Here is a 576716-nt window from a genome sequence, read left to right on the forward strand (position 1 = left end):
TGCAGGTTGGTAGGGCATTTGCAAGGGGTAGTTTTTGTAGTTGAAAGTTTGCAGAATGGTGGAGGAGTTGTATTTGGAGTAATTTGGTGGGTGGAGAATTTTTCAGGGTCATGGAACAGTTATGGGATAGTTTTTAGGGAGTGGCAGTATATGAGGTGGTAGGGCAGTTGCAGGGGAGAGTTTTTAGTTGGGATAGTTTGCAGGTGTTTTTTAGGAGCAAATACAGGGAGTTAATGGGGAGTGGGAAGTTGCAGGAGGCTATTTTTGGAATGGGGCAGTTGCAGGGGTAGTTTTTGGCACTGGAGCAGTTTATGAGGAGAGGGGCAGTTGCAGGAAATTATTTTGGGGGGGTTGGGGCAGTTTATGGGGAGGGGCAGTTGCAGGAGGTTATTGTTTTGGGTGGGGCAGTTGCAGAGGGTAGTTTATAGGGTTGGGGTAGTTTGCAGAATGGTGGAGCAGTTACAAGTGGTAGTTTTTTGAGTTGGGGCAGTTTGCGGGGTGGCGGGGGCAATTGTGGGAAGTAATTTTTGGGAGTGGGACAGTTGAAGAGTGTAGATTTTAAGGATGGGGAAGTTTGTGAGGGTTAGACCATTTCCAGGAAGTAGTTTATGGCGGTGACGCAGTTGGGGGGGGGGGGGTGTAGTTTTGCAGGGGTACACAGAGTGAAAGGAGAGCTGCAGTATCTGGAACACATTCTCCCATAGAAATGCATTGGCACTTTTTTTTTGAGGGGAGGGGGAGGTTCTTATTTCTTTGGAAGCCTGGTTTGAGTTGATCCATTTTGAACGTGATGTGTCTTTTAATTAATTCTTCTATACCAAGTTTCATCCCGTTCTGCTGCATTTCCAGAGAGTTATTTTGTCCTCAGACAAATACAAATAGATATTCACGAATTCTTTTCCATTGAGTTGAAAAGAATAAAAAGGAGAGTGCCTGGGAAATGTTTAGATCAGGGGAGTGAAATATGTACATTAGAAAGGCATTTTCAAATCTGACATTTGGAAGGATAGGACAAGTGCAGTGTCTCCGGTGGAATCACTGGACATGTTTCCTTCTGCTTCTTGGCCATAGGTGGAGGAGCATCCGATGAGCAAAGAAAACCCAGGCGCAGACTCTGTGAAGAAGCAGATTCAGGCCGTGAAGGACCAATGGCAGCTCCTGAAGGAAACAGCAAACGGTCAAGGCGGAGGGCTGGAGGGTGCCTGGAACTTGCAGGAGTTTCACAAGATGGCAGATCAGCTGGAAGCCTGGATAAGAGGGAAGGTGAGACCGGCATTATAGGAGACCGAGTGCTCTGGGGTATTTCCTCTGCTGGAGCAAAGTTTAGCTAAAGGGTTCGGGGCAGGCACTCCACACCTTATACCTCTAGGACCATGTTGAGGGGGGGGGGGAAGACACTCATTCAGAGCTCTAACTTTAGCACTCTTATCACAGTGTCCCAGGTCAGCACTTATACCAAGGAAATCTTGGTCTAGGCAGGTCTGATTGTTGAAAAACATGTACTGAACAATTTTGTAGCAGCTCCAGTAGAATAGTACACAGAGAAAAACACAGTTTCTGGTCAGCTCAAACTAGGCTTTGGTAAAGATAATGGAAATCAACTAGCTGGACCTGGAATCAGATGCTGGACGTAGGTTGTGGAGGGGTAGAAACTGACTCCTCTTCTTGGAGGACTGAAAGGACATCTGGTTGGGTGGACACTCAGCTCCTCTCCTGTAGGCTAGTTGCTAGCTCTCCTCTGGTTGACCATTTTTCTCACCACTTTCTTCTCTTCTTGCACTTACGGAGTCACTCCTTCCTCCTTACAGCTATTGTAGAACAAGTTTTAAAATTCAACACACACATGATAATTCTCTCTCCCGAGCCTCTCTGGCCGAGGGACTCACTCCCTAGACCCCAGGTACTAGGCAAGAGGTTTTGACGGGCCCTCTAAAGGATGTATTTAATAGTTCTATGAAGACTGGAGAAGTACCACAGGATGTGGTCCCTCTTCACAAAGATGGTAACAGAGAAGTTGAGTTTTCAGGGATCTTGCCGGGTATTTGTGACCTAGATTGGCCACTGTTGGAAACAGGATGCTGGGCTTGATGGACCTTTGGTCTGTCCCAGTGTGGCAACACTTATGTACTTATGTGCTTGGGATTCTGAATGGAATCTTGCTACTTTTGGGAGTTCTACATGGAATGTTGCTACACTTTGAAATTCTGCATGGAATCTTGTTATTCTTTAGAATTCTAGAATCTTGCTATTCTTTGGGGTTCTACATGGAATGTTGCTACTATTGGGTACTTGTGACCTGGATTGGCCACTGTTGGAAACAGGATGCTGGGCTTGATGGACCTTTGGTCTGTCCCAGTGTGGAATACTTATAAGAGGTAGGAAACTACAGATCGGAGAGCCTTACTTCGGGGGTAGGAAAGGCAATAGAAATACTGCTGAAGGAAAGGATAGACAGCCTTCTATAATCCAATGAGTTACAAGATCCAAGACAACATGGCAAATCCAAGGCAAATCATGTCAAATGAATCTGACTGATTTCTTAGATTGGGAGACAAAAACATTGGATGAAGGGCATGTACTAGATGTGGTTTACTTAGATTTCAGCAAAGCCATTGATACTGTTCCTTATAGGAGACTCATAAATAAATTGAGCAGCTTGAGCATGGGACTGAAGGTGGTAAACTGGTTCGGAAATTGGTTGACTGATAGGTGAGCAGAGGAGTGTCTTAGGGATCAGTACTGGGATGTAGTGATATGGGATTCAGGAGACAGTGAAGCTGGGATACTAGAGATGGTAATATGAGGAATGGGGATATGGGCGATGCTGATCCTGGGATACAGGGCATGGTGATACGGGATAAGAGAGAGGCTGATCCTAGGACATGGGACATGACGATACTGGACTATAGAAGTCGAGCAGACTCAATAATGTTTGTGCTTACTGATTCACTTGATGTACTAATCTCTCTTTAATTCCCTTTTCCTCCAATCTTGTTATTACTAATTTCTTAGCATTTATTACAAAATATTTTTTACTGATGTATTTTATTGTAAATCACTTTGGGTTGAATTCATTCAAAGAAAGACAATCAGTAATTATAACATAACATCTCTTCCTCCTTCCTTTCTTTGCATCTCTGCCTCCTTCACTTTCCTTTCATTTTTTTTCCCGTCCTCTCCTCTTTATCTCTTTTCTTATGCCTTTCTCCTCTCTTTCCATCCTCAATCTCTCCTCTTCCCCTGTCTCTTTCTCTCATGTGCTTCCACCTTCATCCATCTCGTGTGGCGTTCTCCCTCCCTGCTTTCTCCCTTACACTGCATGTCCTTTTCCCCATCTGTCCTCTAATTCCTTCCCCTTCTTTTCTTGCTTCTCCTCATTCTCTCTTGCCTCCCCTCCTCCTCTCTTTCCATCCTCAATCTCTCCTCATGTGCTTCCACCTTCATCCATCTCGTGTGGTGTTCTCCCTCCCTGCTTCCTCCCTTACACTGCTTGTCCTTTTCCCCATCTCTCTTCTTTTCCTCCTATCTGTCCTCTAATTCCTTCCCCTTCTTTTCTTGCTTCTCCTCATTCTCTCTTGCCTCCCCTCCTCCTCTCTTTCTTCTCATCTGGTCTTCCTCCACCTTTCAATCGTCATCTTCCTCCTGTTTTCTCTTTCTTCTTCCTTTCCATCATCCCTCTTTTTCTTCTTGCTCAAGTCTCCTCCTTCTCTCATTCCTCTTCCTCCCTCACTTTAATTCTTCGCTGCCTCCTCTACTTCTCTCCTTGTTTCTCATCTCCCCTCCCATTCTCTCCTGCTTCCTTGTGCCCTTCCTTCCCTCCTCCTTTCTCCTTTCCATGTTTCTCCTCGTTTCATGCTCCTTTCCTTACCCTTCTGCTCTTTTCATATTTTCCTTCTTTCCTTTTTTGGCTCTCTCTTCTGTTACTCTCCTTCTCCTTTTCGCGATCTGTCTCCTGTATCCTTCTTTCCCTGTCTCCTCTTCTTCCTCACTCGCCTCCTTGTTAGGAAGAGAAGCCCTCACTGGCTGGTCTCTTGGAAGAGAGCAGTGATAAAATGTACTTAACCCGGCGTATCCTGGATCTAAAGCAGGTGGGTGTTTTTTCTTTTCTAGGCAGGAGCAGAGGTTGCTCCTAGGACAGGAACCTTAGTCCTTATAGCTGTAGGATTACAATTACTAAGCAAGAAAGACAGGAATCTCACCCCTCAAACAGCATCTGCGGGCATTCCTCATTCGCCCCACAGTAAGGGGGAATTTTCCTAAGCCTCATCCTGGCAAGACCCTTGGGTAATTTGCTTCCTTCAAAACTTGCCAGAAATCACTCAGGTGGATTGTAGCGAAAGGTTTCCCAGGTTGTGCAGGTACTGAAGTGCTGTGTTACCTTGCCCTTTTTATTTCTGTGCTTAGGATTATGGGGAAAAGCTGGGTGCATTTCTTTAGAACTTCAGTTCTACATATGTAATGTACTCTCTTGTTTCAAACACCCTAAATTCCTGCTTTACAAGTGGCTACATGTGTGAAACTAGCTGTTAGATTTATCTGCACAACACGAGTCAATGTTCAAACAAGGGATCTAAGTGCCAACTGTGCCCTTGAGAGGATAAAGCTTTTCTGAAAATCAGCTTCCATGGGCACTCTCCATGTAGCATACCTACGAATTATGGGCACTCCCTATGTCCCATATACTCACTGATCACGGTCACTGCTCATATACTACAGACTACATATACTACATACCTACAGACTATGAGCACAAAACCAATGACAGTAGGCATTCCCTATATCCCATACATTCATTGATCACAGGCACTGTCTATATACATAGTAACATAGTAGATGACAGCAGAGAAAGACCTGTACGGTCCATCCAGTCTGTCCAACAAGATAAACTCATATGTGCTACTTTATGTGTATACCTGACTTTGATTTGTATCTGCCATTTTCAGGGCACAGACCGTAGAAGTCTGCCCAGCACTAGCCCCGCCTCCCACCACTGGCTCTGTCACCCAATCTCCGCTAAGCCTCTATATCTAGAGGCCAGGGTCACACACCCAATGACCATGGGCTTGCTTCATATACCATAGCCACGAACCTGGGGATTCCCCAGTGCTGCATATTAAGAGGGTAATTTCCAAAGCACTTCTGTGGGTAAAGCTGTGCTTCGTGTGTGACAATGCACTATTCACAACTGAGCAAAATTGTTTCTGGAGACAGGGTTGGGAAGGGATTGCATTTGTGCATCTAATTAGGCTATAAAATTTGTGCATGTCATAAAGCAGTCATACAGATAAGTGCATGAGTTCTGTGGGGTAAATTTCAATTTGAAAATTTGCTGAAGCCTGCACAGGGAGAAGTATATGTGCACTTTTTATGCGTGTTTGCAGGTACTTCTCATATCCTTCCCTCAGGGTCCATGAACGCTCTTTCCATGCAGCAAACCTGATAGTGATCATAGGCACACAGAGACTCTGGGCTCTCCCCACATGTCACACATTAAGGGGAAATGGGACTTGATATACTGCCTTTCTGAGGTTTTTGCAACTACATTCAAAGCGGTTTACATATATTCAGGTACTTATTTTGTACCAGGGGCAAAGGAGGGTTAAGTGACTTGCCCAGAGTCACAAGGAGCTGCAGTGGGAATTGAAGTCAGTTCCCCAGGATCAGAGTCCGCTGCACTAACCACTAGGCTACTCCTCGACTAGCAACATTCCATGTAGAAGCCTGCCCTTGCAGATCAACAATGCGGCTGCACAGGTTTCTGTTTCTGTGAGTCAGGACGTCACACCCACAGAAACAGAAGCCTGCATGGCCCCATTGCTGATCTGTAAGGGCAGGCTTTTACATGGAATGTTGCTAGTGGAATAGCAACATTAACATTTCATGTAGAATCTCAAATAGGGAAAGGGAACTGGGACTTTCTGAGGTTTTTGCAACTACATTCAAAGTGGTTTACATATATTCAGGTACTTATTTTGTACCAGGGGCAATGGAGGGTAAAGTGACTTGCCCAGAGTCACAAGGAGCTGCAGTAGGAATCGAATCCAGTTCCCCAGAATCAGAGTCCACTGCACTAACCTCTAGGCTATATTATCCATTTCCCCAGTGACTGTGGATACTCCCCATATACCACACTCAGGGTCCCTTTTACAAAGGTGCCTATATGTGTCCAACACACATCAAATTGGCACTACCCACCCGGCTACTGCGTGGCCCAGACTGTAATTCCATTTTTGGCGCCCGGCAGTTGGTGCGTGCTGCTTACCGCCCGAGACCTTACCGCTAAGTCAATAGGTGGTGGTAAGGTCTCAGGCCGAAAATGGATGTGCGCTGGTTTTCATTTTGCTGCACGTCCATTTTCTGGCACATTAAAAAAATCCCCTTTTTTCCAGGCGCGCTCAGGAAATGGACCAGCGCGCATCCAAAACACGCAACTACACCAGCGAGGGCAACTTTTAGGCACGTTTTAGTGAAAGGGCCCCTCAACGACTGTGGACATTCACTGTGCGCCATATCCAGTGACCCTCAGCATTGCCCACTGGCCACATTAAGTGATCGTGAGCTCTCCACTGGTTCCAAATGAAGGCCACATCTTGTAAGTGCTTAGCCCTCTCTCAGATCCAGCACCTCTCCCTTGATGAAAGCAGTGAGGGCCAGCAAGGGCCCAATCCCAGTTTAGGTCCATGTGAACGACAGAAGCACAGAAATCCAATCCAGCTTTGAATGGGTCTGAATCCATTGCATATTCTAGGGAGCAACCAATCAAGTTCAGGATTTCTTCAGTAGCGTCAGGGTCTTCTGCACCCATGGCCCATTTCAAATGATCTTCTATTTCACAACAAGAAAATGTACTTTGAGATTGTTACAGAAAGGAATCCCTGACCTCCTTGTCTAGCTATAGCTGGATTATCTAGAAAAGTTCCAGGTCCCAGCCTGATCAACAGTGGTAGTGTTGGAAGCTCCAGGGTGAAAGTGACCCTTCCTTATAAGAAATCTCACTGAATCATCTCAGGAATCCAACCTCTAACCTGTATCCTAACTTCATATATTCTGCAGGAACATCAACAGTTCAGACACCTCCATGAACACATGAACAACCTGGCCCAGAAACTGGAGAAGCAAGGAAAGATTGACAGCAAGGGAACCTCTGCCCGCAGGAAATACATCAATAAAATGTGAGAAGGGAGGAGAGAGGGAGCAAAGGCAGTGGGACCACAAGGGGACCTCTGCCCAGAGGAAGCACATCAGTAAAATATGAGAGAGAGAGAGCAGAGACAGTGGGACTTCAAGAGGACCTGTGCCTCCAGGAAGCATGCTGAGAAAATGTAAGAAGGGAGGAGAGGGGAAACATAGGAAATGGGATCACAAGGATACCTTTACCTAGCAAGGAAATGTGAGGTGGGCAAGAGAGAGACAGCAGAGAACCTCCACCTGTAGGAAGCACATGAGAAAATGTACATAATTATTGCCACACTGGGATAGACCAAAGGTCCATCAAGCCCAGCGTCCTGTTTCCAACAGTGGCCAATCCAGGTCACAAGTACCTGGCAAGATCCCAAAAAAGTTCAATACATGTTATGCTGCTTATCCTAGAAATAAGCAGTGGATTTTCCCCAAGTCAATTTAATAATGATCTATGCACTTTTCCTTTAGGAAGCTGTCCAGACCTTTTTTAAATCCCGCTATGCTAACCGCCTTTGGCACATTCTCTGGCAATGAATTCCAGAGTTTAATTACATGTTGAATAAAGAAACATTTTCTTTGATTTGTATTAATTAAATTTACTACTTTCTAGCTTCATCGCACGCCCCCTAGTCCTAGTATTTTTGGAGAGAGTAAACGATTCACGTCTACCCGTTCCACTCCACTCATTATTTGGTGCCACACACTAGTCCCTACGGTTCTCCTTGTCTGCTACATTCATCAATTTTGATTTAGATTAGCTGTTCCATTTCTGTTTCATTCTACCAGGCACTCTGGTTTCTTTTTCTTAGCTCCAATACTTTGGAATCAGCTTCCCCTAGCTCTCCATCTTGAAGCTACCTACACGAAGTTCAGACCCATGTTAAAACCCACTGTTTTACCCAGGCCTTTGGGGTTTCCTAAATCATAAAGATCTCCAGTTAAGGATTGGCTACCTGCCTTCCTCTTCTCCCGTTGACTGTCTGGCACCCTTCTTCCTCTCTAGCTTATCGTCTTCTTCCTTCCTCTCCTATCATCTTACATAGTAACATAGTAGATGACGGCAGAAAACGACCTGCACGGTCCATCCAGTCTGCCCAACAAGATAAACTCATATGTGCTAGTTTTTTGTGTATACCTTACCTTGATTTGTACCTGTCTTTTTCAGGGCACAGACCGTTTAAGTCTGCCCAGCACTATCTCCGCCTCCCAACCACCAGTCCCGCCTCCCACCACCGGCTCTGGCACAGACCGTATAAGTCCGCCCAGCACCATCCCCACCTCCCGCCTCCCACCACCGGCTCTAGCACAGACCGTAGAAGTCTGCCCAGCACTATCTCCGCCTCCCAACCACCAGTCCCGCCTCCCACCACCGGCTCTGGCACAGACCGTATAAGTCCGCCCAGCACCATCCCCACCTCCCGCCTCCCACCACCGGCTCTAGCACAGACCGTAGAAGTCTGCCCAGCACTATCTCCGCCTCCCAACCACCAGTCCCGCCTCCCACCACCGGCTCTGGCACAGACCGTATAAGTCCGCCCAGCACCATCCCCACCTCCCGCCTCCCACCACCGGCTCTAGCACAGACCGTAGAAGTCTGCCCAGCACTATCTCCGCCTCCCAACCACCAGTCCCGCCTCCCACCACCGGCTCTGGCACAGACCGTATAAGTCCGCCCAGCACCATCCCCACCTCCCGCCTCCCACCACCGGCTCTGGCACAGACCGTATAAGTCCGCCCAGCACCATCCCCACCTCCCGCCTCCCACCACCGGCTCTAGCACAGACCGTAGAAGTCTGCCCAGCACTATCTCCGCCTCCCAACCACCAGTCCCGCCTCCCACCACCGGCTCTAGCACAGACCGTAGAAGTCTGCCCAGCACTATCTCCGCCTCCCAACCACCAGTCCCGCCTCCCACCACCGGCTCTAGCACAGACCGTAGAAGTCTGCCCAGCACTATCCCCGCCTCCCGGTGTTCCTTTCATTTCTCTTATTTATTTTTTTGCTTTGTGAGCTATTTTGATATATTCACACATGAAAGGTGGTATATTAAATCACAATAAACATGGAACCCTTTGTGATAATGTGAGCGAGGGTTAAGGGTGGGCCTTCATATTATACAGCCAGACAAGGTTACAAAAGTAAAACAAACTCTTTATTAACTCGACACTTTCTCGATCAATTCTCTTGTTAAGAAAGATGTTTTTCTAAATGAGGAAACTTATGTCGTATTTGCAAATATTTTGATGAAGTTCATTTTCAGTTATTGATGCAATTAGATTATTGGAACATTATTTTTATGGATTGTTCTAGGATCATATTTTTAAAAACGTCAGACATTCAGAACACAGCAATCCATTTGATTGATTGCGTTTCTTGTTTTTTTGTACGTCTTCAGTGGCTTCCAGGAGAGGCCAAGAGTATTATTTATTGTTTTCTTTTCAAGATTCTACGAGGCCCCTGTCTATTTGACCTTTATAATTTTGCTGTAAGTACAAAGACACGGTTGTTAAGGGATGTAAGTCCTTTTCAATTTCCAAATTCAAATGGGAGAAAAAAAAATCAACCAAATTACTCAATTCCTCCTTTTCTTTTCAGGCTGCGAAACTGTGGAAGACTCTCCCAAAACATCTTAGAGATACTTCCGATTATAGAAAGTTTAGAAAGGGTCTAAACTTTTTCTATTAAAAAAATGTGTTAAATATTAAGAATGTAGCATTTAATATTTCTTCTAATTGAAACGCCATGTTGTAATTCTTGAGTACAAACTCTCAGTTTCCTTTTCTGTGATCTGAATTGAACCTACAATCTGGGTATAAGTGGAATAGAAGAGTAAATGTTACAGTGGCGTTCCTAGGGGGGGGGGGGGGGGTCCGCCCTGGGTGCACGCCACTGGGGGGTTGCCGCGCGTGCCTGTCCATCGTTCGTTCCATGCTCCCTCTGCCCCGGAACAGGTTTGTTCCGGGGCAGAGGGAGCATGGAACGAACGACGGACAGGCGCGCGCAGCACCACCCCCCCCAGCGGCGTGCACCCAAGCGGGGGGTTCTTTCGTGGGGGGGGTGTCCTTTCGTCGGGGGGGGGGGTCGCGCTGCATCCAGGGGGCAGGGCGCATCGGCGATCCGCCCTGGGTGTCAGCCCCCCTAGGAACGCCACTGAAATATTATGCTATGCTGTGCTATGTTACATAGGCCTCTGGCTGACAGGCCTCAAAACATAGCTTATACAGTCTCTCTCTCAGGTTTTCACCATTGCTGGTCTGGCTCCAACCAGGCCTCAAGAACAGGATTCTCACAATGATTCAAGGTTAGGTTTGCCTTACCTGAGCCAGTTTATGATAACTACATATAGGTAGTGAAAGTAGGGTTACCATATGTCCGGATTTCCCCGGACATGTCCTCTTTTTAAGGACATGTCCGGGACGGGCGGGCGGGCGGCGCCGTGGGTCTCCCCTATCCTCCCCTTCCCTTACTTACTATCTGCCCTGGTGGTCTAGTGACCTCTTTGGGGCAGGAAAGAGCCCCCTCTTTCCTGCCCGGAGCGCTGCCAGCCCTTGCCCTGCATCCTTCTGTCTCGGCTCGGGATTCAAAATGGCTGCTGAGAGTTGAAGCGGCCTTGTGAGACTTCAACTCTCGGCGGCCATTTTGAATCCCGAGCAGAGACCGAGAAGGATGCAGGGCAAGGCAGCGCTCTGGGCAGGAAAGAGGGGCCTCTTTCCTGCCCCGAAGAGGTCACTAGACCACCAGGGCAGTAGATAGTAAGTAAGGGGAGGGGAGGGGAATATGTGACAAGGGGGAGGGGAGGTGACGGGGGGGGGGGGGGCAGGGGAGGGGAATATGTGACCCGGAGGAGGGGAGGTGATGGGGGAGGGGAATATGTGACAGGGGGAGGGGAATATGTGACAGGGGTCGGAGTGTAGGCGGGACAGTGGCGGGCCGTGGGCGGAACATGTGTCCTCTTTTTAAGAGGACAAAATATGGTAACCCTAAATGAAAGCATACGCTATGGGCCCGCTTCTCCCTTCTCTGGGCCTCCTTAACACAACTCTGGCCCTGTCATTTGCGCTTCCTGACAGGTGTCCTCCTGGCTCGACCCCTCCCATGTCACTTCTTCTTTGGATGGGACTATGAGGCTTAAGGTGGTCTTGACTCCGTGAAGGCATATTCTTAAGGGACAAGGGCAATGTCCTAAAGACACCTTCACATCTTGTCTCATTTCTGTTTTCTTGTTTGACCCCTTGAGGTACAACTGATTCTTTATAGCATCTTTTTTTTTTATCAAGCTGCCAAATCTTGGAATTAATATTATGGTGTTCCACAGCACACATATGTTTACGTGGTAACATAGTAGATAATGGCAGAGAAAGACGTGCACGGTCCATCCAGTCTGCCCAACAAGATAACTCATATGTGCTACTTTTTGTGTATACCTGGCCTTGATTTGTATTTGCCATTTTCAGGACACAGACCATAGACATCTGCCCAGCACTAGCCCCGCCTCCCAACCACCAGCCCCGCCTCCCACCACCGGCTCTGCCACCCAATCTTGGCTAAGTTTACCCACAGGGAGCTGAAGATATTTCTGGGGCAGAGATGGTTTGGGCAAGGAATAATCAAAATGACATGCTCGCCTTCACCAAAATGAAAATCTGTGTGCAGGTTTTACCTTTGGTGATAATTAAAGCAGATCTACTAGCTTAGTTTTCCTTGGATTTTTACAGCAAAACCCTGCAGGGAATTAGTATCCATGGGGTCGACTTTCCAATGGGTAGTATGACTATTGAGTACTTACTCTGCATTGCATAACATAAATCCTCAAAGTGGTTTACAATGACTTTGCCAACATGTGTCTAAACTGTAACAGTAGGAAAGTTTCTTGAATTGAAGGGGCAGGAGAAATATTAATGAAATATTATGGGGGGGGGAGGGGGAGCAGGGAGGAGAGTGATAGTGATTACTGCCCACAGGAAACACCAAGATAATGGATTGGAGGATAGATAACAAGGGAGCTGATGCAAGGTTTCCCTTCCCATTCTGTCTCACCCTTGTGCTATCTCTCCTGCAGGTGGCTGAGGGTGCAAGGAACCCTGAAGGAACACCAAGAGATCCTACAGCTGGCCCTGGAGGCCTCGTCCTTCTACCAACAGGCAGACACCCTTCTGCAAGCCATGGACTCTAAGGTAAGAGGCATCCAGGCAACTGCTCTTCCTGTACCTCTCTACCTGTACATGCATGCTAGTGCTGCTCAGTTTATTCTTAAAGCGCTCTCTCTCTCTCTCTCTCTCTCTCTCTCTCTCTCTCTCTCTCTCTGTCACACACACACACTTTCCATTATTAGTTTGTGAACTGAAACAAGAGAGTCTTTGGTGGGATTTGCTTTGCCTGCCACCCTGCATCTCCTTTACCTTACAAAGCTGGTTTTTTTTTTTGTAGAGGAACTTCATCTGTGGGCTGAGAATCCAGGGAGATCCAGAGAGCTGCGGAGACCAAGACTTGAGGGATGTTGCCGGTCAGGTCATGGTAAGTGTAGGAGAAGGAAATGTGCAGTCAATGCCAGCCAGGTCATGGTACTGAGGGGGTGGGGAATGAGATGTGTGGTCACTGGTAGTCTCATCATGGCACTAGGAGGGGAGTGAGATGTGAACAAAAGAACATAAGAGTAGCCATAGTGGGTCAGACCAATGGTCCATCAAGCCCAGTATCCTGTTTCCAAACAGTGGCCAAGCCATCTCACAAGTACATGGCAGAAACCCAAATCGTGGCAATATTCCATGCTACAAATCCCAGGGCAAGCAGTTGCGTCCCCATGTCTGTCTCAATAGCAGACTATGGACTTTTCCTCCAGGAACTTCTCCAAACATTTTTTAAACCCAGATACGCTAACCATTTTTACCACATCCTCTGGCAAAGAGTTCCAGAGCTTAACTATTCGTTGAGTGAAAAAATATTTCCTCATATTTGTTTTAAAAGTATTTCCATGTAACTTCTTTCAGTGTCCTCTAGTCTTGTACTTTTGGAATCAGTAAAAAATTGATTTACTTCTACTTGTTCTACACCACTCAGGGTCTTGTAGACCTCAATCATATCTCCCCTCATCCGTCTCTTTTCCAAGCTGAAGGGCCCTAACCTCTTTAGCCTTTCCTCATACGAGAGGAGTTCCATCCCCTTTATCATTTTGGTCGCTCTTCTTTGAACCTTTTCTAATTCCACTATATCTTTTTTGAGATAAGGCGACCAGAACTGAACGCAGTACTCAAGGTGCGGTCACACCATGGAGCGATAACAGAAGCATTATATTATTTTTGGTCTTATTCACCATCCTTTTCCTAACAATTCCTAGCATCCTGTTTGCTGTTTTGGCCATCGCCGAACACTGAGCAGAAGATTTCAGCGTATTATCTACAATGACACCTAGATCTTTTCTTGAATGCTGACCCCCCCCCCCCCCCCCCAAGCAGGGCCAGTCTTAGGAATTGTGGGAACCTGTGCAGACCATTTTGGTGGGGTCCCCCGCCCCACCTAGCCCCTCTCCTTGTTGACAAGATGCATTTTAAACATTGTTTTAATTTCAAATAAAGATAAATCAAGCAAAACAGAAAAACTAATTCAAATATGCACAATGCTATCATAGGAAACCTTTGGGTTTAAAAAGCAAAACCATGTGCATGTAAGGACTGGATAAATGAATTAAAACGAATCCCTGTAATATGTAATACTTGGTAGCAATAATGAAACAGTGATTGAATATTCACATAGCAAGCAGCCTGGGGCAACAGATTTATTTTCCACTGAACATAATTAACTTTGTATGAACTTGGCTGCTAATAGTGTGCTGAACTGGACAATGCAGGCACATTTAGACTGACTCATTAATCAATATCTTCTCTGTGAAACAGTAATAATAATAAAAGCACTTGCATTTTTATAATATACCACTGCATTCCACAAAGCAAAAGGAGCAAGTTCCCACATGCCATCTTTTTTTCTTTTGATGTAGGCACAGGAAAAAAAAAAACGATTTTAAATGCTCCCAGGTTTCAATCTAAGTAATTCATGTTTAATGTGGGATAAAATGCCATAAATAAATAGATAGAAACTCTGAATGTTGAGCATTTAATTCTCATTACATGATGTCTGTTTAGTGGTCCTTTACCAGGAGAAAAAAAAATCTCCGCACGAATATAATACTATGAGAGTGTCCCTTTAACCAGCCCCTCCAAACGATACAGATATTACCTTGATTTTTTTTTTTACGGTATCCTCCTCACCCACCTACCCAACTACCTATTCCACACCTCCTCCCCGCTCCCCCGAGTTGCAGGGTTTCCTCAAGGCATCTACCTGAAGCCACCCTGGTGGTCTAGTGGAGTCTTCAGGGCAGGAAAGATCCCCAGTCTTTTCTACCCGCTGCCAGCGCCGATATTCTTGCTGCTGCATCTTCTTTAAAATGGCTGCCAAGACTTCCAACGATGGCTTCACAAGACTTCAGCGGACGTCTCACAAGGCCCTGCTGGAAATCTCGGCAGCCATTTTTAAAGAGCGATGCGGCAACAAGGCGTCAGTGCTGGCAGCGGGCAGAAAAGACTGGGGATCTTTCCTGCCTCAAAGACTCCACTGCACCACCAGGGTGGCCTCGGGTATGTGCCAGGAGGGCATCCTGTGGCTTGGGGGAGGCAAGGAGTCAGTTCGCGGCAGTGGCGGGGAGCTAGTGGGAGTGCTTCGGGGCCCTTGGAGGCACGGGGCCCTCTGCGACTGCTCCTCTCACCTCTGCCTAAGACCGGCCCGGCCCCCAAAGTGGACCATAGCATCAGGTAATTATGATTCGAATTAATGTTTCCAATGTGCATCACCTTGCATTTATCCACATTAAATTTCATCTGCCATTTGGATAGCTAGTCTTCCAATTTCCTAAGGTCTTCCTGCAATATTTCACAGTCCACATGTGTTTTAACAACCTTGAATAGTTTGTGTCATCTGCAAATTTAATCACCTCACCCGTCGTTCCAATTTCCATATTATTTATAAATATGTTAAATAGCACCGGTCCCAGTACAGATCCCTGCGGCACTCCATTGTTCACCCTCCTCCATTGAGAGAAATAACCATTTAACCCTACCCTCTGTTTTCTGTCCAACAACCAATTCCCAATCCACACCACAACCCTGCCCTCCTATCCCAGGACATTTTAATTTTCTCAGTAGTCTCTCATGAGGAACTTTATCAAAAACTTTCTGAAAATCTAGATACACTACATCAACCGGCTCACCTTCATCCGCATGTTTATTCACGCCTTCAAAGAAATGAAGCAGATTGGTGAGGCAAGACTTGCCTCGGATGAACCCACGCTGACTCTGTCCCATTAAACCATGTTTGTCTATGTGTTCTGTAATTTTATTTTTTATAATAGTTTCCACTATTTTCCCCAGCACTGACATCAGGCTTACCAGTCTGTAATTTCACAGATCACCCCTAGAACCCTTTTTAAATTGGCATCACATTGGCCATCCTCCAATCTTCAGGTACTACAGACAATTTTAATGACAGGTTACATGTTACTAATAGCAGATCAGCAATTTCATGTTTGAGTTCTTTGAGTACCCTTGGGTGTATGCCATCCAGTCCAGGTGATTTACTACTCTTTAATTTGTCAGTTTGGCTCATTACATCTTCCAGGTTCAGCTCAGTTCCTCTGCATCATCACCCTTGAAAATCATTTCAGGTACAGGCAGATCTCTTACATCTTCTTCCATAAAGACCGAAGCAAAGAATTCATTCAGTTCCTCCACTATGGCCTTGTCCTCCGTGTGTGCCCCTTTTGCTCCTTCGTGATCTAACTGTCCTACAGATTCCCTCGCAGGTTTTCTGCTTCTAACGTATCTGAAAAAGTTGTAACTCTGCTTTTAACCTCTACGGCAAGTTTCTCTTCATATTCTCTTTTAGCCTTCTTTATTAATGCTTTGCATCTGATTTGCCAGTGCTTATGTTGCTTCTTATTTTCTTCATTTGGGTCCTTTTTCCATTCTTTGAAGGACAATCTTTTGGCTGTAATGGACTCTTTTACTTCACCTTTTAACCATGCTGGCTGTCATTGTCTCTTCTTTCCACCTTTGCAAATACATCTGGTGGAATGCATCTGGTCTGGGCTTCCAAGACAGTATTTTTGAATAATGTCTACGCCTGATTTAGTGTCCTAACCTTAGCAGCCAATCCTTTTAGCTTCTTTTTAACCATTTTCCTAATTTTATTATAGTTGCCCTTTCGAAAATTAAATTCAGCCACAGTAGATTTCCTTTGCGGGTTCATCCCAGATAGTAGATCAAACTTGATCATGTTATGAGGTACCCGGACAAAATAACCCTGACACTTATGTGCACATCTGGAGGGAAACTTGATAATAGCTTATTTCTGAACTTAATATACCTCTTTACATATAGAAATGCCTTTTAAAATTACCCTAATAGAGGATTGACAGGGGGTGCATCTATGATGCCCTTGAACAATAACTTCAACAGATGATGACAAAACTATCAAGTGATCTGAGATATCTCAGCGCCATCTGAAACTAAACATGACCAAGAATGAGCTTCTCATCTTTCCCCCTAAACCAACCTCTCCTCCTCCCCCATTCTTTATTTCTGTGGATAACACTCTCATCCTTCCTGTCTCATCAGCTCGTAACCTTGGGGTCATCTTCGACTCCTCCCTCTCCTTCTCTGCACATATTCAGCAGACTGCTAAAACCTGTCGTTTCTTTCTCTATAATATCAGCAAAATTCACCCTTTCCTTTCTGAGCACACTACCAGAACCCTCATCCACACTCTTATCACCTCTCGCTTAGACTATTGCAACTTGCTTCTCACAGGTCTCCCACTTAGCCATCAATCTGTTCAAAATTCTGCTGCACGACTAATATTCCGCCAGTGTCGTTATGCTCATATTAGCCTTCTCCTCAAGTCACTTCACTGGCTTTCTATCCATTTCCGCATACAGTTCAAACTCCTCTTACTGACCTATATGTGCATTCACTCTGCAGCTCCTCAGTACCTCTCCACTCTCATCTCTCCCTACGTTCCTCCCTGGGAACTCCGTTCACTGGGTAAATCTCTCTTATCTGCACCCTTCTCCTCCACTGCTAACTCCAGACTCTGTTCCTTTTATCTTGCTGCACCATATGCCTGGAATAGACTTCCTGAGCCGGTACGTCAAGCTCCATCTCTGACCGTCTTCAAATCTAAGTTAAAAGCTCACCTTTTTGATGCTGCTTTTAACTCCTAACCCTTATTCACTTGTTCAGAACCCTTATTTTATCATCCTCACTTTAATATTCCCTTATCTCTTGTTTATCCTGTTTGTCTGTCCTACGTAGATTGTAAGCTCTGTCGAACAGGGACTGTCTCTTCATGTTCAAGTGTACATCGCTGCATACGTCTAGTAGCGCTTTAGAAATGATAAGTAGTAGTAGTCTTTGGGATTCCGGAATCTTGTTACTCTTTGGGATTCTGGAATCTTGCTATTCTTTGAGATTCTGCATGGAATCTTGTTACTCTTTGAGATTCCGGAATCTTGCTACTCTTTGGGATTCCGGAATCTTGCTACGCTTTGGGATTCTGGAATCTTGCTACTCTTGTCCTTATCCCTTATTTGTCCTGTTTGTCTGTCCTAATTAGATTGTAAGCTCTGTCGAGCAGGGACTGTCTCTTCATGTTCAAGTGTACAGCGTTGCGTACGTCTAGTAGCGCTTTAGAAATGTTAAGTAGTAGTAGTAGTATCTGAGAAGCAGAGACATGACCCAATAGGACAAGAACAGAGAGGATTAAAGAATGCAGAAAGAACATGCTTTGCGGAGGGGCACACTTGGAAAAACCGATGACCTTACAAAGACAGCACGGAAACAGCTAATTGAAGGTCATTCTGCCCCTCCCCCCCCCCAAAAAAAAGTCATGTTTGACTATTCCATGAGGAAAACTGAATAAATATAAATATATAAAATCTGTACTCGATAGGTCAAAGAACAGAAATAGGATCTCATGGCACTTTTTGTGAGCGGAGATACTTCTCTTTGTGTGACTCCAGAGCAGGGAGGAGCCCTGGCATTCCAAGGGTAAAGCCTCTATTATGCTCCCTGGAAGAAAGTGAATTGTGTGGTTAGTATTGACCGGGTCATGGCACTATGAGGGGATTGAAATGTGGGGTCAGTATTGACCAGGTCATGGTACTAAGAGGGACGTGAGATGTGGGGTCAGTAATGACCAGGTCATGGTACTAAGAGGGACGTGAGATGTGGGGTTAGTATTGACCGGGTCATGACACTATGAGGGGATTGAGATGTGGGATCAGTATTGACCAGGTCATGACACTATGAGGGGATTGAGATGTGGGGTCAGTAATGACCAGGTCATGGTACTAAGAGGGACGTGAGATGTGGGGTCAGTATTCACCAGGTCATGGCACTATGAGGGGATTGAGATGTGGGGTCAGTAATGACCAGGTCATGGTACTAAGAGGGATGTGGGGTCAGTATTGACCAGGTCATGGCACTATGAGGGGATTGAGATGTGGGGTCAGTAATGACCAGGTCATGGTACTAAGAGGGACGTGAGATGTGGGGTCAGTATTGACCAGGTCATGGCACTATGAGGGGATTGAGATGTGGGGTCAGTAATGACCAGGTCATGGTACTAAGAGGGATGTGGGGTCAGTATTGACCAGGTCATGGCACTATGAGGGGATTGAGATGTGGGGTCAGTAATGACCAGGTCATGGTACTAAGAGGGATGTGAGATGTGGGGTCAGTATTGACCAGGTCATGGCACTATGAGGGGATTGAGGTGTGGGGTCAGTAATGACCAGGTCATGGTACTAAGAGGGACGTGAGATGTGGAGTCAGTATTGACCAGGTCATGACACTATGAGGGGATTGAGATGTGGGGTCAGTAATGACCAGGTCATGGTACTAAGAGGGACGTGAGATGTGGGGTCAGTATTGACCAGGTCATGACACTATGAGGGGATTGAGATGTGGGGTCAGTAATGACCAGGTCATGGCACTATGAGGGGATTGAGATGTGGGGTCAGTAATGACCAGGTCATGGTACTAAGAGGGATGTGGGGTCAGTATTGACCACGTCATGGTACTAAGAGGGACGTGAGATGTGGGGTCAGTGTTATAAATAGCCCCCAGATAACCTGAGAACGTACACAAAAATTGGACTCATGAAATCAGATTGATGAACCAAAGCTTAATTAAGCAATTTATTGTTTAAGAATAAAATCATTCTTGCAAGGATGAGGTGTGTGTTCCATCAGCTCTAACTTGGAGCTTGCCTCTATACACACACACATTTCTATAAGATTCCACAGATTTTATAGTTACATTTAAGTGTCTGCCCCTAAGTTTTTCTCATTGGTCGATGGTTCCCTGCCTGTCTGCTAGAGTTCTGTGTAACAGCAGCTGGGACTTCTCACTCTCTTCCGCTCTGTAGTTTCTTTGTTCATAGTTATCTTGCAGATGTCCAGATCCCGGCTCCTGACCTTCATGCAACAGTTTGTACAAGCCTCCCCTCCCCCCCCCCCCCCCCCCCCACTTCTCCTGCTTATTACAGATTCCTTTGTGCAATGAGTCAAACAGCTAAGATAGTAACATAGTAGATGACGGCAGAAAAACACCTGTACGGTCCCTCCAGTCTGCCCAACAAGATAAACTCATATGTGCTACTTCTTGTGTATACCTTACCTTGATTTGTATCTGCCATTTTCAGGACACAGACCGTAGAAGTCTTGCCCAGAATTAGCCCCATTTTCAGGACACAGACCGTAGATGTCTTGCCCAGAACTAGCCCCACCACCCAAACACCAGCCCCGCCTCCAAATCTCGGCTAAGATACAGTGAAATGCTTTCTTTTCGAGACCACTTTAGCTAGGGCCTATTGCCACTATGTTAAATGAAAATGCCATACCTTTATACATTTCTTACAGTCAGTATTGACAAGGTCATGGTACTAAGAGGGATGTGAGATGTGGGGTCAGTAACTGCAGAAGCAGGGGAACACAGGATGTATGACAAAGGTGCAGGTGCAGACACAGTGGGAGTTAGGGCATATTTGGGGGGAATCCAGGCCTGGCCATTGCAGCTGAGCTTACTTTCCTTCTTCCTTCCTTCTGGTCTCTCTGCTTTAGATGCTGGATGTGATGGTGTCCCAGCTCAGCAGTATCCACCCCAGCCTGGCAGCAAGAGTTTTCCTCAGACACCAAAAGGTCCGGGAGGGCTGGACGCAGCTGCAGGAGGCCGTCAGGTAACTGCACGTATCTCCCCATGACATCCCAACACAGGCACATAACACTCACATCCACGCACCGTTCACTGTGCTTGTGTCAAAGATTCTCACACCAGTGAGCCCCGCACCCAAAGACAAGTGCTTTGCGTATGACTGGGAGCGCACAGGAGACTCCTGCTGTGTGTCAGCAGAACCTCCTCCTCGACACCAGGGACAGTGCCAGGCTGTGGGCTCTGAGGAAGTGCAGGGCAGTGTCACTTTAACTTCTCCGCATGCCACAGTCCAATGGAGGGAAGCGTCAGCCCAGAGAACCTACTGCTGAATCTCTGTACCCCAATTTACCTCTCACAACGGTAAACCTTTCTCATTGGCAGTGAACTGGAAACATAGACGGAGTTAATTCGGAGGTGGAAACAGCGTGTTCTTATCACGTCTACTCTTGTGTTCATTTTTCTCTGCCATCACAATTTCCACACATTCTCCCCGCTCCTCTTTCTTGCACCCTGTTCCATCTCCTGGCCTTTCCTAGGAGTAATAAATCGTCGCTCAAGGCCTCCCGTGGCGATGGGAGTATGATCCACTCACCGACCAGTAAGAGAGCAGAAGAGACGGATACAGGAAAGCAGCTGCAAGAGACCATGGGACGGGACCTACAGACGGTGCTAAGGCTCAGCCCAGTAAACCTGGTATGTACCATGACCGTCTGGATCTGGGAGGATGAATTTGAATTCTACAGCAATTTGTTACAACTTAAGTGGCAAAGGGCAATTAAGAAGTCAGTTTAGTTTAGCAGGAAGTCAAAATGATATCAGATGACGGCAGATAAAAATCGGCATTGTTCATCTGGTCTGCCCAACAAGATAAACTCGTAGCAAATGATATGATGCGATATGGCATACTTACTTAATCTTGATCTGTCCTAGTCATTTTTGGTGAAGGGAGCGTTTCTCGCTTTTCTGACACCAGAAACTGTGTATTCTCTTGTGAGTATTAGGGGGAAGAGTCCTATTTCTGCTCTGCAGCCTTTATTGGGGGTATTTCTGAGAGGTGTAAAGTGCCTGCTGCAGCTCTGTCCTTTTCTGTGTAGTTTGGGGTTAGTGACAGACCCCCAGGCCTCAATCGTGTATGAGAGGATTGGTCGAATGATGCTGTGAAATAATGTTATTAGTACTTTTACTGGAGGGAGGGAGATTCATTATTTCATCTAGGCAGTGTGTTTTTTTTCTAGCGAAAAAGTTGCCGGTACTCAAATGCCAGGCCACCCTTCAGGGGTGGGATGACCACTGAGGGACCCTCCCCACAATAGCCAGGCCCCCTGCAACCAGTCACAGAACCTATGACAAGGCAGCTAGCTGACAGTGTATATAAGTGAAAACATTCAAGCATTACTATGACAGTCTGACAGGGTGGGAGGATGGGGGTGGGTAGGAGGTATGCATGGGGACATCAAAGCATTTCATTGATATTCTAACAGGATGGGTGTTGGTAGGTGAGAGGAGGGTAATAAACAGAGAAATACAGCTTTATGTTTTATAAAGAGTTAGAAAACCCAGATCCTTATTAAGTCCTGTTTGTTGGGTGTCAAAATATTCAATCATTCTTATTTCAAAGGTCTTACGTTCCTGTATTGTTTTAAAATTACCTTTCAGTATTCTTACTGTGAAATCACTGGTGCAGTGTTCTGGTCTTGTGAAGTGTTGGCCCACAGGGGTGGGGGCTTGACTGGCACCGGCTATTTTCATGTGATGTCTGTGCAGATTGAATCTAGTCTTAAGCATCTGGCCTGTTTCTTATTTCCGATCTGAGGAAGAAGGGCAACCTTCGAAAGCTAATCAAGAAATGTATTAAGTTATGTCCAATAAAAAAGGTATCATCTTATTTTCTTTTCCATGTTTTATTTTGTTTGATTTCTATTGATAACCTTAAGAGTGGATAAACACGGCTACCACACTCCTTCACTGGAGGCTGTAAGGGCTGGTCAGACACACATCTGTATGTCTGAGCTCAGCTTTCTGGAAGCAGTGGATGTTATCTGATGGCCCCTCACAATCTCCCCAGCCATCTGCTCTTTAACTGTGATGTTTTGCAGGTCCAGAGAGGCTCTGTAATTTGCTGTGAATTAATTGAGGGCAAAGAGCACTCCGTAGCCCGAAACATTCAAGAACCAGGAAGTGATGTCATAAGCGAGGACCACACCAACCTGACAAGGTAAGTGAGTGCGCATGGCCAAATCACACAAGTGGCTCCAAGGAGAGTTTGTACCTCCCTATTATGCCCTGAGGTTACATTTACCCAGTCAATATTGGGGTAATTGAAATCACCCATTATTATTGTGTTCCCCGGTTTGTTTGTGTCCCTAATTTATACATCTGTCTGTTCATGATTCCTAATGAGTAGGAATAAATCAAACATAAGCAATAGACCATTACAGCAGTAAAAATATTCAACTAACAATACAAAGTATGGCATAGTATACTGCTTGCAATGTCAACATAATACGTAATAGAACATTTTAATAGACAGCATAGGGTATAAGCAAAGATGGAACATATAGATACTGTAGGTAAGAGAGTAAGAAGAGTTAGAAAGTAAGGTGACTGATTTAAAGAAAGTTGCACACAAGGTCAGAGAGATGGTTAAATATCATCTCAGCTAGGGTAGGAGTGGATAAACGTGTCCTTCTGCAGTATGTGCAGCCCGTGTCACTCCTTCTGTGTGAGCCCTTGGCCCAGAGATGGCCATGTGAGAATCACTCAACCACCTCTGAGTAGACCGAGTCCCCTCAGAACTAAGAGTACTCCCAAGAACTGGACTGGACCACAATAGGATAGATGAACTGAGGCAGCTTTATTAGTAGCAAAAAACACAAAGCTTAAAAGGGTAGCCAAATGGCACAGAAAGGAAAACAGGCAGCCTAGCTATACAGTCTAACCTAACTTGAAGCATGGCAAACCTAATACATAAAATAAGGTAAAGTAGAACAGCCTAGCTGTAAAGGGAAATCAAACATAAGCAGCCTAGCTGCGCATCTCAATACTTGCAGAGCAATGCAAACATATGGCATACAAAAGAACACAATAGGCTAGGCAAAGGGCCCGCCCTAGCGGGACAAAGACAAACAGGCAATACTTGGCTGCAGTGCCGTAGCTACGTGGGGCCTGGGCCCCTCTAGATTTGGCCCTGGACCCCCTTGCCGACGACCCTCTCGACCCCCCCCCCCCCCGCCACCAATCCGCCGTCGCCTACCTTTGCTGGCGGGGGACCCCAAAACCCACCAGCCGAGGTCGTCTTCTTCCTGCAAAAGGCTTCCTCCTTCTGTTTGTGAGACTCACAGAACGAAGCCTTGCAGATCAGCTGCAGGACGTCAGAAACAGAAGGAGGAAGCCTTTTGCAGGAAGAAGATGACCTCAGCTGGCGGTGGTTGGGGTCCCCTGCCAGCAAAGGTAGGGGATGGCAGGTTGGCGGTGGGAGGGGGGGTCGAGAGGGTCGTAGGCAGGAGGGGGCAAAGTTGGTGGTGGTAGGGGGTGGGTGTCGGCGGCGCCGGGGGGGGGGGGCTAAAATGTGCCCCCTCACCTCGGGCTCTGGACCCCCATCCCGCCGAAGTCTGGCTATGCCCATGCTTGGCTGACAGAGGTAACGCTGCTAGTGGTTAAGAAAAGGGTTCATTCTGTCAGTACACTCAGATAAGCCGCTGAACAACCGTGGCAAGCTCCCTCAAAACTAGAGTGGAGCAGAAGCAAAACAAAGGGAAAAGAAAGAGTCTCTTAAGGACCTGCACCGCAGGTAGAGGCAAGAGCGGGACACTCCACTTCCAGAAGACTAGGAATGTCACCTAAGACAAGCCAACAGTCACCGAGGTGCCCAAGCTGAATGCTCCCAAGGCAGGCAAGATCAAGCAACAAAGTCTGAGCCGACTGCTCCCAAGGCAAGCAAGGTGAAGAAGCCAAACCTGAGGCGAAGCTCCCAAGGCAGAAGACTAAACGGCCCTGCAGAGCACCCAAGTGTCAGAAACAGCCCATGCAGACCCCTCCACGCTCCAAGCACCGCTCCCTCATCCAGAGATGTCTCGAGACGTGGCCTCAGCCACTGCACCTGCAGCACTCCCCGTCATCCAGACCACAAAGTCCCAAACACTGCTCAAAGCCACTCTCTGCATACAGCAACCAGGGACTCACTGTGGGCGATAGGAAACTCAGCCGAGGCACGGAAGGCTCTGGACTCACAGGCTTCACTGGACCAAAGCAAAGGTGAAAGCTGAAGGCAAAGCTTTTACTCCTCAGGACTACCTGGCTTGGAAGCAGACTTCCACTGGAACACAGCATAAGGAGAAAGCTGTAGGCAAAGCTTGAGGCCACCGCCTCGCAAAGAAACAGAAGTTGGATCTAGCAGAGCCCCAGGCAGGCCTGGGCTTAATCAAGGATAATTGCCAGAACACTGAGCACACTCAGAACAGAAGCCAGCTTAAGAAGTGCTCAGTGCTGATGACATCACCAGCTTGGCTTCCACCACTCTACAGTGACCCCACAGGTCACTGACTGGAACTGCAGGTAATTTCAGTAGGTTTAGAAGGAGGTACAGGGCACTGAGGAGCAAGGAACGGACGTCGGCGACAATGACCGTGACACCTTGTGTGTGTGAGTGAGACCAGTGTTGCCAGGTGGGCAGTTTTACCGCCCAATTGGGCGGTTTTCCGTGACCCGCCGCGGGTAATTTTTGCCTGCGGCGGGTCGCGGTTTTTTGGGCTTCTTTTTTTTCTTTTCCGCGGTTTTCAGGCGGTTTTTTCGGCCGCGGGGGCGGGGTTAGTGACGTTTTGGGCGGGGTTAGTGACGTTCTGGGCGGGGCGATGACGGGGAGGCGGGGCCAATGACGGGGTGGTGGGGCCGATGATGGCGGGGGCGGGGTTGATGACGGCGGGGGCGGGGGGTGATGACGCGGGGGGGGGGGGTGTCAGGGGCGGGGTTTGAGTTTGGGCGGGTTTTGGGCTGTTTTTAGGCTGGATTGGGTGGGAAAAAAATTTTCCACCTGGCAACCCTGAGTGAGACTAACAAGTTAGTTACTTCTTCCATTAAATGCCTGGTTGAAGAGCCAAGCTTTTACCTGCTTCCTGAAGTGAATGTCGGGAGTTTTGAGAGTACTTTATGACGAAAATGTGTGAATTTCTTTAAATCAGTGTTGAAAAAAGTGCTGTTTGTGTGGTTTGACAGGACTAATGGTTATAGGCCATGTTGAACAAATTTCTTGGTAATTTTTGTAGTATTCAAAAGTTAAGTTAGGTTCCATGCTTCAAAACATTCTATGTTCTGAGGCCTTATTGGCTAGTGGAGGCCTGCTGATGCAATCAGAGTCACTGTCTCCAGCCCCTGGCAGTTGAGAGAGGGGCTGAAGACACCGAAGAGTGAGGACATGTGTGAGAGAGCTCTGACTATGTGATAGATTTATAAGCCAAAAAAGTGTTTGAAAGTTAGTTTTCCCTCAAAGGATTAAGTATTGAGTAAAGGTAAAGTGAGCTGGAAGTGAAATATGTGGGTTTTTCTTTAGAAAAATCTGGAAACTGATTTCTTATTACCTGTGTGCTGATTGAAAGTTTTGTAATTAGGACTGATGGCAAGGAAACGATAATGTGTGTGAAACTGATTTATTTATGCGTATTAGCCCCAGTTAAATCCCAAGGGAAACTGGCCTTGAAGGCCTAAGGTTTGGCCTGCAGTAAAACAGCTTGTGTGTTACGCATGATTGCTAGTATTACAGTGTGGGGGCTTGCACCCTTTTGGAGAGACCTAGTTGCTGTGAGCAATGTGACTGCACTATTCAAAGAAGATTGCCCTTCTTTAGTTAGGGTATAAAGTGAAAAGTATAGGTGAATTATTTAGGATTGCAAAATCAACATTTATTTTCTCAGCTAAAAGCCCCAGTAATCCCGATGCACCAGCCAGGGCAGTTCTTGGTGTTAGACAGGAAAAAAGTTTTTCTTATTGATTTGTTTTAAAGTGCAAGGTAGTAGGTTTTAAAGCTGCTGGAAAAGAACTTGAGCTCCAATGGTCAAGCAAGGTGAAGAAAAGAAGCCCCAAGAGAGAGACCAAAGCACAGATAAATCTGTACCGCCACATACAGCAAAACAAAGCATATTGAGAAGTCATTTCGTTTAGTAAAACTTACCTTTTCTGGAGACTGGTTCCGGGTATCTGCACCTGAAAAACATAAAACAGATCACAAGGAATCAATTCTTAAGACACACACTACAAAAGGAAGTGATCGTTACAGAGTGAAAAGAGATAACTTGGTCAATACTTTTCTGATGGGTCATGCCGTTCCAGAACAGTATTGTTGTACCTGTCAAAGAAATTTGAATTGTTAGCTAAATTGCTCTACCAGAAGAAATGTTTGAATATATGTTTATGCAAAAAAAAAAAAACCAAAAAAAATTGTTAACTTGACTACCACATTTTCTATACCCCAAATTGGGTTTTAAATAAAGAAGTAATTTATAAGTAATGCCATACTGGGAAAAGACCAAGGGTCCATCGGGCCCAGCATCCAGTCCACGACAGCGGCCAATCCAGGCCAAGGGCACCTGGCAAGCTTCCCAAACATACAAACATTCTATACAATCAAGCCATTGTGACATCACTAATGAGGTTGGCTCTTATTGGTGGAATGAGCCACTATGACATCACAATAGGTTAAATCACTGCGCTATGTAATAAAAGTGAGCCAAGTAGAGGACTTAAGTACATAAGTAATGCCACACTGGGAAAAGACCAAGGGTCCATTGAGCCCAGCATCTTGTCCATGACAGCGGCCAATCCAGGCCAAGGGCACCTGGCAAGCTTCCCAAACTTACAAACATTCTATACATGTTACTCCTGGAATTGTGGATTTTTCCCAAGTCCATTTAGTAGCGATTTATGGACTTGTCCTTTAGGAAACCGTCCAACCCCTTTTTAAACTCTGCTAAGCTAACCGCCTTCACCACTTTCTCCGGCAACGAATTCCAGAGTTTAATTATACGTTGGGTGAAGAAAAATTTTCTCCGATTTGTTTTAAATTTATACTTATCATCTGCCTGGTTACTGGGTCTCAAAATCCTTTTAGATAACATTCCTCTCTCTATTGGTTAGAACTTTGGAGACCAGTTAGTTTAATTGTCTCTGAGCTCAGGGGTGAGCTGTGAGGTTCAGGCAATAGTAAAGTTCGCAGGGCCCTCTGAAACTCAGCAGCTACATTCCAATGGCCTTTCTCCTTTTCTGTCTCCCAGGAAGAAGTCCTCTCTGGACACGGAAGCCCAGGACAGAGTGCAGCAGGAAAAACAGCTGTACAACTTCTGCCAGGCTGCAGCTTCGGTAAGGCACCACAGGAGCAGGAGATTGGGGCACAGGATAAACCAGCACCGCTGACTTAGTAATGGATGTCACAGGGGCTCTTACACTAACAGACAGCCAGTAGAGGGGTCTGGGAGAGGCTGCACTGATTCATAGTGCTTAAACCAAACAATACGTCACATACACTCATTCTGCTACCTTGCTACACACACTGTAACTTAAGTTCCTTATATCTTGATTAACTGTACAGTGAACCAGTGGCGATCCTAGGTCGGCTGCCACCCGGGGCGGATCGCCACTGTGCACCCCCCCCCCCCCCGGGTACAGCATGACACACCCCCCCCTGGTGCATCAAGCCACCCTCCCCCCCCCCCCCCCGGGTGCATTCTTGGCTGCTGGAGGGTGCAGAGAGCAGCCGCGCGCCTGTTGGTTCCACTGGCTCCCTGCTCCCTCTGCCCCGGAACAGGAAGTAACCTGTACCGGGCAGAGGGAGCAGGGAACCAGCAGAGCCAACAGGCACGCGGCTGCTCTCTGCACCCTCCAGCAGCGTGCACCCGGGGCGGACCACCCCCACCGCCACGCCCTTGCTACGCCACTGCAAAGAACTTGCCTTGAGTTTATTCACCCTTCTATTTATACCAACTGAATTTGTACCACCCATCTTGTCCCCATCCATATATCTGCACTTGGCCCCTCAGCCACATGGTAAGCTGTATTAGTATTATGCTGACATCGTATTACATCTATGCTAATGAATGTTCTTCTGTTTGTATTGAACTGACATTTGTCGTATCTCTATTATATGATTGTTCTGCAGTGCTGTTAAATGTGTATATTTCTGATACTGTTAATGGTAGTCTTATTATTAGGTTTCAATTTGCTGTTTCCAAGTTTATCTCAGTTACTATATTTATGTTTACGTTTGATCATCTTACTATTGTTATGCTGTTAACAAAATTGTAGGTTTTATGTTAAACTGTACCTACTGTACACCACCTTGGGTAAATCTCTTCATAAAGGCGGTTAATAAATCCCAATAAAATAAATAAATTTATACGGTTTAGAGAAATCCCTGCCACAGACAGCTTCGTAATCTCATTGGATTCCAGAAGCAGCTGGAGAAAAAGGGGCAATTCTATTTTGATACGTTGATGCTGTGCAGTGAAAGCCTATCCTGTAATGGCATTTGGGCACCAAGGTCTGTTACAGAATACTAATGTAACTCGATATCGGCATTCCATACATTTACACACCTGACCTTACAACAGCCATAGACCTGGCCTAACTTACAGGATTCTATAAGTTAACCCATGTGAGCAGGAGCCCTGCCCATGTCCTGTCCAAGTTCCAGGAAGCAGGAGGTAAGTCTCCACAAGACAAACCAACGAAGAGACAATGGTGACCATCAAAAGAAGAGATGAAAAAGAATGGTACTGACCTGACACGGCCACGTTTCGGCATATTGCCCGCATCGGGGGTTTGTGACTTTCAGAATCTTGCTTATATACTAGCGTCAAATCTCTGTCATTCTGGAACGTTCTTTTGCCAAAACTGAAGCGTAGCTGCTGCTACCAAAACAATGGCATCTTTCACAGCAATGACAATGACACAGCAATGACAATGACACGCACAGGTTCTGAAAGTCACAGACCCATGATGCAGGTAATATATGCCGAAATGCGTCTATGTCAGGTTAGTGCCATTCCTTCAATACATTGTATTTATACTGAATTGGACTGCTTGACTTTTTCATCTCTTCTTTTGATGGTCGCCAACTGTGTCTTCGTTGGCTTTCCAAGTTCCACCCATTTCAATGATTCCCTTCCATTTATGTGCAACGCCACTTACACGTGCCCTTACTGAATTGGAGGTGGTCTTCTGGCAATTGCCGTTTACCTATATATCACCCAACCAGCTGCACAAGATAGGCTAGATGTTCCCATTTTTTCATTCAGTTAAATTAGATAAGTACCGGAAATCTCTTTTGTATTGCGGATCCAAAATTATGGAACACTTTGCCTAATAATTTGCAATCCATCAAAAGTCTCTTATTTCAGCAAGTTTTTTGATGGTATTTAATATGCTCACATGGATGATGGTAACAGTATTTTGAAGTTAGCTTGCAAAATCTTTGATGTTATTTGATATTTTTATCACATTTTATGATATCTTAGTTTTATATTGTTTGTTGTTTTGGTTGGTTTATTATTATTGTGTATGTTATTGCTTGTATCCCCCCTATAATTTTTGAGATAGAGCAGGCAATACATTTTTAAATGAATAAATACAATTTCCAATGTAAGTGTAAGCTTATATGGATAAGTGATAGTATTCTATATATTACTGTGTACAAGGGGTGTGTAAATGCAACTTGATAGACTGCTTACCCACCGCAGCATCCTAAGCGGTTTACAATAAAAATTTAAGTATAATCTCAAAGAAGGAACTCCATTAGATATAGAAAAACACAATCAACCAAGACATCCATCCATCCAATAAAACCATTCGCACAAATAATTTTGCTTCAGTTTTAAATTTTAACTATTATATTTTCATCTACCAACCAGGTTAACCATTAGAAATCGAGGCCGCAAAAGCCTGCTGAAAAAATTAAGCTTTAACTAATGACTGCACCTCCTGAAGCTCTTGTGGAAAGTATTCCACAACCTAAGTGCTAAACAAAAAACGCCCCCTTGTTTATTTTTATTGCATTTGTATCCCCCATTTTCCCACCTATTTGCAGGCTCACTGTAGCTTACATAGTATTGTTAACATAGTTATTCCAGTATATTAGGTATAGTTAGTATTGTGTAGAGGTTATTTAGGGGAAGAAAGAAGAAGGAAGGGATTTATAAGGGTATTTATAGAAGGTGGGCTTTCATAACTGAATGGGTTGGTGAAGTGGATTCGTGAGGCTATAGGTTCTCGTTGTAGGCCTTGTTGAAGAAATATGTCGAGATTTGAGAAAGATGGTTGTGTCGTCGATTGTTTTCAGGTCTGTGGGTAATGCATTCCATAACTGCGTGCTCATGTAAGAGAAGGTAGAGGTATGCATCAGCTTGTATTTTAGTTCTTTACAGCTGGGGTAGTGCAGGTTGAGAAATTTGTGGGATGATCTTGTGGCATTTCTGGGAGGTAGGTCTATGAGGTTTAGCATGTAGATTGGGGCGTCTGCGTGGATGTTTTTGAGGTGTATTTTCAAAGCACTTGGACTTTGTTTATTTACACCTTATATGTGTGTAAACAAAGAAACTGACACCTATTATAAAGAAGAATAATCAATAATTTTTATTTTTTCAACTGTCCTCCCTTGGACAGAGGCAGTATGAGAACATCATACTGGAAGCAAAGTATACTCACAATATATATATTCAGCAGTAATACAGAGATATATGTTTGCTTTGCTTAAGATACATTTATTCTCCTCAGTTTATATACACTTACTTTCGTACTACACCCAATGCCTGCACGTCAGCAACCCTTTCCTTTGAAGCCTGCCTGTTCTTTCTTATCTAAAAAATGTCTGCAGCAGTCCTTCTACCCTAGCACAGACTGTTTCTGCTTCACACAAGGCTACCCAGCTCAAGGCTGATTCTATGACTCCCTTATTATTTTCACAGGTGTGTGACTCATAGCTCTTTTGCCTTAATACTGACCATAGGAACTTTCTTTTTTCCTCATTATATTTAACAACTTACAAAGTTCCAAAGAAACCTATGGAACTTTGTAAGTCTAAGTGCTTTGAAAATTAGCCCCTTTGTGTACAATCGTGCAGATCTTGAATGCAATGAGTTCCTTAAGTGGGAGCCAGTGAAGTTTCTCTCTTAAGGGTTTTGCACTTTCATATTTAATTTTTCCATATAGGTCTGGCGGCTGTATTCTGTGTATTATGTGTAGCATCTAAGCGGGAGCATTTCAGCAACAATCCAGACCCTAAACGCAGGTCATAACCTGGTATATATGGCACCAATAAAGCCGGCAAAAAGTAGATGGGACCCCTATATAAAATACCTTATGGGTTACAATTAACATTTTAAACAGCACCCTATAGTACATTGGCAACCAACGATGAAGCACAGATAAAGGGGTTACATGATCATACTTGTGCACACTCCCCAAAAGGCAAAATTGCCATATTTTGCAATGTCTACAATTTAAGCAAATTCCCCCTGAGTTAATCCAGTCAACACAGCATTTGTATCACCTAACTGGGTCATGAACAAACCATGCAAGAGAATCAAAACTGAATCTCAATCCACCAGACTATGCACAACCCGTAACTTCCTGAGTGTCAGAGAACCTCGACGCACGAGTCCGTCCACATGAGCAGAAGTACATAAGTAATGCCACACTGGGAAAAGACCAAGGGTCCATCGAGCCCCGCATCCTGTGCACGACAGCGGCCAATCCAGGCCAAGGGCACCTGGCAAGCTTCCCAAACGTACAAACATTCTATACATGTTATTCCTGGAATTGTGGATTTTTCCCAAGTCCATTTAGTAGTGGTTTATGGACTTGTCCTTTAGGAAACCGTCTAACCCCTTTTTAAAGTCTGCTAAGCTAACCGCCTTCACCACGTTCTCTGGCAACGAATTCCAGAGTTTAATTATGCGTTGGGTGAAGAAAGATTTTCTCCGATTTGTTTTAAATTTACTACACTGTAGTTTCATTGCATGCCCCCTAGTCCTAGTATTTTGGAAAGCGTGAACAGACACTTCTCATCCACCTGTTCCACTCCACTCATTATTTTATACTAGTAAGAAAGGCCCGTTTCTGTTTGAAAGGAAACGGGCGCTAGCAAGGTTTTCCTCTGAGTGTGTATGTTTGTGAGAGAGGCTTCTGTTCCTGCTGCTGTGCATTCCTCGTGTTGTGCTGATTCGCTGCTCCCTGTATCGTGGCTCCACCCCTCTCCCTTCTACTGGCCAGTCTGGTGTGGGTTGTGTGATATCACTATTATCTACTCCAACATGATCCACGGTTCCAGGCAGCCTCAGAATGTTGGAGGTGAGAATTATTATATAGGATACCTCTATCATGTCTCCCCTCAGCCGTCTCTTCTCCAAGCTGTATAGCCCTAGCCTCCTTAGTCTTTCTTCATAGGGAAGTCGTCCCATCCCCGCTATCATTTTAGTTGCCCTTCGCTGCAGAAAATGATAACGTATCATCGATCAACACACCCAAATATTTAAAAGATCGCACCACTTGCAAGGACTTACCCCAGGGTACACAGAGTATGTGTCGTAGTTGGGGATTAGAACTGATGTCTCGCTTGAGGGAGAGGGTTTCTCTGATTTTTTTTTTTTTTGTGAGGAGTCCTGTGTTTATTTCCTACCCCTCAGCTGCTTTCCTGTTTGCGAGAGAACATCTGTTTGATCATACGCTGGAGCGAGACAGAGAATGCAGAAAACCTAGAGGACGTTCGGAGGCAGCACGAGGCCTTGAGGCAGGCAATCTCTTGCAACCAGAGCAGAATGCAGATGGTCATACAAGTGAGTCCAGCCTGGGGCATAACCAGAAGTCAACAAAAAATATATATCTCTTTCTACCTTATATACAATCTGTTTGCAAGCAACTATGGCTGCCCCTGGGCAATGCAATTTCCAACAATCACAAAATGTGGAGAAAAAAAGGCATCAGGTATTACAGCGACACCTCTTTGTCAAAGGACAAGCCTTTTGTATAATGAGGGAACTGTGTCAATCATGTGTCTTCAAAAAAAAACTCCACAACACTCTTTTGCCACTGGCTTAACCATGTGCTATACAAACATTTGTAAAGGAGACTTAAATAATCAAATCTAAATTCAAAAGGCTTGGAAAGAGTACTTATCTTGGCTGAAGAATTATCCTGCTTTATGAACCCAGCCGCGCATCCACTGTACTCCACGCTTGAATAAAGTCCCGACAGGGTTGCCCTGTTTCGCTACAATATAGCTGCCTCAGGGGAATATTCGTATATATAAAAAAAATCCAAGCTTCTAACGTCTCGCCGTCTCCACTTTACTCTGGTTCAAAACATGGCGGCGAGACGTTAGAAGCTTGGATATTTGAGCTTAAGACTGTCATACCCAGGGGTTTAAATGTAGCTATCGAGTAGTCCGGGTGATTGGAGCATTCTCGGGTGACGTCAGACGCTGAGTATATGAACAGATTGGGAAAGCGGAGAGACCGTCCGCCATGTTTTGAACCAGAGTAAAGTGGAGACGGCGAGACGTTAGAAGCTTGGATATTTGAGCTTAAGACTGTCATACCCAGGGGTTTAAATGTAGCTATCGAGTAGTCCGGGTGATTGGAGCATTCTCGGGTGACGTCAGACGCTGAGTATATGAACAGATTGGGAAAGCGGAGAGACCGTCCGCCATGTTTTGAACCAGAGTAAAGTGGAGACGGCGAGACGTTAGAAGCTTGGATATTTGAGCTTAAGACTGTCATACCCAGGGGTTTAAATGTAGCTATCGAGTAGTCCGGGTGATTGGAGCATTCTCGGGTGACGTCAGACGCTGAGTATATGAACAGATTGGGAAAGCGGAGAGACCGTCCGCCATGTTTTGAACCAGAGTAAAGTGGAGACGGCGAGACGTTAGAAGCTTGGATATTTGAGCTTAAGACTGTCATACCAGGGGTTTAAATGTAGCTATTGAGTAGTCCGGGTGATTGGAGCATTCTCGGGTGACGTCAGACGCTGAGTATATGAACAGATTGGGAAAGCGGAGAGACCGTCCGCCATGTTTGAACCAGAGTAAAGTGGAGACGGCGAGACGTTAGAAGCTTGGATATTTGAGCTTAAGACTGTCATACCCAGGGGTTTAAATGTAGCTATCGAGTAGTCCGGGTGATTGGAGCATTCTCGGGTGACGTCAGACGCTGAGTATATGAACAGATTGGGAAAGCGGAGAGACCGTCCGCCATGTTTTGAACCAGAGTAAAGTGGAGACGGCGAGACGTTAGAAGCTTGGATATTTGAGCTTAAGACTGTCATACCCAGGGGTTTAAATGTAGCTATCGAGTAGTCCGGGTGATTGGAGCATTCTCGGGTGACGTCAGACGCTGAGTATATGAACAGATTGGGAAAGCGGAGAGACTGTCCGCCATGTTTTGAACCAGAGTAAAGTGGAGACGGCGAGACGTTAGAAGCTTGGATATTTGAGCTTAAGACTGTCATACCCAGGGGTTTAAATGTAGCTATCGAGTAGTCCGGGTGATTGGAGCATTCTCGGGTGACGTCAGACGCTGAGTATATGAACAGATTGGGAAAGCGGAGAGACCGTCCGCCATGTTTTGAACCAGAGTAAAGTGGAGACGGCGAGACGTTAGAAGCTTGGATATTTGAGCTTAAGACTGTCATACCCAGGGGTTTAAATGTAGCTATTGAGTAGTCCGGGTGATTGGAGCATTCTCGGGTGACGTCAGACGCTGAGTATATGAACAGATTGGGAAAGCGGAGAGACCGTCCGCCATGTTTTGAACCAGAGTAAAGTGGAGACGGCGAGACGTTAGAAGCTTGGATATTTGAGCTTAAGACTGTCATACCCAGGGGTTTAAATGTAGCTATCGAGTAGTCCGGGTGATTGGAGCATTCTCGGGTGACGTCAGACGCTGAGTATATGAACAGATTGGGAAAGCGGAGGGACCGTCCGCCATGTTTTGAACCAGAGTAAAGTGGAGACGGCGAGACGTTAGAAGCTTGGATATTTGAGCTTAAGACTGTCATACCCAGGGGTTTAAATGTAGCTATCGAGTAGTCCGGGTGATTGGAGCATTCTCGGGTGACGTCAGACGCTGAGTATATGAACAGATTGGGAAAGCGGAGAGACCATCCGCCATGTTTTGAACCAGAGTAAAGTGGAGACGGCGAGACGTTAGAAGCTTGGATATTTGAGCTTAAGACTGTCATACCCAGGGGTTTAAATGTAGCTATCAAGTAGTCCGGGTGATTGGAGCATTCTCGGGTGACGTCAGACGCTGAGTATATGAACAGATTGGGAAAGCGGAGAGACCGTCCGCCATGTTTTGAACCAGAGTAAAGTGGAGACGGCGAGACGTTAGAAGCTTGGATTTTTTTTATATATACGAATATTCCCCTGAGGCAGCTATATTGTAGCGAAACAGGGCAACCCTGTCGGGACTTTATTCAAGCGTGGAGTACAGTGGATGCGCGGCTGGGTTCATAAAGCAGGATAATTCTTCAGCCAAGATAAGTACTCTTTCCAAGCCTTTTGAATTTAGATTTGATTATTTAAGTCTCCTTTACAAATGTTTGTATAGCACATGGTTAAGCCAGTGGCAAAAGAGTGTTGTGGAGTTTTTTTTTGAAGACACATGATTGACACAGTTCCCTCATTATACAAAAGGCTTGTCCTTTGACAAAGAGGTGTCGCTGTAATACCTGATGCCTTTTTTTCTCCACATTTTGTGATTGTTGGAAATTGCATTGCCCAGGGGCAGCCATAGTTGCTTGCAAACAGATTGTATATAAGGTAGAAAGAGATATATATTTTTTGTTGACAATAGATTCTACCTATTCCGTTGGATTAGCATAACCAGAAGTCCAATTTGGGGTGGGGGGGGCAGGGGTGGACTTGGGGTCCAAGCATTTCCTCAGCTTGTCTCTCCGCCCGTTTCCCACCAACCAAAGAGATTCGCGAGGAAGCCAGAAGGGTACTTCAGCCGTGGATACCGGCATCTGCAGATGAAGCAAAACCCGCCAGCTTCCTCTTTGGCTGGGAGGGCTTGGGCGTCCCTGCCAGTCATTCATCTGGTGCTGCAATTTTGGAGGGGCTCCCTTCTCCCATGGCTATGCCATCGGTCCAGCCAATGGGCCAGGAATCAGGACATTCAGTACCAGATTGGCCCCTAGGACACAACTGGGACGCTCGAGAAGAGGACAGAGTCTGAGGTTGTACTGGATGGGGGAGGAGGGGTTTCAGAAATTCCACCACAGTGACACCCAGAAGTGTTGGTCCCAGTGTTCACTGAAATATGGGTTATAGAGGCAGATAGGGAGAAAAACAATGTAAAAAAACTCTGCTGTTTAGAATGAAGACCAAATGGAATCTCAGCCTCCCCCAGTCATAAATAGCAGTGGTGGGGGGCTGGATCTGGTGGGCAGGAAGCTTGGGTGTGTATGAACATGACCAGGTAAACAGTGCAAGGAGAAAAGGAGTTGGAATAATTTTTTTTTTTTTTTTGGGGGGGGGGGAGGGTTAACTCATGTCGTAATATCCTGTTTCCAGTCACTGACTTGGGGGGGGGGGGGGCGGTGTACACAGAAATGACTGTGGAAGGAACTGTGGACATAGTCTGACCGCTGGGTTGTATCTCTGCAGGAGGGAAGGCGTCTTCTTAGGCTGGGCCCCCCAGCATGTGCAAAGGTGGAAAAGATCCTGAGAAACCTGGAAGTGCTGTGGGGGGAGCTGAAGAACAGACATGAGGAGAGCGAGATAGCTTTGCAAGAAACTGATGAGGTAAAGCACCTTTCACCCCACCACAGTCAGACTGAAATTATTTGAGGCCTGAAAAAGTCAAATTAAGCAGAGGCATTCATAGGGTTCAGGGGGAGGGTACCGAACAACACCTGCCCATCAGATTTACAAATGTATGTGTAGTATTTTAGCCTCCCCCACTTGTACAATGGACTAGGGTTACCATATGTCCGGATTTACCTGGACATGTCCTCTTTTTGAGGACATGACCGGGCAACCGGGCGGGTTTTGCCAATCTGCCCGATTGTCCGGATTTCTGGACAAACGGGCAGGCTGGTGGGCGGGCTGTAGAACGTCCTGCCCACCAGCCTGCCCGTTTGTCCAGAAATCTGGACAAACAGGCAGATTGCTAGCCTCCCCTCCCCTTAGTTACTACTGCCCTGGTGGTCTAGTGATCTCTTCTGCCTTTGGGCAGGAAAGAGCCCCTTCTTTCCTGCCCGGAGCGTTGCCCTGCATGCATCCTTCCTGTTGGTGATCTCGGCTCCGATTCAAAATGGCCGCCAAGAGTTGAAGTGACCTCGCGAGACTTCAACTCTCGGCAGCCATTTTGAATCAGCGCCGAGATCACCAACAGGAAGGATGCATGCAGGGCAGCGCTCCGGGCAGGAAAGAGGGAGCTCTTTCCTTCCTCGAAGAGGTCACTAGACCACCAGGGCAGTAGTAAGGTAAGGGGAGGGGGGTGACGGGGTGTGTGACAGGGGGGAGGGGAAAATGTGACAGGGGGCGGAGCAAGGGCGTAAAAGGGGGCGAGGTGGTGTGGGGCGGGGCGGGGCATGTGTCATCCTTTTTGGTGGACAAAATATGGTAACCCTACAATGGACTATTAGTTTAGAGTAATTCACGCTCATTTTCAATGAGGCGTTGACGGATGATTTGCCTCTTGAGTATTCCCCTGCAAGAAGGTGCAGAAAATGTACCTCTGTTGCAACTAATTGCAGATCATTTGAAAACTGGTTAACAGAAACATTGCAAATGATGGCAGCAAAAGCCCATACTGCCTATCCAGTCTTCCCATCCACACCAATTGCTAAACTCTACAATCTATTCCTCTCTCTTACAGATCCTCTGTGCTTGTCCCCAGCTTTCTTGAACGCAGTCCTTGACTTCCCTACCTCCACTGGGAAGTCGTCCCACGCATCCACCGCCCTTTCTGTAAAGAAATATTTTCTTAGATTACTCCTGAATAGGGTTACCAAATTTTGTCCCCCTGCCCCCACCACACACCCAGCCCCGCCCCTTTCACACCCGCCCAGCCCCCTTTCACAGAACGCCCCACCCCCTTTCACACCCTCGCCCCACCTCTGTCATATTTTCCCCTCCCCCCTGTCACATACCCCATCACCCCCCCTCCCCGTCACCCCCCTCCCCTTACCTTACTACTGCCCTGGTGGTCTAGTGACCTCTTCGGGGCAGGAACGAGCCCCCTCTTTCCTGCCCGGAGCGTTGCCCTGCATGCATCCTTCCTGTTGCTGATCCTCGGCGCAGATTCAAAATGGCCGCCGAGAGTTGAAGTCTCGCGAGGTCACTTCAACTCTCGGCGGCCATTTTGAATCGGCGCCGAGATCAGCAACAGGAAGGAAGCATGCAGAGCAGTGCTACGGGCAAGAAAGAGGGGGCTCTTTCCTGCCCCGAAGGCGGAAGAGGTCACTAGACCACCAGGGCACTAGTAAGTAAGAGGCGGGCAGGCTAGCAATCTGCCCGTTTGTCCGGATTCCTTGACAAACAGGCAGGTTGGCAAAACCTGCCCGGTTGCCCGGACATGTCCTCAAAAAGAGGATATGTCCGGATAAATCTGGACATATGGTAACCCTACTCCTGAGTCTGTCCCCTTTCACCTTCATCCTATGCCCGCTCATTCCAGAGCTTCCTTTTAATTGAGAGACTTTCCTCCTGTGCATTTATGCCGCATAAGTATTTAAATGTCTCTATCATACCTCCCCTCTCCCACCTTTCTTCCAAAGTAGGCATATTGAGATCTTTAAGTCTGTCCCCATACGCGTTATTTATTTATTTTAAAATATTTATATTCTGCGTAGTTCACAGCTTCTAGCGGATTACAATTTTAACATCCACAATCAAAGTAACAAGTAGCTGCCATCTAATTAACACGTTGAAGCATATCAAAGCATAAAACTAGAACAAAACTTGTTTATCCGTGTTTCCTCCTTGAAGGCTCAGAGGCTGCTGGAGGTGCTCACAAAAGCCGACGAATGGTTTCAGGCCCTGGCCGTGTCTCTCTCAGAGCCGGTGGCAATGCAGAGCCCGGAGCTGGTCCGGAGTAATCTGCAGGAGACCAGTACCTTGGACGCCCAGGTTCTGACCCGTGGAATTACACTGCAGATGCTAAGGGTGCAAACGAGCAGGATTGCACGTGCTGGAAACTCACTGGCTGGAACGATTCACAGGAAGCTGGAAGTAGCAGAAGAGAAGTGAGTTACCCAGACAGGAAAAGGAAGGGAAGGGGCAGAACAGTAATTCCATCACAGAGAGTGAAGTAGGGCTACAGTGTGTTGTCTGGGAGCAGTTCTAGCTGGCCAACAGTTGCTCTAGAACCCCCTCCCCCTCCAGGACCAAGGTATGTGCAACAATACAGGGCACAGAGGGGATGGGGGCACCAAAATTACCATTGCCTCCCCTACTTGACCAGATTCGCTCCTTTTTTTCCCTAAGCCCTCCCTTCCTCTCCATAGGCTCCCCCAGGCCTACCTGCATAGGCGTAGACTGGGGGGGCAAGGGGGGGCAATGCCCCCCCAAACAACGACGAGGCGCCGCCACGCCATTAGTTTAAAAAAAAAAACATTTGGGCACGCGCTCCTCTCCATCCGCTTGGCTTCCCTGCCCTCTCTGTCTGCGTCCCGCCTTCCTCTGACGTCAGAGGAAGGCGGGACGCAGACAGAGAGGGCAGGGAAGCCAAGCGGACGGAGAGGAGCGTGTCCGTCTACCCCTCTCTCTTCCTCCCTCCCTCCGGCACAGGCAGCAGTCTTTTCCAGCATTCCTGGCAGCGGTAGCGTTGTACACGCTGCCTTTGGCTCTGCCCCAAAGCCTTCTCTTCAAGTTCCTGTTCCCGCATAGGTGGGAACAGGAACTTGAAGAGAAGGCTTCTGGGGCAGACCGAAGGCAGCGTGTACATCGCTACCGCTGCCAGGAACGCTGAAAAAGCTGAAGACTGTTGCCTGCACCGGAGGGTGGGAGGAAGAGAGGGGGGTAAACGGAGTCACGATCTTGGACCTCGCGGGGGGGGGGGGGGCAGTAGAAGGAAGATGGATGGAACTGGGAGGGGTGGGGAGCAGAGGGAAGGAGCAAGAGATGGATGGGACTGGGAGGGGTGGGGAGCAGAGGAATGGACCAGGAGATGGATGGGACTGGGAGGGTGGGGAGCAGAGGGAAGGAGCAAGAGATGGATGGGACTGGGAGGGGTGGGGAGCAGAGGGATGGACCAGGAGATGGATGGGACTGGGAGGGTGGGGAGCAGAGGGAAGGAACAGAAGATGGATGGGACGGAGGGATGGTGAGCAGAGGGAAGGAACAGAAGATGGATGGGACTGGGAGGGGTGGGGAGCAGAGGGAAGGAGCAAGAGATGGATGGGACTGGGAGGGTGGGGAGCAGAGGGAAGGAGCAAGAGATGGATGGGACTGGGAGGGGTGGGGAGCAGAGGGATGGACCAGGAGATGGATGGGACTGGGAGGGTGGGGAGCAGAGGGAAGGAGCAAGAGATGGATGGGACTGGGAGGGGTGGGGAGCAGAGGGATGGACCAGGAGATGGATGGGACTGGGAGGGTGGGGAGCAGAGGGAAGGAACAGAAGATGGATGGGACGGAGGGATGGTGAGCAGAGGGAAGGAACAGAAGATGGATGGGACTGGGAGGGGTGGGGAGCAGAGGGAAGGAGCAAGAGATGGATGGGACTGGGAGGGTGGGGAGCAGAGGGATGGACCAGGAGATGGATGGGACTGGGAGGGTGGGGAGCAGAGGGAAGGAGCAAGAGATGGATGGGACTGGGAGAGGTGGGGAGCAGAGGGATGGACCAGGAGATGGATGGGACTGGGAGGGTGGGGAGCAGAGGGAAGGAACAGAAGATGGATGGGACGGAGGGATGGTGAGCAGAGGGAAGGAACAGAAGATGGATGGGACAGAGGGATGGTGAGCAGAGGGAAGGAACAGAAGATGGATGGGACTGGGAGGGGTGGGGAGCAGAGGGAAGGAGCAAGAGATGGATGGGACTGGGAGGGTGGGGAGCAGAGGGAAGCCTACTGGAAAGAAGACACTGCATAAAACAGAAGACCCTGGGACCAAAGCGAATAGAAAAACTAAATGATCAGACAACAAAGGTAGATAAAAGTATTTTATTCATAATTTATTAATTGAAATGTGTCAGCTTTTTGAAATGTGCATCTGTGATATTTTGCCTGTAAATTTCAATTCCTTCCTCCATATTAGCATATTCATTTGCATATGTATATATGCAAATGATATGCTAATATGCTCCGCCCATTCTTTGCCCCCCCAAATGAAACAGTCAAACTACGCCTATGCCTACCTGGCAGATTCGCCTTGGTGGTCTAGGGCAGTGTTCCCCAAGTCTAGTCCTGGAGTACCACTTGAATTAGGGTTACCATATCTTGTCCCCCCAAAAGGAGGACTCATGCCCCGCCCCCACCACACACCCCACCCCCTTTCACGCCCTTGCTCTGCCCCTGTCACATTTTCCCCTCTCCCCGTCACCCCTCCCCTTACCTTACTACTGCCCTGGTGGTCTAGTGACCTCTTCGGGGGAAGGAAAGAGCCCCCTTTTTCCTGTCCGGAGCGCTGCCCTGCATCCTTCCTTCCTGTTGCTGATCTCAGCACCAATTCAAAATGGCCGCCGAGAGTTGAGGTCTCGCGAGGTCATTTCAACTCTCGGCGGCCATTTTGAATCAGCGCCGAGATTAGCAACAGGAAGGAAGCATGCAGGGCAGCGCTCTGGGCAAGAAAGAGGGGGCTCTTTTCTGCCCCGAAGGCGGAAGAGGTCACTAGACCACCAGGGCAGTAGTAAGTAAGGGGAGGGGAGGCTAGCATTCTGCCCATTTGTCCAGATTTGTGGACAAACGGGCAGGCTGGTGGGCGGGATGGCCGGATGGGATCCGGACAAATGGGCAGATTGGCAAAACCCGCCCGGTTACCCGGACATGTCCTCAAAAAGAGGACGTGTCTGGGTAAATCCGGACGTATGGTAACCCTAACTTGAATATGCATGAAAGAGATTTGCATATAATGGAGGCAGTGTATGCAAATCAGGTTCGTGCATATTCATTGTGGATATCCTGAAAAGCTGACTGGGAAGGCGTAGTCCAGGACTGAACTTGGGAAACACTGGTCTAGGGTAGGGTGGGCAGCAGTGAATCCTCAGTCATTAATGCCTGTGCCAGCCGTGGGTTCAAAATGATGACAGTGACCTCTAGTGGTAGTCTTGCAGCTGCCATTATGAGCCCGCAGCCAGCATGGGCAGCAGTGACTGGACATCGCTACTTCTGGGCATCTGTCAGGTAAGCTTTGGGGGGTCTGTTGGGAGGCAGGCGGGGTCACTTTTGGAGATTATTCTTGGGGGGGGAGGCTTATGGGGAGGGGGTACAAATGCACTGGATGAGTCACAGGGTGAATTTCTATCTTTCTATGGCCCTGCCCCCTCCATTCAAATTGGCGCCCTCCGTGCCTTTAACAGTGGTGAGAGCAAGTCACTTCGCTCCTACCACTGTGCTCTCCTCCAAGCTTGACCAGCAGCACCATCCAAGGTTTAAACCTGTGGCGTGCTGGTGACTGTGCAGAAACGAGAACACAGAGGTGAAAGTAAAACACACTCTTGCCGCCATGAAGGCTCAGTCAGTGAGGTAGGCTTTTGATGCCCTGAGCCAGTGCCTCATCTGGCTCATGCCTTGATCTGGCCCTGGAGCACACTTCACATCGGCTGAAGTGTGTCTGGATTATGCCTTCCTCTGGGAACACTCTGCTCTTGCATAGCAGCGGCTCAAGCCGGAGGAGAGTATGCCTGACGATGCTCCCCTCCCATCTGTTAGTGACTCAGGCTGGGGATGTGTGTGTCTGGGTACCCTTTGCTCCCATGCAGTGACGTTTGTCTGTTCTCTGTCTTCGGCAGGTATCGGTTTGTGCGGGACTTTCTTGGGCGCAGGACATCTGAGCTCAGGGATGCTCTGGTTCTAGATGAATTTCTGCAGAACGTGCAGATGGAGGAGGGTCTGAAACATAGGAACCTGGCTCCGGTGAGTCCTCTGGGGAGAGGTGGTGTAGGGGTGGGAAGCTGTGAAACTGATGAGGAATGCATGGAGCAGGGCTCCCAGTGGAGGTGGTGGAGATGAAGATGGTACTCATCCCATGAATTCAGACCCAGGATCTTCAGTGCAGTGGCATAGCCCAATGGCTAATTGTAGATGAGCCTCAGCATAACATTTTTCTATCTGCCTCCTGCCCTCTCCGTTGCTCTCCATTCTGGTCCTCCCTCTCCATACCCTCTCTCCACCCCCTCCCCCCACGAACTTAAAACAAAAATATCTGAGGTGGTGGTGGGGGATCCTCAGCCTTGTCAACTGAAAACTCCTCCCAGCCAGAACTCTTTGAAGCTGGGTAGCCAGAAGCAGTATCCTGGAGCATCTTCCCTCCCCCCACCCCCCACTGGTTCCTCGCTCATATGTAGTTTTTGATCATGCACAAAGACTAAACATGCATAAGTAGAGTGGGTCCTGGTGGCAGCTGCTCTGGGACACTGCCACTGGCTACCCAACTTTGAAGAGTCTTTAGTGGAGGGGCTTGAGGATCCCCACCACATCAAGGGTGGACCAATCATGGTGGGTTTCAGCCCAAAGGTGGGTCTTTGCCCACCTGTGTCTACGTCACTGCTCTAGTAACATACTGTGTGTCTCCAGTCAGAGCATCACCCCGTCCCCCTGCCCCAAGTTGGTCCGGTCCTGGCTGACAGTGCAGCAGGCCCTGTGCCTCTCTATATCAGCTTAGCAGTCTGACTATCTGGTGCTCTGCAGATTTGCACTGCGCACTGGGAGAGAAGCCAATGGCAGCAAAGTGGAATCAGAGATGCACCTGGCCTGCCAAGACACTGATGGCACTCTCTCTGACTGCTGTCAGCCTGGACCTGGACAGCAGATGGAAGAGAAAAGAGACACAGGCATTAGTAGGTAATTAAGGACTCATACAACCCCCACCCGTGTAATAATCAAGATCCCCTACCCTCACCAACAATGATCCTCTTAAATTCATCACCTTGGATGAATCTCTTTATAAAGGTGGTTAATAAATCCCAATAAATAAAATAAATAAATACATCTTAAACTTTAACCCCTCATTCTACAAACTTGCGCACAATTTTACACTCGGCGCACAATGTTACATGCGGAAATTATTGAACACTGTCAGTTATATGTGTAACCTAACATAATTAGCTGCTAATTGGCAATAACAACAAATTATTGGGCTACAATTGAAGTTAATTGATACTAATTGGCACTAATTAGACTTAGGTACGTAACTGCTTTGAACTGTGCGTACAAAATCCAAAGCACGCAACTTCAGGGTCATGGGCAGATCAAGGATATGCCTTGCTCTTGCACACATGGGTTGTAGACTGCTAGCAGTTACGCACGTAAATGCGGACTGACGCTAGCGTGTGATCTCAGCGCCTAACTTTAGATGATCTATGGAGAATTGCCCCCTAAATGAATATTTTAATTTAGATTTTGGTGTCATCTCAGTAACAGCAACACAAATGCACTCTAGTTCAAACTGTCAGGTCCATTATGAAGTAATATAAAACTTAGAGCTTATAGAAAAAAATGTCTACTCATGAAACGGCAGCACTTCAAGCATTACACATGGCTCTAGAACAGCGATATATTTCTTATCGGGAAAACAGAATAAGTGTCCCTAGAGATGACTAGTGGGTTCAAAGGTTTCAATTGAAGTAGGACAAGTGTACAGTCCTTGCAGAAGTGCTGTTTCATACACTTAGCTAGACTGTCACCTAAACCATAGCACAGAACATCACTGTGAAGACTCAGAACTCTTGAATCAAAACTTCTTTAATGCAAATCAAACAAAATAGGACTTACAGTTTGTAGTGATGCACAAGAGCCTCTGCCTTGCAGAACTGGGCGTCTGTTCTCTACCAGCTCACCCTGTAACCAGGGAAGCCAGGAAATCTCAGCACTGGCTGATGAGTAATGCTGTCAATACTTTACATGGTGAAAATTTGATGATGTTACAAGGCTTTTGAAAGGCTTAAAGCAGCAAGCATGGTGTTAGATTCAGTCCATAATAAGCATGCTGCAGACAGATTCCTATTACTCAACGGAGAGAGAATGTGCAGGCTACATCCCATCGTACACAGACAAGAAACCAGCCAATAGGAAAGTCCCACAAGGCACATGTGCTCAGGAAAAGCTGCCGAGAGTTCAAGCGGCGGCCGCAGGCACGAGGCTTCCGCAGAAGTCTTGCAAGGTCACCGCTTGAAGTCTCAGCAACCATTTTGATTCGAGAGCAAGAAAGGTCTATAGCCGCACCGGGCAGGAAAGAGGGGGCTAGACCACCAAGGCACTACAGTAAGGTACGGGAGGGGAGGGGAGGGTAGTGAACGGAGTCATGTGGGAGGTTGGAAAATTGGGGAGGGGATATACATGGGGGAAGAGAGAGGGAATCTGGGGGGGATGGTCAAAGTGACAGGGGCAGGGCGGGGTGTGAAAGGGGGTGGGGCACATGTCCTCTATGTCCTTAGGGCAAATATGGTAAGCATACCCTTTCATGCCCCTGTCCTTTACTTTTCTGTATGAGTGTACTTCTTTACTATCAATGATTGACATTCCTCCTCCCCCCCCCCCCTCTGCTCTGCCTTGGCAGCTAGAGCCGTCTATCAAGACTAAACTCAGTAGCGGTCATGTCATGGGATATCACACTGACACAGTGAGTGTGTGTCCCTTTGCTCACAGTGTGTCTTGGTAAGACACTTTCAGCAGATGTGCTCCACTGATACATAACTCTGGTTTTCACAGATGTCGTCTCACATTAGCCAGGAACAGAGGGGCAGCCACGGATGGGCAAGGAATACACGGAGCCCATCAGCTGCACACCAGATGAACTAGAAGACGCCATGCAGTTGCTGAACGAGGCGGTGCAACAGCGAGAACGAGCTGTGGCCGCAGCCACGGAGACTGAAAACCTTCTGCGTCTGGTATGCTCCGTAATGCTTCCAGAAATTAACTTCCACATACAGCCCTCTACATCTGCCAGCTTAAGTGGGTAGAAGGTGGAACAATATTAGAAAGAACTGCATGAAAATTGAAGCCGTAGCAGAAATAGCAGCTGGGTCAGTCTGGTAGGTTGCAAGACTGATAAATAGCCAGAAGTTGTGGCAGAAGCTCAGGGGCTCAAACAGTCTGATCAGATGGAGGAGGGTTGGCTGAATGTTTGCCTGTTTGCAATGTGGGGGAGAGGACTGTGTGGTTTTGTGATGGGAAAGGAGGGGTCCTGCATGTGAATCAAAGGCAGATATTGCATACTCAGCTACCTTGAAGAGTGGAAATGGTGAAGGACGAGGATAAACTTGTGCTGGACGAGAAGTGATATTGTACAAGCCTGACACATTTCTTTGCACCATCAGATAGGAAAAACTGGACAGGCCTATTTTACTGATATCAACTATCAGTAGCATAGCAAGGGCAGGGTGGGGGCGGTCCACCCCAGGTGGAGGCAGCAAGGAGGTGCATGGAGCAGTGGCTACTATTTGAGATTCTAGATGAAATGTTGCTACTATTGAGATTCTGTTGCTACTATTTGAGATTCTAGATGAAATGTTGCTACTATTGAGATTCTGTTGATTCTAGATGAAATGTTGCTACTATTGAGATTCTGTTGCTACTATTTGAGATTCTAGATGAAATGTTGCTACTATTGAGATTCTGTTGATTCTAGATGAAATGTTGCTACTATTGAGATTCTGTTGCTACTATTTGAGATTCTAGATGAAATGTTGCTACTATTGAGATTCTGTTGATTCTAGATGAAATGTTGCTACTATTGAGATTTTGTTGATTCTAGATGAAATGTTGCTACTATTGAGATTCTTTTGCTACTATTTGAGATTCTAGATGAAATGTGGCTACTATTGAGATTCTGTTGCTATTATTTGAGATTCTAGATGAAATGTTGCTACTATTGAGATTCTGTTGATTCTAGATGAAATGTTGCTACTATTGAGATTCTGTTGCTACTATTTGAGATTCTAGATGAAATGTTGCTACTATTGAGATTCTGTTGCTACTATTTGAGATTCTAGATGAAATGTTGCTACTATTGAGATTCTGTTGATTCTAGATGAAATGTTGCTACTATTGAGATTTTGTTGATTCTAGATGAAATGTTGCTACTATTGAGATTCTTTTGCTACTATTTGAGATTCTAGATGAAATGTGGCTACTATTGAGATTCTGTTGCTATTATTTGAGATTCTAGATGAAATGTTGCTACTATTGAGATTCTGTTGATTCTAGATGAAATGTTGCTACTATTGAGATTCTGTTGCTACTATTTGAGATTCTAGATGAAATGTTGCTACTATTGAGATTCTGTTGATTCTAGATGAAATGTTGCTACTATTGAGATTCTGTTGCTACTATTTGAGATTCTAGATGAAATGTTGCTACTATTGAGATTCTGTTGATTCTAGATGAAATGTTGCTACTATTGAGATTCTGTTGATTCTAGATGAAATGTTGCTACTATTGAGATTCTGTTGCTACTATTTGAGATTCTAGATGAAATGTTGCTACTATTGAGATTCTGTTGCTACTATTTGAGATTCTAGATGAAATGTTGCTACTATTGAGATTCTATTGATTCTAGATGAAATGTTGCTACTATTGAGATTCTGTTGATTCTAGATGAAATGTTGCTATTATTGAGATTCTTTTGCTACTATTTGAGATTCTAGATGAAATGTTGCTACTATTGAGATTCTGTTGATTCTAGATGAAATGTTGCTACTATTGAGATTCTGTTGCTACTATTTGAGATTCTAGATGAAATGTTGCTACTATTGAGATTCTGTTGATTCTAGATGAAATGTTGCTACTATTGAGATTCTGTTGCTACTATTTGAGATTCTAGATGAAATGTTGCTACTATTGAGATTCTGTTGATTCTAGATGAAATGTTGCTACTATTGAGATTCTTTTGCTACTATTTGAGATTCTAGATGAAATGTTGCTACTATTGAGATTCTGTTGCTACTATTTGAGATTCTAGATAAAATGTTGCTACTATTGAGATTCTGTTGCTACTATTGGAGATTCTAGATGAAATGTTGCTACTATTGAGATTCTGTTGATTCTAGATGAAATGTTGCTACTATTGAGATTCTGTTGCTACTATTTGAGATTCTAGATGAAATGTTGCTACTATTGAGATTCTGTTGATTCTAGATGAAATGTTGCTACTATTGAGATTCTGTTGCTACTATTTGAGATTCTAGATGAAATGTTGCTACTATTGAGATTCTGTTGCTACTATGTGAGATTCTAGATGAAATGTTGCTACTATTGAGATTCTGTTGATTCTAGATGAAATGTTGCTACTATTGAGATTCTGTTGCTACTATTTGAGATTCTAGATGAAATGTTGCTACTATTGAGATTCTGTTGCTACTATTTGAGATTCTAGATGAAATGTTGCTACTATTGAGATTCTGTTGATTCTAGATGAAATGTTGCTACTATTGAGATTCTGTTGCTACTATTTGAGATTCTAGATGAAATGTTGCTACTATTGAGATTCTGTTGATTCTAGATGAAATGTTGCTACTATTGAGATTCTGTTGCTACTATTTGAGATTCTAGATGAAATGTTGCTACTATTGAGATTCTGTTGCTACTATTTGAGATTCTAGATGAAATGTTGCTACTATTGAGATTCTGTTGCTACTATTGGAGATTCTAGATGGAATGTTAATGTTGCTATTCCACTAGCAACATTCCATGTAGAAGCCTGCCCTTGCAGATCAGCAACGCTGCCGCGCAGGCTTCTGTTTCTGTGAGTCTGACATCCTGCACGTACATGCAGGACGTCAGACTCACAGAAACAGAAGCCTGCCCTTGCAGATCAGCAATGCGGCCACGCAGGACGTCAGACTCACAGAAACAGAAGCCTACCCTTGCAGATCAGCAATGCAGCCACGCAGGACGATAGACTCACAGAAACAGAAGCCTGTGTGGCCGCATTGCTGATCTGCAAGAGCAGGCATCTACATGGAATGTTGCTAGTGGAGGAGTAGCCTAGTGGTTAGTGGGTTCAATTCCCACTGCAGCTCCTTGTGACTCTGGGCAAGTCACTTAACCCTTCATTGCCCCTGGTCCAAAATAAGTATCTGAATATATGTAAACTGCTTTGAATGTAGTTGCAAAAACCTCAGAAAGGCAGTATATCAAGTCCCAGTTTCCTTTCCCTATTTGAGATTCTACTTGTAGTGGAGTGTGGTAGCCATGTTAGTCCACTCTTAAGGTTATCAATAGAAATCAAACAAAATAAAACATGGAAAAGAAAATAAGATGATACCTTTTTTATTGGGCATAACTTAATACATTTCTTGATTAGCTTTCGAAGGTTGCCCTTCTTTGTCAGATCGGAAATAAGCAAATGGAATGTTAATGTTGCTATTCCATTAGCAACATTCCATGTAGAAGCCTGCCCTTGCAGATCAGCAACGCAGCCGCGCAGGATGTCAGACTCACAGAAACAGAAGCCTGCGCGGCCACATTGCTGATCTGCAAGGGCGGGCTTCTACATGGAATGTTGCTAGTGGAGGAGTAGCCTAGTGGTTAATGCAGCGGACTCTGATTCTGGGGAACTGGGTTCAATTCCAACTGCAGCTTCTTGTAATTCTGCTGCATATCACCACTTAACTTTCCAAGTGCTGATTTGGCACTGGAATGCCCCCCCCCCCCCCCCCCCCCCCACACACACACACATAGGCAGTTTTCAGTTCAGCGCTAACCAGTTAAATGCTACTGAAAATCAGCAGTTACCCTGAAAAAGCAATTTAACCAGCCAGGAGGCATTTCTGACCAGATAAATTCCGTTGAATATCGAACCCAATTCACCTATATGGCAGAATTCAGGTCATTTACTTGCATATTGGATGCCTAAATGTTGGTGCCCATTTTAAAATGATCCCAGAGTTACTCACGACAGGGTCACACAGAGAACCAGTCACAAAGCCTGTGTTACCTCCACTGCTCAAGTTGTCTGCATTGTATTTCTGAATGTCCCCAGCTTCCCAGCATCTCCACTAGGATCACATCAACACAGGGCCTTGCAGAACAGCTCAGTAAGGACATAGGACAGATCCAGAGAGAGATTGTGGATATGAAGAATAAATCCTGCCTGCATGATCTGCAGGAGCTACAAAGACAGCAGCATGACATAGAGGTGAGAACAAATGAACACTGCAGTGTGGTGTTCCTGTACTAATACACCGGATGTGGCACACTGCAATCTGGCGTTCTTGTGGTATACACTGGATGTGACACACTGCAGTCTGGTATTCCTGTGGTTACACTGGATGTGGCACACTGCAGGCTGGTGTTCCTGTGGTATACACTGGATGTAGCACACTGCAATCTGGCGTTCTTGTGGTATACACTGGATGTGACACACTGCAGTCTGGTATTCCTGTGGTATACACCGGATGTGGCACACTGCAGTCTGGTGTTCCTGTGGTATACACCGGATGTGACACACTGCAGTCTGGTGTTCCTGTGGTATACACTAGATGTGGCACACTGCAGTCTGGTATTCCTGTGGTATACACTGGATGTGACACACTGCAGTCTGGTATTCTTGTGCTAATGCACTGGATGTGACACACTGCAGTCTGGTATTCCTGTGGTATACACTGGATGTGACACACTGCAGTCTGGTATTCCTGTGGTATACACTGGATGTGACACACTGCAGTCTGGTATTCTTGTGCTAATGCACCGGATGTGACACACTGCAGTCTGGTGTTCCTGTGGTATACACTGGATGTGACACACTATAGTCTGGTGTTCCTGTGGTATACACCGGATGTGACACACTGCAGTCTGGTGTTCCTGTGGTATACACCGGATGTGACACACTGCAGTCTGGTGTTCCTGTGGTATACACCGGATGTGACACACTGCAGTCTGGTGTTCCTGTGGTATACACTAGATGTGGCACACTGCAGTCTGGTATTCCTGTGGTATACACTGGATGTGACACACTGCAGTCTGGTATTCCTGTGGTATACACTGGATGTGACACACTGCAGTCTGGTATTCTTGTGCTAATGCACCGGATGTGACACACTGCAGTCTGGTGTTCCTGTGGTATACACTGGATGTGACACACTATAGTCTGGTGTTCCTGTGGTATACACCGGATGTGACACACTGCAGTCTGGTATTCTTGTGCTAATGCACCGGATGTGACACACTGCAGTCTGGTGTTCCTGTGGTATACACCGGATGTGACACACTGCAGTCTGGTGTTCCTGTGGTATACACTGGATGTGACACACTGCAGTCTGGTGTTCCTGTGGTATACACTAGATGTGGCACACTGCAGTCTGGTATTCCTGTGGTATACACTGGATGTGACACACTGCAATCTGGTATTCCTGTGGTATACACTGGATGTGACACACTGCAGTCTGATATTCTTGTGCTAATGCACCGGATGTGACACACTGCAGTCTGGTGTTCCTGTGGTATACACTGGATGTGACACACTATAGTCTGGTGTTCCTGTGGTATACACCGGATGTGACACACTGCAGTCTGGTGTTCCTGTGGTATACACCGGATGTGACACACTGCAGTCTGGTGTTCCTGTGGTATACACTGGATGTGACACACTGCAGTCTGGTGTTCCTGTGGTATACACTAGATGTGGCACACTGCAGTCTGGTATTCCTGTGGTATACACTGGATGTGACACACTGCAGTCTGGTATTCCTGTGGTATACACTTGATGTGACACACTGCAGTCTGGTATTCTTGTGCTAATGCACCGGATGTGACACACTGCAGTCTGGTGTTCCTGTGGTATACACTGGATGTGACACACTATAGTCTGGTGTTCCTGTGGTATACACCGGATGTGACACACTGCAGTCTGGTATTCTTGTGCTAATGCACCGGATGTGACACACTGCAGTCTGGTGTTCCTGTGGTATACACTGGATGTGACACACTGCAGTCTGGTGTTCCTGTGGTATACACTAGATGTGGCACACTGCAGTCTGGTATTCCTGTGGTATACACTGGATGTGACACACTGCAGTCTGGTATTCCTGTGGTATACACTGGATGTGACACACTGCAGTCTGGTATTCCTGTGGTATACACTGGATGTGACACACTGCAGTCTGGTATTCTTGTGCTAATGCACCGGATGTGACACACTGCAGTCTGGTGTTCCTGTGGTATACACCGGATGTGACACACTATAGTCTGGTGTTCCTGTGGTATACACCGGATGTGACACACTGCAGTCTGGTGTTCCTGTGGTATACACCGGATGTGACACACTGCAGTCTGGTGTTCCTGTGGTATACACCGGATGTGACACACTGCAGTCTGGTGTTCCTGTGGTATACACTGGATGTGACACACTGCAGTCTGGTGTTCCTGTGGTATACACTAGATGTGGCACACTGCAGTCTGGTATTCCTGTGGTATACACTGGATGTGACACACTGCAGTCTGGTATTCCTGTGGTATACACTGGATGTGACACACTGCAGTCTGGTATTCTTGTGCTAATGCACTGGATGTGACACACTGCAGTCTGGTATTCCTGTGGTATACACTGGATGTGACACACTGCAGTCTGGTATTCTTGTGCTAATGCACCGGATGTGACACACTGCAGTCTGGTGTTCCTGTGGTATACACTGGATGTGACACACTATAGTCTGGTGTTCCTGTGGTATACACCGGATGTGACACACTGCAGTCTGGTGTTCCTGTGGTATACACTGGATGTGACACACTGCAATCTGGTGTTCCTGTGGTAATGCTCTGAAGTTTGTACATTCTGTCTCTGTTTCTGTGACGGTGCTTAGGTCATGGTTTCCATTTTCCCCTCAGTTTGCGCTTTCTGGTGTTCTGCACTTGGAAATGACAGCGCTGCAGAATCAGTTTGCTGTCCTGCAGGATCTCTGTCCCAGTCGGGCACAGGGATTGGAAAGGCGTATGCAGGAAAGCCTACAGACTTGGGAAAAGTTAAAGCAGCAGGTGCTGGGTAACCAGAGCCGGTTGCAGTGCGTCTCCCAGCTTCACCAGTTCTGTGGCATTCACCTGGTGATCATGTAAGTAACAAGCAGAATGTGTAAAGAGAAAGGAGATGATAGGGGAGGGGGGGAGAGGAAACAGATATGTGTACTCAGAATTCCTGCAGGTTAGACAAAGTATATAAATCACTGAAAAACAGTGGAAAGCAACATTTAACACCATTCATAAAAGCCCTTAGCGCTTTACCAGAATACACGGTTTTAACATTTATGCTGCCACAGTGATTCCAAGAACTGTTTTGTTTCCTGCAGAATTTTCAATCTATTTGATTCAAGGCCCTCTTTAATATACAGTGCTACCCCTCCACCAATTTGATCCACCCTATCACTATGATATAATTTGTACCCCGCTATGACAGTGTCCCACTGGTTATCCTCCTTCCACCAGGTCTCAGAGATGCCTATTATATCTCATTTTTCCTTTAGTGCAATATATTCTAACTCTCCCATCTTATTTCTTAGGCTTCTGGCATTCGCATATAGACATTTCAGACTATGTTTGTTGTTCCTATTTACATCATGCTCAGTACTTGACAGTATTCATTTGCAATCTTTTGTCGGATTTTTATTTAAGGACACCTGATCTACTACGGTCTCTTTTGCCACCTCACTATCGGGATACCCTATCTTCCCTGTTTTGGTGATATCTTTGAAAGATACCTTATCCCGAACCATGCGCTTTTGAGCGACTGTCGGCCTTCCCCCCCATTTCTAGTTTAAAAGCTGCTCTATCTCCTTTTTAAATGCCGACGCCAGCAGCCTGGTCCCACCCTGGTTCAGGTGGAGCCCATCCTTTCGGAATAGGCTCCCCCTTCCCCAGAATGTTGCCCAGTTCCTAGCAAATGTCAGTGGCCCTATAGGTTAAGATGACCCAGAGCTTATCTAGCAGGCATTGGGCGTGCGGGGAATAAAGAAGAGCCGGCAACCCCCTTCCTCTTTCTGTCTCAGGCCACCTTCCCCCAACTACCTTTAAAGGCAATTTTCCCCTCCCAAACACAGACAGTGTTTCACTTAATACTACCCACATCCAGTGGCATAGCTAGGTGGGGCACCAGGGGAGCGGCTGCTCCCCCAAACAGAGTTCTGCTGGCGCCTATTCTTTTCTCGTCGTGTTGCATTGACAATGTGCGCCGGCGGAAGTCCGCTGTCGCGCTGCTTTCGCTCCCCCCCCCCCCCCGCACTGTCAACCTGGCTCCGCTTCTGCCCACATCATCCCCTGCCTCTTGACTCTGCCACGCCCCTGTGGAAACAGAAAGTTATGTCAAAGGAGGGGCGGCAGAATGAAGACGAAGGAGCTGATGCAGGTAGTGTTAGATGAAACTCTGTCTATATTCAGGAGGGGGAAAACTGTGGGGTGCTCCAAACCAGACCAAAAGCTGGCTCAGGGCACCATGAGCCAGCGCTGCGTCTTTATAGAATTCTACTGTAACCAGGTATACACACGTGTATGTGCTCAGGTGGGTGTGGCTGTATGAATCTGTGTTCCGGATAGACTGTACACACATAACTTACCGTATACTTTAAGTTACATGCATGTATGCCTCAGCCACACCATGCCCAGACTCCGTTCATGTCTACGCCTACCTGCAAACTATCCGTATTGGAAATATGTGCTTACCAGATAGCACTTAACTGCATTTTCTACTTGTACACATATATGTGAACAGACACACGTGAGTATACTAGTATTCTACACATTATACATGTAAGTGGAGCGGAGGAGTAGCCTACTGGTTGGTGTAGTAACCTCAGAACCAGGGGAACTGGGTCTGATTCCCATTGCAGGCTCCTTGTCACTCTGGGCAAATCACATAACTCTCCATTGCCCCAGGAACAAAATTACCTGTATGTAATATATAAACCACTTAGAGTGTAACCACAGAAAACTAGTATATCAAATCCCACTCCCTTAAATATTAGCACCTACCAGTTACCGGAAACCCTCACCAGTGCTGTAGGAATACATTTCCTGGTGTGCAGGTCTCTCGTCTTTGTAGCATCTTTTCTTGGCGCAATACCAGACTTCTCCGGAGACAATGGTGTAGATGCTTTAGAGGTCTCACAGATCTGGAGGAAAAGTCCATAATCTGTTATTGAGATAGACAGGGGGAAGCCACTGCTTGCCCCGGGATTGGTACCATGGAACGCTGCTACTCTGGGTTTCTGCCAGCTATTTGTGACCTGGATTGGCCACTGTTGGAAGCAGGATGCTTACATAAGTACATAAGTGTTGCCATACTGGGACAGACTGGAGGTCCATCAAGTTCAGCATCCTGTTTCCAACAGTGGCCAATTCAGGTCACAAGTACCCAATAGTAGCAACATTCCATGTAGAACCCCAAAGAATAGCAAGATTCTAGAATTCTAAAGAATAACAAGATTCCATGCAGAATTTCAAAGTGTAGCAACATTCCATGTGGAACCCCAAAGAGTAGAAAGATTCCATTCAGAATCCCAAGCACATAAGTACATAAGTGTTGCCACACTGGGACAGACCAAAGGTCCATCAAGCCCAGCATCCTGTTTCCAACAGTGGCCAATCCAGGTCACAAGTTCCCAGTAGTAGCAACATTCCATGTAGAACCTCAAAGAATAGCAAGATTCTAGAATTCTAAAAAACAAGATTCCATGCAGAATTTCAAAGTGTAGCAACATTCCATGTAGAACTCCCAAAAGTAGCAAGATTCCATTCAGAATCCCAAGCACATAAGTACATAAGTGTTGCCACACTAGGACAGACCAAAGGTCCATCAAGCCCAGCATCCTGTTTCCAACAGTGGCCAATCCAGGTCACAAGTACCTGGCAAGATCCCCCCAAAATACAATACATTTTATGCTGGGCTAGATGGACCATTGGGATGACCCAATATGGCTATTCTTGTTCTTTTTCTGTTTTTGGAAATGGTCTCCAAAGGTCTTGTATAACTCTCTAGATAGGTTATGTTGGGTCCCTCACACCTGCTCTGGACCCTCACACCTCTGAGTCCATCACATTGCTTGGGGCAGAGATGCACATCAGGATTAAGGCATAGGCAAACCATGCATATGCCTAGGACCCACACATTTACGAAGGGCCTCTCAGATGTCTAATGCAGTGACCCCTAAGGCAGCTTTTCACCCCAGGAAGTCAGCTGCTAGCAAGGACCAGAGCCACTGCTGCCCACAATGATCAATCCATTCCCACCACTTCCCTGTGTATTGTTTACCAGAAGAAATAGACAAACAGAGCCTTTTATTTGCTGTTTCCTCATCTGCTGCATTTCCTCTACAGTCAGAATTGTATTATGACAGGGGGGGTCCCATGCAATTGTTTGCCTACAGCCCAAAGGATTAATCCTGCTCAGCAGAGAGGACAACCCAGAAAGCAGGAACCCAAAACCTGTACAGAAGTGTGATGAAGAGATGTAATTACAAGAAAGGCCACCTTGAATGGGTCTGAAAGGCTCTTCCCGGTATTTCCACAGGTCCTGGGTGCAAGACATGAGATCTGAGATCCTCACTGAGGAGCAGGACTTGAAAAGACTATCAATGGCTCAGAAGCAAGAGATGGCGCAGGCAATCCAGAGAAAGATTCAGCATTTTCAGGAGCTTGCAGCTGCTGGGGGAAAACTGATAGCACAAGATCACTTCCTGACTGACACAGTGAGTGGGGACCGGCATGGAAATGTACATAGGAGGGGTGGGGATGAAAGAAGGGATAGGTACAGCAAGGAAGGAGAAACCAGAGAATATCTGCATGTGTTTATGTGTGTGAAGGGGGGGGGGGGGAATAAAGAAAGACAGGACATACGGGTTATGCTGATTTAGACTAGACACACAGAGGGCCCAATGCAGTACAAGTGCAGGGGTGTAGCCAGACACCCAATTTTGGGTGGGCCTGGGCCCAAGATAAGTGGGCAGAACTCCACTCTGTCCCACGAGTGATTTGGTCTCTCCCTCTCTCGCCTGCATGCGATATGGTCTCTCAAACATCCCCCCTTCCCTGCATACCTTTTAAATTGCCTCGCTGTGTGATCTTGGGTAAGTCACTTAACCCTGCAGATTGTAAACTCTCTGGGAAGAGGGGAAATACTACAGAAACACTTTTAGAAGCGGTCAGTGATTGTCTGTTTCTTGCCCCAGATTAAGGAGAGAGTGGAGGAGGTGAGGCACCAGCTGTGCTGGGTGCTTATGCATTGGAGGAGTCTTCGGACCCAGAGAGACGAGAAGAGAACCAAAGCAGTGCTCTCCAAGTCTGCTTTAAGCATGTCTGGAGTGTTTCAGGTGAGCGACTGGGTGCAATGCCACCTGGGAGGTAATTCTATAAAGAGAGGCAGGCGTTTCTTGATGCCGAGGCACGGCCCGTGTCAGGTCCTTCGTGTCCAAGCAGCGAATAAAGCATCTTTTAAAGCACCATCTTCGGTGTTGAATTGTCCTTCGGCCAACCTCTACTCTTTTACCCTTGGACTGTTAGAGCTTCCTCCTGTCTGTTTGCTGTGCCTGTCTTACTTGACTTCATGGCTCACCCTCGCTCACATTACCACAATGAGAAATAAACAGGTCATGAATGTAGGCAAGCTTATTGGAGGCAGAGTAGACATTCCACAGGGTACATGAGAAAGGGAGAGAAGAGGAAGAAGGAAAGGAATAGGCATAAGATTGGACAGGGGTGGGATGAGAGTTCTCTTGGAGGACCAAAATATGGATTGACGTTCCCATCTAAGAGGAAGAACTGGAGGATATGGAGAAGAGAAGGGACGAAAGACAATGACAAAGATAAGATGTCTCAAGGAGAACAGAGATGGCTGAATGAGAGGAAGAAAATGTTGAATCTGAAGAGCAGGGAATGAACAGAGTGGTCTTGAGCTTTGTAGTGGCTTGGTACAGGAAATGAGATTGGAGATTTAGGAATAAGGATCCTCTCTTCAGGTTCTGTGCTGTATTTTCTTTGCATGTATTGGTCTAATGCTTGCATAGTACTTTGATGAATCTCAGTACCACAGTACTCTGATTTTCTTACGTTACAAATGGTGGAATTGACTAAGTAGGAGGCGGACTTTGGAATCGTAGATTATAATGATGGATGTAAGCCTCTTGGTCCATTCAGCCCGCCCATTTTCCCTGCCTACTGTAATCCACAGACCCTACTTGGTCTAAAGTCACATGAGAAAAAGGAAAGCACCAAGGTGAGTGAGCACACATTCTGTGAGTACAAACGGATTTTCAAAAGGAATCTCTGTATGGTTAACCTCAATCTGTATTGTACTAAAAACTATTTTTACAGAAAACCAGCAGTATATTTATGGCTGAAATGTGGATTCGGGTGGTGTTCAGTTTCTGTGCAGATAACTTCTGTATTCTTGCAGGATGGCTGTGCTGAGACACCAGGGGAACTGGAGGAGGACTTCCTCAGGGCAATATCTCCAAGTGTCTTCATGTTGAGTGATTCTTCAGGATGCCTTGGAGAACCCTGTGCTCTTGACACGATCCCCAGCACGCAGCCTCGGATAACTGAGACTGAATCAGTCAGCCCCCTGCCTCCTCGGCCTATACAAGACAGTCCTGGCAGCTGTGAGACACTGATGGAGCAGAACCAGCCAGGGGGCTCTCTCTTCTTAGGACAAGAGACCTCAGGGGAGGCTCTGACCTTGAGACCCTCAGAGATTCCAGTGGTGCTAACACCCCAGTCAATCTCTGGGAGCTTGGAGAAGACAGCGAACTTGAGTATCAGGGTCAAGAAACAACAGATGGAAATTGAGGAGAAAGCCCAAAGAGATAATGTTTTACAACAAGTAAGTGCTGCATTCAAGGGAAAAGGATTCGTAGTCGATTCCAGTGGTTTTCAGCCCAGTCCTCAGGACACAGCTAGCCAGTCAAGTTTTCAAGATACTCACAATGAATATGCATGAGATAGGTTTGCATACACTGGAGAAATTGCATGCAAGTTTTTCTCATGTATATTGATTGGGGATATAGGTTGAGAACCCCTGTTCTAGATAATCTGAGTAACTGACATAATGAGGTGGCATGGCATACCAGAAGAAATGATTTTGCACTCTCTTTAACTACCTGAAAGTGGGTAGTGTGTGTATTGAGGACAGACGTGGTTTTAACCCCTGATCCAAGCCTGATTTTGTTACTCTAGGGTGTACGAATCAGATAAAACACACAACATACTGAGATAGATGAGGCCAGTAGTGGCCCTACCATCAGGCCAACTGAGGCGGGTATCTCAGGCGGCACTTTTCTAAGGCTCCGCTCATTCTGCCTCGCCTCACCCTATGCTTGGAACAACCTTTCTGAGCCCTTACGCCAAGCCCCCTCCCTGCCCATCTTCAAGTCTTTGCTTAAAACCCACCTCTTCAATGCTGCGTTCGGCACCTAACTCTTACCGTTCAGTAAATCCAGATTGCCCCAATTTGACTGCCCCTATCGGACCGACCGTTCACTTGTCTTTTAGATTGTAAGCTCTTTGAGCAGGGACTGTCCCTCTATGTTAAATTGTACAGCACTGCGTAACCCTAGTAGCGCTTTAGAAATGTTAAGTAGTAGTAGCGGCCCTACCATCAGGCCAACTGAGGCGGATGCCTCAGGCGGCACTTTTCTAAGGTGGCATTACCCCCCCCGCCCTACCTTCCCCAACCCCAGTCCTCGAACTTACCTTTTCTTTTTTTATTTTTTTAAAAGGCGGGCGGTGACAGCAGCAGTAGCGTTTCCCATAGGCTGCTCTGCCACCGATCCCAGCCCCTTCTCTCTACCGTGGCTCGCCTCTCTCATGTAACTTCCTGTTTCCTCGGTGGCGGGCTCCAACAGTAGAGAGAAGGGGCCAGGACTGGTGGCAGGGCAGCCTATGGGAATAGCTGCAGCCGCCTCCACCTTTTGAAAAACAAGAAAAGAAAACTTAAATTTGGGGAAAAGAAAGAGGGAGATGTCAGATTGTGGCGGGGGATGGCGGCGGAGGAGCCAGGGCAGCAGATCATTCCTCGCCTCAGAGTGGCAGATTGTCTTGGGCCACCCCTGGATGAGGGAATGTTCCTAACGAGGGAAACATTTGGCAACCTGATACAATCAATGGTACTAAGCCACGTGGAGGGGCATAATCGAACGCAAACGCCTATCTCCATGGGCGTCTATGTCCGAAAACAGATACGTGAAGAGGCGGGACAGACCGTACTTTCGAAAAAATGGACGTTTTTCAGCTGGGCGTTTGTTTTTTTTAGCGATAATGGAAACTAAAAATGCTCAGCTCAAAAAGTCCTAATCCAAGCCATTTGGTCGTGGGAGGGGCCACTATTCGTAGTACACTTGCCCCCCCTGACATGCCAGGACACCCTAGAGGTCAGTGCGGTGGACTTCAGACAACGCTCCCACATGCATAGCTCCCTTACCACGGAAAAGACAAGCCAATAGAAAAAGTCCCACAACATACAGGGAACTGGACATGTGCTCTGAAAGAGCCCGTCACAGAGACCTACAGTACTTCAAGGGCACAACCTTAATTAAAGTACATAAGTACATAAGTATTGCCACACTGGGACAGACCAAAGGTCCATCAAGCCCAGCATCCTGTCTCCAACAGTGGCCAATCCAGGTCACAAGCACCTGGCAAGATCCTCAAAAAGTACAATACATTTTATGCTGCTTATCCCAGAAATTAGCAATGGAATTTCCCTAAGTCCTTTTAAATAATGGTCTATGGACTTTTCCTTTAGGAAGCCATCCAAACCTTTTTTTTAAAACCCCATTAAGCTAACAGCCTTTACCACATTCTCTGGCAATGAATTCCAGAGTTTGATTACACGTTGAGTGAAGAAAACGTTTCTCCGATTCAAAACCCCTCCTACAAAGTTTACACTGGCTACCAATTAATGCGCACATAGCCTTTAAGGTTTGCTCTATCGTATACAGAATTATCTATGGCCTTGCACCTGGTTACATGACCAAACTAATCGATCTACCAATTAGAAATACACTGGAAACAGCGAGATCATACCTAACCCTCCACTACCCTAGATGCAAGGTCCTGAAATACAAATCGTCATATGCCTCCAGCCTCTCCTTTATAGGTACTCAACTTTGGAATTCACTGCCAAAAGACTTTAACATAGTAACACAGTAAATGACGGCAGATAAAGACCTGTACGGTCCCTCCAGTCTGTCCAACAAGATAAACTCATTTTACATGGTTTGTGTTACTTTATATGTATACCTGAGGTTGATTTGTCCTTGCCATTCTCAGGGCACAGACCATAGAAGTCTGCCCAGCACTCTTCTTGCACTAAGTTCTGAAGCAAACGTCGAAGCCCCTTAAAACTTACACTCCAGCCCATCCATATCTATTTAGTCACGATCAGAGCGTAGAATGTAGAAGTCTGCCCAGCACCGGTTTTGTTTCCCAATTACCGGCGTCGCCACCTAAACTCCACTAAGATTCGGGGAATCCTTCAAAACAGGATTCCTTTGTGTTTATCCCACGCATGTTTGAATTCCATTACCGTTTTCATCTCCACCACCTTCCGCGGGAGGACATTCCACATATCCACCACCCTCTCCATGAAAAAATACTTCCTGACAGTAATCCTGAGTCTGCCCCCCTTCAACCTCAATTCATGTCCTCTAGTTCTACCGCCTTCCAGTCTCTGGAAAAGGTTTGTTTGCGGATTAATACCTTTCAAATATTTGAACGTCTGTATCATATCACCCCTGTTTCTCCTTTCCTCCAAGGTATACATGTTCAGGTCAGCAAGTCTCTCCTCGTACGGTTTGCAATGCAAATCCCATACCATTTTGTAGCTTTTCTTTGCACCACTTCCAGTCTTTTTCCATCTTTAGCAAGATACGGCCTCCAAAACTGAACACAATACTCCAAGTGGGGCCTCACCAACAACTTGTAGAAGGGCATCAACACCTCCTTTCTTCTGCTGGTTATGCCCCTCTTTATGCAGCCTAGCATCCTTCTGTCCATGGCCATCGCCTTGCCGCATTGTTTCTTCAAAGGCATTATAACGTCCTCATTTTTGTTTTCTATTCCTTTCCTAATAATACCAAACATTCTATTTGCTTTCTTAGCCACCGCAGGACACTAGGCAGAGGGTTTCAACATATTGTCAATGACGACGCCCTTTCTTTGTCGGTGACTCCTAATGTGGAACCTTGCATGACGTAGCTATAATTCGGCGTCCCCTTTCCCACATGCATCACTTTGCACTTGCTTACATTAAACGTCATCTGCCATAATAGAGCAACATTGGATGGGACTAAACAATTTGGGCTCTCTATTATGGATACCAAAGGGCCAACTACAGACATATACAGTATCAAGAGAGCCCCTCTAGTGGTGCAATACCCTTTACAGACATGGTTGGCCATAAGGAGGAAACATCTTCCTAACCGTCTTTGTTTCCACCAGATGGCAATCAAAACGGCCCCCGGTTGTCCGCTGGGGATGGATAACTTAATATATAGACAATGGGAGAAGAGAGGTTTGATCACGTTAGGCCAGCTATGGGATGAGGGACAGGTATTCTCATTCGTAGAATTACAGGAAGATTATGGGTTACCACTCTCACATTTATTTCATTACACCCGCATTAGAGACTATATAAACAAAAGAGCCAAAGCAGAACTACTTCTAGAAGAGACGGCTTTAGAAAGAGCAGTGAGAGTGGGAAGTCACAGGGGTTGTATTTCTCGCATATATGCTGCACTACTTAGTGACAAGGGGCCCATACTATATTATTTACAACGATGGGAACGAAACTTGCAGATCACCATAGATTACACACAATGGGAAAAAGCATTGGAACACTTGCTGCGGGTTTCCATATCTAGTTCAATGATTGAAAATAGTTATAAGATACTATATCAGTGGTACTACACACCACAGAGACTGGTAAAAATGTATGGGCAGGGGTCTGCACAGTGTTGGAGAAACTGTTCAATGGTGGGCGATATGCTCCACGTCTGGTGGACTTGCCCTAAAATTCAACCATACTGGACAGAACTGTTGGACCTATTTGCTACAGTGACTGGGGTAAGATACCCAACTAAACCAGAGATCTGTTTGCTACATATTCGACCCCAAGGAGTGCGGCTGTCTGTTCACAGGCTCACGACAGTTTGGCTGGTAGCTGGAAAAATCATACTGGCATCAGCGTGGAAAAGCCAGTTGGCTCCACCAGCGATAAAGGTGATGCACAAGATGGACTATCTATACCAAATGTCCAAGATGACAGCTCTACGATCGGGACATATAAAAAAATTTAATTTGCAATGGGAACAATATCGAGCCTGGCGATTACAAAATGGGATAGATTTAGATGCACCTAAATTGATTATACCAAGACTATGACTGCTATAACACAGTCTTCATATTATGATATTCCACTAGTAACAAGGGGGGGGGGGGTTGCGGTAAGGGATAGGGGGGAGGGGAGGAAGGGGGGAGACACTGCTTTCTGTTTTTGATGTTTAAACATTCTGTATGTGATATATGACTGTTATGAGGATGTTGTCAATATGCAATTGTTCAAAAACTTCAATAAAAAAAAATAAAAAAAAAACTTCATCTGCCATTTAGCCACCCAGTCTCCCAGTCTCGTAAGGTCCTCTTGTAATTTTTCACAATCCTCCCGCGATTTAACGACTTTCAATAACTTTGTGTCATCAGCAAATTTAATTACCTCACTAGTTACTCCCATCTCTAGGTCATTTATAAATATGTTAAAAAGCAGAAGTCCCAGCACAGAGCCCTGGGGAACCCCACTAACTACCCTTCTCCATTGTGAATACTGCCCATTTAACCCTACTCTCTGTTTTCTATTTTTTTAACCAGTTTTTAATCCACAATAGGACACTACCTCCTATCCCTAGACTCTCCAATTTCCTCTGGAGTCTTTCATAAGGTATTTTGTCAAACGCCTTCTGAAAATCCAGATACGCCATATCAACTGGCTCCCCTTTATCCACATTTGTTCACCCCTTCAAAGAAATGTAGTAGATTGGTGAGGCAAGATTTCCCTGCACTAAATCCATGTTTTTGTTTTTTTCTTACATTTGTACCCTGCGCTTTCCCACTCATAGCAGGTTCAATGCGGCTTACATATTATATACAGGTACTTATTTGTACCTGGGGCAATGGAAGGTTAAGTGACTTGCCCAGAGTCACAAGTAGCTGCTTTGTCTCTTTAATCCATGCTTTTGAATATGCTCTGTAATTTTGTTCTTTATAACAGTCTCTATCATTTTACCCAGCACCAACGTCAGACTCACCGGTCTATAATTTCCCGGATCTCCTATGGAACCTTTTTTTAAAAATCGATATTATATTGGCCACCCTCCAATCTTCCAGTACCACACTCGATTTAAAGATAAATTACATATTACTAACAATAGTTCTGCAAGTTCTTTTTTCAATTCTAGCAGTACTTGGGGATGAATACCATCCGGTCCAGGAGATTTGCTACTTTGTCAAATTGCCCCATTACATCCTCCAGGTTTATAGAGATTTCATTCAGTTTCTCAGACTCATCAGATTTGAATACCATTTCTGGCACCGGTATCACTCCCAAATCTTCCTCGGTGAAGACCGAAGCAAAGAATTCGTCGAATCTGTCCATTATGACTTTGTCTTCCCTGATTGCCCCTTTTACCCCTCGGTCATCTAGTAGTCCAACCGATTCTTTTTCCGGCTTCTTGCTTTTAATATACCTAAAAAAAAATTTACTACGTGGTTTTTGCCTCCAACGCAATCTTTTTTCAAAGTCCCTCTTTGCTTTCCTTTTCAGCACTTTGCATTTGACTTGCCATTCCTTATGCTGTTTCTTATTATTTTCAGTCATTTTATGAAGGATTTTGTTTTAGCTCTAATAGCTTCCTTCACCTCACTTTTTAACCATGCTGGCTGTCGTTTGGTCTTCCTTTGCACCAGGCAGGCAAGTGACCAGGTGATCCTCACACCCACCAGCCACCAGCTATCTACATGTCTAATAATCGATCGAATTACCAGCTACAACAGCTGACCTAACCCTTCCCTCCTAGGAGAAGCTCCTGAAGACACATCTCTTCAAGAAAGCCTACTCCAATGATCCAACTTAACTATTGTTGAACTATATTGTGTATCTGGATTTTCAAAAGGCGTTTGACAAGGTACCTCATGAAAGGCTACAGAGGAAATTGGAGGGTCATGGGATAGGAGGAAATGTCCTATTGTGGATTAAAAACTGGTTGAAGGATAGGAAACAGAGAGTGGGGTTAAATGGGCAGTATTCACAATGGAGAAGGGTAGTTAGTGGGGTTCCTCAGGGGTCCGTGCTAGGACCGCTGCTTTTTAATATATTTATAAATGATTTAGAGATGGGAGTAACTAGCGAGGTAATTAAATTTGCTGATGACACAAAGTTATTCAAAGTCGTTAAATCGCGACAGGATTGTGAAAAATTACAAGAGGACCTTACGAGACTGGGAGACTGGGCGGCTAAATGGCAGATGATGTTTAATGTGAGCAAGTGCAAGGTGATGCATGTGGGAAAAAAGAACCCGAATTATAGCTACGTCATGCAAGGTTCCACGTTAGGAGTTACGGATCAAGAAAGGGATCTGGGTGTCGTCGTCGATAACACACTGAAACCTTCTGCTCAGTGTGCTGCTGCGGCTAAGAAAGCGAATAGAATGTTGGGTATTATTAGGAAAGGTATGGAAAACAGGTGTGAGGATGTTATAATGCCGTTGTATCGCTCCATGGTGCGACCGCACCTTGAGTATTGTGTTCAATTCTGGTCGCCGCATCTCAAGAAAGATATAGTAGAATTGGAAAAGGTGCAGCGAAGGGCGACTAAAATGATAGCGGGAATGGGACGACTTCCCTATGAAGAAAGACTAAGGAGGCTAGGGCTATACAGCTTGGAGAAGTGACGGCTGAGGGGAGACATGATAGAGGTATATAAAATAATGAGTGGAGTGGAACAGGTGGATGTGAAGCGTCTGTTCACGCTTTCCAAAAATACTAGGACTAGGGGGCATGCGATGAAACTACAGTATAGTAAATTTAAAACAAATCTGAGAAAATTTTTCTTCACCCAACGTGTAATTAAACTCTGGAATTCGTTGCCGGAGAAAGTGGTGAAGGCGGTTAGCTTAGCAGAGTTTAAAAAGGGGTTGGACGGATTCCTAAAGGACAAGTCCATAAACCGCTACTAAACGGACTTGGAAAAATCCAAAATTCCAGGAATAACATGTATAGAATGTTTGTACGTTTGGGAAGCTTGCCAGGTGCCCTTGGCCTGGATTGGCCGCTGTCGTGGACAGGATGCTGGGCTCGATGGACCCTTGGTCTTTTCCCAGTATGGCATTACTTATGTACTTACTTATGTACTTATAACTAAAGCCCACCCACATGATTCTGTATTGACGATTGTTATACATTGACCAAGTCTCCCATTCTCCTTATGCTAACCCCTTATCTTTTCCTCTCCATCCTTCCTACGCCTACCTTCCAACGTTCATTCCCTTCTACACTCAATCCCTCCTATGCTCAATTTACTTATCCGTTAACCCCACTATTATTACGTTTACTACAATTTGTATAATCTACTGAAAGACTTTGTAATTCTTTTTTACTTGTTACTATGTAAGCCGCATTGAGCCTGCTATGTGTGGGAAAGCGCGGGGTACAAATGTAATAAATAAATAAATAAATCCCCAGTGTGAGAGGATAGTGCATCCCCTGGTGAGCAGGTCCTGGCTACAGGAGTACTTCCTACACCAGGATGATGTTCTCCGTGGCGTTCCTAGGGTGGCTGACACCCGGGGCGGATCGCTGCTGCACTCCCCCCCAGGTGCAGCCCGACCCCCCCCCCCCCGGTGAAAGGACACCCCCCCCCCCCGGGTGCATTTTTACCTGCTGGGGGGGTGCTGCACGCCTGTCGGCTTCGTTCGTTCCATGCTCCCTCTGCTCCGGAACAGGAAGTAACCTGTTCCGGGGCAGAGGGAGCACAGAACGAGCGGAGCCGACAGGCGCGTGGCACCCCCCAGCGGCGTGCACCCGGGGCGGACCGCACCCACCGCCCCCCCTTGGTACGCCACTGCTCCTTCTAGTAGACCTCCATCTTTCAAGGCAGCACAGAGAGCATCACCCTTTTGACTAGTGCCCAGGCTTTACAAATGAAGGGAAAGGGATAGGGGATTTGGGATTCTGCCTTTCTGTGGTTATAATCAAAGTGGTTTCCATATTATATACAAGTACTTATTTTATACCTGGGGCAATGGAGGGTTAAGTGACTTTTTCAGAGTCGCAAGGAGCGTCAGTGAGAATTGAAGCTGGGTCCCCTGGTTCTCAGGCCACTGCACTAAGCATCAGGCTACTCCTCCACTTCGTACTGGGATTAGAACCCACAGAACTTTGCAGTTGTCAGAAGCTAGAACCTTAGATGGCAGTGTGGCCCCCTGTAGCAAACACACACTGACGTTTCTTTCAATTTTCCCTTTTTCTTCCCCTTCCCCCAGCCCCCTAACTCTAAACCCTTGGGTGGTAGAACATTCTGGAAGAGATGCCGAGGGCTTTTAGAGAGCACTTTTGGTAGCTTAAAGAGAAAGAAAAAGAATTTACATCCAGGAGAGGTAAATGTTGGACACCGGTGCATGCTGGGAAGTTTTACTTGCATGGTGTGGTGTGTGTATTGGTGAGAGATGGGGTATTGCAGTGTATAGGGAATTTTCATATTGGAGCTTGGGGGGGAGGGGGTTGTTTGCTGTTGGGGATGTAGGTATTGTGAGCTTGGGAGGTGGGTGTGTGGGGTATAGAGAGGATTCTGCTTTACTGAAGTACAGTTTGCTTATTATTTATTTAGATTTTGCTCATCTCTTTTTCAGTAGTAGCTCACGGTGAGTTACTTTCAGGTACACTCTTTTATTACTCCGCGATACTCAACTTTATTGTCTTTATCAATATTCTGTAATCCCTATTACTATGTAAGCCGCATCGAACCTGCTTTTAGTGGGAAAGCGCGGGGTACAAATGTAGTAATAAATAAATAAAATTTTCCCTGTTGGGTTCTAAGCTTGTACCTCAGGCAATGGAGGGTTGGGTGACTTGCCCAAGATTACAAGGAGCAGTGGTGGGATTTGACCCGGCCACCTCTGGATGTGGAGACTGGTGTTTTAGCCACTAGGCCACTCCTCCACCCCTATTAGCTGTGCCACTTATAATAAGCTGCACCAACACCATTTGTGTGTCTTTCCTCCTCCCATTAAAAGTTGCAAGGCAGAAAGGACAGTTTTGCAAAACACATTCCTTTGGTAACACATGTATTATTATCATGCTAATAAAGTTATCTGAATCTGAGGGTCCTTATAGCAGGGCATTAAGTGTATCTTAATGCTTTGGTTGATGGTAGGTGTTAGGATCAGGACTGGTTCACAAGCAGTGTTGCCAATTGGGCGGTTTTCCGCGACCCGCCGCGGGAAATTTTTGCCCGCGGCGGGTTGTGTTTTTTTGGGCTACTTTTTGGTCTTTTGGGCGGTTTTTTTGGCGTTTTTTCGGCCGCGGGGGGGCGGGGTTAATGACGTTTTGGGCGGGGTTGATGACGGGGGAGGCGGGGCTGATGACGGGGGAGGCGGGGCCGATGACGGGGAGGCAGGGTCGATGACGGCGGGGGCGGGGGTGATGACGCGGGGGATGGGGTGTCAGGGGCGGGGTTTGAGTTTGGGCAGGTTTTGGGCTGGATTTAGGCTGGTTTGGGTGGGAAAAAAATTTTCCACCTGGCAACCCTGTTCACAAGTTCCTGGATGCACTGAGGCACAGGCAATTGCATATTCCTGTTACATCTTATGAACTCCAGGAGAAGCTCTGTTTAGAACAATGCAAGTACTTTGGCAAGCATTAACAGTAATCTGAAAGACTGAGATCATACTTCACATACCCTGGCTTAGGAATGAGGAGCATTACTGTTATGGTGTACAAAAAAAATAACCCTTTTGGAGACATTGGGCCTCCAGTGATTCAGGTTGTCCCTATGCAGTCATTGAATTACCTTTGGCTTTTTAAAACTTTTTTTTGGGGGGGGGGAATGCTTTCATTTTTCTTCTGCTCTTTTGGGCTTCCAGTGTATTCAGTATTGACCACGGTTGGGCTATGGCTACTTGGAGTTCCCCTCCCCCACCCCCAATTCAGTCCAGCCATCATAGAAACCGCCGTCTGACTGAGAAGCATGGACCACTGTTCCCTAGTCTGGAACCAGGTACATGTTTCACTTTGTGTCTAGCCAGTAGCTGTTGCTGTTGTGTGATGGCTAGAACTCCCTAGCCCAAATGGCCCAAGCAGCAGGAATCAGACACAGGGATCCAACTTGGATCTTTCTGAACCATCTGGCCAGACCCAGCAGTTGACTTTGCAGATCTGTTAATCATTGGGATCTACATCCTTTTTACAATTGTTCTTGTCGTACTGTTTCAGATTATACGTATGGACTCCTGATGAAGGCAACACTGCCGAAACATTGCTATGTCAAGTCCATGTGTACTTGAAGATTTGAGCACTTTGATGCAGAGGCTACATAGCCAGACCTTAATTTTGGGGGTGCCTGAGCCCAAAGTGGGGGACATATTTTGCTCCACCTCCCTGCAACCCCACATAGTGGGGCTGGAAGGGGTCTCCAAGCCTTCCTTTGGCAATACTGGCCACCGCACTGCCTGCCCTGCCTTCCCCTCTCTGGCGTGCATGCTTGGTTTGAACTCGAGTATGCACGAAGCTCGCACATGGTCAACTTCATTAAAACCAAGCATGCACGAGAGGGAGGGGAAGGCAGGGCAGGCAGCACGGTGGCAAATATTGCCACAGGAAGGCTTCTGTTGGCAGGCCTTGGGGTCCCCTGCCAGCCAAACCAGCAGACTTGGGGGCCAAAACCCAAATTGGGGAGGGCCAGGCAGTGGCGTACTAAGGGAGGGCAGTGGGTGCGGCCCGCCCCAGGTGCATGCCGCTGGGGGGGTGCTGCGCGCCGGTCAGCTTCGTTGTTTCCATGCTCCCTTTGCCCCGGAACAGGTTACTTCCTGTTCCGGGGCAGAGGGAGCATGGAAACAACGAAGCTGACCGGCGCGCGGCACCCCCACTCCCAGCGGCGTGCAACCGGGGAGGGGTTCTTTCGCTGGGGTGGGGGGGGTGACGAGGGGGTTTGCGCTGCACCGGGGGGGGCAGGGCGCTACACCCAGGGGGCGAGGTGCATCGGCGACCGCCCCGGGTGTCAGCACCCCTAGGAATGCCACTGTGGCCAGGACCCCAAGACCCTCCCCCCCCCCCGTAGCTATGCCACTGCTTTGATGTAAATAAAGGACTTATTTATGAATTAGATTACCCACTATCCTTCTGGTTTAGTCATTTCCTGACTAGAGAGTGCCATATCGGACAAAGCAGATATTCAGCATCACTGTCCAGTTAAGTATTACTGGATATCTGCCAAGAAAACAAGAAGGCAGATGATCCGCAAAATCCAACGTGGAAGCAAACAAAAGAGCAAATCACTAGGTGGTATTAAAAAGACTTTATTGGAGAAATAATCGCCTGACACAGACTGTGTTTCGCCCACAAGGGCTACGTCAGGGGCTTTCAGTTGCTGTAATCTAATATAATAAAACTCACCCTCAACGTTCTGAGGACACGGACGTCACTTCCATATATAAAACTCACCCTCAACATTCTGAGGACACGGACGTCACTTCCGTATATAAAACTCACCCTCAACGTTCTGAGGACACTGACGTCACTTCCATATATAAAACTCACCCTCAACGTTCTGAGGACACGGACGTCACTTCCGTATATAAAACTCACCCTCAACATTCTGAGGACACGGACGTCACTTCCATATATAAAACTCACCCTCAACGTTCTGAGGACACTGACGTCACTTCCATATATAAAACTCACCCTCAACGTTCTGAGGACACTGACGTCACTTCCATATATAAAACTCACCCTCAACGTTCTGAGGACACGGACGTCACTTCCGTATATAAAACTCACCCTCAACATTCTGAGGACACGGACGTCACTTCCATATATAAAACTCACCCTCAACATTCTGAGGACACGGACGTCACTTCCATATATAAAACTCACCCTCAATGTTCTGAGGACACGGACGTCACTTCTGTATATAAAACTCACCCTCAACGTTCTGAGGACACTGACGTCACTTCCATATATAAAACTCACCCTCAACGTTCTGAGGACACTGACATCACTTCCGTAATGAAGGGTTCGTGGTGGTGAAGCCACCGAAAGCACCAAGTCGCTGGGCCCCGCCCTTGCGTCAAACGTGATGACGTAGAGGGCGGAGCAATGGCATCACGCATCGAGGGCGGGGCAATGGCGTCAGTGGCTTCACAACCAAGAAGCTGATGAAGGTGCGTTCACGAGGTGCGGACCTATGGCGTCAGTGGCTTCAGAACGACGAACCGGTGGGTAGGGAGGGAGGGGGTGTTGGGGAGGAAAAACTTGCTAGCGCCCGTTTCATTTGATCCAGAAACGGGCCTTTTTTACTAGTATCAAACAAAGCAAAAGCATATAAACAGCAGGTCAGCTTCTTCCCAAGCAATATTGCGCTCAAAATCGGGACATCATATGATCAAAAAGATCTATAGTAAAAAACCGGAAGTAAGCAATGACTTCCTTTATACTAGTACAGATGTCAAAGGTCAGACTTTCAATGCTGAGAACACACAGTCTGTGTCGGGCGATTATTTCTCCAATAAAGTCTTATTAATTAATACCACCTAGTGATCTGCTCTTTTGTTTGCTTCCTTACTGGATATCTGCTCCTGGGTCAGCCACCGTGACTTAATTAGGAAGGAACCTCATTTGAGATTATGTAACAGGCAGTGGATATGAGGGTATGAGCAAGGTGCGTAATACTCTGAGGCAGCAGTTGGGTATGACAGTGAAATGTTGGCGGATTTTTTTGGCGCTGTATATAGAATCTGGCTCTGCATGGATAAGTGTTCCTGGGAGTGGAAAATGGGCAGTGGGAGACAGAACCGACACTTGTGTGATTTCGTATAGATGCCGATTCTTACTAGCTCTCATTTACACTCAGAGATACTCCTACCTTGGAGACGGGAGAGTTGTTGAAGGTAAATAGATGCATATATTGCTTTTATAAAAATCCTCCCTGAAAGCTGCTGCATCTCACTGACAACCATACCCACGGTTCCAGCCTGTTGAAGTGCAGAAATACCAAGTTACCCAGTTCCAGAATGCAGATAATGGGACAGTTGTACATTTCTGACCACCCCATCCTAGTGTGTTATGAGATTTGCTGCTAAGTTAGGACTGGCTAAAAGTCTCCAGCCTAGAACTGGGTAACTTGACTTCTCTCGAAGCTGCAGTTCTCCCGTCAGTATTCTCATGGTTTATTTTGTAACTGATCCTTTTCTGTTGACCAGGTTAACACCGATTTGCACATGAAGGACATCAAGAGAGAAGGGAGAGTTGCCGCCAACCAGAGCCTGACCATGCCACGGCCTTCTAAGAAACTGCAGTCAAAAATTTATCTCGCTCCAGCATCTGCTGGTGGAAACCGCACCCCCTTCCACACCCTCCCCAACATCAGCTCCAACGCTATGCTCGACAGACAGGAAAGAAAGGAGAAAGCTAAGACTGAGGCTCAGAGACTCACAGTCCAAAGGATCACGGGAATGAATCCAAACAGTACAAGGCCTTTGCCCAGAGACACCAAACATTACACCAGCACATGGCCTTTAAAACACAACAAGAGGAAGGGGCACAGACTACACCCAGTATCTGATGAATTCTTAGGCTACATGAAAAGTCCTCTCACCAGGCACAATGACACTGAATGTAGACCTGTCAGGCGTGTGTTAGATTTCAGTCCATCAAAGTTTAAGAGCAGAACTTTGAGTCTAGGAGAATCCAAACCAGCCCAGAAACATTTCAGCTATCAGCATCTTTCTGTGGGATCCATTCTGAACTTAATAGTCCCAGAGGACCTTAGCCAAGATGCTATTACGATCACACCGCAGGTGGTAGAAGAAAGAAAAGAAGCTGAGCTGTATTCAGGTCTTCAGCTTACTAGACCTGTACACAGAGATAATGACAATTCAACAGGAGGGGCCATGTTTGAGAGTCCTCATGTTAAGTCAAAGCAGCTTTCGGTGACAGGAGAAAGGAAAAGGATTCAAAGGGATGGGATTAGTTGTGATCCCGAGGGTAAAAGCACCTGGTTTGAAAACCTGAGCCTCAGTCCCTTTGACAACCAGTATAAGCCTCAAAGGTTTAGCATCGGAGGAGACAGTGTGATCATCCAGGACCAACACCACTCAGGAGATGATTTCCTTGACTTCAGACTACCTCGTACCAGCATTCTCCATGAGCAGGTTGGCTCTGAGTGGGACAAGTTGACAGTTTTCTTAAGCACCCCTACTAACAAAGATAGATCACTAACTGAGAAGCCAAATCATCAACAGGAAATAATCCCCAAGCAATGTGTTCCCTGTCCCTATAGGCACTCTGAACTTCATACTGACAGAACAGTGGCTGGGCCAGCTGGCGCCAGGGTCAGTGAAGATCTAGAAGGCAGATGTGATCCATTAGATCTTATTTCCTTCATCAAAGATGGGGAACACTGCTTAACAGGGATTTCTCCAGAGTCTACTTCACTGTTGCCACTGGTTAATGTGGACTTCAAAGCCTCAAACCAGCTCTCAGTGTTTGACTATGAGGTTGACCGCCAAGAAGATGCTGAGTCTAAAGCTCTTAAGCCCTCAGCAGAGCCCAATGGATGTCGCCCTCTTATGGTTTTACCAAATCCAACAAGATTAAAGCCAAAGGCCATCATTCCAGCATGTCTCGGGGTGTCTTCAGAAGTGCTGCACCAAAACCACACTCTCTTCCAGGAAGTTGAGGAAGAGCTAGAAGACATATGGAATAATGTGGAGAGACTCGGGCAGAGTTCCTGCTCAGATATAGCTCCCCAAATTGTGGAAAATAAGAGGGAGAAAGGGGCATACCAGGCCCAGACACAAGACTGTGAGCAATTAATTGTTACTTCAGCAAACGACATGGTGGTTGCCAAATTCGTACTGCCCAATTCAGCTCAGAATGAGAAGCGAGAGGGGGATAGAGGCAAGAGTTTTTGTACAAACCTGAGAGAGTGCAGTATCCAGGAAGAGCCAAAGAAGACTTTTACCTGTGAAAAAGAAACCTGTCACCAATTAATGTTCTCAGATGACTCTGCCTCAGATCTGCCTCGAACACTAGACCAACGGACACACAATTTTAAATCTCAAGAAGAGGAGGTGAACGTCCCAGACAGAGTTAAGGTGAGGCCTCTGAGATTTTTTTAATGGGTATTTATTTGCACATTACTAAACCAGGAAAAAAATCCCCAAGAAACTGTAGGACTCTCCAGGGACAGTGATTGGGGAAATCACCACAACGGGTTATGATGATTGATCCATTGCTGGGTAAGTAAATACGACCAGTGTGTGTCACAACATGAACATTACAATGATTATATTAAAAGGAACTGATGGTTACATTCATATGTCAGAGGGGAGTAATGAGAATGGTTAAATGGATGTCTGATTTTATTACTCACTATGTATTTCCAGAATCCTCGCACAGCAGAATTCCTCCTGATGGAAGGAACCTTAGAAAAGAAGCCTACATTGCAGCCGGGAGGGAAAAAGGTGGGTACAGCTCGGGACACACAGCTTGGAGCGCGCAGCTCAAGAAATGTCCTTTGTCATGTTTTTGTCTCCTTCTCAATACTGTTGTAACCCCTTCTTGCCCAGATGAAGTCCTTGCGGGGTTATTGTACCTAAATACATTAATAGCGGGTCCAAGACAGGACAAATATAACTGGGAAGAAGCCACTGGCTAATTAATCCACACTCTCCTCTCTCCACCAGCACCCAGTAACTCAGTCTAGGTCAGAAATACATCGCTATCTCACACTCCACTTCCCCAACTGCTGTGGTTTACGATACAAGATTGTTTAGTCATCAGGCTTCACCTAGCTGTGTACTAAGAGCTGGAATGCACTCCTTGAAGCATTGAGGAGCCTAGATACTTACCTGATCTTTCGTAAGTGACTCAAGGCCCACTTCAAAAAAATCCTTCCACGAATCTCCACTGTGAATCCGTTATGAATAGTCATCACTCTTACTCAGCAACGTACCTTCTGTCCCTTGCCTGGTCACGACCCCAAATTAGCTTTCCCTAATAGATCCACCTCCCCCACCCTGCCGCCCTTCCCATTTCCTCTTACCCCACTTCTCCCCCTATCCGTCTTCAAGCCACTTTGATTCTGTGTAGTTCAGATCAGGGGTCTAGCCAGACACCGTGGTGGGAGGGGGCCAGAGCCTGAGGTGGGGTGCAATTTTGATCTGCTGCCGCCCGCCTCGCTGCTCCCCTGCCTCGCCGCCGCCATGCCGCTTCCTCCCCACCCATTGCTGCAGCAAATACCTTGGCTGGTGGGGGTCCCCAACCCCCGCCAGCTGAAGCCTTCTCCGGCGCCGCCACGTTGCCTGCCCTGCTCTCTCTTCCCCCTCACGTCCTGAATGCTCCATTTAGTGAAGAGAAAGCAGGGCAGGCAACGCGGTAGCGCCAGAGACTGGACAAAGCTTCAGCTGACGGGGGTTGGGGACCTCCGCCAGGAAAACCAGAGGCCCAGAGGAAATTTGAGGGGGCCCAGGCCCCTGTGGCCCCACATAGCTACACCACTGGTTCAGATCCCCTGTCTTACTGTACTTCTTAGTTCCATGTAAGCCTCATTGAAACACTAATTGGAAAATGTGGGATAGAAATGTTGTAAATAAATAAATAAACTGGGGTTCTGAAATAGTCTTGAAGCAAAAAGGACAAAATCACAAGCGTGGTAAGACAGAGAACAAAAATAAGAGGAAAACTTAGTGTAGTTCTCCCAGGTCTCTCCACTGCCCTCATCTCTTGATCACCTTCAGATGCTGGTTTAGACCCAGCTGTAGTCGACTACTTGGCTGTTCTGTGGTAGATCCCAGGAATGTGACTGGGTTGTGTCGTCTCCTGCTTTCTCAGGACCAGAGTTCCCTGTCATTTTCTTGTTACTCCAACTCCTTAGAAGCAATGGTGTGTGGCCCTTCCCGTTTCCAGAGCAGAACGAACAGTAGACCAACACATAGAAAGGTTCAAAGCAAGGAATCATATGTGCCTGAAGTGGCCACGTTTTGCCAGAAGGCTGCATCACAGGCAGAACTGTTGGGCAGATCAACAAAACTCAAAATCATATATTACCAATCAATAAAAAAACCAAGTAACATAAATAGATACATAAATTCACTTTTTTTCTCTGCATGTTCTACATAGTTATGCATGGTTTTTAAATGTTTATCTTCTATTTATGTTACTTGTTTTTTTTATTGATTGGTAATATATGATTTTGATTTTTGTTGTTCTGCCTCTGGACGCAGCCTTCTGGTGAAACGTGGCCACGTCAGGCATATATAGTAACATAGTAAATGAAGGCAGAAAAAGACCTGCATGGTCCGTCCAGTCTGCCCAACAAGATAAACTCATATGTGCTACTTTTTGTGTATACCCTACTTTGATTTGTACCTGTCCTCTTCAGGGCACAGACCGTATAAGTCTGCCCAGCACTATCCCCGCCTCCCAACCACCAGCCCCGCCTCCCACCACCAACTCTGGCACAGACCGTATAAGTCTGCCCAGCACTATCCCCGCCTCCTGCCACCGGTTCTGCCACCCAATCTCGGCTAAGCTCCTTAGGATCCATTCCTGTCTCTTGTGTCCCCCCTTTTCAGATCACATCTCTGAGCAAGTGCAGAAGCCTAGGCAAGTCCTCTCACTTTTCACTACTTCTCTACTCCTTCTGGCACAATGGCGGACCTAACCAGCCTCCAAAGTAGTGCAGTGGCTGAGAATCAGGGCCAAAGACAAACAATTCAAACAGGGCCAGGGTTTTATACCAATTGCAGTTTCCCTCAAAAAAGGTGTCTTTCTACCATTACCACACTGGTTAGGAGAGCCCTCTGTTTCTTCTATAAACTGCGGAGGTAGTCACGTGTCAAAGTGCAATACTTTCATAGAACCATTAGAGGTCTCTACTGTCAGACTTGTGAGTTCTTGTACCAAGTAGAGCGCTGCTGAGCCCGGTACTCGGACCAGGTTCTGCTTGGCAGCTGCACAACCCCGGGTTTCACCTGCACTGACCGCCATTCCTCAGAGGTTGAGCCCCTAGGTGCGGGCGGCCTGCAGGACTTATGGGATGGAGCTGGAAGCAGGGTGATGAATGTATCGGCTAGGCAGGCAGCAGGTCAAGAGAGTAATCCAGGTACAAGCGGCAATCAGTAGGCAGGCGGCAGGCAAGAGAATAATCCAGGTGCAGGCAAATCAGTAGGCAGGCGGCGGGCAAGAGAGTAATCTAGATGTAGGCGGAAGTCAGTAAGCAGGCAGCAGGCAAGAGAGTAATCCAGGTACAGGCAAGTCAGTAGGCAGGCGGCAGGCAAGAGAGTAATCCAGATGCAGGCGAAAGTCAGTAGGCAGGCGGCAAGCAAGAGAGTAATCCAGATGCAGGCGAAAGTCAGTAGGCAGGCAGCAGGCAAGAGAGTAATCCAGGTACAGGCGAAAGTCAGTAGGCAGGCGGCAGGGAAGAGAGTAATCCAGGTACAGGCGAAAGTCAGTAGGCAGGCAGCAGGCAGAAGGGTAATCCAGGTACAGGCGAAAGTCAGTAGGCAGGCAAGAGAGTAATCCAGGTACAGGCGAAAGTCAGTAGGCAGGCGGCAGGCAGAAGGGTAATCCAGGTACAGGCAAAGTCAGCAACAAGGGACCAGTAGATAAGAAGCAGACTACAGAGTTAGAAACACCTACCAAAGTAGAAACCGAAGCATGGAGTCCAGGGAGAGCTCAGCCCTGGCAATCTTCACATTAATTTGTTAATTTGGGAGTGCCTTAACCTAGCCTTGCTAAGCTCAGTCTGAGGGGTGAGGAGATGCTGGGTATCTGGGTGTCCCTGGGAGATTGACTCAAGTGAGGCACTGGTAATACTGTGTGTGGCCAACACACAAGGGTGGAAGACGTCAAACACAATGTCCACTGGATCACGTTTTGCTGATTTTATTCATTTCAATATTTGATTGTTTTTATACACTACGTCTGGATTCTATAGTGTTAATTAATTACAGCAGACTAGTAAGGACCCCCAACAAAGGCTAGAGTGCCGAAACACAGCCCTTGTTGGCTCTGCATGGCAGCATTTCTTTGTACTGTTGGACAATAAACTTTTACCTTGTTCCAGTGGACGTTGTGTTTGGCGTCTTCCACCCACGTGTGTTGGCTGTGCTTTTTTGTGGAAGATTTGTCTTGGTTGGCCCCTGAGAAGCTAGTTCAGGAGAGATTCAGGCACAAATGACCTGTAGAGGGACTGATCCATAGCAATGATTGACCTGGATGCCTTCTAGTAGGTTGGTCTTAGTGAGCATTACCCCGAGTGTCCTCTGTTATGGCTCAATTGAGCCAAATCAAACAACACTGTGCAAGGGTTGGACAACCCCAATGCAAAGTATTCCCATTATTCCCTTGTTTTCTGTAGCCTGGACAGGCTTCTCTGTGCAGCCAATTCCGCTCACTCACTCATCTCTGCCTCTTGCAACTGGCAGGCAACCTGTCGTACCTGGAGCACAAACCATGCTGTGCTGGTGAGAAGAACCCTCTGCTTTTACCAGGACCAGAAGGATTCCATGAAGGTAGGTAACACATGGTCCTTTGACAGATGAGATCTACAGTTCAGCACTCCATTGAAGTGGCACTTCTGGGCCCCACTGGAAACTGAGCTCCAGCCTCAGCAGCCAATGACATAAGGCCCTGGAGTGATTTCACCGATCATTTCAGGTACTTGAGTCCAAAATCATACTCTTGATTTTCTCCTAATGCTGTTATTTACATTCCTAACATAAACAGGTTGTTGCCCTCACAAGGAGTCTCTCTTGATTTAATTTACTAGTTCTTTGCTTCGTTCATAACCTTGCCCTTCTTTTGATAACCCCAAGAGGTAAGCCTTCACCTTCAAGGTGGCACTCCTGAACACCCAGGACCCTGACTTTGTGTAACCCTTCTCTGCCTTAGATGCTTATACAGTAAGATGTCGATTATCCGCATGCTGATTAACTGGATGTCCAATTATCCGGACCGGCATCTCTCATTCTCCCTCTCGCTCCAAACCTGTTTTTACAGTCAGCAGCGCTACATATGCTGCTTCTCTCTAACTCGCTGCCTCCCTCTGTAGGGTAGTGTCCTTCCTGCAGGAAACAGGAAGTTCCAGCAAAGGAGGCGGGATGCTACAGAGGGAGGCTCTGGGCTAGAGACAGGTACATTGTTCAATGCTTGCTGACTGTAAAAGCAGGATTGGAAACTCACCAGAGGGAGAGAGAATGAGAGATGTCGGATTGCTGGCCATGGGGGGGGGGGGGGGGGGGGGGGGGAGAGAAGAGGGAAACAGGAGAAAGAGAGAAACTTGACCTGGAAGGGGGGCGCTACAAGACTGGAAACTGGGAGACCAGGTAATCAGCAATTTTGGGGTTTTTTTTACTGTGACAAAAATACTTTTTTACCATTCCCGCGGGACAGTAAAAACTTTTTATTCCACAACAGGATGTCCATGTAGGTTTGTCCAATCATCCAGATTTATGATTATCCAGACCAGCCCCCTTCTGAGGATAGTCCAGATCATCAGCTGGAATTCTCTCTCACATATGAAGCATCCATTACTATTTCCCCTAGAATCTTTCGCTCTCATCAATAACCCCATTTATCTGAATCTAGAGGTGCAGAGACTCCGAAATCCCAGAGATACTGCTAAAATTTATTTTCTCTCCCTCCTCTTGCACAGAGTTGTGTCTCCGTCATGCCTCTGACACTGACAGGAGCTATCTGCTTCCTGGAGGTACACTACGCCAAGAAGCCCAATGTCTTCCGACTCTGGTGAGTACCAACATGCCACCCCCTTTCCAATGTGCTCAGGGGATACCTGGCTGCAGTGAGTCATATACACTCTACTCTCTGCACACTGCCATCTCGAGACACTGCCCCCAGCTGCAGGGAATGATATGAGGTACTGACTTAACAATAGTGCCCAAAGAGACTCCTGGCTACAGTCAGTAATGTGCATTATCCTCTGTACAATGCTCAGGGTCCTGCCAGGCTGCAGTACCAGCACATGTTACTCTCCAAACAATACCTGGGAGGAGACCCAGCCAAGGTCAGAAATACTTGTTACCTCCTCTGTACAACATCCAGACACCTGGCTTCCTCCATACAGTGCCCAGGAAAGAGACCCAGCTGAGGTCAGTACTGGGCATTATCCAGCGAGATATTAGCTTCTTCCGTGAAGGGCCCAGGGAGAGACCCGAGGTCAGTCCCACCTCTGTCTAGTGTCCCTAGCACCTTCCATGCTAAAGGTCAGTGAGCTAATTGGCCAATTATGATGTAAAATTTCCATAGTGTTTTTTTTAAGCATTCTTTCCACGTGTCTCGATTCCTGAGTAATCTCTGTACCACTGCAGCTGAGAAACCAACAACATCTTAGACCTCATGAGACTTCAAGAGACCATCCACCTTATAATCGAAAGAAAAAAATGACTAGATTTTGTAAAAGTGCCCCCTAGGGTGCCCGGTTGGTGTCCTGGCATGTGAGGGGGACCAGTGCACTACAAATCCTGGCCCCTCCCACGAACAAATGCCTTGGATTTGTTTGTTTTTGAGCTGGACGCTTTCATTTTCCATTATCGCTGAAAAACAAAAACGCCCAGCTCACAAATTGTCGAATAAAACATGGACGTCTATTTTTTGCGAAAATACGGTTCGGTCCGCCCCTTCACGGACCCGTTCTTGGAGATAAACGCCCATGGAGATAGACGTTTTCGTTCGATTATGCCCCTCCATGTGATGAAGCTAAAGGACCTGGATATGTATACCCTAGAGGAGAGGAGAAGCAGATGAGATATAACATAGACATATTAATCATTCATAAAAAGTCCTTTTTCCAATGGAAAGGATCCTGTAGAGCTAGTGCCGAAGAGGTAGATTTCAGCACAACAGCAGGCAATCTTTTATTCACAGAAAGGATGATGAATGGCTGGAACACAGGACCCAACCAGAGGAGCTGGAGGAGAGAAAAATGGTAACAGTATTCAAAAGGATATGGGAGAAGAATAGAGGACCCTTACTTACAGAAACAGATGTAACAGCAGAAACATGAGCTGGTGGAGTTGGCTAGGGATAAGTTGCACAGAGAAGTGGTTACAACCTCAATAGCAATAATGGAAGTACAACAGGCTTCCAAAAAGCATTGGGGTAATCTGCATGAAGTAGTGGTTACAAGCCCAACAGCAGTAACGGAACTACAACAGGCTTCCATGAAGACATTGGGGTAACCTGCATGGAGTCGTGGTTACAACCCCAATAGCAGTATTAGAATGACAACAGGCTTCCAAGAAGGCACTGGGGTAACCTACATGGAGTCGTGGATACAACCCCAATAGCAGTAACGGAACTACAACAGGCTTCCATGAAGACATTGGGGTAACCTACTTGGAGTCGTGGTTACAGCCCCAGTAGCAGTAACGGAACTACAACAGGCTTCCATGAAGACATTGGGGTAACCTACATGGAGTTGTGGTTACAACCCCAATAGCAGTAACGGAACTACAACAGGCTTCAATGAAGACTACTACTACTTAACATTTCTAGAGCACTACTAGGGTTACGCAGCACTGTACAGTTTAACAAAGAAGGACATTGGGGTAACCTACGTGGAGTCGTGGTTACAACCCCAATAGCAGTATTAGAATGACAACAGGCTTCCATGAAGACATTGGGGTAACCTACGTGGAGTCGTGGTTACAGCCCCAGTAGCAGTAGTGGAATTACAACATGCTTCTGAGAAGGTATTAAGATAACCTGCACGGAGTGACCATGGTTAAAACTCAGTGAGCATGAGTAAGCCAGGTGTTTTGGATAATGGCTTTGCTAGGTCTCATGACTGTGGGGATTACGTTAAAACTTGCTAACATTACATTTTAAACAGTTGGTGAACTCATCTATTCTAGTTTATACAACCTATCAGATGTAAAGTAAACTCCAGGCTCTAGCTGAAGTGTAAATGTCTCACATTGGTATTAATGGAAACATATTTAGGGGAAGTCAACACCTCTTTTCAACACTTGTCATAGAATTTAATCTTATCCATCTCCTATTTGCACTACAGGCTTTGTAGCAATGCTAGTAGGTAAAGATCACCTCTTTTATCTGTTCCACATAATAATGAAATGTTGGATCAGAGTTGCATCTACACATCCTTAAACCCAAGCACTGAATCCTATAAAGAGTCTGAAAATAACAAAACTTGTTCTGGGGAATTATTCCAACAGCCACTCACTGCTTGTCAGGGTATTCAGTTGAAGGTGTGAACCTGAAGCTAAGAGTGGGCACATGCAGGCTTACTTGAGTTCAGCAAGCTTGTCCTGGAGTAGCTGAAGGTCTTGTGCTTTTGCAGGCCCCCTTCCCCTTGGGTTGGGCCTTTGATAGATGGAAAGACGAACCTGAATGCAGGTATCCAAGCATGGCAATCTCACAAGAATGTGCAGGGAAGCTGGAATCAATCCAATGAGATACCGATAAAGCTGAGTCCAACTTTGAGGACAAAGGCAGAAACCAGATTCTGGAGGAGTGACCTAAATAGGTAGGAAATAAGATGATTTGCCAGCAGGAAGTGCAGGAGAAGCAAAACCACCAGAGGGTGGAAGAGGACAGCAGTGTCCCACGGAAGAACAGTCTCCAGTCTCTTCAAGAAGCAGACCCAAGGCGTCCAATGTATAAAGTATGGTTTTATTGAAAGAAGACTACGTTGGACGCCTTGGGTCTGCTTCTTGAAGAGACTGGTGCTGTTCCCACTCCTGTACCTAGCAGGAAGTACAGATCATAGACTAACAACCCACCCCAAAAAAAACCCACAGCAGCCCCTGCTGGCACAAGGCAAGAACCACCTATTTGGACCTTACAGGGACCCTCTACGATAGCTTAACGCAAAACATCAAAAAACAGGTGATGATCACAACCATAAAGAAAATAATATAAATACCAATTTTAATTTTAAAGGGAGAAAAGACCTCATATGGCAAGAGTATTGCATCACCGATGGGCAAATGCATCATGGCATATAACTGCTCAAAAACTCCCCTATTTTTATATTTGATAATGTCCAAATCTTCTTCAATCTTGAAGTCTTTTAAACAAAATAGTTCTCCACTTCCCCCAGTTTTACAGGTCAAATGTCATTTATTTATTTATTGCATTTGTATCCCACATTTTCCCACCTTTTTGCAGGCTCAATGTGGCTTACAGTATGCCGTAGTGACGATCGCCATTTCCGGATTGAGAACTACAAAGTGGTATTGCATTAAGGTCATAAATGGTGGAATAAATTATAGAGTAAGTTAGATAATCAGTTCATTTCTGGCGTGAGAAATAAGGTGGTAGTGCGTTAACATTCGTTGGTGACAGAGTGATTGAAGCAGTCAGGTATAGGGAGTTCTGTTTTGTCTAGTTATGTAAGAGTTTCGTTGTCTGGTGTTTAGGATGGATCATGGTGGTATGCCTTATTGAACAGATTGGTTTTTAGTAATTTTTCGGAAGATTATTAGGTCGTGCATTGTTTTAATGGCATTTGGTAGTGCGTTCCATAGTTGCGTGCTAATGTAGGAAAAGCTGGAGGCATATGTTGAAACCAAGCCTCAGAACAAAGCAGCACTTATCCTCCAGACTGGTCCCGATGAGGATCTCCGTTTCACCAAGACTGCTTCCTCAGGGGATAAGTCAAGAAGGCTGCTCCACTAACGTTGTTACGTCTTTGACTTTCAATGTTCAGGGTGATAAACTATTCTGTTTAAAAGATTTCAAGATTAAGGAAGATTTGGACATTATCAAATATAAAAATAGGAGAGTTTGTGACCTTTGATTATAGCTGGGCGGTTATATGCCCTGATGCATTTGTCAGTTGGTGATGCAATATTCTTGCTAGCCATATGAAGTCTTCTCCCTCAGTGTGCGGCGGCGGCCAAAAAAGCAAACAGGATGCAAGGAATTATTAGGAAAGGGATGGTGAATAAGACCAAAAATGCTATAATGCCTTTGTACTGCTCCATGGTGAGTCCGCACCTTGAGTATTGTGTTCAGTTCTGGTCGCCGTATCTCAAAAAAAGCTATAGCAGAATTAGAAAAGCTTCAAAGAACAGCGACTAAAATGATAAAGGGAATGGAACTCCTCTCGTATGAGGAAAGGTTAAAGAGGTTAGGGCTGTTCAGCTTGGAAAAGAGACAGCTGAGGGGAGATATGATTGAGGTCTACAAAATCCTGAGTGGTGTAGAATGAGTAGAAGTAAATCGATTTTTTAATTGTTCCAAAAGTACAAAGACTAGGGGACACTCAAGGAAGTTACATGGAAATACTTTTAAAAGAAATAGGAGGAAATATTTTTTCACTCAACGAATAGTTAAAGTCTGGAACTCTTTGCCGGAAGATGTGGTAACGGCGGTTAGCGTATCTGGGTTTAAAAAAGGTTTGGAAACTTCCTGGAGGAAAAGTCTGTAGTCTGCTATTGAGACAGACATGGGAAGCAATTGATTGCCCTGGGATTTGTAGTATGGAGTGTTGCCACAATTTGGGTTTCTGCCAAATTGTGACCTGGCTTGGCCACTGTTTGTAAAACAAGATACTGGGCTAGATGGACCATTGGTCTGACCCAATATGGCTACTCTTATGACCTTATGTTCTTAATTACATTATTTTCTTTGTTATGGTTTTTTTATGTTTTCCATTTTGCATTTAAATTGATTCAGTGGTTTTGCGAAACACCTACTTAGCAGGATCTCCCTTCAGGACTATAAGCTTTCCAGAGAACCAGATACTGTGCCCTCCAATGGAGGAAAACCCAAATGCAATAAATAAATAAATTATATATATATATTTATTTGTTACATTTGTATCCCACATTTTCCCACCTATTTGCAGGCTCAATGTGGTTTACATAGTACCGGAGAGGCGTTTGCAGACTCCGGTGAGAACAAATACAAAGTGATGTTGTGGTAAGATGAAGTTCATGTGGCATAGCCACATTAGGGAAACGTACATAGCTTAATCATTGTGTATCTTAGAACCTCTAATAAAAGTCTCATTTACCTAATACGAATCCAAAAGAATACACAGTAATTGTTGAGCAATCTGTTAGTGCTGAGAGAGAGAGAGAGGATAACAAAATTAGATTGTAAGCTCTGTTGAGCAGAGACTGTCTCTTACATGTTTATTGTACATTGCTGAATAGGCCTAGTAGTAGTAACAAGATGGCTGCCATCAGGAAGTGCAGATCATATAGCTGGGAGGACTAACAGTTAATCCTTTTCTGGTTTCTACTGGGAGTTAGCAGGATAGTCTTGGCTGAATTTTGACAGGATAAAGCTCCCTTCTCCATCCTCACAGTCTTTGTCTATCTCTTATTTCCAGCCTAGCAGATGGTTCGGAGTATCTCCTGCAAGCTCCATCTGCTTCTCTCGCTCAAGAGTGGGTCTCTAAAATCCAGCAAAATGCAGGTGAGAGGTGGGGAGAGTCTCTGAAAACAACTGAAAAATGTGATCCCAAATGTAATGATAACGGTGTGTGAACTCTATGAAACAGTACATGTAGCAAGCAGGAAAGAGTCAATAACTTCTATCATGGACTCCCCTTTCACCCAGTGCCACTGCTTATGGGGTCTCTGCCAGTACGCTCTGTTCCTTTAATCCCTTCTTGGGCAAGGTACTTTATATAAAATATGTTTATGTTGTTGGTGGGTTGAGGTTGGGACCAATAATTACTGGGGAACAAATGATATAACAACCCTGTAGCACATATATAGTTACTAGTAAATAAGGCCCGTTTCCGACACAAATGAAACGGGCGCTAGCAAGGTTTTCCTCGGAGTGTGTATGTTTGAGAGAGTGTGTGTGTGAGAGTGACTTTGTGAGAGAGACAGATTGAATGTGTGTGGCTGCAAGTGTGTCTGTTAGAGAGTGTGTGTGTGAGATTGACAGTGTGTTTGAGTGGGTATGTGAGCGAGAGCGAGAGTGTATGAGAGTGATAGAGTGTTTGACAGTGACTGTGTGACACATAGAGAGTGAATGTGATCGAGTGTGAGACATAGCGTGTGTTGTAGACAGTGTTAGAGAGTGAGAGAGACAGTCAGTGTGTGAGAGAGAGAGAGAGTGTGTGTGAGAGATAGTGTGTGTGACGGAGATACATCCCCCCCCTCCCTATGTTGGCTGGAAGGACCCCCCTCCGTCTGCATCTGCCACTGTGTTGTCGCAGGACCCCTCATCTCCTTGTCTGGTCAGTCTCCCCCCCTCCTTTCAGGTCTCCCTACAGCCCTTCTCTCAGGACTGTGGGTCGCCCCTCCCCCCTTCACCTGTGCTGTCAGGACCCCCTCCTCCGCCTCCATCTGTGGTCTGTGTACCTGTTCTGGCCCTCATCCTCCCCTCCTTGTGCCTGAACTGTTGCTTAGCCTGTGGCAACAGTGGAGAGAGCTGTGCAGGACCTCCTGTTCCAACCCCCTTGTCATGTTTGTAGAGAAAGAAAAGAGGGAAAAAGAGGAAAAGTGGCATAATGTTTGTAAAAAGGAAGAGGGGCACAGCAGGCAGCGACCAGCTATCAGCTGTGCAAGTGTAAACAAAAGAAAAGAAAAAGGAGTTTTGTGCTGCCTGTTCAGTGCCAGCTCGTATTCGCTGCTTGAAAGGACAGGAGGGGAGGGTGCATAGCAGAAGCTGACTTACTTTGCCAGATGCGAAGCAAAAGCTCCTGCCCTCGTTAGTTCTACATTCAGCTGCCAAGGCCACCGGAGAAAACAGAGGGAGGAGAAACGGGTGCAGAACTCCTCCAGCACATGTGCACAGCAAAGCGAGTGACGCTCCTCCCGAGTGACCCCTTCGCCTCTGACGCTCCTCCCTTCTTCTATTTGACTTCCCTGATAGGTCCCTCATTGGTGTGATGCTCCTCCCTTTTCCTGTTTCAGTTCCCTTTGATAGGTCAGAGCGGTGCAGCTGTGACGCTCCTCCCTTCTCTGATAGGTCAGGGCAGGGCAGAGATGTACTCTGATAGGTCAGGGCGGGGCAGATTCAGATCATGGCGGCGCACAGATGGACTGTGGTTAAAAGTGGTTACAGAGCTTCGAACATACGAACTTTTGAAGCCTCAAAGTGTGGTTCAGAACGTTCATGGTGCTTTTTATGTCCAGTTGGGGCGTGGCGTAGGTCGCAGATGGGGCGTGGCTGAGGGCGGTGCTGAGTAGTCCGAATAGCCAGGAGGACTACAGCAGTTCAGGACTTCACTGCCACAGTTGGAGGGAGCTTCAGAACGTTCAAGGTGGGATTTATTTATATAGATAAACCACTCAACAGTGTAGGCTAAGAAGTCCCATATTAAAAGCACTGTTTCCCAAAGCATAAGCCAAATCACAGCCTCTGCCTTTTCTGACCCTCCTTGGCTTCTTAGTCCTCTTAGCAGGTCCCTTTCTCTCTCAGGGTGGAAATGTTTCTATTTCCGGGACACCGTTCTGGACCACCCCAGATGTCCAGGGGTTTCAGTTCTCCCTTCAGGGCCCTGAGAGCCACTGGTTCAATTTCCCTTCTCTTATGACTTTAAAGTAGTCCAAACTCTAGGTTATTCAGAGTATTCAAATGAGTATGCAGATCACTGTTCAAGTCAACGTTATATGTCCACAGTTTCTCTCACAATAATAATCCGCTCCACTGCCTTTCAGGAATGGGTTAGTCTTTCCCTGCTACCGGACTACCACCACTCCAGGCAGGGTCCCAGGAGTTTACCCTATGATAGTATAGACTAAACCCAAATGATCTTCCTTTACTTAGCAGGAGATACTTTCTCTAGTCAATTAGTAGTAGTAGTAGTAGTTTAAGGGATTTATTTTCTAGTGATAGGATGTACACCTAGTCATAGAAGCAGAGAATGTTCATCTACTCCTACTCTAGCTGAGGTTATATTCATGCACTTTTCTGACTACTTGCAACCTTTTTTTGTTAGTTCCCTTATTCTACTCTGTCTATATATTTCATCAAACATATAAACGGCAAGTGACCGACTCACCTGCAAATGCGCAGTAGAGTCGGAACGCTGAGAGTGTAGAAGTCCAAGCCCCGCCTCCACCAGCAGTACAGCCCAATAGGGAGGAGGGCTTGGACATGGGCGTGGAAATCGGAGGAGGAGGGAGCAGGGAGGGAAGGAGGGGGCGGAACTGAGGGAAACAGACACTGGGGGGAGGGCAGGGGAGAGAGCAGGGTTGGTGGACGGGGGGGAGGCCATAGGAAGACAAAAAACTAGCCCATTGTTACAGGCTTAACGGCTAGTCTTTTCATATACAACAAAAAAAGGGGATTCAATTACCATGTAAAAATGAGAACACTTCTAAATACAAATGATATGGTCTACAAAAAACCTGATTTTGGATCTACCCAATAGTAGATGACGGCAGAAAAAGACCTGCACGGTCCATCCAGTCTGCCCAACAAGATAAACTCATATGTGTATACCTTACCTTGATTTGCACCTGCCCCCCTCAGGGCACAGACCGTACAAGTCTGCCCAGCAGTATTTCCCGCCTCCCAACCACCAGTCCCGCCTCCCATCACTGGCTCTGGCACAGACCGTATAAGTCTGCCCTCCACTGTCCTCGCCTCCCAACCACCAACCTCTCTTCCCCCACCTGCTCCGCCACCCAATTTTGGCTAAGCTTCTGAGGATCCATTCCTACTGCACAGGATTCCTTTATGCACATCCCACGCATGTTTGAATTCCGTTTCCATTTTCATCTCCACCACCTCCCCGCGGGAGGGCATTCCAAGCATTCCAATCTTTTTTGAGGGAGGTTTTTATAGACCAGTGATTACTTTTTCACAAACCACTTTGTGTGATCAATATAAAGAAAGTGGACATTGGTGGTCTTGGTTTTTATGAGGTCTTTTCCACCCTATTTTTCAAAATTTGGGTGTTTTCTACATACTTACCATCATTTGTATTTAGAACTCATCTTTTCATATACCCTATGCTAAATTTTAAAATGTTTTATTGCGTATTATGTTGACACAAGTAAAAAAAAAGACCCGTTTCTCAAACAAATGAAACGGGCGCTAGCAAGGTTATCATGTAAAGGTGACTATGTTTTTAAGGGAACCATTAGGGGAGAGAGAGAGAGTTCCCAGCAAAGGTTTGAAGCCTCATATTGTAGCTGACAGCAGGAATGGACCATGCTGACACCATCAAAGCTTTGCACTCAGTATTATTGGAACAGCTCTGTTAAATCTATTATCTTCTCCTCCCCTTTGCTTGTTCAACTTCCTACTTCCCCTCCCCTTTAACCCTGGAGGCTGGCTGATGTTATCAGATGTTAAAGATGTTACGAACCCAGGCAGCCAGACGGAGGTGCAAATATAGGATTATTAGTATACTATACCATATTTTGTATTGTTATTTGAATATTTTTACTGCTGTAATTGTCTATTGCTTATGTTGGACTTATTTTTGCTATACATGGCCTTGAGTGAATTCCAGCAAAAAGGTGATAAATAAATCCTAATTAATAAATAAATCCACACTCTCCCCTTTTTTACACAGTAACTCAGTCCAGGCCAGGATTTGATGTCCTGAACCTCAAGATTTACTTAAAATAGATCTGTCAATTTTTAGTTGGCACAATCGAAAAAGGAGTAGAGGATTATAACAAACGACGATCTGCCGTGGGGATGAAGTCTTCAAATCTTTATTAAAAGCACCAATGAAATGGGACCCGTGATGGGCTGTGTTTCGGTGGGCACAGCCACCTGCCTCGGGGGTCGAAAATGTAACTGGAAGCCCAATATTAGGCTAACAAAATCTATCTCTGGTGCACAAAAACAGAAAAAGCCTTACTATGGGCTCAGACCGGGGTGTCTATAGAGCAAAACACTATGCACACTGTGGCAAAACAGCAAGCAGGTCTTCTGCCATTTTTTCGCTGGTCAGGAGAGCCCTCAGCTTGTTCTGGAACTGCAGGAGTATTCACAAAGTCCAGAATTTAGTACAGCCACTAGAGGTCTCTGCTCTCCAGCTAGAGGAGAACCTTAGAGGCCTCTCACAGTCTCAATGATCTGACATATACAGGACCGAGCCATTGTTGGATAAGTGAAAAGTTGGATAATACAGAAAACAATAGTAACCCCTTTAAAAATGCATGGAAAACACTTTATGCATGAAGAACAGGGATCGGGAATCTGTATATAAAATATTGTTTATTAAACACTAATGAGCAGCAAAAAAAGGAAAGAAAAAAATTGTATAGGTCATGATTAGTGGAGAGCAGACTTATACGGTCTGTGCCAAAGCCGGTGATGGGAGGTGGGACTGGTGGTTGGGAGGCGGGAAGCACTGCTGCGCAGACTTGTACGGTCTGTGCCCTGAATAAGGCAGGTACAAATCAAGGTAAGGTTTACACATATGTTGTCTTGTTGGGCAGACTGGATGGACCGTGCAGGTCTTTTTCTGCCGTCATCTACTATGTTACTATGTTATTGTGCTTCTTGTACAGCAGGTGACTTGAAAAACAGTAACGTGATGATGTCACCGGAGGTCCTGCGGAAATGCCAGATGGTCAGATTAGCAAAGGTCGGATAACCGAGACTGTACTGTTTAGTAATATTTCATATACTGCCTCTCAAACAAAACAGTATATCAAGGCGGTTTACATGATAAAACTACTGTGTTCTAAAAAAAAAAAGAAATCCCAAGACGACACCAGACACAAAAGGGAGGATATGTGAATAACACAAAATTGATGTCCAATAAGATATGCAACATTTAACATGCAAGGACACACTAGGAAAAGAACAATACCAAAAAACAAACAAACAAACAAAAACCACCAATGCCCCGAGGCCTGATACCCCTCATAATAAAGAACACCTTTAACAATCAAAACATTGCCGGATTCCAATCCCTCATCCAAGGGGGATCTTTTACCTGTACATCTGGTTTGCCAGGACACTAACTTGCAGGCACACTGCTTTGCTGACCTGGCCATACTCCTGCTGTCCAGGCTTTTTACAACCTGTCTTCCTGCTGCCTTGGCACTGATGAGGTTTTTTTTAGGGCTTTCAGCCAGTCTAGTTGCTGTGCTTTTGCTCTTTGAGTGTTCTACCAACCACTTCGGCCTACAGTTCCAAATGAACCAACTCCAAAAATATGAAGAAACTGTGACATGGAGCTGCTACTGGCCTAACCCCATCAACTTCTCTCAAATTTCCATTTCTAGACCTGTTGTCTATCAGTTTCCTGCCACTAACATTTGCCTTTCATTTTAGGGTATGGATGTGCAAATAACCAGCCTGTGTTGGCCCTTTTTGGCTGTCCTACCAACCACTGGGATACAGTGCCAAACGACTCGAATCCAAGGAAAAGTGAACGTGGTGCTGCGGGAGGCCTTGAATTCTCACTTGGGTTCTTTTTAGATTTCTATTACCATACTTTTTGATTTTGCCCCACTCGCGGGACATTGGTTTTCTTGGTCAGTTAAAAGCGTCTTAGGAACGGAGACCTGACTTTTCTGAGCGACCGAAGTCCACTTCACAGTGTTTTCAAGTGCTCCTAGTTGAAGGTAGAGCCTGCTGTGTAGGCTTTTGGGGAGTTTTAGAGCCTTCCAGCTCATTTTGCTCCTCTGTGGCCTCTTCTGTTATTCTAGACTTTCCCAGCCAGTGCTGCCACTCCTTCCACTTCTTCCCACTGCTTTTGGGGATGTCATTAGAGCATATGCTCTGTTCTATATCTAAATGCCACAGAATCACATCCCAAGACATCTAAAAACTCTTTCCCCAACTCGGGATTCGAAAGCTAATCAAGAAATGTATTAAGTTATGTCCAATAAAAAAGGTATCATCTTATTTTCTTTTCCATGTTTTATTTTGTTTGATTTCTATTGATAACCTTAAGAGTGGACTAACACGGCTACCACACTCCTCTACCCAACTCGGGAGAATCTTCATCACAGGTTTCCATGCTTAGACAAAATGTCTTCAGAGCCATGCCTGTAACTTGCAGACACATGGTTTAGCTGACATCCCTCTACTCCCACTGCCTGGGCTCACATGGCCCATTTTGCTACAAGTGTCTTATTTATTTATGTTACATGTGTACCCCACATTTTCCCACCTATTTGCAGGCTCAATGTGGCTTACATAGTACCGTAAAGGCGTTTGCCAATTCGTTTGATAACAAATACAAGGTTATATTGTGGTCAAATGAGGTAGGTGTGAGTCAGGCATCATGAGGGTCAAAGGGAATGAAGATTTTAGATTGTCCAGTACGATCATTGGTTATGCTGTTTTGCTGGGTGTGGGGATTTACGTTGGATCGGTGGGATAGGTCTTTGCACTGCGTATGCCTTGTAGCGCTATAGAAGTGATAAGTAGAAGTAGTAGTAGGTTGGTTTTTAGTGATTTCCTGAAGTTTAGATGGTCATGGATTGTTTTCACAGCTTTCGGGAGTCCATTCCATAGTTGTGCGCTTATGTATGAGAAGCTGGATGCGTAAGTTATTTTGTATTTAAGTCCTTTGCAATTTGCGTAATGTAGGTTTAGGTATGATCGTGATGATCCGATTCTGTTTCTGGTTGGTAAATCTATGAGGTCGGTCATGTATCCTGGGACTACGGCGTAGATAATTTTGTGGACCAAAGTGCAGAATTTGAAGATGATCCGTTCATTGATTGGGAGCCAGTGCAGTTTTTCTCAAAGGGTTTAACACTTTCGAATCATGTTTTACCATATATCAGTCTGGCTGCTCTCCTAGGGCTTGTCAGCCTCTTTTGGTGCTGTGTTGGTTCTCTTAAGTTGTTTAAGGCTTTGGAGCTGTCGTAGTTGCTGTTCTGGTTCTTCTTGGGTATTTTTGGGCCTTCCAGCCTATCTTGCTATTGTGTTGGCTCTCTTTGGGTGTTTAGGGCCCTGCAGCCAAACTAGGTCCATATTATGTCTGTTTATTTAGACTTGATAAAATCGCTCTTTTTACACAGCAAGTCAGAGCGACGTACAATCCAAACAAGTATTAAAAGAACTCCATAAAATATAGGAAAGAGAACGTCATTCAAACCATACACTTATCCCAAAAAGAAAAACACATTAATAAAGTTAAATTAATAAAATTAGTATCTTACATTAGTAAAAATAATATCTTGCTGCCTGCCTTGCTAACCCGGCTGCCCCACCACAGAAACTCCCCACAAAGATGAGAATTGGTGGAGAATCATGGAGAATAGATGTGTTTTCCGAGCAATTTTAAAGTTGGTAAATGACAATTGAGATCTTAACAAGAGAGGCAAATTATTCCACAGGAAGGGAGGCAAAAACAGAAGGCACCTTTCCTAGTAATTTCCCAATGGGCCTGAAGAGGGCTAGGTAGAACAAGCCTATCTATGGTCACTCAATGAATGGAGTAGCCGAGCAGGAGAGTAGGGAATGGTTAGCCTTGCTAGATAATCTGGGAGACCAGCATGAAATGCTTTGAATGTCAGAGTCAGTACTTTATACTGGATCCGTTGTTCTATGGAGAGCCAGTGGAGCCTTCTGAAGAGAAGAGTGATATATGGTCTCTCTGTTTTGCATTACAGAGAACTCATGCTGCAGGATTCTAGAGGGTCTGAAGTATTTTAAGTTTCATTTTGAGAATTCCCGCATAGACTACATTGCAGTAGTCAAGACGTGAAAGCATGAAAGAATGTATGCAAAGATGGAGATCTAAGAAAATCTGGACAGCTGTAATTTTTACAAACAGCACAAAAAAGCAGATCGCAGTACTGAAGACATTTAAGAAGAAAAACTGAGTCTCGAGTCTAAAGTAACACCAAGATATTAGCTTTCTTCCATTCCTTCCTGCACCTTCCAACTTACATTAGTCCTGCTTTAACTCATCCACACTGCCTTGGGGTCATCCCGAGAGTGTTATTGTTGCTTTACCTCTCTGCCTTTGTCCTGGACTCTTCCTGTCAGTGTTGGTGTCTTGGAGTTCTTCTGCCCATTTTGGTGCTGATATGTCCTCTTCCACTCCCGTCTGGGGCTCCTTCTGTTCTTTGTGCCACTTTCTCCTTCTGATGGCAGTTTCTTGTAGTCTTCCTCCCACTGTCTGTGCCTCTTGCCCTTCTTCTGGTGCCGTGGGGTGTTTGTGACACTCCTGATGGCTTCTAACACAGTAACATAGTAAATGACGGCAGATAAAGACCTGAATGGTCCATCCAGTCTGCCCAACAAGATAAACTCATTTTACATGGTATGTGATACTTTATATGTATACCCAAGTTTGATTTTCCTTGCCTTTCTCAGGGCACATACGTGCAGGACGTCAGACTCACAGAAACAGAAGCCTGTGCGGCCGCGTTGCTCATCTGCAAAGGCAGGCTTCTACATGGAATGTTATTATTATTAACATTTGCATAGCGCTACCAGATGCACGCAGCGCTGAACACCTGACATAGAGAGACAGTCCCTGCTCAATAGAGCTTACAATCTAAAAATAATACAGATAGACAAGACAATTAAGGGTGAGGGAAGAACTGGGTGAGAAGGAACAAGGGGAGAGCAATTGAGTAGTGGTTAGGAGCCAAAAGCAGTGGTCAAAAGGTGGGTTTTCAGCATAGATTTGAAAACAGGTAGAGATGGAGCTAGGCGTACAGGCTCAGGAAGTCTATTCCAGGCATAAGGTGCCACGAGACAAAAGGAACGAAGCCTGGAGTTAGCAGTGGAGGAGAAGGGGGACGACAAGAGAGATTTGTCCAGTGAGCGGAGTTCACGGGGAGGAATGTAGGGAGAGATGAGAGTGGAGAGGTAATGGGGGGCTGCAGAGTGGATGCACTTAAAAGTCAGTAAGAGAAGTTTAAACTGTATGCGGAAGCGGACAGGGAGCCAGTGAAGTGTCTTGAGGAGTGGGCTAGTGTGAGTATAACGATTTTGGTGGAAAATAAGTCGTGCTGCAGAATTTTGGACAGACTGGAGAGGAGAGAGATGGCTGAGCGGAAGACCAGTGAGAAGTAAATTGCAATAATCCAAGCGAGAGGTGACAAGGGTTCTGGTAGCGTATTCAGAAAGGAAAGGGCGAATTTTGCTAATGTTGTAGATAAAGAAACGATAGGTTTTGTAGATAAAGAAATGACAGGTTTTGGCGATCTGTTGAATATGCGCAGAGAAGAAGAGAGAGGAATCAAAGATGACTCCAAGGTTATGAGCCGAGGAGACAGGGAGGATGTGAGAGCCATTAACAGACATAGAGAATGGGGGAAGAGGGGAGGTGGGTTTAGGGGGAAAATGAGAAGTTCAGTTTTAGTCATGTTTAGTTTCAGATGGCGTTGAGTTCACTTACATATGTAGAAATAAGGAGTGAGGAAATCATAGGTGAGGCTGCCCTTGGTGTTTGAGAGAGTGATCACATTTTAATAGACAAAACAAAAAAGGAGAAGTCCCTCATGCAAACGTGAGCACGGAACGACAAAGGGAGGAGAACTCAAGGAGGATGTTCGATGAGTCTTAAAAAAAAAATTTTTATGCTTGTCAGAATTAAAGACTTATCGAACATCCTCCTTGAGTTCTCCTCACTTTGTTCTTCCATGATCAAATTTTAATAAACATATTGGACTAACTTCCTATGTATGTTGATCAACTTTTGAGCCATCTTTCCATCTGACCTGCTGAAGAGAGGACAGCTCTCAAAAGTCGGTTAAGTCTGGTGAAAGATTCCACCTACAACTTGTTTGACTAAGAGTCATTCTTCCCAACGCTACCTAATTTCTCTTCTTGTTCTGTTCTCTCCTGGAAGGTGTCAGTGAAGATGATCTCTTCCCATCGGCTCTGCAGGTACCCCAGAGCAGAAGCTGCCTGGCCATGGGGTAAGTCCTGGACTAGAGCTAGTGGCTTTGGTTTTTAGGTTTTAACATATAACACTCCAAGTGCAAAAAATTAACGACAGATTGGATAAACTCAGCCAGTGTTACCACTTCTTGATGTACATCAATCTACTGATAATCTTGGACACACTTACCCTTCCCACCTCTCTCCCTGTTTTCCCGGATCCCTCTTGTTCCTCCAATTTCCTCCCCATTCTTTCTTATGTAGGATTTATCTTGTATTAGTTTAATTTACCGGATCGGCGTCAGCCTTTGCGGTACGATGTAAGCCACATTGAGCCCGATGCTTTTGGGAAAATGTGGGGTATAAATGTGATAATCCTATATAATAAAACGCACCTCCAACATTCTGAAGCTGAGTGCATGGCTGAGACATTCCTGCTCTTTGTATCCATCTCCTGAATTGACATCACGTACTTCTGGGTTCGTCACAAGCAGAAGTGACCAACCACACGAGGTTTCTCGGCTTCAAAATGTTGGAGGTGCATTCTATTAAATAGGATTGGTCAGTTCCTTGAAGCACAGCCAGAGCTCAGCGTCCTGCACAGTAACGCTCAGACACCAGAGAGAGAGAGGGGGGGCTTGACACCAGAGAGAGGGAGGGAGGGGGGCCTGACACCAGAGAGGGGGGGCAGGTATCTCTGTCACACACACACTCTCTCTCTCTCACACACACTCTCTCTCTCACAGTCAATGTATTTCTCTCTCTCACTCTCACACACTGTCTCTCACACACTCTATGTCTCACACTGTATCACATTCACTCTATGTGTCACACACTCTCTTGGTCTCATACACTCAGTCTCACAGAGAGTCTGTGTCTCGCACACACTGTATCTGTGTGAAACACTCTCTCACACTGTCACGTCTCACATATGCACTTGCACACACTCTCATTCTCACACACACACTCTCTCTCTCACAGACACACTCGCACCCAGACTCACTCTCTCACACACACACACTTGCACATTCACTTTCTCTCTCTCTCTCTCACAGTCACTCTCACATACACTCTCTCAAACATACACACTCCGAGGAAAACCTTGCTAGCGCCCGTTTCATTTGTGTCAGAAACGGGCCTTTTTTACTAGTAAATAAATAAACATTGGGAAAATACCACCTCCATCTAATGCTACTACTACTACTACTTGACATTTCTAAAGCGCTACTAGGGTTACGCAGCGCTGTACAATTTAACATAGAAGGACAGTCTCTGCTCAAAGGAGCTTACAATCTAAAGGACAAATGTACAGTCAGTCAAATAGGGGCAGTCTAGATTTCCTGAAAGGTATAAATTTTAGGTGCCGAAAGCAACATTGAAGAGGTGGGCTTTGAGCAAGGATTTGAAGATGCTCTTTCCCTCCCCTGGCTTGTCTTCTACATCCACTCAGTTTTTTGTGCTTTTTCTGTGCTGATGACTCCTAAATGATAGACATGTACACTAGAAAAGGTACCCAAAGCTTAAAAACACAGGTAAACACTGAGTTTTGTATCTGCAAAGAATGCCTAACACAAGGATACCAGTGTGTGTGCTAATGTAAATGAGAAAAAAATAAAATAATAAATAAAAATTACCGGTTTTTTCCTGAGGGTTGGAGGTTTATGTAAATGGGGTGGTCCCGGTGGTCTTTTGGGTCATCCTGGGCTGCTTCGGGGTCTGGTTGGAAAAAGAGCATCAGTGAGTTACGTGTGCGGAGCCAAAGCTCAGTAACAGGGGAAAAGTTGTTTGACATAGAGCCAGATGCACTAAAGTCATCGTTAGAGCCGGTCCCTACCGAATTCCATAGCGAATCGCTAGGGAACGGCTAAGCATCAAGGAAAGGGAATGCAAATGAGCTACTCATTGTAGCTCACTTGCATTCTCTATTCCATCGTAAAACAGAGCAGCAAAGCGGTACGCTGGCTGCTCTGCGCATGCCAAATACGCGAAGACGCGGCGCCGCTCACCCCCCCCCCCCCCCGCCGCAATAATAAAAACAAAAGTGCAGCTGAGGCCGGCCATCGAAAAAAGCCGTCCATTTTCGCCGTCATTCACCTCCGCAATAATAAAAAACGTCTCTTTTGGCCGTGCTTCTACTCAGCTGAGAGACCTGGAAGTCTCTGAGCCAATCACAGCGCGTTTAGTAACTTACGTCAGACGAGGGCGGGTCAGGGAGGAAAGGAGGGAAGTCCGAAGGGAAGCGATCAGCTGTTGCTTGCTGCAGTGCCTTCACACGGAGGTAAGAGGTGCTGTGAGGGCCCAGCCCGGTGGCAGACGAAGGGGGGCATGCGGAGGGGGGGAGCGGAGGCGGTGACGACCTCAGGGGGGGCGGCGGGGGCGGTGCCTCGGGGGTGCGTAGGATGGCGGGGAGGCCGGGGCTGCAGGAAGCTGTCATTTCAATGCAGGGAGGAGTGGCGGCGATCTCGGGGGGGGGGGGGGGCGAAGGATGTCCATAAAGGACGTCCTTGGCATGCGCAGAGCAGCCAGCATAACACTTGGCTGCTCTGCGCATGCTCGACCGGCCGACTGTTTAACGATGAAATAGAGAATGCAAGTGAGCTACAACGAGCAGCTCATTTGCATTCCTATTTCTAAGGGAATCGGTAAGGGAAGGGTTTTAACGATTTTTTAGTGCATCTAAGCCCTGTTAGAGTTTATTTGTGCAATGTTTGAAGTTGTGGCATGTGCATGAGCCTGGTAGAATGAGTGATGTCACCGGGAAAGTTCAGTTGTACAAGTCAGTTAAAAGAAAAATCTGGACAGAAACAGAGGCAAGTGTGGCTGTAGTCTGGGTTTTAGGATAAATTAAGAGAAACGGGGGTTATAAGTCTCCAGTTTTAAAAATGTAGTAGTCTGGGAGATTAAGTGAGAAAGGGGAAAAGAATTTCTGTTTTTCAGGGGTTAAAAAAATCGTTGGAAACTAGAATTTGACTTAGTTGACGTCAGAGCTCTGGAAAGAGTTTGAAGAGTTGGGGATTTTTAAAGAAATAATATTCTCTTAGGGCTAGAACAGAGGATTATTAAGGACAGTTACTAATTTGATGATTTCATGTTTAAGAGAAGCTGCGGTGACTAAAGCTTCAGGCAGCTTTAGAATGTTGGGCCAGAGGGAGCTGTGCTAAAAGCATAGCTGCGTGGGGCCACGGAGGCCTGGGCCCCCGTAGATTTGGCCCTGGACCCCCCCTGCTGACGACCCTCTCGACCCCCCCCCCTCCCGCCGACGACCCTCCCCCACCGCCATCGCCAACCGCTACCTTTGCTGGCGGGGGACTCCAACCCCCGCCAGCCGAGGTCCTCTTTTTCCGGCGCAAGGCTTCGTTCTGTTTCTGTGAGTCTGACGTCCTGCACATAAAAATAATAACACTGGGTCAGACCAGTGGTACACTTAGAGGGGCATAATTGAACAAAAACATCTATCTCCATGGGCGTTTATCTCCGAGAACGGGTCCATGAAGGGGCGGACCGAACCGTATTTTCCAAAAAAATAGACGTCCATGTTTTATTCGACAATTTGTGAGCTGGGCGTTTTTGTTTTTCAGTGATAATGGAAAATGAAAGCGCCCAGCTCAAAAACGAATAAATCCAAGGCATTTGTTCGTGGGAGGGGCCAGGAGTCATAGTGCACTGGTCCCCCTCACATGCCAGGACACCAACCGGGGCACCCTAGGGGGCACTTTTACAAAAACAAAAAAAAAAAGGTAAAAGAGCTCCCAGGTGCATAGCACCCTTCCCTTGTGTGTTGAGCCCCCCCAAATCCCCCTCAAAACCCACTGCCCACAACTCTACATCATTATTATAGCCTTAAGGGGTGAAGGGAGGCACCTACATGTGGGTACAGTGGGTTTGGGGAAGTTGGACGACTAAGCATTAAGCAGCACAATTGTAACAGGTAGGGGGGGGGATGGGCCTGGGTCCACCTGCCTGAAGTCCACTGCACCCCCTAACAACTGCTCCAGGGACCTGCATACTGCTGCCAGGGAGGTGGGTATGACATTTGAGGGTGAAATAAAAAGTTGTGAAACGGCATATTTTGTGGTGGGAGGGGGTTTGTGACCACTGGGGGAGTCAGGGGAGGTCATCCCCGATTCCCTCCAGTGGTCATCTGGTCATTTAGGGCACTTTTTGGGGCCTTATTCGTGGAAAAACAGGGTCCAGGAAAAGTGCCCTAAATTCTCGCTAAAAACGCATATTTTTCTTCCATTATCGGCGAAAGGCGCCCATCTCTGATCGCCCCTTAACCACTCCCCAGTTCCGCCTTCACCACGCCTTCGACACGCCCCCATCAACTTTGTCCGCATCCGCGACGGAGTGCAGTTGAAAACGTCCAAATTCGGCTTTCGATTATACCGCTTTATTCGTTTTTGTGAGATAAACGTCTATCTCCCGATTTGGGTCGCAATATAGGCGTTTTTCTTTTTCAATTATAAGCTGGTTAGCCAGTATCCTGCTTCTAACAGTGGCTATTCCAGGTCACAAGTACCTGGTGGAAACCCAAATAGTATCAACATTGCATACTACCAATCCCAGGGACAGCAGTGGCTTCCCCCATGTTTATCTCAATAGCAGACTATGAACTTTTCCTCAAGGGACTTTGTCCAAATCTTTTTTAAACGCGTATATATTCCTAGCATCCTATTTTCTTTTTTGGCCATCGCTGCACACAGGACAGAAGATTTCAGCATATTTTCTATAATGATACCTAGATCTTTTCTTGGATGCTGAGGGGGTACTTGGGGGTACTGAGTACCGGCACCTTTTCCATTGTCTGCTAAAATTGACCCATGTTTTAATGAAAGAGTTCCAGGCTCTACACACCAATTCTGCCTTGTCTTAGATTCTGTGACTGGCTGCAGGGGGCCTGGCTATTGTGGGGTGGGTTCCTCAGTGTTTACCCCACCCCTGAAGGGTGGCCTGGCATTTGAATACCGGCACCTTTTTCACTAGAAAAAATGCACTGCCTAAGATGGACCCTAGCATCAGATAACTGTTTTGGGTTATTCTTCCCCATGTGCATTACTTTGCATTTGCCCAGATTAAATTTTATCTGCCATTTGGATGCCCTGTCTTCCAGTTTCCTAAGGTCTTCCTGCAATTTTTCACAGTCCGCATGTGCTTTGACAACTTTGAATTTTTTTGCGTCATCTGCAAATTTAATCACCTCACTTGTTGTTTCAATTTCCAGATCATATATAAATATGTTAAATAGAATCTATCCCAGTACAGATCCCTGTGGCACTCCACTATTCACCCTCCTCCATTGAGAAAAATGTCCATTTAACCCAACCCTCTGTTTTCTGTCCAACAACCAATTCCTTATCCACAGAAGGGCATTGCCTCCTATCCCAGGACACTTTAATTTTCTCAGGAGTCTCTCATGAGGAACTTTGTCAAAAGCTTTCTGAAAATCTAGATACACTACATTGCTTACCGCTCTGTAATTTCCCGGATTTCCTCTGGAACCCTTTCTAAAAATTGTGGCCACCCTCCAATCTTCAGGTACTATGGACACTAATTTATCCTATGTTCTCTCTAAGATGGGGCTTTATATGATAGCTGTATGTTTATACCTATTCTCTGTGTTCCAGCATCCTGCTTTGTGATTGAGTTACTGAGGGCTTTGGAGAAATTGGACAGGAAATGACTTTGAAAGGAGCAGAGGCAGCAGGGTGAAACCTCACAGTACTAATCGCTGACTGGACTAGAACAGTATCAGACTCTGTAATGTTTTCTCTGTCTCTGTTATCCAGAGTGGGCCACCATCAGCCAGTCCCAACACGCAGCAAAATTACCCCCAGGCTGCCACCATCCAGAGCCCAGCAACATCTGCCCCAACACCTGGAGGCAAAAGAAGGCCCAGGTCTGCAGAAAGGTGAGTCACAGGACAAAGGGATGATCTACAGGAATGATGGACAAGCCACGTGACAAAATATAGGCAGGTCCTATCCCTATCCTTTCTCTCATACCTCTTTTATCCCATTTACCCCTTGTTCAGACCTCCTTTGTTGATTCTGATACTACAGATTGTATTCTGTTGTTACTACGTAAGCCGCATTGAGCCTGCGATGAGTGGGAAAGCGCGGGATACAAATGTAATAAATAAATACATAAAGAGAATGTGAGGCGGTTCTGGCAGCTTCTCAGCACTAGAACCCTGGAGAAGAGCAGCTACATCACCAGGTTCCTGTGGTCATTGTATCATCAGAGCCAGTGACCTTGGTCAGGTAACACCGGTGGGCTTATTGCACTGTTCCTCAGTGGTGCCTCTCCACCCTCGTCCCTCTCCTCAACCAGAACTCTGTTCACAACTCCCACCCTTCAGCTACCAACCAATTAGTACCACTGCTCTGGCTATGAAAAGTAATTTGGACAGAGTCACATTTTTATTTATTTATTTATTGCATTTGTACCCCACATTATCCCACCTTTTTGCAGGCTCAATGTGGCTTACAGAGTGTTGTTATGATGTAGTCATTACAAGATCTTAAATACAATCGATGATAGGCTGAAGGATCTTAAGTACAATCGATAATAGGCTGAAAGTAAATGGGGATTTAGATGGAAAGGTGGTAGGTAAGGTAGTGTGAGAGGTGTTTTTTTGGTGTGCATGAGTGGTTTAAGGAGTGATTTGTTTCATTGAGAATTGCTTTTGTAGGCTTTGTTGAAGAGATGTGTCTTCAAAGATTTGCGGAAGTTGGTTAGATTATCCATGGTTTTCAGGACCATGGGTAACATGCAAAACACGGAGCAAAACATCCAGTACATACTATTTCCATCAACAGGAAAGGGAGAAAGGCATCTACAGGTCAACGTTACCATCATAGTAATGACTGCTTTATTCCATTTTCCTGTCCGCTGGGCACTCATTAGCATTAACGGATCAGTTCGTAGTCATGTTCCTTGCGTAAACTTTTCTAGCTAATGTAACCCCTTTGCACCTAGCTAGTCTCACGTAGAGGCACCTTGGGATAAATGGGACAGAAAGGTTCCCAATGCTCCCTGGGTTCTTCATGAATAGGGAGATAGAAGTGTCTTTTGGGACCCCAAAAGCTACCAATGGCAAATGTCCCACCTTAACAAAATACACATGACCTCAGTTTTGAAGTGTTCAAAATAATTCCTTTCTTGGGTAACCAGAAGTGAATGGGAAAAGAACACACACTGTTCCAAATTTGTTCATGGATCCCAGATCTATGTGCAATCTGATTAGTTAATGAGCCGTCGATCAGTTGGTATTAATTGGCAGCCATTTACACGTGGATCTGCCATGCTCCCTATTCTATAAACTGTGTGCCTAAATGTTATAGCATGCAATGCAAAAATGGGTGTGGCCATGGGAAGGGCTTGGGCAGGTCAGGGGTGTTCCCCAGAATTTAAGCGCGATGTTATAGGATAGAGTCATTTATGTGTCCCCCTGCCATTAGTTGCGGTCCTGCATTTCAGCTAGAATTCTGTAAAGGGTGCTCTATCCAAATCTTGTTTACAGAATAACCTCGCACTCCATCTGATCTCATGCCGATCTCTTTAAGAACGGGCACTTTGAAGTAATTCTATAACAGGGCACCTGTTCTATAACGGAAAGTAGGTGCCTATTTTTCTTTATGGAACACTAGTTTACCCGGGTATATGTGCACCTATATTGTAGGTGCCAACACCCATGCCAGCCATAGAGCTGGTGTAAGTGTCAGCCCCTCATCACCAGAGATGCACATGTATATGTCTTTATTCTAAATATTTTTGTGCATAATTGGTACATAAATTTTAGTGCACACTTTACAGAATTTGTGACCAGGGCCACTGAGAGGGGGGGACAGGGGGGACAAAATTCCCCGGGCCTCCGGGGGGGGGGGGGGGGGTCGGTGCCGCAGTCCAGCCCGCCCGCCCGCCCTCCGTCGATCCCTGGCATTGAACTTAAGCGCCTCACCTTCGAAAGCGCAGCAAGCAGCGGCAAACCACTCCTTCCTTCCGTGTCCCGCCCTCGCCTGATGTAACTTCCACGAGGGAAGGAAGGAGTAGTCTGCCGCTGCTTGCTGCACTTTCGAAGGTGAGGCGCTTAAAGTCAGTGGAGAGAGGGCCCGGTGGAGGGGGGGGGGGCCCGGCGACCTCGGGTGGGGGGGCCCGGGGGCGGCCTTGTCTCGGGCCTGGCCCAGTCTCTCTGCGGCCCTGTTTGTGACAACTCTTGTGTTAGACAGTAACAGTCTTAGAACCCTTTAGTGTCCAATGTTCCCATCAATCTGTTCCCATATGGCTTATTACAGGAACATTGGACACTAAAGGGTTAATCAGCGCCACCTCCACTGCCAACAACTTCCCTGGGTACCCATGGGCATGAGCAGCTGTGACAGTATCTTTTATGCATAGGCCTATTGATATCCAGGTATTTGTGTTCATGGACTGATACTCTAATCACAAATCTTGGATGCCTAGCATTGGTGACCGACCGTTTCTGGAATGCCACCCTTGCATAACTTTACCGTCTACTGAGCAAACATTTTTTTTTTCTTTTTGCCACATTTTAGACATCTTTCTCTTGCGAGCTGTGGGAAAGGAGCCGCCACACTGGTTGCCCACTGGTTCTTTGAGGTTAAAGACTAATGGCTGCCATGATAATGGCTGTGAACCCAGTACTGAAAAAAGGCGGTCTCACTCGTTCAGCACCGGTATGTGGAAGACACATGATGTCCCATTGGGCAGCCCCCTTAGCCCGCTGTAGGCTGACTGGATATTTTCCACAGCTTTCTGTATTGGTGCAGAGCAGCTCTGGAAGTAGCACTTCAGAGAGCTGCATCCTAGTCCTTCAGTCACATGGGTCACTGAGTAGCTCCACACTGCATGGGGTAATAGAAAGAACTAGAAGCCATACAAATGGATTCCCTGATTAGAGCCAGGTGGGAAGGTATGAGATAGTGGGGGTGCATCTTAACTCCCTGTTGACAGCATAAAGAAAGTAAGAATAGCCATACTGGGTCAGACCAATGGTCCGTCTAGCCCAGTATCCTGCTTCCAACAGTGGCCAATCCAGGTCACAAGTACCTGACAGAAACTCAATTAGTAGCAACATTCCATGTAGAACCCCAAAGAATAGCAAGATTCTGGAATCCTAAAGAGTGACAAGATTCCATGCAGAAAAAGAGTAGCAACATTCCATGTAGAACCCCAAAGAATAGCAAGATTCCGGAATCCCAAAGAGTAACAAGATTCCATGCAGAATCACAAAGAGTAGCAACATTCCATGTAGAACCCCAAAGAATAGCAAGATTCTGGAATCCCAAATAGTAGCAACATTCCATGCAGAATCTCAAAGAATAGCAAGATTCCGAAATCCCAAAGAGTAACAAGATTCCATGCAGAATCTCAAAGAGTAGCGACATTCCATGCTACCAATCCCGGGGCAAGCAGTGGCTTCCCCATGTCTATTTCAATAGCAGATCGGAAGGTGTGAGATAATTGGGGCACATCATGACTCCCTGATGAAAGTGTGAGATAGTGGAGATGCACCATGACTCCCTGATGAGAGCCAGACAGGAAGGTGTGAGATAGGAGGGGTCAGGGATACACAGTGACACCCTGATGAGGGCCAGATGGGAAGGTATGGGATAATAGGGGTGCATCCTGACTCCCTGATGAGAGTCAGAAGATAGATGTGAATGTGTGACACTGTTTCTGTTTCAGGCCCACAGCAGAAATTGGCCTCCGATTCCACATCTGAGGAATCCACCGAAGCTGGAAGCAGCACTGTTCCTACTTTGCACATCAGGGGCCGCTGCCATTCCTTGGGGGCAAATGAGGACCCTTCCCTGCAGAAGGATGTGCACAGCCGAGTCAGCAAACAGACAGCAATGGCAGGAAACCAGCAGCAAGAGAGAGACCACGTGGTCACATTGTGGGGTTACGAGCAGAACTACAAAGTCATGCCATGGGCCAAACATGAAAAGAACTACGAGGTCACACCACAGGACCAGCAAAAAACCAGGGGCCTCAAGATCAAACCCTGGGACAAGCGAGCAGGAAGGAACTGGGACCAGCAGCAGAATCCAGCACGGGCCAAGAACAGATCTGTCTTCAAGAAGTTCTTTCAGAAGAAGGATTAAAGAGACTGTTAATCCCTTCTGGGAGAGACAGCAGCAGGCGTGGGAAACCAGGTCAGGCCCATCATTTCTGTATGATGCCAAGCAAGCTGAACACTTATGTACTGAGAAAAGATATAGTGAGAATCCCCCCTTCCTACATATAATCACCCACAACCCCAGGGTCCTATGACACAGCCACAGTAACTACCCCCCCCCCCCCAATATACCTCACTCACAACCCCAGGGTCTCATGATACAGCCACCCCCACCCCACACACACACACACCATATACCTCATTCAGAACCCCAAGGTGTTACAATACAGCCACAGTAACTATCCCCCCCCCCCCAACATATACTTTACTCACAATCCCAGGGTACCACGATACAGCCACAGTAACTATCCCCCCCCCCCAATATACCTCACTCACAACCCCAGGGTCTCATAATACAGCCACTCCCCCCCCCCCCACACACACACCATATACCTCATTCAGAACCCCAAGGTGTTACAATACAGCCACAGTAACTATCCCCCCCCCCCCCCCAACATATACTTTACTCACAACCCCAGGGTCTCATGATACAGCCAAAGTAGCTATCCTTCCCCCCCACCACCACCATATACCTCATTCACAATCTCAGGGTCTCATGATACAGCCAAAGTAAATATGAACCCCCCTCATACACGTATCTCACTCACAACCCTAAGGTCTTACAATAAAGCCACAGTAACCATCCCCCCTCCCCCCCTCCCCCCATATATCTCACTCGCAACCTCTGGGTCTCAGGATACATGACAGTGAGTTTCCTTTCCTTCCCCCCCCCCCCCCCCCCCCCCCCCCCACATCGTACACCTTACACACAACCTCAGGATCTCAGAACAGCAAGACAAAGATTGCCTTACCCCTCTCCCCGCCTACTTCAGACTCTTAGCCCCGGGATTTCACTATACATTGAAAGTGACTTCCCCCCACCCCCACCCCGCATATATATCATGTTCTGGGAGACTCACCTATGTATAGCTTATCTTCCAAGGATCTCAGGATATAGTAATTGTCCCCCTCCCTGGGGTCTCAGGAGACATTGACAAGGACTGCTTCTCTTGACCCTCACACACACAACCTCAGGAAAGAGTGGCAAAGACTGCCTTCCACTCCCCCCATACTACTTGCTCCCTCCTGGGAATCTCAGGATCCCTTCTCCACCCCTTCACCTTACCTACAATCTGGAGGTCTGAGGATACAGTGACTGCCCCTCCCCTCACCCTTTACACCTACCCCTCATGGACAACCCGGAGATCTCAAAATATATAATGACTGTCCCTCTCCTTCTGCATACTCATTACGCTGCCCCGGTGGAGGGGAGGGGTTCTCAGGTTATACTTGATGTGGAATGCCTTACCATATAATCTTCTAGGACTCCTTGAAAACCAATCATGCATCTCAACTATTCTCGTACTAATACTGTAGCTCAAGTCGTCCCTTGAGCACAGCCCTGCTTTTCCTCCCATGTTTGAAAGTATTTTTATACCTAAGATATATCTGGAAATAACAAATTTGCATTGAGTGACTAGATTTAAATTAAATGTGTAATATATAAAATACATATTTTTGCTGTAGCTTTTGGTTGTTAAAGATTAGTGTGTTAAATCTTGGTTTTATGAAAATAAATGAAAACATTCTTCTTGGTTTTTCTGGGCGAGTCTCTCTTGGCTGTTGAGGGGACAGGAGCAGGAGTGGAGGGGAACATCTTTGGAGGTTGAGAGGAGCAGAGAGGAAGTTGTGTATTCGAGGGGAGGAAGTGGAGAGAGGATGGAATCTGGGGGATTTTGCACCTAGATAAGATCCCTCAGGTTTCACCAATAGTATTGCACTTTGAGAAGCATGATGACGTCACTGGTAACGAAGGAGAAGTCTATTCTGGTGATCTCAGAGATCGTGTCCTGAATAAGAGGGAGGGGTGTATTGGAGGTGTGGCCTAGTGGTTAGGGTGGTGGACTTTGGTCCTGGGGAACTGAGGAACTGAGTTGGATTCCCACTTCAGGCAGAGGCAGCTCCTTGTGACTCTGGACAAGTCACTTAACCCTCCATTGCCCCATGTAAGCCGCATTGAGCCTGCCATGAGTGGGAAAGCGCAGGGTACAAATGTAATAAAAATAAAATAGATACTATTGGAGATTCTACATGAAATGTTGCTACTATTGGAGATTCTACATGGAATGTTGCTACTATTTGAGGTTCTGTTGCTACTATTGGAGATTCTACATGGAATGTTGCTACTATTTGAGGTTCTGTTGCTACTATTTGAGATTCTACATGGAATGTTGCTATTCCACTAGCAACATTCCATGTACAAGGCTGCGCAGGCTTCTGTTTCTGTGAGTCTGACGTCCTGCACGTATGTGCAGGATGTCAGACTCACAGAAGCAGAAGCCTGCGCGGCCACATTGGTGATCTGCAAGGGCCGACTTCTAGTGGAATAGCAACATTCCATGTAGAATCTCAAATAGTAGCAACAGTGGAGGAGTGGCCTAGTGGTTAGGGTGGTGGACTTTGGTCCTGGGGAACTGAGGAACTGAGTTCGATTCCCACTTCAGGCACATGCAGCTCCTTGTGACTCTGGGCAAGTCACTTAACCCTCCATTGCCCCATGTAAGCCGCATTGAGCCTGCCATGAGTGGGAAAGCGCAGGGTACAAATGTAATAAAAATAAAATAAAATAGATACTATTGGAGATTCTACATGAAATGTTGCTACTATTGGAGATTCTACATGGAATGTTGCTATTCCACTAGCAACATTCCATGTACAAGGCTGCGCAGGCTTCTGTTTCTGTGAGTCTGACGTCCTGCACGTATGTGCAGGATGTCAGACTCACAGAAGCAGAAGCCTGCGCGGCCACATTGGTGATCTGCAAGGGCCGACTTCTAGTGGAATAGCAACATTCCATGTAGAATCTCAAATAGTAGCAACAGTGGAGGAGTGGCCTAGTGGTTAGGGTGGTGAACTTTGGTCCTGGGGAACTGAGGAACTGAGTTCAATTCCCGGCACAGGCAAGCTCCTTGTGACTTTGGGCAAGTCACCTAACCCTCCATTGCCTGCCGCATTGAGCCTGCCATGAGTGGGAAAGCGCGGGGTACAAATGTAACAAAAAATAAATAAATAAAGCACTTAGGCTTACAAAGTTACACGGAGGGGCATTTTCGATATGACGTCCAAGTCCAACTTTAGACATTTTGCAAACAACGTCCAAAATCTGAATAAAAAAGAAGTTCATTTTCCAAAAAGAAAACATCTATCTTTTGTTTTTGAAAATACTGTTTCTAACAAGGTTTTTGCTTTGGTCATTTTTTTTTTTTTGGTCCAAGCCATTGGGATGTAGGAGGGGCCAGCATTTTTAGCAGACTGATCTCCCAGACATCCCAGGAGATAAATGGGGCACCTTAGTGGACTTCAAAAACACGCTCCTGGGTACACATCTCACCATTGCTCCCTTGTCTGCTGAGCCCCCCAAAAACCCACTGCCCACAGCTGTACACAGTAGCCCTTATGGGTGAAGGGTGCACCTTTATGTGGGTACAGTGGGTTTCTGGTGAGTTTTGGAGGGCTCACAGTTTCCACCACAAATGTGACAGGTAGAGGGAGATAGGGACCAGAGTTTCCCACTCCATGGTGCACTGCACTGACCACGACACTACTCCAGGGACCTGCAGGCTGCTCTAATAGACCTGACTCTAACATCTGAGGCTGCCATATATGTTGCTAAATCATATTTCTATTCACATTGGGGGGGGGGGGGGGGGTCACACCTGATTCCTTCCAGTGGTCATCTGGTCTTTTAGGGCACCCAGGGCCGTGCCAACACAGTAAGCGAGGTAAGCACTGCAGGGGGGCACTGACCTCTGGAGGGCGCCTGAGGTCTGCTCAGTTGCAAAATCTTTTACCTGAAGTTGTGATTCTCCTCTCTCCCCTGCCCTCCCCTCTTCAAGTAGCAGTGCTCACTGAGGCAGGCAGGCTCTGCTAAAGTTGTTTGAAAGAATGCAACTAGTGCTATATATGTCTTTGGTGTGAGAAGAACTCCTTAGTCAGGGTGAGCTTGAACAACATTCAAATTCAAGAGAACAGGTTTGGAGGGAGGTGTGCAAGTGAGACTGGGGAGAAATAAAAAATAAATAGTGTAATTGTTAAAATCTGTAAGTGGTTCAAAGTTTTTCTGAGCATGTACACCGAGAGGAGGGCATGATGACTGCAACGATGTGTGCATAATTATCAGGTAACCTGAGATAGCTAGAGCTAAAAGCCATTTCATTGGCTGATGGTTCCAACAGTAGTTTCAAAGAAGTTTAGCTGACTATTTAGTGTTTGAAGAGCTGGTAAGTGAAAATCTGATTGCTTTATTTTGTGTTTGTTTTTATATAAAACATTCTCCTTGGATAGGAAGAGTAAAGAGTTTGTGATATGTGAAAATACATTTTGCTTTAATGAAATTGCTAAACTTTAGAGTCAGTGCTAGCGATCATTTTCACGGTTAAAAATCATAAAAAATTATATGCGATCAAGTATTTTGCAAGAAAGGCTTGTAAGCCTTGCCATGATTGCTATTGAGAATGATATATGTGCCCAGTTAGATATCAAAGATTTAATTACCAATTTCATGAACATGAAAGCACGAAAAGCTAAGTGGTTGTAAACCCTTTATTTGTTCAGCAATCCCACAAAGATGCACTCCATCTTTCAGCTCCTATTTCCTTTGCATCTTGTGCCACACGGGGGGGGGGGGGGGGGGGGGGGGGTGCGCCAACTGATAGTCTGCAGGGGGGCGCCAGAGACCCTTGGCACAGCCCTGAGGGCACCCTTTGGTGCCTTATTCGTTATAAAAACAGGTCTAGCTCAAAATGTCTTAGTTTTAGTCCTGGATGGTTTTGCTTTGTTGCATTATGTTAGGAACGCCCAGTTCCTGCCTTTTAACGCACCCCTGACACGCCCCCTTGTGATTTGAATGCACTTCTGATGGACTTCATAGAAAAAAACATCTAAAAATCGGTTTTGAAAATACCAGTTTGGACATTTTTGTGAGAAAAACATCCAAATGCAGATTTCTGCCATTTTCTGGACGTTTTTCTCTTTTGAAAATGAGCTCCATAGTGACCTCTGGAACTTTGTAAATCTAAGTGCTTTGAAAATAAGCCTCATTGTATCCTGTTGGTAGAAACTCTAAGCAGGGCCGCCGAGAGACTGGGTCAGGCCTGGGGCAAGGCCGCCCCTGGCCCCCTCCCCCCCCCGAGGTCATCGTCGTCGTCGCCGCCGCCCCCCTCCGTCCACCACTGGGCCGGGCCCCCCTGAATTCAAATCATAGCGCCTCACCTCGAACTCGCTCCGTGTGAAAGAAGTGCAGCAGCAGCAGTCTGCAGATCGCCTCCCTTTGGGCCTTCCCTCCCTGTGTCCCGCCCTGGTGCAAGTTACATCAGACAAGGGCGGGACACAGGGAGGGAAGGCCCGAAGGGGGGCGATCTGCAGACTGCCGTGCTTCTTTCACACGGAGCGAGGTCGAGGTGAGGCACTATGATTTGAATTCAGGGGGGCCCAGCCTGGTGGGGGGCGGGGAGGGGACTGCAGTGCCGTGCCCCCCTTGGAGGCCCGGGGAATTTTGTCCCCCCCTGCCCCACCCTCTCAGCGACCCTGACTCTAAGAACCGGAGGAGAATGAAATGTGGAGGGAAGAGTCCGAAATATGAGTTGAAGAACCGGGTTTACGCTTTGTCTCTTGGCCGTAGCCTCCCAGCTCTGAACACAGTGAAGGAGGAGCAGCTCCAGCCTTACGCCTTGAATTTACAGAGACGGCCACACAATCAAGCTAAGAGACTCCGAGAGCTATACAGCACACACAAGTGTCACCCAGACCTCTGTCCTCTAAGCCACATCACCCTGCTTCCAGACTAAAGGCGAAAGGGGGCAATCTGTGCTCTCTTTCTATTTTTATCTCTGGACATTCCGAGATATCATGTCCATCCTTGAAAATCCACGGGCCGGGAGAAAGAAGCACTTGTGGCATGAAACAGCAGGCAACCTCCTGGGAAAAGAGAAAGACCTCCCATATCCTTTGCTTTATCTGATACCAGGGCAGCCCCACCTGTCCTGAAAGTCTTGTGACCATCAGAACTGTATGGTCCAGTTGGAAGTTAAATGTTGTAAGTGGAGAAAGCTATCGGAGGAGAAAGCGAGTACTTTTCCCAGGTTCTCATATTAAAGAGGAGACAAATATGACCCTATAAGCAGCATAAATGTACCTAGTTGTGGAAACTCTGCATTAATACTGCCTCTGTTGGCCCTTGGAATTAAGTGGCTTTAAGAATTTCAGTAAAAGTTATATGGATCAGAACCCATTCCCCAGTGTTGCCTGCATCACTGAGAGAAAGAAGAGGGCAATGTGTGTGTGGTAATTGCATCTGGATCCCTGGAGCGAGCCAGTACCGGGCCCTGGTCCCAAATTAGTAAATTTATTGTGTACCGGTCAGAAAAGCTCTGACTCAGGCCTTAAGTAGGCAGCCACATAAGCAAACTACTTATTATTAATACACCCAGGTTACAAGCATATCTGGTGAGTACGAGAGAAGAGTAGCAGAGGAGGGGTACATCGAGGGGAAGGAGAGGAGAGAGCCTCTGAGGGGTAGAGGTGTGGTAGGAAGGTGTATCTGAGGAGTAGAAGAGTGATAGAAGAGGAGGGTGTTTCTGAAAGATAGGAGAGGTGCACCTGAGGGGTAGAAGTAAATTATGAGGGGTAGAAGAGGAGGGTTTATTTGAGGCATAGAAGAGGGGTAGAGGAGGGTGTATCTGAGGGGTGAAAGTGGGGTAGAAGAGGAGAGTGTGTCTGAGGGGTAGAAATGGGGTTCAAGAAGAGGGTATATCTGAGGGGTAGAACAGGAGGGTGTTTCTGAAAGGTAGAAGAGGTGTATAAGAGGTTTAGAACAGGAGAGCATCTGAGGAGTAGATGTGGATGGTTTTTCTGAGAGGAAGAAGAGGACACTGTATCTGAGGGGCAGAAGTGGGATAGGAGGGCGCACCTAAGGGGTAGAAGTGGATTATAAAATGGTAGAAGAGCCGGGTATATCTGAGGGGTAGAAGTCAACATAACATAAGAACATAAGCAATGCTATACTGGGACAGTCTGAAGGTCCACCAAGCCCAGTATCCTGTTTCCAACAGTGGACAATCCAAGTCACAAGTACCTGCCAAGATCCCAAAACAGTAAAACAGATTTTATGCTGCTTATCTTAGAAATAAATAGTAGATTTTCCCTAGTCCATCTTAATAATGAACATAAGAGTAGCCATACTGGCTCAGACCAATGGTCCATCTAGCCCAGTATCCTGTTTCCAACGGTGCCCAATCCAGGTCATTTTCCTCAACGGAGGAGGGTGAATAGTGAAATTATTAGGAAAGGAATGGTAAATAAGACCAATAATAGTATAATGTATGAGAGGAGGAGTGGTCTAGTGGTTAGAACACCAGTCTTGATATCTAGAGGTGCCCAGTTCAAATCCCACTGCTGCTCCGTGTGATCTTGGGCAAGTAATTTAACCCTTCATTGCCTCATGTACAAACTTATATTGTGAGCCCTCCTGGAACAGGGAAATACCCAGTGTACCTGAACATAACTCACCTTAAACTCTGCATGGTGCAACCTCACCTTGAGTACTGTGTTCAGTTTTGGTCACCATATCTCAAAAAAGATAGAAGAGCAACCAAAATGATAAAGGGGATGGAACGCCTCTCACATGAGGAAAGGTTAAAGAAGCTAGGGCTCTTCAGCATGGAAAAGAGACAGCTGAGGGGGGATATGATTGAGGTCTACAAAATCCTGAGTGGGGTAGAACTGAATCAATTTTTCAATCCTTCAAAAAGTACAGACCAGGAAACAATGAAATTACATGGAAATACTTTTAAAACAAATAGAAAATATTTTTTTCCCTCAAAGCATAGTTAAACTCTGGAACTCACTGCTGGAGGATGTGGTAACAGAGGTTAGCGCATCTGGGTTTTAAAAACGTTTCAACAAATTCCTGGAGGAAAAGACAATAGTCTGCTATTAAGACAGACATGTGGAAGCCATTGCCTGCCCCGGGATTGGTAGCATGGAATGTTGCTACTAATTGGGTTTCTGCCACATACTTGTGACCTGGATTGGCCACTGTTGTAAGCAGGATATTGGGCTAGATCGACCATTGGTCTGACTCAGTATTTCTATTATGTTCTTATAAGAGGGGTAGAAGAGGAGGGTTTATCTGAGGAGTAGAATTGGAGTATAAGTGGGGTTGAAGTGGAGGAGGATCCACCAGAGCATACAATACAAGTGTGGTGGGAGAGGTAAGAAGAAAACCCAAGAAGGAACAGAGCCCTGAAATCCAAGTAAGGACAGCTTATCAAGGAGTAGCTGGTGATCAACAGTGTCAAAAGCAGCAGATAGATCGAAAAAGATGAGGATGGACCTTTGGATCTGGCCAGGAACCAGGTCACTGGAGAGTTCAGCAAGGGCTGTTTCAGTTGAATGTAGAGGGGGAAAGCCAGACTGAAGTGGGTCAAGAATAACTTAATATGAAAGAAAGTCAAGACAACGATGGTGAACAGCACATTCAAGTATCTTGGATAAGAACGGGAAGAGGAAGATGGAACAATAGTTGGAAGAGCAGGTAGGGTCCAATGAAGGTTTTTTGAGGAGTAGTGAAACTATGGCATGTTTGAAGGCATCAGGAGCAGCTGCAGTTGAAAGTGAAAGATTAAGGATATGACAGATAGAAGGGATGACAGTAGGAGCGATAGTGCTGAGTAGATGGGTGGGAATAGGATCAGAGGAACAGGGGGTCCGTTTGGAGGAGGAAAGAAAGTGTGCTATTTCCTCTTCAGTGATTTCAGAAAAGAATGAAAAGGAGGTGGGGTTGAAGGAGGGTTAACAGAACCGACTGGGGGAAGGAGAGGTGGAGGTGACTTGGTTGAGAACCCAAGGTTAATCTTGTGAACCTTATCATGAAGGTACTCAGCCATAGTCTGGGGAGAAAGTGAAGGAGGGGTTGGAGGTCAAGGCACTTTGAGGAGAGAGTTCAGTGTGGCAAAGAGACGTTGAGGGTTTTAGCCAAGAGAGTTTGTCAAGTGAATATATTAGTCCTGTTTGGCAAGTGAAAGAGCAGACTGGAATGAGCAAGAATTTGAAATGTATGAAGTCAGCATGGGCAGAGGATTTCAGCCAAAGGTGTTCAGCAGATCGGTCACAGGAACTTGCCTGGGATTAATTCTCACAACTGTGTATGTGTGTGAGTTGAGGAGGGGGGGGCAATAAAGTTGTGCACATTTTATTATAGGTAGGTTCTGAGCAGTGGCGTACCAAGGGGGGTGGTGGGGGCAGTCCGCCCTGGGTGCACACCGCTGGGGGGGGGGGGGGGTGCCGCGCACGCGCGTCTGTCCTTCGTTCGTTCCATGCTACCTCTGCCCCGGAACAGGTTACTGTTCCGGGGCAGAGGGAGCATGGAACGAACGAAGGACAGGCACGCGCGGCACCCCCCCCCAGCAGCGTGCACCCAGGGGGGGTTCTTTTACGGGGGGGGGTCCGCGCTGCATCCGGGGGGCAGGGTGCATCGACGATCCGCCCCGGGTGTCAGCCCCCCTAGGAACGCCACTGGTTCTGAGTTTTGTTTTATTTATTTATTGCATTTGTATCCCACATTTTCCCACCTCTTTGTAGGCTCAATGTGGCTTACAAGTTGTCTGTGCTGTATTCCTGCTTTAGCTGTATCAGTACGATGCCTACATTAGGGTCTGATGAATAGCCACTCTTCAGCTCTTCATGATTTTCCACACCTTTTTTTTCCCATACATAAACATTTGAGGCCCCTCTTTGGCGGGTTTCCTCTTTCGCTGGTGTGATTTATTCTCTAACTGCTCATTGCAGCAGCCAGATCTCAGCCTAGGTTTGAAATTTTTACTGCTGGACTGGAGTGTCCTGGTCTGGTGGCCTCCTCTCTTGTAAATGTTTACTTTGTCTTATTTTGCTTTTGCACAGTTGTATAAAAGTAGGCAGTTAAATGGTTTATGTCATGAGTGCACTGACTCCCTGGGGTACAGGCGCGTGTGCTTACTGTGATGATAGCCCAGTGAGAAAAACAAGAGCCACTGCCAAAAGGGGAAGAATTCAGACCCTAAGCTGGGATTTACGGAGCCTGACAACACCTGAAAAGTCTAGAAAAGGAAAGCTGAGCAGGTCGTGAACAAGAATTACAAGCTCTGTCGCATCTCACAAAGAGTTTACTTCAGGTTTCTGGCAATAAACAGTACTTCAAATGGAATTAAAGCTTGTCCAACTTTGGAAAGTTTATCTAAACCAGCCTGCCCAAGGAAATTCTCCTATGCCTGGAAATGGTATAAACATCATTTCTGCACATACACAGAGAAAGCCTAGCTTTGAAGGGCGCAGGAGACAAAGAGGGGCATAATCGAACGGGGCGCCCAAGTTTTCATGAGGGCGTCCTCGCAGGACAGCCTCGCGAAGGGGCGGGAAAAAACCCATATTATCAAAACAAGATGGGCGTCCATCTTTTGTTATGATAATACGGTTGGGGATGCCCAAATTTCAACATTTAGGTCGACCTTAGAGATGGTCGTCCTTAGAGATGGTCGTCCCCGGTTTCCAGCCATAATGGAAACCGAGGACGCTCATCTCAAAAATGACCAAATCCCCAAGCCCTTTGGTCGTGGGAGGAGCCAGCATTCGTAGTGCACTGCTCCCCCTCACATGCCAGGACATCAACCAGGCACCCTAGGGAGCACTGAAGTGAACTTCACAAATTGCTCCCAGGTGCATAGCTCCCTTACCTTGGGTGCTGAGCCCCCCAAAACCCACTCCCCACAACTGTACACCACTACCATAGCCCTAAGGGGTGAAGGGGGGCACCTACATGTGGGTACAGTGGGTTTCGGGTGGGTTTTGGAGGGCTCACATTTACCACCACAAGTGTAACAGGTAGGGGGGGGATTGGGCCTCGGTCCGCCTGCCTGAAGTGCACTGCACCCACTAAAATTGCTCTGGACCTGCATACTGCTGTCATGGAGCTGGGTATGATAATTGAGACAAAAAAAACAAATGTATGGTGGGAGGGGGTTGGTGACCACTGGGGGAGTAAGGGGAGGTCATCCCCGATTCCCTCCGGTGGTCATCTAGTCAGTTCGGGCACCTTGTCATGGCTTGGTCGCAAGAAAAAAATGGACCAAGTAAAGTCGGCCAAGGGCTCGGTAGGGACGCCCTTCTTTTTTCCATTATCAGCCAACCACACTCTGAAGGGCATAATTGAACGAAAACGTCTATCTCCATGGGCGTTTATCTCCGAGAACGGGTCCGTGAAGGGGCGGACCGAACCGTATTTTGGGAAAAAATAGACGCCCATGTTTTATTCAACAATGTGTGAGCTGGGCGTTTTTGTTTTTCAGCGATAATAGAAAATGAAAGCGCCCAGCTCAAAAACGAATAAATCCAAGGCATTTGTTCGTGGGAGGGGCCAGGATTCGTAGTGCACTGGTCCCCCTCACATGCCAGGACACCAACCAGGCACCCTAGGGGGCACTTTTACAAAAACAAAAAAACAGGTAAAAGAGCTCCCAGGTGCATAGCACCCTTCCCTTGTGTGTTGAGCCCCCCAAATTCCCCTCAAAACCCACTGCCCACAAGTCTACACCATTACTATAGCCCTAAGGGGTGAAGGAGGCACCTACATGTGGGTACAGTGGGTTTGGGGGGGTTGGACGACTAAGCATTAAGCAGCACAATTGTAACAGGTAGGGGGGGGGGGGAATGGGCCTGGGTCCACCTGCCTGAAGTCCACTGCACCCCCTAACAACTGCTCCAGGGACCTGCATACTGCTGCCAGGGAGGTGGGTATGACATTTGATGGTGAAAATAAAAAGTTGTGAAACATCATTTTTTTTGTGGTGGGAGGGGGTTAGTGACCACTGGGGGAGTCAGGGGAGGTCATCCCCGATTCCCTCTGGGGGTTATCTGGTCATTTAGGGCACTTTTTGGGGCCTTATTCGTGAAAAAACAGGGTCCAGGAAAAGTGCCCTAAATTCTAGCTACAAACGCATACTTTTTTCCATTATTGGCGAAAGGCACCCATCTCTCCTCGGCCAATAACCACGCCCCAGTTCCACCTTCGCCACGCCTCTGACACGCCACCGTCAACTTTGTACGCTTCCACGATGGAGTGCAGTTGAAAACGTCCAAAATCGGCTTTCCATTATACCGATTTATTCGTTTTTGTGAGATAAACGTCTATCTCCTGATTTGGGTCGAAATCTAGGCGTTTTTCTCTTTCAATTATAAGGTGGTCTGTAAGCCACTTTGAACCTGCATATAGGTGGGAAAAGGTGGGATACAAATGCAATAAATAAATAAAATAAATAATTACCCTCAGGAATAAGAGCTTGCAGGGGAACTTTTGAAAAAAAAAATAAACCAACCTCAACCGAAAGTACTTGAGACTTGAACTGCAAAAACTATTTTCTCTTTAAGTGTGTGGAATAAGCAACATCAGGAAATAACTGCTTAATGAACTAAACTTTTAAATAAATCTTCTCAAAAGGAAATATGTTTTCATGTCAGCAAACTCTTTTTCACAGAGAGGGTGGTGGATGCCTGGAATGCCCTCCCGTGGGATGTTGTGAAGACAAAAATGGTGACGGAATTCAGGAATGCATGGGATAACCACAGAGGGTCACTATATGGAAAAAGGATGGAATTCAGTTAAAACAAAACTTAAATGACCTCAGAACTGGAGTGAACTTTGTCAACATCTTCAGAAGTTGGAAAGTAAGACCAATGCTGGGTAGACCTCTAGGGTCTGTGCCCCGAAACCGGCAGGGAGAGACAGAGATTAACCTGCTTATAATCGAACGAGAAAAACGCCCAAGTTCCGACCTAAATCGGGAGATGGACGTTTATCTCACAAAAACGAATAAAGCGGTATAATCGAAAGCCGATTTTTGGACGTTTTCAACTGCACTCCGTCGCGGATGCGGACAAAGTTGATGGGGGCGTGTCAGAGGTGTGGTGAAGGCGGAACTGGGGCGTGGTTATCTGCCGAACAAAGATGGGCGCATTTCACTGATAATGGAAAAAAAGTATGCGTTTTTAGCTAGAATTTAGGGCACTTTTCCTGGACCCTGTTTTTTCACGAATAAGGCCCCAAAAAGTGCCCTAAATGACCAGATGACCACTGGAGGGAATCGGGGATGACCTCCCCTGACTCCCCCAGTGGTCATAAACCCCCTCCCACCACAAAAAATGAAGTTTCTCAACTTTTTATTTTCACCCTCAAATGTCATACCCAGCTCCCTGGCAGCAGTATGCAGGTCACTGGAGGAGTTGTTAGGCGGTGCAGTGGACTTCAGGCAGGTGGACCCAGGCCCATCCCCCCTACCTGTTACAATTGTGCTGCTTAATGCTTATTAGTCGTCCAACCCCCCCCAAACCCACTGTACCCACATGTAGGTGCCCCCCTTCACTCCTTAGGGCTATAGTAATGGTGTAGACTTGTGGGCAGTGGGGTTTGAGGGGGATTTGGGGGGCTCAACACACAAGGGAAGGGTGCTATGCACCTGGGAGCTCTTTTACCTTTTTTTTTTTTTTTTTTTTGTAAAAGTGCCCCCTAGCGTGCCCGGTTGGTGTCCTGGCATGTGAGGGGGACCAGAGCACTACGAATCCTGGCCCCTCCCAAGAACAAATGCCTTGGATTTATTCGTTTTTGAGCTGGGCGCTTTCATTTTCCATTATCGCTGAAAAACAAAAACGCCCAGCTCACACATTGTTGAATAAAACATGGGCGTCTATTTTTTCCCAAAATACGGTTCGGTCCGCCCGTTCACGGACCCGTTCTCGGAGATAAACGCCCATGGAGATAGGCGTTTTCGTTCAATTATGCCCCTCTATGTATACCAGTGCTTAATCATGGAGAAGTGAAAGCTGCATAGAGTGCCAGATACAACTCTGGCCACCTTGCTGGGCAGTCTGGACGGACCGTTCAGGTCTTTATCTGCCAACAATCATTATGTTATTATGTAATAGTCAGGGTTCCAGAAATGGCATAGTACTGAATCAAGGTTCTGGTGGCTACGGTCACTGAAATCCATACCCAATCCAAGGAAATTGTACGATGTGATACCCACCAGCAAGCCTTCTCAGGAGTAGTCCCCACGCTCTGGAATTTACTCCCAGAGGGGCTACGTATAACTCGAGACTACCTCTACTTCAGGAAGCAGGTGAAAGTCTGACTCTTCTTCCAAGCCTTTAATACATAGGGTGACTGTAGAAGTGGGAAACTATAGACCGGTAAATCTCACTTCGCTGGTGAAAGAGTTAACTTTCTAGAAGCTGACGGGTTACAGGACCCGAGGCAACATGGCTTTACCAAAGGAAAATCCTGCCAAATGAATCTTATTGACATCTTTGACTGGGTGACCAAAGAACTGGATGAGGGACGTGCGCTAGATGTAATCTACTTGGACTTCAGCAAAGCCGTTGATACAGTCCCCCACAGAAGACTCGTGAATAAGCTGAAAGGGTTGAACTGGATAAGAAACTGGTTGACCGACAGGTGGCAGAGGGTGGTAGTAAATGGAATCCGCTCGGAGGAAAGGAAGATGAGCAGCGGAGTTCCTCAGGGGTCGGTGCTGGGGCCTATTCTGTTTAATATATTTGTGGGAGATATTGCTGAAGGATTGGAAGGAAAGGTTTGCCTTTTTGCGGATGACACGAAAATAGCTAATAGAGTGGATACCCCGGAGGGAGTAGAAACGATGAGAAGGAATCTTCGAACCTTAGAAAAATGGTCGAGGGTCTGGCAATATGCTAAATTTCGGGAAGAAACTTAAATAACTACCTGAGTCTAACTTATATTCAAAACTATACTCAGATCTTACCCAATTATCAGTCAACTCAAATTCAACACTACCTAACCTCCCACAGAGATACTTTAAATGTGCTCAGTCCGTACCCATTCCAACCATTATATCCTCAAGGGAATATGTGGCAGTGTCACAGATGGAACCATCATAGCACATTAAGTATTCCGCTATGATGGTTCCATCTGTGACACTGCCACATATTCCCTTGGGGATATAATGGTTGGAATGGGTACGGACTGAGCACATTTAAAGTATCTCTGTGGGAGGTTAGGTAGTGTTGAATTTGAGTTGACTGATAATTGGGTAAGATCTGAGTATAGTTTTGAAGTTAAAATGTAATGCCAAGAAGTGTAGAGTGATGCACTTGGGTTGCAGAAACCCGAAAGAGAAATACCGAATAGGAGGGGAGAGATTAGTAAACTCGACTCAGGAGACAGACCTTGGGGTGTTGACGTCTGAGGATCTGAAGGTGAGGAAACAATGTGACAAGGCGACAGCCATGGCCAGAAGGATGCTAGGCTGCGGAGAGAGGGGCATAACCAGCAGAAGAAAGGAGGTGTTGATGCCCCTCTACAAGTCGTTGGTGAGGCCCCACTTGGAGTATTGTGTTCAGCTTTGGAGGCCGTATGTTGCTAAAGATGGAAAAAGACTGGAAGCGGTGCTAAGAAAAGCTACAAAAATGGTATGGGATGTGCGTTGCAAACGGTACGAGGAAAGACTTGTTGACCTGAACACGTATACCTTGGAGGAAAGGAGAAACAGGGGTGATATGTTATGCTGTTAACAAATTGTTTAAGTTTTATGTTAACCTGTACCTGCTGTACACTGCATTGGGTGAAACGCTTCATAGAGGTGGTTAATAAATCCCAATTTAAAAAAATAAGTAAATACCCACCTGGATAACGACAAGGATGTCGTTCTAGTCCTTGATCTGACTACAGCTTCTTCTTACATTGCTGACTGCGCCCTGCTGCTGACTAGACTTGAGGATACTGGCCTCAAGGGGGCAGTCTTGACCTGGTTTCAGTCCTTCCATCCTTCATCTCTCTTGGAATTTATTATTTATTTATTTAGATTTTGCTCACACCTTTTTCAGTGGTAGCTGAAGGTGAGTTACATTCAGGTACACTGGATATTTCTCTGACCCTGGAGGGCTCTGAAACTTCTATTCTAGTGCCTATGCTTTTTAAGTAGGGGGGGGCTGCATTTTGATTCATTTTAATTGCGATTAAAGGTATATTTTTTTCCCCCATTGCAGCTTCTCGTGACTCTGGGCAAGTCACTTAACACTGCATTAACCAGAGTCACAAGGAGCTGCACTGGGTGGGGGAGAGAATAATATACCTTTAATCACGAAATTAATCACAATGACAACTTTTAATCAAAATGCAGCCCAAGAAAAAAATTAAAGAATAAACAGTAATAAAAGATAAGAAATACAAATTACAAATTAAAGCATCTGAAATATCAGCAGAACAGCTTTTCACAGCCTACTTCAGAACAGCAAAAGCCCATTTTTCATCTTTTTCTTTCCCCTCAGGGGCGTATCTGAAAGTCGGCGGTAGCGGGGGCCGAAGCCAGAGTGAGGGGGCACATTATAGCCCCCCCCAGCTACCGCCGCCGCCGCCATTTCCAACCCCCCTCTGCCGTCGTGGGTACCTTTGCTGGTGGGGGACCCCAACCCCCACCAGCCGAGGTCCGCTTCCTCCTGCCGCTGCGAGGTTTTTTAAGTTCTTCATCGGGATTCGTCCTCCGTCACTCTGTGCTGCTGTTCAAAGAAGCTGCTAGCTGAATGCAGTTTCAGACTGAGTCTGACGTCGCTGCTGCGCGTTGTACGTGCAGGACGTCAGACTCATGTACAACGTGCAGCAGCGACGTCAGACTCAGTCCGAAACTGCATTCAGCTAGCAGCTTCTTTGAACAGCAGCACAGAGTGACGGAGGACGAATCCCGATGAACTTAAAAAACCTCGCAGCGGCAGTAGGGGGGTCCAGGGCGAAATCTGCGGGGGCCCAGGCCCCTGTGGCCCCACGCAGATACGCCCCTGCCTCAGACCATACTTATTCAAAGCAGGGGCATAGCCGGACCTTGAGGTGGGAGGGGGCCAGACTCCAAGGTGGGGGGCACATTATGGTCACTGCCTCCCTACGCTGTCTCGCACCCCCTCCGCCGCCCACTGCTGCCACTGCTGTACATCTTGGCTGGGTCCCCAACTCCCGCCAGCTGAAGCACCGCCGCCGCAAATACCTTGGCTGGCGGGGATCCCCACCCCGCTCCAGCTGAAGACTTCATCCAGCGCTGGTGTCCGGCGCCGCCGCATCGCCTGCCCTGCTCTCTCGTCCCCTCACGTCCGGCATGCTCAATTTCACTAAAAGAAGCGTACCCAACATGAGGGGAAGAGAGAGCAGGGCACCAGCGCTGGACAAAGTTTTCACCTGGCGGGGGTTGGGGACCCCCGCCGGCCAACCAGGGGCCCAGAGCAAATTTGGGAGGGCCCAGGTCCCCGTGGCTCCACCTAGCTATGCCATTGATTCAAAGTTTGAGGTACATGTTTATTTCTACTCGGATGACATTCAACTAGTCCTCTCAGCTGACCAACTTTGAACAAGTTAAATCGGTGCTTAGATACAATAACATCTTGGCAATCAGAAGTCAGCTGTCTCATGTGTTTCTGATCTACTACTACTACTACTACTATTTAGCATTTCTATAGCACTACAAGGCATACGCAGCGCTGCACAAACATAGAAGAAAGACAGTCCCTGCTCAAAGAGCTTACAATCTAATAGACAAAAAATAAATAAAGTAAGCAAATCAAATCAATTAATGTGAACGGGAAGGAAGAGAGGAGGGTAGGTGGAGGCGAGTGGTTACGAGTCAAAAGCAATGTTAAAGAGGTGGGCTTTCAGTCTAGATTTAAAGGTGGCCAAGGATGGGGCAAGATGTAGGGGCTCAGGAAGTTTATTCCAGGCGTAGGGTGCAGCGAGACAGAAGGCGCGAAGTCTGGAGTTGGCAGTAGTGGAGAAGGGAGATGAGTTGTGATTAAGGAAATGCCACTACGTTTTTTTTTTGAATTTGATATACCTGCCTGTTGAGCCCATTTGAGCCCTTTACGTAGTATCCAAAGATCAGAGACGCAGTGGGAAGAGAAAAAAAATCAAGAAAATTGACTGAAATTACATCATCCAAACAGTATGAGAAAAGGCCAGAGAGATCAAAAAACGTTCTCCTTGATGGGCTTCTCCTTAACGATTAACTCACTTTAGGACTTCAGGTTGCTTCGCTGATCAAGAAATCCTGGTTTATGTTACTGAAGAGTCTGTGAAATCTTTTCTGGGTTCGAGCCAGCTTCAATCCCTGTCTTTATAGTCTTTTCAATAACCATTACAGTTCCTTTTATGCCTAACACTTTCTAATGCCAAAAGTATTCAACTAATACAGAAGACGGACCTGGGCCAATTCATCGTGGAGTCACCCTCTTATGAAGCAGTGTTTCTGGAGCTGTTTGTCTATAAATCTTTAGCTATAGTGTTCTACTTCAGGTATGCTGCACTATTTCCCATCCCCCACCTCTCTTTTCCTACCGCAGCCTAGTACATGTTCCTGAAGTAAGCCCCCCAGCCAGTCGGTTCCAGGATATCCACAATGAATATGTATCACTCTATTAATCACTTTTGTCAAAATCAATACTAAGTATTATTACAAACACATTACTTTATTCAAATCAAACATAATCACTGGTTAATATTTAACAAAACTACTTATACAAGGACTGTGTTCTATATTAACGCCCCTGATACTCAATATAGTTCTTCAAACTTTCATAACCTAAAAAAATATACATCGTCACAAAAGTCAGATGACTTATCTTCATTCCATGGAATGAAGATAAGATAAGTCATCTGACTTTTGTGACGATGTGTATTTGTGTTTGTAATAATACTTAGTATTGATTTTGACAAAAAGTGATTAGGTCATAATAGAGTGATAGGTGATTAGATTGACCGATAATTAAGAAATTTAACCCGTGTTAATATATTAACAATGAATATGTATGAGACAGATTTACATGCAATGAAAACAGCGTATGCTGCAAATCTCTCTCCCGTATATTTGTTATGGATATCCTGAATAGCAGAGTGGCTATGGGGGGAGGGGGAAGGGGCAGAGGTTATTTCTAGAGAAACACGAGTCTAAAGCCTGTCGTGTTCGGGATCAAATTTGAGATGTATAGCAGCCAGCTGTGTGGATGCCAGTGGTAGCTGAGTCCCTTCAGTATTGAGCAAGGGAGGGATGACTGTGTTTGGCAACCCTGATCATGTTGAAATACTGGAACTCGTGTCCTCGTGCTAATACACCAAGCATCGCATTTGGGATCTCCACGGTATCTAATGCTCCTCATAATCCTGCATAATGCGGAATTTATGCAGATTTCCACACAGGGACAAGGAGATAGCAGTCGTTGGCATCATTTCTCTCCCCCCTACCCCATTCTGTGCTGATCATGTGATTTTCTAATTGGCTGGGTCCTGCTCTCTATTTATCATTTCCTTGTGTTGGTTTTTTTTCCAGGGTCTCCTTTCTCTGCCTGTATTGTTTTGCTTAAAGACTATTTGTAAGTCAACCCCTTTGGATCAGAACCCCTATTCTGTCCTGGACTGATTTACTGTGTGCCACAGGGGTGTAGAGAATGTGGATTAATTTTGCCAACAGCCCCCTAGTGAAAAACAGTCCCAATCCCAATGTATTTTATATTTGTTTATCTATTTATTGCACTTGTATCCCACATTTTCCCACCTATTTGCAGGCTCAATGTGGCATATCTGGGCAGGAAAGGGTTATATATGTCACAGCAAGAACCTCAAACACCACACTCAGGAAAAGAAGTGGGTGTGATTCACTGACCATTTTTCTCTTGTCTCTGGTTTATTCCTGGCGAATAAATTAATCACTCAGTCCCTGTTAGTTCTATTACTTGCTTAATGGCCTCTGCACTTAGTTATCTATTGGGTGTATTTTAATCTTCTGGGATTCTGCCAGGTACTTGTGACTGTTGGAAATAGGATGCTGGGCTCGATGGCCCTTCAGTCTGTTCTTATGTACAGCCATTTGTGAAAACATCAAAGCAATTTACAGGACACTCATCAGATAGACTGTCATGGTAGGACAGTAACCAGTGACAGGACACTGTGCAGAAGAGTCCATTTTAAGATCCAAACAGTAGGGGTACAGAATAGGATCTTCAAGGTACAGGACGCCAACCCACCTCCCTCACCAAAGGCCAGGGAGAACAGCCAAGTTTTAACCCTTGCTTTCAATCTGACGTAGAAACCTTCTGTACCATGGCAAGAGGTAGGGGGAGGCAGGTACAAATCATTTTCCTGGGCGGTGACTCCTCATGTGGAACCTTGCGTCATGTAGCTATAGTTCAGGTCAGGGGTGTAGCCAGATCTCGAGGTGGGAGGGGGGCACATTTTGGTCAGCCGCCCTGCCGCCACCCCCTCTGCCTCGCTGCCCTGCCGCTCCCCACCCACTACCAAAGCGAATACCTCCTCAACCTCCACCAGCTGAAGCCTTGTCCAGCCGCACTGCCTGCCCTGCTCTGTCTTCCCCTCATGTCCTGCATGCTCCTTTTAGTGAAACTGAGCATGCTCAGTTTCACTAAAAGGAACGTGCAGGACGTGAGGGGAAGACAGAGCAGGGCAGGCAATGCGATGGCGCCGGAGACCGGCGCTGGACAAGGCGTGCAGGACGTCAGACTCACAGAAACAGAACGAAGCCTTGCGCCGGGAGAAGAGGACCTCGCTGGCTGATCTGCAAGGCTTCATTCTGTTTCTCTGAGTCTGACGTCCTGCACGTTGTATGTGTAGGATGTCAGACTCACAGAAACAGAACGAAGCCTTGCGCCGGAAGAAGAGGACCTCGCTGGCTGATTTGCAAGGCTTCGTTCTGTTTCTGTGAGTCTGACGTCCTGCACGTTGTATGTGCAGGATGTCAGACTCAGAAACAAAACAAAGGAAGAAGACTTCAGTGGCGGGGGTTGGGGTCCCCCGCCAGCAAAGGTAGCAGACAGCGACAGTGGGTTGGCGGCGGGAGGGGGGTGTTGAGAGGGTCATCGGCGGGGGGGGGAGGTCAAAGTTGTTGTCGGTGGTGCTGGCGGTAGGGGGGGTGTCGGCAATGGCTGCGGGGCTCTGGACCCCCTCCCGCCAAAGTCTGGCTACTCCCCTGGTCCATTCCCTCTGTGTAGCTCTAGTTCTGTCTCTGTCTGATAAACTGACATTACAACTCCATCGAGGCACGAGGAAGGGGGGAACCAGATCTGTCACAGTGGGCTCTGAGAGATTAGGAGCCTTTTCAATGCCATAAAAGAGCCTTGGATTTGTGCCACTGTGTGTCCGAGCTGTCGAGCAGCATTTGCCAGATGAAAGAACTGTAAGTCTATATAGGCAGGGAGATTTGGGTTACTGTTTGGCTGCAGTCCACCAGCCAAGTTCTGCTCTTGCCTTGTTGCATGAATGGATGCGTACTTGCAGGTCCATAGATGGAGTAAAATAAGATCAATACTGGATGGACCACATGCATGGATTTGCAGTTCTGATCCCCCACTGAGCTCTCGAGTACAGAGGGACTCCATCTCCCTGCATGCCTTGGGGATAAACCAGGTGAGTGCAGTGGGCTGAGAACTTGGGGAACTGGGTTTGATTCCCACTGCAGATCCTTGTGACTCTGGGCAACTCAATTAACCCTCCGTTGCCCCAGGTTCATAAACTTAGATCAGTGATCCTTGAACCTTTCCTGGAGGAATCCACCAACCAGTTGGGTTTTCAGGATATCCACAATGAATATCCATGAGAGAGATCTCTCATGAATATTCATTGTGGATATCTTGAAAACCCGACTGGCTGGGGGTTCCTCCAGGACAGGTTTGGGAACCAACTAGGGGCAGAGGGTACCTGCATATAATAAATGTAAATTGCTTTCATTGTACAACAGGTAGATGTGAAGCGTCTGTTCACGCTTTCCAAAAATACTAGGACTAGGGGGCATGCGATGAAACTACAGTGTAGTAAATTTAAAACAAATCGGAGAAAATTTTTCTTCACTCAACGCATAATTAAACTCTGAAATTCGTTGCCGGAGAACATGGTGAAGGCGGTTAGCTTAGCAGAGTTTAAAAAGGGGTTAGACGGTTTCCTAAAGGACAAGTCCATAAACCGCTACTAAATGGACTTGGGAAAAATCCACAATTCCAGGAATAACATCCTATATAATAAAACGTACCTCCAATGTTCTGAAGCCGAGAAAGTGAAGCCTTCACGCCTTGAAGCATTCCCGCAACGTTCCGGAACTACGTGTCGTCAATTGAGGAGATGGAGCCTTACAGAGCGCACGAATGCTTCAAGGCTTGAAGGCTTCACTTTCTCACACACACACACACTCACTCTCTGTCTCTCACATACACTCTCACACACAGACTCTGTCTCTCACACACTCTCTCTCACATACACTCTCACACACAGACTCTGTCTCTCTCACACACTCTCTCTGACACAAACACACACATACACACTCATTCTCTCTCACATACACACCATCTCTCACCCACACACACACACACTCTCTCTCTCTCTCTCAAACATACACACTCCGAGGAAAACCTTGCTAGCGCCTGTTTCATTTGTATCAAAAACGGGCCTGTTTTACTAGTGTATAGAATGTTTGTACGTTTGGGAAGCTCGCCAGGTGCCCTTAACCTGGATTGGCCGCTGTCATGGACAGGATGCTGGGCTCGATGAACCCTTGGTCTTTTCCCAGTGTGGCATTAATTATGTACTTATGTACAACAGAAAGGTGGTATCAAATCCATGACCCTTTACCCTTACCCTCATTTGTTTCATTGGCCCGTGATTATGTGCAGGTCTGAAATTACCAACCGTAGGGTCCATGTACAGACCTGTCTGCCAAGATGATGGTATATAAAGTTTTATGCAAAGACGAGGTACCACCGTATCCCCTTACACGCATATAGGAAAACTGTCCCTATCAGGTTTTGCGCCAGTTCAGGTGCCCCCCCCCCCCCCCCCATACCTGAGATTTAAGATTTCAAACGCAGTGTCAGTGATTTAGGGGGCAGGAGTGGTCTAATGGTCAGGGCAACAGGCTTTGATCCTGGCAACCTGAGTTAAATTTCCACCATTCAGGGCCCCTTATACCAAGCTGAGGCAAAAGGGGGCCGGCACTGGCGTTGGCGTGTGTTTTACACTTGCGCCGAGGCCCCCCTTTTACCGCAGCTGGTAAAAGGGAAGTCTGCTTTTCTACAGGAAATGGCCAGGTGGCAAGTAAAGCACTTGCCAAGCAGCCATTTCGGGGGGAGGGGGGGAGCCCTTTCTGCCACCCATTGAGGTGGTGGTAAGGATTTCCACATTAACCCTGCGGTAACCGGGTAGCACGTGGCACTGCCCGATTACCATCAGGTACACTCCGGGTACACTGGAAATGACGGTGTGCTAGGGGGTGGGAAGTACCACCAGGCTGCTGCAGTAGCCTGGAGATACTTCCTGTGTAGCGTGTGATAAGCCCGTGTTGGGTTTACCGCTACTTAGTGAAAGGAGCCCTTAGATAGTGAGCCCTCTAGGGACAGAGAAAGTACCTGCATATAATGCGTACAGCGCTGCGTACATCTAGTAGCGCTATGCAGTGGCGTAGCCACAGGTGGGCCTGGGTGGACCAGGGCCCACCCACTTTGGACTCAGGCCCACCCAAAATTGTGACATTACTACTACTACTTGTCATTTCTATAGCGCTACTAGACGTACGCAGCGCTGTACACTTGAACATGAAGAGACAGTCCCTGCTCGACAGAGCTTACAAACTAATTAGGACAGACAAACAGGAGATAAAGGAATATTAAAGTGAGGATGATAAAACAAGGGTTCTGAACAAGTGAATAAGGGTTAGGAGTTAAAAGCAGCATCAAAAAGGTGGGCTTTTAGCTTAGATTTGAAGACGGCCAGAGATGGAGCTTGACGTACCGGCTCAGGAAGTCTATTCCAGGCATATGGTGCAGCGAGATAAAAGGAACGGAGTCTGGAGTTAGCGGTGGAGGATAAAGGTGCAGATAAGAGAGATTTACCCAGTGAACGGAGTTCCCGGGGAGGAATGTAGGGAGAGATGAGAGTGGAGAGGTACTGAGGAGCTGCAGAGTGAATTCACTTATAGGTCAATAAGAGGAGTTTGAACTGTATGTGGAAATGGATAGGAAGCCAGTGAAGTGACTTGAGGAGAGGGCTAATATGAGCATAACGACCCTGCTGTGGTTGTTGGGGATCCCCAAACCTTGCCAGCTGAAGATTTTTTCTCCTTGGGCAGCCCTCGCTCTTCCAAATGTCAGCTAACAGCACTTGCCTTGAGCTGAGGGTGAGACCGGCCCCTCTGCACATGCTCAGTTTTTGCACATACAAAGCACTGAGCATGCACGGCCTGCTGGCAGCAGCATCGGTGGCTCCTCCAGAAGGAGGAGGAAATCTTCAGCTGGCAGGATTTGGGGATCCCCACCAGCTCAAGTATTTCGCCCTCTACACTCGACAGAAACAGCACTCTCTAAAGTCTGCAACGACCTGCTCCTCGCCAAATCCAGAGGACACTATTCCATCCTCATCTTCCTCGATCTATCCACTGCGTTTGACACTGTCAATCATGACTTACTTCTTGCCACATTGTCCTCTTTTGGGTTCCAAGGCTCTGTCCTCTCCTGGTTCTCCTCTTATCTCTTCCACCGCACCTTCAGAGTGCACTCTCATGGATCTTCCTCCACCCCCCATCCCCTTATCTGTTGGTGTTCCCCAGGGATCTGTCCTTGGACCCCTTCTCTTCTCAATCCACACCTCTTCCCTGGGCTCCCTGATCTCATCTCATGGTTTCCAGTATCATCTCTATGCTGATGACACCCAACTGTATCTATCCACACCTGACATCACCGCGGAGACCCAGGCAAAGGTATCGGCCTGCTTATCCGACATTGCTGCCTGGATGTCCAACCGCCACCTGAAACTGAACATGTCCAAGACCGAGCTCATCGTCTTTCCACCAAAACCCACTTCTCCTCTTCCCCCACTCTCTATCTCAGTTGATAACACCTTCATCCTCCCCGTCTCATCTGCCCGCAACCTCAGGGTCATCTTTGACTCCTCCCTCTCCTTCTCAGCACATATCCAGCAGACTGCCAAGACCTGTCGCTTCTTCCTCTTTAACATCAGCAAAATTCGCCCTTTCCTATCTGAGCACACCACCCGCACTCTCGTCCACGCTCTCATTACCTCTCGCCTTGACTACTGCAACCTACTCCTCACTGGCCTCCCACTTAGCCATCTATCCCCCCTCCAATCCATTCATAACTCTGCCGCACGTCTTATATTCCGCCAGAACCGATATACTCATATCTCCCCTCTCCTCAGGTCACTTCACTGGCTTCCGATCAGATACCGCATACAGTTCAAGCTTCTCCTTCTTACCTACAAATGCACTCAGTCTGCAGCCCCTCACTACCTCTCCACCCTCATCTCCCCTTACGTTCCCGCCCGAAACCTCCGCTCACAGGACAAATCCCTCCTCTCAGTACTCTTCTCCACCACCGCCAACTCCAGGCTCCGCCCATTCTGCCTCGCCTCACCCTATGCGTGGAATCAACTTCCTGTGGCCCTACGCCAAGCCCCCTCCCTACCCATCTTCAAATCCTTGCTCAAATCTCACCTCTTCAATGTTGCCTTCAGCAACTAACCTTAGACTGCCCCAATTTGACTGCCACTACTTGATTGTCTGTACATTTGTCCATTAGATTGTAAGCTCTTCGAGCAGGGACTGTCCTTCTATGTTATATTGTACAGCGCTGCGTAACCCTAGTAGCGCTTTAGAAATGTCAAATAGTAGTAGTAGTAGTAGTAAGTATTTAATATTTGGGGTTTGTGGGCAGGGAGGGGAGGAGAGAAGAGCAAACCGGAGGGAGGGGGGTGAATTCTATGCCCGCCCAGCTTGGGCTCAGGCCCACCCAAAATTGTCCATCTGGCTATGTCCCAGCGCTATAGGAATGATTAGTAGTAGTAGAGTGGGTACCTCTGAATCTGAGAGGCACAGGTTGGAAGCTGGGGAGGGGGTGGACAACAAGCTGGGAGATTTTGAGTGAGAAACGTTGTAGGGTACACAGAAAAAAAAAAGTCCCAGTACCTCCCTATTTACTGGCTGGGAACATCAATGGAAATCAACCAAAATAAGCCATGGATCAATAGATTTCTATTGATAACCTCTCTACTGGCTGGTTTGTAGCTGCCATTTGCTAATGTTACTGTTGTGTTGTTAATCCAAGCAAGTTGTTTAGATCAAACTCCACCTGTTGTGCCCTGCTAATTATCAGAAGGCCGTGGTAGTAGCCACAGTGCCCGCAGGCCCTTCCCAGGATCATGTGCTTCCTCTGTCACTGACTGAGCCATTGTGTCCCTGCGCCTCCTCTTCCCACCCTATCAGCTGATCGTCGCAGTCACATGCGACCCTTCCAAACGCAGCCGGCGCTAGGACCTGTCGCCTACCCGGCGCGTGCGAGAGCCCGGGGCTGCGAGTCCAGACCACTCATGTAAGCTGCTGCTGCTGCCTGTGCATTTGCTTTCTATGCGAGTTGCCTGCGACCTGTGCCGCCCTGCGCTGTGCAGCGTGTCCAATGCACCGAGAAAGGCGAAGTGAGAGGGGTGAGGGGGCAGCTGTCCGGAGCTATTTCGAGGTACGCTGGGGACACGTGAGGCTGAAGGGTACTTTGCAGGGCTCCCTTTTAAAAGCCTGGGCTGGAGGGAATAATTTGAACCCAAGTAAGTGATGAAGGGGAGCTGGAGCTTCTGTTTCCCCATAGGAGCCGGCTCAGTGGGTGCTTGAGCAACATCCCTTGTGGGGTTATTTCCATTGGGCTTTTGAAAAGTTGGCTCTGTGACCTCCAGCCCTACCTTCCACTGTGATTTTTGCAGGTCTCACTCTTAGCTTTCGGTTGTATCTGATGGAGGAATACTTAAAAGCAAACCCGGAATGTGTAGCCCTGCACTTGCTGAACATTGCATCAATTCAGGTGGGTTTCACGGGGTCCCCCCCCCCCTCCACTCTTTAAATCTGAGCTGGCTCCAGTCTTACCTGCTGAAAGGGGTCCTACAGGGTCGTAGATGTGATACAGCCAATGCGGTTTATATACATTATATACAGTCAGGAGAAAAACTGCTGCTTCCCCACATCTACCCTTGGGGCACTCCAAGTCAGGACAGGGAAAGCCAGTCCTGGTTTTACTTCCTGCTCCCCATACCCCTCATTCTATTTCTAGCTCCTTTGGTGAAGGCCATTTATAGCTTTCACTTGCAATGTCACAGTTTTCTACCTGTGTATTAGTGTCAGTGAGGACTGAGGAGCATCGGTGGGCAAAACTAAATTCCTGTCTTCAGAGTCTAATGAATTATGACTGCACACGTTCTGTTCAACCATGTCCAGTGTGCTCTGGGCTATTGAGAGGGAGAGGGTTTCCCTCTGGCTTAGCAGAGATGCCAAATTTACCCAGTTCATTGCTGAAGATTTCTGACGAGTCCTGGTTCTGAACTTAAATCCAAAAGCAGCATGGGATTTGTAGTGCCTGATCCAGCCCATTGAAATTATAAGAACATATGAATAGCCATACTGGGTTAGACCAATGGTCCATCTAGCCTAGTATCCTGTTTTTCAAAGTGGCCAAACCAGGTCACAAGTAAGAATCTCAAAAAGTAACAAGATTACATGCTACCAATCCCAGGGCAAGCAGTGGCTTCCCCATGTCTATCTCAATAACAACCTTGAATAGTTTTGTGTCATCTGCAGATTTAATCACCTCACTTGTCATTCCGATTTCCATCTCATTTATAAATATGTTAAATAGCACCAGTCTCAGTTCAGATCCCTGCGGCACTCCGTTGAGAGAAATGGCCATTTAACCTACCCTCTGTTTCCTGTCTAATAACCAATTCCTAATCCACACCGGAACCTTGCCTCTTATCCCATAACTTTAATTTTCTTAGGAGTCTCTCATGAGGAACATTGTAAAAAGCTTTCTGAAAATCCAGATACACTACATCAACTGGTTCACCTTTATCCACATGTTTATTCACACCTTCAAAGAAATGAAGCAAATTGGTAAGGCAATTTCGCTGAATCCATGCTGACTCTGTCCCGTTAAACCAGGTTTATTTATGTTTTCTGTAATTCTATTCTTTATAATCGTTTTCACTATTTTACCTGGCACTGACATCAGGCTTAGCAATCTGTACTCTTCCGGACCACCCCAGAACCCTTTAAATAAAAAATCGGCATTACATTGGCCACCCTCCAATTTTCAGGTACTACGTGGAATGCGTCTGATCTGGGCTTCCACGGTGGTAATTTTTAAACAACATCCATGCCTGATTTAAAGTCCTAACCTTTGCAGCTGATCCTTTTAGCTTCTTTTTAACCGTTTTCCTCATTTTACCATAGCTGCCCTTACGAAAATTAAATGCTGTTACAGTATATTTCCTTTGTGGCTTCACTCCAGGTATTAGCTCAGACTTGATCGTGTTACGATCACTGCTTCCCAGCGGATCCAACGCAGTTACCTCTTGTACCATGCCCTGCATTCCACTAAGGACTACATCTAAATTGGCTCCCCCTCTTGTTGGTTCCTGGACCAGGTGCTCCAACAAACAGTCATTTATTACATCTAGGAATTTTACCTGCCTAGCGCTCCCTGATGTAACATTTATCCAGTTAATATTGGGATAATTGAAATCAATGTAATTGTGCCACAATGCTACTAAATGAAACCCTGTATTGCAGGTGTTAATTCACGTATATTCATGAAAAAATGTGGAGAAAAAAAAGACTTCAGAAGCCATGGAGAAATCTCTTTACAGGAACACCTTTCAGAGTTTAGAGAACTCCTCTTCAATCACTAGTCTTCACGAAAAAAAAACCCCTCCACGCTTCTTATTCATGAAATACTTGCACACACTAGTGGCATAGCCACAGGTGGGCCTGGGTGGGCCAGGGCCCATCCACTTAGGGCTCAGGCCCACCCAACAGTAGCACATGTTTAGCGGTAGCCGCTGAAGATCCCAAGCTCTACCAGCTGAAGACTTCCCCCTGATAGTAACGAAAACGCTACTCTCCACGATACCAGCACCTGCACGCGGTCAGTTTTCAGCTCATGCCTGCTGCAGACTGCCAAGGTAGAAAGAAGCATTTTCCTGCCAGCTGAGATATCTTTTGGTGGTGGTGGGGGGGAGAACATTTGGTGCCCACCCACTTCTCGCCTAGGCCCACCCAAAATCTGTTGTCTGGCTACATCCCTGGTACACACACCTTTAACAATACAATAAGGCAGAGGCTAATTTCTACGCCATATATGCGGTGAAATACACTTTCATATATCACTTAGCTTGAGTAATCTTGGTGTCACCGGTCTGTATTCTATTCCCCAGTATCCGGTGATCATGAGCCCAACAGGAGAACCCTGTTTCGCCGCAACCGGGCTGTTTCAAGGGCTGAACAATGCTTCCAATTTCCAAGCTTCTCACATTCACCACGAGTAATGCCTCATGCCTCTTCTTGGCGTCTTTGAACATCGGAAGGCTTCTCCTTGTTATATACACATCATTTCCCCCATCGTCACTTCCGCAATGACGTCAAGAGCTACAGCAATACAACAGTAATATTGTGGAACAATTATTTTGATATATATTCCTTCACAGAAAGTTATATACCATATGACTTCATGTCTTTTATCGCCCCTAAGCTACCATTGTTTCCTTCCAAAGTTGCAATGCCTATGTTCCAATATTACATCCCTTAACGACACCTCAATTGTTTTGCTTAACCCTGCATAATATAATCCCTAACTATCTGTAACAAATTGTATTTCCAACATTCAACTCATATTGTAAGCCACACTGAACCCGCAAAAAGGTGGGAAAATGTGGGATACAAATGCAATAAATAAATAAATAAATAGTGATACTATAATCAGGAATTGCTATGGCGCAAGATTGGAAAACAGGGTTTGGCTTCCCACAAAATCAAAATGATGAAATTTTGAACATACCAGGTTTATCTTTGAATCATGCAGCATCAGAGGGAAACTGTTGTTTTGCTGTAGCTCTTTACAGAATGTTGACGTCATTGCGGAAGTGACGATGGGGGAAATGATGTGTATATAACAAGGAGAAGCCTTCCGATGCTCAAAGACGCCAAGAAGAGGCATGAGGCATTACTCGTGGTGAATGTGAGAAGCTTGGAAATTGGAAGCATTGTTCAGCCCTTGAAACAGCCCGGTTGCGGCGAAACAGGGTTCTCCTGTTGGGCTCATGATCACCGGATACTGGGGAATAGAATACAGACCGGTGACACCAAAATTACTCAAGCTAAGTGATATATGAAAGTGTATTTCACCGCATATATGGCGTAGAAATTAGCCTCTGCCTTATTGTATTGTTAAAGGTGTGTGTACCAGGGGTGTAGCCAGACAACAGATTTTGGGTGGGCCTAGGCGAGAAGTGGGTGGGCACCAAATGTTCTCCCCCCACCACCACCAAAAGATATCTCAGCTGGCAGGAAAATGCTTCTTTCTACCTTGGCAGTCTGCAGCAGGCATGAGCTGAAAACTGACCACGTGCAGGTGCTGGTATCGTGGAGAGTAGCGTTTTCGTTACTATCAGGGGGAAGTCTTCAGCTGGTAAAGCTTGGGATCTCCAGCGGCTACCGCTAAACATGTGCTACTGTTGGGTGGGCCTGAGCCCTAAGTGGATGGGCCCTGGCCCACCCAGGCCCACCTTTGGCTACGCCACTGGTGTGTGCAAGTATTTCATGAATAAGAAGCGTGGAGGGTTTTTTTTTTCGTGAAGACTAGTGTTCTCTAAACTCTGAAAGGTGTTCCTTTAAAGAGATTTCTCCATGGCTTCTGAAGTCTTTTTTTTTCTCCACATTTTTTCATGAATATACGTGAATTAACACCTGCAATACAGGGTTTCATTTAGTAGTATTGTGGAACAATTATTTTGATCTACTTATTCCTTCAACACATATTAGTGATAATTGAAATCACCCATTATTTTACTGTTCCCAATTTGCCAGTTTTCCTATTTTCTGTAAACATTTCTTCATCTTTCTGTTCCGTCCTGGTAGAGGGTAGTATGGCCCTACAATAATACTCCTTCCCTTCACACATGGAATTTCTATCCATAATGATTCCATGCTGCTATCTGTTTCATGTAGAATGCGTTGGGTTTTTTTTTTTGTGTGACTCAATTCCCACTTTAACACATAGCGCAACCCCTCTGCCCCCCAATTTGATCCACTCTTATCATTGCAATATAATTTGTACCCTGTTAACACAGTGTCCCATAACTCTCCCATCTTATTTTTTAGGCTTTTAGCATTTGTATGTAGACAAATTCTATTTTTTCCTTGCATCTACAAGCTGCTTAGAAATTGACCAGGATAATGTGCATCCTTTACTCTGCTCTTCCCTTTAAACACTCCTGGCTTTCTTTCACCATTGTTGAAACCTCTCTATTGGGATTCTCTAAATGTCCTGTTTGAATAGTATCCTTTGAGGATACTCCACACCAAACCATGCGTAACTGCTGGCTCCCCCCCCCCCCCCCCCCCCACATACTCATTTTAGTTTTAAAGCTGCTCTGTCTCCTTTTTAAAAGTTAGCGCCAGCAGCCTGGTTCCATTCCGGTTAAGGTGGAACCCATCCTTTTGGAACAGGACTCCACCTTAACCAATTTACTGCAAGTCCCATAATACACCGGGTTGGGATGGTCAGAAACCCAGGACTGTTCAAAAATCTCCAGCCGGATTTGGATAACTTGGCAGCGCTGTCTCAGGTGCTGAATTAACACCTTGTCCAGGAGTTTGTAGTTTGTCATTAGGGCTTGGGGTAATTTTAAGAAAAGTTTTTCATGTGTAAACCCTGTCTTGTATGGAAAATGGCTTTTGTAGAATTGTGCAACAGTATATACGCATATTTATTTATTTGTGACATTTATATCCCACATTATCCCAAACAAGTTTGAGTTCAATATTTATTTATTTGTGACATTTATATCCCACATTTTCCCACCTATTTGCAGGCTCAATGTGGCTTACATCGTTCTGTAATGGCGATCGCCAGTGGCGTAGGAAGGGGGGGCAGGAGGGGCGGTCCGCCCTGGGTGCACGCGCTTGGGGGGTGCCGGCCCCACTGGTTCCCTGCTCCCTCTGCCCCGGAACAGGTTACTTCCTGTTCCGGGGCAGAGAGAGAGCAGGGAACCAGCGGGGCCGACGCAGCTCCGAGTGACGTGCACTCGGGGCGGATCGGCCCTCGCGCAGGTAAGAATGCGGTCAGGGGGGTTGCGCTCCGGGGGGGGGGGATGCACTGCAGAGGGGGGGGTCGCGCCGTCCTGCACCCGGGGGGGGGGGGGCGCTACGGCACTGGCGATCGCCAATTCCGGAATGAGAAATACAAAGTGGTATTGTGTTAGAGTTCATAAGTGACAGAGTAAATTAAGCAGTCAGGTATAGAGAACAATATGGCTTATAGGATACGTAACAAAGAATAATGCATAAGAAAGTAGTTTGTTGTAAGAATCCAATTTTACAATATAGACACAGCAACAAGATGGTGCATGCTTAGAAGGTAAGGTCCGCCTTTTTGTGGACGATACCAAGATTTGTAACAGAGTGAACGCTCCGGAGGGAGTGGAAAATGTGAAAAAGGATCTGCAGAAGTTAGAAGAATGGTCGAATGTTTGGCAAATTCAATGCAAGGAAGTGCAAAATGATGCACTTAGGGAGTAGAAATCCAAGGGAGACATCTGTTCTAGGCGGTTAGAGACTGATATGCACAGACAGGGAGAGGGATCTTGGGATGATAGTATCTGAGGGCAAGGAAACAGTGTGACAAGGGGGTGGCCATAGCCAGAAGAATGCTAGGCTGTATAGAGAGAGGTGTAACCAGCAGAAGAAAGGAGGTGTTGATGCCCCTGTACAAGTCGTTGGTGAAGCCCCACCTGGAGCATTAGATTCAGTTTTGGAGGCTGTATCTTGCTAAAGATGTAAGAAGACTTGAAGTGGTCCAGAGGAAGGCGACAAGAATGATATGGGGCTTGTTCTAGAAGACATATGAGAAGAGACTGGAAGACCTGAATATGTCTACCCTAGAGCAGAGGAGGAACAGGGGAGATATGATACAGATGTTTAAATACTTAAAAGGTATTAATATGGAAACAAATATTTTCCAGAGAAGGGAAAGTGGTAAAAGTAGAGGACGTGAATTCATGTTGTGGGTTGGTAGACTTAGGAGTAATGCCAGAAAATTCTTTTTCACTGAGAGGGTTGTGGATGCCTGGAATGGCCTCCCGAGGGACGTGGTAACATAGTAAATGACGGCAGAAAAAGACCTGCATGGTCCATCCAGTCTGCCCTACAAGATAAACTCATATGTGCTACTTTTTGTGTATACCCTACCTTGATTTGTACCTGCCCTCTTCAGGGCACAGACCGTATAAGTCTGCCCAGCACTATCCCCGCCTCCCGCCACCGGCTCTGCCACCCAATCTCGGCTAAGCTCCTTAGGATCCATTCCTTCTGAACTGGATTCCTTTATGTTTATCCCACGCGTGTTTGAATTCCGTTACCGTTTTCATTTCCACCACCTCCCGCGGGAGGGCATTCCAAGCATCCACTACTCTCTCCATGAAAAAATACATCCTGACATTTTTCTTGAGTCTGCCCCCCTTCAATCTCATTTCATGTCCTCTCGTTCTACCGCCTTCGTATCTCCGGAAAAGGTTCGTTTGCGGATTAATACTTTTCGAATATTTGAACGTCTGTATCATATCACCCCTGTTTCTCCTTTCCTCCAGGGTATACATGTTCAGGTCATCAAGTCTCTGCTCATACGTCTTGTAACGCAAATCCCTTACCATTCTCGTGGTATGAACACAGTGTGGGATGAACACAGCGGATCTCTAATTAGAAAATAAATGATATAAAAAAAAAAACAAAACTTAAAGGGTTGCATATGTGTTTGCATGTCAAGTGGTGCTTAGATGGTGACTGGTTGCATCAAATAACTAACGGAGGTTTTTTGCCTGTGATGACAGTGAGAACTCCAACTAATTTAAAGCCGTAGAGCTAGTTAAAGGAGTCTGTTGAGGCTTTTTCCTCCTAAGAAAAAACAAAGAACTTTGGGATTTGAAGACACAAGTTGTTAAGCACATTAGGATTTATTAGAGATTGCATCAACTAAGGCCAGTGCTGGGCTGGCTTGTACGGTCTGAGTCCCTCATATGGCGATCTGATTTAAGGTGGGTTGGAGAGAGCTTTGACGGAACTCTAGTGGTTTGGAACACGAGGACGGTGCCGGGCAGACTTTATGGTCTTTGTCCCACAAATGACAAGACGGGTTTGGATAGGCTGGAGTGGGCTTTGGTGGCATCTCCAGTAGTTGGGAAATAAGGACAGAGCGGGGCGGACTTCTGCGGTCTTATGTCCCAGAAATACCAAAGAAGACCATAATCAAGTAAATAATATCGCGTTCATTGTAGATTTAATCTTGAATTGATAATGAATGTGACTGTTGGGCAGACTGGATGGACCATTCAGGTCTTTATCTGCCGTCACTTACTGTGTTACTATGCTTATATGTGCATCACATGTAGGCTTTCCCAGGGGAGTAGTTTGGGTATAGTTGCAAAATATGTGTATATTTGACATTGTACATATATTTATTCCTTAGTTGGATCAAGTGTAAATGTGTGATTCAGCCAGTACACACCACTACGCCTGCCTGTCGGCCACAAAATGTAAAGTGCAGAACTCATGGCAGCTCCAAGAGGGGCAACAGCAGTGGTAAGGAAAGCCCAGAGGCAGGAGTGGCGAGCAGTGGCACCAAACCAAGACATGAAGCTACACTCATTCACTGGATTGCAGCAACAAGCCGATGCAAGAACTCCTTCTTCTAATTTCACAGCTGCTGTGCAGGGGTGCAGTGGAAGTAAAATCAGAAGATCCAAGTAGATGTGCTTCTCCTTCTGCCACAGTGAAGGGGGGGGGGGCTGCTGTGCTGTTGGGGTGGGAATGAGGGGAGGGGGAGATGATTAACTGTTGGGAGGACAGAGAGAGAGGAGATGCTTCACTATTGGCAGTGATGGGGTAGGGAGAGGGGAGTTGCTTCACTATTGGGAGGGATAGGCGTAGGAAGAGGAGAGATTGGGAGATGCTTGACTGTTGCAGAGGGGTAGAGGACAGATGTTTGACTTGTTGTGAAGGATGGGGAGAGGGAGTATGTTTGCCTGTTGGGAGGGAGGGGAGATGCTATCCTGTTTGGAGGGAAGAAGTAGGGAGAATGAAGAGATGCTTGACTACTGGAGAGGTACGGGTAGGAGAAGTGCTTGACTTTGGGGGTGGGAATGGGGAGAGGAGTTGTGCACTGTTTTTGAAGGAAGGGAAGAAAGGAGATGCTGGACTGCAGGGGTGGAAAGGGAAAGATCGATGCCAAAGTCAGATATAAGGGTGGAATGAAGGAAGACAGGAGGAGAAATGGCTAAAGAACAAACAACCCTGGAAAGAATTAAGAGAAAACAGAGAGAGCCAAGCAGAAAAGAGAAACTGGGACCAATGTGCTTGGAAAAAATAAAATGCCCAAACAACAAAAGTAGAACAAGTACTGTGTAATTCAATGTATTAATTGGAATATATCAGCTTTGGGAAATGTGCATCTCTGATATTATTATATTTGTCATATACCTTTCCGGTGATAGTTCATGACAAGTTTGTACCTGAGGCAGTGAAGTGTTAAGTGACACAAGGAGGGTTAGTAGGATTTGAACCCTAGTCTCTCTGGTTCACAACCTGCTGCAGAGTGACCTTCTTGAGGTTTTATGTTACATTTCTTTGTCTGCATATTTCTGTTTTTCATTTATGGTGCCTTGTTCTGTGATTTTGTTTGTCTGACTGAAGTCTGGTGTTTGGCTAGTGTTCCTTGCTGTAGTGAGTCTGGTGATTCCGTCATTGTGCAAGCCCAGAGTATCTTGTGGATAGTGTCTCCGCACATGCCTGTGAGATCATTCCAGTCTTCCCAGCTGCGCTCAAGTCATTTCACGCTTCTCTTGCATCTGTCATCGATTCTTCTATGTACTGCTCTGCATTTGACTGGTGCTACATTCTTGAAACGTGATCGTGTGATCTGGCTTTTAGAAAGTGGTTAAAGATGTATTTGTTCATGCAAACTTTCCCAGGGTGACCCACCCACCCACCTGCTGTGATTAGCTTAGTCGATTGCTCTGTATTATTTTGATGTTACACTGATTCGCTGCTGTTCAGGCAACCTTTTATATCATCTCCATAAATTGAGAAGGGGGCTCTGAAAAGTGGCCCCTGCTATGATAGGATCAGGGCTGGAACTACTGAACTTGCTCCTAGAGGATGTGCACCTAACTCAAGACTTACCTGTATTTGAGGAAGCAGATGTAAGCCTGGCTTTTCTCCCAAGGCTATGTGGATACTGACAGTTTACTCATTCCACGCCTGGACTATTTTGCTAAACACCCTGTAATTAAATCCAGTCAAATGCAGCATGGACTAGGCGAGGCACTGGCTCAGGGTGCCAAAAGCCTTCCTCACCTGCTCCCCTGCACTGGCCAACACCTCCATCCTTGGGTCTGGCAACCCCTCTCTCTCTCTCAGACCACCCTTCCAGTCTACCTTTTAAATGCGGTTGTCTCCTCGGGAGCAGCGTTTTCCCTAATGCTGCCTGCACCAGCTCTGGTGTCTTCTCTCTGCCGTGCTGGGCCATGTCCCACCCCATCCCACTTTGAAGTAACTTCCTGTCTCCACAGGGGCACGGCAGAGGGCAGATGCCGGAGCTGGTGTGGGTAGTCAAATGCCAGTGCTGGAGGGGGCAACCACATTTAAAAGTAGACTGGGTGGGTGGCCTGAGAGAGGAGACACCAAAGTAAAAGTTGGTTCAGGGTGCCGCAGTCCCCTTAGCCTGCCCGAGTCCAGCTGCATGTATAATTTTACCCTCAGTGTAGCCACCTGTCTGTTTACACCAATGACTTTGACTTACCATTTTGTCTGTCTATAGATCCCCTCTGCATGTGTCCCCTCTGCTGTCTTGACGGTCAGATGTTTCAGTTGTATGAATGTTTATTTGGATTGGTCTCTCGCTTTTTCAGTAATAGCTAAAGGTGAGTTACATTTGGGGCAATGGAAGGTTAAGTGATTTGCCCACAATCACGGTGGGATTTGACCCTTGTTTCCGTTATTCTTAACCTTCTGCTCTAAGCATTAGGGCTACACCACTGTATCCTATTATTGCTGTTGTTATGTTTCAATTTGCCAGTCTCCAGGTGTTCTGTGCATTAGGCTGCCATGGGCTCATTTAATAATGCTGTTAGTTCAATGGAAGCTGCCTATATCCAGCCTGGGAGGTGGGTCTCTGCATAATGGTGGTTGATCACTGTGAAAGGCGGACTATAGGACATCACTATGATGTGCCTGAACCTGGGCAGACTTCTACGGTCTACGCCCTGATCGTGACTGAATAGATAAGGATGGGCTGGAGTGTAAATTTTAGCTTCATAACTTAGTACAAGAACAGTACTGGGCAGACTTCTACTGTCTGTGCCCTGAGAAAGGCAAGGACAAATCAAGGTCAGGTATACATATAAAGTAGCGCATATGAGTTTATCTTGTTAGGCACACTGGATGGACCGTACAGGTCTTTTTCTGCCGTGACCTACTATGTTACTATGTTCACTCGGAATGTACCTCCAGGCGTTTCTGCTGCGCAAGACGGGAGGAAGAGCCCCACGATAGAGAGTGAAGCATCGCCCAGCCCAATTGGCCCAGTGGTTTCTACAGTTCTCCGAAGAATGACGATACCTGAGGCGTTGTTAGCGTCTATGGTTCTGTCCCTGTTGGCCTCTGATGGGGACAGGCTTCACCCTCTACTTCAGCACCTACTGTCATCGCCGTTTCTGGAGCGACCAAGGAAGCCCCATGAGAGAGGGGTTGGTGCTTTTCCTCCTGGCTAAACCATCAAAGGTGATTCTTGATACTATCTGGGCTGAGTTGGAGTCCATCTATAAGGTATGTTATTTCATTCCCAATGCTGGCCGAGAATTTTCATGGGGTTCAGACAGCTGAAGAAACTTTAAAAACATATGGTTGGAAGATTGAAGAGTTGACAGGCCAAGTTACTCAGGTTAAAAATTCTCAAGCTACTTTATTACAGGATAATTTGCTATTTCAAAGGGAAATTTAAAATTTTGAGAACTATACTAGGTACCTGAACTTGCCTCTGTTAAATTTTCCTCTGTTAATGACAAATGAGAGATTTTCAAAGCTGGGGCTGGGGGGTCAGAGCTGGCTGCGGCAGGAATGCCAGATGCCACGTGGGAGTGAGAGAAGGAAGGTGAGAGAGAATTACTTGAATATAAACCATCGATTTATAGTCCGGTTAACAGTGGAGGAGTAGCCTAGTGGTCAGTGCAGCAGACTTTGATTCTGGGGACCTGGGTTTGATTCCCACTGCAGCTCCTTGTGACTCTGGACAAGTCACTTAACCCTCCATTGCCCCAGGTACAAATAAGGACCTGTATATATGGAAACCGCTTTGAAACCTCAGGCAGTATATCAAGTCCCAGTTCCCTTATGACATCACAATATCAGAAGTGAGCCAAGTATCGGGCAATCAAGCCATTGTGACATCACTGATGAGGTTGGCTCTTACTGGTGGAATGAGTGGAGGAGTAGCCTAGAGGTTAGTGCAGTGGACTTTGATCCTGGGGAACTGAGTTCAATTCCCACTGCAGCTCCTTGTGACTCTGGGCAAGTCACTTAACCCTCCATTGCCCCTGGTACAAAATAAGTACCTGAATATATGTAAACCGCTTTGAATGTAGTTGCAAAAACCTCAGAAAGGCGGTATATCAAGTCCCATTTCCCTTTCCCTTATGACATCACAATATCAGAAGTGAGCCAAGTATCGGGCAATCAAGCCATTGTGACATCACTGATGAGGTTGGCTTTTATTGGTGGAATGAGTGGAGGAGTAGCCTAGTGCTTAGTGCAGTGGACTTTGATCCTGGGGAACTGAGTTCAATTCCCACTGCAGCTCCTTGTGACTCTGGGCAAGTCACTTAACCCTCCAATGCCCCAGGTACAAATAAGTACCTGTACATAATATGGAAACTGCTTTGGAGTAGCAAAATCCACAGAACGGTGGTATATCGTCCCCTTCCCATTCCCCCCCCCCCCCTTTTTTTTAGGGGAAAAATGTTATCCCGTTTTATGTGCGGATGGGTTTATATTCAAATATATACGGTATAACAAATGTGAAAAACAGACATTAATTAGTACTGTGATGCCTCCTAAAGCTCAAATTCGAAAACTGATCTCTACAATACCATTCAGGACCCTGGAAAGTGGAAAGGATTATGAGTTGGGATAGTTTGGGCTACAGCCCTGCAAGTTTTCATAGAGACAGTTCCACAGACTCTCAGGGGCCGTTTTACTAAGCCGTGTTAACTGTTTGCGCACACGGATTTGCCCGTTAAACAGTGAATGTGGAAAACAAGGTTTTGGGGGCAGGAAGGAATGAGAAGGACTGTGCCTTACAGTTAACAGAGAGGCTAGTGCTGCAAATTAATGGTTAATGCAGACTAATTATCTGCATTTAGTTGACAGGGATAGTAAATGCATGCAACCCTCTCCGAAATCACCCAGCAGTTAATATGGGGTTGTGGATTGGAGAACTGTTATGTATATGTGCAGAGAAGGGCGATGAAAATCATAAAGGGAATGGGATGACCTCCCTATGAGGAAAGGCTAAAGCGGCTAGGGCTCTTCAGCTTGGGCGGCCGAGGGAAGATATGATAGAGGTCTATAAAATAATGAGTGGAGTGGAATGGGTAGATGTGAAGCGTCTGTTTACGCTTTCCAAAAATATTAGGACTAGGAGGCATTGGATGAAGCTACAATGTAGTAAATTTAAAACGAATCAGAGAAAACGTTTCTTCACTTAACATGTAATTAAACTCTGGAATTCGTTGCCAGAGAATGTGGTAAAGGCGGTTAGCTTTGCGGAGTTTTAAAAAGGTTCGGACGGCTTCCTAAAGGAAAAGTCCATAGACCATTATTAAATGGACTTGGGGAAAATCCACTATTTCTGGGATAAGCAGTATAAAATGTTTTGTACATTTTGGGATCTTGCCAGGTATTTGTGACCTGGATTGAAAACAGGATGCTGGGCTTGATGGACCTTTGGTCTTTCCCAGTATGGCAATACTTATGTACTTATGTACTTATACTGCTTAACTGTAGTAGAGCAAAGCGTTTCACAATACAGTTACTTGCTTTGATCCAAATCTGAGCTCAGGGTGAATTACATTTCCAGCTATAGGAGTATTTCCTTGTCCAGATTGGCTTTCAGTCTGTAGTACTTGTACCCGAGACTGAAGTAATTTGCACAGGGTCACAGAGCGTCAGTGGAAGAAACAGGATTTGAATGCTGGTTTCCCAAATCTGTGATTCACTTCTCCAAGTTCTGAGCAACTCCTTCGCTCCGGTTACTTCTGTTAATTTTGCCTGTTACCTTGCAGAAATTGCAAAACGTTAGGGGTCCTTTAATAAATAGGGGCCAAGGGGGAAGTGAGGGAGTGAGAACAGGGAGAACCGTCACATTTCCGATTCAGTTCACTTTATCGACATGACAGTTTTTAATGGTGGACATTTTACAAGCACTATTCATGCTTTAAACGTGGCTCTCTCGGCACGTCGTTGTCTAAAGCACGATCTCGGAACAGGTCAGAGCGAAACGTGGACGCAGCAAAAATGTAGAAAATGGCCAGAAGCGTGTCTGAGCGGTCCGGGGCGTGTCATAGGCAGTGTGACATTCTCGGTGTCTATCATCGGTTCCAGGTAGCACATCGACTTGCAGGGAATGCAAGAAAATCATTAGGTCTAATACCACCTATAAAGGACGAATAAGTGGCACCGCAGAATGTCTTTGCGACCGCTTGGGTTGGTGCTGAGTGGAGGAGAGACGATACCAGAGTCTGTGAGCTTGACTGCTGTCTGTCTGCAGTCCCACACATACCACTAGCGCCCTCTGGAGCCCACCTCTCGCCCCTCTGCTTTCCTGCCCCCACCGACCTCTCCCCTGCTACCTGTGTGCCCCCCTCCACATCCATCCCTGCCCCAACTGAATCCCTTTCTGTCTGTGTCTGCTAAGCCACCTCTCTCTATCACCATGGGCAGCCTCTGGGTGTTGGGGGGGGGGGATGGTTTAAACTTTTCTAAATAGTTTTAGCTTTGTAGAATGTAGTTTTTAGGAAGGCATGTGGGATAACGTATTTAGGAGGAAGGGGGTGTTGTAAATAGTTTTCCGTGTTGGGAGCTTATCGATGCATGTGGGTCTGTTTTTCTAAGGGGGGGGGGGGGATTACACCTTGTACATTTTTTTGTGGTGTCTGGTGATGGGAAACTTGCTGATGTGGCCAGGTTTCTGTAGGGATGAATGAAAGGGCTCATTTGAGCCAACATGATGTGGGAGACATGTTCTATTACTGAAATGAAGAGATGATACAATGTATTAGTCCTAACAATTGACCTTATTCTGTTCCCATTCAAAACCCCAAAACGAAACCAGAGCTGTTGAGCAGATAAACCTAGGCATGGCTTACCCTGAGTACTGGAGTCCACGTTTCTCCTGTACCTACCCCCATATACTTTTGTCACAGCGGGAGGCACTAAGATGGTGGCTGCATGACGACTATGGTCATGCGGGGCCTTGGGGAGGTGACCATGGGTGTGGGGGATGGGATGAGAGTCTGGAGAGAGATACGTGCCCTGAGCTACCTCATGACTTCTGAGAGTCCATGTTTCTCAGCCCACATCCCCTCCACAGTGGTGACCAGGAGGCCCGTGATGTGGTGCTTATGCGTGAAGAGCGGAAGCAGGTCCTCGCACAGGGAGTCAAACTGCTGCCAGACTTCATGTAGCCACCCTGGCTCAGGAGCCTCATGGTTATCACCATGGGCATCTGGGTAGGGACCATTGGCTCCAGGGGGGGACGTCCGCTAGAGTGTGTCTGCTGTCCGACCCCAGTAGCTGATGTCCACCAGCCTCCCCTGCTTGCCCTTCTGTTGTAGAGATGAGCTCTAGGGCCGGCATTGGGCCCATGGCACCCACCTCCCCTACCTCCATCAACCACAGGCATTATTAGCTCTGGAGGTGGAGAAGGGCCCATGGTGTTGGTGTAGCGTCTCTGTAGACTCCTCTCAGCCTTGCCCTCCTGGTGGATGGGATGGAGCTCCCCGCCTCTCAGTGCCCCCACAAGTGCTGGTCATGCCTATGTGTAAAGGCTTGGGCTCGTGTGTATGGCACACGAGGGACAATCCTACCTATTTGGTAACGCATGGCCACTGGGTGAGGAACAGGAAGTTGGCATCAGAGGGGCGGGAACTTTAGAGCCAACCATGTGCACATGGAGTCTGCAGCCCATGACTTCTCTCTGTTGTTTTGCTGCTGCTCTACAGAAGCAGTAGCAATGGTGGGGGTGGCAGCTGGAAGAAGGTCTTATAACATACCGCCCCCCCCCCTTGCCGTGTGCCATGTGTTGAGATCCTGTGCTGTATATTTATTTTTTTATTTTGTTACATTTGTACCCCGCGCTTTCCCACTCATGGCAGGCTCAATGCGGCTTACATGGGGCAATGGAGGGTTAAGTGACTTGCCCAGAGTCACAAGGAGCTGCCGGTGCCGGGAATTGAACTCAGTTCCTCAGGACCAAAGTCCACCACTCTAACCACTAGGCCACTCCTCCACTGTTGCTACTATTCCACTAGCAACATTCCATATAGAAGTCAGCCCTTGCAGATCACCAATGTGGCCGCGCAGGCTTCTGCTTCTATGAGTCTGACGTGCAGGACGTCAGACTCACAGAAACAGAAGCCTTCTACATGGAATGTTGCTAGTGGAATAGCAACATTCCATGTAGAATGTCCAATAGTAGCAACATTCCATGTAGAAGTCGGCCCTTGCAGATCACCAATGTGGCCGCGCAGGCTTCTGCTTCTGTGAGTCTGACGTCCTGCACATACGTGCAGGACGTCAGACTCACAGAAACAGAAGCCTGCGCAGCCTTCTACATGGAATGTTGCTAGTGGAATAGCAACATTCCATGTAGAATGTCCAATAGTAGCAACATTCCATGTAGAATCTCCAATAGTATCTGTTTTATTTTTGTTACATTTGTACCCTGCGCTTTCCCACTCATGGCAGGCTCAATGCGGCTTACATGGGGCAATGGAGGGTTAAGTGACTTGCCCAGAGTCACAAGGAGCTGCCTGTGCCTGAAGTGGGAATCGAACTCAGTTCCTCAGTTCCCCAGGACCAAAGTCCGCCACCCTAACCACTAGGCCACTCCTCCACTGTTGCTACTATTTGAGATTCTACATGGAATGTTGCTATTCCACTAGAAGTCGGCCCTTGCAGATCACCAATGTGGCCACCGCGCAGGCTTCTGCTTGTCTGACGTCCTGCACGTACGTACATGCAGGACGTCAGACTCACAGAAACAGAAGCCTGCGCAGCCTTCTACATGGAATGTTGCTAGTTGCTAGTGGAATAGCAACATTCCATGTAGAATGTCCAATAGTAGCAACATTCCATGTAGAATCTCCAATAGTATCTGTTTTATTTTTGTTACAATTGTACCCTGCGCTTTCCCACTCATGGCAGGCTCCATGCGGCTTACATGGGGCAATGGAGGGTTAAGTGACTTGCCCAGAGTCACAAGGAGCTGCCTGTGCCTGAAGTGGGAATCCAACTCAGTTCCTCAGGACCAAAGTCCACCACCCTAACCACTAGGCCACTCCTCCACTCACTCTCTCCTGTGACTGAGACAAATGCAGATCGGTCCAGAAATGACTTCTTCCAGTGCTGTACCCTGAAGGATCATAAAACAGAGCTATTAGTGCAGCCCGTGATTTTGTTTTTCCCCCTCCCCTTCCAGGTCACACTGGGAACACAACTCTGTGGCCTTCCATAATTGGTTGTCATTGCAGGGATGGCCAAGTTACCCTGTTCAGGCTGGAGATTTTGGGACAATCCTGGTTTTGAACTTGCATCTCAAAGCATTCTGGGATTTGTAGTGTCTGATCTGCCCATGGAAATCAGTCCTGCAAGAACCCGGAATCCAGGACTCTCTGGAACTCTCTAACCTCTCCTCCCCCCCTGCTGTTTACAGATTGGTGTAATTCACTCCTGTGCCAAGGTTCTAGGAAAACAGCCAGAGAGTAGAATTAGCTTAAAGTTTACTGCGGCTTCTTGGCTGCTGCACTGCCTGCTTTTCATTTAAAACAGAGTGCAAAAGGTCAGGCACTCCCTCCTATTTTCTGAGTCAGTGAATCTCCTAAATGAACTGAAGCTGATAAAACCTGGACAACAGACATCGGAGCAAAGCAGTTAAGAAGACCTTCCCGCACACTCTAAATGCGTGGTATTCTATAAATGGTACCAGTGGTGTAGCCAGACCTATCATTTTGGGAGGGCTCACAGTTAGGATGGGTGGGCCTCTTAAAACTACCCCCCCCCCTTTGTCCTGCGTCTCTCTCTCCCTTTTCTCCAACCCCAGATCCAGTATTATCCCCCTGCCCATGGCCTGGCAGCCCTGCAGGTGTACCTCAGCATTTTCTCTGGCATAGCAGCAGCACGCCTTCATCGTCTGCACCGCCGCCACGATCCTGCATCTATCTCCCTATGTCTCAGCAGCAGCGGACCACCGGTAGCGATTCATGCTGCCTCCTGCTTTGTTCTAACCCGGAAGCGTCTCCTCTGCCACGCGCCTGCGTCCTGCCCCAGCAGAAACAGGAAGTTGTAATAATGGGGGCGGGACGCGGCAGAGGAGATGCTTCCAGGTTAGAACGAAGCAGGAGGCAGCAGGAGAATGCAGCACTGAATTAGCGGTGTGAGGGTGGGGTGTATACATAGTAACATAGTAGATGACGGCAGATAAAGACCTGCATGGTCCATCCAGTCTGCCCATGACAAACTCATATGTGTATACCTTACCTTGAATTTGTACCTGTCCTTTTCAGGGCACAGACCATATAAGTCTGCCCAGCAGTATTTCCCGCCTCCCAACCACCAGTCCCGCCTCCCATCACCGGCTCTGGTACAGACCGTATAAGTCTGCCCTCCCCTATCCTCGCCTCCCAACCACCACCCCCTCTTCCCCCCAACTGCTCCGCCACCCAATTTCAGCTAAGCTTCTGAGGATCCCTTCCTTCTGCACAGGATTCCTCTCTGCATATCCCACGCATGTTTGAACTCCGTTACTGTTTTCATCTCCACCACCTCCCACGGGAGGGCATTCCAAGCGTCCACCACCCTCTCCGTGAAAAAATACTTCCTGACATCTTTCCTGAGTCTGCCCCCCTTCAATCTCATTTCATGTCCTCTCGTTCTACCGCCTTCTCATCTCCGGAAAAGGTGCGTTTGCGGATTAATACCTTTCAAATATTTGAACGTCTGTATCATATCACCCCTGTTCTTCCTTTCCTCCAGGGTGTACATGTTCAGGTCAGCAAGCCTTTCTTGGGTGGGGTGTATGTGTTATATGTGTGCGTGTCTGCATTTTCTTGTATGCGAGGATGGGGTGTATGTGTTTTGTAGGTGTAGGTATGTAAGTGTGCATGTGTGTTATATGTACTTGGGTGTATGCGTTTCTGTGTGTATATATGTGTGGATTCATTTTGCACATACCATGACAGTCATGAGCCTCACTCCTAAGCCAGGGTATGTGGAGTTTGATCTCAGTCTCACCGTAGTAACTTGCATTGAGCGACGGAGACCTTCCCTCTGAAGTTCATAAGATGTAACGTGGCTAGGCAGCTTAGCCAGGTGCTCTTGAAAGTTCTTTCTGATCAAGGCTGTGGCACCCAAAACAATAGGGAAACATTTCTGTTTCACATTTTCTTGGTCTCGGACTGTATTTCTCAGTACTTGAGGCTCTTTCCTCTCTCCACGCGATTCACCGAGAGCGACACGTCTGTAATTGATTACTGTAACAGTATTTTCTTTGGCTGCAAAGCCCACATCCTGAAGAAACTTCAAACTGCCCAAAATACAGCAGCGAGACTCATCTTTGGCAAATCACGTTTTGAGAGTGCAACTCCTCTTCGTGCAAAACTACACTGGCTCCCCATCAAAGAGCGCATCAACTTCAAAGCCCAGACTTTAATCCACAAGATATTACACTTTAATCCGGACTATATGACAAATCTGGTTGACCTCCCAGCAAGAAACATGTCTGTATCTTCGCGACATTACCTCAACCTGCACTACCCCAACTGTAAAGGTCTCAAGTACAAAACTTATTTTGGATCCAATTTCTCCTTCCTGGGCAGCCAACTCTGGAATGCACTCCCTAGACCTATCCGAGCAATCCATGACCATCTACCATTCAGGAAAGCACTAAAAACCCACTTATTCAAGCAAGCCTACCCAAAAGACCCAGATCAACCTTATAAACCCATCTACCTAACACACACCGCAGAGACAACGACACTGACCATCCTTATCTCCCACCTAACCCCCTCTCCATCATCTATCTCTACCTACCCATTCATACTATCACTATGCTATACTTAGTTTCTTACCATATCTAAAAATTCAGTATTACCTACTACTGTGTAAGTCGCATTGAACCTGCTTTTAGTGGGAAAGTGCGGGATACAAGTGTAGTAAATAAATAAATAATGAAAGGGAGTGTTGATGCCCCTGTATGTCGTTGGTGAGGCCCCATCTGGAGTATTGTGTTCAGTTTTGGAGGCCGTATCTTGCTAAGGATGTAAAAAGAATCGAAGCGGTGCAAAGAAAAGCTACGAGAATGGTATGGGATTTGCGTTACAAGACGTATGAGGAGAGACTTGCTGACCTGAACATGTATACCCTGGAGGAAAGGAGAAACAGGGGTGATATGATACAGATGTTCAAATATTTGAAAGGTATTAATCCGCAAACGAACCTTTTCCGGAGATACGAAGGCGGTAGAACGAGAGGACATGAAATGAGATTGAAGGGGGGCAGACTCAAGAAAAATGTCAGGAAGTATTTCTTCACGGAGAGAGTAGTGGATGCTTGGAATGCCCTCCCGCGGGAGGTGGTGGAGAGGAAAATGGTAACGGAATTCAAACATGCATGGGATAAACATAAAGGAATCCTGTTCAGAAGGAAAGGATCCTCAGGAGCTTAACCGAGATTGGATAGCAGAGCCGGTAGTGGGAGGCGGGGCTGGAGGTTGGGAGGCAGGGATAGCGCTGGGCAGACTTATATGGTCTGTGCCAGAGCCGGTGGTTGGGAGGCGGGGCTAGTGCTGGGCAGACTTATACGGTCTGTGCCCTGAAGAGCACAGGTACAAATCAAAGTAGGGTATACACAAAAGTAGCACACATGAGTTGTCTTGTTGGGAAGGCTGGATGGACCGTGCAGGTCTTTTTCTGCCGTCATCTACTATGTTACTATGTCGACGCTACTCTAGTGTTTTTCTCTTTTTTACCACTATCTCCGGTTTTCTGGCATCCAGCTTTTAATCAGTTGGGATGGGAATGTCCCAAGTGACCATAACCTCTTCGTTTAGGGTCATGATCCCAGTGCTGTTCTGGTACACTAATGTTGTAATGTTTACAGAGTTTCCAATGAATAAGATGTACCACTTATGTGTGTTTTTGTCTGTGTACTGTGTTGACTTTGTGTTTGTCTCTACCTGGCAGAGTTAACAGGAGAGAGACAGTTTGAAAGGAACAAGTCCCTAACTGCTACTTTTCAGTGTATCAAAGTTTCTAATGCATTGGACTTTTTATTAGAGGACTTTATTTCTCTACAACCCTGGTCCAATCTGGCCTATTAAAAAAAAAATTGTGTCTTTTGAGAACGAGAGGTACAGAAGTCAAGATGTTGTTTCCTTGAGACTTACCTACGGGACGCTCTGTTTTCCATGGCGTTTCTTATCTGAGTTGCGGTCTTCTTTTCTCCCCCGACATGAGGAAAGGAAAAGACCCGGCACCTCCCTCGGCAGACTACGCTGTGGGATTATCAAACTCCTACGGTACCTGCACCGACTCCAAAAATGATCCCGCCAACGCGTTTAAGCACCAACAGCAGTGGTGACCAGGTTTCCATGAGCCCGTTCGAGCGGACATCTCCCCAGCTGAAAGTGGGCTTACTTCCTTGATTCCCTCCTCTAGGTAAGAAACCCTTTACATCTGGGACCTGAGGGTCCTCCTTTGGCCTTACCTCAAAAGGCAGAGGAAGGAGATCTTCGTTCAGTAAGGGGTCCTTTTACCAAGCTGCGGTAAAAAGGGCCCTGCGCCAGGTTAGTGTCGCGCTAAAAAAAATACGGACAGATTTTCCATAGGTCAGGAAATGGCACCCACTTTGGACTTACTGCCCCTAAGCGAGTTATCTTCTGTTTTGGGGCTGCAACAGCCCATGTTGGAGATGAGGCCTCTGGTTTGACCTCCATTAGGGAGGAGCTGAGGACACAGACTCTTAACTACATTAACTAGTTCTTCTGACTCTCAGGCACAAGTCTTGCATCACATGCCAACAGACTGCCTCCTCCAAAAACTGCCCCGTTGCAGTTGGCTAATGAATCTATTATTAGAGACAAATTATCCTCCCTACAGAAAATGGAATGTTTGGAAAATCAGTTGAGAGAGAAAAATTAGAGATTTTTGAACTTCCCTAAATCTCCTCTGATTACAGCTATACAGATGGTGAAAACGTATTTTAGGAAGTTCTTAATATACCAACGGAGGCCAATACCACCTGTAGTTTTTTTTTTTTTGTTTGTTACATTTGTACCCTGCGCTTTCCCACTCATGGCAGGCTCAATGCAGCTTACATGGGGCAATGTAGGGTTAAGTGAATGTTTTAATATATTTTTTATTTTGTTACATTTGTACCCCGCGCTTTCCCACTCATGGTAGGCTCAATGCGGCTTACAGGGGGCAATGGAGGGTTAAGTGACTTGCCCAGAGTCACAAGGAGCTGCCTGTGCCTGAAGCGGGAATCAAACTCAGTTCCTCAGGACCAAAGTCCACCACCTTAACCACTAGGCCACTCCTCCACTGTTGCTACTATTTGAGATTCTACATGGAATGTTGCTATTCCACTAGCAATGTAGAAGTCAGCCCTTGCAGATCACCAATGTGGCCGCGCAGGCTTCTGCTTCTGTGAGTCTGACGTCCTGCACGTACGTGCAGGACATCAGACTCACAGAAACAGAAGCCTGCGCAGCCTTCTACATGGAATGTTGCTAGTGGAATAGAATCTCCAATAGTAGCAACATTCCATGTAGAATCTCCAATAGTATCTATTTTATTTTTGTTACATTTGTACCCTGCGCTTTCCCACTCATGGCAGGCTCAATGTGGTTACGTGGGGCAATGGAGGGTTAAGTGACTTGCCCAGAGTCACAAGGAGCTGCCTGTGCCTGAAGTGGGAATTGAACTCAGTTCCTCAAGACCAAAGTCCACCACCCTAACCACTAGGCCACTCCTCCACTATTGCTACTATTTGAGATTCTACATGGAATGTTGCTATTCCACTAGCAATGTAGAAGTCGGCCCTTGCAGATCACCAATGTGGCCGCGCAGGCTTCTGTGAGTCTGACATCCTGCACGTACGTGCAGGACGTCAGACTCACAGAAACAGAAGCCTTAGCAGCCTTCTACATGGAATGTTGCTAGCGGAATAGCAACATTCCATGTAGAATCTCCAATAGTAGCAACATTCCATGTAGAATCTCCAGTAGTATCTATTTTATTTTTGTTACATTTGTACCCTGCGCTTTCCCACTCATGGCAGGCTCAATGCGGCTTACATGGAGCAATGGAGGGTTAAGTGACTTGCCCAGAGTCACAAGGAACTGCCTGTGCCGGGAATCGAACTCAGTTCCTCAGTTCCGCAGGACCAAAGTCCACCACCCTAACCACTCCTCCAATGTTGAGGTTCGGGGGGGGGGGGGGGGCGGCTAAAATGTGCCCCCTCACCTCGGGCTCTGGACCCCTCCCTCCTGCCGAAGTCTGGCTATGTCCCTGGTAAAAAGGGTCAAAATTTGGAAGCCCTGATGTTTGAGGAACACTTGAATCTTGTTGCTATTTGGGAGACATGGTTCAATGATTCCCATGAATGAGATGCAACCATACCGGGATGTAATCTTTTTAGGAAGGATAGGGAGGGCCGAAGAGATAGAGGAGTGGCACTGTATGTGAAAAACAATAATTGGAACATAGCTGCTGAGAGGGGGGGGGGCAGGGGGGGAAAAATTCCACGAGCCCGGGGCTCCAAGGGGGGCCTGGTGCCGCAGTCCCACCTGCCCTCCGTCGTCGACCGTTTGCCCTCTGCATTGAAATTGCAGTCTCACCTCCGTGAAAGCAGCGCTGCAGGCAGCAGAACACCTCTCTTCGGGCCTCCTTCCCTCCCTGTGTCCCGCCCTCATCTGACGCAACTTCCGCGAGGGCAGGACGCAAGGAGGGAAGGAGGGCCGAAAGGAGGCATTCTGCTGCCTGCAGCGCTGCTTTCACGGAGGTGAGACTGCAGTTTCAATGCAGGGGGCCCGGCCCGGTGGCGGACGGGGTGGGGGAGCGGCGGCGACCTCGGGGGGGGGGAGCAGTGGCTGCGGTGACCTCGGGGGGCGGGGTGGGGGAGCGGTGGCGACCTCAGGGGGGTGGAGGGGTGAGCGGCAGTGGCGACGACCTCTGGGGGGGGTATGGTGGCATGGGCGGGGCCCCGGGGGCAGCCTTGGCCCGGCTCAGTCTCTCGGCGGCCCTGAATTGGAACAGCTGAAATGCACTGAACCAGGGGCGTAGCTAGAAAACAGATTTTGGGTGGGTCTAGGCAAGAAGTGCCCCCCCCCCCCCCAAAAAAAAAAAATATATATATCTCAGCTGGCGAGAAAATGCTTCTTTCCACCTTGGCAGTCTAAAGCAGGCATGACTGATAACTGAGATTGCACACTTGCCGGTATCGTGGAGAGTAGTGTTTTCATTACCATCAGGGGAAGTCTTCAGCTGGCGGAGCTTGGGATCCCCACCAGTTACCGCTAAACATGTGCTACTGTTGGGTTGGGCCTGAGCCCTAAGTGGGTGGGCCCTGGCCCACCCAGGCTCACCTGTGGCTACGCCTCTGCACTGAACCTGGGGAAAAGAAGAAGCTATATGGATCATCCTGGAACCTGTATCCACATGGCTGTTACCTACAGACCTCTGGCACAAATGGAGAAGCTGAACACGGATCTAACTTGTGGTGACTTCTGTTTGTGGCAATATTTTTCTTCTGACTTTATTGAACTTTTCAAAAGTATAGTGGAGGAGTGGCCTAGTGGTCAGGGTGGTGGACTTTGGTCCTGAGGAACTGAGTTTGATTCCCACTTCAGGCACAGGCAGCTCCTTGTGACTCTGGGCAAGTCACTTAACCCTCCATTGCCCCATGTAAGCCGCATTAAGCCTGCCATGAGAGGGAAAGCGCAGGGTACAAACGTAACAAAAAAAATAGATACTATTGGAGATTCTACATGGAATGTTGCTACTATTGGAGATTCTACATGGAATGTTGCTATTCCACTAGCAACATTCCATGTAGAAGGCTGTGCAGGCTTCTGTTTCTGTGAGTCAGACTCACAGAAGCAGAAGCCTGCGTGGCCACATTGGTGATCTGCAAGGGCCGACTTCTACATAGAATGTTGCTAGTGGAATAGCAACATTCCATGTAGAATCTCAAATAGTAGCAACAGTGGAGGAGTGGCCTAGTGGTTAGGGTGGCGGACTTTGGTCCTGGGGAACTGGGTTCGATTCCCACTGGAGGCACAGGCAGCTCCTTGTGACTCTGGGCAAGTCACTTAACCCTCCATTGCCCCCTGTAAGCCGCATTGAGCCTGCCATGAGTGGGAAAGCGCGGGGTACAAATGTAACAAAATAAAAAATATATTAAAACGTTTTTTTTAAATTAATGTGTCTTTTCTCCAGTTTTTCTCCCACTCCAAATTTGCTCCTGTTCCATTACATTTTTGGAAAGTTAATTTGCACCAGGACAGGGAGACAGATGGACATTCTTGACCCCTTGTGTATAATTTCTTTCCAACAATCCATTGGGTTGGAAAGAATAAAAAGGCGAGGGCGGGGGAGCCAACGAAATATGAAAGAGGAAGAGGAGACAAACCTGTGAAAATAAGCAGACAAGGGGATGGGAAAAAGGCAGCACTGTGAGAAGTAAATGTTCAACCAAACTTAAGGTCTGAGCAAATCCCTCTGATCAAACAGATGAGCTGGGGAAGGGAAGCCTAGCGTCCAACACATTTTGGACTGAATCAGGGTCGTCAAAGGAATAATTCTTTTATGTGGAAGCTCATGAAAAATGTACATGAAGTTGCCACTACCTGAGAACGCTTGCTCAAAAACGCTTTAACTCCTCAATTGAGCAGCTCTGAAGAAAAACATCCTTCTTTTGATGCCAAAACAGCTCAGATTTACATGGAAAGTTTCAGTAACTAGTTGCGATCCATCATCTCCCAATACCAGGCTGGAATATTTGCACTGCTGTCTTTTCACAGGGTTGTTGGCAATTTCAGTTCTGGCAGTTAGTGCTGTTGTGCTGTGCTACATTTTCTTTCCGTGTCGCTGTAACAGCACGACCACCCCCCCTCCCCCCTCTCTCTTAGACGACCTGGATAGTGAATAAAGTGACTGAATCATCTGCGTATAGCAGATCTATGATCGCTGAATCATTTAGGGTTAATCCTGCAATTGAGGATCTTTCCAGGCCTGGAGGGGTGTTACTGATGTAGATATTAAAGGATTAGGACTGATTGGCCTGCTTCCCTCTTCCATCCTGCCTGAAGCTCTCCGTCTGTAACCTTTACAGCTGATGGATGAAAGCATAGAAGATACAGCTGGTAAAGGTCCCTAGTCTGCCCCTCCACACAAACTGCTCAGCTCCACAAGCCTTTTTCTCTCACAGATCCTCTGCGCTTGTCCTAGGCCTCCTTAATTCAGATACCGCCCTCTCCTCCATCTCGACAAGAGGCTGTCCATAAGGAAGTAGTTCCTTGGATTTCTCTTCCTTTCAGCTGAAAGATGTCTGCCTGCCTTCTGTGCATTTCTGTTAGAGAGGGATTCAGTGGCGTAGCCAAACCCAGTATTTTGGATGGGCCCAGAACTAACTTAGATGGGCCATTCCACGGCACGGCATTACATTGCCTACCCCACATCAACATCTCTCCTCCTCCGCGGCATCCTGGCATCTGACCGCCCGTCGCTGAACCCCGTCCCTCCCTGGTGTACCTTACCGGTGTTGCCGGCGCCTGCAGTGATTCAGTTATTGCTGCGCAGGCTTCCAACAGCCGGGTCCCGCCAGACAGGAAATGATGAAAGCGAGGGTGGGACCCAATCGATGGAAGTCTGCAGGGCCGGCGCAGGCAGCAATAATGGTCGCTGCAGGCACCTGGGGGCACCTGTAAGGTACACCAGGGAGGGACGGGGTTCAGTTACAAGTGGGCAGATACCGGGACGCCGCAGAGGAGAAGAAATATTGATGTGGGTGCTGCCGCAGGGTGGGCCTGAGCCAAGAATGGGTTACACTCCGGCCTTGGACAAGCTTCCCCTGTCCTGGTCCTGCTCCCAGCTGGACTCTGCTTGTCCACTTGAAGCTCTCACACCCTCTCCAGTTGCTACTTGTAGGGGCAGGCTCCCAAGGCAACAAAAGATCTCTTGTACCTCACCACAGACTCTATTAAAACCCAAATTCCACCCCTGCTGTCACTCTCCACAGGGAAACCACTTTCTTTTCGCCTCTGGTTCCTCTGGGGTACAGAATTTACCTTGTCCTAGGAATTTTGCCTTAAGGTACAGGAGTCCTAGTTGAAACTGAGCTGCTGCTGCTGCAGCTTTCTACCCTGCGGGACTCTTCCAGCGTGGGATTAAGGCCTGCACTGTTCTCCCAAGTCTTGAGAACAGTCCAGGATTTGAGGGATCAGGTTGATCACACACTGCAGCAGCCACACGGTGCAGGAAGGTCCTGGCAGCTACTGAGTTTGAAGCTGTAGCATCCAACTGCTTTGGTGCTGGTAGAGGGACAGAGAAGTTGGGGGGAGGACCAAGAGGCTAAAAAAAACTGGAACAAGAGAGCACTGGATAAGGAGAGCACTTAAGGAAGATGAGACAAGGGGTAAGGGATGTGTAGGGATGGAGGAGATGGGGTGGAGGAACAGAGATGAGTAGAAGATGAGCAGGGGAGACTTGCTGTGTGTGTGTGTGTGGGGGGGGGGGGGGGGGGGGGGGGGGGGGAGACAGAAGAAGGGAAATGGAGTGGAGGGAGTGGCTTAGTGGTTAGTGTGGTGAACTTTGGTCCTGGGGAACTGAGGTACTGAGTTTGATTCCCACTTCAGGCACAGGCAGCTCCTTGTGACTCTGCGCAAGTCACTTAACCCTCCATTGCCCCATGTAAGCCGCATTGAGCCTGCCATGAGTGGGAAAGCGCAGGGTACAAATGTAACAAAAATAAAATAGATACAATTGGAGATTCTACATGGAATGTTGGTACTATTGGAGATTCTACATGGAGATTCTACATGGAGATTCTACATGGAATGTTGCTACTATTGGAGATTCTACATGGAATGTTGCTACTATTGGTGATTCTACATGGAATGTTGCTATTCCACTAGGCTGCGCAGGCTTCTGTTTCTGTGATCTGACATCCTGCACGTACGTGCAGGACGTCAGACTCGCAGAAGTCTGCGCGGCCACATTGGTGATGTGCAAGGGCCGACTTCTACATGGAATGTTGCTAGTGGAATAGCAACATTCCATGTAGAATCTCAAATAGTAGCAACAGTGGAGGAGTGGCCTAGTGGTTAGGGTGGTGGACTTTGGTCCTAGGGAACTGAGTTGGATTCCCACTTCAGGCACAGGCAGCTCCTTGTGACTCTGGGCAAGTCACTTAACCCTCCATTGCCCCATGTAAGCCGCATTGAGCCTGCCATGAGTGGGAAAGCGCAGGGTACAAATGTAACAAAAATAAAATAGATACTATTGGAGATTCTACATGGAATGTTGCTACTATTGGAGATTCTACATGGAATGTTGCTACTATTGAGATTCTGTTGCTACTATTTGAGATTCTACATGGAATGTTGCTACTATTGAGATTCTGTTGCTACTATTGGAGATTCTACATGGAATGTTGCTACTATTGGCGATTCTACATGGAATGTTGCTATTCCACTAGGCTGCGCAGGCTTCTGTTTCTGTGATCAGACTCGCAGAAGCCTGCGCGGCCACATTGGTGATCTGCAAGGGCCGACTTCTACATGGAATGTTGCTAGTGGAATAGCAACATTCCATGTAGAATCTCAAATAGTAGCAACAGTGGAGGAGTGGCCTAGTGGTTAGCGTGGTGGAGTGGAGGAGTGGCCTAGTGGTTAGGGTTGTGGACTTTGGTCCTGGGGAACTGAGTTCGATTCCCACTTCAGGCACAGACAGCTCCTTGTGACTCTGGGCAAGTCACTTAACCCTCCATTGCCCCAGGTACAAATAAGTACCTGTATATAATATGTAAGCTGCATTGAGCCTGCCATGAGTGGGAAAGCGCAGGGTACAAATGTAACAACAACAAAAAAAAATGGGACTTGTTATACCGCCTTTCTGAGGTTTTTGCAACTACATTCAAAGCAGTTTACATATATTCAGGTACTTATTTTTTGTAGCAAGGGCAATGGAGGGTTAAGTTGTCCTTTTTTGTCCTTTAGATTGTAAGCTCCTTTGAGCAGGGACTGTCCTCCTTTGTTAAATTGTACAGCGCTGTGTAACCCTGGTAGCGCTTTAGAAATGTTAAATAGTAGTAGTAGTAGTTAAGTGACTTGCCCAGAGTCACAATGAGCTGCAGTGGGAATCGAACTCAGTTACTGAGGATGTAACACAGTGTGGGAGGAGGAGGGGAGGTGAACTGAGAGGGAGAATGTTGAGTTGGATCTGGAGGGAGACGGTGTTGAATGAGGGGGGGGGGACTGTGAGTGTATATGAAAGAGAAGTGTTGCTTAGCAGGGGCATAGCCAGGCAACAGATTTTGGGTGGGCCTAGGCAAGAAATGGGTGGGCACTAAGTGTTTTGGCCCCCCCCCCCCCCCCCCCACCAAAACAATTATCTCAGCTGGTGGAAAAATGCTTCTTTCCACCTTGGCAATTTGCAGCAGGCATGTGCTGAAAACTGAGCATGCGCAGGTACTAGTAACGTGGAGAGTAGCGTTTTCATTACCATCAGGGGGAAGTTTCAGCTGGCAGAGCTTGGGATCCCCACCAGCTAAATGTGTGCTACTGTTAGGTGGGCCTGAGCCCTAAGTGGGCGGGCCCCAGCCCACCCAGGCCCACCTTTAGCTACGCCACTGTTGCTTAGGTTTACGAGTTCTAGATTTTATGTATTTTTGGCAATCTGTGGAGCCCAAGAGGAATTGTTGACATTTGAAACAACAACAATGAATGAACAGGACTCTGTTGCTGCTCTGCCTCCAGCTCAGAGCTTCCTTGGACTCGGCGGATTGCTGAAATAAAAATAGCTGAAAGTCCGAGCTCTAGGCTACAGTGCACTGTTCCCTCGCTCCTGGAGAAGATCGGCACCTGCATCTTGAAGTAAGAACGTTTCAGCTTAGATTACTATTCATAGACAGTGGTTATTCTGGATTCGTATTACAACCCTTCCTGTCCTTTTTGGGGTCGTACCTGCCTTGCATGCTCCCCTATAGGGTACCACACCTTCCGCAGTGATTACTCTGTTGCAAATGTTGGTAGCATCCGCAAAAGGGCAAAAAAAATATTGACGTGCCGGAAGAAGACAGATTTCTGCACATGTAACTATCGTCCTTGTAGTAACTTCATTTCTTCTCAGAACCTTTTGTTGCATCCTGCTCAACCAGTTTCTTAATCAGTCCGCCCCTTTAGAACTGGTGCCAAATGATTATCATAGACGTTTGCAGTGGTTGAAAGTTGAGGCTGGGGTGCCAGAAAGAATTGGAGCAGGTGCACGGCTGCACGCCGTGCTGCTTATGTGTTTGTCAATCAGTGTCTGCATGGTACAGATAGGGCGGGTGGTTTAGTGCTTTGGGAGGAAGCAGCCTGACTTCTGTGCAGAGTTTTTGCAGCTTCTCAGGAGGTTTAGTGTTTACAAAACAGTTTGCTAATGTAACTGTTGACACAGATCTGTGTGTAATTATTTGGATTAGGGCAAGACTGCCCAAAACCTGTCCTGGTGACCCCAAAGTCAGTCAGGTTTTCACAATATCCATCATGAATAGGCATAAAAACATAAGAATAGCCATACTGAGCCAAACCAATGGTCCATCTAGCCCAGTCCTACTTCCAACAGTGGCCAATCCAGATCACAAGTACCTGGAAGAAACCCAATTATAGTAGCAGTATTCCATTCCCCGGGCATATGGACTTTTCCTCCAGGAACTTGTCAAACCTTTTAAAACTCAGATAACTGCTGTTACCACATCCTCCGTCAGAGTTGCAGAGCTTAACTATTTTTTTAAGTGAAAAAAATGTTTCCTCCTATTTGTTTTAAAAGTATTTCCATGTAATTTCATTGAGTGGCCCCCCCTGGTCTTTGTACTTTTTGAAAGAGTGAAAAAAATCGATTCACTTTTACCCATACTACTCCACTCAGGATTTAGACCTCAGTCATATTCCCCTTCGGCCGTCTCTTTTCCAAACTGAAGAGCCCTAATCTCTTTAGCCTTTCCTCATACGAGAGGAGTTCCATCCCTTAATCATTTTGGTTGTTCTTCTTTGAACCGTTTCTAATTCCACTATATCTTTTTTGAGATACGGCAACCAGAATTGATAAGGTCTACACAATATTCAGTGGGGAATGATTGATTTTTTTTTAGTCTTTCAAAAAGTACAAAGTCTTAGGGGACATTCAATGAAGTTTCATGGTACATAAGCCAAGCCAGGTCACAAGTACCTGGCAGAAACCCAAATAGTGGCAACATTCCATACTACCAATCCCAGGGTAAGCAGTGGCTTCCTCCATGTCTATCTCAATAGCAGACTGTGGACTTTTTCTCCAGGAACTTGTCCAGACCTTTTTTTAAACTACTTTTTAAATGACCAGGTGGAAATATTTTTTCCAGTCATCAAATAGTTAAGCTCTGGAACTCGTTGCTGGAGGATGTGGTATCTGTGATTAGTGTATCTGAGTTTAAAAAAGTGTTTGGATAAGTTCCTGGAGGAAAAGTCCATAGTCTTGTTGTTGAGGTAGACATGGGGGAAGCCACTGCTTGCCCCGGGATTGGTAAGATGGATTGTTGTTACTAATTGGGTTTCTGCCAGGTATTTGTGACCTGGATTGGCGGCCACTGTTGGAAACAGGATGCTGGGCTAGATGGACCATTGGTCTGATCCAGTATGGCTACTCTTATGTTCTTATGCTTGAGACCTAGTCAGCTTTAGATGAGATCTCCAGTTCTGAGACTTCTTGAGTCCCCTGGTCCCGCTTCTCTAACTCCCATAAAAATGAAAGCCCCCCCCCCCCCCCACCCCTCCAGCCAGGCCCAAGCTTTTAGCTTCCCTCCCATTATACAAAGGAGATAGTAAGAGTATGCTTTAAATATAAAACTTTATTATGCATACAAAGGCTTATAAAACTAAGTGTAAACAAGGTACAAGGACAAAATAGATGATGCCAAATAATAAACCAAGGGAACAGTGAACAAAGTCCTCAAAGATATACACTCAGTTAAACATATCACCCCCCCCCCCCCCCCCCCCCCCCCCCCAGAGCTCAGACATCAATACAGTTCATTGGGGAAAATGGTGGGCCGCTCAGCCGTTCAGAATGCGACTTCTGGCAGCAGGGGTCAGGGTGGACCAAAAGGGCCTCCCTGGAACCTGGAAAAACTCACCCGCAGGGGAGGAGAGGTCTTGAATGCGACACCAGTGTTGCAAAATGATGCCCAGAAGTATCAAAACAGACCAACGATAAAAGCAGGCAAGGAGACAGGGAAATTGACATTTTCCAAATAGAAGTGGTGAAACTGGAGAGAACCCTCTACCCAAAGGGTCACTATGACTGGACATGTCCAGAACATATGTCCAAGGCAGGCCAGCCCACACCCACACTTCAGTAGACGCCTTTTTAGTGGAGACATAAAGACGCGTAGCAGTTGTGTACTGCATCTCCCAAAACGAAATGTCATTGTGTGTTTTTAGGCTCTTAAGACCAGCCACGAGCCACTCCTTAATGGACACTCCAAGGACGATGGACCAGGCCAACATTAAGGAAGTGTGGAGGAGCATAATTGAACGGGGGCACCCATCTCTAAGCACGTCCCTGTAAAGGGGCGTCTCTGACCGTATTATCGAAACAAGATGGGCGTCCATCTTTCATTTCGATAATATGGTTGGGCACGCCCAAATCTTGCCATTTACGTCAACCTTAGAGATGGGCAACCTCGGTTTTCAACGATAATGGAAACCAAAGACGTCCTTCCGAAAAAACGGCCAAATCCAAGCCATTTGGTTGTGGGAGGAGCCAGCATTGGTAGTGCACTGGTCCCCTGACATGCCAGGACACCAACCGGGCACCCTAGGGGGCACTGCAGTGGACTTCACAAATTGCTCCCAGGTGCATAGCTCCCTTACCTTGGGTGCTGAGCCCCCCAAACCCCCCCCTCCCCCGGTCCGCCTGCTTGAAGTACACTGCACCCACTACAACTGTTCCAGAGACATGTATACTGCTGCGATGGACCTGAGTATGGCATTTGAGGCTGGCATAGAGGCTGCCAAAAAAGTATTTTTAAACTTTTTTTCTATGGTGGGTGGGGGTTAGTGACCACTGGGGGAGTAAGGGGAGGTCATCTCTGATTCCCTCCGTTGGTCATCTGCTCAGTTCAGGCATCTTTTCACGGCTTGGTCATGAAAAAAAATGGACCAAATAAAGTCGGCCAAGTGCTCGTCAGGGACGCCCTTCTTTTTTCCATTATCGGCCGAGGACGCCCATATCCTAATCACGCCCCAGTCCTGCCTTCGCTACCCTGCCGACATGCCCCCATGAACTTTGGTCGTCCCCGCGATGGAAAGCAGGCGAGAATGTCAAAAAATCAGCTTTCGATTATGCCGATTTGGGCGCCCTTCTCATTCAAAAATGAGCTGGATAGTCTCTCTGCGGTGTCAGAAGATGTCGATGATGAAACCACAGTGGCATATTACATTGTGAGTTAAAAAAGTATAGGCAGTGGACAATTGCTCATATACCTCTGAGGTGAGACAGGAAGATGGCAGAGTTTGCCACATAATGGCCAAATTGCAAGTAGGCATAAGAGTCTTGAGAGGACAAGTGGAATTCCTTTTGCGGCGTTGCAAAAGATTTAATACGGCCCTCGTCCATCAGAACTCGAAATAAGTACCAGAGGCCCAAGCCTTCCCTGCAGGTAAAAGAGGGGGAATCCGTGCCAGCAAATAGGCTCCATTTTTATGCAGGGGTAACGAGGGTGTCCGCCCAGCATCCAAGCCATGAAACTTGCAGACCTACTTGCAAACACATCGCCAAGGTTGATATAGTCAAAGTCTTTGAACAAGTGATGGGGTCCGAGGAGACACAGCATGAAGTCAAGCAATAACATTTAAGAAAATGACTGTGGGGATCACGTACATAAAAGTAGCCATGGTGACAAGACAGCATATACAGCTGCAGGTATAGGGTGGGGTGCTTATGTGTTTTTAAGGAACAGGCTCAAAAGAGGTACCTTCCTGCCTTGTTAACTTGGGCACCCTGTCCTAAAATTAACCCCTTAAAGTCTAGATCACAGATTCCTACTACATTGCGTCATTGCACAGACTCAACAATCCATTTAAATCAATGTTTGATAAAAGAATTATGAGAATCCCATAGGAAAAAAAAACACTCCATGTAAGGTTACAGACCAATGCAAAGAAAACCAAATACATGACATCAGACAGTTTGAAAGTGGGCCTGCTAGTCTGTGGTGTGCAGTAGACCAGGAGAAGGAATTTAAATATCTAAGATCAATGATTTTGGCGTCAAGAGTTGCTGTGACTTTCCATATTGCAGCCATATTGGTAGCACCCAAGTGGCCTTCTCTAGTCTACAATGGTAGCTGTGGAAGAAGAGAAAAAATATCCACCAGAAGACGGAGAACTCTAGACGCCCCACGGACCAGAGGTATGTATAGGGAAAAAATCCCCCAACTAGAAGCAATACGCATCATCGAAGAAATTTTACAGCAAAGGAAAACTCACAACAGGATACCCAATCATCTAATTTTGACCTGTGCGACCATTGCCTTAACTAAAAATTATTTCCGCTTCAATGATGTATACTACCAGCAGGTTAAGGGCACTGCCATGGGCGCAAGCATGGCGCCGGATCTAGCAAACCTCTATGTGGGCAATTTTGAAAAAGTACACCTCGCTAACCACCCGTTTCTTGAAAATATAAAAATCTATCGACGCTACATAGACAATGTTTTTATTCTGTGGCAAGGAGATGAGGATACGCTTTTCTTATTCCATCAATGGTTAAATGCTAAAGATCCAAAACTTAAATTCACCATGGAATATAATAAAAATGAAATTCATTTCCTGGATATCTTAATCAGCAAAAATGAGTATTTTTTCAAAACAAATATCTACAGGAAACCTACTGATCGCAATACGTTTTTACATTACTCAAGCTACCACAACCCCAGCCTCAAGAGTAATTTACCACTAAGCCAATTTCTTCGCTTACGCCGATTATGTTCAGATTTCGATGACTTCTTCCACCAAGCACAGATTTTGAAAGACAGATTTTCATCAAGAGGATATCCATTAGAACACATTAACAAAGGATTTAATAGAGCTGCACAGACAGATCATACTGACCTGCTTTTACCAAACAAAAAAAGAAACACACCAGATATCGTCTGTACAATGAAATACTCTTTCCTGGCGAAACACATTTCGAAGTCCGTTAGAAAGCATTGGCATATTCTTGAAGGTTTGGAATGCTTCAAAAACAAGGAATTGGTCGTAGCTTACTTCAGAAATAAGAATTTGAAAGAACATCTCGTACCATCAACATTACCAGACGTTGCTACTATTTTGCCACCACTTGGACATCACAAGTGCGGCCACTGCAGTGTTTGCATTCACTGCATTGAAACCACAACTTTTTGTCATCCCGTCACCAATAAACCTTTTAAGCTAAATCATACCTCAGGCTGTACAACTGCATCGGTGATCTACATCATCATATGTCCGTGCCCAAAGCTATATGTTGGCAAAACAATCAGAGCTATTAAGACAAGAATCATCGAACACAGGAGCTGTATCAAGAGGAAAATTGACTCTGCACCGCTGGTTGAACATTGGCTTTTTGGATCTAAAGTTTTTTGTATATAAGATCTTCACCAAAAGATGGAGAGGGGGTGATATGGATAAACGTTTATTACAAGAAGAACAAGAACTTATATTTGATTTAAAAACATTGACACCTGATGGACTGAATAATGGAATTGATTACAGACCATTTTTGTGAACACATTCTACCCCCAGCAGTAACATAGTAACATAGTAGATGATGGCAGAAAAAGACCTGCATGGTCCATCCAGTCTGCCCAAGACAAACTCATATGTGTATACCTTACCTTGAATTTGTACCTGTCCTTTTCAGGGCACAGACCATATAAGTCTGCCCAGCAGTATTTTCCGCCTCCCAACCACCAGTCCCGCCTCCCATCACCGGCTCTGGTACAGACCGTACAAGTCTGCCCTCCCCTATCCTCGCCTCCCAACCACCAACCCCTCTTCCCCCCACCTGCTCCGCCACCCAATTTCAGCTAAGCAAGTAAAACATGCACTATTCATTTCCCCTTTCTCTTATTTATTTTCATTTCTATGTATTTATTTATTTATTTCTTCCCATTAAGCAGTTAATATATTATATGTTTCTCATCAATTAATTTATATTTTCATTTTCATTATTATTTTTCATTTTTCATTTTTCAGATTAATTTTAATTCTTCCCCCTTTTTTTACTCATTTTTTATTTTTTATTTTTCATTTTTTATACACTTTTTTTTAAATTTATTTCTCTAGTATATATCAATTTTCATCAAAACGTTTCACATCATTTGTTCTTCTGTTTTTAAGTCTTAGTTTCCCCTCTTTTCCTATACCGTCATCCTTGTACTAATTGTGCAATATTTCATAGTTTCTGTTTCCTTTTAGTCTATCACCGTCATCCTAGTACTCCACTTTTTTTCCTTTGAAATGCTTTTGTCATTTCCTTTCTGTTTGTCATCCTTCCTGTGGAGTTTTTTTTTTTTTCAGTTTTTGGCGCCCTTTTTGCCTTTAATGCTTAGCAGCCCTCATGAGCACTATTTGCTTATTGCAGCGTTCTATGCAAGCGTTGTGTCAGAGGAGACAACGAAGCACGCTCACCTTCACAATGGTCTTTCTAAAGGTAAATGCTTTAAGCTTTTTCTGTATCATTTTATGTGGCCACATATTCACATCAGTTTTTACCTATTTAAGCCCATTTTCTGTAAAAATCGCTCCAGTTTTTTTTCATAAGTTTCTTCTTGTTTTCAGCTTACATTTTCACCCTTAACTTTGTACCGTGCCAGTTTAAAATGTAGAGTTTGTGGATCTGTTCTGCACAGATTGCTCTTGTGCTCAGCCCTTTATCCAATTGTTTATTTTATATAATAAGTGCATATTTTGTGCGTGTTTTAATATTTCATTTGGGCACTTTGCAATATGTTTTTCAACATATTTTCCCAATCAGGGCTCCAGTTTACCACTATTTCCAGCCCTTTGATGATGAGAGAGATATATATGTGCATTACATTCACTGGCTATGTGGTCATTTTTTTTTAATCATTTTTCTAACAATCAACATAGAATTCATCTTGCTGCTTCACTCACTTTTTTTTATTATTGTTTCACCTCTTAACCAGACCTCCCTTTGTTGAGGATTTGCCTTCATCAAATAGTTCTCAAAAGCATTCGGCATTAAGGTCAGTGTTACCACACTCATTATCAATTTTTTTGAGTCTGCCTTTTATTAATTTCTTTCGTCAATTTTCTGAATCTGCCATTAATTGATCACTTTCGTTTAATTTTTATTTTTTTCAAACACATGCATATATGTGCTATAATCTTTTATGTGTTTAGACATGAGAATTCTTTGACATTTGTATTTATTCATGTGCAAATTGTATTTATATAAGCACACCATTTTATGTGTTTATATATTTATTCATTGTTTGACCCCCCCTTTTTTTAATATATGAGAGGATTCATTTAATTTTTAATGTGTATAAATTCACCTTTGAATGCATTTGGTTATCCATGTTTAACGTATCCAATCCACACTGCTCTCTTACTTTGTGTAGACATGAGAATTCATTTACATATTGTTATTTATTTATATGTACATCATTTTTATACAAGCACACCATTTTTTGTCTTTACATATTTTTAAATATGGAAGGTTTTATTTTATTTTTTGATGAATTTAAATGTTTTATTTTCTTAAAAATTTAATAATCCGTTTAAATTCATATTCATTCTTAAATGCATCTAATTTGTTATTATTATACATACTTTTTTATATAATAACATTTAAAATTATAAAATTAATTTTAAATATTTAAATGTATATATATATGTTGTCTACTTTTATATTGTTTTTATGATTTATGTATTCAAAATTTGATTATAGACTCCTGATGCAGGCCTAACGGCCGAAACACGACGTTGTGTCGAGTCTTTTACCTCAATAAACATCTTTATTATTATATATCCTTTCAGTCTTTGGAATCCTTGGTCGCCCTCCCACTTTTATTTCATTTCTAGCTGTGGAAGAAGCCCAGTGTTACACCGAAGACCGTTTTTTAATGCCGCAGTCACGCTCTTCACCAGTGTTTCCCAAATTCTTGAAACTAAGTAACCCTTAAGTCAAACTAATTTCAGCCAATTACTCCCGAGCTCCAATATGTAACAAATACAGGTCATTGCAACTGGCATACGGAACGATAATCTGCGATTTATTTTACTCTCATATCGCCTGTATGGCCCCGCGACAGGAAGTGGTGGTATATAAACCATAGTAACATAGTAGATGACAGCAGAAAAAGACCTGCACAGTCCATGCAGTCTGCCCAACAAGATACTCATATGTGCTACTTTGATTTGTATCTGCCATTTTCAGGACACAGACCGCAGAAGTCTGCCCAGCACAAGCCCCGCCTCCCACCACCGGCTCTGCCACCCAATCTCGGCTAAGCTTCTGAGGATAAGTACATAAGTAATGCCACACTGGGAAAAGACCAAGGGTCCATCAAGCCCAGCATCCTGTCCACGACAGCGGCCAATCCAGGCCAAGGGCACCTGGCAAGCTTCCCAAACGTACAAACATTCTATACATGTTATTCCTGGAATTGTGGATTTATCCCAAGTCCATTTAGTAGTGGTTTATGGACTTGTCCTTTAGGAAACCGTCTAACCCCTTTTTAAACTCTGCTAAGCTAACCGCCTTCACCACGTTCTCCGGCAACAAATTCCAGAGTTTAATTATGCGTTGGGTGAAGAAACATTTTCTCCAATTTGTTTTAAATTTACTACACTGTAGTTTCATCGCATGCCCCCTAGTCCTAGTATTTTTGGAAAGCGTGAACAGATGCTTCACATCCACCTGAACAGGATTCCTTTATGTTTATCCCACACATGTTTGAATTCCAAACCGAGTAAAAATGAGCAATGAGATTTACAGATGAGAGCCTATTTATAAAAGAACAGGAGAAAAGGAAGTGGTCCGCAAAAGTGGAGAAGTTGCCCATAGTGACCAATCGGATTCCTAGTTTTACTTTCCTAGAGAATAAAAGATTCAACTTGATTGGTCATTATGGGCAATTTCATTTTATCTCTGTAGGCCCCAATGAACCAAAACACCTTTCAGTGCACATTAGAGAATAACACGGGGACAAACTTTGTCCCCATCCCCACCCTGTCCCTGTGGGCTCTGTCGCTTTTTCTACCTGTGCATAGCCAGTTATATCGCGTAATAAAACCAGTTATCCACTAAGTGTTAACCGGCAATATTCAGCGGGAGACAAATGGCTATCTCCACCTGAATATTGTCACATAGCCAACTAAGTGCCGTTTAACTGGCCAGGAGCTGTTCCCGGCCAGTTTAATGGTTTTAAATATTGGGCGGAAAATTTGGACTGTTACCCTTTTAGTGTTCTGTTCTTAGCAAATCTATGCTATGTGATACTTTATACCCGAGTTTGATTTGTCCTTGACATTCTCAGGGCACAGACCGTAGAAGTCTGCCCAACACTCTTCTTGTACTAAGTTCTGAAGCTAACATAGAAACCCCTTAAAATTTACGCTCCAGCCCATCCCTATCTATTCAGTCGAGATCAGGGTGTAGACCGTAGAAGTCTGCCCAGGTGCAGGCGAAGCTCAGTTCAACACGTCCTTGCTGGCACATCATAGTGATGTCCTAGACCCCTGATGGCGAACCTATGACACGCGTGTCAGCACTGACACGCGTAGCCATTTTCGATGATGCGGCGCTGCCGCAGTGTGGTCCGCCCTCCCTCCTCGCTCCCGGAAACTAACCTTAAAGCCTCCTTTCACGTTGCAGCAGCAGGGCAGGCCACTCCTTCCTTCCGTGTCCCGCCCTCGCCTGACGTAACGTCCGCGAGGGCGGAGCACAGAAGGAAGGAGGAGAGTTCTGCCCTGCTGCTGCTTGCTGCAACGTGAAAGGAGGCTTTAAGGTTAGTTCCGGGCCCGGTAGCGGGTGGAGGGGGGGGGCCCGGCGACCTCGGGTGGGCAGCAATCTCGGGTAGGGGGGGGGGCCCGGGGGCAGTCCTAGTAGCAGTGATTTTTCTTGAAGTGACACACCACCCGAGTTATACTCGGTTTTTTGGTGGATTTTGACACACCAAGCTTAAAAGGTTGCCCATCACTGTCCTATACTCTGCCTTTCACAGTGATCCACCTCCCAGGCTGGACATAGGCAGCTTCCATTGAACTAACAGCATTATTAAATGAGTCCATGGCAGCCTAATGCACAGAACACCTGGAGACTGGTAAATTGAAACATAATAACAGCAATAATAGGATACAGCGGTGTAGCCCTAATGAAGGGCGTAGCCAGACAACAGATTTTGGGTGGGCCTAGGCAAGAAGTGGGTGGGCTCCAAGTTCCCCCCCCCCCCCCCCCCCCCACACCACCACCCAAAAAAATATCTCAGCTGGCGAGAAAACGCTTCTTTCCACCTTGGCAGTCTGCAGCAGGCATGAGCTGAAAACCGAGCATGCGCAAGTGATAGTATCAAGGAGAGTAGCGTTTTCATTACCATCAGGGGGAGGTCTTCAGCTGGTGGAACTGGGGATCCTCACCAGCTACCACTAAACGTGTGCTACTGTTGGGTGGGCCTGAACCCTAAGTGGGTGGGCCCTGGCCCACCCAGGCCCACCCATGGCTAAGCCACTGCCTTGGCGTAAGCCACCACAGCACCTATGGGTCTGAGTGGAGGAGTAGCCTAGTGGTTAGTGCAGTGGACTTTGATCCTGGGGAACTGAGTTTGATTCCCACTGCAACTCCTTGTGACTCTGGAACACTCCATTGCCCCTGGTACAAAAATAAGGACCTGAATATATGTAAACCGCTTTGAATGTAGTTGCAAAAACCTCAGAAAGGCAGTATATCAAGTGCCATTAACCAAGGTTCCATGCACAATCTCAAAGAGTAGCAACATTCCATGTAGAACCCCAAAGAGTAGCAAGATTCCGGAATCCCAAGGAGTGGAGGAGTAGCCTAGTGGTTGCTACTATTTGAAGATTCTACATGGAATGTTACTAGTGGAGGAGTGGCCTAGTGGTTAGTGCAGTGGGCTTTGATCCTGGGGTACTGGGTTCAATTCCCACTGCAGCTCCTTGTGACTCTGGGCAAGTCACTTAACCCTCCATTGCCTCTGGTACAAAATAAGTACCTGAATATATGTAAACCACTTTGAATGTAGTTGCAAAATACCACAGAAAGGCAGTATATCAAGTCCCATTTCCCTTTCCCTCTGCTGGTTCTAGAGCCTTGACTTGAGCTGACTTGACTTGTGGGGTACAAGCTTAAAGTGCTTTCTTAAGGTACAATTTTACTAAGCAGAGATGTACATGGCTAAAAGGGAAGAACATGCAGATGGCAAGGGGGGGGGGTGTGGGCTGGGTGAGTTTTGGGCAGGACTAGGGTGGGCCTACAAAATGAATGTTTATTTCTCATTTCAAGAAGGGGAACAAATGTCTGTGTCCCAACAGACTGACTGGATTTATACCGTCCAACTAGATGTGTAGGTTTCAGAAAAGTGAAAGGAAAAAGTCACAGCGAAGGAGACAGAAAAGATCTGGCAAAATACTTCTACTGGACTCTACAAAGTTCACAGCATAAGTTTAATTCTTAAAATGTGGACTCGACACGAGTCGTGTTTCGGCAGCTCAGGCCTGTCTCAGGAGCCCCTAAAAACAGTACATAACGTAAAAATGAAAAAGCACTCCCCTAACGTTCTATTATATTTTATTTTATTTTTGATTTTGATTGTTTAATTTTTAATTTCATATTATTTGCTTTTGGTATCATTTGCCTTTTACTAGATCTATATTTTAAGATTGTGTGAATTTGCAATAACTTTTTAGTCTTTTGCAATTAGTTTTATCATTATATGAGACATAAGTCAAATAGTATTTTATATTTTTTGTTTATGTTATGCTTTGTCATTTTTACGTTATGTACTGTTTTTAGGGACTCCAGAGGCAGGCCTGAGCAGCTGAAACAAGACTCGTGTCGAGACCACATTTTAAGAATTAAACTTACGCTGTGAACTTTGTAGAGTCCAGTAGAAGTTTTTTGGCCATCATCTTTTCTGTCTCCTTCGCTGTGACTTTTTCCTTTGGCTTGACCAGTGCGGAGGATTGTTTTTCTTCTGTTTTTGTCGCCGGTTTCAGAAAAATGAACGGCGCTCCACTTCAAGGATTAGGACAGTTTGCCCCCCACTTTGAGACCTCGAGCAAGGATGGGGAGTGGACCAGTGCAATGACGAAGCCAGACAACAGGAGTGTACACAAAAACAAATATTTAATTACTTGAATCCCTGGGCCTGTTACTTCACAGGGCCTGAGTCATAGAAACCTCTGCGTTTCCAAAACACAGTTATTAAACAGGCCTCTAGCGACAGGCCTACAACAAACATATAACAAAACCCACCAGGCATAACTCCAAGTCAAAAGCCATAAATATCAAAATTCAAACAAAACAAGATGAAATGAAAACCCAAGAAACAAAATCGTCTGCTGTGCTTCACTGTGTGTGACCTAGGCAGAGTTAAATCCAATCCCCCGAATCTAGGGGTTCAACAAAGACCACAGACTCATGCATCTAGGACATCCCTGAACTGAGACTTGACTTTTCCAATCCACCCATCAAATGTGTCGAGCAGAAAACAAGTAAAGGAACGGAAAGACTGCCAGACACCAAAACTTACTGCAGTCCAACCCAGTACCTGATCCCAAACGGCTTTTTACAGGGCTGGAAAACTGGCGTTCTCACTCCTTTCCTGAATGAAAGATAATTCACTTCCACTCTGATCTCAACAAAGAGACTCCACTGCAGCTCATGTCCAAGCTCTCAGTGACGCTTTAGGACACATCCCGAAATACAGGAACATGCAGGAGGGATCCCTGACTGGCTCTGAGGTGGATTTTGAGATTCTACCACTCCGACTCCTTCGGGGTGCTACTTGGGTCCATTTCCCATCAGAACTAGGGTTCGTGACTTAAGTGTGGTCTGGGTTTAAGAGGGAGCCAATGTCTGAAGAAGGGGAAATTTCCCTCTTATTCCAGAGGGGTAAAAAGGAAAACGGCTGATCCACTTTGCCAGCTTGTAAATAGCTGCAGATGCATATGTTGAAACATCTCCACTGCTTTCGAAATGATTCAACTTTCATTTCCTATGAAAGAGCAAACATGACATTTCAGGTTGCCCAGGATGAAACTTCTGTATATTCTTGTAGAGAACAGAATCGGTTTACATAGTTGCCCTGGTGCTTCCTGGCTCTGCAAACATTTCATTCCTTCTCCACTCCTCCTGCTTTTCTAGGCTTAGAGGTCTGGAGGATTTCCTGCCTTGTTATCGGGGTGTCTAAGGGCACTGGGTAATCCTTGATGACCCTTTTCAGCAGTTTTAGTTTCTCTGGGGTGTGGTTTTCGACTTGTCTTATATCGTTAATTGCTCAGTCCAGATGTGACTCATCAGGTCTGGTTTTGAGATTAGTTTCTTTCCCCTTGATGGCAGGAGTGTCAAAATATTATCCTTGACAGCTGCCAGGCCCATCCGGTTTTTAGGGTGTACAAACTTATGGGGTAAACCTACGATAATTAGTCCTTTTAACATTGATTCTCCATATCACTTGACTAATACAATCTATACATTTTACCAACCTATTTAATCACATATACATTACGCAATATACATTTTCATATTTATTCCAAACAACACAACTCTTTGAAATCAGCTCAAATGGTGTCCAACATTTTCTCTTTTCCTTAAGAAAGTTCCAATCACAGCTGCAATGATTATACACAGCAAACAACGTGTGTGTATAAACAACAAAAGCCTTGTAACCTCGAGTATGATTTGACGTATCCCAAACTCTCTGCATCCAGCAGTAATGTGTCCAACAGCTGAGAAATATCACCACTTCGTTCAACAATCTTGATGTTGGACATCATCTGGATAATACTTTCACACGCTCCAACAAAGGAATATTCAATCTGTCTTTGGTCCCAACACTGGCCATCTTTCCTTATCACTTCATCAGGAGACCTGATGCGACCTCACATTGCCGTTAGGCACAGCACAGGGAGCACCAGCCTCCGGTATGTTAACGTCATTTCCTGTTTCAGCGTGCTTGTCTGACATCGCTGTCTGGATGTCTCAACGCCACCTGAAATTAAATATGTCCAAAACCGAGCTTCTCATTTTCCCCCCCAAACCCACCTCCCCGCTCCCCCCGTTTTCTATTTCTGTTGATGGCTCTCTCATTCTCCCTGTCTCCTCAGCTCTAAACCTTGGGGTCATCTTTGACTTTTCTCTCTCCTTCTCTGCTCATATCCAGCAGACCGCCAAGACCTGTCGTTTCTTTCTTTACAACATCCGTAAAATCCGCCCCTTTCTTTCCGAGCACTCTACCAAAACCCTCATCCACACCCTTGTCACCTCTCGTTTAGACTACTGCAATCTGCTTCTTGCTGGCCTCCCACTTAGTCAGCTCTCCCCTCTCCAGTCGGTTCAAAACTCTGCTGCCCGTCTCATCTTCCGCCAGGGTCGCTTTACTCATACTACCCCTCTCCTCAAGACCCTTCACTGGCTCCCTATCTGTTTTCGCATCCTGTTCAAACTTCTTCTACTAACCTATAAATGTACTCACTCTGCTGCTCCCCAGTATCTCTCCACACTCGTCCTTCCCTACACCCCTTCCCGTGCACTCCGCTCCATGGATAAATCCTTCTTATCTGTTCCCTTCTCCACTACTGCCAACTCCAGACTTCGCGCCTTCTGTCCCAATGCAACTGAAGCTTTTACCTCCTCAGTGCATGTAAATGGTTTCATCCCTGTGTGGATTCTCTGATGCCATGTGAGGCTTTCTTTCCAACCAAAGCTTTTACCACATTCAAGACGTAAATGGTTTCACTCCTGTGTGTATTCTCTGGTGCACTGTGAGGTTTACCTTCTGACTAAAGCTTTTACCAGACTCTATACATGCAAATGGTTTCTCTCCCGTGTGGACTTTCTGATGCACTTTGAGATTTACATTACAACCAAAGCTTTTACCACTCTACTGTGGATTTTCTTGTGTATTTTGTACGTTTTGCATTTGGACGTGTTTTGTTCGAAAATGGACCAAAAAAAAGGACGTCCAAATCACAAGATGTCCATAGTATTTTTGAACACAAAAGATAGACGTCTGTCTTTTTCGAAAATGACCTTTCTTTCCTGTTCAGAATTTGGACGTTTTTGTAAAACGTCCAAATTCTGATTTAGATGTTCTATCAAAAATGCCCCTCCTGGTCTACTATGGTTTCTGTTGCAATCTCGCTGTCAGGATACCCATCTTACCTGTTTTGGTGATACCTTTGAAAAAACCTTGTTCCAAACCATGCGCTTTTGAATTACTGTCGGCCTTCCCCCAGGTTCTACTTTAAAAGCTGCTCTATCTCTTTTTTTCTTTTTTTTTAATGCCGATGCCAGCAGCCTGGTCCCACCCTGGTTAAGGCTCTCCCTTCCCCCAGAATGTTGCAGAGTTCCTTACAAATCTAAACCCCTCCTCCGTGCACCATCGCTTCATCCACGCATTGAGACTCCAGAGCTCTGCCTGTCTCTTGGAACGGGGAGCACGTCGGAAAATGCTACACTAGAGGTTCTGGATTTGAGCTTTCTACAGAAAAGCCTAAATTTTGCTTCCAGAACCCCTCTCCCACACTTTCCTATAATGCTACACTAGAGGTTCTGGATTTGAGCTTTCTACAGAAAAGCCTAAATTTTGCTTCCAGAACCCCTCTCCCACACTTTCCTATAATGCTACACTAGAGGTTCTGGATTTGAGCTTTCTACAGAAAAGCCTAAATTTTGCTTCTAGAACCCCTCTCCCACACTTTCCTATAATGCTACACTAGAGGTTCTGGATTTGAGCTTTCTACAGAAAAGCCTAAATTTTGCTTCCAGAACCTCTCTCCCACACTTTCCTATAATGCTACACTAGAGGTTCTGGATTTGAGCTTTCTACAGAAAAGCCTAAATTTTGCTTCCAGAACCTCTCTCCCACACTTTCCTATAATGCTACACTAGAGGTTCTGGATTTGAGCTTTCTACAGAAAAGCCTAAATTTTGCTTCCAGAACCTCTCTCCCACACTTTCCTATAATGCTACACTAGAGGTTCTGGATTTGAGCTTTCTACAGAAAAGCCTAAATTTTGCTTCCAGAACCTCTCTCCCACACTTTCCTATAATGCTACACTAGAGGTTCTGGATTTGAGCTTTCTACAGAAAAGCCTAAATTTTGCTTCCAGAACCCCTCTCCCACACTTTCCTATAATGCTACACTAGAGGTTCTGGATTTGAGCTTTCTACAGAAAAGCCTAAATTTTGCTTCCAGGACCTCTCTCCCACACTTTCCTATGTCATTGGTACCCACATGTAGCAAGACAGCCGGCTCCTCCTCAGCACTATCTAAAATCCTATCTAGGTGATGTGTGAGGTCCGCCACTTTCGCACCAGGCAGGCAAGTAACCAGGCGATCCTCATGTCCACCAGCCACCCAGCTATCTACATGCCTAATAATCAAATCACCAACTAAAGCAGCCGTCCTAACCCTTCCCTCCTGGGCAGAAGCTCCTGGAGACACATCCTCAGGGCGAGAGGATATTGTATCCCCTTGTGGGCTGGTCCTGGCTAGAGGATTACTTCCAGCTGCACCAGGGTGGTGATCTCCTTTTTCTCCCTCCTGTAAGGCAGCAAAGGGGCCTGCCAGACTGGAGGTGGGACTTCTCTACAACGCCTCTGTAGGCCTTCTTTATGTACCTCTCTGTCTCCCTCAGCTCCTCCAAGTCTGCTACTGTAGCCTGAAGAGAACGGACTCGTTCTCAGAGAGGTAGGAGCTCTTTGCATCGAGCACACACATATAACCTCTCACCAACTGGGAGATAATCATACATGTGACACTCAGTGCAAATGACTGATAGCATCCCTCTCGCTGCTGGTCTGCTGTCTACATCTTAGTATTATAGCATTGTTTAATTCAAACTTCTTAAGGTTCTAGGGATATTAGATGAATATAAAGAGCCTTTAGATTATATGTTATTTATTTAGTGTTTGCTTCTCAGAAACTAATTAAATGTAATTAAAATTCTAATGAAAACTCTCCTCTTGTTGTCCTAATTAGAATAATTGACGATAAATGAAGAGTTCGGCTACGGGTGTTGGGGGGGGGGGGGGGAGCTGGGGAGGGTGAGTGGGAATGAGGAATGAACTAGACCCTTCTAGAATCTATCTGTTAATGCTGTGGCAGAAAATTCAAGTTTTAAAACTATGCTTAAAAAAAAAATCCTCTTTTAAACCTAATCTTGAAGTTACCAAGCACATAGCAAAATAATGTCACTTAGAGAAATGTCCTCATAGATTAAGGATAGAAAATCCTTATCTAAATAAGAACATAATGATTGGACCCAATATAGGTTAAAAATGTTACCAGGGGTCAAATATAAAACCCCAAATCTGTATTATGTCTTTCTGCACAACCGCAAGACCACGGATCTGGGAAGCCACAGCGAGAGAGAGAGGGAGGGGTTCTTCTCTAAGTTACCCACAGTGCCTCACACTTCAGAGCGGGGTTGCTCTATAATTAGGCCAACTGAGGTAGAGGACTCAGGTGGCATTCTTCAAGATGTGACATCGCTGGCAGAAGAACAGTCCTAACTGAGCGGTCAGCAGAGGCAACATATAATGTATATGCCACACTTTGTTGCCCTTGTTAATCTCTTATCTCTCCTTTACTGCCAGCCGACTTCCTATCCTCCCCCCCTGCCTCTGAGCATACCCTACCCCACCCTCATCCACCACTTCACTTTTCATCTCCCCCCACCCCTCCCAGCCTGTCACTTTACTTTCATCTGTTTCCCTGCTCTGGTACAGCATCTCACCTCCCCCCTGTATACCTTTATTTGCCTTCTAAAGGGCAGGATGCAATAAGGAGAAGACGCTGAGGCTGGCGGCAGGGCAGCCTATGTGAATTGCCATTGCTGCTGGTGACCTTTAGAAGGCAAATAAGGATATATGGGTAGAGTGGAGGGTGCCGAGAGGGAGGTGTGAGAAAGAAAGAGGGAGCTGTTAAATCGTGGGGGAGAGGGGACAGGCAAAGGCAGAAAGAGATAGTGTCATGTTGGACAGCAGGAGGGAGAAGAGATGTTGCCAATAGGAGGCAGGGCAGGAGAGATGTTGAACTTGTGGCATGGAGGAAGGGAGATATGTTGGACTGGGGGTAGAATGGAAGAAAGGAGGGATGCTGGACAGTGGGACGGGGTTGGGGCAGAAAGGAGGCAGAGATGTCTGACTCAGGGAGGCACAGGGAGGGATAGGGTTGAAAGGGAGGGAGGGATGTCAGGGTGGGAGGGAGTTCAGGAAGGAGAGATAGCAGGGGGTCAGAAGGGAGGGAAGGGAGAAATGTGGGAGAGAGGGAAGGAAGGTGAAATGTCAGAAGGAAGGGGGAAATGTCCAGATGGATGGATGCAGAGATGTCAGGAGGGGGCAGAAGTGAGGGAGGGAAACATGTCTGGAGGGGGCAGAAGGGAGGGAGGGAGGGAAAGATGTCGGGAAAGGGGGTTGGAAGGGAGGGAGGGATGTCAGGAGGGGGTGGAAAGAAGGAAGGGAGGGAGAGATGTTGGGAGGGGGCAAAAGGGAAGAAGGGAGTGAAAGATGATGCACTCAGGTGCGGGGTGGGAGGGAGAGATGGGACAGAGAGATGCTCTGGGTAAAGAGAAAGAAGCAGAGAAATGTCAGGTTTCAAGGGGAAGAGGAGGAGATGCTGGGTTACAAGGGTGATGTGAGGGATAGGGAGGAGAGATTCTAGGAATTATGGAACTGTATGGTAAAGGCCATGGGAAGGCTGTCAATGAGATGAGTTGGAGGATAGTGATTGCAGAGGGCACAAATGTGGTAATGGGTGTCAGCTATCGTTGTCTAGGGTTGGTCCCGGGGTCCACTTCACAGAGGCAGTGGGTACCCAAAGAATACGCAATCCACACGGATTTGGATATATAAAGTATATTATATTTGCATATATGCATTGGCTCACAGCATTTAGTACAGGTAGCTGGTATATGCCTGTATCTGTGTGTGTTTAAGGAAGAGAGAGAAAGAAGTAGTGCATGCAGAGCCCGGTGTGCTCTGCTTGCAGGGAGAGAGGGCAGAGATGCCCCCGGACAGAGAGCAGTGCCCCAGACAGAGAAAGGGGGGGGGGGGGGCAGTAGACCCCAAGCTGAGCTCTGTGCTCTGCTGCACAGAGAAAGACAGAGAGAGAGAGCGAGAGAGAGCCCTAGTGAGCTCTGCTTTATACCTAATAAGAACTGAGAGGGAACAGGAGCAGAGAGAGATCAAAAACTTCTCTCTTTCCCAGTTATTTCCTTTACAGAACTCCAGATACTTTCTGAAGTCAGGAAAGGTGACAACTTTCACAGGTTGTCCTGTTTGAAATCCCTAGTGATGGAGCCTGACTGTCTGGCTTTGGTTGCTCTGAAGCCCTGTTCCCAGATGGAATAAAAGGTATGTTAATCAAGAGTAATTGAGAAACCAAAGGGCTATCAGGCCTCTCTGAGCACCATTTGGTCCATTTCATCTTCAATGGTTCCTGAAGGGGAGGGGAGAGAGTTTATCAGAGGTCAGAAGCTGGTTTAATATTGTTAAACTAATTTCATATTAATCCAACAATAATTTTGACCTCTTGCAATCCTGACAATGGGGAGTAGATGAAAGAGAGGCTGGGAAATGGGAGAGCTGGGGGAGAGACAATGAGATAGAAAGTTGATAGGTAGATGAAAAGGAGTAGAGTGAGAGGGTGAAATTTGAGTGAACAGAGCATCAGAAAAGGAAAAAAAAAAGGGAGGAGACCTTTAAGGGAAAGATCAATATGTCAGAGACAACTATAGTGAGGGAATGGAACAAGAGAGGAGGAGAAAGGAAAATAACAAATGGACAGTGGCTAGTGGAAACAGAATTAGCAGAAGACAGGAAAGCAGAAAAGAGAAACTGGGACTAATGATAGAAAATTAAAACAGGCCAACAAAGTGTAACCAGAAGTTAAATTTTCATGTTTTTTTTTTACCTTTGGGGGAAAATCTGGATTCCCCTGGGAGGCAGCAGAGGTGATTGCTATCATGCTGATCATGTGACCACCACAGCCATCATCCTAGGCCAGCAGGAGTTGCAGGGAGCCCGAAAATGTTGTGAAAATTTGCGCCTGCGCATTGGTGTCCACGGACACCAGCAGTGACACCTGATGTAAATAAAAATATGTTTAAAAGAGAAGAGATCTGTCCAGCAAAAATATGTGTTGGGGTCAGGAGAGATGGTGATTTGGGCTGTGCCCAAAAAGCGATAATGATTGGGATTTTTTTGGTGTGATGTTCCTGGGAGCCTCCCAGCAACATTATGCCTGGGATTAAATGTAAAGAATGAAATTTGTTTATGTGTGGAAGCTGTAGTTTTGTGGATGTTTTAGTTATGCAGCAGTTTCAGTGCTATGAGAGCAGGAATCTGATTGGCTGGGCAACGTCACACAGGGATCTGTTTTTTTATGGGGAAGATTCTGGGAATCACAAGGAGTAGAAGGTTGGGCTGAAAATTGACAGGTTGGATGAGGAGTGGCCTAGTGGTTAGTGCAGCGGACTCTGATTCTGGTGAACTGAGTTCAATTCCTACTGCAGCTCCTTGTATTCACTCTGCTGCTCCCCAGTATCTCTCCACACTCGTCCTTCCCTACACCCCTTCCCGTGCACTCCGCTCCATGGATAAATCCTTCTTATCTGTTCCCTTCTCCACTACTGCCAACTCCAGACTTCGCGCCTTCTGTCTCGCTGCACCCTACGCCTGGAATAAACTTCCTGAGCCCCTACGTCTTGCCCCATCCTTGGCCACCTTTAAATCTAGACTGAAAGCCCACCTCTTTAACATTGCTTTTGACTCGTAACCACTTGTAACCACTCGCCTCCACCTACCCTCCTCTCTTCCTTCCCGTTCACATTAATTGATTTGATTTGCTTACTTTATTTATTTTTTGTCTATTAGATTGTAAGCTCTTTGAGCAGGGACTGTCTTTCTTCTATGTTTGTGCAGCGCTGCGTATGCCTTGTAGCGCTATAGAAATGCTAAATAGTAGTAGTAGTAGTAGTGACTCTGGGAAAGTCACTTAACCCTCCATTGTCCCTGGTACAAAATAAGTACCTGAATATATGTAGACCACTTTGAATGTAGTTGCAAAAACCTCAGAAAGGCCGTATATCAAGCCCCATTTCCCTTTCCCTATTTGAGATTCTACACGGAATGTTGCTATTCCACTAGCAACATTCCATGTAGAAGCCTGCCCTTGCAGATCAGCAATGCGGCCGTGTAGGCTTCTGTTTTTGTGATTCTGACGTGCAGGACGTCAGACTCACAGAAGCCTGCGCAGCCGCATTGGTGATCTGCAAGGGCAGGCTTCTACATGGAATGTTGCTAGTGGAGGAGTAGCCTAGTGGTTAGTGCAGTGGACTTTGATCCTGGGGAACTGAGTTTGATTCCCAGTGCAGCTCCTTGTGACTGTGGGCAAGTCACTTAACCCTCCATTGCCCCTGGTACAAAATAAGTACCTGAATATACGTAAACCGCTTTGAATGTAGTTGCAAAAACCTCACAAAGGTGGTATATCAAGTCCCATTTCCCTTTCCCTGATGTATGAAACTGTAAGAACTGAAAATATTTAAAAATTGTCGTACTTGGTTAAGATTTGAGAGAAACTGTAAGAGAGGAGCGATACTAGTTTTGTTTAGGAACTAATTTTCTAAGCTGAAGTTAATGTAAAAACTGCTACAGTACAGTCTCAATTATCCAACCTTCGGTAATCCGATCATTCGGCATATCCGACAGACCCCCCTCTCCCCCCCCCCCCCAGTGACATCACTGCTGTATTTGTGCTCAAATGGCCTGATTGCCTGCTCTACAATATATATTTTTTGTTGCTGATTAGTGTTAGTGTAATCCTGTAGATTATAATATGTTTTAAAATAAAAATACCTGATAAACAGGATCAGGTCAGGAGGCAGGACCGGCAGTGGCGTTGCCGTGGTAGCAGGAAAGTCCAGTGGTCTGAACCTGTGCAGAACTGACGGTGGCATTGCCACGGTAGCAGGAAAGTCCAGTGGTCCGAACCCAGGCAGGATGTGGCACCTGAGGAGCGCATGCCTTGGGAGTGTGAGGGGCAGGCTATGTTGGGCCTGCTCAGGGTTTTTGTTCTGCATACGCGGTTTTCCTGCACCTGCGTTGATGTGGTCAGGAGTCTGGCCTGAATGGAGATGGGCCGGTTTACTACAGTCTTTCAGCACACGTGGCAAACTCAACTGCCAGCCTCTTCAGCCCTGATCATGCCCAGGTTCGGACCAACGGACCTTCCTGCTTCTTTCAGCCATGGCAGTGTCACTGCCGGTCTTGCCTCCTGACCCAGACCACCTGGACCCGATCCTGTTGGCCAGGTATTTCTATTTAAAAACGTATCCTAACCTTACAGGGTTACATTAGTAAACATTTTTCTAAGGAAACATTGTTTTTCGTATTTATGCAACTTTTCACTTATCCGACAATGGGCCTGTCCCGTTTACGTCAGATAATCGAGACTGTAATGAATTTGAGCTAGGACTTGCAAATGTTCTGCGAGAGAGGAAAACGTGATCTGGTTTTAACATTGAATACTTCAAAGAAAAGTGATTTTCAGGGAGTTCCACTGAGTGAAGCTGTGTAAATCTTGGAACTTTTCCTGAACTCTATTCTTATATTTGAAAGGGATTTAAGTGTTGCTGCACTGTAAAGGCCCTGAATGGCTTTTTATAAAAAAAAATATTGGATTGCTAAACTGTGTGTGAATCTTAGTAATTAATCCTGAAAAGGATTGAATAGGATTGTATGCAAATCTGTCATGTCCTCTGGGTTTTTTGATTGTTTTTATTATAATTTTGGTCTCAAACTGCGTCCAAACTTTTGGATTTTGACTTCTTAGTCTGTTTAAAAATACTCTCTTTTTAAAAGTCTTTTTCATTTGAACTGTTAGGTTTAATGCAGCTTTCTGAGTGCTCTAACCTCTGAGCAAAGAGGGAAGATTTATGGACACTAGTAGGTAACTAAGAAAAACAGAACAAAGTTTTAAGAGTTCTGTGAAATTTAAGGGATTGTCTTTTGTCTTTATCCAGAGTTTTTCTGACCTAAGCTTGGTTAGCTTGGAAAAAGAAAAACAGTAAAAACTAAATTTTCCTGCCAGAGTAAAAGGGCACCTCTTAAAGGAGGTCAGTTCAGAGTTTTGATTACTGTGTGTGAATAAACCTGTAAGAGGCATAGAGGCATATTTTCAAAGCACTTAGCCTCCCAAAGTTCCATAGAAACCTATGGAACTTAGCCTCCCAAAGTGCTTTGAAAATATGCCTCATATTGACTTTCTTTCTGGAAGAAGCCAGCCCAACCAGAAGAAACTGGAATAGTGAGGGAAGTAAAAGTAAAGTACAGAAAAGGAAGTCAAGGAGGGAATTAAGAATTATTACTTTACTAGTAAAAGAGGCCCGTTTCCAACAGAAAGGAAACGGGCGCTAGCAAGGTTCCAGGGCCCCCTCCCTCCCTCCGTCTTAACCCCTGTCCAGGCGGCGTCATTGGGGAACACTGAGCCTGGGCTGCCGTAGCCACGTGGCGTGCACCTCCGGCACACGCAGGCTGGGCTGTTTTGCCATTTTCTTTGGCGCTCCGCGTCACAGCTCGCCTCACACTGGCTCGGCCCCGACTCGTCCGGATTCACCGCTCCTGTCATCGCGGCTCCTCCCCTCTTCCCTCTGCTAGCCAATCTGGTGTCTCCTTTCCCTCGTCTCCTCCCTCCGGCCCTGATGCATCTGAATTCGCCACTCCTGTCTTCGCAGCTCCTCCCCTCTGGTGGCCAATCTGGTGTCTCTTTTCCTTCATAACCTCCCTCTGATTATTGGCCCAGATGAGTTCCTCTCCTTCCTCACGCCCTATGGCTTTTCTTCCTTCAGCAGCACTTTATCTACGGATCTCTCCTCCTGCACTCTGCTTCTACCTCGGTAGGTGTTTGTTTTGCCCTGTTACTTGCTTTCTATCTGCTTGATTCCTCGTTGCTGAGCTCTGCCTGGCTCTCTGACTACTCTTTGTGCCTGCTGCCTGCCTGTTGACCCAGCATGTACTCTGAGTACTGCGAACTCGTAGCGCCCGTGCTTGAGATGCGTCGCGGTTTCCCAGGCAACACGGTGACGTCACCGGAAGGCTTCAGGCATTACAAACTGGGCTTCAGCTTCCTGGCAGTCAGCTTCAGAACGTTGGAGGTGCAAATTATTATAGTAGATTTCAAGTAATCAGGTTGTCTCCCAGTGTAGCTATCCTGTGTCTTCTATAGGAACGCAAAGGCAGTGCTCACATTTACGGACAGAGCAGATCGTTACAGGTTCTTGCCTGGATTCTTCAGCATCTGGAAGAAGGGCCCCAGCGTTAACCAAGAAGAAGTAACAGAGTGGACACCTCGGAGGGAGTGGAAAACATGAAAAAGGACCTACGGAAGCTAGAAGAATGGTCTAAGGTTTGGCAATTAAAATTCAATGCGAAGAAATGCAAAGTGATGCACTTAGGGAATAGAAATCCACGGGAGACCTATGTGTTAGGTGGGGAGAGTCTGATAAGTACGGACGGGGAGAGGGATCTTGGGGTGATAGTATCTGAGGATTTGAAGGTGACGAAACAGTGTGACAAGGCGGTGGCCATAGCTAGAAGGTTGTTAGGCTGTATAGAGAGAGGTGTGACCAGCAGAAGAAAGGGGGTGTCGATGCCCCTGTATAAATCGTTGGTGGGGCCCCACCTAGAGTATTGTGTTCAGTTTTGGAGGCCGTATCTTGCTAAGAATGTAAAAAGAATTGAAGTGGTGCAAAGAAAAGCTACGAGAATGGTAAGGGATTTGTGTTACAAGACATGAGGAGAGACTTGCTGACCTGAACATGTATACTCTGGAGGAAAGGAGAAACAGGGGTGATATGATACAGACGTTCAAATATTTGAAAAGTATTAATCCGCAAACGAACCTTTTCCGGAGGTGCGAAGGAGGTAGAACGAGAGGACATGAAATGAGATTGAAGGGGGGCAGACTCAAGAAAAATGTCAGGAAGTAGTTTTTCACTGAGAGAGTAGTGGATGCTTGGAATGCCCTCCCGCGGGAGGTGGTGGAGATGAAAACGGTAACAGAATTCAAGCATGCATGGGATAAACATAAAGGAATCCTGTTCAGAACGAATGGATCTTAAGGAGCTTAGCCGAGATTGGGTGGCAGAGCTGGTGGCGGGAGGCGGGGATGGTGCTGGGCAGACTTATACGGTCTGTGGCAGAGCCAGTGGTGGGAGGAGGGACTGGTGGTCGGGAGGCGGGGATGGTGCTGGGCGGACTTATACGGTCTGTGCCCTGAAAAGAACAGGTAGAAATCAAGGTAAGGTATACACAAAAAGTAGCACACATGAGTTGTCTTGTTGGGCAGACTGGATGGACCATGCAGGTCTTTTTCTGCCATCATCTACTATGTTACTATGTTGTGAAGCTGGTGTAAAGGTGGGCTTCTATTCCATACATGTATTTATTATTTAACTCTCATTTATAGACCCCAAAGCTGAACAGAATCATTCTGTGAGCTTTACAAGTTCACATCCATATTAAAGCAATGACAACACAAATTAAGATTATACATTTACTTAAAAGGCCTGTTTCATGCTTGTTGATGGCCAAAATGGAGTTAAAATTTAAATCAATTAAATGCTTCTCTAGATAAAACAGCTTTCAACCCGTATCTAAACTGTCTTTCATCAACCTCCGCTTTCGTAACTACATGTACTGTGTTCCAGAAGTGAGGGGTCACGATGTAAAAAGCCGAGGACTGTGTTTCTCTCAATTCCAGTACTTTTTTTAAAGTTCACATTTCTTTTATTGAATTAAGCAACAGAGGGAACAATAACAAGACCGTGTGTGACAAGAGAACTGGCTGGGAAGAAATGGTGATATGAGTTCATCTATTCCTCCAAGGGAACTCATTTCAGAGATCAGCTCATCAGTGGCGCTTTTTTCTATCACTGCTAAGCACCTAATCCCGTGTTATCCTTCCAATGAGCCACAATTCATTTAATTGCTATGGAAAGAAAGATAAAACCTACCTATTAACTTTCTTTATTCAACTTGTTATTGAGCTCCCAATACTTTTAAGGACAATTGGGTTGATATTCAAAAGGATTTAATGGGACAGGAGAGGCTCCTGTCCCTTTAAACCCCGCTGAGTGAGCCACAGAGGCCCCTGTCCCTTTAAACCCCGCTGAGTGAGCCACAGAGGCCCCTGTCCCTTTAAACCCCGCTGAGTGAGCCACAGAGGCCCCTGTCCCTTTAAACCCCGCTGAGTGAGCCACAGAGGCCCCTGTCCCTTTAAACCCCGCTGAGTGAGCCACAGAGGCCCCTGTCCCTTTAAATCCCACTGAGTGAGCCACAGAGGCCCCTGTCCCTTTAAATCCCACTGAGTGAGCCACATAGGCTCCTGTCCCTTTAAATCCCGCTGAGTGAGCCACATAGGCTCCTGTCCCTTTAAATCCCGCTGAGTGAGCCCCAGAGGCCCCTGTCCCTTTAAATCCCACTGAGTGAGCCACATAGGCTCCTGTCCCTTTAAATCCCGCTGAGTGAGCCCCAGAGGCCCCTGTCCCTTTAAACCCCGCTGAGTGAGCCACAGAGGCTCCTGTCCCTTTAAATCCCGCTGAGTGAGCCACAGAGGCTCCTGTCCCTTTAAATCCCACTGAGTGAGCCACAGAGGCCCCTGTCCCTTTAAACCCCGCTGAGTGAGCCACAGAGGCCCCTGTCCCTTTAAATCCCACTGAGTGAGCCACAGAGGCCCCTGTCCCTTTAAACCCCGCTGAGTGAGCCACAGAGGCCCCTGTCCCTTTAAACCCCGCTGAGTGAGCCACAGAGGCCCCTGTCCCTTTAAATCCCACTGAGTGAGCCACAGAGGCCCCTGTCCCTTTAAACCCCGCTGAGTGAGCCACAGAGGCCCCTGTCCCTTTAAATCCCGCTGAGTGAGCCCCAGAGGCTTCTGCCTGGTTAAACCCCACTGAGTGAGCCAATGAGGCTCCTGCCCCTTTAAACCCCGCTGAGTGGCTCCTGTCCCTTTAAACCCCACTGAGTGGCTCCTGTCCCTTTAAACCCCACTGAGTGAGCCACAGAGGCCCCTGTCCCTTTAAACCCCACTGAGTGAGCCACAGAGGCTCCTGTCCCTTTAAATCCCGCTGAGTGAGCCCCAGAGGCTTCTGCCTGGTTAAACCCCACTGAGTGAGCCAATGAGGCTCCTGCCCCTTTAAACCCCGCTGAGTGGCTCCTGTCCCTTTAAACCCCGCTGAGTGAGCCACAGAGGCCCCTGTCCCTTTAAACCCCGCTGAGTGAGCCACATAGGCTCCTGTCCCTTTAAATCCCACTGAGTGAGCCCCAGAGGCTTCTGCCTGGTTAAATCCCACTGAGTGAGCCAATGAGGCTCCTGCCCCTTTAAACCCCGCTGAGTGGCTCCTGCCCCTTTAAACCCCGCTGAGTGAGCCAATGAGGCTCCTGCCCCTTTAAACCCCGCTGAGTGAGCCACAGAGGCCCCTGTCCCTTTAAACCCCACTGAGTGAGCCACAGAGGCTCCTGTCTCTTTAAATCCCACTGAGTGAGCCACAGAGGCTTCTGCCTGGTTAAACCCCACTGAGTGAGCCAATGAGGCTCCTGCCCCTTTAAACCCCGCTGAGTGGCTCCTGTCCCTTTAAACCCTGCTGAGTGAGCCACAGAGGCTTCTGCCCGGTTAAACCCCGCTGAGTGAGCCACAGAGGCTCCTGTCCCTTTAAACCCCGCTGCGTGAGCCACAGAGGCTTTTGCCCGGTTAAACCCCGCTCTAGTGAGCCACAGAGGCTCCTGTCCCTTTAAACCCCGCTGCGTGAGCCACAGAGGCTTTTGCCCGGTTAAACCCCGCTGAGTGAGCCACAGAGGCTCCTGTCCCTTTAAACCCCGCTGCGTGAGCCACAGAGGCTTTTGCCCGGTTAAACCCCGCTGAGTGAGCCACAGAGGCTCCTGTCCCTTTAAACCCCGCTGCGTGAGCCACAGAGGCTTTTGCCCGGTTAAACCCCGCTGAGTGAGCCACAGAGGCTCCTGTCCCTTTAAACCCCGCTGAGTGAGCCACAGAGGCTCCTGTCCCTTTAAACCCCGCTGCGTGAGCCACAGAGGCTTTTGCCCGGTTAAACCCCGCTGAGTGAGCCACAGAGGCTCCTGTCCCTTTAAACCCCGCTGAGTGAGCCACAGAGGCTCCTGTCACTTTAAAGGAGAGGAGGAGTGGCCTAATGGTTAGGGTGGTGGACTTTGGTCCTGGAGAACTGAGGAACTGAGTTCGATTCCCGGCACAGGCAGCTCCTTGTGACTCTGGGCAAGTCACTTAACCCTCCATTGCCCGCCGCATTGAGCGCAGGGTACAAATGTAACAAAAAAAAATAATAAACCCCCTGAGTGGCTCCTGTCCCTTTAAAACCCGCTTAGTGAGCCACAGAGGCTCCTGCCCTTTTAAACCCCGCTGAGTGAGCCACAGAGGCCCCTGTCCCTTTAAATCCCACTGAGTGAGCCACAGAGGCTCCTGTCTCTTTAAATCCCACTGAGTGAGCCACAGAGGCTTCTGCCTGGTTAAACCCCACTGAGTGAGCCAATGAGGCTCCTGCCCCTTTAAACCCCGCTGAGTGGCTCCTGTCCCTTTAAACCCTGCTGAGTGAGCCACAGAGGCTTCTGCCCGGTTAAACCCCGCTGAGTGAGCCACAGAGGCTCCTGTCCCTTTAAACCCCGCTGCGTGAGCCACAGAGGCTTTTGCCCGGTTAAACCCCGCTCTAGTGAGCCACAGAGGCTCCTGTCCCTTAAACCCCGCTGCGTGAGCCACAGAGGCTTTTGCCCGGTTAAACCCCGCTGAGTGAGCCACAGAGGCTCCTGTCCCTTTAAACCCCGCTGCGTGAGCCACAGAGGCTTTTGCCCGGTTAAACCCCGCTGAGTGAGCCACAGAGGCTCCTGTCCCTTTAAACCCCGCTGCGTGAGCCACAGAGGCTTTTGCCCGGTTAAACCCCGCTGAGTGAGCCACAGAGGCTCCTGTCCCTTTAAACCCCGCTGAGTGAGCCACAGAGGCTCCTGTCCCTTTAAACCCCGCTGCGTGAGCCACAGAGGCTTTTGCCCGGTTAAACCCCGCTGAGTGAGCCACAGAGGCTCCTGTCCCTTTAAACCCCGCTGAGTGAGCCACAGAGGCTCCTGTCACTTTAAAGGAGAGGAGGAGTGGCCTAATGGTTAGGGTGGTGGACTTTGGTCCTGGAGAACTGAGGAACTGAGTTCGATTCCCGGCACAGGCAGCTCCTTGTGACTCTGGGCAAGTCACTTAACCCTCCATTGCCCACCGCATTGAGCGCAGGGTACAAATGTAACAAAAAAAAATAATAAACCCCCTGAGTGGCTCCTGTCCCTTTAAAACCCGCTTAGTGAGCCACAGAGGCTCCTGCCCTTTTAAACCCCGCTGAGTGAGCCACAGAGGCCCCTGTCCCTTTTAGTCCCACTGAGTGAGCCACAGAGGTCCCTGTCCCTTTAAATCCCACTGAGTGAGCCACAGAGGCTCCTGCCCCTTTAAACCCCGCTGAGTGAGCCACAGAGGCTCCTGTCCCTTTAAATCCCACTGAGTGAGCCACAGAGGCCCCTGCCCCTTTAAACCCCGCTGAGTGAGCCACAGAGGCTCCTGTCCCTTTAAACCCCCGCCAGCAAAGGTAGCCCACGGCGACGGCGGGGGAGGGTTGGCGGCAGGAGCGGGGGATCGAGAGGGTCGTCGGCAGGGGGGTCCAGGACCAAATCTACGGGGGCCCAGGCCCCCATGGCCCCACGTAACTACGCCCCTGAACTGCACAGGGCTTGTAAATACCAGAGAAGTTTACGATATGCAGGGAAACCTTGAACTATGGTGGCAATTTACACCAGATTCAGCTGACAGGGTTGCTCCAGGCCTGGGTTTATCCCATTGCATGCAGGGGCATGTAGTTCTCATTCCCCAACCATATTCCCCAAGAAAAGCAAGACTATAGACCCCTGGCTGCGATGGGGTAAACCCAGGCCTGGGACAAGCCTGTCTGCTGAATCTGGAGCCAGCTGTCCACCCTACAAGAAGGTCCAGGAAAAAGTGGGGAGAGTTCTGTTCTCTGGACAAAAGAAAGAGGGGAAAGCCCAGAGGATTCTCAGTGTTTGAGAAGATTGTGTGACGCTGCCGTGGGAAGGAGGAAATGGGCCTGGAGGTCCTCGTCTGCCCTCGGTTTGTATACAGTGTGAACGTGAGTTGCGTTCTGTGGGCGAAGTCAGGTGCTGAGCAGTGGCTTTGAGTGGAACCTGTACAGCAGCTCAAGGCTTTGTTCTCTGTCTTGGCTTAAGCCGGGCCGGCGGGCTCGTGCACAGTGTACCGTGGAAGGTCGCCTGGCAACAGGATTACAGGCCGCTCCAGTAACAATGCTCCTTTCTGTGGGGGGGGGGGGAATATCTCCCTCCAGGAAGGTTTCCCCTCTTTCTGCTCTTTGTCCTGTGCTTATAACTGAGCATGGCTGCTGTGCACACACTCAGACATGGTCTCCCCCTACCAGGGTTTTTTTTTGAGGGGGTACTTGGGGGACTGAGTACCGGCACCTTTTCTATTGTCTGTTAAAATTGACCCATGGACCCCAAGTTTTAATGATAGAGCTCAGGCTCTACACACCAATTCTGTCTTGTCATAGATTCTGTGACTGGTTGCAGGGGGCCTGGCTATTATGGGGTGGGTCTCTCAGTGATCACCCCAATCCTGAAGGGTGGCCTAGCATTTGAGTACCGGCACCTTTTTTTGCTAGAAAGAACCCACTGCCCCCTACCCACATCTCGGGCTGTGAGGCCATTAATAAGTCACGTTGTGCTCCTTTCCTGTGACCTTTCCACACCTGAGGAAGCAGGTCCTGGGGAGGGGGGCAGAACTGAAGGCCATGACTGAAAGTGATGTGATGCACCCAGCCCCCCCCCCCCAACCAACACTGGAAGGAGAAGAATGCCGTCGCAAATGACACAACACACTTTCATTTAATTAGAGGCTGTGCCTCAGGTTTCACATGGTAGCACAGGATATGATCTTACATTGTAAGTAGTATTCTATGCCATACTTTTTTATTGTTATTTGAATATTTTTACTGCTCTAATTGCCTATTGCTCATGTTTGATCTATTTTTTTTTACTGTGCACCGCCTTGAGTGAGTTCCTTCAAAAAGGCGGTAAATAAATCCAAATAAATAAATAATGATGTAAAAAAAGGACCTGTTGGTCCATGCAGACCACCCAGTTACTTCGGTTCACACCGCTTGTACAATATGGACTACATTAAGTATACGTCCCTGAAATGTAGGTGCTGAGAAAAATCCGCGCTAAGCGTTATTCTATAACAGGGGCTCAGGGCTGAGTTTCTAGAATCACACGCACAGTGGATTCCAGCACCCACGAGGACTTAGCCTACTGAAGCACGGTGTGCGTCCTCATGCATGAGCGGGGTACATAACCGCCGTATTTTGAACTGAAATAAAGATCCTACACAGGAGCGACAGGGTCATCTGAGGTGAAGTTGCAACACTTAACCTTAGCCAGATTGTGATCTAAGAAAGCCCATGAGCTGCCCCAACCCAGAAACTATCTGGTCCACGGCTCCCCTAACTTGGGCACCTGGCAATGGAGGACCTAGAACAGAGTGCATCCAATGCAACTAAACTCCCCCCGTTGAGATAAATTATAGTTAGCTGGTCTGGTAAGGCATCCAGCAGTGTCCTCGCTGTCCCACACTATCTTGAAAAATGAGAAGGTCCAGCCAATAGCACTATTCCTAGGGGTCAACTCTAGACTTCGCGCCTTCTGTCTCGCTGCACCCTACGCCTGGAATAAACTTCCTGAGCCCCTACGTTTTGCCCCATCCTTGGCCGCCTTTAAATCTAGACTGAAAGCCCACCTCTTTAACATTGCTTTTGACTCGTAACCATTCGCCTCCACCTACCCTCCTCTCCTTCCTGTACACATTAATTGATTTGATTTGCTTACTTTATTTTTTGTCTATTAGATTGTAAGCTCTTTGAGCAGGGACTGTCTTTCTTCTATGTTTGTGCAGCGCTGCGTACGCCTTGTAGCGCTATAGAAATGCTAAATAATAGTAGTAGTAGCAGGGTCAGTTTGTGAAATAATGCACAGGAGGAGGACCTCTGTCACCTGAAAGGAAGCACTGGAATTAGGGGCACAAAGGGGACAGACTCAGGAGTAATCTGAGGAAGTATTTCTTTATGGAAAGAGTAGTGGATGCACGCAGCAGTCTCTCGGTGGAGTTGGTGGAGAAGAGGGCTGTATCTGAATTAAAGAAAGTGTGTGTATCCACTTCCTGCCCAGATCAGTCTGGCAGGACACGCACATAAAGAATAGTTTATTTGTTGGTGGGGCCAAGTCGAGACCACTGGGGAGCTGTTGGCAAAAGCAAACCACACACTCCACTCCGCTGGACACACTAACTCAGTCCAGTCCAAAAGCTGGAGCTCCGAACCGAGAAGGATTCACTTAAAAAGAGTCTTTAAGCGCTGGGACAAAAATGTCAACCAGTGCCATAGTACAGATAGAGGCGGAAAGCATCAAACGCTTACTTAGTCCCTTGTTTTCTCCTTCAAGATTCTCCACTCTTTAGACTCCGCTATATTTTTTGTACTCGGTTAATACTTTCAGAGCTGGTTTACCCCGAGATGGAAACTCCACTGTCGAGTCTCTTCTCTTTGCTGAGCCCAGGAATATCCTCCCTCTGTGTTGCTTTCCCACTTCTCAGAACCAGGCTCGCCTGTGGTTTCTCCTGTCTCTTCAGCTTCTCCACTCATTTCTTCTTCTCAGAAGTGGCAGCGGCTGGTTCCCCATTCCAGCTCCTACCTCCAAGCAAGCATGGAAGCCTCAGAAACCCTGTCGCTGCTCACCACTGCTCTACTTGCTATAGTACTATGGTTGAGCTAATCAAAGTCCTTGATCCTCTCCAGAACTTTGTGCAATATCCGGGTAACGGAGCCAAAGATCCTTCCCCTCAAGGAGGAGCCAAAGAGAAAGAATTCAGATGGAGCTTTGATGTTCTAAGAAATCACAGCTTCACTCCAAAAATGGATCCCTTCCTACTATTTCACTTGTCACCCTGCATTTTATAGGATGTAGTGTCTTTGAGAGGGGAGATTAACGTTAGAGATGTTTAAATATTTCCATGGCATAAATGCATAGGAGGCGAATCTCTTTCAATTAGAAGGAAGCTCTTGAATGAATGGGGCATAGAATGAAGTGAAAGGGGACAGACTCTGGTGTAACTTGGGGAAATACTTCTTCACAGAAAGGGTGGTGAATTTGTGGAACGGCTTCCCAGTGGATATGGTGGAAACAAAGACTGTATCTGAATTCAAGAAAGCTTGGAACAAGTACATAGGATCAGTGAGGGAGAGGAAGGAATAGTAAATGGCATGGAACGGCAGACTGGATAGGCCAAGTGGTCTTTCTGTCTTAATTTTTCTATGTTTCTAGGAGAGTCCTGGTCTGAAAACAATAGGGGCATTTACAGGTCAAATTGCAATATTTTAGTACAGCCACTAGATGTCATTGCTAACCACATCGAACAGAACCTCAGGTGTCTGCACATTCAACAAGAACAGAGAATCTCCAAAGAAGTGGAAGAGATTGTGGAGCTTAGTAGGTGGAGGCTCCGCTCATTCTGCCTTGCCTCACCCTATGCCTGGAATAATCTTCCTTTACCCATACGCCAGGCCCCCTCCCTACCCATCTTCAAATCTCTGCTTAAAACTCACCTCTTCAATGCTGCCTTCGGCGCCTAACCGCTTGAGAAATATAAAATACCCCAATCTATCCACCCTATCAGATTAACTGTTCACTCGTCCTCTAGATTGTTCACTTGTCCTTAGTTTGTTCTCTTGTCGTTTAGATTGTAAGCTCTTTGAGCAGGGACTGTCCTTCTATGTTTGAATTGTACAGCGCTGCGTAACCCTAGTAGCGCTTTAGAAATGATTGTTGTTGTTGTTGTTGTGTGAATGGGAAGACTGGAAGGCCACATGGTCTTTAGGCTCCATTACCATCTATCTGAAGAGAGAGAGCCCTTCCAGGTTTATAGCTCCACCTCCTGTCACCACATCCTCTACATTTTAATGATGTAGACATTCTGCTTTAGGTATACAGGGACCCGCCCCCCCCCCCCCCCCCCCCAAGCCCCTTTTCTTCCTTCCCGAGACAGATCATTGTCCTGATATGGCCATAATCTGCGTCCTGGATTTCCCTGAACACCGCCTTCTGGGCAGAAACATTGTCTAGGCCAGTAGTTCTCCACCAAGTCCTCAGAGCACACGCTGCCAGTCAGGTTTTTTGGGATATCCACAATGAATCTGCATGCACTGCCTCCTTGGTATGCAAATAAATTGTGGCTATCCTGAAAATCTGACTGGCTAGGAGTGCCCCAAGGACTGGGTTAAGAAGCACTGCTCTAGGTCACTATCAGTACCCTTTTATCCCCACCTCTTTAATTCCCTTACCTCTTAGTTGTTCTGTCTGTTTGTCTGTCCTATTTAGATTGTGAGCTCTTTGAGCAGGAACTGTCTTTTCATGTATGGTGTACAGCGCTGCGTATGCCTTGTAGCGCTATAGAAGTGATAAGTAGTAGTAGTAGTAATGTAGAAGCCTGCCCTTGCAGATCAGCAACGCGTCCGCACAGGCTTCTGTTTCTGTGAGTCTGACGTCCTGCACGTATGTGCAGGACGTCAGACTCACAGAAACAGAAGCCTGCACGGCCGCATTGCTGATGTGCAAGGGCAGGCTTCTGCATGGAATGTTGCTAGTGGAGGAGTAGCCTAGTGGTTAGTGCAGTGGAACATGGGATGTTGTTACTATTTGAGATTCTGGAATGTTGCTATTACTTGAGATTCTACATGGAATGTTGCTAGTGGAGGAGTAGCCTAGTGGTTAGTGCAGCGGAACATGGAATTTTGCTACTATCTGAGATTCTACATGGAATGTTGCTAGTGGAGGAGTAGCCTAGTGGTTAGTGCAGCGGAACATGGAATGTTGCTACTATCTGAGATTCTACATGGAATGTTGCTACTATTGGAGATTCTGTTGCTACTATTTGAGATTCTACATGGAATGTTGCTAGTGGAGGAGTAGCCTAGTGGTTAGTGCAGCGGAACATGGAATGTTGCTACTATCTGAGATTCTACATGGAATGTTGCTACTATTGCTGCTATTTAAGATTCTACATGGCATGTTGCTACTATTGGAGATTCTGTTGCTACTATTTGAGATTCTACATGGAATGTTACTATTTTTTTTAGATTGTGAGCTGTTTCAGCAGGGACTGTCTTTTTCAAGTATGGTGTACAGCGCTGCGTATGCCTTGTAGCGCTATAGAAGTGATAAGTAGTAGTAGTAGTAGCAGTAGTATCAGGGCTTGCACATCTAGGATTTTATTGCTGTGGCCAGGGGTGGGCAACCATGGTTCTCAAGGTGCACAACCCAGTCGGGTTTTCAAGATTTCCCCACTGGATACGCATGAGATTGAGTTGCACGTACAGCTTCCATTGTACGCAAATTGATCTCATGCCTATTCATTGTGGAAATCTTGAAACCCCAACTGGGTTGAGGCCCTCGAGGACTCTGGTTGCCCACTCCTGACCTAAACTGTGATCATTTCACTTTAAAAGCATTCATCTTTGCAGCCAGTCAATCCAAGTCCCTACCAGACGGTAAGTTAGCGGAGAGACTTCATTTTAACACTAATTGCTTTTAAACAGACCTTCTGAAGAGACTAACCTCTCTAAATATAATTAAACTTCAGCCAATATATGTCAAGAACATCCACGTAATTATCAATAAATGGATTTCTTCAGCAAACGAGGCTCCCGGCATCATAGAAAAATAAAAAGACCAACTGGACTTCGCAACGTACCCAGCTATTCCTGCCCACGCTGCCAAAGAAATATCATTCGCTAAACATCCCTCCTTCTCCAGCATTTCAGACTCTGTGTTATAAGGGCAGGGTTTTCTTTTCTGTCTGGTATTTTACCTCCCTTTGCATTTTATTGTTTTGGATATTCTGGTATTCTCTGGAAGATGCCTTGGGGAGATGAGCACAAAAGATCTTCTGATTATTCCACACCCAATACCCCTCCCTAGTCTCACCAATGCGTTCCTGGATGGTAGGTTCACACTATGGGCCAGATGCATGAAAGACATTGGTAATTCCCGTTCCCTACCTATTCCATAGCGAATCGGTAGGGAACGGGAATGCATCAACGATAGGGAATGCAAATGAGCTACTCGTTGTAGCTCACTTGCATTCTCTAGTCCTTCGGTACCTGAGTCGGAGAATCGGGACGTCCCTTTAGATTAGGCTCCTCTTCCTGGTCTCTTCAGCCAATCAAAGCGGGCTTAGCTGGCTGTTGTCAGCGAAACGCGCTCTGATTGGCTGAAGAGACCAGGAAGAGGAGCCTAATCTAAAGGGACGTCCCGATTCTCCGGCAACCAGGAAAATAGAAAAATTTCGCTGTGGAGGGGTAAGTGGCGCGGCGAAGACTCTCAAGAAGGGGGAAAAAAACACGCGCGCCGGCAGAACAAAAAACTGCAAAAAAAAAAAAAAAAGATGTCTCTCAGAAGCGCAGGGAGAGTACGTCCTTAAAGGACGCCCCTCACCTGCGCTCCCTGCTTTTTTTTTTTTTCTTTTTTACCTTTTTTGGGGGCCCTTTTCCTTTCCGATTCCCTCACAGGAGCCCTAACAAGAGGTCAGACATCTCGTTAGGGTTCCTATGGTAAGGGAATCGGAAAAACGGTAGTGCATCTCATTATAATGGGCTGCAACGGTACTGCAGTTCATTATAATAGCTTTTCAATCATTTGCATTCCGTTTTCATTGCCTGCTACCGTGGCAGGGAAAATGCCCTTAGTGCATGCCCGGGGTGAACTACTTGCGTTTTAAACTGGCTGGAACCAGTTTAAAACGCAAGTTGTGGGCTCGTTAGGTTTTGTGCATCTGGGCCTATATCCTTTAGATTTTGCATCCAAGTGCAGGGTGGAATTTCTACTCCAGTTTCTTCCACAACAGCACATTGGTACTGCACAGATTCCAGTACTTCAGCAGGGGGCGCCAGATCACCAAACCAGTCTCCTTCCAGCATGACAGGACAAATAAAGAAAATAAAATGAACATACTGGCCCTTCACTATATATAAAATAAAGATAGAATTAATACTAGGGACTAGACAGAAATGGTCTCTAAAGAGGTAAAGCCTGGGATAAGCACAGAAGATATTTGGCTGTGGGGGGTTAAATCTGGGATAAGCACAGATTAATTAGGGTTTTCTGACGGAAAATAGACATGTGGATGGACCAGAAGGCAGGACTGCCAGGAGACAGAGCCGCCTCTCCCCCACCCCCCCAGGCTGCTGCAGCTGCTGTCTCTGTCCTCCCCCACTCGAGCCACTGCTGCCCTCCCACTTGGGCTGCCACCACCTCTACCCCCCTACTCAGGCCGCCACCATTCTCCACCCCTTACCTTCCTGCATCTGCTCCTTTCTGGGTCTGTCACTCTCCTGTGTCCTGGGACCCAGGTTATCACATTAACGCAATCAAGTTGATCCCAACACACAGGAGCAGGAGAGAGAGAGACCCTGGCGCCGGGACCCCTTGGAGGCCGGGCCCGGGGAATCTTCCCCACCCCCCACCCTCGGCAGCCCTGCCCGGAAGGTCTCCATCTTCATTTCATTTATTGCAATTTATATACCACTCTTATCCAGTCTGATGTACAAGTTAAACACGTTAATTAAAACAATACAAAACAGAACACATCAAATGTAATAGAAACAGATTTGCCACTGTACTGTGTCCATCATCTGCCAAAATCCATTTTTAGCCTTAGGGAAAGTATCAGCAGCCTGCATTTTCGACATAGCTTTTGATAAGGTCCCTCATAGGAGATTTGTAAACAAACTCCATCCTGGGACGAGTGCCCATGGTGGTAAATTGACTGACAGACAGAGGATAGTGGTAAATGGCATTCATTCGGAAGAAAGAAAGGTGAGTAGTGGAGTGCCTCAAGGGTTGGTTCTGGGGACGATTCTGTTCAACGTCTTCATGAGTGAAGGGAACATTTGTCTTTTTGTGGATGACATGAAGATCTTTTAACAGGATAGACACCTCATATGGAGCAGGCAAAATGAGATGGGATCCGCTATTCAGATTTTGGCAGTTAACCATTAATGCAAAGAAGTGCAGAGTGATGCATTTGGGGGTGCAAACGCCTAAAGGAACTATATACAATAGGAGGGGAGAGGTTGATGAGCACAGACCAAGAAACCTTGGGGTGATAGTGTCTGAGGATCTCAAGGAGGCGAAACAACGCAACAAGGCAGAGGCTAAAGCCAGAAGGATGTTAGGATGCATCGGGAGAGGCATGATAAGCAGAAAGGAGAAGGTCACAATGCCCCTATACATGTGGGTGAGGTCTTACTTGGAGTACTGTGTTCGTGTTTTGACACTGTATCCCACTGAAGACCTAGAGATTGGAGGTGTACAGAGGAAAGTGACTAAAATGATGAGAGATCTCCGTCAGAAGACACTGGTCCTAATTATGTATATTCTACTGGGGAGGAGGATATGATACAGACTTTTAAATTAGGGCTGCATATTAATCACGGTTAACGCTGTTGGAAACAGGACGCTGGGCTTGATGGACCTTTGGTCTTTCCCAGTATGGAGATACGTATGTACTTATGATTAACATGTTAATTATTAATCGCGATTAATAATTAAATCTTCTCCCTCCTCCTCATCCGCCCACATGTCTGGCATCTCCTCCTCCCTTCCTGGACCATGGGCGGCTCTCCCCCTGTCCCCTTCCCACCTGGTTTACCCTTTGTAGGTTTCACAAAATCTTCAGTCCTGCAGCAGTGGCAGCTGTCTTGAAAAACTGCCTGCACCGGGCCTTTCCCTCTGACCCGTCCCGCCCCCTTCTGATGCATGGGCAAAGTTGCCTGTGTTGCCTGCAGGTGCAACCCGGTACCATAGGGCAGTACAAGCACCCCGGCTACCAGTCAGTGTCTATAGTACAATCGCCTCAAGTCTACCCAAACTGTCATAAAAACATAGTGGATCAGCCCTTTCCCATACCACCAACAAACCGAAACCCCACTCCTTGTCTCCACCCCTCCCCCATTTCCCAGGACTCACCTATTGAATCCCTGGTAGTCTAGTGGAAAGGGACAGGAGTGATCTCCCTCACCTTCTGCTCTGTCTATCACCGGGTGTCAAAATGACACCAGTGACACCTAGTGGTAGTCTCGTGATAGTACAGCAGGCGGGTCATCCTTCTTTTTAAGGGCAGTCGCTGTTGTCTACTGTGCAATAAAACACATGCTAGCTGCTTAATACAGCTTAGTAAAAAGGCCTTCATGCGACTATGTTAATCTGTTACATGTGACTCAGAGTCAGTGACCGCAAGAAACAAAATACGCCAGATGCAGAGATCCAACCCCCCATCCTGACATCTTCTGTAAGGTTGTATTTTAGTGCGAGTGTCTGAGAGATGCTTCACAATCCAAACACTGCCACATGTCCCTGAGCACCAGTGCACCTCCTATCAGAAGACACAGATCCAAAAACAGACTCATGCACAGAAAGAACGCACTAGTAAAACACCCAACCTCGATTACACAAGCAAAACACAGATGGGCCGTCCTCAAAAGTGACAACATAAGAACATAAGAGTAGCCATACTGGGTCAGACCAATGGTCCATCAAGCCCAGTATCCTGTTTTCCAAACAGTGGCCAAGCCAGGTCACAAGTACCTGGCAGAATCCCAAATCATGACAACATTCCATGTAGAACCCCAAAGAATAGCAAGATTCCGGAATCCTAAAGAGTGACAAGATTCCGTGCAGTATCTCAGAGAGTAGCAACATTCCATGTAGAACCCCAGACAATAGCAAGATTCTGGAATCCTAAAGAGTGACAAGATTCCAGGCAGAATCTCAAAGAGTAGCAACATTCCATGTAGAACCCCAAAGAATAGCAAGATTCTGGAATCCTAAAGAGTGACAAGATTCCAGGCAGAATCTCAAAGAGTAGCAACGTTCCATGTAGAACTCCAAACAATAGTAAGATTCCGGAATCCTAAAGAGTGACAAGATTCCGTGCAGAATCTCAGAGAGTAGCAACGTTCCATGTAGAACCCCAAACAATAGCAAGATTCCAGAATCCTAAAGAGTGACAAGATTCCGTGCAGAATCTCAAAGAGTAGCAACATTCCATGTAGAACCCCAAAGAATAGCAAGATTCCGGAATCCTAAAGAGTGACAAGATTCTGTGCAGTATCTCAGAGAGTAGCAACATTCCATGTAGAACCCCAAAGAATAGCAAGATTCTGGAATCCTAAAGAGTGACAAGATTCCATGCAGAATCTCAGAGTAGCAACATTCCATACTACAAATCCAAGGGCAAGCATTTGCTTCCCATGTCTGTCTCAATAGCAGACTATGGACTTTTCCAGACTAGAAACAGAACAATACAGACAAAAACTGGATTGGAAGCCCCAAGATGCATATTCCACGTGCAATGCAATTTTGGAGAAATGGGACCAAAAATACATTTCCTATTGTACTGTATAAAGCACAAAGAGATCAGAGATGCAGGTTCCCCAAGCTAACAGGAAAATCAAAGAATGAGCAAGAAAACGCTGCAGAATCCCGAGGGAAAGAGGAGAAGTGGAAACAGAAATGCATTTTTCCTCCCGTACTGTGTAAAATACAAAGAGATCAGAAATACACATTTCCCAAAATTACCAGAGAAAATCAAACTGAGCAGGAAAAACTCTGTATAATCCTGGGGAAAGAGCACAAACAGCAGCTGAAGCAGCAAAATATGTAATATGCTGTCACCAGGCAAGAAAAATGAACTGACTGGGGGCAGTGCAGAGCAGAACAGGATTTGGGTACCTGCACTTGTAAATGTTCTCTATTGTTATGTAAATGTTGTTAATGATCTCACTTTTCTTTTTAACCTGTAACTTGTTAATATAGTTTGACAACACATATATAATTGTTAAACCAGTAAAGTTTTGTGAAACTCATAAGGCACCAAGTCAGTTCTGCGTCTCTGGTTTTCTTGGTTGTTTCCTGCCAACGCAGGAATGCTGTGTACGAGCAGAGCGTGGCTGGCCCTGGCACAGTTATGGAGAGAGGTGAATGGAGTTGTTCTAAAGGGGCTGGCAGGGCTTCACTGAGCGAGGCCCAAGAGTGAGCTTGAGAGGGCAAGGACAGGGCTGGGCCGTAGGAGTGGAAGAGACTGATAAAATTGTGAAGGCTAAGCAGCTCTTTTCAAGAAAGGGGGAGCCAGCAGAGCAAACACTTTGGATCAGTTTACAGCAAGCTGTCAGCAGTGCCTTGGAGCTCCTCTTCCTCACACAGAGAGATTCAGCTGCCAGCTCCAGCCCAGACAGAGAGGCATTTCAGCCTGGTAAAGCCTGTTCTGTTTAATAGGAGTGGAAATGCTCCCATTCCTGCTCTGGTTCCTTCTCTTTAGTGGACCTGAGGCTGGGAATGTTGCTGAATTAGCACTCAGAGCCTCAGCAGGAAAGTGACACAGTCCAGCTGTCCAGAGCGCAGTGTGGCAGAGGCTTAACCCTGCACTACAGGCCACGTTCACCAATATACACACGTCTCAGAGCACTTTTGAGGCTTCTATTCAGCAGGTAACACTGGACAACATGGTTTTTATTTCAATAATGAGATTGGGTGTTTCTTACAGATTTTTGGATGCTGGTCACAGAAATGACTAAAAGTTTTCTGTAATGTATGTGTTTCCAGAAATTGACAAAAAACAATTGTTAATGTCACATATTTGTCAACATGACATCACAGATAAATGAACATATTAAAATATGGTCTCTCCATAGTCGATGACCTAAAGAATGATACAACCCAATTTCGTACTCAGGAACGTTCATGTATTACCATAATTTATTCTTCCTTAACATATATATGCACACGATATATATCTATACCATGATCTGTTCACGTAGGTTGTTACATGTATGTTACCATGTATGTATGCAACTTAACACATTACCATTTGTAATTCTGTTACCCGGAAATGGCAAATGTAAGCCACGTTGAGCCTGCAAATTGTTGGGAAAATGTGGGATTCAAATGCTATAAATAAATAAATGAATACCATTCAGTTTAAATATATGATGATTTCGCTTAGCCTTAGTTTTCTAGGAAAAGTTGATGGTTATTGAATAACCTGATGGTTATTTAAACTGAAAATATTGCAGAAATGTGTTAACTCATGCTGACACTCTCTGCTACATTTGCGGTCAGTTCTGTCTGAAGACGCAAAGCTAAACCATGACTGCACTGGTGAAGAAGGCCCTGTAACTCTATTTTGCATATAACGTTGGTGATCAAGGCAAAAGCCAGGCTTTCCATTTTTGTTAAGCATCACGTGATACACTGGTGTACCTGTGCTAATACCCTGGATGTGAAACACTGCAGTCTGGGGTTCCTGTGTTAATGCGCTGAATGTGATGCAATGCAATCTGGTGTTTTCAAACTTCTTCTCAACCACAAGTTATCCAAGTCTGTCAATGAGGCTGTCTCTTCCTATAATGCTATTCTCTCCTCTGCTCTGGATCCTCTCGCTCCTCCTATTCCCCGTTCTATAAGGCGTACCAAACGCCTTGGCTGACCGCAAGAATCTGCTACCTATCTTCCTGGGCTGATCTGCCGAATGCCTTTGGGTGAAAATCCGCACCCAAATATTACAAATTCTTTCTTACCTCCTTCAAGTCTGCTCTTTCACTTGCCAAACAGGACTACTATATCCAGTTGACAAACTCTCTTGGCTCAAACCCTCGACGTCTCTTTGCCACACCGATCTCTCTCCTCAAAGTGCCTTCACCTCCAACCCCTCCCTTCACTTTCTCCCCAGTCTCTGGTTGAGTACTTTCAAGATAAGGTTCACAAGATTAACCCTGTTACCTCCACCTCCCCTTCCCCCAGTCCATTCTCTCAACTCTCCTTCAACCTCTGCCTTCTTTACTTCCTTTTCTGAAATCTCTGAAGAGGAAACTGCACATTTTCTTTCCGCCTCCAAACTGACTACCTGTTCTTCTGATCTTCCCACCCATCAACTTAGCACTATCTCTCCTACTGTCATCCCTTCCATCTGTCATATCTTCAATCTTTCTCTTTCAACTGCAACTGTTCTTGGTGCCTTCAAACATGCTGGTAAAAGAATTTTACCAATACTCACGAACACCGCGAGACCAAGTCAGGCTTAAAGCAGTTAAAGCGTCTTTATTACTCGCAAGGGGACAACATCCAGGAGATAAATCCAACACACAAGCAGGAGGTTTTTGTCTAACTCTATACGAATTCCCCCGTTATTATATACCTTCTTTCACCATTAGATCAATTCCTATCCTGTTGTCCAATTATCTATTCCCTTATATGGTCTATCTGCCCAGTTTCCCGTCTACATTTCTCCATGTCTTACCTCATCCTGCACCTGCATCATTACTTTTCATTTTCCCAGTTACCTCCTTTTGAATGAACTTCATGACCCATACGATTAGTACCTTCTTGTACTTTTATTTACATGCAGCTGTATCACACCTTCTAAGCTTGGATAAACATGTGTTATAAGTTAGCCAAAAGCATGTCTAAGAATAAACTACAGTGATTCTTGTCCAGAAGCTGCATATGTAAAAAAATGATTAACCCAATACTTTCCCTACACATGCCATACTTACACCACTCCTCAAGAAACCTTCTTTAGACCCTACCTGTCCTTCCAACTGTCGCCCCATCTCCCTCCTCCCTTTTCTATCCAAGCTGCTTGAACTTGCTGTTCACTCCCATTGTCTTGACTTTCTTTCATCTCAAGCTATTCTTGATCCACTTCAATCTGGCTTTCGCTCTCTTCACCCAACTGAAACAACCCTTGCTAAAGTCTCCAATGACCTGTTCCTGGCCAGATCCTCTATCCTCATCCTTGATCTATCTGCTGCTTTTAACACTGTTGATCACCGCCTACTCCTTGATATGGTATCCCCACTTCGATTTCAGGGCTTTGTTTTTTCCTGGTATGCCGATGACTCCCAGATCTACCTCTCCACACCAGAAATTTCAGCAGGAATCCAGGCCCAAGTCTCAGCCTGCCTGTCTGACATTGCTGCATGGATGTCTCACCGCCATCTGAATACTAGGCTGCTTTTAACTCCTAACCCCTATTCACTTGTTCAGTACTCATGTCTGTTTTATCATTAATTAGATTGTAAGCTCTGTCAAGCAGGGATTTTCTCTTCATGTTCAAGTGTACAGTGCTGCATACGTCTAGTAGCACTATAGAAATGATAAGTAGTAGTAGTAATGCTCTGGATGTGACACACTGCAGTCTGGTAGTCTGTGGTAATACTCTGGATGTGATATAGTGCACTGGTGCCTGGTGTTCCTGTGGTAATGCACTGGATGTGATACAAGCTTAAACAATATCTACTATAATAAAACTCACCCTCAGCGTTCTGAAGACAACGTTCTGAAGTCACTCAGTCACTCACTGAAGGGTTCATGGATTCATGGTGGTGAAGCCACAACACTGACCATGTCTCTCTGCCCCGCCCTCGCATGACAGACCAATCAGAAAACACACCCTCAACATTCTGAAACACAAAGGACCATCACAACACCGTTCACAGGCAACACTAGGCAACGTAAGACGGACCAATCAGAGGAAACTACGTGACAATAAGGGAGGAGCATTCCCCAGCAGAATGGCTCATTATCTGTGCAGCACGGAGAGCACAGAACCACCGCCGGAACGAGAGAAGAATATTCCTGCTGTGGGTATGTGCAAAAATAGACCGGGGGAGGGGGGGGGAGAGAAATTTTTAAATGCCTAATGCCAGTACTGAAGAGTGCCAGAGGGCCTATAGCATAGACTATATTTGGGATCGCTTGACATGGAGTCAGAGGAGCCGGAAAACAACATGCCCGTCACTATCTGGGATGTGGGCGAACAGGACAAGCTGCGGCCCAGCTGGAAGGATTACCCACGACCAAGGAAGGGGGAGGAGTTCTCCTTCCCTGCCTAGGAATTGCTGGAGACTGGCTGCCAAACTAACGAAACAACCGCACACCGACGCACCACCTCCATCATTCGAAAGGCATCCACTCTTTCTTCAACAGAAATGCAAACTAATAATACAAAACAAACAAAGAATACATGGTTTCTCAGGCGGCTGCAGGTAACTCCCCACCCCCTTCCTCTTCCCCTTTTGCCGTAGCGGCCAAGGACGTGCCCAACCATCCCCAGCCTCAGGCAAGCTGTCTCCCACCTCGGGGATTCCCCGAGCACCCGGAAAAAGACGGCGCTGATTCCTGCAGCGCATAAATGTTCCAGCATTCCCCTGCAGCCGGCCTGAAATGGAACAAACATACCGGATCACCCCCCCGACGGCCTGAGACCGTGCTCTTCTCCCTTCCGCCAACTTAAAACAACCATCCCCGTCCTCAGGCAAGCCGTCACCCACCTCCAGGATGCCCAGAACCCCAGCCCAATGGAAAAAGATGGCGCTGCTTCCAACAGCACATTTCACTTACAGCGTTCCCCTACAGCAGCCCTGAAACGGCCAAAAAATACCGACAGACAAAGAACGTGCTCCTCTACCTTCCGCCCATCTAAAACAACACTGCTGCCTCAGCACAACACAAAAAAAAAACATGGAAAAAAAAACAACACTCAACAAAGGCTGACCCCCCTACAACCACATTTACATTTCACCAACAGAAAGACCCCCCTCCACAAACCACCTTGACAGACAAAACCACACACACACACAATACAACAGAAACACACCCTCAAAGCCACACACCAATCCAACCCACTTTGCCAGCACAGCACATCCCCCAACCCCCAAGCAAAAAACAAAACAAAAAAAGACACACATCAACAACCTGCACACACACCGCACCCTCACACACTCACACACACACACACACACAATTCTGTGACACATACACACACACACAAAAAAAAAAAAACATGCTAGCGCCCGTTTCATTGGTTTCGGAAACGGGCCTTTTTTTTTACTAGTTTTTACATATTTTACAACATTTTTATGCACTTTTGTGTAACAAGTATGTCAGGTGGGAAGGAAGAAGCACTTATCTTATCATAAAGATCCCAACGCGACTGACAGGACGGGATGAAGAGCATTCACCATTATTGAAGCACTCATCGATCCCCTGATGAAGCTGAGAGTGAAACGGGTCCCTTTTGGGATCTTTATCAGAAGGTAAGTTTGCTTCTTTCCCACTTGATCAATTTCTTACATGAAAGTGTATAAAAATACTTAAAAATATTGTTTGAGTTTAAGTATCAAGAAGTGTTGCATGAATTAAAATTGGGAGGTTGTCGGCCAGTGATTTTTTTTAGCACATTGGCAGGAACAGTGAAATCTGGAATGCAATTAGATTGAAAATTGCGTAGTCACGAGCTCCTGAGGTCTTTTCCTCTTGTTTCAGAATTAAGTCGATGCGCATTATCTATTCAGTGAACACGAGTTCCACTGTGTGTGTAGCAACAGAGATGTGCGTTCATTTGCACACCTTAAAAAGTGTAGTTCACCAAGGAATTAACGCACTTCAGAATATTGTATTATGCTTTAAAAATTTGTCATTGTGTAAAATGAGCTGAAAAAACTTGGTGGAAATCAGGGGAAAAAAGTCCAAAAAGACCCCCCCCCCCCCCCCCCCCCCCCCCCCCCCTACCCCCCCCCCCCCCCCCCCCCCCCCCCCCCCCCCCCCCCCCCCCCCAAAAAAAAAAAAAAAATTCATGCCCATTCCTGGCTCACAAGGTGAGACGAGATTAAACAGAAAGCAGCAAGATTTTGTTTGGACTTTGTGTCTGCTTTTTGTTGATCTCTTTGCTGTTGCAAGCACTCAGCGCCTCTTTTGCTGTTCCAGTCACAAGGTGAGACTCCTTGCCAGAGTCAGCAGGTGATGCCATAGCAATTCTCCATTAGAAACACCAATTCAGCAAAACAACGAAAACATCTGATGGGGAAAAGTACCAGGATTCCAAAACAGTTCCCAGAAATTGCAAACATTTCCAAGTATGCCTCAATCAGAAGAAACACATCTGGAATGACTTTCTCATCTTTTTCAGTCTGCGGCTCCTCACTACCTCTCCACCTCAATCTCCCCTATGTTCCCGCCGCAACTCCGCTCACAGGACAAAGCCCTTCTCTCAGTACCCTTCTCCACCACTGCCAACTCCAGGCTCCGCTCATTCTGCCTTGCCTCACCTTATGCCTGGAATAATCTTCCTTTACCCATACGCCAGGCCCCCTCCCTACCCATCTTCAAATCTCTGCTTAAAACTCACCTCTTCAATGCTGCCTTCGGCGCCTAACCGCTTGAGAAATATAGAATGCCCCAATCTATCCACCCTATCAGATTAACTGTTCACTTGTCTTTAGATTGTTCTCTTGTCTTTTAGATTGTAAGCTCTTTGAGCAGGGACTGTCCTTCTATGTTTGAATTGTACAGCGCTGCATAACCCTAGTAGCGCTTTAGAAATGGTTGTTGTTGTTGTTGTTTCTTCAAGAAAGTGGCCGTGATCGGTGCTTGTACTGTTTTTCTCATCTCACCTCCTTCTTAGCCCATTGCATCGCTTAGGTGAAAGCACAGATATAAAAGTTAACAAAGAAAAGCAAAACTTTTATAAGGTGGTATCTTCTCACTGGATTAATGACACATGTCTTGATTAGAATTAGGCTTTATAGCCATTGTGAGCCATAAAATTCTACAGCCTGTCGCTTTCCCCCTGCCAATCTGTCCCCTCCAAACTATCATCAGAAAGCATTTTATGATAATTCCTGGTAATGTCATTTTTTGCTAATTCTCTTCTGACCTGATGAAAAGCATGATAGCTCCCAAAAACTAGTTGAAAAATCTGTTGCATTAGCCACACTGAGCCCGCAAATAGGTGGGAAAACGTGGGATACAAATGCAAATAAATAAATAAATTAATAAACATACTATTTTTTGGGTTGTTTTTATTTTGGACTTGTATTTCTGTGCATATCATGAGAACCACAGAACAAGATATAAACCATCGAATAAGCTTGTAATTCCTATACTTTCATATAGCTTTGGAACTGTAGACTGGCATTTTAAATAACTTGAGAAATTGGATATATGAGCAAGAAAACTGTATCTCTCCACACCAGACATCACCGCGGAGACCCAGGCCAAGGTATCAGCCTGCTTATCCGACATTGCTGCCTGGATGTCCAACCGCCACCTGAAACTGAACATGTCCAAGATCAAGCTTATCGTCTTTCCACCAAAACCCACTTCTCCTCTTCCTCCACTCTCTATCTCAGTTGATGGCACCCTCATCCTCCCCGTCTCATCTGCCTGCAACCTCGGAGTCATCTTTGACTCCTCCCTCTCCTTCTCTGCGCATATCCAGCAGATAGCCAAGACCTGTCGCTTCTTCCTCTTTAACATCAGCAAATTCGCCCTTTCCTCTCTGAACACACCACCCGAACTCTCATCCACGCTCTCATTACCTCTCGCCTTGACTACTGCAACTTACTCCTCACCGGCCTCCCACTTAGCCATCTATCCCCCCTTCAATCTGTTCAGAACTCTGCTGCACGTCTTATATTCTGCCAGAACCGATATACTCATATCACCCCTCTCCTCAGGTCACTTCACTGGCTTCCAATCCGATACCGCATTCAGTTCAAGCTTCTCCTTCTTACCTACAAATGCACTCAGTCTGCTGCCCCTCACTACCTTTCTACCCTCATCTCCCTTACGTTCCCGCCCGAAACCTCCGTTCACAGGACAGATCCCTCCTCTCAGTACCCTTCTCCACCACCGCCAACTCCAGGCTCCGCTCATTCTGCCTCGCCTCACCCTATGCTTGGAACAACCTTCCCGAGCCCTTACGCCAAGCCCCCTCCCTGCCCATCTTCAAGTCTTTGCTTAAAGCCCACCTCTTCAATGCTGCGTTCGGCACCTAACTCTTACCGTTCAGGAAATCCAGACTGCCCCAATTTGACTGCCCATATCGGACTGACTGTTCACTTGTCTTTTAGATTGTAAGCTTTTTGAGCAGGGACTGTCCCTCTATGTTAAATTGTACAGCGCTGCGTAACCCTAGTAGCGCTTTAGAAATGTTAAGTAGTAGTAGTAGTATATTGAGGAAATATATAGGATGTACTTTTTGTATTAAAGAAATAAATGAGCATGGATTCAGTGAAGGGAAGTCTTTCCTCGCCAATTTGCTTCATTTCTTTAAAGGTGTGAATAAACAGGTCGATAAAAGTGAGCAGGTTGATGTAATGTATCTAGATTTTCAGAACGCTTTGACAAAGTTCCTCATGAGAGTCATGGGGACAGGAGGCGATGTTCTGTTGTGGATTAGGAATTGGTTAGAGGATTAGGAATTAGGGTAGAGTTAAATAGCCATTTCTCTCAAATGGAGGAGGGTGAATAGTAGACTGCCACCGGAATCTGTACTACGACCGGTGCTATTTAACATATTTATAATGACCTGGAAATCAGAACAACGAGTGAGGTGATGGAATAGTTTTGCATCATTTGCAGATTTAAAGGTTGTTAAAATAAGGAAAGGCTAAAGAGGTTAGAGCTCTTCGGCTGAGGGGAAATATGACTGAGGTCTACAAAATCCGGAGTGGTGTAGAATGAATAGAAGTGAATGTATTTTTTACTCTTTTTTCAGAAGTACAAAGACCAAGGGACACTCAATGAAGTTACATGGAAATACTTTAGAAACAAAGACTTGAGCTCTACTATTGGGTTTGTGCCAGTGACCTGGATTGGCCACTGTTGGAATGAGCTAGATAGACCATTGGTCTTACCCAGTATGGTTATTTTTATGTTCTTATGTAACATTACAGCATCAGTGTAACAGAAAAGCTCTGGGAACATGACCCTATGAGAATTATAGAGCATGAACAGATTATGATAACTCAGGATATCCCCATTCCAACTGATTTAAAAACTAGATGCCGGGAAACTGAACATAGTTGGTAAAAGAGGAAAACAAAATACCAGAACCAGCAGGCATTGATCATACAGACAGAAAATTTGCAAGTATCAAGGAATGCAGTCAGAGACCAAGAAAATGTTGCAGAAAGATACAGAAATCTTGATTAAAAGGAATTTCCAAGCACACCTGGATAGATTGTCTATATATGTTACATGTTAGGAACTCAGAAGGAGGCTGTGTTTGGCATGATGGAAGTAGACTGAGACATGCTCCACATACCCTGGCTAGGAGAGAGATTCACGTATGTGCAAACTAACTGTTTTGGAAACATTGCCCTAAGAAAATGCCTTTGTATCATTCAGCAACAAAACTAATTTTACAACATTTCACTGGATCCTGGGCTAGCGTTAGGTCTGTTCCCTCCAACCCAATGGATTGTTAGAATACACAAAGGGTTGAGAAGGCCTCCAATTTTTCTCCAAAATCTTAGACAAATTGGTCCTTTCCCAGCGTGACACCTTTATTGAAACTACGAACGTTCGTCACCCTTTCTAAGCTGGCTTTCATCAAGATCATAGTTCCGAAACCCTTCTCTTAGGCATTCCATGACACTATGCATTCTTCATTGGATCAACACGACTGTCATTGTGGTGTCTCTAGACCTATTCTCCGCCTTTGACTTAGTTGATCACACTTCATCGTCTCCACTCTGTAGGTATCTCAGGATGTGTTTATCCTGGTCTCCAGTTACCTTTCTGAATGCACTCTTCAGCTGTCACATGCTAATTCCCTTTCTACCACCTTTCATCTGCAAACTGGTGTCCCCCAAGGCTCCATCCTTGTGTCTTCTCTTTTTAAACATTTTCCTTGCACCTCTTCTTACTATAATACAAGAACAGGGCTGTACATCTTTCTGTTATACCGATGATATCCAATGTCGAGTCACTTGATCTCTTCACATTCCTTACTACTTTGAATCCTATCTCCAGCATGTTTGTAACTGGTTAAAGGATAATCTCCTTTCTTGAATAGCTCCAAATGCAAGGCTATTATCTTCGCTAACCCTCACTCTTCTCTTTCTTTCCTCCATCCATTGATGGCCACTGTCTCTAGGAACTCCGTAAAAATTCTTGGAGGCCTTATAGATACTAAGCTCTCTTTCAAGTCAGATCGATGCAGTCCTGCACTCCTCTTTCTTTTAGCACACTTTCATATTTGCACTATCCACTCTTTCCTCTCTCCCCATCTCATCTGTTCTTTGCTCCTAGCCCTGAGCATAAGAATAGCCATACTGGGTCAGACCAATGGTCCATCTAGCTCAGTATCCTGCTTCTAACAGTGACCAATCCAGGTCACAAGTACCTGGCAGAAACCCAAATAGTAGCAACATTCCATGCAGAATCTCAAAGAATAGCAAGATTCCATACAGAATCCCAAAGAGTAGTAAGATTCCATGCCACCAATCCCAGGGCAAGCAGTGGATTCCCTCATGTCCATCCCAATAAGAGACTTCACATAAAGGGTCCCAGGTACACGTCTCACCATTACCCCCTTATACTGTATGGTGAGCCCTCCAAAACCCATCAAAAACCTACTGTACCCAACTGTACATCACTACAATAGGAGTAGCCTAGTGGTTAGTGCAGCGGACTCTGATTCTGGGGAACTGAGTTCAATTCCCACTGCAGCTCCTTGTGACTCTGGGCAAGTAACTTAACCCTCCATTGCCCCTGGTACAAAATAAGTACCTGAATATATGGAAACCGCTTTGAATGTAGTTGCAAAAACCTCAGAAAGGCTGTATATCAAGTCCCAGTTCCCTTTCCCTACATGGAATGTTGCTACTATTGGAGATTCTGCACAGTGACAATCCTAGGTCGGCTGCCACCCAGGGCGGATCGCCGATGCACCCCCCCCCCCCCCCCCCCCCGGGTGCAGCTCAACCCCTGGCACATCAACCCCCCCTCCCACTGGGTGCATCTTTACCTGTGGGGAGCAGCCGTGCAGCTCTTGGCTCCGCTGGCTCCCTGCTCCCTCTGCCCCGGAACAGGAAGTAACCTCCAGTAGCGTGGACCGCCCCCACCGCCCCACCCTTGGTACGCCACTGATTCTGCATGGAATGTTGCTACTATTGAGATTCTACATGGAATGTTAATGTTGCTATTCCACTAGCAACATTCCATGTAGAAGCCTGCCCTTGGAGATCAGCAACCGCGACCGCGCAGGCTTCTGTTTCTGTGAGTCTGACGCAGGACATCAGACTCACAGAAACAGAAGCCTGTGCGGCCGCGTTGCTGATCTGCAAGGGCAGCTTCTAAATGGAATGTTGCTAGTGGAGGAGTAGCCTAGTGGTTTAGTGCAGTGATTCTGGGGAACTGGGTTTGATTCCCACTGCAGCTCCTTGTGATTCGGGCAAGTCACTTAACCCTCCATTGCCCCAGGTACAAATAGGTACCTGAATATACAGTAAGTTTTTGTTAAGTTTTGGGAGGGCTCACACTTTCCACCACAAGTGTACCAGTTAGAGTGGGATATGGGCCTGGGTCCCCTTCTCTACAGTCCACTGCACCAACCACTAGGCTACGCCAGGGACCTGCTTGCTGGTCTAAGAAGAATGGCCATTATATCTGCCGCTGTCAAAGAGCCTGGTATGAATCCAATGTATAAAATGAGGCCTTTATTTTTAAAAATAGCCAATGTGGTCCACATTCCGCCCATGCATGGGCTGCATCAGGGGTTACAATATTAAACATGACCATACAAAAAAAGAAATGTAAAGACACAAGGATAAAATAATAGAAAACATACATCACATAAAATGCATGGGATCCTTGTGACAACCTACGTGCACAATGTACATACAAGGATACCATCTACAACGAGTTTTATGCAATCGATTCATATCGTAAGAACTAAATGCAACTTAAGACGTCAAATGGATAGACAGGTGCTGTGAAAAGCATACTGAAAAACTGATTACATAAATAATTAAATTAAAAAAAACAAATTGATAATTCAAGCATTCTGAGTGGTCTGCTCTGTATGAGTCTAAAATAGATTTTTAAGTACTGCTGGAGGGCATATTGCATGCGACATGTGCATCAAAGCGTTAGAAAAGAAGAAAGGCAAATATTTATATGTACAAGGTTCAGGGAGGAGTGCCCGGGATATACACTCCCAGTCTAAGGGGCCTCTTCTACCACCTTACAAGTGCGTCATTAAAACCTATTGTGCTCAAAAACATGGAAACTATTTAGGGTCAAAAAATAGACCAACTAAAATGTACTTTATTTTATTTTCAGCACTTGATATACTGCAAAGTGATCCCTGAGGTGGCAGGCTCATTTTCGAAAGAGAAGGACGCCCATCTTTCGACAAGATGGGCGTCCTTCTCCCAGGGTCACCCAAATCGGTATAATCGAAAGCCGATTTTGGACGTCCCCAACTGCTTTCCGTCGCAGGGACGGCCAAAGTTCAAGGGGGCGTATCGGAGGCGTAGCGAAGGCGGGACTTGGGCATGCCTAACACATGGACGTCCTCGACCCATAACAGAAAAAAAGGGCATCCCTGACAAGCACTTGGACGACTTTACTTGGTCCTGTTTTCATATGACCAAGGCACAAAAAGGTGGCCGAAATGACCACCGGAGAGAATCGAGGATGACCTCCCCTTACTCCCCCAGAGGTCACTAACCATCTCCCACCCTAAAAAACCATCTTTAAAAATATTTTGTGCCAGCCTCAGATGTCATACTCAGCTCCATCAGAGCAATATGCAGGTAACTGGAGCAGTTTTAGTGGGTGCAGTGCACTTCAGCCAGGCGGACCCAGGCCCATCCCCCTCCCTACCTGTTACATTTGTGGAGGAAACAGCGAGCCCTCCAACACACCCACCAGAAACCCACTACCCACATCTAGGTGCCCCCCTTCACCCGTAAGGGCTATGGTAGTGGTGTACAGGTGTGGGTAGTGGGTTTTAGGGAGGGGGTTGGGGAGCTCAGCAGACAAGGTAAGGGAGCTGAAGCTGAGCTAGAAGCTGGAACCAGGACTGGAAGCTGAAGCTTGTGCTGGAACCTGGAACCAGGGCTGGAACTGAAGCTTGTGCTGAAAGCTGGAACCAAGGCTGGAAGCAGACACTATGCAGGAGACTGGGAACAGGATGACCTATTGCAAGGCAAAAAGGCAGAGAGCAGTGACTGCAGAACAAGGCCCATGGTAATGATGTCAGCAAGGAGCAGACCCGAGCAGCGCCAAACCGAATCCAGCATCGCCCAAACGAGCTTGCACAGCTGTCAGCAGGCCAGAGGAGGGAGCAGCACATAAGGCAGCGGGGCACGTCACATGGGACCCCGACACGGAGGTAAGGGAGCACTAGGACAACCGTGATAGTAACTTAACAACAAAAGTGAAAATCATCTCTTGAAAGCAGTAAAAATAAAAAACAAAAACAGTGAAAAAACTTAGTAGCTTGAAGCACAACTAAGCACGGGCTGTTTTTCTTCACACCTTTTTCACACATGGTCGTTATTGAAACAGGTCTAGACAAAATTGGCCTATTTTTTTCCCCCTGGATGTTTTGTCCATGTTCCATTATCGCAGAAAAATGTCCAAATCGTAAGCCCCACCCAAAACATGCCTCCAATACACCCCCTTGTAATTTAGATGAACTGCGGAGAAAAAGTCCCAAATATGAGTTTCAAAAATTGCGATTTGGACGTTTTTCTGAGAAAAACATCCGTCTGCCACTTTATGCTGTCTTTTGGCTGTTTTCCCGTTTCGAAAATGAGCCCCATCGTGTTTCAAAAAGTAGGTGCCTGCGTTTCTTCAGAAAATAGGTGCCCTGTTGTAGCATTTCGTTCATAATGGCCCCCAAAGAATGGCCTGATGTGCTTCTGTAGGCAAAGGGGTTGTAACAGCTGCAGCATAGGAAGAGTGATACACTCCTTGCTCCAAAGTCCAAACACGGAATGGAAAGGACTCCGTGAGTCACGCTCCACATGCTTTCCCCACTTGTTCTTAGGTCAAAACTGGGTTCTAAGTTCAGCAACCACTTCTCAGCTGCACCTTGAGCCTTCACGTTAAAACAATCTGATCTAGCAGAACCTAGGTAGCTGCTGACCGGGGCGGGGAAAGCTCAGTAGGATGAAAAGCTTCTTCCCAAAGCCTGGACACCCCCTCATATCATATGTATCAGCCGCCACTAAACCACACCGATATGTCCTTTCTGTTACTGAGCACCTTTTACGCAACCTCATTAGCATGCATGACCTCATGTGCAATTGCCTTATCTTCTGGCTCCTGTTCCTGGGTCTTATCTGTGTGCTCCACCTTTGTTTTTACCCCAGGCTGTCTGTTATGATATTTTATTGCATATTGTGTTGTTAACGTAAGTAGCAGACTGTGCTGTACTCTGTACTGTTATTTCAGTTATTTTTACTGCTGTAATTGACCGTCGCCTATAAATAAATTAATTAATGTAGCTACGCAGCAGCCAGGGCATTTTCCAAACAGCAGCTCACCTCCTATTTGTAAAAATCTCTTGGAAACTTCTGCAAAGTAAAGTTTTTATATGCATAAGGAGCAGCCCGATGCAAGGGTTTTTTTTTTCTTTTTGCATTAAAACACCAAGCCTGCAGAGAGAGCTTATACTAAATCTCCCTGTATTTGTGCAACCAGAAATCTCCTGTCAAGAATTTCAATTTCCCTTAAAACCTTTTAACTACAAACATCCCCCCCCCCCCCCCCCGCCTCCTTTTACCCCAGTACTAGACCTTTCAAGTACTTCAGGTCTTCCTTGGAAAGGAAGGGAGCGGCTGTAATGGTAAGAGGTGATGATAACGCAGAGGAGGCAGGAAGTTTTTACATAACGTAGGCAGCCAAGACCCCTCGTGCCTGCCGAGTAATTGTGACGATGCAATACATTCAGGAGACAATGCGTTTATTATCATGATGCAACTTGGCCGAGCTTTATTTTCATACCATCAAAATTTGCTCTAGGTATACCCAAGCCAACCAAAACCTTCCGGCTTAACAGCCACACACGTCCGCCGCCATTAGCAAGACTGACCAATCAATACAGAGCTCCCCGCCGCCACAGCAAGGGAGCTCAACCGTAAGCGCAGCTGCCCAGCTGCCTAGCTTACTCCATCAGGCTTGGATACCCTGCAAAGCTGCGACATAAATACATGTGTTTTCCTTGTCTATAATTAGGGAGGGTGGGTGGGCGGAAGCTGATGCCCGGACGCCGAGAAACTATGGCGTCCGGGTTCGGCCCGGGGGTCGTGTCCAGGGGGGGATGGTGGCTGGGGGAGGTGGGCTAAACTGTGCCCACCCCCAGCCTCGGGCTCTGGACCCCCCCCACCCACCAAGGTCTGGCTACGCCCCTAGTCCAGGAGTGTAGCCAGCAGTTGATTTTTGGGATCCAGGGGGTGGATTGGGGAGCCACACAGTTCTCTTCCACCCCCTCAAATGCCATAAATTAGGCACCAACATTTTTGCACCAGGATTTGGCAATATGGTGTGAGATCTGCCTTTTGTAGAATACTATGTTGGCGTGGGTCTTCCCAGCGCCTAATTAAGGGCAGCATTTATAGACTCCCCTCTTGAAGTGGTTCAGAGGAAAGCGCCCGAAAATGTTATGGGGTTTGTGCCAAAAGACGTATGAGAAGAGACCTGAATAGTTTACCCTAGAGGGATAGGGGAGATGTGTCAGTACTTGATGGTATTAACACACAACGAAATCTTTTTCCGAGACAGCAAAGCGGGTAGAATTAGAGACGTGAATTGAGGTTGCAGGATGGTAGACTCAGGAGTAACATCAGGAAACACTTTTCCCACAGAGAGGGTGGTAGATGCTTGGAATGCTCTCCCGGGAGAGGTGATGAGGAATTCAAAAGTGTGAGAAAGCGCATGGAAGCAAAATGAAACGAGCTTCACACTTTGAACAGGGCATAGAGGGATGTAAAGTACACGGAGCAACACAGACACTCTGACCACAATTAGTGCAAATTGCCATTTGTCTAGACCAGTGGTTCCCAAACCCGGTCCTGGAGGCACCCCAGCCAGTCAGGTTTTCATGCACTGCCTCCTCTGTATGCAATTCTATCTCATGAATATTCATTGTGGGTAAGCCTGACTGGATGGGGTGCCTCCAGGACGGGGTTTGGGAACCACTGGTCTATCAACAAAGCTGTACCAATCGCCAGTGGAATAGTCGTCCCACATCTGCTATGGATGAGGATCAGGGTGGAGAGTGGAAGGAATAAAGGAAAAAGCATATGATAACTCCCAGACTTGGACAGAGCGAGGGGTGTGGACAGTTGAAGACTTGGTTAAGGGGCTCAGTGGTGAAACTAATGCTTTAACGACAGTCTCAGTCTTGGTTAAGCGGAAAAATGTACCCTGTGCTTTCCCACTCATGGCAGGCTCAATGCAGCTTAGGTACTTATTTGTACCTGGGGCAATGAAGGGTTAAGTGACTTGCCCAGAGTCACAAGGAGCTGCCTGTGCCTGCAGTGGGAATTGAACCCAGTTCCACAGGACCAAAGTCCACCACTCTAACCACTAGGCCACTCCTCCAAAAGTTGTTAGCTTTTGGGTGTTGTAACTGGGTGTCTCTGAGGTTAGCCCATCCAGTAATTAGGCACAGTATAACTACTACTACTTATCAGTTCTATAGCGCTACTAGACGTACGTAGCGCTGTACATTTGAACATGAAGAGACAGACCCCCAATCTAATTAGGACAGACAAACAGGACTATAAAATAATGGGTGGAGTTGAACGGATAGATGTGAAGCGTCTGTTTACGCTTTCCAAAAATACTAGGACTAGGGGGCATGCGATGAAGCTACAATGTAGTAAATTTAAAACGAATCGGAGAAAATGTTTCTTCACTCAACGTGTAATCAAACTCTGGAATTTGTTGCCAGAGAATGTGGTAAAGGCGGTTAGCTTAGCAGAGTTTAAAAAAGGTTTGGATGGCTTCCTAAAGGAAAAACCCATAGACCGTTATTAAATGGACTTGCAGAAAATCCACTATTTCTGTGATAAGCAGTGTAAAATGTTTTGTACTTTTTGGGATCTTGCCAGGTATTTGTGACCTGGATTGGCCACTGTTGGAAACAGGATGCTGGGCTTGATGGACCTTTGGTCTTTCCCAGTATGGCAATACTTATGAACTTACGTACAGGACAAACAAGAGATAAGGGAATATTAAAGTAAGGATGATAAATAAGGGTTCTGAACAAGTGAATAAGGGTTAGGAGTTAAAAGCAGCAACAAAAAGGTGGGCTTTTAGCTTAGATTTGAAGACGGCCAGAGATGGAGCTTGACGTACTGGCTCAGGAAGTCTATTCCAAGCATATGATGCAGCAAGATAAAAGGAATGGAGTCTGGAGTTAGCAGTGGAGGAGAAGGGTGCAGATAAGAGAGATTTACCCAATGAACGGAGTATAAAGGCACAATTGCATGTTGACTACACATAGCACTGGGTACATAAAAACATAAGCGTTGCCATACTAGGACAGAACAAAGGTCCATCAAACTCAGTAGCCTATTTCCACACAGTGGCCAATCCAGGTCACAAATACTTGGCAAGATCCCAGAACAGTAAAACTGATTTTATGCTGCTTATCCTAGAAATAAGCAGTAGATTTTCCCAAGTCCATCTTAATAATGGCTTATGGAATTTTAGAGATTATCCAAACTTAAAAAAAAAACCTGCTAAGCTAACTGCCTTTACTACAGTCTCTGGCAATGAATTCCAGAGTTTAATTACACATTAAATGAAGAAATAATTTCTCAGGCTTATTTTAAATTTACTACTTTGTAGCTTCATCGCATCCCTCCTAGTCCTAGTATTTTTGGAAAGCGTGAACAGACGCTTCACATCTACCCGTTCAACTCCACTCATTATTTTATAGACCTCTATCACGTCTCCCCTCAGCCGTCTCTTCTCCAAGCTGAAGAGCCCTAGCCGCTTTAGGCTTTCCTCATAGGGAAGTCGTCACATCCCCTTTATCATTTTCATCGCCCTTCTCTGCACCTTTTCTAATTCCACTATATATTTTTTGAGATGCGGTGACCAGAATTGAACACAATATTCGAGGTGCGGTCGCACCATGGAACAATACAAAGGCATTATAACATCCTCATTTCTGTTTTCCATTCCTTTCCTAATAATACCTAACATTCTATTTGCTTTCTTAGCCGCTGCTGCACACTGAGCAGAAGGTTTCAACATATCATCAACGACGACACCTAGATCCCTTTCTTGGTCCGTGACTCCTAACCTGGAGCCTTGCATGACATAGCTATAATTCAGGGTTCCTCTTTCCCACGTACATCACTTTGCACTTGCTCACATTAAACGTCATCAGCCATTTAGACGCCCAGTCTCCCAGTCTCATAAGATCCTCTTGTAATTTGATAACAGATCCCCCCCCTTTTAAAGTGGGTGATCTGGTGCATCGGCGCTATTATACGCACAAGACCTGGCGCGATCCCATCTATATTGGGCCCTTCAAGGTCGAGGCCCTTTCTGCCACCGCTGCCAAGCTTGAGGACCACTCGTCCTGGGTCCATCTTGAGGACCACTCGTCCTGGGTCCATCTGAAAGATATACGGGCTTTCCCGGATATCGATTCAGGCCTTCTTGATGTTGCCAGCTCAGCAGCCCCTGGAGAAACCAACCCCATCACAGACCCCACCACCTCCTCCACTGAGCCCGAGGCCACTAACACCGATCCCAAATCACCTTGATAATCAACCCTCTCCTGAACTCCCACTGTTGCTCGACCTCTCCGATCTTCCTGATACTTCTGAACAGAAGATTGCTGATACACCAGAATCCCCACCACCACTTTCTCCCCAAGTTGCACCAGCTCCTCGAGAGTGGTTGTCCACACCACCACCTACAAGTGTTCCAGATTTTCACCTTCCATACGTAGATCTCCGTATGGATCCGTCTCATACGCATCCGCAATTTGGCTGGAGACTTAGATTTGGATGACCACGAGTCTGCTGAATACTCCACACTGCAGAATCTGTACCGTGAAATCACTGATCTACTCGACATTTTGCACCTATATTTCCCTAAGCAGACCACCTAGATGCCACGACAGTCCAAGCAGCAGTCCAAGCCAGAAGCAATCCCTTTGCAGCAAGTTTCAAGTCCATTACCACCTCCTCTTTTCATCCAAGCTGTAATACCACCACCTCCAGTCTCCTTCCAAAGAGTTGTACTTCATAGAGAGCCAACGGCATCTGACCTTACCGACCTTGAGAACATAAAAGAACCAGACCCCGGTAAAACTGAACTATTTCCTGTTGACCACTGCAGCTCCGAGCAGTTGTCTGAAACCATCACTCAGTGGTCCAACGACGTCGAGGACACAGATGACGGAAGCATCGCATCCGAAGAGGTTACAGTGGTACACCAGTACATCCTCTTCTTTTGCTTCCCATCAGTTCGGTTGTTTGTTGTTGGACTTGTGTGTTTTATTATACTGTGCATAGGTATAGTGTTGTTCTTTTTTGCACTGTTTGGGTTCACTTCAACCAGAAACGTAAGTCTCATTGACCATTTTCGCACAGGCAGTACCTTTCCAACTGGTAACTTCACCTTATCCGTTGGAAACGTCACTGTACCAGCAACTGTTTTTATGTCCAGGCACAAGCAGTGAACATGTGCAATATGTTGGCTGCTAAAACATACGCAGTTAAGCGCAGTATTAAGCTTTTAGCTGCGTAAATTGGACTGCGTTTATGTGGCCCAATTTATCTGGTTATATGCGGTTAAGGGCTGAATATTTTCCAAATAAGTGCCAACTCTGCCCCGGAAATGCCCACAAGTTAGCCGCCTTCAGCTCAGGCGTTAATGAACATATTCAGCGGCAATAACCAGTTAGCCGTGGACACGCACTGTAAACGGCCAGGAGTCTCTCCAGGCCGGTTTGTTAGTATGTTATTGGGTAGTTAGTCTGTCTTCAGGAAGAAGGTAGAGACTTGGTTACTTCAGCAGGTACACTCAGCTGCCTAACACATAGGAGGTGAGTCCGTAACAGAGCGCCACCATCTGGGCACCATAGTACTGCAGGAAATGGGCCCTTTCTAAGTGTCCGTAGAGAATACTAGCGCAGGCCGGCATCAGTGCGCCAAAATGTAGGCCCGCAACTCTATGGTTTATGTAAATGTTAACTCCTAGATGTGACTTTTATGTGTGTAACTTACAGTATTTTGCAAGTTGTCCGCATAAATGTCAGCCCTGCCTAAGCCCCTCCCCTGTGAATCCGTGTTCCAATCATATCTGACTGCTAGAAAATATAGAGGTGCCCTTTTACAAAACATTGATAAGACCAACGCAGTTTTACCGCACGCTAACTCGGGACTACCGCTGGTCCAACGAGGCCCCGCTGGTAGCAGTTCTGGCTCGAGCATGCACCATTTGCGGCGCAAAACAATTTTTTTTCTAGCACGGCACTAACCTGACGGTAATCGAGCATTGCAGCGAGCTACCCGGTTATAACTGGGTTGCTGCAGGAGCCCTTACTGTCACCTCATTGGATGGCGGTATGTGCTCCCTGCTGCATGACCACATGGTAAGAGTTATCTTGCCGCATGGCCATTTTTTGGGAGGGGCTATTTACTCACTGCGGTAAAAACGGCCTCTGCAGCTACCACAGGGCTCTCTTTCCCGCAGCTTAGTAAAAGGCCCCCATTGTATGCTCTTAGACTCATACTCAACTACCTGGGTCCCCTCCAGGGATCTCGTTAAGCACTTCCCCTCTTCAACATCTTTATGGCTCTCCTCATGACCCTCATACAGTCCTTAGGCATTACAGCCTACATTTATGCAGATGACGTCTAGATCCTCTTTCCTTTTGATCCTACCAATGCTCAAGACATGCAAGCGTCAATGACAGATTGTCGCAAATTGTAAACTGGCTAACCGACAATAAACTGAAGCTCAATCCTGGTAAATATAAGGAAGCAGGTGAAAGCCTGGCTCTTCAGGAAAAATGTCAGGAAGTATTTTTTCACGGTGAGCGTGGTGGATGCTTGGAATGCCCTCCCACGGGAGGTGGTGGAGATGAAAACGGTAACGGAATTCAAAAACGCGTGGGATATACATAAAGGAATCCTGTTCAGAAGGAGTGGATCCTCAGAAGCTTAGCGGAGATTGGGTGGCAGCGCCGGTGGTTGGGAGGTGGGGCTAGTACTGGGCAGACTTCTATGGTTTGTGCCCTGAAAATGGTAGATACAAATCAAGGTCAGGTATACATATAAAGTAGCACATATGAGTTTATCTTGTTGGGCAGATTGGATGGACCGTACAGGTCTTTTTCTGCCGTCACCTACTAGGTTACTATGTTCTCACAAGCCTTTGAGGTGGCAGTAAGGGCTCCTTACTTATCTGGCAGTAACTGGGTAGCGCACGGCGCTGCTCGATTGCCGTACTAAAAAATACATGGAACGGGTAGATGTGACGCGTCTGTTTACTCTTTCCAAAAATATCAGGACTAGGGGGCATGCAATGAAGCTACAAAATAGTACATTTAAAACGAATTGGAGAAAATTGTTTTTCACTTGATACGTGTGCTGACTGACTATACACCACTCCACATCTGGACTAGACCAGTTACTCATATCTTGTTTAACTGTACAATGATTTTGCCTTGAGTTTAGCCACCCATCTATTTATCCCAATTGACTCTGTACTACCCATATTGTCCCCATCTATATATCTGCTCTTGACCCCTCAGTTACATCGAAAAGCATTAGCATCATATCTATACTGTTTGAATGTTCTGTTGTGTTGCTTATTACTTGTTTCATTGGTATTATGTTGAATTGTATTATAGCTATGTTATTTGAATATACTTCCATACTGTCTATTATGGTATTGTTTGTATTGTACCGACATCATATTTCTAAGTTTACCTCATTAACTCCCCTGTTTACTAAGCCGCGTGCTAATGCTGACACAGCCCATCACTTTGAATTCGCTGTGTCAGCATTGCTGCATGGCTTAGTAAACAGGGGAGTTATTGTATTTATGTTTATATTTGGTCATTTTACTATTGCTATGATGTTAAGTTGTACATTTTATGTTAAACTGGACCTGCTGTACACCGCCTTGGGTGAATCTGTTTTTAAAGGCGGTTAATAAATGCTGCTTTTAACTCCTAACCCTTATTCACTGTCCTAATTAGATTGTAAGCTCTGTCGAGCAGGGACTGTCTCTTCATGTTCAAGTGTACAGCGCTGCGTACGTCTAGTAGCGCTATAGAAATGATAAGTAATAGTAGTAGTCTTTAGGATTCCGGAATCTTGCTATTCTTTGGGTTCTGGAATGTTGCTACTCTTTAGGATTCCGGAATCTTGCTAACCTTTGTCCTTATCCCTTATTTGTCCTGTTTGTCTGTCCTAATTAGATTATAAACTCTGTCGAGCAGGGACTGTCTCTTCATGCTCAAGTGTACAGCGCTGCGTACGTCTAGTAGCGCTATAGAAATGATAAGTAGTAGTAATAAATAAATTTAAAGTGCTTCTATTTTCTGACCCAGCTGATATGGCTCTTCAATCACCGATTCTTCTTTGTGGCATCCACGTTCCCCTGGTACCTTCCTTAAGGACACTGGGAGTTACAGTAGACTGCACTTTTAGTTTTCAACGTCAAATCTCTTACATAGTTGAATGCTGTTTCTTCAAATTACACATGATAAGATCAATTAGAGCTCTGCATTCGCAATCTGATCTTGAAATTCTTATTCACTGTTTCGTACTCAGCCAAATACACTATGGTAGTGCACTATGTAAAGGCCTCAAAACAAAGGATCTGCACCATTTCCAGTTAATACAAAATACCTCCATTAAATTTGGAGCTGGGAAATGTGATCATGTTGTCCCTCTTCTAAAGGCCGTGCACTGGTCACCCCTTTCTCACAGAATCACTTACAAAATTGTTTTACTGGTCATTAAGATTCAAAGCACAGGTTTCCCCCTCTTTCTATCCTGTCTGTTGACACTGTTCTCCTCACCACGAGCACTTTGGCCATCACAACGTCACTTGGTGGTCCTCTTCAGACAAGTTAGATATGGCGGGATCGTTTATTCATTTACTAAAATTTGCTATACCGCCTTATTTGAGGCGCATGTCAAGACGGTTTACATTACTAGACAATGCTTAAGGATACATTTACCCCCGCATTCTATATATGCCGCCCAAACTTCATGCGCAAATCAATTGACTAACGAGCACTTAACTATCAATAACTGAGTGCTAACAATCAATTGTTGATGATAATTGGCACTCATAATTTGCCGCACTGAAAAATAGAGCCTTATTTTCCCCAGCATGGCAAATGGCACATAGTGGGGCTGTAGCTGCAGACTAGCACACCCCTAAGTGCAGTAAAGGTGCTGAAATGCAGACAACCTGCTACAGAACGGGGGGGGGGGGGGGGGGGGGGGCTAATGATCAGATTTGATTTGCTACATCTGTTGTTTTCAATATTGAAGGGTTGCAGATTGTTGATTTTTAAATGCTGTAGGTTTTAAGCAGGGGTGGTTGCAGAACTGCTTTTAACTCCTAACCTCTGTTCACTTGTACAGTACCCATGTGTGTTTTATCATTCCCACCTTAGCAATTCCCTTATCCCTTATTTGTCCTGTTTCTCATGATTAGATTGTAAGCTCTGTTGAGCAGGGACTGTCTGTTCATGTTCAAGTGTACAGCACTGCGTACGTCTAGTAGTGCTATAGAAGTGATAAGTAGTAGTAGTAGTGTTTGGGATTCTGAAATCTTGCTAATCTTTGGGATTCCGCACAGAAACTTGCTACTTTTTGGGATTCTGGAATCTTGCTACTCTTTGGGATTCCGAAATCTTGCTACTCTTTGGGATTCTGGAATCTTGCTACTCTTTGGGATTCTGGACAGAATCTCGCTACTCTTTGTCCTTATCCCTTATTTGTCCTGTTTGTCTGTCCTAATTAGATTATAAACTCTGTCGAGCAGGGACTGTCTCTTCATGCTCAAGTGTACAGCGCTGTGTACATCTAGTAGCGCTATAGAAATAATAACTAGTAGTAATGTTTCTGATAATGTTTTGTGAACTGAAATTGTTTTTATGTGTATCGCTGAGAGGTGCTGCGCGAGGCATTTGATAAATTTATCCATATTCTCCATTATTCAAATAAATATAATTAAAATTGACAGTTCAATGAGTGGGAATGTTTGCAATTCATGTTCATTCAGAAATCAGGAAATAAATCAGAAATAGTTATCCCATCCATATTCTCTGTTATTCAAATAAATATAATTAAAAATGACAGTGCAGTGGGTGGGAATGTTTACAATTCTTATTCTTGCGGAAATCAGGAAATAACTGAGTAATAGTTATCCCAGAGCACACAGCTCCTGAGGGATAAGAGCAGGGCAGAGAATGAGCCGGCAAATGCACTGGGAATTCAGTGGTATCCAGGCCTGTTAGAAGGGGGAGGCAGGACAGGCAGCTCCCTGCCTTTTCGAAAAAGAAATTCCAAAACATTTTTTTGTGTAAGTAAATTTGGTTTGTTTTAAAGATGACGCTATATTCTAAAAATATCTAGGTTTCCCGTTTGTTTTTTGTTTATTTTTATTCGCACAATACAGAGTGTAATCACAATTTGCTCACTGTGAAATAGAAAATACAATTAGAGACCAACATAACCGATTATAACCCCAGGATCCTACACTTTGTGAAATAACACAACCCCCTGCAAAAAGACACCCAAAACCTATACTGAAAACCTACCACACCGTAACAGCCCTAACCCATCTATGAAAAGACAGTGCTAGAAATATTACAGTGGGACCTAGAGAAGTGTTCCCCTAAGTGGTCCTGGAGTACCCCCTTGCCATTCAGGTTTTCAGGCTATCCACAATGAATCTGCATGAAAAAGATTTGCATGTAATGCAGGCAGTATATGCAAATCAATGTCATGCATATTTATTGTGGATATCCTGAAAACCTGGCAAGGGGTACTCCAGAATATATATATTACACTGGGCTCTGGAGCACCAATATATCTACTATTGGGAAACTGTTACACATTCCTACACAGATACTACATGCTGGCAGAATCCTTCACCTCAGTCACACATGCAGAACATGGACAGACCCTCATCTATATAACATAAGAGTAGCCATACTGGGTCAGACCACTAGTCCATCTAGCCCAGTATCCTGTTTCCAATGTGGCCAACCCAGGTCACAAGCACCTGGCAGAAACCCAAATTGTGACAACATTCCATGCTACCAATCTAATGCAGAATAGGGAGCCACAAAAAAAAAACCCAATAACAACAAGAATTGAAATAGAGACCCCCCCACACCCCCCGCCCAAGGAAGCCAGACTCTAAACAGTGCAATACTAGTAAAAAAAAGAGACAAATGCATTTTCTCCTGTACTTTGCAAAATAAAAGTAGAAAAAATGTACATTTTACAAAGCAGGTACATCTCAGTTCTTACAAAGTATTAAATAAGAATAATTTTTCTACCTTTGTTGTCTGGGAATTTGGCTGGTCCCAGTCTTTTTTTCCATGTTCCATGAGTCAGCCTTACAAATTCTTTTCCAGGTTGGCCTTTCCATTTCTTTGCTTGCCTCTTGTCTTCTTCCTTTCCTTCTCTACATCTGTCTCCAAGTGCACCATCCTTTTTTCCTCTGCACCACTATTTGTCCTGTCCAGCATCTCCCTTCTGTATCTCTTGTCCCTATCCTGCCCCCAAGTTCAGCATCTGCCCTTTCTGTGTCCCCATCTCCCCCCCCCCCCCCCCCCCCCGCCTTTTCACCACAAGCCTACCTGGTCTCCTCATCTCCCCCTTTCTAGCATCTGCCGTCCTGGTGTCCCCACCTCTCCCTTTTTCTAACATTGTCCTGTGTCCCCCATCTTCCCAGCATTACCCCTGTTACCATCTTCCCCCTTTTCCAGCATTACCTCTTTGTCCCCATCTCACCCCTTTTTCACCATTGGCCCCATATCCCCCTTCCAGTGGTGCCCCTCTGTGTCCCTATCTCCTCCTCCCCTTTTCAGTAGTGTCCTTATCTCCTCCCCTTTCCAGTGGTGCCCAGCTGTGTCCCTATGTCCTCCCCCTTTCCAGTAGTGCCCTCTTTGCGTCCTTATCTCCTTCCCCCCCTTTCCAGTAGTGCCCCTCTGTGTCCCTATCTCCTCCTCCCCTTTCCAGTAATGCCTTCTCTGTGTTCCTATCTCCTCCTCCCCTTTCCAATAGTGCCCGGCTGTGCCCCTATCTCCTCCCCCTTTCCAGTAGTGCCTTCTCTGTGTCCCTATCTCCTTCCCCCCCTTTCCAGTAGTGCCCCTCTGTGTCCCTATCTCCTCCTCCCCTTTCCAGTAGTGCCTTCTCTGTGTCCCTATCTCCTTCCCCCTTTCCAGTAGTGCCTTCTCTGTGTCCCTATCTCCTTCCCCCTTTCCAGTAGTGCCCCTCTGTGTCCCTATCCCCCTCCTTTTCAGTAGAGCCCCTATCTCTCCCCCTTTTCCATAGTGCCCTGTGTCCCCATTTCTTCTTTTTCTAGCATTGCCTCTTTGCGTTCCAATGTCCCTACCCTCTCCCTGTCCAGTATTGACTCTGTGTCTTTCTCCCTCCTTGTCCAGCATTTACTATATCCTTCTCTCTCCCCTTGTTAACCTTCTTCCCCGTCTCTTTCAGCGCTCCCCATCCTCCTTAGGGCCACATATCTCCCTGACCTGCTCCCACTGTCCATCCTCTGGCAGCTCCAAGGAGGTTTTAATAGACAGGAGACCAAGTGACGTCAAAATGTTAAACCAATTAGGCCAGTCTCAGTTTCCCCTCCCCCCGCGCAGCTGTCACTGCCGTACTCGCAAAAGAAAGAAAGCAAACCTATGAGTTGCTTCATCCACGTTGTCACTCTTTATTATTGGTAGCATTTGTATTTAATCTCACTTATATTTTCAAACATGTCGATTTGTGCAGCATACGGATGTACACAGAAGAAGTATAATAACAATAACTTTTCATAGGAAGAGTAGTAATCAAACATATAAACGGCGAGTGACCGTACTCACTCGCAAATGCGCAGTAGAGACTTGCCTCTCTGCCCCGCCCCCGCTTCAATATGTGATGATGGGGGCGGGACAGAGAGGCAAGTCTCTACTGGCATGCTGCAGACGTCGGAACCGCTCCCCCTCCCCCGGAGTCGCCGCCGCCCTCCATCTGGCCCGAGCACTGTGAACTTACATCACCACGCAGCAGCAGGCACAACAGCAAAGCTGCCGTCGGGCTTCCTTCTCTGCCTTTGTCCCGCCCTCGCCGACGTTGCGTCACACGAGGGCGGGACACAGGCAGAGAAGGAAGCCCGCCCCGACGGCAGCTTTGCTGATGTGCTGCCTGCCGCTGCGTGCTGATGTAAGTTTACAGTGCTGCTCGGGCCGGGTGGAGGGGCAGTGGCGGCGGCGACTCCGGGGGGGGGGGGCTCGGAAACCCCCTCCCCCCATTCCAAAAGTAGCCCGTTTTCATGGGCTCAACGGCTAGTTTGTTATAAATCGTAATCAGTGTGTCATTTGGAGGGGCTGGTTATAGGGACACTCTAGCATGTGTTATATGTAAGCCACACTGATTCCAACTTTGCTTGGGATAATGTGTGATATAAATGTTAAAAAAAAAATCCTTTATCCTCCACGTTTCAAGACACTGCGTATCCTGCTGAATAACGATGGCACAAGTAAAGCAAGTTTGGTCCAGTGAAGACTAACTCAAAATAACCTGTTTCTTAGCTTGTCCCTAGTATTACCATCTTAAAAATGCAACCATACCATGCCTCTGTGGCTATGTTCCACTAATGTTAAACAGTTAACTGGATTATATAAACGGAGGATGCATGACTAGGGGCACAAACGTACACTTATTTATTCAATATCACAATTCCTCATGTACAGCCACAAAACAACTTTTTAGGGCGGATAGTGTTCCTTTTATTATCGACCAGATAGAGAGAAGCGTTTTCAGTTTTGGCTCAGTATAAGTCATCATGAGAACAAAATATAAGAAAACCAGTGGACTGCATTAGGGGCTAATAGTCCATTTATGTTTAAACAAAAGAGATGTGCATGAAACAAAATATTTAATTTTATTTTGACGTATAAAACCGCTTGCCCCGAAACATGTTCAAAACAGAATAATCCATTTGTGTATCTAAAAGGTAAACTTCTGCAAAACAGATGACGATGCGATTCCATGTGCCCCAATGAAAGGAGACTTTAATTCTACTTCCATTTAATTTCAGTCTATTCTATCATCTTTATAACTAACATCAGGCTTCCCAAGGCAGATTACGATAACGAACGACAACGTGTATGCAGCAGATCAAGTTTGCTTCCTTTGAACCGAACGGCAACAACGGAGGGTGGAAATAGATGACCCAAATTGGCTTCACCCTCTCTTCTGCCCGTCTCTCCCGTCTGCATGGTCACTTTTTACTTCCCTGAAGCCTTCTCCCTCCTGCACCGGCGAATCGATTCACAGTCAGCCTTCTGCCAGCGTCGGGGCCTCTCCTCAGGCGCGTCCCGCCTACTCTAAGCAACTTCCTGTTTTCCGCAGAGGTGGGACGCGCCTGAGAAGAGGCCCCGACACTGGCAGAAGGCTGACTGTGAATCGCCGGTGCCGGAGAGAGAACGCTTCGGGAAGTAAAAGTGACCTCGCGGATGGGAGAGCACGGGCAGAAGAGATAGGAAAAGATTAAAGACTCGGGAGGGAGCAGAAAAAAAATATTTATTGGGTTGAGGCACATAGGCGCCATTTTTTCTAAACAGCTGTTTAGGGGAGCGACCGCTCCCCCTGCGCCCCACCTAGCTACGCCACTGACATATCTGTCATCCTTGTCCTGTATCACCTTATGAGTGTGGAAAGGTATTTGTTTATGAATTAGGATGGCTACCCTCCCCCCCCCCCCCCCCCCCCCCCCCCCCCCCCCCCCCCCCCCCCCCGTTGTCTAGAATTGTAAGCTGCATATCCTACCTCCCCCACCCACCCCCTCCTCAATTTTTGATGCTCTAGAGCTGATAGATGAGTCTCCTGAGGGTATGCAATATCAGCCCCTTCCTTTTTCAGCCACGAAAGGATCTTGGTTCTTTTGATCGGGGAGTGTATCCCGTCAACATTAAGGGTAACTATTTTCAGACTACCCATACTGAAAGCATATTTGAACTTTAGCACAAGCAAATTCAATGTTCACCTCGCTGGTCTCCCAGCATGACCCGCGAGGACCAAGAGGCATATTTTCAAAGCACTTAGCCTTCCAAAGTTCCATAGGTTTCTATGGAACTTTGGAAGGCTAAGTGCTTTGAAAATGTGCCTCCAAGTCTCCTCTCATTCATCATCCAGACACCTTATAGCACACCAACCTCTTGTTCTCATCCCCTTCCTGACCCATGCAAAAACATTATGTCCCGTGAACGTGCCCTCCCCCCTTCCCCTAACCTCCCTCTCAGCAGTGGCGTAGCCACAGGTGGGCCTGGGTGGGCCGGGGCCCACCCAATTAGGGCTCAGGCCCACCCAACAGCAGCACATGTATTAGCGGTAGCAGGTGGGGATCCCAAGCTTCGCCAGCAGAAGACTTCCCCCTGATGGTAATGAAAACGCTATTCTCCAGGATACCAGCACCTGCCATGTTCAGTTTTCAGCACGTGCCTGCCGCAGACTCCTAAGGTAGAAAGAAGCGTTTTCCCGCCAGCTGAGATTTTTTTTTTTGATGGTGGCTGAAGGGGAGAACACTTGGTGCCCACCCACTTCTTGCCTAGGCCCACCCAAAATCTGTTGTCTGGCTACGCCCCTGCCTCTCAGTCTCCCACATACATTCCTCATTCACCCAACCATTCACCCGCCAGCACCCTCCCCCCTCTCCCAGCCCTTCCCCCTCCCCCCTTCCATATCTCCTTCCCACATCCTTCACATACCCAAATCAGCCGAAAGAAGAAGAAACCCGCCCCCTCCCCCTTGCCCTAACATGATAAATCCGTAGTATTACAAGACTATTCACAGTAACAGTTAATGTCCAAGAACTTTTCTCCAGACCCCTAATTTAGGGGCTTATTTTCAAAGCACTTAGCCTCCCAAAGTTCCATAGAAACGTATGGAACTTTGGGAGGCTAAGTGCTTTGAAAATATGCCTCTAAAGGTACCAGCAACATAGGCATAAAGAAAACCTTCCAAAACAGCTGCTCTCGTGTACTTCATTGGGACATGCTCCTTTCACCACCGTGCAGTGCGTTGACCATCACTCCGGTCTCCGTAGATTTTCATAATAAAGTTAACCGCTGCACCTCCTCATGGAGTCAGGCTCTATTCCTCTTTCCACAATGCAGATAGAAAAATTACAAATACTATGCCAAACTCCTCCACTCCTGCTCCGTGGGGCCCCGTTTATTCTGGCTCTCGTTGACTCGATCCTTTCTCCTTGTTGTAGTTCTCCAAGAAAGCTCTCGCTGCTGCCACATCATTAATGATGATTGCTTTCCCATCAGACCAAATCCTCAGCTTGGCAGGGTACAGCAGAGCAAATCGCACCCCTTTTTTGTAAAGCGCAGAGCACGTAAGCCCCATGGCCTTTCTCAGAAGTGCAACTCTCGTCGAGTAGTCGTTAACAACAAGCGATGGCCCTCATATTCTAGCGCCTCTTTTGCTCTGAAAGCCTTCAGAATCCGTTCTTTTGCCTGCCAGTTCACGAAGTGAGCAATCGCCGTTCGGGGTCTGTTATTGGTCTCACCTCGTGTTCCAATGCGGTGCGCCCTGTCGCAACAGAAGAGGCCTCCCTGTTCCTCTAGGCCTAGCTGTTCCGGGAGCCACTTAACAAAACACTCGTACAGGCTCTTATCCGACACTGTTTCGGGCAGGCCTATGACCCGTAGATTGTTCCTTCGGGAACCTTTCTCTTGCTCCTCAATGCGCTCCCGCATCTCCTCGACTTCCTTTTGAATCGCGGCTATCTTCACGGCGGCGCTCTGAGCCTCCTCCTCTCTGGCGGAAAGCCGCTGCTCCACTTCTGTGAGACAAGCCGAGTGCCAATCAAATTTCTCATTGATTTCGTCTACTGTCGACTGTAATTTATTTAGTTTGTCTTCCAGGGCTGCTGAGACGGAGCGCGAGATCTCCTGTGCCCAATCTGCAGTCGGAGCTGTGAGTGCAATCGGTGAGGGTTGTGTCCCCGCCATTTTGTCCAGGCTGCTCTGCGGGGGATTTGAAGATTTTCTATGTGCTCTTGAGGGCATACCACGGGGAAACACCCTTTATTATACTCCGGGCAGAGCCAACAACCCGGACAGTACATAAGTAATGCCACACTGGGAAAAGACCAAGGGTCCATCGAGCCCAGCATCCTGTCCACGACAGCGGCCAATCCAGGCCAAGGGCACCTGGCAAGCTTCCCAAGCGTACAAACATTCTATACATGTTATTCCTGGAATTGTGGATTTTTCCCAAGTCCATTTAGTAGCGTTTTATGGACTTGCCCTTTAGGAAACCGTCCAACCCCTTTTTAAACTCTGCTAAGCTAACCGCCTTCACCACACATGCCAGAATCCTATAAGCTTGTAATAAAGCAGAAATTAGCAGGTTGAGCGCGGAGCCTCTCCTTCTAGCTGGCGCCTAGGTAGCAGGCATCACGTGACCCCCCGGTTTTCCTCTTTGTGATCCGCACAAGGCCATATTTGATCATTGGTGGAATGTAAATCTCATTTGCGTTGAGTCACGCTGTTGCCTCTTCTGTTGGAGGTTTGTACCGTCAGACTGGTTATTGGTGGGGGAGCACCGTGCCCCAGGCATCATTGGACCAGGGATGGTCCTATGGACAACTCCTCCTGGTAAAAGTTCCTCTTTTTCCTTAATGTGTCACGTCTCAAGCTGATCCAACACCGCCTCACAGCGACACCTCTCCTCAGGCTCAGGATACACCTGTAATGAGGTCTGAAGACAGCGGCACTCTGCACCTCTTTACTGCACAGCCTGGGCTGTAGAGGGAGGGTGGAGTATTCTTATTATAAGGAAGAAAAATGTCTGATCAAAACACAGATGACATGTTCCCTGCTCGGAGGTAGCAGCAGGGCATTTGTTATCACAGCTTCATCTCAGAGCTCCCAGCTGTACTTTCAACAGTGCCAGATCCCAGTTTTACCTAGAAACAGATTTATTTACTTATTGGGATTTATTGTCAAGGCAGCAAACCTGGTCCTGGCAGTCTGGTCATGTACACTGTTGAGGAGCAGTAACGCAGCCTCCCCAGTAGAGGGCAGCAACACCATGTCTACAGGGATCAGTGCCTAAGGAGAACAGCCAACCCTGGTCCTTTCTTTTCCCGGGCTCAGACTGTAAATCCCTCCCTTTGCCTCTGGAAGTCACTGGGTAACTGCACTGTATTATACTGCCATATACCTGGGAGGGTCTCAGTACTGTGGCAGGTACAGGCACAGGTGTATTGCTGGGTATGTCAGAGACCTACCTGTCCCAAAGAGCTTACAGTCTATGTAATGCTGTACACTGTGTGGTGGTGTTAAAATGAAATAACCTAATACTTTGGTGCTGTATTTCCACCTCTTACTCTCCCCCCCCACCCCCACCCCCCCGGGGGGGACTCCCACAGTAATCTGTGTGCTGCCAGAGTATTCTCCAGCCTGCACAGCACACTGTCTCTGTACAGAAATGATTCTGCTCATGAAATGACTCTGCAACCCTGAAAGCTATTGAAGCAGAGCGCATTCATGCATTTCAGGTTCTTTTCTGTCCGTGGAGGGAATCGCAACATAGTAGGTGACGACAGAAAAAGACCACAAGAAGTGACAGTTCTCTATCACTGTCTGGGGACACTCCCACAGTCTGTCACTCTTCCCAGACCCTCTGACAATGTGGCTTTCTGTCACAGGGAGGGGCCCTGCCTTAGAGAGACTTGTTCAGACTCTTTGGAAACTCACTGGTTGCCTTTATATTTCCTAAAAGCAGAAAGAGGGAGGGGAGAGAGAGAGAGGAGGAGGAGGAGGTGATGGGGGAGTGGAAACCTTCATATAGAAGCAGAAGCAGTACCAGAAGCAGCAGAATCAGTACCAGAAAGGACACGCTATCCTTGCTAGGAACTGAGAAGATCCAGGGACTCGGAGAGCAGGGACTGGCAGCATTGAAACTTCATCAGGTGATAGGACCCTGTGCATGTGCTTCCCTCTGGCCTCAGCAGTCTCCTTTGTTAAATGTCTTTCTGGATTATTGTCAGAGAGAGTCAGTGAAGCTTTACCCTCTTTCCTAGGCTAGGAAGGCTCTGTGCTGTCAGGAGTGTGATTCAGAGGGTGTCTGACCGTGAATTGAAGCTTCAGTACCCAAGGACTGGAGGGTGCCAGTGAAACACCAGCCTTTAGAAAGAGCTCGGAGCAGGAAAGTAGTAGATGTGATTCTGAATAAAAGCATTACTGGCCACGTGGTTAGACATGGACTGGGCAAAAGGAAGTTTTGCATTAACGATCTGTTGATTTTTTTGATATAGCATCTCTGGACTTTCAGAAAAGTCTTTAGGAAATTAAATTCTGCTAGGATAGAAACTGGTTAAAAGAGAAAACAGAGTGGGGACTTTTTTTTTTCCCCCACATGTAAAACTTGTTTTCCAGACAGAAAAGGATGTTTAGAAACTAACCGTGTGGTGTGCATGACAACAGTGTACAGGTATTTATTTAAAATTGATTTATGTAAAAACACAGCAGCTATCCGCAGTTCTAGGCATGTGTCACATTTCCAGGGGCAAAGTTCGGGGGGACCAGGTGCAGAGCTGCAATATATCCGTATATTTAATTAAATACCTGAGCACATGCTTGGGGTAAATTCAGCATAAGTAATGCCAAAAAAACGAGCGCTAAGCTACTTTTCTATAATGGCATACTTGCGCCAAATCTGTTTTACGTAACTAAGAAAAGTGCGCAGTTGGGCACCAAAGTTTCAACATGATCCCATGTCCATGACCTGTGGAAATGGTGGGACGGTCTATAAAGTGCGCACAAGAATAGTCAGACGACCCCTCCGCTTTAACACCCCCTTCGCATTTGTGTACAAGACGCAGTAGTGCACTGCATCTAGAATAGGGATGTAGCAAACACAACTGCTTGATAATAACTATCACAGGCGTTTATCACCAAATTAATTCCAGTTAAGGCTCGTATTTGGTCGATGGCCCAAGGGCTTCCTTGTCAGCTTCAATAGCGCAATCCCTTTTCTTTATGTATCACAGGGCTCTTTGGACGCCTAGAAAGAGTAAGTTGTCTGGGTCTTCTAGGTCTGATTTGTGTTGGTCATGTACATCTGTTGTTGGAATGTCCTAATCTTGTAATATTCTGGTCGGATGTTTGGGGAAAATTGAAAGAGATTTTTGGATTTCATGAATCTTTTTTACCCGAATATGTAATATGGAAATTCACTTGCATTTCATTTCTATCTTCAGAAAATGATAAGTTATTGTTTGACTTCTTGGTCTCAGTTACACTGAAACTGGTCATTTCGCACTGGAAAGTCAACTCCCAAGTAAATGTGGTGATTTGGTGGAACTGGATTTTACTTTACAAAAAATACGAGCAATCTGCAGTAATTTCCATTCTTAGTCATAAAACTGGTCTTCAAAAATGGAAATCTTTAGACCTTTTTTTTTTTTCAACTGTGGACTAACATTATGATTTGAACTCAGCTTTATTGTGTATTTTATTCTGTTGTGTTACCTTTTGAATTTGTTGTATAATTAAAATCTAATTAAAAAAAAGGATTTGCCCTTCATGAGGTTTTGAGGCAGTGGGGGTGTAGTCAGTACAGTGCTTCTGAGCCCACCACCCTTTGCTACCTGTGGGTCACGTCCAGGAGGAGGAAGCTGTTCGGAGGGGCTGGTGACTGAAGTGTCCTTAAAATTGGGTTGTTTCAAATTGTCTGTGGCTGCTGAGACTTGGGGAATTGGATGGTGCAGACTGTAGCTGCTCCTGGGGAGGGGGGGGGGGGGAGATGCTAGAATCGCTAGGTCATTGGGAGGGGGGAAGAATGCGGATACTGGAGTGAATAAGAAAGAAAAACAGAGGACAGATACTGGTAGAGAAGGAGGGGAGAGAGGGGCAGATGGAGAGATGAAAAAGGGAAAGGCACAAGGGGTTAAATGTTGGGGGCAGCAATGGGAAAAGGTAAGATAATGGATGCTAGGGAAAGAGGAAAAGGCAGGGAGGATGGATGCCGGGGGAGGTGGCTTGTGGATGAGGAAGGGGATAAGGCGGCAGGAGAGAGGAGTGTGGTGTTTTATAAGAGACACAAGTCTGGCCAAATTTAAATAGCTATGGAGTACGTGGAGGAGTAGTCTAGTGGCTAGTGTAGTGGGCTTTGAGCCTGGTGACCTGGGTTCAATTCCCACTGCAGCTCCTTGTGACCTTGGGCAAGTCACTTAATCCTCCATTGCCCCAGAGACAAAATCTTATATCGTGAGCCCTCTAGGGACAGAGAAAGTACCTGCATATAATGTGTACAGCGCTGCGTACATCTAGTAGCACTATAGAAATGATTAGGAGGAGGAGGAGAGCAGGTGTAGGGGAACAGGGGTACAAGGTAGGAGCGCAGGAACAGAGTTAAATACGGATGTGGGATTGGGTAGGAGAAGAGTGCAGGCTTGGGACTCAGCTGAGTATTGGGAATAGTTTTGAGACTTGGGTGAGAGAAAGATAGGGACTGAGTTTTAGGGACTTGGAGAAGGACAGTGGGGACTAGGCGATCGTGGCGGGTAAGAGTAGAAGGTGGGTGTGATCCGGGATGAGGGAAAGGGAGGAAGGGTTACCAATCAGTAGAAAGGGGTGGGGTATATGAAGAGAGAATAAACCGAATCATAGTTACCTGATGCCAGGGTCCATCTTAGGAGTCAGCACTCAAGAAAAAGATGTAGGTGTCATTGTAGACAATACACTGAAATCTTCTGCCCAATGTTCAGTGGTTGCCAAAAAAGCAAACATGATGCTAGGAATTATTAGGAAAGGGAAGTAAAATAAGACCAGGAATATTATAATGCCTCTGTATCACTTGATGGTGTGACCTCATCTTGAGTATTGTGTTCAGTTCTGTTCTCCGTATCTCAAAAAAGATACAGTGGAATTACAAAAAGGTTCAAAGAAGAGTGACCAAAATGATAAAGGGGATGGAACTCCTCCTATATGAGGGAAAGACTAAAGAGGTTAGGGCTCTTCAGCTTGGAAAAGAGATGGCTGAGGGTGAGGGATATGCTTGAGGTCTATAAAATCCTGAGTAGTGTAGAACTAATAGAAATGAATCAATTTTTTACTCTTTCAAACAAAAGTACAAAGACCAAGGGGACGCTCAATGGAATTACACAGAAATACTTTTAAGACAAATAGGAGGAAATATTTTTTCACTCAACGAATAGTTAAGCTCTGGAACTCTTTGCCAGAGGATGTAGTAACGGTGGTTAGCATATCTGGGTTTAAAAAAGGTTTGGACAAATTCCTGGAGGAGAAGTCCATAGTCTGTTATTGAGCTGGACATGAAGGAAGCCCCTGCTTGCTCTGGGATTGGTAGCATGGAATCTTGTTCCTTTGTGGGATTCCGGAATCTTGCTGTTCTTTGAGATTCTGCATGGAATCTTGTTCCTCTTTGGGATTCCGGAATCTTGCTATTCTTTGAGATTCTGCATGAAATCTTGTTCCTCTTTGGGATTCCGGAATCTTGCTGTTCTTTGAGATTCTACATGGAATCTTGTTCCTCTTTGGGATTCCGGAATCTTGCTATTCTTTGAGATTCTACATGGAATCTTGTTCCTTTGTGGGATTCCGGAATCTTGCTATTCTTTGAGATTCTGCATGGAATCTTGTTACTCTTTGGGATTCCGGAATGTTGCTGTTCTTTGAAATTCTACATGTAACTAAAAATAATGGAAACAAACTGCTAGAGTGGCTATTCTGAAAATATTTGAGAAATACAATATTTAAAATCACCAAAGCTCTGGTTAATGACGTTTTCCGCGTATACTTCCCATGGTCTCGCAGGCTGCAGAAAATTCAGTTACCCATCCCTGAGCTAGAGAGAGAGATGAATCAGTCATTCTGCCACATCTATCCCCCCCCCAATGTGTGTTAAAGCTACTAAAATGCAAACCATGCTGGGATCTAAGTTTATTATGAGTTAATGAGTTAAATTGCTTTGAGTAGCACTGATGGAGCAGAAGTGCAGTAAAGCCAAACCACTGTCTGCCTCACAGCTTCACAGACATTGTGGATCTGGGAATTACCAACTCTTCCTTCCGGGAGTGAACTATCGAGTCGGGGGCCCTTTAACAAAGGTGTGCTGAAAAATGGCCTGCAGTGGTGTAGATGTGTGTTTTAGGTGCGCGCAGAATCATTTTTCAGCGCACCTGTAAAAAAAATTCCCTTTTAAAATTTTTGCCAAAAATGGACATGCGGCTATTTTGGGTCTGAGACCTTACCACCACCCGTTGACCTAGCGGTAAGGTCTCGCATGTAAAATGCCGATTACCGCCCATACGACAGAAAATAAAACTATTTTGCGGCATGCGTAGCGGACGTGCATCAAAAATGAAATTACCACAAGGGCCATGCGGTAGCCGGGCGTTAACTCAAAATTGACGTGGATTGGCCACGCATAGAGGGCCATAATCGAATGGGGCCGGCCATCTATAAGGGCGGCCATCTCTAATGACAGCCTCGTAAAGCGGCGTACCCGACCATATAATCGAAACAAGATGGCCGGCCATCTTTCGTTTCGATAATACAGTCAGGGCCGGCCAAATCTCAACATTTGGGCTGCCCTTAGAGATCGCCAGCGTTACAGATGGCCGCCATTGGTTTTCGCCGATAATGGAAACTAATGGCAGCGATCTCAAATCCGGCCAAATCCAAGCCATTTGGTCATGGGAGGACTCAGCATTTGTAGTGCACTGGTCCCCCTGACATGCCAGGACACCAACCAGGCACCCTGGGGGCACTGCAGTGGACTTCAAAAATTGCTCCCAGGTGCATAGCTCCCTTACCTTGGGTACTGAGCCCCCCAAACCCCCCCCAAAACCCACTCCCCACAACTGTACACCACTACCATAGCCCTTAGGGATGAAGGGGGCACCTACATGTGGGTACAGTGGGTTTTGGGGGTATTTTGGAGGGCTCACATTTACCACCACAAGTGTAACAGGTAGGGGGGGGGATGGGCCTGGAGTGCACTGCACCCACAAAAAACTGCTCCAGGGACCTGCATACTGCTTTCATGGAGCTGGGTATGACATTTGAGGCTGGCAAAAAAAAAAAAAAAATTTATTTGTTTTTTTGGGTGGGAGGGAGTTGGTGACCACTGGGGAGTAAGGGGAGGTGATCCCCGATTCCCTCCAGTGGTCATCTGGTCAGTTCAGGCACCTTTTCAAGGCTTGGTCGTGAACAAAAAGGGGCCAAGTAAAGTCGACCAAATTCTCGTCAGGGCCGGCTTTCTTTTTTCCATTATCAGCCAAAGCCAGCCATCTCTTAACCACACCCCCGTCCTACCTTCGGCACACTGCCAACATGCCCCCTTGAACTTTCGCCAGCTCCACGACAGAAAGCAGTTGAAGCTGGCCAAAATCGGCTTTTGATTATACCGATTTGGCCGGCTTTAGGAGAAGGCCAGCCATCTCCCGATTTGTGTCGGAAGATGGCCGGCCTTCTCGTTCGAAATTAAGCAGGATAGGCACCCACACGGCTTAGTAAAAGGGCCCCTCAGAAAGGAGGCTGGGCTTGATGGACCCCTGCTCTGAATGTGCTTGGCATCTTTTGATGATTATAGCTGAGGTTTGTGCAGCTGTTATGACCTGTGCATTGCGTGTTCTGGAAAAGGGACTTGTAAAGAAATATTTGATTGATTGGGTTTGATGTTTGTTTTTTGCTTTGTACACAATTTTTGGGTGAATTTTTATAAACTGCAATACATATAACAAGAAGGAAGACTTTAAGGGTGTGTAAACATTTGCTACATCTTAATAAGCCATTTTTCATAAAACAAAGTTGAAAGATATATTCTAAATCATAATAATTTGCCACGTTATCAGATGGGGGTTTTAGAACATTTTCCAGGAGGTGGAGTGTTGATTGTGTTTATAAGAGACACAAGTCTGGTCAAATTTCAATAATAATAATAATAATTATAATTATTATTTATTGCATTTGTATCCCACATTTTCCCACCTATTTGCAGGTTCAGTGTGGCTTACAGAGTCCTGTTATGGCAGTGTCATTCCAGGATATCAGATACAATTAGTGATATAAAAGGTTGAGTAAGGGGAAAAGAAAGGGTTAGGCGGATTAGTTTAGAAGGTAGACTTTCCTAACTGGGGTAGGTTGGTGAGGTGATTTAGTAAGGCTATGGGTTCTCTTTGTAGGCCTTGTTGAAGAGATATGTCTTCAGAGATTTACGAAAGTTGGTTATTTCGTCAATAGTTTTCAAGGCAGTAGGTAATGCATTCCACAATTGCGTGCTCATGTAAGAGAAGGTCGTTGCGTGTATCAGCTTGTATTTTAATCCTTTACAGCTGGGGAAGGGCAGATTAAGAAATTTGCGGGATGATCTTTTGGCATTCCTGGGAGGCAGGTCCACGAGGTTTAGCATGTAGGTTGGGGCATCTGTGTAGATGATTTTGTGTACAATCGTGCAGATCTTGAACGCGATGCGTTCCTTAAGTGGGAGCCAGTGAAGTTTCTCTCTTAGGGGTTTTGCCCTTTCATATTTCGTTTTTCCAAATATGAGTCTGGTGGTGGTATTCTCTGCTGTTTGGAGTTTTTTGATATTCTGTTCTTTGCAGCCAGCGTAGAGTGCGTTGCAGTAGTCCAGGTGACTTAGTACCATTGACTGTACCAGGGTACATGGAGGTGTAGCCTAGTGGTCAGTGCAGCGGACTTTGATCCTCAGGTACTGGGTTCAATTCCCACTATAGTTCCTTGTGACTCTGGGCAAGTCACTTAACCCATGTTCAAACCAATATCTAGACACAATTTCAGCAAAACATCAGTGTATCCAACAAACTTATAAGCTTAAAATTTTGCTTTGTTTGTATATCTCTTGTATAACTGTTTCCTCCATTGTTGATTATATTTAGAGTAATTTGAGCATTATACTAAACATAGTTTACAAAGACCTCAAATATCCCAGCTTGGCAGCAAGTAGAATCTCTTAGTGCCAGCTATTCCTGGACTCAAGTCTTCTCATTGGTCTAAAAAGAAATCCTCCAAATAATAATTTTTTGAATTTTATACATGTACATGACTTCTACTACTACTACTTATCACTTCTATAGCGCTACAAGGCATACGTAGCACTGTACACCAAACATGAAAAGACAGTCCCTGCTCAAAGAGCTCACAATCTAAATAGGACAGACAAACAGACAGACAGACAGAACAACTAAGAGGTAAGGGAATTAAAGAGGAGGGGAAAAAAGGGTACAGGGCAAGTGAGTAGTGGTTAGGAATCAAAAGCAGCGTCAAAGAGGTGGGCTTTTAGCCTGGATTTGAAAACGGCCAAGGACAGAGCTAGACGTACAAGGTCGGGAAGTCTATTCCAGGCGTGAGGTGCTGCGAGATAAAAGGAACGGAGTCTGGAATTAACAGTAGAGGAGAAGGGGACAGACGAGAGATTTATCCACAGAACGGAGTACCCGAGGGCGTTGGCTTCCCATCAAAGCCAGAATTTTGTTTCAACGTTATTGTTTGATTGTTAAGATTCTTCAGGGAACAGTGCTTAGACTTGTTTGTCTATCAGGTTCCCACACAAAAAAAAAATTCAGTGTGTAACTATACCAGGTAGGCCTTCCCCAATGCTACAGCTTTAAAGGGAGATTCTGTATGTATGGCGCCAAAAAATCAGCCAACTAAGCGTATTCTGTAAGTGGCACCTAGATTTAGGTGCAGTATATAGAATATGCTTAGTTGATATATCCCAGCGCCTAAAACTACGCACATCCATTTACACCAATGAAAATGTGGCATAAATTCCTTGTGTGTAGATTTATGCGGACTGGGTCATATTTATTTATTTATTGCATTTGTATCCCACATTTTTGCAGGCTCAATGTGGCTTACAATACATCTTGAAAAATGGAAGACATTAGGAAATAGACATTTAGTGTTACAGAGGCATCTTGGGCAATATCTTCCTACATTACCAGTCCCGAACCCCATAACTACTACCGCTAACCTGGTGTAGTTATTTTTTAGTGAGTAGCCCATACTAAGGGGCTGCCAAGTTACAGGTTTGTCATTTGTTCTGTGCAGAAAGGCAGGCACCTAACATTGATCTCATCTCAACAATTATTAGATTGTAAGCTCTTTGAGCAGGGACTGTCTCTCTTTGTTAAATTGTACAGCGCTGCGTAACCCTAGTAGCGCTCTAGAAATGTTAAGTAGTAGTAGTAGTATTACATATAGCAGTGATTTAACCAGAGCTGAGATTGTGATGTCATAATGCCTCATTCCACCAATGCCTAAGAGCCAACCTCATCAGTGATGTCACAATGGCTTGATTGTCCTATATTTGTCTCACTCTTATCTATTACATTGTAAGCTCTTTGAGCAGGGACTCTTTGTTAAATTGTACAGCGCTGCGTAACCCCAGTAGCGCTCTAGAAATGTTAAGTAGTAGTAGTAGTAGAGTTACACCTCATCGTAAGTCAAAAGATCATTCAGTACCCAGATTGTCAGAGAATATATATACTGATTGGAAAGGATGAGCCAATTTGCCAGGACCAATATAGCTCCAAGAATCTGTTTATAGACATAGGATGGATAATGCGACTTTTCTTTAAAAATAGAAACAAAGACTTTTACGGATTAAAAATAAGAATATTACCGGACGTGACAAAAGAGACCCAAAAAAGAAGACGTCAATTTCTTTTAAGGAGACCTGGAGTACAACAGCTGGGGTGCTTCTTTCTTTTCGCATTACCCATGCAAATGCATAGTTAGACTACAATCCACTAAGTCTATATTTTTTGAACCTAAACATCTCACTGAATTTTTACTATCCAAGAGAATTGGAAGAGAAACTCAAGCGTCCTGAAAAGGAATATTTCTTGCCGCTTCACATTTTTTTCCGCTTTGTTTTTCCTTTAATTATGATGTTAATTGAGCTTTAAATCTCCAAATCTGTAAATCTTGAATCGTATTTGTGGACTTTAGTGGTTTAAATATAAATAGGGGAATGATTCCGTTCTGTATTTACTCCCCTGCTATGGATCTGTATTTAACTACTTTCTGTACAAGCGTGTTTGCTTGGATTGTAACTTTAAAAATTATAAATAAATAATAATAAAAAAAAAAAGACCTCAGCAGGGAAGTAGCCGAGTACTAGAAATACGTTACACAAGCTGATAACTCCGCAGTACCAATATAGGTTAAACCACATAACTTGTTTAATTGTTTGCTAATTACATCTATAAAACTTAACCTTTAATCGTATAATCCAGTTTGCAAGGTCCGTATTTAAACGTAATAATCCATGTAGTGATGTTGTAAACTGGTCGAGCAAGATCCACAAGTGCTTGTTACAGAGTAACCTAGTAAGTGATGACAGATAAAAACCTCAACGGTCCATCCAGTCAGCCCAACAGTTTCATTCATTCTCAATTCTAGATTAAACCAACAATAAACGTAATATTATATAGTTGATCATGTGACGGTGGATAAAGACTTGAACGGTTCATCCAGTCTGCCCAACAGTCGCATTCATTATCAATTCAAGATTAAAATCAGCAATGAATATGATGTTATATACTTTATCACAAGTCTTTCTTTGGCGTTTCTGGGACACAGGCCGTAGAAGTCTGCCCGGCTTTGTCCTTATGTTCCAACTGCTGGAGTTGCCGTCAAAGCCGACTCCATCCTATCCGAATCTATCTTGATATTTGTGGGACACAGACCGTAAAGGTCTGCCTGGCTCCGTTCTCACGTTGCAAATTACTGGAGTATCCGTTGAAGCTCTCTCCAGCCCATCCTAGCCGGATTGCTATATGCAGGACTTAGACCGTACAAGCAGCGGCGTAGCAAGGGCGGGGGGGGGTCCGCCCCGGGTGCACGCTGCTGGAGGGGTGCAGAGAGCAGCCGTGTGCCTGTCGGCTCCGCTGTTTCCCTGCTCCCTCTGCCCTGGAACAGGTTACTTCCTGTTCCGAGGCAGAGGGAGCAGGGAGCCAGCGGAGCCGAGAGTCGCACAGCTGCTCCCAGCAGCTAAGAATGCACCCGGGGGGGGGGGGGGGGTCGTGCTGCATCCGGGGGGGGGGGGGGGCGCATGAGCAATCCGCCCGGGTTGGCAGCCGACCTAGGATCGTCACTGCATACAAGCCAGCCCAGCACCGGCCTTTGTTGCCATCTAAGCATCACTTGACATACAAACATGGGAACATTGGGCACTAATGGGTTAAGCTTGTTAAGTTATCGCTTTGTGCAGAGAAGGGCGACGAAAATGATAAAAGGGATGGAACGACTTCCCTATGAGGAAAGACTGAGAAGGTTAGGGCTCTTCAGCTTGGAGAAAAGGCGGCTGAGGGGTGATATGATAGAAGTCTACAAGATAATGAGTGGAGTAGAGCGGACAGATGTGAAACGTTTGTTTACACTTTCAGACAATAATAGAACCAGGGGGCACAAGATGAAGCTAGAATATGGTAGATTTAAAACAAGCAGGAGAAAGTTTTTCTTTACTCAGCGCATAGTTGGACTCTGGAACTTGTTGCCGGAGAATGTAGTGACAGCAGCTGGAGTTTAAAGGGGGTTTGGACAGATTCCTGAGGGAAAAGTCCATTGAACATTATTTTAAAATTTTTTTTTTTTTTTTGGGGGGGGGGGGGGTTGCCGGGTTTTTGAAGCCTGGATTGGCCGATGTCGGAGACAGGATGCAGCCCTTTAAGTTTCGTCTTTTACACTTTCGTAGCCGGGGTGGAAGGAAGCGAGTGCTTCTCTAGAAAAGTGAAGAACGGCTGTAGAACCTTCCGATTGTCAGGGCGGATTTATCCATTAGGCACAATAGGCACAGTGCCTAGGGTACACGAAAAAGTTGTCTTTTCTTTTTTTTAATCAGGAAGAGTGAAAATGAAGTAGAAGTGATTTATTTTCATGCCGTTGCCTTTCACTTAAGCATTGAAAATTATACACAATAAAGGGAATAGAAATGCATAAATTACAAATTTAATATAAATAAAATATACATAGAAGTTCACTTATATATTTAGGTGGTCTTTTACTAAAGTGTGCTACCATTTTTAGCTCCCGCTGAACTCTGAGACGCCCATAGGGAATATAATGGGTGTCTCGGTATTTATCATTAACTGATTATTAGTAAAACACCCACTGAGCGTCACCAAGACAGGGACCCACAAAAGTCAGAACGCAGCTCGGCTAATTGTCCTCAGAGTAAAGCAGGAAGACTCTGGTTTTCAATTCAAATTAGGTTGGAGAAGTAGCAAAGGAAGGAATGGGGTAAAGCAGCATTTTTGTGGTGATTTAGAGAGCTTAGCTGGCAGGAGCTGTGTTGGTAAGGACATGCAGAAAAGGCTTGTGAGGCTTCTGTGCTGCTGATACGCACCGTCTCCTGTGCCTAAATCTCAAATGAACTTAAAAACTTCTGTGGTACAAGCCTACAGCAAAGTATCGGAAACAGAGCAGCAGGTACAACCCTGAATCAAGACAGAGAGGGTGTAACCTTCAGGAAATGTCAGATATGGGGACAAAGTTTGTCCCTGTCCCCGTGGGTTCTGTCTCCATCCCCACACCGTCCCCGCAGGTTCTGTCTCCATCCCTGCCCCATCCCTACGGGCTCTGTCCTCATCTGCAGAAGCCCCGAACCAGTGGCGTAGCCAAAAGGTAATTTTTGGGTGGGCCAACAGCTTGCATGGATGGGCACCATGCTCTGCTCTGCCCTTCTCCGCCTCTCTCTCTCCTCCACCCCTGCAAAAAAAAAACCAAAATGAAAAATGTGCGCGGGGCTGTAACCCTTCATGCTACCTTCGGTCCCTGCAGCATTCTTTTCTTCGCCCGTCGCCGGCAGCGCTGCCCTTCATTCACACAGGCGGATCCGCTCCCCTTTGCCACGTCCATCCGGCCCTCTCTGACGCACTTCCTGTTTACTTAGGTCCAGATGGACGCGGCAGAGGGGAGCGGAGCTGCCTGTGTGAATGAAGGGTAGCGCTGCCGGCGACGGGCGAAGAAAAGAATAATGCGGGGACCGAGGCAGCGCCGGCGGGGAGGACGTGCGAGGGGATGTTGGGTGGGCGGGCCTGGAGGGAAAGTGGCTGGGCCTGGGCCCGTCCAGGCCCACCCGTGGCTACGCCCCTGCCCCAAACACTTATGATTTTAAAGTATAAAAAGGAATAATATGCTGTACAACAGTTGTGTATAAATTACAAACAGAAAACAAAAATAACAATGAGCAGCTATAATAACCCTCCTTCCCACCACCACCCTCTACCCTTCCAACCCCAACAAAAGCTGATTTCTAGTACATCAAGGAATCCTAATTCACACTTTTAAAATGTCCAGGGGTATAAAATACAACCCATTCTGTATGCCGTAGAGGGGCAAAATATACCCTATGAAGTACTGTTATGATTTTTTAATCTGTGGACGAATAAGAAATCAACAATCTCAGGTTTCAGTCTAGCTCTCCTGTCTTCCACTGTCCTTCCTGGAATAGAAGTTGTCTTCTTAGAAGATGTGTTGGTAGCAGGATGTACAGGATCCCCCATGCAAATTTCGCTAGTTGTGGCCAGTACGTTTGCTTGTTTTTCCAAAAAATCAAAATATCTTTGTAGGCATCACTCAAACATAAATAACAGTCCAGTTCGTTAACAGGCTTCAAAGCAGAAAATGACACGGGGACAAAGTTTGTCCCCATCTCCGTGGTTAATGCGGGTCCCCGTGTCATTTTCTAATTCAGCCCTACACAAAGGAGGAGTGAGGAATGTGGTGTAGCCACTGGGTGGGCTTGAGCCAAGAATGGGTGGGCCTGCACCCACCCGTAGCTATATCACCGAGACAGATGATGTAACCTGCATGAAGCCTAAACAGGAGGCATGGGGGCGTGGGTGGTAACCTCCGTGGAGCGCAGTTAGAAACCCGAACACCTTGCTTTTCAGACTGGATGGCCCCATCTTACTGTGAATGTGAACAGGGCAGGTTCCAAGCCCAGAGACTGCCCAGAAACTAACCACAGCCAAAACTCTGATGTGGCAGACAAAGGTAAATATGGGACCAGATCCCAGACAAAATTGAAGTAATGCATCAGACATGTCGCAGGATAAAGAATGAACTGCCTTCTATTGCAGACATTTTAAGAGAATTTTTAAATGAAGCGTGAGCCTGCAAATGCTCTGGCACCAATATCTGGCCCTCTTTCAGCAGACGAGACTGGGTTCAGAAGGGCAGGGCTCATCAAAACAAGCGAACAAAGTGCCATTCCCAAGAAACTGCAGGAACGCAGACTCTGATCCCACTGGAATAACTGAGAGAGGTGCTTTTAGAACCCACAAAGGAAGTAAATCATGTAGTAGCTTATCTAAGCAGCAGGGGGAGCTCTACTGTATACAGTGTTCAAGTTCGGTACCAGACACACTTTTGGGTGTTGTATCTGTTTTCTTACCTTGCTGGCTGTGCAGGGTGGGTGCTGGAGTAGATAATGAAGATCCATTAAAATCTTCTGGCCTCACCTATTGTGCTCCAGTATCCTCCCTGAGCCAAACTAGAAAGACACAGGACATGTACTTTAAGAAGTTAGCAAATAGATCCAAAAATGTTTTCCAAGCAAAACTGATGCAACCCTGCAAATCTTGAAGTGGGTAACCTTCAAAGCCATTTACCATGGGTGTAGTTTGACAGTTTCATGTGTGTGTGTGTGTGGGGGGGGGGGGGGGCAAAGGGTGGGGCGTGTCTCTTTCCTTCCACCCCCTCGGCCACTCCCCCCCTGCAGCCGCCCACCACACCACCACCACCGCACTGGAGTCTTCCAGTGGCACCCCTGTCTTCCAATCCCCCAAGCCAGCGGCAGCCTCAGCGAAAGCAGCACGCATGCCGCTTTAGACCTGCCCCCGAGGCCCTTCTCTCTCCTACAGCTTCCTGCACGGGAACAGGAAGTTGAAGGAGAAAGAAAGGCTTCCGGAGGCAGGTCTAAAGCAGCCTGCGTGCTGCTTTCTCACAGAGGCTGCCGGCGGCTCATTTGGGGGGGCAGTGCCCACCCACCAAACTATGCCCATGCCATTTACCCAGGTAAATTGTTTGCCTGAAAAGTTGTACCCCCCCCCCCCCCGAACATGAGTATGTGACCTTTTTAGTACATTTGAGGTAGCAGTGGCAGCGAGTGGGGGGGGGGGGGGGGGCAAACAAGGTATGAAAGTGACATTTCTGTACATCGCGCCCAGCACCGCATCACATCCTCTGCCTTTTCAATTAGCGAAACGAAACAGTACAAGAAAAAGTCCCCAGGGCTTTCACTGTGTAAGAACCCGTAGCAACCACCCAGTAAAACCATCATAGCTGAAGCATTCATATGAAGTCCGGATTTTATACAGGGTTGGACAGAATATCAATATAAAACATGCCTTTCCTGTTCTGTAACACGCGACCCGCTTTCCTCAATAGTACAGCTGAGATGATTCCCGTTACAACTGCCCGTGTAAAAAAATATTCAAATGAGGGTGTTGTTTCAAGATGAATAACACAGTCTGCCAGACACTTTGTGAAATAGCAGAAAACCATGCAAAAAGACACTTGGAACCCATACAGCAAACTTACGATATCAGTACATCCCTAATTCCCAGGAATCAAACTGCAAACAATCCTACCTGAGTGGAGGAGTGGCCTAGTGGTTAGGGTGGTGGACTTTGGTCCTGGGGAACTGAGGAACTTGAGTTCGATTCCCACTTCAGGCACAGGCAGCTCCTTGTGACTCTGGGCAAGTCACTTAACCCTCCATTGCCCCATGTAAGCCGCATTGAGCCTGCCATGAGTGGGAAAGCGCAGGGTACAAATGTAACAAAAATAAAATAGATACTATTGGAGATTCTACGTGGAATGTTGCTATTCCACTAGCAACATTCCATGTAGAAGGCTGCGCAGGCTTCTGTTTTTACGTGCAGGACGTCAGACTCACAGAAGCAGAAGCCTGCGCGGCCACATTGGTGATCTGCAAGGGCCGACTTCTACATGGAATGTTGCTAGTGGAATAGTGGAGTCCATGTAGACTCTCAAATAGTAGCAACAGTGGAGGAGGAGTGGCCTAGTGGTTAGGGTGGTGGACTTTGGTCCTGGGGAACTGAGGAACCGAGTTCGATTCCCATTTCCTGTCTCTTTACACACTCCCTCTGAACCTCTCCCGTGCCCCTCTGCAGTGCATATCTCAAAGGGGTTCAGTTGGGTCACTAATGTGTTGTAGGAAATCTTAACGAATGTTTCTTACTGTAGGTGCCAGAAAGTTGTATGTACTGCTGCGTGACTGTTGAAACATTTATTAAAGCAAAGAGTCCTGGCTTTGTTAAAATAGAGGTGGGCAGACTCCGGCCTGCTGGACGCTTTTTCTAATCAATCAGTGTCCCTGACTTTCTGCCCAGCCTAGTTAGGAGAACACATGTCCCAGATGAGTCTGCCAAACATCTGGTAACCTTCCTGTCAGGTTAATGCCCTTCCAGAACTTATTGGGGCTGGAATGGGGGCCGGGCGCTCCCACTGGGCCAGGCACAGTGTGTCCTCTGCACAGGCTGGATAGCACCAGATGGCAAGAGCTGCACATGGATAGACAGAGGCCCAGGTCTGAACTTGTAACTAGCAGGAGCTGAAAGGGAACTGGCCTCAGAGCTGGCAGTGAAACAGGTCTTACAGATTAGATAGAAACAGGCCCAAAGTCCTGGAGCTGGAGTCACAGGACCAAGACAGCTTCCTACTATCCAGCAACTGCTTGTCAAAAGTATCAGGTAGAAGTCACTCTTGAACCTGAGACCCTGGGGATAGCTGCCTTCCAGGAGGAGCTGTTCTGTTCCTTACTGAGCTCTAACCGGTCTCCTTGATACACAGGGCTTGTGCTAACAGACACACTCACGTTCTGTATGGCTTTCTCATGTCGCACATCACCAGACGATCTGCTGGTTTAGGACTCAAATCCTGAACTCCTGGGCAGGACTCAGTTCAACTCACCGTAGGAGTTTCCCCTGGCACCTGGTAAATGTAATGTGTCACGCTTAAAAGCAGTAAAGCAGTCACTAGATTCAAGAATTTCTTTTAAAATTAAATCCACAGAGGAATTTTGAAAGATACCCAACTGGGTGGAAATTCTATGACTGCTTCTACCCTCGAGGTTGATACAAGTTCTCAAAGGGAAAGTCTGTACATAGTTTTTAAGGCTGACTCTTCCATTAGACAATTTTAGGGATGCCTTCAGGGCTCTGCCCTCAATATCCGAGAACATTCCTCTGCTTCCTGCTCCAGCCCCCCCCCCCCCCCAAGCAGTGTGCAGGGAACAAGAGAGTAGGGGATGAGGCTACTGCATTGAACATAGCAGAAGAAGGAAGAGCTAGTCTACTCCTTAATCCAACCCCTTCCCTCTCCCTCTCATCCAGTGTCCAGGAAACAGGAGGGGACAGGCTGAGGCTAGAGTAGACTGAACAGAGTTGTAATCTAGCCTCTACCTTCCTGTTGTTTTCTCCTTCCCTCCTATGGAAGAGGAGGGGAGAAGGTGAGACTGGACAGTTCATGGTTTTTCTGCACATTTCTAATTATATGTCTGTGTGGCTTATTGGTGATGTCCATGTCCCCACTGACACTGAGAGATGAAGGGATGATGTAGTATCTCTGAAACTCCCCAATGGGAGGTGTCATAAACAGTAGTGTACCTAGAACCACTTTTTTTTTGGGGGGGGGGGGAAACGGGAGGCAGAGGAGTGAGGTGCCTTATGCCCACCCATTTCTTCTTCATTCCCTCCCCCCACCAAAATTAAAATTGATATAACTTGTCTGGTGGGGGTCTGCCCCAACTCAGCTAACGTGCATCAGTCAGCAGCTGCAAAATCACCGAACACACTTGTGAATGAGCACTGAGCATGCTCGCTGTGTGGCTTCAACAGGTGAACATCACCGAACGCACTTGTGAATGAGCACTGAGCATGCTCGCTGTGTGGCATCAGCAGGTGAACATCACCGAACGCTCTTGTGAATGAGCACTGAGCATGCTCGCTGTGTGGCTTCAACAGCTGAACATCACCGAACACACTTGTGAATGAGCACTGAGCATGCTCGCTGTGTGGCATCAGCAGCTCAACATCAGACCTGCCAAGTCTTCCACATTTAGCAGGTGATTCCTGTTCATCTCCCACACTCCCGCTGGGAAACGAAGAACTCTCAGCATCCTCACCGTCCATCCAGATGCCTTAATAAGACGTCATCTGCTGCCAGGGGGCCAGTCTCACCATAACAACTGCAAATTCTCGCAGCTCTTTTCGCAAGACTGGTCCCACAGCAGCAGGTATGACATTTTGTTAAGGCGTCTCCTGCTGCCTGAAGGAGAAGGTTGCTTGTTGGTGCTGGGCTGCCAAATTGAGGTCTATCAGGGGGTGAAGCCAAGAGATAGAGTATGGTGGGGCTGAGCGGAGTGGGCGGGGTTGGAACGGGGCTTTCTTGATTGGGGGCAGGCTCTGGATTTCTTCAGCTGGTGGGGCTTGAGGATCCATGCCAGCTACATGATTGGATCACCCGGCTGCTGGGCGGACCTGAGGCAAATGTGGCGGGGCCAAGGCCCACCCATAGCTACATCCCTGGTCATCCTCTGTTGGTCTTGTTTTTCTGTTGTGTCCTAGCCGTGTGCTAAGACTAAATGTAGAAGCTCCCAGGCACCGAGAGATGGGGCACTTGTAAGTCCAAGGGGATTAAGTTGGTAAAAAGGGATTTAGACTGTTATGCCTTGATTCACTAAAGTTACCTCACATGGATAAGAAATAGAGGGGGCAATATTCAATCGGCAGTGCTCAGCGATTTTGGGTTTTTTTTTTTTTTTTTTAAATCTTTAGATGTTTTTATTGAAATCCCAAAGAATAACAGTTAACCAGGTGCAACCAGCTATGTTCAAGTCATAGAAACTGGACCAAAATCTTAGTGACTGTAAACCAAAGGGGCCCCTTTAGTAAACCTTAGCATATGCTAATAGAATTAGCATGCGTTAAATAATATGAAGCCTGCTTTACACCTATGAGTGTCTTTGAATTTAGTGCATGCCAATTCCCTTAGCACGTGCTAAGCTTCAGTGAAAGGACCCCAAAATGAAAGTGCGGAACTAAGTGGTTAGGGTGGTGGACTTTGGTCCTGGGGAACTGAGTTCGATTCCCACTTCAGGCACAGGCAGCTCCTTGTGACTCTGGGCAAGTCACTTAACCCTCCATTGCCCCATGTAAGCTGCATTGAGCCTGCCATGAGTGGGAAAGCGCGGGGTACAAATGTAACAAAAATAAAATAGATACGATTGGAGATTCTACATGGAATGTTGCTACTATTGGAGATTCTACATGGAATGTTGCTACTATTTGAGGTTCTGTTGCTACTATTTGAGATTCTACATGGAATGTTGCTACTATTTGAGGTTCTGTTGCTACTATTTGAGATTCTACATGGAATGTTGCTACTATTTGAGGTTCTGTTGCTACTATTTGAGATTCTACATGGAATGTTGCTACTATTGGAGATTCTACATGGAATGTTGCTATTCCACTAGCAACATTTCATGTAGAAGGCTGCGCAGAAGCAGAAGCCTGCGCGGCCACATTGGTGATCTGCAAGGGCCAACTTCTAGTGGAATAGCAACATTCCATGTAGAATCTCAAATAGTAGCAACAGTGGAGGAGTGGCCTAGTGGTTAGGATGGTGGACTTTGGTCCTGGGGAACTGAGTTCGATTCCCACTTCAGGCACAGGCAGCTCCTTGTGACTCTGGGCAAGTCACTTAACCCTCCTTTGCCCCATGTAAGCCGCATTGAGCCTGCCATGAGTGGGAAAGCACAGGGTACAAATGTAACAAAAATAAAATAGATACTATTGGAGATTCTACACGGAATGTTGCTACTATTGGAGGTTCTACATGGAATGTTGCTACTATTGGAGATTCTACATGGAATGTTGCTATTCCACTAGCAAACACTCACAGAAGGTGAGCTCTCCACAGGAAAACCAGTAAGGAAAAACAAACAGTGGATCCAACAAAAGGTCCTCTCACAATGAGTGTCTTCCTGAACAAGGTCTTTATTCACAATGGCATTTGTGCCATTGTGAATAAAGACCTTGTTCAGGAAGACACTCATTGTGAGAGGACCTTTTGTTGGATCCACTGTTTGTTTTTCCTTACTGCTATTCCACTAGCAACATTCCATGTAGAAGGCTGCGCAGGCTTCTGTTTCTGTGAGTCGCAGGACATCAGACTCACAGAAGCAGAAGCCTGCACGGCCACATTGGTGATTTGCAAGGGCCAACTTCTACATGGAATGTTGCTAGTGGGACTCTGGGCAAGTCACTTAACCCTCTATTGCCCCATGTAAGCCGCATTGAGCCTGCCATGAGTGGGAAAGCGCGGGGTACAAATGTAACTAAAATAAATTATTCAAACGAATGATCAGGATTGAACAAATGATAGTCAAAAAAACACACCCAGCTCTAATCATTTAAACAGTTTTTATGAATAATAAACCACATTCCCGAACCCACGTCTGAGAACCCCTCGCCCTACACTCATTCATTAAGCTCTAAATACAAAACAGTACGTTTGTTCGATTTTTCTAGTTAGCTGTCCAGTTAAGGGCTGAATACTGGTGCTTAACCAGATAAGTGTCAACTCCACTGTCGGATCATCTGCAAAATAACTGGCTTTTGTTTGACCGCTTAGAGGTGATATTCAGTGGCCCCATCTGGGTAAGCTCTGGCGGATATCCCCGGATAGCCAGCAGAGTGCTATTTAACCGAGTAAGAGCCTATGGTTTTATTATTTATTTATTTATTTATTTATTTATTTATTGCGCTTGTATCCCACATTTTCCCACCTATTTGCAGGCTCAATGTGGCTTACAAAGACCTGTTATGGCATCGCCATACCAGGGTAAAGAATACAATTGGTGTTACAAAGAAATCAAGTAAAACAAGAGGATCTGGTCAAGCAGTTATAGAACGAGACATTCTGAATAAAGGTGGGTAGGTGTTGTGTTTTAGTTAGTTATGGGTTATCATGGTAGGCCTTGTTAAAGAGATAAGTTTTCAGAGATTTGCGGAAGTTAGTTAATTCGTTGATCGTTTTCAAGTGTGTTGGTAGTGCCTTCCACAGCTGTGTGCTCATGTAGGAAAAGCTGGTCGCATGCGTTAGTTTGTATTTTAATCCTTTACAGCTGGGGAAGTGTAGGTTGAGAAAGGTGCGAGAAGATCTTTTAACATTTCTGGGTGGTAGGTCCGCGAGGTCTAGCATGTAGGTCGGGGCATCTCCGTAAATGATTTTGTGAACAATCGTGCAGATCTTGAACGCGATACGTTCTTTGAGTGGGAGCCAGTGTCATTTCTTTCTTAAGGGTTTTGTGCTTTCAAATTTTGTTTTTCCGAATACGAGTCTGGCTGTGGTATTCTGGGCTGTTTGAAGTTTCTTGATGATCTGTTCTTTACAGCCAGCGTAGAGTGCATTGCAGTAGTCCAGGTGACTTAAAACCATTGACTGAACCAGATTCCGAAAAATGGCCCTTGGGAAGAAAGGTTTTACTCTTTTGAGTTTCCACATGGAGTGGAACATTTTCTTAGTTTTATTCTTTGCGTGATTTTCAAGCATGAGATTTCGATCCATGGTAACTCCCAGAATTTTCAGGTTGTTTGAGACGGGGAGGGAAACGTTTGGGGTGGTTATGGTGTTGAATTTATTTGTGTTGTGTTGTGAGGTGAGTATGAGACATTATGTTTTTTCTGCGTTGAGTTTTAGCTGAAATCGGGTCCAGAGTTTCTGTTTAGAGTTGGAGAGAGGACTGGCACACAAGTGGAAATTCTACAGAGATACTGTTTAAAATGGATTTATCAGGAGCTCATCTGAAATGGTTTCAAGAGGAATACACAGTTTTACTGAGAAGAGACTGTGCTGAGCTTTACAGGTTACCAGTACTAAAAAATAAGGGTAGCACTCTCTTCCAAGAGTACCTTCACCATGGAATGGTTGGTGAAAAACCCCCTAATGTCTACAGACTTTGGATATTTGAGTTCTAGCCAAGGGATAAAACACAATAATCAGTAGAGTTCACTAACGATATTACTGTATAAAAAAAAGTGAGGGCCCCAGTATTAGGAACTGGCAGACCATAGCCAGTATAATCCAGTTAGGTTGCTGACTCACTCCAGATTTAGTTGCCATGTCCCATCAATATTAAGGGGCTTCACTGGCTGCCGTAAGGGCCTGTATAAAATTGAAACTGTCACTGTTTGTATTCAAGGCTTGAAAAAGAGACGGCTGAGGGGGGATATGATTGAGGTCTACAGAATCCTGAGTGGGTAGAACGAGTAGAAAAAATTGATTTTTTTACTCATTCCAAAAGAACAAAGACTAGGGGACACTCGAGGAAGTTACATAGTTATATAGAAATACTTTTAAAATAAATGGAAGGAAATATTTTTTCACTCAACGAATATTAAGCACTGGAACTCTTTGCCGGAGGAGGTGGTGACAGTGGTTAGCGTATCTGGGTTTAAAAAAGGTTTGGACAAGTTCCTGGAGGAAAAGTCCATAGTCTGCTATTGAGACAGACATGGGAAGCAACTGTTTGCCCTGGGATTTATAGTATGGAATGTTGGTACTCTGAGATTCCGCATGGTGATTCCGGAATCTTGCTATTCTTTATGGTTCTGTATGGAATGTTGCTACTCTGAGGTTCTGCATTGAATCTTGCTGCTCTTTAGGATTCCAGAATCTTGCTATTCTTTGGGGTTCTACATGGAATCTTGTCACTCTTTAGGATTCCGGAATCTTGCTATTCTTTATGGTTCTGTATGGAATGTTGCTATTCTGAGATTGGGATTTATTAACCGCCTTTATGAAGAGATTCACCCAAGGCAACGTACAGCAGGGACAGTTTAACATAAAACTTACATCTGTGTCAATAGCATAACAATAGTAAAATAACCAAGAATAAAGGTAAATTACAATAAACGAGGTAAACTTGAAAACAGCAAATTGAAGCCTAATAATAGGACTACCATGAAACAGGATTAAAAGAATATATACATATTTAACAGCACTGAAATTCAAATAACAGTGATATAAGATCATACACGGTGAATCCCCTGGTTACATGAGTGATATGATCGACCTCCCTGCCAGAAATAGATCTTATGTCCTCACGAACTTATCTCAACCTACACCATCACCTTCCCAACTGCAGAGGAATTAAATACAAAACCAGTTTCTCCTTTTTGGGCAGCCAGCTTTGGAATGCTCTACCAAGATCTATCCGAACATTTAACGACTACCTACCCTTTAGAAAAATGTTGAAAGCTCATTTCTTTAAGCAAGCCTACCCTAATGACCCAACTTAATCTTATCAGCCTACCCTCCCAACTCTGTTCTGACACTGATACCGACTTCATCATTGGTTATACCTACCCCACCTCTCTATCTCCCTTTACTCATCCCCAAAACCTTGTCTTCTCCATCTCTCCTTTACCATATCCCCTCCTTACCCCCCATTTCCCCAACCTATCCTATCCTGTTTACCTTCCCTTATCCTAATCATACGTTATTAAGCTTCACCATTACTACGTTTTATTACAGTTTGAAACTTTTTCTCCTTATAAGACTTTGTATTTCTAATTACTATGTAAGCCGTATTGAACTTGCTATGTGTGGGAAAGCGCGGGGTACAAATGTAGTAATAAATAAATAAATAATACAGTGTCAGCACAATACTAATGAAACTCTGGAATTCGTTGCCAGAAAATGTGGTAAAGGCGGTTAGCTTAGCGGGGTTTTAAAAAAGGTTTGGCGGTCTTCCTAAAGGAAAAGTCCATAGACCATTATTAAAATGGACTTGGGGAACCTCCACTGCTTATTTCTGGGATAAGCAGCATAAAATGTTTTGTACTTTTTGAGGATCTTGCTGGGTATTTGTGACCTGGATTGGCCACTGTTGGAAACAGGATGCTGGGCTCGATGGACCTTTGGTCTTTCCCAATATGGCAATACTTATGTACTTATGTAACACCTAATAAGCACACATTAGAACATTCAGCTAACATAGATATGATGCTAATGATTTTCTACAATTCAGCTTACCATATAGCCGAGGGGCCAAGTGCAGATATATAGATGGGGACAAGATGGGTGGTACAGAGTCAGTTGGAATAAATAGAAAGGTGGATAAACTCAAGTTCTTCGTACGGCTAAGCAAGGTATATGAAACTGGTCTAAGTTACAGTGTGTGTAGCAACCTATATAGTCAGTCACCCTGTGTATTAAAGGCTTGGGAGAAGAGCCAGGCTTTCACCTGCTTCCTGAAGCAGTAGAATTGGAAAAGGTACAGCGAAGGGCGACGAAAATGATAGTGGGGATGGGACGACTTTCCTACGAAGAGAGGCTGAGAAGGCTAGGGCTTTTCAGCTTGGAGAAGAGACGGCTGAGGGGAGATATGATAGAAGTGTATAAAATAATGAGTGGAATGGATCGGGTGGATGTGAAGCGACTGTTCACGCTATCCAAAAATACTAGGACTAGAGGGCATGAGTTGAAGCTACAGTGTGGTAAATTTAAAACGAATCGGAGAAAATTTTTCTTCACCCAACGTGTAATTAGACTCTGGAATTCGTTGCCGGAGAACGTGGTACGGGCGGTTAGCTTGACGGAGTTTAAAAGGGGTTAGATAGATTCCTAAAGGACAAGTCCATAGACCGCTATTAAATGGACTTGGAAAAATTCCGCATTTTTAGGTATAACTTGTCTGGAATGTTTTTACGTTTGGGGAGCGTGCCAGGTGCCCTTGACCTGGATTGGCCACTGTCGGTGACAGGATGCTGGGCTAGATGGACCTTTGGTCTTTCCCAGTATGGCACTACTTATGTACTTATGTACTTATGTAGTCTCAAGTTATACGTAGCCCCTCTGGGAGTAAATTCCAGAGCGTGAGGGCTACCCCTGTAAAGGCTTACTGGCAGGTATCACATCGTACAATTTCTTTTGATGAGGGGACAGATAGTGATACTCCTTGAGAGGGCCTTAGAGGTCTCAAAGATGTGGGGTAACTTATTCTTTAAAGTACTCTGGCCCATTTTGTCTGAGGACCTTGAAAATCAAACATGCCGCGCTAATGTTGACCCAGCCCCGTTCACTTTGAATGGGCTATGTCAGCGATGCTGCACAGCTTAGTAAACGGAGGGGATACAGTTTTAAATTCAGCCCTGTTTGCAGGAAGCGTGTGATGTGGTTACGCCGCTTGCAGCCTTTTATCAGTCCCTGCTGCAGCATTCTGAAGTTAGTTGGAACTGATTAGTCATTAGCTTTCTTGTCGCGGTGTGAATAGAGGTCACCTCAGCATGCAGGAAAGAGGATCTCCCTCAGACTAATCCATTGTTTCACTGTGTCCGGAAGGTTTACTTCCTATCCTGACTTATGGCAGTCAAGCAAGATAAACTGTGCCAGTCTGACAAGAACGAGGAAGGAGATTGGAGGCCTAAGGTGTAAGTAGCCTTACTCACTTGTTCAGTACCCATACTTTACAATTCCCACCTTATTAATTCCCTTATCTCTTATTTGTCCTATTTGTCTGTCCTAATTAGATTGTAAACTCTGTTGAACAGGGACTGTCTCTTCATGATCAAGTGTACAGCGCTGCGTATGTCTAGTAGCACCTATAGAAATGATAAGTAGTAGTAGTCTTTGGGATTCCTGAATCTTGCTGCTCTTTGGGATTCCGGAATTTTGCTACTCTTTATCCTTATCCCTTGCTTGTCCTGTTTGTCTATCCTGATTAGATTGTAAACTCTGTCGAGCAGGGACTGTCTCTTCATGTTCAAGTGTACAGCACTGTGTACATCTAGTAGCACCTATAGAAATGATAAGTAGTAATAGTAGTCTTTGGGATTCCGGAATCTTGTTACTCTTTGTCCTTATCTCTTATTTGTCCTGTTTGTCTGTCCTGATTTGATTGTAAACTCTGTTGAACAGGGACTGTCTCTTCAAGTTCAAGTGTACAGTGCTGCGTATGTCTAGTAGGGCTATAGAAATAATAAGTAGTAGTAGTAGTCTTTAGGATTCCGGAATCTTGCTATTCTTTGGGATTCTGGAATCTTGCTATTCTTTGGGTTCCGGAATCTTGCTACGCTTTGGGGTTCCGGAATCTTGCTACCCTTTGTCCTTATCCCTTATTTGTCCTGTTTGTCCTGATTTGATTGTAAGCTCTGTCGAGCAGGGACTGTCTCTTCATGTTCAAGTGTACAGCGCTGCGTATGTCTAGTAGCGCTATAGAAATGATAAGTAGTAGTAGTAGTAGTAGTAGTCTTTGGGATTCCGGAATCTTGCTATTCTTTGGGATTCTGGAATCTTGCTATTTTTGGGTTCCGGAATCTTGCTACGCTTTGGGGTTCTGGAATCTTGCTACCCTTTGTCCTTATCCCTTATTTGTCCTGTTTGTCTGCCCTAATTAGATTGTAAGCTCTGTCGAGCAGGGACTGTCTCGTCATGTTCAAGTGTACAGCGCTGTGTATGTCTAGTAGCGCTATAGAAATGATAAGTAGTAGTAGTAGTAGTCTGTGGAATTCCGGAATCTTGCTACTCTTTGGGTTCCGGAATCTTGCTACTCTTTTGGATTCCGGAATCTTGCTACCCTTTGTCCTTATCCCTTATTTGTCCTGTTTCTCTGTCCTAATTAGATTGTAAGCTCTGTCGAGCAGGGACTGTCTCGTCATGTTCAAGTGTACAGCGCTGTGTATGTCTAGTAGCGCTATAGAAATGATAAGTAGTAGTAGTAGTAGTCTGTGGAATTCCGGAATCTTGCTACTCTTTGGGTTCCGGAATCTTGCTACTCTTTTGGATTCCGGAATCTTGCTACCCTTTGTCCTTATCCCTTATTTGTCCTGTTTCTCTGTCCTAATTAGATTGTAAGCTCTGTCGAGCAGGGACTGTCTCGTCATGTTCAAGTGTACAGCGCTGTGTATGTCTAGTAGCGCTATAGAAATGATAAGTAGTAGTAGTAGTAGTCTGTGGAATTCCGGAATCTTGCTACTCTTTGGGTTCCGGAATCTTGCTACTCTTTTGGATTCCGGAATCTTGCTACCCTTTGTCCTTATCCCTTATTTGTCCTGTTTCTCTGTCCTAATTAGATTGTAAGCTCTGTCGAGCAGGGACTGTCTCGTCATGTTCAAGTGTACAGCGCTGTGTATGTCTAGTAGCGCTATAGAAATGATAAGTAGTAGTAGTAGTAGTCTGTGGAATTCCGGAATCTTGCTACTCTTTGGGTTCCGGAATCTTGCTACTCTTTTGGATTCCGGAATCTTGCTACCCTTTGTCCTTATCCCTTATTTGTCCTGTTTCTCTGTCCTAATTAGATTGTAAGCTCTGTCGAGCAGGGACTGTCTCTTCATGTTCAAGTGTACAGCGCTGCGTATGTCTAGTAGCGCTATAGAAATGATAAGTAGTAGTAGTAGTACTCATTATGTACTATGCTTGTATTACAAAATCAATCTAAAACACCACTCGAAAACTTATTGAACACCCACAAACTTCAAATGTTTTACAAACATCATGTAATGATAAATTTACCACATGGTGAAAGGAAGAAAGCCTTAGAACCCAGTCAAAAAAGGTTTGTCTAACTTGTACTGACATCTTGGGTATGTCACATCATCGGCAAAAAAAACCTTCCAACCTGAGTCTAGATTATTTACCAGTGAAAACACTCTTCAAAAAAATTAGCTGAAATTTAAAGAGGAACAGTCTCACTGACGTTGGCCAGCGTTTCGCTGATAAAACTGCATCAGGGGTTACAGGACCATTGCTAAATTGGCATGAAAAGCTTGTGCTCACAGGATCATTAAGGGGTCATTTTACTCAGCCCCGTAGACGCTTACTTACTACTACTACTACTATTTATCATTTCTATAGCGCTACAAGGCATACGCAGCGCTGTACACTAGACACAAAAAGACAGTCCCTGCTCAAAGAGCTTACAATCTAGATAAGACAGGTAAACAAACAGAACAATTAAGGGTAAGGGAAAAAAATAGGTGAGGATAAAGGACAGGGCAAGTGAGTAGTGGTTAGGAGGCAAAAGCATTGGTAAATTGGTGGGCTTTAAGTTTGGACTTGAAAACGGCCAAAGACGGGGCTAGACGCACAGGCTCGGGAAGTCTGTTCCAGGCATGAGGTGCAGCAAGACAAAAGGAACGGAGTCTAGAATTAGCAGTAGAGGAGAAGGGGACATATAGAGAGATTTATCTACAGAACGGAGTACCCGAGAGGGAGAGACAAGAGTGGAGAGGTACAGGGGAGTGGCAGAGTGAATGCACTTATAAGCCAACAAGAGAAGCTTGAACAGAATACGGAAACGGATAGGGAGCCAGTGAAGTGACTTAAGGAGGGTGCTAATGTGAGCATAGCGACTTTGGCGGAAAATGAGTCGCGCAGCAGAGTTTTGGACTGATTGAAGAGGAGAGAGATGGCTAAGAGGGAGGCCGGTGAGAAGCAGGTTACAATAATCAAAACGAGAGGTGATAAGAGTGTGGATAAGGGTTCTGGTAGACTGCTCAGAATGTGTCCAACATGTGTCAATTCAGAGTTATCTCCCGGCTACCGTGTGGCCTGTGCAGAAATTTCATTTTTGACTCGCATTCGCTTTGCTCGTAGGAGATTACTGCACTGTTAACATGAGAGACCTTACCGCTAAGTCAATGGCTGGCAGTAAGGTCTCAAGACCCAAAATGAATGCGCATTAATTCTTATTTTGCCGCACGCCCATTTTCGGCAAAAAGTTTAAAAAGGCCTTTTTTGCAGGTGCGCTGAAAAATGGATCTGCACACGTCCATAACACGTGCCTACTCTGCCGCAGCCCATTTTTCAGCGCGCCTTTGTTAAAAGGACCCCTGAGTGACGTTTGCAAAACATTTCAAGTTTGTAGGTACTCAAAAGGTTTCAGGTGGTGCTGTGGATTGATTTTGGTATCCTTTGCTCCACTCTTTCACGTTTTGTTTCTCAACGGCAATGCTTATATTGCCCCAATACAATTTAAATGGGAGTAAGTTTGATTCTGTTATTGCTTTTATTTGTAATCTGGGTGCTATGTTCAATCTTGGCCTATTTAGGGCCTGAGTTATGTTGTTGTTTTTTTTTTAATTCCAAGAGATTTTTTTTTTATTGAAAAAAAAGCTTTTAAAAAGTACAGTGATACTTTGGTTTTCGTCGATAATCCATCCGAAAAAAATCAGCGAAATCCGAAACCGACGAAAACTGAGGCAATTGTTTCCATATGAATAAAAACACTGGAAAGCAATGGAATTGTTTGGCTAGACGCGCGGGGTGATGCTCACACAACAAGAAACAACGCCACACTGAGCAGGAGAATGTGTTTTCGCAAAATTAGCAGCGAGGTCACGTGGGCACGCCGACGAAATCCGAGGCAACCGACGAAATCCGAGACAAATTTTTCGTGGAAAAAATCAACGAAAAGCGAAACCCACGATAACCGAAGTCAACGAAAACCAAGGTATTACTGTATAGAGAATACAGAAAACTTTACATCATAGTAAATACTGAAACATAGGCATAGAATCACAGAGTAGTACAAAATTACAGGGATTATTAGACATGTAATTATCAAAACTGGTTAAAGGGATAGGATCCACAAATCGCTAGACTATATTTTAATACAAGATCCCTGGTAAATAGTAGTGTGGTCTGAAAAACTTCCTGCCAGAGTCTTTTTGGAGGAAAATGGCCTCAAAGAGCTCATAGATATCATGTATCTGTAGAGCTTAATCGGATCTAACTGGTCCTCTCTTCATCATGGGCCGTAAAAAACCTCCAGTGAAAGAGTACTGCTATTAGTATTATTATTATTATTAATTACATTTGTACCCCGCACTTTCCCACACATAGCAGGTTCAATGCGGCTTACATAGTAAATAGAATTACAAAGTCTTGAAGGAGAATGTTACAAGTTGTAGTAAACATAGTAGTAGTGGGGTTTTGAGGATATGTAAATTGAGCATTTCCTAGTCTCTGCACATAAACATTGCAGAAGGAGCATGTCAGGGTCAGAGAGTGTGTTTACCACTAATTTACTAGGAACTAACTCATTAGTGAAGGGCAACGAAGATGGGACGACTTCCCTATGAGGAAAGGCTAAAGCTGCTACTCAAAATACTTGCTTCTATGTCAATTCTGCAGTCTCTATATGAAAAACGATTATATGTATATACTGGTTCAGGAACGGACCTTACTAACATCCGGCAAGCATTAAATAATGACGTGACACTTATCTTTTTCTTTCACGAGCCCTTCAATATTTGCTGAACTGCTACGTCTGTTACAGGTCTGTGTGCAGCATGTCCTCTGCTATCGCTTACAGCAGTGTGTACCCTCTAGCCCCAAGCCGATGGTGGCCAGCGTTTCGCTTCTGCATCAGGGTCTTGGAGACTGGCTAATGCTGAACGTAGCCGTAAACATTCATTATACGATTATCAAAACTGGGCCATGGTTTTGAGACAGAGAAAGTTCAAATTTGTGTATTTGCAGTACTGGATGTCTCCAAAAATAAGAAAAATATTGTCTTCCCAATTTAAAAGTACTGATTTCTTAGCTAAAGCTAATCAACTATGCAAGAGTTTTGTGTCTTCTTTTGATAAAACAAGAGTCCAAGGTTAAAGAACCAAACATTATGGGGTCCTTTTACTAAGGCTGGACAGATTCAGCTTCAGAAGTTGGGAAACAAGGCCAGCGCTGGGCAGACTTCTGAGGTCTGTGCCCTGAGCGTGGTTTAATCGATTTGGATGGGATGGAGTAGATCTTTTCAGGGTCTTCGATGCCAACTGCACTGGCTCCCACTTAAAGAACGTATTGCGTTCAAAATCTGCAGCCTGGTTCATAAAATTATTCACGGCGAAGCCCCGATCTACATGACAGACCTCATAGACTTACAAACCAGGAACACAAAAAGGTCAGCATGCACATTCCTGAACCTCCACTACCCCAGCTGCAAAGGACTAAAATATAAATCAACTTACGCATGCAGCTTCTCCTACATAACACGTAACTATGGAATGCACTACCAAATGTCATAAAAACAATGCACGACCTAACAAGCTTCCGAAAATCACTAAAAATCAACCTGTTCAAAAAGCCATACCACAATGATCCATCCTAAATTCCAGATAACGAAACCTATACCAGGAATGTACAAGACCGAACTCTCAATACTTGACTGCTTCACTTACTCTGTCACTAATTCAACTTTAACTCAATACCACTTGATTTCTCATTCCGGAAATGAACCTTTAATACTTGACTGCGTAATCTACTCTGTCACTTATGAACTCTCATGTAATACCACTGTACCACCCATCTTGTCCCCATCTATATATCTGCACTTGGTCCCCAAGCTATATGGTAAGGTGCATTGTAGAAAAGCGTTAGTATCATAGCAATGTTCTTTGAATGTTCTAATGCATTGCTTATTAGTAGTAGTGTAGCATTAGTATTATGCTGACATTATTGGGCTCATTTTCAAAAGAGAAGGACGTCCATCTTTCAACATAAAACGGAAGATGAATGTCCTTCTTCCAGAGACATCCAAATCGGTATAATCGAAACCCGATTTTGGGTGTCTCCAACTGCAGTCCGTCGCAAGGACGTCCAAATTTCAAGGGGGCGTAGCGAAGGCGGGACTTGGGCATGCCTAACACTTGGTCGTCTTTGACCTATAATCGAAAAAACCAAGGATGTCCCTGACGAACACTTGGACGTTTTCATCTGGACCTGTTTTTCTTACGAATAAGGTGCAAAAAGGTGCCCGAAGTGACCAGATCACCACCGGAGAGAATCGGGGATGACCTCCCGTTACTCCCCCAGTGGTCACTAACCCCCTCCCATCCTCAGAAAACGTCTTTTAAAATATGTTGTACCAGCCTCAGATGTCATATTCAGGTCCATGACAGCGCATGAAGGTCCCAGGAGCAGTTTTAGTAGCTACTGCAGTGCACTTCAGACAGGTGGACCCAGACCCATACCCCCCACTACCTGTTAAATTTGTGGAGGAAACAGCGAGCTCTCCAAAATCCACCACAAACGCACTGTACCCATATATAGGTGCCCCCTTCACCTGTAAGGGCTATGGTAGTGGTGTACAGTGGGGGGGGTAGTGGGTTTTTGGGGTTCAGCACACAAGGTAAGGGAGCTGTGTTCCTGGGAGCATTTTATGAAGACCACTGCAGTGCCCTCTAGGGTGCCCGGTTGGTGTCCTGGCATGTCAGGGGGACCAGTGCACTACAAATACTGGTTCCTCCCACGCCCAAATGGCTTGCATTTGGACGTTTTTGACATGGACGTCTTTGGTTTTGAAAATCGCCAAAAGTCAGAAACATCCATGTCTAGGAATGTTCAAATCTGATTCAGTTTTATATTAAGTCACAGACCGTCATGCGCACTGTAGAAGAAACAGAAGGTGCTCTAGAGAATGCAGCACTATGGGCTGTAATTGGACACTGTCTTGCTTCCAGTGGGACTTATCTGTTTCTAGTGCTTGATTGAACAAGAAGTACTTGTATGCAAGGCTGGGGAAACCGGAAGTCCTTGAGTGCTGCCATAGCATTTCCTAAGTGAGAGGACCATGATGGAGTCAGAAATGAAATGCATGCATGGTGATGCCTGGCCCATACCTCAAGGGTAGAGAGCCATGCGGCCCCCCCCCCCCCCCCCCCATAGGCAGTAATTCTTCTAAACACAGAAGTGCATAGCACGTGCAGTGGAGGAGCACCAGCCGTGGTCTTAGGGAGGCGCTCATTGGGGTTATTTGAGAACCCCAGGCTGAGGCGTTGTCCTTTACAATACGTACCAGGTTTTTCCTGGGATGAACATTCAAGCCAGGGCTTTGTTTTCTGCAACACATCAGTTAATATTGGAAGCAAGCACCAAGAAGTAGACAGAAACTTGCTGTCCCTCTCCCCCTCCTTCAACATGGAATTGAAGTAGAGGGTTATTTCTTCATACGACACACAGATCCAGTGTGACTGAACTGCGACACTGCAGAAGCAGTACCCCAGTGTGGTATTAGGGGTCACTCGTCCATCGGATTCAGTGAACCTGCATGGTATTAGGGGACACTGTTCCCTCCGAGCCAGTACTGATCCCAGTGAATCCGCGTGTGTTTGGGAAGGATAGTCCTGAATTGCAAGAGCTGGAGTAGAGGTCCTCACTAACGAGAGAACAACATGGCCTGTCATTGTAGCTGAGGGTGATGTTTAAGTTATTAACAGTAGTTCAGAAAGTTCTCTGGGGCTCTGAACAAGTATTTCATAGTGTATTTACCACAATGTTAAGATCTGAACACGATGTATTGTTGTCCCTATTTTTAAACGAGTCAAGCTGATGATAGTACGTGACTGAATGTTGCAAGAACTAGGGTGACGAGCTGCCATAAGTGAGATGAAAGTTCAATCATAATATTTTCAGGAAAAATAATAATAACCTGGGATTATTTTCATCGTTATGAATTTGAAATCTAAATTGCAATTTAGGACTGTAGTAGTTGGAGAAACGGAGGTTCAGAGTCACTGTTATGAATAAGCATAACGAGGGATTTATGGTTAAATTATGATTAAATGCAGTTCGGAGAGGCAGTGCTAGTTCTTAGCAATATGTATTATAATAATACTGAATATCATTCCATTTTCTTTTGTCATCGGTACCAAAACCCATTGTTAGAAGCAGAATATAAACCCTCATTCCTCTGAGCCAGTACCGATGAAGTGTCACAGCATGGTTAAGGTGGCTCAGTCCAAATGGTCAGCGGAGGAAGGCAGTAGCCTATGACTTTGGCAGATAGGAGGAGGAGAAGGGTTCTCTGCCTGCTGAGATTTGCAAGAGAGCTCTGATCTGTGCTTGCACAGGGGACCAGCCCGGTTTCTCCTAATCTGCTTTCTTCGGAGGTTTGTATTCAGTTTCCATAGTTCAACTTTGGCCAGTAACAGCGTTGTGGACATGCACTGGAATCGCTGCTCTGGCACTAGTGCTGCAACTCCAGGTTTATATCCTTGGGAAATCACTGGATTTTTTTTTTCCCTTGCCAGAATATCCTGGATCTTGTCAAACTGGTTTTAGTCCCTTTGAAGACGAGAACCTTCAGCCAGTTCTGGTGACCTAATTCCCAACCCAATGATTGCCCTGTTTCAATGTGTGCCCTTCCCAGGCCTCTGCTCACTTCCAACAACCTCTGGATTTTATCCAGTCTAAGGAGGTTGAAGAGGGAGGTTTAATCTTTCTTTGACAACAGTCTCTACATCATCCTACTTGCCGTAGGATTGGGTAATAGGACATTAACTTCCTTATATTGTACGGATTTTCAGTCTTGGGCAAAGGTTGAAGCTGGGGCCCTTACAGAAGTTTCAAGAGTGGACGTATCACCTTCAGACCTAACAGCAAGGAGCTCTGAGGAGATATTGTAGTGTAAGTGTCCGGACTTTGAGTGTATGGACAGTTTGCTTTGTTCCATCCCTGTCGTCACATGTAAGGAAGGGGCCCATGTAATCTCTAAAGTTCTCATAAGCAATTTTATTTGGACCCTACACGGTCCATGTTTCGGCTTTTAAAAAAGCCTTCATCAGGGGTCGATCAGTGAGTGCACAGTTGTATACTGATTGACAGTGGAGCATATGAATTGATCTCTCTAAATGCAAAGACGAATACTGTCTTACACCAACAGTTACGATAGGTTCTGGAAGAAGAATAAAGCCTGTGCTCTTAGAAGACAAATTTTATACGTCCTGACTTGAATGCATCAATCTCTATGTTCTGTGTGCAGTCGAGGTCACATATATGAAGGGCTTTCTTTCCACATGTGTGCAGGACATGTGGAAACTTCACCAGAAAGAGAGTGGGCCTTTTTGACAGTAGCTGGGGGATGTCAGGTAGGCTGGTAGGGGTTATGAAGTTATGTTTAGGTGATTTATTTTATTATAACTTGCTTTGTTGTGTAGATTAGTTGAGTAGCTTTGCCCATTTCTCATGAGAGTAGAGTTAGGCCTTTAAACCAATGATCTTCATTATTTGTCAAATGGAAGCCACTGTGTCAGACTGACTTCAGTGAGAGACCCAGGACTGTCGCTAGAGAAAGCATCTAGTGCCCTAGGCACAGGAGGGACCCTATCCAGTGATGTGGCCAGCTTGAGTGGAGGAGTAGCCTAGTGTTTAGTGCAGTGGACTTTGATCCTGGGGAACTGAGTTCAATTCCCACTGCAGCTCCTTGTGACTCTGGGCAAGTCACTTAACCCTCCATTGCCCCTGGTACAAAATAAGTATCTGAATATATGTAAACCGCTTTGAATGTAGTTGCAAAAACCTCAGAAAGGCGGTATATCAAGTCCCAGTTCCCTTTCCCTATTTGAGATTCTACATGGAATGTTAATGTTAATGTTGCTATTCCACTAGCAACATTCCATGTAGAAGCCTGCCCTTGCAGATCAGCAAGACGTCAGACTCACAGAAACAGAAGCCTGCGCGGCCGCATTGGTGATGTGCAAGGGCAGGCTTCTACATGGAATGTTGCTAGTGGAGGAGTAGCCTAGTGGTTAGTGCAGTGGACTTTGATCCTGGGGAACTGAGTTTGATTCCCACTGCAGCTCCTTGTGACTCTGGGCAAGTCACTTAACCCTCCATTGCCCCTGGTACAAAATAAGTACCTGAATATATGTAAACCGCTTTGAATGCAGTTGCAAAAACCTCAGAAAGGTGGTATATGAAGTCCCATTTCCCTTCCCTTCCCATGCCATGAGGGTAATTCTGTAATGAGCCACCAATTTGTAAATTCCGAATGCACCAATTTGCAGCCTCTTCTGTAAAGAAAAGCAGGCACCTACTTTACTTTATAGACTTCTAGTCAGCCAGGGCAAATATTTGCCTATATTGTAAGCCATGAACACTTACATGGTAACATAGTAGATGGCGGCAGATGGAGACCTGCATGGTCCATCCAGTCCACCTAATAAGATAAACTTCTAGTGTATGACAACACATGCACACTTGATCTTGATTGGTCCATTTTCAGGGTACAGACTGTAGAAGTGTGCTCGACACTAGCCTTACTTTCCAGCTACTGGATTTACCACTTAAGTGTGGCTAATTCCTTTTGATTCCACTCTTTCCATTTCGGAATCCTTTGTGTTTATCCCGTGCATTCTCGAATTCCATCACTGTTCCTTTTCTAACAGTACTCCTAAGTTAACCCCCTGTAACCTCAATTCACCTCCTCTAGTTCTTCCACTCTCCCTTCTCTGGAAACGATATCTTTCAAATATTTAAATGTCTGCCATGTTGATGGTTATAGACTAGTGGCCAGTATTCCACTTTTTACTAAATTGGTGGAATCTGTTGTGGCAAAGCAATTAACTACAGTAATTATTTAGATACCCATCAATTGTTGTTATCATCCCAGTTTGGTTTTAGGGCTTTATTATTATTATTATTACATTTGTACCCCGCGCTTTCCCACATAATGCAGGCTCAATGCGGCTTACATAGTAATTTGAAATACAAAGTTAATAGAATTTTAATAAAACAGTAGTTAAAACAATGTAAAGTTGGCGTTCCTGAAATACAGAAAAAGTCAAGAAGAGGAACACGGAGAGGAATACCGGATGAAACTGAAAGAAGCCAAGAGAGAGATACGTCTGGCAAAAGCTACTACTACTTATCATTTCTATAGCGCTACTAGACATACGCAGCGCTGTACACATTATATGCAGGTACTTTCTCTGTCCCTAGAGGGCTCATAATCTAAGTTTTGGTACCTGAGGAAATGGAGGGTTAAGTGACTTGCCCAGAGTCACAAGGAGCTGCAGTGGGAATCGAACCCAGTTCGCCAGGATCAAAGTCCGCTGCACTAACCGCTAGGCTACAAGCGGAAGAACAAATGGCTAGAAATGTAAGGAGGGGTGACAAAAATTTCTTCAGGTATATTAGTGGCAGGAGGAAGACTAAAAAGGGAATTGTGAGACTGAAAGATGCTGCGAACTGTAGTCAGGATTGTTGAATTTAATTATTAGTGAAGCTGTGGCAAAGTGGTTAGAGGACCAGGCTTGAAATCCAGAAATCCAGACTCTTGTGGAGTCTTTCCACCAAAGCCCACGTCTCCTCTTCCTCCACTTTCTATCTCAGTTGATAACACCCTCATCCTCCCCGTCTCATCTGCCCGCAACCTCGGAGTCATCTTTGACTCCTCCCTCTCCTTCTCTGCGCATATCCAGCAGATAGCCAAGACCTGTCGCTTCTTTAACTTCAGCAAAATTCGCCCTTTCCTCTCTGAACACACCACCCGAACTCTCGTCCACGCTCTCATTACCTCTCGCCTTGACTACTGCAACTTACTCCTCACCGGCCTCCCACTTAGCCATCTATCCCCCCTTCAATCTGTTCAGAACTCTGCTGCACGTCTTATATTCCGCCAGAACCGATATACTCATATCACCCCTCTCCTCAGGTCACTTCACTGGCTTCCAATCAGACACCACATACAGTTCAAGCTTCTCCTTCTTACCTACAAATGCACTCAGTCTGCTGCCCCTCACTATCTTTCTACCCTCATCTCCCCTTACGTTCCCGCCCGAAACCTCCGCTCACAGGACAAATCCCTCCTCTCAGTACCCTTCTCCACCACCGCCAACTCCAGGCTCTGCTCATTCTGCCTCGCCTCACCCTATGCTTGGAACAACCTTCCTGAGCCCTTACGCCAAGCCCCCTCCCTGCCCGTCTTCAAGTCTTTGCTTAAAGCCCACCTCTTCAATGCTGCGTTCGGCACCTAACCCTTACCGTTCAGTGAATCCAGACTGCCCCAATTTGACTGCCCCTATCGGACCGACCGTTCACTTGTCTATTAGATTGTAAGCTCTTTGAGCAGGGACCGTCCCTCTATGTTAAATTGTACAGCGCTGCGTAACGCTAGTAGCGCTTTAGAAATGTTAAGTAGTAGTAGTAGTAGGGAAGGCCTAGAGGCCTGAAAGATAATTGAGGAAAGGCACAAGCTGAAGGTTCTTCAGCCTTTGCACTGACCCTGCTTGGATTTTTTTAAATTGCTGCATTTAGAATATTGATATACCGTAAACTGCTTTGGGTTGTTCGCATTAAAGAGTCTGTAAGTGTAAAATAATGTAAGGAGTTCTGCAGCTCTTGTGTTTAGTCATGAGAATGTAGAAGTGAAAGCGTCACTAGAGGCGGCTGGTTCTCTCTGCAGCTGTGCATGAGGAGGGGCCCTGGGAAGTTCATGGACTAGAGGTCAGCAATGCATTCTCTTACTTGTGACAGTTATATAAAGAGAGGCCACTTGGATGACAGCCACATCCTGAGCCCCAGGGAAGGAGGGAAAGGCACCTTCATGAAGCTGTGTGGCAAATATATTCTTTATTTATTTGGATTCAGCTCACACTTTTCAGTAGTACCTCAAGGTAAGTTATGTTCAGGTATCTCTCCCTACACTCGCCGGTGGTGGGAGGCGGGACTGGTGGTTGGGAGGTGGGGATGGTGCTGGGCAGACTTATACGGTCTGTGCCAGAACTGGCGGTGGGAGGCGGGGATAGTGCTGGGCAGACTTATACGGTCTGTGCCAGAGCCGGTGGTGGGAGGCGGGACTGGTGGTTGGGAGGTGGGGATGGTGCTGGGCAGACTTATACGGTCTGTGCCAGAGCCGGTGGTGGGAGGCGGGGCTGGTGGTTGGGAGGTGGGGATAGTGCTGGGCAGACTTATACGGTCTGTGCCCTGAAAAGGACAGGTACAAATCAAGATAAGGTAGCACTTATGAGTTTATCTTGTTGGGCAGACTGGATGGACCGCGCAGGTCTTTTTCTGCCGTCATCTACTATGTATGTTACTCCTCCCCTGGAACTCCATGGGGGAAATCTCTGTTATCTGCACCCTTCTCCTCCACCGCCAACTCCAGTCTCCGTTCCTTTTTTCTTGCTGCACCGTTTGCCTGGAATAGACTTCCTGAGCCGGTACGTCAAGCTCCATCTCTGGCCGTCTTCAAATCTAGGCTAAAAGCCCACCTTTTAGAGCCTGCTTTTAACTCCTAACCCCTATTCACTTGTTCAGTACCCTTGTCTGTTTTATCATTCCCACCTTAAGTAACTCCCTTATCCCTTATTTGTCCTGTTTGCCTGTCCTGATTAAATTGTAAGCTCTATCGAGCAGCGACTGTCTCTTACATGTTCAAGTGTACAGCGCTGCGTTTTTACTACTACTACTACTTAACATTTCTAAAGCGCTACTAGGGTTACGCAGCGCTGTACAGTTTAACATAGAGGGACGGTCCCTGCTCAAAGGAGCTTACAATCTAATGGACAAAATGTGCAGACAATCAAATTGGGGCAGTCTACATTTCCTGAATAGTTAGTGTTATAGAAATGATTACTAGTAGTAGTAGTAATTCTCCTGTCCCTGGAGAGTTCACAGTCTGAGGGGCAGATTCAGAAAGCTAAGACAGAAGGAAGTGTTCAGTTAGCCAGAGGTTTGCATACAGTTTTGTGGCTGCACAATGCAGAGATGTGTTTAATGCAGAGAAAACTGTGTGAATCCATGCATAGGAGCATATTAGAGTGAATGGTAATGAGGCCTTTCGCCGTTTGGCTCCAGTGCAGACAAATGCGCAGAAGACTTTAATGCGGAGCACAAAGCTAGGACCTGAATACCAGGTCTGAGGAGGTGTAAACAGGTTAATTTCTTCTTGTGCAGTAGGGTCTGAGAGGATTCAATGCCAGTAATATAAAGCCAGTGTTTTTTGTTTTTTTTTTCATTTTTGTGATGGATTCTTGTTCTTTTCATCCCTGCGGTGAAGCGTCCTGAGCTCAAAGTTGTGGCGATATAAAAAGGCCTCTCCGGTACTATGTAAGCCACATTGAGCCTACAAATAGGTGGGAAAATATGGAATACAAATGTAACAAATAAATAAAATAAACATTAACCACAGTAGTACCAGCAACTGTAAGACAGAGCAGGAGGGAATGATTCTATAGACAGGTCCAAGCAGAAAAAAATTGCACCTGCGCATGGAAATTTTTGTAAGGTTGATATTTTTGCCCAGAATAACATTCCAGCATGTGCGCAGAAGTGCGCTGACACTTTTGTCTCACTCGCACGTGCACGCAGGCCTAGCTGCCCTCGGCGCAGAACCCTGTATGGATGTGTCACCCTGACTGGTTCACAAACTCTGCGTACTTCAAATTTGCATATGATTAGCTAACTGAAGTGGGCAAAACTTTCTTGTTAACTTTGCGTTGGACGTGGCTTCCTGTATCAACCTCTATGTTTGTAGCTGAGGCAGTGGAGGGTTTTGCCCAAGATCTCATAAAGTGGCAGTGAGGATTTGTACTGGGCTTGTATGGTTGCAGCTGCTGTTCTAACCACTAGGCTATTTGTGTATCAAACAGCACTGTGACCTGTTGTGTCCTTGGTAGCAAAGGATGGCTGAGGGCACTGGGAAAGGCTTTGTCTCTGAGTGGTAATACAAGCCTGGGAGGGGTTGGATGGTACAGGAGGGCTGGGAGTACTGGAAGGAGCTGAGGCTGGATGGTACAGGAGGGCTGGGAGTACTGGGAGGGGCTGGATGGTACAGGAGGGCTGGGAGTACTGGGAGGTACAGGAGGGCTGGGATCCATTTGGTCAGGTCACTGCTGGACAGGGCAGACAGGTTTAGCAGGCCAGAGAAGGGATGCAGTGTTGATGAGGAGGTAGTAATGACGGGGTTTGTAGCGCACTGTGCTGAAAGCTCATAAATGAGGATGACCTGGAGTCCCTCGAAATACTTCCATTTATTTATTTAGATTTTGCTCACACCTTTTTCAGTGGTAGCTGAAGGTGAGTTACATTCAGGTACACTGGATATTTCTCTGTCCCAGGAGGGCTCACAATCTAAGTTTGTACCTGAGGCAATGGCGGGTTAAGTGACTTGCCCAAGATCACAAGGAGCAGCAGCGGGATTTGAACCAGCCACCTCTGGATTGCAAGACCGGTGCTCTGACCACTAGGCCACCCAGCAAGAGACAAGGGAAAGCTGAGATGATAGTATGGATTTATTAACCCTCACATTTGCTGTTCTTCAGACAGCAAAGCGTAGCATATTTTACTCGCGCTCACCGAGCAGTAAGCGTTATCGCGCATAAACTGGCACTTACTGCCGGGTAAGCGCCACGCGGTAGAAAATAGAAAATATTTTCTACTGCATGTTTTGTACGCACGTCAAAAATTGAATTGCCACCCAGGGCACGCGGTAACCGGGCAGCAATTCCAAATTGACGCGCTTAGGGGCCTGCGCACCTTAGAAAAAGGGCCCCAAAGTGACTAATTTAAAGAAAAGTGCACATGAGGTCAGAGAGATGGTTAAATATTATCTCAGCTAGGGTAGGAGTGGATAAACATGTCCCGCTGCAGTATGTGCAGCCCAAGTCACTCCTTGTGTGTGTGTGAGTGAGACTAACAAGTTAGTTACTTCTTCCATTAAAGGCTTGGTTGAAAAGCCAAGCTTTCACCTGCTTCCTGAATACGTAACTTAGTATCAGTGCATTTTTTGTGACGGTACACGCCGGTACAGTGTACTAGCGTCTTTTTTTTTTAACCTCTCAAGCAGTGGCTTACTAAAAATCTCTGAATCGGCAGCGCAGTGCCTCACGTCTGCAAAACAAGCAGATCGCCTCGGGCCTTCCCTTACTGTGTCCCGCTCTCCTCTGATGTAACTTCCTATTTCCACGAGGACAGGACACAGTGAGGGAAGGCCCAAGGCAATCTACTTGTTTTGCAGACGCGAGGCGCTGCGCTGCCGATTCAGAGATTTTAAAAATGCAGGGGGCTGGGTGCCAGAGAGAAGGGGCTATCCAGGGAGCTGAGGGTAAGCAGATGGGGACTGGGTCGAGGGGGGCTGAAAAGGGGGGGTCTCAGATGGGAGAAGGGGGCTGGCAGGCAGCTGGAGAAGGAGGATGGACGGGTAGGAGGGAGAATCGCTGGATATGGATAGCAGGGGAGTAGGGAGGAGAGGAGAATCGCTAGACATGGATGGCAGGAGAAGATGGGGGAAGAAGAATCGCTGGACATGGATGAGAGGGGAGGACAGGGGAGAGAAAATTGCTGTACATAGAGGGGAGGGTAGGGGAGAGAGGAGAAATGCTAGAAATGGATGGAGAGGAGTGCAGGCGAGAGAGGAGAATTGCTGGACATGGATGGATAGAGGGGAGGGCAGGGGAGAGAGGAGAAATGCTGGACATGGACAGAGGGGAGGAGAGAGGAGAAATGCTGGACATGGATGGAGGGGAGGAATGAGAAAAGATGATGCACATGGATGTAGATGAGGGAAAGGGAAGAGAGGAGAAAAACTGCATATGGATGGAGAAAATAGGCAAAAGCTAGAACCAGGTTATACCTCCTCCAGTCAGTTCCACGGAGGACCCAGCTTTTACTTATGGATGTAGAGCAAGAAATGAAGAAGAAAGGAGGAAAGTAAAGAAATAAATGGAAAGGAAGCCCTAGAAATGGAGTTAAGCGAACAGATAGAGAGCAGCAGAATCAGAGACTGGGACCAACATGATCAGAAAAACAAAGTCACCAGACAACAAAGGTAGAAAAAAATCATTTTATTTTCATTTTAGTGTTTTGAATATGTCCAAATTGACAATTTACATCTGCTGTCTTATTTTGCACTGGGTATACTGGAGCTGTAACAGCTTACAGAAATTATTTATAATGAAAAAAAAATCACGTTATTGTTTTCACCAATACTGGTATAAAATTTCAATGATGCCTATTTATATGCACCATGGCTGGTCTAAGGGGTGTGGCTACTGTGGTTATGGCTACCGTAGGGGGTGGAGCCTTAAATGGTGACCCCCGCCCACAATGAGTACCGGTACCTTTTTTCCTACAAAAAAAGCACTGTGTACTATGTAATGTAAGGGGGTTTCACAAGGGAGAGGAGAAGCATGAGTTGGGCCAACATTTATGCACAGAACTTACAGAATACTGTACATTTAGACATGTCCTCTTCTGCCTGCTATTGACATGGTATAAGTGGGTATGCCGAAATACAGGCGCGTAGATGCCAATTTCTAATCTTGGTGCCCGGATTCTGTTATAGAATTAGGGCTCAGCATGCAGCCTCTAGATTTTGAGGCGATCTGGGGGACAGCAGCGGCGGCGGCCCTCGGGCAGCAGCGGCCATACCCCAGGCCCGGCTCAGTCTCTCGGCGGCCCTGGTAGAAAAAAATGATAAAACAAACACGCACAGACTGTATAAAATAGTTGCACATCTAGTTGCTGGTTGTGACTTGCTGATATTAGATCAGCTGTATCCAGAAAGGCAAAATAAGGTCTCGTCTGTTGAAAAAGTGTAAATAATATAATCTCGCTGTGCCAGAAAATAATTAGAATCACAACCCAAGGAAAACAGTTGAGAGTGAAGAAGTTGTGATCACCTGGCACATTTCCAATACCACCAACTATAAAGCATTATTCAAGAAAATAATAAAAATAGCATTTCGTAATAAAGGTGATAATGCCAAGCGATTATTCATACTGTCAGGATGAAGATCCTTAATTTTGCAAGACATTTAATCAGAGTCCCAAAGGACATGGCAGAAAGCTACAGAAATATTCTGGGTTGTTTTGGAAGTCACTGGCCTGGTTGAAAAGAATTTCCAAGTTAGTACATAAGTAATGCCACACTGGGAAAAGACCAAGGGTCCATCGAGCCCAGAATCCTGTCCACGACAGCGGCCAATCTAATTGATTACGTTACTTGTTACTTATTTCTTATCACATCCTCTTAGCTCCCAAAAGAAGTGGAGTGGCCTAGTGGTTAGGGTGGTGGACTTTGGTCTTGAGGAACTGAGTTCGATTCCCAGCACAGGCAGCTCCTTGTGACTCTGGGCAAGTCACTTAACCCTCCATTGCCCCATGTAAGCCGCATTGAGCCTGCCATGAGTGGGAAAGCGCAGGGTACAAATGTAACAAAAATAAAATAGATACTATTGGAGATTCTACATGGAATGTTGCTACTATTGGAGATTCTACATGGAATGTTGCTATTCCACTAGCAACATTCCATGTAGAAGGCTGCGCGGCCACATTGGTGATCTGCAAGGGCCGACTTCTACATGGAATTTTGCTAGTGGAATAGCAACATCTCAAATAGTAGCAACAGTGGAGGAGTGGCCTAGTGGTTAGGGTGGAGGACTTTGGTCCTGAGGAACTGAGTTCGATTCCCACTTCAGGCACAGGCAGCTCCTTGTGACTCTGGGCAAGTCACTTAACCCTCCATTGCCCCATGTAAGCCGCATTGAGCCTGCCTTGAGTGGGAAAGTGCAGGGTACAAATGTAACAAAAAAAAAAGTACTTTGTGGCACAGTGCGAGTATTAAAGTGAGACTGAAATAATGCTCTGTTTACCCCTGACTTAGGAGTCAGGTTTATTGCTATTATAATATGTGCAAATGTAACACATTTGGAGACATGCCCCCTGGAAGAAATATTAGATTACGTTTTCATACCTCAATTATTCTTGATGCATATTTTGGCCACAGATCGTAAATATCTCAAGAGCTACAAGGTCTTCAGTGTTGAAGAAGTTTGGCCAAGACGTGTCAAGAGATTTTTGAAGTCTCAGAGGACACAATTCTTTCAATTGCAAATGCCAACCATTGCTTTTATGTCGATGTTTTCAGTTAACATTTTGTTCTGTATTTATATGAAAAATCAGTTTCTCTTCTTTGTTGATGTTTTTCATATGTTAATGCTATTGCATAAATGATTTCTCTCAGGGTTTTGTCTCCAAATGCATTAATTCAGTACATATCATGACAGAAATGAACCTCACCCCTACACCAGGAGAGGATCTCAGTAAGAACATAATCATTGTCATACTGAGTCAGACCGATGGTCCAACAAGCCCAGTGCCCAATCCAGTTCACAAGTACTTGGCCGTGTATCAAATCCATATGTCTTTTTAGTGCCTTTTAAAATTGGGATGGGAATCTTCAAGACAAAGTGTAGAGGGAAGTGAATTTGATAACGCAAGACTAACATAGTTTGTTTATTATTTATGCATTCTTAAATCCCACTATTTTCCAAAAGCGAGTTTCAGTTCAAAGTGGCTTACAGTTTGCCGTTAGGTGTAGTTACAGTAGTGTTTTTCGGTTAGGGTGTGTTGTAGAGCATCTGTAGTTTGTGTGGCTAGTTCTAGAACTTTTTGTATAGGTAGGTTTTCAGTTCTTTTCTGAACTGGAGATAGTTAACGATACTTCGTATGGCCTTGGATATTGAGTTCCGCCATTTGGAGCCCAGGTAGCTCAATCCTACAGTAGATGGTATTGTAGATTATGTTTCTGCATTTGGGGAGGTAGCCTCCAGTTTCTGGGTTTGTAGTTCTTGGCGATAGTTCTATCAGGTCTAGCATGTATTCTGGAGACATTCCAATCAGTATTTTGTAAATGAGAGTGCTTCTTTTGAAGAATAGTCTAGCCTTGATTGGCAACCAGTGTAACTTTTCAAGCAGTGAGGTTGCTCTCTTGTATTTTGACTTTTTGAATATCATAAGTACATAAGTAATGCCATACTGGGAAAAGACCAAGGGTCCATCGAGCCCAGCATCCTGTCCACGACAGCGGCCAATCCAGGCCAAGGGCACCTGGCAAGCTTCCCAAACGTACAAACATTCTATACATGTTATTCCTGGAATTTTGGATTTTTCCAAGTCCGTTTAGTAGCGGTTTATGGACTTGTCCTTTAGGAAACCGTCCAACCCCTTTTTAAACTCTGCTAAGCTAACCGCCTTCACCACTTTCTCCGGCAACGAATTCCAGAGTTTAATTACACGTTGGGTGAAGAAAAACTTTCTCCGATTTGTTTTAAATTTACTACACTGTAGTTTCATCGCATGCCCCCTAGTCCTAGTATTTTTGGAAAGCGTGAACAGACGCTTCACATCCACCTGTTCCACTCCACTCATTATTTTATATACCTCTATTATGTCTCCCCTCAGCCGTCTCTTCTCCAAGCTGTATAGCTGCCGTGTTTTGGACTGTTTGCATGGATTTTAATGTGGTTTCTTCGCAACCTGCCTATGCTGCCTTGCAATAGTCTAGTTTTGACTGTATCATCGATTGCACTACTAGACAGAATGATTGTCTCGGAAAGTATTCTCTAATCCTTCTCAGTTTCCATAGTGTCCTGAAACATTGTGATGTGATTGCAGATACTTGATTGTCCAGTGATAGATGTTTGTCGAGAACAATTCCCAATATTTTTAGTTGTGTCTTGATTTGGTATGTTTGGTGGTTGATTGTGAATTTTTGATAAGATGTGGGGTTGTGCGGGCTGGATAGAACCAAGAATTTGGTTTTGTCTCTGTTTAGCTTGAGTTTTAAGGTTGTGACCCAGTTTTCCATAAGGTCCAGGCCTTTTTTGACCTTGTCTAGTATTTCTGTGATTCTGTTGTTGAACAGTATGTAGATGGTGACATCGTCTGCATGTAAGAATGGATTGAAACCCAATTGTTCCAGTTTTTTTTCCAAGTGGGACCATCATAAGATTGAACAGTATGATGATATTTGCGAGCCCTATGGTACCCTGCATTCTGAAGTCCTAGAAGCTGATAGCTGGTTGGACATCATTATGATGATTGATCTGGTCCTTAAAAAACCGTTGAACCATGTTGCCACTGTGCCACCGATTCCCATGTTGTCAAGCAGGGCCATTAGTATTGTGTGGCCTATTAGGCCGAATGCGCTTGACATATCGAATTGTAGTAGTAGGAATTTCTTTCCTTGGCTTATTAGACTTCTGAAGTTTGTTATCGGGTGGTTATGACCATCTCTGTGCTGTGTTGTGGCATGAAGCCCGATTGAGACTAGTGGAGAATTGAAAATTGTGTCAGATATTCCCAGTGGCGTAGGAAGGTGGGGCGGTCTGCCCCGGGTGCACGCCGCTGGGGGGTGTCGGCGCCTCGCTGGTTCCTTGCTCTCTCTGCCCCGGAACAGGTTACTTTCTGTTCCGGGGCAGAGAGAGCAAGAAACCAGCGAGGCGCCGACACCCCCCCAGCGGCGTGCACTCGGCGGATTGGCCCTCCCGCCCGCCCCTCACCGCCTTCCATGTATGTTCTCGCGGGCGGGGGGGGTGTTGCGCTACGGAGGGGGGAGGGTGCGTCGCGCTGCACCCGGGGGGGGGGGGTGCACAGCGGCGACCCGCCCCGGGTGTCAGCTGCCCTCGCGACGCCACTGGATATTCCATTAGTTGTTGTGCTACCAGACCCTCCATCGTTTTGGTCAGTAGTGGTATTGAGGCTATTGGTCTGTAGTTTGTGATATCACCGATGTTGTTTGTGTAGCCTTGGTTAAGATGGTTTTATTACCTAAGCTACTTTATCCCTTGCAGATGATCCCACTCTGGCTGAATAGACAGGAAGATAACGTGTACCGTAGCATAATCAGTTCCTTTATTTGGCACTGTAAGAGACCCAGAGTTTCCTTTGTTAAATTGACTCATAATAGGATCTGCGGGGGGGGGGGGGGGGGGGGGGGGGGGGGGGGGGGTCATTTAACCAATTTGAGGACTTACAATGTCACTGCGCTCCTTCGCTAGATACACGAGTTTCACGCCGGGACTGGTATATTTGTTCCCATTGACTTCTGGAATAGTTGATGTGCTCCATATGATCCATTCGTAGTATTAGAGTCTCAAAGCCACCAGGGAGTGAGGGAGGTGCAGAGAAATAATTTTGTTGGTTCATTGAGGAAAGCTTGAATGTGGTGGAGAAGTCATGGTGGGGGAGGGGGCACCGAAGGGGATGAGTCCTTTTTTGACTCTGGTGGATATTCCAGATTTCCCTGCTGGTTTGAACTCTGCGGTATTCGGCCAGTGGAAGAGAGGTGGGTATCAATGTTTGGGACATGTACGGCTGTTGGACGGGGAGTGAAGGCTTCCCATCTTTTGATCATATCAAGTGTGCGTGGAATGTCCCCAACTCATCTTTTATTGCCTACCTCAAAGCGAGAGGCTTTGTCCTTGCTGCCGAATGATATGGGAAGGCTCCAGTGGCTTTCACACAGATCCGATTTTTTTACATCTGCCTCCTTCATTGAATAAGTTATCCCAATGATATCAGCCAATTTGGGACACTAGGAAAACACCATACTTAAAACTAGCTAGGGAGTGAAGTTTAGACTTGGAAGATGTATCGGAGGCTCAGTTGGGGGCGGTATTTGAGGAATTTCACACAGTAACCCCTAACGCAGTCTTACAAGATATTCAATACAGAGTTTTACACAGGGTGCATATTACTGAGCAGAGGGGTAAAGCTTTGGGTTTGTGGGATGGTGATACATGTGTGAAATGCAAGGCGTTTTCCGGTTCTTTTCTCCACTCATTTATGGAACGCCCTGCCTTATCTGCTTTTTGGTCTCAGGCTCTGGGAGTCATTGAGTCCATCTTGCAGCGCACTTTTGATTGGTCGTATTCAGCAGCGCTGCTGGGAAGCACAGCTTCACTGCGAGGGGGAGGCTTTGGTGACGCACAGTGCACATTTACTTTCTTGGCCACTTTTCTCATTAAAAAGTGCATCTTGCAGTCTTGGGCCGATGCTGCTCTCCCTTCACTTGCCACCTGACGTAACTTTATGCATGAAATGGCAGGCTGGCTGCTCACTTCTCTTAAATTTTCAACTTCTCTGGGTCATCATCAATACCGTGATTTATGGAACAGGTATGTTTCATTGTATACGGCAGTGGACAATGTTGGGAATGCGCCTTACTGAGCGTATTATGGGTGGGACAGATGGCGGGGGGGAGTTTAGGGGGGTTCTTTCTATTCTACAAAAATGGGTCAAGGGTGGGATGTTTACTGTTTGAATGAGCAGCTTTATATACTGTGCTTTACTACAACTACTACTACTTAACATTTCTAGAGCGCTACTAGGGTTACGCAGCGCTGTACAATTTAACAAAGAGAGACAGTCCCTGCTCAAAGAGCTTACAATCTAATAGACAAGTGAACGGTCGGTCCGATAGGGGCAGTCAAATTGGGGCAGTCTGGAACGGTAAGGGTTAGGTGCCGAACGCAGCATTGAAGAGGTGGGCTTTAAGCAAAGACTTGAAGACGGGCAGGGAGGGGGCTTGGCGTAAGGGCTCAGGAAGGTTGTTCCAAGCATAGGGTGAGGCGAGGCAGAATGAGCGGAGCTTGGAGTGGTGGAGAAGGGTACTGAGAGGAGGGATTTATCCTGTGAACGGAGGTTACGGGCGGGAACGTAAGGGGAGATGAGGGTAGAGAGGTAGTGAGGGGCAGCAGACTGAGTGCATTTGTAGGTAAGAAGGAGAAGCTTGAATTGAATGCGGTATCTGATCGGAAGCCAGTGAAGTGACCTGAGGAGAGGGGTGATATGAGTATATCGGTTCTGGCGGAATATGAGACGTGCAGCAGAGTTCTGAACAGATTGAACGGGGGATAGATGGCTAAGTGGGAGGCCGGTGAGGAGTAAGTTGCAGTAGTCCAGGCGAGAGGTAATGAGAGCGTGGACGAGAGTTCGGGTGGTGTGTTCAGAGAGGAGAGGGCGAATTTTGCTGATGTTAAAGAGGAAGTTTTAGGGGTTGGTTGTTATTACTGTTTGCGACAATTGCGCAGTTTGTGCTATGGAGATGTATTCTCTGCTTTTGTTGTGATCCTTACCCTGGCTCAAATAAAGATATTTTAAAAAAAATATATGCTAAGGCAGATTAATGACACCTGGGTCACAGGCACCATAGAGGCTGGATCTAGGAGCCTATTCTATGAAAACACATAAGCACCTATGTTGCCTTTATAAAAAGACTTACAATAGACACCTTTTTTACACTTCTCACATAGGCCTGTGGTTATAGAATTACCCCTGATGTGTCTGTACTCTGCTGAAAGCTGTCTCCACACCACAGATTGCATACGGGCAAATTCTCCGTGGTTTTGTTAATCTTCCCAATGTTTCAAGCAGTTTCTCACCTATTCCTGATAATTTTATTCCAGACACTTTCTCTGAAATCTCCAAGAGCTAAGCTACATAAACTACTTATGACGCCTCGAGGTTACAACCCATCTAGTCCGGCGGTTTCGCTTTTGGCCTCTGCGCTCGATCTAGGCATGGGGTGTCAAGATCTGTGGGTGCAATGGGTGAACAGCACCCTGATCATGAGCGAGTTTTTTTCACTGTGTCATGGGAAAAATAATTTTTTTTTTTTACATTTGTACCCTGCGCTTTCCCACTCATGGCAGGCTCAATGCGGCTTACATGGAGCAATGGAGGGTTAAGTGACTTGCCCAGAGTCACAAGGAGCTGCCTGTGCCTGAAGTGGGAATCGAACTCAGTTCCTCAGGACCAAAGTCCACCACCCTAACCACTAGGCCACTCCTCTACTGTTGCTACCATTTGAGATTCTACATGGAATGTTGCTATTCCACTAGCAACATTCCATGTAGAAGTCGGCCCTTGCAGATCACCAATGTGGCCGCGCTGGCTTCTGCTTCTGTGCATACGTGCAGGACGTCAGACTCACAGAAACAGAAGCCTGCGCAGCCTTCTATATGGAATGTTGCTAGTGGAATAGCAACATTCCATGTAGAATCTCCAATAGTAGCAACATTCCATGTAGAATCTCCAATAGTATCTATTTTATTTTGTTACATTTGTACCCTGTGCTTTCCCACTCATGGCAGGCTCAATGTGTCTTACATGGGGCAATGGAGGGTTAAGTGACTTGCCCAGAGTCACAAGGAGCTGCCTGTGCCTGAAGTGGGAATCCAACTCAGTTCCCCAGGACCAAAGTCCACCACCCTGACCACTAGGCCACTCCTCCACTCCACTCCGCTGTGTTTAGCACCTCCCAATCATTTTGAAAAGTTTGCTTCTATGGCTTTAGGGGAAAAGCATCTGAGAACGTTTCTGGCAAATTATATACCAGCGTGAAATGTAGCATATGCTGATTCTCTGAGCCCTGATCATCAACATTTCTAAGTATAGAGCTTTGCAGTGGAAACTTTTCTACAGTTTTTCATGACACATAAGCTATAGAAAGATCTAACATCTGCAAAGAATTACGTTCCCTGAATCACTTGGAAAAAAAAAAAAACCTATTTAGCTCTTGATTCCCTATTGGCAACAGACCCAATAAAGATGTTTTTATTTTTTTCCAGCTGGAAGATGACTCTCCTCTCTAGCCAAATCTCTTTCACTTGTACTCTTTACACTTCTGCTAACTTTAGGTTCAGTCTCGCTGATGCCAACATCTTCCACAAGTTCTGTACCACAGCTCTGGAGCTTATACAATGACGAGTGACTGCTTTCAAACATCAGCTTTAAGTATTCAGATGTTTGGATGACATTATCAAGGAAAAACTGCATGTATTATGCTTTAGTCTTTGGGTTTTTTAATAGGTCCCACATATTATTATTTTTAAATATTAGTTGTCACTATAGACTCAGGGTTGGAAAGGAAGTGAAGTCACTGGCCCATAAGACTAATATTCGGCACACCAAAATACGAAAGCGTGAAACCCTTACGAAAAAACTACACTGGCTCCCACTAAAAGAACGCGTCACGTTCAAACTTTGCACTTTAGTCCATAAAATCATCCATGGTAACGCCCCAGCCTAAATGTCAGATCTAATAGAACTACCACCCAGGAACGCAAAAAAATCTTCCCGTACACCCCTCATTCTTCATCCTCCCAAGTGTAAGGGTTTGAAATACAAATCAATGCATGCATCTACCTTTTCCTGTACGAGCACGCAGCTCTGGAATGCGCTGCCACGCAACTTGAAAACGGTCTATGAACTGACCAATTTCCGCAAACTATTAAAAACCTATCTCTTCGACAAAATATATCACAAAGATCAACATGTGTAACTGTACAATCTTTTGAACTTCTAGTACTGTCTTGTAATGTCTTTTGCTTTAACACCATCTTGTAATTCACCACCGTGTAACACAAACCCTCTGTAAACCTAATGTATATTCACTTCTATTTCCAGTACCCATGATGTATTGTAAGCCACATTGAGCCTGCAAAGAGGTGGGATAATGTGGGATACAAATGCAATAAATAAATAAGATGGGCCAGACGTTGTGGGGTGTGTAAACATTTTAGAATCCTTTCCTGCACAGTATTCCTGAAATCTGGACGTTTTCTTCATGTAAACCCTTTTAGGCAGGGCAAGCTATACGTTTAAGGGTACAGCTTTAAAGACTATCAATAAAAATCAAACAAAATAAAACATGGAAAAGAAAATAAGATGATACCTTTTTTATTGGACGTAACTTAATACATTTCTTGATTAGCTTTCGAAGGTTGCCCTTCTTCCTCAGATCGGAAATAAGCAAATGTGCTAGCTGACAGTGTATATAAGTGAAAACATTCAAGCATTACTATGACAGTAAAATAGATACCATTGGAGATTCTACATGGAATGTTGCTACTATTGGAGATTCTACATGGAATGTTGCTATTCCACTAGCAACATTCCATGTAGAAGGCTGCGCAGGCTTCTGTTTCTGTGAGTCTGACGTCCTGCACGTACGTGCAGGACGTCAGACTCACAGAAGCAGAAGCCTGCGCGGCCACATTGGTGATCTACAAGGGCCGACTTCTACATGGAATGTTGCTAGTGGAATAGCAACATTCCATGTAGAATCTATAGAAATCAAACAAAATAAAACATGGAAAAGAAAATAAGATGATACCTTTTTTATTGGACGTAACTTAATACATTTCTTGATTAGCTTTCGAAGGTTGCCCTTCTTCCTCAGATCGGAAATAAGCAAATGTGCTAGCTGACAGTGTATATAAGTGAAAACATTCAAGCATTACTATGACAGTCTGACAGGGTGGGAGGATGGGGTTCAAGCATTACTATGACAGTAAAATAGATACCATTGGAGATTCTACATGGAATGTTGCTACTATTGGAGATTCTACATGGAATGTTGCTAGTCCACTAGCAACATTCCATGTAGAAGGCTGCGCAGGCTTCTGTTTCTGTGAGTCTGACGTCCTGCACGTACGTGCAGGACGTCAGACTCACAGAAGCAGAAGCCTGCGCGGCCACATTGGTGATCTACAAGGGCCGACTTCTACATGGAATGTTGCTAGTGGAATAGCAACATTTCATGTAGAATCTATAGAAATCAAACAAAATAAAACATGGAAAAGAAAATAAGATGATACCTTTTTTATTGGACATAACTTAATACATTTCTTGATTAGCTTTCGAAGGTTGCCCTTCTTCCTCAGATCGGAAATAAGCAAATGTGCTGACAGTGTATATAAGTGAAAACATTCAAGCATTACTATGACAGTAAAATAGATACTATTGGAGATTCTACATGGAATGTTGCTACTATTGGAGATTCTACATGGAATGTTGCTATTCCACTAGCAACATTCCATGTAGAAGGCTGCGCAGGCTTCTGTTTCTTTGAGTCTGACGCAGGACGTCAGACTCACAGAAGCAGAAGCCTGCGCGGCCACATTGGTGATCTACAAGGGCCGACTTCTACATGGAATGTTGCTAGTGGAATAGCAACATTCCATGTAGAATCTATAGAAATCAAACAAAATAAAACATGGAAAAGAAAATAAGATGATACCTTTTCTATTGGACGTAACTTAATACATTTCTTGATTAGCTTTCGAAGGTCGCCCTTCTTCCTCAGATCGGAAATAAGCAAATGTGGTAGCAGATAGTATATATGAGAGAAACTTCAAAGCATTACTTTGACAGTCTGACAGAGTGGGAGGGTGGGGGTATGCATGGGGACATCATAGCATTTCATTGATATTCTAACTTTAATAAATTTAATAAATTTCATTAATATTCAGCTTTAAAGACTAAATACTGGAATCTGATTTCAGAATCTGGAACACAGGGGTGCCTTGTGATGCTCACTACCTTTTCCATTGCCTTCTAAAATACAGAGCTGCGTGAGAATGGGGATTGCGGGAATCCCATGAAACCCGCAGAAACCATGCGGGTATGACTTCCAGGATTCTAGAAATCCTGTGGGGATGGGAAAAGTCACTGTGGGTTTCCCTTGAGAGTGTACCCCAGGTGACGCCAAAACGAGGCTTGGAATGCACTAAGAGAAGCTAGTGGAGCACCTGAATGAGTCCTAGAATACTCGGATTGAAGCAATTGGAGCCCTAGAATGAGGCACTGAGAGAATCTATTGGAGGTCTTGAATGAGCCACTAAGGGGCCCTTTTACTAAGCCACGTAGGTGCCTACGCATGACCAACAAATGCCAAATTGGAGTTACCGCCCGGTTACCGCGCAGCCCTTGCGGTCATTTCAATTTTGGTGCGCGTCTGAAAAATATTTTATTTAATTTTCTGGCGCTGGCAGCTAGGCGCATCACGTGGCATTTGATGCTCGTAGACCATTACCGCCCGCTTGTTTGTCCTGTTTGTCTGGCCTAATTAGATTGTAAGCTCTGTCGAACAGGGACTGTCTCTTCATGTTCAAGTGTACAGCACTGCGTACGTCTAGTAGCGCTATAGAAATGATAAGTAGTAGTAGTAGTGGTTACCGCTAGGTCAGTGGCTTGCGGTAAGGTCTCAGACCCAAAATGGATGCTCGGCAATTTTCATTTTGCTGCACGTTCTTTTTCAGCAAAAATGTCTAAAAAGGCATTTTTTTGTAGGTGCGTTAAAACATAATTCTAAACCCGCATCTACACTACCCCAGGTCATTTTTCAGCGCACCTTAGTAAAAGGAACCCTAAGAGAGGCTATTGGAGCCCCTGAAAGAGGCTTAGAATACACTGAGAAAGGCTGTTGGCGCATCGGCTCCACTGCTGGTTAGAAATCAAGGCTTTGCCTTTCATCAGGTATAATGTACACATTTGCTTGAAGCTATCTCGGTAAAAATGTCTAGTTTGAGCCTTTAAAAACAATGGAATCCGCTCTAAAAATAAATTCCCCATCTCTGTTTTTCTTTTCATCCTTAGTTCTGAAAATAGGACAAGAGGAGTGGCCTAGTGGTCAGGGTGGTGGACTTTGGTCCTGAGGAAATGAGTTCGATTCCCACTTCAGGCACAGGCAGCTCCTTGTGACTTTGGGAAAGTCACTTAACCCTCCATTGCCCCATGTAAGCCGCATTGAGCCTGCCATGAGTGGGAAAGCGCAGGGTACAAATGTAAAAAAAAAAAAATAGATACTATTGGAGATTCTACCTGGAATGTTGCTACTATTGGAGATTCTACATGGAATGGAATGTTGCTATTCCACTAGCAACATTCCATGTAGAAGGCTGCGCAGGCTTCTGTTTCTGTGAGTCTGACGTCCTGGAGGAGTGGCCTAGTGGTTCGGGTAGTGGACTTTGGTCCTGGGGAACTGAGGAACTGAGTTCGATTCCCACTTCAGGCACAGGCAGCTCCTTGTGACTCTGGGCAAGTCACTTAACCCTCCATTGCCCCATGTAAGCCGTATTGAACCTGCCATGAGTGGGAAAGCGCAGGGTACAAATGTAACATAAAAAAAATTACCTGCAGGTATGAGTGGGGATGGGATGAATCTTAGTGGCTACGAGTGGGGATGAGATAGATTCCAGTGGGGACAGGCGGGAACGGGTGAAATTTGTACCCTGTGCAGCTCTCTGTTGTTTTATTTATTATTTATTTTATTTGTTGCATTTGTATCCCGCATTTTCCCACCTATTTGCAGGCTCAATGTGGCTTACATTATGCCGTAGTGGCGATCGCCATTATCTGAATGAGAAATGCAGAGTGGTATTGCATTAGGTTCATAAGTGACAGAGTGAATTAAGCAGTCAAGTATGGAGAATTCATTTCCGGAATGAGAGAAATAAAGTGGTAAGTGTGTTAGAGTTCATTAGTGACAAAGTAAATGAAGTAGTCCAGTATAGAGAGTTTGGTTTTGTCCAGTTCTGGTATAGGTTTCATTGTCTGGTATTTAGGATGGATCATTGTGGTATGCCTTTTTGAACAGGTTGGTTTTTAGTGATTTTCGGAAGTTTGTTAGGTCGTGCATTGTTTTTATGGCGTTGGGTAGTGTGTTCTATAGTTGCGTGCTTATGTAGGAGAAGCTGGAAGCATATGTTCTAAAGTGGACCCTGGTCCGCAGGTATTAATGAAAGAGGAGAGTAGTTTATACGGATCGTTTTATGTAGAGAGGAGACCCACCGAGGTGGAGGAACAAAGTAACATAGTAACATAGTAGATGACGGCAGAAAAAGACCTGCATGGTCCATCCAGTCTGCCCAACAAGACAAAACATATATGTAAACCTTACCTTGATTTGTACCTGCCTTATTCAGGGCATAGACCGTACAAGTCTGCCCAGCAGTATTTCCCGCCTCCCAACCACCAGTCCCACCTCCCATCACCGGCTCTGGCACAGACCGTATAAGTCTGCCCTCCACTGTCCTCGCCTCCCAACCACCAACCCCTCTTCCCCCCACCTGCTCCTCTAAGACACCACTAAGTAGAATTGAAAGCAAGAAACAGAGGAGTTAGGGTATCTGATGACACTTCCAACAATGAAACCAAGGAGCCATGGAGTCCAAACCAAATAAAAATTTATTAGATGAACAGCTCTGAGACCTGACAGGGTGCGGCGTTTCGGTATGGCCGCCTGCATCAGGAGTCTAAAAATCATGCATGCATGTAAATAAAAGATACATAAAAATAAAACAGCGTAAAACAAAGCATATAACCCAACGACTAGCTAGTTAACGGTCAATATTCAGCCCTTAACTGGAGACGTTCAACCGGACAAAGATGGAACTACGTTTTGTGTTGTCCAATTTATCCGATGAAGGGCACTTAACCAGATATGTGCCCACTCTGTCCCTGGACCACCCACAACATAGCCAGTTTCAGTGTAGGTGGTTAGTGACACTATCTGGTTAAGTGTGGCTAGCCTGGCAAAATCAATAACTCTGACAATTAGAATCATATCATGCTACAGTGGTTTTCTTGTATTTTTTAATTGATAGTTGTATTATTTTGAATCCATTATTGTCTTGTTTGACATTGTATTTTAAAAGCTATTAATAAAAGCAAAACAAATGAAATGCAAAGTAAGTGCTGCCCCACACGCAGCTGACAAACAGCCATCCATTCCTGCAGGTATTTAAGAATCGTCAGCAGATCCTTTTTCTAAAATGCTACAGGAATTTGACATGTCCCAACCTGGACGTCTCAGTTCCAGTTTCTGTGTTCTGTGTAAAATGTGTCTTGACGTGTGTGGTTATATACAATGTTTAATTTGGCTTTCTGTTATTTATATATGGAAACTGCTGATCACGGTAATAGTGTTGCGTTTACTTACAGTTTCTACTGATTCAACTCTGGCCCTCTTGTTGGGCAGACTGAATGGGCCATTCATGACTTTATCTGCTGACATTTACTCTGTTATTATGTTAGCGGTATAAGATTAGAGTAGACTGTTTCTTTACTGAGAAGCACCTGACACGCTTCTTTATTTTATCATCCTCACTTTAATATTCCCTTATCTTTTGTTTGTCCTGTTTGTCTGTCCTAATTAGATTGTAAGCTGTGTTGAGCAGGGACTGTCTCTTCATGTTCAAGTGCACAGCGCTGTGTATGTCTAGTAGCACTTTAGAAATGATAAGTAGTAGTAGTAATAGTAGTAGTCTTTGGGTTCCGGAATGTTGCTGCTCTTTAGGATTCCTCTTTAGGATTCCGGAATCTTGCTACTCTTTGGGATTCTGGAATCTTGCTACCCTTTGTCCTTATCCCTTATTTGTCCTGTTTGTCTGTCCTAATTAGATTGTAAGCTCTGTCGAGCAGGGACTGTCTCTTCATGTTCACGTGTACAGCGCTGCGTACGTCTAGTAGCGCTATAGAAATGATAAGTAGTAGTAGTCTTTGGGATTCCGGAATCTTGCTATTCTTTGGGTTCCGGAATCTTGCTACTCTTTGGGATTCTGGAATCTTGCTACCCTTTGTCCTTATCCCTTATTTGTCCTGTTTGTCTGTCCTAATTAGATTGTAAGCTCTGTCGAGCAGGGACTGTCTCTTCATGTTCACGTGTACAGCGCTGCGTACGTCTAGTAGCGCTATAGAAATGATAAGTAGTACTAGTAGTAGTTATGGATGCAAATTGCCAAAAAAAGACTTCATTTTAAATCAAGATTTAGTGATTTCTTTGTCCTTTAATCTATTTTTTTCATACATTTTTCATTTGTTCACGTGCCGTGTGCATGTGTATATCGATTCTACATATGTTCATTTGTAGGTGTACTTGCACACAAACTCACAAATCACAGCCCTGCACATCTGGCATCTCCTGTGAAGATCTTTCTTCTCTGCTGAAAATGATTCTCTGTTTTATGCAGAAAATGAAGACTTTTTTGTTTTCAAACCAAGACCTGATTGCTGAAAGAACATTTGAATGTTTCTATGGCAGGTTCTAAACTGCTGTGGGGAGGGTTCGATTAGTTCTGAAAACACGTTTAGGTATTAGGTGGGGGAGAGACACCATTTTCCTATAGGAATCTGCTCTTTCTTGATAAGATGCAGTTTGATATTGTGTGTATAATTATTGTTACATCGTAACAATAAGTATGTATGATATCTTGTTATTTCTGATAGTTTAGGGTATGTCTGTGTGTGATGTCTCACTGTTTATATATGTAGTATGTGGATATGAATTGTGTTTTCTGCTTGATTGTATATGGAGTGTGCGGATATGAATACTGATGTGTTTTTGATAAGTATGTGTGTGTGTGTGTGATGTCTCACTGTTTGTGTATAGCATGTAAATTTCAACAGTGTTATGTATGCTATTGTCTTGTTTGTTTATGTAATGTGTTGATGTGAATTGTGGTGTATTTTTGATAGTGTGTGGATGTGATTAATGTTGGAATTCTGATAGTATTGGGGGGATATTTGTGTGATGTGTTGCTGTTTGTAGGTGCATTATGCAAATGTGAATACTGTTGTGATTCTGATAGGATGGGGGGTGATGTTTGGTTATTTGTATATGTAGTGTGTGGATGTGAATAATGTTGTGATTATGATAGTATGGGTGTGTGTATGTGATGTTTGGTTGTTTGTATAAGTGTTGTCTTAGTGTGAATAGTGATATGTCTTTGATGGTGTGTGTGTGTGTGTGTGTGTGTGTGTATGTGTATGTACGTGATTTATCCCAGTTTGCATGTGCAGTGTGTCTCTGGTATGTGTGTATATGTGATTTATCCCTGTTTGTATATGTACTGTGTTTTTGATGGTATGTGTGTGTACCTTGAGTATTGTGTTCAATTCTGGTCGCCGCATCTCAAGAAAGATATAGTAGAATTGGAAAAGGTGCAGCGAAGGGCGACTAAAATGATAGCGGGGATGGGACGACTTCCCTATGAAGAAAGACTAAGGAGGCTAGGGCTATTCAGCTTGGAGAGAGACGGCTGAGGGGAGACATGATAGAGGTATATAAAATAATGAGTGGAGTGGAACAGGTGGATGTGAAGCGTCTGTTCACGCTTTCCAAAAATACTAGGACTAGGGGGGCATGCGATTAAACTACAGTGTAGTAAATTTAAAACAAATCGGAGAAAATTTTTCTTCACCCAACGTATAATTAAACTCTGGAATTCGTTGCCGGAGAAAGTGGTGAAGGCGGTTAGCTTAGCAGAGTTTAAAAAGGGGTTGGACGGTTTCCTAAAGGACAAGTCCATAAACCGCTACTAAACGGACTTGGAAAAATCCAAAATCCCAGGAATAACATGTATAGAATGTTTGTACGTTTGGGAAGCTTGCCAGGTGCCCTTGGCCTGGATTGGCCGCTGTCATGGACAGGATGCTGGGCTCGATGGACCTTTGGTCTTTTCCCAGTGTGGCATTACTTATGTACTTATGTACTATATGATTTATGCCTGTTTGTATATGTAGCATGTCTCTGATGGTATGTGTGTGTATGTGATTTATACCTGTTTGTATATGTAGGTGCTTCGTGCTCTGTACGTTTGTTGTGTGTAATTTGCTTTTCAGACAGCTCGTTTTTCACTTGTGAGGGAAAGAAGGTCAGGTGACGATTAGAGCATGGGGGGGGGGGGCAGTGGCAGAATGTTGCAAGGCCCTTTGTGATCCCTCTTTGCTCTTCCGCTCTCTGCTTCTGTCAGCACTTCTGGCAAAAGGTGGCAGAGGAGGGAGCAGAAGCCAGAGGAGATTTTCCCCTGAACCTGTGAGCATGACAGATTGCCTTTAGCTAGTTAGGCAGTGATGGGACTCCCTACCAGCCCAGTGGTAGCTACAGCGCCTCCACCTAACAGCGAGCAGTGCACTGCAGACTCTAACCACCACCCTCCCCACTGCACATATCCACAAACCAGTGTGGCTAAAGAGTTAGAGACTGAAATGTGCTGGTGAAAAAGGGCAGCGAACACAAAAATACAAGGAGGAGGAGAAAGCAATGAAGGGCACCTAATATGGAGAAATCTTAAAAACATCTAAATAAATAAATAGAACTGGGAGGGAGGGGAGGAGGTAAAATTCAAGGGAAAAAGGATGTGGAGGTCAGGACAGGTTTAACCCTTTGGTGGCCCCTAGACAAACAAGCCCATTATACTATAAATACATCATCAAACTGTCACAGAGAGAAGAGCCCTTTGTGCTTCTGACTTAACCACGGGAGGAGAAAACGGCCAGAAACTCCTGCTCACTGGAAAGTAAAGCACAAGAATTGGGGAGGATGGACAGTGGTTGTTCTGGCTCTTCTTTCTTCCAGCATCTGACTGAACAGGGTGCAAATGTACCTTGGGAGCCGTTGAATTTAGCAAATCTAAAAAATCCCCTCCTAAACCTGGGAGTCGTAAGGACATGCATAGTCTGGTCATGCCTTAATGCTGCCCTTGGAACGGTTTCCAGACAAGAACACTTAGAATGGACAGTGTAAGAAAATCAGAGAATGAAGACACGGAAACCACTGTAGGTGTATGTGTGATGTTGGGTAACGCCAAAGGCCATCGAACACAGCATCCCACACCCTGCTGTTAGTCACCGTGCTGCTGCCTGTGTAGACCTGTTCTGCGGTGGGACAGTGTGTGTGTGTGTGTGAGACTTCTGCTCTGATAATTTGTTGGTCTCTTTATTTTGGAGGGGTGAGGGCTCTGTGGCATCAATTTCCGTTCCGAGCTGAGATTTTGCACGCTAGTGAATGATATCTTAATAGTATAAAACACCCTTGTAAAAAAAAAAGGCAGAGTGCTTTTACACACCAAAATATAATAAAGTACATAAATATTGCTACACTGGGACAGACCAAAGGTCCATCAAGCCCAGCATCCTTTTTCCAATAGTGGCCAATGCAGGTCACAAGTACCTGGCAGAAACCCAAAGAGTAGCAACATTCCACATAGAACCCCAAAGAGTAGCAAGATTCTAGAATTCTAAAGAACAACAAGATTCTATGCAGAATTTCAAAGTGTAGCAACATTCCATGTGGAACCCCAAAGAGTAGAAAGATTCCATTCAGAATCCCAAGCACATAAGTACATAAGTGTTGCCACACTGGGACAGACCAGAGGTCCATCAAGCCAAGCATCCTGTTTCCAAAAGTGGCCAATCCAGGTCACAAGTACCCAATAGTAGCAACATTCCATATAGAACCCCAAAGAGTAGCAAGATTCTAGAATTCTAAAGAATAACAAGATTCCATGCAGAATTTCAAAGTGTAGCAACATTCCATGTAGAACTCCCCAAAGTAGCAAGATTTCATTCAGAATCCCAAGTACATAAGTATTGCCATACTGGGACAGACCGAAGGTCCATCAAGCCCAGCATCCTGTTTCCAACAGTGGCCAATCCAGGTCACAAGTACCCAATAGTAGCAACATTCCATGTAGAACCCCAAAGAGTAGCAAGATTCTAGAATTCTAAAGAATAACAAGATTCCATGCAGAATTTCAAAGTGTAGCAACATTCCATGTGGAACCCCAAAGAGTAAAAAAAATTCCATTCAGAATCCCAAGTACATAAGTATTGCCACACTGGGACATGCCAAAGGTCTATCAAGCCCAGCATCCTGTTTCCAACAGTGGCCAATCCATTTCACAAGTACCTGGCAAGATCCTGAAAAAGTTCAATATATTTTATGCTGCTTATTCTAGAAATAAGCAGTGGATTTTCCCCAAGTCCATTTTAATAATGGTCTATGGACTTTTTCTTTAGGAAGCCGTCCAAACCTTTTTTAAACCCCACTAAGTTAACTGCCTTTACCACATTCTCTTGTCAATAAATTCCAGAGTTTAATTACACATTGAGTGAAGAAACATTTTCTCCTATTCGTATTAAATGTACTACTTTGTACCTTCGTTGCATGCCCCCTAGTCCTAGTATTTTTGGAAAGAATAAACAAATAGTAGGCATATCCTTGACCACTAAAAAATTAACCAGTTAGTGCTGAATATCAGCATAGCCGGTTAACTTTTAGCGACCAAAATATACCCAAATATTCAATGCCAGTCGTCCGATATTGCCCGGCATTGAAAATCTGGGTTTAACACCGGTGTCGGACAGCAAACGAGCTGCCTGCCGCTGGCTGAATATCATGCCTAATGTGTTTTTCTTTTATCTTTTACATCAGGAATGATTGTTGTTGTTTTCTGTCTTGTTGATGTAGTTCTTTTCAGTTTTATGTTGCTTAGTCTGTAAACCGCTTTGACCTGCAGGTCAGTAAAAGTAGCATAGTAAGTTCCTCAATGAAGATAAAGACACTTGATCTTTGCGATTACAGGGTAAATGTTTGCTTGAGGTCCCTTCATTCCACCAAGTCCGTCTTAAAGAAAACCGAGCTCATATGTTCTCTGTTACGGGTCCTGCTATGCGGAATGTCCTTCCACTAGATCTGAGGCAGACGGATTCCCTGTTGTGGTTTAGAAAGCATGTTAAAGCTTTTTTTTGTTTATTTGTTTACTGTTTGTTTAGTGGGGAAGTAGCCTAGTGGTTAGTGCAGCGGACTTTGATCCTGGGGAACTGGGTTCAATTCCCACTGCAGCTCCTTGTGACTCTGGAGAAGTCACTTAACCCTCCATTACCCCAGGTACAAATAAGTACCTGTATATATGTAAACCGCTTTGAATGTAGTTGCAAAAGATCACAGAAAGGCGGTATATCAAGTCCCAGTTCCCTTTCCGTATTTGAGATTCTACATGGAATGTTGCTAGTATTTGAGATTCTGCATGGAATGTTGCTACTATTGGAGATTCTAGATGGAATGTTAATGTTGCTATTCCACTAGCAACATTCCATTTAGAAGCCTGCCCTTGCAGATCAGCAACGCGGCCGCGCAGGCTTCTGTTTCTGTGAGTCTGACGTCCTGCATAAGTGCAGGACGTCAGACTCACAGAAACAGAAGCCTGCGCGGCCGCATTGCTGATCTGCAAGGGCAGGCTTCTACATGGAATATTGCTAGTGGAGGAGTAGCCTAGTGGTTAGTGCAGTGGACTTTGGTCCTGGGGAACTGGGTTCAATTCCCACTGCAGCTCCTTGTGACTCTGGGCAAGTCACTTAACCCTCCATTGCCCCAGGTACAAATAAGGACCTGAATATATGTAAACCACTTTGAATGTAGTTGCAAAAACCTCAGAATGGCAGTATGTCAAGTCCCAGTTCCCTTTCCCTATTGGAGATTCTACATGGAATGTTGCTAATATTGGAGATTCTAGATGGAATGTTGCTACTATTTGAGATTCTGCATGGAATGTTAATGTTGCTATTCAACTAGCAACATTCCATTTAGAAGCCTGCCCTTGCAGATCAGCAACGCAGCCGCGCAGGATGTGAGACCCACAGAAACAGAAGGACGTCAGACTCACAGAAACAGAAGCCTGCGCGGCCGCATTGCTGATCTGCAAAGGCAGGCTTCTACATGGAATGTTGCTAGTGGAGGAGTAGCCTAGTGGTTAGTGCAGTGGACTTTGATCCTGGGGAACTGGGTTCAATTCCCACTGCAGCTTTTGGGTCCTTCAGGGAACAGTTGTCATAACTAGTTAAGTGTCTTATGCAATGTTTTCCCTGATGGTTCTATGTAAAGTGATGTGAAAAAGTCCCTGATTTCCCCAGTTGCTGCATAAACGTCACACTGAATGATTTCTGATTTTTAAACAAAATGTAATATTAGACAAAGGGAACCTGAGTAAGCACACAACACAGTTTTTAAATTAGTACTTCATTTATTCAAGAAACACCCATATCACCCATGGGAAAAAGTAACCACCCCCTAACTTTAATAACTGGTTGCACCACCTATAGCGAGTATCCTAGTGGTTAGTGCAGTGGACTTTGATCTTGGGGAACTGAGTTCGATTCACACTGCAGCTCCTTGTGACTCTGGGCACAAAACAGACTGTAGCCTAGTGGTTAATGCAGTGGACTTTGATCCTGGGGAACTGGGTTCAATTCCCACTGCAGCTCCTTGTGACTCTGGGCAAGTCACTTAACCCTCCATTGCCCCTGGTACAAAATAAGTACCTGAATATATGTAAACCGCTTTGAATGTAGTTGCAAAATACCACAGAAAGGCAGTGTATCAAGTCCCAGTTCCCTTTCCCTTTCCCCTTTAGTAGTTGGTTCTTTTGTTATCTTAGTTTTATCTGCTGTTACCCACATAAGGTTTGTTCGATAGGTGGGATATATATTTTCTAAATAAATTAATAAATATTCTCCCGTCTATCATCTCATATAACATGGAAGGTCTTGTACCAGGGGAGCAGGGCTTTCGGACACTGGGGAAGTAGCAGTGCCTGGGGCTGTGTTTTTCAGGAATGGAAGGCCTCAGATCTCACCACAGGAGATGACTGTCCTGTACCAGAGGAGTTCCGTCTGTTTGTATCGTCACTGTCTCCCAGCAGATATTCATGTGCTACTTTCAATTCAGGAACTGCACCAAATGTGACTCTCCCATCCAGCTCTTAATGGGGTACTACAAATTACCAGCCAGCCGTCCATATCCCGCCCAGTAAGAGCCTTATATTGGAAGGCCAATGGCACGTTCTTCTCTCTAAGCTGTGATATATTTTATTCCTTTGGGACACTGTGTACATTACGCTTCTTGGCAGCATTTCTCAGGCTCATGGATTCTTGGACTGTCCTGAGTTATGAACCTTGTTACTCTTTCCAACCTAACAGAAGTTAAAAAGATTTATACAGAAGGGGTTGAGAAGGACTGTTTGTTTGTCTGACCCTCTGTCTGTCTGTCTGAGAGCAAAATAACTCTCTGAAAACTGAAAAGACTGGGATGAAACTTGGCATGAGAAAAAGGGCACCATGAATTTGAAAAATGGGTCAGATTGTATTGGGGAGTTATAGAGAAATAAAGCCACCACCCAAAACAAATCTCTGCATTTCTGTGGGAAAAGGATTTCCAGCTTGTAACATATAGTAAATAACGACAGATAAAGACGTGTACGGTCCATCCAGTCTGCCCAACAAGATAAACTCATTTTACATGGTATGTGATACTTTATATGTATACCCGAATTTGATTTTCCTTGCCTTTCTCAGGGCACAGACCATAGAAGTCTGCCCAGTTCTTGTACTAAGTTCTGAAGCTAAGTTGAACTCCTTAAAATTTACACTCCAGCCATTCCTTACTATTCAGTCACAATCAGGGCGTAGACTGTAGAAGTCTGCCCAGCTCCCATTTTGTTTCAAATTACCGGCGTCGCCACCCAATCTCCGCTAAGATTCCACAGAACCATTCCTTCTAAACAGGATTCCTTTGTGTTTATCCCACGCATGTTTGAATTCCATTACCATTTTCATCTCCACCACCTCCCACGGGAGGGCATTCCACATATCCACCACCCTCTCCGTGAAGAAAATACTTCCTGACATTAGTCCTGAGTCTGCCCCCCTTTAACCTCAATTCATGTGCTCTAGTTCTACCATGTTTCCGTCTCTGGAAAAGGTTCGTATGCGGATTAATACCTTTCAAATATTTAAACGTGTGTATCATATCACCCCTGTTTCTCCTTTCCTCCAAGGTATACATGTACAGGTCAGCAAGTCTCTCCTCGTACGGTTTGCAATGCAAATCCCATACTATTTTGGTAGCTTTTCTTTGCACTGCTTCCAGTCTTTTTCCATCTTTAGCAAGATACGGCCTCCAAAACTGAACACAATACTCCAGGTGGGGCCTCACCAACGACTTGTAGAGGGGCATCAACACCTCCTTTCTTCTGCTGGTTATGCCCCTCTCTATGCATCCTAGCATCCTTCTGGCCACGACCGTCGCCTTGTCGCATTATTTCTTCACCTTCAGATTCTCTGACACCAACACCCCAAGGTCTTTCTCCCAAGTCGAGCTTACTAATCTCTCCCCTCCTATCCGGTATCTCTCTTTTGGGTTTCCGCACCCCAAGTGCATCACTCTACACTTCTTGGCATTAAATTTTAACTTTCACCCCTCTTTCACGTGTTAATCACAGCATATATAAAAAAGAAAAAAAATAAGTTAATATAAGCATTCAACAACGGTTTCTATTGCTCTTTGCTATTAGTGAACAAGCACTATCACTTCAATCCTTATGTCGAAAATGGTCTCTCCATAGTCGATGATTCATGTATGTTATAATCTAATTATCACTCAGGAACCTTCATGCAATACCATAATGTATTCTTCTTTACCATGTATGTACGCACATGGTATATATATATACCATGAACTGTTCCATGTATGTTTTGTTCCATCTATGTTACCATGTATGTATGCACCTTAACGCAACACCATTTGTAATTCTGTTACCTGGAAATGGCAACCGCCATTACGGCAAGTGTAAGCCACATTGAGCCTGCAAATTGGTGGGAAAATGTGGGATACAAATGCTACAAATAAATAAATTGCGTATATATGAAAGTATAAGTTGAAACCAGGACGTTTTTTGTTATCCCAGAGTTGTTTTACTAATTAAATTTTAACTGCCAGACCCTCGACCATTCTTCTAACGTTCGGAGATCCCTTCTCATCGTTTCTGCTCCCTCCAGGGTATCCACTCTATTGGCTATTTTCGTGTCATCAGCAGAAAAGCACACCTTTCCTTCCAATCCTTCAGCAATATCTCCCACAAATATATTAAACAGAATAGGCCCCAGCACTGACCCCTGACGAGCTCCACTGCTCACCTTCCTTTCCTCCGAGCGTATTCCATTTACCACCACCCTTTCCCACCTGTCGGTCAACCAGTTTCTTATCTAGTTCACCACTTTCGGTCCTAAGTTCAACCCTTTCAGCTTATTCACGAGTCTTCTGTGGGGGACCATATCAAAGGCTTTGCTGAAGTCCAAGTAGATTACATCTAGCGCATGTCCCTCATCCAGTTATTTGGTCACCCAGTCAAAAAGTCAATAAGATTCGTTTGATAGGATTTTCCTTTGGTAAAGCCATGTTGCTTCGGGTCCTGTAACCCGTCGGTTTCTAGAAAGTTAACTATCCTTTCTTTCAGCAGTGACTCCATTATTTTTCCTACCACCGATGTGAGACTTACCGGTCTGTAGTTTCCATGTCTCCACTTTTGTGAAGAGGGACCACATCCACTCATCTCCAATCTCGCGGAACCTCTCCCGTCTCTAAAGATCTATTAAATAAATCTTTAAGAGGTCCCGCCGGGACCTCTCTGAGCTCTTTCAGTATCCTGGGATGTATCCCATCCGGCCCCATAGCTTTGTTCACCTTCAGATTCTCCAGCTGTTTATAAACTCTTTCTTCCTTAAATGGCACAGTATCCACTCCATTCCCAGATGTTCCCTCGGCAGCCAACTGTGGTCCTCCTCCAGGATTTTCCTCCGTGAACACTGAAGAGAAATAATTGTTGAGCACGTTCGCTTTATCTTCATCACTCTCCACATAGCCATTCTCATTATCTTTCAGTCTCGTAGTTCCATTCCTATTTCTTCTCCTTTCTCCAATATATCTGAAAAAAGTCTTGTCACCTCTCTTTACATCTTTAGTCATTTTTTCTTCCACTCGCGCTTTCGCTAGCCGTATTTCCCTCTTCGCTTCTTTCAGTTTAATCCGATAATCTTTTCCGTGATCCTCTCGTTGCGTTCTTTTGTATTTCTTGATCAAAGCCTCTTTTGCTCTTATTTTTTCAGCTACTTGTTTGGAGAACCATATAGGCTTCCTGCTTCTCTTGTTTTTGTTTACTTTCCTCACAAAAAGATCAGTCGCCATATTTATAGCGGCCTTTAGCTTGGACCACTGTTTTTCCACTTCTCCTACGCCTTCCCATGCCAACAGCTCCTCCTTCAGGTATTCCCCCATTTTATCAAAATCAGTATGTCTGAAATCCAGTACTTTGAGTTTTGTGTGTCCGCACTCCACCTTTGCCCTTATATCAAACCATACGATGTGATGATCACTATTACATAGGTGGGCACCCACCTGGATATCGGAAACAGTACCTACATTAGTGAGCACTAGATCCGGCATCGACCCTTCCCTCGTGGGTTCCGTCACCATTTGTCTGAGCAAGGCACTTTGACAGACATCCACAATCTCCCTACTTCTTTCCGATTCCGCAGACAGGACGTTCCAATCCACGTCAGACAAATTGAAATCTCCCAACAGTAGCACCTCCCCTTTCATACCAATCTTTTGAATATCTTCTATCAGATCCTTGTCTAACTTCTCCGTTTGCGCAGGAGGTCTGTAGATAAACCCCCATGTGGATACAGGTTCTGTTTTCTCTTTCCAGGACGATCCATAAAGCTTCTTCTTTTCCCCAGGTTCCCCGCATTTCAGCCGCTCTGATATTCTCTCTCACATACAGAGCCACTCCTCCACCTCTTCGGCCCTCTCTATTCTTCCTAAAAGGATTATAGCCCGGTATGGTCACATCCCATTCATGAGAATCGTTGAACCGCATCTCCGTAATAGTCTCTGTGTAGCACAGAAACAAAATGTAGCTGTTAGGGAACAGGGTAAAATAGTTTAATAGGTTGAATTCCCTACCCTTCCAAACGTCCAAACTGCCCCAGAGCTCCCCCCCCCCAAAAAAAAAACAACTGCTATGCCACTCCACAGACTAACCTATCTGCAACTACCCCCCGCAATTGCCCTATCCCCATAAACTACCCCTTAAACTCTAAACCTACACCCAGCAACAGCCACATCACCCCAAATACTACCCCCACATTCAAAAACTATCCCCTGCAACTGCCACATGACCATCAAACTGCCCCACCCCAAAACTACCTCTCACAGCTACCCCACCACCTGACTGCCCCATCCCCAAAAACTAAGCCCCACAACTATTCCATCACCCACAAACTACCCCATTCCCAAACGTTACCTTACCTGCAACTGACAAAACACCCACGAAAAACTTACCCTCTGCAAGTGTCCTATCCCACAACTATCTCTACACATCATGGGTTGGGCTAGATTAAGTCATTGCCAAACTGTGTGTATACTTTGTGTCCATGTGTTTTTTTTTTTTGGGGGGGGGGGGGTCCTGTGAAATGTGCTCAGGACTCAGGAGATAGGATTGCCAACTGTCTGGTGTTTTTCAAAAATGGGAAGGAATTTACATTAATGTCCAGAAGGTAGAAGGATGGGTAATAACTCTGGATGTTCATCTGAATTTAAAACAGTCCCTCCTCCCCATAAGTGAGCTGCCCTGCCTGCTTCCTATGTAACTAGCAGCGAAGTCTGTAGGTAGGATCCAGCCAATAGGAAGGCAGTGGGGGAGGAGCACTGGAAAGTAACTCTAGTCACGGAGACCCCGATATCAGAAGCAAATCCGGGCGGTAGAGGGAATTAGCGCCAGACTAGCGTCTGCATTTGCCTTTGCCCCAGGATCAGAGACAGCAAGTATGTGAAACCGCGCTCGCTGGCTCTGACCGCTAATTGCATGTAAATGCATTCAAATGAAGGTCTCCCGCATTCCTCGCTTATGATCAGCGGCCAGCATGCCTAACAAAGGCACTGCTCCTGCTGCAAACCCTACACCAGCTCAGAGCTGGCGTTAGGGTTTCCCAGAAAGGGAGGAATGGGGGAGACCGACAGAAGAGGTGTGACAGGTCTGGAATTTTCTCCCAGACCTGTCAAACCTAAGCTCGCCCCCCCTCACCCCCCAAACACCATAACCAGTGGGACCGTTAGCCCTCCACACACACACCCCCTACGGTGTACCTCAAAGTTGGAGGAGGGAGGGACTAGCACTCCCTCCCTCCTCTGTGGGTGCCTCCTCAAAATGGAGGTGCCCTGTTTGGTGCATCCACACTTGCCCACCACACAGACAGACACAAAAAGGTACACACACATGCAGAAAGGTTGGAAAGAATTCCATGAGCTATGCTCTTCATACTTTCCCCACTCGTTTGACTATGTAAGTTCTTCTACCCCACCTATATTCAAAAACCTGGGTATTAAATCATAATTAATAATATTCAGATACGAGGAAGAGGTGAAAACCCATAGCAGTAATAAGATAGAAGGGAGGCAGAAAGCTGAAACAAATTCTTCTGTTCAGTACTTAGTAAAGGGACAGAAATTGGGCCATACGTGAAGGGGCATAATCGAACGGAAACGTCTATCTCCATGGGCGTTTATCTCCGAGAACGGGTCCATGAAGGGGCGGACCGAACTGTATTTTCGCAAAAAATAGACGTCCATGTTTTATTCGACAATTTGTGAGCTGGGCGTTTTTGTTTTTCAGCGATAACGGAAAATGAAAGCGCCCAGCTCAAAAACGAATAACTCCAAGACATTTATTCGTGGGAGGGGCCAGGATTCGTAGTGCACTGGTCCCCCTCACATGCCAGGACACCAACCAGTCACCCTAGGGGGCACTTCTACAAAAACAAAAAAAAAGGTAAAAGAGCTCCCAGGTGCATAGCACCCTTCCCTTGTGTGTTGAGCCCCCCAAATCCCCCTCAAAACACACTGCCCACAAGTCTACACCATTACTATAGCCCTAAGGGGTGAAGGGGGGCACCTACATGTGGGTACAGTGGGTTTGGGGGCGGTTTGGAGGGCTCCCATTTACCAGCACAAGTGTAACAGGTGGGGGGGGGGATGGGCCTGGGTCCACCTTGCCTGAAGTCCACTGCACCCCCCTAATAACTGCTCCAGTGACCTGCATACTGCTGCCAGGGAGGTGGGTATGACATTTGAGGGTGAAAATAAAAAGTTGTGAAACGGCATATTTTGTGGTGGGAGGGGGTTTGTGACCACTGGGGGAGTCAGGGGAGGTCATCCCCGATTCCCTCCAGTGGTCATTTGGTCATTTAGGGCACTTATTGGGGCCTTATTCGTGGGAAAACAGGGTCCAGGAAAAGTGCCCTAAATTCTCGCTACAAACGCATATTTGTTTTCCATCATCGGCGAAAGGCGCCCATCTCTGATCAGCCGATAACCACGCCCCAGTTCCGCCTTCGACACGCCCCCATCAACTTTGTCCGCATCCGCGACGGAGTGCAGTTGAAAACGTCCAAATTCGGCTTTCGATTATACCGCTTTATTCGTTTTTGTGAGATAAATGTCTATCTCCCGATTTGGGTCACAATATAGGCGTTTTTCTATTTCGATTATAAGCAGGATAGAGTCCCAAATTCTGGAAGTAACTATTCCTCGAAAACTCATCATGTAACATGACTTTGAGGACACTTGTTCAAAGCTATGTAATCCACTTTAAGCAGGGCACTCACCTGAAAAGCCAGGGTTTACCTTCAGATGCTACATCACCTGAAAGACATATTCATGGATGGGGAGTAGAAGATTTCTAACGAGAGTGAGTGATTGATCCCCTGGCCTTAGGACCTCACAACCTGGTTATTCTCCATCTAAGAATAAATGAGCACCTGACCTCAGTAGTGGGACCTGAAGCACATCACTTTATAGAGAGGCAGACCCTCACTGTCTTCACCTTTCAGCTCCCTGGAGAGCTGCAACCTCTCACTGTCTCTCCATTAGAGAGTTGCACGGGGACAGAAATCTAACCCGTCCCCGCTGGAATTCAACCCATTCCTGCTGGAAATCCATTCCATCTCTGCCCATCCCCTCTAGAAATCCAACCCACCCCGGTCCATCCCTGCAAGTAATCTCCTCCATCCCTGCCCGTTCCCATAACCTTCAGAAGTAAGTTTTGTTTTTATTGAGCGTTAATGAAAATACAAACAGAAAGTCACAAACATGTGCCAAAACAGGCATAAAACCAATACCTTCCCCCCCCCCCAATTCCCCAACCTCAAACCAAAAGGCTGACATGACCAGCAATCACCCCATGATCACGACACACACACGGCAAACCAGCCACCAGTATTACTAGCCACCGCTACCCACAGAACCTTCCAAACTAACTGAAACATCTACAACTTCTATCCATTTCCATGTTACTGTCTACTCTTCTTGCAGTGCAGTTGACAGATAACATATCAATGTAAAAGGAGATAATTTAACAACAGAAACTCCCAGTACTTCAATTAGATATTTTCTCGTCATCAGTATAGTAATCAACATTATTGATCCCCAATCCCCTCAGCATTGCATTGCTTTGCATTGCAAGCAACTCAGAACAAAAGACAGAGAGGCAACTTAAGCTAGAATGGTATGGTAGTGGTACCCACTAAATTCCAGTGGTCAGCTCCTTCTACTACTCCCCCCCCCCCACAAGTCCAATAACATAGTAACATAACATAGTAGATGACAGCAGAAAAAGACCTGCACGGTCCATCCAGTCTGCCCAACAAGATAACTCATATTTGCTGCTTTTTGTGTATACCCTACTTTGATTTGTACCTATGCTCTTCAGGGCACAGACCGTATAAGTCTGCCCAGCACTATCCCCGCCTCCCAACCACCTGCCCCTCCTCCCAACCACCAGCTCTGGCACAGACCGTATAAGTCTGCCCAGCACTATCCCCCCCTCCCAACCACCAGCCCCGTTTCCCGATCTTGACTAAGCTCCTGAAGATCCATTCCTTCGGCACAGGATTCCTTTATGCTTATCCCACGCATGTTTGAATTCCGTTACCGTTTTCATTTCCACCACCTCCCGCGGGAGGGCATTCCAAGCATCCACTACTCTCTCCGTGAAAAAATACTTCCTGACATTTTTCTTGAGTCTGCCCCCCTTCAATCTCATTTCATGTCCTCTCGTTCTACCACCTTCCCATCTCCGGAAAAGGTTCGTTTGCAGATTAATACCTTTCAAATATTTGAACGTCTGTATCATATCACCCCTGTTTCTCCTTTCCTCCAGAGTATACATGTTTAGTTCAGCAAGTCTCTCCTCATACGTCTTGTAACGCAAATCCCATACCATTCTCGTAGCTTTTCTTTGCACCGCTTCAATTCTTTTTACATCCTTAACAAGATACGGCCTCCAAAACTGAACACAATACTCCAGGTGGGGCCTCACCAACTACTTATACAGGGGCATCAACACCCCCTTTCTTCTGCTGGTCACACCTCTCTCTATACAGCCTAACAACCTTCTAGCTATGGCCACCGCCTTGTCACACTGTTTCGTCACCTTCAAATCCTCAGATACTATCACCCCAAGATCCCTCTCTCCGCCCGTACCTATCAGACTCTCTCCGCCTAACACATACGTCTCCCGTGGATTTCTATTCCCTAAGTGCATCACTTTGCATTTCTTCGCATTGAATTTTAATTGCCAAACCTTAGACCATTCTTCTAGCTTCCTCAGATCTTTTTTCATGTTTTCCACTCCCTCCGTGGTGTCCACTCTGTTACAGATCTTAGTATCATCCGCAAATAGGCAAACTTTACCTTCTAACCCTTCGGCAATGTCACTCACAATGCTGCTCCCTCCTTCCTCAAACCCCACCCACATGTCCAACGCTGCTTCCTCTCTTCTCAACCCCCTCCCCACGTCCAACACTGATCCTTCTCCTTTCCTCACCTCCCCCCCCCCACATGCAACACTGATCCCTCACCCCTCACATCCAATGATGATCCTTCTCCTTCCCTCAATCCCCTACCCATATCCAACGTTGATCCTTCTCCTTCCCTCAACCCCCCCCCCCACAAGTCCAACACTGATCCTTCTCCTTCGCTCAACCTGCCCCCCACTGCACACAAGTCCAGCACATCTCCCTCTCCTCCCCTCCCCTTCCAATCCAACATTGCTTTCTCTTTTCCCTCCTCCATCCCCTCCTCACTGTGTCAAACCTCCATTGTCTGCTGGCCCCTGAAGCATTAATAGACTGCCTGGGCCGACACCAGATCCTTCCCTCTGCCACGTCCTGGCCCTGTGACCCAACTTCCTATGTACACAGGTGTGGGACCTGACAGAGAGAAGGACCCAGCGCTGGCCCAGGCAGCCGGTTAACATTGCAGGGGCCGGCATGCACACACGTTTGAAGGACTGAGGAGGGGAGGGAAAAGAGAAAACAGTGTTGAACTTTGGGGGTGAGGGAAGGAGACAGAGAGAGCAGTGCTAGTTTTTGCAGGGGGAGAGGGGAGAAAGAGACATGCTGCATGTTCTTTTTTACAAAACACTGGTCTAAGATGAGAGTGAGGCTGGCTACACTTCCACGGGAACCCCACAGGAACTGCTTCCATTCCTGCGGGAGTCCCACGGCCCCAGAGGAGATTCCCACAGGATTCTTGCAAACCCTATTCCCGTGCAGGTCTCTACTCACCCTGCAGAGAAGCATCATCTCAATGTCTCCCCCTCTCCACACCCTGAAAACCTGCAGCTCCTTGCTGCCTCACCCTCTCAGCACCCTGGAGACTAAAACTCCTCACTGCCTCCCCTCAGTTCAATTTAGAGATGTGCCGCTTCCTGTCTTCCCCTCTCAGCATCCTTGAGAACTGCAGCCTCTCACCCTCTCTGCATCTTGGTGAGCTCCAGCCTCTCATTCTCTCCTCTCTTAGCACCATAGAAAACTGAAGCCCTTCACTGTTTTCTCCCTCTGAGCACCTTGAAGAGCAGCAGCATCTCACTGTCTTCCCCGTGGTGATGAAGAGCTCCAACTCCTCAGTTTCTCCTCCTTCCCCCCCCCCCCCCAGGCTCCATGGAGAGAAGCAGCGTCTTAATGCCTCCCCCTTTCCACACCCTGGAGACATGCAGCCCCTTGCTTTCTCACTCTTTCGACATCCTGGAGACTGTAGTTCCTCACTGCCTTCCCTCCTCAATTCCCTTTAGTCCTGCACCCCTTCCTGTCGCCCCCTGTCAGCACCCTGGAGAACTGCAGCCTCTCTCTCTCTCAGCTTCTCATTCTCTCCCCCTCTCAGCAGCCTAGAGAGCTGCAGCCCCTCACCTCCACTCTCAGGACCCTGGAAAGCTCAAGTTCTCCTCTCAGTATTCTAGAGAAATGCAGCCCCTCACTGTTTCCCCCTTTCAGCATCCTGGTGAGCTCCAGCCTCTCATTCTCTCCTCTCTTAGCACCATGGAAAACTGAAGCCCTTCACTGTATCCCCTTTGAGCACCCTGAACAGCAGCAGCATCTCACAGTCTTTTCCTGTCAACACCCTAGAGAGCTTCATCCCTTTCTCTCCACCCCCCCCCCCCCCCCCCCCCCCCCCACCAGGATTGTGGAGAGCCAGCAGCACCTCAATGCCTCCTCTCCACACCCTTGAAATCAGCACATCCTTGCTATTTCACCCTCCAGACCCTGGAGAGCAACAGCCCCTCACTGTCTCTCCCTCTCAACACCATGGAGAGCTCCAACCCTTCAATCTCTCCCCCTCTCAGTGGCTCCTCACTGTCTTTCCTCTCAGCACATTGGAGACCTTAAGCTCTTCACTGTTTCCCCCTTTCAGCACCCCGAAGAGCAGCAGCATCTCACTGCCTTTTCCTGTCAACACCCTAGAGAGCTCCATCCCTTTCTCTCCCCTGCCCCCCAAGATTCTGCAGAGCCAGCAGCACCTCAATGCCTCCTCTCCACACCCTTGAAATCAGCACATCTTTGCTATTTCATCCTCCAGACCCTGGAGAGCAACAGCCCCTCACTGTCTCTCCCTCTCAACACCATGGAGAGCTCCAACCCTTCAATCTCTCCCCCTCTCAGTGGCTCCTCACTGTCTTTCCTCTCAGCACATTGGAGACCTTAAGCTCTTCACTGTTTCCCCCTTTCAGCACCCCGAAGAGCAGCAGCATCTTACTGCCTTTTCCTGTCAACACCCTAGAGAGCTCCATCCCTTTCTCTCCCCTGGCCCCCCAAGATTCTGCAGAGCCAGCAGCACCTCAATGCCTCCTCTCCACACTCTTGAAATCAGCACATCCTTGCTATTTCACCCTCCAGACCCTGGAGAGCAACAGCCCCTCACTGTCTCTCCCTCTCAACATCATGGAGAGCTCCAACCCTTCAATCTCTCCCCCTCTCAGTGGCTCCTCACTGTCTTTCCTCTCAGCACCTTGGAGACCTTAAGCTCTTCACTGTTTCCCCCTTTCAGCACCCCGAAGAGCAGCAGCATCTCACTGTCTTTTCCTGTCAACACCCTAGAGAGCTCCATCCCTTTCTCTCCCCTGCCCCCCAGGATTCTGCAGAGCCAGCAGCACCTCAATGCCTCCTCTCCACACCCTTGAAATCAGCACATCTTTGCTATTTCATCCTCCAGACCCTGGAGAGCAACAGCCCCTGTCACCCCCTCTCAGTGGCTCCTCACGGTCTTTCCTCTCAGCACCCTGGAGAGCTTAAGTTCTTCACTGTTTCCCCCTTTCAGCACTCTGGAGAACTGCAGCCTCTCTCTCAGCTTCTCATTCTCTCCCCCTCTCAGCAGCCTAGAGAGCTGCAGCCCCTCACTTCTCCACTCTCAGGACCCTGGAAAGCTCAAGTTCTCCTCTCAGTATTCTAGAGAAATGCAGCCCCTCACTGTTTCCCCCTTTCAGCATCCTGGTGAGCTCCAGCCTCTCATTGTCTCCTCTCTTAGCACCATGGACAACTGAAGCCCTTCACTGTATCCCCCTTTCAGCACCCTGAAGAGCAGCAGCATCTCACTGCCTTTTCCTGTCAACACCCTAGAGAGCTCCATCCCTTTCTCTCCCCTGCCCCCCAAGATTCTGCAGAGCCAGCAGCACCTCAATGCCTCCTCTCCACACCCTTGAAATCAGCACATCTTTGCTATTTCATCCTCCAGACCCTGGAGAGCAACAGCCCCTCACTGTCTCTCCCTCTCAACACCATGGAGAGCTCCAACCCTTCAATCTCTCCCCCCTCAGGGCTCCTCACTGTCTTTCCTCTCAGCACATTGGAGACCTTAAGCTCTTCACTGTTTCCCCCTTTCAGCACCCCGAAGAGCAGCAGCATCTCACTGCCTTTTCCTGTCAACACCCTAGAGAGCTCCATCCCTTTCTCTCCCCTGCCCCCCAAGATTCTGCAGAGCCAGCAGCACCTCAATGCCTCCTCTCCACACCCTTGAAATCAGCACATCTTTGCTATTTCATCCTCCAGACCCTGGAGAGCAACAGCCCCTCACTGTCTCTCCCTCTCAACACCATGGAGAGCTCCAACCCTTCAATCTCTCCCCCTCTCAGTGGCTCCTCACTGTCTTTCCTCTCAGCACATTGGAGACCTTAAGCTCTTCACTGTTTCCCCCTTTCAGCACCCCGAAGAGCAGCAGCATCTCACTGCCTTTTCCTGTCAACACCCTAGAGAGCTCCATCCCTTTCTCTCCCCTGCCCCCCAAGATTCTGCAGAGCCAGCAGCACCTCAATGCCTCCTCTCCACACTCTTGAAATCAGCACATCCTTGCTATTTCACTCTCCAGACCCTGGAGAGCAACAGCCCCTCACTGTCTCTCCCTCTCAACATCATGGAGAGCTCCAACCCTTCAATCTCTCCCCCTCTCAGTGGCTCCTCACTGTCTTTCCTCTCAGCACCTTGGAGACCTTAAGCTCTTCACTGTTTCCCCCCTTTCAGCACCCCGAAGAGCAGCAGCATCTCACTGTCTTTTCCTGTCAACACCCTAGAGAGCTCCATCCCTTTCTCTCCCCTGCCCCCCAGGATTCTGCAGAGCCAGCAGCACCTCAATGCCTCCTCTCCACACCCTTGAAATCAGCACATCTTTGCTATTTCATCCTCCAGACCCTGGAGAGCAACAGCCCCTGTCGCCCCCTCTCAGTGGCTCCTCACGGTCTTTCCTCTCAGCACCCTGGAGAGCTTAAGTTCTTCACTGTTTCCCCCTTTCAGCACTCTGGAGAACTGCAGCCTCTCTCTCAGCTTCTCATTCTCTCCCCCTCTCAGCAGCCTAGAGAGCTGCAGCCCCTCACTTCTCCACTCTCAGGACCCTGGAAAGCTCAAGTTCTCCTCTCAGTATTCTAGAGAAATGCAGCCCCTCACTGTTTCCCCCTTTCAGCATCCTGGTGAGCTCCAGCTTCTCATTGTCTCCTCTCTTAGCACCATGGACAACTGAAGCCCTTCACTGTATCCCCCTTTCAGCACCCTGAACAGCAGCAGCATCTCACTGTCTTTTCCTGTCAACACCCTAGAGAGCTCCATCCCTTTCTCTCCACCCCCCCACCAGGATTCTGGAGAGCCAGCAGCACCTCAATGCCTCCACTCCACACCCTTGAAATCAGCACATCCTTGCTATTTCACCCTCCAGACCCTGGAGAGCAACAGCCCCTCACTGTCTCTCCCTCTCAACACCATGGAGAGCTCCAACCCTTCAATCTCTCCCCCTCTCAGTGGCTCCTCACTGTCTTTCCTCTCAGCACATTGGAGAGCTTAAGCTCTTCACTGTTTCCCCCTTTCAGCACCCCGAAGAGCAGCAGCATCTCACTGCCTTTTCCTGTCAACACCCTAGAGAGCTCCATCCCTTTCTCTCCCCTGCCCCCCAGGATTTGTGCAGAGCCAGCAGCACCTCAATGCCTCCTCTCCACACCCTTGAAATCAGCACATCCTTGCTATTTCATCCTCCAGACCCTGGAGAGCAACAGCCCCTCACTGTCTCCCCCTCTCAGTGGCTCCTCACTATCTTTCCTCTCAGCACCCTGGAGAGCTTAAGCTCTTCACTGTTTCCCCTTTCAGCACTCTGGAGAACTGCAGTACCTCACTGGCTTCTCCTGTCAGCACCTTGGAGAGCTGCAGTCTGCCCTGGTGTCCCCCTCTCAGCACCCTGTAGAGCTGCACCTCATGCTGTCTCCCCATTTCAGCACCCTGGAAAACTGCAATCTCTCGCTGTCTCCCTTTCTCAGTTCTCTGGAGAGCTGCATCCCCTCTCTTTCTCCCCTTATCCTCTCCCCTCCCAACAACCTGGAGAGCTGAAGCTGCTCTTTGCTTCCCCTTTTCAGCACCCTAGAAAGCTGCAACACAGAGCACCCTGGAGAATACAGCCTTCACTGCCTCCCCCTGCCCCACCTTTTATAATACTACTCCCTAGGCCTACCCTTCCAATCATACAGTGTGCCCCCACCCTTAAGGCTGAGCTGCCACATTACTGAAAATCCCTCAGTAGGGTGCTAGGGATCTCTACAGCAGAGTAGTTACTTACAGGTCAGTTTTAAAAGCAATATAGCTCCCCTAGTAAACGCGTAGGGGGTGTTTTGCTAAAGCTTAGCTCGAGTTACCTGCAGCAGCGCTCATTTTATTCCTATGGGCCCTGCTGCAGATAGCGCGAGCTAAGCTTTAGTAAAAGACCCCCTTAGCTGGCTATATCAAAGCCTTGAAAAATGATCATTCAATTAATTTTAGCCTGTCAAATTCTGAGTGGGCCAGGATGGAAAAAGGAAAGTTTAGTGGCTAGTACTGATTTTCTACATTAGCTAATTGGTAGGTTAACTCTACACGGTGCAAGAACGGGCCTGAATCTGGCTGGCCAGCCTCACTCCACCCCTCCTGAAAGTAGCTATAAAAAGGTGCCTGATCTAACAAAAAGTTAACCACATCCTCCCTCCCAGACTGTCCTGATAAAAAACAAAGTAATAGCTAACCCAACACCCTCCCATTCCACTCTTTCATCCCTCAAGTTCCAATGTAATTCAAGATGCCTAGAATTTGCCTTTTCTCCCTGTATCCCATGCCCCCCCCCCCCCCCCCCAAAAAAAAAATGCTGGAAATACCCTTAACTCTACTTTTCATACACTTGAAGAGTTCCCTCCAGCATATGAAAAGTTGGACTTACTGGCTAGAGTTGAGGGCACAGGGTTACTGTCTAAAGAGGAATCAGCTGAAAGTGCTCTGTTAAGGAAGACTTCCCCCCCCCCCCCCCCCCCCCCCCCATTCATTAAGGAAGCTGACATGATGTACCCAAACCCGATGTTGCTTCAGGAAAATACCAGTATGCCGATTGCAGTAACTAATTTTTGGACTGTCTTATGTGAGGATTGCACCAGATGTAAACATGCTCTCAGCCAAATAACTTGTCTGAATTAAGTATCCCAATAAACTCTTTTATTTCTGTCCTGATTGTGTGGGCTTTGTTTCAAGGATAGCCAAAGTCTAAGGTCGTTGGGCCTGGGATTTTTGATAGTCCCTGCATTTAATCAGGAGGAATGTGAACGATTACAGGAGGACCTTGCGAGACTGGGAGAATGGGCGTGCAAGTGGCAGATGAAGTTCAATGTTGACAAGTGCAAAGTGATGCATGTGGGTAAGAGGAACCCGAATTATAGCTACGTCTTGCAAGGTTCCGCGTTAGGAGTTACGGATCAAGAAAGGGATCTGGGTGTCGTCGTCGATGATACGCTGAAACCTTCTGCTCAGTGTGCTGCTGCGGCTAGGAAAGCGAATAGAATGTTGGGTGTTATTAGGAAGGGTATGGAGTCCAGGTGTGCGGATGTTATAATGCCGTTGTATCGCTCCATGGTGCGACCGCACCTGGAGTATTGTGTTCAGTACTGGTCTCCGTATCTCAAAAAAGATATAGTAGAATTGGAAAAGGTACAGCGAAGGGCGACGAAAATGATAGTGGGGATGGGACGACTTTCCTATGAAGAGAGGCTGAGAAGGCTAGGGCTTTTCAGCTTGGAGAAGAGACGGCTGAGGGGAGATAAGTACATAAGTACATAAGTAGTGCCATACTGGGAAAGACCAAAGGTCCATCTAGCCCAGCATCCTGTCACCGACAGTGGCCAATCCAGGTCAAGGGCACCTGGCACGCTCCCCAAACGTAAAAACATTCCAGACAAGTTATACCTAAAAATGAGGAATTTTTCCAGTCCATTTAATAGCGGTCTATGGACTTGTCCTTTAGGAATCTATCTAACCCCTTTTTAAACTCCGTCAAGCTAACCGCCCGTACCACGTTCTCCGGCAATGAATTCCAGAGTCTAATTACACGTTGGGTGAAGAAAAATTTTCTCCGATTCGTTTTAAATTTACCACACTGTAGCTTCAACTCATGCCCTCTAGTCCTAGTATTTTTGGATAGCGTGAACAGTCGCTTCACATCCACCCGATCCATTCCACTCATTATTTTATACACTTCTATCATATCTCCCCTCAGCCGTCTCTTCTCCAAGCTGAAAAGCCCTAGCCTTCTCAGCCTCTCTTCATAGGAAAGTCGTCCCATCCCCACTATCATTTTCGTCGCCCTTCGCTGTACCTTTTCCAATTCTACTATATCTTTTTTGAGATACGGAGACCAGTACTGAACACAATACTCCAGGTGCGGTCGCACCATGGAGCGATACAACGGCATTATAACATCCGCGCACCTGGACTCCATACCCTTCTTAATAACACCCAACATTCTATTCGCTTTCCTAGCCGCAGCAGCACACTGAGCAGAAGGTTTCAGCGTATCATCGACGACGACACCCAGATCCCTTTCTTGATCCGTAACTCCTAACGCGGAACCTTGCAAGACGTAGCTATAATTCGGGTTCCTCTTACCCACATGCATCACTTTGCACTTGTCAACATTGAACTTCATCTGCCACTTGCACGCCCATTCTCCCAGTCTCGCAAGGTCCTCCTGTAATCGTTCACATTCCTCCTGCGACTTGACGACCCTGAATAATTTTGTGTCATCGGCGAATTTAATTACCTCACTAGTTATTCCCATCTCTAGGTCATTTATAAATACATTAAAAAGCAACGGACCCAGCACAGACCCCTGCGGGACCCCACTAACTACCCTCCTCCACTGAGAATACTGGCCACGCAATCCTACTCTCTGCTTCCTATCTTTCAACCAGTTCTTAATCCATAATAATACCCTACCTCCGATTCCATGACTCTGCAATTTCTTCAGGAGTCTTTCGTGCGGCACTTTGTCAAACGCCTTCTGAAAATCCAGATATACAATATCAACCGGCTCCCCATTGTCCACATGTTTGCTTACCCCCTCAAAAAAATGCATTAGATTGGTGAGGCAAGACTTCCCTTCACTAAATCCGTGCTGACTTTGTCTCATCAGTCCATGTTTTTGTATATGCTCTGCAATTTTATTCTTAATAATAGCCTCCACCATCTTGCCCGGCACCGACGTCAGACTCACCGGTCTATAATTTCCCGGATCTCCTCTGGAACCTTTCTTAAAAATCGGAGTAACATTGGCTACCCTCCAGTCTTCCGGTATTACACTCGATTTTAGGGACAGATTGCATATTTCTAACAGTAGCTCCGCAAGTTCATTTTTTAGTTCTATTAATACTCTGGGATGAATACCATCAGGTCCCGGTGATTTACTACTCTTCAGCTTGCTGAACTGACCCATTACATCCTCCAAGGTTACAGAGAATTTGTTTAGTTTCTCCGACTCCCCCGCTTCAAATATTCTTTCCGGCACCGGTGTCCCCCCCAAATCCTCCTCGGTGAAGACCGAAGCAAAGAATTCATTTAATTTCTCCGCTACGGCTTTGTCCTCCTTGATCGCCCCTTTAACACCATTTTCGTCCAGCGGCCCAACCGACTCTTTGGCCGGTTTCCTGCTTTTAATGTATCTAAAAAAGTTTTTACTATGTATTTTTGCTTCCAACGCTAATTTCTTCTCAAAGTCCTTTTTTGCCCTCCTTATCTCCGCTTTGCATTTGGCTTGGCATTCCTTATGATCTATCCTGTTACTTTCAGTTGGTTCTCTTCTCCACTTTCTGAAGGATTGTTTTTTGGCTCTAATGATTTCCTTTATCTTACTGTTTAGCCACGCCGGCTAGATAGAAGTGTATAAAATAATGAGTGGAATGGATCGGGTGGATGTGAAGCGACTGTTCACGCTATCCAAAAATACTAGGACTAGAGGGCATGAGTTGAAGCTACAGTGTGGTAAATTTAAAACGAATCGGAGAAAATTTTTCTTCACCCAACGTGTAATTAGACTCTGGAATTCGTTGCCGGAGAACGTGGTACGGGCGGTTAGCTTGACGGAGTTTAAAAAGGGGTTAGATAGATTCCTAAAGGACAAGTCCATAGACCGCTATTAAATGGACTTGGAAAAATTCCGCATTTTTAGGTATAACTTGTCTGGAATGTTTTTACGTTTGGGGAGCGTGCCAGGTGCCCTTGACCTGGATTGGCCACTATCGGTGACAGGATGCTGGGCTAGATGGACCTTTGGTCTTTCCCAGTATGGCACTACTTATGTACTTATGTAATGAGGTGGACTGAGGGCTACACTTCTTATCTGAATTTTCTGTATTTTTGCCATTTTATTTTACTAGTATCATTATATATTATTCTGTTACAAGCAACAAAGCCCGTTTTGTGAAAAATGAAATGGGCCCTAGGAAGGCTCTCGTCTAAGCGATTTCTCCTCTAACCCCTGCCCTCTCCTCCATGTCCAGCGATTCTCCTCTGCCCTCCCCTCCGTGTCCCGCGATCCTGGCCTCCCCTCCATGTCCAGCGATTCTCCTCTGCCCTGGCCTCCCCTCCATGTCCAGCGATTCTCCTCTGCCCTGGCCTCCCCTCCATGTCCAGCGATTCTCCCCTCCCCTCTCCTCTCCTCCCATCCCATCCATGTCCAGCGATTCTTCCCTCCCCTCCATGGCCAGTGACTCTGTCCTTCCTGCCGCCCTGTCTTTAAACCATTCATCTTACCTCAGGTCGCAGCGGCAGAAGGCTGGGCTTGCATCGCCTCCAGCCTTCCTTTGCCTTCCCTCTCAGTGTCCCGCCCTCCTCTGACATCATTTTGTCTTTCCGCGAGGGCGAGAGACTGAGAGGAAAGGGAAGACTGGAGGCGAGCTGACATCAGCATGCTGTTACGAACTCAGCCAGCCATCCAGGGAAGTAGAGTTACCAATTATTATATAGATTCTTTTGTTTTATTTTAAAAATCAAACTGTTTTGTAGGGGCCTGTGAATGCCTTGTATTAACAGCCACAGGCCGGAAAGAGGATTTTCTGCTTTTGAAAGTTTGGAAGAGGGCCAGGAGCATCTCAGGCCCAGAGAGCCTTACAGCAGATACAGTATCACATCATACAGCACCCAAAAGACTTTCAAAAATTAAACCCCACACGCTACTTACCATTACCACTTTCCCCCACCCTTTCGTAGAATGGGAAATTTTATTCATAGTGGGGGAAGTGAATGTTTTGATTTGCTGACTTTACCTTACTTATCTGGATAAAATCAGTTGAAATGTGTTCCCCCCCCTCCCCCTCCTCCCCAGGCAACACATATATACAAATTGCCCTGCCAATAAATTTTCCTAATTTTGAATCTGTCAGTGTATTTGTCTGTAGGATAGGAGTGTTTGTCTGAGGTCTTTCTCAACAGAGAACCTTGCTGTCAGTGTGTCTCAGCTGAGGGTGATCCTGTCCCTCTAACTCAGGGGTGGGCAACCTGTTGACATATACAAAGAAAATGTCATTAACTAAAGTTTTGGCGATTTTAAATACTGTATTTCACAAATATATATATATATTTTTTTTTTTTTTACATTTGTACCCCGTGCTTTCCCACTCATGGCAGGCTCAATGCGGCTTACATGGGGCAATGGAGGGTTAAGTGACTTGCCCAGAGTCACAAGGAGCTGCCTGTGCTGGGAATTGAACTCAGTTCCTCAGGACCAAAGTCCACCACCCTAACCACTAGACCACTCCACTGTTGCTACTATTTGAGATTCTACATGGAATGTTGCTATTCCACTAGCAATATTCCATGTAGAAGTCGGCCCTTGCAGATCACCAATGTGGCCGCGCAGGCTTCTACATGGAATGTTGCTAGTGGAATAGCAACATTCCATGTAGAACCTCCAATAGTAGCAACATTCCATGTAGAATCTCCAATAGTATCTATTTTATTTTTGTTACATTTGTACCCTGCGCTTTCCCACTCATAGCAGGCTCAATGCGGCTTACATAGGGCAATGGAGGGTTAAGTGACTTGCCCAGAATCACAAGGAGCTGCCTGTGCCTGAAGTGGGAATCGAACTCAGTTCCTCAGGACCAAAGTCCACCAACCTAGCCACTAGGCCACTCCTCCACTGTTGCTACTATTTGAGATTCTACATGGAATGTTTCTATTCCACTAGCAACATTCCATGTAGAAGTCGGCCCTTGCAGATCACCAATGTGGCTGCGCAGGCTTCTGCTTCTGTGAGTCTGACGTCCTGCACGTACGTGCAGGACGTCAGACTCACAGAAACAGAAGCCTGCGCAGCCTTCTACATGGAATGTTGCTAGTGGAATAGCAACATTCCATGTAGAATCTCCAATAGTATCTATTTTATTTTTGTTACATTTGTACCCTGCACTTTCCCACTCATGGCAGGCTCAATGCGGCTTACATGGGGCAATGGGAGGGTTAAGTGACTTGCCCAGAGTCACAAGGCGCTGCCTGTGCTGGGAATCGAACTCAGTTCCTCAGTTCCCCAGGACCAAAGTCCACCACCCTAACCACTAGGCCACTCCTCCTTTTCCATCTCAAGTAGAGAGGTGTGGTAGCCGTGTTAGTCCACTTTTAAAGGTAATCAATAGAAATAAAATAAAACACAGAAAAGAAAATAAGATGATACCTTTTTTATCGGACTAACTTAATACATTTTTTGATTAGCTTTCGAAGGTTGCCCTTCTTCGTCAGATCAGAAATAAGCACATGTTGGAAAATAAGGGCTACCTTCGAAAGCTAATCAAAAAATGTATTAAGTTAGTCCAGTAAAAAAGGTATCATCTTATTTTCTTTTCTGTGTTTTATTTTATTTCTGTTGATTACAAAATACTTTCAGAATAGCCACTCGAGCGGTTTTTTTCTATCATTTTTAGTTCAAAAGTTTTTTTTTTTTTAATTTATTTATCACCGTAGTTCTATGGCGCTTTATTTTTCCTGTTTTCAGCAAAATCCATGGACCTTATTACCTTGTATTACCCTGTAAGATCTGTTGTTATCTCTGTTGTTTTATATGATACCAAAACGCTTAATAACCTACTATTACATTGTTCATTTGTACTTTCTGAACTGTAGCCTACCCTACGGTTATGTGTAAGCCACATTGAGCCTACAACTAGTGGGAAAATGTGGGGTATAGATGGATTAAATAAATACATTTCTGGTTCCAATATTACATAATGCCGTGGCCCGCTGGGGTGGTACCGACATGGCCCTAACTCTTGCTGGGATCGTTATTGGTATATTGCACTGATCCATCTGAAGTTCCTGACACCTTCTTCTTTGCGTTTCTACAGGAACTGGGTGGGATCTGAAGACCTAAGTCCAGTTGCTAACCATGACCAGTAATCCTCCTCCCGACAGGTGAGTCTGAGAGAGCTTCGGGCTCTGTTTGGGAAGGATAAGCCAGTTAGATGAGCTGGATGCGATTACAGCAGTGAGCATGTGATGAGCTTCCAGGGCTCTGCTCTCCGGGTACATGGGTGTAGAGAGAGAATCCGTAACAGCTGAATTGAGATGAACAGTGTGACAAGGTAGTGACCAGAGCTAGAAGGAGGGATGTAACCAGCAGAATAAAAAGCAGGTTGTGGGTGAAGCCTCAAACTAGAATATTTCGTTCAGGTGTTGGGGGGGGGAAGGATCTGGAAAGAGAGAAGCTAGAGGCAGCCAAAATGATGGGAGGTATTTGTCAAGACTCTTGAGGCTTGATAACGTGAGGCCCCAATATCTTGGAGTATAACCTTGGCACCCCAATCATCCGAAGTCTCTCTTATTTTATGAAGTCTCTTTTATTAAATAAATCACAGATAATTTACTCACAGATAGATGTTCAGAGGTGCTGCTCCAGGACACAGAGACTCCTTAATCTGAGAGCTGTTGGGGGTGAAGATCTGAAGAGACGTAGATATATTGCAGGGGGGAAAGGATAGTTGAACAGGTAGAAATGGTTCAAAGCTGGGTGACTGGAATGTGCGATATCTCATTAGGGAGGGGATATTTTCAAGGTAAAAAAAAAAACCAGGTTCGTTACAGGGAGTTTCAGCAGGACAGAGCTGTCTGGAATGAGATGGTACGTGCTCCATGTCTCTGGCTAGGTGGTGGGAATGCCTCATGGCTGAAGGGACAAAGAGGTGTTGAGGCTTCACGTGGGTTCAGGGAGGAGCAGATAGAGACCAATGGGGACAGAGCCTGCCATCGGGTAGCAAGGGGTGGTCCTAGAGGATGGCTCTCGATTGGAGGGAAAGGTCATACCTGGCTGACCTCCCAGGACAGAGATAGTGAGAATGACCAGGAAATGATAGCAGGAAGACGAAAGAGCCAAGCTTGGCAGAGAGAGAGGAGGTCTGGGCAGCCTCACAACCAGTGGTAACAGTTCTTACACAGCCAAGCAAGTGTGGTTGCACTGCCTGTGAACTACATTACCTATAGTGCATTGCTCATGTATCTTTGCAGTGAGAAACTGCAGCAACGATAGTCCTTAGAACTGAGAATAACAGTAAAAGCATTACACACATTTTAGGATCACGTTATAAACTAGTGCGAGCTTGTCAGAGGACAGAACAGTATGCATCAGAAGCCTTATGAGATACGACTCAGGGATCTCAGGGAAGAGAGAGGGGTATCTGAAAAGTATCAACTGTGCACAAAATACAAACCTCTTTTAGTGGAACAGAAGTTGCAGAACCAGGGGTTATGATACGAAGCTCCGAGGATTGGGGGAGGGGCACTCAGGAATGATATCTGGACATATTTTCTATTGAAAACAGTGGCATAATAAACAATGAAATAAACACCATGTACTGCGAGGTTGAAGCAGCCATTATGATGAGGCAGCTGCTAGGGGTAGGAGTGAGTGGGGTTCACTACTGCCCCCAACACCTCCACTGGACCACCATGGATCTTAGGACAGACGTGTGAGGAGAAACAGAAGCCGCTCCTCTGCCCAGAATAAGAGACTATTGTGCTATTTTGAAGATTTCTCTTCATCATTTTTCAGAAACATTCTGCGAAAGAGACTCCTGATGCAGGCCTAACGGCCGAAACACAACGTTGTGTCAAGTCTTCATATTTCAAATAAACTTTCTCATTTAATGTACATCTTCCTGTCTTTGGTATCCTTGGTCGCTTTCCCACTTTTTTTGTTGTACTGTTGTGTCTACCGTGGGGCAGTTTGAGTTCTCCGTCTTCTGTCGGATTTCTTCTTGCCATTTTCAGACCATAGACCGTACAGGTCTGCCCGGCACTGTCCTAAAACTTCTGAAGTTGTCATCGAAGCCCCTGAAAAGCTCCACTCCAGCACATTCAAATCTATTCAGCCTCAATCAGGGCATAGACCGTAGATGTCTGCTCAGCACTGGCCTTGTTCTCCAACTTCTGAAGCTGAATCCTTCTAGCCACGATCAGGGCACAGACCATAGAAGTCTGCCCAGTACTGGCTTCACTTCCCAATTACCGGTGTTGCTACCTAATCTCTGCTAAGCTTCTTTGGATCCATAGAAACATGATGTCAAATGGCCCATCCAGTCTGCCCAAACTCCGTAACCACTAACTCTTCCTTTTCCTAAGCGATCCCACGTGCTTATCCCACACTTTCTTAAATTCCAACACAGTCCTCGTCTCCACGACCACTACTGAGAAGCCATTCCACACTTCCACCACCCTCTCCGTGAACGAATACTTTCTTAGATTCCTCCTGCCTAGTTCCTCTTAACTTCATCATATGCCCCCTCATTCCAGAGTTTTCCTTCATTTGAAAAAGGCTCACTTCCTGTACTCCAGGAGCTTCGCAATCCATGGAATCCCTGCCACCGGTCTATAGTTATCTACCAAGGATAGATCAGGAATTGGAGTAAGCACTATATTTGAAACAGAATCAGGATAAACCCCTTCCGGCAAGAATGATTTCATTAACCGAATCACCAGATTCTGAGGGATAGTTCTTAACAAATAGGCAAGACAGTTGTCTAAGTGGCAAGATTTTCTTGATAAATTATTCAAACGTTTAGCAGTAGTGTCCATGCTTAACATCTGAATATGAATCCCGAGACCTATCTGCAGGGACCTCGACTATACCAAAAACAGCTGGACTAAAATGTAAATATGCATCAGACCTATAAAAGTTCGGTCTTACGTTTTTAACTTTAGACTGAAAAAAACGTAGTTAAGCAATCCGCAGAAGGTGTAATATTTGAGAAGAATGACAGACAACATTTATTTCAGTTATTTTCTCAAAAATTGAAAATAATTCCTTTGAAGAATTACCAGCCCACAATATTAGTGAGTCATAGTAGGTAACTTTAGTTAAGGTAACCACTGCCTTATACTTTCTAATTAGTTGATACGCCAAAGATTATAATATTGCTAATCCCTGTTCTTTCTCCACTTCCTTTCAAACTTTCTTCATGTCATAGTAACATAGTAGATGACGGCAGAAAAAGACCAGCACGGTCCATCCAGTCTGCCCAACAAGATAAACTCATATGTGCTACTTTTTGTGTATACCCTACCTTGATTTGTACCTGTCCTCTTCAGGGCACAGACCGTATAAGTCTGCCCAGCACTATCCCCGCCTCCCAATCAACAGCATGTAGAAACTCTGAGAACTTGTTTTAAACTCCTCCCGAGGAGCTACAATATCTGCATGAAAGATCTGAACAAAAAACAAAGTCAGACAGGGAGGGATCATGGATTCATCTGCTGTGACTAAAGGAAAGAAAATTACCAAGGTAAGAACCTAATTTTCCCTTCCTTGTCATCAACAGCAATGTCCTTTTCTGAAGAGCCAAGGCTTCTGTATACCAAGGATTATGTCTACTCTGAACCTTGACAGATTTTAGCTTAGATATCTTAGATAATGTTTCATTGACCCCTACATTCCATAAATCAATAGTAATTTTGGCAGAGCCACGGTTAGACAGATTTAATTCTCATATGAGAGTCCTTCCAGCTCATTAATCATTGTGGCCACCCTTACTTGTACCTTTTCCAGTTCCACTACATCTTTTTTGAGAAGCGGTGACCAGAATTACACACAGTATTCAAGATGAAGTCTCACCGTGGAGTGATATAGAAGCATTACGATAGTCTCTGTTTGTTTGTTTTATTTATTTATTAGGATTTATTTACCGCCCTTTTGAAGGAATTCACTCAAGGCGATGTACAGTAGGAATAGATCAAACATGAACAATAGGCAATTACAACAGTAAAAATATTCAAATAATAATACAAAGTATGGCATAGTATACTACATACAATGTCAACACAATACGTAATAGAACATTTTAATTGATAGTGAAGGGTAAAGCAAAGATGGAACATATAGATAGGTCAGAGAGTAAGAGGAGTTAGAAAATAAGGTGACTAATTTAAAGAAAGTTGCACACGAGGTCAGAGAGATGGTTAAATATCATCTCAGCTAGGGTAGGAGTGGATAAACATGTCCTTCTGCAGTATGTGCAGCCCGTGTCACTCCTTGTGTGTGTGAGTGAGACTAACAAGTTAGTTACTTCTTCCGTTAAAGGCCTGGTTGAGGAGCCAAGCTTTCACCTGCTTCCTGAAGTAGAGATAGTCTTGTGTTAAGCGGAGCCTTTCAGGCAGTGCTTTCCAGAGCGTGGGGGCTACTCCGGAGAAGACTCACTTGCGGGTATCACATCGTGTAATGTCTTTTGGAGAGGGAGTGGTTAGTGATAGTCATTGAGAGGACCTTAGAGGATCCATTCCTTCTAAACAGGATTCCTTTGTGTTTATCCCATGCATGTTTGAATTCCATTACCATTTTATTCTCCATTCCTTTCCTAATAAATTCCTAACATTCTCTTTGCTTTTTTGGCCACTGCCGCACACTGAGCAGATGATTTTCATGTATAGTCCTCGATGACACCTAAATCCTAATACTAATAGACAAGTTACAATAGTTTACAGCTATCTGGGAACTTTGAGAAATGATAAGAGGATAAATTATTTATTTATTTGAGACATTTTTTACCCCACATTTTCCCGTACAATTTTGCGTTCAATGTGTCTAAAAAGAAGTCATTACAAAATATGAAACAAAATACATTAACTCCGTATGTATCAATAAGGAAAGAATCGTAAATATATAAAGAATTCAATAACAAAGCATAATGGGGAGAATGGAAGCGGGGAGATTAGACATCAGGATCAATTGACAGAAAGTTTTTGAAAAGGAAAGATTTCAAAAGCTTACAAAAAAAACAAATAATCATGTTGGAATCTTATATTTTTGGGCAAGGAATTCCACGATTTAGTGCCTTGGTATGAAAAAATAGCTGAATATATCGATTTATAAGCTACTTTCTTACAGGTAGGAAAATGAAGATGCAGGTTAGCCTCTTGCACCAATTATAATTATACGCACTAGCATTTACCCTAAAATTCTATAAATAGTGCTTAAAATTGCATGCACAAATTTGGGAATGGCTCCTGGCTGGTTCAATAGTCTTTTATTTTTGTTACATTTGTACCCTGCACTTTCCCACTTGTGGCAGGCTCAATGCGGCTTACATGGGGCAATGGAGGGTTAAGTGACTTGCCCAGAGTCACAAGGAGCTGCCTGTGCCTGAAGTGGGAATCGAACTCAGTTCCTCAGTTCCCCAGGACCAAAGTCCACCACCCTAACCACTAGACCCATGGAGGAGTGCCTAACTGTAGATATTCAGTGGCAGATAACCAGTTATCTCCCGCTCAACATCCGCAGTTAGCAGCTAGCCGCTAACTGGCTATATTGTGCAACATAGCCAGTGAGACGCGGATATTCCGTGCCAAACCGGCCATGTTTAGCGGTTAAAATAGACCGCATAAATAGCAGTCAGAAAAAACCAAGGCAAGCGATCTGCCAAATGCAATGTGGAAGACAAAACCAAAAGGCAGACCTTGTGTTGAACCCCTGGGAGCTTTTCGTTCACCAGTAAAGACTGTGTTCTTCACAAGGTGGAGAAACAAGGTCTGCTACAAAGAGAACAGTATAGGAGCGAGGGAGCAGCAAGACCATTAGGACTCTTCCAAGAACCAAGGGAGACAGGAAAATGATGTGAAAGAAGGGTCCTTTATTGAAGTAGACTTGACACGGCACCGTGTTTCGGCAATCGTGCTTGCTTCTGGAATCTAAAAAATGTAATCACAGCAAATAAATATATACACATAAAAAGTATATACACATCGGAACAACTTCAAACCTGTCTTTTAAGAACTTATAAGATGACAGAGAGTGTGGGCTGGTGGGAAATACAGTACAAGTTTATTTTTCGCCTTCACATTTCACCGAAGAGAGCCCACTGGGCCACCTCGCGAAATACAGACAATTGCCCTAAGTGTGGGAAAGGGAGTGCACATGTTTTGGTCATGCCCTGGAATACAAAAGTTTTGAAGGGACATAGCGACACACGTATCCGATATGTGGGGAACTTAGTGGCTACTTTTCCCCAAACAGCTATTTGGTGGGTTCACCATACAAGGGCGAACAAGGACAGGCCTAAAAGCCTTTCTTCAACGTGCAACTTTGATGGGGAAAAAGGTGATTTTACAACATTGGGTTGGACCAGAGAGCCCTACGAAGGCCCATTGGCGCTTGACAATGATTTATATGTGTTCCGTGGAGCGAAGAGACATATTTGATTTAGCTGCCAAAAAAGGAGATATATTTTGTAGAACCTGGGCAGCTTTTTTGGGACACGTTAACTCCAGTGGCTCGGAGCAGAGTTATAAATTCCTGACGAGGGGAGGGGAGCGGGAGGGACAGGTAAGAGGGAGGTGGGGGTATGGGAGGGAGAAAATGAACAGAAAGTTATAATATCAAAACTGAATTATGAACTACCTTTACTGTACACTGGAAGAATAATTGTTTTGTACATGTTCTGAAGCTATTAATCTTTATTAATAAATAAGAATTAAAAAAAAAAAAAAGTATATACACATAGAAATTCTCTGAAGTTACAACCAAATCAAAAAAATATGACCAAAAGATATACATAATAAAATGTGTACACATAAAAAAAATGCATATAAAAGATGAAAATTAATGAAGGGGGAGGGAGACTGGGAGACTGGGCGGCTAAATGGCAGATGATGTTTAATGTGAGCAAGTGCAAGGTGATGCATGTGGGAAAGAGGAACCCGAATTATAGCTACGTCATGCAAGGTTCCAGGTTAGGAGTTACGGACCAAGAAAGGGATCTGGGTGTCGTCGTCGATAACACACTGAAACCTTCTGCTCAGTGTGCTGCTGCGGCTAAGAAAGCGAATAGAATGTTGGGTATTATCAGGAACGGTATGGAAAACAGGTGTGAGGATGTTATAATGCCGTTGTATCGCTCCATGGTGCGACCGCAGCTTGAGTATTGTGTTCAATTCTGGTCGCCGCATCTCAAAAAAGATATAGTAGAATTGGAAAAGGTGCAGCGAAGGGCGACTAAAATGATAGCGGGGATGGGACGACTTCCCTATGAAGAAAGACTAAGGAGGCTAGGGCTATACAGCTTGGAGAAAAGACGGCTGAGGGGAGACATGATAGAGGTATATAAAATAATGAGTGGAATGGAACAGGTGGATGTGAAGCGTCTGTTCACGCTTTCCAAAAATACTAGGACTAGGGGGCATGCGATGAAACTACAGTGTAGTAAATTTAAACAAATCGGAGAAAAATTTTCTTCACCCAACGTGTAATTAAACTTTGGAATTCGTTGCCAGAGAAAGTGGTGAAGGCGGTTAGCTTAGCAGAGTTTAAAAAGGGGTTGGACGGTTTCCTAAAGGACAAGTCCATAAACCGCTACTAAACGGACTTGGAAAACTCCAAAATTCCAGGAATAACATGTATAGAATGTTTGTACGTTTGGGAAGCTTGCCAGGTGCCCTTGGCCTGGATTGGCCGCTGTCGTGGACAGGATGCTGGGCTCGATGGACCCTTGGTCTTTTCCCAGTATGGCATTACTTACAGTATGTACTTATGTAAGAGATTTGCATTCAAAAAAATACAAAAACCACTGGCTGAAGATGGCAGGTAAAACTATCAGAAAAAGCAGGAGGAGGCCGTGTGAACAATTAGATGAGCAAACTGGAAAAATCTGCACAGTCAAAAGGAGAAGATACAATCTTCTTTAGGCATTTATCAATGGCTGATCTATTTATTATTCCCTATACTCTCCTGTTCTATTAGTGAATTTTACAGGCTACGACATTCTTCCGGCAGTAGTCAGCAGTATGTAAAGTTGGAAACAGACAACAGACAGTCTGACCCTTGTTACTCCGCAGAGAGAAACCTGTACAGTGGGTGAAGCCAGGATTGGTTAGGGTGTCTTGAATTGCTCAGTCTCTTCTGTGGTGTAACAGTGGGATTCTCCCTGCAGGTACAAAGCTGTCTGGCTCATTTTCTTCACCCTGGGCCTAGGGACTTTGCTGCCATGGAACTTCTTCATGACTGCCACCAGGGTAAGATCTCTTTTACAGTCACCTGGGATTTACATATGCCACGTGACAAGATTACCTATATATTGTCAGGACAGAAATCTGATATATATCACATTACTAAAAACATGTAAAAGCAATTTTTCATGTATTGAATGCCATTCAACTACAAATATTATATGACTGCGTATATGTGTGAGTGACTGTTTTCTGAACGTAGGCTCCTCCCCTCTCCTGGGTGAGTGGCTCCTTTCTCAGGCCTGAACATAGGCTCCTCCCCTCCCTTGGGTGAGTGGCTCCTTTCTCAGACCTGGGCACAGGCTTCTCCTCTCCCAACGGCGGGTGGCTCCCTTCCCTCTCTTGGTTGGGGCTCCTTTCTCAATTCTCATGCCTGGGTGCAGGTAGCTGTCTATTTCTGTGTGGATGGTTCTTTTCCTATGTATGCCCACAGGGCATCTCTGTCAAGGTTGGGCATGGGTTACATCTTCCTACTGGGTGGGGGTGCAAGCAGTCCTCTTCACCTAGTGAATAGCTTGTCTCTTAGGGTTGAGCATAGGATAACTTCTCTCTTCTGGGTGTGTGGTTCCTTTCTCAGGGCTGAGTATTAACTGCTCCCCTCTCTAGGGTGGATGGCTTCTCTCTCCTGGATGGGTTGATACTTTACAGAGCATCTCTCTCCCAGGTAGATGACTCGTTTATCAAGGTTGGTTAAAGAGTAACCCTCTTTCCCTGCGGGTGGCTCCTCTTTCAAGTTTGGTTGCAGGGTTGGGGATAGACTACCACTCACTATGTAAGGGTTGAGCACAAGCAGCTCCTCTGTCCTTACTGAGTGACTTTTCTGGCAGGGAACTAAAGTTTTGGTGTTAGATTCAGAGTGCTCTTTTCTTTCTGAGTGGGTGGCTCCTCTCTCATGGTTGGATGCAGAATGCTCCTGGGTGGGTGTATTCTCCAATATTCAGGTGCAGGATGCTTCTCTGTCCTGGCTGGGTATGCCTTGTAGCGCTATAGAAATGCTAAATAGTAGTAGTAGTAGTTTCTCTCAAGCGTGAGTGCAGGATGCTCTTCTGTCTTGCATGGGATGCTTCTTTCTAATGGTTAGACAGGGGATGCCGCCGTCTCCTGAATAGGCAACCTGACTCTTAGAGATGGACATGGATATGCCTCTCTCTCTATGTGGGTGGCTTCGTTCTCATTTGGAGGCAAAGGGTGGCTCCTCTGCCTTTGGTAGATGACTCCTCTCTCAAGGCTGGGTGCAGAATGTTCCTGTCTCAGGGCTAGATGCAATGTGCCTCTCTCTCCCTGGGTAAGTGACTACCTTCTTAGAGAAAAGGTACAGGGTGCTCTTCTCCCTTGGGTGGGTTCTCATTCCTGAGTGGGTGGGAGGCTCTCCTTATAGGGCTGGATATAGGGTGCACATCATTACTGGGTGGATGGCTGCTCCCTCCATGGGTGGGTAGGTCTTTCTCGAGATTGGGTGCAAAGTGCTCTTCTCACCTTGAATGGATGGTCTTTGTCTCAGGGCTGGGTTCATGTACCTCCTTGCCCACTCTTCCTTCTCTCTATCTTCTGTTGATGCAGTATTTCAACGAACGCCTAGCTGACCCCACAAATGAAACTGCCTTAGACCGGAGTGCTCTTAACATCACCACCCTAGAGCGGGTCTCCAATATCACCATCACCACCCCAAAGCAGAACCATCTTCAGGCCAAGTTCAATAATGTCATGACCCTGTGTGCCATGCTACCCCTCCTCATCTTCACCTGTCTCAACTCTTTCCTTCACCAAAGGTGAGTGAGCCCCTGCTGCTCTTGCTGTCTCATAAGCACTTCAACGTTTTGGTGGTTGAAATGTCCCGGTTTAGGGTGCATTAGAATCCGTTCTACTCTTTTCTTCTGCAGAATCTCTCAGAAGGTTCGTATCCTCGGCTCTTTGATTGCCATTCTGATTGTGTTCATGCTGACTGCAGTATTTGTGAAGATTTCCTTCGAGCCTCTTACTTTCTTCATCCTCACCATGATTAAAATAGTGTTCATCAACTGTAAGTAACTCAACCTTCTGTAATATCATGTTAAAACTGAAGTGCTGGGCTGGTAAAAAGTCTTCTACTATTGAAATTAGGGAATGATGCAGAAGCGATGCGTGTGAGAGAGCATGAGTTCCTGCAGCCCTGGCCTCTCCCAGACGTAGGTGATCAAGGCATGCATAACCTTTAGAGGGTTAGACAGTAACCTGGGTGAGGGAGTAGTAGACAGTTTCCAGTCATTTACTGATCTAAGTTTAAGATTCTGTCTTTTAATATTAAGGTTCTCTTTTTTACTAGCCAATTGTATTTGAGGGAAAGACTTTCTACTCAAATACAATTTGGCTAGTCAGAAAGAGAACCCTAACATTAAAAGACAGAATCTTAAACTTAGATCAGTAAATGACTTGAAATTGTCTACTACTCTCTCACCCAGGTTACTGTCTATTGACAAGATTACCTATATATTGTCATGACAGAAATTTGATATATATATATAGATAGATAGATAGATAGATAGATAGATAGATAGATAGATAGATAGATAGATAGCCCACCTCTTCAATGTTGCTTTCGGCACCTAACCTTTATACCTTTCAGGAAATCTAGACTGCCCCTATTTGACTGACTGCACATTTGTCCTTTAGATTGTAAGCTCCTTTGAGCAGGGACTGGCCTTCTATGTTAAATTGTACAGCGCTGCGTAACCTTAGTAGCGCTTTAGAAGTGTCAAGTAGTAGTAGTATATAGTTATCTCTATATATAAAAGGCACCACCAACGTTCTAAATGAAGCCTCCAGCCGGAAGTGTGAAGGGGGAGAGATATCCGGTTTCCCCATGAATGTCTGCCCCGCCCTCGCTCTCTCTGTAACACAAACAGTGAAGGAAAACACAGCAAAGCACGAAATCAAATCGCTCTCTCTGTAACAGTGAAGGACTCAGAGGTGGGAGGGGAGAGAGGGCAGAAGCCCTCACTATCTCTGTAACACAAACACAGCACAGCAGGAAATTTAACACTGAAGGACTCGACTCCGAGGGGGGAGGGGACAGAGAGCAGAGGGGACAGACAGCACAGGGGAAGGGAGAGAGGGCAGAGGGCAGGGACACACACACTCCCACATGCACGCAGAAGAAAACCTTGCTAGCCCCCGTTTCATTTGCATCAGAAACGGGGCTTTTTTACTAGTATATATATATATATATATATATATATATCACATTACTAAAAAAGTATAAAAGCAATTTTTCATATACTGAATGCCATTCAACTACAAATATTATATGATTGCGTATATGTGTGGGTGACTCCTTTCTCATCATAGGCTCCTCCCCTTTCCTGGGTGGGTGGCTTCTTTCTCAGGCCTGAGCATAGGCTCCTCCCCTCCCTTGGGTGAGTGGCTGCTTTCTCAGACCTGGGCACAGGCTTCTCCTCTCTCAAGGGCGGGTGGCTCCCTTCCCTCTCCTGGTTGGGACTCCTTTCTCGTGCCTGGGTGCAGGTAGCTCTCTATTTCTGTGTAGATGGTTTTCTTCCTATTTATCCCCACAGGGTGCTTCTCTCTTCTGGAAAAATGCCCACCGGGTGCTTCTCTCTTCAGGAAAAATCTTGCCAGAATTTTTCTTTGCTCCATCTCTGCAAGATTATCTAGCCTTTAGGAAATTATGTAAGGCCTGGCTTTGCCATTTGGCATTTGTTTCAGGGCAAAGAATGATTTAGCTGATCCCCAGGTGGGTATGACTTTTTATTAGGGGCGGGCAACGATTAAAAATTTAAATTGCGAGCAATTATGCGATTAAAATTTTTAATCGTGCGCTTGGTCATGCTCACTCGCGACATGTATTTTGGGCACAATGCCTTTCCAGTTTTTTTTTTACGTTGATCCAAACATCCTTTTAAACAGATGCTCAGCGTGGCTGATTATCCTTCACAACACGCTATTCAAATAGGAGTGGGCAACGATTAAAAATTTTAATCAAAATTAAATCATATGATTAGTCTCACCTCTGGGCTGGATGGCTTGATACTGGTAAATTCCTACTGCATGGAAATTTTTAAAACTGCTGAATATAATGAAAAGTTGCAGACACACACTTACTTCTCACAGCACATTGCTCCCCCTCCCCTCCATACAGGTACCCAGTGCATTTTTTCTAGCAAAAAAGGTGCCAGTACTCAAATGCTAGGCCACCCTTCAAGGGTGGGGTGATCACTGAGGGATCCACCCCACAATAGCCAGGCCCCCTGCAACCAGTCACAGAACCTATGACAAGGCAGAATTGGTGTGTAGAGCCTGAGCTCTTTCATTAAAACTTGGGGTCCATGGGTCAATTTTGGCAGACCGGTACTCAGTACCCCCAAGTACCCCCACAAAAAAAGCCCTGCAGGTACCTACCTTTCTTCTCTCCTGCTGCATCCTTCCCCTGTACATAAAGTGTATCCCCTTCTGCTAGTAAACCTGTTACCCCTGACACAAAGACACCCATTTGTCTCCTCTCCTGCTGCTGACCCCCCCCCCCCCCCCCAGCATACAGCTCCAGCAACCCCCTGCCCCCCACACACACATTTATCTTAACATTTATCTGGCTCTTCATAGGGTCTCCAGCAGCGATTCCCACATGCTATTTGCAACTGACGCCGATGCTTTCCCTCTGCTACATTATGGCAGGGGCATAGCTACATGGGGCCACGGGGGCATGGGCCCCCACAAATTACGCCCATCGCCGGCCGTCCCCCCGCCCCGCCGCCGCATCAGGTACCTTGTTTTCTTCAGCGCCAGTCGACTCCACGCCTTCGTTGTGGGATCATCTGTTTCTGACGCCTTACGTCCTGCACCGTGCATGTAGCCCCGTGCAGGACGTAAGGCGTCAGAAACAGATGATCCCACAACAAAGGCGCCGGAGTCGACTGGCGCTGAAGAAGACTCTTTGGCTGGCGGGGATTGGGGACCCCCGCCAGCAAACAAGGTATCTGATGCGGCGGCGGGGCAGGGGGCGGGCGGGCAGTTGAGGTTGCGGCGGTGGTCCAAAGTGGCGGCAGGGGGGTTTGGGTTTGCGGCAGCAGGGGGGTCCAAAGTGGCGGGGGGGGCGGCTAAACAGTGCCCCCCCCACCTCCGGCTCTGGCCCTCCCTCCCGCCGAGGTCTGGCTACGCCCCTGCATTATGGCAAGGTGAAATAGGATAGGCAGGGGAGAGAAAGCAATGCTGAACAACAGACAAGGGTTAAAAATTTAGATCATGATTTAAAAATGTAATCGTAGTTAAAATTTTTAAAACATTTTTGCATTAATAGTGCACTGAATGCCAACCCCTACTTTTTATAGTTAGCGATGGAAGGCTGAGGCACCCTATACCAAGATTTTTCATAATAGAGCCCATGAGGGAGTCTAAAGGGCGCTGTCACTTCCCCTTGAGGATTCTCCCTCACAGTGTCAGAACCACCTTAAGATCCATAGTCCCACCCATTGGAGGGGTGGAGCCAGGAGAGCAGGAACTAGGAAGTATAAAAGCTCAGGGCACAGCTAGGTTAAGGAGGCCCAGGGGGAAGCAGCAACGCCCAACCGCATTTGCATCCACCACCTAGGTATGAACTGCAATCGCTACAGTCAGGTAGTGACTTGGAGCCTTGCACTTTGGTACCTTTGACCCAGCGGGTAGCAAGCCAGCCTCAGTGAGCTGCTAGCAATTATGCTGGTAACTCTGGGGACAAAAAGTACAGAAGACCCAAAGCTTCGCAGGGATAAAGGCGCTCCGGAGACAGCGAAGATGACTCAAAACAAGCGATGATATGATGATGCAACAAACACTTTGTAGGTGTGCGTCCAGTGATGTCATATGGAGTTTCCTTTTTATATATAACATAATATAACTCTTCCTCTCCACGATTCCCAAATGTGTCTAACACATGAACCTTATTCTACCACAACATTCACTTTATATTTGTTCTTTATCGGACTTGGCGAACGCCTTTACGATATTATGATAATAAATAAATGATGCTGTATGATCTTGAAAGTTTATTAAACAGTGACAAAGACTCGACACGGCCGTGTTTCGGTCCTATGGCCTGCCTCAGGAGTCTTCTTAAATTATGTAGCAAAATCTGTCGGTGTCACTTTCTGTAATGTAGAATTCCTAGTTTCGTTTGAAATAATAGTGTCAAAAAGGCGGGAAGCAGTGGAAATAGCCCCTTGCCCGTTCAAACAAACTCACTTGAAATGGACTCTCAGCTCATGACACCTAGTCTGTGGTTCAGAGGAACGCACTACTATTTCAAATGAAACTAGGAATTCTACATTACAGAAAGTGACACCGACAGATTTTGCTACGTAATTTAAGAAGACTCCTGAGGCAGGCCATAGGGCTGAAACACAGCCGTGTCGAGTCTTTGTCGCTGTTTAATAAACTTCCAAGATCATACAGCGTCATCGTATCATCCCTTGTTTTGAGTCATCTTCGCTGTCTCCTGAGGGTAACTCGGGGGAGTCAGAACGGAGCCCAGCAGTGTATGTTGCATACTGTGGCCCTCAGGAGCAGGCCACAGAGGAACACTCTTGTACAGAAGGACTTGTTTTTTGTTCACCTTTCTTCCCCACCTGGGAATTGAACTGGACCCCTACCTAAAATATTATTTTGTTCACCTTAGCCTGCTGTGTGGCTCCAGTTTATCCTGGCTCCAGGGCCTGCCCTCATTCACATTACCACAGAGTCCTTCTGTGCCCGCATCCTAACAGTGGAGGATTTCCAACTTACCCAGTCGATGGTTCTTCCAGCCTTCTTTTCATGGTCAACACATCCACATGGCCTTAGACAATTTGAATTACATGCATGTTATAGACTATGTGGAGTGGATTGAAAATCTTTCTTAAAAGTCCAGGAATTTCTTTTGATTCCAGTAGACTTGGAAATATCACGGTAAATGCACTTTGTCTAATCAGATAACACACCCGCATCTCTTCCTGTTTGAATATGGAAGGATTTATGTTTGTTCAAGAAATTTGCTATACCGCTGTACTATACAGATCGCAGTGGTTTACACACACAAAAAAAAGATAAAACACACCAAACAGAAAAGAATGCCATTTAAAAATAGGATAGACCTACAGTAATCAATTTTAAAAGTAGAAAAGCATTCATACAACCAAATAAAATAGTATTCAAAGAATTTCCTACAGAGAATGGTCAAAGCAGCTGTACAAACTCAGACATCTACAAGCCAAAGACATGAGTAAAATAAATATGGGGCTGATATTTAGACTACGGGAGGGAGCTTGGCTAAGTCCCGCGGTCGGTGGTCAGCCCAGATATTCAATGCCGGGCCATTTCTGGAGACTGGCATTGAAAATCCGGTTTATTTTTAGCGGTTTAAAGTTAACCAGCTAAGTCAGTATTCAGAGATAATCGGTTAACTTTAAACTGGCTAAAAATATACCAGCTATTTCAGCGACCCGATGTGGCCACTTACACAAACTTGCTATGCATTGAATATTCGGGGATAGCCGGCTATATCGCGCACGATAGCTGGTTATCTCCTAGCTACTAACCGGCTATCCTCCGCTGAATATCACCGGATATCCGGTTAAGTGCCATTTAACCAGCCAGGTGCCGTTCCTTTTCTGTTAAATGGTTTTGAATATTGGGAGGTATGTTTTCAACAGAGTCTTAAACTTTATTAAGGATGCCTCGGCCTAGGGGCGGACTGACCAGGCAACCGGGCAGTATCCAAGCGCCCAGAGGCTCTGCCCGGTTGCCCGCCACCGCACACTACAGCCCCCAAGGGGGGCCCTGGTGGTCTAGTGGCCGCTGCCGCTATTCTCCCTGGTTGCACTGCTGTATTTAATAAAATGGCTGCAGAGACTCCCACGGTAGTCTCATGAGAGGCAAGGCTACCGTGGGAAGTCTTGGCAGCCATTTTGTAAACACGGCGCCTCTCCGGGCGGAGCAGAGGCAGTGGGTGGGCAGGAATGAGGAGATTTATTTCCTGTCCCCGAAGAAGCCACAGTCACTAGAACACCAGGGCCCTTCAAGGTAGGGGGGATAGCGGTGGGAGGGAGGTAGCACGGTGGGGTTGGGGGCACTGGGCAGCAGCAGCATGGTGGGGGGGGGGGGGGGCAGAGTACTCTCGTTCCGCCTCTGCCTCGGCCCAAAGCTGAACAGGTAAATGATTCCAAGGACTTGGAATCTGCCAAAAAAGCAGTCTGATGGGTAATCTTCCAATGGATATCTCAAAAATATACACTATGGGAAAACAAACTGGACTATCGTCAATGCTACTAATCACCACCAACCTGTATAATCTATATATATAAAAGGCACCACTGAAGCCTCCAGCCGGAAGTGTGAAGCGCCAGAGATATCCGGTTTCCCCATGAGTGAAGGAAAACAGCACAGCACGAAACAGTGAAGGACTCAGAGGGGGGAGGGGAGAGAGAGAGGGCAGAGGGCAGGGACACACACACTCCCACATGCACACTCTGAAGAAAACCTTGCTAGCCCCCGTTTCATTTGCATCAGAAACGGGTTTTTTTTTTACTAGTAAGCTTATAATCTCTCACTGCTACATCAAGAGCATTTTAATCAATACATAAAAGAAACCTCAAAGCTTCCCAGCGAGGTCCTTCAATTTTGAAGTACAGTACCAGGACCGGACACACCTCGAGTGTATGTGGAGCGAGATTATATCATTGGCTTCTATAATATTTAAAGGGATAGAAAAAAAAAGAACCAATGCAAAAAAGCTCCTACTGAGGAGAAAAAGAAAGTCCCCCTAAATCTCTTTAAGATACTGTATCGGTGAGAGAACGAATATGTAGTAACTAAAAATATGCTTGATTATATTGTTGGTTATGAATGGTTGTCCATTGTTGATGTATCTTTTAGTATGGATGTTTTAGTTTGCTATGCTGCTCTATCATTAATGGATTTCCTATATGTTTTTTTTTTAACGTAATATTTTATTATAAGATGTAAACCGTTCTGTTTTGTGAATGCAATAAGAAACGGTATAGTAAATAAATAAACGATAAATGCTTTAATTCCTAAATAAAATCAAATGGCGTTTATACTCTGTTAGGCGTGCATTGAACAAACTTAATAGAGGACGGTGCACCGATAAGTACTTATCTAACAGGAGAACGGTGTAAATTTCAATCTTCTTCACCCGTATCTTCTTCTTCTAATACCTCCCAATAACTTTCAACCATGTCGCCATCCCATCTCTTCTTCTTTGTTGTGCATTACTTTGCCGTTATTAACTTATGCCAAAAAAACTCTTCAAGCAAATAATCTTCAAAATTGAAGGACCTCACTGGGAAGCTTTGAGATTTCTTTTATTTATTGATTAAAAAATTCTAAGCTTCTTATACAGACTGGTGGTGATTAGTAGCATTGACGATAGTCCAGTTTGTTTTCCCATAGTGTATATTTTTGAGATAGCCATTGGAAGATTACCCATCAGACTGCTTTTTTGGCAGATTCTAAGTCCATACTAACAGGAGGCATCATCATTATAAAATCTGTCAAAGACCATAGCAGGTACATAAGGGACTGCAGTACCTGCCACATTTTGAGGGCACATGTTAATAAGAGGCCTTATGGGCTAGCACCAATAATTTAAAATTAGGACTCCATTTTGATTAAAATTTTAATCACGAATTTAAAGGTATGGGGGGGGGGTCCCCCACCTCAGGTCCTTGTGGCTCTGGGCAAGTCATTTAACCTTCCATCGCCCGGAGTCACAAGAAAACTTCAGCGGGAAGGGGGAAAATTAACGTACATTTAATCGCGCGATTAATCGCAATTACAAATTTTGATCGAAATGCATTCCTAAATAAATTAAAGAATGAAAAGTAATGAAAAGATAAGAAATACAAAATACAGATTGAAAAAAAATTACAAATTAAAGAATCTAAAACACAATGCAGAATAGCTATAAACAGCCTTACAGTTTTCACAGAATACTATAATGCCTCTGTATCGCTCCAGAATGTTGCTACAGTTTGGGTTTCTGTCAGGTACTTGTGTCCTGGATTGGTCACTGTTGGAAACAGGACACTGGGCTAGATGGACCATTGGTCTGACCCAGTATGGCTGTTCTTATGTTCTGTTTCAGAAATGCAGCCTTACTTAAAATTTATCTGACAACGGATTGGAAAGCAGTGTCTAGTGAATCAACAAAGGTGTAACCCTATCATAATTTTTGGCACTCCTCGGAAGCCGGAAGGCAGTATTTTGCAGTGACTGCAACTTTCTTAAATTTGATGCAGACACACCCGCATAAACCATGCTAGCATAATCAATACGTGATAACAAGAAAGCATGATCGTAAAAGACGTAATACTTTTATCACTGAAGATATCTGTTCTGGAAAAGGAAGTCAACCATTAATTAATACTCCCAGATATTTAAATGTAATTAAAAGCTGCTTCCCAAGTAACATTAAATTCAGAGTTGGGAGTGTCAGAGCCATGACCTGGTTAAAATGGCTTGTTTCCGAGAAAACAGATCATTCGTCCACTGACGTTCTGCTCGTATTTTTTTATCCACTCATGAGCACTGTTATCCCATCTGTTCTTGGAGAAAGGAAAGTAGTTTATTTGTAATAGGTTTTCTCCAAAGACCACAGGTATTAGTGCAGGCAAACCTCTCCGTGGAGTTGTGTTCTCCAGGTTATAGTATATACAGTGTATTTTTTTCTAGCAAAAAAGATGCCAGTACTCAAATGCCAGGCCACCCTTTATGGATGGGGTGATCACTGAGAGATCCACCTCACAGTAGCCAGGCCCCCTGCAACTAATCACAGAATTAATGAAAAGGCAGAATTGGTGTGTAGAGTCTGAGCTCTTTCATTAAAACTTGGGGACCATGGGTCAATTTTAGCAGACAATGGAAAAGGTGCCGGTACTCAGTACTCCCAAGTACCCCCTCAAAAAAAGCCCTAAGTATATATCAAATGAGGAATCCTGTACAAATGTTGCAAGGTGTCGTATTCTGCTCCTGCTCAATACACAGTAGGTCTGAAAGCTGTGGAAACTTTGTAGTCACTGCTCCAGCCCAGGCTCCATCTGATGGTATTGCCTCTAGGTTTATGGTTTATTTAAAATTTCCTATACCTCCCTTCTTGTGAACAGGGCCGTTTACATCATACGTCAGGACTAATATATCCTGCTGTCCTCGGAGAACACGATACAGTGAAGCAACTTTACTGTTTGTACATTGTGTGCAGCCTTTCTTGGTTGCTTGTGATCCATGGATTGGATTAATCAATAAAACAAATATTGGTCTTAACTAGATTGTATGCAGGGACTGTCTCCTATATCTATCTGTTCAGTGCTGCATATGTCTACAAGTGCTTTAGTAGCAGTGGTAAAGTACAGGGACAGGAGAGAATATAAAGTGAAGGAACGGACATGTGGGAAGCAAACAGAAAGAGAATTGGGGAGAGGGGCTGCTCAAAAAAACAAAAGTCCAGGCCAATATGAAGATGTTCAAGAATAGTTAAGGAGATCTCCACTGCTGAATAACAAGGTTCTACGTGCTGCTTCAGGGGCCAGTAATAATGGTCAAGTGGTAGATGGTAGATAGGAGGTGGATGACAGTGGGAAGATGGTAGGTGATAAAGAACTAGAGAAAAGTGATAAGATGGAAGAAGGTAGAAATGAGATGATAGAGGATGTGAAGGTGAAGGGTAGATGGTAGAGGACAGTTACAGGTGGTAGGTAGTAGAGGAAAAGATAACAGAAGATTGTTAGTAGGTAGAGTTTATAGGGCAGGTGATAAGAGGATTCAGCAGCTGGCAAAGGGCATGAGGCATCTTATAGATGGTGGAGGATGGGGCAGGTGGTAGGCAATAGAGGTTGGTTGAGGAAGTAGACATTTGGTGGTAGAGAATATGGGATAGATGGTAGATGATCAGGTCGTAAAGAATGGGGCAGATGCTAGAGGGCAGGAGGCATGTGATAAAGATGGTTGAGGATGGGCATGTGGTTGGTGGCAGTGGATGGGGTGGGGTAAATGGTAGAGGGCAAGACAGGTGTTAAGTAGTAGCGAATAGTTTGGCAGATGATTGTTAGTAGGTAATAGAGGTTATGGGGCACATGATAGAGGATGTGAGGGGAAGGGTAGATGGTAGAGCATTGGGAGGGGAGTAGAGGATAGAAGGCACATGATAGATTGTTGAGGATGGGAGTGTGCGGTAGGTAGATGTGGATTGTGGTGAGAATAAATGGTAGATAATGGGGGAGGTGGTAGTAGAGGACAAGTGAGTAGGTAGTAGAAATTTTATGGCAAGGGATGTGGGGTAGACAGTAGATGGTAAAGGGTGGAGTATATGGTAGAGAATGGGAGGTGGATGGTAGATATAGAGGATGGGGCAGGTGGTAGACGATGTGGGATACACAGATGTAGAAGATGGGTGATCAGATGGCAGAGGACAGAGGAATGTGATAAGTGGTAGAGGCCCAGGTGGATGTTAGGTAGTAGCTGATGGAGTGCAGATGGTCCGTATTAGGTGGCATTTGGTAGATGGATAGGTGGAAGGGAATGGTTACAGATTTGCCAAGCAGGGAAAGATTATGCCATAAAAGAAAAGTCATGAAGTGATGCAAATTATCTCATTATCATTCTCTTTGTCTTCTGTGCCAGCGTTTGGTGCCATCCTGCAGGGAAGTCTCTTTGGCATGGCAGGACTGCTGCCTGCGAGTTACACGACGCCAATCATGAGTGGACAAGGACTGGCGGGGACCTTCGCTGCTTTTGCGATGATCTGTGCCATCACAAGTGAGTAAGACCCTTCACCACGACACCGTCACCATTGGCTGTGAGCAACTGCCCTCTGACACTGAACCTATCCTCTGAAAATAAGGCCCCCTTGCTTTGGTACTGCAAATGAGTAGCATGGTACTCACTGGTAATGACATCATTCATCCCAGCGCTGCTGCAGCCCTCCTCAGTGAACGCCCCTCGCTCTGGTACTCTTCTCATCATCAGAGGCCCCCTCTACCTCCACCACTGATTTGTCCCCTAGTAATTTCTCACTCCAGCGATACCCCTCTCCCCTGATTATATCACCCCATTGGCTTCTTTGCCCGTTCACTTACCCATTCTCTGCTTCCTGCAGGTGGATCGGAATTGGAAGAGAGTGCCTTTGGTTACTTCATTACTGCCTGTGTTGTCATTCTTCTGGCTATAGTGGCTTATATCGCTCTCCCAAAACTGGTGAGTGATCTTTACTCCCATGGAGACCTGAATGCTCACATTATTCTTCACAGGGAATCCCTGACTCTCCTGAGGGGGAAAGCAGGGTGATTGAGGGCTACAGTATAAGTTTTCCCTTGGTAATATGCAGTGCCCAAGGTTGCCAGCTTGGAATCTTTCAAAAACATTCCATGGAGAGTTTTGAGCAAGAATGAGTTTAAAAATGGTAACTCTGTTGACTGGGTTAGTCGCATATTGAGTGCTGTGCGTTTGGAAACTCAGGGGCCCTTTTACTAAGCCGCGTAGGTGTTTACGTACGTCCTACATGCGTCAGTGTGGAGTTACCGCCCGGCTACCGCATGACCCGGACGGTAATTTCGTTTCCTGCACGCGGCGGAAACCAGGCGGTAATGGTCATTCTATGTTCATAGACAATTGCCGCACGGTTACCGCGTGAGACCTTACCGCTAAGTCAATGGGTGGCGGTAAGGTCTCAGACCAAAAAATGGATGTGCACCATTTTTTATTTTGCCGCACGTCCATTTTCAGCAAAAATTTTAAATAAGGCCTTTTTTTACAGGCGCGCCGAAAAATGGATCTGCACGCGGCCAGAACACGCGCCTACACTAGCGCAGCCCATTTTTTTCAGCTCATCATAGCAAAAGGACCCCTCATTACATTGTGTTAATTCGGGTGTGTTATGGCTTTGTGCTAGTTAAATTATTTAGAGCCTGATTTTTAAAGAATTCATGATCGTAACTTTGGGAATTATTCTTATAAATTAAGCTTCTTTGAAAATTTGCTAGGGCCGAGTGCATAAATTTATACTCAAAATTTCACTAAAACTGTCAAATTTAGGAGCCTAAAAAGTAGGTGGCAATGGGGCCAGATTTTGGGTAGGGAAAAAAGTTAAAGAGCTTTCCATGTGGGGCTGCAACATTGCTGACCAGGTGTGTGTCAATGACATCCATCCCCACCAGCATGCATACACCACTACCTTCTCGTACAAGAGTACACAGCTATGGAACGCACTACCCACAGCCCTGAAAACCAGGGATGATCTAAATAACTTTCGCAAATCTTTGAAGACGCATCTCTTCAACAAAGCCTACAGAGAGAACCCTTAACGACACAAAATCACCACAACAACCCACCCAGATATCAAAATACACCTCTTACACTACCCTGTCTAACACCGTCTTCTCTAATTCCTCATCCAACCTCTGCTTATTACCGATTGTATCTAAGATCCTGTCATGACTATGTCATAACAACACTCTGTAAGCCACATTGAGCCTGCAAATAAGATCCTGTCATGACTATGTCATAACAACACTCTGTAAGCCACATTGAGCCTGCAAATAGGTGGGAAAATGTGGGGTACAAATGCAATAAATAATAATAAAACTTTTCATTGGAAAGGTAACATAGTAACATAGTAAATGACAGCAGAAAAAGACCTGCATGGTCCATCCAGTCTGCCCAACAAGATAAACTCATATGTTTATACCTTACCTTGATTTGTACCTGCCTTTTTCAGGGCACAGACCGTATAAGTCTGCCCTCCACTATCCTCGCCTCCCAACCACCAACCCCTCTTCCCCCCACCGGCTCCGCCACCCAATTTCGGCTAAGCTCCAGAGGATCCATTCCTTCTGCACAGGATTCCTTTATGCATATCCCACGCATGTTTGAATTCCGTTACCGTTTTCATCTCTACCACCTCCCGCGGGAGGGCATTCCAAGCATCCACCTCTCCTCAAGGAAGTTGGCATTTCCAAATGCATTCTCTCTGTCTATTGAGAAATGTTTTGTCCTTCAAGCTGGGCTCTTCCCTCCCCCCCCCCCCCCCCCCCACATCATTTTCCTCTTTCTGTCCTGAACTTGGGTAGAGAAGCAGAGAGTAGTAGAAAACAGAAAGACAATGGGAGCTGCCCCAGAGTTCTCCAGGGGCCACCACTGGCCCCTGGGCCTTGCATTGAAGAACACTGCAATGAGACATTGAGAAGGGGGGGGGGGGGAATCTTTCTAACTGTCTTCTGTTGACAGCTCCAGTTGTTCTTGCTTCACATTGGAAACGTCAGGAGGTTCCCTCGGAAGAGAGCAGGTGGTCAAAGATCTGGGCCATAGTTGACGATGCCACCTTTTTTGGTAGAGGGTGGAAAGAGAACGTCTGTTTGAATGATGGCATGGATGCATTTCACTGTGCCCCTGATAGAGCCCAATCCCCTGTGAAATACATAAGTCACTTGCCATGTTTGACAGCTGTGCGGAGGGAGTGGAAGCCCAGCAGGAGAGACAATACGCACTGCTCATCTGAACACAAGACATACAGCTGATTCAGCTTTTTCTGCACAGCGCAGGCAGGATGACACTTCATGTTCATATCTGGCTACCATCTCATTTCACTAATCACTAACCTCTAATTCTGAGAGGGACAGGGCTCGGTGGAGGTTTAAATCTCTCTCTCTCTCTCTCTCTCCTTCAAAAGGCTGAATTTGTTAGCAAGGTCACAGAGGCTGTGAAAGAAATTGGACCCCATCACCCACAGAGGAATGCAGTCCATTACTAAAATGTGAAATACTGAAAGTGGTAATCAGAGGCAAAATTATAAGGTGAAGCAGTCTTTTGCAAAAAAAAACCAAAACAAAACATGGCACTGCAGGGAGTGCAAGTTAGTGAGATGGATCAGGGAGCAGGAGGAGAAACCTAAGGAAGACTGCTCTGATAACACAGTGAGCTGTCCAGGGCTCTGCCCTGCCTAAAAACTATAAAAAATTGCTTAAATCAAAACAATCTCTTTACTGAGCAAACATTACTTGGGGGGGTGATTGTATCTGATGACCTTAAGGTGGCCAAACAGGTAGAAAAGGTGACATTCAAAGCCAGAAGGATGCTGGGGTGCATAAGGAGATGGATGACCAGCAGGAATAAAGAGAAGATAGTGCCCTTGTACAAGTCTCTGGTGAGGCCCCATTTAGAATATACTGTGTGCAATTCTGGAGACCACAATTATGGAAAGATATAATCAGGATGGAGTCGGTCCAGAGGGCAGCTACAAAATTAGTCAGCAGTCTCGGTAATAAAACAACAGCTCATGAACCTCTTCAACGCTGGAAGAGAGGGAATACGATAAAGACATTTAAATACCTCGGTGGCGTTAATGTACAGGAGGTGAGCCTTTTTCAATTGAAGGAAGACCCTGGAATGAGAGGGCGTAGGATGAAGTTAAGGTGAAAACGAACCTGCCGATTGAAAAGAGCTAATCCAACAGAGAATATTGTCATCAACACGGGCTTAGATAAAACTGAAACGATAAAAAAGAACAGTGATAATAACATGTAGACTCTGGAAATAATGGTCAGCCATGGATTATCACGAGCATATACTGACGATTCCATGGTGCTGATGCTTCAAAAAAATATAGACTAAATAATCCACGGATCACAACCCTCTCTTTTTAATGCTTAACAACCTACGGGGAATAACAAACATGGCTCTCGCAAATAAAGTGCCAAAGACACTGTGGAACATAAGAACATAAGAGTAGCCATACTGGGTCAGACCAGTGGTCCATCTAGCCCAGTATCCTGTTTTCCAAACAGTGGCCAAGCCAGGTCACAAGCACCTGTCAGAAACCCAAATCGTGGCAACATTCCATGTAGGAACCCCAAAGAACAGCAAGATTCTGGAATCCTAAAGAGTGACAAGGTTCCATGCAGAATCTCAAAGAGTAGCAACATTCCATTAGAACCCCAAAGAATAGCAAGATTCTGGAATCCTAAAGAGTGACAAGGTTCCATGCAGAATCTCAAAGAGTAGCAACATTCCATTAGAACCCCAAAGAATAGCAAGATTCTGGAATCCTAAAGAGTGACAAGGTTCCATGCAGAATCTCAAAGAGTAGCAACATTCCATGTAGAACCCCAAAGAATAGCAAGATTCTGGAATCCTAAAGAGTGACAAGGTTCCATGCAGAATCTCAAAGAGTAACAACATTCCATGTAGAACCCCAAAGAATCGCAAGATTCTGGAATCCTAAAGAGTGACAAGATTCCATGCAGAGTGTCAGAGTAGCAACATTCCATACTACAAATCCCAGGGCAAGCAGTTGCTTCCCATGTCTGCCTCAATAGCAGACTATGGATTTTTCCTCCAGGAATTTGTCCAAACCTTTTTTAAACCCAGATACGCTAACCGTTGTTACCACATCCTCCGGTGAAGAGTTCCAGAGCTTAACTATTCGTTGAGCGAAAAAAATATTTCCTTCTATTTGTTTTAAAAGTATTTCCATGTAACTTCCTTGAGTGTCCCCTAGTCTTTGTACTTTCGGAACGAGTAAAAAATCGATTTACTTCTACTCGTTCAACACCACTCAGGATTTTGCAGACATCTCCCCTCATCCATCTCGTTTCCAAGCTGAAGAACCCAAACCTCTTTAGCCTTTCCTCATACGAGAGGAGTTCCATCCCCCTTATCATTTTGGTTGCTCTTCTTTGAACCTTTTCTAATTCCGCTGTATCTTTTTTGAGATACAGCGACCAGAACTGAACACAATACTCAAGGTGTGGACACACCATGGAGTGATACAGAGGCATTATAGTCTTTTTGGTCTTATTCACCCAAGAGTTCTTACATATACTCTAGAGAGTTCCCTTAAAGTATAAGTACACTGTACCTGCAGCACTAACAGTTTTGAAAATCAGCTGATGAATAACTATGAGCTGAGGTGTTTGAGGACCAGACCCTGAAGCATGTTCCCAAAACAAAGACCATGTCGGTGTGGGTCTGTTTATGCTTGATTAAATCTGCTAATAAAGCTAAGTAGCTTTTACTTCTTAAAAAAATGAAAAAATTTTAAAATTATAAAAAAAGTTGGAAAACCAGTGACGATTGTTGTGAGCCTCTGGGCAGTGACCCAGTGTGAAACGAGTGACTGCTGAGATCTGTGGGATAATTTCCACAACTTTTAACAGTTTTGAACTTATTTGACAAACCAGTGCAGGGTTTTTTCTGTCGCTTGGACTGATTGCCCCCACCTACATTGATGCAACAGGGCCAACCGACACAAAAGGCCCCCAAAGCGGCAGAATCCGTACCGCCACATTGCCGCACTCCAATCTCCTGGTAGTGCCTGCCCCCAATGCACACCGTTTCCGGTGCGTCAGATTTTTTCAATTGTTTTTTTGAGCTGGGGGGCTTGGACAGCGCCATACACTGCCTGGTTACCGCCAAGCTAACACAGGAGCGCTTCCTGCTCCTAAATAGGTGGGCGGCAGGGGCTTCCCCAGGAAATGGCTGTGTGGCAAGAGTTTCACTTACCGTACGGCTATTTCTGTCCACTGTCCGGAATTTCCTTTTTCCGGGTGGCAGTAAAAGTGGCCCATAGTGCGTCATATGTCAATAGTGATGTCACGTCACTCCAAAATTAAAACCCAACCAACCTGAAAGAAAAAAAAAGAAATATTAAAGAAAAAATGCTAAAAAAAAGAGAATGTGAAAAGTAAAACAAAAAATGTTAAAAGGGAAAAAAAAAATAGAACATAGATGACGGTCCAAGGGCTAAGGGAAGAAAAGACTGATCCAACAGCAAGGAGCATCAATCAAAATGGAAGACTGAGTGATTGTAGTAGAAGCAGCGTTGGCTTATCAACTCCAGCAGAACAAAGCGAAACACTCTGAGCCCTGTTTACTAAGCCATGTTATAGGCTCGTCAGTGGCATAGCTACGTGGGGCCACAGGGGCCTGGGCCCCTGTAGATTTGGCCTTGACCCCCCTGCTGATGACCCTCTCGACCCCCCCCTCCCGCCACCAACCCGCTGTCGCCATCACCTACCTTTGCTGGCGGGGGACCCCCAACCCCCACCAGCCGAGGTCATCTTCTTCCTTCGTCCTGTTTCTGAGTCTGACGTCCTGCATGTTGTACGTGCAGGACGTCAGACTCACAAAAACAGAACGAAGCCTTGGAGATCAGCCAGCGAGGTCCTCCTCTTCCGGCGCAAGGCTTCGTCCTGTTTCTGTGAGTCTGACGTCCTGCACGTACAACATGCAGGACGTCAGACTCAGAAACAGGACGAAGGAAGAAGACGACCTCGGCTGGCGGGGGTTACAAGATTCTGGAATCCCAATTAGTAGCAACATTCCATATAGAACCCCAAAGAGTAACATAGAGGGGCATAATCGAACGGCGCCGGCCATCTATATGGCCGGCGCCGCAAACAGCAGTCCCAAACTATATTATCGAAAAAGATGGGCGGCCATCTTTCATTTTGATAATACGGTTCGGGCCGGCCAAATGTTTGAGATGGCCGGCATTGGTTTTCGCCGATAATGGAAACCGATGCCGGTCATCTCAAACCCAGCCAAATCCAAGGCATTTGGTCATGGGAGGGGCCTGCATTTGTAGTGCACTGGTCCCCCTGACAAGCCAGGACACCAGCCGGGCACCCTAGGGGGCACTGCACTGGACTTGAAAAATTGCTCCCAGGTGCATACCTCCCTTACCTTGGGTGCTGAGCCTCCCCAAAACCCACTCCCCACAACTCTACACCATTACCATAGCCCTTATGGGTGAAGGGGGGCACCTACACGTGGGTACAGTGGGTTTTGAGGGGGGGGGGGGGTTGGAGGGCTTCATAGACCTGCATACTGCTGTCAGGGAGCTGGGGATGACATTTCAGGCTGGCATAAAGGCTGACAAAAAAATATATATATCTTTTTTTTGGGGGTGAGAGGGGGTTAGTGACCACTGGGGGAGTAAGGGGAGGTGATCCCCGATTCCCTCCGGTGGTCATTTGGTCAATTGGGGCATCTTTTTGAAGCTTGGTCCTGAAAAAGAAGGGACCAAGTGAAGCCGGCGAAATGCTCGTCAAGGCCAGCTTTCTTTTTTCCATTATCGGGCGAAGCCAGCCATCTTGTACCACGCTCCCGTCCCGCCCCATCCCGCCTTCGCTACCCTACCAACACGCCCCCTTGAAGTTTGGCCGGCTCTGCGTCAGAAAGCAGTTGGCGCCGGCCAAAATCAGCCTTCGATTATACCGATTTGGCCGGGTTCAGGGGATCGCCGGCCATCTCCCGATTTGTGTCGGAAGATGGCCGGCGATCTCCTTCGTAAATAAGCTGGATAATAACATATAGTAATATAGTAAATGATGACAGATAAAGACCTGTACGGTCCATCCAGTGTGCCCAACAAGATAAACTCATTTACATGGTATGTGATACTTTATATGTATACCCGAGTTTGATTTTGTTTGTCCTTGCCATTCTCAGGGCACAGACCGTAGAAGTCTGCCCAGCACTACTGTTCTACTAAAAGTTCTGAAGATTCTGGAATCCTAAAGAGTTACAAGATTCTGGAATCCCAATTAGTAGCAACATTCCATGTAGAACCTCAAAGAGTAACATAGTAAATGACGGCAGATAAAGACCTTATGGTCCATCCAGTCTGCTCAACAAGATAAACTGATTTTACATGGTATGTGATACTTTATACCTGAGTTTGATTTGTCCTTGCCCTTCTCAGGGCACAGACCGTAGAAGTCTGCCCAGCACTGTTCTTGTACTAAGTTCTGAAGCTAACACCGAAGCCCCTTAAAATTTACACTCCAGCCCATCCTTATCTATTCAGTCACGATCAGGGCGTAGACCGTAGAAGTCTGCCCAGCTCCCGTTTTGTTTCCAATTACCGGCGTCGCCACTCAATCTCCGCTAAGATTCCACGGAACCATTCCTTCTAAACAGGATTCCTTTGTGTTTATCCCACGCATGTTTGAATTCCATTACCGTTTTCATCTCCACCACCTCCCGCGGGAGGGCATTCCAAGCATCCACTACTCTCTCCATGAAAAAATACTTCCTGACATTAGTCCTGAGTCTTCCCCCCTTCAACCTCAATTCATGTCCTCTAGTTCTACCGCCTTCCCGTCATCCGGAAAAGGTTCGTTTGCGGATTAATACCTTTCAAATATTTGAACGTCTGTATCATGTCACCCCTGTTTCTCCTTTCCTCCAGGGTGTACATGTTCAGGTCAGCAAGTCTCTCCTCGTACGTTTTGTAATGCAAACTTAATGTAAGCAAATACAAGACAAGGCATTTGACCATATATCTTAGAATGCTATATTTGCTCAGTTTTCCCTAAGATTATATTCTTTGGCTAGGAGCTTTCTGTCGAAACTTGAGAACTATGACTCTATGTGATTGAGACTAACAGGTGGTTTTTTTTTAATTTCTCATCTGAATGATTTATTGCTGCATAAACAAATTGCCTAAAAAAAAAGAGAGAAAATTGGCTCCCTGGAAAATTATTTTTCAGGGAGGAAGTATGAGATCTTTCATAGCTGAGAAATTAATTAATGCCTTTTGGCTTCCTATGACTAGTAGCAATCAACTCAACTTCTCATATCTAAAAAGAGATACTTCCTTTGGCAATAATGTGCTGGAAGTGGCTGATTGGTATCAGCGTCATTAGCTATTGTTGAAATTCCAAGAGATCGACTTCCTTCCAAATAGAAATATTATCTGTAGATCATATCCATATCAACAAATGGTCATTAAAAAGTGGGTGGGGAAGCATATTTCTCCTGGAAATTGCCCATATAGAACTTGGCAAAGCTGGGCAGCATTCTTGTGCCACTTTATAAATGTTCTTTTCTACTTGTTGGGAAATTCTATCAAAGTTTTTTTTTTTTTTTTTCAGCTAGGGACACAACGAAAAGTGTTGGGAGGATTTCTGAGCATAGGAGGGCCACACATCCGATACGTACTAGTACAATTAACGAAATCAATTGGGGAACATTGCATTCAATGCTTACTGATACCAGGATGCAAATGTTTTATCATAGTAATACCTTAATAGGGTGAATTACAAACAAACATACAAAATCATAAAACATAAAAAAAAAACCTCAAAATAAATACTACTACTATTATAAATCACTTCTATAGCGCTACCAGTCATACGCAACGCTTTACAGTTGAACATGAAGAAGACAGTCCCTGCTCAAAAGAGCTTACAATCTAAATCAGGACAAACAGACAGGACCAAAAAGGATAAGGGAAGGACAGACAGAAGGACACATAAGGATAAGATAAAAGTTACGTCAGGAGTTGAAAGCAGCATCATACAGGTAGGCCTTAGTGTAATCAACTGTAATAGACAACCAGTTAGCTCATTTTCGAAAGAGAAGGGCGCCCATCTTCCGACACAAATCGGGAGATGGGCGTCCTTCTCTCAGGGGCGGCCAAATCGGCATAATCGAAAGTCAATTTTGGCCGGCCTCAACTGCTTTCTGTCACAGGGACGGCCAAAGTTCAAGGGGATGTGTTGGCAGTGTACCAAAGGCGGGACGGGGGCGTGGTTAACAGATGGCCGTCCTCGGACGATAATGGAAAAAAGAAGGGTATCCCTGACGAGCATTTGGCCGACTTGGTCCCTTTTTGTTCATGACAAATCCTCGAAAATGTGCCCAAACTTACCAGATGACCACCGGAGGGAATCGTGGATCACCTCCCCTTACTCCCCCAGTGGTTACCAACCCCCTGCCACCCAAAAAAACTAATTAAAAAATATTTTTTCCAGCCTCTATGCCAGCCTCAAATGTCATACCCAGCTCCCTGACAGCAGTATGCAGGTTCCTGGAGCAGTTTTTAGTGGGTGCAGTGCACTTCAGGCAGGCGGACCCAGGCCCATCTCCCCCCTACTGTTACACTTGTGGTGGTAAATGTGAGCCCTCCAAAACCCACCTGAAACCCACATCTAGGTGCCCCCCTTCACCCTTTAAGGGCTATGGTAATGTTGCACAGTTGTGGGGAGTTGGTTTTGGGGGGCTCAGCACACAAGGTAAGGGAGCTATGCACCTGGGAGCAATTTGTGAAGTCCACTGCAGTGCCCCCTAGGGTGCCCGGATGGTGTCCTGGCATGTGAGAGGGACCAGTGCACTACGAATGCTGGCTCCTCCCATGACCAACGGGTTTGGATTTGACCATTTTTGAGATGGCCGTCCTCGGTTTCCATTATAGGCAAAAACCGAGGCCGGCCATCTCTTAAGGTCGACCTGAATGTTGAGATTTAGCCATCCCTGACCGTATTATCGAAATGAAATTTGGACGCCCAACTTGTTTCAATAATGCGGGTTGCCCCGCCCTTTTGCAGCACCATCCTTAGAGATGGGCGCCCTTATAGATGGGCGCCCCCTTTCGATTATGCCCCTCCAGGTCATCAGTAAACACTCAAATTCAATCATTCGTTCAATCAATCAATCACCACAGGGAGCAGTCACTCACTGTTCCCAGAAGCACTAAGCTGCATAGTCTAACAAATGCCTGCTTCAACAAATTCTTGAATGCCAGAATGTTCGTTTCTTTCCTAAGAAGTAACGGCAGTTTGTTCCACTCAAGCAGGCAAACACAGCGAAGGTGACACCAACGATGATGAAAAAGCGAAGTCCAACGGACTCCTGTAGTTTGCATCAGAAGTTTGCAATGGACTCAACCAGCATCGTGTTTCGGCCACAAAGGCCTGTCTCAGGAGTCCCTGTAGTGTGGAAGTGTTTAACTCCTCAGTGCTAAGTGGTTGGGAGGCGGGGATAGTGGTGGGCAGACTTATACGGTCTGTGCCAGACCTGGTGGTGGGAGGCGGGACTGGTGGTTTGGAGGCGGGGATTGTGCTGGGCAGACTTATACTGTCTGTGCCAGAGCCGGTGGAGGGAGGCGGGGCTGGTGGTTTGAAGGCGGGGATAGTGCTGGGCAGACTTATACGGTCTGTGCCAGAGCCGGTGGAGGGAGGCGGGGCTGGTGGTTTGAAGGCGGGGATAGTGCTGGGCAGACTTATATGGTCTGTGCCCTGAAGAGGACAGGTACAAATCAAAGTAGGGTATACACAAAAAGTAGCACATATGAGTTTATCTTGTTGGGCAGACTGGATGGACCGTGCAGGTCTTTTTCTGCCGTCATCTACTATGTTACCACGTATGCTCTATAACGTCTGAAAACAAATACAGTAATACCTCGGTTTTCGTTGACTTCGGTTATTGTCTGTTTCGATTTTCGTCTATTTTTTCCGTGAAAAATTTGTCTCAGATTTCATTGGCGAGTGCTAATACTACAGTTACATGTAAGTGATTACTGCTTATACAGTATTTGGTGTAATGTGTTTATTTTGCGTTTTTCAGTTAAATGTTCATTTATTCTTTACATTAGTCTTTTATATTCATATGGAAATAATTGCCTCGGATTTCGCCGATTGTTTTCGAACGGATTATCAACGAAAACCGAGGTATCACTGTACACCTAAACACAGATGTATCAACACAGGAGCGCTCACTTCCAAAATGGTTTTGCTCCTGTGTTGATACATCTGTGTTTAGGTGTATTTGTTTTCAGACGTTACAGAGCACTGAGGAGTTAAACACTTCCACAGGGCAGGGCCGCCGAGAGACTGGGCCAGGCCTGGGACAAGGCCGACTCCAGGCCTCCCCCCCCCCACCCAAGGTCGCCGGGCCCACCTGCCACCGGGTCCTCTCTCCGCCACCAGGCCCTCTCTCCTCCCCCGGGCCCTCTGCACTGACCTTAAGCGCCTCACCTTCGAAAGCGCAGCTACAAGCAGCTGCAGACCACTCCTTCCTTCCGTGTCCCGCCCTCGTAGAAGTTACATCAGGCGAGGGCGGGACACGGAAGGAAGGAGTGGTCTGCTGCTGCTTGCTGCGCTTTCGAAGGTGAGGCGCTTAAGTTCAATGCCAAGGAGCGACGGAAGGCAGGCGGACCAGACTGCGCCGGTGGCGCCGTGCCCCCCCCCCCCCCGGAGGCCCGGGCCCGGGGAACTTTGTCCCCCCCCTGTCCCCCCCTCTCGGCGGCCCTGCTACAGGGACTCCTGAGGCAGGCCTTTGTGGCCGAAACACGATGCTGGTTGAGTCCATTGGAAACTTTTGATGCGAACTACCGGAGTCCGTTGTATGTTTTGTTTTTCCATCATCTTTGGTGTCACCTTCGCTGTGTTTTCCTGATTGCTTTGACCTGCACAAGGGTCTTCTGTTCTTCTGTGTTTGTCAAGTTTGTTCCACTCGACAGGACCCTGCTGCTGAGAAAATCCTCCTCCTTGTAAAGTTCAGGCTGAAAGAGCTGGAAATTTGGTACTTCCAACATACAGGAGGCTTCCGAGTGAAGTGTTTGTGCAGGTTTATACCAATGCAAACAGTCAGATAGCGTGATGACTCCTGATACGGACTCTTACGAAGCGTCTGTTCACGCTTTCCAAAAATACTAGGACTAGGGGGCATGTGATGAAACTACAGTGTAGCAAATTTAAAACAAATCGGAGAAAATGTTTCTTCACCCAACGCGTAATTAAACTCTGAAATTCGTTGCCGGAGAACATGGTGAAGGCTGTTAGCTTGGCAGAGTTTAAAAAGGAGTTAGACGATTTTCTAAAGGACAAGTCCATAAACCGCTACTAAATGGACTTGGGGAAAAATCCACAATTCCAGGAATAACATGTATAGAATGTTTGTACGTTTGGGAAGCTCGCCAGGTGCCCTTAACCTGGATTGGCCGCTGTCGTGGACAGGATGCTGGGCTCGATGGAGCCTTGGTCTTTTCCCAGTGTGGCATTACTTACGTATGTACTAAAGTCAGCAGTTAAAACCGGATCCTCTCTGATACAGTCAACCACTGCAGTTTCTTATGAAAAGGCGAAATATGTTCATTCGTAGACAACCCACATAACAGACAAATTGTAGAATTTTGAACTATTTGCAAGACTGAATGCAAGTGGCTGGTAAAACCAATATACTCAATGTTGCAATAGTCGAGTCCTGTCCATACTAGACTCTGTAGTACTTGTTGAAAATCTGTTTGAGAAATTAATGAAATCCCAGACAGAGTCGATCCTCTAGTTAAAATAAAGAAGATTTTTTTTGCATGTATCTTGTCCATCTTTTCCAAAACCCTGAGCAAAATGGGCTCAAACAGCCCAGCAAGCAGGTTGAATGGTTCTGGAGGATAGCTGGGAACCAGAGAAGCCAGGGTTCAAAACCCACTGCCAGAGTTAGCTTGGCAGAGTTAGCTTGGCAGAGTTTAAAAAGGGGTTAGACGGTTTCCTAAAGGACAAGTCCATAAACCGCTACTAAATGGACTTGGGAAAAATCTACAATCCCAGGAATAACATGTATAGAATGTTTGTACGTTTGGGAAGCTGGCCAGGTGCCCTTGGCCTGGATTGGCCGCTGTCGTGGACAGGATGTTGGGCTCGATGTTGTGGCATTACTTATGTGCACCTTGTAATCTTCAGCAAGTAGCACAGGTACCTTTCTTGCAAACATAACACAGCTAATTTTGAAAATACAGGAATAAATTGTTGCTTCCCCAACATAACTCTACCTTCAAAATTCCTCCACAGCCATGCAAACAAAAGTGTCCCTGCTGGAGATGATTTGATAAGCATTTCCATGTGAAGAAAGCATTGTGGAGGCAGAAATAGCCATTCACAAAATTGCCTGGTGTATCTGCATTTCAACTCATACATATGCACCCTGTATATGCAGGGGTTGGTGTGACCCCAGCATCGCCATTGCAGGGTGCGGGATGGAGACTTGTGCTCACAGTTTATAAAATGAATACATAGAATAAAGCAGGAAATGTATGCACACTTCAGCCCAGCTGCATGTCTTTCCCATGCGGTCATAATACTAGGGAAATTATAGGCACATGTTCCCTTTTTCAAACTGGTGAAATTTTCACATGCAAATAGCCATCTGACCCGCCTGAGTAGCCATTTCTAAAGGCAAATATCTTTTGAAAAGTGTCCTGTGAGGGAGTAATTTGATAAATCATTTTCTGTGTGGAATTCCTCTCATATGAGGAAAGGCTAAAGAGGTTAGGGCGCTTCAGCTTGGGAAAGACACGGATGAGGGGAGATATGATTGAGTGGTGGAGAATGAGTAGAAGTAAATCGATTTTTTTTAGTGGTTCCAAAAGTACAAAGACTAAGGAACACTTGAGGAAGTTACATGGAAATACTTTTAAAACAAATAGGAGGAAATATTTTTTCACTCAAAGAACAGTTAAGTTCTGGAACTCATTGCCGGAGGACGTAATAACAGCGGTTAACGTATCTGGGTTTAAAAAAGGTTTGGACAAGTTCCTGGAGGAAAAGTCTATAGTCTGCTATTGAGGCGATAGTTCTCTGGCAACCTGACAGCCTGTTGAATCTTTTCTTGCAGATCCTATGTGTTCTCTTACGTCTTTTCTCCCTATCATTGTTGTATTACTGTTGTGTTACTATTTATTTGTTGTTTTCATGTATGCTGTTATTGAAATAGCAAGAAAAAGATTGAGGGAGGATATTTGCATATTTTATTGACTTTGAAAAGCTTTTGACTCTATATGGAATCCTGACCTCAACCTCCAAGTACTGTAAACTGGAATTGGGGGAAAACCTATGATATAATTAGATTAAGGAATTCATCTATCAATAAACAGATAACTTCAGCTGTGAGTGGAGGAGTGGCCTAGTGGTTAGGGTGGTGGACTTTGGTCCTGGGGAACTGAGGAACTGAGTTCGATTCCCACTTCAGGCACAGGTAGCTCCTTGTGACTCTGGGCAAGTCACTTAACCCTCCATTGCCCCATGTAAGCCGCATTGAGCCTGCCATGAGTGGGAAAGCGCGGGGTAGAAATGTAACAAAAATAAAATAGATACTATTGGAGATTCTACATGGAATGTTGCTACTATTGGAGATTCTACATGGAATGTTGCTATTCCACTAGGCTGCGCAGGCTTCTGTTTCTGTGAGTCTGACGTCCATGTAAGCCGCATTAAGCCTGCCATGAGTGGGAAAGCACAGGGTACAAATGTAACAAAAATAAAATAGATACTATTGGAGATTCTACATGGAATGTTGCTACTATTGGAGATTCTACATGGAATGTTGCTATTCCACTAGCAACATTCCATGTAGAAGGCTGCGTGGCCACATTGGTGATCTGCAAGGGCCGACTTCTACATGGAATGTTGCTAGTGGAATAGCAACATTCCATGTAGAATCTCAAATAGTAGCAATAGTGGAGGAATGGCCTAGTGGTTAGGGTGGTGGACTTTGGTCCTGGGGGGAACTGAGGAACTGAGTTCCATTCCTACTTCAGGCACAGGCAGCTCCTTGTGACTCTGGGCAAGTCACTTAACCCTCCATTGCCCCATGTAAGCCGCATTGAGCCTGCCATGAGTGGAAAAGCGCGGGGTACAAATGTAACAAAAATAAAATAGATACTATTGGAGATTCTACATGGAATGTTGCTATTCCACTAGCAACATTCCATGTAGAAGGCTGCACTGGCTTCTGTTTCTGTGAGTCTGACGTCCTGTCCTGCACGTACGTGCAGGACGTCAGACTCACAGAAGCAGAAGCCTGCGCGGCCACATTGGTGATCTGCAAGGGCCGACTTCTACATTGAATGTTGCTAGTGGAATAGCAACATTCCATGTAGAATCTCAAATAGTAGCAACAGTGGAGGAGTGGCCTAGTGGTTAGGGTGGTGGACTTTGGTCCTGGGGAACTGAGGAACTGAGTTTGATTCCCACTTTAGGCACAGGCAGCTCCTTGTGACTCTGAGAAAGTCACTTAACCTCCATTGCCCCATGTAAGCTGCATTGAGCCTGCCAAGAGTGGGAAAGCGCGGGGTACAAATGTAACAAAAAAAAAAACAAGGGATGAGACAGGGATGTAGGTTAAGCTCATCAATGATCTTCAGCCCCAGGGCTAAAACATGGGTTAATAATTTCCAAACTTGCACAGAAAATGGAGATAATTTTAGAAGTTGCCGTTGGAGGTCGTGGCAGCCATTTTGACTGTGGAGGTGGCATGGGCAGGATTGAGTGGGGATTGCTCATGCCCCCACTCACCACTAGACTACTGGGCTGGTATATAGGCCCATGGGGGGGGGGCTATGGGTGGGTACAGAAGAAGGGCTTTTTCTGTTCGGGGGGGGGAGAGAGAGGTAGTGGGAGATCTTTCAATTTGAGGGGGGAGCCATGGTGGCAGAGGAGGGAGAGGGGGGAAGGGGAGGAATGCTGGAATATAAATTCTTTCACTTAACATCCCCCCCCCCCTTTATATTTTAGGGAAAATGCTATCTTGCTTTGTATTTATATGGGTTTCTATTGGAGTATATATGGCATCTAGCAATTTCCTTTCTATGCAAAATCCGACTTTCTAGTCTGATTTTATGAAGCTCACCCCAGCACATTAGTAATGCCGTTACAGCTTTGGTGGACCATTGGCCAGTGAAAATCTTAGTGAAATGTATTTAAACTAAGATTATCTGTCACCGCATTTTGGCACTACTCTATTTTAACTTTCATGCTTCATAACATCGGCTCTCACAACTCTCCCCTGACGCACGTTTAAGTCTTTCGTCAGGCATGTACTCCATGTGCACACGTATCTTATTACCAAGTCCGTATGTACATCACAACTCCGCCCCCTGGGAAGTTTACATGTATGGCACGTAGTTGGAACGTGTGTACATTATATGTTATATAACATGTCTTATAGTCCACCACGTTCCTTATCAGTTTAAGGCGGGTTTCAGGAACAACTTTCTGGGAATTACAATAAGTACATAAGTAATGCCATACTGGGAAAAGACCAAGGGTCCATCGAGTCCAGCATCCTGTCCACGACAGCAGCCAATCCAGGCCAAGGGCACCTGGCAAGCTTCCCAAACGTACAAACATTCTATACATGTTATTCCTGGAATTGTGGATTTTTCCCCAAGTCCATTTAGTAGCGGTTTATGGACTTGTCCTTTAGGAAACCGTCTAACCCCCTTTTAAACTCTGCCAGTAACACAATACAACATATTCCTTCCTAAACCATAACTAGAATCAAGTTCATGGAACTAAAAAAAATGTTTAAACATTTTTCCTAAACAATGCATAATGTTGGCAACTTCACAAAAGTATGCGAAGTGAATTCCTTGATGAAGCCATCTGATAATAAAGTGAGGCAAAGAAACGTCTAACTTTTAAAGCAGTAGCCTTAGGAAATTGCAAGAAAAATTGGTTTCGTGTATTGGATCTACAAAGAAGATTCACAAGATGCATCATATACAAAGGAGCTGCACCTGACAGAATCTTAAATACCATTACACAGGTTTTGAATAGGATGCGTTCTTTGATTGGCAACCAATGTAATTTCAGAGAGTGTCCGCTCACTGAGTCCTAATGTGTCAGCCCATAGATTAATCTGACCGTCGTATTTTGCATGATCTGCAGTTGGTCTAAAAATAATACTCTGAACAGCCTGTTAGCGCTAAGTTACTGTAATCAAGAGGTCCTTTTCCTAAGCCATGTAGGCGCCTACACGCACCCAACGTGCGTCAATTTGGAGTTCGGTAATTTCATTTTTTACGTGCATCCTTTACGCGCACTGGCAAATAATTTTATTTTCTGCCGCACGGGGACGGTAATCAGCATTTGAACACACGCGTACACCATTACCACCCGGTTAACGCATGAGACCTTCCCGCTGAGTGAACGGGTGGTGGTAAGGTCTCAGGCCCAAAATGGACGTGCGCCAATTTTTATTTTGTCACACGTCCATTAAAGGCGGTTAGCTTAGCAGAGTTTTTGGACGGCTTCCAAGTCCATAGACCATTATTAAATGGACTTGGGGAAATCCACTATTTCTGGGATAAGCAGTATAAAATGTTTTGTACATTTTTGGGATCTGAATCAACATTAATTCAATTCTGTAAAAGTGAGAATAGCTTTTTAGGATCAGGTTCACTCCCCACTAATTTGGAATAACTACTACTACTACTAAACATTTCTAGAGCGCTACTAGGGTTACGCAGCGCTGTACAGTTTAACAAAGAAGGACAGTCCCTGCTCCAAGGAGCTTACAATCTAAAGGATGAAATGTCAAGTTGGGGCAGTCTAGAATAGAGGTGTAGTGGTTAGGTGCCGAAGGCGACATTGAAGAGGTGGGCTTTGAGCAAGGATTTGAAGATGGGCAGGGAGGGGGCCTGGCGTATGGGCTCAGGGAGTTTATTCCAAGCATGGGGTGAGGCGAGACATAAAAAGTGTGTTTCTTAACTATCAAAAGAGCTTTATAGTTATGAATCTGCTCTCTCCATGGATACCCTTGCATGGTAGCAGAAGAGCCACTTTCCATTTCTAAAACATAAGAACATAAGAATAGCCATTCTGGGTCAGATCAATGGTCCATCTAGCCCAGTATCCTGTTTCGAAGAGTGGCCAATCCAGGTCACAAGTACCTGGCAGAACCCCAAATAGTGGAAACATCCCATGTTACCAATCCTGGGGCAAGCAATGGCTTCAAATAACAGACTATGGACTCTTCCTCCAGGAACTTATCCAAACCTTTTTTTAAACCCAGATACGTTACTCTATGCATCCCCTCAGCTTGCAAACCAAGCTCCGCCCAGGGGAATGTCTTTTAACATGTTTGTTAATCAGTGTCTTGTAAGCTAAAGTTGTGACCGGTGGTGGGTAGGTGCTTTGGAAGAAACCCAGTCAGACTTCAGTGCAGAGTTACACAGTTCGTTAGGAATTTTGGTATTCCAGCACATTACAGAATAGTTTAGTGATGATACAGTTAACACAAATTCCTCTTAGTGACTTCATTAGGGGTATCCCCATGTTTGTCGACTGATGATGTGAAAAGATCGCTTCTGATATCTCCAGTTGGTGAGTGCCTTCTAGAAATGAAATAAAAGGGTTAACGCACAGCATCTTATAAATCGGAGGACGTCACCAGCCCCCCCTGTGGCATCAAGTCCATGTGCTGCTGGATATAAAGTTACTGAGGGACACAGCAAACTGTGCTTGATTTAGACAAAATTAAGAACGAGTCAACTTCTTATTCTGGCAGAGCATTTGAAAGTTACGCCCTGTCAAAGGACGGGGATTAAAATAGGCAGTCTGACAGAGCCTGGGGCTCCTCTCAGCAAAGAATGTCAGCCACAGGGCGGCAAAGCGTGACAGGTGTGTAGCATCACACCCTGCTTGGTTCACCAGGGCTGTGCTAGAAATATTCCTAACCCCATATTCAAGCAAGGTGTGTCGTTCGTGCCCAGTGCAGCTCCCTGCCAAGCCATGAAATCACTGAAAAGCAAAAGCAATCTGTGGAGTAAGTTCAAGTCTCCAGCTTCATGTTTTGGTTCTTCCTCTCAGCCAGATATTCACCCCTGGCTCCCTGACCCCCAGGCCCATCAGTTCTCTTGTCTTTCGTTTCAGCAGGGTGGTCTGGCATTTCTAGCTCTCCTTCCCCTCAGGACTCCATCTCCAGGGCTTTAACAAATACCTTTGTATCTGGAAGACCAAAGAGAATCCAGGAGTCGGCCAGGGCTGTTTTCCAGTTTCAAGTTTACTAAAAGCTTGTTATACTGTCTATAAGTAGAACTTTCTAAGCAATATACAATATGTACTTCTCAAAAGAATGAAAAGGAAAGGAACTCCATTATAGTATAGGAAAGGCATAGGCTGGAGGCAGGAGAGGAGTGAGTGGGGATCCTGCCCCCTTAAGGACCCTGCAGCTGTCAAGTAAGGTGGGAGAGATTGGGGGATAAGGCAGTAACCTGTAAGGGGGGGGGTCTACTTTACCGGCGAGTGGGTAGGACTTCATGGCCAACGATATGGATTCAAAGTAGCCATCTTTTTTTTCACAATTTAAAATCCGGGTTGCCTGGAGGGGGCATGGGCAGACATGGACCGTGGTCCACTAGGAAATTTTACAAAAGGGAAATCTTTAAAAGGCCCTACCAGTGTTCCCAGAAGACAGTAGCTAATTCTGTTCAGATATAGTCAACTTTCAAGAGTACTGCAGCTTGCCAAATATTTTCATGAGTTGTGCTACTCCATTTGCATAATAATGAGTTGTTTTGCTTACATTTGCATGCAACACAGTTCATTACTTTTTAACTTGTATTACGGTGTATGTACTTTGTTATCCACACTGGAGACATGTGTTTCTGGATTTGTGTAATGTTCTGAAATAAATGAGACAAGCAATCCCACAAAAGTCAACACAAACAAGCCAAGGAGTGGGAATTACCAGGATGTTGAACCAAGGAAGGTAGAACGAGTCTTTATTGTAAACAATTCACTTAAAAACAGCACATCATAAGGTAAACCAGGCTTCACTGAAGCATGAACTACACCTTCTGTGTTTCATCAGGAGTCCAGGCAAATAGGACCAAATATAACACACAGCAGCAGGAAAATCCAGGCATGCAATCGGTGAACCTATATATGTGGAAGCACACACATAAATACCCCAAGTCTAACAAATCAACTCATACATCTCCTTAGGCTCAAATAATATTTTTTAAATTTTCTCTTAATGCAAGTAAAAACAATTCTACAAAAAAAATTTTTGTATATCAAAATGTGCTCAGTCCGTGCCTGGTGCAACCATTATATCCCCAGGGAGAATATGTGGTCATGTCACAGTTGGAACCATCACTGCACATTCGATGTTCCACCTCCTTAAATGTATGTACATACACCCAAACCTAATGTAAGGCCTTCACCATATATAAGGTAGTATATTAAATTGAAATTATCACATTTTCATATTTGTTGACAAAACATTGCCCAACCTTCTTAGACCCTACTAACTTATTCCTACATTAAATATATGGAGGTACATGCATATTCAGTGACACTAATATAACTATCTCCACAAACAAAACAAACAGATCTGTCCAAAAGAATGCACAGCTAATATTATAATAATCACTTCCCTTAAGGATATCTCGTGCTCTTGTTGGTGCTCAAAACATACTCATACATTCGTCCATTCTTTCTCTCAATTTCAATCCATATTCCCTTTGACTCTGGCCGAGTTTCACACATCTTCATCAGAAAGGGAAATCATAACAAAACCATTATAATCCTATAACGGTCAGCAACCCCGAGTGGGTTCGTATCTGGAACAACCCCCACACACCGGGAAGAGCCGGTGAAGCCAAGTTGCTATTGTAAACAGTCAAATACTGCTGGTGCCGATCGTATTTCTAGATGGACACTTGCGAACCGAGTATCATTGTAGGGAGATACGATGATACTTGGTTTGCAAGTATGCCCGGATTTTCCCAATTCTGTGTGCTTTATTTGGTCCTATTTGCCTGGACTCCTGACGAAGGCATAGGCAGAAACACGAACAGTGTAGAGTCCATGCTTCAGTGAAGCCTTAAGACTTGTACGTTCCTCGGTTCATCACCCTGGTCATTCACACTCCTTGGCTGCCTGAAATAAATGAGTAAATGTAGCAGGACTGGATATTGAGATTCATATGGGAATTTATCTGCTCAACTATCCTCGAGTGAAGAAATTGCTTCAAGGCACACTCAATGGGCCGTTTTAGTCTTTAATTCACTGTTATTTGCTGTACCGTCTCTTCTCCTCCCATACTTCCTCCCTCAGCCCTCACTTCTGCCCCGTTCTCTCCTGTTACTGCATCCTCCGTCCAGACCTCACTTCTCTCCCATGACTGTGTCCTCCAGTTGAAGCTCCCTCCTCTCCCATTACTGCTTCCTCCACCTGGATCTCACTCCTCTCTCATTACTTTGTTTTCCCCACCTTCTACCTCACTGACTCCTCTTCCCCTGTCCTCACCACTCATCCCTTCCCCCACTATTTCCTCTGTCCCCCTTCTCTCCAGTTAAATTCCTCCTCTCTTGCCTTCACCTTTTCCCCCACACTTCTGCTCACACTCTCTACCATTTGCACCTTCTCCCATTATTCCCCTCCTCTCCCCTTCCCTGCCCTGAAGCTACTCCCATTTTCCCCCCTCTCGCTGTTTCTCATGTAACTATGCCTCTCATTACCAACATCCCTCTGTTGCAGGAATTTTTCTGCTACCACGTTACGAAAGAGAAGACTTGCCAAAGCAATGAAGCCAATGCCGAACACGAGACAAAGATAAACCTGATGAACAAAGGTGAGACAGCCATCGTGGGGAGGAGGGGCAGGCAATGTGAGACTTTTCCAGTTTTTCCTGATTGCTTAGCAGCACAACCAGGTTACCCTCCCTGACAGGTAGAGTTCTGGATGACCCACTGGCACAGATCCAGCACAGATTTGCCCTCGCAGACGCCACTCAAGGGTTTCCACCTGCACAGACCTCCCTAATGGCACAGATACGGCACAGATCTCCCTATTGGCACAGGTGTGGTGCAGGGCTCGTCCTCAATATTTATTTATTTGTAACTTGATATACCGCCTTAACTGTCGAACACAACAAAGCAGTTAACAAACGTAAAATATCAAAGAGTAAAAGAAAGGAACTGTAATATTTTGATAGAAAAAGTAATACATACATTTACAAGAGAACCCAGAAAAAATTAGCACAAGCATACCAGTTAAATAAAAAGTCATTCTTCTCACTCTCTCTCCCAGCCTTCTCATTTGCCAGTATAGGCCTGCTTAAATAACCAAGCTTTCAACAGTGATTTAAATTTCTTTATATTGACTTCACCACATAAAGACAAAGGTAGAGAATTGGCAGCCAATGATTATCCTTTGAAGCAGATGTAACATGATCTAATTTACTTAAATGATAGAGGAGGCAAATAGCTGTATTCTGCAATGTCTGAAGTCTTGTAAGCAAAGATTTAGAAATACCTAAATAGAAGCATAGAAACATGACGGCAGATAAAGGCCATATGACCCATCCAGTCAGCCCATCCTCTGTAACCCCTAACTCTTCCTTTTCCTAAGCGATCCCTCATGCTTATCCCATGAACAGTCCTCAACTCCACCACCTCCACCGGGAGGCCATTCCACACCTCCACCACCCTTCCTGTGAAATAATACTTTCTTAGGTTACTCCTAAGCCTATTCCCTCTTAACTTTGTTGTATGACCCCTCATTCCAGAGCTCTCCTTCATTTGAAAAAGGCTCTCTTCCTGTACATAAATGCCTTTGAGATATTTAAACGTTTCTATCATGTCTCCTCTCTTCCAGCACACACATAAGTACATAAGTACATAAGTACATAAGTAGTGCCATACTGGGAAAGACCAAAGGTCCATCTAGCCCAGCATCCTGTCACCGACAGTGGCCAATCCAGGTCAAGGGCACCTGGCACGCTCCCCAAACGTAAAAACATTCCAGACAAGTTATACCTAAAAATGCGGAATTTTTCCAAGTCCATTTAATAGCGGTCTATGGACTTGTCCTTTAGGAATCTATCTAACCCCTTTTTAAACTCCGTCAAGCTAACCGCCCGTACCACGTTCTCCGGCAACGAATTCCAGAGTCTAATTACATGTTGGGTGAAGAAAAATTTTCTCCGATTCGTTTTAAATTTACCACACTGTAGCTTCAACTCATGCCCTCTAGTCCTAGTATTTTTGGATAGCGTGAACAGTCGCTTCACATCCACCCGATCCATTCCACTCATTATTTTATACACTTCTATCATATCTCCCCTCAGCCGTCTCTTCTCCAAGCTGAAAAGCCCTAGCCTTCTCAGCCTCTCTTCATAGGAAAGTCGTCCCATCCCCACTATCATTTTCGTCGCCCTTCGCTGTACCTTTTCCAATTCTACTATATCTTTTTTGAGATACGGAGACCAGTACTGAACACAATACTCCAGGTGCGGTCGCACCATGGAGCGATACAACGGCATTATAACATCCGCACACCTGGACTCCATACCCTTCCTAATAACACCCAACATTCTATTCGCTTTCCTAGCCGCAGCAGCACACTGAGCAGAAGGTTTCAGCGTATCATCGACGACGACACCCAGATCCCTTTCTTGATCCGTAACTCCTAACGCGGAACCTTGCAAGACGTAGCTATAATTCGGGTTCCTCTTACCCACATGATTCGGGTTCCTCTTACCCACATGTTGAGGTTCATAAGCCTGTCCCTATAAATTTTGCATTCAAGACCACTTACTAATTTCGCAGCCGCCCTCTGGACCGACTCCATCCTGTTTATATCTTTCCGTAGGTGCGGTCTCCAGAACTGCACACAGTACTCCAAATGGGGCCTCACCAGGGACTTATACAATGACACTATCACCTCCTTTTTCCTGCTGGTCATGCCTCTTTTTATGCATCCAAGCATCCTTCTGGCTTTGACCATCGCGTTTTCTACCTGTTTGGAAGCTTTAAGCTCATCAGACACAATCACCCCCAAGTCCCACTCTTCCTTCGTACACTGAAGCACTTCACCCCCTATACTGTACCGTTCCCTCGGATGATATTACAGTAGTCCAGATGAGTCACCTAAAGAGAGAGAATTAGAGAATGAAACGTATCATGCTCAAAGAACAACTGAACTGATCTCCATTGACGCAATAGAACGAACTGTGATTTACATAAAGCAGAAACCTGTGGCTCAAATGAAAGACTAGAATCCAGAGATACACAACTAAATATCGGAAGCTTGATACCGGAGTGATTAAAGTGTCAAATAATAAAAGAGGGGTAGTAGGAGCAGGCAAATGGTCAGTCAGACGCCACCATCTTGTCACAATTTAAAACAAGATGGAGGTCTGCAAGCCACCAAGTAATAGCTTGTAAACACAACTGCAGAAGATCTAAATTTGAGGGACTGACCTTATACAATAGTAAGATATCGTTGGCATATATGTGGAAACAGATACAGAATTCTTGAATGAGGGTAGCAAGTGGGCTTAAGAAAATATTGAACAAAAGACATAAAAGTATAGAACCCTGAGGTACTCCACATATTAAGACTTTATCAGAAGAAGTGGAGCAATTAGAAGTGACGAGAAAAGAACGATCTACGATTAGAACCACTGAAAAACTACTCCCGAGATCCCTAGTGGCTGTGAAAGTAATATAGAATGATCCACCAAGTCAAAGGCCGCCGACAAGTCAAGCGAAATAGCTAAGGTGAAGTAATAAAGCATCTAAATGAGACCTCAGTTCGCTAAGAACAGATGCCAGAATAGTTTCTGTACTACAAGTCGGCCTAAATCCTGATTGCCGGGGATGTAACACTAGTTTCTGCTCTACGAATTAGCTTAACTGTAGGAAGAAAACTTTCTCCATTAATACAGATTGGGACGGGTCCAGAGTGGCCTTCTTCAAGATTGCTCAAGCAGATGCTACTTTCCAATCCGGTCCAGGCCATGTACTATTCTTCAGTTTGTCAAATTGCCCCATTATAGCTTCCAGGTTTACAGAGATTTGATTCAATTTCTTGCACTGGTAAGAGGAGTGGCCTAGTGGTTAGTGCAATGGACTTTGATCCTGGGGAACGGGGTTCAATTCCCACTGCAGCTCCTTGTGACTCTGGGCAAGTCACTTAACCCTCCATTGCCCCTGGTACAAAATAAGTACCTGAATATATGTAAACCACTTTGAATGTAGTTGCAAAAACCTCAGAAAGGTGGTATATCAAGTCCCATTTCCCTTTCTCCCTTTCCCTTATGACATCACAATATCAGAAGTCAGCCAAGTATCGGGCAATCAAGCCATTGTGAAGCCATTGTGACATCACTGATGAGGTTGACTCTTACTGGTGGAATGAGTGGAGGAGTAGCCTAGTGGTTAGTGCAGTGGACTTTGATCCTGGACTGAGTTTGATTCCCACTGCAGCTCCTTGTGACTCTGGGCAAGTCACTTAACCCTCTATTGCCCCAGGTACAAATAAGTACCTGAATATATGTAAACCGCTTTGAATGTAGTTGCAAAAACCTCAGAAAGGCGGCATATCAAGTCCCATTTCCTTTTCCCCCTTTCCCTTATGACATCACAATATCAGAAGTGAGCCAAGTATTGGGCAATCTCAAGCCATTGTGACATCACTGATGAGGTTGGCTCTTATTGTTGGAATGAGTGGAGGAGTAGCCTAGTGGTTATTGCAGTGGACTTGGATCCTGGGGAACTGAGTTCAATTCCCACTGCAGCTCCTTGTGACTCTGGGCAAGTCACTTAACTGTCCATTGCTCCAGGTACAAATAAGTACCTGTATATACTACACAAACCACTTTGAATGTAGCTGCAGAAACCACAGAAAGGCAGTATATCAAGTCCCTTTTCCCTCTTTTGAGATTCTAGATGGAATACTGCTAGTGGAGGAGTAGCCTAGTGGTTAGTGCAGTGGACTTTGATCCTAGGGAACTGGGTTCAATTCCCACTATAGCTCCTTGTGACTCTGGGCAAGTCACTTAACCCTCCATTGCCCCACGTACAAATAAGTACCTGTATATACTATGTAAACCGCTTTGAATGTAAATGCGAAAAACACAGAAAGGCAGTATATCAAGTCCTCTTCCCTATACGACGTCTTCCTTCGTGAAGACCAAAGCAAAGAATTAATTTAATCTTTCCACTATGGCCTTGTCTTCCCTGAGTGCCCTTTTTACCTCTTGCAGGCTCATTTTCGAAAGAGAAGGATGCCCATCTTTCAACACAAATCAGAAGATGAGCGTCCTTCTCACAGGGTCGCCCAAATCAGTATAATCGAAAGCCGATTTGGGCGTCCCCAACTGCTTTCCGTCGCAGAGATGACCAAAGTTCACGGGGGCGTAGCGAAGGTGGGACTTGGACGTGCCTAACACATGAACGTCCTTGACCCATAATGGAAAAAGAAGGGTGTCCCTGATGAGCACTTGGACGACTTTACCTAGCCCTGTTTTTTTTTACGATCAAGGCAGAAAAAGGTGCCCGAACTGACCAGATGACCACCCAGTAGTCACTAACCCCCTCCCACCCTCAAAACAAATCTTTCAAAATATTTTTTGCCAGCGTTTATGCCAGCCTCAGGTGCCATACTCAGCTCCATCACAACAGTATGCAGGTCCCTTGAGCAGTTTTAGTGGCTGCAGTGCACTTCAGGCAGACGGACCCAGGCCCATCCCCCCCTACCTGTTACACTTGTGGTAGTAAATGTGAGCCCTCCAAAACCCACCAGAAACCCACTGTACTCACATCTAGGTGCCCCCTTCACCCATAAGGGCTGTGGTAGTGGTGTACAGTTGTGGGTAGTGGGTTTTAGGGGGATTTGCAGGGCTCAGCACACAAGGTAAGGGAGATATGTACCTGGGAGCAATTAGTGAAGTCCACTGCAGTGCCCCCTAGGGTGCCAGGTTGGTGTCCTGGCATGTCAGGGGGACCAGTGCACTACGAATGCTGGCTCCTCCCACGAGCAAAGGGCTTGCATTTGGTCCTTTCTGAGATGGGCGTCCTTGGTTTCCATTATCGCCGAAAATCAGAAATGACCAAGTCTAGGGACGACCATCTCTAAGGACGACCTAAATTTCAGGATTTGGGCGTCCCCGACCGTATTATCAAAACAAAAGATGGACACCCATCTTGTTTCGATAATACGAGTTTCCCCTCCCCTTCACCGGGACGTTTTACGAGGACGTCCGCAGCAAAACTTGGGTGTCCCTTTCGATTATGCCCTCTTGGTCTTCTAACTGATTCTTTTATCAGCTTCTTGCTTCTAAGATACCTAAAAAAAAAAAAGTTTTTACTATGTGTTTTTGCCTCTAACAGAATCTTTTTTTCAAAGTCCCTCTTTCCCTTCCTTATTTGCATTTGACTTGACATTCCTTATGCTGTTTCTTATTATTTTCAGTTGGTTCCTTCTTCCATTTTCTGAAGGATTTTCTTTTAGCTCTAATAGCTTCCTTCACCTCACTTTTTAACCATGCTGACTCATAGGAGCCAACTTTTCAACATTATTGGGGGTGCTACGTCCAATGGAAATAACCCTTCCCTGGGCACATCCAAGGAATTTTCTTAATATTGGGGGTGCTCAAGCACTCACAGCACCCACAGAGTTGGCTCCAATGTGCTGACTGTTGCTTGGTCTTCCGTCCTCCTTTTTTAATACGCAGAATATATTTGGCCTGGGCTTCCAGGATGGTGTTTTTGAACACCATCCACGCCTGATGTAAAGTTTTGACCCTTGCAGTCACTCCTCTAAGTTTTTTTTTCACCATTCTTCTCATTTTACTATATTCTCCTTTTTGAAAGTTAAATGCTAACATATTAGATTTCCTGTGTGAACTTAGTCCAGAGATAATATCAAATCTGATCATGTTATGATCACTGTTATCAAGCGGCCCCAGCACCATTACCTTCTGCACCAGATCATGTGCTCCACTAAGGACTAGGTCTAGAATTTTTCCTTCTCTCGTCGGCTCCTGTACCAGCTGCTCCATAAAGCAGTCCTTGATTTCATCAAGGAATTTTATCTCCCTAGCGTGCCCCGATGTTACATTTACCCAGTCTATATCTGGGTAATTGAAATCACCCTTTATTATTGTGTTGCCCAGTTTGTTTGCGTCCCTAATTTCCTTTAACATTTCTACATCCGTTTGTTCATCCTGGCCAGGCGGACGGTAGTACACTCCTCTCACTATCCTTTTCCCCTTTACACACGGAATTTCCATCCATAGGGATTCCAAGATGTATTTTGTATTTCCTGCAGAATTTTGTCTGTTCAGTTCAAGGCCCTCCTTACCGTATAATGCTGCCTCTCCACCAATTCGATCCACCCTATCACTGTGATATAATTTATATCCTGGTATGACAAGTGTCCTACTGGTTATCCTCCTTCCACCAGGTCTCAGGAGATGCCTAATCTTTTCATTTAGTGCAATTATATTCTAACTCTCCCATCTTATTTCTTAGGCTTCTGGTATTTGCGTACAGACGTTTCAAACAATGTTTGTTGTTACATAGTAACATAGTAGATGACGGCAGAAAAAGACCTGCACGGTCCATCCAGTCTGCCCAACAAGATAAACTCACATGTGCTACTTTTTGTGTATACCTTACCTTGATTTGTACCTGTCCTCCGGGGTGTCCACTCTGTTACAGATCTTAGTATCATCCGCAAATAGGCAAACTTTACCTTCTAACCCTTCGGCAATGTCACTCACAAATATATTGAACAGAATCGGCCCCAGCACCGATCCCTGAGGCACTCCACTACTCACCTTTCCCTCCTCCGAGCGAATTCCATTCACCACCACCCTCTGGTGTCTGTCCGTCAACCAGTTCCTAATCTAGTTCACCACTTCGGGTCCTATCTTCAGCCCATCCAGTTTATTTAAGAGCCTCCTGTGGGGAACCGTGTCAAAAGCTTTGCTGAAATCTAAGTAGATTGCGTCCATAGCTCGTCCCTGATTCAATTCTCCTGTCACCCAATCAAAGAACTCAATGAGATTCGTTTGGCACGATTTCGCTTTGGTAAAACCATGTTGTCTCGGATCTTGCAACTTATTGGCTTCCAGGAAATTCACTATCCTTTCCTTCAGCATCGCTTCCATTACTTTTACAGTGATAATTTTGCCATCTTTAAAATCTGTGTGCTTTATATTTAAAGACATCTGGTCTACTATGGTCTCAATATTTGAAGGGTATTAATCCGCAAACAAATCTTTTCCGGAGATGGGAAGGCGGTAGAACGAGAGGACATGAAATGAGATTGAAGGGGGGCAGACTCAGGAAAGATGTCAGGAAGTATTTCTTCACAGAGAGGGTGGTGAACGCTTGGAATGCCCTCCCGCGGGAGGTGGTGGAGATGAAAACGGTAACAGAATTCAAACATGTGTGGCACAGGCATAAAGGAATCCTGTGCAGAAGGAATGGATCCACAGAAGCTTAGCTGAAATTGGGTGGCGGGGGGAAGAGGGGTTGGTGGTTGAGAGGCTAGGATGGGGGAGGGCAGACTTATACGGGGTCTGTGCCGGAGCCGGTGATGGGAGGCGGGACTGGTGGTTGGGAGGCGGGAAATACTGCTGGGCAGACTTATATGGTCTGTGCCCTGAAAAAGACAGGTACAAATCAAGGTAAGGTATACACATATGAGTTTATCGTGGGCAGACTAGATGGACCGTGCAGGTCTTTTTCTGCCGTCATCTACTATGTTACTATGTTTAACCTCGCTATCGGGATGCCCTGTCTTTCCTGTTTTGTTGACATCTTTTAAAGATACCTTGTTCTGAACCTTGTGCTTTTGAGCGACTGTCGGCCTGCACCCAGCTTCTAGTTTAAAAACTGCTCTATCTCCTTTTTAAATGCTGATGCCAGCAGCCTGTTTCCATCCTGGTTAAGTGGAGTCCATCTTTCCGGAATAAGCTTCCCCTTCTCCAGAATGTTGCCCAGTTCCTAACAAATCTAAAACCCTCCTCCCTGCACCATCGCCTTATCCACGCACTGGAGCTCTGCCTGTCTCCTGGGCCCTGCGCATGGAACGTGTAGCACTTCAGAAAATGCTACCCTAGAGGTTCTGGATTTGAGCTTTCTACCTAAGAGCCTAAATTTGGCTTGCAGAACCTCCCTCCCATATTTTCCTATGTCATTGATACCCATCACTGCTCTCCTCTTCATCATCATAAGTACATAAGTATTGCCATACTGGGAAAGACCAAAGGTCCATTGAGCCCAGCATCCTGTTTCCAACAGTGGCCAATCCAGGTCACAAATACCTGTCAAGATCCCAAAAATGTACAAAACATTTTATTCTGTTTATCCCAGGAATAGTGGATTTTCCCCAAGTCTATTTAATAACGGTCTATGGACTTTTCCTTTAGGAAGCCGTCCAAACCTTTTTAAAACTCCGCTAATCTAACCTCCTTTACCACATTCTCTGGCAATGAATTCCAGAATTTATATTTAAATCTTTTTTATTAAGAACAACAACAGTTAAACATGTTATACACTGAGAGATACTCAACCAAGTAACAATATGCTAGTTCAAATCAGCTTGTGAACATTTTCTTTATTTTCCCCCCCCCTCCCTCCCCCCGTCCCCCTCCCATCCACTCGTCCCCCCCCTTCCCCCCCTTCCCTTCCCGCTATGTTCAAGCCAGTTTCAAACAGTGCTACCATCCATAGGGCATTCGTTCAAGACATTGGGATTAAGAACATTCTTCCTCCTGAGGCAGTAGCTTATATGCACGACCTACTGCCCAGGGCTTTGTTTCTCATAGCCCTTCATCTACCATCTCCATCTTTACCACGAATCATACAGCTTTATTGTTCATATCAATATCCTTAGCAGACTAAAGCCATTCCCATATGGTCAAATGTCGGCGGTGCATGTCTCAGCATCATCCCCCCTCCTCTTCCCTCCCCCCCCCCCCCCCCCCCCCCCCCCCCCCCAGTACTTCTCCCTACTCATCATTCTCTCTTGCTCCACATTCATTCCCATTCATTCCAACTCATTCAATACCTGACTTCTAACTCTGGGCGCTACAACATTCAGGTATGCAGTCCAAATGTTTATGAAATGCTTCCTTCTTTTGGGGGTAAATCGCGCACCTCTGGCTTCCCACAGCATAAGCTCGTGCAATTTATTCCTCCAATACCAATAGGAGGGCGGTATGTCCTTTATCCAATGATTCAATATGCATTTCTTCCCCAGAATGCAAGACTTACTCAGAAATAGCTTCTCTTCTTTTGTACCCCGTGCCCATACTCTTGGCGAGCTAAACATGATTCGTTCAAAAGTGAACTGTATTCTACACTTCAGAACCCTCGACACAAACCGGGCAAGAGCTGTCCAGAAACCCCGAATTCGCTGACACTGCCATAACCCATGTGCCAAAGAAGGCAGAATTCCAGAATTTAATTACACATTGAGTGAAGAAAGATTTTCTCCGATTCATTTTAAATTTACTACATTGTAGCTTCATCGCATGCCCCCTAGTCCTAGTATTTTTGGAAAGCGTGAACAGACGCTTCACATCTACCCGTTCAATTCCACTCATTATTTTATAGACCTCTATCATATCTCCCCTCAGCCGCCTTTTCTCCAAGCTGAAGAGCCCTAGCCACTTTAGCCTTTCCTCATAGAGAAGTTGTCCCATCCCCTTTATCATTTTCGTCGCCCTTCTCTGCACCTTTTCTAATTCCACTATATCTTTTTTGAGATGTGGCGACCAGAATTGAACACAGTATTCGAGGTGCGGTCATACCATGGAGCGATACAAAGGCATTAAAACATCCTCATTTTTGTTTTCCATTCCTTTCCTATTAATACCTAACATTCTATTTGCTTTCTTAGCCGCAGCAGCACACTGAGCAGAAGGTTTCAACGTATCATCAACGACGACACCTAGATCCCTTTCTTGGTCCGTGACTCCTAACGTGGAACCTTGCATGACATAGCTATAATTCGGGTTCCTCTTTCCCACGTGCATCACTTTGCACTTGCTCACATTAAACGTCATCTGCCATTTAGACGCCCAGTCTCCCAGTCTCGTAAGGTCCTCTTGTAATTTTTCACAATCCTCCCGCGATTTAACGACTTTCAATAACTTTGTGTCATCAGTAAATTTAATTACCTCACTAGTTACTCCCATCTCTAGGTCATTTATAAATATGTTAAAAAGCAGCAGTCCGAGCACAGACCCCTGGGGAACCCCACTAACTACCCTTCTCCATTGAGAATACTGACCATTTAACCCCACTCTCTGTTTTCTGTCTTTTAACTACTACTACTACTTAACATTTCTAGAGCGCTACTAGGGTTATGCAGCGCTGTACAATTTAACAAAGAGAGACAGTCTCTGCTCAAAGAGCTTACAATCTAATAGACAAGTGAACGGTCGGTCCGATAGGGGCAGTCAAATTGGGGCAGTCTGGATTCACTGAACGGTAAAGGTTAGGTGCCGAACGCAGCATTGAAGAGGTGGGCTTTAAGCAAAGACTTGAAGACGGGCAGTTTTTAATCCACAATAGGACACTACCTCCTATCCCATGACTCTCCAATTTCCTCTGGAGTCTTTCATGAGGTACTTTGTCAAACGCCTTCTGAAAATTCTAACTGCTTTCCCTGCTTCCCTCAGCTTTTCCAGATACTCATCTCAGTCCTGCCCTTTCTGAGATCCCTTGTATGTTTGGTGAAACTTTTTGTCCGTCCTTTCAGTTACTTCTTTTGAAAACCAGACTGGTGTCCTTCTTCTGTCTTGCTGTTGGTTGCCATAGGTTGCCCTTACCAGAACACGTTTTAATTTTTCTCACTGCTATCCTACTCCGCCCATGTGCTCCCCTTTTCCAGTACCTCCCTAAAGGCCTCCCCCATTTTAATCAGGTTACTCCTCTTGAAGTCCAGTACCTGGTCCTGCGAGTGTCCTCCTCTGTCTGTGCTGTTCTGTGGAAGTCTGGGCTCAATTTTAGACGGTCACCATCCCATGCCAGGTGTAGTCGGGCCTTCAGAAATAGTCATAGTATCTTGCTCTCTCTCTGTCTACAGGGGAGGAGGAGAATCCAAATGGCAGGGAAGGAGTCTTGAGCACAACTGACAACAGTGATGGAAAGGAGCCGTCTGTAATCTTCATTTTTAAAAAGGTGAGTCTCGGTTGGACAGTTCTCCACTCCTCATCACATCTAAGTCCAGTTACTTACCATGTCTGTCAGGCGTACACAGCACTGTACAAACTGAGAGGCCGATATTCAAAGTGATTTAAGTGGGTGGGAGAGGCTCCGCCCGCTTGAATCGCTTGTCCCTGCCTACTCCCCAATATTCAAAGGCATTAAAGCGGGCAGTGCCGCTGAATATCACTTCTGACCGCCGCCAAAAAAAGGGACAGGTCAGGGGTGGTATGGAGGAGCGGCATTAGGGAGGAACCCGGGGTTATGCTCCAAAGCTGTCCTAAAGTTGCCTGGCCTAATTTACTGGGGCCCGCATGACTTTTGTTTCTTTTTTTGTAAAAAGGAAAAAAAAAAACCCAGCGCCCCCTCCCACCCACCCCCGAAAGTAGCCCTCTTTCCTTCCCTCTCTCTGCAGCCCGCAATAAGAAACCCCCCCCCCCCCCCCCCCGGAGGGGGGTTCACGGCAGCCATTTTCCTTCAGCAGCCGCAAAGGGCAGGAGTGAAGGCCTGCACTCCTCCATGGACCACCAGTGCTATAGGCCTAGGGGTAGGGCCTACCTGGATGGCTGGGGGGGGCGAGGGGCCCTCCGGAGGAGGTTCTTGCCACAGGCTGGTGGGAGAGGGGGAAAGAAAGAGAGCCATTGTTGGGGGGCAGGAGGGGGCTCAGAGGCTTTTTTTTTTTAACAAAAATGCAGCTCTGGCTGAATATCAGTCAGGCCTGCATAAATTCTGGCAGCATGCCCGCCCCAAATTATCCCACCCATGTTCAGTGCTGGTGCCCAGACATGGCCCGGCAGAGAATATTGTGGGATAAGTTAGCCGGCGACGATCAGCGTTTAAAAAAAATGCTGATTGCCGCCGGCTGAAAATCAGGAGGTTAGAATGTAGTCGAGATGCGCAGACAAAGATAAAGCATTTCAGGAAATGTATTAATTACAGTGAACGTGATTAAATTGGCAAGACTGTGATGAGGGAGAATGAGGGTGTAAGAAGTCAGTTTTCAAAAGCCAATTCCTCACATAAATACTAATGTACTCAGATGATGTGCTGTGTGACAGTTGCTCACCCTTAACCTCTGTTCCCTTTCAGCTGAGCGGGAGTCCTCCAACTGGATTCCTGCCACTAGGGGGCGGTGCTTCAATATTCTGTTTTCAATCACTGGGAACAACGAGTTCCCTGGAGTCCCGCAGAGGTTACCTAGACATCCATCTGGCAGATGAAATTTTTAATGTAGACAAATGCAAAGTGATTCAGATTGGGAAGAATAATCCAAATCATAGTTATCTGATGCTAGGGTCCACTTTAGAAGTCGGCACTCAAGAAAAAGATCTAGGTGCCGTTGTAGACAGTACTCTGAAATCTTCTGCTCAGTGTACGGCGGCAGCCAAAAAAGCAAACAGGATGCTAGGAATTAATAGGGGAGGGCTGCAAAATAAGACAGATTTTACTCAAGCCTTTGCAAAGCCTACAGAGCAGTACTTCATCATATAATCCTATTCCATGTTATTATTTCAATATTCGCTCAGTGGGTAATAAATTACATAGTAACATAGTAGATGACGGCAGAAAAAGACCTGCACGGTCCATCCAGTCTGCCCAAGATAAACTCATGTGTATACCTTACCTTGATTTGTACCTGTCTTTCTCAGGGCACAGACCGTATAAGTCTGCCCAGCAGTTTTTCCTGCCTCCCAACCACCTGTCCCGCCTTCCATCACCGGCTCTGGCACAGATCGTATAAAAGTCTGCCCTCCCCTATCCTCGCCTCCCAACCACCAACCCCTCTTCCCCCCACCTGCTCTGCCACCAAATTGATATTGATTAAGGACATCAGCCAGGATGTTTATTTTTAACGCAGTAGCGTAGCCACAGGTGGGCCTGGGTGGGCCAGGGCCCACCCACTTAGGGTTCAGGCCCACTCAACAGTAGCATACGTTTAGTGGTAGCTGGTGGAGATTTCAAGCTCTATCAGCTGAAGACTTCCCTTTGATGGTAAGCCAAGGTGGAAAGAAGTGTTTTCTCGTCAGCTGAGATATTTTTGTGGTGGTGGTGGTGATGGGGGGGGGGGACACTTGGTGCCCACCCACTTCTTGCCTAGGCCCACCCAAAATCTGTTGTCTGGCTACGCCCCTGTTTTAACGGCTATTTTCTGAGGAAAATTCTCATGTTAAAGAACTTTGTCCCCCAGGTTATAGGGTCTTCTCTTTCACTTAGGAAGAATGTAAGTGTTTTCTTGATATTTGTAACTTAGAACTGAAAGGTGTTAGCAGGATATAAGCCTGGATGTAATGTAATGTATCGCTCCATGGTGCGACCACACCTCGATTACGGTGTTCAATTCTGGTCGCCATATCCCAAAAAAGATATAGCGGAATTAGAAAAGGTTCAAAGAAGAGCGACCAAAATGATAAAGGGGATGGAACTCCTCCCATATGAGGAAAAGCTAAAGAGGTTAGGGCTCTTCAGCTTGGAAAAGAGACGGATGGTGGGGTGGGGGGGGGGGGGGATATGATTGAGGTCTACAAAATACTGAGTAGTGTGGAGCAGGTGGAAGTGAATCGATTTTTCACTCATTCAAACAATACAAGGACCAGGGGTCACCCAATGAAATTGCATGGAAATATTTTTAAAATAGGAGGAAATATTTTTTCACTCAAAGAACAGTTAAGCTCATTGCCGGAGGATGTAGCAGGGGCGTAGCTACGTGGAGCCACAGGGGCCTGGGCCCCTTAGATTTGACCCTGGACCCCGCTGCCGACGACCCTCTCGGCCCCCCTCCTGCCGCCAACCCGCCGTCGCCTACCTTTGCTGGCGGGGGACCCCAACCCCCACCAGCCGAGGTCCTCTTCTTCCTTCGTTCTGTTTCTGAGTCTGATGTCATCAGACTCACAGAAACAGAACAAAGCCTTGATCGCAAGGAATGTTGCTACTAATTAGGTTTCTGCCAGGTACTTGTGACCTGGATTGTCCACTGCTGAAAACAGGATACTGGGCTAGATGGACCATTTGTGTGAGCCAGTATGGCTGTTCTTATGTTCACTATTGAAAACGTGATAAGGACTGTAGGTTGAGGACTCCCTCTCAGCATAGAGGGCTCTCAGTTTATTTATTAGTCATCTATGCAGAACTGTGTCAAAGGCTTTGCTAAAATCTACTACTACTACTACTACTTAACATTTCTAGAGCGCTACTAGGGTTACGCAGCGCTGTACAAATTAACGAATAAGGACGGTCCCTGCTCAGAAGAGCTTACAATCTAAAGGAAGAAATGTCAAGTTGAGGTAGATGAGATTTCCTGAGAAGAGATGTAGTGATTAGGTTCCGAAGGCGACATTGAAGAGGTGGGCTTTGAGCAATGATTTGAAGATGGGTAGGGAGGGGGCCCGGTGTATGGGCTCAGGGATACACCATATCTAGCGTTCTCCCTCGATCCAACTCTTTGGTTGCCCAATCAAAGAAATGAATCAGATTTGTCTGAAAAGACCTGCCTCTAGTGAAACCGTGTTGCCTTCTGTAATCCACTGGATTCCAAAAACTTTACTATTCTCAGTTTTAAAAGTGTTTGCAGTAATTTACTTACCGTTACCACAGAAGTCAGACTTAACTGGCCTGTAGTTCCCAACCTCTTCCGCTTTTGTGGAGAGAGGCCACGTTTGCTCTTCTCCAGTCCTCTGGGACCACTCCCGACTCTAGAGAAGCATTGTGGAGCCACTAGAACTTCCCTAAGGTTCTTCAGTACCCTTGGATGGATGCCATCCGGCCCCATTGCTTTGTCCACCTTTAGTTTAGCCAGCTCCTCACGAACACAGTCTTCTGAAAATCGTTCAGGGACTATCACCCCTCCGTTCCTATTTGCGTTTGTCTTCTGCAGTCCTGGTCCCAGCGCTTCAGCCGTGAACACAGAAATATTTATTAAGCAATTCCGCAGTTCCGCCTTATCAGCTTCTACATATTCCTCCCCTTCACCTTTGAGTGTCACAGTGCCACTTTTGTACTTCCTTCCATGACTAACGTATCTACAAAAAACATCTTGTCCCCCATTTTACCGTATTGGCTATTTTTTCTTCCATTTGCATCTTGGCTTTCCTGACTACTCTACCAGCTTCTCTTCGCTTTTCCAGATATTATCTCCTGTCTTTCTCTTTCTATGATCTCTTATACAGTGAAACCTCGGTTTTCATTGATAATTCGTTCGAAAATTATCGACGAAAACCGAGGCACCATGGCAGCACGAGCAGTCTTCACGTAATCCTGGCCCCTATCTCTCAATCAACGCTGCCTGTACGCAAGGAGTTCCTCTCAACGCGAAGTTGGGGTTTTGTTCACGTGTATGCAACGTGAAGGAGCGTCGGAAGTTCCCCAGATGTTGTATACTCGTCCCAACCCCTTGCTATATACAGTATATAGAAATTATTGAGGTAACGCCGACGAAATCCGAGACAAAAATTTTGCGAAACAAATCGACGATAACCGAAAACGACGAAATCCAAAGTCGACGAAAACCGAGGTTTCACTGTAGTCTATAAGGCTAACCTCTTTTCCCTTACCTTTTCAGCTACTACGATCCACAAAGATCTCTAAAGGAAAACCTTCCTCGTCCCAGTACGCTCTTAAATCCGTCCCTGTCGTAAACACATACAGTAAAGTCTCTGAATCCACGTGGGATGATGTGTGGGAACGGGTTACTTCTGTGCGCACTGTGACATGAATGAAACTCATTCCTGTATTAGGATGTGCTTACGTCTCGTCTCAGTATATCAAACTCACTGCTAATTCTTGCCTCAGCATTTGAACTGTGCCAGAGAGAGCCCCCTTCTAAAGTTCATTTGTTGTAAAATGTACGGACAACACATCACGGTGTGCTTGGAAATTCTTTTTCATGACGCCGATGGTTGCCCATTATCTTTCCATCACATTTTCTTGTTGGTATTTCTCCACACATGGCATTGAATAGTCCCTTAGGTTTTCTCTTTTGCCACAAGGTTTTTATCTGTGCAGTTAGGAATTTCCCAGGTGGTCACAGCTTCTGCCTGCTCCACAGCTCTGCCTGGGCCTTGGTCCCAGTTCTGTTCTGTATATAAATATTACAGTGTTTACACAGTTGCAGGTTGGACGAGACATTCTGCCTTACTGCACCCAGATGTGTTACTGGTTCCAGTTCAGTGCTACAGAATCCATATCTGTCTGTTTTACCGGTTTTTCCTGTGTGGCTGAACCGTCTCGTCTAGACGGACTCCACTATCCTGTTATCATTCTCTTGTGCTTAGATTTCAATTTGGACCATTCATGAATGAGGTTTTGATGTATTTTGATTACTGAAGTAACCTCTTTAACAAGTCGGACCAGCAAACAAGAAAAAACTGGCTAGAGAACAAAGATAAAGTGCTGTGGCCAGTTTTTTTTTTTCTCGTTTGCTGGTCCAGCTTGTTAAAGAGCTTTTCCTCTTGTTTTGCACATCCTGTTGCTTTAGTAGAGTTGTCCGGGTTCACAAATGAAGATGGCTGTCACTGTTTGCTTTTCTAGTTCAGTGCTCTGTGAGTGTTTAGGCCCTGCTGATGCATTGGCTGTATCCAACCCCAGGTTGATAACTCCTTCGCCCTCCTGCATGAAACTGGTGATGGAAATGGCAAAGAGGCTGGTTGCTACTCAAACACAGTTCTCCACCCCAGTCCACTGCATGAAAACAGAGCCGCCGAGAAACTGAACTGGGCCTCCTCCCTCCCCCCCCCCCCCCCCCCCACACACACACAATCGTTGCCGCTGCCCCCCCCCCCCCCCCCCCCCCCCCCAGATCGCTGCTGAAATATCTTGTTGGCTGACGGGGATCCCAAAGCCCCGCCAGCAGAAGATGTGTTCCTCCAGCGCTGCTGTCCTGCCGATTGCCTGTCCCTGCGGCTGCTTTTTCTCTCAGGGCATGCTCGGTTTCAAAACCGAGCATGCGCCCTGAGAGGATAGGCCACCACTCAGCTGGGAAGAAGAGCAGCGCTGGAGTTGCTCCTCCGGGTCCTCCCCAGCCGCCATGGGGGGCCCGGCTGCGGTGCCGGAGTTTTCTCTTTCCTCTTCTCTTAGGATGCGATCACTCGGGTCCTGGCAGGAGCAGGATAGAGAGCTGCCCTGCATGAGAAGAGAAGCTGCTAGCATTAGAGACAGAGACTCAAGTTCTGTGTGATAGTGAACTAATGAGTGAGACTTGGCATGTCTGCATTTATAGCAGCACTGGTGGACTGTTGAGCCATCTCCTGAAAGCCATTTCGCTTTAGGCCCCGGGCATGGCACTTTTCAGATTTCCAGGCGAAAAAGAAAGATGATATGCTGGTGGTATTTCATAAAGCGAAATGGCACGTGATCCAGCCACATCACCCCGTTGAGCTACTGGGGTTCAAGTTCAAGAACTGCGAGAATAACCAGGCGATCGCAATGGGCACAGATTTGTCCGAATTTGAATGAATCTTTGGATGAATATATGAATATTTGTATAAGCCAATTTATAGACCCCTGAGGAAGGCCTCTTTGGCCGAAACACGGACCGTGTAGGGTCTTGTGCAATAAATTTGGCTTTTTATATCTTTGAGTCTGGTCTTTTTGAATTCTTCCGTTCTTTTGTTTTTTCTGTTGTTTTTTACGGGAGAATTGGACTCTTTTTGTTGTTTTAGCACTGCATACTTGCACAGGTGCAGCTGGAATGAAATTGTGGGTAACAGCAGGTGTATCCCATAGCAGTTTTGTCATACCCAGTAAGCCCACGGCCATTGTGAGCAGTGGTACAGTGAAGTCCCATACAGCCTGCACCCTGCGGAATCCCAAAACCTGACCTACGCACTGACAGATGTGATGAAGAGAATTCAGTCTTAAGTTGCATATCCTTAGTTGTACAAAGGTGTCATCTGTACCCAGCTCTCTTCTGGTTTTTCTTTCCTATCTCATCAGCTCGTAACCTTGGGGTCATCTTCGACTCCTCCCTCTCCTTCTCTGCACATATTCAGCAGACTGCTAAAACCTGTCATTTCTTTCTCTATAATATCACCAAAATTCGCCCTTTCCTTTCTGAGCACACTACCAGAACCCTAATCCATACTCTTATCACCTCTCGCTTAGACTACTGCAACTTGCTTCTTACAGGTCTCCCACTTAGCCATCTCTCTCCTCTTCAATCTGTTCAAAATTCTGCTGCACGACTAATATTCTGCCAGGGTCGTTATGCTCATATTAGCCCTCTCCTCAAGTCACTTCACTGGCTTCCTATCCGTTTCCGCATACAGTTCAAACTCCTCTTATTGACCTATAAGTGCATTCACTCTGCAGCTCCTCAGTACCTCTCCACTCTCATCTCTCCCTACATTCCTCCTCGGGAACTCAGTTCACTGGGTAAATCTCTCTTATCTGCACCCTTCTCCTCCACCGCTAACTCCAGTCTCCGTTCCTTTTATCTTGCTGCACCATATGCCTGGAATAGACTTCCTGAGCCGGTACGTCAAGCTCCATCTCTGGCCGTCTTCAAATCTAAGCTAAAAGCCCACCTTTTTGATGCTGCTTTTAACTCCTAACCCTTATTCACTTGTTCAGAACCCTTATTTTATCATCCTCACTTTAATATTCCCTTATCTCTTGTTTGTCCTGTTTGTCTGTCCTAATTACAGTGCTGGAAATAAGTATTTGATCCCTTGCTGATTTTGTAAGTTTGCCCACTGACAAAGACATGAGCAGCCCATAATTGAAGGGTAGGTTATTGGTAACAGTGAGAGATAGCACATCACAAATTAAATCCGGAAAATCACATTGTGGAAAGTATATGAATTTATTTGCATTCTGCAGAGGGAAATAAGTATTTAATCCCTCTGGCAAACAAGACCTAATACTTGGTGGCAAAACCCTTGTTGGCAAGCACAGCGGTCAGACGTCTTCTGTAGTTGATGATGAGGTTTGCACACATGTCAGGAGGAATTTTGGTCCACTCCTCTTTGCAGATCATCTCTAAATCATTAAGAGTTCTGGGCTGTCGCTTGGCAACTCGCAGCTTCAGCTCCCTCCATAAGTTTTCAATGGGATTAAGGTCTGGTGACTGGCTAGGCCACTCCATGACCCTAATGTGCTTCTTCCTGAGCCACTCCTTTGTTGCCTTGGCTGTATGTTTTGGGTCATTGTCGTGCTGGAAGACCCAGCCACGACCCATTTTTAAGGCCCTGGCGGAGGGAAGGAGGTTGTCACTCAGAATTGTACGGTACATGGCCCCATCCATTCTCCCATTGATGCGGTGAAGTAGTCCTGTGCCCTTAGCAGAGAAACACCCCCAAAACATAACATTTCCACCTCCATGCTTGACAGTGGGGACGGTGTTCTTTGGGTCATAGGCAGCATTTCTCTTCCTCCAAACACGGCGAGTTGAGTTCATGCCAAAGAGCTCAATTTTTGTCTCATCTGACCACAGCACCTTCTCCCAATCACTCTCGGCATCATCCAGGTGTTCACTGGCAAACTTCAGACGGGCCGTCACATGTGCCTTCCGGAGCAGGGGGACCTTGCGGGCACTGCAGGATTGCAATCCGTTATGTCGTAATGTGTTACCAATGGTTTTCGTGGTGACAGTGGTCCCAGCTGCCTTGAGATCATTGACAAGTTCCCCCCTTGTAGTTGTAGGCTGATTTCTAACCTTCCTCATGATCAAGGATACCCCACGAGGTGAGATTTTGCGTGGAGCCCCAGATCTTTGTCGATTGACAGTCATTTTGTACTTCTTCCATTTTCTTACTATGGCACCAACAGTTGTCTCCTTCTCGCCCAGCGTCTTACTGATGGTTTTGTAGCCCATTCCAGCCTTGTGCAGGTGTATGATCTTGTCCCTGACATCCTTAGACAGCTCCTTGCTCTTGGCCATTTTGTAGAGGTTAGAGTCTGACTGATTCACTGAGTCTGTGGACAGGTGTCTTTCATACAGGTAACCATTGCCGACAGCTGTCTGTCATGCAGGTAACGAGTTGATTTGGAGCATCTACCTGGTCTGTAGGGGCCAGATCTCTTACTGGTTGGTGGGGGATCAAATACTTATTTCCCTCTGCAGAATGCAAATAAATTCATATACTTTCCACAATGTGATTTTCCGGATTTAATTTGTGATGTGCTATCTCTCACTGTTACCAATAACCTACCCTTCAATTATGGGCTGCTCATGTCTTTGTCAGTGGGCAAACTTACAAAATCAGCAAGGGATCAAATACTTATTTCCACCACTGTAGATTATAAGCTCTGTGGAGCAGGGACTGTCTCTTCATGTTCAAGTGTACAGCGCTGTGTACGTCTAGTAGCGCTTTAGAAATGATAAGTAGTAGTAGTAGTCTTTCACTGGAATTCAGCAGTTTAAACTGGTGCCTTGTTTCTGCCTTCAGCCTTTCTCACATTCTGTGTGTATGAGAGAAGGCTCAGAGTCCAGCCATAAGGTAGCACTTATGTAGCAGTACAAAGGAAACACTTCAGGGTTATTAAATTTACGGCAGTGTTCCAGCTATTAGCAGCCAGATGTTGGCCAAAATCCCAGTTTTATTTTTCTTCTGAAATGGACGTACTAATGACCCACCATGATTTGTCTCTGGGGTGTCCCCTGGTGGCAAACATCCTGCTTCAGGGACTGGTGCCTCCCTCTCCCCTCCCTCCCCCCACCTTCCTCCCCCACCCCAGGGGCAGGAAGAAAGTAGTGAGAAAGGACCTGCTTGCCAGGAGAAGACTGGAACACAATTAACCCATTATGTGCTAGGAGGTGGGAGGGCAGCTGTGGATGTTGTGGTTAGGAAAAAATCCACATGTCAGCTCTAGGTGACTGGATCTCTTCAATACACAAATCACCAGAACTGTGACAGTCTTGGATCACCTGTTTTTTTTCGTTGCCGTGATTAACAATCAGCCTTTCAATGAAAAGCTCATCAATAGAAATCAAACAAAATAAAACATGGAAAAGAAAATAAGATGATACCTTTTTTATTGGACATAACTTAATACATTTCTTGATTAGCTTTCGAAGGCTGCCCTTCTTCCTCAGATCGGAAATAAGCAAATGTGCTAGCTGACAGTGTATATAAGTGAAAAACATTGAATGTTTTTCACTTATATACACTGTCAGCTAGCACATTTGCTTATTTCCGATCTGACGAAGAAGGGCAACCTTCGAAAGCTAATCAAGAAATGTATTAAGTTATGTCCAATAAAAAAGGTATCATCTTATTTTCTTTTCCATGTTTTATTTTGTTTGATTTCTATTGATAACCTTAAGAGTGGACTAACACGGCTACCACACTCCTCTACTTAATGAAAAGCTCAAGATGTGTGCTAGTAATGATATCAGATTACAAATTGACATCAATGAACAGTAGCTATTGATGATATTAGTTACAAAGAACACATGCCTAGCTCCAGATTCCATGTTCCCTCTGCAGGAAATATGTGTGAAAAAAATTGCAAATGGGTCAGATATGAGCTGGATGGCACACTCAGGCAAGCTCATGGCTTCAGTCTCACGCAGTAATTTCTGTCTCCACATCAGTTTTAAGTTGTCCATGGGGCATGCCAGCTGATTGTCAATGAGAAATGTACTTCGGAGTCACAATTAATCCCTTCATTCTATTATCTTCTGCACAGATTTTTACGCTTCGCACACAAAATTGCAGAATCGTGCCAGTTATGCACATAAGTTAATTACCTAATTAGGTGCGAATTGACACTAACAACCAATAATCAGAAATAATTGCAGGTAATTTGCAGTTACTTGTAACTACACGTAGGTGCCATATCTAGTTCTAGGGAAGGGGGATGGGACTTGGGGGTAGATGCACTAAAACCATCGCTAAAGCCCTTCCCTTACCGATTCCTTAGCGAATCGGTAAGCAACGGGAATGCATCAAGAAAATCGCATGCAAATGAGCTGGTTGCTGCTAGCTCATTTCCATGGGATTTCCTTCCAAGTCAGTCGGCCAGCTGAGCATGCGCAGAGCAGCCAAGCTTTATGCTGGCTGCTCTGCGCATGCCAAGGATGTACTTTATGGACGTTCTTCACTGAAAGAAAAAAAAAAATTTCTCCCCATAATCGTGAAGGAGATGAAAGGGCTACGAGGAGGCTCCCGATACTGCTGGCAGCTATCGGCGGCTTCTGCTCTGGCCGCCTTTCTGTCTGCCCCGGGGTGTTAGCAGCACGTCCGATGCCCCTCCTCCAGGTCTCTCTCAGCCAATCACAGCGCATTTAGCTGTCACTGGTGTCAGCTAAACGCGCTGTGATTGGCTGAGAGAGACCTGGAGGGGCATAATCGAAAGAGACATCCGACGTCCTCGCACGTCTCTCTCCGGCGGTGGTCATTACAGAAGGACACCCATCACAGAAAAATCTGGGGGAAAACCATCTAAGTGCTCGTCAGGGACGTCCCTTTTTTGTTAGTGAAGGACGTCCATGTTAGGCACTTTAGAAGGATGGCCCTGACGAGCACTTGGACATGGCTAGGCAAAGGTTTCCGGCTGGTTGCTTTTTTTTTTGTTGTTGTTTTGAGTGAAGGACGTCCATAAAGGACATCCCTGACGAGCACTTGGACGGTTTTTTTTTTAATTAAATTTATAGAAGTTTTTAGAGGCGGATAAATCCCACGCAGCCCCAACGAGAGGTACAGACCTCCCGTTAGATTTTCCACGGTTAGGCAATCGGAAAACGGTAGTGCACATCTCATAATACGATTTATACACATTATAATACTAATTTGCACATCTGCATTCCATTTTCGTTAGCTGCTACCGTGACAGGACAATGCCCTTTTGTGCATGTCCTGGTTTACTACTTGCACGTTAAACTGGCTAGAACCAATTTAAAACCTACGTTAATGGCTCATTAAGTTTGGTGCATCTAGCCCTTGGTACCTTTCTGTTGTTACAGTCAAAGCGGTTTGCATATTATTTTTGCAAAAACTTACCTGGGGCAACGGAGGGTTGAGTGACTTTCCCAGAGTCACAGTGAGCTACAGTGGGAACTGAACCCAATTCCCCTAGTTCTCAGGTCATTGCACAGGGCCAGAGCAACGCGGTAAGCATGTCAGGAGGACGCCGACCTCTGAAGGGCGCCACAAGCCACGCTTTCCGGCAGCCACAACTCCCTGTCCGCCCAGCCCTCTTCTCAGCTGCTAGTCCAGGCCCCAGCCGCAGCCCCCAGTCTCCACCCTCAGCTCCTTCGACAATCCCCCATCTCGTTTCTGCTGCCTGTAAAAGAAGCAGCTATCTGCGGGCCTTCCCTCTTATCCCACCCTCCTCTGATGTAACTTCCTATTTCTGCAAGGGTGGGACACAGAGAGGTAAGGCCTGAAGCAAGCTGCTGCTTTCACAGACGATGGCGCTGCACTGCCGGTTCAAAAGATTTTAAATGCAGGGGCGCCGGGCGGCAGAAACGAGAAGGGAGCTGTCGAGGGAGCTATTTATCTATTTATGCATGCTTATCAGGTGCATCATTAGTATTATGCTGACATCGTGTTAAATCTGTGTTATTTGAATGTTCTAATACGTTGCTTATTAGGTGTATCACTACTACTACTACTTAACATTTCTAGAGCGCTACTAGGGTTATGCAGCGCTGTACAAATTAACAAAGAAGGACAGTCCCTGCTCAAAGGAGCTTACAATCTAAAGGACGAAATGTCAAGTTGGTGCAGTCTAGATTTCTTGAGTAGAGGTGTGGTGGTTAGGTGCCCAAGGCGACATTGAAGAGGTGGGCTTTGAGCAATGATTTGAAGATGGGCAGGGAGGGGGCCTGGCATATGTGCTCAGGGAGTTTGTTCAACGCATGCGGTGAGGTGAGGCAGAAAGGGCAGAGCCTGGAGTTGGCGGTGGTGGAGAAGGGTACTGAAAGGAGGGATTTGTCTTGAGAGCGGAGATTACGGGTAGGAATGTAAGGGGAGATGAGGGTAGAGAGGTAAGGAGGGGCTGCAGATCGCGTGCATTTGTAGGTTAGTAGGAGAAGCTTGAACTGTATGCGGTACCTGATCGGAAGCCAGTGAAGTGACTTGAGGAGAGGAGTGATATGAGTATATCGGTCCAGGCGGAAGATAAGACGTGCAGCAGAGTTCTGAATGGACTGAAGGGGGGATAGATGGCTAAGTGGGAGGCCAGTGAGGAGTAGATTGCAGTAGTCAAGGCGAGAGGTAATGAGAGAGTGGATGAGAGTTCGGGTGGTGTGCTCAGAGACAAAAGGGCAAATTTTGCTAATGTTATAGAGGAAGAAGCGACAGGTCTTGGCTATCTGCTGGATATGCGCGGAGAAGGAGAGGGAGGAGTCGAAGATGACACCAAGGTTGCGGGCAGATGAGATGGGGACGATGAGGGTGTTATCAACTGAGATAGAGAGTGGAGGGAGAGGAGAAGTGGGTTTGGGTGGGAAGACAAGAAGTTTGGTCTTGGCCATGTTCAGTTTCAGGTGGCGGTTGGACATCCAGGCAGCAATGTCGGATAAGCAGGCCGATACTTTGGTTGGGTTTCCGCAGTGATGTGTGGTGTGGAGAGATAAAGCTGGGTGTCGTCAGCATAAAGATGATAGTGGAAGCCATGAGATGAGGTCAGGGAGCCCAGGGAAGAGGTGTAGATTGAAAAAAGAAGGGGTCCAAGGACAGATCCCTGAGGGACTCCAACAGAGAGCGGGATAGGGGTGGAGGACGAACCATGAGAGTGTACTGTGAAGGTACGATGGGAGAGATAAGAGGAGAACCAGGAGAGGACAGAGTCCTTGAATCCAAAAGAGGACAGTGTGTCAAGAAGTAAGTTATGATTGACAGTGTCAAAAGCGGCGGATAGGTCGAGGAGGATGAGAATGGAGTAGTGACCTTTGGATTTGACGAGGAACAGGTCATTGCAGACCTGTTATATACACCTAATCAGCAAATAGAATGTTAGGTATTATTAGGAAAGGAATGGAAAACAAAAAAGAGGATGTTATAATGCCTTTGTATCGCTCCATGGTATGACTGCACCTCGAATATTATGTTCAATTCTGGTCGCCGTATCTCAAAAAAGATATAGTGGAATTAGAAAAGGTGCAGAGAAGGGCGACAAAAATGATAAAGGAGGTGGGACAACTTCCCTATGAGGAAAGGCTAAAGCGGCTAGGGCTCTTCAGCTTGGAGAAAAGGCGGCTGAGGGGAGATATGATACAGGTCTACAAAATAAAGACTGGAGTTGAACGGGTAGATGTGAAGCATCTGTTCACGCTTTCCAAAAATACTAGGACTAGGGGGCATGCAATGAAGCTACAATGGTAAAATTATGTATCATACCTGATAATTTTCTTTCCATTAATCATAGCTGATCAATCCATAGACTGGTGGGTTGTGTCCATCTACCAGCAGGTGGAGATAGAGAGCAAACTTTTGCCTCCCTATATGTGGTCATGTGCTGCCGGAAACTCCTCAGTATGTCGATATCAAAGCTCCATCCGCAGGACTCAGCACTTAGAGAATTACACCCACAAAGGGACACTCTGCCCAGCTCACTACCGCCGAAACGGGGGAGGGGAATTAACCCAGCTCATCCCCACACAAGTGGGGGAGGGGAATCCGTCCAGCTCATCCCCGCAGAGCGGGGGAGGGACACCACACCCGCCGATGCGGGGGGATCTGGCTTATCCTGCAACCGCAACCGCGGGAGGAGCTGACTGACCCTAGCACCGCCAAAGCGGGAGGGGTACAAAACTGCCCTACAACCGCACGAAGCGGGAGGGAGTGCCGGCAGAATTTATGTCTCAATCCAGCCCCGTAAAACGGAGGGGAGAGGAATGCAGCAGCTCACTGTAACACAAACTCGTCTCAACTCTTGAAGAATCCAAGTGAAAAAACTTGAACACGAAGTCTTCCTGAAATAACTGAAGACTAAACTTGAACCTGAAATGCAACCAGAATATAAACAGTACAGATATCTGGGCGGGGCTATGGATTGATCAGCTATGATTAATGGAAAGAAAATTATCAGGTATGATACATAATTTTACCTTCCATATCATCATGCTGATCAATCCATAGACTGGTGGGATGTACCGAAGCAGTACTCACCAGGGCGGGACATTGAAATCCCTGACCTCAACACTGAAGCCCCAAACCGGGCCTCCGCCCGTGCCGCCACAGTCAAGCGGTAATGCTTGGAGAATGTATGGGTCGATGCCCAAGTTGCCGCCTTGCATATGTCTTCCAAGGAGACGGACCCGGCCTCTGCCATCGAGGCCGCCTGAGCTCTAGTGGAGTGAGCCTTCAGCTGGATAGGCGGCACCTTCCCCGCGGCCACATAAGCCGCTGCAATGGCTTCCTTGACCCATCTTGCCACTGTAGGCTTAGCAGCCTGTAGACCCTTACGAGGACCTGCAAACAGGACAAACAGATGATCCGATTTCCGGAACTCATTGGTCACTTCCAAGTATCTGATGATGACTCGTCTCACATCCAGATATTTAAGAGCAGAGTATTCCTCTGGGTAGTCCTCCCTACGAAAGGAAGGGAGACAGAGCTGCTGATTCACATGGAAGCGAGAAACAATCTTGGGCAGGAAGGAAGGCACTGTGCGAATAGTCACTCCTGCCTCAGTGAACTGCAGAAAAGGCTCTCGACATCAGAGTGCCTGGAGCTCGGAAACTCTTCTGGCTGAAGTGATAGCCACCAAAAAGACTGCTTTCAACGTCAGGTTCAAAAGGCGGCTTCTGTAATGCTCTTAGCACCAGGTTGAGATTCCACGCAGGCACCACTGAGTGCAGAGGAGGGCGCAGGTGATTAACTCCCTTGAGAAAACGCACCACATCTGGCTGCGAAGCCAGGGAAGCACCCTTCAGGCGGCCCCTGAAGCAAGCCAGGGCCGCTACCTGGACTTTCAGGGAACTGAGCGACAGGCCTTTCTCCAGACCTTCTTGCAGGAATGCCAACACTAAAGAAATTGGAGCAGTGAATGGAGAAAATGAGCCTGCTTCACACCACGCTGCAAAGGTACGCCAAACCCTGGCGCAAGCAGTAGAAGTAGAGCGCTTCCTCGCTCTCAGCATAGTGGCGATGACCTTGTCTGAGAAGCCCTTCTTCCTCAGACGCTGCCGCTCAATAGCCAGGCCATAAGACCAAAGGGGGAGGAATCCTCCATCACCACGGGACCCTGATGTAACAGACCCTGCTCCACTGGCAGCCGCAGAGGATCGTCGACTGAGAGCCTGATCAAGTCCGCATACCAGGGACGTCTGGGCCAACCCAGACCCACCAGGATTATCCGGCCCGGATGCTTTGCCACTCGGTCTAGCACCCTGCCCAACATGGGCCAGGGCGGGAACACATAGAGAAGCTCTTGTGTTGGCCACTGTTGGAGGAGAGCATCTACTCCCAGAGATCGAGGGTCCCGTCCTCTGCTGAAAAAGCGCGGCACTTGGCAATTGGCCGATGACGCCATCAGATCTAGGCTCGGCTGGCCCCAGCGCTTCGTGATATCCAAGAACGCCTGAGCCGATAACTGCCACTCTCCGGGATCCAAGGTATGGCGACTGAGAAAGTCCGCCTTGACATTCATGACTCCGGCAATGTGGGCCGCTGACAGCTGCTCCAGGCTCGCTTCCGCCCACTGGCATAGATTCATGGCTTCCTTGGCTAGAGGGGCGCTCTTGGTACCTCCCTGGCGGTTGACATGGGCCACAGCCGTGGCATTGTCCGACAGGACCCGTACTGGCTTCAACTCCAGTACCGGGATGAACTCCAAAAGCGCCAACCGAATGGCTCTGAGTTCCAGGAGGTTGATAGACCACTTTGCCTCTGCAGGAGACCAGAGCCCCTGCGCTGTCCTTCCCAAGCAGTGGGCTCCCCAGCCCGACAAAGAGGTGTCCGTCGTGACGACAATCCACTCCACTCCGGGGTCACCAGAGGCATTCCTGCAGACAACTTGTCTGTCTGCGTCCACCAGCTCAGCGCCTTGCACACTGCTGGGTCCAAGGGAAGGCGCACAGCATAATCCTCCGACATCGGAGTCCAGCGCTGCAGCAGAGAGTGTTGTAGTGGTCTCATATGAGCCCTGGCCCAGGGCACTACTTCCATCGTGGCCGTCATAGAGCCCAACAGCTGCACATAGTCCCAAGCCCGAAGAGGAGAGGCTACTAGGAACTGGTCCACCTGAGCCTGAAGCTTGACAATCCGATTGTCTGGCAGGAACACTCTGCCCTCTTGGGTGTCGAATCGAACTCCCAGATACTCCAGGGACTGAGTTGGGCGCAGCTGGCTTTTCTCCCAGTTGATGATCCACCCCAGGGAGCTCAAAAGAGCAACCACCCGGTTCACAGCTTTGCCGCACTCTGCATAAGAGGGGGCTCGGATCAACCAGTCGTCCAGATAAGGATGGACTTGTACTCCTTCCTTCCTCAGGAAGGCCGCGATGACCACCATTACTTTGGATAAGGTCCGCGGAGCAGTAGCCAACCTGAACGGGAGGGCTCTGCACTGGAAGTGTCGGCCCAGTACTGCAAAACGCAGAAAGCGTTGATGAGGAGGCCAGATGGGAATATGCAAGTACGCTTCCTTGATGTCCAAGGATGCCAGGAACTCTCCTGCCTTCACTGCCGCTATAACAGAGCGGAGGGTCTCTATGCGAAAGTGCCGAACTTTCAAGGCCCGATTGACCCCTTTGAGGTCGAGAATAGGGCATACAGAACCTCCTTTCTTTGGTACCACAAAGTAAATGGAGTAACGTCCCTTGCCAAGCTGATTTTCTGGCACCGGAACGACCGCACCCAGGCGGATCAAATTGTCCAAGGTCTGCTGCACTGCCACAGCTTTGACCGGAGACTTGCAGGGAGAGAGTACAAACCCGTTTCTTAAGGGTCGGCAGAACTCTAGCTTGTAGCCGTCTCTGATGACTTCCAGCACCCAAGCGTCTGAAGTTATTGTGGTCCACTCGCCCAGAAACGAGGACAGGCGTCCTCCAATCTGCACTGGGGCGTGGACCAAGGCCCCGTCATTGGGTACGAGACCCTGGGGGAGGACCGGAGGGAGCACCTCCGGGACGGCGATCTCTGCGAAAGGAATGCTGCTTGGGGGAGAAGTTCCTCTTGAAGGAAGAGGGGGCAGAAGAGCCCGACCTGCCCGGGCGGTACCGACGGGCTTCCTGAAACCGTCCTCTGGAGGTACCGGGGCGAGTACTAGCCCGAGCCCTGACCTCTGGTAACTTCTTGCCCTTAGACGTGCCGAGATCGGTCACGATTTTGTCCAGCTCGACCCCAAAGAGCAGCTTGCCTTTAAAAGGCAATCTAGCCAGGCGGGATTTAGAGGCGTGGTCAGCAGACCACTGTTTCAGCCAAAGCCACCGCCGCGCAGAGATTGTCTGAGCCATGCTTTTAGCTGAGGCCCTCAAGACATCATACAGCAAGTCTGCCAAATAGGCCAAGCCCGATTCCAGGGCCGGCCAATCAGCCCTCAAGGAAGGATCCGAGGGGGAAGCCCGCTGCACCATAGTCAGGCACGCCCTGGCCACATAGGAGCCGCAAACTGAGGCCTGCAAAGTTAAAGCAGCCGCCTCAAAGGACGACCTTAAGGCCGCCTCCAATCTTCTGTCTTGGGCGTCCTTTAGGGCCGTGCCACCTTCCACCGGCAACGCCGTTTTCTTAGTCACCGCAGTGATTAAAGAATCCACGGTAGGTCACAGATAGGCCTCACGTTCACTTTCAGGCAAAGGATAGAGGCGGGACATAGCCCTAGCCACTTTAAGGCTCGCTTCCGGGACATCCCATTGAGCCGAAATTAAGGTGTGCATGGCATCATGCACGTGGAAGGTTCTAGGCGGGCGCTTCGTCCCCAGCATAATGGCAGAGCCAACAGGGGCTGAGGGAGAGACGTCCTCCGGAGAGGAAATCTTCAAAATGCCCATGGCCTGCACTAACAGGTTGGGCAAATCCTCTGAGCTAAAGAGCCGCGCTGCAGAGGGGTCATCCGCTCCATCCGAGCGGGGATCCATCTCCTCCAAGGAATTCGCAAAGGACCGTTGGGAGAACTCAGAAACGCTGCCCTCATCTACATCGGAGGAGACAAAGTCCTCCAAGGCCTGGGAATCAACCCGAGGGCGTTTACCTCCGGGGGCCTCAACCTCTTTACCAGACGAGGGAGCAGGGGCAGCGTTTTGCATAAGGAAGGCCTGATGCAGCAGCAAAACAAACTCGGGGGAGAAACCTCCCAGACTGTGCACTTCCGCCGCCTGGGCTACAGCCCTAGACGCACCCTCAACCGGCGCTCGCATGAGCGGGGGAGAGACATGCTGCGCATCCAAGATGGCTACCGGCGCGACACTCCGCGAAGGAGCCGCGCGGGAAGAACGGCGCTTAACTTTAGCCGCTTTTGTGCCGTCGCCCAAATTAAGGGCGTTCATGGCATTAACGTCTCCCACCTCAAGGGCGGCCCAAGAAGAAGCCGTCTGAGCCGCGTGGCCGGCCAAGATGGCGGAGGCGAGCAGCGGGGGATGGGCGTTTATGGCGGGAAAACCGCCACACCGGAGGAAGGACCGGGACACTCATCGGTCACGAAACTGTCACCCAACAAGGGCGAATCAGACTTTAAGACCCCCGCATCCCCTCTAGAAGCGCACAAGCGATCCGGGGAGCGACTCTTTGCGCCCTCGCCCTCCGACGCCATGGGCCACGTGGAGATCAATCGGGGAACCCCCTGCCCGCTATAAAAAGGTAAAAATTACCTGCTTTCCGCTCCGAGCTGTAACGACCTGGTGTCCCAGTGAGTAGCTGCAATAAACGTTTAAATAAACGTTGAAATAAACGCCTTTAAGGACGATCAAAAATTTTTTTTTTTTTTTTTAACGGAGACAGCGGGAGGGGGGAGAAAAGGAGGGACCTGGCGCCACCAGGTTTGCACTTGCTCAAAAAGAGCCCTCAACCCCAGGCACTCAACAAAACCTAAAAATTAGGCTTGGAGGCCTAGCCAGAGCTGCTGCTGTGTGTGACCACCACCTGCTGAGATAGAGAACATACTGAGGAGTTTCCGGCAGCACATGACCACATATAGGGAGGCAAAAGTTTGCTCTCTATCTCCACCTGCTGGTAGATGGACACAACCCACCAGTCTATGGATTGATCAGCATGATGATATGGAAGTAGTAAATTTAAAACGAATCAGAGAACATATTTCTTCACCCAACGTGTAATTAAACTCTGGAATTCGTTGGCAGAGAATGTGGTAAAAGCAGTTAGCTTAGCGGAGTTTTAAAAAGGTTTGGACGGCTTCCTAAAGGAAAAGTCCATAGACCGTTATTCAATGGACTTGGGGAAAATCCACTATTTCTGGGATAAGCAGTATAAAATGTTTTGTACTTTTTTGGGATCTTGCCAGGTATTTTTGACCTGGATTGGCCACTGTTGGAAACAGGATGCTGGGATTGATGGACCTTTGGTCTTTCCCTGTATGGCAATTCAATATATTCTTGGTATTTTGAATGGAATCTTTCTACTCGTTGGGGTTCTACATGGAATGTTGCTACACATTGGAATTCTGTATGGAATCTTGTTATTCTTTAGAATTCTAGAATGTTGCTGTCCTTTGGGGTTCTGCCAGGTACTTGTGACCTGGATTGGCCACTGTTGGAAACAGGTTGCTGGGATTGATGGACCTTTGGTCTTTCCCAGTATGGCAATTCAATATACTTGGGATTTTGAATGGAATCTTTCTACTCGTTGGGGTTCTACATGGGATGTTGCTACACATTGGAATTCTGTATGGAATCTTGTTATTCTTTAGAATTCTAGAATGTTGCTACTCTTTGGGTTTCTGCCAGGTACTTGTGACCTGGATTGGCCACTGTTGGAAACAGGATGCTGGGCTTTGGACCTTTGGTCTTTTCCAGTATGGCAATACTTATGTATTATGCTAACATTGTATTATATCTCTGATATTTGAATTCCAGTGCTCTTAAATGTGTTTATTTTTTATACTTTTTCACGGTAGTTCTATTATTAGGATTCAGTTTACTGGTTTCAGGTTTACCTCATTTATTGTATTTATGTTTATTCTTGGTTATTTTACTATTGTTATGCTGTTAACAAAATTGTAAGTTTTATGTTAAACTGCACCTGCTGTACACTGCCTTGGGTGAATCTCTTCGTAAAGACGGTTAATGAATTCCACTAAATAAATGTGTTCACATCTAAAGTTACCCACATAACTGCAGGCTTGTGCTAGTATTTTACAATGGCAGTGAAGTGCTTAATCACCGTTGGAGAATTTGCACTTAGTGTACACATTTCAGGTGTCTCATTTTAGATGACCTGTGCAGATTTACCCCCTAAGTGCATACTTTTTGCTATGTAGACTTTGCAAGATTTTCAGAGCAAAATTGTGCAAGTCTTCCCCCCACCCAGGGAAATTCTGTACTTCCACTTGCACCAGGGATTAAATTCTCAGCGTACATTTCAAATTTTAAAGTCTAGGGGTAGGTAGAAAACCCTTGCTGACCCCACCCTGGGGAATGTCTGCATAAACAGCAGGTAAACTTACGCCTGTGCGTTTATCCACATCTCTTGGAGGCTTTTCCTTAGGTGAAGCAGGCATCTGTCACAAAATTGCCTGCCTCAATCAGTTTGAAGATGTGTCCTCAAGGGCAGGAATAGGGTGGAATCGTGTCTATTTTAGCATGGAAACAGTTTGCATCCCCTGGTCAGCACATCCCTTTCCGGAATTGCTTTTGAAAGCAGAAGATCGTGCATGCATTCTGGTTTTGAAATCGAGCAGATTCCACATGGAGAAATATATTTATTTATTTACCACCTTTTTGAAGGAATTCACTCAAGGCGGTGTACAGTAAAAATAAATCAATCATGAGCAATAGGCAATTACAGCAGTAAAAATATTCAAATAATGATACAAAGTATGGCATAGAATACTACTTACAATGTCAACACAATACGTAATAGAACATTTTAATTGACAGTGTAGGGTAAATCAAAGATGTAACATATAGAAGGGTAAGAAAGTAGGAAGAGTTAGAAAGTAAGGTGACTAATTTAAAGAAAGTTGCACATGAGGTCAGAAAGATGGTTAAATATATGCACACATTTTATACCTATTCCCTTATCTCTTGTTTGTCCTGTTTGTGTGTCCTAATTAGATTGTAAGCTCTGTCGAGCAGGGACTGTCTCTTCATGTTCAAGTGTACAGCACTGCGTACGTCTAGTAGCGCTTTAGAAATGATAAGTAGTAGTAGTAATATTGTACAGCTGTAAACTAAAATTCCTCTTATAACAAACATCTAGGCAGCATAGGGTTGTAATCTAGGGCCGGAGAGGAGACAGGGAAATCCACTGCAAGACAGGAAGAAGAGAGCCCATGTTCTGTCCGTAGCGTTATCTGTACCTTCTGCTAACCGGCATTTCACTTGCTGTCTCTCCTCAGCTCTGGCCCATGGCGCTCTCTGTCTGCTTCGTGTTTACAGTCACCATTGGAGTCTTTCCTGCTGTCACTGCTGATGCAAGATCTACCATCGCAGCAGACACCAGCGCCTGGAGTAAGTACAGCATTGGGGGGGGGGGGGGAGAGGAAAGTGAAGTTACTTACCTGTAACGGGTTCTCTGTGGACAGCAGGATGAGTCAGCCACATATTCATCCAATGGGAGTCTTCAGGCGACATCATCTATATTTGACTGATGCATCCTGCTTCTTCTGGGGGGGGGGGGAGGCCTGGGAACAGATTCCACCCTAAGCAACAGTGATAGGAAATACAAATTTCAAGTGGCTTTATAGTACCCAGTTCCCCCAACTATACAATGTAGCTCAGGTCTCTCACTCTGCCACCAGCATCCTGGGCACCCTCGACCCAGGCTACATAACAAAACAGTTTCTTTCTTCTTACTTAATCACTTCGTTTTCTGAGCTGGGTGCAGACTGGGGTTGGATAAAATCTGGAAGGTCATAGGGTTTGAGCTGGTCTCTTTTACTCTGGTTTATCTTTTCAGTAGGGAGTCAATCGCTCTCTCACTCACACAATGAAAAGACTCCAGTCCGGGTCTTATGCAATCAACAGGAACTTTACTGAACTTCTCTAACAGGCAATCCAAACTTTCAAATGGAACCATTAATTTGTAACCCAACTTGATTTCTTGTAACAAGAATAAATCTAGAGCCAAACTCAAGGACAAGGTGTAAATCCTCTCGTTCAATTTGTAATTCCTACAGTATGTACATATTTACAGCTCCTTCTGTCCTTTACCCATCCCTTCTGGGCAGTGGCATAGGTATGTGGGGCCATGGGGGTCTGGCCCTCCCAGATTTCCTCTGGGACCCTGTTTTCCCTGACGGGGGTCCCCAACCCCCACCAGCCGAAGCCTTGTCTTACGCCAGTCTTCAGCGCCGCATTGCCTGCCCTGCTCTGTCTTCCCCTCACATCCGGCATGCACCTTTTAGTGAAACTGAGCATGTTCAATTTCACTAAAAGGAGTGTGCAGGACGTGAGGGGAAGACAAAGCAGGGCAGGCAAAGCTTCAGCTGACAGGGGTTGGGGATCCCCGCCAGCCAAGGTATCTGCTGTGGCAGTGGGTGGGGAGAGGCGGAGTGGCAGACCAAAATGTGCCCCCCCCACCTCGGGCTCTGGCCCCCTCTCACCGTGAGGTCTGGCTACGCCCTTGCTTCTGGCTGGAACAATCTAAGGCTGTGCCTGCAGCAATGATGAAACAAGTGATCTTCTCCCTGGACCAGACTCCCTCATCCATTCACTCCTTCCCCCAAGGTCTACCTCTCCAGGCTACTACATTAAGCTCCATAAGACTCTGTTCTGCTCCTGCTCCTAGGCTGGGATCTCCTACTTCCTACCTAGAGCACTGCACCCCCTCACGGTTACTGCTTTGGTAGAAACCTGAACCCATCCAGGACTCCCCCTTCTCCTCAAGGGTCCTGGCAGGGGTAGAGGGAACAAAAGACCTTGTGCTTTCTCCAACCACAACACCAGTTGACGTGAAAAAAATGCACGACCTAACCAACTTTCGGAAATCACTGAAGACTTGCCTCTTCAACAAGGCATACCACAACGATCCATCATATGAACTTTAACGCAATACCACTTTATCTCTTATTCCGAATGTGATCTCTTTATACTTGATTGCTTAATCTACTATCTCACTCATGATCTTTATGTAATACCACTTGTATCTCTCACTCTGGAATGGCGATCGCCATGACGGAACAATGTAAGCCACATTGAGTTTGCAAATAGGTGGGAAAATGTGGGATAAAATGCAGCAAATAAATAAATTAACTACTGTCACTCAACAACTAGGAACGTTTCCCTTAGCACTTTCCCACAAACGCTCCCCTAGGGGGTGGGCTTCTCATAACTCCATTACTAACCAATTTCCCTCCCCTCCCAAGTGACTCTAGGGAGGGGTTACCAGCACTTAGTAATTCCCATTGTAAAGGGGGATTACAAGAATAATATCTCTACTTTCCCCACATATTAGCCCTGCCAAACCCTAATACATAAAGTCCACATCCCAAGTACATTTGCCCTCTGTACACAGCAGTGTCGTCCCCCCCCCCCCCCAATGCAATGTAGTTGATATATTGTGATATCCCCCTTCTCACTCAGGGTGACCTGGTTCTCAATATGCAGATCATATGCAAATTAGTGTGCTACCCCTTCTCGCTCAGGGTGACCTGGTTCCCACTAAGCAAATTAAACAGGTCTCACCAACTGCATATTTCTCAGGCAACTCTTTATTCCAGCACCTGGGCACACTTCTTCTAGCTTAATACTATATACTTTCATAGGTCTTCAAACTGAGCCTCCCCACACAGATACATGGGCTCAGTACTAGCTTCAATATTTTGGGGACTCCCAACCCCAGGCTTGCAGCCTGCTTCTCTCAGTACTTTGGACACACAGTCCTTCCTTTGAACACACAGTTCTTTACCAGTACTGGGGACACACAGCCCTTCCTCCTTTGAACACACAGTTCTATAAGTACTGAGGACACACAGTCCAACACTAATGCTTTAGGGACTTCTTACCCCAGGATTTTCAGCCTGCTTGTCTCCTTTGGACACACCGTCCACCACAAGTCCATAGGGTTAGCCAGTATCTTTCAGGGGGATCTCTCTTCTTCTGCTGCCAGCTCCCTTCTCTTCCTTTCACCCTCAGGTGGGGTATAAAGTGGTTAATTAGCTACACAGGACCCAGCCCATAACCTCCTACACCTGTGGACCTCCCAGGGCTCTCCCCGGTCCTAGCGACCTCCACCTATTCTCCTAGCGCCCTCTAGTGACCTACCCCGGATAGGACAGCCTCTTCCTTATCACAATATGAATATATCTTCTAATGCTGAAAGGAACAGTTGAGAGTAAAGTCATAAAGCTCTTTTAAAAATGTGTGCTACGATGCAGAGGAATTTGGATGGTTTGGGTCACTGCAGAGGCAGCGTTCAAAGCCCCTCTTGGTAAAGGAGTCATGGTTATTGCACCGAGGTGACACCTAGGGGTCCGGTAGCGCTATAGAAATGATAAGTAGTAGTAGTAGTAATTCTATAACTGAGCATCTCCATTTCGGAGCCCAGAGGGTGCAAGGAAGGAGTGTATTCTAAAACAGAATTTAGGCATCTAGATTCCATTAGAGAAATACTGCCGTACCTTGGTATCGACATACCTAACATCCTGGTCAGTCCTGAATTAACCATTTAGCAAATAAGCACATGCTTAGGGTACCAAGGGAAGGGGGACACCATGGAGGTTTTCCCCATAGCTGTCATGCCCTTACCTCTTTCACTGCCATCTGCCACAACCATTATCCAATGTGAATTTCAGTGTTTTCTAATCATTATAAATACGGTCTTGAATGCAAAAAATTATAGGGACAGGCTTATGAACCTCAACATGTATATGCTGGAAGAGAGGAGGGAGAGAGGAGACATGATAGAAACGTTTAAATATCTCAAGGGCATTTATGTACAGGAAGAGAGCCTTTTTCAAATGAAGGAGAGCTCTGGAATGAGGGGACATATGACAAAGTTAAGAGGGAATAGGCTTAGGAGTAACCTAAGGAAGTATTATTTCACAGAAAGGGTGGTGGAGGCCTGGAATGGCCTCCTGGTGGAGGTGGTGGAGTCGAGGACTGTTCCAGAATTTAAAAAGGCATGGGATAAGCATGTGGGATCGCTTAGGAAAAGGAAGAGTTAGGGGTTACAGAGGATGGGCAGACTGGATGGCTCATATTGCCTTTATCTGCCGTCATGTTTCTATGTTTCTATTCCACCAATGCATAAGAGCCAACCTCCTCAGTGATGTCACAATGGCTCAATTGTCCTATTCTTGGCTTACTTTCCCCCCTTAGTGTGTTTCAGTCTCTGGTAACCAGAGCTGATATTGTGATGTCATAATGCCTCATTCCACCAATGCCCAAGAGCCAACCTCATCAGTGATGTCACAATGGCTCAATTGTCCTATTCTTGGCTTACTTTCCCCCCTTAGTGTGTTTCAGTCTCTGGTAACCAGAGCTGATATTGTGATGATGTCATAATGCCTCATTCCACCAATGCCTAAGAGCCAACCTCATCAGTGATGTCACAATGGCTCAATTGTCCTATTATTGCCTTACTTTCCCCCCCTTAGTGTGTTTCAGTCTCTGGTAACCAGAGCTGATATTGTGATGTCATAATGCCTCATTCCACCAATGCCCAAGAGCCAACCTCATCAGTGATGTCACAATGGCTCAATTGTCCTATTCTTGGCTTACTTTCCCCCCTTAGTGTGAAGAGTTTCAGTCTCTGGTAACCAGAGCTGATATTGTGATGTCATAATGGGAATAGGTTTAGGAATAACCTAAGGAAGTATTATTTCACAGAAAGGGTGGTGGAGGCATGGAATGGCCTCCCGGTGGAGGTGGTGGAGTCGAGGACTGTTCCAGAATTTAAAAAGGCATGGGATAAGCATGTGGGATCGCTTAGGAAAAGGAAGAGTTAGGGGTTACAGAGGATGGGCAGACTGGATGGCTCATATGGCCTTTATCTGCCGTCATGTTTCTATGTTTCTATATGATGTTTTGTTTCGTACAATAATATTTCTCAGCTCTTACTGAGTCTTAATGTCTTGTCAGTTAAGCAATGGAAGGACCGATGGGCACCAGTGTTGGCCCGTGCTTAGGACGTCATGGGTGCTCACGCTTTTGCCAGACGTAGAGCCGGTGTAAACGTGAGTTGCGTTCGTGGGAGCTGAGCCCATACTGAAGCCCCGCATATTGCCCACTTTGCAAATACACGCTATGTAAATTAAGTGGGCATTCGCCGAATAACCCTTCGGCAGATGTTTGCATTGACAGATGAAGGTGTCCATTATTCTAAGCATTTACAGCAGTGGCGTAGCCATGTGGGGCCATGGGGGCCTGGGCCCCCGTATATTTCGCCCTGGACCCCCCTACAGATAACCCTCTCGACCCCTCCAATCCCGCCGCCAACCTGCCATTGCTGTCGTCTACCTTTGCTGGCGGAGGTCCCCAACCCCCGCCAGCCAAGGCCCTCCTCTTCCTGCGCAAGGCTTCGCTCTGTTTCTGACATCCTGCACATTGTACGTGCAGGACGTCAGACTCACAGAAACAGAACGAAGCCTTGCGATCAGCCAGCAAGGTCCTCTTCTTCCAGCGCAAGGCTTCATTCTGTTTCTGTGAGTCTGACGTCCTGCGCGTACAACATGCAGGACATCAGAAACAGTCAGAACGAAGCCTTGCGCGGGAAGAGGAGGCCCTCGACTGGCGGGGGTTGGGGTCCCCCGCCAGCAAAGGTAAGCGACAGCAGCGGGGTTAGGTTGGCGGCGGGAGGGGGGTCAAAGTTGTTGGTGGTGGTGGTGGTGGTGGTGGTGGTGGTGGCAGCGGCGGGGGGGGGGGGGTCGGCAATGGCCGGGGGGGGTAAAATGTGCCCCCTCACCTCAGGCTCTGGACCCCCCCTCCCGCCGAAGTCTGGCTACGCCCCTGATTTACAGGTATATTTGGGTGCCCAAGTTATAGCCCTTCCAGTGTCATGATTTTAGGGTGCTGAAGAGAACCTCAGTGCATAGCAACTGGGAGGGGGATACAGTAGGGGAATATCCCTGGTTATCAGTGAATGAAGGCTGATAAAACCAGATACCAGCCAGTGAGCTGGAAGTACAAAGGAAGCGGAGGAAACTGTGGGGTCAAAAGAAAAGAGATGCAAGAGAGCAGTGCATGATGGGAGGGTGATAATATCAGTGATATTGTTTTTAATTAGGTGGTGTATTAAAGCGTGTTGTAGGTGTCTCTTGCACAGTGCTTTGGCTGAATCTTGACTCAACATTCTAGTCTATGAATGAATAAATAAAATGAAATTATTTCCAGTGGGAAAAGGCAGTAGCCAGAGCTGAAGGGGTGCCTGGGTACCCTGGGAAAGGCACAACTAATGAAACAAGTGGGCAAAGCATGCAGAGTATGGCTCATGGAATTCTTTCCAGTACCTTTGTGTGCACATGTGTGTTTAGGTGTGTCTGTGTTGACTCTCTATGTGCCTGTGACCCAGAGGGGAGAGACAGTATGAATGGAGTGGTACCCAAATATTCCAAATAATAAACTGAAAGAAACCAAGTATGATTGTAGATCTGGCCATTATATTTGACCGCTGACCGATTTGAAAGGATGGATTTAACATTTAAACTACAGGGTGCCAGTGTACCAAGACAACAGGCGTCGCCATGTTTCCCCACCACTAGGAGGCAGTGTACAGAGGAGGCAGTTCTACAAAGGACATTAAGGGATAAATTCTATATATACTGCCAAAAACAATTGTTGCCGAAAAAAGCACTATTCTACAAAATGCATTTAAAGTTAGGTGCGATTTGTAGAATAGCGCTTATGCCCGGAAATCTCACCTAAGTTTTGACGCAGCCATTTGCAACAACTAAAACATGATGCAAATACCCGTGCATAAATTTAGGTGTGGATGCCCTTATTTCTCTAACTTAAAGGAATATTCCCAATCCACCCATGACCTTCCCATTTCCACACCCCTTTTATGCCTTTTGCGTACAATTTACCTGCACACATTTCAATTAAACCTAATTAGTGCCAATAATTGCTTGTTAGCCAATTATCGGTGTTAAATTAGCTCATTATTCAATTCAATTGCACGTTCAAATTGGGTACAAACCCAAATTTGGATGTGCAATTTTTAGCGATTTTTATAGAATTACGGGGTAAAAGACGCCCAAAATCTAGGAGCTAAGCCAGTATTATATAACAGCAAATTTGTCAGCGATTAGGCTCCACATTGTTCCCCACCATGGGCAAACCTATAATACCCCTAGTTAAATCTGTGCTTCGCTGTCACATCTCCTCCAGACCACCACACCCAGTGAATAACTAAGCCAGTTCTGCAGGGATGGGGTGTGACCAAGGAGATTGAAGAAAGCAGGAGACGGGGGGTGACGTCAAAAAGTTGAAGCCAATTTGGTTAGTCGCTGACTCTCCCATTCCCCGCACGCAGCCGTCATCTAGTACACTCAAAACAAAGCAAGCAAACCTATGAGTTGCTGCAGTCTCGTTGTCGTTCCTTATTGTTGGTAGCATTTGTATTTAATCTCACTTATATTTTCAAACATGCCGGCTTGTGCAGCATACGGATGTACCCAAAGGAAGTGTTGGTTTCATTGGTTAGCATACTAATTTCTTCTACTTTTTAAATCATTGTGTCATTTGGAGGGGCTGGTTATAGGGACACCTGTATTCCTCCAGAGAGGTTTTCACCTAGTAGAAGGAATGGATCCTAAGGAGCTTAGCCAAGATTGGATGGCAGAGCTGGTGGCGGGAGGTGGGGGTAGTGCTGGGCAGACTTATACGGTCTGTGCCAGAACCGGTGGTGGGAAGCAGGGCTGGTGGTTGGGAGGCGGGGATAGTGCTGGGCAGACTTATACGGTCTGTGCCAGAGCTGGTGGTGGGAGGCGGGGCTGGTTGGGAGGCGGAGATAGTGCTGGGCAGACTTATACGGTCTGTGCCAGAGCTGGTGGTGGGAGGCGGGACTGGTAGTTGGGAGGCGGGGATAGTGCTGGGCAGACTTATACGGTCTGTGCCAGAGCTGGTGGTGGGAGGCGGGGCTGGTGGTTGGGAGGCAGGGATAGTGCGGGGCAGACTTATACGGTCTGTGCCCTGAAAAGGACAGGTACAAATCAAGGTAAGGTATACACAAAAAGTAGCACATGTGAGTTTATCTTGTTGGGCAGACTGGATGGACCCTGCAGGTCTTTTTCTGCCATCATCTACTATGTTAGTAAAGGGCCACTATTTACAATAAAAAAAAAAAAAAAACATTAATTAGGTTGAAACTGAGAGCATTAACATCTTTTTTTCCTGTGACTACATCAAAAGGAAAAGATGACATTTGGGACCTTGCTCCTTTTTGATTTGTGGAATGCAGTGGTATATTATAAAAATGCCCTTGCTTTTTTTTTTTTTGTATTACTACTATTTCACAGATACATATTGAATAATGAGATAGGGGCTTCCTTCATGCAGAAGTTCTGTCCAGAGGCAGTCTAAATGTGCCAACACATTTCATCACACTGTTAGCCGCCAAGTTCATGCAAAGTTAATTATGTTCAATGGAAAATAAATCTCTTGGCTCAGGCTACTTGCTATGTGAATATTCCATCACTGTTTCGTTATTGATACCAAATAGTATATATTAAGGTCATTTGCTATAAATTTTGTTTTAATTCATTTATCCAGTCCTTACATTCACATAGTTTTGCTTTTTAAACCCAAAGGTGAATCCTAAGGGTGGTTGAACAATTAGGTATATACTGTGTTGTTGTTGTTGTGTTTGTTTGTTTTTTGTTTTGGGTTGTTATTTTTTTTTACTTGTTTTGGACTGCTTTGGTTCCTGCTGATCTGTACCTCTGTTGTCTGGAATTTTTGAAGATGGAAATGAGAAAATAAAAATTAAATTTTGGATGTACACTGTAGAAGTTGTTGTTTACTTTTCCAATGTGTGTATGGATGCCTGTTCTGGTGTTTGCCTGTGATAATATTTGAATAACTGTCTATACTTATGGCTATGATTTAGGTGGGATATAAAAACAGGAATAGAATAGACTAGAATATATTTACAGCAGCACAAACCCGTTGGTATTAACAGCAAGTACCACATTTTGGAAAAGATGAGAATTGAGGGGGTGACTCAGGTGAGGGTGGGGGAGAGTGGAGGAGTCTGGAGATGGGAGAGAGGAAGGGGAAGGCTCAGGGAGGGAAGGAGTGGGAGAGAGTGAACCTGTGGGTTTTGAAAAATAAGCTTTTCATTAGACTAAAGCCATTTCATAAGTACATAAGTATTGCCATACTGGGAAAGACCAAAGGTCCATTGAGCCCAGCATCCTGTTTCCAACAGTGGCCAATCCAGGTCACAGATACCCGGCAGGATCCCAAAAATGTACAAAATATTTTATACTGCTTATCCCAGAAATAGTGGCTTTTCCCCAAGTCCATTTAATAACGGTCTGTGGACTTTTCCTTTAGGAAGCCGCCCAAACCTTTTTTAAACTCCGCTAAGCTAACCACCTTTACCACATTCTCTGGCAACGAGTTCCAGAGTTGAATTACACGTTGAGTGAAGAAACATTTTCTCCGATTCGTTTTAAATTTACTACATTGTAGCTTCATCGCATGCCCCCCTAGTCCTAGTATTTCTAAAGGGCTTTTCTAGAGCTAGTCACTCCTGTATTCAGTTAGTCCAATAGGAAGGGCTCATCCGCACCCAGGGGAAAATTGAAAGCAAAACATGGTAATGAAGAAGTTCCTTTAGCTTTATGGTTGGAAGTTCTAGAGAACCCTCAGAAAGTCACCATGACTACCAGTCAACAATTCTTTACTGTAGGTGAGGGCATCAACTGAATTAACCCCTTGTAGACTGTACAGCATGACTAGACATGAAACAGGGTGATCTGAGAGACTGATAATGCTCCACATGCCCTGGCCTAGGAGTGAGGTTTATTCCTGTCATAGTACATGCAAAACTAACCCGTTTGGAGAAATTGCCCCCTGAAGCCTAGATCGGTACATTTCTTCTTGTGATGTGGCTGTTTGTAGAGATAAAGCTTACGCCTATTTGTTCGGCCATGATATTACGAGTGCAATTCTGTTTCAATAGATCAAACATCCAGTGTCTTTAATGTTTGGTGTTTTCTCTTGGTTTGACATTTCCTGTTAACATACAAACATAAGATTAGCCATACTTGGTCAGACCATCTAGCCCAGTATCCTGTTTTCCAAACAGTGGCCAAGCCGGGTCACAAGTACCTGACAGAAACCCAAATTGTGGCAACATTCCATACTACAAATCCCCAGGCAAGCAGTTGCTTCCCCTGTCTGTCTCAATAGCAGACTATGGACTTTTCCTCCAGGAATTTGTCCAAATCTTTTTTTTAAACCCAGATGAATATGCAAATGAACCTTTTCCGGAGAGGGGAAGGCGGTAGAACGAGAGGACATGAAATGAGATTGAAGAGGGGCAGGCTCAAGAAAAATGTCAGGAAGTATTTTTTCACGGAGAGAGTGGTGGATGCTTGGAATGCCCTCCCGCGGGAGGTGGTGGAGAGGAAAACGGTAACGGAATTCAAACATGCGTGGGATAAACATAAAGGAATCCTGCTCAGAAGGAAGGGATCCCCAGAAGCTTAGCCGGCGGTGGGAGGCAGGGCTGGTGGTTGGGAGGTGGGGATAGTGCTGGCCAGACTTATACGGTCTGTGCCCTGAAAAAGACAGGTACAAATCAAGGTAAGGTATACACAAAAAATGGCACATGTGAGTTTACCTTGTTGGGCAGACTGGGTGGACCGTGCAGGTCTTTTTCTGCTGTCATCTACTATGTTACTATGTTATGTTACAGATACGCTAACTGCTGTTACCACCTCCTCCGGCAAAGAGTTCCAGAGCGTAACTATTCATTGAGTGAAAAATATTTCCTCCTATTTGTAACTTCCTCGAGCGTCCCCTAGTTTTTGTACATTTGGAACGAGTAAAAAATCAATTTACTTCTACTCGTTCTACCCACTCAGGATTCTGTAGACCTCAATCATATCTCCCCTCGTCCGTCTCTTTTCGAACCCGAAGAGCCCTAATCTCTTTAGCCTTTTCTCATACGAGAGGAGTTCCATCCCCTTTATCATTTTAGTCGCTCTTCTTTAATCCTTTTCTAATTCCGCTGTATTTTTTTTTGAGATATGGCGAGCAGAACACGATACTCAAGGTGCAGACCCTCCTTTAGAATAAGAGTCAAGGCTGTGTTATCTTGAGAGGGAGCAATGGCTGACCTCTGGGGGAGTTTCAAGGGGAAACCTTCCTCTTTCTCCCCTTCCGTAACACAGTGACATTGTTAACTATTAGAAATCTTTTGAGAAGGTACCTGGAGCTTCTGTGTTTCTCTATATACTGAAAGAGCTGCCAAGGGGGCATAATTTTTTGAGATGGAGTTTTTAGTACACAACCCTAGCCTCACTCCACTCTGCTTTGGCCATGCCCCTCTCTACCTCATGGTTCCACCCCCTGGCACACCTCAGTTCCACCGCCATTCCAGAAAATACCTTATTTACACCAGTGACAGATGGGTAAAAGGAAGTGTTTCAGTGCACTCTTAACCCCCCCCCCCCCTTTCCAGCATCTGTTCTTCCCAGGGGCATAACCATGAGGCCCCCCCCCTACTTTAGACTTAAGATCCCTCCAATATTGCAGCACCGGTTGAATCACTGGTGGAGATGCCCAAGCCCCACCAATCAAAGAGGTCCACTGCCCAAGCCCCCTACCATTCTGTTTGAGCAGTGCAGAAGTTGACAGTGTGCTTCAGCTGCAAATGACAGCACCCCTGCGCATGCTCAGTTCAGGCGATTGAAAATGGAAATTAAGATGATACCTTTTTATTGGACTAGCCTAATACTTTTTTTCAATTAGCTTTCAGAGGCCAAAACCTCCTGCCTCGGATCAAGTCACGACAGTATACTGCTGATACAGTATCCTCTCCTAACCTGAGAAAGGAAATGTTGGTCTCTGAAAGCTAGTCAAAAATGTATTAAAATTAGTCCAATATAAAGGTGGCATCTTATTTTTCATTTTGTGTTTTATTAGTGTTTATTAACCTTTATTAACACAACTACCACGTTTCTTTATCCTAAGTTAAAAACAATTTTTTTTTTCTGCCTTTGTTGTCTGGTCATTTTCTTTTTCTGATTGTGTTGGTCCCAGTCTCTGGTTTCTGCTTTTCTTTGTCTTCTCTTAACACACTTGCCAGGGCTTCCTGTCCATTTGTCATTTTTCTCTCTTCTCCTTTTTCTTTCAGTTTTCTTCAATTTATTTTTCTGCCTCTGTCCACATTTAATTCTTTCGTACTATCCAGTCTTTAATTTTCATCTTTTTACTTCATCTACCTACAGCTTTTCATCTATCTCTCACCCTTGTTCTCCCCTATGCCCCTTCCTCTAATTCTCTAGATATTCACTATCTGCTCCCCCCCCCTTTCCATCCAACATCTCCTCTCTCTCTCACCACCCTTCCATCTAGTGTCTCCCCTCTCTCTCCCCATCCTACTATCCAGCATCTTCTCTCTCTATCCCTTTTCCATCCAGCATGCCCCCTCTTTCCACTCATCTTCTCTCTCTCTCTCTCTACCCTTCCCTTTCAGCATCTCCCCTCTTCTATCCATCATTTCTCCCCTTCCATTCAGCATCTTTCCTCTTCCTTCCCGGGTCTACCAGTGGTATCTTCTGTTTCCTTTGTCCGCTGTTGCTTCTCCTGATGAGCAAAAGCAGTAGCAAAACAACAAAAAGCTGGTGCAGGGCCGCAGTGTTCAAGCACGCTCTGTCGGCTATGCCCGTCCCCTGCCCCCTCTAATGTCAACTTCCTGTTTCAGGGCAAGGGACTGGCAGAGCCAACAGCACATGCCTGAAGACTGAAGCCCCGCACCGACTTCTTGTTGTTTTGATCTAAGTGACATTGTAGACAATACGCTGAAATCTTCTGCCCAGTTTGTGGCGGCAGCCCAAAAAGCAATCAGAATGCTAGGAATTATTCAGAAAGGGATGCAAAATATGACCATGAATATTATAATTCCTCTGTATCGCTCCATGGTGTGACTGCACCTTGAGTATTCCGTTCGGTTCTGGTCGCCATATCTCAAAAAAGACAGAGTGGAATTAGAAAACTTTCGAAAAAGAGCAACCAAAATGATAAAGGGGATGGAGCTCCTCCCATATGAGGAAAAGCTAAAGAGCGGAGGGTTCTTCAGCTTGGAAAAGAGACGGCTAAGGAGGGATATGATCGAGGTCTACAAAATCCTGAGTGGAGTAGAACGGGTAAAAGTGAATCGCTTTTTCACTCTTTCTAAAAGTACGAATACCAGGACACACTTGATGAAATTACATGGAAATACTTTTAAAGCAAATAGGAGGAAATATTTTTTCACTGAAAGAATAGTTAAGCTCTTGAACTCGTTGCCAGAGGATGTGATAACCGAGACTAGCATATCTGGGATTAAAATAGGTTTGGACAAGCTCCTGGAAGAAAAGTCCATGGTCTGTTATTGAGATGCGCAAACAAGCCAAACCACCACAAGGGTGGAGGTACACAAATTCCTATGAAAAGTAGAATCTGAGGAAAGGGGGAGTAGGAGGAGTAGGCTCTTGAACAACACTAGTAGGCGACGTAGATTAGGAACAATCTCTTTATTTAAATATACACTCGACTCAACACAGCCGTGTTTCGGCGCTACAGACGCCTTCTTCAGGAGTCTTGTGATATATAAATATACGAATATTAAGCTCAAAGAGAATGAAAGCAAGGCTTCTGCTACAATTGTAATCCATTGCCGATGCAGAAGTGCAATTGAATACGCTGAGCTTTTTTTCCTGCATCTGCAGTGGATTACAATTGTAGCAGAAGCCTTGCTTTCATTCTCTTTGAGCTTAATATTCGTACATTTATATATCACAAGACTCCTGAAGAAGGCGTCTGTAGCGCCGAAACACAGCTGTGTTGAGTCGAGTGTATATTTAAATAAAGAGATTGTTTTTAATCTACGTCGCCTACTAGTGTTGTTCAAGAGCCTACTCCTCCTACTCCCCCTTTCCTCAGACTGTTATTGAGATGAACATGGGGGAAGCCACTGTTTGCCCAGGGATTGATAGAATGGAATGCTGCTGCTCTTTGAGATTCTGCATGGAATCTTGTTACTCTTTGGGATTCCGGAATCTTACTATTAATGGGTTTCTGCCAGGTACTTGTGACCTGGATTGGCCACTGCTGGAAGCAGGATACTGGGCTTCACGGACCATTGGTCTGACCCAGTATGTCCATTCTTATATTTTTATGCTGCTTGTTGTTTTGACGCTGCTGCTGCTCATCGAGAAGAGCAGCGGCAGTGTGAGAGAGAGGGGAAAGGTTACCATGTGCCTATGCTGGTCAGCTGAATATCGACTACTACTACTTATCATTTCTGTAGCGCTACTAGACGTACACAGCGCTGTACACTAGACATGAAGAGACAGTCCCTGCTAGACAGAGCTTACGATCTAATTAAGACAGACAAACAGGACAAACAAGAGATAAGGACAAAGGGTAGCAAGATTCCGGAATCCCAAAGAGTAGCAGGATTCTGAGCGGAATCCTAAAGAGTAGCAACATTCCAGAATCCAAAGAATAGCAAGATTCCGGAATCCTAAAGACTACTACTACTACTTATCATTTCTATAGCGCTACTAGAAGTACGCAGCGCTGAACACTGGACATGAAGAGACAGTCCCTGCTCAACAGAGCTTACAATCTAATTAGGACAGACAAACAGGACAAACAAAAGATAAGGGAATATTAAAGTGAGGATGATAAAATAAGGGTTCTGAACAAGTGAATAAGGGTTAGGAGATAAAAGCGGCATCAAAAAGGTGGGCTTTTAGCTTAGATTTGAAGACGGCCAGAGATGGAGCTTGACGTACCGGCTCAGGAAGTCTATTCCAGGCATATGGTGCAGCAAGATAAAAGGAACGGAGTCTGGGGTTAGTGGTGGAGGAGAAGGGTGCAGATAAGAGAGAGTTACCCAGTGAACGGAGTTCCCGGGGAGGAATATAGGGAGAGATGAGAGTGGAGAGGTACTGAGGAGCTGCAGAGTGAATGCATTTATAGGTCAATAAGAGGAGTTTGAACTGTATGCGGAAATGGATAGGAAGCCAGTGAAGTGACTTGAGGAGAGGGCTAATATGAGCATAACGACACTGGTGGAATATTAGTGTGCAGCAGAATTTTGAACAAATTGAAGAGGAGAGAGATGGCTAAGAGGGAGACCTGTGAGAAGCAAGTTGCAATAGTCTAAGCGAGAGGTGATAAAACAGTGTGGATGAGGGTTCTGGTAGTGTGCTCAGAAAGGAAAGGACAAATTTTGGTGATATTATAGAGAAAGAAAACGACAGGTTTTAGCAGTCTGTTGAATATGTGCAGAGAAGGAGAGGGAGGAATCGAAGATGACCCCAAGGTTACAGGGGTGGATGAGAGTGTTATCCACAGAGATAGAGCATGAAGGAAGAGGAGAGGTAGGTTTAGGGGGAAAGATAAGAAGCTCAGTCTTGGTCATGTTTAGTTTCAGATGGCGGTGAGACATCCAGACAGCAATGTCAGACAGGCAGGCTGATACTTTGGCCTGGATTCCTGCTGAAATTTCTAGTGTGGTCAAGTGTACTGGCTCCCGGAAAACATTTATGAGAGTTATAACATATGATACATTTGCAAGGGAACTCTACATAATAAGTAGCTCCTAATTGGATAACTCCAGGTCAGAGCAAAAGAAATTGCTTCCGCCTCTTTTGATTTTCACAAGAAACATCCAGGAATACCAAATTGTTTTGTCCCACACCTCAGTGGCATATTTAATCAAAGTGCATGTGTTGCGTACGCAACCTGTCAGACCCGCCCCCCCTCCAACCACTACATCCATGCCTTAAAATCATCTCTGCTCCAGTCTTTGCTCTGGCATTTATAGGCTGCCTGCACTGGGACTTTCTCTCTGAACCATGCCCCGCCCCTTCTGATGCAACTTCCTGTTTTGTGAAGGGTGGGGATGGTTCAGAGAGAAAGTCCCCGGTGCAGGCCGCAGGCAGCCTTTTACATGGAATTACTTTTAAAACAAATAGAAGGAAATATTGTTTCACTCAAAGAGTAGCTAAGCTCTGGAACTTGTTGCTGGAGGATGTGGTAATGGTGGTTAGCTTATCTGGGTTTAAAAATGGTTTGGACATGTTCCTGGAGGAAAAGTCCACAGTTTGTTATAGAGATGGGCATGGGGAAGCCACTGCTTGCAGTGGAATTGGTAGCATGGAATCTTGCTACTAATTGGGTTTCTGCCAGATAACCTGTGACCTGGATTGGCCACTACTAGAAGCAGGATACGGGGCTAGATGGACCGCTAGTCTGACCCAGTATGGCCAGTTTTATGTTCTTATGTGTGCCGCTGCCGAAACAGAGAAGATATTCAGCTCTCTGTTCACCGTTGTTGGAGTCGAAATGTGGAACTCTCTACCTATTGCCATCAGAGCAGAAAACAGCTACCTCAGTTTCAGGAAGAGGCTAAAAACCTCTCTCTTCCCAAAGACTGCTTCATTACGATCCATTGACGTCTATCTCCTAGTATCATCCATTATCCTTTCCTTAATGTTTTTAGTCTCATACATTAATCCAATGGTCTCTAATATTTCTCAAACCTCACACTAACAATATTTGCTTTTGTCTCACCTAGAATGTAAACCGTACTGAACCCTGGAAAGGGGGTATTAGCGGTATACAAGAATTGATTTGAATTGAATTTTAAGGTACTGGAGGGGGGGTGTGGGAGATGTACACCCTGTTAAAAGTTCCTGGCTACACCACTGCCACACCTTAAACTTGAAATAAGATCTTAACGAAAAGTCTCTATCGTACTTATTATAAAATGAAACTACCAATGTCCCACTGATATTTCCTGAACTTTCCCCATCCAGGTGGATATTTCATCCCCGTCTCCTGTTTCCTGCTTTTTAACCTCTGTGACTGGGCTGGACGAAGCCTTACCGCAGTATGCATGTGGGTAAGTCTCTGGGATGTGATACGGGTGACGGGGTGCATGGGGGTCTGTCCTGCCAGGATTCTTAGGCCCCTTTGAGAAGAGGGAGCTACAGGCAGTGATCATGGTGCTGTGGTGTGCGAGGGAGCGAGTTTGTGCAGACTCAGTAGTGAATGTGAATGGGAGGGGGTGGCTAGGAGGACACCTGCAGAGGTTTCTATCCAGACGTATTTTGGAAATCTACTGATTTCTGGTTTCCTGCCCTGGAAATGGTATGTTGTGATTTGTGGTGAGGAGTGTCTGTCACCCTCCCATGAATAACATAAACAGGATCTTTGTGGGCTCTGGCCTTGCAGTGTGGCAATACTTATGTAGTTATGGCTCTTTCTTGAAAGGGGTAGGGGGTTCGTGTGACTGGGGTGCTCATGGAAGCCTCGCTGTGGCTTTCTGTGCAGCTGTGCCCAGGGTTCGGCCATCCAGCCACAGGAGGCTCTCTCCAGGGACCTCTCTAATTACCTGAACCACAGAGCTGATGGGGAACCGCCCCCCCCCCCCCTCTCCCCACAGTAATGTGTTTCCTCAGTAAATATAGAACTTGCTTTCCAAACTGCAATAACCCTGCCTCGGGCCTGAGCCCGAAACCTGCCCTGTTCCCTTCCGAGGAAAAGCATCTGATGTTTGTGCAGGAAAATTCAGGATTGGGAAACTTTATGGGTGTGACAGTTGGTATGTGTTTTGCAAAGTAATACAGGAAGGGGCTCATTTATTGAAACATTTTCTCCACGAGCAGCACGTTTTACATGTAGAAATGGGCTTGTACAGTAGTGGAGCTAAATAAGCCAAGATGGCATACTTATATGCTCACCCTGTCCAGGGGAGGGGGTAGATCAACAGTGTGGAGCACACATGTACACACATTAAGAACATGCACACATTTAACCCTTTGGAGCAGGTAGAAATTTTGCAGACTGTCGGGGTCCTCGTCCAGGCCTAGTTCTTAAAGGTACATAGATACTTTATGGACATTTACAGAGGTGCCCTGGTATGAAAGTACCCTCAGAGGATACGTATAAGTACATAAGTAAGTACATGCCACACTGGGAAAAGACCAAGGGTCCATCGAGCCCAGCATCCTGTCCACGACAGCGGCCAATCCAGGCCAAGGACACCTGGCAAGCTTCCCAAACGTACAAACATTCTATACATGTTATTCCTGGAATTGTGGATTTTTCCCAAGTCCATTTAGTAGTGGTTTATGGACTTGTCCTTTAGGAAACCGTCTAACCCCTTTTTAAACTCTGCCAAGCAACGAATTCCAGAGTTTAATTACACGTTGGGTGAAGAAAAATTTTCTCTGATTTGTTTTAAATTTACTACACTGTAGTTTCATCGCATGCCCCCTAGTCCTAATATTTTTGGAAAGCGTGAACAGACGCTTCACATCCACCTGTTCCACTCCACTCATTATTTTATATACCTCTATCATGTCTCCCCTCAGCCGTCTCTTCTCCAAGCTGTATAGCCCTAGCCTCCTTAGTCTTTCTTCATAGGGAAGTCGTCCCATCCCCGCTATCATTTTAGTCGCCCTTCGCTGCACCTTTTCCAATTCCACTATATCTTTCTTGAGATGTGGCGACCAGAATTGAACACAATACTCAAGGTGCAGTCGCACCATGGAGCGATACAACGGCATTATAACATCCTCACACCTGTTTTCCATACCTTTCCTAATAATACCCAACATTCTATTTGCTTTCCGCGAATAACGTGGCTAGATTGCTTGTTTGAAAATTCACCTCCCTCTCCCTCCCACTGTGCAGCCCAAAAGGGCATGCACTGCTTTCCAATGTGCCTGATTTTAGCCATGCCAGAAAAGAGTAGGGTGGGGGGGGGGGCGGTGAAGGATGAGGGCCCGATGATCAAAACCAAATGCTATTCAGGATAGCTCTCTCAAAGTACCGCCATTCCACTGCCGTACTAGCGCGGAACAGCAGCGCGGTCATGATCAGAGTTAACCTACGCAGATATAAACAGAGCTGTAATACACCCTCTCTAAACAGTGTGATAAAATATGCAAAGCAGCCGTGTCGCACGTGCACTAATTTCACGTGCTAAAAGAAGCCAGGAACAACGCACATGTGCATAGGTGGGGCTCACCATTGTGTGCATCCTTGCACAGTACAGCTCGTCGGTGTGTCGTAAAGTCAGCACCCTGCCGTAAAGCACCTCAAGAGATGCTGTCTGAAAATGCCGTGAAAACTTAGCTTGCCCTGTAGTTCTGTCGGTGGCCCTAGTCTTTGCATTGGTTTTGTACCTCGTTTGTCTGTGCTTGTAGGGCTTTCCTTCGGGCTTTTTTCGTCACATCACAGACCAGTTTGAGTCAGGGGCGTAGCCAGACCTCGGCGGGAGGGGGGGCCAGAGCCCGAGGTGGGGGGGGCATTTTAGCCGCCTCCCCCGCCGTCACTGCTGCAAAAAAAAAACCCACTGCCACGGCCGCCCACCCGCTCCCTGCCCCGCCGCCGCATCAGGTATCTTGTTTGCTGGCGAGTGTCCCCAATCCCCACCAGCCGAAGAGTCCTCTTCAGCGCCGGTCAACTCCAGCACCTTCAATGTGTGATCATCTGTTTCTGACACTTACGTCCTGCACGGGGCTACATGAACGGTGCAGGACGTAAGGCATCAGAAACAGATGATCACACAACGAAGGCGCCGGAGTTGACCGGCGCTGAAGAAGACTCTTCGGCTGGCGGGGATTGGGGACCCCCGCCAGCAAACAAGGTACCTGATGATGATGCGGCGGCAGGGCGGACGGCGGCAGCGGAGGGGGGTCAAATGTAGAGGGGGCAGGGCGTAATCTGTGGGGGCCGATACCCCCGTGGCCCCACATAGCTACACCCCTGGTTTGAGTTAAGTGACTAGACGTGTATTTGAGTAAACCCATCGTTTGTGTGGGAGGCTTAAAAGCAATCCTTTTTGTTTTCTGTTTTTCTGATGCCCATCCTTAAGTACATAAGTATTGCCACACTGGGAAAGACCAAAGGTCCGTCGAGCCCAGCATCCTGTTTCCAACAGTGGCCAATCCAGGTCACAAGTACCCAATAGTAGCAACATTCCATGTAGAACCCCAAAGAGTAGCAAGATTCTAGAATTCTAAAGAACAACAAGATTCCATGCAGAATTTCAAAGTGTAGCAACATTCCATGTAGAACTCCCAAAAGTAGCAAGATTCCATTCAGAGTCCCAAGCACATAAGTACGTAAGTATTGCCACACTGGGAAAGACCAAAGATCCATCGAGCCCAGCATCCTGTTTCCAACAGTGGCAAATCCAGGTCACAAGTACCCAATAGTAGCAACATTCTATGTAGAACCCCAAAGAGTAGAAAGATTCCATTCAGAATCCCAAGCACATAAGTACGTAAGTGTTGCCACACTGGGACAGACCAAAGATCCATCGAGCCCAGCATCCTGTTTCCAACAGTGGCAAATCCAGGTCACAAGTACCCAATAGTAGCAACATTCTATGTAGAACCCCAAAGAGTAGAAAGATTCCATTCAGAATCCCAAGCACATAAGTACGTAAGTGTTGCCACACTGGGACAGACCAAAGGTCCATCAAGCCCAGCATCCTGTTTCCAACAGTGACCAATCCAGGTCACAAATACCTGGTAAGATCCCAGAAAAGCTCGATTCATTTTATGCTGCTTATCCCAGAAATAAGCAGTGGAGTTTCCCCCAAGTCCATTCTAATAATGGCCTATGGACTTTTCCTTTAGGAAGCCGTCCAAACCTTTTTTTTTAAACCCCGTTAAGCTAACCGCCTTTACCACATTCTCTGGCAACGAATTCCAGAATCCTTGCTCACATTGGTGGTCCCCTTTGCCTTATATATATGTATAATTTTTTTTTTAGCACAGATGGGACATGTTTGACAGTAACTCCAGCCATGACCTGACGTTATTTTGCGGGGTTGTGTACTGTCTAACGTCATTCAAGACCTCTGTTTGTTGCGGCGCTGGTTTTTGATCATTGAGGAGAAATAGGAAATGGCCTTATTTACATGAGATTGACTACACTTACATGCTACCTGCACAAATGCCTGGTGCGCTCACTGTTTACGGCGGTAACCCCCACTGATCATCCTGCGTTTGGTGAGTGTGTGCACTAGAACGGCGTTAATGGCCTTCAGCGCTCGTGTTTACTTTTGATCATCTGCCCATAGGGTGGGGGAGGGAGAGCCCCAGCGGGCTGAGGTTTATTTTGGGGAAAAGAGCTGCAGATTTCGGAAGGGAAGCTGTATGAGAAATTCACCTTTCAAAAGGCAACCCCCGATGCCCATGTACTAACCTCATCCTCCATCCCCACCACCACACTCTCCAACTTATTTTCGAAGGAGATCGCCGGCCATCTTCCGACACAAATCGGGAGATGGCCGGCGATCTCCTGAACCTGGCCAAATCGGTATAATCGAAAGCCGATTTTGGCCGGCGCCTACTGCTTTCCGTCGCGGAGCCGGCCAAACTTCAAGGGGGCATTTCGGTAGTATAGCGAAGGCGGGTCGGGGTGGGACGGGGGCGTGGTTACGAGATGGCCGGCTTCGCCCGATAATGGAAAAAAGAAAGCCGGCCCTGACGAGCATTTCGCCGGCTACACTTGGTCCATTTATTTTTAGAACCAAGTCTCAAAAAAGTGCCCCAATTGACCAGATGACCACCGGAGGGAATCGGGGCTGAACTCCCTTTACTCCCCCAGTGGTTACTAACCCCCTCCCACCCAAAAAAAATGTTAAAATATTTTTCCAGCCTCTATGCCAGCCTCAAGTATCACACCCAGCTCCATGACAGCAGTATGCAGGTCCCTGGAGCAGTATTTAGTGGTTGCAGTGCACGTCAGGCAGGTGAACACAGGCCCATCCCCCTCCCCAGCTGTTACACTTGTGGTGGTAAATGTTGAGCCCTCCAAAAAACCCCAAAACCCACTGTACCCACATGTAGGTGCCCCCCTTCATGCCTTAGGGCTATGGTAGTGGTGTAGAGTTGTGGGGAGTGGGTTTTGGGGGGGATTTGGGGGGCTCAGCACCCAAGGTAAGGGAGTTATGCACCTGGGAGCTATTTTTGAAGTCCACTGCAGTGCCCCCTAGGGTGCTCGGTTGGTGTCCTGGCATGTGAGGGGGACCAGTGCACTACAAATGCTGGCTCCTCCCACGACCAAAAGGCTTGCATTTCACCGGGTTTGAGATGGCCGGGCCCGGTTTCCATTATGGCTAAAAACCAAAGCCGGCCATCTCTAAATTCGGCAGTCCCTAAACCCGGCAATGTCAACATTTGACCTTAAATTTTGAGATTTGACCGGCGACAACCGTATTATGGAAAGAAAAGATGGCCGGCCATCTTTTTCGATAATACGGTTGGCACCGCCCCTTTATGGCACTGGCCATATAGATGGCCAACGCCGATCGATTATGCCACTCTCTGTCACTTTCAAATTGCTGCCAAAAAAGGCAACTTTGTAAGGAATTTAGGGCGTCTTTTACTAAGGCTAAAATTGTGGGCGTGCTAAACGTTAGAGACGCCAATACGTTCCTATGGGCACTAAAAACGTAAGCACGCCTTAGTAAAAGATCCCCTTAGACAGGTATCCAAGGAGCTCACCCAGCTAGACTGGCCCCGTGGAACACTTCCCAAGTACGAACAGCTGAATTTGGTTTGGAGGGAGGGGGATAAAGGGATGAAAATACATGTGCATCGTATGCTTACCCCTTCCCCCACCCAACCACTGAATCCATTTGCCTCCCTTCCCGACAGCCTCACAGAACCCCTACTCAACCCCCAAGATGGCCATTAAGTCCCATTTCTCTCCCCCCTCCCAAGACCTCTCTCCCACCCACACCCATAATACCCTGCTCGTGGACCCTTTAACTAGCTAGAAGGTTCCTAGAAGGATTACACTGCTAAACATGGACCAGTAGGCAGGGCTGGAGCATTCCGCCAAATTTTTCCACTTCCCACCCTGCGCAGTTTGACACTTTGCAGGGCATAGGAGCAGGGCCGCCGAGAGACTGGGCCGGGCCTGGGGCCCCGCCCCTGCCGCCCCGAGGTCACCGCCGCCGCTCCCCCCCTCCACCCTCCCCAGGTCGCCACTGCTCTCCCCCCCCCCCCGAGATTGCTGCAGCCACTGCTCCCCCCTCAACCCCCCTGAGGTCGCCGCCGCTCCCCCCTCCGTCCGCCACCGGGCCGGGCCCCCTGCATTGAAATCGCAGTCTCACCTCCATGAAAGCAGCGCTGCAGGCAGCAGAACGGCTCCCTTCGGCCCTCCTTCCCTCCTTTGTCCCGCCCTCGCGGAAGTTACGTCAGACGAGGGTGGGACACAGGGAGGGAAGGAGGGCCGAAGGGAGGCGTTCTGCTGCCTGCAGCGTTGCTTTCACAGAGGTGAGACTGTGATTTCAATGCAGGGGGCAGACGGTCGACGACGGAGGGCGGGTGGCACTGCGGTGCCGGGCCCCCCCTTGGAGGCCCGGGGAATTTTGTCCCCCCTGCCCCCCCCCCTCTCGGCAGCTATACATAGGAGATGTGCAGTAACCAGTTGAGGCATCTGATTGGCTGAATTTTTCCCAGTGTCATTTACTAGAATAGAATAAAATTATGCATCTTAGCAGTAACTGAATACAAGTCTGAGCAGAGGAGGAAAAAACAGCAAGGGAAGGAAACAGGTTTACCAGGTATAGTTGAGAGCTTTTTTTAATGGACTAAACCCAGTACATCTGTGGCAGGCTTTTGCAAGCTCGGTATAATTATAGCTGAGAAGTCGAGCCCCCCCTCCCCTCCATCACACTTATACAGTACATGCAGGGGGGGGGGCGGGGTGACAGCTGTAAGCCATGTACAGGATGTGTATGTCTATCCCTCTGTCTGGGAAGGAGGGAGGACAGCATACAGCTAAGTTTTCCTGTTTGCTTGCAGGGTGTGTGGGGCCAGCTCACTTCCCTCCCCTTGGTGCGTAGGCAGGGGTGTGCTGGAAAATGTTAACAACAGGCTCTTTCTCCAGGCATAGCCAGCCGTAGAGTGTGTGTGGGGGGGGGGGGGGAGAGGCCGAGGTGGATTGGAGGGCAAAGCACTCCTTACTCTCCCCGCCGCCCCCCATGCGAGCATGCAAGGCATACCTTTGCTGGCAGAGATGCCGACTATCTTTCTCTTTTGATCTAGGCACAGGAAAAAAAAAAAAGATTTTAAACGCTCCCAGGTTTCAACCTAATTCATGTTTAATGCGGGAATATAAATGTCATAAATAACTTAAAATAAGTAAACCCAACTCTCTGTACCTGACTACCAAAGTCTACTCCACCACGAATGAACTTTAAAGCAATATCACTCGATCTCTAATTCCGAATATGAACGCTTTATACTTGACTGTTTAATCTATTATGTCAATCATGATCTTTAATTTAATACCGCTTGTATCTCTCACTCCGGAAATGGCGATCGCCATGACGGAACGGTGTAAGCCACGTTGAGCCTGCAAATAGGTGGGAAAATGTGGGGATACAAATGCAACGAATAATAATAATAAGTAGATAGAAACTCTGGATGTTGAGCACCTGATTCTCATAATATGATATCTGTTTTTGTGGCTCTTTCCAGGAGAAAAGAAAAATCTCTGCATGAATACAGCACGTGCTAGAGTGTCCCTATAACCAGCCCCTCCTCCAAATGACACACTAATTACGATTTATAACAATGTACTACTCTACCTGTGAAAAGCTGGCATGTTTGAACATATAAGTGAGATTAAATAAACGTGTTACCAACATTAAAGAACGACAACATGGATGCAGCAGCTCAAAGGACTGTTTGCTTTGTTTGGGACGATGGCTGCGCGGGGTAGGGGAAAGAGACAAACCTGAGGAATCTTGACTTAATATGTCTTTGAGCTGCAGCCCTGCGTTCACTGTTGCCGGCTTCCTTTCTTCTCCCGGGCCGGTACTTCGGTGGCCTGAAGCAAGAACCTTGAGCTGCGATCCTCATGCTTTTTGGCAGGCAAAACAAAAAAAAAAACAGTATGAAACCGTGGCGCTGCTGCCAGCTTCCTCCTCCTCCCTCCCCTCAGGATGTAACTTCCTGTTTTGGAGAAGGAGGAGGAAGGGAGCCGGCAGCGGCGCGTGCAGGGCTACGACCCCGCGCACGGTTTCATGCTCTTTTTTTTTGTTTTGCTGCGAGGGTCGGACTTGGAGTGAGATGTCCGGCCACAGGGCAGCTGGAGCTGACGCTGCCAGGAAGGGACCTGAGCCACCCCAGCCCAAATTTTGGGAGCCGGTTGTTAAAGTTTAACAACCGGCTCCCAAAATTCTTTAAAAAATAATAAAGGGGATGGGACGACTTCCCTATGAGGAAAGGCTAAAGCGGCTAGGGCTCTTCAGCTTGGAGAAAATGCGGCTGAGGGGAGGTATGATAGAGGTCTATAAAATAATGAGTGGAGTGGAACGGGTAGATGTGAAGCGTCTGTTTACGCTTTCCAAAAATACTAGGACTAGGGGGCATGCGATGAAGCTACAATGTAGTAAATTTAAGACGAATCGGAGAAACCTTTTCTTCACTCAACGTGTAATTAAACTCTGGAATTCGTTGCCAGAGAATGTGGTAAAGGGGGTTAGCTTAGCGGAGTTTAAAAAAGGTTTGGACGGCTTCCTAAAGGAAAAGTCCATAGACCGTTATTAAATGGACTTAGGGAAAATTCACTATTTCTGGAGTAAGCAGTATAAAATGTTTTGTTCTTTATTTGGGGATCTTGCCAGGTACTTGGTGACCTGGATTGGCCACTGTTGGAAACAGGATGCTGGGCTTGATGGACCTTTGGTCTGTCCCAGTGTGGCAATACTTATGTACTTATAAATAACAAACGGCTCTGGCGAGCTGGCTCCAGCACACCACTTTGCGTAGGCAGGAAATTATGTCTGGTTATGAGAGTTTTCTGTTCATTCTTGACTTTTTTTCAGAGTAGCTCAGAATATGCAGACCCCTCTGCATTGCTAGTGTGACAGGGTAGGCAGGTGACTTTACTGACCTAGGTGGAGGTCACTGAGGGGCCGATGCAAAAAGCCTTGCAGTAGAGCCGGCTCAGAATGCGGCTTCTATCGGGAAATCAGCATGCAAAAAATACCACGGCATGCTGTAAGCAATGAGCATGTAAATTGACGCGGTGGTAATCCATAGCTCATTGCAAAATGTCCCTGTTCCTGTCAGTGCTTGAGTGGTGATTAGTTCAGGGACATTTAAAAAAACAAAACAAAAGCCGCTTTCTGCATTGGCCCCTGGCATGAGCCTCCCCAAAACCCTGGTAGTCCAGGGGCCACCTCCTCCACCTAACCTGATGTGACCCACCCTTCCCCCCCCCCCCCCAACCTACTAAAACAATTTCCTGTTCTCTTGAAGCCTTCCTCCCTTACTCTGACCCAACCCCCTTCCCCCAACTTAAAAATATTAAATCCCTGATGTCTAGGTTACCCCCCCCCCCTACCCCCAAAGCATACTTTAACAGAGGCAGGAGTGATGCTTACTCACTCCTGCTTCCAGCGCCGCCATCTTGAAAAATGGCAGTGTTCGACCTTATGCAATGTATCCTGGGAAGCACCAGGCAGGGTCAGTCTGCCAAGTGGGATTTCTATTTTTAAACTGGGGAAAGGAGGGTTGGGTCAGGTAGAGTCAGGGGGCCACTATATACCAGGGAATTATTATTATTTTTTTTTTTTAAGTCAGGGGAAGGGGGATCAGTGGCAGGGGAGAGGGGGGTCAGTAGGTTGGGTCAGAGGGAGGGAGGGGGCCACTAGACAGCAGAGACCAATGCAGAGCATTATTGGGAGCAGGTGGTTTGGGTGGGGGGCAGGGAGGGAATTCCTCTCAACCAACCTTTCTACACTATTCTGGACCTCACGAAACGTTTTCGTATTGCGTGCGTGTGAAAAGCGTTGCTGGGGAATTGGTAATGACTGCAGTTACCCTTCATTTTAACGTAGGGTGCGGCCATGTTTACTGCACAAGTTCATAGCCAATGCTCGACCCCTTTTCGCATTGCTCAGTCAATAAGTTCCACGTAAACTCTGAGGTAACCGCCCGAAACCTCCGCTCACAGGACAGATCCCTCCTCTCAGTGACCTTCTCCACCACCGCCAACTCCAGGCTCTGCCCATTCTGCCTCGCCTCACCCTATGCTTGGAATAAACTTCCTGAGCCCTTACGCCAAGCCCCCTCCCTTACTCAGAGCCCACCTCTTCAATGTTGCTTTCGGCACCTAACCTTTATACCTTTTCAGGAAATTTTGACTGTCCCAATTTGACGACCCCTACTTGACTGACTGTACATTTAGTAACATAGTAATATAGTAGATGACGGCAGAAAAAGACCTGCACGGTCCATCCAGTCTGCCCAACAAGATAACTCATATTTGCTACTTTTTGTGTATACCTTACCTTGATTTGTACCTGTGCTTTTCAGGGCACAGACCGTATAAGTCTGCCCAGCACTATCCCCGCCTCCCAACCACCAGCCCCGCCTCCCAACCACTGGCTCTGGCACAAACCGTATAAGTCTGCCCAGCTCTATCCTCGCCTCCCAACCACCAGCCCCGCCTCCCAACCACTGGCTCTGGCACAGACCGTATAAGTCTGCCCAGCTCTATCCTCGCCTCCCAACCACCAGCCCCGCCTCCCAACCACTGGCTCTGGCACAGACCGTATAAGTCTGCCCAGCTCTATCCTCGCCTCCCAACCACCAGCCCCGCCTCCCAACCACCGGCTCTGGCACAGACCGTACAAGTCTGCCCAGCTCTATCCTCGCCTCCCAACCACCAGCTCCGCCTCCCAACTACTGGCGCCCAGCACTATCCCCGCCTCCCAACCACCAGCCCCTCCTCCCAACCACCGGCTCTGGCACAGACCGTATAAGTCTGCCCAGCTCTATCCTCGCCTCCCAACCACCAGCCCCGCCTCCCAACTACTGGCGCCCAGCACTATCCCCGCCTCCCAACCACCAGCCCCTCCTCCCAACCACCGGCTCTGGCACAGACCGTATAAGTCTGCCCAGCTCTATCCTCGCCTCCCAACCACCAGCCCCGCCTCCCAACCACTGGCTCTGGCACAGACCGTATAAGTCTGCCCAGCTCTATCCTCGCCTCCCAACCACCAGCCCCGCCTCCCAACCACCGGCTCTGGCACAGACCGTACAAGTCTGCCCAGCTCTATCTTCGCCTCCCAACCACCAGCCCCGCCTCCCAACTACTGGCGCCCAGCACTATCCCCGCCTCCCAACCACCAGCCCCTCCTCCCAACCACCGGCTCTGGCACAGACCGTATAAGTCTGCCCAGCTCTATCCTCGCCTCCCAACCACCAGCCCCGCCTCCCAACTACTGGCGCCCAGCACTATCCCCGCCTCCCAACCACCAGCCCCTCCTCCCAACCACCGGCTCTGGCACAGACCGTATAAGTCTGCCCAGCTCTATCCTCGCCTCCCAACCACCAGCCCCGCCTCCCGATCCTTTAGATTGTAAGCTCTTGGAGCAGGGATTGTCCAGTCCTTCTATGTTAAATTGTACAGCGCTGCGTAACCCTAGTAGCGCTCTAGAAATGTTAAGTAGTAGCAGTAGTAGTGGTTTGGCTGGTGGTAGCTTTCTATATCGTCCCCTCAGAGAACACAACGCTAACACCTGACTCCACAGGACCTTCTTTAGCCCAAACTGTCAACTACAGAATGACACAGGGACAAAGTTTGTCCCCGTGGGCTCTGTTCTCATCTGCAGAAGCCTCGAAACACTTATGATTTTATATTTAAATCTTTTTATTAAAGCATAAAAAGGAACAATATGCTGTGCAACTGTTGTGTATAAATTAGAAATAGAAAACAATAATAAGAACGAACTATTGGCCAGTGTAAGAAAAGAAAACATCTCCTCTGCATTTGCTGACCCCTATGCCCTCAGAAGAACCCTGAGAGCTTAACCCTCCGGACGCAGGAAGAAACCATCTATCACTTTTAATCACTTAGGCTCTGTGCCAGGCAGGGCCACCGAGAGACTAGGCCGGGCCCGGGGCAAGGGCGCCCCGCCTCCGCCCCCTCGCCACTGCCGCCCCCCCCCCCCCCGTCGCTCCCCCCACCACTGCCACCCCCTGTCGCTCCCTCCCCCCCCCCCCCCCCCCCCCCCCCGTCGCTGCAGTCCCCTGTCTCACCTGCCTGCCTCCACGGCTCCGGGCCCCCTGCATTCAAGGCGGCAGTCGCAGATCGCCTCTCTTCTGGCCTTCCCTCCCTGTGTCCCGCCCTCGTCTGATGTAACTTCCGGTTTCCGCGAGGGCAGGACACAGGGAGGGAAGGCCAGAAGAGAGGAGATCTGCGACTGTCGCTTCGAATGCAGGGGGCCCGGAGCCAAGGAGGCAGGCAGGTGAGACCGGGGACTGCAGCGCCGGCGGCCTGACCCCGGCCCTGGGCCCCCCTTGGAGGCCCGGGGAATTTTGTCCCCCCTGTGCCCCCCCCCTCTCGGCGGCCCTGGTGCCAGGAGGGCACCACTGAAATACACTGAAGTAGGCTGAAGCTCTGTGGATGGTGGCTTGAAAGGGGGAGGGGATTTGGAAGGTAAGCAGACTCAGGGGATGGGAGCTACAGGTGGACAGTATCTCCATGTGGTTTGCAACTCTGGACCAGGGGCCTGGACCCCCCTGCCGACGACCCTCTCCACCCCCATCCTGCCGCCAAGCCGCCATCGCCTATCTTTGCTGGCGGGGGACCCCAATCCCCGCCAGCTGAGGTCCTCTCTTCCATTGCAGCAAAGCTTCCTGTTCTGAGTCTGACGTCCTGCACGTACAACGTGCAGGATGTCAGACTCAGAATTTGAAACTGAAGGAAGCTTTGCTGCAACGGAAGAGAGGACCTCGGCTGGCGGGGGTTGGGCTCCTCCACCAGCAAAGGTAGGCGGCGGGGGAGGGTTGGCAGCGGGAGGGGGGGTGGAGAGGGTCGTTGGCGGGGGGGGAGGCTAAAGTGTGCCCCCTCACTCTGGCTCTGGCCCCCCCCTCCCGCCGAAGTCCAGATGCGCCTCTGCTTCTGGACCTAGGTTAGCTCTGCCTAGCACTGGAACTCAGCACTGCTTGTGCTTAAAGTCCTTTTCCCACCCCTGGTGCAACCTCCTTTTTTAGGATCCTAAATTTTGACACCCTGTGATTTTAGGCATTCAAATGTACGCACTGAAAACTCAGAAATATTCCGGCTGATATTTAAAGCGAGTTAACCGGCCAGAAACGGCTGCAGCCCGGTTAAGTGGCTTGGATGCAGCTATCCGGTTAATGTTGCTGAAGTGGCCTGTTAGCGCCAAAGTGGAAGCCAGCTACATCAGGGTCGGAGTCCTATTAGCTACCAATATTCAGGGCTATAAATATAAACAGGACCTGATAAATACCTGTCCTATCTTTAATAGCCCAAGGCCAGTGAAGTCTGAATATTGACTTCACCGATTATGCGCTAAGCGGCTTTCATGAGTTTTCTTCTTATGTGTGTTATGTTATTAGCTGCTTAGTTTTAAGCGGGGTATAAGTTTTAAAAATAAATAAATAAACGGAAATTCCATGACAAAGCCCGCACAGGGCCTGCCATTGAATTTCTGGTTTAGCGCCATTGGTGGACAAAAAAGCGCTGTCCTCCGTCGGCTGATTATCAGCTGGATTCAGTTTTCTAAACGCCTCGAAAACTGGCCCAGTAAGTTAGGCCAGTGATTCCCAAACCTGTCCTGGCTGAACTCCAGCCAGTCAGGTTTTCAGGAATTCCACAATGAATATACATGAGATAGAGATTTGCATAGCAAATGGAAGCAGCGTATGCAAATCAATCTGACAAATAGGGCAGGTTTGGGAAGCCCTGGGTTAGGCGGAGACAAGCCTAATCTTAGGTGTGCTCTGCTCCTTCAAAGGTTAGGTAAAATTTCAGTTTTTAGTGAAGATTTTTTTGTCTTTTTCCCCGGAAAATAATCATTTTGTCTTCTCCAGCTTTACTTGTAAGACTCATCTAGCAATTTAAATTCTCTTCTGAGGTAGAGAATAGAATGACCGCATCACCTGCGTATATCAAGCATTTAATTTCTGAGTCCTTGAGTTTAGGCCGTGGGGCTGAGGATCTCTGCAGGGGGTAAGGTTTCCAAATAGGATATGATTTGAGGTTGAAGGGGACAGACTCGGAAATAATGTCGGGAAGTATTTTTTCACGGAGAAGGTGGTAGATATTTGGAGTGCCCTGTCACGGGAGGTGGTGGAGATGAAAACGGTAATTAAAATTCAATGCGAAGAAATGCAAAGTGATGCACTTAGGGAATAGAAACCCTCGGGAGATGTATGTGTTAGGCGGGGAGAATCTGATATGTACGGACGGGGAGAGGGATCTTGGGGTGATAGCATCTGAGGATCTGAAAGCGATGAAACAGTGTGACAAGACGGTAGCCTTAGCTAGAAGGTTGTTAGGCTGTATAGAGAGAGAGAGGTGTGACCAGCAGAAGAAAGGGGGTGTTGATGCCCCTGTATAAGTCGTTGGTGAGACCCCACCTAGAGTATTGTGTTCAGTTTTGGAGGCCGTACCTTGCGAAGGATGTAAAAAGAATTGAAGCGGTGCAAAGAAAAGCTACGAGAATGGTAAGGGATTTGCGTTACAAGACGTATGAGGAGAGACTTGATGACCTGAACATGTATACTCTGGAAGAAAGGAGAAACGGGTGATATGATACAGACATTCAAATATTTGAAAGGTATTAATCTGCAAACGAACCTTTTCCGGAGGTGCGAAGGCGGTAGAACGAGAGGACATGAAATGAGATTGAAGGGGGGCAGACTCAAGAAAAATGTCAGGAAGTATTTTTTCACGGAGAGAGTAGTGGATGCTTGGAATGCCCTCCCGCGGGAGGTGGTGGAGAGGAAAACTGTAACAGAATTCAAACACGCGTGGGATAAACATAAAGGAATCCTATTCAGAAGGAATGGATCCTAAGGAGCTTAGCCGAGATTGGGTGCCAGAGCCAGTGGTGGGAGGCGGGGATGGTGCTGGGCAGACTTATACGGTCTGTGCCCTGAAGAGGACAGGTACAAATCAAAGTAGGGTATACACAAAAAGTAGCACATATGAGTTTGTCTTGTTGGGCAGACTGGATGGACCATGCAGGTCTTTTTGTGCCGTCATTTACTATGTTACTATGTAACAGAATTCAAAACTGCACGGGATAAACACAAAGGAATCCTGTTTGGAAGGAATGGATCCACAGTAGCTTCGTGGAGATTGGATGGCAACACCGGTAAATGGGAAGCAAAGTCAGTGCTGGACAGACTCCTACAGTCTGTGCCCTGAAAATGGCAAGGACAAATCAAGGTCAGGTATACATATAAAGTATCACATACAATGAGTTTATCTTGTTGGGCAGACTGGATGGACCATACAGGTCTTTATCTTCCATCATCTACTATGTATTTATGTTACTATGTATGTAAACGGGTTTCTTTTCCACGTATCATGACAGGAATGAACTTCATATTTATTGGGTACAGTCTGAACTCGGGGTATGAACATAAGAATTGCCATACTGGGGCAGACCAGTGGTCCATCTAGCCCAGAACCCTGCTTCCGATAGTGGCCAATCCAGATTACCTGGCAATCAATAGAAATAAAATAAAACATAGAAAAGAAAATAAGATAATACATTTTTTATTGGACTAAATACATTTTTTAATTAGCTTTTGAAGGTAGCCCTTCTTCTTCAGGTCACAAATAAGCAAGTGCTGATAAATAACCATATATATAAGTGAAACATCAAAGCATTCCAGTGACAGTCTCACAGGAAGAGGGTGGGGTGGGAAAGGTGAGAAACACGGGAGCTGGGTGGATGAGACACAAGGAGAGATGGCATGTTGATAAGAGGGTGACAAAGCAGTAGAATTTTATGGTTCACAATGGGCTAGAAAACCCAGATCTTTGTTAAGTCCTGTCAAAATAGTTAATCATTCTGACTTCAAAGATCTTACGTTCCTGGATTGACACCCACCAGATAGGACTTAAAGATCTGGGTTTTCTAGCCCATTATGAACCATAAAATTTCTACTGCTTTGTCACCCTCTTATCACCACGCATCTCTCCTTGTGTCTCATCCACCCAGCTCCCATGCGTCTCACCTTACCCACCCCACCCTCTTCCTGTAAGACTGTCATTGGAATGCTTTGGAGGGGCATAATCGAACGGGGCGCCCAAGTTTTCCTGAGGGTGTCCTCGCAGGACGTCCCCGCAAAGGGGCGGGGAAACCCGTATTATCGAAACAAGATGGGCGGCCATCTTTCATTTCGATAATACGGTCGGGGACGCCCAAATTGCAACATTTAGGTCGACCTTAGAGATGGTCGTCCCCGATTTTCGGCGATAATGGAAACCGAGGACGCCCATCTCAGAAATGACCAAATCCAAGCCATTTGGTTGTCGGAGGAGCCAGTATTCGTAGTGCACTGGTCCCCCTAACATGCCAGGACACCAACCAGGCACCCTAGGGGGCACTGCAGTGGTCTTCAGAAAAAGCTCCCAGGTGCATAGCTCCCTTACCTTGTGTGCTGAGCCCCCCAAAACCCACTCCCCACAACTGTACACCACTACCCTAGCCCTTAGGGATGAAGGGGGGCACCTAGATGTGGGTACAGTGGGTTTCGGGTGGGTTTTGAAGGGCTCACATTTACCACCACAAGTGTAACAGGTAGAGGGGGGGATGGGCCTGGATCCGCCTGCCTGAAGTGCACTGCAGTACCCACTAAAACTGCTCCAGGGTCCTGCATACTGCTGTCATGGAACTGGGTATGACATTTGAGGCTGGCAAAATATTAGAATGGGAGGGGGTTGGTGACCACTGGGGGAGTAAGGGGAAGTCATCCCCAATTCCCTCCGGTGGTCATCTGGTCAGTTTGGGCACCTTTTTGAGGCTTGGTCGTGAAAAGAAATGGGCCAAATAAAGTGGACCAAATGCTCGTCAGGGACGTCTTTCTTTTTTCCATTATCGGTCGAGGACGCCCATGTGTTAGGCACGCCACAGTCCCGCCTTCGCTACGCCTCTGACACGCCCCCGTAAACTTAGGTCGTCCCCACGAAGGAAAGCAGTTGAGGACGCCCAAAACCAGCTTTCGATTATTCCGATTTGGGCGACACTGTGAGAAGGACGCCTATCTTGCGATTTGTGTCGAAAGATGGGCGTCTTTATCTTTCAAAAATAAACCTGTTAGCTGACATCAATCTGGCACAATGCTTTAATGGGAAAGGGAACTGGGACTTGATGTACCGCCTTTCTAAGGTTTTTGCAACTACATTCAAAGCGGTTTACATATATTCAGGCACTTATTTTGTACCAGGGGCAATGGAGGGTTAAGTGACTTGCCCAGAGTCACAAGGAGCTGCAGTGGGAATTGAACCCAGTTCCCCAGAATCAGAGTCCGCTGCACTAACCACTAGGCTACTCCTCCACTCCAAAGATGGTTTAAAATAAAAGAGATATTACAGCTTAAGAGGCAGACATAAGTACATAAGTAATGCCATACTGGGAAAAGACCAAGGGTCCATCGAGCCCAGCATCCTGTCCACGACAGCGGCCAATCCAGGCCAAGGGCACCTGGCGAGCTTCCCAAACGTACAAACATTCTATTCATGTTATTCCTGGAATTGTGGATTTTTCCCAAGTCCATTTAGTAGCGGTTTATGGACTTGTCCTATTTAGGAAACCGTCCAACCCCTTTTTAAACTCTGCTAAGCTAACTGCCTTCACCACTTTCTCCGGCAACGAAGCCCTAACCTCCTTAATCTTTCTTCATAGGGAAGTCATCCCATCCCCGCTATCATTTTAGTCGCCCTTTGCTGCACCTTTTCCAATTCTACTATATCTTTCTTGAGATGCGGCGACCAGAATTGAACACAATACTCAAGGTGCGGTCGCACCATGGAGCAATACAACGGCATTATAACATCCTCACACCTGTTTTCCATACCTTTCCTAATAATACCCAACATTCTATTCGCTTTCCTAGCCGCAGCAGCACACTGAGCAGAAGGTTTCAGTGTATTATCGACGACGACACCCAGATCCCTTTCTTGGTCCGTAACTCCTAACGTGGAACCTTGCATGACGTAGCTATAATTCGGGTTCTTTTTTCCCACATGCATCACCTTGCACTTGCTCACATTAAACGTCATCTGCCATTTAGCCGCCCAGTCTCCCAGTCTCATAAGGTCCTCTTGTAATTTTTCACAATCCTGTCGCGATTTAACGACTTTGAATAACTTTGTGTCATCAGCAAATTTAATTACCTCGCTAGTTACTCCCATCTAGCACAGACCCCTGAGGAACCCCACTAACTACCCTTCTCCATTGTGAATACTACCCATTTAACCCCACTCTGTTTCCTATCCTTCAACCAGTTTTTAATCCACAATAGGACTTTTCCTTCTATCCCATGACCCTCCAATTTCCTCTGTAGCCTTTTGAAAATCCAGATACACAATATCAGACGATTACTCTGTATATAGTGCCTGAAATAGCTTTGGGCATAGGAGCCAACTTTTCAAAATTATTTGGGGTGCTAAGCCCAATAGAAATAACCCCCTCCCTGGACACATCCAAGGAATTTTCTTAATATTGGGGGTGCTAAAGCACCCACAGAGTCGGCTCCAATGGCTTTGGGCTATAGGAGATCACATAGCCGATACATTTGTCTTATGATGCCTCAAAGCTGAATTTACGTTGTAAACAGTGGCGTAGGAAGGGGGGGCGGTCCGCCCCGGGTGCACGCCGCTGGGGGGGTGTCGTCTCCGTTGGGTCCTTGCTCCCTCTGTCCCGGAACAGGTTACTTCCTGTTCCAGGGCAGAGACAGCAAGGAACCAATGGAGCCGACGCAGCTCCCAGCGACGTGGGCTCGGGGGTGGATCGGTCCTCCCGCCCGCCCTTCGCTGCCAAAGTAAGTTACAATGCACGCCGGAGGGGGGCGCCGTGCTGCACCCGGGGGGGGGGGTGCGCGGCGGCGACCCGCCCCGGGTGCCAGCCGCCCCCGCTACGGCACTGGTTGTAAAGCCTTGTTTTGAGTAGTTCCACATGATTTTCACCACTTTTGCACGTTTAGAACATTCCTCCCTATTGGTTTAATTTTTTGTTTTGCAGTGACAACTTTTCTCCCTTAGTTTTTGTGGAGAATCCCAAAAAGTAGCAAGAGACCGTGCTACTTAACCCAGGGATAAGCAGTGGCTTTCCCTAGGTCTAATAGTACTTTATAGATTCTTCCTCCAGGAACTTGTCCAAACCTTTTTTAAACCCAGATACGCTAACCGCTGTCATCACATCCTCTGGTAATGAGTTCCAGAGCTTAACTATTTGTTGAATGAGTGAAAAAAATACTTGTTTTACAAGTATTACCCATGGAGTATCCCTTAGTCTTTGTACTTTTTGAAAGAATAAACCATCGATTTACCTGTTTCACTCCACTCAGGGTTTTTTTTACAGCTCAGTCATAACCCCCTCAGCAGTCTCTTCTCCAAGCTGAAGGTCATTGATGTAAATATTGAAAAGGGTGCTCAGACTACGTCCCTGTTTCACCCCTCCCTGTCTGAAGCTCTCCCTGCAGGTTTATGGTTGGGTTTTTTTTTTTTTGTTACATTTGTACCCCGCGCTTTCCCACTCATGGCAGGCTCAATGTGGCTTACATGGGGCAATGGAGGGTTAAGTGACTTGCCCAGAGTCACAAGGAGCTGCCTGTGCCTGAAGTGGGACTCGAACTCAGTTCCTCAGGACCAAAGTCCACCACCTTAACCACTAGGCCACTCCTCCACTGTTGCTACTGTTTGAGATTCTACACGGAATGTTGCTATTCCACTAGAAGTCGGCCCTTGTTGCTATTCCACTAGAAGTCGGCCCTTGCAGATCACCAATGTGGCCGTGCAGGCTTCTGCTTCTGTGAGTCTGACGTCCTGCACATACGTGCAGGACGTCAGACTCACAGAAACAGAAGCCTGCGCAGCCTTCCATGTAGAATCTCCAATAGTAGCAACAGAACCTCAAATAGTAGCAACATTCCATGTAGAATCTCCAATAGTATCTATTTTATTTTTGTTACATTTGTACCCTGCGCTTTCCCACTCATGGCAGGCTCAATGCAGCTTACATGGGGCAATGGAGGGTTAAGTGACTTGCCCAGAGTCACAAGGAGCTGCCTGTGCCTGAAGTGGGACTCGAACTCAGTTCCTCAGGACCAAAGTCCACCACCTTAACCACTAGGCCACTCCTCCACTGTTGCTACTGTTTGAGATTCTACATGGAATGTTGCTATTCCACTAGAAGTCGGCCCTTGTTGCTATTCCACTAGAAGTCGGCCCTTGCAGATCACCAATGTGGCCGTGCAGGCTTCTGCTTCTGTGAGTCTGACGTCCTGCACGTACGTGCAGGACGTCAGACTCACAGAAGCAGAAGCCTGCGCAGCCTTCCATGTAGAATCTCCAATAGTAGCAACAGAACCTCAAATAGTAGCAACATTCCATGTAGAATCTCCAATAGTATCTATTTTATTTTTGTTACATTTGTACCCTGCGCTTTCCCACTCATGGCAGGCTCAATGCAGCTTACATGGGGCAATGGAGGGTTAAGTGACTTGCCCAGAGTCACAAGGAGCTGCCTGTGCCTGAAGTGGGAATCAAACTCAGTTCCTCAGTTCTTCTACCTTAGAGTTGAAGTATAAATGTGTGGGGTATAATTAGAGCGTAGGATTTTTCTCCAATTTTTATTAATGTCCATTTATATACCCTATCTTATTGCAACAATTCCAGCTTGCTGTTACTTGAGAGCCAGACGGTGCTGTCAAATGCAATGAAAAGCTTGACTGATAAATCATGCAAATGTTTCTCTGAGGGGGTGGGGGGTTTTACATGTGGTTGGTGCTTTGGAAAGACTTTTGCAGTTGGTTAGCAATTATGGTAGGGTAGGGAAGGACAGAAGTGTTTACTTACACTGCTGGCTCCCTGCTCTACCTTGTCTGTCTGGCAGAGCTGTCCTAGCCAGTAATGGATGCCAATCCTGTGACCGGGAGGACAGCCAGGAAGGAAGTTCACCAGCATGCCTCTTTAGGAAAGACAGTCCCTCACTTTGGTCAAAGAACAGCCTGTTTCTTACCACAGCAATTATAAAAATGTTCCTCAAAATAGCCTTTAAATGTTGGCTACCGTAGCAGAAAGCTTCCTACCATGGCAACCGACTGGTTAATGAAACCTTCGGCAGAAGCTGCTGTGCAAGAATAGTAAACCAAAGCCAGCCCAGAAGTAAGCTAAAGCACTGACCCCCCCCCCCCCCCCCCCAAAAGTGACTGAGCACGGCCAAGAAGAAGGAACCCCAGGCAGTGGCCAGAGTGAGAGAAAAGAAGCCCCGGGCAGTGAGCATAGCCAGGAAGAAGGAAACCAAAGCAGTGAGCACAGCCAGGGAGAAGGAAACCCGTATTATCGAAACAAGGTGGGCGTCCATCTTTCGTTTCGATAATACGGTCGGGGACGCCCAAATCACGAAATTTAGGTCGACCTTAGGGCAGTGAGCACAGCCAGGGAGAAGGAAACCAAGGCAGTGAGCACAGCCAGGGAGAAGGAGCCCCAGGCATTGAGCACAGTCAGGGAATTCGTTGCCAGAGAATGTGGTAAAGGTGGTTAGCTTAGTGGAGTTTTTAAAAGGTTTGGACGGCTTCCTAAAGGAAAAGTCCATAGACCGTTATTAAATGGACTTGGGGAAAATCCACTATTTCTGGGATAAGCAGTATAAAATGTTTTGTACTTTTTGGAGATCTTGCCGGGTATTTGTGACCTGGATTGGCCACTGTTGGAAACAGGATGCTGGGCTCGATGGACCTTTGGTCTCTCCCAGTATGGCAATACTTATGTACTTATGTAATAGGAAACCAAGCAGTGAGCAAAGTCAAGCAGAAGGAGCCCCAATAGCAAATATACCCAGAGAGTGAGAACCCCAACCTGTAAATACAGCCACAGCATGGAAACATCAAGCAACTAGTACCGTCCAATAATGGGAAACCAAGCAGTAAGAACCACTAATGGACGGGAGCCCTGGCTGTGCTGATCTAGGTTAAGGAATCCCAGGTAGTGAACACAATGAAATCATGGGAAACTCAGGCAGTGAACACAACCACAGAGTGGAGGAGTGGCCTAGTGGTTAGGGTTAGGGTGGTGGACTTTGGTCCTGGGGAACTAAGGAACTGAGTTCGATTCCCGGCACAGGCAGCTCCTTGTGACTCTGGGCAAGTCACTTAACCCTCCATCGCCTGCCGCATTGAGCCTGCCATGAGTGGGAAAGCGCGGGGTACAAATGTAACAAAATAAAAATAAACCACAGAGTACGAACCCCCAGCAGCGAAAAAGCCAAATCATGGGAATTCCATGCAATAAGCCCATAGATACACATACACCAAACAAGAGGCCCAGCTGAATTATGGGAACCCAAGCAGTGAGCAGAGTCCGAGAAACGGTTCCCTCGCAGTGAGTACAGACAAAGTGTGGGAACATCGAAAACTGGGCAGAACTGAGAGATGTGAGAGCCCTGTGGAGTGAGTCCAGACGGACAAAGGAGGTCAGGCAGCGAGTACAGGCAAATCAAGGGAAGCCCAGCCAAGAGCAAAGCCTTAATTGGGAATAGCCGCACACACTCAGCCTCATCACTGCCTCTGTCCCTGTCGTGCATGCTTAATCCTTTTGCTGCTACCCATCCCCCCTCCCCTTTTTCTGATTTCCCTTTCTGCTGCCATTTCTACATGATTTCTGGCTTTTTTTTTTTTTCACATCTTGGTCCCTTGTTTCTCTCTTCCTCCTGGTTGCCTCGCTCTTTCTTTCCTCCCCACAGTCACTCAGGTACGATGTGGGAACAGAGCACCGTCAGGGTTAGAAAGTGGCATTGATCGGCAGAAGAACTTGCTAGGGTCCCCTGCTAATATTATTTCCATTGCCTCTTCTGTCTCCCCCACCCCCCATCTGACCAGCCTGGGAAGGACAGCATCCTGCTGCACATTCTGGTGATAGCTCGGATCATCTTCATCCCGCTCTTCATGCTGTGTAACATCCACCCTCGTCAGTACCTGCCCGTGTTCTTCAGCCACGATTCTTACTATATCGTTGTCATGATCGTCTTCGCCTTCTCCAATGGATACCTCGCCAGCCTGTGCATGTGCTTTGGACCTAAGTAAGTACTTGATATGCGAAGGAGTTACCTCGCCTTTCTCTGTCTGTGCTGGTCTCTATAGTAAATACATGGTGTCAGGTGTGTAGCCAGATGTCAAATTTTTTTTTTGGGGGGGGGGCACATTTTGTCCCACCTTTCCGCTGTTCTTCTCCTCCTACCACAACCCTCCATTCCTGGGCTGGCGGGAATCCTCAAATCCCACCAACTGAAACCTTCCTCCAGCGCTGCTCGCTGCCATGCCCCCCCCCCCCCCGCCCTGCTTTCCCCCGTGGCATGCATGCTCAATTTCACTAAAACCGAGCATGTGTGCGGTGGGGGGGGGGGGGGGGAAGGAAAGTAGGGCAGGTAGCATGTGGCGAACAGCCCTGGAGAAAGGCTCTTGTGTTGGCGGGGCTTGGGGATCTCCACCAGCCAAACCAGACCTTTGGGGGCCCTAATCCAATTTGGGGGAGGGCCCAGGCCCCCAAGGACCCCCCATGGCTACGCCACCGCATGGTGCGTAAGAGAATTAGCTCTCCTTTCTCTGTCTTTTCTCCTCTTTGTATTAAATACAGATCCATTCCTTTTATCTCGCTGCACCTCACGCCTGGAATAGACTTCCCGAGCCTGTACGTCTAGCCCCGTCTTTGGCCGTTTTCAAATCTACTACTACTACTTAACATTTCTAAAGCGCTACTAGGGTTACGCAGCGCTGTACAATTTAACAAAGAGAGACAGTCCCTGCTCAAAGAGCTTACAATCTAATAGACAAGTAAAACGGTCGGTCCGATAGGGGCAGTCAAATTGGGGCAGTCTGGATTCACTGAACGGTAAGAGTTAGGTGCCGAACGCAGCATAGAAGAGGTGGGCTTTAAGCAAAGACTTGAAGACGGGCAGGGAGGGGGCTTGGCGTAAGGGCTCAGGAAGGTTGTTCCAAGCATAGGGTGAGGCGAGGCAGAAAGGGCGGAGCCTGGAGTTGGCGGTGGTGGAGAAGGGTACTGAGAGGAGGGATTTGTCCTGTGAGCAGAGGTTACGGGTGGGAACGTAAGGGGAGATGAGGGTAGAGAGGTAATGAGGGGCTGCAGACTGAGTGCATTTGTAGGTAAGAAAGAGAAGCTTGAATTGAATGCGGTATCTGATTGGAAGCCAGTGAAGTGACCTGAGGAGAGGGGTGATATGAGTATATCGGTTCTGGCGGAATATAAGACGTGCAGCAGAGTTCTGAACAGATTGAAGGGGGGATAGATGGCTAAATGGGAGGCCGATGAGGAGTAAGTTGCAGTAGTCCAGGCGAGAGGTAAATCCAGGTTAAAAGCCCACCTCTTTGACGCTGCTTTTGACTCCTAACCATTACTCACTTGCCCTGTACCCTTTTATCCCCACCTCGTTAATTCCCTTACCTCTTAGTTGTTCTGTCTGTTTGTCTGTCCTATTTACATTGTGAGCTCTTTGAGCAGGGTCTGTCTTTTCATGTATGGTGTACAGCACTGCGTATGCCTTGTAGCGCTATAGAAGTGATAAGTAGTAGTAATGTAGAAGCCTGCCCTTCGAGATCAGCAACGCGGCCGCACAGGCTTCTGTTTCTGTGAGTCTGACGTTCGTACGTGCAGGACTTCAGACTCACAGAAACAGAAGCCTGCGCGGCCGCATTGCTGATCTGCAAGGGCAGGCTTCTGCATGGAGTGTTGCTAGTGGAGGAGTAGCCTAGTGGTTAGGGCAGTGGAACATGGGATGTTGTTACTATTTGAGATTCTACATGGGACGGCAGTAGCTCCAGGTTAGCATGTGGTAAGCTGCGTTTGACAGCCATTTTGGTGATGTGTGAAATAAGAAACCATGTATTATTATTACTATTATATCCATCATGCACTGCTGTGTACATCCAGTCGTGCTACACGATTGATACATCTTATTAGTCGGGGATATAGTGTGGCACAGCAGCTGCAACATCGCTTGATACCAGAACTTTTCTCTCAGGACACCTGGCCCTAAGAACATAGAAGTGGAGCTTGGGAGGAATTGCTTTTTTTTTTTTTCTTTGCACTGTGATTGAAAAACAGGAAGACATGCTGTGCTTCTGTGTCTGTGTCCTCTCTGCAGGAAGGTGCTTGCACATGAAGCTGAAACAGCTGGCGCTATAATGGCATTCTTCCTCTCCCTGGGCCTGGCCCTTGGAGCTGCCTTCTCTTTCCTCTTTCGTGAACTGGTGTAACAGACTAGGAATATCGCCATAACCTCCAGGAATCGGGGGAGATGCTGACGGGGAGCTGCCGGTCTCAACAGGAACAGTCAACCGAAGTTTTTTTCATAAAGAGACTTGTAAAACTGTACACACTCTCTCCCGCGATGGAGCAGTCTCTCCAGAGAGAGATCTCTCTCTCTCTGTGCTGCTGTCCCTTGCCCTCTCACTGGTTTACACTCTTCTCCATGAAAAAACTTTCTGTTTGTCTCCTTGTGTAAAGTATTCTGCCTCCCTCAGGAACGCTCACTTTATATAGTGAGTGTAAACTTGGTCTTCCACTCCAAAGCATTCTTACTATGGCTCGTTTTCTCTCACTGTGCTGCACACTCACTCTCTCTCACCAAGCTGTGTTCTCACTGGTGTTGCCTGCTCACTCTCGTTTTCCAAGGAGCTTGTGACTTCATGTTTTTATAGGAGTAGCCTTCCAGAGCCATGTGTTTTTTTCACAAGCCCAACTCAGGACTGTCGTGCGCTCACAGGGAGAAGAAGGCAGTGTACACGTGGGGGTCATTTTTCAAACCATGTATTAACCTGCAAAGTCTATGGGAACTTTTCACATACACTAATTCTGAAAGAAAAAGTGAGCACATTTTCACTTTGAAAACTGCCCAAGGAGAAAAGCACCTCCACAAAAGTGCACCTCTGTTTTTTTTTCTGTGTGGATACATTTTTCAACTACAATATTGCACACAACTTGTGCTGTACAAATATGTAAGTACATTGAAACACCTCCCCTCTTGTGTGTGTGTGTAAAAGCGTGTGCACCTCAGCACTAGGTCACTGCTTTTACTGACATGTAGGCTGAGCACTAGACGGCCAAATTACATGGGTAAATGTTTTTTACCCGTAGAATTCACTTTGACAATTGAGTTTTTAATGAAAGCCCATCCTCTACAGCAATCTATACAACTCATATACACACTGAATAGCCACAGCTTTCAGTGTATGTTGTTTGCACATATATCACCAGCTTTCAGTGTATGCTGTGTGCATCCATGCCTCAAGCTTTCAGTGACTGCTGTGTGCACACATGCTACCAGTTTTCAGTGTATGTTGTGTGCACACCTACTGCCAGCTCATGCTGCCAGCCTTCGGTGTATGCTGTGTGCATCATGCCTCAAGCTTTCAGTGACTGCTGTGTGCACACGTCGCCAGCTTTCAGTATACATTCTGTGCATGCATGCCACCAGCTTTCAATGTATAATGTACACATGCATGCCCCCAGCCCCCCAGCCCCCCAGCTTTCAGTGTATGTTGTGTGCACATATGCTACTAGCTTTCATTGTATGTTGTGTGCACATATGCTACTAGCTTTCAGTGTATGTTGTGTGCACACATGCTACCAGCTTTCAGTGTACCTCATGTGCACATATGCTACTAGCTTTCAGTGTATGTTGTGTGCACACCTACTGCCAGCTTTCAGTGTACCTCATGTGCACATATGCTACTAGCTTTCAGTGTATGTTGTGTGCACACCTACTGCCAGCTTTCAGTGTATGTTGTGTGCACACATGCTACCAGCTTTCATTGTATGTTGTGTGCACACATGCTACTAGCTTTCAGTGTATGTTGTGTGCACACATGCTACCAGCTTTCAGTGTACCTCATGTGCACATATGCTACTAGCTTTCATTGTATGTTGTGTGCACATATGCTACTAGCTTTCAGTGTATGTTGTGTGCACACCTACTGCCAGCTTTCAGTGTATGTTGTGTGCACACATGCTACCAGCTTTCAGTGTATGTTGTGTGCACACATGCTACCAGCTTTCAGTGTACCTCATGTGCACATATGCTACTAGCTTTCAGTGTATGTTGTGTGCACACATGCTACCAGCTTTCATTGTATGTTGTGTGCACACATGCTACCAGCTTTCATTGTATGTTGTGTGCACATATGCTACTAGCTTTCAGTGTATGTTGTGTGCACACATGCTTCCAGCTTTCAATGTATGTTGTGTGCACATATGCTACTAGCTTTCAGTGTACCTCATGTGCACATATACTGCCAGCTTTCAGTGTATGTTGTGTGCACATATGCTACTAGCTTTCAGTGTATGTTGTGTGCACACATGCTTCCAGCTTTCATTGTATGTTGTGTGCACATATGCTACTAGCTTTCAATGTATGTTGTGTGCACATATGCTACTAGCTTTCAGTGTACCTCATGTGCACATATACTGCCAGCTTTCAGTGTATGTTGTGTGCACATATGCTACTAGCTTTCAGTGTATGTTGTGTGCACACATGCTACCAGCTTTCATTGTATGTTGTGTGCACATATGCTACTAGCTTTCATTGTATGTTGTGTGCACACATACTGCCAGCTTTCAGTGTATGCTGTGTGCATCCATGCCTCAAGCTTTCAGTGACTGCTGTTTGCACACGTCGCCAGCTTTCAGTATACACTCTGTGCATGTGTGCCACCAGCTTTCAATGTATAGCGTACACACGCATGCCCCCAGATTTCAGTGTATGCTGTGTGCACACATGCTGCCAGTTTCCACACACTGTACACTCTATGTACACGTATTGACAGCTTCAAATGTCCATTTTGCAAGCAAATGTCACAAGCTCTCGGTATGTATTATTGGGGTAAGTCTATGAAGAAGGTGCCTCCTACACAGGTAAATCACTAGACTACAGACAGCTACATGCGTATGTGTGTACATACTAGAATATAGGCAGATAAGTAAATGTGTATGTGTGCACATATTCATTAGAATACAGGCAGAAAGAATGCATATGTGTGCACTTATTCACTAGAATAGAGGCCGATACATGCATATGTGTGAACGGATTTCTAGAATGGAGGCAGGTACATGGGTATATGTCCACATACTAGAATAAAGGCAGATACATGTGTATGTGTGCACAGATATAGTAGAATATAGGCAGATAAATGCTTATGTGTGCACAGACTCATTAGAATACAAGGCAGATAAATAAACGCATATGTGTGCACATTTTCCCTAGAATACAGGCATATTCACGCCTATGTGTGCACATATGAAGGTAAACGCTGAAACTCTACTTAAGTGCTCTTTTGTAAACGCGCACATTTCTTACGTAGCGTGAATTTGACAGAGAGGTGGAGCCTGGGTGGGACTTGGGCGGGACTCACACACACTTGTAACTTGTAGAACGCTAGAAGTTTCCTGTGTATTTTCAGCCCGTGCAGCAGCTCCGTGTCCTGCATAGTTTCTTGCATTTAACTGCGTACGCATGTATTTGCCCAGTTATGCTAATTGTCTATAGAACAGGCACCACATGTTACAGTATTACCCCCTGTAGGCACGCATAGCACGTGCTTTCAGCATACACCGTTGCACTGTGCATCTGCACACCACGAGCTTTCAGTGCACACTGCACGCATGCATCTCCAAGCTTTTTAGAGAATGACTGAACTAGGACTGTTAACTTTTCACTTTACAGCGAGCTCTGAAGCAGTTCCGCAGGCGTCTCCTAAGCGGGGCTTGTGTAGTGAAAGTGAGGGTGGTGATAGCCAAACACCTCACGGACTCCAGGCCTTTGTAGTACCCCTGTTCTTGCTGCAAAATAGACTCCAGAGAGAAATTAGCAGAGGGGAGTCTGTGGAGGGAGGGCAGCATCTAGACAACCAGAAAAAAAAACCTGCAGCAGTGCCCTGGAAGACTGGCACCTATCCCCGGTCCTCATATTCAGCAGTGCCTGGAGGGGAGGGAATGACGCCTCTCGCCAAGTCTCTGAAGGGGGAGTGAACATCCAGTGTGGACAATGTCCAGCTTTAAGACAAAGAGATCCAGCCTCTGCCCACAGGAGGTGCTGTAAGGAGTGGTACAGGAGCTCAGGGTGTGGGAGTACTCTCAGTGCGTGCAGTCCCAGCCTCTCCCTGCAGGAGGCACTGTAAGGAATGGCACTGGAGTGCTGGCGTAGGGTGCTGCAAACCCAGGTTCAGGGGTGTGCTGGTAAATTGTTAACAGGGGGCTCTCTCTCGCCAGCAAAGTAAAAGAGAATTCAGGAGGGGCCCAAGCCCACATTTTGGGATCCATTTGTTAAAGTAGCCATGGAGAACCGGCTCCCAAAATTCTTAACAAACGGCTCTCGAGAGCCTGTGAGAGCCTGCTCCAGCACACCACTGCCCAGGTTCATCCTGCAGGAGCCACTGTACGGAATGGTGCAAGAGCACTGGAAGGCCAATGCAGAAAGCTGTGGGAAGCTTAGCCACGGGGTTGTATGTGCATGTGAATGGCCATGCCGTGCACAGAAGGGTTGACCGTGGGTGCTACAGATGGCCACAGATTGAATTATAATGCATGGTAACGAGGCCATTAAGTATTCCGTGGCATGCAGAGGGGGACGCAGTGGCTTTTGCCATGCGGACAACACAAGAAATTTTTTGCTAGATCTGAGGCAGTGAAGAAGACTTAGCAGAGAGGATTTAATGGCAGGTTTTAAGCCTTAACTGCCAGTTTTGTCTTCTCCAGCCGGAAGTGCCTGAGAGGAGATAGCAAGAGCGTATGTCGGAACAAAGTACAAAGTCTCAGCATCCTTCCGCATTTTTAGGTATAACTTGTCTGGAATGTTTTTACGTTTGGGGAGCGTGCCAGGTGCCCTTGACCTGGATTGGCCACTGTCGGTGACAGGATGCTGGGCTAGATGGACCTTTGGTCTTTCCCAGTATGGCACTACTTATGTACTTATGTACTTCTGCGCATCAATAGCCGCCTTGCGGAATGTTTACGTGCTGGAAGTGTTTGCGAGGCTGATATTTCTATGCAGAAGAACAGACGCTACGGTGTGCTGACGCTTCCATTTTTTGTTTTGACATGCATACAAGAAGCTACACTTACAGCAAAACCCGCCCCCTCCAATTGGCTTGCATAATATTTGCATAGACTTAGTTTCCGTGCACGCCCCTGGTAGAAAACTGACTTCCGTGCACGGCCTACCCATGGCTTTCTGCATCGGCCTCCTGGGTGCGGAGGAGTGCACTGGACCTGCAGTATCATCCTCCCACAACAGGAAGTAAAGTAGTAGATGATGGCAGATAAAGACCTGTATGGTCCATCCAGTCTGCCCAACAAGATAAACTCACATCAGCAAGGACTATGGCATCTTGGACAGCATGCCTGGAGGAACATTACTAGATGGGAATAATTGCAGTAAGGAATGGTGCAGGGTGTGGGCCAGTGGTGTAGCTACAGGGGGCCTGGGCCCCCTCCACAACCAAATACCTGTTAAATGCCTGGAGGGATGTCCAGTCCCCACCAGCCGATGAGGTCTTCTGCCCAGTGCTGCCTTGCTTCCTTTCCAGTCACCAGCACCAGCACATCATGCATGAAGAGTGCTGGCATCAGGCTGGAAAGGAGGCCACTGATTTTTTTCCCTGCTGAGGCAACTCTGGGCACTGGATCTCATCGGCTGGTGGGGACTGAGCATCCACGCCAGCAAAGGTAAAATTATTAACATGGTGGCGGGGGAGAGGGAGTAGAGGGAAAAGGTGTTGGCCCCTCCCCTTCAAAATTGAATCCTGGCTACGCCCCTGGACTGTGGGGAAAACACAGCTCCTGCAATCCCAGCAGGAGGCAGAAGGTGCAGACCCATAGGATACAGGGATTAGTAACACCCATTTTCCCATTGATTCTCCCCCCCCCCCCGGAACTGTAAAGTCTGCATGCTATGGGGCAAACCCAGACTGGATCAGTGTGTTTGGCTGACCTGGGGTGAAGTGGCAACCCTGCTACCATGAGCACTCGTGCAGAAACTGAAAGCACTGTGCCAGTGTGTTATAACTATCTCTCCCCGCCTCTTCCCCGTCCAGGAAAAAAATTTAAATGATCCCAGGTTCCAATCTAATTCACGTTTAATGTGGGATAAAATGCCATAAATAAGTAAATAAATATAAACTTTTAATGTTGAGCACCTGATTCTCAAAGGGAACATATTCCAAACACTATAATGAAAATAAAATGATTTTTTTTCTACCTTTGTTGTCCGGTGACTGTTTTTCTGATCATGCTGGCCCAGTATCCGATTCTGCTGCTATCTGTCCTCTTAACTCCGTTTCCAGGGCTTCCTTTCAATTTATTTCTTTCCTCCTTTCTTCTTCATTTCTGGTCCTCAGCTTCTGCCTATTTTCTTCATCCATGTGCAGTTTTTCTCCTCTCTTCCTTTTCCCTCATCTCATCTCCTTCCTCACTCTTCTCTCCCCTCCATCCATGTCCAGCATTTCTTCTCTCTCCCCTCCTCTCCCCTGCCCTGCATGCACTCAGATGTCCAGCAGTGACCCTTCTCTCCCCTGCATGCACCCATGTCCAGCAGTGTACCCTCCTCTGCCCTGCCCTGCATGCACCCATACCCAGCGACCCTCCTCTGCCCTGCATGCACCCAGATGTCTAGCAGTGACCCTCCTCTCCCCTGCCCTGCATGCACCCATGTCCAGCAGTGACCCTCCTTTCCCCTGCCCTGCATGCACCCATGTCCAGCAGTGTACCCTCCTCTCCCCTGCCCTGCATGCACCCATGTCCAGCAGTGACCCTCCTTTCCCCTGCCCTGCATGCACCCAGATGTCTAGCAGTGACCCTCCTCTCCCCTGCCCTGCATGCACCCATGTCCAGCAGTGTACCCTCCTCTCCCCTGCCCTGCATGCACCCATACCCAGCGACCCTCCTCTGCCCTGCCCTGCATGCACCCAGATGTCCAGCAGTGACCCTCCTCTCCCCTGCCCTGCATGCACCCATGTCCAGCAGTGACCCTCCTTTCCCCTGCCCTGCATGCACCCATGTCCAGCAGTGTACCCTCCTCTCCCCTGCCCTGCATGCACCCATACCCAGCGACCCTCCTCTGCCATGCCCTGCATGCACCCAGATGTCTAGAAGTCTCGGCGGCCATTTTTAAAGGGCGAATCGGCAAGGGAGGACAGTCAGCGCTGGAAGCAGGCAGGCAAAACTGCCTGCCCCGAAGAATTCAAAAAACAAGCGGGCGGTGAGGCGGATCCGGAGGGAGGAGAGCCAGAGCAGGCTCGCTATTTTCAACAACCGGCTCGCAAGCCGGAAGAAGATTTAACAACCGGCTCTTGCGAGCCGGTGCGAGCCAGCTCCAGCACACCACTGTGTACATATATCATTTGATAATGACTGTATAAATAATGCATTTAAGAATGGAAATAGACAGGTCTCGTTTTCACAGGGGTTGGGTTGAAAGAAGCTTTTTCTGTGTACTCACACTGGCTTGTAATGCAATATACTGTATATCTGCATATCCTCAGACGACACCCAGTTTCATCCTGGGGTTTGAGAAGTGGTTATTCGACCCTCTTCGTTTCTTTGAATGAGATACCGATGGGTTTTGGAGTTTGCCCAAACTGCTTGCCTCACCTTTATGGTACAGAAGGACACCAAAGGAACTCATATGAGGTTTTGTAGAAAGAGAGAAAATTCAGCTCGCAGCAAAGTTCTCCTCATTCCCCTATCTCTTCCCCATGAGCGCTGGTGGCCACCCACTTTAGCATTGTCAATTTTTGGAGCAGCACTCTCCGGATCTGAATTATACAGAACAAGCGGGTCCCCAGGAAGTCCCACTCCCACAGAACTTGCATAGTAACATAGTAAATGGCAGATAAAGACCTGCTCGGTCCAGCAAGGTGGCCAGAGTTAAATTGGTATACTTGGGCATTCCATATAATGTTTCATTCCAATTTTGGATGTTTCGCAGAACACATCCAAAAATCCAGTAGTACAGACCAAAGGTCCATCAAGCCCAGCATCCTGTTTCCAACAGTGGCCAATCCAGGACACAAATACCTGGTAAGATCCCCAAAAAAGCTCAATACATTTTATGCTGCTTATCCCAGAAATAAGCAGTGGAGTTTCCCCCAAGTCATTTTAATAATGGTCTATGGACTTTTCCTTTAGGAAGCCGTCTAAACCTTTCTAAAAACCCGCTAAGCTAACCGCCTTTACCACATTCTCTGGCAACCAATTCCAGAGTTTAATTACAGGTTGAGTGAAGAAAAACTTTCTCCGATTCGTGCCCATTTTCAAACCAGAAAAAAAGTCCAACATTTTGTTCTGAAAATGGCCATTGCTAGATGTTTTTGTGCTCAATGTATCTATCCCCAGTATCTCTCCACACTCATCCTTCCGTGCACTCTGTTCCCTGGATAAATCCTTCTTATCTGTTCCCTTCTCCACTACTGCCAACTCCAGATTTCACCCCTTCTGTCTCGCTGCACCCTACGCCTGGAATAGAATTCCTGAGCCCCTACGTCTTGCCCCATCCTTGGCCACCTTTAAATCTAGACTGAAAGCCCACCTCTTTAACATTGCTTTTGACTTGTAACCACTCCGCCACATTAATTGATTTGCTTGCTTTATTTCTGTCTATTAGATTGTAAGCTCTTTGAGCAGGGACTGTCTTTCTTCTGTGTTTGTGCAGCGCTGCGTACGCCTTGTAGCGCTATAGAAATGCTAAATAGTAGTAGTAGTAGTATCTTTTAGGACCATTTCTGAAAAAAACAAGTCCAAGGGAAAAACACACAAAAACAAGCCATTAGGATGGATGAGGGGCCAGTATTCATAGTAGGCTGGTCACACAGACATCCCAGCAGAGCAGTGGGGCACCGCAGTGGACGTCACATAAAAGGTCCCAGGGACATATTTCACAGTTACCCCCTTTATATTGAATGGTGAGCCTCCAAAGCCCTTCTGTACCCAACTGTACACCACTACAATAGCCCTTATATCTGCAGGTGTCACCTATATGGAAATGGGACTTGATAGGATGTGTATGATGGTTCCCTGACAAGAGCCAGGAAGTAGATGCGATCAATGTTTTTAACATAGTATGAAAGTCATAGCGTCCCTGCAGCATGTGACAGACAGGCTGGGGTTTTTTTTTTCTGAATCTGTGGGATAAATGAGAGCCAGCCCGAAGCTGTGCCAGTTCATCCAAATTCACGGGAAAGTTTAATCATAGCATGAGTGAGTAAACCCTGGTTAGCCCACAGCTGTGCTTGTCAACAAGGACCGGGGAACGCCTCTTCCCGGGAGGATAGAACTCATTTCCACAACCATTCCTGGCAGCTTTCAGCTTGTGGCATGAGAGAAGAGTGGCAGGAGTTAAGGGGTAATAAAAGAAGAAATTTTGAGCGGGGACGATGTCCTTGGTTTTTGCCTCTGACTAGGGTACCTAATGAACTCTGGTTGTCTGCAAGGAAGGAGAAGGAGGATCCTGGAACATTTACAATTGGGCAGAAATTAAAGAGCAGTTACTGTCATTCTCACAATAACTGGAGAAGATATAGTGGGATTAGAGAAGGGCAATGAAAATGATAGGGATGGGAGGACTTCCCTATGAGGAAAGCCTAAAGCGGCTAGGGCTCTTCAGCTTGGAGAAAAGGCGGCTGAGGGGAGATATGATAGAGGTCTATAAAATAATGAGGAGTTGAACCGGTAGATGTGAAGCGTCTGTTTACTCTTTCCAAAAATACTAGGACTAGGGGGCATGCGATGAAGCTACAATGTAGTAAATTTAAAACGAATCAGAGAAATGTTTTCTTCACTCAACGTGTAATTAAACTCTGGAATTCATTGCCAGAGAATGTAGTAAAAGCAGTTAGATTAGCGGGGCTTAAAACAGGTTTAGATAGCTTCCTAAAAGAAAAGTCCATTATTAAATTGGACTTGGGGAAAATCCACTATTTCTAGGATAAGCAGTATAAAATGTTTTGTACTTTGTTGGGATCTTGCCAGGTATTCGTGACCTGGATTGACCACTGTTGGAAACAGGATGCTGGGCTTGATGGACCTTCGGTCTGTCCCAGTATGGCAATACTTATGCACTTATGTAGGAATAAGAGCTCTGGAAGGATTGGGGACTCCTACTCAGGAAGGGGATGTAGAGCAGAAGAGCGTCTGCTCAAGGCCGGGGTGTGACCCAGCAAGGTGAACTCGAGGAAGGAGGACAACCCTAAAGGGGTTTGTGCCTGATGGAAGAGAAGAGATTGGGAGCAGGAGAAATAAAGCCTTTGTAAATTAACACCTGGCTACTAGGATAGGTATGGGCAGTTCCTAAACCCTGAAGGAGGAAAGAACCCAAACAGGAGTTCCAGCAAACATTATTAGTTTTGGCACTGAAGCTTTTTGAGAGTTGAATCATTTGGATTGTATTGAAGGACAGTTCAAGTTGTTAACTGCCTGTTGCAGCCAAGGTAATAAAAGTTAAGTTTGTTTATAAAACCCCCTGAAGTGCAGCATGGAGCAGAACCCTGTTTGATGAAGTGTCTCCCAAACCCCTGGATCACTATTCCGGACGACTGACCCACTCCCAGCTCAACTGGAGTTTGAGTGAAGGCTGGAGTATGGTAAGAGTGGCCTGAATGAGCAGTGATTGTTTTATGGACCCGGGCGCAGAGGTAGAGCCGGGTGAGACCCGGGCTACAAAAGAACGAGCCAGAAAACTGTGTATAATCCCAGGGAAAGAGGATAATATAGAAACAGAAATGTATTTTCGCCTGTACTGTACAAAATACAAAGAGATCAGAGATACACATTTCCCAGAACTATCAGAGAAAATCAAAGAATAAACAGTACGATATACATCCTGACGATACTCAACCACTAGATGGAGAATTTTGGGTATTTCAGCCTGCTGCACAGGGGCGTAGCCAGATATCTGCGGGACGAGGGTCCAGAGCCTGAGGTGAGGGGGCATATTTTAGCCCCCCCCCTGGCGCCGCCGCCACCACCAACAACAACTTTGATGACCCCTGCCAACGACCCTCTCGACCCCCCCTCCCACTGCCAACCCTCCCCTGCCATCGCCGTGGGCTACCTTTGCTGGCGGGGGACCCCAATCCTCGCCAGCCGAGGAGGTCCTCTTCTTCCCATGAAAGACTTTGTTCTGTTTCTGACGTCCTGCACGTTGTATGTGCAGGACATCAGACTCACAGAAACATAACGAAGCCTTGCAGATCAGCCAGCAATGCGTGAAGGACGTCAGAAACAGAACGAAGCCATCGCGGGAAGAAGAGGACCTCAGCTGGCGGGGATTGGGGTCCCCCGCTAGCAAAGGTAGCCCATGGCGGGGGAGGGTTGGCGGCGGGAGGGGGGTTGAGAGGGTCGTCAGCAGGGGGGATCCAGGGCCAAATCTACAGGGGCCCAGGCCCCTGTGGCCCCACATAGCTACGCCCCAAATGAAATGGACCAGAATAGCAGTGGTCAGTGGCCAATAAATCTATTCAGGGCTGCTGAGTGTCACATTCATAGTAGCACTGAGTATATGTATTAATTGAAACTGTGTCGCTGGCATTTAAATTACAACACTGTCCACTGCTGCTCAGTATTACCCCACAATGTACGGAAAAGACCTTAACAAAGGCAGTTCCCAGGTGCTGGTGTCTATCTGTATTGCCCCGGGGCAGGTTACATTCATTCAGATTCAAATGCTGAGGACCTCAGAGGTTGACATGGTGCTTCATGGTACCCTGACTAGCTACAGGGGTGTACCACAAATACAGAAAGTAACAAAGAAACTACAGAGACAACACAACGGGCAGTGAAATCTGTGGCTACAATGCAGCACAACCTGAAGGTGCCAGGTGCCCAGTCTTTGACACAAAGGGGGTAATTCTGTAAGGAGTCACCTAGTTCTAGGTGCAGGAATGTGTGTGCCTGACACTGCCAGGCAAAACGGTAGAGACTATTATAAAGATCAAAATTACCATGGATTAATGAGACAAGCTTGAGGCATATTTTCAAAGCACTTTGGGATGCTAAGTTCCATAGGTTTCTATGGAACTTTGGGAGGCTAAGTGCTTTGAAAATGAGCTTGAAAGCCAACATGAATTTAGTGAAGGGAAATCTTGCCTCAACAATCTACTACATTTCTTTCAAGGGGTGAACAAACATGTGGATAAAGGGGAGCTGGTTGATATTGTGCATCTGGATTTTCACAAGGCGTTTGACAAAGTACCTCATGAAAGACTCCAGAGGAAATTGGAGAGTCATGGGATAGGAGATAGTGTTTTATTGTGGATTAAAAACTGGTTAAAAGATAGAAAACAGAGCGTAGGTTTAAATGGTCAGTATCCTCAATGGAGAAGAGTAGTTAGTGGGGTTCCCCAGGGCTCTGTGCTGGGACCGCTGCTTTTTTACATATTTATAAATGACCTAGAGATGGGAATAACTAGTGAGGTAATTAAATTTGCTGATAACACAAAGTTATTCAAAGTCATTAAATCACGGGAGGATTGTGAAAAATTACAAGAGGATCTTACGAGACTGGGCATCTAAATGGCAGATGACGTTTAATGTGAGCAAGTGCAAAGTGATGCACGTGGGAAAGAGGAACCCGAATTATAGCTATGTCATGCAAGGTTCCACGTTAGGAATCACGGACCAAGAAAAGGATCTAGGTGTCGTCGTTGATGATACGTTGAAACCTTCTGCTCAGTGTGCTGCTGCGGCTAAGAAAGCAAATAGAATGTTAGGTATTATTAGGAAAGGAATGGAAAACAAAAATGAGGATGTTATAATGCCTTTGTATCGCACCATGGTGCAACCGCACCTCGAATATTGCGTTCAATTCTGGTCACCGCATCTCAAAAAAGATATAGTGGAATTAGAAAAGGTGCAGAGAAGGGCAACGAAAATGATAAAGGGGATGGGACGACTTCCCTATGAGGAAAGGCTAAAGTGGCTAGGGCTCTTCAGTTTGGAGAAAAGGCGGCTGAGGGGAGATATGATAGAGGTCTATAAAATAATGAGTGGAGTTGAACGGGTAGATGTGAATCGCTTGTTTACTCTTTCCAAAAATACAAGGACTAGGGGGCATGCAATGAAGCTACAAAGTAGTAAATTTAAAACAAATTGAAGAAAATAGTGCTCACTCAACGTGTAATTGTACTCTGGAATTCGTTGCCAGAGAATGTGGTAAAAGCAGTTAGCTTATCAGGGTTCAAAAAAGGTTTGGATATCTTCCTAAAAGAAACGTCCATAAGCCATTATTAAGATGGGAAAATCCACTGCTTATTTCTAGGATACTCACAAGTGGTAGAACATAAAAATCTCGGTGCTGGTCTGTATTGGATGGAATGGAGAAGTCTCATTCAGTCACTCAAACTGCTTAGGCTACTGTTTTTATCACCGTTCAGGTGAGCCTATATAGCGTGACGGTCTGTAATCATCTACCTCAGGGATCACAAACAAACTTTCTCTGAGAAGAAGCTGATTGGCTTGAATAATTCCTTTATGCAGTGGCGTACCAAGGGGGGGCGGTTCGCCCCGGGTGCACACCGATGGGGGGTGCCACGGCGCACGCCTGCTGCGAGAGTTCGCTAACTTCTCTCATTCGCTGCCGCTTCCTCTGCCCCGGAACAGGTTCCTGTTCCGGGGCAGAGGGAGCTGCAGCGAACGAGTAAAGTTAGTAAACTCGCAGCAGGCACGCGCTGCGGCACCCCCCCCAGCGGCATGTACCTGGGGGGGGCTCTTTCGCAGGGGGGTCTTTTGCCGGGGGGGTCCACGCTGCATCGGGGGGGCGCTGCACCCGGGGGCCGGGGCGCCACCCCGGGTGTCCGCCCTCCTAGGAACGCCACTGCCTTTATGTATGCACGTGGTTATAAAAACAAGTTAATTCACAGAGAGAACAAAAGACCAGACAACCGATCAGCAAACACCATGTGACAGGATGGATTAACTTGTTTTTATAACTACGTGCAAACATAAAGGCAGTGGCGTTCCTAGGGGGGTGGACACCCGGGGCGGCGCCCCGGCCCCCGGGTGCAGCGCCCCCCCCCCCCCGATGCAGCGTGGACCCCCCCCAGCAAAAGACCCCCCCCCCCCCCCCACAGGTTACTTCCTGTTCCGGGGCAGAGAGAGCAGGGAACCAGCGGAGCCGACGCAGCTCCGAGCGACGTGCACTCGGGGCGGATCGCCCGTCCCCCGCAAGTAAGAATGCGCCGCGGAGGGGGGGTGCATGCCGTGCTGCACCCGGGGGGGGGTGCGCAGCGGCGACCCGCCCCGGGTGTCAGGCGGCCTTGCTAAGGCACTGCTTCTTGGATTTGGTCTGTAATCATCGACAACCTCCAACCATCCATAATATCGTGAAACGTGCAACTGTGACTAGTGATCTTTTATCCAATTTAGTAATATTTTTTTGCTTCTTTTAGTTGAATTTCACACTTCATTTATAACACGCACTTCTTCACAAATCAGCACTCATGTCATCTTTGCGCTTTACATTTCCAAATGTCCCAGAGATGGCTTGCATGTCTATGCACCTCTCTTACATTCAGGTATTGTGAATTACACTCATTTCATGTTGGAGACGTGGAGCTGAGTTAATACTACTTATCTTTACACGCTCCCAGATATGGCTGTGATCCCGACAGGTGCCTGTTTCGCATTCGATGCTTTGTCAGGGGAATAACCAGCGTGTACAGATTCACTCGATCTGCATTGATCTCCTGCCGAGAATGTTGGGTATTATTAGGCAAGGTATGGAAAACAGGTGTGAGGATAATATAATGCCGTTATATTGCTCCATGGTGCGACCGCACCTTGAGTATTGTGTTCAATTCTGGTCGCCTCATCTCAAGAAAGATATAGCGGAATTGGAAAAGGTGCAGCGAAGGGCGACTAAAATGATAGCGGGGATGGGACGACTTCCCTATGAAGAAAGACTAAGGAGGCTAGGGCTATTCAGCTTGGAGAAGAGACGGCTGAGGGGAGACATGATAGAGGTATATAAAATAATGAGTGGAGTGGAACTGGTGGATGTGAAGCGTCTGTTCACGCTTTCCAAAAATACTAGGACTAGTGGGGATGCGATGAAACTACAGTGTAGTAAATTTGAAACAAATCGGAGAAAATTTTTCTTCACCCAACGCGTAATTAAACTCTGAAATTTGTTGCCGGAGAACGTGGTGAAGGCGGTTAGCTTGGCAGTGTTTAAAAAGGGGTTAGACGGTTTCCTAAAGGAGAAGTCCATAAACCACTACTAAATGGACCTGGGAAAAATCCATAATTCCAGGAATAACATGTATAGAATGTACGTTTGGGAAGCTTGCCAGGTGCCCTTTGCCTGGATTGGCCGCTGTCATGGACAGGATGCTGGGCTCAATGGACCCTTGGTCTTTTCCCAGTATGGCATTACTTATGTACTTACCCTGAAACTCTGATCGGTTTATGGCCCTCCAGGACTGTCCGTGAATTTCACTGTCCTTCATTATATCATGTCTTTATCACATCTCCTCCTACAGCCGTCCAAATAAGGGAAGTCATCTGTGTATACACCGCAGGGATAGCCTAAGAACAGTCCTCCAACAGATAGTGGGTTAAGATCTGAGGCTAAACCAGTTATCAACCCAGGCCTCGGGACACACATAGTAACATAGTAGATGACGGCAGAAAAAATACCTGCACGGTCCATCCAGTCTGCCCAACAAGATAAACTCATATGTGTTAGTTTTTTGTGTATACCTTACTTTGATTTGTACCTGTCTTTTTCAGGGCACAGACCATATAAGTCTGCCCAGCACTATCCCCTCCCCCCAACCACCAGCCCCGTCTCCCGCAACCGGCTCTGGCACAGACCGTATAAGTCTGCCCAGCACTATCCCTGCCTCCCACCACCGGCTCTGGCACAGACCGTATAAGTCTGCCCAGCACTATCCCCACCTCCCAACCACCAGCCCTACCTCCCACCACCGGCTCTGGCACAGACCGTATAAGTCTACCCAGCACTATCCCCGCCTCCCAACCACCAGCCCTGGCACAGACCGTATAAGTCTGCCCAGCACTAGCCCACCTCCCACACCCAGCCAGTCAGGTTTTTAGGATATCCCAAAACAAATATTCATGAGCTAAATTTGCATGCAGTACCTCCATTGTATGCAAATTTATCTCATGCATATTCATTATGGGTGTCTTGACTATCTCCTGAATACTGGGTTGAGAACCACTGGGTTATACACATCTAATCAGTACAGTTTGCAAAGGTTTTCTTTACACACTCTTACGGTAATCACCTCGAGCTATCAAAGCAGAGGCGTGAACTAACTCTAAATAAATAAATGCACTCCCCACAAGCTGTGATTCAATGATGAAAAAGGTCTAGCAGGAAAAACCAGATTGATATTTATTTATTGCATTTGTATCCCACATTTTCCCACCTATTTGCAGGCTCAACGTGGCTTACTTTGCTTCTGAGATGGGATGGAAAATTTCCAATGGATGAATACCTGGAATTTTATCCTTAGTAAACACTCTACAGTCCCTTGCTGTGAGGCTGGCCCCCTCTTCTTCATACCAAGCTCAGCATCTATTTATAGTACACATTTCTTCCAAATACTGCAAAGTACTTTAGCATCTGAGCCTCTTTGCAAAGGCACCCTTGGGGTGCATATATGGATAGACACCTCATCAACCAGTGATTTTGTTTTTTGTTACATTTGTACCCTGCGCTTTCCCACTCATGGCAGGCTCAATGCGGCTTACATGGGGCAATGGAGGGTTAAGTGACTTGCCCAGAGTCACAAGGAGCTGCCTGTGCCTGAAGTGTGAATCCAACTCAGTTCCCCAGGACCAAAGTCCACCACCCTAACCACTAGGCCACTCCTCTCATATCTCACTCCTCCCCACAGTCTCATTCAAAAGGAAGGAGGTGAACTGTGAAGTTAACCCATTAGTGCTCAATGTTCCCATAATAAGCTCCCATATGGGAAGGTTGGGCACTAATGGGTTAAAGAAAGGCATGCCGTAGCTGCAGTCCTCCAGTGCCAGATGTAATATGAGGCGTGATCTCTGTCTCCCTCTGCAGGTCATTTCTAGTACTGCCTCAAATTTATCAATAGCTACTATCAGTTGTTAAAAAGGCTGCACAATCATTAAAGTCCATACAACCAAATCACACAGCCTCCCACAATACCTTATGAACATTAATATCTAGAGCAGGGGTTCCCAAACCTGGTCTTGAAGGCACCCTAGCCTGTCAGGTTTTCAGGATATTCACAATGAGTATTCGTGAGAGGGATCTGCATGCACTGCGTCCACTGTATGCAAATCTCTTTCATGAATTATGCATTGTGGGTATCCTAAAAACCTGACTGGCTGGGGTGCCTCTAGGACCATGTTTCGGAACCACTGATCTAGGTTTTGTTTTTTTGACCATCAGAGTTTCGGTTCCTGGAGTCCCTCTACAGCACTTAGAGGCAGATGCAGCAACCAAACGTAAAAAAATCTAAATCGTTAAAGTCCCTAACGATTTTAAAATAACGAAGAATGCACCAAAAAAAAAGTCACACATGCTGAGATCGGTATTGAAACATACAATGTATCAAAGAATCACAATACACATCATTAATCGGCCCCCAAATCATGCGCAGAGCAGCCAAGCGTTATGTTAGCTGCTCTGCGCATGCCACAAACAGTCAAAACACAAGCACATGGCTCCCAAATCAAAACAAAAATAAATAAAGGGTCGGGAGGGGGCAAAGGCGCTCGTCAGGAGCGTCCTGTATGGCCGTCCTTGCCCCCCCCCCACCCGAGGTCGCCGTTCCCCCCTGCCCCACTTCACCCTGCATTCTAAATTAAAAAGCAAATGTACCTTTAGCAGCCCCGGCCCCCCTCCCTTCCTCACTACTCTGTCTCCCCTCAGCTCTGCCTCCCGACATCCTCCGCCCTGTGCCCCGCCCCCTCTTGGGGTCGTCGCCGCCATTCCCCTCCTCCATCGGGCCCCCCTCCCTCTTACCGGGCCCGTGCAGCGCCTCTCTCCTCTGTCCGAAGGCGCTGCACGGGCAAGAAGAAAGCTGATGCCTGCCTTCGCCCAGCTTCGGTCGCGCGTCTCTCTCCTCCTGGGCCCGCCCCTGTCTGACGTCGGTAACCTATGTTGAAAGTATGTGAAAAATGACTTATCTAAGAATATTGATTCACTCAAGCTCATTTATTGTTGATTAGAAAATGAGAAAAAACATACCTTCACACTCACTGTGTTATATATTAGGTGCACGACACGCTTCAACTCTGCAATAGCAGTGTCTAAATTACTTTCTTAAAAGTGGAGAAAAAAAGGCTTCAGTAATCGCCACCCAGCCAGCCAGAATAAACTGACTATAAGGCATAGATACTGCGCACCATCATATCGCCCCGAAAATACTCCACTATAATCAATATCTGTACTTCCACAGTGATTCATATCTATAAGCGTCTCATGGACCAATATTCCACAGGTTTAAATGTTTATCCAATTTGAATGTCAATATCCTTTACTAATATATGACACGTGATAAACGCCAGTTACTTAACTAAAGTCCAAATTGAACCGGCTTGCTCGCGTCCATCTTCACCCAACAGGGAATCCCCGTTTCGCTGTCGCTGCTTCAGGGGTTCGCTACAATAATTGAAAGGTTTCGCATACTTTTCTCATCTATCCTGTGTCTAAGAATATATCAGAAATGACCATCTATCCTCTGACATGAATTTATATTTCATTAAAATTGCTTCAGGGAGGGTGGTCACCTCATCAGCAATTCTGCCAAGTTTACTCTTAGTTCATCTAATGTGAATTTATGTCTTTTTAAAATTGATGTCTCCACACTCGTCCTTCCCTACACCCCTTCCCGTGCACTCCGCTCCATGGATAAATCCTTCTTATCTGTTCCCTTCTCCACTACTGCCAGCTCCAGACTTCGCGCCTTCTGTCTTGCTGCACCCTACGCCTTGAATAAACTTCCTGAGCCCCTACGTCTTGCCCCATCCTTGGCCACCTTTAAATCTAGACTGAAAGCCCACCTCTTTAACATTGCTTTTGACTCGTAACCACTCGCCTCCACCTACCCTCCTCTCCTCCTTCCTGTACACATTAATTGATTTTCTTACTTTATTTTTTGTCTATTAGATTGTAAGCTCTTTGAGCAGGGACTGTCTTTCTTCTATGTTTGTGCAGCACTGCGTATGCCTTGTAGCGCTAGAGAAATGCTAAATAGTAGTAGTAGTAGTAAAACTACTTCAGGGAGGGTGATCTGATTAAAACAAAAATAGAGAAAATAACTCCTCACTCCCTAACTGCTGACTAACTCAACATCTCATCTCTAGTCATTCTGTGACACCTTTCAGATCCAGCTCCTTCACTCACTTTTGATGTATCTACTTTCAAGCTTCTTCGCTCACCTAGTGATGTCTCCATTTCCTAATTCCTCCAGTAACCCCTTAACCTCTTCTCTGGTGACTTGCCCATCTTGTCACTGCCACACTGAGGCTTCAGCATATGCCACTTCACTACCTCTTCCACACTACTGACGCTTCCGTTTTCTTGCTATATTTCTCCTCCTCTTCCTCTTTCTTACCCCAATGCAGGGACCCACTATCCCATCCTTTTCCTTCCCTTCCTAACAGAACCTGGTGCAGATTTTTCTTTTCATCCACCCTCACTTCTCACACCCCCTTACCAGTCCCCAACATTCCTGACCACGAGTATAAGATATTTAAGGGTCCAGGAAAATGGGAGCCTGGACAAGCATCTCACAAGAGGGAATAAGTGTCATTGGGTGGATGACCCAATGGATGAGGAGGTGGGTTGTAGTGGAGAGTTGAACATTGAAGCAGAAGGTGAGCCCCTGGCGTTGGTGGGTGGATGAGCACTAGGAGATGATAGGAGAGGACGGAATAGACCTGTAACTGGGAAGGGGTTATCAGCCTGTGAAGAAAAGCAGACGTCAGTTTAGGGGTGCAGTGAAGCAGTACCTGGGGAGATTCCAAACAAAAAATTATTTAAAAAAAAATTTTTTTTTTTTTAAACCCCACCTACAATGGTCTCTCATACCTCATCGGCAATTGTATGAAATTTACTCTTAGTTCTTCCTACTCACAAAGATGGCGGCTTGGTACTTCTAATCGCCACACATAATCACATGACCAAATCCAGCCAATGCCAGGTTAGATCAACATCAACCACTCAATCTCCGTATTCAACCCAAATGGCATTATCGTATTCATTTTTAAAAATCCAATCTTCCTCCTTAAAAAGCGAGATTATGCTCGCATTGCTCTCCCTCGTTAAGATGCGCTATTTTACCATGACAGAAAAAAGGAAGGAACACCGAACTTCGTCCGCAAACAAAGGAGAACAGGAAGGAGTGGGAGAGTAACATTCCAAGGACGACAGTCAAACAAGAAGTTCACAGCTTCTCAAAACTCCTTTTTGATTTAGAGTTGGCAGGAGAGAGCGTTAGGAGTCACTCATTCGGCAGCAGATTGTCGTCGCATTCAATATTCATACTAGTCTTTTTAAAGACTTTATTGTCTACTAGTAAACAAAGGCCCGTTTCTGAGCGCAATGAAACGGGCGCTAGCAAGGGTTTCATGGCTGCATGGCTCATCGCGGTTTTACCTGGTTCGTGGCATGCACCGCTGCTGTTTCCGTTGTAGCTCTGTGTGGGTGGCGGTTTTCGTGGCCCGCCCTCCACGTCATCGCGTTTTGATGCGAGGGCGAAGCAGAGCTACAGTGTGGAAATCCGGAGTTTGTGGCCTGAGTAGATCGTTGGAGGTGAGAATCTGCTCCGCCCTCAATGTCATAACGTTTGACGCGAGGGCGGGGCCGAGAGACTGTGATTTTCGTGGCTTCAGAGCTTCGAACATACGAACCTTGGCTTCAGTGACGTCAGCAGACAATAGAACGTTGAGGGTGAGTTTTATATGTATAGATGATCCATTGCTGTTATTTGGATGACATATGCTCCACCTTGGTATCTCTGTGCATTAAAGGCCCGATTTCTTAAGCTTTCTTTTCTCTTAAAAACGGAACGGGAAAGCACCTTCAGTAATGAGATCGTAAAGGAGCTGCATAGACGACTACTACTACTACTACTATTTAGCATTTCTATAGCGCTACAAAGCGTGTGCAGTGCTGCACAAACATAGAAGAAAGACAGTCCCTGCTCAAAGAGCTTACAATCTAATAGACAAAAATAAAGTAAGCAAATCAATTAATGTGTACAGGAAGGAGGAGAGGAGGGTAGGTGGAGGCGAGTGGTTACAAGTGGTTACGAGTCAAAAGCAATGTTAAAGAGGTGGGCTTTCAGTCTAGATTTAAAGGTGGCCAAGGATGGGGCAAGACGTAGGGGCTCAGGAAGTTTATTCCAGGCGTAGGGTGCAGCAAGACAGAAGGCGCGAAGTCTGGAGTTGGCAGTAGTGGAGAAGGGAACAGATAAGAAGGATTTATCCAGGGAACGGAGTGCACGGGAAGGGGTGTAGGGAAGGACGAGTGTGGAGAGATACTGGGGAGCAGCAGAGTGAGTACATTTATAGGTTAGTAGAAGAAGTTTGAACAGGATGCGAAAACGGATAGGGAGCCAGTGAAGCGACTTGAGGAGAGGGGTAGTATGAGTAAAGCGACCCTGGCGGAAGACGAGACGGGCAGCAGAGTTTTGAACCGACTGGAGAGGGGAGACCTGACCTTAGAGATGATCTCCCCCCCCCCCCCCCCCACCACCTTCCTACCCCGCTCTTCAATTTTTGAGGAATCAATGGAGGGTAAAGGGTAGTGAAAGGTCTCAATTTTTGGCTGCAAAGAAAATTTATTGAAGGCCTGTTATAGCTCCTCTGTGGTAGGTTCCAAATTAGCAGTGACCACCCAAGAAAAGTATGTAGACGTATTCTGGATAATATGCCAAAATCCTCTCCTGAGAGCAGGGCAGTGGCCAAAAAAAAGCAAACAGAATGTTAGGAATTATTAGGAAAGGAATGGAAAAAAAAAAAAACCAGAACATTATAAAGTTTCTGTATTGTTCTGTGCCATCTCAAACCCGGCCAAATCCAAGGCATTTGGTTGTGGGAGGGGCCAGGATTCGTAGTGCATTGGTCCCCTTCACATGCCAGGGCACCAACCGGGCACCCTACGGGGCACTTCTAAAAAGTAAAAAAAAAAAAAAAAATTAAAATAGCTCCCAGGTGCATATCTCCCTTTCCTTGGGTGTACAGCCCCCAACCCCCCCCCCCAAACCCACTCCCCACAACTATACATCACTACCATAGCCCTAAGGGGTGAAGGGGGGTGCCTACATGTGGGTACAGTGGGTTTCGGGTGGGTTTTGAAGGGCTCCCATTTTCCATCATAAGTGTAACAGATAGGGGGGGGATGGGCCTCGGTCTGCCTGCCTGAAGTCCAGTTCACCCACTAAAACTGCTCCAGGGACCTGTATACTGCTGTGATAGACCTGAGTATGACATTTGAGGCTGGCAAAAAAAAGTTTTTAAAGTTGTTTTTTTTGAGGGTGGGAGGGGGTTGGTGACGACTGGGGGAGTCAGAGGAAGTGATCCCCAATTCCCTCCGGTGGTCATCTGGTCAGTTTGGGCACTTTTTTGGGACCTGAAAAAAAAAGGGACCAAGTGAAGCTGGCGAAATGCTCGTCAAGGCCAGCTTTCTTTTTTCCATTATCGGGCGAAGCCGGCCATCTCAACGCACGCCCACATCCCGCCCCTGTCCTGCCTTCGCTACTGTGCCAACATGCCCCCTTGAAGTTTCGCTGGCTACACGACGGAACGCAGTTGAAGCCGTCCAAAATCGACTTTCGATTATACCGATTTGGCCGGCCATCTCCTGATTTGTGTCAGAAGATGGCCGGCGATCTCCTTCGAAAATAAGCTGGATAGTAATACTTTTAAAACAATATTTCACTCAATGCATAGTTAATCTCTGGAACTTGCATAAAAATGAATAATGACTACAAGGTCCGAGGTGCACTATTGAATTTAGCATTTTCAACCTTTTTCATCTCACGGCACGCTTACATGGTGCTAGAATTGTCAAGGCACACCCACAAATGGCCCAGCATTTTACCTTCTATGCCACCCCCACCCTGACAAATGACCTTTCATTTTACCTTCATCCCCCACAGATATATACAATATGAAACGAGTGCAGCAATGTAACAGATACTACTACTACTACTTGACATTTCTAAAGCGCTACTAGGGTTACGCAGCGCTGTACAATTTAACATAGAAGGACAGTCCCTGCTCAAAGGAGCTTACAATCTAAAGGACAAATGTACAGTCAGTCAAATAGGGGCAGTCTAGATTTCCTGAAAGGTATAAAGGTTAGGTGCCAAAAGCAACATTGAAGAGGTGGGCTTTGAGCAAGGATTTGAAGATGGGTAGGGAGGGGGCTTGGTGTAAGGGCTCAGGAAATTGATTCCAAGCATAGGGTGAGGCGAGGCAGAAAGGGTGGAGCCTGGAGTTGGCGGTGGTGGAGAAGGGTACTGAGAGGAGGGATTTGTCCTGTGAACGGAGGTTACGGGCGGGAACGTAAGGGGAGATGAGGGTAGAAAGATAGTGAGGGGCAGCAGACAGTGCATTTGTAGGTAAAAAGGAGAAGCTTGAATTGAATGCGGTATCTGATCGGAAGCCAGTGAAGTGACCTGAGAAGAGGGGTGATATGAGTATATCGGATCTGGCGGAATATGAGACGTGCGGCAGAGTTCTGAACAGATTGAAGGGGGAATAGATGGCTAAGTGGGAGGCCGGTGAGGATAACATCTGTGTTTGAACATAGCGTGGCTGGGATATACAGAAACCAGAGAAGTAGGCAAGTGAAAACATGAATAGTGAAATGAATAAAAATATACCATGGAGCGTGATAAAAAAGTGATGGAAGTGTAAAGTTAATGAGGCATAATGTAATCAGAAAGTCTGAAAACGCTTAAACAAGTCAGGACATGTTATCATAAGCTAGCATATAAATCAGCGAAAAATCAAGTCTCATGTGATTGCAAAAATGAAGTGACAGTAGAGAGATGGATGGACGCACTGCGTGTAACAGTGCTGAATGCTGGGATTGTAAATCTTATAGAAAGATAGGCGGCGGCAGGTAAAAACCGCCTTATGAAATAGAAATGGCGCCAAAAAGTAATGATAGGATGTGACGTCTGCAACTATGTATGCCAGAAATGAAGAACCAAAAGTAACAAAGTAATAAAGATCAAAAAGCATGTGCGAAAAAAAAAACCAGCTCTGCGGGATGGAACCGAGAGGCGAAAATAAAATGGAAAACCAAAAAGATGTAAAAGAAAAGTAAGTAACGTATGTACGCGTGTACAAGATCCCTATAGGCACCTACACGGTTAACATGCACGTTAACTGTAGGTGTGTTAAAAATGCTAACGCACCACAAGCAGTTAGTGTAACTTGGTTGGGAGGAGAGGATAGGGGAGGGCAGACTTATACGGTCTGTACCAGAGCCGGTGATGGGAGGCGGGACTGGTGGTTGGGAGGCGGGAAATACTGCTGGGCAGACTTATATGGTCTGTGCCCTGAAAAGGACAGGTACAAATTCAAGGTAAGGTATACACATATGAGTTTGTCTTGGGCAGACTGGATGGACCATGCAGGTCTTTTTCTGCCGTCATCTACTATGTTACTATGGTTTAAAAAAGGTTTGGACAAGTTCCTGGAGGAAAAGTCCATAAATCATTAGCCGCCTTTATAAAGAGATTCACCCAAGGTGGTGTACAGCAGGTACAGTTTAACATCAAACTTACAATTTTGTTAACAGCATAACAAGAGTAAAATAACCAAGAATAAACATAAATACAATAAATTAGGTAAACCTGAAACCAGTAAATTGAATCCTAATAACAGAACTACCGTGAACAATATAAAAAATAAACACATTTAAGAGCACTGGAATTCAAATACCAGAGATATAATACAATGTTAGCATAATACTAATGATACACCTAATAAGCATTAGAACATTCAACTAACATAGCGCTCCTTGTGGAGGAGGAGTGGCCTAGTGGTTAGGGTGGTGGACTTTGGTCCTGGGGGAACTGAGTTGGATTCCCACTTCAGGCACAGGCAGCTCCTTGTGACTCTGGGCAAGTCACTTAACCCTCCATTGCCCCATGTAAGCCGCATTGAGCCTGCCATGAGTGGGAAAGCGCAGGGTACAAATGTAACAAAAATAAAATAGATACTATTGGAGATTCTACATGGAATGTTGCTACTACTGGAGATTCTGCATGGAATGTTGCTATTCCACTAGCAACATTCCATGTAGAAGCCTGCGCGGCCACATTGGTGATCTGCAAGGGCCGACTTCTACATGGAATGTTGCTAGTGGGACTCTGGGCAAGTCACTTAACCCTCCATTGTCCCATGTAAGCTGCATTGAGCCTGCCATGAGTGGGAAAGCGCAGGGTACAAATGTAACAAAAATAAAATAGATACTATTGGAGATTCTACATGGAATGTTGGTACTATTGGAGATTCTACATGGAATGTTGCTATTCCACTAGCAACATTCCATGTACAAGGCTGCGCAGGCTTCTGTTTCTGTGAGTCTGACGTCCTGCACATAAGTGCAGGACGTCAGACTCGCAGAAGCCTGCGCGGCCACATTGGTGATCTGCAAGGGCCGACTTCTAGTGGAATAGCAACATTCCATGTAGAATCTCAAATAGTAGCAACAGTGGAGGAGTGGTCTAGTGGTTAGGGTGGTGGACTTTGGTCCTCAGGAACTGAGTTCGATTCCCACTTCAGGCACAGGCAGCTCCTTGTGACTCTGGGCAAGTCACTTAACCCTCCATTGCCCCATGTAAGCCACATTGAGCCTACCATGAGTGGGAAAGCACGGAGTACAAATGTAACAAAAATAAAATAAATCCTGGGGAACTGGGTTCAATTCCCACTGCAGCTCCTTGTGACTCTGGGCAAGTCACTTAACCCTCCATTGCCCCTGGTACAAAATAAGTACCTGAATATATGTAAACCGCTTTGAATGTAGTTGCAAAAAAACTCCAAAAGGTGGTATATCAAGTCCCTTTTCCCTTTCCCTTTATAGAATAAGGCCCTATGACAATTGTCATGTTCTTAGGTGGCCACTAGATGTCACCAGCTGCTCACAAAAAGCACAGCAGCAAATTCTGCAATCTGCACCAGCATTTTCAGCTGAAATGGAAACATGGCCAAATCGATATCTGGGGCAGGATTTGGTGCTGAAGGAAGCCTACTACTACTACTACTACTACTTGACATTTCTATAGCGCTACTAGGGTTACGCAGCGCTGTACAATTTAACAAAAAAGGGGGGGGCAGTCCCTGCTCAAAGGAGCTTACAATCTAAAGGACGAAATGACAAGTTGGGGTAGTCTGGATTTCTTGAATAGTGGTTAGGTGCCGAAGGCGACATTGAAGAGATGGGCTTTTACCAGGGATTTGAAGATGGGCAGGGAAGGGGCCTGGCGTAAAACAGTTTATTAAAAAAAAACACTACATTTTACAAAGTTAGAAAGGCTCTAGAGTGATACTCCTACCTTCCCCATCCCCTTTGGAAATAAAAACGCCAAGGACAACACCTCTCCCCATGACTCCCCCTCCCCGGTGAAAAAGCCTCAGGTTGTTTGACTATAAATGAAGCTTTAATAGACAGGTAAATATAACATGCCACAGCAAGCAACACAAAAAGTTATTTTCTAGATGTTCTGAAATTGCCAGTGGAAGAATTATTCAATATCATCTAAGTTATATTTAATTATATTTATTAGGATTTATTTATCATCTTTTTGAAGGAACTCACTCCAGGCGGCCAATACTAATAATAAACCAAACATGAGCAATAGACGATTGCCATGACAGTCCTACTATGAAAAGGAGGCCCAGGGAAGCAGAGGAAGAGATTTTGTGCTGAAGGAAGCCAAAACTGAAACCAAAACCTGGTCAGCCTCTAATCACAATGATATAAAACATTACAAGAAGATTTTGTTCTTAACATAAGACATAAATATATGATAGACTGGGAGTGGCCTAGTGGTTAGGGTGGTGGACTTTGGTCCTCAGGAACTGAGTTCAATTCCCACTTCAGGCACAGGCAGCTCCTTGTGACTCTGGGCAAGTCACTTAACCCTCCATTGCCCCATGTAAGCCGCATTGAGCCTGCCATGAGTGGGAAAGCGCAGGGTACAAATGTAACAAAAAAAAAAAATAGATACTATTGGAGATTCTACATGGAATGTTGCTGCTATTGGAGATTCTACATGGAATGTTGCTACTATTTGAGATTCTACATGGAATGTTGCTATTCCACTAGCAACATTCCATGTAGAAGGCTGCGCAGGCTTCTGTTTCTGTGAGTCTGACGTCCTGCACGTACGTGCAGGACATCAGACTCGCAGAAGCCTGCGCGGCCACATTGGTGATCTGCAAGGGCCGACTTCTACATGGAATGTTGGAATAGCAACATTCCATGTAGAATCTCAAATAGTAGCAACAGTGTAGGAGTGGCCTAGTGGTTAGGGTGGTGGACTTTGGAACTGAGGAACTGAGTTTGATTCCCACTTCAGGCACAGGCAGCTCCTTGTGACTCTGGGCAAGTCACTTAATCCTCCATTGCCCACCGCATTGAGCCTGCCATGAGTGGGAAAGCGCGGGGTACAAATGTAACAAAAAATATATAAATAAACAATTAGATGATATGACATGGCATCAAATCCAGCAGTACATGTTTAAATGTTCAATCTCTCTCATCCCAGGGCTAGTCTGTCAGTCTATCAAGTAAGTCTGGGCAGCAACAGCTCCTGCATTAGACTATACTCCAGTGGCAAATGCGTGGAATAGCGAGCTTCCTAAGAACGGAAAGGCATCGGTGGATTGAAACTTCAACTCAACAGAGCTCACATCCAGTTAGTCTTGTCTCTGTTGAGTCTGAATTTGAATGCTTGAGTTATTAAGGTGTTTATTTCCTAATGATAATTTGATTATCATAACTTGTACAATGTAACCCATAACCAATTTGTATCAACTGTATTCTCTGTATTCATATCAAACATATAAATGGCAAGTGACCGACTCACCTGCAAATGCGCAGTACAGCCCGAACGTTGAGACGTCAAAAGTCCAAGCCCCGCCTCCAACAGCTCCAGAACCAGAAAGGAGGAGGAGTCAGAGGCGGGGCGAGGGGCGGAGAGTACACTAAACAGCCCCAAAGGTACGTGGAGAGGACGGGGTGTGGGAATCGGAGGGGGCGTGGAAATCAGAGGGGGAAGGAGGAACGAATGAAGGCCCCCCTCCCCGACGTTGCCGATGCCGCTGCTCCTGCCTCCCTGTCACAGTAACACCTATACAACACGGCCGAGACCACAATCAAGTCAAGTGCAACGGGATAACAATTACGCTGCGCGCGACACAAATGCGAGAGGTTCGCCAACCCACGCGACTCTTCCATTCATACTTCCACAGCCGGCCAGCGCCCTGCCTTCCTCTCCTCTGATTGGCGGAGCCCCGAGGGGAGGAGCCATGGCGGCGGTGACGTTTCACCCCAAGAGGCGTGGCCCCGGACGCAGACATCGAGTGCTGCGGTTTCGGGGGGAGGAGCCATGGCGGCGGTGATGACGTTTCACCCCGAGAGGCGTGGCCCCGGACGCGGACATCGAGTGCTGTGGTTTCGCGTGGGGGTAGGGGGGGAGGCCAAGGGAAAGAGGAGGGTTGCTAGACATGGGGGGAGGGCAGGGGAGAGAGGAGGGTTGGTGGACGGGGGGAGGCCTGGGGAGAGAGGGCTGCTGGACATGGGGGGAGGGCAGGGGAGAGAACAGGGTTGCTGGACATGGGGGGAGGCCAGGGGAGAGAGGGCTGCAGGACATGGGGGGAGGGCAGGGGAGAGAACACGGTTGATGGATGGGGGGGAGCCCATAGAAAAAAAAACTCGCCTGTTTTAACAGGCTTAACGGCTAGTCTTATTGTAAGCCACACTGAGCCCGCAAAGAGGTGGGAAAATGTGGGATACAAATGCAAACAATAAATAAATAAAATGTGTCTTGACCAAATGGGATGTATTATGGATACATCATCTGCGTAGATGAATGGGTTGAAGCCCTGCTTTGATAGTGTCCTTGCCAGTGACATCATCATTATGCTGTACAGTGCAGGTGAGATCGCTGAGCCTTCTGGTCCCCCACAGCAGTGGCTTAGCTATGTGGGGCCACGGGGGCCTGGGCCCCCGTAGATCTGGCCCTGGACCCCCTGCCGACAACCCTCTCAACCCCCCCTTCCGCCACCAACCCTACCTTTGCTGGCGGGGGACCCCAACCCCCCGCCAGCCGATGTCCTCTTCTTCCGGCGCAAGGCTTCGTTCTGTTTCTGTGAGTCTGACGTCCTGCAAGGACAACGTGCAGGACATCAGACTCACAGAATGAAGCCTTGCGCCAGAAGAGAGGACCTCGGCTGGCGGGGGGTTGGGGTCCTCTGCCAGCAAAGGTAGGTAACAGCGGTGGTGGGGGAGGGTTGGCGGTGGGAGGGGGAGTCGAGAGAGTCGTCGGCAAGGGGGGCAAAGTTGTTGTTGGTGTTGGTGGTGGCGGTGACGGGGGGGTTGGCGGTGATGGGGGGTCAGCAGTGCCAGGGGGAACTAAAATGTGCCCCCTCACTTCGGGCTCTGGACCCCCCTCCCGACAAAGTCTGGCTACACCCCTGCCCCACAGTCTCCCTTTCGTGGCACGCCACTGATAACATCCTCTTCCTCAGAATGGGCTCCATTTACCATTACCCTCTGTCGCCTTCCACACAACCAATTCCAAACCCAGTCAGTCACTTTAGGGTAGTGGCGTAGCCAGACCTGACATTTTGGGTGGGCCCAGAGCTAATATGAGTGGGCACTATACGAATAGGTATGAATAGTGTTTCTTGTGATATTACAAAATAATGCCTTAGAATGCAGTTGACGATGAATTTCTAAGTAGTCTGTCCAACAGCTGCCCTGCGTCAACATAAACCACATACATACACAGTGGAAAAACAAAGTCCAGTATAATGGCAAACATCTCAACACACACATGACAAGATCCTGCAATATAATGACAGCAATGTATTACAATTCTGGTAGCACCTCAATAATAGCAACACAAAATCCCTTCGCTGCCAGGTACTTTGTTAAGTGACACCAAGAGGCAGATGCACTAAGCTTTAATGACCCTTTAACGACCCTCTAACGAAGAATTTTCGAACCGTGGCATGCATTAAAGGCCATTTTCCGACCACAGTAGCAGAAAACGAAAACGGAATGCAGATGAGCAAATTGTGTAGAAACCCCATTGAAACGAGATGCATCAAAGTTTTCCGACTACCCTAACGTAGGAAAAGTGCCGGAAAGCTAACGACAGGTCTGTACCTGTCGTTAAGGCTATCTGACTGAAAACTATATTGTAAAAAACAAAACAAAAAAGCAAGGGGGGGGGCGAAAACGCGCGTCAGGGGCGTCTTTTATTGACGCCCGAGGTTACTGTTGCTCCCCGCTCCCCCTGCATCACTATAAAACTGAAAAAAAAAAGTTTGGGAGGGGGCAAAGGCGTTCGTCAGGAGCATCCTGTATGGACGTCCTTGCCCCCCCCCCCCCCCCGCCCATGGTCGCCGCTGCTGCTCCCCGCTTCCTCCGCCAGCATTAAATAAATAAAACAAAAATCAAAGCTTCGCCCCCCCCTCCCTTCCTGTCTCTCAACTCTTTCTTTCCCCACACAGCTCCACCTCCCGCCATCCTCCACCCCCGCATTACCAGGCCGTGCAGCGCCTCTCACCTCTGTAAAGCCAGATGCACTAAGCTTTAATGAGCCAAAAATGAGCCTTTAAGGAAGAATTTTCAAACCGTTGGATGCACTAAAGCCCATTTTCCGATGATGGTAGCAGCTAACGAAAACGGAATGCAGATTAGCAATTAGTGTAGAAACCCTATTGAAATGCCATGCACTAACCTTTTCCGATTTGTTTAACGCAGGAAAACCGAACGAAACGCCAAGAAATCTGTACCTCTCGTTAGAGCTGCCCAGCTGCCAAAATGTAATGAAAAAAAAAATCGGGAGGGAGGGGGAAAAAACAGCCGTCAGGAGCGTCCTTTATTGATGCCCGAGGTCCCTGTTGCTCCCCACTCCCCCTGCATTTAAAAAAAAGGGGGGAAAAAAGGATCGGGATGGGGCAAAGGCGCTAGTCAGGAGCGTCCTTTATGAGCGTCCTTGCCCCCCTCCCCCCACCGCCCGAGGTCGCCGCTGCTCCCTGCTTGCCAAAAATCCAAAGTTTAAGCTGCCCCGGCTCGCCCCTCCCTTCCTCTCTTCTATTTCTTCCCAGTTCCACCTCCCGCTATTCTCCGCCCCATGCCCCGCCGCCCTCCCTGAAGTCATCACCGCCGTTCCCCCCCTCCACCGGTGCCCCCCCTCCTTGTTACCGGGCCGTGCAGCGCCTCTCACCTCTGTGTGAGGGCGCTGCATGGGGAAGAACAGCTGATCGTCTCCTCTGCAGTCTCCGACGTCCCTCCTCCCTCCTGGGCCCGCCCTCCTCTGACGTAACCAGATCTAGGTGTCGTCATTGATGATACGTTGAAACCAGGGGCGTATCTGCGTGGGGCCACAGGGGCCTGGGCCCCCGCAGATTTCGCCCTGGCCCCCCTCCCCGCCGTCAACCCTCCCCCGCTGCTTACTTTTGCTGGCGGGGGGCCCCAACCCCCGCCAGCCGAGGTCCGACCCTCAATCTCCATATCTCGTCTTCCTCCGTGGCCATGTGCTTCAAGGAAGTAACGCTGCAGTGCTGATTCGTTGAATCCAGTTCGGCGTCAGACGCCGAACTGGATTCAACGAATCAGCACTGCAGCGTTACTTCCTTGAAGCACATGGCCACGGAGGAAGACGAGATATGGAGATTGCGGGACGGACCTCGGCTGGCGGGGGTTGGGGCCCCCCGCCAGCAAAAGTAAGCAACGGGGGAGGGTTGACGGCGGGGAGGGGGTGGAGAGAGGCGGCGGCGGCAGGGGGGGGGGGAGGGAGGCAAAAATGTGCCCCCCCTCTCTGGCTCTGGCCCCCCCTACCGCCGGATTCCAGATACGCCCGTGGTTGAAACCTTCTGCTCACTGTGCTGCTGCAGCTAAGAAAGCAAATAGAATGTTAGGTATTATTAGGAAAGGAATGGAAAACAAAAATGAGGATGTTATAATGCCTTTGTATCGCTCCATTGTGTGACCGCACCTCGAATATTGTGTTCAATTCTGGTCACCGCATCTCAAAAAAGATATAGTGGAATTAGAAAAGGTGCAGAGAAGGGCGAAAAAAATGATAAAGGGGATGGGACAACTTCCCTATGAGGAAAGGCTGAAACATCTAGGGCTTGGAGAAAAGGCAGCTAAGGGGAGATATGATAGAGGTCTATAAAATAATGAGTGGAATTGAATGGGTAGTGGGAAGCATCTGTTCACGCTTTCCAAAAATACTAGGACTAGGGAGCATGCGATGAAGCTACAATGTAGTAAATTTAAAACGAATCAGACAAAATGTTTCTTCACTCAACGTGTAATTAAACTGTGGAATTCGTTGCCAGAGAATGTGGTAAAGGCAGTTAGCTTAGCGGAGTTTTAAAAAGGTTTGGACGGCTTCCTAAAGGAAAAGTCCATAGACCGTTATTAAATGGACTTGGGGAAAATCCACTATTTCTGGGATAAGCAGTATAAAATGTTTTGTACATTTTGGGGATCTTGCCAGGTATTTGTGACTGGATTGGCCACTGCTGGAAACAGGACAAGGTGCAAAAGATCAACCTTGAGTTCACTACCAAGTCATCTCCTCCTCTTCACCCTTCAACCCTCGCCCTTAACCAACCAACCCGGGCCTCTTTCTCCTCCTTTCCTGTCATCACCGAGGAGGAAACTGCTCGCCTTCTTTCCTCATCAAAATCCACCACCTGCTCTTCTGATCCCATCCCCACCAACTTACTTAACATCATCTCTCATACTGTCACCCCCTCCATCTGTCATATCCTCAACCTCTCTCTCTCCACTGCAACTGTCCCTGACACCTTCAAGCACACCGTTGTCACACCTCTCCTCAAAAAACCATCAGTTGACCCTACCTGTCCCTCCAACTACCGCCCCATCTCCCTCCTACCCTTCCTCTCCAAAATACTTGAGCGTGCCATTCACAGCCGCTGCCTTGATTTTCTCTCCTCTCATGCCATCCTCGATCCACTTCAATCCGGTTTTCGCCCTCGACAGAAACAGCACTCTCTAAAGTCTGTAATGACCTGTTCCTTGCCAAATCCAGAGGCCACTACTCCTTCCTCATCCTCATCCTCCTCGATCTATTCGCTGCTTTTGACACTGTCAATCATGACTTACTTCTTGCCACACTGTCCTCATTTAGGTTCCAGGGCTCTGTCCTCTTCTGGTTCTCCTCCTATCTCTCCCACCGCACCTTCAGAGTTCATTCTCATGGATCTTCCTCCACTCCCATCCCCCTATCTGTTGGTGTTCCCCAGGGATCTGTCCTTGGACCCCTTCTCTTCTCAATCTACACCTCTTCCCTGGGCTCCCTGATCTCATCTCATGGTTTCCAGTATCATCTCTATGCTGATGACACCCAGCTGTATCTCTCCACACCAGACATCACTGCGGAGACCCAGGCAAATGTATCAGCCTGCTTATCCAACATTGCTGCATGGATGTCCAACCACCACCTGAAACTGAACATGTCCAAGACCGAGCTCATCATCTTTCCACCAAAACCCACTTCTCCTCTTCCTCCACTTTCTATCTCAGTTGATAACACCCTCATCCTCCCCGTCTTATCTGCCCGCAACCTCGGAATCATCTTTGACTCCTCCCTCTCCTTCTCTGCACATATCCAGCAGACAGCCAAGACCTGTTGCTTCTTCCTCTTTAACATCAGCAAAATTCGCCCTTTCCTCTCTGAACACACCACCCGAACTCTCATCCACTCTCTCATTACCTCTCGCCTGGACTACTGCAACTTACTCCTCACCGGCCTCCCACTTAGCCACCTATCCCCCCTTCAATCTGTTCAGAACTCTGCCGCACGTCTTATATTCCGCCAGAACCGATATACTCATATCACCCCTCTCCTCAGGTCACTTCACTGGCTTCCAATCAGATACCGCATTCAATTCAAGCTTCTCCTTCTTACCTACAAATGCACTCAGTCTGCTGCCCCTCACTACCTTTCTACCCTCATCTCCCCTTACGTTCCCGCCCGTAACCTCCGTTCACAGGATAAATCCCTCCTCTCTGTACCCTTCTCCACCACCGCCAACTCCAGGCTCCGCTCATTCTGCCTCACCTCACCCTATGCTTGGAACAACCTTCCTGAGCCCTTACGCCAAGCCCCCTCCCTGCCCGTCTTCAAGTCTTTGCTTAAAGCCCACCTCTTCAATGCTGCGTTCGGCACCTAACCCTTACCGTTCAGTGAATCCAGACTGCCCCAATTTGACTGCCCCTATTGGACTGACCATTCACTTGTCTTCTAGATTGTAAGCTCTTTGAGCAGGGACTGTCCCTCTATGTAAATTGTACAGTGCTGCGTAACCCTAGTAGCGCTTTAGAAATGTTAAGTAGTAGTAGTAGGATGCTGGGCTTGATGGACCTTTGGTCTTTCCCAGTATGCCAATACTTATGTACTTATGTACTTCCCTTCCCTACCCCCCATCCATCCCAGTGGCCTGGCATCAGCTTTTCCCTTCCCTACCCCCCCATCTATCCCTGTAGCCCAGTATTAGACCCACCCTTCCCCACCATCCATCCCATAGCTAAGCATCAACCCTATCCTACCTTCCTACCCCTCCCTGTAGCCTAGCGACTCTGTCCTACTCCCTACCTACCCCCCATGGAATTAAATATAAGACTTTTTTTTTATGTCCTGGGCACTGCAAAGCCCACCTCCACTGGTCCCCCCCCCCCCCCCCCCCCCCAGAGAAAACCACCTACACTTTTTTTTTTCTTTTTAATTTTAACCTAGGCACTGCAGAGACCATCCCCACCCAAAAACCCACCAACATGAGAAATAGACAACCTTTTAAAATAAACCTGGGCACTATTAAAATTTATCGCTGGTGATTTTCTGGGTGGGGGGTGGGCTCTTCACTGTCTAGGACAAAAGAGATATATATGTTTATGGAAAAGGTGGTGGGTGTGTAGAACACCCTCCCGGTGAAGTGGTGAAGATGAAGGATTGTATCTGAAATCAAGAAATCACGGGATAAGCACAGAGGATTTCTAAGGGAGAGGAAGGGATTGTACAGACAGGGCTGTTGCTTTTCTTTCAGACAGGCAGACTGGATAGGCCATATTGTATTTTTCCGATATCATTTTTCTATCAGCCTGATCTTCAGCAACAGTGGTCAGGGTTCATTTTAACCACCGGGTCACTGTGGTCAAGCTGTACCCAGATATTGAATGCGGAAAAAGAACAAAGCAGATTGTTGAGAGACAAAATGTAATTTATTGATAAAAACAATTAAAACATATCTCTCTATATAAAACGCACCTCCAACGTTCTAATGAAGCCTCAAGTCTCCAAACGTTCTAAAGTTGTAGTTGTGTAGATCACCGTTCCTCCATGAGTGTCTGCCCCGTCCTCATGTCACAACGTGATGACGTCGAGTGCGGAGCACTGACACTCAACGAATCGCATTGCCCACCTGATCCTATGCGAAGAAACGTGACGTCAAATGCAACGCGAACCTATGCGAACGACCTGCAAGAAAGAAGGGAGGACACCATCGCTCCGCCCGTTCCTACGCGATGAAACGTAACGTCAGATGCATCGCGAACCAAAGCGAACAACCTGCAAGAAAGAAGGGAGGACTACCATCGCCCCGGCCTCTCGTCAACGCGATGACGCCGAGGGCAGAGTACTGACACTTTGGAGGAAGCAAGGGAGGAAAGCAGCTTGAACGTGGGAGGGAGGGAGCGAGCCAGCCTGAACGTGGAAGGGAGGGAGGGAGGGAGCCAGCCTGAACGTGGCAGTGGGAGGGAGAGAGGGACCCTGAACGAGGGAGGGAGGGCCACGACCCTGAAAGGCGGAGGGAGGGGGGCCATGACCCAGAAGCTGAGAGGGGGGAGGGGAGGGAAGACAGGGGGAGGAGGAAGGAGGGCGGGAGACGGAGGGGGGGCCCCTGCCGCACACTCTCATTCTCTCACACACACACACACTCATTATCACACACACACTCACACAGACAGCCTCACTCTATGTCACACACACACACACACTCGCACATTCACTCTGTCTTTCTCTCTCACACAGTCACTCTCACACACACACTCTCTCTCTCAAACATACACACGCCGAGGAAAATCTTGCTAGCGCCCGTTTCATTGGTCTCAGAAACGGGCCTTTTTTACTCGTGTGTATATAAACAGCCCGACACAGGCCGTGTTTCGCCCAGCAAGGCTGCTTCAGGGGCTACAAAAGAAATAATATAATAAAAACATATATATTGTATATCATATACATATTAATCAAATATGAAAATGTCAAAAATTACATATATATGTGTATGTATACATATCATACAATAAAATTCACATAAATACAAATATAAAAAATAAGATACAATATAACACCAATATCCCACATTGGAATGATTACATAGATCTAACTGAATGCCCAACCAAGGGCTGAACTGTATATTTGTTGGGAGGCGGGGATAGTGCTGGGCAGACTTATACGGTCTGTGCCCTGAAGAGCTCAGGTACAAATCGAAGTAGGGTATACACAAAAAGCAGCAAATATGAGTTTATCTTGTTGGGCAGACTGGATGGACCATGCAGGTCTTTTTCTGCCGTCATCTACTATGTTACTATCCAGCTTATAATTGAAAAAGAAAAACGCCTATATTGCGACCCAAATCGGGAGATAGACGTTTATCTCACAAAAACGAATAAAGCGGTATAATCGAAAGCCGAATTTGGACGTTTTCAACTGCACTCCGTCGCGGATGCGGACAAAGTTGATGGGGGCGTGTCGAAGGCGTGGTGAAGGCGGAACTGGGGCGTGGTTATCTGCCGAACAAAGATGGGCGCATTTCACCGATAATGGAAAAAAAATATGCGTTTTTAGCGAGAATTTAGGGCACTTTTCCTGGACCCTGTTTTTCCACGAATAGGGCCCCAAAAAGTGCCCTAAATGACCAGATGACCACTGGAGGGAGTCTGGGATGACCTCCCCTGACTCCCCCAGTGGTCACAAATCCCCTCCCACCACAAAAATATGCCGTTTCACAACTTTTTATGTTCACCCTCAAATGTCATACCCACCTCCCTGGCAGCAGTATGCAGGTCACTGGAGCAGTTATTAGGGAGTGCAGTGGACTTCAGGCAGGTAGACCCAGGCCCATCCCCCCCCCCCCCACCTGTTACACTTGTGCTGGTAAATGGGAGCCCTCCAAACCGCCCCCCAAACCCACTGTACCCACATGTAGGTGCCCCCCTTCACCCCTTAGGGCTATAGTAATGGTGTAGACTTGTGGGCGGTGGGTTTTGAGGGGGATTTGGGGGGCTCAACACACAAGGGAAGGGTGCTATGCACCTGGGAGCTCGTTTACCTTTTTTTTTTGTTTTTGTAAAAGTGCCCCCTAGGGTGCCCGGTTGGTGTCCTGGCATGTGAGGGGGACCAGTGCACTACGAATCCTGGCCCCTCCCACGAACAAATGCCTTGGATTTATTCGTTTTTGAGCTGGGCGCTTTCATTTTCCATTATCACTGAAAAACAAAAACGCCCAGCTCACAAATTGGCGAATAAAACATGGACGTCTATTTTTTTCGAAAATACGGTTCGGTCCACCCCTTCACGGACCCGTTCTCGAAGATAAACGCCCATGGAGATAGACGTTTTTATTCAATTATGCCCCTCTAAATTATGCATATCAACTATAAAATATACAGTTCAGCCCTTGGTTGGGCATTAAGTTAGATCTATGTAATCATTCCAATGTGGGATATTGGTGTTATATTGTATCTTATTTTTTATATTTATGTGAATTTTATTGTATGATATGTGTCAGGGTGTTTATATACACATATGTTGTAATTGTTTTTATCAATAAATTACGTTTTGTCTCTCAACGATCTGCTTTGCTCGTTTTCCGCTTTGGAGTTTGCAGATCATCTGCCTTTGTGCTTTCTTGGACCCCCCCCCCCCCCCCCCCCAGATATTGAATGCCAATACATGGACACCACACGCAGCATTAGGAGTTACCTAATGGCGAGATTCCTCACCAGTACCAGATAACGTGTGAATACTGCTGCTGAATCGAAGCAAGCAACAACAGGAAATATCCCACATTTTCCCACCTATTTGTAGGCTCAATGTGGCTTACGTTATGCCGCAATGGTGATCACCATTGATAAATACAGAGAGGTGTTACAATCAAGGTATATGAAAATATCACGTAGATTAGACGTAAAAATAAAATATCAAGTGAATTAGAAGGCATAGATAAATGATTCATAACAGGTGTATAAGAATAGAACAAGATAAAACGTTCAATAATATTAATGTGAATTAAAGTAACCAGATTGAAGGAATCAATGTTAGTTTGTTCTGATGCATTTTAGATGTCAAGCCTTTTACGAAGGATTCTTGCTGTAAGTCTCTTTGAATAGGTTTGTCTTCAGTAGCTTCCGGAAGGTTATCAGCTCGTGTGTAATCCTTATAGCATTCGGTAGTGCGTTCCGTAGTTGCGTGCAGACGTAGGAAAAGCTAGACGCATATATTGATTTGTATTTAAGTCCTCTGCAATTAGGATAATGGAGGTTTTAGAAAGTTCGTGAAGATCTGACCTATAAATGTACTCACTCTGCTGCTCCCCAGTATCTCTCCACACTCGTCCTTCCCTACACCCCTTCCCGTGCACTCCGCTCCATGGATAAATCCTTCTTATCTGTTCCCTTCTCCACTACTGCCAACACCAGACTTCGCACCTTCTGTCTTGCTGCACCCTACGCCTGGAATAAACTTCCTGAGCCCCTACGTCTTGCCTCATCCTTGGCCACCTTTAAATCTAGACTGAAAGCCCACCTCTTTAACATTGCTTTTGACTCGTAACCACTTGTAACCACTCGCCTCCACCTACCCTCCTCTCCTCCTTCCTGTACACATTAATTGATTTGATTTGCTTATTTTATTTTTCTCTATTAGATTGTAAGCTCTTTGAGCAGGGACTGTCTTTCTTCTATGTTTGTGCAGCTATGCATACGCCTTGTAGTGCTATAGAAATGCTAAATAGTAGTAGTAGTAGTATCCAAGAACAACAAGAAAAAGTAAAGACGAAAACAGAAGTAACAGCTCTGGGAGTATAAGTACAGAGATCCCACACAGGCAACGATCCAGGGGAAAACACCGTTACTGGCACTGTAGCATGACAGACAGACTTCTTTTCCAGCAAGGAGCTCCTTCACCACTCCAGCCAGCAACACAAAGAATCCATCTCAGTTACTATTAATCCGGTCTAAGTAATAAGTCAGACTTTCTGACAATATTTCTCTTGTGGCACATTTCCCTCCTTAAAAACTGCCTTTTAACATTATTGCATGACCTGTATTGTAAATAAACCTTTTCAAGTTAAATATCTGGTCTTTATGTTCTGAGCACATGTTCTTAAACCTTACAGTGCAGGTCAATGTAATTCCTCAAATATATCCCTTTATCCCCCCCCCCCCTTTCTTTTAACGGCAGCACTATGGACCCGACACAGGGCCTCGTTTCGGCGAGACAAATCCGCCTGACTCAGGGGTCGTAGAAACACTGGCAGGTGTTAGATATTGGAATGTGGAAATTAAAAAGAGTAAGACCTTTCTTCCCAAGGAATGTTTTCCATAACCTGGTACAATCAATGGTGCTCAGTCATCTAGACTACTGCAACGTCACTCTATGCCGGTTGTAAAGAGCAAATAATTAAGAAACTTCAGACAGCCCAGAACACTGCAGCCAGACTCATATTCGGAAAAACAAAATATGAAAGTGCTAAACCCCTACGAGAAAAACTACACTGGCTCCCACTTAAAGAACACATCACGTTCAAAGTTTGCTCCCTAGTTCACAAAATCATTCACGGAGATGCACCAGCCTACATGTCAGACCTGATCGACTTACCACCCAGGAATGCGAAAAAATCATCCCGCACATTCCTTAATCTGCACTTCCCCAACTGCAAAGGTCTAAAATACAAACTAATGCATGCGTCAAACTTTACCTACTTGAGCACACAGTTATGGAACGCACTACTGCGCAACTTAAAAACGATCTACGAACTAACCAACTTCCGCAAACTACTGAAGACCCATCTCTTTAATAATGTTATAAAAAGTAGACCGATACACATATATAAAAACAAAGAAATAATTTATTCAAACCAAGATAAAAGCAGTACGCTGGTTTGAATAAATTATTTCTTTGTTTTTATATATGTGTATCGGTCTACTTTTTATAACAGACTTTTATGTAGCAAGTAGACTGTTGCCTTTTGTGTTTTTCTTTCCATCTCTTTAATAAGGCATACCACAAAGATCAACAAATGTGAACATACACCACTCCTCCGCATATACTCAGAACTGTCCTATAATATCTGCTTGTTATATTACTATCATGTTATATCATTATCATGTAACCCAAGATTCTTCTGTAACACTAAATGTCTATTTTCTAATTTAATTCCACTATTCATGATGTATTGTAAGCCACATTGAGCCTGCAAAGAGGTGGGAAAATGTGGGATACAAATGCAATAAATAAACAAGTCTATAATCCTGTAGCGAATGACATTTATGAAATGTAGAGAAACGCAGCTCACGTGGTGCAGCAAATAGCAAAAGCTTGTGAGCTGCGTTTGTCTACATTTCATAAATGTCATTCGCTCCAGGATTATAGACTTGTAACAATATCTAACACCTGCCAATGTTTCCACGACCCCTGAGTCAGGCGGATTTGTCTCGCCAAAACGAGGCCCCGTGTCGGGTCCATAGTGCTGCCAATAAAGGTGTTTTTTCCTGTGTGGGATCTCCTCATTTATACTCCCAGCGCTGTTACTTAAGCCGAATATCACCTCTCTCTGGGTAACTCTTGGTTCTGCCCAGACTCTGCCCCCAGAGATCCCTGGTGTTATCTGAATATTGCCAGGATAATGCCACTATAAATCTGGATATGGACCTGGTTACACTGCCTATCAGAGGAGCAGCACCTGCTGCACAAATAAATAGCTTTGAATATTGGGACATATGTTACTATGATGCCTGTGCTGTACCTGTTCTCTGCTGGGACAGTGTGTGTTATGTTGTGTGTGTTTGTGCATGCGTGTGTGTACCTGTTCTCTGCTAGAACAGTGTGTGGTTGTGTGTGTGTGTGTGTGTGTGTGTGTGTGTACCTGTTCTCTGCTGGGACAGAGTGTAACATAGTAACATAGTAGATGACGGCAGAAAAAGACCTGCATGGTCCATCCAGTCTGCCCAACAAGGTAAATTCATATGTGTATACCTTACCTTGATTTGTACCTGTCTTTTTCAGGACACAGACCGTATAAGTCTGTCCAGCAGTATTTCCCGCCTCCCAACCACCAGTCCCGCCTCCCATCACCGGCTCCGGCACAGACCCCATATAAGTCTGCCCTCCCCCATCCTAGCCTCTCAACCACCAACCCCTCTTCCCCTCGCCACCCAATTTCAGCTAAGCTTCTGTGGATCCATTCCTTCTGCACAGGATTCCTTTATGCCTGTCCCACGCATGTTTGAATTCCGTTACCGTTTTCATCTCCACCACCTCCCGCGGGAGGGCATTCCAAGCGTTCACCACCCTCTCCGTGAAGAAATACTTCCTGACATCTTTCCTGAGTCTGTCCCCCTTCAATCTCATTTCATGTCCTCTCGTTCTACCGCCTTCCCATCTCCGGAAAAGATTCGTTTGCGGATTAATACCTTTCAAATATTTGAACGTCTGTATCATATCACCCCTGTTCCTCCTTTCCTCCAGAGTATACATGTTCAGGTCAGCAAGTCTCTCTTCATACGTCTTGGAACGCAAATCCCATACCATCCTCGTAGCTTTTCTTTGCACCGCTTCCATTTTTTTAACATCCTTCGCAAGGTACAGCCTCCAAAACTGAACACAATACTCCAGGTGGGGCCTCACCAACGTCTTATACAGGGGCATTAAAACCTCCTTTCTTCTGCTGGTCACACCTCTCTCTATACAGCCTAGCAACCTTTTCGCTACGGCCACTGCCTTGTCGCACTGTTTCATCGCCTTCAGGTCCTCAGATACTATCACCCCAAGATCCCTCTCCCCGTCCATGTCTATCAGGCTCTCCCCACCTAACACATACGCCTCCCTTGGATTTCTACTCCCTAAGTGCATCACTTTGCATTTCTTCGCATTGAATTTTAATTGCCAAACGTTAGACCATTTTTCCAGCTTCTTCAGATCTTTTTTCATGTTTTCCACTCCCTCCGGGGTGTCCACTCTGTTGCAAATCTTGGTGTCATCCGCAAAAAGGCAAACTTTATCTTGTAACCCTTCGGCAATATCACTCACAAATATATTGAACAGAATCGGCCCCAGCACCGATCCCTGAGGCACTCCACTACTCACCTTTCCCTCCTCCGAGCGAACTCCATTCACTACCACCCTCTGGTGTCTGCCCGTCAACCAGTTCCTAATCCAGTTCACCACTTCGGGTCCTATCTTCAGCCCTTCTAGTTTATTCAAGAGCCTCCTGTGGGGAACTGTGTCAAAAGCCTTGCTGAAATCTAAGTAGATGACGTCCATAGCACATCCTTGATTTAATTCCTTGAGTGTGTGTGTGTTGTGAGGAATATGGGGACAGGGAAGGAGGAGAGGTCAGGTGGGAAAGGTATAAGGCACGGCGAGAAGAAGGGAAGCCCGCCTACAGGCAAGGGAGAACCCGTTTCCTCACTGAAAGGGACCAGCCAACCTGGGAGGATAGGGAAGTTCTGTCGCCAAGGTAGAGGAGTCGAGGTAAAAACTACCCCTCTCATCAGCTCTTGAGGGAGACACACATTAAGAACTCAGACCGCGATTCTCAGAGAGACCTGAAGGGGGCCCATCACAGGGTTAGGGACTTCCCTTCTCAAGAGCCCCTGGAGGGAGCTCTAGGAAAGGCAACTGAAGGTAGCTCACAATATCAGGCCCGGAACGAGGAAGGGGACGGAGGATGGGAGCCGAGATAATCAGGGGAATGGAGACCAGCTGGGGAATAGGTGGGGGGAAGAGCCCATGGAGTGGCAAGGGGCAGAGAAAAGGGAGAAAGGGGAATCAGAGGAACCGATGGAGATTACAGCTCTGTCAAAATCACGAGGGAAGGAATTTGGAAGGGAAGTAATTGAATAGTGTGAAGGTTTGGTGAGAAAAGGAAAGCGATGGTTATTGTAGAGTTTTTTTGCGTTCACTAGGGTCAAGGAGGATGGTGGTCAAGCGTGGAAACTGACGGGGAAAGGGTGGGACCCTAGAACTCTCCTTGGGGTGGAGGCTTTCTTATGTTTTGAACAGCTGTGCTTTAACTACAGTGCTTTTTGGCCTGGTTATGTTTTGGGTTGCTGTACGTTAACCCGCAGTGCTTTTGTTTAAAAGACTATGTTTCAAAGTGCTGCGCTACTGAACGGCTTGGTTTTTGAACGGAGGAGGGTTTTAAAACTGTAGTGCCTGAAAACTGATTACGATACCAGGGGCGTAGCCAGACAGCAGATTTTGGGTGGGCCTAGGCAAGAAGTGGGTGGGCACCAAGTGTTCTCCACCACACCAAAAAAATATCTCAGCTGGTGGAAAACTGCTTCTCTCCACCTTGGCAATCTGCAGCAGACATGCGCTGAAAAATGAGCATGCGTAGGTGCCAGTATCGTGGAGAGCAGCATTTTTGTTACCATTAGGGGGAAGTTTTCAGCTGGCAGAGATTGGGATCCCCACCAGCTACCGCTAAACGTATACTACTGTTGGGTGGGCCTGAGCCCTATGTGGGTGGGCCCCTGCCCACCCAGGCCCACCTGTGGCTACGCCACTGTACAATACTTGTGCACTATCCTGCTGTGGAGAACAGTTGTTCTACTTTTTTTTTCTTTTTTTCTTTCGTCTCCCTTTTGAACTACCTGATTCTGAGGCAGTGGTTTTGGTGGCCCTACCTGGGGGGGGGGGGGGGGGGGGGGAGCAGCCTCCTAGAGGATTGCAACCCTTTCCTTTGCTATGGTGGGTTGCAGTAAGGGACCAAGGTGAGCCTGTGGAGGACCAGAGCTCCTGCAAGAGTACAGGTGGAAAGAAGCCTTCCGTGGAGGAGAGCCTTTACAATGTGTACCTGTTCTCACCTGGAACAGTGTATGGTTGTGTGTGTGTGTGTGTGTGTGTGTGTGTACCTGTTCTCACCTGGAACAGTGTATGGTTGTGTGTGTGTACCTGTTCTTTGCTGGAACAGTGTATGGTTGTGTGTGTGTGTGTATGTGTGTACCTGTTCTCACCTGGAACAGTGTATGGTTGTGTGTGTGTACCTGTTCTCTGCTGGAACAGTGTATGGTTGTGCATGTGTGTATCTGTTCTCTGCTGGAACGGTGTATGGTTGTGTATGTGTGTGTGTGTGTATGTGTACCTGCTCTCTGTTGGAACAGTGTATGGTTGTGTGTGTGTGTGTGTGTGTACCTGTTCTCTGCTGGAACAGTGTATGTTTTTTTGTGTGTACCTGTTCTCTGCTGGAAAAGTGTGTGTGTGTACACGTGCCTGTTCTGTGCTGGAACACTGTGTGGTTTTGTGTGTGTGTACCTGTTCTCTGCTGGAACGGTGTATGGTTGTGTATGTATGTGTGTGTGTGTATGTGTACCTGTTCTCACCTGGAACAGTGTATGGTTGTGTGTGTGTACCTGTTCTGTGCTGGAACACTGTGTGGTTTTGTGTGTGTGTACCTGTTCTCTGCTGGAACAGTGTATGGTTGTGCATGTGTGTATCTGTGTGTACCTGTTCTCTGCTGGAACGGTGTATGGTTGTGTATGTGTGTGTGTGTGTGTGTATGTATGTGTACCTGCTCTCTGTTGGAACAGTGTATGGTTGTGTGTGTGTGTGTACCTGTTCTCTGCTGGAAAAGTGTATGTTTTTTTGTGTGTACCTGTTCTCTGCTGGAAAAGTGTGTGTGTGCACACGTGCCTGTTCTGTGCTGGAACACTGTGTGGTTTTGTGTGTGTATACCTGTTCTCTGCTGGAACGGTGTATGGTTGTGTGTGTGTGTACCTGTTCTCTGCTGGAACAGTGTATGGTTTTGTGTGTGTACCTGTTCTCTGCTGGAACAGTGTGTGTGTGCACACGTGCCTGTTCTGTGCTGGATCACTGTGTGGTTTTGTGTGTGTGTACCTGTTCTCTGCTGGAACAGTGTATGGTTGTATATGTGTGTGTGTGTATGTGTACCTGCTCTCTGCTGGAACAGTGTATGGTTGTGCATGTGTGTATCTGTGTGTACCTGTTCTCTGCTGGAACAGTGTATGGTTGTATATGTGTGTGTGTGTATGTGTACCTGCTCTCTGTTGGAACAGTGTGTGTGTGCACACGTGCCTGTTCTGTGCTGGAACACTGTGTGGTTTTGTGTGTGTGTACCTGTTCTCTGCTGGAACAGTGTATGTGTGCACATGTGCCTGTTCTGTGCTGGAACACTGTGTGGTTTTGTGTGTGTACCTGTTCTCTGCTGGAACAGTGTATGGTTGTGTATGTATGTGTGTGTGTGTGTGTATGTGTACCTGCTCTCTGTTGGAACAGTGTATGGTTGTGTGTGTGTATGTGTGTGTGTACCTGTTCTCTGCTGGAACAGTGTATGGTTGTGTGTGTGTGTACCTGTTCTTTGCTGGAACAGTGTATGGTTTTGTGTGTGTACCTGTTCTCTGCTGGAACAGTGTATGGTTGTGTGTGTGCGTACCTGTTCTCTGCTGGGTGGGGGTGGGTGTGTGTGTGTGTGTGTGTGTGTGTGTGCGTGCGCGTACCTGTTCTCTGCGGGGACAGAGTGTGTGTGTAACTGTTCTCTGCGGGGACAGAGTGTGTGCGTGTGTGCATACCTGTTCTCTGTGGGGACAGAGTGTGTGTGTGTGTATACCAGTTCTCTGTGGGGACAGAGTGTGTGTGTGTGTGTATACCAGTTCTCTGTGGGGACAGAGAGTGTGTGTGTACCTGTTCTCTTCATGGACAGTGTGTGTGTGTGTGTAACTGTTCGCTGCTGGGACAGTGTGTGTGTGTGGGTGTATACCTGTTCTGTGCTGAAAGTGTGTGGTTCTCTGTGTGTACCTGTTCTCTGCTGGGACAATGTGTGTGCTGGGACAGTGTGTGTTGTGCGTGTACCTGTTCTCTGCTGCAACAGTGTATGGTTGTGTGTGTGTGTGTGTGTGCGTACCTGTTCTCTGCTGAAAGTGTGTGGTTCTGTGTGTGTGTGTACCTGTTCTTTACTGGGACAGTGTGCGTGTACACCTGTTCTCTTCATGGACAGTGTGTGTGTGTAACTGTTAGCTGCTGGGACAGTGTGTGTGTGGGTGTATACCTGTTCTGTGCTGAAACACTATGTGGTTCTGTGTGTGTACCTGTTCTCTGCTGGGACAATGTGTGTGCTGGGACAGTGTGTGTTGTGTGTGTACCTGTTCTTTGCTGGGACTGTGTGTGTGTGCACCTGTTCTCTGCTGGAACAGTGTATGGTTGTGCATGTGTGTGCGTACCTGTTCTCTGCTGAAAGTGTGTGGTTGTGTGTGTGTGTACCTGTTCTCTACTGGAACAGTGTGTGTGTGTACCTGTTCTCTTCATGGACAGTGTGTGTGTGTGTGTGTGTACCTGTTCTCTGCTGGGACAATGTGTGTGCTGGGACAGTATGTGTTGTGTGTGTACCTGTTCTCTGCTGGAACTGTGTATGGTGTGTTTGTGTGTACCTTCTGTTACTAGTTCCATTCTCTGTCTTATCACCTAAGTCCTTTCCTAGGAGGAGTTGAACACTGCTGTATTTCACAATCTCCAGATCTGGCTTTAAAAGATTCCTCTGTTCAGCCTCCCCTCCCTCTGGGAGCAGCAAGAGGGGCGGGAAGGGGGCAGAGCAGTGGGGAGGGAATGGGATGGTCTTACAGAGAAACTGCCAGAAAAATGGTTACCCCCCATAGCTGCACAGCCGCTCCTTCTCCTGTTTCCTTCCGCTGCATAGAAAGGAGTTCCCTGTCTGCCTGAGTCACTGGGGCCTGCTCTGAGCTCTGCCTTCTCTGCTACAGAGAGGAACTGGCAGCAAGGCCATGATTACATGACCGAAAGGGAAAGGGGACCTTTCTGTGCTTACAATCAAAGCAGTTTACACACTATATACAAAGATGGCAGTACAGTACCCACCTGCCATGTAGCCCCTTCCTCAGGCTGGGATTATGTGAGGGGGGGCTGCAGTCTGATCTCAGTGTGTTCTGGGACACTGGAAGTGTGCACCTGTTACACTGCCCCTTCCTCAGGCTTGGATTATGTGAGGGGGGGGGGGGCCATAGTCTGATCTCTGTGTTCTGGGACGCTGGCAATGCCCACCTATCACACTGTCCCTTCCTCAGGTTGGGATTATGTGTGTGGGGGGGCTGCAGTCTGATCTCAGTGTGTTCTGGGACGCTGGCAGTCCCCACCTATCACTCTGCCCCTTCCTCAGGCTGGGATTATGTGAGGGGGGGCTGCAGTCTTATCTCAGTGTGTTCTGGGATGCTGGCAGTGCCCACCTATCACTCTGCCCCTCAGGCTGGGATTATGTGTGTGTGTGGGGGGGGGGGGCTGCAGTCTGATCGCAGTGTGTTCTGGGACGCTGGCAGTGCCCACCTATCACTCTGCCCCTTCCTCAGGCTGGGATTATGTGTGTGTGGGGGGGGGGGGGGCTGCAGTCTGATCTTAGTGTGTTCTGACACACTGGCAGTGCCCACCTATCACACTGCCCCTTCCTCTAGGCAAGTCACTTAACCCTCCGCTGCCCCAGGTAAGAAATAAGGACCTGTATATACTATGCAAGCCGCTTTGAATGTAGTTGCAAAAACCACAGGCAGTAGTATATCAAATCCCATTCTCTTCCCCCTTCCTCCCCTCCTTTTCCCTATTCCTGGCTTCCTATGGACAGTAATTCTGCAGTGTTGAAACCGTTGGCTGGCGCTGCAACTGCCCACTTTCCTTTTTATACCATCTGATGTAACTCTGCAGTGCTTGTGAACTTGTATAACCCCAACACATCTCCTCCGGCTTGGAATCCAACACATCTTTCCACAGCAACCAGCAAGAGTCTCACTCGCTGGCTAAAAACACCCTCTTGCCCTGTCTAAACCTAATCTAGAAAGCCAGGAAGCTGAGACTAAAACAAAGCACTTCTCAGCCTTGGAGCAATCCAGTTTCTGGGTTTCTGCTGCCTTCACACAACACACACAGAGGGATTCTCATTTATTTCTCTTCATCCCCTGGTTCAGCTAAGGATCCTCCCTGCTTATGCCAGGCATTACCCCTCACTACCCCACAGCTAAGTATCCTATATACTAATCCCAGGCTTTATACCTCACTCCCTCATAGGTTAGGATTCTTATGTGAAGTCTCTCTCATCCTCACACTCTCTGAGTCCCTTCTCTCACTTGTTAAAAGTATGCTACACTCATTTGAAGGCTGTCTCACTTGTTAAACGTATGCTACACTCATTTGAAAGCTGTCTCACTTCGTTCTTTGAGTCCTTCTCTCACTCATTAAAAGGGTGTCACTCATTTGAAGACTCTCTCTCTCACTCTCACAAAGCCTCTGAACCCATTCTCTCACTTATTAAGAAAGCATCACACTCATTTGAAGGTACTCTCACACTGAGTCCCTTCTCTCACTCATTAAGAGTCTGTCACACTCATTTAAAGGTTCTCTCGCTCTCATACTATCTGAGCCCCTTCTCTCACTCGTTAGGAGTCTGTCACATTCATTTGAAGTCTCTCTCTCTCTCTCTGAATCCCTTCTCTCACTCAGTAGGAGTCTGTCACACTCATTTAAAGGTTCTCTCACGTCACACTCTCTGAATCCCTAAAGGTTCTCTGACATCACACACTCTGAATCCCTTCTCTCACTCACTCTCACACTCCCTTAGTCCCTTCTCACACTCATTTGAAGGCTCTCTCACTCTCTCTCTCAATCCCTTCCCTCACTCAGTAGGAATCTGTCACACTCTAAAGGTTTTATCACATCACACACTCTGAATCTCTTCTCTCACTCATGAGTCTGTCACACTCCCTGAATCCCTTCTCTCACTCAGTAGGAGTCTGTCACACTCATTTAAAGGTTCTCTCGCTCTCATACTATCTGAGCCCCTGCTCTCACTCAGTAGGAGTCTGTCACACTCTAAAGGTTTTATCACGTCACACACTCTGAATTTCTTCTCTCACTCATAAGGAGTCTGTCACACTCATTTAACGGTTCCCTCACGTCACACTCTCTGACTCCCTAAAGGTTCTCTGACATCACAAACTCTGAATCTCTTCTCTCACTCATGAGTCTGTCACACTCTCTGAATCCCTTCTCTCACTCAGTAGGAGTCTGTCACACTCATTTAAAGGTTCTCTCACGTCACACACTCTGAATACCTAAAGGTTCTCTGACATCACACACTCTGAATCCCTTCTCTCACTCACTCTCACACTCCCTTAGTCCCTTCTCACACTCATTTGAAGGCTCTCTCACTCTCTCTCTCAATCCCTTCCCTCACTCAGTAGGAGTCTGTCACACTCTAAAGGTTTTATCACATCACATCACACACTCTGAATCTCTTCTCTCACTCATGAGTCTGTCACACTCCCTGAATCCCTTCTCTCACTCAGTAGGAGTCTGTCACACTCATTTAAAGGTTCTCTCGCTCTCATACTATCTGAGCCCCTGCACTCACTCAGTAGGAGTCTGTCACACTCTAAAGGTTTTATCACGTCACACACTCTGAATTTCTTCTCTCACTCATAAGGAGTCTGTCACACTCATTTAAAGGTTCCCTCACATCACACTCTCTGACTCCCTAAAGGTTCTCTGACATCACACACTCTGAATCTCTTCTCTCACTCATGAGTCTGTCACACCCTCTGAATCCCTTCTCTCACTCAGTAGGAGTCTGTCACACTCATTTAAAGGTTCTCTCACGTCACACTCTCTGAATCCCTAAAGGTTCTCTGACATCAGACACTCTGAATCCCTTCTCTCACTCACTCTCACACTCCCTTAGTCCCTTCTCACACTCATTTGAAGGCCCTCTCACTCTCTGAGCCCCCTCTCACTCATTAAAAGTGTATCACACTCACACTTTTTGAACCCCTTCTTTCAATTATCAGAGCCCTGGTGCCAGTGATCCCTGCTTTCTTTAAAGGCAGGCTTAAGAGGAGAAAAGCCAAATGGTCCCACCAGTATGGAGAATACCTTCCTGTCTCATTACTTGTCTTTGCCCCTGTCCCTTTTTCTCCTTCCCAGCATCTGCAAGTACAGCTGCTGTAAAACATGTGGGCATAGCTTGGGCCACCAATCAGAGGGCAATTTTCAGCCCTGAGAATTTACCTGCATAACTGCTTTGTTACTTAGAGGGCATTTTCGATAATGCGTCTTAAGTCAGACTTTGGACGTTTTGTGACAAGGCGGTGGCCTTAGCTAGAAGGTTGCTAGGCTGTATAGAGAGAGGTGTGACCAGCAGAAGAAAGGGGGTGTTGATGCCCCTGTATAAGTCATTGGTGAGGCCCCACCTGGAGTATTGTGTTCAGTTCTGGAGGCCGTATCTTACTAAGGATGTAAAAAGAATTGAAGCGGTGCAAAGAAAAGCTACGAGGATGGTATGGGATTTGCGTTACAAGACGTATGAGGAGAGACTTGCTGACTTGAACATGTATACCCTGGAGGAAAGGAGGAACAGGGGTGATATGATACAGACGTTCAAATATTTGAAAGGTATTAATCTGCAAACAAACTTTTTCCGTAGATGGGAAGGCGGTAGAACTAGAGGGCATGAAATGAGATTGAAGGGGGGCAGACTCAAGAAAAATGTCAGGAAGTAAGTTTTCATGGAGAGAGTTGTGGATACTTGGAATGCCCTCCCGCGGGAGGTGGTGGAGATGAAAACTGTAATGGAATTCAAACATGCGTGGGATAGCCGAGATTGGGTGGCAGAGCCGGGGCTGGTGGTTGGGAGGCGGGGATAGTGCTGGGCAGACTTATACGGTCTGTGCTCTCACTGCTGCCCAAACAGAAGAGGCAGACCTAATAAATAAACAGTCAGAGCCAGTGGTGGGAGGCGGGGCTGGGGGTTGGGAAGCGGGGATAGTGCTGGGCAGACTTATACGGTCTGTGCCCTGAAAAGGACATGTACAAATCAAGGTAAGGTATACACAAAAATTAGCACATATGAGTTTATCTTGTTGGGCAGACTGGATGGACCATGCAGGTCGTTTTCTGCCGTCATCTACTATGTTGTGCTAAATATACCAAATCTGAATAGGAAATATACCCATTTTCGAAAAAAAAAAAAAAAAAAATATCTATCTTTTTTTTTTTCGAAAATACCATTTCGAAACAAAGTTTTGTGCTTTTATATTTTTAAGCCATTTTTGAAAAAAAAAAAAAAAAAGACACAAAATCAAGCCATTGGGATGTAGGAAGGGCCAGCATTTTTAGCAGACATCCCAGGAGAGCAATGAGGCACTGCTGTGAACTTCATATAAATGCTCCCAGATACACATCTCACCATTGCTCCCTTATCTTGTCTGTTGAGCCCTCGAAAACCCACCCAAAACCCACTATCCCCAACTGAACACCACACAATAGCCCTTATGGGTGAAAGGAGCACTTATATGTGTGTACAATAAGTTTTTCTGGTGAGTTTGGAAAGGCTCAGGTTCCACCACAAGTAACAGGTAGGAGGAGGTATGGGCTTGGGTTTACCTGTCTACAGTGCACTGACCCCACCACTATGCTACTCTGGGGATCTGCATGCTGCTCTGATGGACCTGGCTATAACATCTGAGGCTGTCATAAAGGCTGGTACTATTTTAATTCACATTTTGTGGGGATGGGAGCAGTGGCCTTCCTAGGGTGGCCGACACCCGGGGCGGATCGCCGATGCACCCCGCCCCCCGGTGCAGCGCCCCCCCCCCCCCCCCGGCGAAAGAACCTCCCCCCCGGGTGCACGCCGCTGGGGGGGGGGGGTGCCGCGCACCTGCCGACTCTTCGTTTTCAGGCTCCCTCTGCCCCGGAACAGAAAGTAACCTGTTCCGGGGCAAAGGGAGCATGAAAACGAAGAGCCGACAGGCGCACGGCACCCCCCCTAGCGGCGTGCACCCGGGGCGGACCGCCCCCACCCCTTGGTACGCCACTGGATGGGAGGGGGTCGGGACCAGTGGGGAGTAAGGGATGGGGGTCATTCCTGAATCCTTCCAGTGATTCATCTTGAGTAGAGAGGTGTGGTAGCCGTGTTAGTCCACTTTTAAAGGTAATCAATAGAAATAAAACAAAATAAAACATGAAAAAGAAAATAAGATGATACCTTTTTTATTGGACATAACTTAGTACATTTCTTGATTAGCTTTCGAAGGTTGCTTTGTAGCCCATTATAAGCCATAAAATTGTAAATTGTACTGCTTTGTTTGTCACTCTCCTGTCTCCATGCATATCCCCGTCTCACCAATCCACCTCCATCCCCACCCACCCTGTTAGATTGTCACTGAAATGCTTTGATGTCTCACTTATATATACTGTCATCTACCAAGATTTGCTTATTTCCGAACTGACGAAGAAGGGCAATCTTCGAAAGCTAATCAAGAAATGTACTAAGTTATGTCCAATAAAAAAGGTATCATCTTATTTTCTTTTTCATGTTTTATTTCTAGTGATTCATCTAGTCATTTAGGGCACCCTTTTCATTAGAAAAAACAGGTCTAGACCAACACGTTGAAGTTTTGACCCGTTATGGCTAATCTGACCTTCGAAACGCCCCTCTGACATGGCCCCTTGTGATTTAGACGCACTTCATACGAAACGCATAGACGTCTGCAAAACAGGTTTTGAAAATACCGATTTGGATGTTTTGAGAAGCAATCCGTCCGACACTTTTTGGACGTTTTTCTCTTTCGAAATTGAGCCCCTTGCTGCTAGAAACAGGATGCTTCTTTCTTTCCCCCCCACCCCCCCCCCCCCCCCCCCCCCCCCCCCCTTTTTCCTCTATGATTTATCATTACTGTGTTTTTGTTTCTTTGACTATGATTTATAGTTTTTCGGTTTGGAGTGATTTATTTTATGAAGGCTCTTTACTGATACATTTTATTTTAATGTTCTTTTTTAGCAGTTCTATCTAGTAATGTCTTTTTCTTCATTTACAGTTTTGCTATTATGTTCGTTAATTTCCCCTTTTCCGTGGCTTTTTTTTTTAGTTTAAATTTTTTATTGAAGTTTTTTGAACACATAAAATGTAACAGTGTAAATAAACCCCATTCTCCCCCCCCCCCCCCCCCCCCCCCCTCCCAGCACCCCTCCGCATCCTCAGGTGGGCATATGGCTCTTTTCTTATGTTAAGGCACGGTGCACACAATGTGTAAATGCTATGCCCCAGAAGCAGATGTAAGCTCCACTCTGTCCATCCTTTCACAAGCAGAAAGAAAGGCTAATACCATTTTATGCTGCTTTTTTCACTGTAAAGCAATACATTATTTAGGGATCCTTTTACTAAGGTGCGCTGAAAAATGGCCTGCGGTAGACGCGTGTTTTGGGCGAGCACAGAATTATTTTTTAGCTCACCTACAAAAAAAAATGTTGGGGTTTTTTGCCGAAAATGAACGTGCGGCAAAATGAAAATTTACGCGCGTCCATTTTCAGGTCTGAGACCTTACCGCAACCCACTGATGTAGCAGTGTCATGCGGTAACCAGGCAGTAACGGTCTACGTGCGTCAAATTCCACTTGACAAGCTGTAGAAATACAAAATATTTTTCAGACGCGAATAGCGGACGCATGCCAGAATTGAAATTACCGCAAGGGCCACGCAGTAACCGGGCGGTAACTCCAATTTGGTGTGCATTGGGCATGCATAGGCGCCTACGCGGCTTAGTGAAAGGGCCCCTAAACCCTTTGTGTATTTAGACATTAGACATACACAATAGAATGTGAAATGTGAAGCGTCTGTTTACGCTTTCCAAAAATACTAGGACTAGGGGGCATACGATGAAGCTACAATGTAGTAAATTTAAAAGGAATCGGAGAAAATGTTTCTTCACTCAACGTGTAATTAAACTCTGGAATTTGTTGCCAGAGAATGTGGTAAAGGCAGTTAGCTTAGCGGAGTTTAAAAAAGGTTTGGACGGCTTCCTAAAGGAAAAGTCCCTAGACCATTATTAAATGGACTTGGGGAAAATCCACTATTTCTGGGATAAGCAGTATAAAATGTTTTGTACTTTTTTGGATCTTGCCAGGTATTTGTGACCTGGATTGGCCACTGTTGGAAACAGGATGCTGGGCTTGATGGACCTTTGGTCTTTCCCAGTATGGCAACACTTATGTACTTATACTGTCGGAAAAATCTCACTCTTTGGGGTAGTAAATCTCACTGTTTGTGATAGTTCACCCAAGGCTTCAATACTTCGTAGAATGGGAACCCAGGGCACCTGCCCTATTTGCACCCCCCTAGTGCTGTTTCTGGTCAGGGGACCCCCTTTGCTCGTGTCTTCCTGAGATCCTTTGTTCCTTTTGAATGCCAATCTTTTTCACCCTGTCTCTTTTGAAAACCAGACCTGTCTCCTTTTTATCTTCCTTTCCTTTCCTGATATAAAGATGCGTAGTTCATGTTTTTCACAAGACGCATCACCAAGGACAAATGTGATTATCAAGCACACGTATCAAGGTTTGTTCATACTTATCATAGTAGATGACGGCAGAAAAAGACCTGCACGGTCCATCCAGTCTGCCCAACAAGATAAACTCATATGTGCTACTTTTTGTGTATACCTTACCTTGATTTGTACCTGTCTTTTTCAGGGCACAGACCGTATAAGTCTGCCCAGCACTATCCCCGCCTCCCAACCACCAGTCCCGACTCCCACCACCGGCTCTGGCACAGGCTGTATAAGTCTGCCTAGCACCATCCCCGCTTCCTGCCACCAGCTCTGCCACCCAATCTCGGCTAAGCTCCTTAGGATCAATTCCTTCTGAATAGGATTCCTTTATGTTTATCCCACGCATGTTTGAATTCCGTTACTGTTTTCATTTCCACCACCTCCCGCGGGAGGACATTCCAAGCATCCACTACTCTCTCCATGAAAAAATACTTCCTGACATTTTTCTTGAGTCTGCCCCCCTTCATATATTCTATGTTATTTAAAAAAAACATGTAATTGTTTACCTTGTCCCTCGGTAATCTATCTTTATTTGGATTTCATTCATCACTTCTCCAATTTGACTGTATTTTTTTCATATTTTATATGCTCTTTTTATCATGTATGATTTTAAGATTATTTACATGTATCCAATTCAATTATATTTTTGTAATGCTTGTTTTTACTATTATGTATGATTTTATGATTATTTATATATTTGTCTTACCATACATTTATTTTTACTTGTATAGACTCCTGAGGCAGATACGTATGTGCTGAAACATGGTACCGTGTCGAGTCAGTTTAAATAAACATCTATAATTTAATTTCGGTGTCCTGAGTCTGTTTTTGAAGAGCCTGATCCAATACCCACTCCTTGGTTTTTTTAGTTCCCTCCCCCAGCTCCTTTCATTCTTCCACTTCACTTACATGATCCCTTCCTGCTAGTGCTTCCCTCAAATTTCTTCTCCATTTTACCAAAGTTAATACTATTGAAATCCAGGATTCTGCCTGTTTTATATTAAACCATACATTGATCACTGGAGCTCAAGTGATCATCGGACACTAAAATAACCCTCTCCATTTGTGGGTTGCAGCTCCAGTATCGCTCCCTTTTGTGAACATTCTTCATTATGCAGTTGTTGCGAAGAAAGCAAATAGAATGTTAGGAATTATTAGGAAAGGAATGGAAAACAAAAATGAGGATGTTATAATGCCTTTCTATTGCTCCATGGTGCGACCACACCTTGAATACTGTGTGCAATTCTGGTCACCGCATTTCAAAAAAGATATAGTGGAATTAGAAACGGTACAGAGAAGGGCGACAAAAATGATAAAGGGGATGGGATGCCTTCTCTATGAGGAAAGGCTGAAATGGCTAGAGCTCTTCAGCTTGGAGAAGAGAAGGCTAAAGGGAGATATAATAAAGGTCTATAAAATAATGAGTGGAGTGGAACGGGTAGACGTGAATCACTAAGAGGAGTAGCCTAGTGGTTAGTGTAGCAGACTTTATGCTGGGGAACTGGATTCAATTCCCACTGCAGCTCCTTATAACTCTGGGCAAGTCACTTAACCCTCCATTGCCCCTGGTGCAAAAATAAGTACCTGAATATATATAAACCGCTTTGAATGTAGTTGCAAAAGCCTCAGAAAGGCGGTATATCAAGTCCGTTTCCCTTTCCAAAATACTAGGATTAGGAAGCACGCAATGAAGCTACAAAATAGTAAATTTAAAACAAATTGGAGAAAATATTTCTTCACTCAATATGTCATTAAACTCTGGAATTCATTGCCACAGGATGTGGTAAAAGCAATTACCTTAGCGGGGTTTAAAAAAGGTTTGGATAACTTCCTAAAAGTCCATAAGCCATTATTAAAATGGACTTGGGAAAATCCATTGCTTATTTCTGGGATAACCAGCATAAAATGTATTGTACTATTTTGGGATCTTGCCAGGTACTTGTGATCTGGATTGGCCACTGTTGGAAGCATGATACTGGGCTTGATGGACTTTCGGTCTGTCCCAGAATGGTAACGCTTATGTTCATAAAAAGCCTTGCCTCTGTTGCAGGAGTTACACTGGTTGCCGATAACAGTATTTTATTTTATTTATTACATTTGTATCCCACATTTTCCTACCTATTTGCAGGTTCAATGTGGCTTACATAGTTTTGTTATGACATAGTCTTTCCAGGATATCAGATACAATTAGTCATATACAGAGATTAAGTAAGAGAAGAAGGTTTTAAGCAAGATATGATAGAAAATGGATTTTAATAGCTGGGTGGGTTGGTGAGGTCGTTTTGTAAGGTTATGGGTTTTCTTTATGCATTCAATTCATGGTGAAATGTATTGTTTTGAAATCATTTTATGGGACGATTGCTTCCTCACTTTGAGAAATGTTTGTACATCTGTCTACCCTATTCAGATCATGCTCAACTACTAAAATGAAGTTAGCTTACCCCTCTATAAGGCAAGTTTGCTTTAAATCTACTCATGAAAATTTTGTTTAGATACCAAGTGTTTATTTATATTTTGCTCACACCAGTGGCGTAGCCAAGGGTGGGTTGCACCACTTTGGGTTTAGGCCCACCCAGTAGCAGCATACCTATGAAGTGGCTGGCAGGGATCCCCAAGCTCCACCAGCCGAAAACTCCCAATAAGTGTCTCTCCTGCATACCTTGTAAGTAGCAGATCTTTGCCTGCAGTGACATACATACTGCTCGCACCGGCCCCACAGCCTTCCCTCTGATGTATTTCTGCCTAGGCGGAAACAGGAAGTTGCATCAGAGGGAAGGGTGTGGGGCCAACATGAGCAGTGTGTATTAGTTGCTGCTGGTGAACATCTGCTATTTAAAAGGTATACGGGAGAGGGGGGATGTTTGAGAGACCATATGGCATGCAGGCGAGAGAAGGAGAGACCAAATCACCTGTGGGACGGGGGAGAGGTTCTTCTGCCCACCTATCTTGGGCCCAGGCCCACCCAAAATTGGGTGTCTGGCTACGCCCCTGGCTCACACCTTTTTCAGTAGTAACATAGTAACATAGTAGATGACGGCAGAAAAAGACCTGCACGGTCCACCCAACAAGATAAACTCACGTGCCATTTTTTGTGTATACCTTACCTTGATTTGTACCTGTCTTTTTCAGGGCACAGACTGTATAAGTCTGCCCAGCACTATCCCTGCCTCCCAACCACCAGCCCCGCCTCCCACCACCGGCTCTGGCACAGACCATATAAGTCTGCCCAGCACTATCCCCACCTCCTAACCACCAGCCCTGCCTTCCACCACCGGCTAAGCTTCTGGGATCCCTTCCTTCTGAGCAGGATTCCTTTATGTTTATCCCACGCATGTTTGAATTCCGTTACCGTTTTCCTCTCCACCACCTCCCGCGGGAGGGCATTCCAAGCATCCACCACTCTCTCCGTGAAAAAATACTTCCTGACATTTTTCTTGAGTCTGCCCCCCTTCAGTAGTAGCTCAAGGTGAGTTATATTCAGGTACATTGGGTATTTCTCTGTCCCAGGAGGGCTCACAATCTTAAGCTTCCACCTGAGGTAATGGAGGGTTAAGTGACTTCCCCGAGATCACAAGCAATAGCAGTGGGATTTGAACTGGCCACCTCTGGTTGTCAAGACTAGTGCTTTAACCACTAGGCTACTTCTCCACCAACTAGTTAAGATTTGGAATGGACTTCCATTATCAATTAGATCTTATGTTACCATACCCTTTGTTTCCTAAAGCTCTTAAAACATGTCTATTTCTTTTATCATAGGGGTCCTGAACTCCTGATAGAATGTTTTACGATTACATGCTTGATAATGGTTATGGTTCATGTTATGGTAATTTTTTTTACAGAATTGTGTTAATTTCTTAGTTTCTGATCTGCCTTGAATCATGGATGAAATAAGGTGGAATATAAACAGAGGATTGGATTTCAGTTGTTCATCTTTTATTTCTGTAATGTGCTTTCCCTTCCCTTTTTCTACCATTGCTATCCTTCCTTATCAATTGAGCTCGGTATGGGTGTATCCCATTTATCAGACTCACTGGATCATCTTTATGTGATACCCAGTAATAAGCAGATCTGTTTCTGTTTAAAAAGGGGTTGGACGGTTTCCTAAAGGACAAGTCCATAAATCGCTACTAAACGGACTTGGAAAAATCCAAAATTCCAGGAATAACATGTATAGAATCCAGGTGCCCTTGGCCTGGATTGGCCGCTGTCGTGGACAAGATGCTGGGCTCGATGGACCCTTGGTCTTTTCCCAGTATGGCATTACTTATGTTGGTCTGGGAGGTTACTGGCTATCTCTGCTGAATAGTGAAATTACTAAGGCACAGCTCTTGTGGCCATGCCCAGCGATGATCAGACCCCTCCTGACCCCCCCTAACCTTTCAAACTCCTGGTGGTCCAGCGGACCCCAACTCCGAGCCCCCTAATCTTTAAAACCTCCCTGGTAGTCCAGCAAACCCCCTCCCAACTCCTCCTCTGGAACCACAAATCCCTGATTTGGTCCTCCCCTCCACACAACTCAAATTCCACGGTGGTCTAGTAACCCAATTCCTCTTCCCTCCCTTTCACATACCTTGTAAGCGTTGGAGGAGAGAACGCCTACTGCCTCCTGTCTCTAGGCCAGCCCTACTCAAAATGGTGGTGGTCAGTGTTGCCAGGTGGAAAATTTTTTTTCCCACCCAATCCAGCACAAAAACCGCCCAAAACCCGCCCAAACTCAAACCCCGCCCCTGACACCCCCACCCCCGCGTCATCAACCCCGCCCCCGCCGGCCCCGCCTCCCCGTCATCGGCCCCGCCTCCCACGTCACTAACCCCGCCCAAAACGTCACTAACCCGGCCCCCCCCCCCCCCCCCCCCCCCCCGCGGCCGAAAAAACCGCCCTGAAGCCCAAAAAGCAGCCCAAAAAAACGCAACCCGCCGCGGGCAAAAATTGCCCGCGGCGGGTCGCGGAAAACCGCCCAATTGGGCGGTAAAACCGCCCACCTGGCAACACTGGTGGTGGTGCCCAGCTTGTGCCTGGTGCATCCTGGGATGCACTGGGAGAGGCTAAGCACCATATAAGGGAAAATACTCTTTATATGGTTCCCTTTTATGGTGCTTAGCCCCTCCCAGTGCATACTTTGCCAACAAATTAAAAATCTCCACCAGGATTTACAGGCAGTCCCTCCCCGTCTCCAATCAGTTAACCAGAAGTGCACAAACATGCCCCCTCCTGACAGAGACAGATGGGACAATTTTAACCCAATGACCGAGGACAGCCTTGACAAAATCCTAAGAGGCCTTCTACCAACTACCTGCTCCCTCGACCCCTGCCCATCAAAGACAGTGCAGCAGGTAAGTACTGGCCTCATAGAAAGCGCCACAAAAATTGTGAACACCTCTCTTTCTAACGGGCAACTTCCAACGGCATTAAAAAGGGCAGTGGTTCGCCTTCTGCTGGAGAAAAACAACCTTGACCAGGACAAACTTGAAAGTTACCGGCCAGTACCCAACATCCATTTTTCTAGGGAAACTTATAGAACAAACAGTCTGTGTTCAACTCAGTGATTGGCTAGAGGAGAGAAGATCCATGTCAATCTGGATTCAAACCTGGTTATGAAACAGAAACGGTCCCTGTATCCCTACTAGATGATCTTCACAGAAACCGAGACAGGGGATTCGCCTCGGTGTTAGTACTGCTAGATTTCTCAGCAGCTTTTGACACTGTGGATCATGATATCTTGCTAGCACGACTGACAGAAAAAGGTATCAGTGGAACAGTACTTGCTTGGTTCAGATCTTACCTATTGGACAGACAGCAATCCATAACGTTTGGCAGCAACTCATCGCCACCATGGGCACTGACCTGCGGGGTACCACAAGGATCGATACTGTCACCTATTCTGTTCAATATCTATCCGAAGCCACTAGCTGAGCTGATTCGGTCAATGGACACTCAGTTCTACATCTATGGAGTGGAGGAGTGGCCTAGTGGTTAGGGTGGTGGACTTTGGTCCTGGGGAACTGAGGAACTGAGTTCGATTTCCGGCACAGGCAGCTCCTTGTCACTCTGGGCAAGTCACTTAACCCTCCATTGCCCCATGTAAGCCGCATTGAGCCTGCCAAGAGTGGGAAAGCGCGGGGTACAAAAGTAACAAAAATAAAATAGATACTATTGGAGATTCTACGTGGAATGTTGCTACTATTGGAGATTCTACATGGAATGTTGCTATTCCACTAGCAACATTCCATGTAGAAGGCTGCGCGGCCACATTGGTGATCTGCAAGGGCCGACTTCTACATGGAATGTTGCTAGTGGGACTCTGGGCAAGTCACTTAACCCTCCATTGCCCCATGTAAGCCGCATTGAGCCTGCCATGAGTGGGAAAGCGCAGGGTACAAATGTAACAAAAATAAAATAGATACTATTGGAGATTCTACGTGGAATGTTGCTACTATTGGAGATTCTACATGGAATGTTGCTATTCCACTAGCAACATTCCATGTAGAAGCCTGCGCGGCCACATTGGTGATCTGCAAGGGCCAACTTCTACATGGAATGTTGCTAGTGGGACTCTGGGCAAGTCACTTAACCCTCCATTGCCCCATGTAAGCCGCATTGAGCCTGCCATGAGTGGGATAGCGCGGGGTACAAATGTAACAAAAATATGTGGATGATGTGTAGCTACTCATACCCATTGAACCTGACTTAACTACAGCCCTGAATAAACTGATTACTTGTCTAACATCAAGAATGGGCTAAGCACAACAAACGTTGCCTGAACCCAAGTAAAACCGAGATTCTCTAGGTCCCTAACACAAGTGGATACATACCTGACATCAAAATATCTTTTGGGAAGTATGAATTCCCCCTCAAATCACAAGTCAGGAAACTTGGAATGCAGTTAGATTCAACTCTAAGCCCACAAATCCAAGCATCCTTCAAGAGCTGCTTCTACTATTTGCAACAGCTACACTGCCTCTCTCCTTACATCGAGAAGGTAAATCTTATCCCAGTTGCGCATGCCATGATAACAACGACTGGATTACTGTAATGCACTCTACAAGGATCTGACTACAAAGGGCCTGCACCAGCTCCAATTTAAAGCAGGTTTTGTCCAACCTATGGCTCTCAGGCCAGAATCCGGCCCACCTTTTTCTGGCCCTCTGAAGCTTGGCAATTGTTGTAAGGTGGGAAAGCAGGAATCCCACTGTTTCTTCTGCAGCTGAAGCCAGGTGAGGTGAAAGAGAGTGGTTGAAGGCTGAGGGAGGGGCAGTATGTGAGAGACAGAGAGACTGGGTGAAGATTGACGGGAGGTACATGAGAGGGGACATCACACTGTCCTGCAGCAAAATACAATGATGTGTGTTTTGGCCCTTCAAATGTTACAAAATATAAAATGTGGTGCTCAATAGAAAAAGGCTGGATAAACCTGTTTTAAAGGTTTAGGGAGGGGTCAGGGTCGGAGGTCCGCTGGAACACCTGGGAGTTATAAGGCTGTGGGAGGGGGGGGTCCACTGGACCACTAGGGATACCATGCAAAATTTAGAGACTGCTCCAGACCTGCCGTTTGTACATTAAAGGTAGGTGCTTAGTGCACAGAGTGCTCAGTGTGCGAAGGAAGAGTGGGACTTGGGGGTGATTGTGTCTGATGACCTTAAAGCTTTCAAACAGGTAGAAAAAGCGACGGCCAAAGCCAGAAGGATGCTTGGGTGCATAAAGAGAGGCATGACCAGCAGGAAAAAGGAGGTGATAGTGCCGTTGAATAAGTCTCTGGTGAGGCCTCATTTGGAGTACTGCGTGCAGTTCTGGAGACTGCACCTAAGGAAAGATATAAACAGAATGGAGTCGGTCCAGAGGGCAGCTACGAAATTAGTAAGCGGTCTTGAATGCAAAAATTATAGGGACAGGTTTATGAACCTCAACATGTATACGCTGGAAGAGAGGAGATATGATAGAAATGTTTAAATATCTCAAGGTCATTTATGTACAGGAAGAGAGCCTTTTTCAAATGAAGGAGAGCTCTGGAGGGAATAGGCTTAGGAGTAACCTAAGGAAATATTATTTCACAGAAAGGGTGGTGGAGGCATGGAATGGCCTCCCGGTGGAGGTGGTGGAGTCGAGGACTGTTCCAGAATTTAAAAAGGCATGGGATAAGCATGTGGGATCGCTTAGGAAAAGGAAGAGTTAGGGGTTACAGAGGATGGGCAGACTGGATGGGTCATATGGCCTTTATCTGCCGTCATGTTTCTAGAAGTGTCTGTGCATCAGCCGGAATGCTCATTTTAATACTGATGATCTTGTTTGCATAGAGTTATCGATAGCTGCTCCAGGGAACGGTAAAAGGGACACAGAACCCCTTTGTGCATTAGACTTTAAATAACAACCAGTCTAAAGCAAATGTTGCAAGCATGGTAAGCTTTGTACATCCAGGGCCGGTCTTAGGGCGAGGCGACTGCATAGGGCCTCGCACTCAAGGGGGCCCGGCGCGTTGCGTCTGAAATCGCTCCGCCCCGACCGCCCAAGCTCCAGCCTATCCGCCCTCTGAATTTTAACTTACCTTGTCGTCAACATCGGAGCGGCCGGCAGGTAGCAGCAGCAGTGAAAAGCGTGCGAGCTGCTGGGCGGCGCTTCGGGAGCCTTCCTTTCCCTCGCTCAGCTCTGGTCTTGCTCGAGCTGAACGAGGGAAAGGAAGGCTCCCGAAGCGCCGCCCAGCAGCTTGCACGCTTTTCACTGCTGCTGCTACCTGCCGGCCACTCTGACGAGGTAACTTTTAAAATTCAGAGGGAGGGGGGCCTTGGAGCTGGTGGGTGGGAGGGAGAGAGACAGGCCTTGGAGCTTGGAGGGAGGGGGGCCTTGGAGCTGGTGGGTGGGTGGGAAGGAGGGAGAGAGACCGGCCTTGGAGCTGGGTGGGAGGCCAGGAGGCCTTGGAGCTGGGGAGCCCTGGGGATGGCCCGGTAGCACGGAGGGAGGGGTGGCCGCCCTTGAGCTCAGATGGAAGGGTGGCCGGCCCTGGGGCTAGGATAGGGCCCCATCAGATTGGTCTACATAGGGCCCCGCACTTGCTAAGACTGGCCCTGTGTACATCTCCCCCCTAGCATGGATGCTTACGGCTCTGTGCCAGCTAATAATGTCTTAGATAGAAATGTTATGCCAATGCCATTCCAGAGAGAGAGTAAGGAAGGAAAGGGAAGCCGCTGGAGACAGTAGGGGGGAAAAAAAAAGATGATGGACATCATAAAGAGGAGAGGGGTTGAGATGGAGAGAGATGCTGGACTATGGGAAGATGATGGATGTGTGGGTTGGGGAAAGCTTTGAGCCACCCTGGGGTGGAATGAAGACAAACAGCTAAAGGTTTGCTTAGGCGGTCAGCTACCTTTGGGCTGGCCCGACGCCCGAGGAGGAAATGCATTTGTTCCTGCTCAGTCTTATTTTCTCTCTCAGTATCTCTGATCCCTTTGTATAGAAAAAAAAACCTAAATTTCTGTTTCTCTGTCTCAGGATTCTAAAGAGTTTTTCCTGCTCAGTCTTTCATTTTCACTTGCTAGTCTTGGGAACTCTGCATCTCTGATCTCTTCTTCCTATTTCGCAGCACTTACAGGAGGAAATGCATTTGTTTGTTTCTAGTGTAGAGCATTTGATTATCCCCTGCCTGCACCACCCTTCCTCCTCCTCCTCCTCCTCCCTCCCGGGTGCACTGTCTCTTTAAGCGGAAGGATCTGCGGGGAGGTGCTGTGCCCCTGCCGGCTGTATATAAGGGAGATGCACGCGGCTGTTCGCTCTTCTTTCCTTTTCAGCAGCCAACGCAGCTGCCTGTTATTTTCCCTTCAGGGGACACAGCTGGGACCCGACCGCAGCACCACAATCTCTCCACCCCGAAAAGTACCGTCCAACAGCCAAGGTAAGAGACCCGACGGCGGCGTGCGCGTCGAGGCCGTTTCACGATAGTGTCGCGAGTTGCGACAGTCCGTAGAGTCTAGACGACGAGCGGGCCGTAGAGTTTCCGGCCGAGTGCGTGCGCTGGAGAGCACGTGGTGCACACGCCGTCGCCCGCTGACCTTGGACGTCACTTCCGGTGCAAGGGGGGGTTCGCGCCGCGAGCTGTGCTGCGCGCGAAAGTGGTGTGTATTTGTTGGCGCAGGAGGCTTCTGCCGCGCGCGCTAATTACAACCTCTCTGCGCATGAGCGGCAAACTCCACCGTCATTCCTGCGTCTCCATAGCGACTGCTTTTTCCTCTATAAGCCCTGCCCCTTTTTCTGGTTTCTGTAGTAATTCTTCCTCCCTGCAGGCTTTTGTTTTTGTTAATGGGGGGGGGGGGTGAATACGATGTAGATTTATTTTCCTGTATATGCCCTTCCCCTCCCCCCAGTTTCTATAGTAACTAATTTTTTTTCTCCTTGTAGTCCCTGCTGAGGGTGGTGGGGGGGGGGGGGGGGTTGAATAAGATGTCCATCTCTTTAAAAACCCCTCTTAACTCCCCCCATTCCCATTTCTACAGTAACTAATTCTTCTTATAGCCTCTGCTTGGAGGGGTTGATTTTTTCTAGAAGGCCATGCCCTTCCCCTCCCCCCAGTTTCTATAGTAACTAACTTTTTTTCTCTATGTAGCCCCTGCTGGGGGGGGGGGGGGTTAATAAGATGTCCATCTCTATAACCCCCCCCCTCTTCCCTCCCCCCCATTCCTGCAGTAACTAATTCTTCTTATAGCCTCTGCTTGGAGGGGTTGATTTTTTCTAGAAGGCCATGCCCTTCCCCTCCCCCCAGTTTCTATAGTAACTAACTTTTTTCTCTATGTAGCCCCTGCTGGGGGGGGGGGGGTTAATAAGATGTCCATCTCTATAACCCCCCCCTCTTCCCTCCCCCCCATTCCTGCAGTAACTAATTCTTCTTATAGCCTCTGCTTGGAGGGGTTGATTTTTTCTAGAAGGCCATGCCCTTCCCCTCCCCCCAGTTTCTATAGTAACTAACTTTTTTTCTCTATGTAGCCCCTGCTGGGGGGGGGGGGGGGGTTAATAAGATGTCCATCTCTATAACCCGTCCCCCCCTCTTCCCTCCCCCCCATTCCTGCAGTAACTAATTCTTCTTATAGCCTCTGCTTGGAGGGGTTGATTTTTTCTAGAAGGCCATGCCCTTCCCCTCCCCCCAGTTTCTATAGTAACTAACTTTTTTTCTCTATGTAGCCCCTGCGGGGGGGGGGGGGGGGTTAATAAGATGTCCATCTCTATAACCCCCCCCCCTCTTCCCTCCCCCCCATTCCTGCAGTAACTAATTCTTCTTATAGCCTCTGCTTGGAGGGGTTGATTTTTTCTAGAAGGCCATGCCCTTCCCCTCCCCCCAGTTTCTATAGTAACTAACTTTTTTTCTCTATGTAGCCCCTGCTGGGGGGGGGGGGGGTTAATAAGATGTCCATCTCTATAACCCCCCCCCCTCTTCCCTCCCCCCCATTCCTGCAGTAACTAATTCTTCTTATAGCCTCTGCTTGGAGGGGTTGATTTTTTCTAGAAGGCCATGCCCTTCCCCTCCCCCCAGTTTCTATAGTAACTAACTTTTTTTCTCTATGTAGCCCCTGCTGGGGGGGGGGGGGGGTTAATAAGATGTCCATCTCTATAACCCCCCCCCCTCTTCCCTCCCCCCCATTCCTGCAGTAACTAATTCTTCTTATAGCCTCTGCTTGGAGGGGTTGATTTTTTCTAGAAGGCCATGCCCTTCCCCTCCCCCCAGTTTCTATAGTAACTAACTTTTTTTCTCTATGTAGCCCCTGCTGGGGGGGGGGGGGGGTTAATAAGATGTCCATCTCTATAACCCCCCCCCCTCTTCCCTCCCCCCCATTCCTGCAGTAACTAATTCTTCTTATAGCCTCTGCTTGGAGGGGTTGATTTTTTCTAGAAGGCCATGCCCTTCCCCTCCCCCCAGTTTCTATAGTAACTAACTTTTTTTCTCTATGTAGCCCCTGCTGGGGGGGGGGGGGGGTTAATAAGATGTCCATCTCTATAACCCGTCCCCCCCTCTTCCCTCCCCCCCATTCCTGCAGTAACTAATTCTTCTTATAGCCTCTGCTTGGAGGGGTTGATTTTTTCTAGAAGGCCATGCCCTTCCCCTCCCCCCAGTTTCTATAGTAACTAATTTTTTTCTCCATGTAGCCCCTGCTGAGGGTGGGGGGGTGGGGGTGAATAAGATGTCCATCTCTTTAAAACCTCCTCTTCCCTCCCCCCATTCCTGCAGTGACAAATTCTTATAGCCTCTGCTTGGGGGGGGGGGGAGGGGGTTGATCTTTTCTTCTGTAAGCCCAAGTCTTTCCCCTTCCCCCTGTTTCTGTAGTACCTAATTTTCCTCTCTGTAGCCCCTCCTTGGGGGTGGGGGGAAGAATAAGATGTTTCCTTCTCTTTGCTGTATAGGGCTTTCTTAGGATCTAGAAGCCCAGCCCAAAAATCTAGGAACCAGAGCTGTGGAGCTGGAATTGGAAGCAATTTTGGGTGCAGAGTTGGTAAAAATGTATCAACTCCAGCTTCACAATAAAAACTTACAAGATTGTAATACATATGGTAAATTTATCACTTTGTTCTGGATCTAAAATACTGGTAAATTATAAGTTATATTTACCAGTACTTGAGATCCAGAACAAAACAGTTAAAGCTTAGTAACCAAGTAGGCATTGGAACTGAAGTCGGACAGAAAAATGGGAGTTTTGAGTCAGACTGGTGTACTGATTCAGCCTTGTTTGCAGTGACTGGATTTATTTATTTTTAACATATTATTGAGCATTATAGTAAATTTTAAAATATCGTGTATTCAAGTTACAAATGTATAATAGTAATAAGAACAGTACAGCAAAGTACTACAGAGAAAGCATGAGTTTGTTAAATATCTAGGAGTGACTGGAGTTCTTATCTCTGAGGATAAGCAGGCCTGTGTATTCTCACACACGGGTACTATCCTGCGTTGTCCAGTCTGGAGGACATGACAAGCTGTAAAGAGCGGTGTGGAGCGCAAGACACATTCCGCTCTCTACACGCGAGTGCCTTCCCGCCTGTCACAAGAGCACGGTTACTGGAGTTCTTTTTTTACCACAGTGAGTTGCATGGTGCTGGGAGCTCTGGAGTGCCCAGGGATTTGGCACCCAAAAAGTGTTGGCACTAGAAGGAACGCGCCCTCTCCATACAAGAGGTGCCGGTGCGGAGGTCTCGAAGCAGTCAGGACCAGCCTCCTGTCTTGTCCCCAGCGGTTCTGCAGACTGTCTGAGCTGATGCACCAGCCTATCCTGGTGTTTGCCCTCAATGAGCGTAATTAGGTCTTGCTCCCTGAGCTGCTGGCTGGCGTTTTGCAATGGCATGCATTGGCATCGGGGGTGCTTGCACCTACCATCCTCCTGTTGCGACCCTGCTGAGTAGAGTACACCCCAATGTCAACTGCCACCTATGCCGGTACCCCATTGATGTAAGTGGAGGAAGCTTCGCTGGACTTGAGGTCTTGATGCCCCTCTTGAGGACATCATCTACATCGAAGCAGGCTCAATCTCTGCTCTCCCACAAGGAGGTTTTGACTGAAATTTTTGTAAGTGCAGTTTCAGTTGAATGAAGAGAGCGAAAGCCAGATTGGAGTGGGTCAAGAACAGCATGAGATGACAAAGTCAAGACAGCAGCGGTGAACGGCGCGGCGCGTTCAAATTGCTTGGAAGGGGAGGAGGTAGATGGGTCGATAGTTGGAAGGACAGGTAGGGTCAAGTGAAGGCTTTTTCAGGAGCGGTGTGACCACAGTATGTTTGAAGGCATCAGGAACGGTCGCAGTGGAAAGAGAGATTGAGGGTATGACAGATAAAAGGGGTGAGAGTAGGAGAGATGGTGTTAAGAAGGTGGGTAGGAATGGGATCAGAGGAGAGAAGATGTGGTGTTTCTTCATTGACCTCAGGAAAGGAGGAAAAGGACGGAGGGGTTGAGGAAATAAGGGAACGGACAAGGGGAGGGAGAGGCGGGGGTGGTTTGGTAGAGAATTTGAGGTTTATCTTCGGAACCTTGTGGAAGAACTCAGCTAGGGTCTGGGGAGATAATGAGGGGGGAGTTGGGGGTGGAGGCACCTTGAGGAGAGAGTTTGGTGTGGCGAAGAGAAGTTTAGGGTTTGAGCCAAGAGAATTAGCTGAATGTAGTAGTCCTGTTTGGCAAGCAAGAGAGCAGATTGGAAGGAGGTCAACATGAACTAGAAGTGTGTGAAGTCAGCAAGGGCACGAGATTTAAGCCAGAGGCGTTTGGCGGAACTGGTACAGGAACGCAGGTAGTGGATTTTAGGGGTTAGCCAGGGCTGGGGTTTGGTATGTCTTTTATAGGACAGGGCAAGAAAGGTGCAAGAGTATCTAAGGCAGAGGATAGAATAGTATTGTAGGAAGAGACGTCATCATTGACAGATTTGGATGGTGTAGTGGTAGAGAAGAGGTTCGAGACATTGGAGGATAGGGTAGTAGGGTCAATGGCCTGGAGATTACTAGATAAATTGGTTAAGATAGGACAGGAGGAAGTTTTGGATGGTGTAGTGGTAGAGAAGAGGTTCGAGACATTGGAGGATAGGGTAGTAGGGACAATGGCCTGGAGATTCCTAGATAAATTGGTTAAGATAGGACGGGATTGGGTGGGAGGAAGTTTGTGTGAAGGTTATTAGATGTTGGTCAGAGAGGGGAAGATTTGAGGTAAAGGAATTGGAGGGAGAGCAGTTATAGTGATCATTTTGGTGGGTAGGGGAAGTGGAGTGTAGTTGAAGATTGAAGGAGGATGTTAAGGTGAGGAACTGGGAGACGTAAGAGTTGGAGGGATCATTAGCATGAATGTTAGTCGCCAAGGATGAGAGAGGGGGAGGAAGGATCATGAAAGAAGGAAAGCCAAGCGTCAAAGTCGCTGAGAAAGGATGAAAGGGATTTAACAGCCTTGGTTGCCTTGTCACTCCCTTGTAGTTGAATGTGCCCTAAAAAGGGCCAAGAGTTCTAGGGATTATGCTTCGGTGCCCCCGGGCAGAGAATCTACAACCTTAGACTTCCTCGGGAGGCAGATGTTTCAGGCCTCTATTCTCGTGTCACATATACAATCATACCAGCTCTTCATGAACATTAACTTGCAGGACTTGGTGTACAAGTTACTAGATTTGGCTGATTCTCCCCCTCCAGAGCAGGCCAAGCTTCGCCAGTTGGCCAAGCAGCAGAAGGTGTGTTGTAAGTTCTTGGCCAGGGGCACCTATAACACTACTTTGAGGTGGCATCCAGGATCTCTGCCCAAAGTATAGCAATGCTTAGACTTTCATGGCCCCATGTCTCTAACTTGGGAACCTGAATATAGAGGACCCTGAGGTTGTGGCTTTTCAGGCGGTCAACCCCAAGATGGCTAGTACCAGAGGACCTTCTAAGGCCTTTCTGGTACATGAAGCTATTGAAGAGTTGATTTAGGCCCAGTGGGTGGATCCGGATGGGGGGGGGGGCTGAAAGTAGCCAGGGCTATGGCCAGGTTGTATCCGGTTTCAGCGGACCGTTTAGAGCAGTTTGCTCTACCTAGGGTGGATTCCTTGGTGACTGTGGTCACTAAGAAGACTACTCTTCCAGTGGAAGGTGGTGTGGCAATTAAGGATATGTAAGACAGACTGCTAGAGGCCTCGTTAAAACGTGCCTTTGAGGTGGCTGGTTTGACACTTCAAGCTTCTGTTTGTAGTTCTTATGCGGCTAGAGCTTGTCTCAGTTGGCTACATTCTGTCATGGATTCAGTTTCGGAGTCTGATATGCCGGGAACTCCTCAGATGTTGCTGATGGATATTGGGCTGGCGTACTTGGCGGATGCCTTGTATGATTTGGTCCATGTTTCGGCCAAACTCATGGCCTTGACCGTTTCCTCTCGGCGTCTTCGGTGGCTCTGTCATTGGGCCGCAGATATGGCCTCTAAGCAATGGCTCATTAAATTGCCTTTCCAAGGGAAAATGATTTTTGGGGAAGACCTAGAAAAGATTGTTAAAGATTTAGGGGATTCCAAATCTCATCGTCTTCCGGAGGATAGACCCAAGTCTACTTCCAGGCAGGGAGCTTCAAGGTCACGTTTCACAGAGATGCGACTGTATCTCCTGGGGCGGTCCAATGCAGCCTTTCAGCGTCCTTGTTTTCGGCAGCGTTCTTCCTTTCACAGCGAGAAGCGTCCGGCTGGACCCCCTCTTGTCAGGGGGCTCCTTCTCAGGCCTCCCAATGATGGGGCGCAGGTCCACTGAGGAGGAGAGCTTTCTCTGTTTCTTCCAGAGTGGGCCAGAATTACTTTGGACCAGTGGGTCCTCTGTGGTACGAGAAGGTTACAAGCTAGAATTCTTCTCTCCCGTCACAGATTTTTTTCTGGAGTCCCACTGTGTATCACGGGCCAAGAGGACAGCGGTTCTGCAGTGTTTGCAAGACCTGCTAAGGATAGGGGCTGTCATGCCTGTTCTTCCTCTCGAAAGGCGCACAGGTCAGTACTCCCATCTTCTTTGTGGTCTAAAGAAGGGAGGGGCTTTTCGGCCTATTCTCGATCTCCGAAAAGTAAGCCAGTTTTTGCGGGTTCGTCACTTCCGCATGGAGACATTAAGGGCAGTTATTGCTGCTGTTCAACCAGGTGAGTTTTTGTCGGCTCTCTGTTTGAGGGAAGCTTACCTGCACATTCCCATTTGGCAGCCCATCAGAGATTTCTCAGATTTGCGGTGCTGGGTCAGCACTTCCAGTTTCAGGCCCTTCCTTTTGGACTGGCCACTGCCCCACGCACTTTTTCCAAGGTCATGCTGGTAATGGCGGCATTCCTGCAGAAGGAGGGGATTAAAGTGCATCCATATCTCGACTGGCTGATTCGGGAGTCGACAGCAGAGGAGAGTCGAGTGGTCACCAACCGAGTGATTGCGGTATTGCAATCCTTAGGTTGGGTGGTCAATTGGACAAGAGTCATCTGGTTCCTACTCAGTCTGGAGTATCTTGTAATGCAATTCGATACAAAGCGGGGGAAGGTGTTTATCCTCGAGGGCGAAGGATCAAATTGCTTGCTCAGGTACGGACCTTATTGAGTTGTCGTGCTCCCCGAGTGTGTGACTATGTTCAGCTCCTTGGTTCCATGACGGCGACCTTGGAGGCCATTCCATGGATAAGGGCTCACATGCGGCCTCTTCAGAATTTCCTTTTCAGCAGATGGTCACCGACGTCGCTGGATTATCAATGACGCCTTCCTTGGTCGAGCCGGGCCAGGGACAGTCTCGCTTCGTGGCTCCAGTCAGCCAATTTGCAGAAGGGTGTTTTTCTCTGGCGTCTCCTAATTGGGTGGTAGTTGTAACGGATGCCAGCCTTGCGGGCTGGGCAGCCCATTGTCTTAATCGAGTAGCCTAGGGATTGTGGACCCCTCTCGAAATGACTTGGCTGATTAAATCGTCTGGAGTTGCGAGCAGTTGTGAATGCACTGCAGAGTTTTCAGGACCTTCTGCAGGGGCAGGCAGTTTGTGTATTCTTGGACAACACCACGACGGTGGCCTACCTCAATCGGCAGGGGGAAGAGTCTTGTCTTCTAGTATGGGCGGAAGCGCATGTTCAGAGTCTGTCGGCAGCTCACATTGTGGGTCAAGACAATGTTCAAGCGGATTTTCTCAGCCGGACTCTTTTGGACGCAGCGGAATGGTCGCTGTCGGACTCGGTTTTTCGGCTGATCTGTCAACACTGGGGAAGACCAGTAATGGATCTTATGTCCATGGCTTGCAATGCCAAAGTTCCCCAGTTCTTCAGCTGCAAACGGCAGCCAGGATCCGCAGGATTGGACGCTGTTCTCCAGCCATGGCCTGAATAGTGTTTTTGGTGACCATTGCTTCGGCTAGGAGGATTTCTGAAATTCAGGCTTTGTCTTGCAGCGATCCTTTTTTGCAGTTTTATAAAGCAGGGGTGTTGATCCGGACGGTGCTGTCGTTTCTACCTAAAGTGGTTTCGGCTTTCCATGTCAATCGGGTGGTTTACCTTCTGTCTTTTCGAAGAGAGGAATATCCGGGGGGGGGTTGCCTCGCTACGTTTCCTGGACATGCAGAGAGCTTTGTTTCGGTACTTGCAGATCTCTAATGAGTTTTGACACTCGGATCATCTCTTTGTGCTCTTGTCGGGATCGAAAAGAGGTGAGGCGGCTTCTAAGGCTTCCATTGCTCTTTGGATTAGGGAAGCTATTGGAGCAGCACTCGGATCATCTCTTTGTGCTCTTGTCGGGCGGGCGTTTCCAGTGGCCCTGAAGGCGCATTCTACCCGGGCACAGGCGGCTTCTTGGGCGGAGGCATCGGCCTTATCTCTGGAAGAGATTTGTCAGGCGGCTACTTGGGCGTCCCGTCATACTTTTGCGAAGCATTACAGGCTAGATGTGTCTGCTCGGGATGATGCAAGTTTTAGGGCGGGAGCGTTGGCTTCCCACCCTACTTAAGGGAATGCTTTGGTACATCCCACTAGTTCCTGGATTCATCTGCTGCAAGTGACAAGGAAGGTAAAATTGTCTTACCTGATAATTTTCTTTCCTTTAACGCAGCGGATGAATCCAGGATCCCTCCCTAGTTCAGCCGACAGTTTTTTTTTCATTTTCCACGCAGTGTGGCTATTTTTTCCTTCCAGGTTCTCTTTTGCAGAGTTCAGATAGATATGGGAACATGGAAAGGATTCCGATTTCTGGATCAAGTTGCAGTTATTTCGAAGTTCTTATTTGGCTCTCTTCATAGTGAGGGTGGTTTCTGGTTGTTATTGGCTTCATATTTTTGGCCTTGGCAAATGCATACGAATGACATACTAACTGAGGAAGGAGCTGCTAATTGTCCTTTGTCTTCGGATGAAGAAGAGGACTCAGGTGTCCAGAGGGGCTTAACACTAAAAGATTTTTGGAGCCAGGTCTGAATCTTTGGCATCGAGGACGTCGAAGATTGCATCGGTCCACATGGCTGCTTCAAGACCCATGGATACTGGGAGCAGTATTTCGTCGATTGGGTCTCCCAACTGTCTTGCCAACTGCTGAGCAGGGGCCCCTGAGATTGGCTAGTGTCGGACCTGACCCCAGGATGACGTGAGGATTCGATGTTATTCTCGTCGGCACTGAGGAGTCTATGTAGAGCATTGGGTGAAGGCCAAGAAGCATCAGTGTTGGTTGTCTTCGACAATGGTACTGGGAGCTCTGGGGTGTCGAGGGATTCAGCATCTGAGAAGTATTGGTGCTGGGAGGATCTGTCCCCCTCTATCCAAGAGGTGCCAATGCATCTGTCCCTTAGCAGTCAGGACCCGATTCCTTTCTCAGCCCCATCAGTTCTGCAGCCTGTCTCTGAGCTGGCATTGCTTTCTGAGCTGCTAGATGGCCTTCTGCAGTGGTGTGCATCGATATCAGGGGTGCTTGCACCTACCCTGCCACCCATTGTGGTGCCGCTTGGTCCTCTGCCTGTGGTGCAGCATTGGTGTTGTCACCAAAGCTGGTACCCCCACGATGTCAGTGGAGGAAGACTTGCTGGAGTCAAGGCGGGAGCTGAGTCCTTGACGCCCCTTGCAGGGAACATGGCTCCGTTGAGGCAGGCTCAGTCTCATCTCTCCCACGAGGAGGGCTATCTGACACCGATGAGGAATGCTCATGGGATTCAGAGGAGGATCCAAGGTACTTTTCGGAGAGGAGACCACAATGAAATACAAACATTAATGATAACACTAGAACATACAAATGTAAGATTGCTCATTTATAAGCATAAAATAAGATATGTATGTAAAAGTTATATTAAAACCATATTAAAAATGTGTATGAAGAAACTTTGTAGCTGGGAGGACAATGTGTAAAAATATGTCTGGATAAAAAGTAAGACCCAAAATAACATGAGCATGATAAAGTGCAAAATGTTGTTCTTTTTGATTAACATTCTGGCACTTTTTATCATGTTCCATGTTGGTCTGCTTTTGTTTGTATTTCATTGTAGACTCCTGAGACAGGCACTTGCATGCTGAAACACGGTGCTGTGTCAAGTCCTATATATTGTAGCAAGCTTGTTTGTTTCAGCCTGCTTCCTTTCCCGCTTTTTTCTGTTTTGGTATCTTGCCAGGTACTTGTAACATGGGTTGGCCACTGTTGGAAACAGGATGCTGGGCTTGATGGACCTTGTCTGTCCCAGTATAGCAACGCTTACGCATCATCCCTCACATAAGTGTTTAGCCTCTGAACCCTTAAGTTCGCCCACCAATCCCACGTCTACAGTTTTAAACAGCCTTACCAGGTTGGAGACTTTTTTCTTTTCCCCTCCTTTGCAGGTTTCTCCACCCAGGCTGTTTCTCTTCCACTGCTGCTACATCTCCCTTGGGCCCAGTTCTATTTTGTCTCTTTCCGGGCGGCTGCTCCTGTCTCCTGCTACCTTGAATACTGCCACTGCAGACACCAGCTTTGTCACTGCTCCCTTCTACTGCCACTACTGAAAAAAAACCCCACCACTGCAGACACCCAACAACTCTGCCGGTACTCATCCATTCGTCTTCTGCTCCATGTGGACTGCACTTTCTCTTCGGCACTCTCTAAGGAGAAGTTGCTTGCCTTTCTGGATAATGAGGTGCTGCTTTCATTCCAGTGCAAGGAGAAACATCTCAGTGGCTGGCAAGGAGAGGTTTTGTGCCATACTGCAGTGGCGTAGCAAGGGGGGCGGTCCGCCCTGGGTGTCAGCTTGGGGGGGGGGGGGTGCTCCCTGCCAGCTCCCCCCCCTCGGCGAATCGACACCCCCCCCCCCCCCAGCTCCCACACCCTACCTTTAAAAAGAATATCAGGAGGCGAGGGGCAGCGCCTCGCGCCTGCCCTGCACCTAAAGGAAATGTGGACTGTCGGGTCTTCCCTTGCTCTAACTGTCCCGCCCTCCGCTGACGCAACTTCCTATTTCCGCAAGGGCGGGACAGACAGAGCGAGAGAAGGCCCTCCACATTTCTTTTGCTCGCCTCCCGATATTCTTTTTAAAGGTAGGGTGCGGGAGCTGGTCGGGGGGAGGGGGTGTCATTGCGCTGCACCGGGGGGGGGGGGGGGGGTGCAACGGTGCCCCGCCCCGGGTGGCAGCCCCCCTTGCTACGCCACTGCCACACTGCAAACCTTAGGTACCAGGTTCAAATGTTAGTCCTTATGGTGACCTGATTCCTGGCATTTGTTGAGCTACGCCCTATAAGCCTATACTTTACCTGGTTTCAGTAGTAACTAATTCTTCCTCCTCCCTGCGATTTCTTTTTAAGCAGCCCCCCCCCCCCCCCCCTTTCTCCCTGGTTTCAGCAGTAACTAATTCTTCCTCCTCCCTGTAGCCCCTGCTTGGGGGGGGGGGGGGGAGAAGATGCTAATTTTCTTTCCTTTATAACCAACTTCCCCTTTCTCCCTGGTTTCTGTAGTATCTAGATTCTTCTCTAGCAGCCACTGCTGGGGGAGGAGGGTGTGAAGACCCTGAGGCTGACAGTACAGGGGTCTCACCACAAGTGGCCAGAGCTCCAGAGATTTGATTTTTTTTTTTTTTGTTGTTAAGTGGATGTTGTCTTCATCATCCTGGAAGTGTTAGTTTACTCTAGTAAAGATAAATAGCCATATCAGCCCTCCATAGAGTTGCTTCATTCTGTCAAGTCTTGGAGAGGTGGTATTTTATTATGGTTCTGTGCTTCTGGTCAAGATATGGTCTAGTTTGCTTTCACCAGTGTTGCTATTTATGCCCATTCTGGTGAGTGTCCTACATGCCTTAGATTGCTGAGCCTTGGCTTTCTTTCTGGAGCAGATTAAAGCCTATTGACGGTCTACCCAGATTTTGCTTCTGACCTAATCAGGATGGGGATAGCGGTCATCATCAGATGGCACCATTTCCAATTGACTATCAGATTGCATCTTCATTACTTATGCGCAGGTTGGGCTGATTGTAGATGGTCATGTCGAGGCTCTTAATGCCAAAGCCATGGCTGTCGGTAGCCCACTTGAGGTCCACCTCCATAGAGATTTGCAAAGCCTTGAACAGGATACCCAACAAGACAGCTGGTTTGGGTAAGCAGTCCTGCAGAACTGTTCTGTCTACAATCCCAACTCCACCCCAGCCCTGTTTTCTTCTGTTGCAGACCACCTGCACAACTAGAAAAGCAAACTGTTTCAGGTTAATTGAATAACGGGCCTTGAAGTTTCGAGTCCCTGTTGTCCTAGCATTCTTTTAGGTGGTCCTGGTAGCTAGGCATTCCCACCTGTGAAAATGATGGCCTGCTTGTCCTCAGAGAAAGCAGGTAATTGCATGTAGCGGATGTTTTTCCAAGGATAGCAGGCCAAGTATTCTCACACACCCTCCCAGTTAGCTTTTTACAATGACTGAGGAACCCATCCTCATGTGTTGGGGGCAGGAGAGCACCAGCAAATGTGCGGTGGGGACACTGCTAGAAAGTTCTTGATCTCGCTAGTCAGCGTCCGTATCGGGCTATCACCCAGCTGTGAGAATACTTAGCCAGCTGTCCTCAAAGAATACCTGGTACAGGTGAGTAACTTTTTGCTTTTCATGCTTCTTATCTCAGGAATAAGCATTGGATTTTCCTCGGGTCCACCCTATTAATGGTTTATAGGCTTAGCTTTCTGTGAACAAGTTCTGGAACTTATGTAAATAGTGTATTATCACTATACCAGACAGCCACAGAGATTCATGATCCAGACATTGCAGAGAATGAACTAGATGCTTCCCTTTTTATGCAGAACTGTTTAACTTGTGGGGTTGTCTTAGTAATGGCAATGTGTCAGATAATGCAAAGCAGCTATACTAAATAACGATCCAAGCCAATATGTGAAAGACGGCACGATCAATATTATACTAAGCCCTAGAACAGCAATCCACCTGTCAGAACAGGGCAAACCAGATTCCTATAGCTCTTAACCAGCAGAATAGACAGACTCTCTGTACAGAATAAGGGCAGGGCTGCCGAGAGGCCGGGCCTGCTGCCGCACCCCTCCGTCCACGGGGCCGGGCCCCTTGAATTCAAATCATAGCGTCTCACCTCGAGATAGCTTCCCTTCGGGCCTTCCCTCCCTGTGTCCCGCCCTCGCGCAAGTTACATCAGACGAGGGCGGGACACAGGGAGGGAAGGCCTGAAGGGAGGCGATCTGCAGACTGCTGCTGCTGCGCTTTCACACAGAGCAAGGTGGTGAGGCGCTATGATTTGAATGGAGGGGGCCCGGCCCGGTGTCGGACGGTTGACTGAGCCGAGGGCGGGTGGGACTGCGGTGCTGGGCCCCCCTTGGAGGCCCGGGGGAATTTTGTCCCCCCCTGCCCCTCCCCCTCTCGGCGGCCCTGAATAAGGGACCATAAATTTGAAATGGGACCTTGTTGAATTCAGGCTCTGCATGCAGTGCACAGCGGGATAAACTCAAAAATAAATTCTCCTATTACTACGCAAAATACAAAGATGACTGATGCACATCTCAGTCAGCAAAGGGAAAATAAGCTGTCCTCCAACATTGTAATCGGCACACTATTTTTAATCACTGCTCTTCTGTCCACCCAGATGCCTGAAGAAGTGCAGCATGGGGAAGAGGAAGTGGAGACCTTTGCTTTCCAAGCAGAGATTGCCCAGCTGATGTCCCTGATCATCAACACCTTCTACTCCAACAAGGAAATCTTCCTGCGAGAAATAATTTCTAATGCTTCTGATGTGAGTACCAAAGTATGGCCTGGAAACCTGCAATTGTGGCTGAAGGGAGTTGTAGAGCCATACTTCCCAAAGCCAGAGGAAATAAGAGAGTTAACATATACTGAGTGTGCAGGTGTGTATCATGTTTGGCTCTTAAAGACTAGTTGAGGATCCCAGGACATATTTGTCATACCCTGCAATGCAGTCCTTATTGGTTAGGTAGTTGCAGATCAGTTGAACTAGCCTCCTGTCTGTAGAACAGCAGCCCAGAGCTTAGCAACCAAAGGAAGGAGTGAGCCAGTAGCCTGCTATCATGCTAAATTTATCCCCTCTGAAATAGAAGAGGGCTTTCTCTAAACAGACTTCTGGAATAGATGTCTCATTTCAAGGAATCGCTAAAGCTGTGTCCTGTTTGTGTTAATACTTGGGCTTCACGTTACAACCCTGTTTGTCAGTCATTAACCCAGACTGAGACACAGTGAATGGAAGCTTACCTTTAGACCCTAACCCGGGCTCTCATTCCTCAGTGGCTACCCAGTACTTTGGCTGGTTCTTCTGACCCAGGCTGCTTTGCCTTCTTTCAGCCCCGTTGTGTAGTGAAGAGCCTTGGCATTAACACATGATTAATGTTGAGTGTTCCCAAGCGCTTGTGAAATAAGTGTTACACTTGATTATCTGTACTTGATTTCAAAACAAGTTGGAGGAAGGAGAGGTGTGAGTACTTGAATGCCAGCTTCTAATTTCTCTGGTAAACAAAAGTATTGGGTTGTACTCATGCCACACCTATGCCAACTGGCTTGGTACATGAACACTGTACCTGATTTTGTGGGATGTCTTGTTAGAAACATCAGCCTAATTCAGCAGGGAAAGCCATTTATTGGTGTAGCTTAAAAACAAAAGCTAATACATAAATGAAAAATAGCAGACTTGGGGCAGAAACACTGGACAGAGATTTCTGGCTGAGCTTTCCATCTGAGTAGCTTGTTGCATTCTAGCCCTGTAAGGCTAGTATCTTCCAACTCAAACATGACTGTAGGTACAGAAGGAAGTAGAGAGCCGCAGGGCCATGAGGGAAATACTAGGAATGTGTAAGCTTCCAAAAAGAAAAAAAAAATTTGAAATGGAAGAAAAAAAATCTATTAGGCCGGAAGACTGCCAATCTGTGCCACTTCTGATACATCAGTAACCCTGATTTTCTGTACAAGGAATGGTGCATGTGTCAATTTTGTACCACTTCTCCCCCACCCCAATCCCTCAATAGTTGCCCTAAGTAGTTTACAGATAAGTAACTTAAACCCACCAGGAGTGCCATGTAGAACCTTGGAGCATTAACCTTGGGACCCCTTCCTTTCATCCATACAGGCTCTGGATAAGATCAGATACGAGAGTCTGACAGACCCTTCCAAGTTGGATAGTGGCAAGGAGCTGAAAATTGACATCACCCCAAATAAGCAAGAACGCACACTGTGTCTGGTGGACACAGGCATCGGCATGACCAAAGCTGACCTTATCAACAACTTGGGGACTATTGCCAAGTCTGGCACCAAGGCCTTCATGGAGGCTTTGCAGGTAATCAACTGGTTGGTATCTGGCTGTTACAAGTGGTGTAGCCCAAATAGTTCTCAAACCTGTCCTGTTGGGTTTTCAGGATATCCCTAACAAATGTGCATGATTCAGATCTGTATATTGTGGAGGTGACACACATGCAAATCTCTTGCATATTAGGGATATCCTGAAAACCCAACTGGCTGGTAGTTCCTAGGACAGGCTTGAGAACTGGTGTAGACTCCTTTTGGATAGGTTCCATATTTTATTTGCTTGGCTGGAAGCTGCTGATGTTTTCAGCATACCTCCTCACATGAGACTCCCACTTTTCTCTCATGCAGGCTGGTGCTGACATCTCCATGATTGGTCAGTTTGGTGTGGGATTCTACTCTGCCTACCTTGTTGCAGAAAAAGTTGTGGTGATCACCAAACACAATGACGACGAACAATATGCATGGGAGTCTTCTGCTGGCGGTTCTTTCACCGTCCGTATTGACCATGGTATGTCAGACTGCTGAGGGACTTGGGTGGGTGGAATGAAAGTAGCCTGGTCTGCCTTTGGATCCTGTGACTATTTTCATACCCATGGAACATTTCCTGGATCTGTTCTCTGAACTGCTGAAGACGGGGGATGCTTCAAAAGCAGTATTCACAGCCCTGGGAGAGTATGTAACATAGTAAATGATGGGTCCTAGGTACCATGTAAGGGCAGCTTAAAGGATTAGTCCTTGGTCAAGGACCACTGCTTCTGTGATTGGGCTATTTAAAGAGAATACAGCCTGAGTATTTGTACTTGAAGGCTCATGGCACTAGGCCCTGGTTCTGATTCAGCACTAAGCCCAAAAAAGCAAGAGATATGGAAAGGTTTAGAAATGCCCCAATTGCTGACTTAATTTCTAACACTAGATTTACATGAACAGCTATAAAATGCAGTTTTGCTCGATGGGCATTCATGCTTTATTTCCACTGCCCTGTTCTTGGTTCATTGCTTGACATGTAAGGCCTATCCATGTCCCCCTCACTTTTAGCTTTACATAACACCCATTTCTCTTCTTGGAACAGGTGAACCTATTGGCCGTGGCACCAAAGTAATCCTTCATCTGAAGGAAGACCAGTCTGAATACCTGGAGGAGAAGCGTATTAAGGAGGTGGTGAAGAAGCATTCTCAGTTCATTGGATACCCCATAACTCTCTATGTAGGTAGCTAGGAGTCCAGATCTGAGAGAGAAAAATGCCTTCCTGCACTGTACCCCCCCCCAGCCCATCTGGAGCAGTAGTGTCATGGTGCTGGCACAAATAATTGACCTTGTCTTGACCTGCTTCTCTATTTCAGTTGGAGAAGGAGCGTGATAAGGAGATCAGTGACGATGAGGCAGAAGAAGAAAAGATGGAGGAAAAGAAGGAAGAGGAAGAAAGCGGTGAAGACAAACCAAAAATTGAGGATGTGGGCTCAGATGATGAGGAGGATGGAAAAGAGAAAAAGAAGAAGACGAAAAAGATCAAGGAGAAGTACATTGACCAAGAAGAGCTGAACAAGACCAAACCCATCTGGACCCGCAACCCTGATGACATCAGCCAGGAGGAGTATGGGGAATTCTACAAGTCTCTCACCAATGACTGGGAAGACCACCTGGCTGTGAAGGTAACTTCTGGAGAGTGCTGCTTTCCAGGAAGGGCACCTAGGATGGGAACAGAGGGAGCTGCTAATGAAATGCTACCTGCTTCACCAAGGGGGAGGTATCAACCTGCTAGTGCGAGAGGGGAGCTTGGATCACATGTAATGAGGCAGATAATTGTCCTCATTATGGAACCCTGCTGAACCGAGAGTTTGGCTGTACTATATAAATGTCCTTCCTGTCTCTGCTTTCCTCCTTTCTCCTTAAGTTAATTTGATCACATCTGAAAGAATCTGGAGATAATGGGACTGGAATTTTTTATTCAATTAGTTGTCCCTTCCGTTCTTGCATGGCAAAAGAACCTGGATTAAATTAGCACCTTTTCAGTTTAGTGTACCAGAATGTAATGCACCATGAGCTAGTTTTTACCACACCTGAAGGGCTTATCTAGGTTAGTAGCCGAATCAGAAAAATCACAGGGCATTGCAGTAGGAAAGTGGCGTGGGGGGCGGTCCGCCCCGGGTGCATGTGCTGGGGGGGGGTGTCGGCTCGCTGGTTCCCTGCTCTTTCTGCCCCGGAACACGTTACTTCCTGTTCCAGGGCAGGGAAGTAGCAGAGCCGATGCAGCTCCCAGTGATGTGCACTGGGGGCGGATCGGCCCTCCCGCCTGCCCCCCCCCCCCCCCTGCTGAAAGGTAGGGTGCTTTTCGGGGGGGGGGGGGGGATGCGCAGCGGCGACCCGCCCCGGGTGTCAGGCACCTTTGCTACGGCACTTCAGTAGGATCAAAAGTCCTAGTTTACCTGGTTTTTGGCTCACTGGTCTAACCATTAGGCTCTGCTCTGATCACGCTTGTGCTTGGCATTAGTTAAATGCTGCAAAGAGTGAGCTCTGCCAGTGCTTGGCATTTAGTTAGGTGCCATTGTATACAGTATGCATGGTAGGTCTGCATAATCACTGACGGGCACTCCCTTTTTCTTCTGAAGCATTTCTCTGTAGAAGGCCAGCTGGAGTTCCGGGCCTTGCTGTTCATCCCCCGCCGGGCCCCCTTTGACCTCTTTGAGAACAAGAAAAAGAAGAATAATATCAAGCTGTACGTGCGAAGAGTCTTCATCATGGACAGCTGTGATGAGCTGATCCCCGAGTACCTGAGTAAGTAGTGGAGGAGTGGCCTAGTGGTAGGGGTGGTTGACTTTGGTCCTGGGGAACTGAGGAACTGAGTTCGATTCCCACTTCAGGCACAGGCAGCTCCTTCTGACTCTGGGCAAGTCACTTAACCCTCCACTGCCCCATGTAAGCCGCATTGAGCCTGCCATGAGTGGGAAAGCGCGGGGTACAAATGTAATAAAAATAAAATAGATACCATTGGAGATTCTACGTGGAATGTTGCTACTATTGGAGATTCTACATGGAATGTTGCTATTCCACTAGCAACATTCCATGTAGAAGGCTGCGCAGGCTTCTGTTTCTGTGAGTCTGACGTCCTGCACGTATGCACAGAAGCAGAAGCCAGCGCGGCCACATTGGTGATTTGCAAGGGCCGACTTCTACATGGAATGTTGCTAGTGGAATAGCAACATTCCATGTAGAATCTCCAATAGTAGCAACAGTGGAGGAGTGGCCTAGTGGTTAGGGTGGTGGACTTTGGTCCTGAGGAACTGAGTTTGATTCCCACTTCAGGCACAGGCAGCTCCTTGTGACTCTGGGCAAGTCACTTAACCCTCCATTGCCCAAGGTACAAATAAGTACCTGTATACAATATGTAAGCCGCATTGAGCCTGCCATGAGTGGGAAAGCGCGGGGTACAAATGTAATAAAAATAAAATTTCTCTCCCTGCCCCACACTTCTTTCACCCTGAGACAAATGGAAAGTTGTCTGCTGGGGTGTGACTGGGCTGATCTTGAGTACCTGTCAAGCCTCTGTTCTTTTCAGACTTTATTCGTGGTGTGGTGGATTCAGAGGATCTTCCCCTCAACATCTCCCGTGAAATGCTTCAGCAGAGCAAGATCTTAAAGGTTATACGGAAGAACATTGTCAAGAAGTGTCTGGAACTCTTCTCTGAGCTGGCAGAGGACAAGGAGAACTACAAGAAGTTCTATGAGGCTTTCTCTAAAAACCTGAAGGTGAGGAGATGACTGGGTGGGGGTGCCATGAGGCATGCCAGAGTCTGGGGCACTGAAAGTGGCAGGCCAGGGCCTGAGGGAAATGCCGTGCAGAAAAGCCCAAAAAGCTTGGTGATTCAAACCAAAGTTGGTTAACAATGATTTTATCTGCAATGCTAAGATTTCCTTTTTCTGACAGTTTAATCACTACCAAATAACTTGTTGGTTATGTCCAGTGACCACCAGATGGAGACAAAGTAGTTTTGTTTTGTTTTTTCCTCCCATAACGGTAGAACACTTTCTCCAGTAGATGGATAACTGGGCCATGTAGGACTTGAGGTGGCTGACCTAACTGGTCTTCAGTTGAGTTTCCATTTTTGGGCTTACTTTTCTGGTCCAGTGTTAAACTGAGGTTCAGTGAAGTAGGGGTGCCTTCTGGGCTTTCTCCTGATTGTAAACTGTTTCACTGGAGTTAGGGGAGGTGGGTGCCTTGCTCAGCTTAAGCTCCTTAACAAAAATGAGGCGGGGGGGGGGGGCAGCTTGTATATGTTGGGTCTGAATTCCTAGCTACCAATACTTCTTTCAGAAGATTGCCTGCAAGAGGTGACTGTTTTTTCCTTTTTTGAATGGACTATTGGGCACTTAAATGATTTATTAGGCTAAAATTCACATCTCTTATCTATTTCATTTATATCCCTCCACATTGTCCAATAGATCAGGTTCAATGTAGCCATAAAATACAATATCTGCATATGCTGATCTGTACTATGAACAGGGTGCATATAGTCTAAGAACCAGCTATTCGCTGGAGTGACAAACGACTTCTCAGGCTTCTACTTGGTTTAAAACAGAATTGCACTGCAGGCTTCTTTTAAAACCAGCTTCAGCTTTCAAGGAAAATGTAGAGAGATGGCTGTGTCTGCACACTTTAAATCTGCCCTCTTCCTCCCACAGCTTGGCATCCATGAGGACTCTGCCAACCGGAAGAAACTTTCCGAGCTGCTGCGCTACCATACATCACAGACTGGTGATGAGATCGCTTCACTGACAGAGTACGTCTCTCGCATGAAGGAGACTCAGAAGAACATTTATTACATCACTGGTAAGTACCTTGGTCCCTGGGCTTCTCTTCCTGGGGTGGAAGCACAAAGCGTCAAACTGCTTCCACAGTGCAGTCATCTGTGGATGACTCTTAAGCTCTTTGCCGATCAAGACCTCTTGTGCTCTTTGTAAGCCCTGGGTCAGTGATGACTATTGCAGTCCACCGGACAACGGATGTGTAACAATTCTCTCTCCCCCCCCCCCCCCCCCCCCCCCCCCCCCCCCCCCCAATGTCTCCCGTGGCAGGTGAAAGCAAGGAGCAGGTGGCCAACTCTGCCTTTGTGGAGCGTGTGCGGAAACGTGGCTTTGAGGTGGTCTACATGACTGAGCCGATAGATGAGTACTGTGTCCAGCAGCTGAAGGCATTTGACGGCAAGAACCTGGTCTCGGTCACCAAGGAGGGGCTGGAGCTCCCAGAGGATGAGGAGGAAAAAAAGAAGATGGAGGAGAACAAAGCCAAGTTTGAGAACCTTTGCAAGCTGATGAAAGAGATCCTTGACAAAAAGGTGGAGAAGGTGAGTGGACAAGGACAGTACTGGTATGATGGCTGCACCCCATCTTGGGATGTAGGTGGTGGGGAGCTGGTGTAACTGCTCTCCATCCTAAAATGAGGGAGGGGGAAAGGTACTCCTAGGGCAGAAATGAGTGTTGCGAGTGATGTAAGGATGGGGAATGGGGTACCCCACCCACTTTGCAGTACAGCCTGTAACTTAGTCACACGGCCAACTCTGGCTTGCATTGTGTACAGACCTGATGAGGAGCAGAGTTCTACAGACATGCCTATAAAAGTGTAAACTTGTGTAGGCAAGATTTTTTTTTTTTTTTGTAATAAAAAATCAAATAAGTAGAAATTAAAATATTCCATAGCGTCTCACAAATCAATCCGGAGACTTGTGGGTTTGTGTCCCTCTATCAGCAGGTGGAGATATAGCAGACCTCGGACCTGTGGACCTGTGCAGCCAGCTGAACCTCAGTATTCTCTCTATCTAGCAGGTGGAGGGACATCTGTGCAGCTGTGATCTGGCTACTGGTGTCCTTTGGGCCTAGTTTAGCAAAGACAGGGGTTGAGTGGCTGTTTGTAGCTTGTGGTGTACACCTGGTGGTGCCAGATCCCTCCCAGTCTCCCCCTACCTTCCCTCCGTCGGCCGGGGCTGTTGGCCTGATCAGGTGTTCTCTTTCTCTCCTGACAAAAAAAAAAAAAAGGTAAGCAGTGGGCGCCATTTTTCCTCTCAGGCGCGACCCGCTCCGCACATGGTGGTAGATAGGCTAGAGGCGCAGCACGCTTCTCTGGCCCAGGCTCCGATGGAGGGAAGCGATGTGGAGGGAGCAGAGGAGTCCTTTTCAGTTCCTTTTTTTCCCCGGATTTTGTTTTACTAATGCACAATGCCTTTCTTTTGAAGCAGTCAGGAGCTTCTCTTCAGGCAGCCCTGTCTCTTCCTCCGCAAACTTCAGTTGTGGCAGCCTCTCTCTTTCCTGCCAAAACGTCCCCAGATGGAGATTTTGGATCCCGAGGAGCTATCTGACACAGATGGCCCGGTTTTGTCTCCGAGCTGTCCCTCAGAATCATTGGCAGATGAGGTCACCCTGCCCTCTGAGGAAGGGGATGATCCGACGGCTGCCCACCTTTTTCGCAGGGAAGAGCTTCCCTCCCTGATTGTTCGGGCTTTTGAGGTTTTGGCCATTTCACCCTCTGAATCGTCAGGGGGAACGGGTCCGGTGCCTTCCATTATGTCTGGCATCAAATGCCCACCTCGTTCCTTTCATGTGCATGAGGCCATGAAAATCCTTATTTCAGCGCAGTGGGATACGCCGGACAGTGGGCTTAAGGTTGCTTAGAGCTATATTGCGTCTTTACATTCTACCTGCTCCTGACTTAGACTTGCTGAAGGTCCCTACAGTGGATTCTGTAATCACAGCAGCCACTAAGAAAACCACTCTCCCTGTGGAGGGGGGCACGGCGCTCAAGGACCCTCAGGATCATAAGTTGGAGACTTTGTCCTTTGAAGTAGCGACCCTTTCCCTGCAGGCCTCAGTTTGTGGCTCCTATGTGGCGCAGGCATGCTTATCGTGGGTACAGAAAGCCTCCTGCAGAAGATCTCGTGGCTGTTTTGTCAGCCTTGGAATCTGGTTTAGCCTTCCTTGCGGATCTTCTTTATAATCTTTTGAGGGCTTCGGCAAAGGAGGTTTCCCTAGCGGTCACCACGCGTCGCTAGCTGTGGTTGCAGCATTGGGCTGCAGACGTGGCCTCTTAAGTCATGTTTAGCAAGGCTTCCTTTTAGGGGAAAGCTTTTGTTTGGGACAGACCTAGAACAGATTGTGGAGGACCTCAGTGACTCTTAAGGGCCAGCATCTCCTGCAGGACAGGTCCAAGTTTCTGCGACCTGTGGGACCTAGATCTAAGTTTTTAGGGATACACGGCGTTACCGTCCAGTTCGCAGGGCCTCTTTTCAGAGAGCAAGTTCTTCTCACAGGCCTCAGCCCTTTCGAGGTGACAGGCGGGCCTTCCTTTCCAGTAACAGAAACCAGCCCGCAGCCAGGTCCGCCCAATGATGGGGCCCTGGTCCATATCCAGCTGGTTATTGGGGGCAGACTGTCCCTATTCTTGGTGGAGTGGACCAGGGTAACATCCAACGAATGGGTCTTGGAGGTTTTCAGAGACTGCTACAAGTTAGAATTGGCTCGTCCGATAAACTCTTTTCTGGAATCTCCTTGCAAGTCTCCCGCCAAGGTACAGGCGGTTCGTCACACCCTCCTCAACTTACGACTGGGTGCTGTCCAGCCTGTATCCCCAGCAGAAAGAGGGTGCGGTCGATACTCCCATTTATTTTGTGGTGCCAAAAAAGGGTGGTTCTTGGCGACCCATCCTAGATCTCAAGGGTATCAAGTCCTTACGGGTTCGGCATGGCCTGCCCACAGGCGTTTTCTTTGCTTTGCAGTGCTTGGTCATCATTTTCAATTCAAAGTGGCAGCCTATCTCAGGAAGGAAGGGATTCAGGTCCATCCTTATCTAGACGACTGGCTGGTATGGGCGTCTTCTTTTGGGGAGAGTCGGTGGGCCACCGACAGAGTGGTCAGGTTGCTTCAATCACTTCGTTGGGTGATCAACTTCCCAAAGTGCAGCCTTACGCCCTCCCAGACACTGGAGTACTTGGGGAGTGTGCTTCAATACCCGAACAGGGTTAGTTTCTCTTCCTTTAGCTCGAGCACAGCGGTTACAGGGTCAGTTGTGAACTCTGTTCCAGACTCCGAACCCGCGGGCTTGGGACTATGTACAAGTTCTGGGTTCCATGGCCTCCAGTTTGGACGTCATAAAGTTGGCCACAGCTCACATGCGCCCCCTGCAGTGGCACCTTCTGAGCCGTTGGTCTCCGCTCTCTGAGGATTACGAGGTTCGGGTGCCATGGTCCCGTCTGCACACTTATCATGCGCTGGTGGTTCATTCAAAAGAATCTGGTATCGAGCATTCCTCTGGCAACCCCGGAGTGGAAGATTGTGACCACGGATGCGTCGCTGTTGGCACCTTCTGAGCCGTTGGTCTCCGCTCTCTGAGGATTACGAGGTTCAGGTGCCATGGTTGGCCCGTCTGCACACTATCATGCACTGGTGGTTCATTCAAAAGAATTTGGTATCTGGCATTCCTCTGGCAACCCCGGAATGGAAGATTGACCATGGATGTGTCACTGTCCGAGTGGGGGGGTTCATTGCCTCCAACAGACAGCCCAGGGCATTTGGACCTCAACGAAGGTGTCTTGGTCCATCAACTGCTTGGAGTTGCGGTTGATTTGTCTGGCCCTTTGGAAGTTTGTCTCTTCTCTGCGGTTGCCCGGTTCGGGTTCTCTCTGACAATGTGATGGAGGTCGTATACGTGAACCGTCGGGGCACCAGGAGTGCACCACTGGTGCGCGAGGCGGCTCTGATCTGCCGTTAGGCGGAGACTCATCTCTCTTTCTTGACGGCGGTTCATATAGCGGGGGTCACAATGTGCAAGCGGACTTTCTCCGTCACCACCAGTTGGAGCCGGGGGAGTGGACACTTTCCCCTCTGGCTTTCGATCAGATAGCGGCCCGTTGGGGGATGCCGGTGATGGATTTAATGGCCACCGCATTCAATGCAAAGGTTCCCCATTTCTACAGCAGGGGATGAGAGCTGGGCTCAAAAGGCATCGATGCTCTTCTACAGCCTTGGCCCAGGGGCCTACTCTATGCCTTTCCCCCGTGGCCAATGGTGGGCAGGTTACTGACTCGCATTGCCAGTCATCCTGGTCGAGTGATCCTGGTGGCACCGGATTGGCCCAGACGTCCCTGGTACGCAGATATGGTCAGGCTCCTATTCGATCATCCTCTCTGGCTCCAGGCGCAGGATGGTCTCTTGCTGCAGGGACCAGTCATAATGGAGGATCCCTCCCCCTTTGGTCTTACAGCCTGGCCCTTGAAAGGGCGAAGTTGAGAAGGAAAGGCTATCCAGACATCGTTATCACTACGATGCTGCAGATTCGGAAAAGATCCACCTCGATAGCTTATGCTAGGGTGTGGCGTTCCTTCGATTTGTGGTGTGCAAGTTCGGGATTGTCAAGGGCTTCGGCTTCAGTATCTGTTATCCTCGCGTTTCTTCAGGAGGCTGTACAAAAATCGCTCTCGTTGAGTTCTCTTAAGGTGCAGGTGGCAGCTCTGGCATGCTTTAGAGGCCGGCTTCAGGGGGTGTCCATCGCCTCCCACCCAGATGTGGGTCGTTTTTTGAGGGGCGTAAATCAGTTGCGTCCTCCACATATGCTGGTTCTGCCATCCTGGAACCTTAATCTAGTTCTCAAAGTGGAGGAGTGGCCTAGTGGTTAGGGTGGTGGACTCTGGTCCTGAGGAACTGAGTTCGATTCCCACTTCAGGCACAGCTCCTTGTGACTCTGGGCAAGTCACTTAACCCTCCATTGCCCCAGGTACAAATAAGTACCTGTATAAGTAAGCCACATTGAGCCTGCCATGAGTGGGAAAGTGCGGGGTACAAATGTAACTAAAAAAAAAAAAAGCGCTTCAGCGTCGTCCTTTCGAACCCTTATCGGGGATTACGGTTAAGGATCTCACCTTGAAGGCGATTTTCCTAGTAGCCATTACTTCGGCTCGGAGAATTTGAGTTGCAGGCTCTTTTTTGCAGAGACCCCTCCTGCGTTTTACGGAGGCGGGGGTTTCGATTAGGACAGTGCCTTCGTTTTTGCCCAAAGTCCCTGCATTTGCTGGCTTTTTGCCGGGAGGATTACCCCAAGCAATTCCGGGCTCTTCGCTGCCTTGACGTGAGACGGGCTCTTAGGTATTTGGAGGTGACCAATGAATTTATTTTTTCAGACCATCTCTTCATCCTTTTTGTAGGCAGTAAGAAGGGGCATATGGCTTCCAAGGCCACCATAGCCTGTTGGGTGCGAGAGGCCATCACTTCGGCCTACGTGGCTTTGGGCAAGCAAGCCCCTGCGCAAATTTGTGCTCACTCTATGCGAGCTCAGGCTTCCTCCTATGCAGAGTCCCATTTGGTTTCTCTGGAAGAAATTTGCAGAGCCGCTACATGGGCTCCGTATGTTCACTCATCATTGGGTAGATGTGGCAGCTTGGCAAGATGTGATGTTTGGCTCATCTGTGATTTCTGCCAGGTTGGGGGTGTCCCACCGTACTTGAGGACTGCTTGGGTACATCCCACAAGTCTCTGGATTGATCTGTGGGACGCTATGGAAGGATAATTCTTACCTGATAATTTTCTTTCCATTAGTCCCAAAAGATCAATCCAGAGGCCCCCCTGGATTTACTGGCTGCAGTTTTGTTTCGGTTGGTTAGTTTTTTTGGGTTTTGTTGTTCTGAATGTGCCTTTGTTTGATTAAATAATAAATTTGGAAGTGGTGGAAGTATGTTGAGTACTTGGTCTGACAATGGCAGAAGAGTTTTCTATTGTTTCCATTCCACTGCTTTGGTATCATTCATACTGAGCTTTACTTGGCTGCACAGGTCCACATATAGCAAACCTCAGAGGTTCTCTCTATCTCCACCTGCTGGTAGAGGGACACAACCCATAAGTCTTCTGGATTGATCTGTTGGGACTAATGGAAAGAAAATTATCAGGTAAGAATTAATTTTTCCATGGTCAACTAGTGGGATGTGGTTTTCGGAGATTATAAATCCTATTTTGTCATCCTTGGCTTCTTTAGAAGCCAAAGCATTGAGGTGGGATGACTTTCAGCCCTATTTTTCTGTTGTGATTGAACTTTTCTTTTCACTATTCTGTTCTGTGCTGTCCATATTTCAACAGCACTTCAGCAGATTACACATTTTATATACCATAATACTGTTTTTGTAGAGTCCAGAGCCTGGGAATAGCATGAGCCGTTTCCCAAAACACAGGGTAAGCAAAAGTGAAAGGAAAATGTACAAGATGGGCAGCATTCAGCCTGTGGCCCCTCTCTTTTGGAGGGGGTGGGGTGGTGTTTGAATTTCCTATAATGTATATAGAAACATCACACACAAAAAGCTTTTGCTGCTGGTGCCCAAAGACAGGGGGGATATGGTTCAGCCTTACATAGGAGAACACTCTTGACGTAAGTGATGTTCGCTTCCCTTGTGCAGCAGCGGCCTCAGTGTGATCGTTTGCATGCTGCCCACTTAACACAGAAAAGGTCTCGTCTGCCTAGTCCTCAAGTGTGTGAAATGTTCTGTATCTGAGGTTCTCACCACCTAACCTCTCCCCAGGTGACTGTGTCCAACCGTTTGGTATCCTCACCTTGCTGCATTGTCACCAGCACCTATGGCTGGACAGCCAACATGGAAAGGATCATGAAGGCTCAGGCCCTGCGTGACAACTCCACAATGGGCTACATGATGGCTAAGAAGCACCTGGAGATCAACCCCGACCACCCCATCATGGAGACCCTGCAGCAGAAGGCAGAGGTAGACAAGAACGATAAGGCAGTGAAGGACCTGGTGGTGTTACTCTTTGAGACCGCGCTGCTTTCCTCTGGCTTCTCACTGGATGACCCCCAGACCCATTCCAACCGTATCTACAGGATGATCAAGCTGGGTCTAGGTAAGCATAAGAGCGCCCTCTTCAGGGGCTATGGGAAAACAGTAGTTTCATTTCTGTAAAGGATGTAGGCAGGGGACAACTGAAGCCAACACTAGGAGTGACATAACTAAAGCTTTATAGAAACACTCTTTGAAAATTGAGTATTTTTTTTTCTACTCTTAAGTTAAGCCTTTTACATACACTCTTTAGTGCCAGTTGTCAACCTAAATAGGGCTGTATTTAGGCAAAAATTCACTTTAGGACTCTTGTAGACGTTTCTACAGTTTTTTAATAGCCAGATTTTTCTAAAGACATGGCAGCATCCCTGTGAATGCATCTGAGGACAAGATGTATATGTTAGGAATTTGAATAGCTTTCAAGTGGTGCTGCCTCTGTGTGGATCCAGGCATTGATCATTGCCTGAAGACCAGCTTCACCCTCCCCACCTTCATCTGTTCTCACGGTAGTTGATAAGGGAAGGGGGAAGTACAGAAGAATATGGAGATTTGTCTCAGCTGTTCAGAGCCTGATTTACTAGGCTGATTTTCCTATTCAGACTAAGGGGAGGGTGTGGGGAGCTTGGCTTATTAAATTAAATCAGTCCCTTAATGTGAGACACAGGCAGAAAGTGTAACTTTGAGCCCCTCACCCAATCCAGTTGCCTCTCTCAATCCCCAACCCAGTCAAGCGTCTCCATCAGTCACCATCCTCTACTCATCTTCTAGCCCTGTTCATTCACCCCTCCCTACTAGAACAGGGTCTTTTGCAGAAACCCCTATTCTGCTCTCAAGAGGAGCTCTGAACTCTGTAGCTCCAACTCGCAGTGCAATTGGAACAGTAGAATTAAAAAGACGGGTAGTTTGAGATGAGCAGGGGTGTCCCTTGATGCTGCGTGGTGGGACTTTGTGCCTTTTTGGTTTTATCTCAGACGCAAAACCCCAGCTTTTAAACCAAACAGCTGTGGTTATTCATTCCATTTCAACAGCACTAACACAGCACTAACATTAATACTTCAGTTAAGCCAGTAGTTTCCAAAACTGGTCCTAGAAGCACCCCAGCCAGCCAGATTTCAGGCTATCCACAATGACTATTCATGACAAATTTGCATTCACTTACCTCCACTGTTTGCAAATCTCCTCCCTCATGAATATTCATTATAGATATTCTGAAACCCTGATTGGCTGGGATGCCTCCAGGATCAGGTTTGGAAACCACTGAGTTAAGCTGTTTGGGTTGCTTAAAGTTCAAGGAGAAGGTTAAAGGTTTAAGGGTTAACTATGTAGATGGCCATATTCTCTCTAATGGCCTGGCTTTAGAAAACCCTGGAAATTTTCATCCACCCCCTGGAATTTGCAGTAACTGGTATTGCTGCCCTTCCCCCCACTCCCAATGACTGCATCCTTTTTACCTTTTTCTCACTGTTCTGACCTTGAGCATTCACAAGTGCTCAAGGCCCTGCCGTAACCCCGAGCAGAAGTGAAGAGGGATGTGGAAAACTGAGGAGAGCAGGGTGGTGGAGGAGAGAAATGCAGCCTCCATTAATAGCTCCCTCTAGACTTCAGGAAGCCCACTGTTTCTAAGAACCTGGGTGAAGTATATAAGCAGTGGCAGATGCTGTGGACACTTGGTGGAAAAATTAAGGACTAAGAAGCAGGAACACGGCTTTATGGGGGAGCATAAGTCTGCTGTGATGCCACTGCTTGAAGTGTGCTCTACTCTGGAGTAGTCAGGCTAGCAGTTGGTTTGGGGAGGGCTTTTCCTAGTCTTGCCCCTGGGGTCAGAAATGCTCCCGCTAGGCTAGCCTGTATTTCGGATAGGACTGAGCCTTTCTTTTTCTACAGGCATAGATGAAGAGGAAGTAACACCAGAAGAGAGCAGCACCACCGCTGTTTCGGATGAAATCCCACCGCTGGAGGGAGATGAGGATACATCCCGCATGGAGGAGGTGGATTAACGTGCTGTGCTGCTGTCCTCCTCCCCCACCACAGACACAGGAAGCTGGTTCTTACACCGTGGGCTGTCTTGCCTCTTATGTCTGCTGTGATTTTTGGCTGGGGGTGGGATAAAAGCATGTATAGCTGTTCTTGTCCTCTTGAGACTTTACTTCCATGCGGCTGCTATTCCCTCTCAACATTGACAGGCTGGGCCAGCAATGCTCACAATGTAATTTAATGCCAGTAAGATTATACCTTTGGGGACCCCCTTTTCTTGCTGGATAAGTTGTCTCGGCATCTGATTTATCCTGCACCGGAATGTCTGTCCTTCCTGTGAAGGGCACCTGTGTCGGTTTTTGTGTTCTAAAAAATTAATGTATTCAGAATAAAGAGTGCTGTTTTTACACTGACTTAAAGATTAGCCCATTCTTGTCCGTGCTAGTCCTGCTTCAACTACAAGTGTAAAAGTAGGCAGGGAAAACGTTCTTCCTGTCTTGGCATCCACTGCTGTTAGCCAGTGCAGTTTGTTCCTGCCCTCTAGCAATCCCAACTCAGTACACAGAACTGTGCCCTTTTATCCTACAGCTTTTCAAATTAATGAAGACTTTACAATGAAATATCGTTCACATGGTGACTTCCAGATCTACTCCCTTCAGGGTTTCCTTTGAGCCACCAGCGTGGGCTGTATCTGGCCTCGATGAACCCCAAGACTGCCAGCCACAGAGAGGAGAGACCTCGAAAGAAGTCTCGTGTGGGCCCTGACCCCAGGCGCCCAGATCCAAAGCTGCAGCCATCAAACACAGGAATTGCAAATAGTCCCAGAGCCTGAGATTCTGGACCTGTAACTGAAGCTTGCCGATTCTTCTCGCACTTACCCGCTCGGTTCTAAGGATGGGGATGTCCAAATATTATAGGAATTGGTTGTTGGTGAAATTTGATCTTAGCCCTGCTGAATTCACAGTTCTCATCCATAAATTTCACCTGGATCAACTAATCATTCTGATGGAATTAGCCGGGATACTTTACTTGCAGAGCACAGCCAGCAACCATCTTAGAAAAGACTGAAAGGCAGAGCCTGAAACTGAAAATGGCTTCCCAGCACTTGGAATTATTTTGATGGGATACATGGAGGTAGACCTTGGATAGTAATGGTAGCAGCAGTAAGTGAAGAAAATTGATGAAATTAGAGTTCCAAAGATTATTGATGCAGAATGGAAACCTGCAAAGCTCTTCTGATGTGCTTCAGGTCTGAAATGAGCCATATGCACTTGCTCTTGGCCATTACACAAAACTGACGGAGCAGGAACCCAGCCACATTCTGTGGCCAGGGCTGGGCCACTGCTCCACCTGCTGCAGCCATATCAAACTTCCTTAGCGTCCCTCCAGACCGGACCAGGATTGAACTGATGGGTTGTGCTCGCCTTCCAGCAGGTGGAGACTGAGAAAATACTGACTGGTGGGTTATGCATTCCTTCCAGCAGGTGCAGACTGAGAACTCTACAGAGCCAATAAGAGCCCTGGCCAACTAGCCCTAGATTCAGTATTCTCAGTCTCCAGCAGGTGGAAGGAGGTGAGCCCTTCAGTCTCTTCTGGGATTTTTCCCTTTCTAAATTTTAGTTTCTATACTAGCTAACGGACTGTACACAAGTACAGTGGAGGAGTGGCCTAGTGGTTAGGGTGGTGGACTTTGGTCCTGGGGATCTGAGGAACCAAGTTCGATTCCCAGCACAGGCAGCTCCTTGTGACTCTGGGCAAGTCACTTAACCCTCCATTGCCTGCCGCACTGAGCCTGCCATGAGTGGAAAAGCGCGGGGTACAAATGTACCAAAAATAAAAATAAATAAAATACTGACATACTGGAACAGACTGAAGGTCGGTCAAGCCCAGTGGCCAATCCAGGCAATCCAGTAGTCCATACTGCTGGCATCACTTGTCTTGGCTATTCCTTCTTTCTCCCCAAAAGGACCAAGACTCATCAGGGCTGTGCCTTCGTTAGGACATAGGGGATCTCCCTGCATGGCATCTCCTGAAATCCTTATCCCTTTAAATGGGAGCAGTTTTGGGAGCTGCTTGTCCATGACCGCATAAGAGATTTAGGTTCACCCTTGACCAGTTTGTCCAAATCCTCCCTAGGGAGCTTGCTTAACTGGATCTTGGTCACAGCCACAATTCTCACCAGTTTTGAGACTAGACAAAGCAACTGCCTATTTCCAGTTTTTGCTGCGTCTCTCATTCCTGCCCAATGAGACTGGGAGCTGCTGAGTCCAGTGAAGTTAAGCTTTGGCAACATTTAGCTTTCACATGGGGCCAAAACCTGTTTTCAAGATCATGTCACGTGGATCCTTAACAGCTGTACCCCCCCCCCCCCCCCCCAATTCTGAAATAGTAGTCTTGCATGTCATGTTACCAAGGCATCCAGCTTGGGCAGCCAAAGCTGCTCCTGCTCTATCCATTTCTGAGGGTCTATTAAGAGCAGGTAAGTAAGTATTGCTAGCAAACTTGATGACTTAAAGCTTGGATAGAAAAGATCTGCTTTTATTTTTGGTAAAGCCAAAAAAATACAGCTTTGTCCTGTGTGGCTTTTTTCCTCTCCACCCCCACCCCTTCAGCTGCCCTCAACAAAGCACATCATTTATAGGCCCTTAACCAGAGGACAGGAGCCAAAATTGTCACATAGGATATATTTGGCAGTAAGTGATTTAACAGACTTGCACTTCATTTGAGAAGTAAGCACAAAGTATATACTAAATAAGGGCCTTTATATTGGGTATCCCTATTCCCTTAGCCTAATTGTGTCTGTGACCCACGATTGTGGCCAAATAAAATTGTGTGACCCTGCAGATGCAGAATGCACTTATGGAGATCCAAGCTGTGACCCCATTTGGGAAGCTCTTGCCTAGTGCTTACAGCAGCAGGCTGTGACCCAGAGACCAGGGTTCAAATCCCACTGCCACTCCTTGTGGTCTTAGATAAGTCACTTACCTCTCCATTAGGTACAATCCTAGATTGTGAGCCCTCGGCGGACAGGGAGGTGCCTCCTGTATGAGTGTTTAACTGACTTGTACCTGAGCTGAATATTAAAACTACTCCCCATTTACTAGGCAGCAAGATTGGGGAGGGGTGCCTAACCTCTCTTCCACAGAGTGCCACATGGCTTCAATTTGATGAGACGTGTGCACCCAATGCAAAGAGCTCCTGACAAGAGAATGAGTGAAGTCCAGAGGCAAGTCCTATCTCCACTCTAGCAGCCTTTTGCTGCCTTGGAGCAGGAGAGCATCACCTCAAAGTAGCAGGAGATCTGGTTGCGTAATTCTAGATAGGATTTGACAGTCTTGATACATGAGGTTATAAATGGGGGAAAATACTGGAGGAAGGATTTGGAAGCTTTTAGGTAGAAGTTAGAACAGTGTTACTCTGGATTTTCATGCACCCAAGAGGCAAGCAGAGCTTGGAAGTCTCAATGCATGGATGAGGGATTTAGATGTATTAGGAACAAAGCAGCATCCAGACAGACCTAGAGAAGACTGATGGGTTATGAACGCCTGCTAGCAGGTGGAGACTGAATTGCTGATTTTTGAGTGAGCCTATAACTACAATCTCTCAGGCTCCTGCAGGTGGTGGACATGATGTGCCTTTGCCATTGGGGATGGGGGACACAGACTAGACTTTTCTATTTGTTAGGTAGATTTATAATCTTTTTAAAAAATACTGTTAATAGGTTCTTAATGTTAATTGGTTTGGTTGTCTTTTTAATTTTCCTTCATCTGTTCTCCGTTCAAAGTTCTGGTTAGCTGACAGGCTGAGGCTGTGGGGGCTCTGTTGCCCCAGGGGTGCTACCTTGAGAGGACTGTAACCTTTTTGGACTGGCAGTTGTAGGGTTTTCGCTGTACCTCAGTCCCTTCATGCAGGGGGGGGGGGGGGGGGGGCGCCTTGAGCACTAGGACATTCGCAGCAAAAATAAAAAGCTCCAAAAAACAGCTCAAGTTGTCCAGCCATTTGGTGCTGTGTGTTTGGAGGTGGTCGCTCTCAAACCACCCTGTACTGTATGTGGGGGGTGGTGTGTGTGTGGGGGGGTTGCATCTTTGCACTGGGGTAGCTGGGAGCCACGAGAAGTGACAGGTCCCAGAGATGCTCTCTACATGTCAGCATCAGGGCCTCAGCATTGCAGGGGTTTGTTTGTTTTTTTAACAAGGGTTGTTTTGTTTTGTAGGGCTCAAGTGCATCAGGTAGCTTGAAAGAAGTCTGCCTTTCTTAATGCTGGTGGTCCTCATTTTTGTTTTCCCTCGGTAGGAACCACTGCCATTTTGGACCATCCTGCATTGACAGCTGAACAGCCCCTGTGGTTGGATCTGGTGGTGGTTCTCTCAGGCTCAGGAGACACGCAGGGAAGCTTTACCAGGGTGGGGGTTTCCCTCAGAATTTTATCCATGTAACTGGGCACTTCTAGGGGAGGGGGTTCTCCCTTCCCAAGTGGCAGAAGGTTTCTTGGGACAAAGAGGAGGATTTTTCTGGATTTAGAGTCCCTGCAGGAGGAAGATGATCAGAGCGGATTTAGAGGAGCAGGAGCTAGAGGGACACCCTTGGTCAGTTTTTGTCCCCGGGTGAGGATGCATCTGCTCATCTTTTTTTCATAAAGAGGAACTGCATTAACTGATTTCCTTAGTGCCTTCCACTGTGAATTTCAGGAGGAGCTTGGTACCCCTGAGATGCAGAAGGTTGACCATCCAAGCCAGTAGGCCCTTCCCCCATGCATCAGGATATTAAAGAACATGGTTCGGTCTCAGTGGGACACCAGGCATTTGGCAGACTGACAAAGTATGGGGTTTTTTTTTTTTTTTTGCATTTACAACTTGCATAGCAGGTGACAGACAATTAAGAATATTTTAATTTATCTGCTTTTTACTTAAAAGCACCTGGCAGCTTTTTGCCTTTATTACAACCTATTTTCTACTACTACTACTTAACATTTCTAAAGCGCTACTAGGGTTACGCAGCGCTGTACAATTTAACATGGAAGGACAGTCCCTGCTCAAGGAGCTTACAATCTAAAAGACAGGTGTACAATCTAAAGACAAGTGTGGAGTCCGTCTGATAGGGAATACTATATTTCACGAAAGGTTAGGTGCCGAAAACAGCATTGAAGAGGTGAGTTTTAAGCAGAGATTTGAAAATGGGAAGGGAGGGGGCTTGGCGTAGGGGTTGAGGAAGATTGTTCCAGGCAAAAGGGTGAGGCAAGGCAGAATGAGCGGAGCCTGGAGTTGGCAGTGGTGGAGAAGGGAACTGAAAGGAGGGATTTGTCCTGTGAGCGGAGGTTATGGGCAGGAACATAGGGGGAGATGAGGGTAGAGAGGTAGTGAGGAGCCGCAGACTGGGTGCATTTGTAGGTAAGGAGGAGAATCTTGAATTGTATGCGGTATCTGATCGGAAGCCAAGCAGGGTATAACCAGGCATACAGAGGTCACTTCAGCAGTTAACAGAATCACTTTGGCTTTCCTTTCTCAGAGCCCAGAAAAGCCTGGACGGCCTCCTTTGTGGGTGTAAGCTGCTCTGCGGTGGACTTCATTTCCTTGGTACTGCAGTAACTGGTTTGCTCTCTTTCCTCTCATTTAAAACTAGCCCCAAAATGAAAGTTAACTAACCCACAGGAAGCACCAACCCAAAGAGCCCAGAGCCCTGTCTGTGTGTTTCAAGTTCTGCCATTAAACAAGTTTATGAAAGGGTTATACCCCCACCATCAAGTAATATCCAAGTGGCTTACAATAGAAAGGATAGAAAATGCAATAACTGTGAGGGAGGGGGGAGAAAACTACAATGCTAATAGGAAAGCTGGGATTGGGGGGGGGGGGGGGGGGGGGGGGAGGAAAAGAAAAGGGAGGGGGGAAATTGTGATGTCCAGGATGCTGCCGATCCTACCGAATGCGGAAAGGTGGGAGATGATTCTAACTCTATGCATCTGTGAATAAAAAGGTTTTTAGATCGATCTTAAATTTAGAAAGGGACCTGGAACAGAGACGATCTAATTTCTCAAAATGATGGAACTACAAGTTGGTTCTGATGGACAGATCTGAGTGACCAAGGTAAGACAGGGTGGTTCACCAGAGAGAAGGATTTTACACACGAGTAACAGCCAAAACACGCAACAAGCTGAAAGAGTATTGATGGGTCCCAATGGTATGCTAGTGTTACTTTTGCTGGATCCTTTGTACTGGTGTATGACTTCCTCAACCCCAGTCCATCGAATGCTGTGCCTTGCTCACCCATCGCCAAGGTAAGATCCCTTGTTTTAATATCTATATCCTGTTGCCCTTCTCAGTCGTCTCCCTTTGTATCCCTAACACTTTCTTTTTCAATTGGTCCTATTAACCTATTAGTGCCCATTGGGTTAATGTTGCAACTCTTTGATGCAAAATACACCTTTGAGACAGACATTCAGATGCTTTTGCTCTTCTCTGCATTATTGAAACAGGAACAGTCACTCTGTCAAGCATATCTACATCACACATGGCTGCCTGGCTCTCTCATTCGTTCTAATCATATGCAATAAAAAGAGATATCTAGCTATTACCCACCCCTTGTCCTTTCGGCTGCAGGTCCTCTACTGCTTCTTCTGATGAATGAGAAAATCCTGTACCTGAAGAAAGACGTGGAGGGGCATAATCGAAAGAGGTGCCCAAGTTTTTGAGGATGTCCCCGCGAAGGGGCGGGGAAACCTATATTATCAAAACAAGATGGGCATCCATCTTTCATTTTGATAATATGGTTGGGGATGCCCAAATCTTGACATTTAGGTCGTCCCTAGACTTGGTCGTTTCTGATTTTTGGCGATAATGCAAACTAAGGATGCCCACCTCAGAAATGACCAAATGCAAGCCCTTTGGTTGTGGGAGGAGCCAGCATTTGTAGTGCACTGGTCCCCCTGACATGCCAGGACACCAACTGGGCACCATAGGGGGCACTGCAGTGGACTTAATAAATTGCTCCCAGGTGCATAGCTCCCTTACCTTGTGTGCTGAGGCCCCCCCCCCCCCAAAAAAAAAAAAAAACCCACTACCCACAACTGTACACCACTACCATAGCCCTTGTGGGTGAAGGGGGACACCTAGATGTGGGTACAGTGGGTTTTGAAGGGCTCACATTTACCACCACAAGTGTAACAAGTGGGGGGGGGGGTGGGTCTGGGTCCGCCTGCCAGAAGTACACTGCACCCACTAAAACTGCTCCAGGGACCTGCATACTGCTGTCATGGAGCTGGGTATGATATTTGAGGCTGGCAAAAAAAATGTTTAAAAAAAATTTTTTTGAGGGTGGGAGGGGGTTAGTGACCACTGGGGGAGTAAGGGGAGGTCATTTATTTTTGTCACAGAAACAGAAGCCTGCGCAGCCTTCTACATGGAATGTTGCTAGTGGAATAGCAACATTCCATGTAGAATCTCCAATAGTATCTATTTTATTTTTGTTACATTTGTACCCTGCGCTTTCCCACTCATGGCAGGCTCAATGCGGCTTACATGGGGCAATGGAGGGTTAAGTGACTTGCCCAGAGTCACAAGGAGCTGCCTGTGCCTGAAGTGGGAATCAAACTCAGTTCCTCAGGACCAAAGTCCACCACCCTAACCACTAGGCCACTCCTCCACTGTTGCTACTATTTGAGATTCTACATGGAATGTTGCTATTCCACTAGAAGTCGGCCCTTGCAGATCACCAATGTGGCCGCGCAGGCTTCTGCTTCTGTGAGTCTGACGTCCTGCACGTACGTGCAGGACGTCAGACTCACAGAAACAGAAGCCTGCGCAGCCTTCTACATGGAATGTTGCTAGTGGAATAGCAACATTACATGTAGAACCTCCAATAGTAGCAACATTCCATGTAGAATCTCCAATAGTATCTATTTTATTTTTGTTACATTTGTACCCTGCGCTTTCCCACTCATGGCAGGCTCAATGCGGCTTACATGGGGCAACGGAGGGTTAAGTGACTTGCCCAGAGTCACAAGGAGCCGCCTGTGCCTGAAGTGGGAATTGAACTCAGTTCCCCAGGACCAAAGTCCACCACCCTAACCACTAGGCCACTCCTCCACTCCCTGATTCCCTCCGGTGGTCATCTGGTCAGTTTGGGCACCTTTTTGTGGCTTGGTCGTAAGAAAAAAAAAAGGAGCACACCCAAGTCCTGCCTTCGCTACGCCTCTGACACCCCCCCCCCCCCCCCTGGAACTTTGGTGGTCCCCGCGACGGAAAGCATTTGGGGACACCCAAAATCGGCTTTCCATTATACCGATTTGGGCGACCCTGTGAAGACACCCATCTTGCGATTTGTGTCGAAAGATGGGCGTCCTCTTTCGAAAATAAGCCTGATACTGTCTTCTTTCTGCTATTTACCAACCTTCACCTGTTCACTTATCTTCTATATAAGACCTAATCTCCCACTATCGTATTAAGAATCCTGTATTTCTTCTATTTGGTGATTTCAATATTTATAGAATGGATTCCTGTGATACAGTTGTTCAAGATTTTCTCTCTTTTCTGGATGTTATTGATCTAACCTGCACTGCTGGCCAGACACTTGACCATTACCCTACTCTCCCCTCTGATTAGGTAAATATGGCTGCCGTACCACGGTCTACTTTCTTTACACTGAGCACCTCCAGCTTCTCCTCCTATTCCTTCTTCATATCCAATCTAGATTCCTCTGTTCCTCCCTCCCTGGACAGTGGTTCCTCTTAAACGTAGTTTCCCACATTCCAGATCTTCCCAACCATGGTACTGTTTAGGACTCTAGCTTTCATCAACGGAATCATAGAGGCAGCCATCTACATGTACCCAAGTCACAGACAAAGCAGGACCGACAACTTTGCATTACCTATTGTCAGCCATCTCCAACGAAAGCAGGGTTCTCAACCCAGTTCTTGGACACACCTAGCCAGTCTGCTTACCCACAATGAATATGCATGTGGTAGGGCATGCAAATCTGTCTCATGCATATTCATTATTGGTATCCTGAAGCCCTGATCAGCAAGGTGTCCACAAAATCATTCACGGAGAAGCACCAGCCTACATGTCAGACCTGATAGACCTACCACCCAGGAATGCCAAAGGATCATCCCGCACATTCCTCAGTCTGCAGTTCCCTAACTGCAAAGGTCTAAAATACAAACTAATGCACGCATCAACCTTTACCTACTTGAGCACACAATTATGGAACGCACTGCCGCGTAACTTAAAAATGATTTATGAACTAACGAACTTCCGCAAACTGCTGAAGACCCATCTCTTTAACAAGGCATACCACAAAGATCAACCAATGTGGACATACACAACTCCTCCACATATATTCAGAACTGTCTTATAATATCTGCTTGTTATACTACTATCATGTTTCTTCATTATCATGTTGCCCAATGATCCTTTTGTAACACTACATTTCTATTTTATAATATACTAGACTTTGAGCCCGTAAAAACGGGCTATTATAGGAAGGGGGGGTTGAAAGGCCCGCCCCCACCGCCGAGTTCGCCGCTGCCCCTCCCCCTCCGAGTTCGCGCTCCCCCCACCGAGCCGTCACCACCCACCTTCCACCCGGCCGGGCCCTCGCTCCGCTATTGAAACAGCGAGGGTCCGGGAATGCAGCACTGAGCTCTGCTGAGCTGCCGACGTCAGCCTTCGTTCTTCTTCTCTGCCTGTCCCGCCCTCGTGTGATGTAACGTCGTCGAGGGCGGGACAGAGGCAGAGAAGAAGAAGGAAGGGCGATGTCGGCAGCTCAGCAGAGCTCAGTGCTGTGTTCCCGGACCCTCGCTGTTTCAATAGTGGAGCGAGGGCCCGACCGGGTAGAAGGTGGGTGGCGGCGGCGACTCGGGTGGGGGGAGCGTTAGACGGCGGTGTCCCTCCATCAGCAATGCGCAGTACAGACCCTCTGTGTTCCGCCCCCCGTCATCACGTATTGACGGGGCGGGGCAGAGAAGGTCTCTACTGCGCATTTGCGAGTGAGTACGGTCACTCGCCGTTTATATGTTTGATTTCCAATATTCATGATGTATTGTAAGCCACATTGAGCCTGCAAAGAGGTGGGAAAATGTGGGATACAAATGCAATAAATAAGGATTAGCGTGAGAACCCTCGCTCCAGAGTGAAAACTCTGAATACCTTCCAAGTTCAAACTGTTAAAAATGGCTCTTATCAGCCTTAGGGTAGAAGCAGAACCTGACCTTGATTTTTGTCATTAATACCACTAAACTCCGATTCTCCTGATTACAGCCTTGTTGGTTTTAGCCATTTTTATTATCTACGAAATTTCCAAAGTTGCTTTTGTCATACTTAGATTGTAAGCTCTACAGAGCAGAGACTGTTTCTTGTGTGTATTTGTACAGTACCACTACAATTTCCAAGTTTCTTAATTGCTTTCTACCCTGTCCATCAGACAATCCCATATGAGCAGCTTGTAGACTAAAAAATATTGGGGTGAAAAAGAACAAACGAAAACAAAAAGAAGGGAATGAGGGGGGAGACCTACATAATTCTCAAAAGGGTAACGGGTGGGGGAGCTATACAGAGTTTGCACCCAGTGTCTCCAAGCACAGATAAGAATTAAGATTATTAAAGAAACATCTTGAAAGAGGAATTGCTTTAAGGTCAGACTTAAAGCACTAGGAGTTACGTTGGGGGCAGCGTATTCCAGAGCGCTGAACCTTACATAAGTAATGGCACACTGGGAAAAGACCAAGGGTCCTTCGAGCCCAGCATCCTGTCCACGACAGCGGCCAATCCAGGCCAAGGGCACCTGGCAAGCTTCCAAAACGTACAAACACTCCATACATGTTATTCCTGGAATTGTGGATTTTTCCCAAATCCATTTAGTAGCGGTTTATGGACTTGTCCTTTAGGAAACTGTCTAACCCTTTTTTAAACTCTGCCAAGCTAACCGCCTTCACGTTCTCCAGCAACGAATTCCAGAGTTTAATTAACGAACTGAGAAGACTAAATGTCAGGTATTGTCATGAACAATTTCTCTAAAAGAAGTAGCTACAGACATGACAAAAGGATTGCTGTGACCCTGCAAAAGAGAAAGGGCTCTGGCAATCTTGTTACCTTAGTTTTAGACTAACTCAGAACATCTGCAGAACATCAAACTCATTTGTTAACCTTTATCTCACTCATTCTTCATGATCTAACGTGGTGACTGCTGTTTCCAACCATAAAACTAGGCTACACGGTCGCCGGCACCGAGTTGGACAGGCAGTATTTCAAAAGAAGGCACGGCAGTACTTAATCCCCTGAGGAAGCCGAATGGTGAAACGGGTCCCCGTTGGGATGATGTTTCTACTTCCCCGCACTGCCATATAAAGCTAAGTTCAACTTTTAGTTTTATGAAATTGTCACATCATTTTCACAGTTGAAGATCTCTTTGCACCCAATAAAGAATTGTTCTTTGGTGTGGTTGGGGTTTTTTATGACCAATGATAGAAGCTGCCACTGTGATTTGCATGCTGGAATCTGACATTATAACAGCATAGAGGTTGTCACAGGCATCAGAGGTCTTTCCCCCCCACCATTCCTTTATAATGCCGATTTACAGAGAATTTATTTCTCACTCTTAACTTTTGAATTGGGTTTCAACCGTAAACCATGGCATTCTTTGCTCTGACCACCAGATGGGGCTGTAATTTCAACCATGAATTGGCAAGGTTCACAGTACATGTAGAATCCTATGCCACGTCAGCGAGGGTGCAGGCCCTGGCACTCCCTAAGGTCAATCACCTCATCTAGTTGAAGAAGCACCCTTTCATTTCTTTTTTCCATTTAACATTGATCTTACAGGAACCTGCTAGAGTACAGAGTTGGCTTCAAAGATTTTTGGCTTGTTCTAGGCTTCCCCGTGAAAGATCATTTTTGGTCAAGTGGAAATTCAGTTGTACCAAGGATATGACCAAAGTGCAAATTCACATCTAGTGTGATGGGTTCAGCAATTCACCTCATTATATGCGATGCATTGTCATTCTGCTTTAGCTCAATACCTTTTGGACTACACATCTCTCTACACACAATGGGACAAAAACTTGGCTGGGTTAATTTACTGTCCGAAACCAGAAAAGGAGTTGGCACAGCCCATAGTACAACCTTTCACTGCTGTGGTACTTTTGAGCAAAGGTGCAGTTATTAACAGGGCAGGAAACGATACTTGTTTTGGGAGATTACCCAATGTTTCTCTATAGGAAAGATATTCAAAATCACTGCACATAAATTTCCATATTTTATTGCCTTCCACACCTTATGTCTCTCTCCTCAGACACAAACATTATAGTACCAACAATTTTAAACTGTTATTTTTTCTCATCTTTTTTTTTTTAAATCACTTATGAGGTAACTTCAGGCCTTTTCCATGGCTAAAAAAGTGTTTTATGCAGAGAAATAGTCCAGACTATATGCACACAAATCTATCTGAACTCAGCAGAAGCGGTGCCTGGACTATGAGTTAAAACTGAGCCCACTAGGGACATGGAAAATACCTTGTACTTGGATGTGATTTGTAAACCACTTTGGTTGTACCACAGTGTTCTATTGTGGATTAAAAACTGGTTAAAAGATAGAAAACAGAGAGTGGGGTTAAATGGTCAGTATTCTCAGTGGAGAAGTGTAGTTAGTGGGGTTCCCCAGGGGTCTGTGCTTGGACTGCTGCTTTTTAACATATTTATAAATGACCTAGAGATGGGAGTAACTAGTGAGGTAATTAAATTTGCTGATGACACAAAGTTATTCAAAGTCGTTAAATCTACTACTACTACTTAACATTTCTAGAGCGCTACTAGGGTTACGCAGCGCTGTACAAATTAACGACTAAGGACGGTCCCTGCTCAGAAGAGCTTACAATCTAAAGGACGAAATGTCAAGTTGGGGTAATTGAGATTTCCTGAGAAGAGGTGTAGTGATTAAGTGCCGAAGGCGACATTGAAGAGGTGGGCTTTGAGCAATGATTTGAAGATGGGTAGGGAGGGGGCCCAGCGTATGGGCTCAGGGAGTTTGTTCCAAGCATGGGGTGAGGTGAGGCAGAAAGGGCGAAGCCTAGAGTTGGCGGTGGTGGAGAAGGGTACTGAAAGGAGGGATTTGTCTTGAGAGTGGAGGTTACGGGTAGGGACCTAAGGGGAGATGAGGGTAGAGAGGTAAGGAGGGGCTGCAGATCGAGTGCATTTGTAGGTGAGTAGGAGAAGCTTGAACTGTATTCGGTATCTGATCGGAAGCCAGTGAAGTGACTTGAGGAGAGTATATTGTGATATGAGTATATTGGTTAAGGCGGAAGATAAGACGTGCGGCAGAGTTCTGAATGGACTGAAGGGGGGATAGATGGCTAAGTGGGAGGCCGGTGAGGAGTAGGTTGCAGTAGTCAAGGCGAGAGGTAATGAGAGAGTGGATGAGAGTTCGAGTGGTGTGCTCAGAGAGGAAGGGGCGAATTTTGCTAATGTTATAGAGGAAGAAGCGACAGGTCTTGGCTATCTGCTGGATATGCGCAGAGAAGGAGAGGGAGGAGTCAAAGATGACACCGAGGTTGCGGGCAGATGAGACGGGGACGATGAGGGTGTTATCAACTGAGATAGAGAGTGAAGGGAGAGGAGAAGTGGGTTTGGGTGGGAAAACAATAAGTTCAGTCTTGGCCATGTTCAGTTTCAGGTGGCAGTTGGACATCCAGGCAGCAATGTCAGATAAGCAGGCCGATACCTTGGCCTGGGTTTCCGCAGTGATTTCTGGTGTGGAGAGATAAAGCTGGGTGTCGTCAGCATAAAGATGATAGTGGAAACCATGAGAAGAGATCAGGGAGCCTAAGGAAGAGGTGTAGATTGAAAAAAAGAAGGGGCCCAAGGACAGATCCCTGAGGAACTCCAACAGAGAGCGGGATAGGGGAGGAGGACGAACCATGAGAGTGTACTCTGAAGGTACGATGGGAGAGATAAGAGGAGAACCAGGAGAGGACAGAGCCCTGGAACCCAAAGGAGGACAGTGTGTCAAGAAGTAGGTTGTGATTGAGTGTCAAAAGCGGCGGATAGGTCAAGGAGGATGAGGATGGAGTAGTGACCTTTGGATTTGGCGAGGAACAGGTCATTGCAGACCTTAGATAGTGCCATTTCTGTCGAGTGTAGGGGGCGAAAGCCGGATTGAAGTGGATCGAGGATGGCATGAGTGGAGAGAAAATCAATGCAGCGGCTGTGAATGGCGCGTTCAAGTATCTTGGAGAGGAAGGGTAGGAGGGAAATGGGGCGGTAGTTGGAGGGACAGGTAGGGTCAACTGATGGTTTTTTGAGGAGTGGTGTGACCACAGCATGCTTGAAGGTGTCCGGGACAGTTACAGTGGAGAGAGAGAGGTTGAGGATATGACAGATGGTGGGGGTGATAGTAGGAGTGATGGTGTTAAGTAAGTTGGTGGGGATGGGGTCTGAGGAACAGGTGGTGGATTTCGAGGAGGAGAGGAGATGGGCGGTTTCCTCTTCGGTGATAGCAGGAAAAGAGGAGAAGGAGGCCTGGGTAGGTTGGTTGAGAGAGTGGGTTATAGGATGAAGAAGAAGAGAAGGTTTGGTAGTGAATTCGAGGTTGATCTTCTGGACCTTGTCACGGAAGTAGTCGGCCAGAGATTGAGGAGAGAGTGAGGGGGATTGTGAAAAATTACAAGAGGACCTTATGAGATTGGGAGACTGGACGTCTAAATGGCAGATGACGTTTAATGTGAGCAAGTGTAAAGTGATGCATGTGGGAAAGAGGAACCCGAATTATAGCTCTGTCATGCAAGGTTCCACGTTAGGAGTCACAGACCAAGAAAGGGATCTAGGTGTTGTCGTCGATGATACGTTGAAACCTTCTGCTCAGTGTGCTGCTGCGGCTAAGAAAGGAAATAGGTATTATTAGGAAAGGAATGGAAAACAAAAATGAGGATGTTATAATGCCTTTGTATCGTTCCATGGTGTGCCCGCACCTCGAATATTGTGTTCAATTCTGGTTGCCGCATCTCAAAAAAGATATAGTGGAATTGGAAAAGGTGCAGAGAAGGGCGATGAAAATGATAAAGGGGATGGGATGACTTACCTGTGAGGAAAGGCTGAAGTGGCTAGGGCTCTTCAGCTTGGAGAAAAGGCGGCTGAGGGGAGATATGATAGAGGTCTATAAAATGAGTGGAGTTGAATGGGTACTGTGAAGCATCTGTTCACGCTTTCCAAAAATAGTAGGACTAGGGGGCATGCGATGAAGCTACAATGTAGTAAATTTAAAACAAATCGGAGAAAACGTTTCTTCACACAACGTGTAATTAAACGCTGGAATTTGTTGCCAGAGAATGTGGTAAAGGTGGTTAGCTTAGCGGAGTTTAGAAAAAGGTTTGGATGGCTTCCTAAAGGAAAAGTCCATAGACAGTTATTAAATGGACTTGGGGAAAATTCACTATTTTGTACATTTTTGGGATCTTGCCGGGTATCTGTGACCTGGATTGGCCACTGTTGGAAACAGGATGCTGGGCTCGATGGACCTTTGGTCTTTCCCAGTATGACAATAAGCAGAGTATTTCATAAACGTACATGAATACTTTATGCAGAGAGAGAAGCATTTGGGGTGTAGAAATCCAAAGGAGCTGTATATGACAGGAAGTGAGAAGCTGAAGGGCACAGACCAGAAAGGGGACAGCTGAGGATCTCAAGGTAGTAAAACGTTTTAAGTTGCCGGAGTTATGTAAATTCAATGATGTGGTAACTATGGTTTTTGAAAATTGAAGACTGAAAATAAGTTAAAGGACAACGAATGGGCTTTTGCTATAAAAAAATAAATAAGGGAGATTTTTAGGACTCATGATGAAGGCTGCTCCGGAACATAAGCATTTCAGATTGAATTTTGCTTAAAAAAACAATCATCATAAGTTGACATCCTGAGCTTCTGAAGTCTTTTCCTCCTGTTATAAATAATGATATATCTTGATGTTGGAAGTATTCGTAACAAATAAAAGTCAAATTGTATTTGAAGTAGTTTTGTATTGTTATTTGAATGTTTTTTACTGCCGTAATTGTGTGTTGCTCATGTTTGATTTATTCTTACTGTACACCGCCTTGAGTGAATTCCTTCAAAAAAGGTGGTAAATAAATCCTAATAAATAAAAAATAAATATCAAAGCCAGAAAGATGCTAGGCTGCATCGACAGGGGCATATCAGCAGAACGGAGGTAATGATGCCCCTGTACAAGTCGTTGGTGAGACCACACACAGAGTATTGTTCTGGAGGTCGTATCTTGCCAAGGACATTAAAAAAAAAAAAGGGTTCAGAGGAAAGCAACCAAAATTGTATGGGGTGTATAAGAACAGACGACGTTTGAGAGGAGGACGGCTGAGAGGAGGACTAGGCGAATATGATAGACATTCTTAAATACTTGAAAGATCTGTGGACAATCTTTTCCAAAAATATATAGAACTAGAAGACTTGAAATGAAGAGTAAGGAGAGAAATGGAAAAGCAACATCAGAAAATACTTTTTTCACAGAGAGGGGTGGTCAATGCCTGCGATCTTCTTCTGTGGTCTGGGATCTTCTTCTGTGGGACGAGGTAGGGGATGAAAACAGTGACAGAATTCAAAATGTGTGGAACAAACACAGAGGAACCGTACATGGGAAGAGGACGGAATAAAACCATAGAGAAGAAGAGTAACCTGCACAGAGTGGCAGGTACAACCCTGGCCAGCTTTCTGGGCATACAGGATGGGCTGTTCTGGTCTTCATCTGTCATCATTTGCAATGTCACTAAAGAGAAAGCAACAGGAAGGGATACTTTGAGGGTTGTGCAGGGAGGCAAGGATTAAGGTGCATAACCCAGAGGTGGTGTGGGAGGGGAGACCAAGTAAGGTGTTAAAAAAATAGGCTTGATTTTCTGAAGTAGGCTGTGAACCTCTAAGGCTGTTTATAGCTGTTTATTCTGCATGCTGTTTTAGAATGTCAATTGGTATTTTGTATTTCTTTTTCATTACTTTGTATTCTTTGTTTTTAGGGATGCATTTTGATTAAAATCTGTCATTGTGAGAGAAAAAAATAAATAACATACCTTTAAAATTTGAACAGAGGGACAGGGGAGTGGGTGAGGAGCCAGCGCTTGGTAAGCTATAATATGGGGCTTTCACTGCTAGCTGAGGTTTCAGGAGAACCGTGATGAATATGCATGAGATCAATTTGCATATGAAATGTAATCTCATGCACATTTGTTGTTACATAATCTAAAATCCTGACTGGCTGTGGGGTTTATCAAGACTGATCTGGGAAGCACCGACGCTCTTAGAGGCCAAGGATGTGACAGAAAGTAAGTGGAAACAAAAAAACAGCACCACGGGCCTTTAAAAATGGAACACAAGTTCTTGAATGAATAAGCCTTGAGAAAAAGACCCGACACGGGCCGTGTTTCGGTGACTAGCACCTGCGTCAGGGGTCACAGTGATGTATTTGTTAGGATACAGAAAGTGAAAGTGCCTTGTTGCTTTGTAGCTTTTACTATAAGATACGTGGGGTAAGGAATAATATATTGTAGAGGAATATATTTGAGTTATTCCCCAAGTTTTCCACGTCATCACTGTGACCCCTGACGCAGGTGCTAGTCCATAGACCATTATTAAATGGACTTGGGGAAAATCCACTATTTCTGGGATAAGCAGTATAAAATGTTTTGTACATTTTTGGGATCTTGCCGGGTATTTGTGACCTGGATTGGCCACTGTTGGAAACAGGATGCTGGGCTTGATGGACCTTTGGTCTTTCCCAGTATGGCAATACTTATTTACTTATTTACCGAAACACGGCCCGTGTCAGGTCTTTTTGTCAAGGCTCATTCATTAAAGAACCGTGTTCCATTTTTAAAGGCTCGTGGTGCTGTTTTTTTTTTGTTTGGACTTTAGTTTGTACTTCGTTCCCCCTCTTTTGCTATACAGAAAATAAGTGGAACATCTTTGCACTGCTACATATACCATCACCTCAGAAGTGCTGGAGAAGGGCATCTATGAAGCTTAGCAGGGGGTACAAGAGAATTTGTAGGAGAGCCTTAGTTATCAAGCACTTCATTTGCAACAGCTCAGGGTATTTTTACTTTATTTATTATTACATTTGTACCCCGCGCTTTCCCACTCAAAGCAGGTTCAATGCGGCTTACATAGTAATAGGGATTGCAGGTTACTGATAGTGAAACTTGATAGGGAAAATATAAGTTCAGTAAAGCAGAATAATAGAAGATATAGGTGGGTAGAGATGTGCAAGTGTTTGGGTAAATGGGTTCATAGGATTAGTTTGGTTCATCTGGGTAGGCTTGCTTGAACAGATGGGTTTTTAATGATTTCCGGAAGGGTAGGTAGTTCCTGATTGATCGGATACTGTTTTCACTTTACCTTCCTCCTCCCCCCCCCCCCCCCTAATTATTCAGTCGCTGTGGCAGCAATCTCTTGCTGTAAGCCATGCATTAGGGCTCCTTCTGCAACCCTGCCGTTATCCCGAGTCCTAGACCCAGCCACTGCACTGGACTGGGACTCCCTCCTCCTAGGAGCTATGGACAATGTCTTCACTGCAACAACAGCTCGAATTGACTAAGTGAACAGAAGACCTGATCCAGGAACTGAATGACTGGGAACTTATTTCCAGCCCAACAATGCTATTGTTATGTATACAGGATTGTAGAATGAAGGTCTACTGAAGATGGTATCTCTAAAAACATAAATTACATCATGCTACCTCTAAAAGAAACAGAGAACATGACGGCAGAAAAAGACCACACAGCATCGCCTGGCAATCCAAACCACCAACCCATTTTTGATAATCTATTCCTCGTCCTCAAACATCCTCGATATTTCTCTCATGATTTCTTGGATTCTGATACCATCCTCATCTCCACCATCTGTGCTGGATCCACCACCCTTATTGTAAAGGTGAAGAAATACTTCTCTTGAGTCTAGTCCCTTTCACGCTCAGCCATTGGTCCCTCATTCCAGACAATCTTTCACTTGAGCCTGTACATTTATACTTGAGGTACTTAAATATTCTACCAAATCTCCCCTCTCCAGTCTGTTCTCTAGTGTATACATGTTTTAATGTCTACATTTGTTGCATGCTGAAGACTGCTGACCACTTCTAGTAACCACCCTCTGGACAGACTCACAATCACTCACACACATACCCCATCCCCTCACAAATTTTTTATTTTTGTTACATTTGTACCCCGTGCTTTCCCACTCATGGCAGGCTCAATGCGGCTTACATGGGGCAATGTAGGGTTAAAGTGACTTGCCCAGAGTCACAAGGAGCTGCCTGTGCCTGAAGTGGGAATCGAACTCAGTTCCCCAGGACCAATGTCCACCACCCTAACCACTAGGCCACTCCTCCACTCCTGGATATTGTCTAAGAATTTTCTGGTACCGTGCAGAATTCATAGTTCCTTCAATAATGGCAAGGTTTCAAGGTCCTCTGGCAAAGCATCTTTATACCATGGCACAACCACCAGCATGTTTGACCGTTGATATAATGCTTGTCCTGTGGAATGAAATAGTTGCTTTACGCCAGACATAATGGGACCTTGTGTTCTCCAAACAGCCAGGCGTGTATTTGCCAATGTGAGACATTACTCTTGTCTAATAGTGGTTTCTGCCTTGCTACTCTCCCATGAATCCCATTTTTGCCCCGTCTTTTTCTTACTGAGGCGTTAGCTGAGACTAGAGAGGCCTGCAATTCTTTGGATATCCTTCTGAGAAGCTTTGCCACTTCCCAGATGAATTGTTGCTGTGCCCTTGGAGTAATTTGGGCAGGCCAGTCACTCCTGGGAAGATTCATCACAGTTCCAAGTCTTCTTCATTCGGAGATCATGGATCTCACTATGGTTCAGAAATAGCTTTGTAACCCTTTCCATGGGTTACCATACGTCCGGTTTTACCCGGACATGTTCTCTTTTTGAGGACACGGCAAGGCAACCGGGTGGGTTTTGCCAGCCTGCCCGTTTGTCTGGAATTGTGGATGAATGGGCAGGCGGGCCTAAGGGTGTCCTTCCCTCCCTTCCTGTAGTGCCCTGGTGGTCTACTGACCTCTTTGGGGCAGGAAGTCTTGCAAGGTCACTGCTTGAACTCTCAGCAGCCATTCTGAATCGGCGCCAGGACGGGAGGCAGCAAGACAGTCTGCAGCTGCGCCAGGCAGGAAAGAGGGGCCTCCTTCATAGTAACATAGTAAATGACGGCAGATAAAGACCAGAACAGTCCATCCAGTCTGCCCAACAAGATAAACTCATTTTACATGGTACGTGATACTTTATACCTGAGTTTGATTTGTCCTTGCCATTCTCAGGGCACAGACCGTAGAAGTCTGCCCATTACTGTTCTTGTACTAAGTTCTGAAGCCCCTTAAAATTTACACTCCAGCCCATCCCTATCTATTCAGTCACGATCAGGGCGTAGACTGTAGAAGTCTGCCCAGCACCGGTTTTGTTTCCCAATTACCGGCGTCGCCACTTAATCTCTGCTAAGATTCCATGGAACCATTCCTTCAAAATAGGATTCCTTTGTGTTTATCCCACTCATGTTTGAATTTCATTACCATTTTCATCTCCACCACCTCCCGTGGGAGGGCATTCCACATATCCACCACCACCCTGAAGAGGTCACTAGACCAGCAGGGCACTACAGTAAGGTAAAGGAGGGGAGGGGAGAATAGGGGGCAGGACGGGGAGTGACAGAGGCAGGTTGGGTGTGGTGGGGCATGTGTCCTATTTTTTGGGGGAAGCAAATATGGTAACTCTACCCTTTCCAGACTGATATATTTCAACAACTTTTTTTTCTCATCTTTTCTGAAACTTCCTTTGATTGTATTACAGCGTTTTTGTAGAAACTTTGTGGTGTCCATTTCACTCTCATGGAAAGGGTTCAATGTACAGGAAAGTTCAGACTGAGCCTGGGTGTGTTCGATCAGACTTATACGGTCTGTGCCAGAGCCGGTGGTTGGGAGACGGGGTTGGTGGTTGGGAGGCGGGGATAGTGCTGGGCAGACTTATACGGTCTGTGCCAGAACCGGTGGTGGGAGGCGGGGCTGGTGGTTGGGAAGAGGGGATAGTGCTGGGCAGACTTATACGGTCTGTGCCAGAGCCGGTGGTTGGGAGGCGGGGATAGTGCTGAGCAGACTTATACGGTCTGTGCCAGAGCTGGTGGTGGGAGGCGGGGCTGGTGGTTGGGAGGCGGAGATAGTGCTGGGCACTTATACGGTCTGTGCCAGAGCCGGTGGTTGGGAGGTGGGGCTGGTAGTTGGGAGGCGAGGATAGTGCTGGGCAGACTTATACAGTCTGTGCCAGAGCTGGTGGTTGGGAGGTGGGGCTGGTGGTTGGGAGGCGAGGATAGTGCTGGGCAGACTTATACAGTCTGTGCCAGAGCCGGTGGTTGGGAGGCGGGGATAGTGCTGAGCAGACTTATACGGTCTGTGCCAGAGCTGGTGGTGGGAGGCGGGGCTGGTGGTTGGGAGGCGGAGATAGTGCTGGGCACTTATACGGTCTGTGCCAGAGCCGGTGGTTGGGAGGTGGGGCTGGTGGTTGGAAAGCAGGGATAGTGCTGGGCAGACTTATACAGTCTGTGCCAGAGCTGGTGGTTGGGAGGAGGGGCAGGTGGTTGGAAAGCAGGGATAGTGCTGGGCAGACTTATACAGTCTGTGCCCTGAAGAGGACAGGTACAAATCAAAGTAGGGTATACACAAAATTAGCACACATGAGTTGTCTTGTTGGGCAGACTGGATGGACCATGCAGGTCTTTTTCTGCTGTCATCTACTATGTTACTATGATCAGCTGAATCTAATTATCAATTAAATTTGGTCAACTGGTTGACTGAGTAATTAAGGGTGCAGTTACTTTTTCACGAGTGATATAGGTATTGGATAACTTTGTTCTTTAAATAAATGACGTAATAATTTAAAAACTGTTGTGTGTTTACTCAGGTTCCCCTTATCTAATATTACATTTTGTTTAAAGTTCAGAAACCATTCAGTATCACATATACGCAATAGGGGAAATCGGGGGGGGGGGGGGGGGGGGGGGGGGGGACTTTCACATCACTGTTGTATGTACACAATTTTTTAAAAAATCTGATTTTGTGCAAAAGTCTAAGCTGCCTGTTTACTAAGCTGCTGTACGGCAATGCCGACACAGCCCATGCAAAGTGAAGGGGCTGTGTCGGCATTACAGCACGGCTTAGTAAACAGGGGGAGGGGGGTAAGAGATAAGTGAGAAAGAATGTGGCCTTGTCTCAGAAAATTCAACTGTAATGAGTTTCTTCAGTATTAGATATAGATAAAAGATTTATTTGTTGCATTTGTACCCCACATTTTCCCACCTATTTGCAGGCTCAATGTGGCTTACATTGTGCTGGAGTGGCGACCGCTGCTTCCGGGTTGAGAGTGGAGGAGTGGCCTAGTGGTTAGGGTGGTAGACTTTGGTCCTGGGGAACTGAGTTGGATTCCCACTTCAGGCACAGCAGCTCCTTGTGACTCTGGGCAAGTCACTTAACCCTCCATTGCCCCATGTAAGCCGCATTGAGCCTACCATGAGTGGGAAAGCGCGGGGTACAAATGTAACAAAAATAAAATAGATACTATTGGAGATTCTACATGGAATGTTGCTATTCCACTAGCAACATTCCATGTAGAAGGCTGCGCAGGCTTCCGTTTCTGTGAGTCTGACGTCCTGCACGTAAGTGCAGGACGTCAGACTCACAGAAGCAGAAGCCTGCGCGGTCACATTGGTGATCTGCAAGGGCCGACTTCTACATGGAATGTTGGAATAGCAACATTCCATGTAGAATCTCAAATAGTAGCAACAGTGGAGGAGTGGCCTAGTGGTCAGGGTGGTGGACTTTGGTCCTGGGGAACCGAGTTTGATTCCCACTTCAGGCACAGCAGCTCCTTGTGACTCTGGGCAAGTCACTTAACCCTCCATTGCCCCATGTAAGCCGCATTGAGCCTACCATGAGTGGGAAAGCGCGGGGTACAAATGTAACAAAAATAAAATAGATACTATTGGAGATTCTACATGGAATGTTGCTATTCCACTAGCAACATTCCATGTAGAAGGCTGCGCAGGCTTCCGTTTCTGTGAGTCTGACGTCCTGCACGTAAGTGCAGGACGTCAGACTCACAGAAGCAGAAGCCTGCGCGGTCACATTGGTGATCTGCAAGGGCCGACTTCTACATGGAATGTTGGAATAGCAACATTCCATGTAGAATCTCAAATAGTAGCAACAGTGGAGGAGTGGCCTAGTGGTCAGGGTGGTGGACTTTGGTCCTGGGGAACCGAGTTTGATTCCCACTTCAGGCACAGGCAGCTCCTTGTGACTCTGGGCAAGTCACTTAACCCTCCATTGCCCCATGTAAGCCGCACTGAGCCTGCCATGAGTGGGAAAGCGCAGGGTACAAATATAACAAAAATAAAATAGATACTATTGGAGATTCTACATGGAATGTTGCTACTATTGGAGATTCTACATGGAATGTTGCTATTCCACTAGCAACATTCCATGTAGAAGCCTGCGCGGCCACATTGGTGATCTGCAAGGGCCGACTTCTACATGGAATGTTGCTAGTGGGACTCTGGGCAAGTCACTTAACCCTCCATTGCCCCATGTAAGCCGCATTGAGCCTGCCATGAGTGGGAAAGCGCAGGGTACAAATGTAACAAAAATAAAATAGATACTATTGGAGATTCTACATGGAATGTTGCTACTATTGGAGATTCTACATGGAATGTTGCTATTCCACTAGCAATATTCCATATAGAAGGCTGCGCAGGCTTCAGTTTCTGTGAGTCTGACAGAAGCAGAAGCCTGAGCGGCCACATTGGTGATCTGCAAGGGCCGACTTCTACATGGAATGTTGCTAGTGGGACTCTGGGCAAGTCACTTAACCCTCCATTGCCCCATGTAAGCCGCATTGAGCCTGCCATGAGTGGGAAAGCGCGGGGTACAAATGTAACAAAAAAAAAAAATACAAAGTGATATTGCATTAGGGTTCATAAATGATAAGATAGATTATAAAGTAGTTTGGATTAAAGTTCATAAATGATAGAGTAGATTATAGAGTAAGTCAGATAATCAAATATAGAAAGTTCACATCCTGCATGAGAAGTAGAGTGAGTAGTAGTGAGTAATGCAAAACATTCATTAGTGGCTGAACACATGACGCAGTTAAGTGTAGAGAGTTCCGTTTTGTCTAGTTTTGCTGAGGTTTCGTTTTCTAGTATTTAGGATGGATCATTGTGGTATGCTTTTTTGAACAAGTTGGCTTTCAGTAGTTTTCAGAAGATTGTTAGGTCATGATTGTTACACTTAGAATGAAAGCAATGAAGTAACCAAAAGTTTTTAGGACATGTGATTTGACTTTACCCAGATGTGGCCAGAGAAATGTAGTATAAGCTTAAAAGGCTTTCATGTTTGCTTTTTTTTTTTAAACTTTAAGTGCCAGTTTTAACTTATTATTTTCTCTTTTTATTTGTGTAGTTGTAAACCTTTATATAAGATAGAAGACCCTTATTTTACGATCCTGAGCTGTTAGAAAAGTTGATAAATGAGCACCAGCCTCAGTGAGTGCTGAAAAGAGATGACATTTTCTTTGAAGGATGATGAAGTTTGACTTCCTTTTTGTTTAACATACCTGAAGTAAGAAAAACAGCTGTATTTTTTGACTGTTTTTTCCCCTCATTTTTCTGAAAATAAAGTTGTCTTATTTATTTATTGCATTTGTATACCACATTTTTCTCACCTATTTACATAGTAACATAGTAGATGACGGCAGAAAAAGACCTGCACGGTCCATCCAGTCGGCCCAACAAGATAACTCATATTTGCTGCTTTTTGTGTATACCCTACTTTGATTTGTACCTGTGCTCTTCAGGGCACAGACCGTATAAGTCTGCCCAGCACTATCCCCGCCTCCCAACCCCTGCCCCTCCTCCCAACCACTGGCTCTGGCACAGACCGTATAAGTCTGCCCAGCACTATCCTCACCTCCCAACCACCAGCCCTGCCTCCCAACCACCGGCTCTGGCACAGACCATACAAGTCTGTCCAGCACTATCCCTGCCTCCCAACCACCAGTCCCGCTGCCCACCACCGGCTCTGGCACAGACCGTATAAGTCTGCCCAGCACTATCCCCGCCTCCCAACCACCAGCCCCGCCTTCCACCACCGGTTCTGGCACAGACTGTATAAGTCTGCCCAGCACTATCCTCACCTCCCAACCACCAGTCCCGCTTCCCACCACCAGCTCTGGCACAGACCGTATAAGTCTGCCCAGCACTATCCCTGCCTCCCAACCACCAGCCCCACCTCCCAACCACCGGCTCTGGCACAGGCACAGACCGTATAAGTCTGCCCAGCACTATCCTCACCTCCCCAGCCCTGCCTCCCAACCCCGGCTCTGGCACAGACCGTACAAGTCTGTCCAGCACTATCCCTGCCTGCCAACCACCAGTCCCGCTTCCCACCACCGGCTCTGGCACAGACCGTATAAGTCTGTCCAGCACTATCCCCGCCTCCCAACCACCAGTCCCGCTTCCCACCACCGGCTCTGGCACAGGCACAGACCGTATAAGTCTGGCCAGCACTATTCCCCGCCTCCCCAGCCCTGCCTCCCAACCCCGGCTCTGGCACAGACCGTACAAGTCTGTCCAGCACTATCCCCGCCTCCCAACCACCAGCCCCGCCTTTGCAGGCTCAAAGTGGCTTACATAGTTTTGTTAAACACAGTTAATCCTGGATGTCAGGTACAATTATTGTTATGCAGAGATTAATTAAGGGAAGAAGTAGAGAGAAGAAGGAAGGAATTTATTAGGTATATTAGACTATGGGTTTTCAGAGGTGGATTAGTAAGGTTCTGGGTTTTCATTGTAGGCTTTGTTGAAGAATTTTTTTTTCATTTTTTGACGTAAGAAAATAAGAAAAGCCAAAGGTCCATCAAGCCCAGTATCCTGTTTCCAACAATGGCCAATCCAGGTCATTGTAGGATCCCAAAAGAGTAAAATAGATTTCATGCCGCTTATCCCAGAAAGAAGCAGTGGATTTTCCCAAGTCCATCTTAATAATGGCTTATGAACTTTGCTTTTAGGAAATTGTCCAAACCTTTTTTTAAACCCTGCCAAGCTAACTGCTTTTACCACATTCTCTGGCAATGAATTCTAGAATTTAATTACACGTTGAGTGAAAAAAATATTTTCTCTGGTTTGTTTCTTTTAAATTTACTTAGTAGCTTCTTTGCATGCCCCCTAGTTCTAGTATTCTTGGAAAGAGTAAGCGATTCACCTCTACCCATTCTGCTCCACTCAGTATTTTATAGCCCTCTATTATATGTCCCCCTCAGCCGTCTCTTTTCCAAGTTGAAGAGCACTGACCTCGTTGGAGACTATTCAGGTTTCAAGCTCAGTCTTTCTAAGTCAGAGACCCCAGCTACATGGCCCTTGAGGTCACAGGCTTGGGATTTGAGGTTCCCAGGGCCGCCAAGAGACAAAGCTGGACCCGGGGCAAACACCCGCCCTTCGGGCCCGCCCTGCTTACTTGTCCTGCTCTTGCACCGTGCGTGGCAAAATTCCCCAGGGCCTGGCGCTAGCATGGCTCTTCCTGTTCCTGTGCCGGGCAGCGCCACAGAGCAGAATCCTTCCTTCCTCCCACTTCCAAACAGGCTTTTTGGATACAGCAGGAAGTACTCTGCTCTGTGGCGCTGCCACACACGAGAGCAATACTAGCACCAGGCAGACCCCCCTTGGAGACCGGGCCCTGGAGGTTCTTGCTCTGGTGGGCTTGAGAATCTTTTAGATATTTGGGGATTCAACTTATATCAGACCCTCAGAAATTTGATCAAACATCCCTCTCAGATTAATATCACTAAGCAATGTTTTTTCCAAGTGGGCTATTCTCCCTCTACTGTTCTTTTGGAGAATTTGTCTTTTTTGAATGATATTGTTTCCAAGATGGCTCTACTTGTTTCAGCTACTTTCAATTTGCCTGTTCTGGGGAGACCTTAAGCATCTTAATCTCTTAGTGGCAGATTTTGCTTGTGGGGGAGGGGAGGGGGGAGAGAGGACAAAACTCCTAAAATGAAGTTGGAATATTTTTTGGGGAACTGGAAATGTCGGGGGCTTTGAGATAGATGACCTTAAAATGTATAATATAGCATGCCTTTTCAGACTTGTGTGAGACTGGCTGCGAGGTGGAGATGATTTTACCTCATTAACACTGGATAAGACATTTGTTTGCCCTTGGCAATTTACTTACTAGTTGCATCTGAAAACTAGTCGGTTTAGCACAGCCTCTGAGGGTTAGCTGCAAATGAAAGTCATCCATAATTCCCCATCATGCACTTTTTATTATTGACGAAGTAGGCCTCAAGAGCCTCTGATGTTCAAGATTCCATCAACACCGGGGTCCTTTTACTAAGCCGCGGCAAAAAGTGGGTCTGTGGTAGTGTAGGTGCATGTATTGGGCACGCGCTGGTATAAAAGTTGCCTGCGGTAATGTGGGCGCATATATTGGGCACGCACCGGGCCAGTTTTTACCGCATCTACAAAAGAATGGTGCTTTTTTTAATGGGACGGGAAAAGGGCCTGCAGTAAAAACGAAACCAGCGTGTGCCCAAAACCAGCCTGAGCCCCTTAACGCCACCCATTGATCTAACAGTAAAGGCCCATGCATGGTGACTGGTCGGCACGTGCCTACTGCTGATTACTGCCAAAACTGGCATGCGTAGTGTGACAAAGCTAGCACTTGGGGCCCCACAGAGAAGCAGCTAATCCCCGAACTATGGTTCCCAGAAGCCATTGCAAGCAGGAGAGAGGAGGGTAGTCCTAAAAGCGTGGAACGGATTCCCAATCCCAGCAGGGGGAGCAGTGGCTCAGTGCTAGGGGTGCCAGTTACTCCCTTCCCCACTAGTGGGAGAAGGGGAGGTGAAGCTCAGTCTAGACAGTTGCACAGGGACAGAAATCCAACCCGTCCCCACTGGAATCCAACCCATCCCCATTCATCCCCGTAGGGAATCTAACCCATCCCCACGGGGAATCTTACCCATCCCCGCAAGAATTTAACCTGTCCTCACCCACAAGAATTTAATGGTACATTAAAAAAAATTCCTTTTGGCTCTCTCAGTCTCTGGGTTTGAGCTGCTGCACTGCAGGCAAGGAAGGAACGGAAGTTGGAACACTCTGGTGCGCACAAGTAAGACTTCTCTGATTCACTGGCACTGCGTGCTAAGAGATCACCACATGCAGACGCCAGTAGGTCAGGTGACATCTGATGCTCATGCCTATGTCAGAGCTGAGGTCTGCGCATCAGCCTGGGAGCAGAGAGGATTAATAGTAACATAGTAAATGACAGCAGGTAAACTCTGGATCGGTCCATCCAGTCTGCCCAATAGTCACAATCATTATCAATTCATGATTAAATCAGCAATGACTGTGATATTATATAAGTGATTATGGTCTTTCTGGGACATAGACCATAGAAGTCTGCCTGGCCCTATCCTTATGTTCCAACTGCTGGAGTTGCCCTCAAAGCCCACTCCAGCCTATTCATCTTCTCATTTGCGGGACACGGACCGTAAAAGTCTCTCCAGAACTGTCCTCATGTTCCAGCCACTAAAGTTGCTGTCTAAACCCTTTCCAGACCATCAAAAACCAGATTGCCATATATGAGACACAGACCGTACAGGTCTCCCGCTATCAGCCCTAGTTCACCATTTAAGTTTAGGTTTTTTATAACTTCCATTTTCTAATGAGAGATTCTCTGTGTTCATCCCATGCCTTTTTGAATTTCATCACCATTTGTATCTCTACCACCTCCTTAATGGAGACTTTCCGCATCTGTGCTGTTAAAGCAAAGAGGAGGAGGAGGAGGAGACAGCACTCAAAGAACTTGGTACTCGGTAGGTGAGAGGCTGGCGCAAGTGCAGCATACACTTCCACGGGAACCCCACAGAAACTGCTTCCGTCCCCACGGGAACCCCACAGGAACTGGTCCCGTCCCCACGGGATCCGCAGAACTACTTCTGTCCCCGCGGGAATCCTGCGGGTTCTGCGGGATTCCCGCAAACCCTGTTCCCGTGCAAGTCTCTAGCTCAGTCCCTTAGCTGCATCACCGGTATATAATTCCCTCCAGCAGTGAGAGGAGAGAGAGTTTTCTGGGTGGCTCCCAGCCACCAGGAAGGGGAGGAAACTGATTAAAAGAGAAGCTGCCATAGAGTAGGTGGAGGACGGAGAGGGCCACTGGAGCTTCTCTGGGTGGGGGGGGGGGGGGGGGGGGAGTAAGCTGCCATGGAGTGTGAGAATGTAAATGTAGCCCTGTCCAGCACATGAAGGCAGTGTGAGAGGCCACAGGGGTGTGGTGCTGTGAGGTAGGAGGAAAGCTGCCAGCCCTGTTTGGTACAGGGTCCTCCTGGGTGCTGTGAAGAGGACAGGGGCATTAAGTAGTGGTTTCCTTTGAAGAGACTGTTTGTGAAAGGGTTGAATTATTGGGATGTATAGAAGAGCAGGCTGAACTTTGACTGAGCCCTTCTGGGGGAGAGGGGAAGGTAGTGCAAAGGAAGTGGGCCTGAACTGTTAAGGAACTGAATGTTGGCTGGAGTTTGGAACCCGGCCTGAACCGTGTTTCTGAGCTGCATTTCAATTTTGAGGGTGGAACTGAATTGAGAAAAAAGCACTTTGGTCTTAAGTCCGTATGGCAGTCTGGTTCTTTGCTGGAAACCTGTGAGCCTAACCGGGCTGCAGGCCCCAACCTAGAGCGGAGGAAGCGGACCCCTTTACAGTAGGAGGAACTAAATAATTCATCCACGTGTTATGGGCACGTGCGTTGGCCTGGCAGTAGTCTCATTTGGGTGAGCACTGCACGTATGTACAGCCTACCGTGGCATAGTAAAAGTACCCCACTATGAAGTACACAGGATTAACAGGAGCCCTTCAGCTTTTTCTTGGTTTTCTGTTACAAATTACAAGGAAACTTCATATTGTTTGTGGATCCCTGACCAAGGCATTCATGCCAAAACATGGCTCACGTGGAGTCTGTTCTCATGCATATATTTTTTTTTTTAGATCTTTCTAGTTTCAACCATTTCTTCCCTTGACAAATAAAGAACATTAGCTTTGGATCACCCGGCTTATCCACCTGGTCATTCCCACTGGGTTTGTTTGCAGCTTAAAGCTTACCAGACGCTGGGCAGGATCACTGGAGGAGGGTCTTGAACTGAGCCACTCTGCTCCGGTTCTTTACTCGGAAGCAAACAGATGTCTGGAAGCGCTGCAGGAGAGCGATCTGTTGCTGCTTGCAGCGCTTTCACATGCAGGTGAGAAGCGCTCTCATGTCAGTGCAGAGGGCCCGGCACGGAGGGGGGAGGGAGCGGTGGCGAGGAGGGTAGCTGGACATGGGGGGAGGGCAGGGGGGAGAAAGGAGGGTTGCTGGACATGGGGAGAGAGCAAGGCAGAGAGGAGGGTTGCTGGACATGGGGGGGAGGGCAGGGAAGAGAACAGGGTGGGGGGGGGGAGGCCAAGGGAAAGAGGAGGGTTGTTGGATATGGGAGGAGGGCAGGGGAGAGAGGAGGGTCGGTGGACGGGGTGAGGCCAGGGGAGATAGGAGGGCTGCTGGACATGGGGGGGGGGAGGGCAGGGGAGAGAGCAGGGTTGCTGGACATGGATCGATGGAGGGGAGAGAAGGGCAGGGGAGAGAGAGGAGGGTTGCTGGACATGGGGGGAGGGCATGGGAGAGAGCAGGGTTGGCGGACGGGGGGGGGGGGGGGGGGGGGAGCCAAGGGAAAGAGGAGGGTTGCTGGATATGGGGGAGGGCAGGGGAACGAGGATGGTTGGTGGACGGGGGGAGGGCAGGGGATACAGGAGGGCTGCTGGACATAGAAGGGAGGGCAGGGGAGAGAGCAGGGTTGCTGGACATGGATAGGGGGAGGGCAGGGGAGAGAGGAGGTTTGCTGGACATGGAGGTGAGAATTACAAATCTTGCCCGTTTTAACGGGCTTAACGGCTAGTATAAATATGAAACATATCTGGCTAAAAAAATCACTCAAATTTGCTCTGAATGAGGAGAAATGGTCTCCACTTTTATCTTACTTTAAAGATTCTTAGCGTGGCATGTTGTGCTATATATCATTAACTGTTGTTCTTTGCTTATATGTGACCTTTGATTGAAATGTACCTTTACTATGTATCCTCCTTATTCCCCCCCCACCCCCCCGGCCTTTCTTTCTTTTCACTAATTTTGTACATTTGTTCGCTATTGCCTAGTTGTTGCTTTTTTGATTGCATTTGTATTGAAAATCAATAAAAATACTAAGACTAAAGAAATCAATCTCTGCTGTAATCTATCCAAAGCGTTAGCAGGGAGTCTGCAGAACAGATAAGTGTCCTGCCCCACGCTCCCCCATGCAATACTATCACCCTAGTGACACTGTAGGAGGCCTGAGTGTCTCTGCCACACCGTCCCTGTTCAAACTTCTTCTACTAACCTATAAATGTACTCACTCTGCTGCTCCCCAGTATCTCTCCACACTCGTCCTTCCCTACACCCCTTCCCGTGCACTCCGCTCCATGGATAAATCCTTCTTATCTGTTCCCTTCTCCACTACTGCCAACTCCAGACTTGGCGCCTTCTGTCTCGCTGCACCCTACGCCTGGAATAAACTTCCTGAGCCCCTACGTCTTGCCCCATCCTTGGCCACCTTTAAATCTAGACTGAAAGCCCACCTCTTTAACATTGCTTTTGACTTGTAACCACTTACCTCCACCTACCCTTCTCTCCTCTTTCCTCTACATATTAATTGATTTGTTTGCTTTATTTTTTTGTCTACTAGATTGTAAGCTCTTTGAGCAGGTACTGTCTTTCTTCTATGTTTGTGCAGCGCTGCGTACGCTTTGTAGCGCTATAGAAATGCTAAATAGTAGTAGTAGCAGTAACTCTGTATAAAGCCCACGTCCCTGCCTTACATCCTGATAATAAACTGTGTTCCCCAGCAACGCTGCAGAAAATCTGCGTTTCCCTTTCCCCAAACCCCCATGGAATACCATACACCCCCCACTGACACTACGGAAAGTCTTCCCTACCCGACCCACTCAATGCAATACTGTAACTCCCCCCCCCCCCCCCCCCCCACAAAGAAAATAAATAAATAAATTGGTGATTCTGTGGTCTGCTCCAGTCAGCACCAACCCCAGTGGAACACAATTCCTCCACTTCCTCCTGAAGAAACAGAACCACTGTACATGCCTGCACCATCCCTTTAATTAGACAAATAAAATAACCATCAAATCAATTTCTCAGAAAGAGTGCAAATGCCTGGGCTGGAAGAAGCGAAGCGTCTTGACGCTCCCTGTCCGTACAGTCAAGCATGCTATGGTGAAGTATGGCAGGTGCCTGCTGCACAGAGAGGCATTTGGGGAGGGGGTGGGGGGGACGGCAACCTTATTTCTCTGTTCAGTAACTCAACCAAGCATATCCAGACTGTGCCGGAGCTGTATAAGACGACACTTCAGTTCCGGCACATCTGCCAGCTTCATAAATAAGGAGGAGAAAGTGGAGGTTCACCTGAATCGTGTAACAGTCACATCCTGATCTCTGCTTTCCTAATTCATCAAAATCTCCCAGGAAACAGCACTGGGGACGATGGACGTGAACAACCAGGAGTAGACGATAACAGAGCACTTTCAGTCAGCATCCCTGCACCCCCCCCCCCCTGCTGGAGGTGGCTGGAACTGCAGGAGCCAACATCTTTCCCATATCCAGAGTTCCTGTACTATTCCCTACAACACCTCCTACTGGAGGGAGGTGGAACTGCAGGTACTTTGACTTCCTCCCCGTAGCACTTTCTTTGGGGAAGAGGCTGGGCCTTCTTGAGCCACGCACTGCCCCGTCAGTGCTCCATCAAGCCTACACAACATTTTATAATGTTTAAATTCATCTTTTTTAAGTACAAAGGCCTTGAAAATGACTGACAGGATGTAAAGGTGGGGGCTGCATTTCATACACTGACAGGTGCTTTTCTGCGGGGGGGTATTAAGGCCTACGACAGGGCCAGATCTTCTAGGTGGCCCTACAGCGCCATCCTTTATGGACCATTAAGGCAGAGGGAAACATGATGCAGCAAAAGTTTCACATCCATGTGTCCTCTTCCCCCTGATTTTACTAAAAAGATTTTTACTAAAAAATATTCTCTTTTCACCCAATTGTGTCCATATAAAAGAACTTGGGGGGGGGGAGGGGCCCACGTTATACTTTCTGCACCGGTGCCTCACTGAGCACTGCCTTCCTGCTGCGCTTCTTCATCCGACTGCGAGCGTAGACACGCAGGAAGAGCGCCAGAAAGACCACGGCCACGCCCAGTCCACCCACCAGACTGACGGCGTGGCCGTAGATGAGGCAGGAGAGGAGAATGGCGAAAGCTTGCCGCAGAGTCATGATGATGGTGAACACGGCTGCGCCAAACCTGTTGATTGTGTAAAAGATGAAGAGCTGGCCGAAGGCGGAGCAGACGGAGAGCAGGGCGGCGTGGACCGCAAACTCCGGGTGACGGGCCATGAAGCGAACGGACTCGAACAGCGCGCCCTGCTCCAGCAGCGAGCCCATGGTGAAGAGACAGGAGAACAGGTTCACCCCAAACATCATCTGCACTGAGGACATCTTGTACTTGAAGAGCGAGTCCTGCCAGTTGGAGGTGAAGCTGTCGAAGACGATGTAACCAGCCAGGATGACCAGGCCAGAGAAGGTGGTGACGGTGGAGGGGTGCTTGCCAGTGCTGTTTGACAGTAAGAACATGCTGACACCTATGGAGATGAGCACCGCGGTAAGGTACTCCCAGTACTCGTAGGACTTGCTCGACACCAGCTTCCCCATAAGCATGACCGGGATGACTTTGGAGGCCTTGGCCAGCACCTGTGTGGGGAAGCTGATGAATTTGAGGGCCTCATATTGGCACCAGCTACTGAGGATGTTGGAGAGGGAGGCAAAGGAATACTTGTACATGGGGGCGCCATGACGCGGTTGCTTGCTCACTGCACAGTACAGTCCTGCCACTGTGAAGGCCAAGATGCGGTTCATGAACACCAGGAACTGGGAGTCCTTGAACTTCTCACCAGGGCTGGAGTCCGTGGCACCGTACGTCCTTGTCATCACTCGCTCCTGAAGGACGCCCCACGTCAGGTACGAGACCTACCAGGCAAAAGGGAGGAGCAACAGTTAATAATCAGTCCACAATCAGGGCATAAAAAGCAGAGCTATTATGGTCTCCTTGAACTCCAGACCTTCACCCCAACCGCATCCCATACTGCAACTAAGGACAGCTCACTCTCTCTCAAAAGGTCCCACGGTAGCTCCCCATGGTCTCCACGCACATAATGCCTCAAAATATTCCCGCACCCCCAAGACTCCAGCTCCTCCTCATCCCCCATGAACCTTTCCAGCTCTCAGCCCCCACTTTTGATTCTAACAATAATAGAACTAGGGAACACAAGATGAAATTAGAATGTGGTAGGTTTAAAACAAATTGGAGAAAGTTTTTCTTTACTCAGCGTGTGGTTAGACTCTGGAACTCATTGCCGGAGAAGGTAGTGAGGGCAGCTGGCCCTGCTGAGTTTAAAGGGGGTCTGGACAGATTCCTGAAGGAAAAGTCCATTGATCGTTATTAAATTTGGGGTTTTTGCCAGGTTCTTGGGGCCTGGATTGGCCGCTGTCAGAGACAGAGTGCTGGGCTTGATGGACTTTTGGTCTTTTCCCAGCGTGGCAGTGCTTATGTACTTATGTACCTGTAAGCCAGCAGCGCAGAAGAGAAGCCTGAGGACCTGCCTGGCTGTGGAAGGGTCCGTTGCCTCATTTCGAGCACTTGATGAGGCATCTTCAGAGTGCAGAGACTTTAATTCACTGCCGAATACACAGGATTTCACCAAGGGGAAGCAGATCCCATGGCCTGGAGAGAGACAGATATGGAGCCATTAGTTGGGAGACAACAAAAAACTAGACTATCACCGGTCCATTTGGGTCATGAGGAGCCAGGACCTCTTACAATTTTGTGATAAGTCATCATGGCTGCTCAATATGAACTACAATGCTTAAAAGTGGGGTAAACAATGTGTCAGCTACCTTGAAGGGCATCCGGGCATTGGTAACAGACGAGAGGCTGAGGGAGTGTGGTTATAGAGTGGTCCTTCGGGGGTATATGTCTAAAGCACAACTGGCTCATATGTTGGGGCCGGACAATTCGGGGGGTTCTAAATGCGGAGGGGGTCCCAGCTCATTATATCATGCCTTATGGCAATGCCCCAAGGTGCGCATGTTCTGGCAGAGGGTAAGAGGGTTTTTGATTCGATTGGGGAATAGAATTCAAGGAACGGAGAGGCAGTTTCTGTTGGATCAACCAAGAGCGTTTGCTCCATTAGGTGCCCCTGCTATAATGTTATGTAGGAAGCTGAGCTTGGTAGCTCGGAAATGCATTATGCAATACTGGGTCTCATCGGAAGGGCCAGCTTATTGGCATTGGCGCAATCAGGTGCATCTCCTGGCCTCTTGGGAGGCTAGGGACTCAAAACAATCGCCTAAGCGCAGAGTACGCTTTCTACAGATCTGGACACCATACCTGCAAACTCTCAGTCCAAGGGGACGTAGTCTACTTGTTAACGCCTGATAAATAGTGGAATAATGGAGAGTATGGGTAGCCTGGAGTGGTAAATTTAGTTTAGAGGGGAATCCTGCTTGCAAGGGGGGGAGGTATTGGGTGGGGGGTTGGAGGGGTTGAGTGAGATGTATATGGCTAAAGCTTGGCAGTGCTCTAGAGCTTTGATGTTTAGTTTTCTGATATTTTGTGAAAAGCACTATTTCACCTAACGAGGTATTTAAAGTGTATGATATTAGGAACAAAAGTCATTTAACATCTAATATTAGCACTTGACAAGGAATTGTTAAGAGGGGAGGGGGGAGAAAAATGGGGAAGAAAAGTGTTTGGCGATGTTGAATAAGTTGTAAGAATGCTGTTTTGTATATCAAGCAATGCTATATGAATATTCTAAGTTAATCTGTATTGTGATAATCGTCAATAAAACAGTTTAAACAAAAAGTGGGGTAAACAGAGAGGTGACTACGTAGGGACTGGAGAAGAAGACCACACTCCTCACTCCACAAAGAATTAACGCCCCCATGAACACAAAGTGAGGAGCTCACAACAGATCTTACAGAAGGAGACAAGACGGTGGAGCATCCAAAGTCTGGTATTATGATCTGGTAGGTTCCATTTCTAATATCCTTTCCTGAGGAATAATTTGTGTGACATTGTTGATCTAGAACCTGTTTCTCGAACTTTTGTTCTTTTCTCTGATAAGAGGCTATCATCAAACGTTTCCCCCTGCCAGATCAAACCCCCCCACACCCTGTACTTGTCCTTTTCTGAGTCTATACACTTCGCCATTTACTCTCACCTCTGCATATATGTGCTTTGTCTTATCAGGACTCCCCCATTCCCTGTCCTCATTTGACACTTATAGTACATTTCTTACCCCTACACTCTGCTTCTACCCATCTCTATGTATATAGACGCAGCCATTTCATGCCCCCACACTCTGCTTTCACCTTGCCTCATCATGCCTCCCCTACCCTGCTCTCATCTGCCTCTATGTATTTATTTCTTACCTTCCCTACCCTTACACCTGGCTCTCGCCCATCTCTGTATACAAACCTTGCCTTGTCTTACCTCACACCCTGCTCTCAACCATCTCTTGAAACACACACACTGATTTTTCCTGTTTTAGAGAATATACTCCTTGCTTTACTATCTTCCTACAACCTACTCTTATCCTTCTCTGAATACTTTGTGTTCATTTGCTTATATTTATAAACCAGTACTATCTGAAGACCTGAAGCAGTGTGCAACACACATCAACAACAACAAAAAAAACAATAATCCCCACAATACATCTTCAAATAATAACCACCTTAATCCACCCCCTTCCCAAGCTGATTCTCCTGAAATGCCTGCCCAAAAAACCCAGGTCTTTAGTCCTCTCCAAAACTCCCACAAATCAACACAGCTCCTCAAGTAGCCTACGTCAACCTTCAAATAATAACCACCTTAATCTACCCCCTTCCCAAGCTTATTCTCCTGAAATGCCTGCCCAAAAAGGCCAGGTCTTTAGTCCTCTCCAAAACTCCCACTAATCAACACAGATCCTCAAGTAGCCTATTTCAACCTTCAAATAATAACCACCTTAATCCCAAGCTGATTCTCCTGAAATGCCTGCCCAAAAAAGCCAGGTCTTTGTTTAGTCCTCTCCAAAACTCCCACAAATCAACACAGATCCTCAAGTAGCCTACTTCAACCTAATGGTGCTGCTATCGAAAAGGCATTTTGCTTTACTGTTTCCCAATGAGCCTCATGGACACTATCAAAACTCTCCAGCTTTGTGACCTCAAGGTTCTTCCCAGAAGATATTCAGACAATATCCTACAAATATTCTGGGCCCAGGGTGAGTAACGGCATTTTAAACTGTACTTTATGGGGCAACTGTACCAATCGCACTATTTTGTAAATATGTGCAGATCTTAGCTAGTAAAAGATATCCCCACTGAATGAAAAAAAAACCCCACGTATCCGGTAGTGTGGCAGCTGTGAGTGTAATGATGATTTTTTTTAGGAAAAAAAGCCTACCTGGTATCTTCGTTCCGTCTCTGTTACCAAAGCAGTTCCGCCGCCAAGACCCTGATGCAGCTAAAACGAAACACTGGCCACCGTTGGCTTGGGGCGAGTGAGTGAGGCTTGGGGCAAGAGCGCGAAAGAATGACAGCGCACCGTGGAGCACCTTTAGTGCTGTTTGTTTGAAAGCTAAGAATTTCATTCAAACTTCATGCACATATTCACAGTGCTGTTGCTGTGGTATGTTTTCACGATTTGTTTAGACCAGTGTACGAAGAACGTTACTGTTACCGCAATACACTTTAGGTTTTTGTCCAATGATGAACAGAGGATCTTTTTTAAGACCCGTTTCAGCTCTGTTAGATGTGTATGATCGAGGAGCTCTGTGAGGCCTTTATGCATGGGATATGCATAAAGGAATCCTGTGCCGAAGGAATGGATCCTCAGAAGCTTAGCCAAAATTGGGTGGCGGAGCAGGTGGGGGAAGAGAGGTTGGTGGTTGGGAGGCGAGGATAGTGGAGGGCAGACTTATACGGTCTGTGCCCTGAAAAAGACAGGTACAAATTCAAGGTAAGGTATACACATATGAGTTTATCTTGTTGGGCAGACTGGATGGACCGTGCAGGTCGTTTTCTGCCGCGTTCTACTATGTTACTATCATTACACTCACAGCTGCCACACTACTGGATACGTGTGGGTTTTTTTTCATTCAGTGGGGATATCTTTTAGTAGTTATTATCTTACGATTTCATATCTCCACACCCTATTCAATTGTATTTAGCAGATCTTATCTGGTACACATTTTGCAGCTATGCCTACACATAAGCAGAAATTATGTCTTACTTGATCATTTATCTTTTCTTTAGCCAGCGACACTGTTCTGCACGAATGGTTTTTATCCCCTCCTACCAGCAGATGGAGGTAGAGAAAACTGAATTCTACAAGTGACATCACTGTATAAGCTGTGGTGATCCCTGGAACACCACAGCTTATGCACCTGTCCAAGCAGAAGAAGGTTTAACACACCCAGCTGCAATAAACAGCACACGAGCAAAACACCACAAAATGGCACTCACCACCCTGCATATACCAGAATATAGCCATATCAGGGGAACCCCACGCTGTATGCTGCTAATCAGAATTATAATTGGACAAGCACCCCCCCCCCCCCCCCCCACCAATGACGGCTCTGCCAAAGTCTGAACGGCCTCTGATCAGTACATCTGTAGTGTTAACAAGGAATGTAACGAGCACCAAGTCGCTGCCCAACAGATCTTCTCAGGGGACACTGCCTGGGCCTCTGCCCAGGAAGCGGCCTGAGCCCTAGTAGAGTAGACCCTTAAGCCTCTGAGGCACTGGACGATCTCTGCCGATGTAAGTAGCCTCAATAGCCGACTTAATCCACCTCACAATGGAGGCCTTACAGGCCACTTGGCCCATCTGAGGGCCATGGAAAAGCACAAAGAGGCGGCCTGAGAGACGAAACTCATTAGTCTCCTTGAGGTAGCTGAGCGACGTTCAGCTTGTGAAGTCTCCGATCCTCCAGCAACAATCCCTGTGCAACGAAGGAGGGCAAACAAACCTCCTGATTGACATGGAATGGAGACACCACCTTTGGAAGAAAGGACGGAATCGTGCACAGGGACACAGAATCCTCTGAACAGGAGAGATAAGAATCCCAACACCACAGGGCCTGCGATTCCGAGACCCTCCTAGAAGAGGTGATAGCCACCAAAAACACTGTCTTGAGGGTAAGATCCTTGATGGAAGGCAAGTGCAGAGGCTCAAACAGGGCCTCAAACAACAACCGGAGGACTAAATTGAGATCTCAAGAAGGAAAGGAAGGAGCAAGGGGGGATGCAGATGTGTCACCTCCTTCAGAAACCAAGCCACCTTTCTATACAAGGCCAGAAAGATGCTTTTCACCTTCCCCCGAAAGCTAGACAAGGCAGCTACCTGGACCCTCAGTGAGCTCAATACCAGCCCCTGTTCCAGACCCTACTGGAGAACACCTAAAATAATCGAGAACCTGAGCCCGCCAAGGAGAAAGGGATCATTCCCTGCACAAGGTTTCATACACATGCCAGACCCTGACATAAGCCAGGGACGCAGAAGACTTCCTGGAGCATAAGTATGTAAGTACCTAAGTGTTGCCATATTGGGACAGACTGAAGATCCATCAATCCCAGCATTCTGTTTCCAACAGTGGCCAACCCAGGTTACAAGTACCTACCTAGTTTGACTTGATGGTGTCCTGAGCCAATGTGAAGGTGGAGAACTTCTTCAGTCACTGGAAGGACCCGGCCTCTAAAGGGATAGATGCCCTGGTACAGCCTTGGCCGGTAGTGAAGCCTCTCTGTCTTCCTTCCATGACCTCTCATTGGCCGCTTGTTGCGCAGGATTGTGCGTCATCCTCATCTGGTCTTGCTGGTGGTGCTGGATTGGCCTCGCCGATCATAGTATTCAGATCTCAGGCATTTGCTGGTGGAGGATCCACTTCCACTATCCAAGGGTCAGGGTCTGCTCTAATAAAGGCCAGTAGAGATGAAAGATCTGGATCCCTTTTGCCTTACGGTTTTGGCCATTGAAAGGCAATGTTTAGAGAAACGTAGGTTTTCCTTCGCTGTGATTTCTATCCTGCTGTGCAAGGTGATACATGTGGGAAAGAGGAACCTGAACTATAGTTACGTGGTGCAAGGTTCCACATTAGGAGTCACCAACCAGGAAAGGGATCTAGGTGTCATCATTGATGATATGTTGAAACCCTCTGTTCATTGTGCAGCAGCAGCTAAGAAAGCAAATAGAATTT

General features: G+C 46.5%; 4 protein-coding genes and 2 long non-coding RNA genes across 11 annotated transcripts in view; 3 read left to right on the top strand and 3 right to left on the bottom strand.

The window, feature by feature from the left end:
- The first annotated feature begins 133177 nt into the window (after positions 1-133177).
- On the top strand, positions 133178-442713 carry SLC29A1 (solute carrier family 29 member 1 (Augustine blood group)). 3 transcript variants are annotated; one of them, XM_030195748.1, is made up of 14 exons: positions 133178-133371; positions 133610-133707; positions 323555-323621; positions 331619-331700; positions 333255-333463; positions 333575-333714; positions 344331-344465; positions 344806-344903; positions 366752-366845; positions 378107-378201; positions 400620-400731; positions 417210-417295; positions 440307-440506; positions 442586-442713. In XM_030195748.1, the coding sequence occupies exons 3-14, from the start codon at positions 323596-323598 to the stop codon at positions 442695-442697; spliced, it is 1389 nt and encodes a 462-aa protein (XP_030051608.1). In that variant the 5' UTR covers positions 133178-133371; positions 133610-133707; positions 323555-323595; the 3' UTR covers positions 442698-442713. The 3 variants fall into 3 exon arrangements, with proteins under 3 accessions (XP_030051608.1, XP_030051607.1, XP_030051609.1); XM_030195747.1 differs by lacking the exon at positions 133610-133707; XM_030195749.1 differs by lacking the exons at positions 133178-133371; positions 133610-133707 and adding an exon at positions 205039-205449.
- LOC115465333 lies at positions 237900-323623 on the bottom strand. The gene is made up of 3 exons (XR_003941396.1): positions 323553-323623; positions 264710-264717; positions 237900-237973 (listed from the first exon to the last, which is right to left on the bottom strand). It is a non-coding gene; the product is annotated as an uncharacterized LOC115465333 (long non-coding RNA).
- A 975-nt stretch (positions 442714-443688) lies between the features above and the next one.
- On the top strand, positions 443689-446496 carry LOC115465331 (keratin-associated protein 4-6-like). 2 transcript variants are annotated; one of them, XM_030195750.1, is made up of 3 exons: positions 443689-444096; positions 444377-444750; positions 444961-446496. In XM_030195750.1, exons 1-3 carry the CDS (start codon positions 443708-443710, stop codon positions 445260-445262), a joined length of 1065 nt encoding a protein of 354 aa, XP_030051610.1. In that variant the 5' UTR covers positions 443689-443707; the 3' UTR covers positions 445263-446496. The 2 variants fall into 2 exon arrangements, with proteins under 2 accessions (XP_030051610.1, XP_030051611.1); XM_030195751.1 differs by having other exon boundaries at positions 444377-444726; positions 444762-445603.
- LOC115465332 lies at positions 444184-444599 on the bottom strand. Of its 2 annotated transcripts, none has more exons than XR_003941395.1 (2): positions 444554-444599; positions 444184-444413 (listed from the first exon to the last, which is right to left on the bottom strand). It is a non-coding gene; the product is annotated as an uncharacterized LOC115465332 (long non-coding RNA). The 2 variants fall into 2 exon arrangements; XR_003941394.1 differs by lacking the exon at positions 444554-444599 and adding an exon at positions 444484-444512.
- Positions 446497-507095: 60599 nt separating the features above from the next.
- HSP90AB1 (heat shock protein 90 alpha family class B member 1) lies at positions 507096-536678 on the top strand. The gene is made up of 12 exons (XM_030195753.1): positions 507096-507223; positions 520815-520961; positions 522303-522509; positions 522827-522986; positions 523548-523681; positions 523819-524127; positions 525085-525250; positions 526032-526222; positions 527156-527303; positions 527549-527817; positions 534022-534355; positions 536176-536678. Exons 2-12 carry the CDS (start codon positions 520815-520817, stop codon positions 536286-536288), a joined length of 2178 nt encoding a protein of 725 aa, XP_030051613.1. The 5' UTR covers positions 507096-507223; the 3' UTR covers positions 536289-536678.
- Positions 536679-568507: 31829 nt separating this feature from the next.
- Positions 568508-576716, bottom strand: part of SLC35B2 (solute carrier family 35 member B2) — a 14858-nt gene continuing 6649 nt past the window's right edge. The window contains exons 2-3 of one of the 2 annotated variants that reach the window (XM_030195754.1): positions 571035-571195; positions 568508-570441 (exon numbers count right to left, since the gene is read on the bottom strand). In XM_030195754.1, coding sequence (XP_030051614.1) covers positions 569503-570441; positions 571035-571195 — 1100 coding nt within the window. In that variant the 3' untranslated portion in view covers positions 568508-569502. Of the gene's footprint in view, positions 570442-571034; positions 571196-576716 lie in introns of those variants that run through there. The other variant, XM_030195755.1, reaches the window with a different exon arrangement.

Source organism: Microcaecilia unicolor, chromosome 3 (assembly GCF_901765095.1).
Source record: "Microcaecilia unicolor chromosome 3, aMicUni1.1, whole genome shotgun sequence".
In the NCBI taxonomy this organism is placed as follows: Eukaryota; Metazoa; Chordata; class Amphibia; order Gymnophiona; family Siphonopidae; genus Microcaecilia; species Microcaecilia unicolor.

Excerpts from the sequence above, each read along its gene's own strand:
- SLC29A1 (XM_030195748.1), top strand. The coding sequence starts at position 323,596 with ATGACCAGTAATCCTCCTCCCGACAG. Across the intron at positions 331,701-333,254 it reads TCTTCATGACTGCCACCAGG|TATTTCAACGAACGCCTAGC; the intron begins GTAAGATCTCTT and ends CTGTTGATGCAG. Across the intron at positions 400,732-417,209 it reads AGCAGACACCAGCGCCTGGA|GTGGATATTTCATCCCCGTC; the intron begins GTAAGTACAGCA and ends TTCCCCATCCAG.
- LOC115465331 (XM_030195750.1), top strand. The coding sequence starts at position 443,708 with ATGCTGTGTGCATCCATGCCTCAAGCTTTCAGTGACTGCTGTGTGCAC. Across the intron at positions 444,097-444,376 it reads TCAGTGTACCTCATGTGCAC|ATATGCTACTAGCTTTCAGT; the intron begins ATATGCTACTAG and ends TGTTGTGTGCAC. Across the intron at positions 444,751-444,960 it reads ACTGCCAGCTTTCAGTGTAT|GTTGTGTGCACACATGCTAC; the intron begins GTTGTGTGCACA and ends CTTTCAGTGTAT.
- HSP90AB1 (XM_030195753.1), top strand. The coding sequence starts at position 520,815 with ATGCCTGAAGAAGTGCAGCATGGGGAAGAGGAAGTGGAGACCTTTGCT. Across the intron at positions 522,987-523,547 it reads CACCGTCCGTATTGACCATG|GTGAACCTATTGGCCGTGGC; the intron begins GTATGTCAGACT and ends TTCTTGGAACAG. Across the intron at positions 527,304-527,548 it reads GAACATTTATTACATCACTG|GTGAAAGCAAGGAGCAGGTG; the intron begins GTAAGTACCTTG and ends CTCCCGTGGCAG.